At 41.9% G+C, this 553321-nt stretch overlaps 12 protein-coding genes and 1 long non-coding RNA gene across 41 annotated transcripts; 6 read left to right on the plus strand and 7 right to left on the minus strand.

Moving 5' to 3' along the window:
- Nucleotides 1-12568: 12568 nt before the first annotated feature.
- On the minus strand, nt 12569-52294 carry NDUFA12 (NADH:ubiquinone oxidoreductase subunit A12). Its single transcript, XM_005306486.5, has 4 exons — nt 52111-52294; nt 37029-37114; nt 32026-32113; nt 12569-12845 (listed from the first exon to the last, which is right to left on the minus strand). Exons 1-4 carry the CDS (start codon nt 52197-52199, stop codon nt 12665-12667), a joined length of 444 nt encoding a protein of 147 aa, XP_005306543.1. The 5' UTR covers nt 52200-52294; the 3' UTR covers nt 12569-12664.
- Nucleotides 52295-65671: 13377 nt separating this feature from the next.
- On the minus strand, nt 65672-167000 carry NR2C1 (nuclear receptor subfamily 2 group C member 1). 13 transcript variants are annotated; one of them, XM_042859811.2, is made up of 17 exons: nt 166844-166996; nt 153507-153563; nt 133633-133708; nt 131271-131411; nt 123660-123767; nt 116892-117122; nt 113039-113120; nt 109892-110071; nt 108098-108245; nt 107925-108015; nt 100897-101081; nt 93270-93423; nt 91459-91580; nt 79877-80016; nt 73951-74088; nt 67058-67163; nt 65672-66253 (listed from the first exon to the last, which is right to left on the minus strand). In XM_042859811.2, the coding sequence occupies exons 4-17, from the start codon at nt 131361-131363 to the stop codon at nt 66079-66081; spliced, it is 1953 nt and encodes a 650-aa protein (XP_042715745.1). In that variant the 5' UTR covers nt 131364-131411; nt 133633-133708; nt 153507-153563; nt 166844-166996; the 3' UTR covers nt 65672-66078. The 13 variants fall into 13 exon arrangements, with proteins under 13 accessions (XP_042715745.1, XP_042715743.1, XP_008176960.1 ...); XM_042859809.2 differs by having other exon boundaries at nt 93258-93423; XM_008178738.4 differs by lacking the exon at nt 131271-131411 and having other exon boundaries at nt 93258-93423; nt 166844-167000.
- On the plus strand, nt 135690-138105 carry LOC135977177 (uncharacterized). Its single transcript, XM_065576514.1, has 2 exons — nt 135690-136351; nt 137423-138105. Exons 1-2 carry the CDS (start codon nt 135823-135825, stop codon nt 137956-137958), a joined length of 1065 nt encoding a protein of 354 aa, XP_065432586.1. The 5' UTR covers nt 135690-135822; the 3' UTR covers nt 137959-138105.
- A 13609-nt stretch (nt 167001-180609) lies between the features above and the next one.
- FGD6 (FYVE, RhoGEF and PH domain containing 6) lies at nt 180610-286671 on the minus strand. Of its 4 annotated transcripts, none has more exons than XM_005306491.4 (21): nt 286481-286671; nt 266281-268747; nt 244437-244578; nt 238855-238922; nt 238730-238760; nt 223943-224094; nt 222767-222923; nt 220687-220774; nt 214890-214940; nt 211910-211968; nt 211734-211805; nt 209093-209161; nt 207644-207727; nt 206475-206554; nt 202563-202665; nt 201124-201270; nt 200049-200151; nt 198465-198592; nt 190545-190673; nt 186668-186816; nt 180610-182025 (listed from the first exon to the last, which is right to left on the minus strand). In XM_005306491.4, exons 1-21 carry the CDS (start codon nt 286482-286484, stop codon nt 181989-181991), a joined length of 4320 nt encoding a protein of 1439 aa, XP_005306548.1. In that variant the 5' UTR covers nt 286485-286671; the 3' UTR covers nt 180610-181988. The 4 variants fall into 4 exon arrangements, 3 of the variants coding, with proteins under 3 accessions (XP_005306548.1, XP_005306547.1, XP_065432928.1); XM_005306490.5 differs by having other exon boundaries at nt 286391-286668; XM_065576856.1 differs by lacking the exon at nt 286481-286671 and adding an exon at nt 285833-285972.
- On the minus strand, nt 269286-285825 carry LOC135977315 (uncharacterized). Its single transcript, XM_065577578.1, has 2 exons — nt 283961-285825; nt 269286-279103 (listed from the first exon to the last, which is right to left on the minus strand). The coding sequence occupies exon 2, from the start codon at nt 272962-272964 to the stop codon at nt 272032-272034; it is 933 nt and encodes a 310-aa protein (XP_065433650.1). The 5' UTR covers nt 272965-279103; nt 283961-285825; the 3' UTR covers nt 269286-272031.
- On the plus strand, nt 279094-281644 carry LOC135977310 (uncharacterized). The gene is made up of 2 exons (XM_065577503.1): nt 279094-280080; nt 281075-281644. Exons 1-2 carry the CDS (start codon nt 279504-279506, stop codon nt 281548-281550), a joined length of 1053 nt encoding a protein of 350 aa, XP_065433575.1. The 5' UTR covers nt 279094-279503; the 3' UTR covers nt 281551-281644.
- On the plus strand, nt 286078-384250 carry VEZT (vezatin, adherens junctions transmembrane protein). 9 transcript variants are annotated; one of them, XM_005306493.4, is made up of 14 exons: nt 286078-286218; nt 316335-316463; nt 317828-317958; nt 327738-327827; nt 329818-329993; nt 332432-332707; nt 338303-338452; nt 352432-352579; nt 360799-361130; nt 362229-362422; nt 362830-362930; nt 363983-364190; nt 370951-381720; nt 382727-384250. In XM_005306493.4, the coding sequence occupies exons 3-13, from the start codon at nt 317902-317904 to the stop codon at nt 371505-371507; spliced, it is 2289 nt and encodes a 762-aa protein (XP_005306550.2). In that variant the 5' UTR covers nt 286078-286218; nt 316335-316463; nt 317828-317901; the 3' UTR covers nt 371508-381720; nt 382727-384250. The 9 variants fall into 9 exon arrangements, with proteins under 9 accessions (XP_005306550.2, XP_008176964.2, XP_005306549.2 ...); XM_065577038.1 differs by lacking the exon at nt 286078-286218 and adding an exon at nt 286862-286937; XM_042859808.2 differs by lacking the exon at nt 286078-286218 and adding an exon at nt 312543-312687.
- On the minus strand, nt 376155-436476 carry LOC101947979 (uncharacterized protein C3orf20-like). 2 transcript variants are annotated; one of them, XM_065577445.1, is made up of 11 exons: nt 436333-436476; nt 434538-434658; nt 431752-431883; nt 430131-430241; nt 414471-414624; nt 412954-413185; nt 411220-411324; nt 409344-409623; nt 407338-407454; nt 392922-393064; nt 376155-377321 (listed from the first exon to the last, which is right to left on the minus strand). In XM_065577445.1, the coding sequence occupies exons 1-11, from the start codon at nt 436422-436424 to the stop codon at nt 377300-377302; spliced, it is 1509 nt and encodes a 502-aa protein (XP_065433517.1). In that variant the 5' UTR covers nt 436425-436476; the 3' UTR covers nt 376155-377299. The 2 variants fall into 2 exon arrangements, with proteins under 2 accessions (XP_065433517.1, XP_065433449.1); XM_065577377.1 differs by having other exon boundaries at nt 376155-377704.
- Nucleotides 394183-403953, plus strand: LOC122174644 (uncharacterized). Its single transcript, XR_006176733.2, has 3 exons — nt 394183-397714; nt 399281-400145; nt 401074-403953. It is a non-coding gene; the product is annotated as an uncharacterized LOC122174644 (long non-coding RNA).
- A 2382-nt stretch (nt 436477-438858) lies between the features above and the next one.
- Nucleotides 438859-451248, minus strand: LOC101948618 (uncharacterized). Its single transcript, XM_008178743.4, has 7 exons — nt 451128-451248; nt 449038-449103; nt 448849-448952; nt 446055-446641; nt 445479-445556; nt 442694-442793; nt 438859-439138 (listed from the first exon to the last, which is right to left on the minus strand). Exons 2-7 carry the CDS (start codon nt 449086-449088, stop codon nt 438910-438912), a joined length of 1149 nt encoding a protein of 382 aa, XP_008176965.3. The 5' UTR covers nt 449089-449103; nt 451128-451248; the 3' UTR covers nt 438859-438909.
- A 6458-nt stretch (nt 451249-457706) lies between these two features.
- Nucleotides 457707-480775, plus strand: METAP2 (methionyl aminopeptidase 2). Of its 2 annotated transcripts, XM_005306504.5 has the most exons (11): nt 457708-457972; nt 459168-459269; nt 463351-463416; nt 463759-463861; nt 473812-473973; nt 475621-475802; nt 475897-475991; nt 476096-476192; nt 476792-476895; nt 478664-478779; nt 480255-480775. In XM_005306504.5, exons 1-11 carry the CDS (start codon nt 457804-457806, stop codon nt 480505-480507), a joined length of 1449 nt encoding a protein of 482 aa, XP_005306561.2. In that variant the 5' UTR covers nt 457708-457803; the 3' UTR covers nt 480508-480775. The 2 variants fall into 2 exon arrangements, with proteins under 2 accessions (XP_042715740.2, XP_005306561.2); XM_042859806.2 differs by lacking the exon at nt 463351-463416 and having other exon boundaries at nt 457707-457972.
- A 5876-nt stretch (nt 480776-486651) lies between these two features.
- USP44 (ubiquitin specific peptidase 44) lies at nt 486652-512577 on the minus strand. Of its 4 annotated transcripts, none has more exons than XM_042859803.2 (6): nt 512436-512577; nt 503045-504560; nt 492120-492318; nt 491308-491386; nt 489843-490048; nt 486652-489373 (listed from the first exon to the last, which is right to left on the minus strand). In XM_042859803.2, exons 2-6 carry the CDS (start codon nt 504476-504478, stop codon nt 489171-489173), a joined length of 2121 nt encoding a protein of 706 aa, XP_042715737.1. In that variant the 5' UTR covers nt 504479-504560; nt 512436-512577; the 3' UTR covers nt 486652-489170. The 4 variants fall into 4 exon arrangements, with proteins under 4 accessions (XP_042715737.1, XP_008176969.1, XP_065433954.1 ...); XM_008178747.4 differs by having other exon boundaries at nt 491308-491416; XM_065577882.1 differs by lacking the exon at nt 512436-512577 and adding an exon at nt 509668-512053.
- A 2495-nt stretch (nt 512578-515072) lies between these two features.
- LOC135977380 (uncharacterized) lies at nt 515073-516986 on the plus strand. The gene is made up of 2 exons (XM_065578080.1): nt 515073-515458; nt 516376-516986. The coding sequence occupies exons 1-2, from the start codon at nt 515203-515205 to the stop codon at nt 516876-516878; spliced, it is 759 nt and encodes a 252-aa protein (XP_065434152.1). The 5' UTR covers nt 515073-515202; the 3' UTR covers nt 516879-516986.
- Nucleotides 516987-553321: the final 36335 nt, after the last annotated feature.

The following is a 553321-nucleotide window of genomic DNA, read 5'->3' on the forward strand; positions in this document are numbered from 1 at the left end:
GTCAGTAAGTCACAGTGAGTATCCTAGCCCCTAGTGGGATTTTGTGAGGCTCACTAGGTTGTGATTTACTGGAGTATAGTTGTAAATAATTATAAAATAGCATTTCAACAAAAATATTGAGGTGGTTATGAGATGGGGAGTGGGGAAGTGAAATTACCCAGGTTATTGCAGATCCTATTTAGGACAGAGGAAATGAAGATTGAGCAAAAAATGGCTGGAAAGGATTCCCTTCCCTGCTTCAGTAAGCCATTAAAATATGAAATCAGCACAGAGCCATTGGGTCTAATATGCATTTTATTTTCTACCCATTTTCTGCTATAGTCTTCACTGATGAAGTAGTTTAGTATTTTGTGGTTCTGTAAGATATTCCTTCCCCTCGATGGGGAAAACATATTGTAATGCAGTTTCCCTTCATTGTCTTCAGGATCTTACAAATCCCACTACAGGGCTTTCCACTTTTCACATTCTCTCAGATGAGATTTGATTAGAATTGAAAGACGCAGATGCCTGCAACAGCAAGTAAAGTCATATAACAAGCTGTGACAAAGTTGAATGAAATAGTAAAATGTAAAAACTCAACATTTACACACTGCTGGGCCTTTATTCCTATTGATTTGCCACATCCCATAGCAAAGGATTTCTGGGATACATTAACATCAGTGAGGGTTCTATGCAAAGACATAGGTGAGACAATGGCTCTATATAGTAATATTAAGGCATATATCCACTGTGGGGTGCAGCTATTGAAAGACAACCAGATGCTTGAGCAGATCAGGCATTCTATCAAGGAGGGGGCAGTGATACACATTCTCTGTGGGAGGACAATGGTGTCTTTATGATATCAATGTCCAATGTGTATATTCCTCTGAACTTTACTTTGTACCTGCACAGACTTGGGACTTGTCTGACATTGCAACATTATTATAAGGGGGATGGGGAAGAGAAGTGAGATGCAGAATCTCATTACAAATTAACACAGAGTTTATATATTCATAGTGGTAAGTGCCTCATGAAAGAAACCATGTGGTATCTATCTATAAAATGCCATACACACCAATGGCCCTGTCTGAGTTATAATGCATGAAAATGTCTAAATTACTGTATCTTTTAGACATCCGATCCTAGGCAGCAAACGGTGGATAATGAAAGTTGTTTGCTTCCTTCTTTTGTTAATTGCACAAAGTATAAAGTTAATTATACTCTATAATTAAGCAGCATGACAAGAGGGTGTGAATAATGGTGCTTTAATTTTGCCCAGTGTGGTGTTAGACAGATGGGTAAAAGGCTGTCATTGAAATTAGGCTTGTATTGATACACCATCATTTACAACTTTTTTACATAATACAATTATATTTATATACAATATTATGTTGCTGCTTGTTTAGATGATTAGCAAGTAAGTTTACTCAATTTATTTTGCCCATTTTATAAATGAATCTACAGTAAGAATTAAAGAAAACAAAAGGTAAATGATTCCATATACACATGAGAGAGATGGAGAAACCAACTACTCTACTGGTATAGTGGAAACACTAGTTATTTTGGTGTGAGATTTCTGAAAGCCAGGTTGCACTTCTCTTCCATAATCAAAACCAAAAATGTAATTTATAGGACACCAACGTAATCTGAAGAACATAAAAGCAGCATCTACTAACAAAGCAGCAAGTATTGTACCATTACATATGGTTGAATTATGTCATCACTTCTTGTCCTCTATTCTGTAGCCATGACAGCATCTAAAAACAGCAGAGATAATCAAGTGCCATGATTATTATTTCTCAGCCTTGAAACTGCAGTCTGTGATTCTGCAATGCAGAACTAATAGAAATACTGTAGACTATTAGGTACTAAGAATTATGACAGTCATCTTCTAAGAATAACACCTGGTTCTAGACTGAGAGACTCAGGCCTAGGTCTGTGCATTCCTTTTTAGGCACTAAGACCCAAATAAATGTCTAAATCAATTTTGGAGCCAGATGCAGTTATTTCGATTATAGATGTTACACAACAAATGCATTGCATATTTAAATACATGTAAATATGGTAGGGGCCATGATTTTTTATCAAACCTCTACAGCTACTACGAACTCAGGAATAACTCACTGCATTTGAGAGGAAAAATGATCAAGAGATGAGGGTGCTAGCTTCTCTCTCTTAAAACAGGAGATTAATTCCCTGCTCTGCCACAGACTTCTTATGTGATCTTGGGTAAGTCACTTAGCCTCTCTGTGCTTTGGTTACCTGACTGTAAAATAGGGGTAATACTCCTTATCTCAGAGAGGAGTTGTGAGGAAAAATACATTGCAGATTGTGAGGCGCTCAGACATTATGGTAAAGGCAGCCATCAAAGTACCTAAAATAGATTAAACATTAGAATCTATTTTCTGAGACAATGAATAATAAACAAGAATGCTCGTTGCTGCCCCTGCCCCCAGTCCCACGGGGGCTACCAGATCTAACTTCTACCCACACCCTAGAAAAGAAGGTCTGACTTTAAGCCCACTGAAGTCAAAGGGAGTCTTTTGATTAATTTCAATGAGCTTTGGATCAGGTGTAAATTAAAAAACATCTGTGGCTTAACTCTTCATTCAGTTAATAGACGTATTAACTGTTCTTGTTATTTGCTATATGCTGAATGATTTGTTTTTTGCCCTCTGTTTTTTTTAATTTTTAAACAAACCCATTTGAAGAGATGTAAGGTACCTACTGCACAATTTAAAGTGATGCTATTAGATCAAATTTGCATTTGTGAAAAATTTACATTTTGAAAAACTGAACTTTCATAAATCCTCAGAATAATAGAAATGCTTCCCAGAGATTTTTCGAAATAAAAAAATTCCATTGGAAACCAATTAAAATAAAATACAAACGCACACAAATTCACATCCCCCTGCAGTATTTGCAATTAAAATATTGCAGAATAAAGAGTCTGAAATTGCAACTGACTATATGCAAAGGTGAAAGTTATTCAGCTTGAGGGAAATGCAAAGAGTAAACAGCAGAAAGTGAGACAAAGTAAGATATTCAGCCAGCACATAAGGAATATTTGTAATACTGTTAATTTTTGTTTTTAAATACACTGTCAAATTTTGCTGACTTGCAACCCTAGTAGCCCATAATTTTTAATTTGACATTGTCTCTGACTTGATGACAGATGGCCTTGTTAGATGTATTTTATAATGCTCCTTAGGGTTCTAACTCTCACAGCGGACCAGATCGAGCCAGTAGAGACTGCCTTTTCAAAGCCTTAATTTCTTTCCCCAAAAAGTGAACGTTTAAGAAATTTTGACAGAGCCTTTATATTAGAAAACTGAATCCAGATTTCTTATGTATTTGTTAGAAATGAGATAATTAAGAAGCTTTAAAGTACCTATTTGACTCTGCTAGTTATACAAATGGCAGCTTATTGCTCAATGGATATGCTCACTATACATGTGCTACATCACATCGGCTTACTTTAGTGACAAAAATAAGTTTTGACTTTTTTATACCTATTGGCAGTGAATAGCAGATTTAGGTGTTGTGAGAGAACTGCATTATTTTCTGACTCTGACTTGTTTACCAAGTTCCAATTGCGGAATCTCTATGATGTGCAGGCTAAAGAAAACATCTCTTCTTTCATATCCTGGACAGAGTGTGATAACTGGCAGTTAGAAAGCCTCTTCTGGCTGGGTCTACACTGCATGTAAGTCCAGGATTCAAACTCAAGTCCACCAAAAGTATCGCACAATTCCAGGGGCCAACTTTCTTCGTCCTGTGGACAGTCAAGTTTGTTCACACTGGATCACAAAAAATGGGCTAGAGAAACCATATTTTGGAAGGGCGCTAGGAAGTCTGGAATATGGGTGGTTGGACTTGAGCCTCCATAATGCAGTGTAGATGCTGGAGCCCAGGGTTCAATAATTCCTAACCTGGGGTTACAAATGAGTATAGACGCTCAAGCCCTAGACCAATAAACCCAAGGTTTGCTAACTCGAGTTCTACTAACCCTGGGTTTACATTGCAACGTATCCTCTTTCTACCTGTCAACTAGACAAATGCTAGTTGGAAGCCACTGAAACACAAGGTGGGAAGGAGTTGTATAATTTTTATAGTCACTTTTCAGTGTACAACCACACTTTAATGTGGCCTCTTTCTATGTGCTGGCTGAAGAGTAAGTTCTGTTACATGTCCATGAACAATATCCAGAATAAAGAATCCAAAGTAAACTCAAAAGAGATACTAGCTCTAGATCTTGCACTGAGTCCTGTGACCAGGGAAGCTGTTTAAAACAAAATACATATATGCTCATTTTTGTTAGTATACAGTAGGTATCCTACATGGGTGAAAAAGGAAGATAGATTAGCTGGTTCTAGTTGTGATGGGTTCCCCCTCTCAGGGTGCCGTCTGGAACTGGGGTACCATTGAGCCCTCAAACCCACCAGCCTGGGCTCCCACTCACCCTGTAATGCTGTGACAAGCTGCAGACACGCTCCCGGTCTCTCACTTTCACCAGCACACAGGTAGGGACACACCCAGCTGCAGCTACACACACAGATGCTGAAATCAGCTCTGAATGGGAAGGCTCAGCTAAGGCACCTCCCAGTTCCTAAGGCACGCACCCCTTCTGGAGGGTAAGCCCAAAATTATACTGCCTTGCGCTGCACAGGGGACTGTACAGCATAAGCTCATTAAATTCGCCCCCTCCCTCAATGTGGCGAGAGATATGCAATAGCTTTTTGCCCCCAGTTATAATTTCCACACACTGGTTTTAGATAAAACAAAACAAGTCTATTAACTATAAAAGATAGATTTTAAGTGATTATAAGGGATAGCAAACAGTTCAAAGCAGATTACCTAGCAAATAAACAAAAACACAGTCTAAGCTTAATATACTAAAGAAATCAGATATGAGTAGCAAGTTCTCACCCTAATTGTTGGTTTAGGTAGTTTGCAGAGATTCTTGAGGGCAAGCTGCACTTGCTTACAGTTTAAAACTCCAGGTGTTCCTTTCACAGACTAGAAATCCCTCTAGCCTGCGTTCAACCCTTCTCCCCCAGTTCAGTCCTTGTTTCTCAGGTGTTTCCAGCAGTCATCTTGGGCAGGGAGTCAGTGAAGAAGCAGCACAATGATGTCTCTCCCCTGCCCTAAGTAGCTTTTGCATATGGCGGGAACTGTTTGTCTCCCAGTTTGATTCCCATGCCCAGTCAGTGGAAAAACACTAGTATTCTGTGATGGAGTCCAGTACAAGGTGACTTGGTCACATGTCTCTGTAGGGCCATAGCAGCCATGATTCAGAGGCTGTTTGTAGCATCCTCAGGAAGGCTCCCCTGTGGGAGATTAGCATCTTCTAAGACCTATTGTTCTCCCTAATGGCCCTTCCCAGCCAGCCATCTAGACTGACTGCATTCTGTCTAGTGGGCGTTCCCGAGCTGTAAACACATTTGTAATAGATGCATAGACAATATTCCTAACTTCAGATACCAAAATAATACATGCATACAAATAGGATAATCATATTCAGTAAATCATAACCTTTTCAATGATATCTCACGTGACCTATATTGCATAAAGTACATCATAGTCATGCCATAATTATATCATAACAATATCTCTCCAAAGAATATGGGGCATAGCGTCACACTAGTTATTCAAACTTGGCCCCCCAAAGCACTATTCTACTGGTTATCCAGATTCAGAAGCCAACTCTGAATTCTAGTTTCTCGTGCTGGCAGGGGCTAGCAGCATCATGAAGGCACTATAGAATTGTGGGGACAGAAGGCCCAGTGTTCATGTGTTTTGCTCAGTGGCTGTCAGCAGGTGCTACCGGCACAGTCAAGGCAGAATCAGAAAGAACAGAGTCTGGATTATAATGGGAATGCTCAGAGGATCCAAATGAAGGGATACCAAACAATAAAAACATCCCAGTTGGACCAGCATTTGTCTGCAGCATCATTGCTTCATGGAGGGAAGAACCTCTCTGGCATTCATCCCCAGGCAAGAGAGAGCTCACGCTTGTCAAGCGCTGGCATTTTACTCTCAAAGGGAAAAGAATGAAGAAGTGAAACAGTTCAGTGAATTGCAAAGGTACAAACATCAATATTATAGCAACCAATGGTTCTGAAGCAGTGCTACTTCTAATTAAAAATTGCTAAGATCATATGGCACGCTCTGGCCCTCATTTTGCTGTAGGACACAAGGGAAGCACCACAAGGGCAGAGTTAATGCTGATTTTTTAATTTATTTTTGCCTCATTGACTTTATAAGGATGGTTAGCCTCCTTGAAAAGCTACGCTACACTGTATCAATAGGCCTGTGTCTGAATGGTATACTGCATGAAATTTCAGCTCTGTTACATACAACCTGTGTTTTGATGGATCACTGTTCTTAAGAGTCTTGTATCTGAATGGTATACTGCATGAAATTTCAATTCTGTTATATATAAGCTGTGTTTTGATGGATCACTATTTCTTCAACTAAAAATCTCTTGAGGTATGGAAGTATGTTAACAGTACTACAGTAATCTGGCCTGAAACCAATATGAAAATACATATAACGGTGAAGGGAAGGAGTAAATTAGTTGAAGACCATGAAGTTGCTGCACAGAATAATAATAATAATAAAATACATAGATGCTTTGGTCTAGGCGTTACAGATTAATGCAAAACATAAGTCCCTTCACGTGTTTTTTGCTTAAATATTTGTGCTAGTTTAATTTAAGTATCAGATTCTGTAGTAAAATTCTTAATATGAACTCCTTACAGCATGCACTTTAAAATTTAGCAGGTGTTTTTGAAGGAAATCTGCTTAGATTAATAATGTCATAAATTACCCTCTAAAATTTGGTCATTTTATGGATGTGTAAAATGTGAAAGGCTTTTGCATAGCATTCTTATGCAGAACTAGTGTTAAAATATTCTGGAGGTACAAAATAACTTGTTACGTCTATCCCTTGAAGGATTCTCCTGCTCTGATTACCTGATTTTCTATATCTAGGTAGGATGCCTTCTTTTCTATGCCTTCTTTTCCAGCTAATGCTTAAGATAATGTTCAGGCTCTTCAGCCAGTGAATGATAATTCTTATGTTACGATAAAGTCTCTCTTTTCTGCCTTACCAGATAGAGGAATGCCTTATGTCACTGAGGCAGTCTGAGGAGTGGTGTTGACTGCCTCTTAAATAAGTTTGTGGTTATGAAACTTTACATACTGTACATGGACTGTATTTAGCCTCAACCAATGAGAGTGCTTTATAATCAATAAGGAAATAACCAGAACTTCCTTTCTTTGGCCTCTGTAACACAGGAGAATCTTCATAGCCATTCCCGTTACCAGCCACTGTATTGAAAAAGAACTCCTGACCACCATCCATCTAAATCAGTGGTTCTCAAACTTTTGTACTGGTGATCCCTTTCACACAACAAGCCTCTGAATGTGACCACCCTTATAAATGAAAAACAAATTTTTGTTTATATTTAACACTATTATAAATGCTGAAAGTGAAGCAGGGTTTGGGAGTGACAGCTTGTGACCCCAATGTAATAACCTCACGACCCCCTGAGGGCTCACAACCCCCAGTTTGAGAACCCCTGATCTAAATTAACATGTCACATGGTAAGAGCTCATGTGGAAAGGACACACGCAAGCAGCTGTCTGAACAAGAGCTCTTTGGAGGCTGCTTTGGAATTTGGAGCTAGTATTGACTCGTATGTGTGAAGGAGCTACTCTCACCTCCTTGGTGTACTTACACAGTTGGAGGATGGCAGTTTGAGGCTTGACAGTTCAGCAAACGGAAAGCTCTGGTGAGTATGTGTCTGCTGTCATTTGTTACTTTGATCTTGCCCACGTAGTTGGCTCCCTGAGGCATAAAGCCATACTTAATACATTAACTGGGTGAGTAACTGAAGTACTATTTAGAGACTCGCTCCTTTTCTTGAAATATCAGCTATCCAGGGTATTGTAGACACCTTGTTAATGTACCAGCACAAAGAATCCCTAGCTTTGTAAGTGTTGTTTTTATCTCCCAGCCTGGTAACTGTCATTCTTTTTTATCCCAGCAGTGAGAAGCTGAGGTACAGCACAAGAGATTTCCCTATTCCCCCATTAGAATTTAATATTAGGTACCAAAATGAACATTTCACTCCAGATTTCTCCTTTGAACAACTTACAGGGCCTGATTCATCTTTGCCCTATCTAAATGCCTATGTAGCACCTGAGGCCCCCGGAACACTCCTCTGAGCCAGAGAGGTATTAGTATCCCCCATCTCACAGAGGAGGAACTGAGACACAGGCATACTACATGACTTGCCAAGGTCACGCAGGAAGCAGCAGGGAACTGAGCCAGCACCTCATACAAGCATTTACAACAGTGCAAAGTAGGTGGAGCACACAAGGTAGAAGACAGTGAATCTAACCCACAAGATCTAAGGAACAGAATAAGCCAGCTGGTTATGAAGCAGCAAGCTTTTCAGTTTACACCTGCGCTAGGACAAGCTGTTACAGCAACTGTGACCTGGGTTTCAGCTCTTAACCCTGATAAAGATTTGAGTTTTTAAAAGCTCCAGGAGGACAGCAAAAAGCAGAGCTAATTACACAAACGTTTGACTCGTTATAAGACACAGTACCGTTGAATATAAATGTAAAAGGCTGGGCTCATGACTTACAGGTGCACAAGAAACAATCTGATTTGGAATTTACACTAAGCAACAGCACTACTAGGGTGCCTCCGGGTCCGGCGGTAAGCAATCGATCTTCTGGGATCGATTTATCGCGTCTTGTCTAGACGCGATAAATCGATCCCGGAAGTGCTCGCCGTCGATGCCGGTACTCCTGCTCCGTGAGAGGAGTACGCGGAGTCGACGGGGGAGCCTGCCTGCCGCGTGTGGACCCACGGTAAGTTTGAACTAAGATACTTCAACTTCAGCTACGTTATTCACGTAGCTGAAGTTGCGTATCTTAGTTCGAAGTAGGGGGTTAGTGTGGACCAGCCCCAAGAGCAAGCTTAGCCAAGGACAATTAAAACCTCACAGCCCAAATTGATGCAATGGACAATAAAAGGAGGGGACAAATATTCATATTGTAGGATGAGTGGTACTCCCTTATGGAACCAGCTGGGAGGATAATGTGTGGGAATGGTTCTGAGATTTTAGCCCTACAGCTCCTGTCAGTCTTCCTTCCATTTGGTGCCATTATTCCTCTCACAATTAATTAAAATGGTCAGAAATCTATTTGCAGTCCTGCAAACCTGTACTTTAGTATATGCTTTTAAGAGCAGGAAAGAGGGCCCAGGTTGAGGAGACATGCAGGAATACAGGGTATCCCCCTCATGCACACAAATTCCCCATGCTGGCTCCTTCAGCTCTAGAATCCCAGTAGGGCTCTTCTGTGACCAGTTCTTCATTTTGACATCTCAAATTCATTAACACTTGCACTCAGTGTTTAGTGTTCTTTTATCAGTAACTTAAAAAAAAGGGTAAAAAGATGGCCCAAGACTCACCATTTACCACAATCCTTTGAAAGTACAAAGAATAGTGGGACTTGGGACATGCTCCTTCAGTCCCTTGCCTGGGCTTCTAGTGATATTTTACTACTCTCAACAGCTGGGTATGACCCAGTGGGAACTCCCTTGTGGCCTATTTTTGGGTCATGCCACACTAGCTGAGCAGCACCACTGTACATAGAAAGTATCTATAGCCTCCTTTTCAAATTAGTTTAGGTTCTTCTGAGTTTGTTATGCCTTTGGGTTTAAAATGGTTCTCTTGGTTATTCATTCCCACCATCTAAGATACCGGCTGTGGGTTAGGAAAAATGTTTCCTTTTTGGGGAGAAGGTGCCAGGATATGAGATTGCTTATACCATTTATTGAGGTAAAGTGGGTGAGGTACTATCATTTACTGGACTAACTTCTGTTGGTGAAAGAGCAGCTTTCTAGCTCCACAGAGCTCCTCTTCAGGTCTGTGAAAGGTAAATCAGTGTCCCAGTTAAATGCAACATGGAACAGATTGTTAAGCATGAGGAGCTAAAATATGTTGTAGGGAACCATTACAATGAAGTGGGCAATTAACACCTCTGCAGCCATAGAACAAAGTTACAAATTGTTGTAATCAGACATAAAATCAGTGTCTTTATTGAGTCCACAATTTTTTGTGTCTAGCAGAGTTATGAATTTAAGCTCACAGGCTTGTCTTTTGAAGGTGTTGTGCAGGTTTTCTTTGAGGATGAGGACTAAGAGTTCAGATGTGGAGTGATCATTTTGTGAAAAGTGTTCACTCATAGGTGATAAACATCCTCTCATTTTTCTGAGAGTTCATTCAAGAGTGTGATCATTGTGTAGTGTCATCCACATAGTTGTTGGGCATTTGATGCACTGGATGAGGTACGACACATGTTGTGATAAGCTTGTGTAGGATCATGGATCTTGAAAGGGGTGCGTGTATATATCATCATGGCAGTGGAGATAGGTCTAAAGATTTTGTGCCCGTTATGCCAAGATCCTGTGCTGCTTTCATAGGTGCCAACTTCCCCTCTGCCCGGTGGGTTCTGGAGCCTCGTCGCCTCTGCCCTGCCACTTCCCGCTCCTGCACCGCCCTTGCCCCAGCCCTTCCCCAAAGTCCCAGCCCCACCCTGCCTTTTCCCTCCTCAGCCCCGCCCCCTTCCCCCAAGTCCCCGCCCCTCCCCTTCTTCACCACCTCCCCTGAGCACGCCACATCCCGCTCCCTCCCTGAAAGTCCTAAGGGGGGGAGGCGGAAGTGCTAGGAGGGAGGGGGAGGAGCAGGGACCCGGCACGCTCGGGGGGGGGGGGGAGAGCGTGGCTGCCAGTGTGTGTGGAGCATCCGCTAATTTTTCCCCATGGGTGCTCCAGCCCCGAAGCACCCATGGAGTTGGCGCCTATGGCCGCTTTAAATGCGTGTCCTGGTCTGTGGGGAGCTTGCTTCTGATAATCAGCTTGGTGGGAGTGGGTGGGTGGTTATTTGAAGGCCAAAAGTGTTTTCAAGAAACACTTCTTTCAGGATGTGGTACTCATCAAGTATGGTTGTAATTGTTTGATGAGTATGGGTTCCAGTATTGGGTGGTAGGTAACAACTAGGGGCTTGTGATCACTGATATCCTTAAACTCTTGGGTGAATTGTGGTGTGGTGTCTTCTTTGAGTCCTTTATAGTAGGTGGTGTCCAAGTTGTTGGTTTGCCTCACTGACAGTCATCACAGTTGAGAACTGATGGCAGCCTTTTTGTCCGCTGATTTGATCACTATTTGGTGGTTGGATTTTGGGGACTGTATAGTTGTCCTCTTGGTGGTGGTGTCTGTTAAGGATTTCATAGTCAATCTTTAAAAAAAAAAAAGAACGAGTACTTGTGGCACCTTAGAGACTAACAAATTTATTTGGGCATAAGCTTTCGTGGGCTACAGCCCACTTCATCAGATGCATGCAGTGAAAAATACAGTAGGAAGATATCTATATAGATATATATATATACACACACACACACACACACACACACACACACACACACAGAGAACATCTTCATTCCTATGACTACAGAGGTGTTAACTGACCATTTCATTTTGAATATTTTCTTGCAACGTATTAACTCCTTATGCTTAACAATCCGTTCCACCTTACCTTTAGCTGTGATACTATGATTACCTTTCCCAGATTAGAAGAAGAGCTCTGTGGAACTCAAAAACTTGTCTCTTTCACCTAAAGAAGTTGGTCCAATAAAGGATATTACCTCATCCACCCTTGTTTCTCTCATCTCCTGGGACCAACATAGCTACAACATTGCAAACGATATTCCATGTATAAGCAGACAATACCCTGGGACATCTATGTAATGACCACTAATGTATGTGGATACATCGGAACAAATTGTCAAAAGCAGGCAGTAAAGGCTTAGTCCAAAAATCCTGCATTGCAGACACATTTGTGGATGCAGACATGTAAATTACAGTCTAAGTGTCTGCATATGAAAATTTGTCCCATTAATTCAGCCCTTTCTTTCCCCTCCTGATGAACTTCCACCATATAGATTACTGTGGAAGTTTTAAAATATGTTATATTGTTACATTACATGCTATAGCATAATGTGTGTGTGTGTGTGTGTATACACACGTACGTATATGCAGAACAACAAAAGTATTTGTAAAGAAAAAGCTAAGATTCTTTATTGGCACTCCTTTCTCACTTGCAATATAATAATTATTATTAGTAATTTTTTTTAAAGAGATGGCTTCCTAGAAATGAGTCCTGGGAGCACTACTTAGGTATAGTGTTGGAAATGGTCCATTGTTACTTATCCTGCCCCATTACATTATTTGTACGTTCAGCCTCAGAGGAAGATTTGAAATACAGTAATGTATCTGGATATTATACAGATGAGACATGACTGTCATAGCAACAGTTAGATGTAATAAATACTAGAAAAGTAAGGTTTATTTAAAAACCAGAGAGGAAAAAAGCACATGAAGATATCTGATAAAAATATTTGAATAAAGGTAACACTATTCTTTACTTGGCCTCTTACCCACTTTTTTTTTTTAAACACTTCCTATTTTTGTTTGTAAAAATGTTCTTCAATCCCAATAAAAACAAACTTTTACTTTTGTCAGAGGCTTTTATTTTAAACCAACCAAACGATGAAGGTACAGTTTTCATTGAGAAACTAGTTTTAGGCAAGTCAGGCTTTTCAATTATTTGTTAGCGGTTGTAGGTGGGATCCACTCCTGTATCTTTTTACGTGTTGTAGAGAAAGGGACATACTGCCCAGGAGTGCCACTCAGATTGAATTTGTGGTTCTCCCAAATGAATTTACGAGCAACTGGTGGATGAGTAGTTGGAGGGTCTTCAGTCATGCAGTGAAGCCAACGATGCCTGAAGAGAAAAAAAATATATTGGTTATTAAAAAGTTTCTATATGATCTCCTATAATAAATCCTCTTCCTTAGTTGAAAGTTTTTCCTCTGAAACTTTTTAATATCTGGCTTTTATTTTTAGAACTCAGGCCTTAAAACTTTAATCTATTCTGATATATTCAAAAAGGCATATTTCACTGTATTCAGCTAAAGACTCCTATCAAATAGTCAATTAGATGATAAGAGTTCATTACAGAACAACTGAGAATATACTAGATTTTAAATCCACTTTGAAATATTACACCATGCTGTAGTAAATGGTCATTCAGAATATATTTTTAATAATTTGATTTCTGGTAGTTTACCTTCTAGTCTCCACCAGTTAAAATGTAGGACGGACTTCAGATCACATCTGGATTAGAAAGAACTGATTCCATTACATTTAAAAACCAGTGATAACTGAGGTTTTTAGAATTAAAATAAATATCTTTTGTGACGCCATATGGTTATTTTCTGAACAGCATTTTGAAGTACCTTCTAATACAATTCATTTATCAATCTATTTTTGGACATCCTTATTACCGTATTTTCCGGCGTATAAGACGACTGGGCGTATAAGACAACCCCCAACTTTTCCAGTTAAAATATAGAGTTTGGGATATACTCGCCGTATAAGACTACCCCTCTTCCAACGCACACCAAATAAAAATTAAAAAAACATCAGATTTGATTTCAATATGGTAATTTTAATTCAAATGCTTATGACATGCAGGTACTTAGCAGGAAAACTGTCACTTATAAACATAAGGCTGTTTGTCATCAAACATGTAAACATAAAACAGTGCAAGTGGATTAAACTTTTCCTAATTCACTCTAAAGCTGAAAGGAAGGATAAGACAATAAACCCATGGGAGCTGCCATGCTGTTTGTTTTCTAAGCTGTCAACCAAACTGGAACTGATGATGATAGGAGGAAGATAACAAACAAGAGAGAGAGAGCAAGTGCCGGGCAAGTCCCTGGCGAGTTAGCAACGCCCATCATAACTGCAAGCTATGGTATTTTTACAGGTTTTGCTGGCATGACCGTTTCCCTTTAAAAGCCTTCAAAATCCTCCTGTTCGTCATCTGATATCATAAGTACATCAATGACATCTTGTGATACATTTATAAGGCAGTCATCGTATGGATTGAATTCCGTATCAGATGGTGTGGTCTCAGCTTCAGCTTCCTCTTCATCTTGCCACAAGTAGTCGTCCTCCATACCATCTAATGAATTTGATATGCCACACTTCTTGAAAGACTTGATTACTGTTTCTGCATCAATATCATTCCAGGCTTTTATGACAAACTTGCACAAAACATCCAACTGTGGAGCACGCATGTTTCCTCCTTTTGTGAATGACTTTTCGCCACTAACCATCCACTCATTCCACTGTTCTCGAATGCGATCTTTAAATGGCTTGTTTAGGCACACATCCAGTGGCTGTACCAACGATGTCAATCCTGCAGGAATAACTGCCACATCTGTGTTTAGTCTTGCAAGCCTTTGCTTGGTGCTGGGAGTTAAATGAGCCCTGAACATATCCCACGCCAGTAGACTACATTTTTGAATAAGTCCACCTGTTCGCCTGCTCCATACATTATCAAGCCATAGCTTTACCCCTTCTTCATCCATCCAGCCTTTTTCATTCACATGTACAAAACAACCAACAGGGAACTTGAGTTTCGGCATTTTTTTTTTTTTTAAATAATCATTGGTCTCAGTTTGGCGCCATCAGCTGTGCATCCTAGTACCACTGTAAAACTGGACTTCTCATGTCCTGTTGTTTTAATTAAAATTGTTTTTTCACCTTTTTGATGGACAGTTTTATTTCCAACCATATCAAAATTAATTGGAGTTTCATCCATATTTCCAATACTACTTAACGCATAGCCATGTTTAGTGCGCTGTTGTATTACGTATCGATGGAAACTATTTACTTTGCTATCAAGATCTGCAGGTAATTTTTGGGCAATTTTCGTCTTTTGCCTCAGTACCATATTATGCCTTCCCATGAATCTAGTACACCAGGATACAGTGGCCTTAAATCTGTTGCTGTGATCTGGGTTAGATTTGGCCCACTGAAGTGCAAACAAACGTATTTTATTTCGTGTCACTACATAACCGTTTTGGCGATGCTCATTCACCATGTCTGCTACATGTTTTTCGAGTTCTGGCCAATGTGGGGTGCCTCTTCTTAATGCACACTTACCCCTTGGCATACTCTTTAATGCTTTTTCATTTGCTTTCCAGTCCCGAACCATCTTTTCTGTTACTCCATATTGTCTTGCAGCAGCGCAGTTATTATGTTCCATGGCAAAGTTTACAACTTTAAGTTTGAAACTGGCTTCATATTTCTTTCTTCTTGCTGGTGGAGCCATGATGGGGTTTTGACTGTTGGAAATTTGTATACTGTACTGTATGTACTGGTGCTATACTGTATGAACAGGTACAGATACTGGTGCTGTACTGTATGTGGTACCCAGTATACAACAGCGATGTACCTTACCGGCGATTGGCTGGTTGTTGTATACAAAGCTTGCTTGCATTGGTCTGCTCTCCCTGCCTGCCCAGCCCTCCCTGTCTCCAAGACTATCAGAGCGGTAGCGCAAACACGCCTCTTTCACCCGTCTGGCCCGCCCTTGTATCCTATTACCTCCTTCTCTGCCTCTCAGATCTCGCACATGCGTGCCTGTGCCGCTTCACTGCAGTCCTCAGGAGCGAGATCTGAGAGGCAGAGAAGGAGGTAATAGGATACAAGGGCGGGCCAGACGGGTGAAAGAGGCGTGTTTGCGCTACCGCGTGTTTTTCTGGGCACAGTGCCGCTCTCTCTTTTTTCCATACCCCGGGCGTCCCGGACGCCTGCAGCTTGCTCCGCCCCTTGCTGCTTTCATACGGTCGCCGCATACGGCGGGGATGCGGCCGTTTTTGAGCTCCCCCCACCATATGCGGTGACCGCAGATTCTCCAGTCCGGCTTGGAAGTTTCAGCACCCGCCCTATAAGACGACACCCGGCGTATAAGACGACCCCTGACTTTTGAGAAGATTTTCCTGGGTTACAAGGTAGTCTTATACGCCAGAAAATACAGTAGTTTTAATATAAATAGAAACTAAAAATAATAAATGTTTGGATGAAATAGCATTTAAAGGCAAAATTACATTATCAGTTTTCTTCCTTTAAATCTCTACTTAAAACCCACCTGTGTTGTGATGCCTACAAAACTCTTGATTAAGGAGATGAGGTGCAGTGTCAGCTGCTTACTCCACTGTCCGTAACTGTTTCAATGTTCCCTTGTGCTCCCTTCATCTGTTGTCTCATTTCAAAATTTAGATTACAAGTTCTTTTGGGTAAAAAACATCTTTTTGTTATAGGTTTGTACATGCCTAACACAATGGGGCCCTTGCTTCTAGGCAGGCAGTACAAATAAAAAAAAAACAGCAGCTTTGTATTTGGAGGAGATTTTACAGGGCTCAAATAATATCAAAAGACTGTGTACAAACGACTGTACTTGCATAACCGTTTACAATGCCATTTACAAAGCCTTCCTTATTTTTCAAGTACAGTAATAAGTAGTTTTGAGGTAACAGGATAATGATTTGACGTAAACACAACCTCTCCACATAAATGCTTGCTGACTGCATAATATGATTAACGTAAAAAGACTACTTACTGTACAGTAACGGATGTTCTTTGAGATGCGTAGTCTGCATACATATTCCACAGCTGGAGATCATATTGTCCAGCGCACATGCAGAGAACTTTCTAGTTAGCAGTGCCTGTGGGGGCAGCACACGAGACTGTCACTCCCTCCTGCTCTCAGCGAGAGAGTAAAGGCCTGCACCAGGGGCTCAAAGTGACCTCTGACTAGCCTGTCATCGAGGTAGGGAAATACCTAGGCACCTGTCCTTCTGAGGTAGGCTGCCACTGCTGCCAGGCATTTCATAAATATTCTGGGCGCTGCTGAGAGCCCAAACGGGAACGCCTGCTACTGGTAATGATAGTCTCTTATTGCAAATCTCAGGAAGTGCTTGTGGCCTTGGTATATCACAATGTGGAAATGCGCATCCTGGGGATTGAGGGTAGCATATCAGTCCTTTGGATCTAGGGATGGGATGATGGATACCAGGGCCATCATCTTGAACTTGAGCCTCCTGAGGTAGGTGTTCAGGTCCTGTAGGTTCAGAATAGATCACAGCCCTCCCTTTTTCTTGGGGATGAGGAAATATCTTGAGTAAAATCCTTTACCCCAGTGATCTAAGGAGCCGTCTTTTATGGCTTCAAGAGCTTAGACTGACCCTCCCAGTGTAAAGAACTCTCGTGAGATGGGTCCCCAAATAGGGACAGGAGAGGAACTGAATTGTGTAGCCTCTCTCTACAGTGTTCAATGTTAAACTATCTGAAGTGATGCTGGACCAAACATGGCGGAAATGCACCAGATGGTTGTCAAAAAGAGGGGGAGGCCAGGGATGGGTAGAGAGTGGTATGCTGTCCTTGGACATGGAGTCAAATCTGCTGCCTTAACACAGAGGAGGGACAGTGGGATGTGGTGGCCCCTTCTGAGGGGCTTTTCCTTGAAGCCTTCTGCCTTTTTTGGCATACTCAGGTGGTCTATAGTGATAGCAGTGGGCCTGCCTGTAAAACTGTTGAGACCTGAAGTGCTGTCTCTTGATGGCTGGAGTATAGACCCCCCAAGGATCTGAGTATGGCCCTACAGTCTTTAAGCAACATCATACCTCACCTGTCCAGTCATAAAACAACCTTCAAGGGCAGGTCCTTGGTTGTGGTCTGTGCCTCCCGCAAAATTGCCTAGAACAGCCATGATGAATCATAGAATCATAGAATATCAGGGTTGGAAGGGACCTCAGGAGGTCATCTAGTCCAACCCCCTGCTCAAAGCAGGGCCAATCCCCAACTAAATCATCCCAGCCAAGGCTTTGTCAAGCCGGGCCTTAACCTCCAAGGAAGGAGACTCCACCACCTCCCTAGGTAACGCATTCCAGTGCTTCACCACCCTCCTAGTGAAATAGTGTTTCCTAATATCCAACCTGGACCTCCCCCACTGCAACTTGAGACCACTGCTCCTTGTTTGATGAAAACGATCATCAAATGCAATTGCCATTGCCCAGGAAGCTGTCTCTCTAGCAGTGGTGACACTGAGGGTACCAAGATCTTCCTGAAGGTGAAAACGGAGCCAGGAATCTGGATAGTGGCATTGGCAATAGTGCTAGGACCCCGGAAGGGACCAGGAGGCCTCCATATATATGCAGGGGGAGACTCTGACCCTGGGCCATGGAGGCGGGCAGAGGCTGTGTCCTGCTTGTGCTATTGTCAGCGTCTTGCAAAGTGGAGCTGGCACTAGTGATGCCAGTATGGCTGATACAGTGGTAGGCAAGAACTGCAGCATGTCTGGGTCATCTCAGACCCAGGTTTGTACATGCCTAACACAATGGGGCCCTTGCTTCTAAGCAGGCAGTACTTGCTTCTTCTCAGCTTTGAAGCACCTTTGATATAGGACAATCTCGTAATTAACATCCAAACTTATGGAAGGTATTCTGTGCTTCTTCTCTCCTGAGGACTTCTGCTCAGTGTCCGGCTGATCCCAGTGTTTCCTCAGTACGGAGGCAGAATTGAAGGGTGCCTTGGACCATTTTCTCTCAGGTGAGAGCTTGAATCTGAGAAGATGAATCTGGATGCATGGACTGCTCCAGCAGAAAGGCCCTCAAGTGAGATTCCCTTGAACTCTGGGTCCACTTTGAAAAGGATCTGCAGATCTTGCACCAGTTCAAAATATATGTCCCTCATTGAGGCAGAAGAGACACCTTGTATGGCTGTCGTAGAGAGGCATAACAGCCTCACAAAATGGGCAGTGCTCTGAGCCTGGGGACTTGTGGTCTGCCATGAAGAACTGAAGATGATCCCAGTTCTGTAGATGAACAGGGGTCTTGACAGTCCCAAAAAGACTAACTCACACAGCCAACTAAAAGAGGCAAGTGGCTCTAAATGGAGCTGCTCCGACACACACCATCATGGCAAGAAAGTACTGAAGGTAGGGGTGGTGGCTCTGCCTTTAATAGCATTACTGAGCGCATGAGGGATTGAAGAGCACATGCACTGCCCCCACAGGCATTGCTAACTTGAAAGTTCTCAGATGTGTGCACACTGGACACATGATCACTAGCTGTGGAATATGTATATGGATTCTCATTCAAAGAAGAATTATTGTTGGGTAACTATGAAGTTATTAGCATTTATCCCTGGGCCTGGCCTATAAAACCAAGCCTCCTCTGTGCAAATTACGTTAATCTAAGCAAGTGAAAAATTTTCAACAGTAACCTATTGGAAAAAGACAATGTGTATAAACAATTTGTTTTTTATTCTGTCCCTATTCCTGTCCCTATTCCTGTCCCCAAAAATCTTTAATCCTGAACATATATTTTCATACTGAATTTTGTCATAATTGTTCATATTACATTTAGTATTATCAGTCATGCTGGCAAGCTTTCTGATGTGGAATTAATGAGATTTTTGCCAGTCAGCTGTCACTTGACCTAAATATGAAATGTCTTCTGTTCCAGTTGTTCAAAAAGCTACAGATCTCTGTCACACTACTAATACTTAGCAGTCAAACCAGAGTCTCTGCCATTTCTCTTCATGCAGCATCACAAAAAGGATCAAACTAGGAGGGAATGGAAAAAGTAATATTTATATAATTGAGTTCATCCCCCTGTAGGGATTTGCAGCTTTGGGGCATGCTTCTCAGCTAAGAGACTATCTTTTCAGCCAAACTGCTCTTAGGACTTTATTTTAAATACATTGGCTATCTCCTTAATACGAGATATTAAAATCTATTTTTTAGCAAAATTGGTTAGACTTATCTAAAATGTCAAAGTCATACTCTTAACTAAAGAGTCCAAATTGAGATTAAAAATTGCTATAGGCATACATGTTGGCTGGAATTTGATTGGAAAATTCTTTAAATTTCTAGTAAAGGTACAGTAAACAGTGCCCTCATTTCTAAATGCCCTTGCTAATGGAATACAAAACTGGAGGGAAGATGAATTTTATTTTTAACAAGATGTTAAACAACGGCAAGTAATAGCCTATTTTAAATATAGACAATGGCTCCTAAGGGAAAACCATCCACTTGAAAGTTATACTTCTGAAAGTTCTGTATGCTCTAAAGTTAAATGACACCTATTATTACTATAACAATCAGAGAAAAATCCTTTTTTTCTAGTTTGTGAATTTGATATGGCTACTGCCAGGCTCTGGGTACAAGGCAGTCAGGCTTGGTGGTTAGAGCTGTAGTCAAGAATAGGTACAGGGGTTGAAGCTGACTATAAAGTCGGGACCGGGCTGAGCACTGTGTGGAAACTGAAGTCAGAGACAGGCCATGGGTCAGAACCAAGATCACAGTCCATACACAAGCCAAATCAGGATTATAGTCAGAATCCAAATGCATGTCAAAGATCAAAGTTGTGTGGGAGTCAGTCTGAGGGGTCAGCAGCAGGGTGAAGGGCTACAGCAAATTAATAACAGGGCTGGCGCATGGTCTGAGTATGGAATGGGCAAGACTGAACAAGTTTTGGGCAAGAACTGGATCAAGGGTGGGTTGGAAGCCTAGGGAGTTTAACACTACGAGTCAGCAAGAGGGTTCCTGGCTAAGAAGTGCTGTTGCACAGAATAACTTGCAGCTCTGGTGAGGTCAGAGAAATACCAGTGCCTGGGGATCATCTGACCCAGGCCCTGCCGCGGGGATAGGCTGCTGCATGCCAGAGATGAGTCACTGCAGGCTCTGTTGGAGGGCAAGTCATGGTACCTATTGAAGTTCTGGGGGAATGGGCGGGCACAAGCCCGCCCACATCTAAAGGCCGCTCCCCACAACCTAAGGGGAGGAGCTACAGGACCGAGGTCTTAAGTGAATTTGGGAGACAACAAATGAGAAAACAGGGATGGGATTGAGGGTCACAGGTTTAAAAGGAGGGAGCCAGAGAGGGAACACCAAGCAGAGAACCCCAGACAGCACTCACTGCTCCTCGAAGGCGTCTAGGGAGCCAGTGGACATGGCCCAGAGGAACTCTGCCTGGAGAGGTGACTTCAGGGAGGATTGGAAATAGGCCCCACAGTCACAGAGCACTTCCCCATCCAGTTTCCGCTTCCTGTTATGGTGGATGGCCACGTTGGCCAGCACCACAAGGAGGGTTTGCCTCACAGCTTTAAGCAAACTCTAATTTGCTGGTTGCCCATATAGTGAATTAGTTTCTGCCTAGAAGAAAAGACCCTCAGGAACATCAACAAGGAAGCAGAACAGAACACACAGTTTAAAGGGTACTTTATCAGAAAGTAGAATTTTTTGAAGTTAGCCAACTTAGTTACAGTTTTATAGACAGTAGGATAAACAAGCGAGGTGCTGAACTTCGTTTCATGTTTTTTTTCTCCTTACTGCCATATTTAATTTATATGAACTTGTGGACACAGTTAATTAGGTTGTATTGAATAAAACATCACATTATTATTTCAATACTCTATCATGGTCAGATAAAGAGGGGAAGAAAAAAAATAAAAGGACTCCACCATTCTTTCTGGAATCACAAGCAAAATAATTGTGCCCAGGTGTGACAGTTCATGAATGTGTGTCACAGGAAAGGAACTGTCAAGTTTTTATCTGATAGATCTCCAATATCAGTACCTTTCAGAATATTTTCACTTTTCAGCTCTGCTGACAAGGGTAAGTGTACAGTCACTGTAGAAGTCAGACTATTTTTAACCTAATGTGATGAGTAATAACCCCTAAGAATATTATAATTAAAAAAATATTTTTCAGTTTACTTACTTTGCATCTAACAGTGTTGTGTGTCACTTTCCTTTTCTTGAACAGCTTTGTGGGAGTTTTGCATAGCCACAGGTGAAAAAAGGGATTGGAATGTGGTTGTAAAACCACAAATATTGGCAGAGAGACTTGGACAGGTGGAGTACAAGAAACCTATTTTAGCTCATTTTAAAAAGTGACTAGATTTCAAGCTGACAGTGTCACTTAAAAGTTGCATAATATCTAACATCTTCATCTGTATGGGTGTGAGATATGCATACTTTTTAATAGTCTGATAAACTCATTGAATAGTCTATTAACTAACTCAATCCACAGAAAACTAGAAAACCTGTGAGTTTTGCCCTATTCCTGAGCTTCACTTTACTGCACTGTTACTTTAATCAAGGAGTAAATCAGTAAAAAATTTAAAAAATATATTAAATATATTTAAAAATAATTAAATCACGACTAGGCTACCTGGATATTTGGAAATACTGGAAACTCAACGTGAAACTTTTACAGTTCAAATTTAACACTTAAGTTCAATAATTTAAAAACCCACACCATGATGGACTTTCTGCTTGGAAGTATAAAGAAAAACCAGTAGTCCTCAAAGAGAGACACCAGCACTGTACAGTTACAGAAGAACTGAAGCACAAACAGTTATTTCTACAAGCTGTTTTGAAAGCTCAATAATTCAGTACATTTTTAAGTGTTTAAAGGTATTATAACCAATCACTGCAGTTTTTCTTTGAAAGCCCAGTCATGAAACCTATACATGTAAGTCCAAAATGACACACTATTTTGTGTTTAGATGACTAATTTTGTTGTCTCAGGCAAGGCTTTTACTTTAATGGTATCCCTTAGGCTAATCTGTGGAAAATAACCCACCCTGTTTATTTTGTGTAGACCTCTCCTCAGCAGTCTCCTCAAATAATCTTTTGAAATACAAAAGTCTTGCACACTCTATTTCCAGAAGCTCAAGGAAAACTCTTTATGAACTACAATGGACAATGTACCTCAGATATAGCCAGATTTCTGTGCGAATTCTTTCCTGATGGGCTTTCTATATGAAACAATATAAAAGGACCCAGAAACGACTAATCACTTTAAACCTGCATTAGAAATGGATAAGTTATAGGGGCAGAGGGAAATATAAGAGGGAAAACAGAAGCTTTTAAAAAGCTGAGACAGTTCCCTGAAACATACTAGAAGAGAAGCAGCATACTGCAGAGCAGCCTGGGGCTAGTCAAGCCTCTAGACCTCTGCTTAGATGAATTAAGGATGAAAGAGAAACAGATATTAATTTGAGGAGCTAAAAACAGTCAAGTTTCCCCAAGATCAGTTAGCACTTCTTTTACATTTTAAAAGAACATAGAATAAATATTTAAAATTAAGGATAGTTCAAAGTGAAGCCACAAGAGATAAGAGCCAAGTATGCAACCTACAAGTGGTCAAACAGGAATTAAGACTACATAACACTATTAATATAGTACTTGTAACTGCAAGGCTGAGATACCACCTGCCTGGGTTCAAAAGACCATGCCATTTTTCTCAAGAAATTAAATAAAATTAACAATGATAATGCAGAATTGCATTAAATGCTCTAAGATAAAAGAGCAGTTAGGTGTTTACTAAAGCCAATGTGTGAATCATATTTACAACGCATTAATAAAACTTAAATATGGTAATGGAGGGCAAATCAGGGCTTTAATTTTTGACTACTGTGAAAGGGGATAGAAAAGAGATCATCTCCAATTACTCTTTCGTGTTTTTGCACAACTATGGGAGAGGAGAACAGAGAGAAATGAAACTGACACCACACTTATTTCTGTTCGGATTAATTGATGATGGCTTCTGCCTGCATTTACCATTTTTTCCCCCTCCTTGTTTCCATTTTCCTTTCACTTCTGTTGTGCTGGTAGAAGCTACTATTCTATTGTACAGTAATAGGGTGGTAACCATGGCAGCTAATAGGACTGCAGTAAGGTCAGATTCAGTCAAAAACATGTAGTTTTTTGTGTGGAGTTAGTGAATGGATAAAACTCCACAGTTCCTATTCTGGAAAAAAAACATTTTTCATTCTTTGACATCTCTCCCCCATCCCTTGTTTCATCAAGACTCCAGCAGCAACAGCAGTTTTACAGTGAAGTAGCAATTCCTCATGTTTCTGAAGTAAGGGTTCTTTCATCAGAAGTTTGAGGAGCTGAGCAAAAGTACAGTTAGGTTCATACTGTGTGTATATTATGAAGAATTAATCTGGGAGGGGGGTGGAATGACAGGGAGAGAAAGTGGGAAAAGAGGAGGTAACTGGAGGGTCTTTGAGATGTGTGGTCCCTATTTAGATTCCAAAACGTGGGGTGCGCATGCATGCCATGCACTAGAGCAACTTTGTAACAGTGTCCGTTGACCCATACGTGTGTTGTGTCACCCTTGTGTCTGCAGCCGAGGCTATGAGAGGCTCTATGGGTTGACGGCGCTCCAGTATCCCTCTTATCGCTAAGTAGTGTAGTCCACAGCAGAGCAGGGGATGGAGGGCGGGTATTGGAATCCAAATAGGGACTACACATCTCAAAGAACCTCCAGTTACAGGTAAGTAACCTCCTCTTCTTCTTTGAACGACGGTCCCTATATGGAGTCCAAATGTGGGTGAGTAACGAGCAGTGATCAGAGTGGAGCTGGGTGCGAGGACTCATGAGAAAGTATACTCTGTAGCACGGAGTGGCCTATGGCCGCATCTGCAGCCACTCAGGTGATGGGATAGTGAGACATTAAGGTATGGACAGAGCTCCAGGATGCTGCCCAGCAAACGTCCTGCCATGGCATGTCCATGAGGCAGGCTGATGTGGCTACATGCGCCCGTGTGGAATGTGTTGTGACTCCAGGAGGCAGAGGCATTTGGTGAGCATGAAGCATTTGTGAATGCAATGGGAGACCCACTTGGAGATCTGCTGCAAAGAGGGGGCTTGGCCCTTGCAATAGTTGACAATAGCGACAAAGAGCTTGGGTGAGACATGAAAGGCACAGGTTTGTTGGAGTTAGAAAGCTAGTGCACACCAGAGGTCAAGAGAGTGTCACGTTTTGTGCCTGTGGGAGGTATGGGGTTTGGGATAGAAGACTGGGAGGTGGATGCACTGGTTGAAGTGGAATTCAGACACCACTGTAGGAATGAATATTGGCTGCTGTCGCAAGGAGACTGTGTCTTTGTGGAAGATGATGTGTAAGGGGGATCGGCTATCATGGCTGCTGATTCACTAACTTGTCTCACTGAGGGGTTCAAAGGGTGGTTTTGTGAGGGCAGAAAGAAGAACGTTAAGGTCCCAAGAAGGGGTAGGTATGAGTACTGATGGAAAGATGTAGAGCAGACCTTTTAGGAAGCATACAGTGGTTGGATTTCCATTGCAGAGGGCCAATCCATCGTGGTCCATCCCTCCTGCTATCATCCTGGCATTGCACCCGATCCTTGCCCTTCCCCTCATGGGTGGTGAGCCAATGGAGCAGATCCATGTCGCCTTTTCGGACTGGGCCTAGCCAGGTTATATGCGTGGCCCGGCCACCAGACACTCACCTAACACCAACCCCAGGCCTGGCTCCAGGGGTGGGTCCCAGTATCTCTAATCCAGGCGAGATTCAGTTCAAGTATCTATGGGTCTTGCTCACGAGTGATGGTAAGCAGAAGCATGAGACTGACCGGCGGATTGGTGCAGCGATGCGGATGCTGTACCGATCCATGGTGATTAAGCGGGAGCTGAGTTCTCAGACAAAGCTCTCGGTTTACAGGTCAATTTACGTCCCTGTCCTCACCTATGGTCATGAACTTTGGGTAATGAATGAAAAGACGAGATCGCGGGTACAAGCGACGGAAATGAAGTTTCTCCACAGGGGGGCTGGGCGTACTCTCCGAGACAGGGTGAGGGGCTCGGCTATCCGGGAGAGCCTCAGAGTAGAGCAGATACTTCTCCAGATCAAGAGGAGCCAGCGGAGGCAGTTCAGGCACCTGATAAGGACACCCTGTGGGAGGCTTCCTTTGGAACTCTACCGGGCATGTCCCACTGGGAGGAGGCCCTGAAGCCGACCAAGGATACACTGGAGGGATGATATCTCCCAGCTGGCCTGGGAATCCCTGAGAAGGAGCTGGAACCTGTTGTGGAGAAAAAGGAGGCCTGGTCCTCCCTACTCTCCATGCTGCTGCCGCAACCCTCACCAGGAAACATGGCATAAAGGAAAAAGAAGAAGAAAGAAGATGACAACAGTGGCTAGGTGTGTGAAGATGGAGGCACCATCTATTGGGGAGAGGAAAGCACTGAGCACTGCCAAATGGACTGGTATGGAGCTGTGGGAGAGGCCCAACGTTCTGAGTTGGGGGAGGTAATCCAGTATGATAGGACTAACAAATTTATTTCAGCATAAGCTTTCGTGGGCTACAACTCACTTCTTCAGATCCATAGAGTGAAAGACACAGACAGAAGATATTTATACATACAGAGAACATGAAAAGGTGGAAGTACGCGAACCAGTTGTAAGAGGCCAATCAACTGAGATGAGCTATCAGTAGCAGCAGAAGAAAAAACTTTGAAGTGATAATCGAGATACAAGTGAGAGCACGTTAGAAAAGGTAGGATGCCAATGATGTCCTATTAAAATGGAAGCACTGTGCTTTAGCAGCTAAAAACCAGCAAGCTTTAAGGTCTTCTGGTGATGTGCAGAAAGCAATTCCATAACTCAGTGAAGAAATCAAACAGTCAACTGACATTCAGATACAGTTTTTAAAATAAGCCAGATATATCAATTGACATTCAGGCATTCACAGGGTAGGTGTAATATTTAAATAAGAAAAACTCTAACACATCTAAACTAAATAATTTAAATCACATTTAGAAATGAGTCAGATTTATGTGCCTAGCCTATTTTTCTTAATTGGCCCATTTCTGGAATTTATTTAGCCTATTTTAATTTGCTGGTTATATCTTGCTTTGCTGGTAAATCTGTGATAATCAGAGGTGCCTGTTATCAGCTCTAAAGTAAAATTATTTGATTAATCCCAAGGGGGTCATTTATATTAGCATCAGAATCCGTATTTTGGTTGTAATTACAGTTTATACACACTAATACATGAACAGCAACATCTTTTGTACAATTAAAGTATAAACTTCATATATAAATAAATAAAACATTCAAGTAGTGATAAACATTAAATACAGGCAATACCCTGGCTCTGTGATATTCTTTAAATATATGAAAGGCAAAGTGTACAAGTTTAAGCTAAATATGCTGACAGGAGCTGAGCAACAGGAAATATGTTGCTCTACCACATCAGTGGTTAGGTTCAGATAACTGACCATTCAGGACAAGAAATCTTTAAATCATGCTTCCTGTATCTAGGAATAGAGATGTACAGACTACATGAGGCAGCAATACACTACTGTAAATGTTTTTGCCTTCAGAAGATGCAATTACAGCTAATGAAAAGGCAAACTGAATGGATTGACCCAGGATGAAGGAGTAGATGGAAAACCTTAAAATTCAGCAAGATGATTTCCACACCCTCAAAAAAAAAAAAAAAAAAAAAAAGTACATAATGATTAGGATTGTGGATGAGGAAAAGACCGCAATAATACTAGGCAATCCAATGCAATGAAAAAAAATTTATAGATCAAGAGACAGTAAAAAAGTATCATCTTCTCCTATTACTTTTATTCAGAAACCTACAGAACGTTCAGCACATCAAAATTTGCCCTCAATTGAAAGTTAATTTTTTTATAAAAGAAAACCAAAACAATAAAATTATGAGTGAAGTTAGTGCTTGTGAAAGTGAGCAACAGATGGCACAGACTTCAAACCAGCTTGGTATCAGCATGTACTCAGCAAAATTGCTTACACCGCTCTGCCACTACACTTTAGTCCTTGTCTGCAATTCTCTAGTTACCCACTCACAGGCATTTCTTTCAACGAAGACTGACAATCGTGCCTAATTAAGCAAGCAATGGTTTTTATGACATGCACAAATGGGGACTGGGGCAAGACCATCAAACTCATTTTCTCATGACCCATCACCTAACCCATTGTGCAATCTATACCCCAACACAAAAGGTTCTCATTTCTGGGCAGATTTAATACAAGCATAAAACTTCAAAGCTGCTGTATCAATACAAGTTCCCATTACGGTTCTATAGCTATATAGAAGTTTCAGAGCAGATATCACGGAGGCACCTAAGACACTTATACTTGTATGCCCATTGGAAACAACTGCCAGAATAAATTTAATTTTCAGGTTTGTCTAATAGGAATCCTTAAAAAACAACATGTTCAGTTCTAGTCATCGTAAGAGGTACCAGTTGAGAGCAACCTTGGTGTCTTCACTAATCTCCAGACAACATCTCATTTTAGACTAGACTACAAACATTGGTTCTTTGTACTCTTTAGTATGTTGGTAACAGTGCATGTTACTTATTTTAGTATTGAATAACAGTACTGAAGGAATAAGAAAAACAGAAAACTGAAAGTCATGTAAGCACAAGGATGACTCTTCTCAGGCAGACCACACTATGAATAGGTTAGGAAGCTGAATATTTGAGAGGAAACAGATTATTCAGCCTAACTAGTGGTACCATTATATATGGGAGAAATTGCTAGCAAGGGGAAAACCTACATTCCAGACTATCTTTATTTTATTCAAAACAATTTAGTTCTCATCGCTCTCTGCATATGAAGCAGACATATATTTTGCTCTGCTGCAAATGAAATAGATGAAGTCCAACACAGAGCAGCCCTAACAGTCCCAGAAAAGTCAGCAATGAATTTTCTCAGTCCCGTTCTCCTTACAAGTCTCACCCATATTACTATGACAGGATGCAGAGGCACTACTTAGCCCACAGCAAACAAAGTTCGGGGGGAGGGATAGCCCCAGAAAAGTCAGCAATGAATTTTCTCAGTCCCGTTCTCCTTACAAGTCTCACCCATATTACTATGACAGGATGCAGAGGCACTACTTAGCCCACAGCGAACAAAGTTCGGGGGGAAGGATAGCTTAGTGGTTTGAGCATTGGCCTGCTAAACCCAGGGTTGAGAGTTCAATCCTTGAGGGGGCCACTTAAGCATCTGGGGAAAAATCAGTACTTGGTCCTACTAGTGAAGGCAGGGGGCTGGACTCGATGACCTTTCAAGGTCCCTTCCAGTTCTAGGAGATAGGATATCTCCATTAAAAAAAAAAAAAAAAAATAGTTAGCACCAGTTTCCTCTTCCTTGCACTGGTGCTCACGAGAAGGTCAATTTGGTGAGAGTAAAGATGAATGCCAGGTTCAGACACAGCGTAAAATGTTGGGCCCAGGCCAGGTTGCTCAGTCCAGTGCTGGTTCAGGCCTGAGGATTATAGGGATTCCCAGGCAACACAGAGATTTGGCCCAAACAATATTCTTCTGAGAATTGTATTTCCCAGTAGAAGAATAGAAAGCTACAGCCCTGATCCTGTATTGTGATCGGCAAGGGCAGTTCACTGATTCTACACAGAGCACGACGCAGAATCATGGCCTCAGTGAGAGAAATCAAGGTAATCATTGCACTCAATAAGAGGCAGTGAACTAATGACTGGTGGCACAGTGCCTTAATCAGCAAGGGCAGGGTTGCAGAATCCTGGGGAAAGATGGGAAAGAGTCTTCAGCAAAGCTGCCTTCATAACCAAAAGGATCAGGTAAAGTACACACCAGTAAATACAAAAGTGAGATATATCAAAACTTTTGCTCGTAGCAGAGCATTTATTATACAGATTACCAAGAGTGGCCAACAACTAATTTATGCATTAACAGGAAAACTACTTTTGGCCCATTTTTCAAAACCAACTACAGGATTTGAAATAGACGACTTCTGTTTGCAGAAAAATTGCCCTCATGTTTGCAAATCCCAGAACATTATCTTCCATTTGTGATGTAGCTGATCAGAAATGTCTCAGATTATGGACTGAATGATCTATCCTGAAATGTTGGTTTAATTGTTTTCTATTAAATGCAAAACCCTACATTAATACTGTACAATTTTATGGTGCAAATTTGTATTTCCAGACTTGTGTTAAGGTTCCAATAGAAACATTAACTCAAAACACATTGGACATAATATGTTAAGTATACAATTTAAATATTCTTACTAGTATTTTAAAATACTCCATACACACTGACTGAATTAATGTTGCTATTTGAATTTTCACTTTTCCCAACTTTGCATGTTCAAATTTGAAAACTTATAACTGCACTGTGTAAGTTCTTGCATTTAACTCTTCTGAAATTTTATTTGAAGATAGAAGAAAAAAATATAGCAGTGACATTATGGAGTTTAGCTGTGCAACTGTGTTTTCCATTACTTCAATAAGGTTTAAAGCTGTTTTACTTGATATATACACAAAATACAATTACCCAACTGAAACCTAATCAAAATTTTACACTGTGTACATGGGAAATGAGTTTTGTCATCCAGATTTCCCCACCCTACAAAATTTTAATGCAGCTATTCCTCAGGAGGTAACCACATACACAAAAATCAAATCATGCCAGAACACTCCGGAACAGTTTTCTGGGATTTTTGGGGTGAGCTAGAATGGCATACTGGTACTTTTGCCAGTCCTGGGCCAGGCAGCTCCTTTGCCTCGCTAGCTGCAGAGCATTCTCTGAGCCATCAGGTGATGGTGCTAGAAATAGAATGGGGCGCTCAGCGTCAAGAGAGTGGAGGGCACACGAGGGACACTGCAGCCAGGACAAGACAGAGGAGCAAGGGCTGGAGCCACTATGAGCCTGGGGCAGATATATAGCTGGGCAGCAGGGATGCCTGGGCAGCAGAGTTCCCAGCAGTAGCAAGTAGGAGCTAGGCACAGGTAGGAAGGAGATGGGGATGGGACAGGCTCTGTGGGGAATTACCCCCAGCTCTCTGGGTCCTGACCCAGCTCCCACACTGCCCCAATCTTACTCCCAACTCCCCCAATGCCCTTTTGAGGCCTTCCACTGCCCTGAGTTCAGACACTTTTTAAAAAATTTTTAAGGACTCAAGCACTAGCATATGCACAACTTTTTAAAAATCAGTTTGGACTCTCCATGCATACATAAATTCTCCTCAGCTTTTGACTGAATAGGGGATGAAAGAAGATGGAAGCCTGGAGAGTGGGGAGATTAAGTTTAAAGCTTAAGTTATTTGCCTATAGGCCCCAATCAGTAATAGGGTCCATATTGTGTTGTCCCAGAGTAAAAGAGAGCCATTCTTGCCCACTCTGACTTTCAGAAGGTCCTACATGTCCCAGAAGGCATTTAACAAGTTGGGCCCTAACCTCTAAGCTCTCCCACATTGGCAGACTCCTTTATCTAAGCAGACCCCCCTGGAATTCAGTGGAGTTCTGTGTGGGCACAGGGGTCTGCCTTATGGAGCAACCTGCAGGACTGGGGCCTTAACATGTGCATAGGGGTCTGACTGTATGGACCAGCTTGAGGACTGGGGCCTTAACCCAAGTCTCAGTACACCCAGTAGTAGTATCAACTGTTCTATGTCACTTCAGTTATCACTAGTTCAGGAGTGGCCAACCTGTGGCTCTTCAGAAGTTAATATGCAGCTCCTTGTATGGGCACCGACTCCGGGGCTGGAGCTACAGGCACCAACTTTCCAGTGTGCTGGGGAGAGCTCACTGCTCAACCCCTGGCTCTGCCACAGGCCCTGCCCCCACTCCACCCCTTCCCACCCCCTCCCCTGCCATGCCCTTGCTCCTCCCGCCCCCGAGCCTCCTGCATGCCATGAAACAGCTCATTAGGAGGTGCGGATTAGCGGGGCTGCTGGTGAGTGGGAGGCTCGGGGGGGGGGGGGGGGAAGGGGGAGTGCTGATGGGGAGGCTGCTGACGTATTACTGTGGCTCTTTGGCAATGTACATTGCTAAATTCGGGCTCCTTCTCAGGCTCAGGTTGGCCACCACTGCACTAGTTATTTCAGTTGTAATCACATGTGCCCCATGATACTCCTGGTTCTTGTAAGCGCCATAACCTTGCATGTTTGGGGATCCATAGTTCTGGAGGGCTGAGAAGACTGGGGACGTGGCTGGGTTCATGAATGGAGACCCTTTTTCTAAAGAAACATTCACCTGGGAACTCAGTGGTGCCACTCCCTTTGTGCTCTCAAACCATAAACTAAGAAGTTTTTTAACTAAAAATAAAAATCTGGCCAGAAGGACTTTCACCCTATACAGAAAGGCAGAGTCCAGGAAAACTATGCTGCCTTGAGGTTAGGTTTACCTCCATCTGCTTTGTAACTAAGAATTTATGTAGAAGAATTTGCAATATGCAATCATACAACACATACAAAATGAATATTATTAGACTAGTTGATTTACCATTCCGGTGGCACCATGCTTCCATCCATTTCCCAGAATGTATTTTTGCCATTCATTTCAGTAGTATACTGAACCCATCTATGTCGACCTTAAATTTGACAAACAACACTGTATTAGCTAAAAATAATTATTCCCAAAATAAAAAATGAAAGATAATTATAGTTAAAAGTTCAATAGCATGTTGTACAGACATAACCCCAATTCACCAGAGGCAATATTTTATTTTTGCTCAGTGGCACCATCTCTCTTTACAGAGCATGGTGTATGCACGGATGAGATCTAGATTAACGTGAAGTGTCATGATACATATGGATGCTGCAATCTGACCTTCACACGATAACATAAGTTCATTTCTGATAGCAAAACCTACACCATACTCTCTCCTTACTCCTTTAGGTTTGCCATGCCAGGAAATAGCATAGTCCTTCTCCCTTACAAAGCCTGTGTGTGAGAGCCAAGTTTCCGGAAGAGCTGTAATATCAATTCTGAAACATGCAAGCTCATTACTCAACACAGCCATTTTCCTCAAATCAGAATTCAAATCAAAGTCAAGTCTAGGGCTCAAAGTCCAAATATTCTGGCAATTTTGTTTATAAAAACAGCTGAGCCAGGATGTAAACAATGAGGCAGTGCTCATTTGCCTCACCTTTTCTAGGGCCACTCTCACATGAGGCAAGCAGGCCATCCCTAAACAGAGCTGCTTGGAAATCTTGGTAGCTGCTCCAGGGCCTTTATGTCTCTCTCAGATCACTGCAACCATCTTGCCAAGACCTTCAGCGCATACACTTGAGCAAAGTTATGGTGGAGTGGAAGCTGCCATAAACATGTCCCCTTTAGACCAGAGCCAGAAACCAAAGGTCACAGTGAGTCTGGACATTCAGACACACAGAGCTTGTAGCTTCTGCCAGAGAGCAACCTACATACAGCTGCTAACTGCCTATTGTTTCAGCGTGAGCGTCATTTCTGTTTATTATTTGCTTATTTTTAGTAATAAATATTATTTACCATTACGAACGCACGTTCTGGGATTAATATAGATGTATATTTTTAAACAACCATATTAACCTTTGATTTTTCTGGATTTTCTGCACATAAGGGTTATTTCCACTGATATTGTATTTATTTCCAATTTATTTTTAAATAGGTGAATCTGGAGCTCTTACAAGTGAATGACTAATAGCTAGGGCCCTACCAAATTCACGGACATGAAAAATGCGTTAGGGACCGTGAAATCTGGTTGTGTGTGTGCTTTTACCCTATACTACATAGATTTCACAGGTGAGACCAGCATTTCTCAAATTGGGGGTCCTGACCCAAAAAGGAGTTGCAGAGGAGTCACAAGTTATTTTAACGGCGTCAGTATTGCCACCCTTACTTCTGCACTGCATGGTAAGGTGAGTCCCGGGGGGCAGTCAGGGAGCAGGGGGAGGGTTGGATGGGGTGGGGGTATGTCTGAGGGTGGGGGAGCGGTATTTGGAGCTGGGTCTCTCCCACGGCCCTGCCTGGAGCGGGCCCCGGCCTCCATCCCCTCCCCCCCCCCTCGCCCGGAAGAAAGCAGCGCGCCCATCTCCCGTGCCTGCTTGTGCTGCTGGAGTAGCACATTCCTAGGCCTTCCAGGCAGCAACTTCTGTCTGCTGCCCCAGGGTCCTAGTGCCCCCCATCCACTAATGGCAAGGCAGGCTGCCCTTACCCTGCCCTTCCACCCTAGCCCTGAGCCTCTCCAATTCCCCAAACCCCTCATCCTCAGACCCAACCCTCATCCCCCTGCACCCTAATCCTCTGCTCCATCCCTGAGCCTCCTCCTGCATCATGAACCCCTCATCCTCAGACCCTCACCCCTGCACCCCCTCCTATCCCCAAACTCCCTCCCCACACACCCCTCCTGCCCTCAAACTCCCTCCCAAAGCCTGCACCCCTCCCTTTGCACCCGCCTCCCACCCCTAAACTCCATCCCAGAGCCTGCACCCCTCACCCCCCCCTGCACACCCACCCCCTGCCCCAGCCCGGAGCCTGCACCCAGAACCCAAACTCTATCCCAGAACCTGCACCCTGCACCCCTCCTGCACCCTAATCTCCAGCCCAGGACCTGCACCCCAGACCTCCTCCCCCCACCCAACCCCCCTCCCAGAGCCTATGGTAATCCTAACTAGGACCAGAGGCGGGGCTAGCCCACTGGGGGCCCTAAAGCAGGAATATTTTTGGCCCCACCAACACATACTAAAAAAGTGAATGCAGGTCCCCTGAGCTGCTTGGGGCCCTAAGCAATTGCTTAGTCTGCTTATGCCTAGCACCAGCACTGGTTAGGACGAGCTAAGCACCTGCCACAGAAAGGTTTTGCAGCTGCCAGGGAAGGAAGTGCTACAAACCTGCCTGTGCTTGGTTAGGGTTACCATATTTTGTGCCTCCAAATGGAGGACACTCCCCGGGGGCCCGGCCCCGCCCCCCGCCCACGCCCCCCCGCCCCAACTCCGCCCCCTCCCAAAGTCTCCGCCCCCTCCCCTGCTTCCCGCGAACATTTAATTCGCGGGAAGCCTGAAGCAGGTAAGGGGGGGGGGGGAGGAGGCGCGGCCCAGGCTGGTCCCCCCACGGCTCCAGCCTGGGTCAGCTCGGGCCCTGGGGTGCCGGCCCCGACCGACCACCCCCCGGCTCCCAGCCCCCCGACCCCGGCGCACCCCCCGGCTCCCCGACCCCGGCTCCCAGCCCGGCTCCCCGACCCCGGCGCACTCCCCGGCTTCCGGCCCCGGCTCCCCGACCCCGGCTCCCGGCCCCGGCTCCCCGACCCCGGCTCCCTCCCCGACCCCGGCGCACAGCCCCCGGCTCCCCGACCCCGGCTCCCCGACCCCGGCTCCCCGACCCCGGCGCACGCCCCGGCTCCCCGACCCCGGCGCACGCCCCAGCTCCCTCCCCGGCTCCCAGCCCGGCTCCCCGACCCCGGCGCACCCCCCGGCTCCCCGACCCCGGCGCACCCCCCGGCTCCCCGACCCCGGCCCCCTCCCCGGCTCCCCGACCCCCTCCCCGGCTCCCCGACCCCGGCGCACTCCCCGGCTCCCCGACCCCGGCTCCCCGACCCCGGCGCACGCCCCGGCTCCCCGACCCCGGCTCCCCGACCCGGCGCATCCCCCGGCTCCCAGCCCCGCGGGCCCGGCGCACACCCCGACCCCGGCTCCGCGGGCCCGGCCCGGCTCCCCGACCCGGCTCCGTGGGCCCGGACCGGCCCCGCGCCCCCCGGCTCCCGGCCCCGCGCCCAGCCCGGCCCCCTGCACCATGCCCCCGGCCCCGGACAAAGAGGCCCCGGCCGAGCCTCCCGATTTTCCCGGACATGCTCGGCTTTTGGGGATTTCCCCCCGGACGGGGATTTGAGCCCCCAAAAGCCGGACATGTCCGGGAAAATCCGGACGTATGGTAACCCTATGCTTGGTGCTCAGCCCATTCCAATGCTTCCTTCTGGGCCTACAGCCCCAGAAGCCTATCTGTGCACGGGGACCGCACAGGAGGTAGTGCGCTGCGTGCTGGGAGGGGAGGCTGTGGGGAGGACAGTAATGGGGAGAGGGGCTGCAGACCAGATGTTGGAGCCGCATGGTAACTCTCCCTGTGCTCACTCGGCTGCACCCAAGGAAGGAAGCGCTGGGATGTGCTGAGCCCCAAACTCCGCAGAGCACAGGGAGCAGTATTGTGCAGCTCTGTGAGATCCCGGTGCCTCCACTCCCTGTAGAAAGCCCCAGCATCTGGGCTGCAGCACTACGCCCTGCTACTGCCTTCATGCAGGCAAGTTTGCAGGGCTGCAGCCAGTGAAGGCACACCCCTGGCTGCAGCCCCACAAGCTGGCCATCCACTTATCGGCAACCCCTAGCTAATGGCAACTCTTTGCTGGCAAACGAGGGGTTGCTAATTGTCTACACTAGAGTTTTTAACTCACATTAATTGATTGTCAATCACCCAGGGTAAACCACCTGCATTTGCACTTGGAACAAGTGTTTGTAAATGTCAGGACACTTTACAAACACATTAGCTAACAAGCTAACTGGCACCAATTCAAGAACTCTACTGTAGACAAACCTACACACTCCTGTACACAAAAAGGGAACCCAACCATCATGAGACTAAGCTAGCTACTGCTTGGTACATAGCAATGGGCTGGAACTGTGGGGAAGATGACAGGGCATTTGCCCCCCTTCTTGTGGGTTTTCTGAGGCCAGAGAGCTATCTGAAACAAGGGTGATTTTATAGGGACAGTCCCGATATTTGGGGCTTTTTCTTACATAGGCATCTATTACCCCCCACCCCCATCCCAATTTTTCACACTTGCTATCTGGTCAGCCTATCCGAAACCCTCTGTTTAGGAGACTGATGCTTACAAGAGGTGGATTTTTACCCTTCCTCCCACAAACCTCCTAAGACTCACCAGGGTACTGATGTACCTTATCTAAGCAGAGCCCTAACTCCTATGCCTCTCCAAGAGGTTCCCAAAAGATAAAATTCCTCCTAAGAAGGGAAGCCTAGGAGGTACACAGGCACCTGGGTCTCTTTCTGCAGATCTCAGAGAAATGAAGAGGAAAGGAGAATGCCTCCCTAAACTACTCCTTTCCACAATCCCAAATTATGACTATTTTAAAATAAAAATATTCCCAAATTAAAAAAAAAAAGTTAATGAGAAGTCAAAGTTGAGAGTGTATATATCAGTATCTTAAGGATAAAAATTCTTAAGGGAATGCTGTAGTTAGTGGGAAAACACCATTAAAAAGACATGATGGTCACAGTTAAAATTAAATAAGAAACCCAATCACTTTAAAACAATGGAAACTCACAGTTAAGGTATCCCAATTAGCTTAAATCTGCCAATTTTGATGCCAGCTTCAACTTCTTGCAAAGTGTTTGAATTAGGGGAGTGGTCTCCAAAATACATGCAAATCATGCATAAGGAAACCATGCAATGTATTTCATTTCCATTTCACAAGCAGAATTTAGATAAACCATATGAAGGATATTCAGTTTAGTATACATACCAAAAAAATAATTCTTTTTGTCTTCATAGTATTTGTTTCCATATTTGTCAACACCTACTAGAGCACCGACCTTCAAATCGTTGACCCTGTGAATTCCCAAGACAGTCATTTCAGTTGGAAGGAATTACAAATAACATTGTCTTTTATTAGAATACAGTAAAAATAATTTACAATTAGGTGAATTTAGAACACCCATTTATACAGTGAAGTACCTTTAAAATGGAATGATCCCAAAGCACATCAGCAACTCAGACTGATGGTTTGCAGGATCTGGCCTGTAGTTTAATCATAGGAATAATCCCACTGACTTCCACAGGAAGAGTCATAAGTAAGGTTTTGCAGGACCTTACCATCCCCATTAGAATGCACGAATTACTTTACCATTCATTAGAGTGCCGCCAACTCTGACACAATGCCACTGTTACACAGCAAAGAGCAATACTACACAACATTTTAGGAGGACATGAAAAATACTGTATATACCTGAAGCTGTAAGGATTGTAGCAGAGTTTGAATATAGCAAAGACACCAGGGTTCATTTCCGATGTCTTATGAAAAATACCATGTGATCTTTAATAGCCACAACTGGCCAAGACGGTTTCAAATCTCATCAAGTACAGTACATTTTACCAGCATAGTAATACTTAAGTGAATGCAGGGCTTGTATACTGTTCAGATCAAAATCACAAACATGAGTTAAATAGTTTGGGACATGCCTTCAAATGATTATTTCCTCTTTACTACAATCACTTACAGTTATGGCTACCTGACACTTTCTATTATAAGACCTGGTTCTCAGTGGCTTAAAACTCTGCCAAACTAACCATATGGACTGATGTTGTCCAAGCAGGGAGTCTGCCTTACAGAATTTTTTGGAAAAATTCAGCAAAAACAGCTCCGGCATTTCTCAGAAGAATTATAGAAAAATAGGATTTTCCCCAATTTCAAAAAAAAATCTCAAATGTTTAATCGAGAAGCTCTATGCTTTGGAGCAGGGACTTGAAATATGGCAGGGATATGCCTTCTGTCATAGTAGTGAATATCCACCCAATTTTGGTTAAGTTGTAAGCCTCTGAAAAATCTTAAATTCACACATGTTCAGTAGAGACTTGCTAGACTTTGGCAGCTAAATTCTACGAAGATTCCATTTGTTTGGAGTATGCTCCAGCCAAAGGCTGAGCAGAACTTTCTATGTAAATGCTTCCTGCAGCCAGGAGCCACTATGGTGACAGGCACAGAAACTGAGAACAGGGCGATTCTCTCCAGTGTGCTCACTGCTCCCGGTGCTGGTACCTAGGCAGCAAAGAGGAGGCAACAGCCTGACTGGAATACAGAGGAAACTAGAACCAGGTCCGTGGAGGGGTGGCAAGTGTGAAGGAGGTACCAAGACAACACAGGTTGGAGAGACCAGAAGCAGAAGTGTCGGTGTGCGGGGGAGGTGGAGGGTGGCCAAATATGCCTGTAACCACTAGGGACTACTCCCCTCAGAATGTGGAATAGAACCCAAGATTAAAAATTCTTTTGCTGTCAGCAAATAGCTGTGAAATCCACTGGAACAATGTCTGCTTCAACTCGCCCTACTGTCTTCCCCCACATAGAGGAAGACAACCCGACTACTGTTATCAGCTAGTCTGGTACCTCAAGTAGCAGAAGTCTGTGCTGTAGGTCTATGATATAGTCTTTAATTACATGATAAAATGCAATGAAATGCAAAATGATGGGGAAAAAGTTAAAGGTATTGATACAAACTTCAATGGCAAGTAGTTGGCTTCCAAGTGAAGATAAAGTGATTTATATTCTATATTAAATGATATGACCTAGTTTTAGGAAAGTGCATCTACTTTTAATTGTTTATTTGGTTATGTGTTAAAACAGAGATAATGTTGTATCATGTTAAGAATGACTAGCATCAAACTATAACTTGATGTGTTCCATCATAGAAACAGTGAGTTCTAGTGGACCAAGCATAGAATTGGGAGCCAAAATCTCCTAAACTCTAGTCCCATCTCTGTCCCATTGTGCTGCCTTGAAAATAACCTCAGCCCCTATGGACCCATTCACAGTAGGAAAATGCACTGTTGCGGACAATGATTGTCAGAATTAGGTACCCCAAATTGCTGTTAAATGGTTTACTTATTAGGTATTGTCCCATCTTCATATTTACAGTATGGTTCCAGAACATGTGAAAACATGGTGACTATCAGCTTTTCCATAACTTTGTTGAAAAACTTCACACCTTTAACACAAGAAAATCTTCAGAACTGGTTCACTGAAATTTTTTTTCCATATACATAAGAATTAATTGATTTATGTGGAATTACATCTGAGATTAGTCTAGACTACAATTACTAACTTTTGTTGTAATTGCTGCATGCCTATTCAGCCGTCTCTTCAACTGAAGCAGCAACTCTGTGAGGGCAGAATTGGGTCCTTAAATACTTTAAACCCAGGTTAAAGGGACAATTTCATTTTTCTGTCTAAAAGTTTCTTGCCCTTTTCAAGATGACAATAGTTGCTATCTGACATACTTGGAAGTCTGTATTGTCCAGGAAGTGAGAAAATGTATGGCAGTCAGTGAAAAAGGGATCCCAAAGGTTTAATACAATTCATTACTAGGACCGCCAGGAGTTGCCGTTGGGGAGATCCACTATTAGAGTTTCAATTTAATCTTGTGACATTTCAAGGCACCTAGTTTTCATTTTAAGATTTTTAGAGTATCTATTTATATATATGCAATGTTTTGATTTATACGAAACTTTGTTCTCAAAGAGTTGGGGAATGCTGTAAGAATGTCAGAAATAGGACCCTAACTGGCAAATTGATTTTTCTATAGCACATGGTCTACGTTGAAACAATGGCCAACAGTTGGGGGTTGTTTGCTAAACTCAGTATTAGTTTTATGCAATTAAATGTTTCCTATGTCTGTTCAAAGTACGCCACCTTCTATATTCTCCAGAAAGCTTTACAAGAAAACTGAACCAAATTTACCAGACTAAAATACCTATTTAAATGCCTGCCTCTATCAATTAGTATTTTAAATTTAAGGTTATGCTTCCAATGAAGAGCCCATGATTAGGATGAAAAAAAATAGCTTCTTTTAATACACATACAAAATAGGAAAATTTGTCTGTGCTTGTCTGAAAGATTCCTTTCTTGAATAATAATATCCACAAATCTGTTACAATCAGTTCTTCAGCTTGATTGCAGCTTGGTGGCAGAAGCAGACCTGTCAGTTATTAGCACAAGGGAATGCCCTGCCCCTGAAATTTCCTCCAGTTGAGATAATTTTCACAATCAGAATAATTAAAATCTACTTTCCCCAATTAAATATTTGTGTTAAATATACTTTGAGGGAGAAAAAAATTTCTTCTACTTCAGTGGATGGTAAATTCCACCTGTCGACAAACCAAGTCTTTGGATGTCAATTTCCATCTCTGTTCTGATGATCCATTTGCCTCCAAGTTGGTTTGATCTGTGGATCTTATTACTCAAAGAAAGGAGATTTTAAGGTAAGCACGGATAAAGTTTCCTATTCTTTATGCTAGGGTCCATAGATCAATTCCAATAGTATTTTTAATCGCAATGTGTCTCCAAGGGTAGGAAGGCATCTTTAAATGTGGATATCCAAAATTATATATAAATATATTTATCTTCTAGTTACTAAGGTGTAATTACTAACTGAATTAAAAATACAATATTGGGTTTCATCAGAAAAAGCTCCCAACTTCAAATTAAAAAAAAAAAAAAATGTCTGACTGGAGATAGTAGCCTTTAGAAGGCCTGCTCTAATGGATAGGAAGTGTACCACCACCTCATGCAGAGGTTCTTTCTGGGTAGTGCTTCAAGAAGAAGAATGAGGTTCTAAAGTCATGCTCTATGACTTTGTGGGGTTTTAATATGGTTGATGACTTAAGGAAGTATACAATGCTGGGATTTGTACAAAAACTTATTTTTCTTTAACATGCTGAGAACATTATATTACAGAGATTTGACCTGTTTGGGTATTCTTATATACCCACAATAAACCCCTCCCAGGGGAATCAAAACTATTATTTCACTAGTTATATATGGTAATTAACTATGGACTTTGCATCAGCTAGTAGAATAAGTTATTTGTTGACTTCTCTTTTAGGTTATGTAAGAACAATAATCACTTCCTCCAAGTATACATTTCAAACCTGTGTGGTCCTGGACGGAGGACTAATCTTGCAATAGCAGACCTCCTCTGTGACTCAGAGACATCCAAAGATCCAATGGCAGGTTAATCAGACCAGAGACCAGAGCCAGAAAGGCATCAACACAATTTCTGCTTTCCCCTCATATTTTTTTCTTGTCTTGAGAGCTGCCATTCACCACCCCATATCCTATGTCCTGACACAGAGAAGCCACTAGGCATGTTCTTTACTGGTTTCCAGAGATGAGAGAGATCACCAACCCAAGTTGACTTATGATGGTAAGATATTTCTGGGTCGAGCAATCGCTCTGCTAATCTGACTTCTGCCACGTAAGTCTTGGAATTCATCACCCCCTGGTGGGCATTGCACAGAGATAGGAAATTTTGCTCTGCCCAATTTTCCTCTCTAAGGTAAAGCTGATCACAGTTATGAAAACCCTATCAGACAATGTCTATCATGACCAGAACAGGTCTGGTATCCATGGCAGAAGCAGTGCTTTGAAACCTCAATGAATCATTGTATTCTAGTGGGGGAGGGATAGCTCAGTGGTTTGAGCATTGAGCAGGGGGTTGGACTAGGTGACCTCCTGAGGTCCCTTCCAACCCTGATATTCTATGATTCTATAATGTGCTCCCTCTTTCTGGTACTGACCCCCTTAACTGAACTGGGAAAAGCCTGTCTCCCCCACCTGCCCCCGCAAAAAAACAAAAACTTATTCTGTGCATTCATCAGTTGTGGAAGTGGAGACTATACAACTGCAACTAGACCTCTGCCAACAGATGAGATGGTGTAAAGTGGAGGGGGTACCTTGAATTACTGGACAGGTATCTCAAACTCTGGATCACTGAAGCATACCTGTGTATGAGATCAGAATTCCTAAAAGGCTACAATAAGAATTGGATTTTTATTTGTGACACCACTTGTTTTCATTTTGGCTACCTTCTATTAATGTTATTCTAAGACAAGACCTTGTGTTTGATGGTATTCATTCTTAATCCAACCTTATGATTGACTTTCCAGGCACCATGTGCCTGTGTTTGTCTGGAATCCAAGATACTCCAGGAACAGTAGCCCTGTGTTTGCTTCAGTTTTCCAGTATGATTGGTACAATAATACTAGATAGGGACTTTGGGAGCACATGTAAGATCAAATGGTAATGATCGAATTTGAGAAAAGAAAAAGGCTGCCATCCATCTGCGAAACGTAAGAATTATCCACGGATGGTAAAATGGGAATGCTTTGAAAACAAGCCTCCTCAGGAACTCAGACAAAGCCCTACTCTGCTTGTCCCCAAATCTCTGAAGGTAGAAATAGGATGGGGAGCAAGTTGGAATGCTCTAACTTGAAACGGATGATGAAGGATTTAATTTATATTGTGGCCTTTTATGGGCTAATGACACTGGAAACGGGACAAAGCTGTTTGTTCAATTCTTGCACAGCTCCATAGGGTACCCACCCCTGGGCAAGGTTCAGTGACCTAATTTGATCAAAGCTGTAGGTTGCTCTTTTGCTCCCAAATGGAGAGAGCCTGGCACCATTTGGGTGTTAAGTTCCAATGAGGGCTAGCTGGGAGACCTGCAAATAGCTCTGAGGAAATCAAGGGCAACTACTGACCCTACACATGTTCTAATTGTGACTATTTAGAGTTGCCTGCAATAATTAGGAATATTGTTCCTTGATCTGGTTATTGAGATATTTACTGTATACCTACCTTGAACCCAATCAACTGGTCTTTTGAAGGAAAAAAAACACAAAGGCAGGACAATAACTTGAGGTAACACATCCCTCAAACACTTGAGGAGCTGCTATAAAACTCTTGAGAAACAATGCGAGGACCTTTTGCTTTGGCTTGACCACTGCCTGTAGAGCTCACCAAACTGGTTTTGGGCAGCATATCCAAGCCCAGAGAAAATTGAGAACAAAGACTTTTGGCTGGATTAAAAGATAGCTCTCCCTGCCTCAGTCCTTGAGGGCCTAAAATGAACCCAGACTCCAGAGTTTGAGGTGTCTGAGAAGCACCTGGGATCTCTGCCAAGAGATGACAAGACTCTAGGTAAGATATGTGCGTAAACCTTTTTAAAATCAACTCTCTGTCATGCTATGCTTTGCTTTGTTCCCATCAAGATTAAAAAATACTTTATTTTAAGAGGGATGTTTTGGATCACTACTCCACAAATCACAGGCTCTCCTGAAGAGAAGAACTACAGGTGTCTGAGCTCCGCTGGACCTGCAGGATAAATATGATAGATCAGGGTGCAGGAGCCCAAGATTCTGTTCAAGAGTGGGAGAAACATGGGATTCTGCCCCCTGAGGTGAAGGGACAAAGCCTAAGACCTGAGGGGGGCACTCAGAGACCAGAGAGGGGTCAGGAGTGAAGCTAGCCCTGTAACCATGACACTAGCTATCACCTACAAAGAGGCATTTTCTCCTGTTGTACTTCATGGACAGCTTCTGCTTGCCATGTAAGCTGTATTCCTTTCTATAGTGTCTGGCAGGAGCCAGGATTGTAAGTCAACTTTTCTGATGACTCTAAATAGTTTCACTTTTCCAAAAAAATTTCCATTGTAGCGCTACGGTAACTAGGAACTGATTTGTCTTAGCGTCTGGATCCCAAGGACCAAATCTCCTATAAGTGCATGAAAGATTTGAATCCAAGACCCCCACTCCAAGGAGAAGCCCTTAGACCATGCAATTTTTAGTTTGAGAGGGACCATATTATCCACCTACGTTAGCATTGCTTGTGAACACTTAGGGTGTTGGATGACAGTTCACATCTATTTTGTTTTTGTTGACCTGATGCCACCTGAGAGTTTTTATGCCCAACGGAGGGGGGTGAGATGATGCCTGCCTGGACTTTGCTGCCTGAGAAAGGCCTGTAATAGTGAGGAGGCCACTCTTCCAGGTGAAAATTTCCCCCATTTAGAAATGTCAAGTCCCTGACCACTGGGAAAAAGAGACATTTACCTTTGGCAGTGATATCAGGTTAAAGTTTTGACTGGTATCCACTGAGGAACCTTTTGGCCTTAGAAAATAGAGATTGGATTAGAAAGAGATAAATGGTAGTCCATGAGGCCCCTTATTATTTGCCATTTTTCCCAAATCTGGGCTGCTGTCCTCTCATCTTTCCATAGCTATCCCTTGAAGGGAGGAGGTGCAGGGGAGGCATAGCAACCTGCAACAGAAGCTGGGAATAATATGTGATGCCCTGGATGTAGTCTGGGAGCCGTGGTAACTGCTGTGCCCCTCTAACCACCCAGCTGGGCTGCCCCTCCTCAAACTGCTTTGTTGGGGATAACGGCCTGGAGAGGCTGGCTGTATCACCCAACAGCAGATGGTGCCCTACACCCAACTGAGGTACCTGAGTGCTTTACCTAAGCCACTCAAAGACAGACAGCCAATTTCCCAGCTCCCCAGGCTTGCCCCTTCCCCCCCATTGGAGTATAAACCCAAAATTATACCCTCTTGCATTGCACGGGGAGCTGTACAACGTAAACTCAATAAAGTTTGCCTTCCCCTTGATGTAGGAAAGATATGCAAAAGCCTTTGCACACAGAGCTGAGATTTTCCCCAGACACTTTACTTAAAGGCACACTGGTTTAGATAAAACATAAAACAAGTTTATTAACTACAGAAATATAGATTTTAAGTGATTATAAGTGACAGTAAACAGATCAAAGCAGGTTACCTAGGAAATTAAATAAAAACCACAAACTAAGTCTTATACAAACTAGATAGGATTTGAATTAGCAATTTCTCACCCTCACTGATGATACAAGCAGTCCACCAAGTTTCCATACACAGGCTAGAAATCCCTTTAGCCTAGGACCAGCACTTACCCTAGTTCAGTCTTTGTTCCTCAGGTGTTTCCAGGAGTTCTCTTGTGTGGGGAGTGAGGCCAAGAGATGTCGTCACTCCCTGCCTTATATAGCTTTTCAATATGGCAGGAACCCTTTGTTCCAAACTCAGTTCCCAGCCCGGTTTGTGGAAAAATACAGGTACCAAAATGGAGTTCAATGTCATGTGGTTTGGTCTCATTCCCAAGCATGCCCTGCTGAGTTATAGCAGCCATGACTCATAGGCTGTCAGCAGGGAGGCTCACCAGGTGGGGGATAAGCTTCTCCTAAGGCCTATTGTTTCCCCAATGGCCCTTTACCCTGAATAGACCCTTCACAACCAGCTCTCTAGAGTGTGACTATAAAGTAACTGGGATATGCTTCATGCAAAAGGTCTCTTGTAAGGTATCATGACAAAGCTTATAATCTACTGAATGTGGTCATCCTATTTGTATAAATGTACCACTCTTGTATCTAAAACTAGACATATGAAATATAACTCTGAGGGCCTATTGTAATTATGCAAATGGTGGGCCATTAATGGTGTTTTGGAATCTTGATGGCTCCCATTAACGAAGACAATTGTCTGTAGATGGCTCTGTTTTACTTGTAAGTCTTCCTGTATACATATGTGCTGGCAAGTGGGTAATGAAGTCTTACAGTGACCACCTGAACTGGAATCCATCTTTAACCTGGTGCTTTTCCATTAAAAAGGAGGGGGTGGGAACCCAGAGAGGGACAAAAGATTGCCGCCTTATGCAAAAGGTATATAAGTGGGTGAAACAGAACAAAGTGGCAGCCATCATGAGAAATCCCCTCGCTACCACCTGAGCTGGAACAAGGGCTGTACCAGGGGAAAGGATTGTGCCCAGACTAGGAAGGCATCCAGTCTGTGAAAGAAACTTATAGGAACATCTCTGAGGGTGAGATTTTATCTGTATTCAGTTTTATTTTACGGTATTAGGCTTAGCTTTGCGTGTTTTATTTTATTTTACTTGGTAATTCACTTTGTTCTGTCTGTTACTACTTGGGATGATTTAAATCCTACTTTCTGTATTTAATAAAATCACTTTTTACTTTTTAATTAACCCAGAGTACGTATTAATATCGGGGGATGAACAGCTGTGCATCTCTATCAGTGTTATAGAGGGCGAACGATTTATGAGTTTACCCTGTATATGCTTTATACAGATTTATTTGGGGTTTGGACCCCATTGGGAGTTGGGCATCTGAGTGTTAAAGACAGGAACATTTCTGTAAGCTGCTTTCAGGTTAAGTCTGCAGCTGTTTGGGGCACGTTGTTCAGACCCTGGGTCTGTGTTGGAGCAGATGGGTGTGTCTGGCTCAGCAAAACAGGGTGCTGGAGTCCCGAGCTGGCAGGGAAAGCAGGGGCAGAAGTAGTCTTGGCACATCGGTTGGCAGTTCCCAAGGGGGTTTCTGTGATCCAACCCGTCACAGTTCATATTCAGCAAATCATAACTTTTCCAATGACACCTCACAAGACATATCTTGTATCAGATGCATCACAATTACATTATAAGCATATCATAATCATACAATTATGAAGAATATGCAGTGAAGTGTCTATTCGACATCGGTAAGGCCTCACCTGGAGTACTCTGTCCAGTTTTGGGCCCCACACTACAAGAAGGATGTGGAAAAATTGGAAAGAGTCCAGTGGAGGGCAACAAAAATGATTAGGGGGCTGGAGCACATGACTTATGAGGAGAGGCTGAGGGAACTGGGATTGTTTAGTCTGCAGAAGAGAAGAATGAGGGGGGATTTGATAGCTGCTTTCAACTACTTGAAAGGGGGTTTCAAAGAGGATGGATCTAGACTGTTCTCAGTGGTACCAGATGACAGAACAAGGAGTAATGGTCTCAAGTTGCAGTGGGGGAGGTTTAGATTGGATATTAGGAAAAACTTTTTCACTAGGAGGGTGGTGAAGCACTGGAATGGGTTACCTAGGGAGGTGGTGGAATCTCCTTCCTTAGAGGTTTTTAAGGTCAGGCTTGACAAAGCCCTGGCTGGGATGATTTAGTTGGGATTAGGTCCTGCTTCGAGCAGGGGGTTGGACTAGATGACCTCCTGAGGTCCCTTCCAACCCTGATATTCTATGATTCTATGATTAGGGCACAGTGACCCACTGCAGCAGCTAGGAATGACAGCCCAATAAGTAGGACATGGTGACCTGCATCAGAAGAGGGGTAAGACAGACTGTACTGATTGTACAGTCTATCAGTATCTACATGGGGAACAAATATTTAATAATGGAGTTTTCAACCTAGCAGAGAAAGGTGTAACATGATCCAGTGGCTGGAAGTTGAAACTAGACAAATTTAGATTGGAAATAAGATGTAAATGTTTTAACAGGGAGAGTAATTAATCATTGAAACAATTTACCAAGGGTTGTGATGGACTCTCTATCATGACAATTTTTAAATTAAGATTGAATGCTTTTCTAAAAGATCTGCTCTAGGAATTATTTTGGGGAAGTTCTATGGCCTGTGTTATACAGGAGGTCAGACTACATCATAATGGTGGTCCCTTCTGGCCTTGGAATCTATAATTGCTGCCACCACCAACCTTTGCACTTGGAAGGTCCCCTCACTCTGCTTTCCTATGGCAAGGACCCTGTCCCTAGGTGCTCTTTGAAGGCCACTGTAGGAAAACCCAGTCACTACAACTCCACTCCAAACTTGATTAGCAAACTCTTACTTTGTTACAGACAATTAAACTCATGAAGGAACTCATTCACTGTTCATCTAGAGGTTCCCTTTTTACCCTCTCAAGCATAGGGAAGTCTTATTACAGATCCCAGTTCAGATTTCCTTCTCAGAAACTGCTGGATCCTACATCCTCTGAATTTGGTCTCAATCTCACTTTCTTGATAGCCTGGACCCCTTCAGTCCCTGATGGACTAGTCTCTGGTATCTTGAGAATCCAATCCTGGCAACTTCAGCTAGGTCCCAGAAAATCCCACTTTTCTACTGGATAGCTCCTGGTATCCAAACGGGTTTTTACAGACAGTCCTCAGATGTTAAGACCCTGTCTCATGTCCAACCACAGGTTTTACTTTGCACAACCCCATATGTAAAATAACATTGATCTTGTGGAGAAGGTTAAGTAATGTGATGAATTAATCTACTTAATTTACAAAGAAGATGATCAAAGGGGTAACTTAATTATGGAGTATAAAGCAACAGAGGGTCCTGTGGCACCTTTGAGACTAACAGAAGTATTGGGAGCATAAGCTTTCGTGGGTAAGAACCTCACTTCTTCAGATGCAAGATGGAGTATAGTTACCTTTATGGTACTAAGTCTTTAATCTAGTAGAGAAAGGCACAGCAAGAACTGATGGCTGGAAACTGAAGCCAGACAAATTCAAATTATAAGGAAGGCACAAATTTTTAATAGTGAGGTTGATTAATCATTGGTTCAAACTACTGAGGGAAGTGGTGGATTCTCTATCTCTTGATATCTTCAAGATTGGATGCCTTTCTGGAAGACACTCTTTAGTCAAACAAACTACTCGGCTCCATAGAGGAGTAACTGGATGAAATTCAATCACCAGTGTTACACAGAAGAAAAGACTAGATGATTTAAAGGTCCTTTCTGGTCATAAAAATCTATGAACCATATGAAACCCAGCAAAGTTACAAAGTTGGTAGTATAATGAAAGAAAACAGTTACAAGTTTCCTCATCCTGTATCAGGAACACACTGTATGCTCCCCACTAATTTTAGTCCATTTATATGATCCAATCCAGGTCCTTATTAGTATATTAATAGTACCCGGCATGTGTTATTTGCAATAATGCAAAATATTATAGGAAAACTACAGTTTGAAATACATTTTGTCAACAAAAATGGATCCTGGAACTGAATCGTATTAAAAACAAGATTAACATGCAAATACTAATAAAGAACATAGTGCCTTTCAGGTGAGATTCTCAAAGCCCTTCATGAACATTCAAACAAGATTCACAATACTTTGAGACAAGCATGAGTATTTTACACAGAACATAATTACCCTTGTCACTGCATAGAAAATCTATTTTAAATAACATGGAGCTTAGAAGTCATTTTCCAATACTATTCACGTTTAACTCAAAAAGACTCGATTTCCACAACTTCCATGTTCACTGAATATACTGTGTCCATAGAGAAAACACTGTAGAAGTAGAGGGCACAACCAGGCATCCTTGGAACCTTTTTAGAGCAGCAGTTATGGAGTGCCCCTTCTAATTGACTTAGTTCCTCTCCACCTCCAGAAGCCTTATTTAAAGATAGTTTCCAAAAAGAGGCAGGTAGGAGAGCACCAGAGTAGCTCACTGAGGGCAAATCATCCAATTTTTTTGTTTATGGCATATAGACCAGCTATAGATCACCGGCTAACAGTGACCATCTGTCAGGATCCCAGCTACAGGGCACGGGTCAAGGCCCGGGCCTAGGTTAGAGGGGACATGATCCTCTAGACTGAATTTGGACTAAGGCAAGAAACTGTTCTAGTGTCACGCCATAGGATCAGGTTGGAGTTGAGGTCAATGAGCTGCACTGGTCAGAGCCAAGTGAACCAGCTGAAATAGGGTTAATGGAACAGAGGCAGGGCAAGATGTTAGGAGCAGAGCAGGGGACCAGGAATCAGAAATGGGACCAGGTTTCAAGAGCAGGACTGGGGCCAAAAACGAGGAGTAAGGCAAGCTATCAGGAATGCACAGCAGGGTCCATTTGCAACAGCAAAACGGAGATCTGCCTAGTTGAATAGATAGCCTGCAGGTGTTTCCTCAAGACCTTAAATAGCGTGCCTGAGCCAATCAGGGAACATGGTTGGCTCTGCCAGTTAGGACATCTGGGAGCATGACATCTAGTGGAGCTTGGCCCCACAAGCCTCACAGCCCATCGACTGGATGCAGCTGTCACTCACGGACCAACAGTCCAAAATTCTAGCCCCACAGATCCTTACACCTTTCCTGATGAGCCCTATTAATGAGGCAGCAATTGACACACTGCGCTCTTGGTGCAATATTAAGAAAATAATGATCCATAAAGATAGGAACCAAACCCCATGTAGCAGGCCAACAGGTTTTAGATAAAGGGACATTTCAGATGCATGCCATTGACTGCCATTCCCCTAGTTCAGGGATAGGGAAGCTATGGCACGCATGCCACCTTCGGCATGCAAGCTGATTTTCAGTGGCACTCACACTGTCCGGGTCGTACCACCAGTCCGGGGGGCTCTGCATTTTAATTTCATTTTAAATGAAGCTCCTTAAACATTTGAAAAACCTTATTTACTTTACATACAACAATGGTTTAGTTATATATTATAGACTTATAGAAAGAGACCTAAAAACGTTAAAATGTATTACTGGCACGCAAAACCTTAAATTAGAGTAAATAAATGAATACTCGGCACACCACTTCTAAAAGGTTGCCGACCCCTGCCCTACTTGAATGAGTCCTAATATCCAGGCACAAAAACACTAAATAGGTACACTCAGCAGCGAATGCATCATTTTGCCACTTTATCTTTGAGCTGAAATGGCTGGACACACAGACTTCTCCAAAAGCCACAAATCATTTTTGCCTTTCTAAACAGCTTAGTCCTGTCTTAATAGTAGCTAAAAACACCCAGGAAGTTTTAAGGCCCTGGGAAGGAAGGAAGGAAGGAAGGAAGACAGTGATAACCTTTAAGAAAGATACAATTTGAGTCAGAAAGCTGGAGGCCTGAACATTATAGAATCATAGAATATCAGGGTTGGAAGGGACCTCAGGAGGTCATCTAGTCCAACCCCCTGCTCAAAGGAGGACCAATCCCCAGACAGATTTTTACCCCAGTTCTCTAAATGGCCCCCTCAAGGATTGAACTCACAACCCTGGGTTTAGCAGGCCAATGCTCAATATAAGGCAAGGTGGCTGTCAGAACCCTTTCTCTGATCATGTTGGCAGGGGCAACGGCTACCAGAATGAGTAGTGTTAAGAGGTGGTACAGAAAGCAAGACCCGAAGGGCTAATAGGAACCTCCTATTAGTTTTGTTACCAAATTCAAGTTGCGAGAATCAGTAGGCTCCCACTTGGGAATGTCCGTTAGGCCTTTTAAAAATTGTTTCATCAAAGTATTTTATAGCCTTGGTCTGTGAAGTGTTGGGTTCATGGGAATCGTGCACACTTGCTATTTACCAACTACTGTTTAAAAGGTGCTGCGGCCACATGGCAACTCTTACAGCAGTGCTCTCCTCATGAAGTCACATGAAGAAAGAAAATGTGCTGTTATACCTGACAGAAGACAATGACTCTAATGTATCCTATCTTGAAGCTTACAAGAGTATGCCTTGAGTACCCTATTTTCCAGCCTAGATGACCTATTGCGATCCCATCCAGTCCTACACTTCTATGGCTACGTCCACATTGGCGCTTATGTCGGTATAGCTTATGTCACTCGGGGGGATGATTTATTCATCCCCCCGAGTGACATAAGTTATGAGGACATAAGCTGTCGCTTAGACATAGCCAAGAAGTGTAGGGACTGGAAGGGACCTCGGTAGGTCATCTAGGCAGGAAAACAGGGTACTCAAGGCAGGAAACACCACAAAGAAGCTTTGCAGTCACTATGAAACTATAGTAGCGCCAACACAGACTCGCTTACCCTCCCTTACCACGATAGTTCATTTACCAGTCCTAAGGAGTTACTCACCCAGGCTAACGGAGGAGGAAAGAAAGTACTTCAAGGCTGCTCGATAACAAGCCCAGAAACCCCACCGCCCGGGAACAGCCAGTCGAGCCACACAATCAAACCAGCCTCCCCCGCAGGCTCCCTGGGGGCGGGGAGAGCCTGAAGCCAAAGCGAGTAAGCCCCCCACGCACAGCGTGCACCTCCCCAGACAGACGAGCCCCCCGCGGCCAGGGGGGCGCGCTAGTCCCCGCAGAGCTGTGGCAGCCCCGCTCCCTGGGCAGCGGAGGTCGGGGTCTCCCTGCCCCAAGGTCACTCCCGTTCCCGGGGGGGGGGGGGTGTCGTGTCACGAGCCGGCCCCAGGCGCGCGCGCGGGGGGGGGGGGGGGGGGAGGGTTCGTACCTGAGCAGCTGCCAGAGGACGCCGCGGAGGCCGCCGTGACCCCCGAGCTGCTGCAGCGCCCGCCTCAGCACCCGCACGTACTCCGCCATCTTGGCGGCAGCCGCTGGGCCGGGCCGGGCCGGGCGCAGCCGCAACCGACAGTTCCGGGCGACCTGGTTTCCGGCACGGACAAACAGCGCCGCCCGCCGCGCCCCTCAGGTCATCGCCGGGCGGGGCCTCGCCTCCGGGCGGGGCTGCGGGACTCAGCTGGGCGCTGGCAGGGCGGGACTGGTGCCGGGGCTGCCCTGGCCGCGACTCAGACGCGCTGCCCAGCTCTAGCCCGTCGCGGGCAGCGGTACTGGGCAGCCAGCCCGGGGCAGGTCGGTGCCGCGGGGTTATGTGCTCCCGTCCCGTCCGCGCTGGCCGATCCGGGAGCCCGATGAGTGTTAAATGTAAAGGCCTCTCGTTGCTCACGTCAATGTTTGTATCAGTCCCTAGATTCACCTTTATCTATGTGTGTGTATATATATCTCCTCAATATATGTTCCATTCTATATGCATCCGAAGAAGTGGGCTGTAGTCCACGAAAGCTTATGCTCTAATAAATTTGTTAGTCTCTAAGGTGCCACAAGTCCTCCTGTTCTTCTTTTTGCGGATACAGACTAACACGGCTGCTACTCTGAAACTTTATCTATCAGCAGCCAGACAGTTGTGGGGCTGCGTTTGCCACGGGCATCCAGGGTTATCGTCACCCCAGCCCCAGCTTTTTTACTTTGCAGCCCCTATGATTTATAACCACTCTGTGCCAACTCTAAGGACTGATTTCAGGTGCTCACTCCACCTGCACGCTCCCTGCTTTTGTTTAGAAAACAGAATAAGATACTTTAAACAGAGGGCGCGGAAGAGCACTGCCGGCTTACCTAGAACTAGAGTATGATGCCAGTACAATGCAATATGCATAGTCAGTTTCATACAATGACAGAAATTCAGAGCTAAAATGTTTATCATAAACTGTAAAAAGCAACAGAGGGTCCTGTGGCACCTTTAAGACTAACAGAAGTATTGGGAGCATAAGCTTTCGTGGGTAAGAACCTCACTTTTTCACAAACTGGTGTGACTTTCTTCAGCATGAGAAATCCCTTTATTTTTACAGCTAGGGAGAGAAAGAACAAGGCAGTAGGTGACGTAGGGTATGGCCTTGTGTGCACTACAGAGTTTTGTCAAAGCAAGTCGACAATCAAAAACCAGTATAATTACATTGCTTGAGCATTTTCACACTATGCGTCTGTTGGCATAGCGCATCCACATATGGTGCTCTAGCATTGATAGAGAGAGCAGTGCACGGTGGATTGCTACCCCACTGTGCTACTCACCACCTCCTGCAGCTAGAAGTTGTGGGAAGGTAGAGTGGATCACAGTGCATCATGGGTGTGGGGTCCAAGTCCCATGATACAGTTCTTTCCGTCCCAGCACTCCATGGGCTTTTGACAGCGTTTCCCAACATTTTTCAATGGCTTCCGTTTACTGTGCACCCACCATCTCCAAAGGATGGATCCCACACTGCTCTGTACTGTTGTGGTGACTTTTATGAAAACATGACGGATAGTCAAGCATTACATCATGAGCTCCCAATCTGAACAGGAATCAGAGTTGCCTGGGGGGCCTGTGTACCGTCGAAAGAAACACCACCAGATTACTTTTGGCATTCCCAGAGCAGCTGAACATGGGGGACCATTGCTTTTGGGCTTGGGAAGCAAGCACTGAGTGGTGGGATCACATCATTATGCAGGTATCAGATAACGAGCAGCGGCTCAAAACTTTCAGATGCAGAAAGCTACCTTCTGGAACTGTATGCAGAGCTCACCCAGCACTGCAGCACAAGGACTCCAAAATAAGAGCTGCCCTCTTGGTGGAGAAGCATGCAGCGATCACTGTGTAGAAGCTGGCAACTCAAGACTGCTACCGGTTGGTTGCAAATCAGTTTGGAGTCAGGAAGTCAATGCTTGGGGCTGAGTTAATGCAAGTGTGCAGGGCCATTAATCATATCCTGCTATGAAGGACTGTAAAAAGCGACAAAGAGTCCTGTGGCACCTTATAGGCTAACAGACGTATTGGAGCATAAGCTTTCATGGGTGAATACCCACTTCATCAGACGCATGTGGACTGTGACTCTTGGCAATGTGCTTGAAATAGTGGATGGCTTTGTGACAATGGGATTCCCTAACTGCAGAGGTCTGTTAGATTGAACGTATATTCCAGTTTTGGCTCCTGATCATCTTGCAATGGAGTACATCACTAGAAAGGGGTACTTCTCTATGGTATTGCAGGTGCTTGTGGATCAACGTGGGCATTTCACTGACAATAATGCAGGGTGGTCCAGGAAAGTGCATGACACACACATCTTCAGGAACATGGACCTGTACAGAAAGCTCCAAGTAGGGACTTTCTTTCCACACCAGAAGATTCCAGTGGGGAATGTTGAAATGCCCATAGTGATCTTGGGAGACTCAGTGTACCCCTTTACTATCATGGCTCATGAAGCCTTACACAGGAAACCTGGACAGCAGCAAGGAGCTCTTCAACAATAGGCTGAGCAGATGCAGAATGACCATAGAATGTGCCTTTGGCAGACTAAAAGCATGCTGGCACTGCCTTTATGGCAGGTTAGACCTAAATGAGGAAAACATTCCCATGGTCATAGCAGCTGCATGGTGCATGCTGCATAGTATTTGTGAGGTTAAGGGTGAAAAGTTTCCCCCAGGGTGAAGCGCCAAGGCAGATAACCCGGCTTCTGAATTTGAACGGACAGATACCAGGGCTATTAAGAGGGGCACAACAGAGGGCTATTTGACTCAGGGAGGCTTTGAGGCAACATTTTGACAATGAGCACCACCAGTAATGTGTCTTTCTATACAGCACTCTGCCACGTTTTGTTAACATGCACCTTGCATGAAAATTATTATGAGTCCTGATCAGGATTTGTAGTCAGCAAATGATCAAACTGCCACTATGTATTACTATCAGCAGCAACCACCACATGTAGGAGACAAATAAAGACTGATTATATTTCAGAGAGTTTGTTTTTATTAAATACCAATTAACACTCATAAAAAGGCTTGGTGGGAAGGAAGATAACAGTGCAGGCTCTCATAGCTGTGTGTAAATCCAGCTATCTGGGGATGGGGGTGAGCACGCATGTTTTCTACCTGGAGTGTGTTTAGGGACTTCAACATCTCTGTTTGCTCCATCATCATGTGCTCCTGGCCCTTTACAATGCGCTCCCTCACTCTCCTTTCTGTCCTGCCTTTCTATTTTAAATTTGTCCTTCAGGGTCTCCTTCTGTTCTCTTTTTTCAGCCTTTGAGGATTGGAGCACCTCTTGGAACATGTCCTGCTTGCTCTGCCTTCATCGCTTCCTTATCTAGCGGAAGCGCTCCGCTAGTGTGTAGGGGATTCCCCTGAAAGCCACATCTGCAGAAGCACAAGAAACAATACACAAAAGCATGATTGCTAGTTCACACGCAGCATTGAATCATTATGGTAAAATACACCTCTTAACATATGAATCACTTTCTCACTGTCCCTTGGCAAGCACACCTCAGTGAACACCCTAAACATGGTGAGTTTGGCTCAGGTGGGGGGTTGGGTGTTCAAGATGGAGCAGGGGAACGATATAGTAAATCCTGCCATTATTTACACAGGCAGGTGTCACTCTGAAGCCAATATCTCACTCCTGAGTGCATTTTCTGAACACGTGCGGCTTCAGACCCAGTACCTATGCTGCTCGCCTGTGTGAGCTTTGGTCCCTACACAAGTGATTGTTGAGTTGCACGGGAAAGTTTCCTACAATGGGGGAAGGAACAAAAGCAGCTCTACCAAGGAACCTTCAGCAGAGGATTGGCGAATACCTCCAGGAAAGTTTCCTAGAGATCTCTGGAGGATTCCCGTGAAATCTTAGTGTGCATTAACACACTGTTCCACAGCACTGCTTAGCTGTACAGGGGAATGTGGAACACACTCAAACACAGCTAGTCTTGTACATTTTTATTCCTTCACCCACTTCTAGAATATACAAAGCAAAGGACAGCTCTACCTCATATAACCAAGCAGCATCAACTCAAAAAGATCACTTACCAGAGCTCTCCTCTCCTGCATCATGTGCGCTAGACACAGACTGCTGGGACTGGCTAGATCCCTCCGGACTGGAAAAAAGGTCCTGACTCGTTGCACCACCAGACAAATCTGCCATGTGCTCCACATCCTCCTCCAATTTAACCTCCTCATCCACAACTTCGTCCTCGGGGTTGAGTCCACTGTCCACCACCTCCAGCCCTGTAGACATATTCATGGGGTTCTTGGCAGTGGTGGGGAGTGTGTCTGCTGAGGATGGTGTCCAACTCCTTATAGAATGGCAGGTCTTTGGCGCAGCACCAGAACAACGGTTTGCCTCCCTTGCCTTCCAGTACACCTGTCTCAGCTCCTTTATTTTTGCATGACACTGCTGTGTCCAGCTCATAGTCCTTATCCAACAAGCCATGAGAAATCTGATCATAGGTATCAAAGTTCCGCACAGCCTCCTCTCCCCACAGAGCCAGCAGATCCAAGATCTATGTCTACACTATGGACCTTACAGTGGCACAGTTGTACCTCTGCAGCTGCATGGCTGTAAGCTCTCCTGTGTAGCTGCTCTATGCTGGCGGGAGATAACTACCACCGCTTGTTGGGGTGTGGTTTATGCTGGCGGGAGAGCTATGTCGGCGGGAGAGTGTCTCCTGCTGGACATAGCACTGTCCACACTGGCGCTCTTGTTGGTGAAATGTATGTCGGTCAGGGGTGTTTTTTTCAGACCCCTGACCGACAAAAGTTTTGCTAACAAAAGTGTTGGTGTAGACAAAGCCTTAGTTTATAAGCATAGTGATTCCTGAAACAAAAAGATTAAATATTGTCAAAATTTATGCTTCTGATTCTGAAAAATGAACACAGCACTGAAGAGCCCATTCCACTAACTAGAGATCCATATTCTTGTTTGTTCCCATAGACTCTAATACACTTACATCAAATTATTTGCATTTTTAGATTTAAGCCTTCTATGAAGCGTTCATCAAACAATCTGAATGTATTAAAAGTATGCTCAGTTAATTGTAAACTAACTGGGCAGGAATGTAGGTCTTGTTAAAATTAACATTCTGGAGTGTTTTATCTTCTGTAATTTTTTGTTTACAGTTCTCCACCATTTTGATACAACAAACTGTGACACAACCTCCTTCACAACCAGATTTGGGATACAAATCTGGATCTCCAATTTTAAATACTCGAACTCAGATTGACCTGCCACCAGCAACATTTCAGCCTCTTGCTCCTATTCTTGCCTTTGACATTTGTATCTGGGATCAAGCAGCAAAAAGGTCCTATAGCTTCTTTAAATCATATTTTAATTTTCTCTTTGTGTTAGTTCTTTCTTTTTAATTAGATAAAATCAAATTTCTAGAGACTGTGACTTTAGCATTATCTGTTTGTAATCTCTCTAATCCCTCCAAAACCTCCTTAAATTGTTGGTAATTTTAATGCCTGTCCAGAGCATGAAAAATGCATGGTATTATTTTGCTCAAAATCCTCCTGTGCTCAGTGCAAATTTCAGCATATTTAAGGTAGCTGAATGCAAATGCCAGCACACAGTCTTTGGAAATCTGGAGTATCAATGCTCCCTTGTCTGTAAACCAACTGTAAGGCTGATGGTGGTTCTGGAAGAAATTTTGAACTTCTGCAATGTGCTCTACAACTGTTAGGTATTACCTTTTTCAACAAGGTTTAAATAGTATACCAAACACCAGTACCTCAGAATGTTATGATAATTGCACTTAAATTCCCTTTTTTTTGTTTTGTTTTATTTTATTGTCTGACCAAATGGCAAAGAACTCGTCATAATTTTCTCAGCATTCTTGAATGGTATCTTCAGCAAACTGGACACAATAGCCTGTGGTTTTGTTTTCAGATGTAGAATCAATTGCATTAAGTAGGAATATTTTTCAAACAGATACTTCTGAATGAAACAGATGATGCACTCCATGAAAGCCTGGAATATGGATTTAAGTTATTACCATGCCTTTATGACTAATCCCATGAAAAAAGTCACACATGATCCTTTGTGTTCTGCTCTTCCACTGAAATGGCATTTTATGCAGTGGCACATCTGATCTAGAAAATAATAAGTAAATTAAATTTTCTTCACTTTTTTGAGATTCTCTGTTGCTGCTGAACAATGCTAGATAACAATGGGGTTACCAGACAGCAAGTGTAAAAAATCAGGACGGCGTGGGGGGTAATAGGTGCCTATATAAGAAAAAGCCCCCAAAATCGGGACTGTCCCTATAAAATCGGGACATCTGGTCACCCTAGATAACATTTACATTTTATTTTAAAATAAAATATCTATATTTTCACCCATTCTATTATTTACTTCCTACCACTAACTTTAGGCACATTAAATCAGATAAATTCTCATTGTGATATCTGGCAATCACTAAAGTCTCTTTTGCAGTATTAATCAGTAGCTTTAATATTTACTGGTTAGACTGAGAAACAGCTATCTTCAAACACATTGAAGACTGAAAAATAAGACATTATCACATGTCCTGCCCACCCTCTTGAATGTTCACAAGTCTAGCGAACCAAGTCCCTTAAAAACATCACAACTCCCCTCATTTCTCTCTTCAATATCCTATGGCAGTTAATTTCACTCATTAACCTTGGCCATTTCTCCAAACAAATGACTCCACCTATTCTACTTTTCCTCTAGGGTTTTAAGACAGTTCTGCAGTTTTTACATGGTTTCCCAACAGACACAAGAAGAACCTTGATGTTCCTGTCATTTGTCTCTATTTTAAAAAGTTAAGTGGATTCATTCAAAGATTGAAATTAAAGTGTAATGTTTCTAGTATCTAAAAAAAACCTTTCAAATATGTTCATGTAAGTATTTGAGTGACAAGTTAAAAAAAATGGAAAAACCTAAAAATAATTTTTTTCTGGAAAGACAGTCTCCCCAAGCCCTGTGTTATTCATCAACCTGGATCTGAGGCTTCTGAGAAGTAGAATCAGTTGTCACTGTAGAAATATTTACAAGTGACCCCTTTATTTCTATATAAATGTTTAACAATGGAACTGACAGGATTGTGTTTTTAAACTCATCACAGATGCTAGCAGACACAGCACTTCCCCCCTTGCTACTACGGTGGTGAGAAACAATTTCAGCAAATGACACTCAAAAATAATAGGGTGGAAGAGCCCAGTACATGAAAGAAATATACAGTACAACTTTTACTTGTTGCAGTGGTTAAACAAATTTACATGCAAATTTAAATTAAAACAGATCACTTTTGATTATATTTCCAAATCTATTTTATACAAATGTGCTGGCCCATTAGATCTAAAAGAAGGGTTCACCTGTGGGAGATAGGAACTCAAAGAACTCTACAAGTAACACTTTGAAATTACAGTAGCTTTAATTCAAAGATCTCAATATACTTTTACAAACATGAATTAAAGCTACACAATCCCTTTATATGTAGGCATCATTAAACATAAATCTATTTCCATGCCAAAAACTGCATTCAGATAGTTGTTTTTTAATACAGTCATTAATTCGAAACATAATTGGAATGTTGTAGTTAAACAAACAATTGTTTGAAAGTCAGAAAATTTGGATTTGATGTTAAAAATAAACAATTTGAAAAATTAGAATTAATACTTCACTGATAGCTCTAAAATCATATGTCAGGTCGTCTGGAAATTCTTAAGGTTCCAATTCAAAATAGAACTCTGCCCCATTGCCTTCACTTTCCAATACGAGAACTCCACTAGCCTCAACATGAAAGAGAGACACAGTTTCACTGTTTTTCACGGTTAGATCTCAGAGCTCTTGTGCAGTTTAGTAGGGCACAACTTCTAAGCAGCTCCACAGGGAACGAGCTTCAGTCCTGTGGAGCATCTAACCTTTTCACAATAGAAGTTGCAGAGTTAGCAGTTTTGGGTTTGCCTGCCAATCTAATATGTTGTATGCAGTGTAATTGTTGCCATGTTGGTCCCAGGATATTAAAGAAACAAGATGGGTGGGGTAATATTTTGTATTACACTAAGGCTATGTCTATACTGCACACCTTTCGGTGGGACAACTGTGCCATTGTAAGGTATGCAATGTACCTGCTCTTTGTCGGCAGGAGAGAGCTCTTCTGCTGACAAAATAAAGCCAACTCCAATGTGGGGCTTTGTCGGAGGTAGAGCGTCTCTCAACAATAAAGTGCTGTCCACACTGGCACTTTTCGTCAGTAAAACTTTTGTCGGTTGGGGTGGTTTTTTTTTTTTCACACCCTGACCGACAAAACTGCAGTGTAGACATAGCCTAACTTCTGTTGGTGAGAGAGAGAAACTTTCAAGCTACACAGAGCTCTTCTTCAGGTCTGGGAAAGATACTCCGAGTACCACAGGTAAATGCAGAGTGGAACAGATGTGTTTCTCTCATGTGGCCACCAGGTTTTTCTGCAGCCATGACAGCCTCCTGGGCTGAGATGGGGGAAGGGGCAAAGCAGTGGCCCCTCTCTGCAATGCCCAGGGACTCTGGGGGAGGGCTTCAGCCCCCCCCCCCAATCTTCAACTGCAGGACTACAGGGGTGGGCTTCAGCCCCCCTCCCCTGTTTCAGCCAGAGGCTCCAGCAGCAGGTTTCACCCTCCCCCTCCACCGCTTCAGCTGCGGGACTCTGGGGGTGAGCTTTGACTCCTCCCTTGCTTCAGCTGCAGGGCTCTGGGGGTGGGTTTCAGCTGCAGGGCTCTGGGGGTGGGCTCATTTTTTAAAGCGTTGTGGCAGTTTCCTTTGAGGTTTTCAAAAGACAAGCCTGGGAGCTAAATTTCATAATTCTGCTAGACACTAAAATTCATGGACTGAATGGACACAATGGACTTAGGGCTTATTACAAATATCTGCAACCCACAACCCTCCCCTCCTTTTTGTCCTATGACTGCAGAGGTGTTAAGGGCCACTCTACCCTGAACAATCCCTTAGAATACATGCTAAACTACTTGTGTTAAACAATCTATGGCTGCTAGGTATCTGGTGTTCCACAACTCCAGTTGAAAAGGGGACCTGGCAGTGTCTGGTCAGATGTACTGGTGGGGGGGGGGGGGAAGAGGGGAGGGGAAGGGGAAGAGAGAGGCAACAGGTCATAAACCTGCACTACCCCTGCTCAGCTGGGGCCACCTCAGACCTGCATCTCCTGAGCAGGAGGCAGCAGGCGCTGACTGGAGGGAGCCCAGCTGGTGGGGGAGGGAGTTGGAGAGGATCCAGCAAGGAGGAAGGGAAAGCAGAGAATGACAGGGGGAGAAGGGAAGGAAGAGGAGCGAGCCAAGGAAGAAGCAGAGCAGGAGTTGGGGCCTTGGGGGAAGAGGCAGGGCAGCGGGTCTGGTTTGCAGGCATTAGAAAGTTGGCAATCCTAAAACAATCTGTTCCACCCTGCATTTATCTGTGGTGCTCAGAGTATCTTTTCCAGACCTGAAGAAGAGCTCTGTCTGGCTTGAAAGCTCTCTCTCTCTCTCCAACAGAAGTAAGTCAATAAAAGATATTATCTCAACCACTGTGTCTTGCTAATCTAATCATATAATCAAATAATTTCTAATTATGGGAGCTGGTATGAAGATAGGCTTTCGAGCCTGGCAGTTTGGCTCTCTCAATTATCCAAAACTCCAACTATCTGAAGGCTTCAGAATATTTAACAAGGAGAATCCCTATACCCAATTCATGTGTTCTGCTATAAATGAAATGAGCTGTACTAATTACCTCTCACCCCATCCCCACACTCCTAGTTAATTTAGGAAGTTAATTTGAGCAACCTTTACTAACAACCCAATCACTAAAAATCAGAACAATTGCTAGTTAAGCCAGTATCAACAGCCACAGCATCTTCAACTTCAACATTACCCAAACATTAGAGTACTCAAGCATAACAACAAATTCCAGAGATGTACAGCAGACACCTTTTCAATTCCACCACAGAATCACGCCACAATGCACACATCCAGTATCTCACAATTACATTGAAACGCAAAACCTTAACTCCCTTCAGACAACGATATATTTCTTATGGGCATGCATGTAGTGAAAAAGTCTGTGATGTGTTATTTGTAAATTAACAAATATGAGGTTGAGGTTAGGGCTTTGCATTTGAGTGCTTGGGGCTAGGGGAAGCAGGGCTGTATGAGGAAGGTCACAGAGGGGGGATGAGAGTTGTCCAGAGGCATTCATGGCTTGGTGTGGGCTGTGTGTGTATTGTATTAGAGAAACAGGAGTGAGCCCATGGAGAAAGCAGGGTGCATGTGATGGGGAGGATGTAGAAAATATTTTGGGAAGTCATAGGGGGAGTAGGAATAAATAGGGGAGGTTCAGAGGGAGAGTGGATGTGTGTGACACAGACCATCTCATGGAAGAAACTGTGGAGTTTCTGCTGAGGGAGGAAATATGCCAGGGGAGAAAAAGCTGGAGAGAAGCTGCACTCCAACAAGCTTCCTATGATTCACCAGAGGATCACTCTTTTCCCTAAAGCTCCTCTCCAGACTCATTTCTTCCCTTCTTAGGTGAGCACAAAGCTGTGTGAAGGAAAATGGATTAGGAAGCAGAGATGAAAGATAAGGTATAGAGATTGGCAGGGATGGGGAACAGGACCTGGCAGCAGGGGTTGAGATCAGGTGGGCACTGGGGCCAGAGTGAGACACAGATTTAATTTTGTTTTTGGGGGAAGATTCCTTGTTCCCTCCTCTTGCAATCAGGCAAATTTGCAACCACTCAAATGCCAACATCCACCACTGTTCCCAACAAATGAGGAATAAACACATTAACTGGATGTTTCTGCAAAGATGACAGGCAGCAAAACAGGTAGCTTTGACACTTACATTGTCATAACTATATTTCAGACTTAACACTCCTCAAAATAGATGGCAATTCGTTCCCTTGGGCTATTGTTTCAGATTACCAGCACACTCTTGTGGACACCACATTAGTTACATTCAGAAGATTGTCTTTTGGTTGCAATGGAATAGACGTTTAATTTTTTAAATATTTAAGCTACCAGTGAGAAGCTAAATTCTGTAACAAGACATGGATCCAGAGGCCAATTCCACAATGGTAAATATGGGACGACCTTGAGTGTTTTAATGATTTCTCCAAGAACTATTGTATCCTTGAACACTTAAAACTGAGATAAAACCAAGACCAAAATCAGAATTGCTGCTGTAATTTGTAATACATTCTTAAACAAACCAAAAAAATCTTCCAATCCAGCAATGTCCGACTTCTTATCCAAAATTGATTCACCAGTCTTTTAGTTCTGATGGCATTGAATAAACATCCTGAAATATAAATTATAATTTGTGACATGAACAACCATTACCAGAACTCATAATGGCACATTTCTATAATTATCAATGTATAGTGCTTTAAAAGCAAAGGATACTGCTTAGTCCAAGTTTTACAATAAATTATCAGATGTATTATGTATGCAAACTCATAAGCTAACAGCTAGAGAAACTAAGTGTTAATGGCAAAGTTAGAAATACCAAACTACTAGCATTGTCCCAATGTCTTCTTATTGACAATATTACATTGCACAACAATAGTGTACCCAGACAACCTATAAGAAATTGAATACACTGTCACAGTCTATGTATCAATTCATATAAAATACTACAAATTGATAGGTAATTGCAATTGTTATTCTATAATAAAAAGTTACAATTTATTTTAAAAAATACAGCCAAAATAGAATTTACAATTTTAGTCAGGTTTCAAGACATTTACAGTAGCTTTTATACAACAGCAAGACAATCACTGCGACATTCTGATGCTTATATTAAAACTGAACTACCAGTAAGATGTAGATGTGGGATGGAATGAGCAAACAAATGACTTTCAGAGACACTGAAGAGAGGGGACACAGAACAAATGTACTAAGAGGAGAGGATTGGTTTGTAATGCAGTTGACATTACAATGAAGTTCTTTTGAAACTATTCAAAATGTAACTATAAGCTGTACCAGGAAATATACCAGTAAGAAACATAATCTAGCACACTGTACAATAAATATTTTTAAGAAAAAATTATTTTGAACTACTCAGTTCATTATTTAGAACAGTGCTCCCATCTTTAATTGAAATGTACAAAACTATTCACTTTTCCATTCAAACTGTTTATACTAAAAATCAATTTTTTCCTTAAATCAAAAGTTATAAACCTGTTGCAAATAATTTTATCCTTCAACTGGCAAAGAGGCCATTCTTTATTGTCTGGTAAAGACCATAGGTTGACAAGTCTTGACTAGATGCAAACTAGTTAGATTGGCGAAGACTGAATGCTGAAAATAAATAAAGTAGGTGTTGTAGGGGACATCCCCCAAAAACTTGTCAAGCTAGAGAATTTTTAAAAATACCTTTAATGCCCATGATGTAGTAATTTTCAGAGTTTAATTTTCAGTAGTAGGTCAACTGATGTTACCAGACTGTAACGAAATAGGAAAGAAATTGGCCAGCCTTCTATCCAACATCAACATAGCTCAGAAAAATTTAACTGACGACAGCAGAAGCTATTCAACAGAATGAATCCGAAAACAATCAGAATGGCAATGATGTGAGAATCTGTGGACACTGTTGATCAGAAAAATGTGTCTGTTTAGACAAAAAAGTTATGGGCTTGAGCTGAAACTCATTAAAGCTGGTACATTTATCTGAGCAGCAGTAAACTTCAAAGCAAGCTTCACTCCTTAAAAAAGCCCATAAGACACCAAAGTGCAATAATAACTGCAACAGTTAAAATAAATGCTGGTAAATGAACAAAATGAATATAAAAATAAAAATCCCTTTATTCAGTTATCTGTTTTATTGTTTAAGATTACCCCTACTAAGAAAACTCAGCTCCTGATCAGAAGCATGAATTTATATTACAAGAAGTGAAAAGATTTATTCAAACCTTGGGGAAGGGAGAGAATGTGGTGAAGAGAACAGAAGAACCTGCATTATAGGGCCTCAGGTCATGATAAATAGAAGAATGATGGCCCACCAGGCACAGAACAACGTGTACTCTAGGCTCAATCAGTACTAGAAACTTATTTAGTTAGAAAAATACAACAGAAATCTGATATAGTAATAAACTATTTTGGAAAATAGTTTATTCTTAGTCAGTTTCCCACTGTATAATACAAATAGCTAGTATCTGCCAATACACAACACTAGAACATATTAAACTCTTGACATCCAGAATAGCATCAATCTTATTGCCAATAATGGAGGTGGACTATGATCTGCTGCATCGAGGTATCAACAGAATATTAAAAAAAATCTGCGTGCTTTCTATTATTTCCCTGCCCTTTTCATGGTACCAACTGCTTCATAAAACAAGAACTTCAGCTCTTTTCAAAGTAGCTGAAAGAAAAATGAAGTTGATTACAAAGGTCTCACTTCAATTGAAATATTTTTACCTTTTTACGATTTCTGACCATCATGTTCCATTGTATCAGTGAGAATGAATTATAGCAAAACACTGAAAACACAACTCAGAGAAGAAGGTTAATTTATTTTTTTCTAAAATTAAGTAGTGACACCTTAATTCAGTCAACACTCTTCTTCACCAGGCTGGATTTTCCTATTCGTTTTGGACTTCATAAACAAAATTCCAGGTTCATCTATCTACAAAAATACAGTGGATAATTTTTGATTTTCATTAAATGCCAGATAATTTACAAGTCCTTGAAAACCAGATGAAAAAAGGAAGTCATCCTGTATCCCTCAAGACACTCTGCAGCATTTCACAAATGTACTGGAAAGGAGGAATTTTAGCCTTCTTTAAATTTTTAAAAGTTGCTGGGGAAGGCTTCTTGCCATCTCTTGGAGACAGTATGCCATGACTGCCATGGTGATGTACATTTACGTCACCACGGCATAGAATCCTTGTTTTCCACCTTTATACAGAATGACCAATAATTTGAGAGTTGTAGTCTGCTGTCTCCATTCTTAGGATATATGGGATGATGCTGTCAATCTGAACATTTCCAATCAGTCCTGCAAAGAACAACTCTTCTGTGATGGTGGCACTCATCAGTCTGAGGGCAGGCAATCGGAGAAGAAGCCTAGATAGCCTGAAAAACAGGTTTGGCAAAAGAGAATGATAGTTTAGTAGGCAAAGTGAGGCTTCCTTTTGATGTTATCCAGTTATCAATAAGAAAAAAAAATTACAAAAGGATTACACTTTTGGTCATGGTTCAATAAAAGCTCAACTCTTAGGAGGTCTAGAATTAAGCTTTTGTAGGTATGGAGGACAGATCAAGTTTTAAATTAATCCATTTATAATACATTAATATTTAATTTATAACCAGTCATATCTTTGACATTAGCGCAAACAGATATTAATAGGCATTTCAATATATGTAGCTTGCACAACCTGCTAAGGCCTGCAGCAGGCAAAAAAACCCAAACAAATGGAAGACCTGGCTTCAAAGAGTCAGGTAAGTACAATTTACAAAAATTAAATACATTTTCATAAAGTTTAACTTTTATTTTGAAAATTATTGGACGTAACAATAAAGTCATACACATATAGTGACTAAGAGTGGGACTAAGGTTTTTCAACACTTTTCACTTAATTGATTCTCACATTTCTTAAAATGAAATACTTCTCAAATCAAAGTAACTGAAGCTCTGAAGAAAATAAACGAAAGAAAAATCAAGCATGTGATATATATACACCGCTACCTCGATATAACGCGACCCGATATAACACGAATTTGGATAGAACGCGGTAAAGCAGTGCTCCGGGGGGGCAGGGCTGCGCACTCCGGTGGATCAAAGCAAGTTCAATATAACGCAATTTCACCTATAACGCGGTAAGATTTTTTGGCTCCCGAGGACAGCGTTATATCGAGGTAGAGGTGTAATTTACATACCTGTAGGTATCATCTGGATATGCTTTTGTTACATAATCTTGGAACTCCATGTAAGCCTTTTCTTGAAACTTTTCAATCTGTATCACATTTTCTAGACCTGGGTGATCTGAAACACACTTTATATGGTTATACCTGCTCTGGATAAGATGCACAAAACAAAAACAACAAAGCCCAGCTGGAGCAACCATCCAATTAATTACTTTGCTACTGTAGCAACTTCTGGGTGTTTTCTGCCAATTTTGATGCTGGGCACCTCCCCTTATTTGGATTCTTTTCTTAGATGACAGAGATCTATTTCATTTAAGTTGCTCAGATGAATATATTAAACTGCTCTAGTAGTCCAAGCAAATGCAGTTCTCACCACGTGTATAACTATTTACATAATCTCATTCACATTTGATCTTGACTCCAGTTACTGTGTTGCAACCGAACATAGCAGCATTATTCTGATGTTGACAGTTCATTGGAGGGTTGTGTGCTTAAACATTACAGGGAGTCTAGCTGCCATTCCAGACTCCATTTTCTTTACTTTATTTCTTCTCTGAAACTGCTGGAGCTAATTGCCCCCCAGTCCCTCTCCCCCTTCTGCAGACCAATTCCTCCCAGCCCATTGTCTGCTCCCCACACTGGTTCAGCTCTGCACACTTGAAGGGTGGCCAGTTCCCCCCGAACCTGAGTCAGTGCTGATGCCTTGTCCGGTGAGCTTGGCATGCTGTGCGCTTTCTGCGTCCCTTGCCCTGTGCCTGCGATTCATCTGCAGCTACCTCCTGCCTCCGAGGTCAGTGCAGCACAGCTGCATGCCCCGCTCCTGTCAGCCGCTGTTGCCTCACTTTCCTGTGCATGCTGTGGAGTGAGGTGACAGCAGCCAGCACAAGTAGGGCACACAGCCACCACTGCACCAACCCCACAGGCAGGAAGAGGTGATCGGAGATGACCTGAGCCAACCCAGAGAGCATCAGGTTGTTTTTATACCCAGTCTGAACCCGACACTTGTAATCAGGTGCCATCAGGTTCGGATTGGGTTGGAAGGTGCTACAATTCCCTCAAACCCAATATTTCATAGATCAATGGTATAAACATCCTTTCCTGTCTAATAATCCCTCAATTTCTTAACTCCATAAGCCATCTATAAAGCATGGTTCCAAAGTAAAGAGCAGAAGGGAAGGTCAAGTGTGATTGCGTAGAGGAAATGTGTTTTGAGAACACGAGTTACTGCTGGAAGTAACTTCTTTTTTCTCCTTCATGACATTACTTTCAGAGCCCAACTATAGGAGGTTAGCTAGTAATGATATCCCTAAAAAGGCAGGCTGAGGCACTCTGCTAGTTCAACAATGACTAAAGCACTGCCCTGCTGATACTAACGTGTATTCTTGATACCATGTGGAAAGAAAAGCCATTTGTGAACATATGAATTGAACTCCATGTAGCAGCCATACAGATTTCAGATAGGGGCATATTGTAATACATTCCCACTGAAGCTGCCATCCCACTAGGTCAGTTAGCCTTGAGACACTGAAGGCACAAACATCAGCTAGTTCATAACTTGACTGGTTGAACATTCCTTTCCAGTTAGAAAAGACTTCCAGGGATACTTCTGAATACACAAGTGTGAGGAGAAAGTAACTGGAAACACACAGGAAACTAGGTCAAGCCTTTGACATTTGAGCAAACTTTTAAAACCTGTTCCACTTTACAGTGTAAAGCTTCCTAGTGAAATGTTTTTCTAGACTCCCACTGCCTTGATCTCTTCAGACAAGGACAAAACATCCTGTCCTAAAACCTAGCAGTCATGCTGTCAAGTAAAGGCGGCTGAGGCATCTTTGCATCACCTTGTTGCTGTGTTGGAGCAAGATATATCAACACAGGGAGAGTGAATGAATAATTTTTGGATAGAGAAGCAAGTCTACCACAAGGCATAAACTATCCCTCTGTAAGACTAGGCTCTTATGAGCCAGTTGTGCCCATAGGAAGACTTCTGATGAGTCAGATGAGTTGCAGATACCATCAAGCACTTGGTGAATACCATGGGGGCAATTGCTGAACCTCTTACAAAACTGAGGTACTTCTTGTGGTTATCTGAATGTAAAAGCAAGCATATTAAATATCAAGGGCACAAATCAGCCTTGAAGTTCTTGAGCAAGGATTATGCTCCCTTGAGAAAACAGATAATTTTACTGTCCTTCAGTATCTGTTCAATATAAGGAGCTCAAAATAGGGTAGGCCTTTACTTTTGGAACTTCTTTCTGGTACCTTTCTTCCAGTGTGCCTTCCACTTCCAATATGTCCTTTTCTCCCACTAGTTTTTCATGAGAGGGATTAAAAAAAAAAAAAGGAAATAGAAGGTAGACCAAGTTTTGTCACGCTATGAATTTCAAGGAGTACCCCCCCTTTCAATGATCTTTAGGACTCAGCTACATGAAGAAATGGCCTGTCATGCCTGTAAATATTGGAACAAAGAATCCTAAAAGACTGGGGTAGAAGAGGAAGAAGGAGGAGGACTTGGGTCCCCTGAAACTCACCCAGGGCTCTCTGGCACATCCTCAAACTTGCTGCTTACATGCAGCGCCACCAGTAGATGAAACTTCTGAGGCAGAAAAGAACACCTTTTCTCTCTTCTGAAAACAAAAGGGCTTCCCAGATTGTCTCTGTGTTTGCTGGTACCACCATTCCTGAGCCCGAAATATCTCTTCAACATGACAGCCATAGCCGAAGACCTGGCTGTAGTGTCCATGATATCAAATGAAGCCTCGAGAGAATTTTTGGACAACTAGCCTTTCTGGTATAAGACCAGAAATTCCTTGGTTTGGGGAACATACTGGGTCCAAGTAACAGCTCTGGACTAGAACAAAACATCTTATCTGGCCATAACTCTAGTAATTTGGTCTCTCTGTGCCCATGTTTTGATGACACTGTCCCAGCTCTAGATTTGTCATTTACAGCAGAATTCACAACTGGCCCAGAGTAAAATATTGGAAAAATAATTGACACCCACACTGGTAACCTGGTATAAGGAATCTGGCTTCCTTGAGGCAGAAGCAGCAGAGGAAGAGTGATTCCAGACCTCTTTAACCAGCTCATTGACAAGGAGGACTGTTTTTTTCTCTTTGTACTCCAGGATTTCAAAAAATTTATGTGGCTTGTTAGACAAAACTACCAGTGGAATACCGATATCACAGCCATTCTACCCACCAAATCCTGAAAGGCCTTGGCATAACTTACAGAAGAGGAATTCCTAGGACTGCCTCACCAGTTCCTGCTCCTCAGAGAGAATGCATCTGATTTCAAATCAGGTACAACTACCGCTCTTGAAGATTTAAAGTAGAGGAATCCCAGGGACCTCTGAAGAGGCCGTCACCTTCTTTGTAGGAGAAGGCTTCCTTTGGGGGGGTAAGGGGACGGGAAGATGTTGGTCTTCCATCATCTCATCACAGAGGCCACTTAAGGAGGAAGGGAACCACAGGACCAAAAGCCCCAAGGTACCCAGTACATGTATGGAGGACAACTGGGTAAAATTTTAATTTTGGAACTGTCCAGGCTGACAACTGAGGTTCCAAAAGTTTTCCTGTACCTAAACCAAGTTCCCTTTGAGGTGGAGCTGCAGCAGACTGGGAAAGTACCTGATCTTCTCAGTTCCAGGAAATCTACAGCACCAATCTTGGAAAAGGGAGGAACCATGGATCCAACGATGGCTCCTCCATATGACAACCTGGAGCAGATTCATTGTGGGATAACTTGCCAGAGCATCTCTTTCTCTCACAGTACAGCTTTTTAGAATGATCAGTGCCAGAAGATGTGCCTTCTTTGGCTCCATCTGAAGAATTCAGGTCTTTAGCTGGGGGAATGTGCTTCATCAGCCTGGGATTTTGTGGTAGGCATTAGCACTAAGGAAGGCTTATTGTCCATATTACTTGTGCCTGGGAAGACTTTAGGGGAAGGTCTATCAGACTCTTGCATTACCAAAGCCTCTTGCAGCAGCAGATTCTAGAGTACAATCTTATGGTACTTTGGGACCTTTTCATGCCTATCTGAAGTACAGAACTTTGTGAGATAAGAGGAATCTCTTTTAAATCCCATTCTTTTAGATGGGCCTCCCATTGTAAGTAAGGCCGAAGGAGATCTAATATATATTAAAAAAAAAAAAAAAAGACAAGTGAAAAAAACCCTTAAGCCTAATCTGACAATGCAACTATTTACAACTAGATTTGCATGTATAAGATTAGAGAAAAGGAAGAGTTTGGCTCTGTCACTGCTCCAGGTGGCAGACTGTGGAATTTGAAGGAGGAGGATATTTATACGTGCGGTCTGTGGAACGTTGGGCTTGAGGAAACTGAGTGCATCCCATAACTGCCATCTGCTGTCTGAAAAGCTTCCATGATTAGGCATGTGACTTCTACACTGGGGCTCTGTATAGGTAATGTCATGAAGAACGTAGAGGCACAGTATGATGATTGGTGTGGAGAGGAGGTAGTGGGGGGGCCTTCCTGTTTATTACCTCCAGTTCCTGTGTGTTTCCTGGTTCCTGAACTCAGTGTTCCAGTTCCTGTTTGTTTGTGTGTGTATGTAGTGTTGGGTGTGATAGGCTGAAGACAATGGAAAAACCTTAACATGAAAATAGGATGTTTTCCAGTCTGAGTGATGAATGCTTAAATATAATGAATTCCTGGTGTTTAAATAATATATAATGAGGTACTGTATGACAGATATAACCACTGTATTTTTACTGTTGCCTTTATTGTCTACATTCATAGATACGGCATAGTAAAGGCTACACAGCAGCTGCCTTCTATTCCTCAAGACTCACAATCTATTGAAATAAAACAAAGCCTTCACTATTACCAAAACAGTATGCAAATTACGATGCTATTAGCATAGATGCTAAAATTATGATACTACTGACAGAGGGGATTTAGTGACTTTTTAAAATTCACCTCTGTTGGACATCAGCTTCAGAAAAGGTAGAGCAATGAGAAGACATACTTGTTATTGTTGCTTTTAGAACATGTATGAGAAAAATGAGCAGACTGCAGACTTGCTCAGCAAATATCAGAGTAAAAAACTGCTCTAAATACAGAAAAACACCTGGCAGATCATGTTTCCATATAGCAATTTTTGTTGTTTTCCTTTTTATTATAAATCTCTGGATCTGTAAACGATGGATGAAAATCCTGGGTTCAAGAGACAGTATCTTGGTGTAAATCAAATTACACACAAATGACTACATTAAAAGAATGTTAAAGTAGCAAAGTCAAGCACTCAAAAGTTAGGAAAAGCCAGAATTAAGGTTAATTTGGCCCCCTTCTGTGTATCTAGTATGATACAATGTTTAATTACCTGATCAAACATTATTTCCACAGGACCTCTGCCTCAAACAGTGAATATGATAGCAACTCAATATTTTATTTCATCCTCATTTTTCAATGTGTGCCACTTCCTCTCCTCCCCCCCTTACTTACTGCACACTATTCAAACCCTGGCTCTGAATACACAATTACTTATTTCTTCATGAAGTTTTCTATGTTGCTAATCACTATATTATCTGAGTATTTCACAAACATTAATTTAATTTAATTTAATTTAATTTCACAGCCTCCCTGCGAGATGAGGGAGTGGTGTTACCCCCTATTTTACACATGGGGTACTGAGGAACAGAATGATTAAGGTCAGAAGTATCCACTAATTTTGAATGCCCATTTACGTATCTAGGATCTGATTTGTCAAAGCATTATATAGCAGTTTATACATTCAAAGAACACCTTCTGTTGTCTTCTGAGAGTGATCAGTACTTCCACAAATCAGGCCCTATGGTCTCATTTTGGGCCTCCAGAAAATAAGGAACACACAATTAGTGACAAACTGTGAAAAGTTTGGTCTAAATGACTTGTCTACCACCACACTGGAACTCCGACAGAGGCAGGGATAGAATCCCATTCTCTAGGACAGCATTCAACATCCTTAACCATGAAACTATCCTTTCTCTTCCTGCTATCCCCTGCCTCATTCACTACATCAATTCCAACTTCCACAACAAATGGAGTCCTACAGACAACAGTATCCTTTACTACACAACACTGAATCATCCCCAGAGCAGGTCCACCCTGTGCACTGAATGCAGCAGGTGTCCTGTGGAAAAAATAGTATGTGATCATATAATTAGACTGTATCATAATACATATGCACAAGGCAGCTAAATCAAGGTTGCACAGGCAACCATGATTCTCGCATTTTCTAGCTTTTGTATGCTTGACTTTGCAACCTTAAAACATTCTTTTAATACACACCCCTCTCTCCTCACCCTCACTCCCAAGCTCCTCATCTGATCTCTGTGTCACCCAATCCTGTCTCGGTCTCCCTCCCTCAAAGGCTTTTTGTCCCAATCTCCTAGTCCTGCCTGCCCCCTCACCTACTTATCTGATGTCACCCCCCAACTGCCAAACTGGCTCCTAAGTCTTCCTTCCTTCCTTCCAGTCTCTCCCCCTTCCAACTGATTCTCAAGGAGCAGAATTAGAGAACATGATGGTAAAAACCATTGGTCAATCTGCCTTATCATTTCTAGCGTTGCTAGCAATGGCTGAGGTGCACTGGTGCTACAGCAACTTTGGGAGAAATGCCTAAAATTCTCAGTGAAGATGGAACCTTTGGTAGACTGGGAGAAGGAGAACTTTTAGATTTTAAATTAGCACCTAATTAAAATAAAATCAGGTTCACACATTTGTTGCAGCTATAGAACTAAAATGTCAGAAATGCATGAACTTGCATACAAAATTACTCTCTCCCACACCTTAACTGAAAGCTTGAATTTTGGAAAATACAATAACTTTTAAATACACTGTAAATACTCAGATCTCAATTGTCACAGAAAAGAACAAAATTTTAAGTTAAAAATAATTACATACCAGGACTGAAGAGGACGATTGCTTTCAGATAAGCATATTCATACCCATCTAGGCAAAGCTTAACCATACTGTTACAGAACTCTTGCAGTTTGAAGATATGCTCCATCACTAGTTTTCCTCTATCTGTAGACAGCTTATCTAGAGTAGTACAAAAAATTGCAGAATGGATTTTTCTGGATAAATTTACTCCTGATTCTAAACGATTCATACAGCTGGTAATATGAATCCATATTCTTCTTCTGAAGGAAAAAACTACAGGCCAATGTATATTATATTAATTATATTATATTATATTATATAAACACACTTCATGATTTGTCTGATAATCCTACTAAGGAGTCCAATGAACAGAGGTGGACTGGCACCTGAAATATTAATCACCAGAAGGGGGAAGAAGATTACATACTAGTAAATGGAATTCCCTGAATGTATTACACCCCTGCAGATGTACTCCATAAGAGTCATGTACCATGCTCACTCATCACAGAAGCGTTAGCAGCACCAAATCTATTAAAGAGCACATCTTCCATTTTAGGATCCAAATGTTCTAGAATCAAAGTCTGTAAAAGGATCCACCCCATGCCTGTCTTAGCTGTATTCCTAAACTATCATTTTAAATACATGACTGCACTGGGAAAGGTTTTTTGGATAGTAGCATGATTACTTTCCCCTTTTAAAAAGTGAGATGAGTCAATTTTTAGGAATCCAAACCAAGTGGCTAGGTGAAGACATACAAAACATTCAAGATCTGGATAGAAAAATCTTGCCCGATTTAGGGGTATGAGAGCTAACACTACTAGAAGGAATACACCTCTGCCCCGATATAACACTGTCCTCGGGAGCCAAAAAATCTTACCGCGTTATAGGTGAAACCATGTTATATTGAATTTGATCCACTGGAGCGCACAGCGCCGCCCCCCACAGAGCGCTGCTTTACTGCGTTATATCCGAATTTGTGTTATATTGGGTCGCGTTATATCTGGGTAGAGGTGTATAAGGAATTCTCTGGAGAGGTCTATGAGTTTAATACCACAAGAGCCTGGCCCATGCTAGAACAATTAAAGTAACTTGAGCCCCAATCTAACTATTATAACTGTAAAACAATTAAAGCAAATCTATTTCATTTTAGACATATAGAAAAATCATAGAATGGCGATGAAGAACAAAGTATCAAAGACTGAGATGCTATGTGTATCTCACAAGCAATTACAGTCCTGTTAATTTTTTTTTTTTTTTTAGTAGAGTTGAAAAACAAATACCATGGAACAAGATGTTTCAATATAAGGGGCTTATACCTGATACCTCTGAGGGTACATCTACACTACAAACCCACCATGTAATTACTGCAGTGGTGCAGGTCCACACTACCCTCCTTGGGTCAGTGGTGCACATCCTCACCTGGAGCGCTTCCATTGACCTACGAGGGGCAGTGTGGGGAGCTCAGAGCCCGGTCTCTCAGCTTTGCTGGCGGCTCCCTGCCATGAGCCTGACTGAGCCACAGGCTCCCTGCGGGAAGCCCCGTCCTTGCTCCCCGTTCCCTGTCAGGAGCGGGAGGAAGTCGCCTGGAGCGTCTTGTCCCTCCCTGTCCCATTCCCCACCAGTAGCAGGGGAAAGCCGTCCAGGACTTCTTGCCATCGGGGAGTGGAGTCCAGCTGCCCTGGTTTCTCAGCCCCTCCCCCCCCCACCGCGCCACACACACCTGGAGCTGGGCAACCTTGTCAATTTCACGGCTCACCTGGGCTTCTCACCCCAGATCCTAGCTGGGAGTACGGTCCAGCCGCCCAGCTCTCTAGGGCAGCAGGTGCTTTCTTGTCAATTTCACAGCTTCTGCCCTGAAACTGACAAGAACGCCGATGTAAGGGATGCAGTGTCTACACAGATACTGCATGGCCCAAACTACACCGACATAAGCCTTACACCTCTCATGGAGGTAGAGTTGTTATGCTGCTGTAGTAGAGCACCTACATTGGTGGGAGGAAGGCTGCAGTGTAGACATTGACATAATTAGACCAACATAAGCTGCCTTATGTTGACTTAACTGTGTAGTACAGACCAGCCCTGAGGGATATAAGATTTTTGCAGGTAAAGCAAAGATCTCTTTTAAAGAATTTTTTTGGGGGGAAGTTTTTCAAAAATTGGTGCCTAAATTTGATTTTCTGAGTAAATACCCTGAGGCTTGGTCTACACTAAACCCCCAAATCGAACTAAGGTACGCAACTTCAGCTACGTGAATAACATAGCTGAAGTTTGAAGTACCTTAGTTCGAACTTACCTCGGTCCACACGCGGCAGGCAGGCTCCCCCGTCGACTCCGCGGTACTCCTCTCGCCGAGCTGGAGTACCGCAGTGGACGGCAAGCACTTCCGGGTTCGACTTATCGCGTCCAGACAAGACGCGATAAGTCGAACCCAGAAGTTCGATTGCCAGCCGCCGAACTAGCGGCTGGGTATAGACGTACCCTGATTTTCAAAATTCGTGAGTATCTAGCAGCTTCCCCTGAAATCAATGAAGGCCACTGGATGCACAGTAATTTTTAGAGTCAGGCCTCTCGTTTAGGACCCTAACCGTAGCCACTAATTTTTGAAAACTCTAGCCTTAAGAATTTCACTTTTTTCTGCTGTAATCTTCCATGGAGCAAGATGAAGGGGATGTGCTTTGCTTCATTCCAGAGACCTCCACTCATTAAATAATTCAGTCAACTCAGGTGTCACTTTCTTTACCTTATTCTTTTGTTGTTGTTACTGCAACTCACCTAAAGGCCTAAGGTCACCTCCAACCTCCCAGAACAAGAAAAGAAAGACTGAAATTGGTGGGTTCTTAATAACTGCTATTCTTCTCATAGAGTCTAAAGTAGCTCCTATAAGTGTTAGGACCTGTCTGTCTCATCACAGATCTTTCCATACTGACAGAGACCCAGTCAAGCAGCTGTTTTCAGCGCTTGAAGCGCCTTCTGAAAAGACTGCACCAGTCACCCTTGTATGTGTATAGCTTCAAACAGAGATGAAACCATACAAAAAAAAAAAAAGAGAATTGTAGGGAAATCCTCCACCGTTGCTCTAGCACAGTGCAGCCCCACTAGTGCTAGTAACTGTGGGGGCACTGATGTAGATTGGCCACTGGCATTTTTACCACTGTGTCCAAGCAATGGAAGGTATTTTCCTTAAATTCTCAATGTAGACAATGCCTCGGTGAATGGTGAGTTTGCTGGACTGGGTCTGTTGCCACTCTAGACACACATTACAAGACCTATGAGGTGAGCTATCATAGGGTTAATCCCACACAACAGGTGAAGTCCAAGAAACAAACAATTTTTCTTCAAAGACTCAGTATCAGATAGGAGTAAGATGAGGTGGTGACATGGCTGTGAAAGTTGTTGGGATTTGCACATTAAACCTGCAACATTAAATCAGCTAGGATCAGCTGAATAGTTCATAACTGCAAGAGGTTTGAAAAGAAACAGGAACCTCCAAATCTCTTGACTGGGATGGGGGAAACCAGATCCAGGTAAGAACTGGGTCAAGCAAAAAAAGTGTAGCACTCAGTATGAACGAGATGGCGTAAAAAAAAGTTACTCTTATAGGATTACAAGGGATGAGAGGGGGTGGCACCAGGGTAGAAATCACTGGAATATGAGATTTCTGTACTGACAATGAGTAACTATGCTGTAGTAGTTGTCCTGGGAAACCTAGAGGTTTTGGAAGCTGAACCGGGGCGGGGGACACAGTTTTCAGAACATTGCAAAACATGATTGCTGATTGTGGTATCCAGGAGACAGATAAGGCTTTTTGTATTGCAAAGAAGGATTTATCTTATCTTGGGCAAGGGCAGAAGTGACTTAAAATGTGGGGAAAGGAGTGTTTTGAATTTCTCATTTTCCACTCCCAGTAAACCAGGACTGCAACTAGCAGTCTCATTGCACACCACCCCAAAATCTACTAATGTGCACCAAAATGACAATTAGCTTGATATTTCTGCTAAAAGTATCAGCAGTTAGATAATTATCACAGAATCATAGAGCAGAATCATAGAAATGTAAGATTGGAAGGGACCTCAATAAGTCTTCTAATCCAGTCTCCACCTTGAGACAGGACTAGGTATTATCTAGACCAGTGTTTCTAAACCTTTTTGATACCATGGACCAGCTTTCTGGCTTCCTAAACTGTGTCAGGGAAATCTCAGGGACCGGCACCGGTCCATGGACCTATCGTTGAGAAACACTGATCTAAACCATCCCCAACCTGTTCTTAAAGACTTCTACAAACCTCCCTAGGTAATTTGCCCCAGTGATTAACTACCCTTACAATTAGGAAGCTTTTTCTAATGTCTAACCTAAATCTTCCTGGCTGCAACTTAAGCCCATTATTTCTTGTCCTGTCTTCAGTGGTTAAGGAGAACAATTTATCAGCCTCCTCTTTATACCAACCTTTTATATACTCGAAAACTGTTATCATGTCCCTCACTCAGTCTTCTTTTCTCCAAGCTAAACAAACCCATTTAAAAAAAAAAAATCTTTCTTCATAGGTTATGTTTTCTACACCTTTAATCATTTTTGGTGCTCCCCTTCAGATTTTCTCCACTGACTTTATATTGTCAGGCTGTAGTGTTACCACCCGGAATGAAGGACGGCAGTCCACATTTATCTTTGAGCTTCTATCTTTGGCCTTCTGCATCCTCTGGCAGCTATCAGTTTGCATCTAGTTCACATTCAGAAGCATTTTCCGCCCCCCTCACTAGCACAAGGATTGTTGTTTTTTGGAGGATGTGTGTGTTAAAACAAATTCTCAGGTACAATTATGTGGCAGTTATGAATAGAGCCCTGACTAGCATAGCTCTATGGATCATGAGTTATGTCATGATACCTACAATGGGAATCTACAGACCCAATTCATGAAGGAGAAAAGAATATTGTAACCTTTCCCTTCTCCATAATACATTTCAGTCAAATTCAAGTACATTTTAAAGTTAGGACTGAAAAGAAGCAGCTGAAGAAAAAATACTTAAGTCTCCAGGAACATGGAGAATCAAATTAATATGCTAAAAGTTTCTTACACTATAAACTGCTTCTAGTTTTAGGAACATATTTTACATGATTTTCCATAATGGGACTTGTACAGTAATAGATCTTAAGGCCAGAAGGGACCATTGTGATTGTCTAATCTGAACTTCTGCATAACACAAATAATAGCATATCCATGTATTAATAATTCCTTCTTTAAATTAACAGTAGCAGTGCTTGAATTAGAGTACGTATCTGTTAGAAAAACATCCAATCTTGATTTAAAAATTTCCAGTGATGGAAAATCAACCACAACCCTTCGTAAGCTGTTCCAATGATTAATTGCCCTCACTGATAAAAACTTGCAACTTATTACTCTTTCACTTCTCAAATCATATAAGCTACACACTGCCCACTAAGTTTGTTTAGTTTGTGAAATCTTAATTCTACTAAAACTCAGAATTTAGTCTTGCTTTATACCATACAAAACAGCAAGACTTCCAACACAATTTTATAGAGACTGATGACTGAATGCAGGACGCAAGTAAATTTTGACTGCACATATTTTCCTTGAGGTTGTTCAGCATATCCTATTGAACTTTGCATTTTTAATTAGAACAATTATTTGTATATAAATTTTCTGGGAGGGAGAGAGAAAACGAAAAGGAAGGGGACACATTAAAATACAGTTTTTATTATTACTAAATGTGACTGACTTCTGTAGGTTTGCTAAAATTTTCCACATTTTTCATGGACTTTATATTATTATTTCAATAGTGGCCATTCAATTGTGTACACAATAAATTCCCATTAACAATTCACAGACAACTAGTAAACTTCTGCACAGTATAAAAATTATGCACTGACATTTAACTCATGCTGTTAATTAACTCCCCATTTACACCCTGAAAAATGGCAGGATGCATCTTACCTTGCTGTAAGCTACCATGCAGGTGATTAACAAATGCAGTTAATATAGTTGCCACATTCATCACTTGTGAACACTGTGCAAGACCAAGTGTAAAAAGTTCATTCCAGCAGGCTTTTACTAATGATATGCTGTTATCTTGCCTATTTAAAGGAACAAAAAAATCTGGTTAATGAAATTGTTTACTTGCAATTAAAGAGTGCTTCACATCTGCAGAGCACAGTACAAATAGTAACAATTAATCTAGTTTAGGCATTACTACCACTTCCAACAAATCAAAATCCAGATCAAAAATATTTTTATTTGCATGTTAGAATTAAAATTCCCAGGTTTATGTTAAAAGTGGCATTTGTATAGAAGTTGGTTTATTTTTAAAGAACTAAATATTAATAGTCTGCATCACAGAACTGTCCACCCAAATACTCTGAGAGAATTTGCTTCAATACAGAAATAAAACACCCTCCAATTGCACACCAACTGAGTAGTTCTCAACTACCTCCCCACACAAGAACCCAGAAGGGGTATCATCAAACAACTACAATCCATACTCGATGGGGACCCCCATTCTGAAAAAGACGGTTACTCACCGTTGTAACTGTTGTTCTTCGAGATGTGTTGCTCATATCCATTCCATTAGGTGTGTGCGCGCCGCGTGCACGATCGTCGGAAGATTTTTACCCTAGCAACACCGGCGGGTCGGCTGTGGAGCCCCCTAGAGTGGCGCCTTCATGGCGCTGAATATATACCCCAGCCGACCCGGCGCCCCCTCAGTTCCTTCTTGCCGGCTACTCCGACAGTGGGGACGGGGGGCGGGTTTGGAATGGATATGAGCAACACATCTCGAAGAACAACAGTTACAACGGTGAGTAACCGTCTTTTCTTCTTCGAGTGCTTGCTCATATCCATTCCATTAGGTGACTCCAAGCCCAACTTAGGTGGTGGGGTCGGAGTGAGACATTGCTGTGTGCAAAATCGCTGATCCGAAGGCAGCATCGTCCCTGGACTGCTGCACTAGTGCATAGTGAGCTGTAAACGTGTGGACTGATGACCAAACCGCAGCTCTACAAATGTCCTGGATCGGAACTTGCGCCAGGAAAGCAGTCGAGGAAGCTTGGGCCTCGTGGAATGAGCGGTGAGATGCGGTGCTGAGACACCTGCCAGGTCATAGCAAGTCCGGATGCAAGACGTAATCCAGGAGGATAGGCGTTGTGAGGAGACCGGTGAGCCTTTCATTCGGTCGGCCACTGCAACGAAGAGTTGCGTCGTCTTTCTAAAGTGCCTTGTGCGGTCAATATAGAAGGCCAGGGCCCTGCGTACGTCCAGAGAATGCAAACGTTGATCCTGGCGAGTAGCATGTGGTTTAGGATGAAAGACCGGGAGAAATATATCCTGGTTGATATGAAATGGAGAAACCACCTTAGGGAGAAAGGCAGGATGTGGGCGGAGCTGCATTTTATCCTTATGGAAAACTGTGTAAGGGGCTCGGATGTAAGCGCCCTGAGTTCCGAAACGCGCCTTGCTGAGGTGATGGCTACGAGGAAGGCTGTCTTCCAGGATAGGTACAGAAGTGAACAGGTGGCCAGTGGCTCGAATGGAGGACCTGTGAGCTTGGAGAGAACCAGGTTGAGGTCCCACGTTGGAACGGGCTGACGTTGTTGTGGGTACATCCGGTCTAAGCCCTTGAGGAATCTAACGACCATCGGGTTAGAGAATACCGAGGACGCGAGTTCCCCTGGGTGAAAGGCCGATATAGCGGCCAGGTGAACTCTAATTGAAGATATCGCCAACCCTTGCTGTTTTAGGGAGAGGAGATATTCCAAAATGAGAGGGATAGGTGCCTGTAATGGGGACGTGGCTCGTTGTTCGCACCAACAGGAGAACCGCTTCCACTTGGCCAAGTATGTGGTCCGTGTTGAGGGCTTCCTACTGCTCAGCAGAATCTGTTGGACAGAGTGCGAGCACTGCTGCTCTGCCTGGGTGAACCATGGAGCAGCCACGCCGTGAGGTGGAGTGATTGCAGGTCGGGGTGACGCAGGCGGCCGTGGTCCTGAGAGATGAGGTCCGGGCATAATGGAAGCGGGATCGGTGTCTGAACCGAGAGCTCCAACAGCGTGGTGTACCAATGTTGTCTCGGCCACGCTGGGCGATCAGAATCACCTGTGCCTGGTCTCTGCGCAATTTGAGCAGTACCTTGTGGACCAGAGGAAACGGAGGGAAGGCATAAAACAGGTGGTCTTTCCAGGGAAGGAGAAACGCGTCCGAGAGGGAGCCCGGAGCTCGACCTTGCAGGGAGCAGAACACGTGGCACTTCCTGTTGTCTCGAGATGCAAACAGGTCTATCTGGGGAAACCCCCACTTCTGGAAAACGGAATGTATGATGTCCGGACGGATAGACCACTCGTGTGTTTGAAAGGACCTGCTGAGTCGGTCCGCCAGAGTGTTCTGGACTCCAGGGAGGAACGATGCCGTGAGATGGATTGAGTGGGCGATGCAGAAGTCCCACAGGCGAATGGCCTCTTGGCATAGCATTGACGAACGTGCTCCTCCTTGCTTGTTGATGTAAAACATGGCAGTGGTGTTGTCGATGAGAACTAACACACAACGGCCACGTAGGAGATTGAGAAATGCCTGGCACGCCAGGCGCACCGCCATCAGTTCCCGAACATTGATGTGCAGGGCTATCTGGGGTGCAGTCCACAGGCCCTGGGTATGGTGTTCGTTGAGATGGGCGCCCCAACCCAGGGATGAAGCGTCTGTGACCAGGTGCAGAGAGGGTTGTGGGGCGTGAAACGGCATCCCCTCGCAAACCACCTTGTGGTCTAGCCACCATGTGAGGGAGGTCAGGACCGAGTTCGGGACCGTGACCACCATGTTCAGGCTGTCCCGATGTGGGCGGTATCTTGATGACACCCAGGTCTGGAGTGGGCGAAGCCGAAGTCTGGCATGCCTGGTTACGTACGTGCAGGAAGCCATGTGACCCAGCAGGGTAAGGCACGACCTCACCGTGGTAGTTGGGAAGGCCTTGAGTCCTTGAATGAGGCTCGTGATGGTGCAAAAGCGATTGTCTGGCAGGATGGCTTGTGCACGTCTGGAGTCTAGAACCGCGCCGATGAATTCTATTCTCTGGGTAGGTTCTAGAGTGGATTTGTCCTTGTTGAGTAGGATACCCAACTTGTTGAATGTGTGCACTATTATGTGGACGTGATCTCGAACTTGTTCTTTGGTGCGACCGCGTACCAGCCAGTCGTCTAGGTACGGGAACACCTGTATCCCTTGCCGACGAAGGTACGCTGCCACGACAGCCATACATTTCGTGAACACCCTTGGGGCCGAGGATAGGCCGAAGGGAAGGACTGCAAATTGGTAGTGCACCTTGCTTACCACGAACCGCAGGAAGCGTCTGTGAGGCGGGTAAATTGCTATGTGAAAGTATGCATCTTTCATGTCGAGGGCGGCGAACCAGTCTCCAGGATCGAGGGAAGGGATAATGGCCCCCAAAGAGACCATGCGGAACTTCAACTTTACTACGAATTTGTTGAGTCCGCGCAAGTCCAAGATGGGTCGCAGACCTCCTTTGGACTTGGGAATGAGGAAGTAACGGGAATAGAATCCCCTGCCCCTTAACTCCACTGGAACCTCCTCTATGGCCCCCATAGCAAGGAGCGTGGAAACTTCCTGTATAAGAAGTTGCTCGTGAGAAGGGTCCCTGAAGAGGGACGGGGAAGGGGGGGAGGAAGGGGGAATTGAGGAAAACTGGATAGCATATCCCCTGTCCACCGTGCGAAGGACCCAACGGTCCGAGGTTATAAGGGACCAGGCATGGTGGAAATGGGAAAGGCGATCCCGAAAGGATGGGGCTGGATCCTGTGGGATGACCGGGGCGCCGTCCTCGACCGCACCTTCAAAAGTTCTGCCTGGGGCCCGAAGGTGGTCTAGGCGGCCCCTGGTTCTGACCAGGTTGAGGGCCGGTCCACCTTCTTCTACCACCTCGTCCTCGCCTCCGGGTCGAGTCCTGTCTCTGACGAGGCGGGGGGGGGGTAGAAGCGCTGAGGCTGCGGTCTAAATGGCCTGCGCTGAGGGCCCACAACATGCATCCCCAAGGAACGCATGATCGTCCTGGAGTCCTTGAGGCTCTGCAGGCGAGAGTCCGTCTTTTCTGAAAACAACCCTTGTCCTTCAAAGGGCAGATCCTGCAGGGTTTGCTGCAGTTCCTGAGGCAGACCCGAAACCTGGAGCCAGGAGATCCTCCGCATAGCGATACCTGAGGCCAGGGTTCTCGCAGCAGAGTCCGCTATGTCTAAGGAGGCCTGTAAGGAGGTCCGAGCCACCTTCTTACCCTCCTCCACCAGGGCTCCAAACTCCTCCCTGGACTCCTGGGGAACCAACTCCTTGAACTTCCCCATAGAGTTCCAGGAGTTAAAGCTATAGCGGCTCAAGAGCGCCTGTTGATTAGCCGCTCTAAGTTGCAGCCCTCCGGCTGAGTAAACTTTACGGCCGAATAAATCGAGGCGCTTAGCCTCCTTCGATTTGGGCGCTGCGGCCTGCTGACCGTGGCGCTCCCTTGCGTTCACTGATGCCACCACCAGTGAACACGGCTGGGGGTGGGTATACAAGTACCCGTAGTCTTTAGACGGGACAAAGTATTTCCTTTCCACCCCTCTCGCTGTGGGTGGGATAGAGGCAGGAGTCTGCCATATCGTAGATACATTGGCTTGTATCGTGCGGATCAGGGGTAACGCCACCCTCGATGGGGCATCCGCTCCGAGGATATTCACGATGGGGTCGTGTACCTCCACTATCTCCTCCGCCTGCAGGTCCATATTACGGGCCATCCTACGCAGAAGATCTTGGTGGGCCCGAAGATCTATTGGAGGTGGACCTGTGCACGATGTGCCCGCCACTGCCTCATCCGGAGAGGAAGAGGAAGATGCCTCCGGTGGAACAGGATCCAAGGGAGGGTCCTGGTCTCCCTGCTCCTGGGCCGGAGCATCACCTGCGCTTAAGTCCAGGGCGTCAGGTGGTGCAGACACGGAAGCCTCCATGCCCCTTGGCGGAGGCCGAGAGATGGTGGACTCCGGGGCCCTTCTAACAGAGTGACCGGAGCGAGAGGTCGAAGCAACTGGAGCCCCTTGCGCCTGATGGTACGCCCACGGGGTCCAGAACGACCAGTGAGATGGGCCATGAGAATGGTCCTCTGTTATGTTCTGCCAATGGCCCAAGTCCTGTTCCTCGGCTTGCCCCTGAGGGGGGTATGCCGATCTCGAGAGGTCCTCCGAGGAGCGAGACCCCGATCTCGATGGCCATGGCGGTGCCGAGAGCGTCGAGACGATTCCCGTGGGCTGCGGTGCCGCACGGTGCCGGTCTGGAGATGCTCTATCTCCACGCGGTGCCGGCGACCGGTGCCGGGACCGCGACCGGTGCCGATGACCTCGTCGGTGCCAGGAGTCGGATCTGGACCTCGACGAGGACCTGGAGTATGCCCGGTACCGGGAGCGGCCTCTCGACGTCGAGCGGCGACCGTAGCGGTGCCGAGAACTACGTCTCGACGTTGATCGGTGCCGACGATCATAGCGGTGCCGAGACGTAGAGCGGTGCCGCGAAGAAGATCTTGGCCGCGAGTACGACCGGTGCCGAGGTGATATTCGGTGCCGGGACTGCGAGCGGCGTGGGGACCTGCTTCGGGACCTGGATCGGTGCCGAGGTTCCAGCCCTTGCGATGGAGGGCACATCAAGGCAGGTTTCCCCCTCGACTGGACCGGGCGAGGCAACGGTGCCGTCGGTGCCGGTGGTTGAGGCGGTGCCGGCTCCGTGAGAGCTATTAAGTCTCTCGCCGCCGCGAAGGTCTCTGGCGTCGACGGGAGGCACTGTATCACCTCCGGCCTCGGTGGAGACGCCGTCTGCACCGGACTCAACAGCCTCGGCGCCGGAGTCGACGGTGCTGGAGGCACCTGTTTCCGGTGCTCCACCGGCGTACGCGGCTCTACCCCCGGCACTGGGGGAGCCAGCGTCTTCGGCACGGAGGTCCCCGTCTTATGGGCTTTCTTATGCCCTGGGGATAATGACCGGCGCCGAGGCACTTGCTGTGCTTGCGGTGCCGACGAGGTCCGGTGCCGGGAAGGCTCATCTGACGCCACTCGCGTGGTCGTCATGGCCGGTGCCGCCGGGGCACTGCGCACCGAGGCGCTAGGTGCCGGGGCCTGACTTGTAGATGGAGCGTCCGGACTAAGTGCCGCCTCCATCAGGAGTTGCCGGAGCCGAAAGTCCCGCTCCTTCTTGGTCCTTGGTCTGAAGGCCTTACAGATCTTGCACTTATCTGTTTGATGGGACTCTCCCAGGCACTTCAGACAGGAGTCGTGCGGGTCGCTCGTGGGCATAGGCTTAGCGCAGGAGGCGCACAGCTTGAAGCCGGGAGCGTTGGGCATGAGCCCGGCCCCGCGGCCGGGGGAGAAAGGGGGAGACGACCCCCTTAATCCCCTGAACTATTATAACAACTAGACAACTTTTAAACTATTGAACTATTTAACTATAAACACTAGGACTATAACTATAACTATAACTGCGAATAACGAACTAAGCTAGGGAGAGTGGAGAACAGCTAAGCAGCGCTCCACAGTTCCAACGACCGTCAGGGGCGGTAAGAAGGAACTGAGGGGGCGCCGGGTCGGCTGGGGTATATATTCAGCGCCATGAAGGCGCCACTCTAGGGGGCTCCACAGCCGACCCGCCGGTGTTGCTAGGGTAAAAATCTTCCGACGATCGTGCACGCGGCGCGCACACACCTAATGGAATGGATATGAGCAAGCACTCGAAGAAGAAGAAATCTTTCCTGAACCCCTCTGCTGGCCTTCAAACAACCTCCCAACTCTCCAAGCTCAGCAGCAGCAAAGACAGGAGAGGACACACCAACTCAAAGTAGCACCAGACCCTGCCAGAACATGCAAAACCTGCAGACATGTCTCCACTGCAACAATGATCAACGCCCACTCCCACATACCTTTCTAAATCCATGGGTCCTACATGTGCCTATCACAACATGTGGTGTACCTCATACAGTGCACTAAATGCCCCAATTACAACTATGTGGGTGAAACCAGACAATCACTACACTCTTGAATGAATTCACGGAGGAAAATGATAAAAGAAAAAACATTGTATCACCTGTGGGTGAACACTTTTCACAAAGTGATCACACTATACCGGACTTATCCGTCCTCCTCCTCAAAGGAAACCTGCACAACGCGGTCAAGACGAGCCTGGGAGTTAAATTCATAACTTTGCTGGACACTAAAAATCATCTACTGAATAGACACACTGGATTTATGGCTTATTGCAAGAATCTATAAATCACTAACAACTGCCCCCGATGTCTCCTCCCCATGACTGGAAGAGTGTTAACGGTCCACTTCATCTTGAAATGTATTTTAACTACTTATTTAAACAATCTGTTCAACCTTATATTTAGCTATGACGCTCTGAGTACTTTTCCCAGACATGAAGAAAAGCTTAGTGTAAGTTGGTCCAATGAAAGATGTTACCTCACCCATTTTGTCTCTCTACACCTCCCTAGCACAAGCAAGCTGATAGACATCATTAGTTACATTTTCAATGCATGTCCGATCACATTAATTTGCTCAGGGTTTACACTAGTTTTCAAACAATATTTACATGCAGTGGCAGAAGTTCAAATGGCTCCTGTGATGAGGATGCTGAATGGCAGGCTGAAGGCCTTTTTTTAAAAACCTGAAAGCTGGCATGTTGTTGGATTATGTTTTAAAATAAATTTAGTTGAAAGTCAACAGCTGTTTCAGTATTTGATTTAGTCACAAAGGGGAAATGGAGACATCATGCAAGTTAATCGCAAAGAATTTATCCAAGGCATTTTAGATGTGGGCAGAGACCAATATGACTTATGTATGGGCGAAGGTTAACTTGCATTTTCTCCATTTTTTCCTCATAGTAGCTATAGTATATTTAACATTTTTTTTTTTTAAGAGTATGTTCTGAAATTACTCTGTCTCATAAAATGACACCTGACAGGAAAGTTATAGAGTGCACACAAGCTGTTTCTCTTTGTCTTGGAATTAAATGCATTTCCTCATGTCACATAGAACTACATGAACTATATCAGAGCTAAGAAATTTAAGAGAGCTAATGGATTTTGCTGGACAAAGTGCAAGCTCTAAGAAAATATAAAGAGAATGATAAAAACTGGTTTTAGTGGCAAGAGGCAATTTATTTCTGATAACTGCCACGCCCTACAATAACCCCCCACACACACCTCTCAATGTTTGATAAACGTTTTTACTAATACTTCTCACTATCTGCCAGAATAGGTTAATAATGGTACAGTTACTACCAATAATTGATTTGCAAAAAGAGAACAATATCTGATGCCCAAGGCACACAGTTAGCTGTGTATCAGCCTCTCTCTACCTTTCTTTGGTAATTCACATCACCATTGCATCCCAGTTGCAAATGCAGGCTGAGTTCAGTCTCACCACTTGCAACTCATGTACCACAGGAAATAATGAGATGTTAAAAGGTGACGAATTCAAGAAATGATGATATGCATAGACAAGTTAAGTTCTCTGCCAACAACCAAACACAGGTTTTCATTTTCTAATGCAATGCAATGATCTTCACTTTATACTAGGGCTGTCAAGCAATTAAAAAAATAATTGTGATTAATTGTGCAATTAAAAAAATTAATCACGATTAATCGCACTGTTAAACAATAATAGAATACCATTTATTTAAATATTTTTGATGTTTTCTACATTTTCAAATATATTGATTTCAATTACAACACAGAATACGAAGTGTACAGTGCTCACTTTACATTTATTTTTGATTACAAGTATTTGCACTGTAAAAAAACAAAAGAAATAGTATTTTTCAATTCACCTTATACAAGTACTGTAGTGCAATCTCTTTATCATGAAAGTTGAACTTACAAATGTAGATGTAAAAAAACCAACACCTGCATTCAAAAATAAATGTAAAATTTTAGAGCCTGCAAGTCCACTCAGTCCTACTTCTTGTTCAGCCAATTGCTCAAACAAATTTGTTTACATTTTCAGGAGATAATGCTGCCTGCTTCTTGTTTACAATGTCACCTGAAAGTGAGAACAGGTGTTCTCATGACATTGTTGTAGCCGGTGTTGCAAGATATTACGTGCCAGATGTGCTAAAGATTCATATGTCCCTTCATGCTTCAGCCACCATTCTAGGGGACATGCATCCATTCTGATGACGGGTTCTGCTCGATAACAATCCAAAGCAGTTCAGACCAATACATATTCATTTTCTGAGTCAGATGCCACCTGCACAAGGTTGATTTTCTTTTTTGGTGGTTGGGGTTCTGTAGTTTCTGCATGAGTGTTGCTCTTTTAAGACTTCTGAAAGCATGCTCCACACCTAGTCGCTCTCAGATTTCAGAAGGGGGGGAGGGGATAGCTCAGTGGTTTGAGCATTGGCCTGCTAAACCCAGGGTTGTGAGCTCAATCCTTGAGGGGGCCACTTGGTCCTGCTAGTGAAGGCAGGGGGCTGGACTCGATGACCTTTTGGGGTCCCTTCCAGTTCTATGAGATATAATATATGGAGATATACCTAAGGCACTTCAGATTCTTAAACCTTGGGTCAAGTGCTGTAGCTATCTTTAGAAATCTCACATTGGTACCTTCTTTGCATTTTGTGAAATCTGCACTGAAAGTATTCTTAAAATGAACAACATGTGCGCTGGGTCATCATCCAAGATTGCTATAACATGAAATAGATGGCAGAATTCAGGTAAAACAGAGCAGGGGATATACAATTCTCCCCCAAGGAGTTCAATCACAAATTTAATTAGCACATTTTTTTAACGAGCGTCATCAGCATGTAAGAACGTCCGCTGGAATGATGGCCAAAGCATGAAGGGGCATACATACGAATGTTTAGCATATTTGGCACGTAAATACCTTGCAATGCCAGCTACAAAAGTTCCATGCAAATGCCTGTTCTCACTTTCTGGTAACATTGTAAATAAGAAGAGTGCAGCATTATCTCCTGTAAACATAAACAAACTTGTTTGTCTTAGCAATTGACTGAACAAGAAGTAGGACTGAGTGGACTTGTAGGCTCTGAAGTTTTACATTGTTTTGTTTCTGAGTGCAGTTATGAAGCAACAACAAAAAATCTATATTTGTAAGTTGCACTTTCACGACAGAGATTGCACTACGGTACTTGTATGAGGTGAACTGAAAAATACTATTCCTTTTGTTTATCATTTTTACAGTGCAAATATTTGTAATAAAAAATATAACACTTTGATTTCAATTACAACACAGAATACAATACATATGAAAATGTAGAAAAAATCCAAAATATTTAATAAACTTCAATTGGTATTCTATTGTTTAACAGTGCGATTAAAACTGCAATTAATTGCGGTTAATTTTTTTGAGTTAATCGCGTGAGTTAACTGCGATTAATCAACAGTCCTACTTTAGACTTAATGTTTCTAATGAAGAGTACTCAACAATTCTAACAAATTCATTTAATTGTTTAGATGTATTGTCGGGGATATCTTTAAAAAAAGCAATATAAAGGTGATTTTTTATAAGTACAAGTTTACAATAATCCAAACCTAATTCAAGAATGTAAGAATGACCATCCTGGGTCAGACCAATGGTCCATCTAGCCCAGTATCTTATCCTCTGACAAGGTGATCAGTATCAGATGCTTCAGAGGGAATGAACAGAACAGGGCAATTTATCCAGTGATCCATCTCTTGTCGTCCAGTCCCAGCTTCTAGCAGTCAGAGGTTTATAGACACCCAGAGCATGAGGTTGCATCTTGACTATCTTTGCTAATAGCCATTGATTGACCTACCATCCATGAACTTAGCTAATTCGTTTTTGAATCCAGGCTTCACAACATCCCCGGCAATGAATTCCACAGGTTTCCTGTCCTTTATATGGTGAAGTCCTTCCTTTTGTTTGTTTTAAACCTATTGCCTATTAATTTCATTCAGTGACCCTGGGTTCTTCTGTTATGTGAAGAGGTAAATAACATTTCCTTATTCACTTTCTCCACAATATTCATAATTTTATAGACCTCTATCATAGCCCCTGCACCCCACATTATTTCTTTTCTAACATAAGTCTTTTTAATTTCTCCTCATATGAAAACTGTTCCATATTACTAAATCAGTTTTGTTGCCCTTCTCTGTACTTTTTCCAATTCTAGTATATCTTTTTTGAGATGGGAAAACTGGAACTGCAAATAGTATTCTACGTATGTGTGTACCACAGATTTATAAGGTGGCATGATAGCTTCAATCTTATTATCTATCCCCTTCCTAATGGTTCCTAACATTGTTAGCTTTTTTGACTGCTGTTGCACATAGAGTAGATGTTTTCAGAGACCTATCCACGATGACTCCAAGATCTCTTTCTTGCATGGTAACAGCTAATTTAGACCCCATCATTTTGTATGTATAGTTGGGATTATGTTTTTCAATGTTCCCTTGATATAAGAGTATATTCCAGGACAAATGGTCTATTTAGTCCACTGATTATATCAAAGAATGTTTGAACACTCACCCTAGAGCTTGGAAGGAAGGAATGGAGCGTGCCCAGTGCATGGACAAAAAGAGTAGTCTGGAGGCTGACTCACAGATGTAATGAACATTCAGGTATTCAGGCATCGGAGAAGGCATGGTGAGCTGATGCAAAAAGGAATTGTAAAATTAGTGATCTTACTTCTTGTTAAAAATTGTAATTAGAAAAAACTAGTCTTTGACATAATGTCTTGCAAGGAAAAAAGGAAAGCAGTGTATTTTTAAAATAACATGAATGAGATACAGCCTTGAAATAAACTGCATGACTGCCTTTGTTCAATATTAGCCACAATTGTTAAACTTGTATAGAATTACAGAGCAGTGAAGAAACAGGGCAAATTTATTTGAATTCCACACTTTATAAAGATGATCATATATTTGAAAAATTTAGGTATGAACATCCCAAGTAAATTACATTGCAATCTTTTGAGACATTTTTGAGAAGACTGATACTTTAGAGGAAACACTGTCAGCGGGATTATTTTGATGCAATTGCTTACACTTATAGCTATAGATATATAAAAAAAAAATACAAATTGGGAGGTAGCATACCTTTCCATAGCTTGCCCCAGAGGAGTAGAATAAATGGCCTGAAAAATTAGTGGAATTGCCAAAATTATTAGTTTTAGGGGGGGAAATATTTACAAAAATTCTTTGGTTTGTAGTTTTTAAAATTACTATTTTACAAATAAATATACTATTCTAGTATGTTAACATGCTACACCTGATATTCAGCATATATAAACTGCCTGATATCCTAGCACTGCTCATATAAACAAGATGCTCACATTAAACATAAATGGCCACGCTTCCCAAGTGACTCTCACACATAGTTCCATTGAAGTCAACAGGTTTATTGCATGAGTAAGGGCAACAGGATTTGACCCAAAATGGATATTTAATTATAATGCAGTAGTTCTATTCCTAGAGATTAATAATTGACTATATATATATAAAATTAATAGAATTAAAATAGTTTTCACTAAGATAACTATTTTAAAACATAGAAACCGTGTTTTAGGATTAGCGTTAGATTTGTATTTACAAGCGTGACCAAAGAGTGCGCTGGTGGGAGAGGACAAAGTCCATTGCAATGCTCTGTATTGAAATGTTCATATATGCAGTCTTTTTATTTGCTCAAGCGGTAGCTATGAATTGAAGAGGAAAAAGATAGAGGAAATTCCATAGGTTCATAAAGTGGAAATAAAAATTCCAAGTATTTGGCTCCTCTCCCAAAAAAGGTTGTGGAAAATGGCAAGAGAACCACAATGGTTAAAGTCAATTAATATCCTAAAGCAGTGAGATAGGTAAGCAAAGGAGAAGTCCTGTCACAAATGAGGTCCAGAGCCTCAGTTCTAAATCCTGCATGCTTGGCTCATATGTCAAGAGTTCGTATGTATGGCACACTGTAATACTTATGAATCTCTGTTTTTTTGTAACTACATAGTGCTGTAGATCCCCTAGCATGGATTACAAACTGATTTTGAGGGAAATAAGCTACAGAGAAGATTGCAGCAAACAGTGCTGTTTATATAATAAACTGTGCTGCAAAAACACTCAGGAGGGATGTTAATTTTCCTGAACAAGAAGTAGCTAACCATTGAACAAAAGCAGTGCATTCCTCAGAACATGAATGACAGTATTTCAGCACACATGGTTATTCCTTAAGAAATTCAAACAAATAAACAAATACAGTACATACCAAATTCTTGAACTTTTAAAATGGCTAAGGAATTAGTTTTAATGGTTATAAGTTAAAAACATTAAAAACATATAAAATACCCTGAAAGCTACATGTGCATCGCTGAGAAGCGGCCCCTCTATTTCAACGATATTCATGCTTGTTTCTCCACCAATCAGATGTACATTGGCTTCAACAGTCTCTGCAGAGCTCTGACATGCTGCACTCTCTCCTGGGTTTAGTGCTTTCGCAAGAGTATCAAATGCCCTATCAGAAGACATTGTTATCTATGAGTTCAGTCAAATTACACAGCAAAAGCAAGGAAAATGTAAAATCTTGGCTCAGTGTAGGCTTCAGTCTAGACAGAGTCTGTATAGGCTTGTACTTCCAAATATATTCCATTTTGCTCCCCAGTGTGATAATTTGAAAATCGCTAAAGCACCACACCTTATTTTTTCTGCTACAAGCATTATTTTAAAAACAAATATTGGGGGTGGAGAAGATGAGGAAGAAAGTTGTGGGCATAGAATCCTTGGGAATCTTAAGCTTTGCCTCCTGCTATAACATCTACGGAGCAGATCCCTGGGGCTTCCTTCTGGCAGCATGGGGGCGGGGGGGAGGCAGGAACAGTAGCCCAGTGACTGCCACCATTGGGATCCTTTTCAGGGCTCCTTGCAGCTAACACAACAATAATCAGCCTTCACCTCTCCATTCAAAATACTTAGCAGGTGAGGGAGCAGCTGCCACAAAGAGGAGAGTTAAGGCAGAGACAGAGTCAGATCAAAACATCTGTCTATATGAAGGGGCTAAATAACGCTACTGCTGCCAGACATGGTGTCAGGGAGAGCAAGCCAAAGCAGTCCCAAGGGCTCTCTGATCTGCCTCAACCCTCCGGCCCACTTCAGTGTGGGCTGCGTAGTGGTGAAATGTGTGCAACCATCATCCCTTCTTTAGAAAAGGAAATAAGGCTTCAATACTCATACATTAAATGTTTATCTCCAAGGAAATCCTTTTCCCTCCTACACTGCAACTCCTTCTGCAACAATAAGCCAAGTTTTACAAGCTTGCTCCCTGAGGGTATGTCTACACAGCAGTTAGACACCCGCGGCTGCCCGTGCCAGCTGACTAGGATCCCAATGCTCAAGCTGTGGGGCTGTTTAATTGCAGGTGTAGATGTTCCAGCTTGAGCTCTGGGACCCTCCTACTTCACAAGGTCCTAAAGGCCAGGCTCCAGCCTGAGCCTGGATGTCTACACTGCAATTACACAGCCCTGAACCCTGAGTCAGCTGGCACAGGTCAGCCGCGGGTGTCTAATCACAGTGTAGACATACCTTAAGTGGTTCTCAAACTTTTGTACTGGTGACCCCTTTTCACACAGCAAGCCTCTGCGTGTGACCCTTCTTATAAATTAAAAACACTTCTTAAAATATTTAACGCTATTATAAATGCTGGAGGTGAAGCAGGGTTTGGGATGGAGGCTGACAGCTTGCGAAACTCCCCCCTCCACGTAATAACCTCGCAACCCCTGAGGGGTCACGACCCCCAGTTTGAGAACCCCTGCCCTAAGAACCCAGTCCTGTAGCCCTTGTTCATGCAGGAAGTCCCATTATCGCCAACATTTACTAGCATGAGTAAAGACTGCAAGATAAAGTTCCAAAGAAAGGAATGTCTAGAATAAATTTTTAGTGTGGACCAAAAAAAAAATCATAACTCATTAAATAAGACAAGGTGTGTTCTGAGTAGTTCACGCATAGTATGGATTTACTTCATTCTGAGTAATTTCAGTTCCTTTCCATCTCCCTCACTCATGGATGGCTATATAGATCTAATCAAGCAGTAGGGAAGAATGATTATGGACAATTAGGCAGTTATCCAGCTAGGAAACAAAAGTGAGAGACAAAATTGTAACATAAAGGGAATTAGACACAGGCAATTTAAAGTGTGGCTTAAATTTATTGCAGGAAAGTAAAGATTATATTTTGTGTCTGTGAGTACCACACCCAACAGAAGATACCGAAAGAACAAATGACTAGAAAATCAGTTTGCCTTCTTGAAAGGCCTCAACCTCACTTTCTTTAGCAAATACTTTTAGGAGTCTCTTAGAATAAGTTTGTGTAATATTTGGAGGAAGTTATGTGAGATTTAGGCCTGATCTACACTACTAAGTTTTACCAGTAAAGTTTGCCTTATGTTAACTCATGTTTGGGTGCATTCATGCTCAATTCTAAGTCCCGTCAATAAAACCCCGGCTTTCTATCAGTCAAGTTAAATCATGTCCCACAAAACAACATAAATCCTGTACTGTTCTATGGGTATAACGCCCGTGTGGATACTGCATTACCTGTACCGGTACAAACAGTCCTCCAGAAACAATCCCACAATGACCCTTTCCCTGCCACAGTCACTGTTCTGGTCCCAATTGTGAACTCTGCTGCTTGAAGGTCACAGTGATCAAAGTCCACCCACTTTTAAAATCTTCAGCATGTTTTGGAAATGCTTCTCTTCCTACTGGCCCACCTTTTCTGCCTTCACACACAGGTAAGGCATCAGGTAAAGCTGCAGCTAACGGGAGCGTGGGGGCAGGGAATCAGACAAGCTTGCACTGCAGCCTGTTCTCAGAAAGAAGTCCTGGACTTCCTCAACCTATGGAAAGAAAAAGCACTGCAAACCCAGCTGTGGAACTGCTGCAGGAATAAAGATTATTCAGACATTGCAGAAGGGATGCAAAACCTGGGATATTACAGGGAAAAGCAGCAATGGTGGGCAAAGGAGAAGGAACTGCAGCAGTCCTACCCCCAATAAGCAAAGGAGGCCAACAGAAAATCTGGAGCTCCCTCCCACACCTGCTGCAATATGTGGCACTGGATGCCATACTGGGCAGACAACCCTTCGAGTGACAGTGGACATCTCATAAGACCAAGAAAGAACCCCAGCGATACACAGCGATGAAAAGTTCACAGTGGAGGGGGATGTGGAAGATGCAATCCCTGAATAGAACAAGGAGCTCTTCAAGAGCCTGCTAAACCTAACCCTGACTCACCCAGAGGAGGAACCCATTGAGAAAGGGGCAAAGAGCTCAGGTAGGTGTACTGCACTTTAAAAAAAAACTTTATGAATGGGTCTTGGAACTCCCCTCCCTCATCCCCACCTCTAAAACTGGTGGCTGAACATATGTGGGCAAGAAACAAAGGAAGCCTTTTGAAGTAAACAGTTTATTTGAACAACATGCACTGGCAGTCATAGGCAAAAAAATAAGAGAGAACACTATAAAATAAGCAACACAAAAACTTTCCCACATGTATCCTTTTGCCAGGGTGGACAGATTTTTAGTAATATAAATTGATGCACTACAAGCAGGGAAAAAAATGTAGTGAAATCAACACTTGATCATTCAATTCAAATACACAGAAAATTTAAAATAATCCTTAGAAGCAATCCAGTAAATATTATTCAGACTATATGATTTCTTCTGACTAAAATTGGATGGTTAACAAGTAATATCAACATGAAAAATGCAGTGCTGTGGTATTCCAATCTTAGAATTCAAATAAAAAACCAATTATTTGCATGCGGTGCTTGAATTCAGGGGTAGAAAGAGGGAGAGATGGTTTATTGCTGGCTTAGGGGGTGTGGCTTTGAATTGACTTTGCAGAAGCTAGGCAGCAGTGACTACTCTCTCCTCTTTTGGAGTTTTTGGTTGATCTTGGAACAAATCTCTTATCATTTGGCACAATCTCAAAGTAGTTTTCAGGTACTGTAGGATTTAAATTTTGCTTGAACATTTCTCAGGAGGGATGCTTTGTTTCTTCCACCATGATAGGAAACTTTTCCGCCACCCCATAACAAGCTCCTGCAGCAGTGTTGGTGTGAAGAGGATGGCAGCATATGGACCTTGACCAGTTGCCTCCTCGGGGCCTTTGGTACTCTCATGAATGATACACCAGCCAGAATCACCACTGCCTGTAATAAGTTTAGCAATATTTACTGCACTATCCCTACATGTATTACCCAAGACATAGGGCAGACCATCCCCCAACCCGTCATGGGTACAGGTTTGAAAAGTGCCCCCAATATACTCACCATGCTGCTAAACTGTCCTAAAGCAAGTCTGACCCATTTCATACTTTCATGAATATCGTTATGGCAACATTTTAAGCAATTTTCTTACTTATTTCCTACCTGCTAACCCTTTAACTCTAACAATGTCTGAGTGTCTTGTTTATCAGCAGCTTCAGTTGGGATATCATTGGGAGTGGCCCCCTTCACACCTGCTAAAAGACTGACCTTGATCAGGAGGACAGGGGAGAACATGCTCAGATCTCCTCAGGAGCTCAGAGTCTGTGGCCCACAAGACAAGAAAGTGGAGGGAGTACATGCTGGAGGAAAGGCACAAGTATGAGGAGCTGCATAGGTAACTCCACCAAGACATTATGCAGCTCCTGAGACAGCAAAGGAAGATGCTATAAAGCGTTATACACCCTACCAGCCACTGCACTACATGGACAATTCTGTTTCCACAGCTTGGCATAAATACTCCCTCACCAAGGCATCAGCATAGTATGTCACAGTAATCCCTTGCTCTCAACCCCAGTGGAAAATAAGGAGTATTTCTATAACTATATGTACACTGGCCTGTGATTCATACAAGAAGGGTCAGCACCTTGCACTTTCTTTTAAAATGATTTTAAACGTTCTTAGAACCATTTTTGTTGTTTATTACAGTTCAAAATTTTGTTTTGCAAAAATCAAGATTTATGTTGTCTTGCAAAGCAGCTTTGTGACCTCCTCACTGGATTCATAAAATGCATTCAGAATTCATTTAAAATGAATATACAACCCAAGTACACTTTCATCATGAAGTGACAAAATAACACAAACAACCATACTGGGACTATGGGGTGCACAGTTAAAATACGCTTTTAAGACCTCCCTTAGCCATACAAAACCTTGATGGGCTCTTGTAATTGTCTAGCTGTTCAATATCAGCAGTCTTTTCACCTTCCACCCTCCACCCTGCCGGTAATGTTTCTCTTTGCTTCACAAATACTATGAAAAACACAACATACAACCTAGTCATAAGGCATCTCCAGCATCCTGTCAATCTACCAAATGCACACTCAACAGTCATCCTGCACCAGCTCAGACGACAGTTAAATCTTTCCTTGCTGCTGTCCAGGTTCCCGGTGTATGTTTTCATGAGCCAGGGAAGCAAAGAGGAGGACGGGTCTCTGAGAGTCACAGTTGACATTGCAACCTCACCAACGTGAATGTGCTAGTCCAGGAAAAAGTGTCTCTGCACATAGACTCTATTCCTAAAAATGTGAGGATTATGCACCTTCCCTAACCATCCTATGTTAATGTCAGTAAAACATCCCCAGTGAACCACTAGTGCTTCCATAACCAGGGAAAAATATCCCTTTCCGTTTATGTACTCAGAAGTAAGGGTGGGGTGCCCAGAATCAGGATGGGTGTCCTGTCTATTACTGCCTCACCAGTTTGAGAAGCCCATTGCACTGAATCCAGCTATTATTTTCAGTACATTGCCCATAGTCATAATCCTGTGCAGCAGAACATGCTTACTGGCCTTATAAACCTGGAAGATGACAGCCCCCACCATAGACTTTCCAGCAGTAAACAGGTAGCCCCCCAGCTGATAGCAATCTGGGGTTGCAAGCTTCCATCGTGCGACAGCCCCCGTTTTTCCACTGTTAAAGCAGCTCTCATTTGGTGTTTCTTTGCTGCAAAGCTGGGATGAGCTTGACACACAACTCCAGGAATGTGGCCTTCTGCATCCAAAAGCTCTGCAGCTACTGCTGATTGTCCCAGATTTGCATGACAATCCAATCCCACCACTCGGTGTTCATTTCATGGGCCCAGAAGCATCACTTCACCACGTGCAGCTGGTTAGTAAATGCTTTCAGCATACACATTTTCATTCACTGTCTGCATCATCCCTCCCCTCAGTTTTCTCATTTTTATAGCTGCACACCTAGCTGCTGTGGTAGTTGTTGAAGAATACAGAAGAATCAGGCACCCGTCTCTAAAATAGACATGAAAACTCTACTGATCTGTTCAGCATCCGTGCTTCTGCCAGCAAGATGACAGAAAGACTGAAATGAAAACCAGCATGAGGAACTGAGAGTATTTTTAAAATGGCACGAAACAAGAAAACTATGGGATGCAACAGAAGGAATTGTGGAAACTTGGCCACGAGCTCCCACAATTCCTTTAGAGGAGTGCTGGTATTCCACAACGCCCTTCCAAAATATCCCAGAAGGCAGTGTGCTGATGGTAGCATGGGACACACTTGGATGCCAACCCGCAATCCAAGTACCTTTTGCTGATACAATCTCTCACCGTGATGATGCACTGCACCGTTAAAGGCAGTCAAGTGTGCAAGTGCTCTATTGAAATTGCCACGTTGGCACTGTATGCCAGCAGTAAAGCTTTCTAGTGTAGACATGGCCTTCAATCAAAGTTTCAATTTTACATTTGAAACAATTTTTCCTCTAATATGCATTATCTGAAGGGAAACTCCCTTTTGATGACTTATGAAAGGGCAAAGCTCTCCCATCTTGCTCATTAATATACACTATATAGATTGCAATTTTAAAAAAATAGGTACAAGAACATTAAAGGGTGCAAAGTTAGGCACTGAAAAGTGTAAGGAAATGTCAAGGTTGCCTGTGCTATCTTACTTCTGTCCCCTTGTGCATTTGTACATTACAGTCTTGAAGTACATCATCATAAACTATTATATTCTCCAAAGTCCTGTCTCATATGGTATATCAATTGAGGGCCCTACGAGGTTCCTATTGATGTCAACGGAAAGAGACACACTGACTTCAATGGGAATTAGATAAGATACTGAAAGAGGTAGGTCTACATAAATTCTGCTTGCAATAACAGTAAATACAGAGTAAAGCAAACTAAAGCCTAGGGGCCAGATCCTCAGCTGTATTAATTGGAGCAAGACTAGTTTATCCCAATGGATTTACTCCAAATTTACATTGGTGTAATACAGTAATTTTTGGCTTGGAGCGTACAGGATGGATAGTATGTAGTGAATGTATACTACCTTGGCTGCTGTTGTGTAAATGCTTGAGCTGAAACGGTGGGCAAGATTGTGGTGGAAGGATTAACTGGACCAGCACTGCTGTAATACCCACTTATCCTACCTACACTAGTACTGAAAAGGTTCAAATTAAAACCAATGCAGGCAAAGGATTTGTAAGACGTACTCTGAGTGAATGCCATTGTAATAATACTGAAAAGATCTATGAAGCACTTCTCTATGGACAGAAAGTATTTTATGAGCATTCCAGGTGACTGAATTGGAGTTGTCAATGTTCAGTTGCCTGTGTAGATGGGACTTATGAACAATACATTTTCCTATGTGGAACAAAGTACTAGAAGAGTATATAGCATATACTATGTGGGCCAAGGCCTACTACTTATGACAATTATGGGAATATAAATCGGCCACCAAGGTTACATTTAAATTCTTTCCAAACACAAATATAATTTACTCATATTTATTTCTAAATGGAACTTCACTGCAAAATTTTACTCAGAACTCAATTTAGCATCTTCTGTATGGTAATTCTTCATCACAAGTTCAGTATGGTACTGTAATGATTTTTACTGAAGAACTATCTGCATTGTTTGATTGTGTAAGCTTTGAGTGAGATTACCAAAAAGAATTATATTTAAAAATGTAAATATTGTAGCGTGCCTTACCTGGTAACATCACTACTTGCTTGCTCTTCTTGATGAAGTTCAGACAATGATGTATCTCCGTTGCTTAAACTTTCAATCATAGACAGCTCAGCACTACTTTGAGACATGTCTTTGGACTTACTGAGATTTGCTAATGATGTTACCACATTTGCCAGTGTGCTTAAATCCCCCTGACAGGCCTCAACCTAGGGGGGGAAAAAAGGATAGCTTTAATCCTTTCACACTGACAGAACCTGACTTTGTAAAGGAAAAAATTCAGCTTTCACACTAACAAATGAAGACATGGAATTTCAAACAGAACCCATGAAAACTAAGTTGCTTTCAGTAACAGATTAATTAAAATGAAGAAATTAGAGGTTGCACAGGTTAATTTTGAAACAATTTTTTCAAAAATGAACTTTTACTAGTAGTTGACATGTATTTTTATGGGAACAGTACTCCAAAAAGCAACAATAATTATGGAAAGACCTGCTGCTTTTAAATTATTCTTAACTATGGGAGGGAGAGGATGGGGGACATGCACACTTACTAGTTTTGCTAGGCCAAGCTCTTTGCACAACTAGGGGCTCCTTGCATCCCTTCAATTCCCCCCACAAGCTCCCTGTGGTGTTCCATCCTCCCATCTCCCACCATTTCTGGAAGTCCTTGCAACCACCCCTATGCTAGGGTCCCCCATTGCCCTGCCAACTGTCCCCCCCCCTCCCTCCAGCCAGGGTGTCTGGGTGCCCCTCTTTGACACCCCTACCCCCACCATTATTATAAAAAAAAATTCTGTCTGGGAGACAAGTCATTACGGGTGTCAACATGTTAAACTGTATTGAGAGGATGGGCAGAGCTGAGATTGTTATGCTGGAAGGTGTTAATGGCTGCCATCAACCGGTTCTTTGATCTCTGGACAATTACAGAGGTGGTAAAGCTGCTGGGTTTGCTAACAAGATGTAAGGGGCTCTACATGTCCCCCATTTCCCTCTTCCAGTTCCTCGATTGTCACCAAAATCAATAGGATTTTGTCTATTGATGGCTAGTATACTCTCCGAAATGATTGGATGCGATATTCAAAAGTTACTGCGTTGCATCCAAACAGAGAAATAACATCAAGCTGAGTGACAAGGTATATCTTAGGACCAACGTGGCTTCAGCAACACAGCAAACATCAAGTTGAGTGTAAGACCTTGCTTTTACTGGTATTTTACACTGTTGAACTGCACAGTGCCTAGGATTTCTCAGCTTTATAAATCCCATTTGTTTCTCGCACACATTTTTTTAAACTTGCTCAGCATTTGAATTTTCATAGTCTACACTATGGTCAAATTTTTGGTGCATTACACTATGTTATGACTTGCAGAAAGCTTTCTTGAGACTTGCCTTTTGGTTTGTTTGCAGTGCTGTTGCAGCCATGTTGGTCCCAGGATATTAGGGATATGCCCCAAGAGAATCTGCTTCTGTATCTGGTAGAGGGACACCCTCTGCCCACACACCCCTAGTTGTCCCCTGTCTCGCACACTGGAACCCATACAGACTTTCATTAAAAACAGTAACTCAATGGGGACCATATCCTGAAATAAATCTTTCTTAAACCCCCTCTTCTGGCCTTCAAACAATTCCCAAATGTCACCAAGCTCATCATCAGAAGCAAGCTCCCAATAGACAAGGACAAACACATTCAAAGCGGCACCAGACCCTGCTAGAGCAACAGATGCACAACCTTCATACATAGCTACATTGCTATGATGATCAATACTCCCCACAACACTCCTTACAAGACTCATGGGTCCTATATATGCCTATCACAATGTGTGGTATACCTCATCTAGTGCACTAAATACCTGAACAACAACTATATTGGTGAAAGAGGAGGTTACTTACCTGTAACTGGAGGTTCTTCAAGATGTGTGGTCCCTATCTGTATGCTACTGAGGGTTTACGGATGAACACCATGTGTCCTAAGACAGAGAATTTGAAAGTAGTAGTGTCCGTTGTTCCACGCATGCGCCCTTGCCTCACCTTATGGCTTCATCCTAGGTGATAAAGGGTGGAGTGTACCGACCAAGTCTCCAGTTCCATCTCCACCGCAAATCCAAGAGATCCGCAGCAGAGGGGAAGGAGGGCGGGAAGTGGAATCCAGATAAGGACCACACAAAGAATCTCCAACTACAGGTAAGTAACCGCCTCTTCTTCTTTGAGTTATGTATTGTATTCCCTTTTGTCCCTATTGTATTCCACTAAGAGTGATTAACAAACAGTACCTAATTTGGAGGAGGGTGCAAGGATTAGGATGGAATGGTTGAGTGGAGGACAGCTGCACCAAATGAGGCATCCCTCACAGAGTTCTGCACCAAGGTGTAATGTGTAGCGAAGGTATGTACTGAACTCCATGTGGCCGCTCTACATGTGTCTCCAAGCAGCACTTCATGGAGAGTGGCCGTGGTTGAACCCGGGGCTCTCGTGAAATGGGCCCTCACCCCCATGGGTGGAGGCAGTCCTGACAAGTCATAACATAGTGTAATGCACCCAAAATTCACTGGAGATTCTCTGTGTAGAGACTGCATGCCCCTTAACTCTCTCCACTACTCAGATAAACAATCTAGGAGACTTCCTGATCAGTCTTGACCTCTGCAGTTAGAAGGTCAAAGCCTGTTGGAGGTCAAGGGAGCAAAGTCATTGTTCCTCTTCTGAGGCATGAGGCTTCGGAAAGAAAGCAGGTAAGTGGATGGGTTAATTCAGATGAAACTGAGATACAACCTTTGGTAGAAACTTGGGATTGAAAAGAGGGACATAAAGCAGACCCAGTGGCTCAAAGAGTTGTTTCATTAGTGTTGATAGAACGAGGTTGAGGTCCCACTGAGGAGTAATAGGTTGTGCGTATTGGAAAGTTCTGATGAGATCTTTCCAAAACCTAGCAGTCAACGAGTGTGTAAATACACAGTGCCTTTCCATGGAGGGGGGTGGGGTGGAAGGCGCTAATTGCTGCTAAGTGGGCTTTGAGGGTGAGCCCCAGTGTTTTTAAGAATGGGAGGTAATCCAAAAGAAGAGGAATCTCCACTTCCTCTGGGGAAAGCTCTTTCTGTTGGGCCCAGGAGGTGAAGCGGTTCTATTTGGCTTGGTAGGAACCAAGATGTTGCTTACTACAGTGTTGTGGAGTTTCCTCTCATGATCAAACACAAATCTGCTGCTGAGAGAGTCTGCAATCACATTCTGAGTCCCCAGAAGATAGGCTGCAGATAGCAGGATCTTGTGTGCGATGCACCAATTCCATAGATTGACTACCTCCGCACACAGAGCGGTTGACTTCCTGTCCCCTTGTTTGTTGATGTAATAAACAGTGGTAGTGTTGTCCAACACGATGAGAACATGATCAGAGCAGATGGATGGAAGAAATGTTTAGCATGCCTTCCTTACAGCCCGGACTTTCAGACCGTTGATGAGCATCCTGGATTCCCAAGGAGTCCATGTCCCTTGTGTCATGTGATCTCTCGTGTGCTCCCCACCCTATGAGGGATGCATCGCTGATGATTGTCCTGTCCAGGGAGGATGGGAAAAAGGGGATCCCCACACAGACCTGTCATGGGTTCATCCACCACTGGAGGGACGAGAATATCTCGGGGAAATGTCAGCATAAAATCTATGGTATGTCACATGTGTGAGTAAACTCTTTTTGAGCCACATCTGGAGGCTGTGAAGGTGAAAGTGAGTGAAGACAATGACATATGTGCATGATGCCATGTGGCCAAGGAGGGATAGGCAAGTCCTGGCTGGGACCGACAGACTGTTGACTTCTTGGACAGTCGGAATCTGACCGTTGGTAGGTAAGTTCGTGCTGTGATTGAGCTGATGGAGGCCCCTATGAAGTCTAGGGACTGTGTGGGAACCAAAGTTGATTTTTCAACATTGACGCTGACTCCAAGGAAGGAAAGGAGTCTCAGGAACATGGAGGTTGAGACTCGAGCTTCATCTCTGGATCGTGCTGCTAGAAGCCAGTCATCGAGATAGGGGAATATAAGGACCCCATAATGCACTCCAAGCTGGTAGAAAGAGTGCTAGACAACTGCCAAAGGGGACGGAGTGGTTGATGGTTCCTCAGAAATATCTTTTTTGAGAGATTTGCATGTGTGAGGAGGAAGGCTGTGAAGGTGGACCTGGAGAGAGAGATCGTTGGGTCTCTTGGTGGTTCGTACAGCCTCCTGTGGAAAAACTGGGAAATCCTGTACTGTTATGTGGATGGCAAGCAGTAGAATTTAGGCTTGGGTGCTGGTAGGTAGATACCAGCGAGTGAAGTGTGGCTCATGAATCTTTGAGGATGTGGAGGGACTCGTCTGTTTTCTGATTAAAAAGATTAAATTCATTGAAAGGGAGGTTCTCAATGGTACTTTGTATCTCCCTGGGGAAGTCAGAGGAATGAAGCCACAATTCCCTCTGCATGACAATGCTTGTAGCCATCAAGCGTGAGGAAGTGTCTGCCACCATAGGCACAAACTTACTCAGACCTCAGGGGGTGCGCGACCGCTGCTCCTCCCAAGGCCCTACCCCCACCCCACCTCTTCCCATCTCCTCCTCTCCACCGCCAGCGCCTCCTGAATGCCACTGAACAGCTGATCCTCAGTGGGGGGGGGGGGGGGAGCGCTGGGGCACTGATCCGTGGGGCTGGCAGTGAGTGCATCCACGGGGTCGGTGCCTATGCCTGCCGCTTCTACAGCTGATTGAAGCACTGTCCTCACCACCAGTTCCCCTTCCTCCAAGATTGACTGGAACCAGGCCTGATCTTGTTGCGGCAGTTTCTCAGCAAAATCCTCCAGTTTGCTATAGTTCAAGTCGTCATATTTGGCAAGCAATGCTTGATAGTTCAAAATCCTGAACTGGAGGCTTGCTGAGAAGACCTTGCGTCACAGAAGGTCCAACCATTTGCCGTCCTTATCAGCCAGACTGGAGCATGGGTATTGCTATCTGGACCATTCTGGCCTGTATTACAAGGTAATTGGGAGGGGGGTGCGAGAAAAGAAACTCAGTCTCCTTAGCCGGTACATAGTATCTCTTTTCTGCCCCCGTGGGGGTAGGTGTGCATATGGCCGGAGTATGCCAAACTGTTTGAGCTGGCTGGAGGATGGCATTGTTGATTGGCAGGGCAACCCTACCCAGTACCAAAGGATGTCCGGGGGCTGTTGTTGCGTGTCCTGTACTTCCTCCAGGAGGATGTGAAGTTCACCTGCCACCCTACCCAGGAGATCTTGGAATTACCGAAAGTCATCTGGGAGCAAGGAGAAAGCCGAAGTCACTGCAGCACCTTGGGAGAAAAACAGAAAGCGCTTCTGCTCCAGCAGTACTGTGGGAACCCAACTGAGCAGGTCTTCTTCCATGATCAGTGCAGAATACCTACTTGAGGGTGTTCTAGATGCAGGAGAAGTGAAGGTTCCCACACGGAATGGGTGGGTATTGGGGCCAGGATCCCCAGTAGGGCCAACATGACGGATCTGGAGGGTGCTGTGGCAGCACCAGGGTGTGGGGAATCAGAGACTCCTCTGCAGTTGGCGAGGAGGATATTGCCATGATATAGATGGCCTCTTTGGGTACTCATACTGGCAGTAAGGAATGGGCAGCCCCCGTGCTTCATCTGAATTCTTAAAGGACAAAAACTCGGATCCCGGTTCCATTGGCACTAACGTCAGAGCTGGTGGAAGTGTGTAGACCACTGGAGGATGTGGTGAAGGGTGCCTTGAATGCAGTGGTCTTTCCCAGAGTCGACGGGTCCTGTACCTTAAAAGAGGCAGACGTTGACGGTGTGTGTGGCTTGGTACCTGGTACCCTAAATCTGCCAGTTTGTGCGGTTTCTTGTCACATTTATGGATCTTGGAGCGCACTGCTTCCCTGTGGCTGGAACTCGTGGAAGGCGCATCCCCTTTCTTCGGTTTAGAGGAAGACTTACTGCCATGCTTATGTGCATGATTCCTGACCTCCCGGCCCCAGCACAGAGTCCATAGTGGTGGTACCACCAGAGCAAACTCAATCTCTGTAGCTGGAGATGCACTCCTGGCTGTCTCAGGCCGATGTACAAGAGGGATTCCCCGGCCTGGGTCTGACTGAGGTCTCATAGCGACTTCCATGAGGTGCTTCTTGAGGCAGACACCCTAGATTTCTTGGGTACAGCTTGGGAAGGACTGGCAGATACTGCACTTGGATGAAGAATGGACTTCTCCCAAGCAGTAGAGGCAGCGCTGATATTCATTACTGATCAAGAAGGAACACAGGCAGGAGGTGCAGATTTTAAAGCATGGGGTATTTGGCATAGTCCAGTACCCATGTGTGGGTAGGTGTTTACAAGTAAATAGATTCCCCCAAAAGTCCCAAATCAACTCTAAATAACTACTAAAATGACTAAAAACTATGCAAAAACAGTAAAATGGCTAAATACTACAAAAAACTAACTATATACAATTATACACACGCAAGAGAACACTAATAGTTCTGACTTGGACCAAAAGACAGTGAGAAGGAACTGAAGAAGTGGTCGGTCTGTCCCTGCCATTTATCAGCTCAACCGTGCAATCAGCACGTGAATGCAGAAATGCAATTAAAGTTGCACGATTCAGAGACGTTATCCAAGAACACATGTGTAAGAAATTTGTTAACATACTGCGAGTCCAAGTAGGAAAGTGGCTGGCCCATGTTCACCAACCAGTCAGCACAAAAAGGAAAAAAGCCTGCTGTGCTCAGAGTCCAAAATACAAGAAAAAAAAGTCTTCTTGCAAGAGGAATAAGACTTTCTACAGCCAGCAATTTTTAAATGAAAAAGAGAGGTAACCTTTATGTCCCAGGTTGTCTAAAACAGATAAGAATTACAGGAAGGTGTGTTAGTACTTGGCACAGCTAAGTCATGCCTTCACTGCTGCTACTTGTACTACTACAGATACACTGCTGTTTATACTTATGTTAGTTCAATGAAAGCAGGCAGAAGTATGTCTATGTAAGCTGGGAAATCACACCTCAAGCTCGTACTATAGATGTAGCCTTAGTATTTTATTCATGTCATCACATACCTTATCTTGTGTCATAAGCACTGTAGGCTCACTTTTTATTCCGGACTGATGAATATTTACAAACATTCCTGACTCTAGCAGTCCTGTTGATCTGAAGGGAAAAAAAGTACAAATTTTAGTCTTCTGAGTTTCTGAGATCAAGAAACTATTAGTCTTGAGCACTATTAACATACCTTGCTGTTTCATTGTCAGTTACAAAAGTTGGAGTTGCAGCAAGTGGGCTGCGCAGATCTTTTCGGATGTAGATCTTTTCTGTAGAAGCCGCACAGTTTGAAGATTTTTCTCGTGATACTTCAATTGGTTTCCTCTCGCACTGAACAGCTAACAAAATGGTGTGTAACTATTAGGTGAGAACCCAAAATTCACGAACAGTCAGATGGAGATATCACAAACAAGAGTGTTTAAGAAATTGTGTCCTGTTTTTCCAATTACTGCTGAAAAAGCTTGCAGTTTAATATATTTGTGTTTTTATATAGACGCTATATTGAATAACAAAAGTGCATAAAAATCATTAGCTATGACTCTGGATAAATAAACACACTTGTTTTTATGTTGAAGGAGTCAAAGACTGAAGGTCAAACACATAAAGGCCAATAATTTGAAATTTATGAAGAAATTAAAAGTGGTCCTTAGGGAGTTTTCACCTGTCTGGATCCTCCTGGGAAGGCTTTTTTGCTTCATATTGTCTCAGTCTATCTCCTTTTGTCTGCTAAGCCCACATGTTCCCTCCCTGTTTGGGAAGGAGTCACAGTGTCTCCTTCTTATGCTCCCTCTGGAAATTTAATCCACAACTACTCAACCTCTTGGTTCCATGACAACAAATATGGCATCATTAAAACAAACTGGAAACTATTCTACCACATGGAGAAATCTGACTCCAAACAACAAAGCCAACTAGAAACTTACTTACATAACTTCATTTTAAGAACTCAAAGGGAGAACATCTCCTTATGAGGAAATAACTACTTATATACTTACAACAAAATTAGTTTTGTCATTGCAAAACCAAAATATGTACTAAAAATGTTTACGAGATGGAACGCCTTAAAATATGTAGGGTCTTATTCTCCACTCTGTAACATGAATTTTAAGATGGTGTCACTCCATTTACTTCAACGGAGTTACACAATGGAAGAGTGTAGTGACCCAGACCAGTAAACTGTAGGTTCAATCCAGTGCATAATTTAAAATAGGCACCAATGCACCTGGCCACTTTAAAAACATTTACCTCCTAGGGACTACAGCATTACATGCTACATATAAATACATAATGTTTAATACAAGGTTGAGATTCCATTTGTGGGACTATTTTAAGGTAGTGAGACCATAAAAGTCACAAAAACGAAGGATTAAAAAATAAGTCACATTAATCCGTAACTTTTAAAATTACATTGTCTTTGAGCATGTACATATTTAAACTCTGCCAGCACAAGGAAATTTCAAAAAAGAACTTAGATCTGCAAGAATTAAGTCATATGTGCCTGTTAATCTTTGCTTGGGAGATACCTTCCTCTGCTGGGCAAACTAGGTAGGGTGCAGAAACTGCTGGACAAACTGACGGGAAGATGGAGTTAATCAAAATTTCTTCAGCTGCTAAATTTACAACCAGACAATTTATCACAGAAAATGGATGCCTGCTGCCTAGGAACAACACTTTATTATTATTTACTCTGTTCTGTGTGGTTTTAAGGTTATTTCAATCTTTGACAAACTGCCAAAATTCAGAGTTTGAGTCACACTGGACTTACCATTCTTTAAGGAGAAGTTGATCTAACTATTTCATAACAGTAATGAAGGTAAAGCCTGATTTGCATGCATATAAAACAGTATATGCTCCATAGCACAAACCTTGTCATGAATGCCTGCTATATTTTATATATATGCCTGATTTTTTTTACATATACACACACACACACACACACACTCACTCACCTCCTACCAGATTTATAAATCTTACTTATACTTACAGTCCTGTTTCATTCCAAACGCGATGCATCTCTGCAGCCTACAGTACTGACATCGGTTTCGATGATGTTTGTTAATGACACAGTCTTTTGCCCCTCGGCATGAATAAACTAAATTCTTTCGTATGCTTCTTTTAAAGAATCCCTTGCATCCCTCACATGTTACTGCTCCATAATGACGTCCTAGTTGAAGAACAGCATAAGTCAGGACATTAATTTTACAGTGTTAATAACATTTTCCCTCTTTTAAAAAGAAATTATATTTAGACAAGTCAAAGAGTATGTATAACTTTACACAGACAAGGCACGGATGTACTTTTTTAAATGAGTTACAGATATGAAGATACTACCAAGTGGCTAGAGAATCACACAGTGAAGCAAACTAACCAAATCTCTGGTTTAAACAACTCACGCAAGATGACCATTTCCCAATAGTTTATTAACTCCTTGACTCCAGTGTCTCTGTTGCTAGCAATAGCAGACAGGCCCGAAAACTGGCTTCCCTCCTCCCCAGGAGCATTGGGATAAGCATTAGTTACTTGAATTACACATACTTTAGTAATTTTTCTCAGTGACCCTCTAATCAAGTTCTTTTATTGTCTATCATACAATTTAGCAGCATAACTGCACGATTTAAAGATGACAGAAAGACTGTATATGTAAAGAGGAGACAGTATAAATGTATTCACTTGATGACAATGTCTGTTACCATTTCAAACCTATCGATTTTTGTTTTTTTAAATTGGGGTAAAGATAAGTCCATAATTCTCTTTTATAATGAAAGTATTCAGTGATGCAAGTAAACAAAAAATTTATTAAATCAATAAAAAATTCAACATTTCCACAGTTTTTCTCATTGTGCTATTCTGTCCCTACAATCCAGATTTTATTTTTCTTTTAAAATCAATATTTAAAACCTGCTTAGCTGAAAAAATAAAACCCTGAGTATGGCTACAAGAATACTGCATTTACAGATTAAGGCACTCTTGGTCATTTAGACACAGCTACTATACATACTGTTAATTTTATAATCCAGAACTAAAATCTAAAAAGCAAGGCCATACAGAAATGTTCAAAAATACATATTATGAAGGTATCATGGCTGCTCCTCTAATTAAGAAGGACAATTCACAAAAATCAATTTCAAATGTTGACTTATTCAAAGAGGATAAACTTTAATTTTATAGGTACTTTACTCACTCTTTAGAGACTTCCATTCAGATGTCTGGAAGAGATTTCCAGAGATTCTAACTTACTTTCAGATCCCTCTAACATAACCATCTCAAATGTCTCACACACATGAAATTTCATACAGTTTCACACTACAAATAAAGTTGTTTTAAAAATAAATACTTATAAATAAAATGGTTTACCATAACAGTTTTATTTTTCACTTTGGAGGGTGACAGTTTTGGTTTTTTTGCAGAGTACTTCCATTATTTGATGCAGCCTCTCTGAGTCTCTAGACATTCTGCCTTGTCACTCTTTCCCTGGTTCCCAAACTAAGGCCCTGAGCAGCCTCTTAATTCTAGCTGCCTCTATGACCCCCCATCCTTATCAATTCTCCTTCAGCCTCCCCTGCTCTGACAAATCAGACAGACTGCCAGATGGAGAAATAGCTTCCCTAATGGAGCTAATTCTAGCCAATTCTCACAGAAGTTAGGCTAAAAGTCTTCCCTTTCTGTGTCCCCTTCCAGGGTGCACAGAGAGAGGGGGAAATTTGCAGCCAAACCATACTTGAGAAACAGGGCTTGCATCTCTACTAAAGAGGAAGCTTCTCCCTTTAGTGAGCCTTTGGAGGTTTGCCTGAGTGCAGTCCAACTCTGACAGATCCTGGAAAACATGCTGCTAGGCTTAACACATACCAGAGACTCAGAGGTAGGGAGGATAGGGAGGAGAGACAGAGCTGGCACAGGGTTGGGATAGGCAGCACAGCTCTCCACAGACTCCCTGGCGCGCAATGCACACTTGGCATTTGGTTCCCTACTTTCATTACCCCCTTCCATCTGTTCAGTTCCCTAATACTGTTGCAAAGGGCATTTTTTGGCTTTTCCCCTTTTACCTTAACATTCCATTTTGATAACATATACATGCGCGCGCACGCACACACACACACACACCCTACCTTAGTGGAATTATAAAGTGTCCTCAGTGTTTGGGCAATTCCAAAAATGATGACTCAAATGGCTTAGCACAGTGGTCCCCAACCTTTTTGTGGCCAGAAGCACATTTATGTTTTCAGAAGAGTGTGGCGGGCGTCAACAATTTTTCAAGGCTTATTTTGTATTTGTACATTAAATAATACGAAACACATCATATTTAATATTATATAATATATGAATCCAGAGAGAAGAGAGTAGCTGGAGAGAAGCCGTGAGGACAGAGAACACCGGTGCCCGCAGCCCCGGAGTTCTCTGTCCCCAGCAGGCGTGGGGGCCCGGCTTCTCTCCCCTGCTAGGCACTAGGCGGGCCCCGCACCTGCCAGGGACAGAGAACACCGGCGCCCGTAGCCCCGGAGTTCTCTGTCCCCGGCAGGCGTGGGGCCGCAGCTTCTCTCCCCTGCTGGGCACTAGGTGGGTGCACATAAATGCCCCGGCGGGCGCCATGGCACCCGCAGGCACCACGCTGGGAACCACTGGCTTAGCACAAACAACTCATAAGAGCACTTAGAAATGTATTATAATGGTCTTCCCTGATTGTGTCTGTTTTGTATTATAAACAACTAGCACAGTTTTTCACAGATATCTTAAGTTTAAAATAATAATGATAAGAAAAAAAATCACTTCAAAGTAACAATGAACAAGTCCATTGTACAACATTTCTTTTACAAAAATGCCAGAATGGCCAGTCAATTAAGAATGCATTTGCAGCCAATCAGGTAATTTGATTGGTCAGTGTCTGTAGTTGTATAATAATATAATGCTGACCTGGACAGGCTTAAACTACATATGAAAATTGCTTTAAGTGGACCGTTTAAACAAATGCAATTATTAAAGCTAAAATTAATAAATCCCATCTATACACAGTCCAGCTACATTAGGCATCCACTTTTTATTAAAAAGTAACTAATCAGTGAAAAAAAGTGAAAACTTTGTTTCTGAAGAATAGCTTGAAACTGCTTTTAAAAAGTGGTCCTGCTGAAGAATTTACCTGATGCTTTGTCTCCACATACGACACAGAGATCAAATACTTTATTTAGGGTTTGTTCAGTGGAAGTGTTGTCTGTTAAAATCTGGAAGAAAGTACAAAATTATTTCACTTTTCTCTCTCTCTACCCTAAAAATATGGAAAATAAAAGCCAATCTCATCCTTAAAATGCCTCTCTCTAAACTAAGGGCCCAATCCTGTGAATCACCAAGTCCCCTCAATTACTGTTTATGGCCCTGGCAGTTGACTGCATGTTGGTGCCTGCTGCACCAAGGCAGATCCCTATTCAGGATGGGTCCTAAATTTAACTATCAAAATCTTTTAAAAGTATTAAAACAAATCTTATCCAGAGAAGATTTTTGCAGAAAGCACTTATATTTTCAAAACTACATTTGTCAAGCCTTCTGGTCATCCAGGCATTCAAATCTTTCCTTAGCATTCATTTCTTTCACTGTGCTCACAAGAGTGAACCAATGATAAATATATTTTGAAAACACAATATATTTAATTGAATTATTCATTATCAAGAGGTAAAAATGCCTCTAAACTGAGTACCTGTGATGTTACTATTGTAACTTGCCTTGCTTCACCCCAATCCCGTCTGATGTTTGTTACCCTCATTCACTATGTCACGTCTAAAACTAGACTCATAGCAATAACACTTCAGGGTAGGAATCATAGCTTTCTAGTTGTTCTTTAAAAGATCTTGCACACAGATATTGTAAAAGTTATAAAAAATAATAAAGCACTGCTTGCAATTAAAAAGGACAATATGATTGCATAACTAGCAAACATCATTTTAACAATCTCACAATGCAAAGCAGGAATGAAATAATTGATAGTCCCATTAAAAGCCTTGGAAATTAGAAGCACTTTTGAAACCTCCCATTTCCTGATAAGAATGTTGATTCTTTCAGTTCTGCTTCGCATAATCAAAACAGGGGCTCTGAAGATAAATATAATTAAGAAAAGCTCTACTGAGAAAGGCGATAGTCCTATTCTATAAAGAGAAATAATGAAAATGTTACATGAATGTCTAAAAAGTGCTTTGAAAATTCTCTCTCACACCCCCATAAGTAAATGTTTATTTAGCAACAGCATCTAAGATATTACCTCTAATCTTTTACTGCTATTACACATCACTGAAGTTTCTTTTAATTTAACATTAACATTCTTAAAGAAAAAGTTGGCTCAATGACAAAACATCACTAGTTTATTAATTTCTCATTTCACCTCAGCTGCAATTATTATTTAGTGCTATAATTGTGCATGGAATTATACATAACATACAAGAAATTCCTTAAGTCCTTCCGTAGACAAAACTTGCATTGATGTCATAAAGAGTTTTGCTTATGCAAGGACTCCAGAATTTGGCCCAAGAGGAGGGAAAGTCCCTGCTCCAAAGTGCTCATTATTTACCTTGGATAAATATGACACTCAGAACAAGAGTTGCCATTCACGAAGATGCAGAGCCACTATTGATGAAACAATTAATCAAGAAAGGTTCCACAAAATGTGGATTTAAAGGAAGGATTTGAAAGAGGAACGGTGTGTGCGCGCACAGGAAACGGAAGCCTGTTTCAAATTAAGGTGTAAAATAAAAGAACGTGCAAAACTGCAAATGGGAGGAGCAGTTAGAGAAGATATGAGAGAACACGACAAGTATCTAGAATTAAATGAAAGCCCCGTGTCCAGTGAATGGAAAATTAAAAGCTAGCTTCCCATTAAAATGGTAGTTAATGCACATTTCACTAAGGGCTTTTCTATATGATGCATTAGTACGCACCAGCTGGGATGTAAATTATACTGTGCACAGCTTGTCACACAGTAATTGGCCCACGTGGACCCTACTGGTATGCACTAAAAGTTCCATAGCATGCACTGACACAGTATTGTTTGAAACAGGACTACATCAGCACACACTAGGGAACTTCTAATGTGTGCCAGCAGGGTCCACATGGTCCAATTAGTGTGTGACACACAGATGCACACTAGAATTTACACCCCAGTTAGTATGCACTAATGTACCATGTAGACAAGCCCTAACAGAAAATGACAGAGAACTGTATATATTCCATAGGCCTTACATGCTTAGCTTGTGAAAGCACAAAAATTATAAAATATTCTTTCCACTGCCTCCCTAATTCTTTTGGTCTGTATAAGCTACACAACTAGATCCCATCTTTATGTCCCCTTTCCATACTACCCATACAACTAGACCATGCTCCCTAACCCAGTCTGACATTCGTCCACCTTCTTATCCTTTCAATACCACAGTGGTGTAACAAAGCAAGGCCCTGGTGCAAGAATAGGTTAGGGGCCCCCTTCCAGATTCTAAAATCGGAAATTTTACTTACCCCCAACATCACAGCCCCCAACTTACCCTTTTGCCTCCCACAACTCAACCTACTACCACCAACATCCCCCACTCACCCCCAACCCTTCCTCCTGCAGTCCCCTAACACTCCCCACTCACCCAAAGCCCCCCCAAGCAACCGACTCCCCAGCCCCTCACCCCTGTGACCTTCCCTGGCCACTCACCAGCACACACACCCCACCCCCAGCTCTGTGGTCTGTTCCCATCCCAGGCTACTCTGGATCCTAGCTGCCCATTAGCTCTGCTGGCTCCCGTTGCCCACCCTGCATTCACATGGCACAGGCCAAATTTGGACAATGAGTGGCATTACAACCTGGTACACAGGGTCACAGCACCACTCAAATGTGGTCTGGCCACCCCTTTGTCATGAAGGGGGGCGACCAGACCAAACCTGAGTGGCGCTGCATCCCCATGTGCTACACTGCAACACCAATCAGATTTGGTCTTGCTGCCCTTCCATCAGATGGAGGGTTGGCGTAGCCAAATTTGAGCAAGTGGCATTGCAAACCTGTGAATCAGCTAAAATGTGGGAGCATCACTTGTCTGGTTGAGCCCCCATAACCTCATGGGTCTGGCTGTGACTACACCACTTACACCACTGTAGCTATGCCACTGAAATCCCTTCTCAAATTGCTTTATGCTGGAAGCACTTCAAACCTTATCTAACTGACACTTACCCTTGTTGGGCTTTACTTTAAAAAAAAAATACAAAAAATTACACTACAAAACACACGCTGAAGTTCACCACTTAATCTCATTGATGCTCTCTCCTGCCCTTCCCACCTCCTTTGTCTGCATTTTGTCTAAGATAACAATTGTTTACTCAGTTAAATAATAATTACAATGGCAAATAAAATGAAGGTAAGAGGAGTGAAATATTAAGAAGTAAAGCCAAGGGAGAAAATGGTATTCAAATGATATTTTAAAACAGATGGAGAGTCAATGAGGCAGAAATACAAAAAGGCTATCCCAGGAGCTGAGACAAGAAGGTTCTGGCTTGAAAAGTACAAATAAAACTACACATTTATATTTTTTTAACCCTGGCTCATGAAATATAAATTCAAAAATAACAGCTTTCCAGGAACAAATCATTTTCTTCATTGTTTCTAAACAACAACTCCAAGTCTTGCTATCAGGGAAATGTAAACAGCAAAAAGACTGAAAATATAGAACTAGCACAGAAAATATTTGGAAAGAAAAACATCTCTTCCTATCCCAGTAGTTCTCAAACTTTTGTACTGGTGACCCCTTTCACATAGCAAGCCTCTGAGTGTGACCCCCTTATAAATTAAAAACACTTTTAAATATATTTAGCACCATTATAAATACTGAATACAAAGCGGGGTTTGGGTGGAGGCTGACAGCTCGTGACCCCCATGTAATAACCTTGTGACCCCCTGAGGGGTCCCGACCCCCAGTTTGAGAACCCCTGTCCTATCCCATCTGAATTAATATTATGAAATAAAGTGGATTCTCTACCTGGATGTGTTGTGCAGATAAATCGGGGGATGCAAAAAACAGTTGGTTGACACCTGCAGCATCTGGAGTTGTTAGGAAAACCTTTCCTGGAGTGGAATCTTGTCTGGCAAGGATCACCTTGCTTGGGGTAGAGCCATCATGATTTGTTAAGATGAACTGCTTGCCTGCTGTGCTCTGATCAAGTGCAGTAACAATCTGAATCTTCTGGCCCGTCTGCTGGTCTGTGACAATCTGATAATACATTTATCTCAAATTGTTATGGTCTTTCAAGTTAATGTTTTTTTTAGCACCCCATCTTGCACCATCATAGTCAATGGAAGTTTTGCCTTTGACTTCTGTGGTTGCAGGACTGGGCCTCTTAATGAGTTAAATTCAAGCAAAAACCCTGAATCTAAAAATCCCCAAACTATAATAGTGTTTGAACTCTGAACCCGAATACACATTCAAATTTTGCAAGTGACCCATATTTTTACAGAGGGCCAAACAAAAACCTCAGATCCTAACAGCTATGAATTATGAAGTGTTCAAAATATGGATATAAATGTTAAGGCTCAATCAGTCATGTGAAGTGCTGTGCTCCCTCCACTCTCACTTAATTCAATGGGAGTTGAGAACACAGCATACCACAAAGTGACACTCAGCACCTCACAGGTGTAGGTCCTTAATTAGTTATCTTCATCGCCTAATCCCACATTGTACACTTCAGTGTTGTCTTCATTAATTTAGAATAATAAGGGCAAGGAACAATCTTATTTCAATTGACTATACCTTAGTTTAACACTTTTACACCCACATAGAGAAAAATCAAACTGAAGCAGGAGAACTGAACACTAACCCTTCTCTTTGCCACCTTTTTTTCTTTGTTTGACAAACAAAAACAACTTCTTTTGCTTTATTCTTCATTTGACAATCAAGAACAGATCAACAGCATCATTACGGCATTTCTTTTCTATTTTTAAATAAAGACTGTAGTAGAGCCTCACTGACTTGCCCTTCACTAAACTGCACAGTTTATCATCTTCGGACAAACTTGGTAATACACTTTCTTCATTTTATATATATATATACACACACACACACACACACTCATTAAGGACCTACACCTGTGAGGTACTGAGTGTGCGTGTGTGTGTATAAAAAAAAAAAATTTTTTTACACTTTTATACATCCCCATTTTTCACTCTTCAGAAGGCTATGTGAAGCTGGGGGACATCCACTGGTGCCACGTAATATTGAGTCGAGTGCACAGGAGTAGAGAAGCGCTCACTGATCTATAGCCTTGTACGTGAAGGCTATGCATAGACACCTCTAGCTTGACTGTAAACCTTTAAACTTTAGATATAGTAAAATACCACTGAATTCTAAAGAAAAAGCTAATTCAACAACCCATTAAGTTCAAAACACTTATTTACAAATCTGCGCAGGCTTAACATTGTTTTTCAAATATCTGTATCATGTTTATTTAAGAGACTGAGTGTATTTGAATATTTACTGACCTTAGTTTTATAGTTTATTTCCATACTTTTAAAAGGTGCATGTGTGTTTGGGGGCGAGGGGTATGGTAGGTAATTGGGAAGTTTTCATTTTGTTATCTAAATCTGCAAAGTTCCTCAATTCTTACACAGTAATAAACAACTTAAAATTTACAAAAGCGGCCTTATTATTGCTAGGATTTTATTATTGTTATAAAATATACTACAGCATTATTTCTGTAGTGCCCAAAGGTGTGGTAGGCACTTTACATTACTACGTACGTTTATTAGTATCCTATAAAGCAGTGGTTCTCAAACTAGGGCTGCCGCTTGTTCAGGGAAAGCCCCTGGTGGGCCGGACCACTTTGTTTACCGGCCACGTCTGCAGGTTCGGCCGATCACGGCTCCCACTAGCTGCAGTTCGCCGCTCCAGGCCAATGGGGGCTGCAGGAAGCGGCGCGGGCCGAGAGACATGCTGGCTGCCCTTCCTGCAGCCCCCATTTGCCTGGAGCGGCAAACCACGGCCAGTTGGAGCCGCGATCGGCCGAACCTGCGGACACGGCAGGTAAACAAACTGGCCCGGCCCGCCAGGGGCTTTCACTGAACAAGCGGCAGCCCTAGTTTGAGAACCACTGCTATAAAGCATCATCATAAAGAATTACAGCCGACAAAATAAATGAACAGAAGTGCATTGTATGATGCATGTTTGCTTTTTTCCTCTATTTTTGTTACCAACTTGCTAACTCACAAATTGTTATTGTGAATATGGCCCCATTACTTGAATAGGGCTCCACATGGGTGCAGGGATCTGTCCAGGCAGATCTCACTGCATGATCAGTACTTTAATAGATTTCTACCATATGTTACTTTAATGTTTACACAAGAACACTAAGTCTAGACAAAAGCTCCCCTCTGCAAACCCTACTCCTTAAACATTTGGCAAATGAAAAATGTATTATACAAATGGACAGTTTTAAAAATGAAAAGTGTCATTCCCACAACTTATTCCATGTGGGATCCTTGCAACTGCACAGAACTCCAGTGAAGTCAATGAGGCTCTGCTTGGGTGCAGGAGTCCACCCTAGCAGAACAATATGCAGTATCATGACCTGAACATCTAATAACCAGAATAAAACCTTAACACAGTAGTCCTCTACTGTAAATTTGTCAGAGTTCAATAACAACATATTTCTTAATTATTTGAAACTGAACATTGCCCTTGTATTCATTTCATTAAATATGGAAATTATTCATTATTTTATGTTTAAAATATATGTTTTCTCATGTAATGTTTCATTTACACATCTCTCTGGTACTCCAGCCTAAATTTCTCTTGGCAGCTTTTTATAGCCTCAAGCTGCTTTTTAACAATATTTTCTCTTTGGAGACCTTGGATTCCATTTGGACAGTACTTTAACCCATCAGTGAAACTGCCCTATGAATAAACTAGCGACATACATAAGTCATTCAGTGTGCCGTTTTAGGCAATAATGTGTTCAAATGTAAAGGATTATTTCAATACAATTTATTTTATTTTGACATATTATTTACAGAGCTGGTTGGGAACCAGAATTTCCATCCCACGGGAAATTCTGACAATTCAAAAAAAATTTCTGAAGTTTCTCACAAAATGAAAATTCTTAAAAATTTCAGTTTGGGACATCAAAATATTTAATTTCTATGGTGTTTCAAGGGTGTAAAAACATTATTTAGCTTTTTATATTGTATTACATTATTTCTTATATTATATATATTTTTATATAAGTAAAACCAAAGCAAACAGATAACGTCAAAACAAAACATCTGGACTTTTGCCTGTTGATTTTACCAAAATTTGACACTTTCCTGCAGATCATTTCAATTTCAACAAAACTTCATTTCTCAATGGAAAAAAACTACTTTCAACTAGCTCCAATTATTTCTTATTACTAATTATTGTTTGTACTGCTGTACTACCTAGAGAATCCAGTGTGCTAGGTGCTTTACAAACATATAGTAGAGACCGTCCTTGATCCAAAGAGTTTACAGTCTAATTAGAGAGAAGATGCAACAAGTGAGAGTGACAAACCAGAGAAAGGAAGAGGTGAGAGAGACAGAAAAAGAACATCACCCAGCTACACTAAATAGCTACTGTATAATTTGAAGGTTACAGAAAATACTTAACTTTTTTAAACACAACCCTCCTCTTCCCCCTCGCCGCCAAGCCCCCAACATGACATGCAACCAAACTTGTACTGGCTGACTGATTTATTGGAGGCATAACTCACTCCTACAAAGTGTGGCTCTCTGTTCCTCTCTAGTTAAGGCTACGTTTTAGTCACAGGTATTTTTAGTAAAAGTCACGGACGGGTCATGGGCAGTAAACAAAACTTCACAGCCCATGACCTGTCATGACTTTTACTATACACCCCTGACTAAAACTTGGGGGGGGGGGGGGTAGGGATGGGAAGGGGAGGGTGTGGCTCGGGGGGGCACCACAGGTACTGGGGGGGCATGGCTGGAATGGGCGCTGCAGGTGCTTGTGGGGGAGGGTTGGTGGGGCTGGGACAGGCTCCCTACCTGGCTCCCGAGCTCCACGTGCTGCCTCCGCTCTGCCCCAAGCCCCGGTTCTGCAGCTCCCATTGGCTAGGAACTGCAGTCAATGGGAGCTGCGGGGGCGGTGCCTGCCAGCAGAGGCAGCACGTGGAGCTAGGAGCTGAGGGAGGGGAGTCTCCTCCCCCCCCCCCCCGGGTAAGCACTGCGCCGCACCCCAATCGCTAGCCCTGAGCTCCCCCCTCCCCCCAAGAATCTGCTGCTGGGGTGGGGAGAGACTGCTCCAGCAGCAGCCGGTGAGCCTGGCCTGGGGGCTGCCCCAGCTGCTCAGGCGGCCCCCAGGCCAGGCAATCAGCCGCTGCAGAAGTCATGGAGGTGAGGGAAAGTCCATGATCTCCATGACAAACACAGAGCCTTATCTCTAGTGGATGAACAACACAGGGATGACTACTCTACAGATGGGAGGCGTGACTCCCAGCACGGGTAGACAGATTCATGCTAGCTCTGCTTGAGCTAGTGCGCTAAAAACAGCACTGTTCACATTGCTGCACAGGCAGTGCCTCAGACTAGCCACCCAAATCCAAGCCCACCTGACCCTCTAGGTTCAAATACCAATAGAGGTTTATGAGTCTGCTACAGGCTTTGAGATAACAGAGCTAGTATTTTAGATCAGGCAGTAGATCATAGAACATCAGGGTTGGAAGGGACCTCAGGAGATCATCTAGTCCAACCCTCTGCTCAAAGCAGGACAAATCCCCAGACAATTTTTTGTTACCTCAGTACCCTAAATGGCCCCCTCAAGGATTGAACTCATAACGCTGGGTTTAGCAGGCCAATGCTCAAACCACTGCGATATCCCTCCCCTGGTGTTGTCCCAGGTACAATTTCTAATGCTGACAACCAAGTTAGGGACATCACGTTACATGAGCATAAAAACAAAGGCAGGTTTTAAGGAGAGAGGGAAAGGAGCAGAGGGTTATGGATTAATTAAGAAAGGTGTTCCATGAATAAGGGCTAGCATGGAAGATAGCACAGAGACAGCTGAAGATGAGTAGTTAGGCTTGTATTGTTCGTGGAGCAGAGGAAGCGGGGCAGATGTAATAAGTGACAAAAGAGGACATGTAGAGAGGGACTGAGCTGTGAATGGCCTTGAAGGATTAGGACAAGAAACAGGGCAAAATGCAGTGGAAGGAAGGGCCAGTGGAGGAATTTGAAGAGAGTGTTGCAGTCAGAGCAACAGGCAAGGAAAATGACCCTAGCAGCCACATTTTTAATTGAATGTGTTTAATGCAATATGGCATCTTACAGAGAAAATTAGTTACAAAAAAGATTTTAAGGTGAAATACAAAAAGGGAGGAGGGGGGAACATGTCATATGGACACTATCAGGTATTCTACTAAGGTGGGGGATTTTTCTCAGTGTAACCAATAAAAAAATTCCCTACCAATACGGTTTAAAAGTGGGCCAATAACACATTTTCATGGTGTATTGATAATATAAAGAAAAATATATTTCTTGCTATGATCTACAAGTATTTTCCAAAGATACACCACAGAGCCTTTCAAACGTATCTGCTGAATTACCAAATGTAAAAACTCAGCCTTTTAACAATGTTACCATGTTATGCCCTGTAACAGCTTGAACCACCTCTTTAGTGTTCAACAGGTAAACTCTTGGAGCAGAGACTAGGTACCCCTTTTGCTTTTTTGTAGCCAGCTTGGACTCCAACCATATCATTTCAATTACTGGCTAAAGGAGACTATGGGCATGGCTACACTTGCAGATGTAGAGCACTTTCAGTTAAACCAGCCTTCGTAGAGCACAGTAGGGAAAGCTCTGCAATCTGTCCACACTGACAGCTGCAAGTGAACTGGCGTGGCCACATTAGCAGCTCTGGCAATGGCCACAGAGAGCAGTGCATCGTGGTAGCTATCCCAGCATTCAAATGGCTGCAACGTGCTTTTCAAATGGGGTGGGGTGGAGTGTGACAGGGAGTGTGTTGTGTGTATGTGGGGGGAGAGAGAGTGGGTTTTTGTGGGGCTGAGAGCATGTCATACTGTCTTATAAATTCAGACAGCAGCAGACTTCCTCCCTCCCTCTCCCCCCCCCCCCCCCGGTCTCTCTCTCTCTCACACATAGCATTCCACAGTAATGGTTGCTTTGTCTCAGAGCAGATAAGCATGCCAGCTCTCAGAAATGGAACTTTCAAAGGACATATCCACATTCCTGCAGTGATTCCAAAACAATGACAAGAGTGGCCCCTTGACTTAAGGGGATTATGGGATATTTCTGGAGGCTGATCAGAGCACAGTAATGCAACACGTCGTCCACATTGACGCCTGGGCGTTTCAGCCAAGGCGCACCAAGCGTTAATATTCTCGCTGTGGTGGAGTACCAGGAGTGCTCTAGCCCTGGAGTCAGAGCGCAATATGTGCCTTGCCAGTGTGGACGGGTAGTAAGCTAGGGCGCCCGGGACTGCTTTAATGCGCTCTAACTCGCAAGTGTAGCCAAGCCCTTAGAGTGACACAGAAAGCACTTGTGTAAGTGCTTCTTATGCAACTCTTCATCTTAGAAAGCAAGAAACAATGTGAAGCCCCACCCCTATTGTCCTTCATCTCCACTAGACACAGAAGGAGTCTCCCTCTGGGTAAAATTTTCACATTTTAGAAGAGATCATTAAATGTTCACAAAAGGAAGGGTGCACAAAAACAGGCAGAGTAAAGTAGTTCACAGATTCTTTCAAAATATTTTAGATTAAACATACTTGTATGCGTTGTGGTAAAGAGAGACCTGAATCCGCTGGGACAATTTGTATTCTTTGTGCTGTCCCATCCATTAGTGTTTGAGTAACAGTTCCTTGGGAATGCGCAATCTAGAAACAAACAAATAAATAATTGGAATGACAGCTATGTGAAAATACTGCTGTGCCACATTAAGGTTTGACCAGCTTCAGATGTGTCAGCAAAATATTATTCTAAGTGAGACACTGGTACGGTTTGGGAATGTAGCAGCGTACAACCTAATTTTACTAGCTAGCTTTTGTTCGTTAGAAAGTTCTACTGGTTCCACAGTTTTAAAGCCATTTCACAATTTTGGATCCAAAAGTCAGAAATATATTTATGGCAAAACATGACTGGGGGAAATGAATTGTCGATCAACACATACGGAATACAAGCTGCTTTAATCAAGCTGTTTATTTTCTTGTTTGTTCCAGCTGGTATCTGCAAGAATGGATAGCTATAAATGAATCATAGTCATTTAGCACTTCTGCCATTTCCACATTTTCTGTTATTGTTTTCCCCCCTCATTGAGTAACAGGCCTACCCTGTCCTTGGTCTTCCTCTTGCTTCTAATGTATTTGTAGAATGTTTTCTTGTTACCATTTATGTCTCTAGCTAGTTTAATCTTGTTTTGTGCCTTGGCCTTTCTAATTTTGTCCCTCCATACTTGTGTTATTTGTTTATATTCATTCTATGTCAGGGATGGTCTAGATAAAATTTAATCCTGCCGAGAGTGCAGGGGACTGGACTAGATGACCTCTCGAAGTCCCCTCCAGTACTACAATTCTATGATTTTATAGTAGGGACATGCTTTTGCATGGAAGCACTTTTAACTTAAGGGTTCAGTGGAACTGTTGGAAGCACTTATATGCAGAAGCACAGTGTTATTCCATTTCTCTTCAGCTGTCAGCTAAAGCAGTGAAAAGGAGAAACAACAAGAAAGAAAAAAAGAGAAGGATAGCAAGAGACACCACAAGAAAAGTAAAGAGAGAGGGGGGAAAAATAATGGTATTTTACCTTTTGCCATCTTAATTTTGATATCCTACTTCATGTGTGCACTCTGTATCATGTAGGTCTCCAAATTTGATGTTTCTTTACTTCCAACAATTCAAAAAGTTAAGAAACAGAAACTCAGCTCCTCCCCTCAAAATTTTAAGGCACCTGCTTCTGCTCAAAAGTAGTAGAGAAAGACGAGATGCATTCCCTCTCCAATACCATTTTCCTCAACTGCCTCCCAGAAATAAAAAAATCAAAGCCACGTTGCACATCTCCATGAGTGCCAATTGTTCTCTACTCAGCTGTTATAACCCTCAGCTTTCCCCTGACAAATTCTTCCAGTCATTTACTCATTTTCAGTATAAAAATCTGCAGCACATTAAATTTAAAATTTGGAGGCAATGTAAAGTAATTTGAATTTAAAGTAAAAAAACAAACAAACACAATACTAACTGGACTGGTGAAAGTTCCACATACACTAAATCAAGTATAATGTATACAACACAGGGCTTTAACTATTTCTAGTAATTTGATGGTTTAAACAATTATTTGGCACAATTCAATTATGATTAGGGCTGTCAAGCGACTAAAAAAATTAATTGCGATTAATCGTGCGATTAAAAAATTAATCATGATTAATCGTGCTCTTAAACAATAATAGAATACCATTTAAATATTTTTGTAAGTTTTCTACATTTTCAAATATATTGATTTCAATTACAACACAGAATACAAAGTGTACAGTGCTTACTTTATATTTATTTTTGATTACAAATATTTTCACAGTAAAAAACAAAAGAAATACTATTTTTCAATTAATCTAATACAAATACTGTAGTGAAATCTCTTTATCATGAAAGTTGAACTTACAAATGTAGAACTATGTACAAAAGAAACTGCATTCAAAAATAAAACAATGTAAAACTTCAGAGTTTACAAGTCCACTCAGTCCTACTTCAGCCAATCGTTCAGACAAACAAGTTTGGTTACAATTTGCGGGAAATGTTGCCCGCTTCTTGTTTACAATGTCGCCTGAAAGTGAGAATAGGAGTTCGCATGGCACTGTTTTAGCCAGCGTCACAAGATATTTACATCACAGATGTGCTAAAGATTCATATGTCCTTTCATGCTTCAACCACCATTCCAGAGGACATGCTGACGATGGTTTTGCTCAATAACGAGCCAAAGCAGAGCGGACCGATGTATGTTCATTTCCATCATCTGAGTCAGATGCAACCAGAAGGTTGATTTTCTTTTTTTTTTGGTGGTTCGGGTTCTGTAGTTTCCTCATCAGGGTCTGCTCTTTTAAGACTTATGAAAGCATGCGCCACACACCGTCCTGATCAGATTTTGGAAGGCACTTCAAATTCTTAAACCTTGGGTTGAATGCTGTAGCTAATTTTAGAAATCTCACATTGGTGCCTTCTTTGCGTTTATTTCACTAGGAGGGTGGGGAAGCACTGGAATGGGTTACCTAGGGAGGTGATGGAATCTCCATCCTTAGAGGTTTGTAAGGCCCGGCTTGACAAAGCCCTGGCTGGGATAATTTAGTGGGTGTTGGTCCTGCTTTGAGCAGGGGATTGGACTAGATGACCTCCTGAGGTCTTTTCCAACCCTAATATTCTATGATTCTATAAATCTGCTGTGAAAGTGTTCTTAAAATGAACATGTGCTAGATCATCATCCGAGATTGCTATAACATGAAATATATGACAGAATGCGGGTAAAACAGAACAAGAGACATACAATTCTCCCCCAAGGAGTTCAGTCACAAATTTAATTAAAGCACTAATTTTTTTAATGAGCATCATCAGCATGGAAGCATGTCCTCTGGAATAGTGGCCAAAGCATGAAGGGGCATTGGAATGTTTAGCATATCTGGCACGTAAATACCTTGCAACACTGGCCTCAATAGTGCCATGTGAATGCCTGTTCTCACTTTCAGGTGACGTAAATAAGAAGCAGGCAGCACGATCTCCCGTAAATGTAAACAAACTTGTTTGTCTTATTGATTGACTGAACAAGAAGTAGGACTGAGTGGACTTGTAGGCTCTAAAGCATGGGTCGTGGTGGAGTTCCAAATCTTCATTTATTCACTCTAATTTAATGTTTCGTGTGCCAGTAATGCATTTTAATATTTTAGATGGTCTCTCTCTATAATATATAACTAAACTATTGTTGTATGTAAAGTAAATAGGGTTTTTAAAATGTTTAAGAAGCTTCATTTAAAATTAAATTAAAATGCAGATCTCATCAGTTTACTGTGACCCTTGCTCTTGCTTTTCCTTTCTGAGTTTTCCAATGTCTGGTATGTATTTGGATACTTTAAGCTGCACACAGGTTTCTGAGTGATCAGTTGTTAACCGGCTCCAAAAGGGACAGAGGACAGATTTCATGTGTGGGAAAATACCCATTCACACAGGTATGTGGATCCAAATGCTGAAAGCATTGCAAACGCTATTTTCTTCAAACAGTTAAATTTCACTGGCAGGGATGTCCAGCAGGTCAGAATAGAGGCCCCAAGACACTCTCGGTAGCTTTAAGTGCACACCGCAGATCTCCAAACTTTGATGCCCACAATTCTGAGCTTTTTAACTGAATGAGCTGCATTTCGAAATCTTCAACACCCATCCACTGAAATACAGCCAAATCCAAGTCGCTTTCGTTGAACTTTTCAGGTTTAATTAGAAAAGAAAGCATTGGGCCAAATCGCTGGAAATCTTGAAATCTGTCAGAATATTCTGATTCCAGTTCTTGCATGCACATTCCAATCTCATTGACACTGATAGTGCAACGTGTCGATAGCTCTTTTATGTGTTGGAAGTAGCGGAAAGCTGAAGTTCGAATATCCCAAGAAAAAACTGCTAGTTTTACAACAAATGCCTTCCGGGCTTCATAAAGATCCAAACCCGTTTGCCCTGCACCCTGGAGATGGAGGTTGAGTTAATTTAGGTGAGCGGTGATGTCAGTTAGAAACATGAGTTAACACAGCCATTTATCATCATCCAGTTGGGGTAGTTTTGTCCTTTTTCCAACAAAAAGGCCTTGATTGCATCAAAACAGTTTACAAAGCGCACCAAAACCTTGCCACGACTTAGCCACCAAAAGTTCCGATGAAGTTGAATGTCATTATAAGCAATGTCCATCTCTTCTAGCAGTGCTTGAGACTGTCTGAGAGTCAAAGCAGATCGAGCAACAAGGACATTCACAATTTGCACCACTGTATTCATCACATTATTAAGCCCTGAATTAGAAATTTTAGCACACAGGGTTTCTTGATGGATGATACAGTGAAATTTGACTGTCAGGCAGCCAATTTGATCTTCAAGTAACTTTACAAATTCCTTCTGTTTTCCGACCATGGCGGGAGCACCATCTGTTGTCACACGAAATATTTTTCTGTCGTCAACTCCTCATTCTTCAAAATGGTTTACAAAAGTTTCTGCTATATCTTCCTCCCTTTGTTGTGCCATACAGGGGTTTTAGGCAACAAAGCTCCTCTTGGATTTCATCAGAAGCATCTTGCAACAACTGCCAAATGTTGAATGTCGTTTATCTCCACGCTCTCATCAACTGCAACGCTAAACACTGCTGTTTCTTTTAATGCAGTCGTCTGCTTTTCGTTAATGTTTTCTACCATTTCGTTTACGCGTCTCTCAACTGTTCTGGCAGAGACAAGCAGTTCTTTTATTCTACATACGCATATTTATTTGGCAAATCATTGAACAAAACCTCCCGAATTGCTGAGAAAAACTTCTTTTATAATTCCCATTTGTAAATGGGTTTCCATTTTTTGCAATGCACTGTGCAATCTTGTAACCTCCTTCTCTGGCTTGATTTTTACTTACACTTAAGCATTTAAAAACACTGCTTTGCTTCTCATATCCTGCTACTGCCTTTTTGATCAATTCACTCTTGTCTGCTTCCTCAAGAAAGGTTTTCTCGTGCTTCGTTTGAAAATGTCGTCAAACACTTGATGTGCGACAAACAATACTTTCACAATAGAAAGCACAAATAGCAGGTCCTTCTTTTGAATAAATCCAAATGTGTCTGTCCAAGAAGGCTGAAATGAATGGACATCTAACTTTGCTTTCTTAGGAGCTGACATTTTGTCAAATAAACCCCTCAATTTACAGTGGGGAAAAAAAATCGCGACAAGGTCAAACGCAATGTGCTCTTCCACATGACGTGATAGTGATGCAAGCAGCAAATCAGGATTTAAAAATATCCCAGTACAGTGGGCGCTGGAAGAATTTTTAAGGTGGGGGTGCTGCCTCTTGCCCCTGTCTGCATCCCTCTTGCCCCTGTCTACATCCCTCACTGCCCCAGACTGGAGCCAGTGGCCACAGCTGGGGGTGGCTGCAGAGCCCCAGGCTGAGGCCAGGAACAGAGCCCCGGCCTGGCGTCTGGGACCCCAGGATGGTAACAGAGCTCCCAGGACCAGTGGCTGGGACCCGAGTGGCAGGGGGCCAGCGGTAGGACCCCAGGCCGGCAGCAGTGCCCCCGGGACTTGGGACCGGGACCTGGGGCCGGTAGCGGGCTGAGTGGGGCCAGCATCCGGGACCCAGGGTGGCAGCAGAGCCCCCGGGACCAATGGCTGGGACCCGGGCAATGTGAGTGCCACTCAAAATCTTCTCGCGTGCTGCTTTTGGCATGCATGCCATAGGTTGCTGACCCCTGGTTTAGCATAAGTAGTTAGTACAAATTCTAAGGGACCAGTCAAGTTCTGTATAGCTTGAAAGCTTGTCTCTCTCACCAACAGAAGTTAGTTCAATAAAAGATATCACCTCATCTGTCTCGTCTCTCTAATATCCTAAAACTGACATGACCATAACACCACTGCATACAACTATTTGTCTTAAAGAGTTTACAATCACTGCTGATTTTCCAAATCTTCATACTGGAATTATTTCGATTATACAGTTTACAAATTCTGTTGTGTGTCTGCAGAGCTTGTAAACTCCATAAAACTGATCAATGAGTCTATAAACTCTGCCAGGAGCTCTCGAATGTTCACATTTCTATAGTTAATAGCAATACCCAAGATTTGAACTAGTCTAATAAAAATAGCTCTATTCACTAGATTTCTCCTAGGATTACTGAATAAATAAAAAATGAAGTTTCTAAACCAACTCATTTTTGCAATACTGCATTACAAAAAAAGTCAGACTTTACGAAAGTGAAAACCCCTTTACAGCCTCCAATAAATTAAACACTTTCTCTAATTTCAGACTTCCCAAAATACTTTTTTGGCTAAAGACTACAATGAAGAAATTTCAAGCAGAAATGAGAGGGTTCATTATTGATATTATAATAGAATACAAATAAATAATATTTTAGACTTATATAATGATTGCAAAGAAAAGACCCCTTTCAGGCAAAATTTTCTGAGATACCCTCTAAATGACCTGTACTGGTGGTAATTTACAGGCAGATGGTGCTTTTCTGATACCTTGTGTAGACCTTTCTTATTCTAGACTTTTCTTTTTGGTGTTCTGTGGTCCTTCTCCATATGTTCTCTCATACTGGCAATGATGGTTCCTATGCTGTAGCTACAGAATTATTTATTCCAGGACTGAAATACAGTTGTTTCTTTAAAGCTCTCATACACTTTAAAGAAGATGAAATTGCTAATTATTGACATGCAGCAGTATAAGTTTAAACGTTTGAAAGAAACTTTATATTGTTCATGGATGTATTAACAAAAACATTAAATACTATTTGTCACAGTGTAACCAACGTATTTGTTAAATATCAAGTTTTACATGTTTGTGGTGGATACTTATTTGCTTTCACAGATGTTAACTGAAACTGGAATTTGGCAGCACATGAGGAAATGGATAAACTACTATGTAATTACTTTACAGCTCCACAGATTATGAGAGAGAGCTATTGCAAGTTCTTGACTGGCAGAAATACCTGACCATGGTTTGGGGATAAGAACTACCTCATTCTTGGTAGGAAGTGGATAGTATTGGGAAGAAGATTTATGAGACGGTACACTCTATGTAATGCTTCATATAGGTAATCTTAAATTGTAGCTAGGAATTTTTTTAAAAATAAAAAACTTTCTTTTGCTTCTAATCTGCATATATTTAATAGGTTTTGCAAAATACATCATTGCAATCTATTCCAAAGATCATGCTCTTAATAGATTTTTCATTTCTAAAATGCTCTATGAACAATAATTACTATCTAGTTACTACCCTAACTGCTATTAGTGACTCCAGTATCTTAATGAAATATCAGGTCTGTGAATATCCTTAGTTTTCTTTAAAAGTAGGGCGAAAAGGTCTCTTTTGCGCACATATACCCCAAACTGGATTTTGCTTGTGAATTCAGTGAAAATTATTTCATCAATGTTCATGTGAATTACAAGTGCTATTGGAATTACTGGCTCAACTTCCATGCAGCTTCAAATATGGTTTCCAAGGGCAAGTCACAAGCTTGCATCCAGCATAAGTATAACCAGAGAGAAGAATAGCTGCATCCTGTAGTTCAACTATAGATGAAAAAGGCTGCTACCTGAAAATCCAAAAACAACGTTGGATTCTATATAATCCCCAAATTCCAAACTATATTGGCAAAGGTGAGCATACACAAAAATAGAATGTGTACTCAGCACGCAGTTCATTCTTCAAGATATTTCCCTCCACCTGTTGGCACTGACTCTGAGGCCAGTTTGTTCCCATCTACTTCACTTCTTTCAGACACTGGAAAAACAATAGATATTGCTGCATCTGGATATAACAAAAGGAAAATATACAAGTGTCATCTGTACAGGGATGAACCGTCTTACTATTTCCCTTAGCAACCATAAATACACATTGAAAGTTAACAAGATGGAGTCTCATATGCAAGTGACCCTAAGGAGGAAGAGCAAATATTCAGCTACTCTTTGAGATCTCTCAGAGAAACAACCCACAGAATATCCTTTCCATCAACCACCACAAAACTCTGCACGTAGATCACTTTATGATCAATGTTATCAAAACTGGTAACTGGTCTAAAAGGGCATAAGAAAATTTTACTTGTGTCATTCACTGGTAGGGGGTAGTCAGCCATAGATGACAGCACAGTCTCCATACTAGTCAGATACACCAACGAGATCAAGACATAATTGAAGCTTCTTCAGTAGATCTAGGCTCTTTTATATCGACACCAATACCACTTTCTCAATAACTTTATCTAACAGTGGTAGTTAAAAACTGGACAATAAAAGGTTAAGTTATTAGTATCTGGAAATCCTCTAGAAAATAATGTTTTCAGCACCACCTGCTTACGATGCTAGAAGTCTGTCTTCACAAAGGAAAACTGTAGCAGCAATGTATAAGCCTGTTTGGACCTACTGATAATACGTCGGGGGTCAGAAATAAGCTCCACCTATTTTGCACACCAAAGCAATCAAACCCACACAAGTTTAAGAAAAGAGGTTACTAGCTGTGGTGCAAACAGTACAATTGCTTCCCTTCCTCTACTTTAACTGCGGGATAAAGGAAGACAGGTGTGTTCTTACTAAACAAACTAAAATACAAGAACTGACAGAACAGCATGCCAGGATTCTGTCAGGAAGAGCAAATAGGGCCTGTTATTCTAATTAAAGTGGCCTTTCCACAGAAGAAGAAAAGGAGAAAGCCAGCCACGCTGCTTGTCTTTCTCTCTCCCCCCATCTGTTGAGTATGAGTTTGACTTTTGTTGCTGTTTTTGAATTGGATATAAACTATTGCTACTGTGAAAAGGATGAGTCAGGGATGAGAGATTTTTTTTTTAATTTTTAAAAATTCACAGACTGACTGAATTCTGGAGTCAAATGCAAAGTCTCAATCCTTAAATTCATGGCACTCAATGGCCTGGGCCCAGGATATCTAAAAGATTGACTAAAGCACCTGGATGAAGACTGAGGTCAACATCTGCATCCCTCAGACATAAGGGAACTTGCTACCATATAAAGCCTGTCTGTTCAGGAAATGGAGCATTCTCAGGGGCTGGGCCAAGACTGCGGAATAAACTCCCACAGTTGCTAAGATCAAACCTCACCACCTTCCACTCCAAAGTGCAATGTGTTTCTTCAACCTGCCTTTTCTAATATAAACATGTAGCCAGGGTGTACCGTCAAACAAAAATAAGCCAACACCCCTCAAAATCTCTCTCTCACACACACACACACACCCCTACCTCCGAAGAGGATGAGAGAAAGGATAAACCACACATGACAGATGTTACTCATGCCACTTAATGCACCGTGGAAGGCACACACATACTACAATGATGAAGGTAGCATAAGAACATATATAAAATTAGCAATCCAAGAGGAAAACCTTTCTATTCAATGTTAAAACTGATATGAATTGAACGTGAAATCACCTGGAATACTTCACTCGATTGTAAAGTAAGACAAATCTAAATTAACCAAGAGCAGAAATTTCAAGTAAACAGGTGCCATTTTTATATATTTTTCTTATAACCACACTTGTATTGATTTTGAACAGGACATATACTAATGAATCCTTAAGTGTTTTATATTTATACACACACACGCTGACAACACTACTTTTTACTATCTATTCATACATTTCTAAAAGCACCTATTACTGTAATATTCAGGCACTGTATGCAGAATGCAATTTTGATGCTAGAAGAGAGGAAAGCCTGCCTCATATGACTAACAGCTGTATGATGACAACCACTGATTTAGTCAATGATTTCTACCTTTGAAAATACTGCTACTTTTTTTAAGCTCAGTTTCTTTGGGGAATGCTTTGACAAAGATGCAAGTCTTGCATCATGATGTGAAGATAGCAAGAACAGGGTTCCTGCTAATCTTCTATGGGAGGGTCTTGTGTAGCTTGGGGCCCACTAGAGACCATTCTCTCTTGTGTCTTTGATCTTTACATATCAGTATTATGCTTTATTGTCCAACTTGTCTCAAATAGGACTAAATATATATATATGTATATGTACCTCTCCCATTTGTTGTTCAATAATTTGATGGGCCAGTTCCTCTATGGTTGCCATGATCTTTAATCACCAGAATTTCCTGTCAAAGAAAGAAGAAGATTCTTAACATCTAGAACCTTAAAGATGAAAATATCTGGGGGAAAATATTATTTATATAAATAAATTATAGCCACAGTTGCTGAAGTGAGACCAGCAACTAATTTAAAGTGTGGTTATGCTCTAAACATGACTCTGTAGAAATAGCATCATATAGTTCCATGTTTGTGTTTCAAGGGCTTTCATATAATTTTTCTGTTTCTTAGGTTACTTTTGGTTTTTTATTACAGCAGAACTACAGTTCACAGCAAGATTTCAAAGTACTAATGTGTTCTCTTTGGTTTTTACATCATTACCATCAATTCTGATCCACCAAAGATCTAATTAAGAACTTACTCAGTTAGAACTAAGCCAATGTTTCCATTGCTGTACCAGTCAACTTGTATAGCTTGCTCTGCTGAAGTTGTACTGGTTTAGCAGCACTAACAGGAGTAATTAAAAATGTATATTTGTCATTAAAAGAAGACACTTAGGTGAAAACAGATCTGTGGAACAAGATGATGCCAATATCATATTCGCTTTAGTAGCCACAGTATGCTTTAAAAAGCAGAAATTTGGTTGAGATTCGAGTCTGCTCCCCTCATCTGTTTGAAGTGTGCAAAGTAGTGACAAAACTGAGATCATTATACAGTGTAAACCATTGTTATGTAATATTAAATGTTCATATATAAGGGTGGTTTGGGCACATATCTACATCTTTACATTAGTCAATATGTAAGAAGGGTGCAGTGCATAAGAGTTATGAAGCATCGCAACCACTTGTTTAAATTAATGTCAAAATCTAAATTAAAGTCTATAGAGCACGTGAAATTGAATCTGCTTTATGTACCGAGCCAATACACTTATACTGAGGCCTCGTCTATACTCAAAAGTTGTACTGCTTTAACTAATATTAGTATAGTTAAACAATATAACCTCCCTAGTGTGGATACAGTTGCCCTGCTATAAAGATGTTTTACACCATTATAGCTACTCCTGTACAGGAAGAGTAAATAAGCTGCACATACACAGTATAAGGCAGTGGCTTTCAACTTTTCCAGGCTACTGTATCCCTTTCAGGAGTCTGATTTGTCTTGCATACCCCCAAGTTTCACCTCATTTAAAAACTACTTGCTTACAAAATCAGATATAAAAGTACAAACGTGTCACAGCACCCTATTACTGAAAAATTGCTTACTTTCTAATTTTTACCATAAAATTGTAAAATAAATCAATTGGAATAAAAATATTGTACTTACATTTCAGTGTATAGCATATAGAGCAGTATAAACAAGTCATTGTATGAAATTTTGGTTTGTACTGACTTAACTAATGCATTATAGGTAGCCTGTTGTAAAACTAGGCAAATACCTAGATGAGTTGATGTACCCCACCTGGAAGACCTCTGTGTACCCCCAAGGATATGCATACCCCTTGTTAAGAACCATTGGTAATAGGTACTTTTATATTGGTATAATTGCATCCATACAAGGAATTGTATCGGTTTAACTATTTTGGTTTAGATAGGTAAATAAATCACACCTCATACCAAATAATTATACCAGTACTAAAACTGTGTATAGATCAAGCTTAAGACATGAAGGTTATTTCTTCTCACTTCCCCTATATCCTTGCTGCAATCTCACCACATCACATCCCCCGTCCCAGAGGCACTGTATCATGACCAAGCCAACTCTACTCCTGAAGTTAAATAGACTGTTCCTTTTTGAATAGTGAGGCCTGGTCTACACTACGACTTTAATTCGGATTTATCAGCTTTAATTCGAATTTACCCTGCAACCGTCCACACAATGACGCTATTTATTTCGATGTAAAGGGCCCTTTAATTCGATTTCTGTACTCCACCCCGACGAGCGGAGTAGCGCCAAAATCGATTTCAACATTTCGAATTAGGGATAGTGTGGCCGCAATTCGATGGTATTGGCCTCCGGGAGCTATCCCACAGTGCATCATTGTGACCGCTCTGGACAGCAATCTAAACTCGGATGCACTGGCCAGGTAGACAGGAAAAGCCCCGCGAACATTTGAATTTCATTTCCTGTTTGCCCAGCGTGGAGAGCACAGGTGACCACAGATAGCTCATCAGCACAGGTAACCATGCAGGCCGATAATCGAAAAAGAGCACCAGCATGGACCGTGAGGGAGGTACTGGATCTGATCGCTGTATGGGGAGAGGATTCAGTGCTTGCAGAACTTCGTTCTAAAAGACGAAATGCAAAAACTTTTGAAAAAATCTCCAAGGGCATGATGGAGAGAGGCCACAATAGGGACTCTGATCAGTGCCGCGTGAAAGTCAAGGAGCTCAGACAAGCCTATCAAAAAACAAAGGAGGCAAACGGTCGCTCCGGGTCAGAGCCACGGACATGCCGCTTCTACGCCGAGCTGCATGCAATTCTAGGAGGGGCTGCCACCACTACCCCACCTGTGATCGTGGATTCTGGGTCGGGGATAGTCTCATCAGCGACGTCTGAGGAGTCTGCCGATGGGGGAGAGGAGGAGGAGGATGAGCTTGCAGAGAGCACACAGCACTCCGTTCTCCCCAACAGCCAGGATCTTTTTCTCACCCTGACTGAAGTACCCTCCCAAGCCAGTACCCAAGACTCTGACCCCATGGAAGGGACCTCAGGTGAGTTTACCTTTTAAAATATAAAACTTGTTTTAAAAGCAAACGGTTTTTAATGATTACTTTGCCCTGAGGACTTGGGATGCATTCGCGGTCAGTTCAGCTACTGGAAAAGTCTGTTAACGTGTCTGGGGATGGAGCGGAAATCCTCCAGGAACATCTCCATGAAGCTCTCCTGGAGGTACTCCAAAAGCCTTGCCACAAGGTTTCTGGGCAGTGCATCCTTATTCCGTCCTCCATGGTAGGACACTTGACCACGCCATGCTTGCAGCAAGTAATCTGGTATCATTGCCTGACAAAGCCTGGCAGCGTATGGTCCCGGTGTTTGCTGGCATTCAAGCAACATCCGTTCTTTATCTTGTTGTGTAATCCTCAGGAGAGTGATATCACTCCTGGTAACCTGGTTGAAATACGGGAACTTAATTAAGGGGACAGAGGTGGCCGTTCCTACTGGGCTGTTTGCCTGTGGCGGAAAATAAATCCTTCCCTGCAGTTAGCCAAGCGCAGATGGGAAATTGGCCCTGAGTTTTTCGCGTTTGGCTAGCAGGGATCTTCCCTGTTACCAGCCACGCGGTGGGGGGAGGGGTACCGTGATCATCCCAGAGAATTCATGGCGGGAGGGGGGCGGCGGCGGGGGGGTGGGGTGGTTAGTTTGGTGCCTGCAGGGATCTTCCCTGATACCAGCCATGCGGTGGGGGGGAGGGGTACAGCGATCATCCCAGAGAATTCATGGCGAGGGGGGGGGGTGGTTAGTTTGTTTTCTGCTGCTGCTGAATGTTAACAGAAAAACCACAGCACTCTACAGGCTATGCTTGGTATGTGGGAAAGGAGGGCGCAGAAGCTGTAAGACAATGGCTTACCATGGCCACATGCAAGCCGAATTCTGTTGCCCAGACCTGTGATCTCTAGCAGCAAAGCCACAGGCACTCAGCATTAAGAGGCAAAATGCGACCTTGCACAGAAATCACATGTGCTATGTAATGTGAATAGTGTTGGTCACCGTGAAAGAGTATAACCATTGTTCTGCAAAATGTAGCTTTTTAAACAATTCTCTCTTTTTTCCCCTCCCTACAGCAGCTGCAAATTCCTCAAGCCTCCCTCCTCCATCCCGAAGGTTATCACAGATAAGGCGTCGTAAGAAGAGAACGCGAGACAAGATGTTTTCTGAAATTATGGAATCCAGCCGCAGTGACAGAGCTCATCTGAATGAGTGGAAGGAAACAGTTTCAAAGTATAGGAAAGAAGCCAGTGAACGTGAGGACATGAGGGACCAACGTGAGGACAGGAGGGACCAACGTGAGGACAGGAGGGACCAACGTGAGGACAGGAGGGACACTCGAGATGAGAGGTGGCGGCAGGAAGATCAGAGGAGGCAGGATGCAATGCTGGGGCTGCTGCGTGAGCAAACAGACATGCTCCGGCGTCTGGTGGAGCTTCAGGAACGGCTGCTGGAAAACAGACTGCCGCTTCAGCCCCTGTTCCACCCTCCCCCCTCCCCATGTTCCGTATCCTCCTCACCCAGACGTGTAAGAACGCGGGGGGGGAGGATCCGTACACCTTCCCATTCCACCCCAGTAGACAGCCCAAGCAAAAGGCTGTCATTTTTTTAACCTTTTCTTAGTGGCTTTTTCCTTCCCAGCAATCCTCCTCCCAAATACCACCCGGGTTCCCTCCCTCTTTTTCTAATCTATTAATAAAGAATAAATGATTTTTAAATGATAGTGACTTTATTTGGTTTGAAAGAAAGCTGGGGGAAGGGGGAGGGTGGGTTCCTTACAGAAAATCAGTCAATAAAGGGGGCGGGTTTTCATGAAGGAGAAACAAACAGATATTTCACACTGTAGCCTGGCCAGTCATGAAACTGGTTTTTAAAGCTTCTCTGATGCACAGCGCTTCCTGGTGTGCTCTTCTAATCGCCCTGGTGTCTGGCTGCACGTAATCAGCAGCCAGGCGATTTGCCTCAGCCTCCCACCCCGCCATAAAGGTCTCCCCTTTACTTTCACAGAGATTGTGGAGCACACAGCAAGCAGAAATAACAATGGGGAGATTTCTTTGGCTGAGGTCAGAGCGAGTCAATAATGATCGCCAGCAACCTTTTAAACAGCCAAATGCACATTCTACCACCATTCTGCACTTGCTTAGCCTGTAGTTAAATAGCTCCTGACTCCTGTCCAGGCTGCCTGTGTACGGCTTCATGAGCCATGGCATTAAGGGGTAGGCTGGGTCCCCAAGAATAACTATTGGCATTTCAACATCCCCAACGGTTATTTTCTGGTCCGGAAAGTAAGTCCCTTGCTGCAGCCCTTTAAACAGAGTAGTGTTCCTGAAGACGCGAGCGTCATGAACCCTTCCCGCCCAGCCCGCGTTGATGTTGGTGAAACGTCCCTTGTGATCCACAAGTGCTTGCAGCACCATTGAAAAGTACCCCTTGCGGTTTATGTACTCGGTGGCTTGGTGCTCCGGTGCCAAGATAGGGATATGGGTTCCGTCTATCGCCCCACCACAGTTAGGGAATCCCATTGCAGCAAAACCATCCACTATAGCCTGCACATTTCCCAGAGTCACTAACTTTCGTAGCAGCACCTGAGTGATTGCTTTGGCTACTTGCATCACAGCAGCCCCCACCGTAGATTTGCCCACTCCAAATTGATTCCCGACTGACCGGTAGCTGTCTGGCGTTGCAAGCTTCCACAGGGCTATCACCACGCGCTTCTCAACTGTGAGGGCTGCTCTCATCTTGATATTCTGGCGTTTCAGGGCAGGGGACAGCAAGTCACAAAGTTCCATGAAAGTGCCCTTACGCATGCGAAAGTTCCGCAGCCACTGGGAATCGTCCCACACCTGCAACACTATGCGGTCCCACCAGTCTGTGCTTGTTTCCCTTGCCCAGAATCGGCGTTCCATGGATAGAATCTGCCCCATTAACAACATGATCTCCAGAGCACCGGGGCCCGTGGTTTCACAGAAGTCTGTATCCGTGTCCGTGTCCATGTCCATGTCAATGTCCTCATCATGGTTGTCGCTGCGCTGCCGCCGCCGCTGCCTCCTCGCCTCGTTTTTCTGGTCCTGGCTGAGCATAAACTCCACGAGAACGCGCGAGGTGTTTACAATGTTCATGACTGCTGTCTTGAGCTCAGCGGGCTCCATGCTTGCCGTGGTATGGAGTCTGCAGTGTTCACCCACCCAGGAAAAAAGGCGCGAAAATGGTTGTCTGCCGTCCGTTGCTTTCATGCAGGGAGGGAGGGAGGGAGGAGGTGAGGCTGTACCCAGAACCACCTGCGACGATGTTTTTTGTCCCATCAGGCACTGGGATCTTAACCCACAATTCCAATGGGCGCGGGAGACTGCGGGAACTATGGGATAGCTATGGGATAGCTACCCACAGTGCAACGCTGCAGAAATCGACGCTAGCCCCGGTACTTGGACGCACACCACCGAATTAATGTGCTTAGTGTGGTCGCATACATTTCGACTTTATACAACCTGTTTTTCAAATCCGAATTATATAAATTCGGATTAATCCCGTAGTGTAGACATATCCTGAGAGAACCTCCACCCCCACCAGCACGCACTCTAGCATATCTAGCTCTGCTGACAGAAAGGAAGAAAGAAAATGGAAACATGTTTTCACTTTGCAGAGCACTTCTAAACCACCAGCAAACTTACTAGGTACAAAGGAGAGAAGAGTGAAAACAAATCCAAACTTCTTCGAGTGTGTATTTAAAAAAAAATAACAACCTCACTTTACAATCATTAATAGCTTGTCTCAATTCCTCTGTAGGACAACTATGTTATCCACATTACACACACAGTGAAACTGGATCACAAAATCCAGTGTTTTTCAAGTCAGGTCTTATATAAACATTGCCGTTTTCTGTTTTAAATAAAATATTCTCCATAATAAAATAGTACATGGTCTGCCAGAAGTGGTGTAACTGATTCCATAAATAAAAACCAATGCACCGGCTTGAGATTAGAAAACCGTTTGTTTACTGTGCATCTGACTGCACTTTTCAGTCAGCTTCTTCCCTGCTGGAGAACCCTTAAGATTTTAATTTAAAAAAATCAGAACATACTATTAAAAAGGCAATCAGAAACTGGATTCTTTTTTAAAATAGTCAAATTTGCCATTCCATATATGGCTAGACTTTAGTGTAAAAGTGAGTCCTTTATATAGAAGAGCCTAATCGAAGAAATTTTTTTGCATGAATTCCCACTGAAGTTAATGGAATTGCTACAAAGGGCTCTGGTGCCTGAACCACACCCATAATCTGTAAATCTTTTTGGGTCTCTCCCGATAGATAATATATGTATGTAATATTCTAAGGAATGATACATTATTAAGAATCTGAAAAATACTCCCACAAGACTGCAATTTTAAAGTTAAGATTTTGCCCTCAAATAAATGGCATTACATTGGAACTGTAGCACAAGAGGAAAATCTTTTAAAAAATGTAGATAAAATTCTATATGAAGATATAAAAATTTAATTTGAATTTTTTAAAATAATTGAATATCAAAAAAATCAAGCTTCCATAATGCACTTTTATACAGTTTGCCTTGATTTTTAAAATCCTTCCTAAAAAAATAGGAGTTATTTCCTTCTCTTTTCTTGATGGCTGAGGGTGTCTTCTTCAAGGGAGAAACTGACTATACATGGGAAAATCTGAAACTTACTTTACACAAATTGCTGTCAGATGCACAGAGTTAACACACTGAAATCCACTGTCTCAGGTGTTACATGTAGAAATGCACAAAATTTTAAAAGAAATATGATTTTCAAATTAACTGTTCCACTTTAAATATCTGAAAAAGCTTTAGCATGCTATACCTATTACATAGATATTATCAAGCGGGCAGAGTTTATGTGAACAAGAGATTGCACATAATTTTAAATGAGAGTTTTATTCCATTGAGTTTCTAGTTTAAAAAAACAACATATTAGAAAAATTCATATTGAATAGTTCAGGCAATTTTTACACATCAATAATAACTATCCTAGTAAAATTAAGTGGAGAATACGTTTTTCCTGAAAGCTAAACTTTTTATTTAGTGATCAACGTATTCCATGTCATGATTACCAGCTATCACATCTTCTGCATTCTTATTCCTAAAGAAATCTAGAGTAAGCCAAGGTCATTATTCCTACATCAGAAAGACTCTTGTCTACATTCTTTCCACAGTGAAGCCTCCAGGATAACAAGCATAATGTCAGTCATATTTACGAACAGATGCTATAGTTGCTCTAACTTTCTTCATTTTATACCTCTCTTCCAAACCTTTTGATGTTTTGGCCTGCAGTACTGGCACATTCTGATGCAAATACTGAATACTAATTGCTAATTACCCTCCATCAACTCAGCAGCACTTGTTCTCAAGCAATGTAACGCAATGAAAAGGAAGTGGACAGTTCTTCTTTCGTCTTTGCAAAGACTTACAGTCAAATACTGAACTTGCACATGACAGAAAATTCAAGTGCCCTGGATAAGTCCTATATTTCTGGAGTATAAATATGTAAAAGAGGATAAGTCCTATATTTCTGGAGTATAAATATGTAAAAGAGTTTTGTGTGAGTTTGAAATAAACTACGTTACTAAATGAAAACCTGCTATTTAAACATTATTTGACTTGCAGACTTCAGATGAGAATGATGAATATATTGGTGTTGTTGTGAAATACAGTTATAAATATACAATGAAAATTTCTTACTAATGTGCATGGCCAGAACATATTTAGAATTCTCACTCTAAGCTATGTGTGATGAGTGATGTAAAAACTATAAAATGACATCATTTTGAACCTAACATATTCTGAATTCAAGACTTCACAGACAAAAGACTGTAACATCTCATGTCTCAGGTTTGCTTCTTCAAAAACAGTGCACCTAAATGAAAAATATAAAGTGTATTCATGGCAACTGTATCAACCAATTGTACTCAAGGAGCACACCATATGCTCACCTCTATGTAAAATTGATTTGTGTATATGAACAAAATTTAATATTAATACAAAATAGTTTAACAGTTTACAGATTGCAAAAAGTCTATGTTGAAAAAATACCATAGTTCAGTAATAACATGTTAGTCTCATTATCAAAAAGGTCATAATAATTTGGCATCTGAGATTTACCAAAATTAACTTTCAAAACTCACTACTTAGAATTATGGTAGATTTTCACTTTCTTAGCATAGTGAATTGTCAATTTCCATAAAATCAATTTCAATGTTAGATTTCACAGTTTGGCTGTATACAGACTGGAGTTCTTTAATATCAAACCATTTCCCAGCCATATTTGGTAGCTATTATTTGTTTTATTCTTTTTGCAAGTTATCCTCTCCTGCTGCTACAGCCATAGTGCCCCCTCCTTAATTTCCCTCAAATAGCTTATCACATCACATTTGATCTCCTTGTCCCCATCTTAAAAGTCCTACTTTCATTTTATTCAACTTTTGCTCTTCCTGCCTCTGCTTTTAATTCTGACTACTCTGTTCATCTACACCTGTCTTCAACTTTGCTCCTCCTCTCACACTAACTGAGCACTTTAGATAGTTTCCTCACATCTACTCACTCCACATCCTTCCCAAACTAAAATTTTGTTCCCCTAGTTAGTAATTATTTTTAAATCTATCTTATGCAGACAAGAAGACATTAAGGGCAGGCCTTACTCTCTTTTGCAAAGTTCTAGATAAATTCATGGTGCTACATAAGATGATTAGTAATAGCCTGATACTACAACACGATTTTTGCCCCTACTATTTTGCAGATGCAGTTCTATAAGAAACATCTCATACACTTCACTTACATTTATTTCCATATCCTTGGGTACTGTTTCAGTTGGGTGAGAGGAAAAATAGTTTATGTTTGCATACTTCATGTCCCAGATACATGAAGTCAGTCAGTAAGTCCATAAATGCTCTAACAACTTAGAAGGATAATGTTAATTCAAAATTGGCCCAAAAGTTAAATTTTATAAAAAACCAAGTTTCTATAAAACCTAAGACCATCAAAAAAGTTTATGATTTCTTAAAAAGAAAAGAAAATAGTAACAACTGTTTTTAAACAAATACAAATTCACCTGCACTGACCACAACTCAGGCCATGTCTACACAACACGTTGGGAAACTTAAGTCACTCGGCGTGTGAAAACACCCCCCCAACTGACATAAATTATGCCGATATAAATGGTAGTATGCACAGCACTTTGTCGGCGGAAGAGCTTCTCCCGCTGACATAGCTACTGCCACTCGTTGGGGGCAGTTTAATTATGTTGATGGGAGAGCTCTCTCCAGTTGGCATAGAGCGGCTACACCAGAGATATTACAGCGGTGCAGCTGCATCTGTACAGCTGTGCCGCTTTAAGCTCTCTAGTGTAGACATAACCTCAATGTTTCAACACTTAGACGTGAAACTGGATGAGGTTTTAGTGTCCCAACAAAATCCAGTATATAAATGGTGAAAAATAAATTTTTACTTTTTCAATCCCTTCCACCACCCCCTTTGAATAACCTAAAATGTTAGAAACACACAGGTAAATAAATGTATACAAGTTTAAGCTGACATTATCCCTTTAAGGCTTCAGCTGATTTTTATATCCACGTCTCAAGTTTTTACAGAATGACTGCCCACTCACATTACAAATATTCATTCTTGATGTACTGAACAAAACATGTATTTGTGCACTAGAAGAAATAGTTGTCTCATACAGTAAGTGTGCTTCTTTGAGATCATAGAATATCAGGGTTGGAAGGGACCTCAGGAGGTCATCTAGTCCAACCCCCTGCTCAAAGCAGGACCAATTCCCAACTAAATAATCCCAGCCAGGGCTTTGTCAAGCCTGACCTTAAAAACCTCTAAGGAAGGAGATTCCACCACCTCCTTAGGTAACCCATTCCAGTGCTTCACCACCCTCCTAGTGAAAAAGTTTTTCCTAATATCCAACCTAGACCTCCCCCACTTGCAACTTGAGACCATTACTCCTTGTTCTGTCATCTGGAACCACTGAGAACAGCCTAGCTTCATCTTCTTTGGAACTCCCTTTCAGGTTGAAAGCAGCTATCAAATCCCCCCTCATTCTTCTCTTCTGCAGACTAAACAATCCCAGTTCCCTCAGCCTCTCCTCATAAGTCATGTGCTCCAGCCCCCTAATCATTTTTGTTGCCCTCCGCTGGACTCTTTTCAATTTTTCCACATCCTTCTTGTAGTGTGGGGCCCAAAACCGGACACAGTACTCCAGATGAGGCCTCACCAATGTCGAATAGAGGGGAATGATCATGTCCCTCGATCTGCTGGCAATGCCCCTACTTACACTGCCCAAAATGCCATTAGCCTTCTTGGCAACAAGGGCACACTGTTGACTCATATCCAGCTTCTCGTCCACTGTAACCCCTAGGTCCTTTTCTGCAGAACTGCTGCCTAGCCATTCGGTCCCTAGTCTGTAACAGTGAATGGGATTCTTCCGTTCTAAGTGCAGGACTCTGCACTTGTCCTTGTTGAACCTCATCAGGTTTCTTCTGGCCCAATCCTCTAATTTGTCTAGGTCCCTCTGTATCCTGTCCCTACCCTCCAGCGTATCTACCACTCCTCCCAGTTTAGTGTCATCTGCAAACCTGCTGAGAGTGCAGTCCACGCCATCCTCCAGATCAGTAATGAAGATACAGAACAAAACCGGCCCCAGGACCGACCCTTGGGGCACTCCGCTTGAAACTGGCTGCCAACTAGACATGGAGCCATTGATCACTACCCGTTGAGCCCGACGATCTAGCCAGCTTTCTATCCACCTTATAGTCCATTCATCCAGCCCATACTTCTTTAACTTGCTGGCAAGAATACTGTGGGAGACCATATCAAAAGCTTTGCTAAAGTCAAGGAATAACACATCCACTGCTTTCCCCTCATCCACAGACCCAGTTATCTCCTCATAGAAGGCAATTAGGTTAGTCGGGCATGACTTGCCCTTGGATGTGTTGTCCATTTATATTCCATTCTTGGTGCACATGCTCATGTTCAGAATCTTTTGGCCAGTAGTGTCCATTAGGGCTGCACCTGTACCCTGAGTGTCTTTGTGCTTCCCATCCACAGGCATAAAGGGGAGGGCAACCCCCAGTGACCATCAATTCCTTCACCAATGCAGAATCCAGGTGTTATATAACTCCATAATAGCAAGAAGAGTTATGGTATATATGGAAAACATACACTGAAGAATCAGATACTGTAAAGTAAGTAACTTGTTTTTTCTTTTGGTTCTTGTCTACATATATTCCATTCTTGGCAACTCACAAGGAATGAGTTAAGTGACTGGAGGTGGGTGCTTGGAATCTACCTAACCAATGATTGTAAGACAACTCTGCCAAAATTAGCATCAAATCTTGATGCTTCCACTATAGAGTAATGTTGGATAGGTAGAGTATGTACTGAAACCACATGTTACTGCCTTACAAATTTCCAAGATTGGAACACTTCTCGAAGAAGCTGCTTGAGCCCTAGTGGAGTTGGCTGTAAAATAGCTATTTTGTAGCATAATTTAATATGGATAGAAATACAATTAGATAGTCTCTGTGTCGATATTGCCTGACTTTTTACCCTATCCGCATAACATATAACTACATATGTCATACAAATAACCTAGTGGCCACCATAAAAACCTCAGTCCTAACTAGACAGACAGATAGCACCTTAAGCATATCCAACATGTGAAGTTTAGATTCCCTTTGGGAAAGACGACAAGCAGGTACATTACTTGGTTGATATGGAAGTCAGAGACAACCTTTGGCAAAAATCTTTGGGTGAGACTTCAAGGTCATACTGTCCTTACAAAATGCAGTGTATGGATGTCCCACCACAAATGCTTGTATTTCTCTGACCCTTCTAGCAGATTATACAGCTACTAGAAAAGCTGCTTTGATGGATAGGTAGAAAAGAGAAGATATATGCAAGGGTGATTACTCAAACTCCATCAGCACTAGGTTGAGATCCCAAGGAAGAGGAGGGGCTCCCTGTTTCAACAGTACACACACGTAAGCCATTTCAGGAATCTACCTACCATAGGGTGTGAGAATACTGAGTGACCCTGAATGGGAGGGATGGTTTGCTGAAATGGGTGTATGAGCTTTTGAGGGAGTACAACTTATGAATTCTGGTTGATATTAAAAAGTTGATTTTATGAAAATTGCTGTAACAGGGAACGCCTCTACCCTGTGTATCCATCATTGCTGACATGCCTTTAAGCACGTCTCACCCAGATCAGGAACAACAGCTAACCAGTAAGGACTATATGCACCTGGATAGGTCTTTCTGTGTGAGAACAAAAGAGTAACTGCATTCGAGGGGAAATCAGTTCTCTCCAACCTCCCTCAACAAGGGGCCGGTATTTGGAGAATGAAAAATTCCCAAATGCAGGACAGATACCACGGTGTTGCTGTTAGCCTTTAAAAACCAGGGAGGTGAAAACTCTCAGTGCCACACAGGAAGTTTTGAGTACAAGAATGGAAGTGGATGAACCAGCCAAGCTAAGAGAAGGCTCCATGTTTCAGAATATAAACCATGCACTGTAGCAGAAGGACTCTTGCTAGACTCAGACAATTTTGAACCCAGCCCAAAGAATGCTCTGGAGTGGTGAAAAAACAGAGACAGGGAAATGTGTGTACGGTTTATTATTTTTGTATAGATCTGTGTATTTCTCATGCGATTAAACAGAGCAATGATATTAGAATCCTGTACAAAGTGTATGGGCATTTCATGAGTTACACCTGCCACATGCCCAGGAAGTTAACCTGTGGACCTGGAACACCCACACAGATGGAGTTCTGGAAGAGTGTTTATTTAAGCCGTAGAAGAGTCTAAGGGTAAGCTCTGGTTCCAGGAGGCGGGCAGTGGGTCATATTGTCGTAGTTCACAGGAGAAGGTGCAAGACAGAGGGGGTGCATACCAAGAACATGTCTGGAGTCCCCATGACAGCAGCAATGCTTGGACAGAGCTTTAAACCATGTTGGTTGGATTCTCTCAAAGTAGCCTTGTAAGTGACCAAAAGGAGGTGCCTGACTAGAGCTCGTTGCTTGTAGAAAGTCATTAATTCTTTAAGGACAAGAGGTAGTCTAGTATATCAGGTATGGAGATAAGCGATGTACTTGGGATCAGACAGAAGATCTCTCCCACTTGGAAGATGATGTAAGCCTAGTGGAGTCTTTTTGTACTGTGTATAAGTACATTCTGGACCGCTGAAGAGCAGCTGCTCTCCAGTGCTGTTAACCAGATGATACTGATGCTTACAAGGACAGGGAAGATGGATCCGGACAGATGATCAGCTCCTCTCTTTGGGAAATTACATCTGTGTTGGGAGATAATTGGACTCGATATCTAACAGAGAGATTGATCAGGTCTGAGAAAAACAAACTGTATTGGCCCGGGCAGAGTCAATATGATCATCTTGGCTTAGTCTTATCTGAGTTTCCTGATGACTCTGGGAATCAATGGAATAGGCAGGTAAGCATAAAAGAGTTCTAGAACTGAAGGGATCAGAATTGCATCTGATAGAGAACCCTAGTACTAGCAGCCTCTGGAGCAAAAGCTGAGACACTTCTTGTTCTCTTTCACTGCAAACAGGTCTATGGAGGCCAGAGTGGATAAAAATTGACACTTTTTTTTTTTAAGTTTTTTTTTTTTTAAATAAACCTAATTACAATTGAAATAATGACAATCCATGTACAGGCCTAAACTTACTAGAACATAGTAAAATCATTTAAAAACAAAACAAAAATAATATTAAGCAGCCAATGCTTTCTGCCAAGGTTTTAAAAAAGTCAACCCACTGAACTGGTGGAAGTCACTGACAAAGTATATTGAATCAGAGTTTGCTGAAGTGCTAAACCAGATTTTGAAAGCATTAGCCTCTTCTGCAGAGAGAATATTTTCTTCACTTCCATTTATTGAACTAACTCAGTTCAATGATTAGTTAATTCAAAATTAAGAAACTGATTGGGAGTTGAAAAAGCAGAAAAGCTTGTTTTCCTTTTCCAATCTATAAATAAAAAAATTAGGAGTGAGAAGATGAGATCTCCTAGTTCTAAAACCCTGAAGGACATTACTGAACAATCAGTTCAATTCACTAACAATAAATAAGACCTTTTTTTGTTTAATAAATCAGTTAGCAAAACATGTTTTGTATTTAACACTAATTTCTTTCTGATGTATCCAGCACATTTAAGGTAGTTTTAATTAACTAGTAAAAATCAATCTGAAAATGCTGTTTGTGCATTTGTAACTGAATTTGAATGTCCATCCAAATAGAGCTTAACATAAAATACAAGCAAACCATCTTCTATTAAATAAGAAATGCATCATTCCCGATTTTCTAGCATAAATAAAGTAGGAAAAATTAGGACGCTGAATACATGGAAATTATACTATGTAATTACATAGATAAATAAGTACAGTGTATCCTCTTAGTTAGCAAAATAAATAAAGAAATAAATAGTACCAAATTTAGTGTAAAGGCTATATTTAGTTGCAAATGCAACTGTTTCCTGTATGATGGGGCCTGTCATTATGATTTCTTGTGAGCTTCCTGCTAAGCTCTGCCAGAACATTTTGCAAGACTGATATATGATGAAGTGCTACTGGAGTAATTGCGTCATATGCCATAATCTATACAGATGCACAGTTTCACGACAAAGGTGTGCATGTATGTGTTGGGGTGGGTTGGATCTTGCTCTGCCTTCCCTGTTTATATGAAACATTGCTGTGGTTTTGTCTGCCATAATCTGAACAGTTAACCCTTTCAGTACTGGAAGCAATACTGTGCAAGCCTGATGAATAGCCTTATTTAGGACATTTGTATAAGTGACCTTCTTGAGCCATCTAGAGACCTTGGTGTACAAGATGGTGTACGTGAACTCCCCACTGTAAAGTGAAGACACCTTTCATTAATGTCTCTGATGGTCATGGTGGAGAGAAGAGTACTCCTTTAGATACTTTTAGAGGATCCTTCAACCAGTTTAATGGTGACAGGACTCCAGTGGGACCTGCATCTTCATCTCCAGATGATAACCAATGGACCAATATACAGACTTTAATCACTCTTGCATGCATCAAAAGTGAAGTCTGGCACCCTCAGTTACGTATAAACAGGAGGCCATGTGTCCTAGAAGTCAGACACAAGCTTCTTACCGAAGTCTGAGGTTGGATCGGTAGCTGAATGACCAGATCTACTACAGTGCTGAGTCTGTTGTTAGGCAGATAAGCCTTTGCTGAGGTGGTGCCACTACCTACCTGGCATTTGGTAAATACCCTCAGTGCTACTTATAGACTGAAAGGCAGAACCCTATATTGGTAATGGAAATTGCCCACCTGAAACTTTAGGTACTTCCTGTGGGCAAGATGGCTAGCTATATGAAAGTAGATGTTCTAAAGGCTGAGAGGTACACACCAGTCTTGCAGATCCAGGGAGGAAATCAGAGACCGTTCTGAACTTCATGTGAATGAAGGTATTCAATTGTTTCAGTTGAAGAACTGGAAACCAGCCCCACTTTTTAATTGGGTATTGGAAAGTGATGGGAATAAAAACCACTTGAGGCATTTCTTCCACAGCTCCAAAACTTAAAAATAACTTCCCCTCTTGATGCAGCATGCTGTAATGAGAATAGTCCTTACATAGAGATGGAGAAGGAGCAGGGAACATCTGGAATTGGATGGAGTACCCCACCTATAAACTCTCCAGCACCCACTGGTCTGCAGTGATAAGGCTCTAGGTCCCACAAAAATAATGGGAATGGATGGAAAGAAAAGGATACTTCAAGAAATGCATGCGATTCCCAACCAAGGAGACAAATCTGCTGACTTGAAGATGACAAGAAGAGCACCTAACAAAAAAGAAGATAACTCATCTTGTGCCGTAACTTGGGTTCTTTGAGATGCGTGTCCCTGTGGGTGCTCCACTTCAGGTGTCGGTGCGTCCCAGTGCTGTTGATCGGAGATTTTCAGTAGCAGTCAGGGGTGCGTGTGCACAGTAGCAGTCTCACGGTGCCACTGGTGCCTCATCTAGCACGTGCACGCCCCGACCTCTTCAGTCCCTTCTCTACTGTGGAGTGTTTAGCTCATACTCCGAAGTAGAGGGGAGGAGGGTGGGTAGTGGAGTACCCACAGAGACACTCACTCGAAGAACTTCCGTTACTGCACAAGGTGAGTAACCTTCTCTTCTTCTTCGAGTGCTGTCCCTTTGGGTGCTCCACTTCAGGTGAACGTAGAGCTGGCGTGATGAACAGGTCTATATGTGGGGATCCCCACATGTGTAAAATATGATGTGTTATTTCGTCATTCAGTTCCCATTCATGCTCTTGGGAAAACTGTCTGCTTAATGTGTCCGCCATTATATTTAGTCGACCCAGGAGGTATGCTGCTGTCATAGTGATGTTGTGTTTTATCATCAGATCCATAGTTTTAAGGCCTCTGTGCATAAGGAGTGGGAATGTGCTCCAGCCTGGCGGTTTATATAGAGCATGATGGACAATATTGTCCATCAGGACCCTTATCGTTTTGTCTCATATAAGAGGGAGGAAATGTAGGCACACATTGCGGACCGCGTAATTACAGTCAGCTCTTCGGCATTTTAATGAATGTTTTAGAATATAGCAGCTAGCTGCCTCTCTTTAGATGTGGCATTTACTAACAAAGCTCGATGGAGTTAAAAAAAATTGACCTTAAGAAAAAAAAGACTATATTAGCTTCTCTTCAATGCTGGATAATAAAAGGTGTGAAAATAAAATTAAAAGGCTCATGCCTAAACAGAAGTACTTTTGGAGGTGGGGGTGAATTGATAAACTTTTAATACTTTGTTTTCATTGTCATTTTAATACACTCTCTCAGAAGCTTAAAAATAAAATTGCTTTTCCTTCTGGTTATTGTTGGCAAACACTAACACCTTTTTACATCTCCAACCCCGTCCATCTATCTGACAGAATGAAATGAACTGCTTTTTGTTAATTTCCTTGTTAGTGTATCAACATTATTTATGTGAACTAAGGAAAAAAAGCCTGCTCATGCCATCTATCCCTTTTTATGCTATTTTCAGATTTATAACAAACGTCTGAAATGTTTTCCCTTTCTTCAAAAAGGTTTTTTTAATACTTGTTTAGAAAAAAAAATCCTTAAAAATATGAGGAATATCAAGTCGTGTTGTTCCTTGCTTTTTGTTCTTCTTGGCAAACCACATCTAAACCCTTATCTGAAGGAGTGAGGACATGAAACGTTGAACAAAAATCTGCTCTCCCAGCTGTCTGAATTAAATGGGCGTTGGAAGTTTTAAACAGTCTGACTAGAACCCTGTGCAGCCATTAGTTGAAAACTGATTTAAATTGGTTTAGGTTGAATTTACAAGTAAATGAAGTCCTTTTCTATACACAAAATTACACTCATTTAACTAAACTGGCACAACGTCACACATTTAGTTAAATTTCTGTGTGCCGACAAGCCCTTACACAAAACTAAATTGCTCTTAGCCAATTTTAAACCGGGGTTAGCACTGGTTTAACAAAATCGTTTTCAATCTGATTTTAGTTAGGCCCAGTCTACAAAGATATACTTATATACCTAAAGATGTGATTTTATACTAATTTAACTTACACTAGCAACTTGCGTAGACAAGGCCTCAGCTGTGTAAATGTAACCTTTGTTGGTAAATGATGTCTTAACCCTACTAATTCTTCTGCCATTCAGAAAAAACAAAGCAGAGAAGACTTGCATTTTTAATGTAAAAAACAAGTTGAACTTTTTAAAAATAAAACAAAACAAACCACACACCCATAGGCCATCTTTATACATCAAAGAAAATTTTTTTTAAAATCACACCAGCCTAGCTTTATTCTTGTTTACAGGTCAATTTTAGCAACTTCTTCTGTACAACCAACAGAAGTGCATCAAAGGGTACTGTGCATATCTTGCACAAATAGCTGTTACTGTTTTGAGACCAAATAGTAAAATTTAAATTAATTCAAAAAATTCCCAGATAGATTAAAACAATTTTAAGGCTGAGTATGTTTTACGTGTACATTATATGACAATGTGGCTCAAAAATCAGTAAAGTCAGAGTTAAACCTGAAACTCTATTCTTAAAAAGGTGAAGATTTGAGATTTTATTAATTTAAATAAAACTAAAGATTAGTGGTCTGATTTTCAAAAGATGCTGAATATCTCTAGTTCCATTGACTTCAATGGGACTCCAATGCCCCTAAAATATATAGATGTGAAACAAACTCAACTATATTCTAAAATAAAAATTATTAAAACCCATTCCTCATTCACTCACCCGCTGTGGCTCAAATAAAACAAAGACTTACATGTGTTTAATTTTACTCAGTGTGAAAAGTACCACTGTAATCAACAGGACTACTTGCTGTACATAAAGTTATGCACGTGTGTCAGCATTTACAGGATCGGTGCTTTAGGCCTTACCTACATGGGAAAAATTTCATTATAGCCTAAGATACAAATTTAAACCAATGTAATTACACCAGTATAATCCCCCACATAGCCTTGTACTGAAATAAGAGTTTCTATGTCTACACTGCAGACCTTAGAGTGGCACAGCTGTCCTGTGTAGTTGCTCTATGCCGGTGGGAGAGCTCTCTCTTTGGCCAAATTAAACCACCCCCAACAAGCAGAGGTAGCTATGCTGGCAGGAGAGCATCTTCCACCAACATAGCACTGTCCACACCAGCGCTTCTGTCTTTGAAACTTATGTTGGTCAGGAGAGTGTCTTCTTCACACTCTTGACCGACAAAAGTGTTTGTGTAGATATAGCCTAAGAGCGGGTTTCTTCAGTTTAGCTTGTGTCAATTGGAAAGGAGCTTAAGCAAAACAAAAAAAACCCCTATCCTTATGCCAAAGTAAGAGTATCTACACAAGTGGTTATAGCAGTATAACTATGTTGGTATAACTGGTAAAACTTTCTGGTAGCCTTACTCTTGAGTTCAGTGTTCCAGATTTACCCTGTAACAACGGTGACATCAACATCACCTGAAGCAACACTGAGCAATATTTCAGACAATTTTGAAGCTACCAGATGTTACAGGGCAAACATGGAAACCTGAAAGAAGTACTGAGAAAGTACATAAAGAAGAAAAATTTGGGATACATATGTACAAAGCATTGTAGTTCATCTTTAACTTACCTATGGTACCTAGATTACACTTCACACCTCGTATGCATAATCACTCTGTGAAGACTCCTGTGATGAATTAAACAAAAGACACACCATTTCAGTTTTGTAGCTGTTATTATACAGGTTTACAGATTTAGCGTAATTATTTTTCATTTTTAAACTCTTATCCATGAATTAGACTGGTAAAAATGCAGATTTGTTAATGAATAATTCAATATTTTTTCAATGTGAATGAAAAAACTACAACTAGAATTAAGAGCTTCTATCTGAAAATGGGAAATACTGTTCTCAAAACATTGAGGCTTTGTCTACACTGGCAACTGAACAACAAAACTTTTGTCATTCAGAGGTGTTAAAAACAAAAACAAAAACCACTCCCGCAAAAGACAAAAGTTTTGTTGACGAAAAGCGACTGTGTGACAGCGCTTTGTTGGCAAGAGTACTCTCCTGCTGAAAAAGCTACCTCCACTCGTTGGGAGTGGAAGTTTTTTGTCGACAGGAGAGCTCTCTCCTGCTGACAAACAGCAGTTACATCGCGTGCCTTTTAGCGGCACAGCTGTAGCGGCACAGCCATGTCGCTAAAAGCTGCATAGTGTAGACAAAGCCTGAGTGTTATATTTCACATGAGATAGGAAAGGCCACTCCAAAGCATTTTACTTTCTTCACATGTACTGTTGGGCCAGCTGCTCTACTGATACAGAAAATAATACATTAATCTGGGCATTAGGCCAATACTGGATCAATACTTAATGGAAGATCCCTACTTCAGCTCGGAAGCCCCCCAGCTATTGAACTCATGTCAAGTTTTCCCAACAGCACATGAACTATAACACCAATGGGAGCAACAGCCAGCCAGCAAAGTGCTGGATGCTATATGCACCAAGACTCCTGAGAAACTAATCAACATAGAAATGCTTTTCAACAGCGAAGCTTTGGTGCCCTACCAAGTGTATGGTGATCCATTTTTTCCCCTTATTTAAATCAGGCAACTTTACATAATCTCATACATTTTCTATAGATTCTGGCCTCTTCTCTTACATAAACCCTCATAACTGGAAAATATATTCTGCTTTGTTGCTAACCTTATGACTCCTGCAAATACAGTAAACAGCCACCTCTTTCTTTCACATGAATCTTTCTACCTCTCTCCTGAAGAGTTCTCACTACACTGAGAAGTAAAACCCTGTTGCTCAGACAGATTTTTAGACCATTCAAATATTTTTGTCCCTCATCCATCTTCCCTCCCACCCCCAAAGAATCTGTGCTTTCTGCTACTGCACCTGTAAGCAGTTAACATTGTAAGAAAGCAGTATTTTAAATTAGCAAGAAATGAGAATAAGCAATAGTGATAAAGAAGTATTTTTTAATCATTACTTTAGTGGATTTTGAAGGGAAATATCTACAAAGTATGAATTTTTACACAATCTGAATTTTGGGCTTAAATACTGAGTCTTAAGGAGTTTCAGTCTAAATTCTGAATTTTCTTGTTTTCAGCAATATTCTTATTCCTATTCCTATTATTTAATTCCAAGCATGCCCACAACATGCTAAGTGTTTTCTAAGGCATACTTCCTGCTCTGAAGAGCACACCTTATACATATTTTGTTTTCTATATTAATAATAAAAACATCAGAGTGATAGCTGATTGTTTCTTGTTCTAGAATGTGCACATTGCCCCCTACTAGCCTTTTAAAGCAATGACACAGATAAAAGGAGCAGTGATGTCAGCTTCTATTGTCTTTATTGCATTTTCACACAAGCTCCTTCGCACTTTCTCCCCTGCTGGCCCTCGCAATTGCAAAGAATTCCCCCTAAACATCCCCATATCTCCTTTTTATCCTCCTTCCAATCCCTCCTTAAAACTCTCCTTTGCAGAGATGCCTACAAAAAACTTGACAAGTTAGGCCACTGGTGCACTTATGCTCTTGATGAATTATGCACCACTGCGCACATGCAGAATTCATGCCCGGCACAGAATTCTCTCCCACCCCCCCACCCCCCACAATACATTCTGCCAAAGAAGTGCTGCAGTTCCACCTTTCACACCCCATAGGATGCTGTGGTGCCAGAACAGCTGGCTGACTAGCAGTAACAGTTAGCAGCCAGCTGCATTAGTCACAGCAGCCTGCCTGTGCAGCCAGGTTAGGAGGCAGAATACGGCACATGGGACTGCTGGTGGGCTAATAGACTGGGGTTCAGAAGGGCTGTGGGGGACAGACTGGGGTGTGGGCTCATGTGCTAGTGGGGTGACAGCATTGAGCCAGGGGCTGAGTGAGAGGGGGGCTCCAGCACCACATGGGGTCAGGGACACACAGGAACAGGGGCAGATATGCCAGATTGAATGGGAGAGGCTCAGGATCAGCCAGGGTCTGCATGGGGGAGACTCCCCACCTCCGTAACAATCCCTCCTGTCCCCCCGCTCCCCAATAGACACTGTTCTATATTTCTCCCATGCACACCCAACAACCCTCCAGGTTCACTCCCAGGCTCTTTCCCTCTCCCTCAGCTCCTCCATTACCCCTGATTCCCCCAAGCCTTTGCACTGCTTCTGAGGAGTACAGGAAATACATTTTTGTATTGTAGTTTAAATGAAACAAAAAGTTCTGTATTAATATGATTAGTAAGGAATCTATTTGCCAAATAAAAACAACATTTCCTGAATCTTTCTTTTTGTCTGTATTGTCACAGACATACTTGCTGACAGGTATTTTGAAACAAATTACCGAAATAATTGAAACTGGCATGAGTATACTGTGTTATTCTGACAAATGAAAAAAGCAGAATTTTAAAACATTATGCACAGAATTTTTAATTTTTTGGCACAGAATTCCCCCAGGACTGCAGTGAGACCATTGCTTATCATGCTGACCAATACTGTCTCTGTTTCCTTGTAACACCCCAACTGTATATATCCATCTGTTGCCTCGTCTTACACTTACATTGTAAACTTTTGGGGGTAGGGATCATCTTTTTGTTCTGTGTTTGTAGAGCGCCTAGCAAAATTGGGTTCTGATCTATAACCAGGGCTGCAAGACAATATGGTAATACCAATAATAAACAATACCTTTTTTGGCCATGACCACTGGTTTAAAACTGGTGTAGCAAATTAGATTTGAGAGTAAAAATAGTTAAGAAATTAATATCTTAAATTCTATGGGTAACTAATGATGATCAAAAGGTGGAGACTTTCAAAGGCACATTAAGGTAACTAAATTCTATAATTATACTGCTATGGTTAAACTGTTATAACTTTACTGTGTATACAAACCCTTAATGTTTGTTAAAAGGGTTTTTCCAAGTGTTAGCTCTGCGGTTCTCAACAGTGGGGGAGACCCCAAAGTCTTTAGGGGGGCATGCTGACCTTTCCCATTCAGTCATGGGGTTGCAATGCCACTCATTCAAAACTGGCCCAGTCACTCCTCCATCGTGACTGCCAAATTTGAGTGAGAGGCTTTGCAACCTGGCACACAGAGTCAACAATGCCAGCCACTGAAATTTAGCCTGGCTGCCCCTCGAATTAGCACTCTTTAGTGCCAAAATTGAGAAATACGGTCCTGAAAACTTTGTGGATACTATGGTATGTTCTCATTTAAAATGTTTCCCAGCCTATGCACAGTTAGACAGCAGGATCAAAGGACTGATTTATTTAAAGAAGAATCTCCTTTATTGGAATCAATGTATTAGATGGCCCAATTCGATCTAGATTACATTGGAAAATCCCCTTTTGTTCACCACAAAAAAGTTGGGGACATGATTAAAAAAAGGTTGAGAATCCCTGTTAGCTTAACGTGACTGAAAAAAATCACCCCCTTTTCACCCTTTTGCAGTAGTAGTTCATTCCTTCCAGAGGACATAACATTAGGCCTAATCTTACACACAGTTTTAATAGTGGTGTAACCATATTAGTTCAGGAATCATTCTTTTTTTAAAACCGATATAGTTACACTGGTACAACCCCTAGCACTGATGCAGTTGTACCACTATAGACTGTTTCCCTTCCTGTATACGAACAAGCTATATCAGTACTAACACATATTTAACAATACAGTATTACTGTATTCACAACTGGGGGGTTGTAACCCTTCATTTATCTCAATGTAGTTAAAATTGTGCAATTTTTCTGAGCAGACAGGGTCTTTATTCTGCTGTTGAAGAGCAAAATTCAAATCAATGGCTCTCCAGCTTTACAAATCAGTCAATGCCATATAGCAAGGACCTAAAAAGAACTATGACCTTAAAAGAAATAAGCATGGTCACATGTCCTTACTATGTGATGCTCTGACTTTTGAAATGTAAACTATCTTTCTAAGCAGCATCCCTATTCTCTCATGCCCTTCTCTATGCTGATACTCATATGTCAGGAGTTTGTTTCTTAAACTATTCATTCAACTGACACCCACTTTTAAAATTATGATGGAAAAGATAGATACACCAATAAACTCAAAAACAATTAACACACTCATGCATGCTTTATGTTTAATGAATATTTCCATTACAATGCTCCATTATTGGCAATATAAATGAAAATTTGCCACCAAATGGGGGAAACACACCGTAGAAAACTAAACACCAGGCCCTCAATTCCTTTTGATATTAATGTAAGCCACGCACATAGAGCTGGGTCTTTATACAGTACCTAATTTTTTACATTAATATATTTTCTTAATTCTAATTTATTATATAGTTTCAAAGTCTGCACAAAACTTCATCAGGTTATACCAGATTGTCACCTAAGATCTGTAGCATTCTGTAGCTAATTCATTTTACATTACAAGCTTTAAACAACAGCCCAAGTTTTACAATATTTGGGAACATACTTACGAGGATGTAAAAATATTACATAATAATATAGTGCTGTATGTACACCTGTATTTCAACTAGGACTTGTGGCATAGAAAGTTATACTGGTATAAAGCAGGGTGGGAATTTAAACTGTTATAGTCATACCAGTGTAACTCCCGGTCTGGGCACTCATATTCCAGTATAAGAGTGTCTTTTTCTGGTTTAGCTTATGTTGTATTAGAAGTGATTTAAGCCAAGCTACAAAAATGTGGAACAAGTTTGAGTTATACCAGTATAACTATAACAGGTATTGTTGGAAAAATCTTCTGTGTATCCCCCAGACATATGTAAACCATTGTAGGAAAGCTTATCACCCACTCAACAAAAAGTTAATACTATGGAAAGTTTGGTGAAAAGACTGTTTCATTTCCCTGGACTGTCATAACACCTCACCATGGGACTGCATTAGGTCTCAGAAACCAACTGGTTATGGAGCCAATTCTTTAAATGAGAGGCCTCCAAGGAAAACTCATGGGGACTACAGGAACTGATGACAATTCAGTAGATGGTTGCTTTCCTCTGAGTCAGTAATGAAACAATTGCCCAATATGGGATGTTGCCCTCTTTCATGAGAGATGTAAAACAAAGCTTCTGACTTCTAGCTGGTACAACTATGAACATTTTTTGCTATTCTAACATGGATCATTCTGCCTAAATCCCCTATTCAGTTGAAAAGGGAAACACTGCTCTTCATTTTCATTCCTAAATTAGTGCCCAGTGTTACTATGTGCTCATTAGAAGGGTGGCATAATTTACTCCGAATTTGCTGATTATATATAAATAGGCATCATAGTTTGTCAAGAACTTTAAGATCCTCTATGATTAAATGTGCTAAATAAGTAGAGATTTAAGTACTTATTTTTCTAAGCTGTTTTTAAGCAGCATGTTTCTTCTCCTCCTCCCTTCCTCTCCCCTCCCCCACAAGCATCTTTGTAGACACAGGGAGCAAGCAGTACAGCATCACAATTCACTTCTGTCCATGGTTTGTTCCTCCATTAAACCCAGCCTCGTCAAATCCCTGAGTGCAATGTTCTGCCATCTAATTGGGGGTTGGCCTCTAGGTCTGACTGATGTTGGTTGTGTTTGCGTTATTTTCTTTGGCATCCTATCATCTGTTTGTCTTCTACAGCATCCCCACCACTGTAATCTCTTGACTGCAGACAATCCCGTACTTAGTTTCACATTCTACTCTCTTCCTAACGTCATGTGTCTTAAAATCATTCCACTTTATACCTGCCATCTTCCAAAAAACTCTTATCTCTATTGTCTCCAGCCTTCTGATGTTTGTTTCATTTAAGGGTGCTGCTTCCAGAGCATAAAACAATACCATTGTTATACTGGTTTGATAATTTTTCGCTTTCATACCAAACAATGTTTTTATCAGTCCATAATTTCGTCAATTTCTGTGCAGCACTTGTAGCTAACGTACATCTCCTTTTAACCTCATCTTTGATGGAACCATCAGTACAGATGAAGCTTCCTAAGTGCACATAAGGTATTATCTGTTCTATGACTTTACCACTGCTGCATTTCTACCTATTGTCCCTTTTCCAAGGCACAATAAGTGTCAAGAGAAGAGAGTAATTGTAAGTCCAAGTCAACTACACCCATTTCCAAGGCAGGAAAGAGTACCATCATCAATTCAAATGTATCTGCATAAGACGAAGAGCTTAACTCTAGATCACCCAATGTCATGCCCTCCAACCCATCTACCATTCTTAATATCCAAATTAAGAACATGATGAAAGGCCATGGTGATTTCAGGCCCCGTTGTTTTATACCAAAGTTTGACTTGAACCAGCTGCTTAATTTACCACCAATTCTTATGGCATGATGGGAGTTTTCATACATAACTTTTATAACTGTGGAACTCCATAGGATTTTACTCATTTCCATAATGCATCCTTCCAAACCAAATCAAATGCCTTAGTGAAGTCAATGAAAACAGGAAACATATTTAATTCCCTTTCTTATCCTCCCCCAAATAACTGTCAGAGTGTGTATAGCTGAACAATGCAACTTCGACCTGGTCTAAAGCTGCACTGTTCCTCGCCTGCTACATCCTCTAAAACTGACCTTAATTTGTTAATAATTACTTTCATCATTCTTCCTGGTACTAATAAGAAGCCTGTACCTCTATAATTATTTGGATTGGGAGGATTGCCTTTCTTCGGGACTGATACAACTATTGCCTTTAGCCAGTCATCCAGACCTCCCTCTTGCTCCCATACCTTAAGTATTTTCCCTAATTCTTTGATAGCACTTGTCCCATCACGTTTTAGCTGCTCAACTATTATATTGTCTATTCCTGCAGCTTTCCCATTGGTTTAACTGCTTTACTGCTCTATTTCTTTTACTGATGGTGATTCAGTGCTGATATCCATTCTGCCTTGCAAGCTGCCCTGTCCATCTAGCATACATACAATGCTTGCATCTGGATGAACTACAGGGTTCAGCACTTTGTCAGAATGCTCCTTCCAGCACTTTTCTTCAGCATTTGTCAGTTCACTGGTAGCCTCTCTTACCACTTGCATCATCGTCCTGATTGTGTTTCCATGCAACTTAACCTTACTGTATATAGTTTTACATTTTTTGCTTCATTTTTATTATTTATAAAGCACTGCAGAATCGGCCTCGGAAGCATTCTTTGAAAAAGTTACAAAACTTAGTTCAGTAGTTTAATACCAGGAAGTTCAAGCAGCACAAAAATCTAAACCAGCAATTAAACTGTAGTCCAAAGAGCCACATTTCTCACAATGGCAAAGAAGTCTTCAAACAGTAATATTTCCTATGACCAGCAGCCCAATTCAGGACTCTGAAGACTACCAGAAGTTGGATTTTTTTTTTCTGGTCTAACAAAAATTACTCAAGCAACTATGCACACCCCTGTTCGGTGCTTCATGTTTTTGTATATCGTTTCTATATGATCATATTTGCACACAAACATTTAAGAGTCAGACAAACAAAGAGACAATGTCAATAACCAAGGAAATTTAAAATAGGTGGGCCTGCAAGCAAATAAGGGGAGATTTGATACTCATGAGCATAAAATGAGGAAGAAAAAGCAACCATGCTTATATCTGCACCAGTCACATTAAAGCATCTTTTCCTCATAACTTTAATGCTATCCTGATATTAATTTTTTCATATTAAACACTGCAGCTGGAGGACAGATAAGGGAACAGGACTGCTAGGGAAGGTGATCGATGAAAGAATCCATCTCTGGAAAAAAAATTTAGATGCACTGAATTAAAATATGGTATTTTGCCAAGCTAGTGGAAGTAACCTATTATATCTTATTCCCTGCTGCCTTCAAAGCCCTATATTCCGTAGTGACATCCTTCTCCTTTCTAAACAATGTAAAAAGTAAATCTTCCATAAAAGATTCACTAATTCCATTTGTATAGGAATTACTTTTTAGTTTGAAAATATACTATTAATGAAGTGTGTACTTTTTATGCTTCTTATGCATTAAAAAAAATTGAAAGTTTTTTCTAAAATAATCTGCTTGTTTTCCCCTTACAAATAGTAGGTATTTATAGTAGTGCCCACAATGTAGTACACAAAAATAAGGAAGACACACCACTTGTCCCAAAGAGCTTATAATGTGATCTTTCCAGTTATCCTCTGAATTTTGAGGTCATGCAACCTTTGATTGAAGGAGCAAGCATTTTTAATATTTAAAAGATATTTTTGCCTGTAATTCCCAGGTTAAATAGGAAATGAAAAAGATTTAAACAGCCTGAATAAAAATAATTTCCCCCTCAATCAGGTTTCACTTGTGTCTAATGTCAAGTTTACTAGTTTCTTTAGCTGTCCATGGAGCTTCAGGGAAAAAAACAAACCTAGATAGACTAGATCTGAATTTCTAATGCAAAGCAAAAGATAAAAATAGAGGTCCTTGTATACTTTACAGTGGGGTAGTCAACAGGTGGACTGCAGGCCAAATCCGGACCGTCAGACGCTTTTCAAGGGACCGCGAAATCTTTTTATTTATTTATGCTTACATCCCTTGTTGCTCCTTTTGAAAGCCCAAGCTGTCACCATGGGGCGATGTAAGTGCTACAGATGATGTAAGCGCGGGTCTGACAACCTGGACCCGGTCACCCGAGGCAGGGCTGACAGCAGAGCATGGTATAAACCCTAGCATGGGTATAAACAGCAATATAACCACTGAGGCACTGTTTAGGCAAGTATAGCATAGACACGCCTGAAGGGTTGGGGATGTGCGCGAGTACATATCCTACATGGCTCTCTACTTGCCCAAGCCTACATGGCTCTCTCCCATCTATCACTGATATTTTTAGCAGATAGTGGAATGCCCCCATAATCTTTGTAAACGTCGTGGAACAGGATTTTAGGATTAAATGAAGACATCTAAAACTATATACTGAGTATCATGGCTAAGAAACTGACAATTTATAGTTTTCCTTAGGCAAATATTCTATACACTAAGTGTACAGAGCATTCTTTTTCTCACATTTACTAGCAGTAGTTTTCATTCTCTCTCATGAGAGAACCAACACCATTCTTTCACCAAATATACGCAAGATGCTGTGAAATCCTACAATATTTGTTTTCAGCTTTGCAGAATCAAGATGACAAAACCTCAACTACTTGTGGTTCAGAAGCCAGGAGAGTAAGTACATACTTGACAATCTAGTTTAGAATCTTGACACACAGATGAGTCCCCTATATTTGGAAATTGGTCTTACTTTTTCAGAATCAAATAATCAATATAGACCATATAGCTTATCTGTTCTCCCAGTGACAACTTTGCTTCACAAACTGTGGTAAAACTACAACAACTTTATTGGATGGAGAAAATGTATGTTTATTACACATTAACCAATACAATGCATGCACAGTAAACTAGTAAGTAAAACAACAAAAAATAAATACATCAACATACAAAATTTAAGCAATGTAATATTCAACATTTTGTCATTATAAATACTTTAGATCTTATGTTACATAGGGAAATCGGTATTAACGAAACAGATAACTTTGAATCTAAATAAGCCGTAAATACATTTCACATCCGAGCAATAGTGACAGAGACTTTGTCAACAGCAACTACAGTCCCATCATTATTGAGCCATCAGTTCCAATAGCTCCTTTTCAGTAATCTACAGAAAAAATTAGAGTTAACTGAAGATAGATGAGTTGGAATCATCCAGCAAAGCTCTATTCTGTAGAAACCATGATGTTCAACCTCAAGGGTGAAGCTTATAAGAGCAGGCAACAGCTTTTTTGGCACCAGGACCAAAGCTATGGAACTCATTAAAGGAGAAGATAAAAATGCCCACAATGCTCACTGCCTTCAAAATGAAAAGTAAAACATATTTCTTTGATTTAGCTTTCTCACAGCTACAAGTAAAAACAGTAAAGAATGAGAAAAGGAGGAAGAGAAATAAATCTGCTAAGAGACAACCCCAGGAGTCCTGGGAAAAAACAGAGGATAGTTAGATCACTGGCCTAACGTGATTTTTGTTCTCCCGGACACATTCAGATACTAAGGTGACAGATGACAATTTAAGATGATATCTCTTTCCAACAGTCTAAGAATCAGACATAGCAACTCTTTTCAGACAGGAAACACTGCCTTCAGAAAGCCATTTCAAATTATAGGATGTAGCAAGTGCAACAGGGAATGGCCAAATTGACTTTCCCGAAAGCAGAAAAACTATAAAGAAAAGTGTAAACAGAAAGACAACACAGAACAATGTCATTTCTTCTGACTCTGCAGTGACAGATTCAGTAATTTCATTTTTAACAACATTTTCTGTGGAAGAATTGCCCAGTTCCAACTGACTAAAATGTTGAGCTATAATTTTTTTTAAATAAATAAGTATTATCACAATGGGGTCCAGGTCCACAGTTAGGGCTCCTACATGCTTCAATAATGCAAATAAAGAAGAAGAATAGTGCCACTGCCTACAATATTAGCACTCATACCTCCTTTCAAGAGTAGCCACTATCAGTTACAAACACATGATTTAATATGCAGTCAATGAGTATCTCAGTGTTTGGCAAGAAGTATGGCTAGCCTTGCCCTACACTGAAGTCAATGTCCACTTCAACAAATGTATTTTGGCAAAAATGAAACAGTTATTACAAAATACATGTGGGTTTTACCAGGCACAGACTGTGCCTTTTGCATTTGACCAGTACCTAACCATTTTGGGCACTAACGGGTACAACTAATAAAAACCACCACCACTGTGGCAAACAGTAAGTCTGCCATATCAATTATACAGGAGCCTGTCAAAATTTGTAAGACAATTTCCATGCAAAAAAAAGCAAACATCATTCTGGGATGTATTAGCAGGAGTGTTGTAAGCAAGACATGAGAAATAATGCTTCCGCTCTACTCTGCACTGATTAGACCTCAACTGGAGTATTGTGTTCAGTTCTGGGTGCCACATTTCAGGAAGGATGTGGACAAATTGAACAGACTCCAGAGAAGAGCAACAAAAATGATTAAAGGTCTAGAAAACATGACCTATGAGGGAAGATTGAAAAAATTGGGTTTGTTTAGTCTGGAAAAGAAAAGACTGAGAGGGGTCATGATAACAGTTTTCAAGTATGTAAAAGGTTGCTATAAGGAGGAGGGGGAAAAATATTTCTCTTATCCTTGGAGGATAGGACAAGGAGCTTAAATTGCAGCAAGGGAGGTATAGGTTGGACATTAGGAAAAACTTCCTCACTGTCAGAGTGGTTAAGCACTGGAATAAGTTGCGTAGGGAGGCTGTAGAATCTCCATCATGAGATTTCCACAAGAGCAGGTTAGACAAACACCTGGCAAGAATGGTCTACTCTAGATAATACTTAGTCCTGCCATGAATGCAGGGGACTGGACTAGATGACCTCTTAAGATCCCTTCCAGTCCTAGGATTCTACCTTCATACTGTATTAAAAAGGAAAAATATCAGTCTTCACTAAACCTGCATGCAGTATAGTTATAGCCAGATTGGTTTCAGGATTATAGAGAGACAAGGTGGGTGAGGTAGTATTTTCACTAAACCTGGACAGTCAGGGGATTGTCAGTGGAATGAAGCCTTACCCTCTCCAGAATTTGGTTACTATTTTGTCTGGAACAGATTTGAACCAACAACATACATCAACCAACCCTAGATGCTTCAACATCTAGTGTCTTAGCTGGAGTGAATGGATAGTCTGTCCAGCTCACACTGGCAGCCACATCAATTTGCAGCCTGAGTGTATTAACACTGAGTGGGAATGTCAACCAAGGAAGCTTGCCATGGCACCCACGAAGAGCCTTCAAATCAGGTTTAATACAGTGGTGGGACAAAATAGGGAAGAGTACTGCCAGTGAATAGCCTGTACTGTACTTGGAGAACTTTTTAGTCTGTAGGGTTGTCAGGCAGGCTCCTTCAGCAAGCACCAGGTTAAATTCATGGGGGATGGCGAAGAACAGGGCAGAGAGAAAACAAAGATCTTTTCTGTGTGCCATGTAAGCCTTTTGCTTAAAAACACTACATTCAATTTGACAGGTCTCCAAGTTGAAGGAGTCTTGATTTCATAGTCACACACCTGGGCAGACGCTGCCACTTTCTAGTAAAATGGCTGCTACCAGGAGTGAACTTGTCCTCTATTTCGATTAGAAAGTTGATATTCAGCCAGCACATTTCACAGCCCACCCATGGGGGTAGCTTTTTCCTCTGTGATGAAGGAGACAAAAGGCGAGGCGGGGGCAGCTTTAGCCTGACACCTCCCCACACACACCCCGCCGGGGAAAGTGGTTGGCGCGGCCTTTAATCCTGTCACTTGAAAGGTGGTGTTAGACAAGCCTCTCCGCCGAGGAGGAGTACGAGGCCCATACAGCTCGGGTCGGGAGCGCCCCTAGGGCCGGCCTGTAGCTAGACAGCTCCCTACCGAGCGGCGGGACCGAGGCGGGGCCCAGCCTCCTTCTCCGCCCGAGCGGCCGCGGTCAAACCCGCACGGGACGCTCGGCCCACACAAAATGGCTGCTGCAGCCGCCTGTGCGCTAACGGGGAAGAGGAGACCCGGGCGCTACCGCCCCCCGCCTAACGAGCCAGACCCGCTCCCAACCTCCGCCCTCCCCAGCGGCCCCTGGGGGCTCCCGCCCGGCGGCAACCGGGAAGCTCAGCCGCCCCCTCAGGCGGGCAGAGGCGCTAAAGCCACCGGCGCAGGAGCCGCCCCCCATCCCCACTCCCGGGCGGGCGGAGCGGGCCCCGGGGCGCGGCCGGGATCCGGGGAGGGGAGACACAAGCTTTTCCTGTGAGGTGAAAGGTCAGGAGGGCGCGGAGCCGCCACCCGGGGACGCCAGGACGGAGCCGCCCGCCCCAGGACAGACACACAGGGGGCCACTTCCCCGGCTCCTCCGGGTCACGGCGCGGGACGAGGGGCGAGAGCCGCCCCCAGGCAGTGCAGTGCCGCGCCCCTCTGCCAGGCCTCGCGTGAGCCGCTGCCGAGCCCGGGGGAGGAAAGCGGCTGCAGGCCACCCCGGCCGCTCTCACCTGGCGGGCCCAGCTCCCGGCGGCCTCTCCTGGGGGGTTATTTGTCGGTGGCGGCTCCGGCTCCGGGAGGTCAGAGTTCGTGACCCCGCCCCTCCGCTCCGCGCGGCGCTCCGCCCTCCTCGCGCCTGTCCCCGACCCGCGCCTGCGCACACAGCGAGCCCGCCGGGAGGGGTGCGTGAGGAGGGCGCAGCTCGCGGACGGCGAGGGGAGGGAGCGGGAAGAGGCCAGAGCGGGCGGCGCGAGGACTCCAATGGAAGGGGCGAGGCCCCCGGAGCCACGTGCGGTCGTTGGGCGGGGCCTTTCCCCCACACGTGTGGTTCTACAGCCGGTGGGGAAACCACGTGAACACGGGGCGCGGCTCTGGCGCCCGGAGCGTCGCTTGCTTTGGGGAACCGCTGCACAGAGCAGTGACCAGGCGGCCCCGCACAGCGCCGCACCGGTGCTCTGGTGGGCATTAGTCAGTACCCGCCTGCGACCTGCAGGGGTCTAAGGTTGTCAGGTGTCTAGTTGTTGACCAGAATAACCAATCAAAAAGGGACCCCAGCGGCTCTGGTCAGCACCTTCTGCACCCTGAACTCCGCATTTCTGGCCCTGCTCCAGAGGCCTTACCCACTCCCCTTGCACCCCCCCCCCAAAAAAACCTGTACTGTATGACACACCCAGTGCTGGGTTTACAGTGGTGCCATGGAGCCAGGACCATGCTCAGAAGGGGCCCCAGCCTGCTCTTCCTGCACTGTGCCCTGAGACCTCACTGGCTCCCCACCCCGCTCTTCTTGGCCTGCCCACTGGCCAGCCGAGGGCTCCTCTCTAGCCCTGGTTCCACCTGCCAGCTTCTCTCTGCCTCCTGGTCTGATCCCACTACACCTCTGGCTTTGGGCAGTCTCTATTTCCCACCACCTGTGAGGCCCCACCTGTCTCCCCGGAATTAGCTGCCTGGGACCGATGCAGAAGCCGGGCCAGTCTCAGCCAATGCGGTGGGGGGGGACAGTGTGGGGGGCCTGGCTGGGCTCCTCCAGGCAAGTGGATCCTGAGGGAGCCCGGGCAGGGCAGGCCCTGGCCTGGCTGATCATGTGACTGCTGAGGGGCCCAAGTGATTACCCACCCTGGGGCCAGTCCTGGGGACCAGATCACCAAAGGGCCGGTGAGTGTGGCCAGTAGGCAGGGCATGGGGGAGTGGGTCTCTGGTGGGCCTGAGGGGGGTGTTTGGCTGTGAGGGGGCGGGGAAGATCTATGTGATGGGGAACTAGGGAGTGAGGGTTCTGTGCGGGGTGCTGGGCAGTTGTGGTGGGGTCGGGGGGGGGGGGGGGGCTTTGGCCATAGAGAATTGGGGGTGACGGGGTGTTCTGGTGTTGGGCGCGGGGGGGAGGATGTGTAGCACAGGATGAGCCCACCCCTGAGGGGAAGAAGCATGCTGGCACCACAGGGCTGGGCGGGCCATCATGGATCTGGCAACTACTGGTTTGTAAATAGTGCCCTTGCACTGGGCTGGGCGGAGCGGGGCCGCCCCTGACATGCCATGTCCCTGGCCAGCTCCTTGCTCTGGGGACTGACCTCCCGTCCCCGTGCCATGCTCCATTGCCCCCATGGGAGCCCCAAAATATGCTTGGCGCTGGGCCCACAAAAAATTAATCCAGCCCTTCTCACACCGTACAACACTCCAGGTTCACTCCCAGGCATCTTCCCAGCAATTACTTCCCTCTCCCTCAGCGCCTCTGTTACCCAACTCTCCCAAGCCTTTGCGCTGTTTTGAGGGGTGTGGGAAATACATTTCAGTATTGTAGTTTAAATGAATTATTACTCAGAGTTCTGTATTAATACACCTAGTAAGAAATCTATTTGTTAAAAAACATTTCCTGAATCTTTTTTGTTGTTTGTATTGTTACAGACATACTGGCTGACAGGTATTTTGAAATAAATTAGCCAAATAAATGAAACTGGCATGATTATATTGTGTTGTTTTGACAAATAAAATGTGCAGAATTTTAAAATAGTGTGTGCAGAATTCCCTCAGGAGTAGCATATGTACTCAGCCCACAGCCCCCAATCCAAGGTAAAAAAACACCTTCTGCCACGTGACCGCTGTTCCAGCTGCAGCTGTTTCTAACAACACTGAAAAAAGAGGACACTCCACGGGGGCCCCGGCCCTGCCCCAACTCCACCCCTTCCCTGCCCCCATTCCAACCCCTTCCCCAAAGTCTCCGCCCCCTCCCTGAGCACCCTGCATTCCACCTCCTCCCTCCCGCCCCCCGAGCTCCGGCTGCTGCTGCTGCGCTGGGGAAGTTGCTTTGGCCCCGGCGCGCGGTGGAGACGGCGGGAGACGGGAAAGATGGAGCCCGGAGAGGAGGCAGCTGCGTGCTCGGATGCCACCCGCCACCTCTGTGCCCCGGCAAATCGCGGGAGTTGTAAGTTTTGTTGCAGCCACTCGCACTTGGGGTCCCCTCACCGTGCCTCCCTATTTTCCCAGACATGTTCGGCTTTTTGGAAATTCCTCCCAGAGGGGGATTTGAGGACCAAAAAGCCGGACATGTCCGGGAAAATCTGGACGTATGGTAGCCCTACGAGTAAGCCATTCCCAGTCATCCAGTCCCAGCTTTTGTCAGTCAGGGGTGTAGAGACATCCAGAGCATGGGGCTGCATCCTTGACCATCTTGACTAATAGCCATTGATAGACCTGTCCTCCATGAACTTATATAATTCCTTTTTGAACCCAGTTATAGTTTGGCCTTCACAACATCTCCTGGCAACGAGTTTCACAGGTTGACTGCGCACAGTGTGAGGAAGTATTTATGTTTGTTTTAAACTTGCTGCCTATCAATTTAACTGATTGTGAATTAGCTCCTTTATAGAGCAGCTCTTTGCTTGGGGGCTGGTCTGGTCACTGGCTGCTGCTTCCAGGCTCATGTTGTCCAGGCACTGTTCCCATGTCCTTATGGCCAAGAGATGGCTAGAATACTGCCAAGACTCGCATTAGCCATAGCTCTGAGTCATTGGTCATGACCTATGCTCTCAAGGCTGGACCTCTGGTGAAAGGCACCAAGACCTGTAGCGTTGAAGTTCTGGAAGATTCTAATTATAGAGATTCTACTACAGCAGCCCTAAATATACAGATGCAGCATAGAGCAGTTTTGGAGCTCTCCAAAGCAGGAGACACCAGCTCCTAGGCAGAAGCCGTACAAGGAGCAGCCAAACACATGAACATCCCAATCAGTCAAATGTAATAAGTTTGTCCTCAGGCATCAGAGCAGTGACTCAAGGTGTCCTCTTCCCCAGCTTCATTCTCACAAGTCACCTTAATTTACAACTAACCTGTCTGAACTGAAGTAAGAGGGAAGATGGCTACAGGGCCCTGGCAGTCATCTCATTGGGAACCTGTATGATTGCCTCAAATATATTTTGAATTCTCATGCCAAAGCTGTGCAATGGACCAGTGGTTCTCAAACTTTTTTTTCGTGTACCATTTGAAAATTGCTGAGGATCTCAGCGGACCACTTAATGATCTTTCCAAATGTTGTTGGTACTGTTAGCTAACTATTGTAAAGTGGTTTGGATAAAAGCACTATATAACAAAAACCATTAATAATTAATTTTTTTTTGTTCTAGAAATAAAAGCACACAACTCATTTTAATATCAGTAATCTTACCTTTCTAATGCGATGGAAGTGCCCTCTCTCCCACACTGCAGCAGCCACAGAGCTGAGGCTGGGAAGGACATCTATCTCTCCCCGGCAACCACAGTCCTGGAGCTGGGGAAAGTCGCCACTTTCTCTGGCTGCCACAACCCTGCACGTCCCAAATTCTCCCCACCCCCTCTTCTCACTGCACTGCCCCTGCCCACCTACCCCCTATTCCTCCCAAGGCCACCACCTCACCTTACATGTGTCTTCTCCAGGGTCCAGACACCTAATTAGCAGAGCTATGCCTATGCAACTCCACTAATTAGGTGGGTGGCCCTTCATTCTCTCATGTGCGGCCACCCAGGCGCGCACCTTAGAAGGAACTATTTGCAGACCACCTGAATGGAGTCAGCGGACCACAGTTTGAGAACCTCTGCAATAGACAAAATAACAAGTAGCTCTTATGTAGTGCCTTTCATCAGTAGATCTCAAAGTGCTTTCTTAGGGGGGGACAGATCATTATCCCCATTTTACAGATGGTGAAACTGAGGCACAGAGCAGTGAAATGACTGCCCAAGATCTCTTAGCAGTCTAGTGGCAGAAGGGGAAATAGAATCCAGTTCTCCTCAGTCTGTGTTATATCAAAAAGTACAAAAGTATCTTTGCCTTGATTATAGCATGGGCAAAATATCAAAGGATGTGTTTTGAGATGTGGATAGCTTGGTTAATCCAGACAGTCAGTGCTCAGTGGCTCACCTAAGTCCCTACCATTGTGACTACATGTACTACCTTGCAGGTTCAAAACAATCTGCAATATCATGAAGAGATAAATGGTCTGAATTTCATCCAGTTTTGCTCATAAAGGTGCTAGGAGCAACTCGTCCAACCACCAGTGCTTTGGACTGGTTCCTGGCTACTGCTGACCAGTGTGAAATAACTTTGCTGGTTAAACTTGTCAGTGCTTCCATGTAGAGGAAAAGCATTTGTACAGCAGGTACTCAAGAAACCACCACCTAACATTGATCATCTAGGTAAGTATTATGCTGTACTAATATATTGTATCCTTGGGTAAAACGATCAGAAAGTTGTGGCAATACAACTCCCAGGATTTTGATACGTCATGTTTCCTTGCCACTTGCCAACTAGTCGCATGGTTTGGATAAGGGTTATGTTAATTGCTACAGCAACCTTAACTGTAAGGATATGTCTACTCAGCAAAAAAATCCCATTGCAGTGAGTCACAGAGTCTGGGTCTACATTCTCTGGCTTGTGCTACAGTACAAAAAATAGTCGTGTAGACGTTTGGATTGAGACTTCGCTCTGAAGCCCAGGGAGGGAGGTGGGTTTCAGAACCCAAGCTCCAGGCTGAATGGCTAGATGGGTATTTTTAGTGCCATAGTGTGAGCCAGACTCTGAGACTCACGGCTGCAGTTGTTTCACCAGGTAGATATACCCTAAGAGAACAATTTTATGTGAAAAAAATAGGGCTGTCAAGTGATTATTAATCATGATTAATCACACTGTTAAACAATAATAGAATACCATTTATTTAAATAGTTTTGGATATCTTCTACATTTTCAAATATATTGATTTCAATTACAACACAGAATACGAAGTGTACAGTGCTCACTTTATATTTATTTATTACAAATATTTGCACTGTAAAAAAAATAGTATTTTTCAGTTCACCTTATACAAGTACTGTAGTGCCATCTTTATCATGAAAGTTGCACTTACAAATGTAGAATTATGTACAAAAAATTACTGCATTCAAAAATAAAAATGTAAAACATTAAGGCCTACACGGGGCATATGAATGTTTAGCGTATCTGGCACATAAATACCTTGCAACGCCGGCCACTCAGTCCTACTTCTTGTTCAACCAATCACTCAGACAAACAAGTTTGTTTACATTTGCAGGAGATAATGCTGCCTGTTTCTTGTTTACAATATCACCTGAAAGTGAGAACAGGGGTTCGCATGGCACTGTTGTAGCCGGCGTCGCAAGATATTTATGTGCCAGATGCGCTAAATATTCATATGTCCCTTCATGCTTCAACCACCATTCCAGAGGACATGCATCCATGCTGATAACGGGTTCTACTTGATAACCATCCAAAGCAGTGCAGACTGATGCATGTTCCTTTTCATCATCTGAGTCAGATGCCATCAGCACAAGGTTGATTTTCTTTTTTGGTGGTTCGGGTTCTGTAGTTTCTGCATCGGAGTGTTGCTCTTTTAAGACTTCTGAAAGCGTGCTCTAGTCTACACCTCGTCCTGATCAGATTTTGGAAGGTATTTCAGATTCTTAAACCTGGGGTCGAGTGCTGTAGCTATCTTTAGAAATCTCACATTGGTTCCTTCTTTGCATTTTGTCAAATCTGCAGTGAAAGTGTTTTTAAAATGAACAACATGTGCTGGGTCATCATCTGAGACTGCTATAACATGAACTATATGGCAGAATGTGGGTAAAACAGAGTAGGAGACATACAAATCTCCCTCAAGGAGTTCAGCCACAAATTTAATTGAAGTATTATTTTTTTAATGAGCATCATCAGCCTGGAAACATATCCTTTGTAATGGTGGCTGAAGCATGAAGGGGCATATGAATGATTAGCGTATCTGGCACATAAATACCTTGGAACGCCGGTTACAAAAGTCCCATGCGAACGCCTGTTCTCACTTTTAGGTGACACTGTAAATAAGAAGCAGGGAGCATTATCTCCTGTAAATGTAAACAAACTTGTTTGTCTGAGCGATTGGTTGAACGAGAAAGAGGACGGAGTGGACTTGTACGCTCTAAGTTTTACATTGTTTTGTTTTTGAGTGCAGTTATTGTAACAAAAAGATCTACATTTGTAAGTTACACTTTCACCATAAAGAGATTGATCTACAGCACTTATAGGAGGTAAATTGAAAAATAATATTTCTTTAGTTTGCCATTTTTACAGTGCAAATATTTGTAATCAAAAATAGGAATGTTAAGTGAGCACTGTACACTTTGTATACTGTGTTGTAATTGAAATAAATATATTTGAAAATGTAGAAAACATCCAAAATATTTAATAAATTTCAGTTGTAATTCTATTAACAGTGCAATTAAAACTGCGATTAATCAGGATTAATTTTTTAAATTATGATAATTTTTTTTTTAGTTATTTGCGTGAGTTAACTACGATTAATCAACAGCTCTAGAAAAAATATTAATTCAATAACGTGCTTTATTGCTTTTCTTCACTAGCCACCTCCTGCTAATTCAACAAGATTGGGCAGCCATATTTATAGAGAAATGGGATCTTTGGGACTAGGTTACTATTGTGATAAATAAAATTAAATTATATAAACTCAAATCAGTTTATGTAATTTCCCACTGGATAAAGTCAGCATCAATATCCAGGAAAGAAAGGCATGAAGTCATTGAAAAATGAGTAATTGTTACTTGTATTCTTTGAATTAAAACCCCTCAGCTTTCCTCCTTTACCCTTGAAAATATCCCCTCCCAATGCCCCACTGCTACTATCTTAGCTTTGTATCTTTGCAATCTTCTTGTTTTCTGATCAGACATTGTCTCAAACTAAATGCACAATTATATTTCTCATTTTTTCCTCCTAAGACTATTCACCTGTTAAACATTTCCTGAACGTTTACAAGCTAGTTGCAGTCTGTTTACTATACCTGACACTTCCAGGAATCCGATGTGGGTGCATGTCCTTTTTCTAAAGGACAGAGGTAATTCCAGTATAACTCGGCAGATATCGTCAACCAGATACTTATAATAAAGATTGTTTTGGGTAGGATTGATCAATGCTAAGAGCTGAAGGGTCACTGAAAACTCACAGGAGTTTAATAGCTGTTCTTTGATAATAGCTAGGACACCATGTACTCTGCAGCACAACAGGACTAAATTATGTGACAGTGTTAATTTACGAAATCCTTCATTCCCACCTCCCACTCACTCCTATGCAAACACAATTGTGATTCATAGCTGAAGAAATTCATAGTTGTACAATGTTTCAATTATGGATTTTCTAATATGATTTCTGAAGATGTTTTCTTCTTCACCGTGTTCACCAGGCAGCCTGGCTTCATTCCTCAGGCCTCACTTTCAGCAGTGTTGTCCAGGCAGCCAGCTCAGAACTGCTATTCTCCACCTCCCATAGTGTGCCAGAGAAGGGGTAGTTTGCAGCTTGCTTCAGGGGTTCATTTTGCCACTTACCTGGCAGGTCAGCTCACCAACCAGTACTTTTGGCTTATCCCATTCCCACCCCGACTGCAAGCTGGACTCCAGCCCTAGCTTACCAGCCCACTCCTCCATGGAACACAGGAGGGAGCATGAACTGTAATCTAAGTAACAAACCTTTGTGGGAAAACTGGAAGGCAGGAGGCAGCTGCAGGCGGTTCCAACAGGGGAGGAGACAGAAAATAAAATGTTGGGCATCTGGCTGCAACAAAATACATTCTGAGACAAAAATACCAAATCTCTCTCTCTCTCTCTCTCACCCCCACACAAGAATTCCATAGTGTCCTAAATTACATGAATGACGCAGTTCACATCTGTTAGAAATATTGTTTCAAGCAGTCAGAAAACTCAGCCACACATCGCTATATAAGTTTGTGCTCAGTTCACCTTTGCAAGATGATGCCTGAAACCACGAGGGCTAGAAACATAATTTAAATAAATAAAAGATTCTGACAACTCTGCAGCCAAGGAATCATGGACTACATAAGTTCCTGGTAATAAAAGAGAATTGTAAAAATATATATTCAAAATGGAAAAGCAGACTTAACTATTGCAGATTTATTTTGTACAAACATGATACATATCAACATCTATTTACAATGAATTTCAGCTGTTTCAATTTACAAAATAAAGGTTCTACTATTTATACTGTTTAGACAGCACAGATAAATTAGGATAGCTCCAAATAAAGTGTATTTGGAAAATAATTATAACGAGCAGCAGTTATGGCAAAAATTCATTAAATGCCTCTAATCCTGCTACACTTCCCTATTTCAAGAGATATAATGTAAGCTTTTTCAGGAACCATTCTCCAAGTATTCTTTAAGTGTTCATTAAAAAGTTATTCAAATGCTAACAATCCTTGCCTAATAAGGGTCTTGTAATGGGATAGAGAATAAGACAGAGAATATCTTATTGCCCTTATATAAATCCATGGTAAGACCACATCTTAAATACTGTGTACAGATGTGGTCTTCTCATCTCAAAGGTTCAGAGAAGGGCAACTAAAATGATTAAGGGTTTGGAACGGGTCCCATATGAGGAGAGATTAAAGAGGCTAGGACTTTTCAGCTTGGAAAAGAGGAGACTAAGGGGGGATATGATAGAGGTATATACAATCATGAGTGATGTGGAGAAAGTGAATAAGGAAAAGTTATTTACTTGTTCCCATCATATAAGAACTAGGGGCCACCAAATGAAATTAATGGGCAGCAGGTTTAAAACAAATAAAAGGAAGTTCTTCACGCGGTGCACAGTCAACCCTGTGGAACTCCTTGCCTGAGGAGGTTGTGAAGGCTAAGACTAAAACAGGGTTTAAAAGAGAACTAGATAAATTCATGGAGGTTAATCCCTAGCCTCTGTTTGTCAGAGGGTGGAGATGGATGTCAGGAGAGAGATCACTTGATCATTACCTGTTAGGTTCACTCCCTCTGGGACACCTGGCATTGGTCACTGTTAGTAGACAGGATACTGGGCTGGATGGACCTTTGGTCTGACCCAGTATGGCCATTCTTATGTTCTTATGATTTTTTAAATAATTTTTTAAGTCGAAGTTCTTAGACTGCCTAAAAACCTCTACTTGCCCAGAAATAATACGTTAGAAAATCTTCAATGCCAGTGTTAGTCATGCATTGTACTAACCAATCTTATCTATTATCTTAAGTCTCTTATGCAGAGATAGCCAGTTTTTAAAACCATGCTGGTTTTGCAACCCTTGCTTAATGAATTGATTGGTGTACAATAGTCAAATGAAAAGTGAATGTGGCATCTTTGATGGAACTGAATTAAAGATATGCTATATCAGTACTTTACCATGGATCTTAGAACACGAAATACTTCAGGAAACAGGTTAAAATATATTTTTAAAAAGGAATATCCTAACCTGTGTTATTAGTATTGAAAATATTAACCTAATCTGTTACCAATTGTTCCAATTATTAAAATTGAAATGAAAATATATTAACCATTTATGCCATTTTTATTGTTCTGTTTAGCTTGGTCAATGATAAAATAGTCAATTTAACTTTCTGATTGTCTACAATACTAGCACAGAAATGGACAGTTTGGTAGCTAACAGTGCACAGAAATGTAAACAAAAAAGGTTTCACTGACATTGTTAAAAATGAATGAGAGACTACCTAATAATGGAAGTTTTCCTAAAAGCATCTTTTAAAAATAATAATGCTGAGCATAAACTACCATGAAGCTTGGGATAGTTTAAGTTAGGAGAAAACAGGGTATTGTAATTTGGAAAAATAATATGATTAGCTGAGAACTCTTATCAAATTGCTCATGTTGAACATCTCAGAAGTTGTCTTTGCACATGACACAGCACAAATATGTTGGGAAAGATTGAAATTACTATTCAAGTTAGTGTTTACAATGTCAAAATCCCATCTATTTCATTTCATAACCAGATAGCTTCATTTGAACAATTGTTTTTAGGGCTCTATTTAAATAAATAGATGTGTATCTCAGAAATACTGTACTCTGGATTCAATCAGCTGCTTCAGCAAGAAGTCAACTGGCTCATGGAAGACATTTTAAAACAATGCTCACTCTACACTAGGGTTACCATACGTCCTCTTTTTCCCGGACATGTCCGGCTTTTCGGCAGTCAAACCCCCGTCCGGGGGGAATTGCCAAAAAGCCAAACATGTCCGGGAAAATGGCGGCTCTGTTTAAGAGCCGGGCTGCCTGAAAGCTACCGGCTTCGGGCAGCCCCGTGCCTCCAGACCCTGCGCCGCCGGAGCCCGGGAGGGGAAGTGTCCGGCTGGGGGCGCAGGGTCTAGAGGCAGGGGGGCTGCCCGAAGTCGGTAGCGCTCGGGCAGCCCGGCTCTTAAACAGAGCCGCGGGGGCTGGAGCCTCCAGCCGCCGGGGCTGTGTGTAACTGACACAGTGTCAGTTACACAGAGCCCCAGCCGCTGGAGGCTCTGTTTAAGGGCCGGGCTGCCCGAGAGCTACCGGCTTCGGGCAGCCCCCTTGCCTCCGGACCCTGCGCCCCCAGCCGGGCACTTCCCCTCCCGGGCGCAGGGTCCGGAGGCACGGGGGCTGCCCAAAGCCGGTAGCGCTGGGGCAGCCCGGCTCTTAAACAGAGCCTAAGAGGAACAGAGCCTCCAGCTGCGGGGGCTCTGCTCCTCTTTGGCTCTGTGTAACTTATACAGTGTAAGTTACGCAGAGCCGCCGGAGCCCCGGAGGGGAAGTGCCCGGCTGGGGGCACAGGGTCCAGAGGCATAGGGGCTGCCCAAAGCCCGAGCGCTACCGGCTTCACGGTTTGCTGGGCAGCCTCCAGACCCTGCGCCCCCGGCTGGGCGCTTCCCCTCCCGGGCTCCAGCTGCACTGGGGAAGCGCCGGCTGGGGGCGCAGGGTCTGGGGGCTGCCCGGGAAACCGTGATGCTGGTAGCACTGGGGCAGCCCTTTCCCCCTGGCTGGGAGTGGGAGGGGGCGGAGTTAGGGTGGGGGAAGGGGCGGAGTTGGGGCGGGGCTAGGGGGTGGGGAAATGGGCGGGGCCATGGCCCGTGGAGGGTCCTCTTTTTTTATTTATGAGATATGGTAACCCTACTCTACACCATCATTCAGAGATGTGTAGTGGATCAGGAGATGGAGCTCACTTTCTGCTACCAGCCATAAAACCTCATCAGGCCAAATGTGTCTGCCCCTTCCCCATCTGAGGCCCCGTGCATTAACTTTTTATCAGCCTACTTTCACAGGAGCTGGAACTAGAGTGCAGCAGCACCCCCTGCTTGAAGTGGTTTCCATCATAAACAGGATTTAGTTTTGTTCAATGCCCTTCAGTACCACTGGCTACCTCTGGTTTGCAGAGGGGGAGTGAAACCAAAACAAAATGAAACTAACAATTGCCTCCTGGCATGGATTTATTTTTGTGTGCAGCTGATCCCTTCTTTGTAGTGGTTGTCCTTATAAAAAGCTTTAACTATCTCCCTCGCTGTGACATCAACCAGAAGAGCCACACCACCTATGTATGTCCAACCTGAGTAAGACTGTGATGCTAAAGTTACAACATTTAGGAAACTACCTGCAAGAGACACAACTTACTTAGCCTTCATCTGGCAGCTGTATTGCTGAAAAACTACCAAGTAAAAGCCCCCTATGTATGACAAGAGAAGAAAATTTAATACATAAACCATTTTTTAATTCTCAGTAAAAAAAAAAACCTTTTAAAAATTGTCCAAATAAAGGCCTTAATCCCATTGAACTTCAAAGTTAATTGAAGCAGGTTCTCAGTTGCACATGAAGGGTGTAAGACCGAAGAGTTTAATAATTTAAAGCCCTAATTCAGCAAGGTACACAAGCATGTGCTTAACATTAAGAACTTGAGTCTATTGAAGTCGGTGGGATTACTCCGTTAGGCAAGTGCTTACGTACCTTGCTGAATTGGTACCTGAAACCCTTGTTCAACAGAGCAAGGGCTGTGACAAGGCAAGCTGCCTCATACTGCACAATTAATATATCTTGAGAGACTGCTTCTAAGGAGCAAGAGAGTATTTTGACTTCCATGTTCATCTTTGACCCCTCTGTCAAGATAACTGGGTGTTAATTCTGGTTGTATTTTTTGTAATGCTAGCCCATGCACAGAGCTAGAGTGAGACTCCCAAAAAAATCATAGGCTGTATTTACACTAGGGAATCTTTTGGGGGTGGGAGCTGTGTGTGTAAATCCCACCAGTGCTACCCTCTGTTCATCTGCACCCAGCAGGAGCTGTAGTGTAGGCAAGGCTTTCGAGGCTTCCAGTATTTTTACCATTGTATCAGACAAACCTGGTTAAGACCCTGATTCAGCAAGATACATAGGCATGTGCCTAACTTCAAGCATCTGATTAGTACCATTGATGTCAATGGGGTTGCTTACATTCTTAGAATTAGGCACATCTTGAAGCACTTAGTTGAACTACAGCAGGGATGGCCAAACTTTGTGGCCTGAGGGCCACATCTGGGTATGGAAATTGTATGGTGGACCATGAATGCTCATGAAATTGGGGTTGGGGTGCAGGAGGGGGTGCGGGGTCTGGCTGAGGGTGCAGGCTCTGGGGTGGGGCCAGAAATGAGGAGTTCAGGGTGCAGGAAGGGGCTCTGGGCTGGTGATGAGGGGTTTGGAGTGCAGGAGGGTGCTCCACGCTGAGATCAAGGGGTTCAGAGGGCGGGAGGGGGATCAGGGCTGGGGCAGGGGGTTGGGGCACGGGAGGTGCTCAGGGGTGCAGGCTCCAGGTGGTGCTTACCTCAAGCAGCTCCCGGAAACAGCAGAAGGTCTCCCCTCTGGCTCCTATGTGGAGGCATGGCTAGGCAGCTCTGTGCACTGCCCCGTCTGCAGGCACCGCCTCCACAGCTCCCATTGGCTGCAGTTCCCAGCCAATGGGAGCGGTGAGGGCAGCACGTGGAGCCCCCTGGCTGCCCCTAAACACAGGAGCCGGAGGGGGGACATGCCGCTGCTTCCGGAAGGTGTGTGTGTGTGTGCGCGCGCGCGCGCGCCCCCCTGCTCCCTGGCTGGATCACGGCAAGCCCCAGACCCCGCTCCCCAGCCGGAGCTCGAGGGCTGGATTAAGTTGGCTGGATGTGGCCTGTGGGCCATAGTCTGCCCACCCCTGAACTAGAGTCTTAATCAACACCATGATAAAAACACTAGAAGCCTCCAGAGCAGGGGAACCAGTGATAAATCTGTGGAAAGAATCGCTTTCCTAAAATTCCCTTGTGTAGGCAAGGCCATAGTTAGTATTGACCTGGAGATGAACAGCTGTTAATCCTATTACCAAGTTTACCTATCGTAACAATTAACTGGCTGACTACACATACATCCTTTTTATTTTTATTTTTTTTTATATATATATATATATATATATATATATATATATATATATATACACACACACATATACATACATATACATATACATACATACACACACACACACACACACACACACACACTGTTGTCCTGGCCTATTCATGTTTTGTCAGTGCTAGTTCCATTTATTCTATACAGTTATATAACATGATTTTTCAAAAGTTCAATAATAGAATAAATACACCAAAATTATCAATGTGTTTCCTAATGAGGTCTACTGACAAATTTTTAAAAACAGCTGAAAGATTGTGTTTTAAAGCATCAAGTAAAACATCACATAATGTAAGCAAAATGTACTAGAATGAATGGCACACATTTTCTATGCCATTGTCACTAAGAACATTGTGCTTTCTTGGTATGGCAATTTCAATTCAAACATTTATTTTAAAGTGTACAATACTGTTAAGATTTTTCAACATACTTATTGAGCCTTAAACTATTAGAACTGTAATTTATCCATGTTTCATACTGTATGGGGAACTCTCATTGGTATCAAAGGGATTTTTAAACAAAGACTATGATAGGATATTTAATCTTTTTCCTGTATGCCAAACAATTTTTGCCTGTGCTTTATATTATACTAGCAATAAAAAAAAATAATCTGCCTCTTAATTTTTTTGTTAAGATAGTATGTTTAAATATATCTTTGGCATTGATAATTTGATAACATCTGTAGTGCATAATCTCAGCAACTGCAGAATATGAAAGAAAAAAATATTTTTCTTGTTTTTCCTTTCAGCTTGCTTTAATAACTGATCCACATTGCATAAGAAATATGTTTGACTTTGTGTTATGGAAGCTTAAATAACAAGTAGCAGCGCTAATTCTAGGGCTTCTGTGATTCAGAAGCTAGTTGTCTTTTTTAATTGAATTAGTCCACAAAACTTGACCTATTGTATCAAGAGAAGGAGCACCCTTTCAGTCATCTGCTCGTCAAAGGAGTTTTAACATAGCTGACCATGTGTCCTAAATTTTTGTTGAAATATTTTGTTCTTTGAATTGTTCTTGTTAAATTACAAAGTGAATATCAGCAACTCAAGAACTGCACAAACTAATGCTGCAGTAAAGCCTGTGTGTTTTGTTTTTTTACAGACAGTTTTCTGACAAAGCCGTCTGCTATTCTAAAGACAAGGGCACTTTGGAATTCAATGCGAACCTTAGAAATGATTCTGACCATTAGGTAAACATTGGAATTTAATAAATAACACATTTTGTATGAAAAAAACAACAAATACACAAATTTCTTTAAAAAAATATTACCTTACACCTAAAAAAAAAAAAAAGGCAACAACTCCTAATTCTCATAAATATACAAATTGTGTTTAGGTTGATGCTGGTAGAATCCATTTTTAAACAAAATTGCTGTACTCTATTTCTTGTCATCCTTTGATGACATTTTGCTCCTTTAGTCACAGAGATGGTGCTGAGGCACTATAATATGGTGCCTTCTTGAAAAGCTTCTATCCACCTGTTGGAAAGAGAAATATTGTTAGATTTGGCTTGATCTTGGGTTTTATTTAAATTTTTATCAATACATTTTCAAATATGCAACAGTTCAAAATTTCACTAATCCATTAAAAAGCATATGGTTCACCACTATTAAATGGCCTTAAATCCTGCATTAGGTTTAGATAAACAACAGATGTGGCCATGTAGCTAGTGCTACTGAGCATTATGGAAATGCTTTCAAACTGTACTCTCATGGGGGTAAAGCCTGTCTTCATTTGTATTTGGGAAGCACCTATTAGGAAACTAAGCTGTGAAGCTCTAGCAAGGCCTATTGAGCATGTGAGAGCGGTGATTTTTCAGGGGTTTATAATTTGGCCAATTTTTGGTCTCTCTTCACAGGGACAGTAAAAGGCACATCCCTGACACAAAGGCCACCTCCCCTGGCAAACTGCAAGGTAGAGGGCTAGAACTTCTCAGATGTCACCAGAATTAACATGGGCAAAACAATGTATTTTACTCTAGCGTTGTTCTCAGAAAGAGCTGAGCCTGTTTTGGCCGAACTATTTGACTGAACTTTTTCCAGAAAAATTCAGCCTGAGGCAGACACCCAGCATGGAAAGTCCAGACTAAACGGTTAAAGTTTGGCAAAGTTATAAGCAACTGAAAACAGGATCTTATAATAGCAAGTAATGGATAACCTTAATAATATCTGTGACCTCACTGACAAAGTGTCTCATCTCCTGCACATAGCACTAGCAGGTTGTCATCTTCTATCCGTTACTCTGATAGTTGGTTCCAACCCTGCTGATGACCCACATGGGTGTCAGTATGCTGCCATATGACACAGTTTCTGATTTTTCAGTTTGCTTTTTTAGAAACCTAGAAAATTACACACACACACACACACACACACACACACGCAAAGCTACATTAAAAGAACATTATTAAGATTGCACAGTCAAGCCCTCAAAAATTAAGAAAAGTCAGAATTATGGTTGCCTCTGCAACCTTAATTTGGCCTCCTTATATGTATGCATTACAATAGTCTTTAGTTACATGTTCATATATTATTTTTTCCACAGCACCCTTGACTCACTCAGTTCATAGGATGGACCTGCTCTGAGGATGATTCAAAGTTGTGCAGTGAAGGAGACTGTTGCTTCATTTGTTGCAGAAGTGGGAAAGAGTGTAATTAATGAAGCAGGAAAAGGATGTTTTCATGGTCAAGGCAGCTGAATGCTTCTCTGGGGAACTAGATTATACCCATCTCTGCCACAGAGATCCTTTGTGATGCTAGGCAAGTCATTTAAACCAAACTTTTCATAGGTTGTCACTACTTGTGTTCTCATTTCCTGGATACTTGACTTGAGTCTCTGGGGTCCAATTTGTCGAAGTGCTAAGCACTTATAGCTGCAATTGAAGTCAATGGGAGCTGTGCTTTTAACAGATAAAGTGCTACATAATGCTAAGTCCTCCAAAAAATCAGGTCCTAGGCATCTCAAATTGGGCATCCAAAATTAGTGAAAACGTCTGACCTTAACCTCTCTATGCCTCAGCTCCTTATCTGTAAAATAACATCACCACTTCCCCCCCCACACACACACACCACAGGGAAGCTGTGAAAATAAAGTAATGTTTGTGAAGTGATCGCATACTATAGTGATGAGTGCTATAGAAAAGCTCATAAGGAAATTAATAACCGTCTTGAAAAAAGGGTTTGAATAGTGTGAACAAGGAGGAGAAAAAATACTGAACAGCTGCTCATTAACTGGACATCCATTCTATGAATGAGGCAGGGGTCGTGTGGGAAAAGATGTGATTGTGTAACTAAAAACTGTATCATAATGCATATGCACATGGAGCCCAAATTACGATTGCAGAGGCAACCATAATTCTGGCTTTTCTTAACTTTTGAGGGCTTGACTTTGCAACCTTAACAATGTTCTTTTAATGTAGGTTTTTAGTACATTTTATATATATTTCTACTAGGGCTGTCGATTAATCGCAGTTAACTCACGTCAGTAACAAAAACATTAATCACAGTTGTAATCGCACTGTTAAACAATAGAATGGTGGTTGAAGCATGAAGGGACATATGAATCTTTAGCATATCTGGCACATAAATATCTTGCGACGAAGGCTACAACAATGCCATGAAAACGCCTGTTCTCACTTTCAGGTGACATTGTAAACAAGAAGCGGGCAGCATTATTTCCTGCAAATGTAAAACAACTTGTTTGTCTGAGTGATTAGCTGAACAAGAAGTAAAACTGAGTGGACTTGTAGGCTCTAAAGTTTAACATTGTTTTGTTATAGAGTGCAGTTATTTTTTTGTACATAATTCTACATTTATAAGTTACACTTTCATGATAAAGTGATTGCAATACAGTATTTGTATTAGGTGAACTGAAAAATACTATTTCTGTTTTTTACAGTGCAAATATTTGTAATAAAAAATAAATATAAAAGTTAATTTTTTTAATCGCTTGGCAGCCTTAATTTATACACCCACTCCTTGAGTTCAGACTTCTTTCTGCTCCTAGACTGTCCTCCAAACCATCAAGCTTATTTTTTAGATAGCCCTAATCTAGAAGAGATGTTGTTTGTCAGTCTTGGCAAGTCTTAATCTTTTCTCAAGACAAACAAAACTGTAGTTTTGTCAGTTGCCGCACAGATATACAAGCTTTTTTGGTTTCTTCCCATTTATCATCTGAATTGCTTTTTACCGTATTCTCTCCAATTTAACAATATAGTCAAATAAAGATGACCACTGCAATTCAGAATAAATCACACCAAATTAATAAATACCTTGACAGTTAGAATAAGCACATTATAGGAATATCAGAGCTATTAATTTTCAATTTAAATAACTTTACAGTGAGCCTTATATTAAAATTTTATAAAAAATAGTTACTAAAATTAATGAACCTCATGTTACTTGTGAAGTGAATGAAAAATCTGTGTAATGTGTTATACAAATACCAGTGTTAGATGTTTCTTCATTAGGGGTTAAGAAGAATAAAATAAGAGAGAGTGGGCATTAAATGGGGAACACAAGCAAAAAGGTTACTTTTTAATACACTGCTATCTCAATATAACGCGACCCGATATAACACGAATTCGGATATAACGCAGTAAAGTAGTGCTCCGGGGTGTGTGTGTGTGTGTGTGTGTGTGTGTGTGTGTGTGTGTGTGTGTGTGTGTGTGTGTGTGTGTGTGTGTGTGTGTGTGTGTGTGTGTGTGTGTGTGTGTGTGTGTGTGCGCGCGCACTCCGGTGGATCAAAGCAAGTTCAACATAACACAGTTTCACCTATAACGCGGTAAGATTTTTTGGCTCCCGAGGACAGCGTTATATCTAGGTAGAGGTGTACTGTCAGAGGAGCATTTATTCCACTGGTTTGGTTTTGACAGAAATCTCTATAGGATATTAAATATTTGGGGGAAACTTGCTTTGTAAGGTAATTAATACTAGGATCTCAGCATCAGTAAAAACAGACTATTGCTGGTTACTAGTTTTCCATCCGGCTACAAAAGCCATTGTCTGAATAGGGAAGAAAGTAATTATAAATTGTTTATAAGTACAAATAAGGGCATAGTGCAAATATAAAATGACATCTGTATTAACTAACAAGGAGGGATTGATCAAACTGCATTTGCAAGGAAGAAAACATTCCCAGATTTTTGAAAAACGTATTATGCTCAGTTAGTTAATTGCTCTTGACATTTAAATTACATTTTTGAAATATTCCTATTTATAGCATTTACAAACAACTTCAGGCTTAACTGCATGCTTAAAACATTCTATTGGAATATTTAGCGCTATAACGGCTACTCTGTTACAAGTAAAATTAATTCTGGGAAATTGTTGTGAAACCAGACAAAGCAACCAGCCAGATCTATTAGCAAGATACACTAGATGTATTTGCATAGTCACCTCTCATTTTGCTGCTTGCGGTAAATCCTAAAACTTAATCAAATAAGGACCGCAAACAAAGTCTCTATATAATTCCAGTAAATACAGGTAAATCATTCTGCGTCTAAAATGAAAGAGTATACTAACCAAACTTAATTTGCCATGCAAAAATCTATAGGACCTATAAATCTAGCTGGGAAGAAAAGAAATAATTAACCCAGTTTACTGTTAAAAATTTCCTGAATTAATGCATGTTATCATTGAACTTTATTTTAAGCCGATTTAGAGATGAAGGAATTAAATTAAAACAGCACAAAATGCCTCCTATTTTAATCCTTTGGAACTATGGTGGTACATGACTAGAGAGGAGTTCTTCCATAAAGATTACACTTTCCTTTCCTCTTATCCTCACTTCTCAGCCCAATATGTAGTCTGCTTGTCTTTTTGAAGGCTTTTGAGTGAAGGATGACTGACTCCACTCACTTTTGATTGCTATTTGACAAGGATCTGACTGTAAATCTCCATGAAACCAATTATTTTATATTTAAATGTAACAACGGAAATTACAACATTATTGCAATCCTTAGAGATTTTTGATGTTTAACCAAGCATTTTTTAAAAACAAGTTGCACATTATAAGTGAGCTTTTTCATGTGAGCGCGTACTGAGTGAACATTAATGAAACGACACCTGAAACATTCCATGGGAAAAAAGTGACAGACAGGACTGAATTCAAATGGTTACTTACTTTTGAGCTGAATGAGGATCGTCGGCTTTGAATATGTAAAATAAAGTGTTTTTGTGCAGTAAATGGAATACTTTAGACTCTGAGTTTTCATCCTTTACTTCAGAGACTGTGAAACCCAGTAAAGGCTGACTCTCCAGTGCGGCAACATCCTAATTTAAACACACATGCACAAAATTAGATCTTATAATATTACAGTCCTAATGTATTTTATAAATCTGTAAGCACCACACTATTGCATCCAGTTATAATAATTTACAGTTCGTATTACACAAAACTGTGTTTCTTGTCATTTCCTCATACATGATTTAATGAACAAGAGACAGCAAACCTCGCAGATTTGGTTTCTCTCTAACTCCTTGTCACCTTCTAGTCATCTAGCACTGACCTCTTTGTCCTGTTACAGTCTCACCACCATACTTAACACTATCTGGAATGGAACACCCTTCTTGCATCTCTTCATGTCATTTCAAATCTTGGCTTAAATGTATCCTTTTCCCCTTCTCCAGACTGCTCAACTCCATCCTCCCATTCGGTACTCTAATGTAATAACTCTATTGAACAGTTTAGAATAGATTTTGCATGACAAACGACAAATAATAAAGTTGCACTGAACTACATCGCCAACAAGTGAGCTCCTACATTACATGCAAGTGAGATCAAAGAGGAAGAAGTGCACCTAGACACTGATAAACATCTGGTGAACTCCCCAATTGATGGTTGCTAAGACAAAAGGATGTGACATTTTAATCTATCAAAGTAAATCTAGAAAAAAGACTTTTCAGAAGGGACATGACGAAAGTATATAAAATAATGAATGGCCTAATGAAGGTAGATGGGAGCTTCCTGACTCATTATGCAAGAAGAGGGGGATATTCAATTAAATTAGAAGGGAGCAAATTCAAAATTGATAAAAGTAAATATTTTTTTTTACAGAACACAGAGTGTAAAATTCATTGCCACAGGATGTTTTTGAGGCCAAGAACTTAAGATTCACAAAGGGATTAGACATTCATATGGACAACAAGAATATCCAGTTATCATAATTAATGGTAACAAAAATTTTGAAGGGATATTACTAGGGCTGTTGATTAATCACATTTAATTCACACATTTAACAAAAAAATGAATCGCGATTAATCACACTGTTAAACAATAGAATACCAATTGAAATTTATTAAATATTTTTGGATGTTTTTCTACATTTTCAAATATATCGATTTCAATTAAAACACAGAATACAAAGTGTACAGTGCTCACTTTATATTATTACAAATATTTGCCCCGTAAAAATGATAAACAAAAAAGTATTTTTCGATTCACCTCATACAAGTACTGTAGTGCAATCTCTTCATCATGAAAATGCAGCTTACAAATGCAGGCCTTTTTTGTTGCGTAACTGTACGCAAAACCAAAACAATGTAAAGCTTCAGAGCCTACAAGTCCACTCAGTCCTACTTCTTGTTCAGCCAATTGCTAAGACAAACAAGTTTGTCTACATTTACAGGAAGTACTGCTGCCTGTTTCTTATTTACAATGTCACCTGAAAGTGAGAACAGGCGTTCGCATGTCACTGTTGTAGCTGGCGTTGCAAAATATTTACGTGCTAGATGCGTTAAAGATTCATGTGCCTCTTCATGATTCGGCCATCGTTCCAGAGGACATGCTTCCATGCTGATGATGCTTATTAAAAAAATAATGCATTAATTACATTTGTGACTGAACTCCTTTGGGGAGAATTGTATGTCTCCTGCTCTGTTTTACCTGCATTTTGCCATATATTTCATGTTACAGAAGTCTCAGATGATGACCCAGCACATGTTGTTCGTTTTAAGAACACTCTTACTGCAAATTTGATACCAATGTGAATTTTCTAAAGATAGTTACAGCACTTGACCCCAGATTTAAGAATCTCAAGTGCCTTCCAAAATCTGAGAGGGATGAGGTGTGGAGCATGCTTTCAGAAGTCTTAAAAGAGCACCACTGATGGAGATTCAAAAGAACCCCAACCACCAAAAAAGAAAATCAACCTTCTGCTGGTGGCATCTGACTCAGATGATGAAAATGAACATACGTCGGTCCGCACTGCTTTGGATCGTCATCAGCATGGAATGGTGGTTGAAGCAGGAAGGGACATATGAATATTTAGCGCATCTGGCATGTAAATATCTTGCGAAGCCGGCTACAACAGTGCCATGCAAATGTTTGTTCTCACTTTCAGGTGACATTGTAAATAAGAAGTGGGCAGCATTATCTCCTGCAAATGTAAACAAACTTGTTTGTCTGCGCAATTGGTTGAACAAGAAGTAGGACTCTCTAAAGTTTTATTTTTGAATGCAGGTTTTTTTTGTACATAATTCTACATTTATAAGTTCAACTTTCATGATAAAGATAGTACAGTACTTGTATGAGGTGAACTGAAAAATACTATTTTTTGTTTTTTACAGTGCAAATAGTAATCAAAAATACATTTAAAGTGAGCACTGTACACTTTGTATTCTGTGTTATAATTGAAATCAATATATTTGAAAATGTAGAAAACATCCAAAAAGATTTAAATAAATGGTGTTCTACTATTGATTAACTGTGCAATTAATTTTTTTAATCGCACAACAGGCCTAGATATTACGCCTCCACACCAATCTCTAACTATTGAGAGATTTGGGCAAGACCTAGTATAAGAGTTTGGAGTGGGAGGTGGGTCTTATGCCCATCTGTCTAGTATGGGGTTCTTACACCTTCGTCTGAAGCATCTGGTTCTAGTCACTGCCAGAGACAGGATACTGGACTAGATGGATTTTGTCTGACTCTGTATGGCAATTCCTAAATTCCTAGATTTGGATATAAGCATATCTACATTTGAGAACACTAAACCACTCTTGAGGAAGGAAGAGTTTTTAAGATCTGATTTCTCTGAAATGCTTTGTTCCAAATAAAGGATACTTTGCTTTGAGGAGGCTGTTTGGTCACTGATTATCACTTTCATTGCCGCATAAAATACAGGATTGCAGAGTCTGGGCGTAAATCAGACCTGCTGAGGCAATTTACAATTGGTACCACGGAACTACAACCCAGGGTCTGGCCTGAGAGTGGGAGAATTGCATGATTCTATCCAGAACCAGGTGACAGCTAGCAGCCTGACACCTGGGAAGAAGTGCTCTTAATGAGACCAGGAGTGGTCAGAGGTGCAATTTGCCTGGTAACTGTGATGGATGGCAACTGTGCTTTCTATATTTTGCTCCATAACTGACCTATAAATAATTACAAAAGCTTTAAAAAAAACCAAGAACGCCTGCTTTTCAGCAAGCTATTTGGACAATATTGTAAAGAGGTACTATATATGACAGATACTTGATAAAGCCCCATCTTCCTTAGTCTGGGCTGAAATTTATGGAGCTCACATCCATGCTTCAATAAGATTAAAACATTGCTGAGCAAAATGGATATGGCATAAGCGTTGTCACATTTCCTCTTTTCTAGTTGGAGCACAAGGCATTAGGAGACTGTTGCAGAGTGGAGGAGGCAGGCTGAGAAGCCAGGTGTATTCAAGTCTGCTCTCTCTCCAAACATCCACACGTACATCAGGTGGAAGCAACAAGCGGAGATGCTCCAATGTGCTTGCATGCTGTTGGCATCTGCCATTATTCCAAACTGATGCATCAAAACAGATAATATCTACTTGTAAAGGTCACTATTGTGACTCACTTAGTTTCCCTTTCAGAAAGGGGCATCGTCTAGTTAACAGCTGAACACCTTACAGATTTTTCCACCTCTTTCAGGGAAGACTTAGAACGCTGTACTGCCGTGAGATGGACTAATTTATGGGTCTCATTACTGAGCACTGCTTTAAAATATGTAAAAAAATTCCATGCTTCCTTACCTCACTAGCAGCATATGTGTATAGCACCTTATTTTTTATGACAAACCACAGGTGTTTCCATGGTTTTTTGCTGCCCTTTGATCTATATAAATAGCCACTCATTGAGGAGTCTTCTGTATTTGCTGAAACCTGAAAGTAAAACAAATGGAGGATGTGTGTGGGTACCTGGCTTTTTCAGCGCACCGCTCTTTGTTGATATTTCTAAGACACTCCTATAAACCTAAATACTACTAGGGACACCTAAACCTCTCTCTAAGCACCTAGCCCGCTACATTTCTCCTGAAAAGAAACGGATACAGGTTTTTATTCAGCAGAGACCATGAAAATAAGTACAGCATAAACAAGTCAAAGGAAACCAACTATGCTCAGCACTCCATCCCATGGTTTTTTTTAGGTACTATATCAAGAGAACCGGCTGTTGCAATTGCTGAGATATAGATTGTGTCTTTTGGCAGTACAGGAGTATAGTTCAAATATGCCATAAATAAGATTCAGCCCTTAATAGATTAACATTTTAGGCTATGCTGTATAGCCTTCAAGGATAACAGCTGCATATTTTCCTCTGAGGCCTGGGCAATCTCTGGAACCAAGTTTACCAGATGTGAAGACAGCTATAATTGAAGAGCTTGATTTGCTTCAACATCTGGGCCATTTTCAAAAATAACTGGTAAGCAGGTAGAGCATATTTCCATAAAGTATCATGAAAACAAAAAAGTATAGGATTTCAACATTTTTCTGTATGTTTAAAGAGGAAGATATACCAAAAAGATCAGTGAAAATGATCCCAAATTTACAATTCGTACTTGGATAGCAACTGTGAAAAAACGGGACGGGGGTAGGGGGTAATAGGCGCCTATATAAGAAAAGGTCCCAAAAAACTGGACCTTCCCTTTAAAAACGGGACATCTGGTCACCCTATACTTGGAGAAAGCAAATTTAATTTTTAATAATTAGAGCTTACTTGTGAAAGAGTTAGCAGATTTGTAAGAACAAATTAAACTACTGTTCTATCACCAGCAGCTAAGAAATCATATCTCCAGGAATACAGCTATATTGGTAAATCCCTGAGCTATTAGGGGTGAGGCAGGTACAGGCCTGTCTGAAATGCTAGGATCCCCCTACCCCCAAAACCCCCCCTATGATTTTGAGGCAGATACTTTCCACTCTGTCACAGTTAAGCCTTTCACCCAAATTGCATCAAAAGTGCTGTTCAGTGTTTAACTGCTGAGTGCCAAATTATAAAAGAGAAATTAAAACAACTGTCTTTAAAACAGGAACAGCTGAAGAAAGAGGAACTTTCCTTTGTACGCACAGATGAGTAATTGCTGTTTTCCTATTATTTCAGCCAAAATTTTTTGCTAGCTTTGTAATTCAAAAAAAATTATTTTAGAGAGTTTGGACTTTTGTAAGATGGTTGAGACAATGTCAGTGGACTGATCCAAGACCTCAATTGTCTTCAAATATTTGGACCTGCAGACTGTTTGGTTATATATTTTGGACTTTGATCCTGAAATTATTGGAATGGGAGTCTCTTTGTTTGCATAAAAGTGGTCTAATCCATCCCCAGTGAGTGATGCCAGAAGGGAAGTGTCCCATTCTGATTTGCCAAGGGACTACTGATGAGGAGATCCGAGAGGAACAAATCAGCCACTACTTTATGAAACTAAAAGCAAAGGAGAATCCATTGCTGCCAGTCATGGCTGCTGGCTAAGCAATGCCATCCTGCTTGACAAAGAGGGTTATGCTTCCCTCCACCCTCCAGGCTGGCTGCCATGGGGTAAGAGTCCAGCAACATCAAATATTTGACATTTACAAGCAAGTACCCTCTACTTGCTTGGGGGGAGGGATAGCTTAGTGGTTTGAGCATTGGCCTGCTAAACCCAGGGTGGTGAATTCAATCCTTGAGGGGGCTATTTAGGGAACTGGGGTAAAAAATCTGTCTGGGGAGTGGTCCTGCTTTGAGCAGGGGGTTGGACTAGATGACCTCCTGAGGTCCCTTCCAACCATGCTATTACATGATTCTATGATAACCTGCTAGCCAGTTCATCGATATTAAATGGCAGAGCCAAGAAAACCACTGACTACTAATCCTTTCAACCACATACTACCTTCCTGAGCCTCAATGATATAATCAGAGTCACAACCACCATCTTACATAAGTATTAACCTTTTTGGTGTGGGCCCCGCCCATTCTTGTTAGTAGAGAGATACTTCCACCTTAGTGTTCTTGCACTTGTTTGATAACTCCAGCAGATGACTGGTTGTGAGAGTGCGCGCGCACATGCAAGAGCATATATGGCTGAAGCCCATGGAATTTCCATAAGAATGGTGCCTATAGAATAGTTTCTCAAACACCTAGAATAACCCAAGGTTAAATAACCTCACTTTCTAAAATATCACACACACACACACACACACACACACACACACACCTTATGCATAAGGAGTTGTATGCTTAAATCCTGAAATTGTTTTCACTTATACTCTGGTTAGCTAGTTAAATATAACCATCTGTCACATTTTGATATGTACTGAAATGCTCCATATAACTCAGTTTGGAGAAAGGGGGAAGAGAGATTGTTTCCTAACCATCTATATTTTGGGCAGACTGCATTAATTAGCATCAGCGCTATAGTCTCAACATTGACTTAAACCTGGGAGTAATTTGAACCTCCCTGTATCAGCCATTCAGGTGGAGTATAAATATATCATTTAGAGCCAAGATTGATAATGCCGTATTATTTTGGGGGCTGATGGCTAAAGACTGCTGCCTTAAGAACTCCAAATCATTATATAAAGTTCATTAACAACTGTTATTTAATGTGATTTAATCAACCAGTTAATTAGACTGATTCTATGGTATAACCTTAACCCCCTCTCTTTTAATCTGATTTGTTTGCATGCATTTTATTTTATGCTTTTTGCTTACTTTAGATAATGAAATATACAAAATTAAAGATTGGTAATCAGACATTTTTCCCTCCAGACATTAGGACTGAGCAACTGAGGAGCCTTGGGGTAGATAACAGATATAATTGTGTCCCACCTCCTGGTGGTTCATAAAACTGCCTTGACAGTCCTCATATAGTCACCTGCAAAATTCCACTTTTCCATCTCATAGGTTCATATAAAAGATATTAGTTGCTGTTGCTTTTTACACACACGCACATGCACACGGTCTCCAGAGATTTTCATTTTATTTCTGAGTTACATAAGAGCTATAAGAAATCCCAGATGTGCAACAGGTGTTTTTTTTCATACATTGCAACGCAGAATTGTTGTTCACTGCAATAACAATGGTCATTATCCCACAGAAGAACACTTTGGCTCTCCTCACCCCTATTGAACAGCAGCTTATTTCACAAGTGGCCCCTACATTTTTTAATAGGGCTACTTGAGGAACAGGACACGTACGCAGCACAAATTAGGATTTCAAGAAAATAGGAAAAGCACACCATCCCATTCTGCCACTGAAACTGTGGTGACTATTAGTGCTCACCTAGTAATGATAAGTAGACTGTCCAAGGCATCATGGTACTTCCATCAATGTGCAGTCAGCCTGCCCATGATACTAATACTAAACCTTATTGGGTGCCTAATAAGGCATATAAAATAATAGAATGCAGCCACGATACCGCGATGGCTCACATGCAAAGGTGGAATCCACTGGTCAGCCACTGAGGTACTAAGACACATACTGGACCAAATGGAACTGCACCTGTTTACAACAGCAAAAAATTTGCCACACAGTATTTCAATATGCTTCTCAAGCTACTGTCTTTCCCAAACTCTAAGATTTCTTGATACAGCCGAATCCCAATGAACAACTCTTTCAGACTACACCAAATACATCCGGACACTTGGGAGTGTGGATAACTGGAACTCAACAGGAAGAAAGCCAATAAAACACAGGGACATGTTACCAAGTGGTTCTGAACATGGGGATATAACCACAGAAATTTCTCTTCCTATCAACTGATAAAACTGAGAAATGAAAAACCTGGGGAAGTTACATTCTTAACATTAAATAGCATGTTCATATTTCCACCATAAAACAGCCTGACATTAGACTGTGGATCTAATATTCAACATACCTGTCTAGAAAATAGGTTGTGAAGTGGTGCAATTTTAAACTATGTTCTCAATTTGAACAATTATCTTTGCAAGTAACAGATCTTTTTTTGGATGAACATTACATTACACGTTCAAATATTTACAACATTCACACAGCATTCAAGCTCTGAGTAGTACTTTCAGTGACATTTTCTAGAAAGGAACATGTCTTAAGAAAAATTAACAGGCGCTAAGGAGGGCCCTAGCTGTCTCTGCCAAGCCTCATGTGGAATGTTGACACAGCAGAGTGACAGGTAATACACTGAAAGTCTTGTGTAAAATTTCTTACAAGATGCTTACAAAGGGATACGTCAAAATGTGAGCAACTCAAAGCTGCAGGCAGTGCTAAAAAGGCTTCCCACAGCAGGAAAAGGAATACATATATATTTCAAACTGCAATAAATTAGATTAACTACATTTTATGTTTCAGCAGGGAAATTTCTTCCAGCCCTTGCAGTGGTAGCCTGTTTTTTACAGCATGAAATCCATTATACCCTTTTGCTCTTTCCTAAAGGACAGGAAAAGATCCTCCCTCATAAGAGTGATCTTTTAAAAATATTTTCACCTCAGTTTCTCTGAAAGGTGCAGTGGTATTAAAAAAATTAGGAGCCCATTTCTTGTGCACCAAAAACTTCCTTTGCATCCAAAGGGAATTTTGGGTGCACAAGGAATACAGTAACTGTTCCTAGGTCAGTCATTGCTACCTAGGAGTCTATTATATTTTCTTCAGTTTTAAAATGATACCGCTGCCAGTGTGAATTTGAATTTGTGTTTCATATGGTGCTGCTTTCCAGGTCATATGCACTCCCTCCTTAGGAGGGGAAATCCAAGACTGTGAAAAGGATTCTCACCCTTGGAAGACTGGCTGATGGTGTGACCAAATTTTGGGCATCCTTCAAACACAAGATATTGCACAGAACACTAAGGGTTTTAGTGGAATATAGGCAGCCTTTTTAGATGCCAATTAATATATTCTGTGTTGTTTGTGTTTCACTGATCTCTGTTGGAATGCATGACTGCCACCTTGAGACACTCTCAGAAAACAAGTTGAGTATCTTGTGAAGCTAACGTCAAAGAGCAAAACTTTTAACAATATGAATGCAGTGACTCCCTGATGTCAATTTGAGCCCCTAAGAAAAATTGAAAATAAAATCACATTATTAGATGTAATCCATCAAATCTTCTTGTGCTTGCATGTCCCATGAGGCCTACATGAGAGCCAATACATAAAATAACATGCAAACACACCTTTGGATTCTAAATGACCCCTGCCATTGGCAGATGGAGTTAATCTACATATGTAAAACTCATGCTGCTGCTTGCCAGTGGTGCAGGACTGCTTTTATTTTTAGAAAACAATTTTGCCTTTTGGTTGACCTCATAGAGCAAAGAATTTGCATATTAAATAAATAAATAAATTATTTAATGGAGATATCCCATCTCCTAGAACTGGAAGGGACCTTGAAAGGTCATCGAGTCCAGCCCCCTGCCTTCACTAGCAGGACCAAGTACTGATTTTGCCCCAGATCCCCAAGTGGCCCCCTCAAGGATTGAACTCACAACCCTGGGTTTAGCAGGCCAATGCTCAAACCACTGAGCTATCCCTCCCCCCAAGGAGTATTGCCCTCAGCCATTACTGAAATGAAGTTTTGTTCTTGTAGTTTACACCATCATGGTAGAAATGGTTAAAATACCAAAAAGCCAGTATTAGTAGCTAAGCGAAGAGAGTCAGGGTGAACCATAAAAAGAAGAACAGGAGTACTTGTGGCACCTTAGAGACTAACAAATTTATTAGAGCATAAGCTTTCGTGGACTACAGCCCACTTCTTCGGATGCATATAGAATGGAACATATATTGAGGAGATATATATACACACACATACAGAGAGCATAAACAGGTGGGAGTTGTCTTACCAACTCTGAGAGGCCAATTAATTAAGAGAAAAAAAACTTTTGAAGTGATAATCAAGCTAGGCCAGTACAGACAGTTTGATAATAGGTGTGAGAGTACTTACAAGGGGAGATAGAGTCAATGTATATATATCTCCTCAATATATGTTCCATTCTATATGCATCCGAAGAAGTGGGCTGTAGTCCACGAAAGCTTATGCTCTAATAAATTTGTTAGTCTCTAAGGTGCCACAAGTACTCCTGTTCTTCTTTTTGCGGATACAGACTAACACGGCTGTTACTCTGAAACCTGTCATTATGCAAGGGTGAACCATATATATTTCTATCACAGTTCTATCGATAAAGAACAAGGCTGTCTTACCCATTGTTAGCATACCCATAATAATAAACAATGCCACCACCTAGCTCTTATGTAGCATTTTTCCACAGTACATCATTTTTATAAATGTACTAGAGCTTTTCACATTCCCTCCCCATTGCATCTTCTGTATGCTGCAGAGACCCAGCCTCCATTCTGATCCTACGATACTGCTGCTAACTCACTCAACTCCACATAATACTCATTACGGCTACAAAAATTACATGGACGATGCCCTTCCATGGAGGCTGGAAGGACGACTTCTGTAATCACTGGAGGTTAGATACAGGCCTGTGCATCAGAATAGGAGGAAGTCAGAACACTCCTATGTGAGCTACCTGGACTTTGAGTCCATTCACATACAATTAATAGGGTGTTTGCTTACTCCCATACCATCCCACCCTCAGTGCAGGTGGGTGGGGAATGAGTGGAATCTTGGCTCCATCCCCTCCCACCCTTCCCTCTATATACTGGCCAGTGTTGGTGTGTGGGGGTGTTGAATTCACTGTTGGCATAATCCAACAGTAAATTAGTACCTCCCTGGATGGGGTTGGAAGGGAGGGAAATCAAGAGAGAATTTCTGATTCAGAAGTGTCTGACCACAACGCCTCCTGGGGTGCTGTGGCTCTACCTAAAGTCACAATCAAGTCCCAAGTCAATCCTATAACTAAATTTCAGCTGTTTCAGCTATGTCTACACCTACCTTCCCTCCCTGCTGACCCCAGTGTAGAGCTGCCACAGCCAGGAGATGTGCCCCTCCCCGCTGGCTCAGGTCCACCGGAACTGCTGTGGCCAGGGAGAGGAGCCTCTCTCCTAGCCCCAAGCTGCTGCGGTGAGGGCTGGGGGGAGTCCTCTCTCCCCATTGCAGCCCTGGGGCAAGTCCTCTCTCCCCACTGCAGCCCTGCACCCCAAATCCCTCATCCCCAGCCCCACCCCAGAACCTGCACCCCCCAGCATCCCAACCTCCCTCCCGCACTCTTCATCCCCAGCCCCACTTCAGAGCCCTCACCCCCACACACACACCCCAACCCTCTGCCCCAGCACTGAGGCCCCACCCTCATCACATCAATTTTGTTATGTGCACCAATATGAAGGGGATGTGTCACACATCACTTCCATATTGGTGCACATAACAAAATTCATTCCACACATGGACATAAAAAATTAGAGGGAACACCGGTCTACACTACAGCCTATGTTGGCATAACCTATGTCGCTCAGTGGTGAGACTCTTTCCTGCCCTGAGTGACGTAAGTTACACTGACATAGCGCTGCGCACACGAGCACTTATGTTGGAAGGAGAGTTTCTCCTGCCAACATAGCTTCTGCCGCTCACGTCTTCACCAGACGCGGTGCAGCTGGATTAGTACAGCTGCAGCACTGTATGCATACACATGGCCATTGTGTCACCAGAAAAATTCCCCTTTCCTTTAAATGCAGTATCTGAAAAAGATCACAGAAGTTTTTTTTAATTTTATTGTTATTAAACATGGATGATTTAACACCGATGAGAGGTAAAGTTTAAGGGAAACACTTACTTCTTTGAGAGCAGCAGGAATTTTTTTCTGTTTTCTCCCAGACGGAATACTATGTAACACTGTAGACAAGGCACTGGATGGAGATTTATGGTTCACTGGGGATCCACTCTTAGGAGTGAAGTGGTTATCTAAAATGTATACAACATGCACAGTGCTTTTACATTGCAGATGACTGACATATGCACAGTGTTCCTTACAAAAAGTTTTAAACACAGCTATAATTTCTGTTTGGTGTAAGGTAATTTTTTTTTTTAAAAACACAGTTAATCTCTGAAACACTGCATATGATATTGTATTTCCTAACCATATTAAACAGGAATTTTGCCTCTCAGTATTGCCAATTCCAAAAGTTACAATATCACAAGTTAGAGCTCCCAAAATCATGAGATTGGACCAAAAAATCATGAAGTTGATATATATATGTAAGTATAAATCCTGTTTTTGAACTCCACCCGCCCATGTGTACAAGACAATTACAGGGTGAAAACTCAACCTTAAATACACACAATGTATTCCCACACATAAAATGCAGGCCCCAATTCCCCTCTGCATCTGCTTCCTGACTCCTCCTCACTACCCAAAAACCCAATGGTAGGGGCTCCTGCTGCTTCCCACTCCCACCCAGCAAGGTCCTGCAGACCCCAACTCCCTGAGCACGCTTTCTCTCCCCAACTCAGGCCCCCTCCCCCAATCTCCTCAGCAAGGTCCTACGGCCTCCCACACCCTCCCCCCTCCATTCCCCTGGCAGGCATCACTAGTGGTTCCCTGTGGCCAGCCTGCACGTAAGAAGGCTGTCCCGTGGGCATACCTCCATTAACTCCCCCTTCCTGCTTGTGGTTGAGGGTGGTGATTATTAGTATGGATTATGTATGTTATTCTAGTGCCTGGGAGTCCTAATCATAGACCTGGCCCCCATTGTGCTAGGCGCTGTACAAACGCAGAACAAAAAGGCAGTCCCTGCTCCAAAGAGCTTACAATCTAAGTGTAAGGCAAAACAATACAGATGGATATAGGTAGACAGATGGGGGAGTACAAGGAAACAATTAGACAATACTGGTCAGTATGACGGGAAGAGATAGGGTGCTCTGTTCTGCTGCACCGGCTCTGTGACTGGGACACAGCTCAGGATGCAAAGGGTGCCCCAATAAACTAGACAACTGCTGCAGCTACCTGCAGCACAACATCCATTAGCAACTGAAGTGGAAACTGCTGGTGGCCCAGGCAAAGCTCCTGAGCAGCCTCTGCTTTACAACAAGAGCCCTGGAAAAGTCACCTTGAAATCACATAATAATGTTGCAAATATCAACAACACTGGTCTCTGGGTGGGCCAGCGGTTAGGTGCTAGCCTGGCATTCAGTTCCCTGCTCTGCTACAGATTTATTGTGTGACCTTGGGCAAGTCATTTGGTGGCTCTGTGTCTCAGTTTCCCCATCTGTAAAACAGGTTACTAGTACTTCCCGCTCTCACAGGGGTGCTGGGAGGATAAATGCAGTAAAGATTGTGAGGTGCTCTGATACTGTGGAAATGTGGGCTATATAATTACGAGACAGAGAGAGATCGATTAAAAAAAAGTTTTCCCTCTACCTTGTTTCTGTAGTTCTTTGAAGCAATGATCACACACTCTTGCTGGTTGGTTTTTCATATAGTCCAAGCCATGTTTATTTGTGGAACATGCTTGGCAGACAATCTGAAAACATGTAAAATGTTATTATATAGTATGCACAACCACACGCACACCAATCCCTTAAAAACTTATATCTGAGTTTCACTAAACCCATGCTGTTGAGCCCCAAACAAGTAACAATTTTACAACCTGAGGGTTTGGAGGGACATGCATGATAATTCACAGGGATGTTCCACACAAAATACTCTTTCCAGAACTGATTTTACGTGACTGACAATATTTGATAGTTATATCATTTTCTGATTTTGTACAGAATATTTTGAACAATAAATAAATAAAAATCTGAGAATGGGGGGTGAGACTACTGGATTAGTGAGAAATATCAAATTTATGGACTAGCAAAGTGTAAATTAGCAAATTGTTATTGTATTGTCAAATCTCATCTAAAAGTTTATTAAGAAACATGCTCAGTTTTTTTAAACTTGTATTTTTAGATGATCACAATATCTATCTAGTTATATTATCCTCTTGTCTGTGTTACGGAGAAATTGATGTGTTTCAACTACACTGAATACTGAATTCCCATTTGACTAAAAAGTAAGATGTGAAATGTGACTAGGTTAAGACAGCAATAAAATATACAATAGTTTTTTTTCTAGTTTCATGGGTATGCATTGTTTGGAAGTCTCGCAAAATGGGTTCAACCTTAACTCACAGCCAGTGAAAAAGATACTTTGAATATTTAAGTTAATTTTCTTGGTATGCATTGTGCTACTGAAGGAGTGAAGGACATGCGTCTTTTTTTTCCTCCTGAAATGTAAAATATGACAAGAAGCACTGGATAGGTTTAACTAGAGAATTGATCTAATAACAAGGATATTTAGAGTAGGAAATAATGTTATTTTCACCTAAGGTATAATGTTCTCTCAACACAGCAATATTGCTAATGTGTTTTAATGCAATCAAATTCCCCCATACGGAAACAAAAATCTTGAATGACTCTTGCAAAAGAAGGAAGTTACAAGATCACCCAACCTTTCCACATGCCCTGCAGTGATGTCTTCTCCAGGTCAACGTGAATTCACTAGTACAGATCATACACATAGTGGCTCTAGTATCAGGAACCCAGATGGGAGCCTTTGATCCGAGAGGACTATCTTCATCCTCTTTCTCTGGATCTGCCTGAGAAAATGGAGGTGGAACTCCATTAAATTACAAGCAGTAATGTATTTTTCACCACTGAATTATCAAGGTTAAATACAAGTATTCTGTTTCCTAAGGATTCTCCATTCACGTAACTGGTCAGTGTCTTAAATACAGATTCTCTGCTGGTTCACCAGCAACATTATCACAACTGAGCTCTAAAAGAAGATGCTGAAATTATTTCATTGAATCATAAAGGTGCTAATAAATCTCTATTTCAGTGCTGCCAATTAGATATTTCAGGGGAGGGAGGTCCGGCAAATCCTGGCGTTTCTCTCCCTCCCCCCTCCCCAACAGGGATCCCATTCTGGTCCCTGTTCACATCCCCCCCGCCTGCCATAGGGACTTTGGTTCTCCCCTGGCCAGGGAGTCTCCCCCTTCTCTCACCCACACAGGGCATGAGCTGGTGCCACCAGGAATCGAGTTTTAGATGGACTCCACTGCACTCCACCATACAGAAGCAGACTCCCTCCCTGTGTACCAGATCGCAATATTATTGGTTTGGCCTCCTCTCCAGCTGTACCGAGGGGTGCCCAGGTCAGATTTCAGTGGGGTTTAGACCACACAGCTGCAGCAACGCTCCGGACTGCTCCAGCAGCAGCCGTATTGATTTAGTACAGGACTACTTCTTAAGTGATCAGATCATGCCCCACCCCCCAGCTCCATTGCCTAGGTCACCTGGAACAAGTGCAAAAACCTTGGGGGGATGGGAGTGTTTGCCGCCCCCCCCCCCCACTGGCATCACTACTCTACTTGTTTAGTACCAAGATATTCCAGTTTGTTTACATCCATTATCTCAGGGGTTCTCAAACTGGGGGTCAGGACCCCTTAGGGGGTCGCGAGGTTATTACATGGGGGGTCACAAGCTGTCAGCCTCCACCCCAAACCCCGCTTTGCCTCCAGCATTTATAATGGTGTTAAATATATTAAAAAGTGTTTTTTATTTATCAGGGGGGAGGTCGCACTCAGAGACTTGCTATGTGAAAGGGGTCACCAGTAAAAAAGTTTGAGAGCCACTGCATTATCTTAGCTAGTGTTATTCTATTTTAAGGACTAGAATGGATGGATATCTAACCCCTTTTCTCCTGTTCTTAGGATTACTGAGAACCGACATCTGAATTTTTTTAATGAAACTATGAAAGATCTACATCTCAAATTCTGTTCTATTATTAATACTTGCCACTTTTCTAAAGTGCTGTGCTGAGTTTTTTTAATACGTAGTAGAAGATATATTCATGCCCAAAGAAATCAAAGAGAATGGTGTGGTATACCTCTTCAAGACTTTTACTCGGGTTAAATGTGATTCTCTTCTTTGTATAGTCGTCAATTGATCTGGAGATGGCTTCTAACCATTCATCTCTTTCTGTAGCAGAACTGTTGGTGTCAAAGACATTGAAGTACGGTTAACATTAAAAATGTCTAAAAACTGACTCTGGCTATGGCATGGTTTTTTGCCAGGCACACATCATGTTATTTCTTTTTTGTTTTTAATGACTATTAGTTTAGATTATATTAGGTTGATGTGGGAGTGTTGATTATAGTTAGAGCATTAAAGAGAAGTAGATTTAGAGCATGGATTTGGAGGCAACTGAAGTTGTGCGATATATAGGATCAGGCAGGACAATTCCAGATGTAAGGGGCAACATAGAAGAAAACTTGGAGGCCCTCATGCACGGGGGATAAAAACAACCACCAAATCGGAATTAATAGAATGCTGGTCTAATCTGTGAAAAAGAAGAGACAAGATATAGGCAGGAGCAGAGCTATGGCACTTTGACTATCCTTCCCATTGGGAAGAAGAATATTTTGCCAAATCCAAATATTTACTTATGTTGGTTTTTTATCCTGTGAGAAAAAGCCAATATGCATTAGTTCTGGAATATTCATGTCTCCAGCCAACTTCTATGGCTCAGAAATTCTGACTAAAATTTTCAAAATTTGGTTGCCTTTAATTACCCTGCTAAATCTATATTTAAGCAACTAAATTATAAGTGGCCCAATTTTCAGAGTTGCTGGCTGAGCATCCATAGTGCACATTGACTTCAGTGGGACTACTAACATGAGTGCACAATCCAGTCCCTAATCCTGCAAACATTCAGCATTTATTCATTTTAGCAGTCCCACTGAAATCAATTATGTGCTACAGGTTTTCAGGGCCATAGTGTTCTCATTATTAACTTACGAAAACTAAATTCTGGAGTTCTGTACAGACCAGAGTGCTGTCTAGACTTTCACACAGCCATTAGATCAAACTGGCAATAAGCCTTGCAAGATATCTATTTACATCTATATCTCCCCTAGGAAATGGGCAAAGTTTTGCTATGTTAAGTTTGTAAAACTTTAACTTTTCCTTTAGAGTCTTTTCAAACTTCAGTTCTGTTGTGTGTTCTGAATATATTGAATATGGCTGTCAGTAAAAATAGCAGAAGGGAAGCCTGTCTCTCTAAAGTCTGGTACGAATTTTATTTGACCTGTTTTGTAACACACAGAGTATGAGCACACTGGAAACATATTAAATTGCCAAATGAGACCCAAAAGCCATGAGAATGAGATATAAGAAGATGAATGATACTGAAAGATGAGACATTCAGTCTGTATGTAGGTGATTGATTCACTACAAATCCATTGTACATACTGATGGAAATTGCATCAGTCATTGAAAAACATCCATATAACTTTTCCCCCTGGCTCACATACCCTGTTCATCTTATAACAGATATAATGACTTTGGCATTGGGCATTTCCGGAGGATTAATTACAGCTGGAAATCTTCAACTGCACCTTGGGACATCTTCCCCCAACTGGTCATTAATCCCTAGTAAATGCCTTGTGCTTCTATCATTATTGTTTAAATCACCGTTTTTACCTAGATAGCTCCAACAAGCTAGACCAGCACTGATTTATTTTATTTTTGAAAAGAAGAGAATTGAATGCTCCCAAAGAATCAAAAGTGACAGCACTAGAAAATGAAGTTTTATAGAAACACAGAAACAGCATTTCTAGTATCAATATGCCTTAATTCAGAGATGGTTGGGCCACTTCTAAGTGTTAAATTTCTAAGGACCTAACAAGCATTGACCTCAATTGCCGCTGTCCTAAAAGTTTGCCACAATTAGCACCTATTACAGCAGTAGCATGTTGTGGGGTTTTTTTTTATTTTATTTTTTTTTATTTTTATTTTTACTGCTAACACCTCTCTGCTAGGGAACAGTGTGATTCCACCAAATCTTTTGCATATAAAAGTATTTCACCAAGTTTGATAGAAACAATTTTCAGGCACAAAAGTTAGAAGAAATAAATACTATGCATTCAGCCTTTGGAAATTATAATCTATTTTTTGGGGGGAAAAAAATCACAACCCCTTAACCAAAGCTACAGTCTATATATGCAGAGGAATCTCTCAGTTATTTCCTCTCATTTACAATTAAAGTATCATTCCCTTGCATCATTCTGAAATGTTAATTTCCCCTGAACAGTGAAACCAAACAAACCTATAATCTCAAATGTTAAGATTCAATTATATGTATGTAGGTATGTTCATTTGGCACCCCAATAATTGTAAGGATAATTCAGTGTCATTTCCATAAAGCATCATATTAGCCAGAGCAGAGATGGTATAGTCCTATCCTGCATTTGTGTCAAGGCTCTTCCTACATATTTGTGAAGTGCTCAGTCATTGTGGCACCTAAGCACCAAAGGTCTGAATCTGCACCGACTGCAGCATTCAATGGCAAAATTGTCACTGACTTCAACAGGTTCAGAATTAAGTCCTATGCTGGTGCAATGCATCCTTTGCCCAATATGCAAAATGTCTGTATTAGAGATAAATGTAAATACATACAACACTTCTTTTCAATCCCCAGTTATAAATAACTGCTACTACTCAGGCACAACTGTGCTACTTCCTTTGGCTGCTTGGACAATGTTAACTCGGGTGCCTCTCTGTTTGAAACACTGTTTTGTGCAGACATCCTGAAGTCAATAGATGCAAGGTCGCAGAGCGCGACGAAGCCCACACTACTGCTGTTTTGCAAAAAGAAGAGGGAATGGATCTTTGCTCATTGACATCAGTATTGTCACAGCGGACAGAATGTACAACACTCATGGCTCAAATTCTCTAAACAGCTAGAATAGGAGAATCAAGCCTTTGGAAAAGACAGCTTCACAAAGGCAGATACGAGCTTTTCTACAATAATTTAGTGGCAGTGAATACTCTGAATGCTACCTGAGAGGATTTAGTTTGCTGGTAACTGCTACATATTTTCCTAGCACCATTGATTTGATTCATATATGTGGGAGCCAAAATGTGAAAGAAGATTTGGCTAAAGTCCACATTGTATCTGTTTTTTTATGATTCAATAATTTAATGCCACCTCTACTTTGCAGCTTCAAAATACAATCTGTTTCCTGTTCTAATGACATCTGTGCTACAGCTAGAAGACCCTCTCCCTCAAACTTATATCAAAAGCCGTGTTATCACATCAGTATTTTATTGCTGGATTTCACATCATCACTTAGCAGTAACTTTGGAAGAGAAGCAGAAACAGAAACAGAAAAAAAGTCCAGAATTTCAAAGCCTAAAATAAAACCACTTAAGTGAACATTTTTAGACTTATGGGTTTTTTTTTGTTTTTTGTTTTTTTAAAAAGGAGCAGCATTTTTTCTCCTCAAAAGGTAGCAAGAAATAATTCTCCCAGGGTATTGGGTGACTTGAATAAAACTCATACTTTCTGTCTTTTCAGTCTGGTGAACAGTTAAACAAATGTAATGGTGTGAGCAAAATTCTGATACAAATGGTAGTCATTACCCAGACAGTTCAAAGACTAACTTCCTTTGGTACAGAATCCGAACTTGGGGGGAGTTTTCCCTAGATATCAAGGTGAACTGCACAGCAGTGGCATTATATGAACTTAAAAACTCATTAGCTATGACTCTGTGATCATCTAAAATAACACAACTTAAACAACATGAGGAGAGGGAATTGAAACTAGTTTGTCTTCATTCGAGGAACCCTCTACAAATTCTCCATGCTTCTAGAGTTACTATTGTAGATGAGAGCAACCTTCATCGCACAAATACAAAACAATGAGTGTAAACTTAGACAATATGCAGCTTCATAGTTTATGTATTGTATCTGAAAAATGTGTGCTATTTAATATACATTATTTGCTTAGGATATTTACCTTGCTGAGAGTATGAAGGATCGCTCTACGCTTTCTATGTTCAACTCATTTTGATAAGCTTCCTGGGTTGGTTTTCTAACCTACAGTGGACATAGAAAACAACTCTTAATTGAAAATGAATCAATACGACTTCAAGGAGATACCTGTAACAACAGGTGAACTAAAGCAATAGACTTTTCTCTTGCAGAAAGAGTAAAAACTGGACAGCAAATAGCACAACAGTAGGAGCTCACACACCAGCCCATCAGTTCTGAAATCCCGAGTTTCAAGTGTAACTGAGTTTATAGGTCGAGTGTTTATGTAGCCACCCCAGGATATTTGCTGACATCACAAAACACAGAATGCAGTCTTGTAAATAGTCTCTCATGCTGTCTCCTGTGAATCTGGGCCTTCAGCTGAACTTGGCCCTTTTTTCTGGCAGCATCATGGATAAGACACTTAACTCCTGAACAGGAGCAGAAGGCGGTTTGTCCTACTGTACCAGTGTCCCCTAACAGCTGTGTCTGCCTGTGTCGGTGTACGTAATAGAAGTTTCTTGATACAGCTCAGGATATTCCAGCTCGGAGATGGCCGGACAACACTTTTTAGAGGGGTTATAGGAAAGGTACAATTAAAAACCCAAAAGGATTGGCAGTCTTTGGAGAAACCCAGCTGTGGAGGATTTGGCCCACCAGAAAGTTGTCAGGCAATCAGAGACGTGTGTGTTTTTTGAGGGTGGGCAAACAAGTCAGAATGGCCATGAGGCAGGGAAGGGGCAGCCATACATACATAAATAAGCAGCCTTTGTTTCAGGGAAGCCTAATACTGGACCCAAGGCAGTTAATATTAAGGTGCAATAGTAGAATTGCCTGAGGAAGCCTTCCCAGGCCAGCCAACACTAATCAGGTATTTAGGCAGTTCTCTCTCTCTGTTTCTCCCCTTTGATTGCATTACAATTCTCCTCCTCTTCTTCCAACTGGCCCCCAACAACGAATGCATTTTTAAAAGGATAGTTATTAATGGCCCAAAGGTCCATACACCATGCAACAAAGGCTATGCTTCTATCATGGCTCTTAATATAAGCAACTTATAATATTTCTTTCCAACAATAAATCTACTTGTCTGTGGAAAAATAACATGCAGGAGTTCAGATACGTTTTGACAAAAAATTGCCAGAGAAGAGCGCTCACCTTCATTCCAGCCAATGAAAGCATGTTGTTGAGTTTATACATGCCAGACTGTACTGGAGTTGTATACAACAGAGCATCATTAAACTGCAATACAAAACACACACTTTCAAATGGCTAAAGGATTAAATAATAAAAAGATAGTTTCAACTATAGTGTACTGAAAATGTATGAAATTTGTATAGCATTGATACACATGCATTGAAGGTAGAAATTTAGAGTCTAGAAATGTGTCCTCTACATGCTATTACTTTAGTTTGGATTCTGAGAAGAGAGTTCTATTTATTTGTAAGAAAATGTTCATGTTTACAATGTAGGTAAGAATATAGGTCTATTAACATTTTAGTTATGTAAACATTTTTTGTCACATTCTCTGCACAAAGACTTTCTAAAAGCTGAAAGAAAATTCCCAAAATAAAAAAAGCTATTTATCAATGAAAAGTACATTATTTATGGGCAAACTGGGAGTACTGATGTCAGGGAATAGGCCATTGAAACCCATAAGGAACAGTTTCTTGCAACTAAAAGTTATATTACACACACACACACAAAACTGCATTCAGAGAACATTAGTAAAGTTGCAATGTCAAGCACTCACAAGTTAGGAAAGGCCAGAATTAAGGTTTCCTGTGCCTAGGGTAGTATACGTATCTCTAGTTATTCATATAATAAACGAATGCTGAACAAATATAAAAAATGAAGAGCTCACAGTGGTACTTCATATGGCATTCTGGACTGAAGCCTGGCTCTGGACTGCATTTTGTCAGAGTTAATGCTCAAGACTTCACTAAATTTGAGGAGCTACTATATTACTTGTATTACACTAGCACCAGCTAAGATGGTGCCCCATTGTGCCAGACACCGCACAAACATATAGTAAGAGTCAGATCCTTCCTCAAAGAGTTTATGTCTAAATAGACAAGACAGACAAAGGATGGGCAGGGAAGTAGACACAGAGAGATTGTGTGACTTATCCAAGGTCACAGAGCAGGTCAGCAGCAAGGCCAGGAATAGAACATGGGACCCTTGACTCCCCAACCCGGTGCCCAATTCAAAGATATATGATAAACTTTTAAAAAATGTGACAAGTAATGCTCTGGACACCTGATTTTGGATTTTCAAATCTATTAGAATTCAAAGGACTAGAGTAGTAGTCTCAGCTTTTCAAAACCTCAGATTCTTTTCTCAAAAAGTTGTTAAAAACAGTGACTGAATTTTGGTCAAACAGAAAGAATTTTATAACTGGGGTTTTTTGTTTATCTTTTAGTGTACACAAATCATCTTGCTAAACCACACTGAACACGCAAAACAGTGATACAAACTGCATATAAAATGCTAAATTTTTTAACAGTCAGCTGAAGTTGCCAGTTATTTATATTTGTGGTGTAAAGGTTTCTACCACTATTCAATTACTCTGGCATTAGGAACATAGAAATGTTCATGGCATCTTACCAGAAAAAACATTCGCGGCTGCATGACCTTCCTGGAAAGCTTCATCAACGTTCCTTCTTTGAGAAAGACCTGGCAAGTTAAAGAAGATAAACAAATATTGCAAAACTTAGCTGTTGAGGGCACAAAAACTGCATGAATAAGCTTCTCTCTTTAAAATTCTTATTCATTTAGTGCCATAGATGTGTTTGAAATTTCATAAAAGACACGAAGTAAAACACATCAAGCACCAATGATCATGAAGAAAGATTTCCTGTTCTGGAATATAAAACTTGTAGGTTAGCATTTTTGATAAACCTGTTATAAAAATGTACTCCTGCATAATTATCCCTAGGTATCCTTATAAATGCAATAAATAAAATGGATTAATAAAAAAAGAACTTATTGGAATTAGAAGATCTGCTTAGCATAACATAAAACCAATACTTGGACATTGAAAGAAGGTCCCATCTACAGTAAATGAATGGGCCTCAATATCAACTGACCTAGCTTCTTATGAGAAGTTGATCCTTAACTGCAGATAACATGCAACATCCAAAAGATGTGGACTCCATGTTTAAATCATATAAAATTGCTAACCTATCACATATGGAGCTGCTCATACCTTTTCCAGAGGCTGAGCAACAGTGCTCCCACAATTGCAGCTTATGGATACAATTCTGCAAACATCAGAACAAGTAACTTCACTCATGTGAGTAGTTTCACAGAGATCAGTAAAAAGAACGAGGAGTACTTGTGGCACCTTAGAGGCTAACACATTTATTTGGGCATAAGCTTTTGTGGGCTAAAACCCACTTCATCGGATGCATGCAGTGGAAAATACAGTAGGAAGATATATACACACAGAGAATATGCAAAAATGGGTGTGGGACTGCTCATGGCAGGGTGATTATAGAGAATAAAGATGGGTCCTTACATCTGTATCTCACTTGTTTAGTATTGTACAAGTCACATTACGAATCAATTAAAATCTCGAATAAGAAAAAACCCTAAGGGATTCCATGGTAATTACCAAGTTTCTGCTATTAAAATGTAATTGGGACAAAGGGCTCGATCCTGCACTCGAGAGGAGCTGATCATTCTCAACTACCAATGAAATCCACAGGGATTGTGTACTTGCACTGGAGAACGGAGTTTGCTCTAACTTATTTTTAAGTCTTTCCTCTGACTTCTCATGTTCCAATTGAAGTCGCAACAATGTGGTGGCAAAGCTTGCAGTATAGCTGCGAACAAAATACACAGAATGATAGAATCGGAGGACTGGAAGGGACCTCGAGAGGTCTTCTAGTCCAGTCCCCTGCACTCAAAGCAGGGCTAAGTATTATCTAGACCATCCCTGAGAGGTGTTTGTCCAACCTGCTCTTAAAAATCTCCAATGATGGAGATTCCACAACCTCCCTAGGCAATTTATTCCAGTACTTAACCACCCTGACAGTTAGGAAGTTTTTCTTAATGTCCAACATAAACCTCCCTTGCTGCAATTTAAACACATTGCTTCTTGTCCTATCCTCAGTGGTTAAGTAGAACAATTTATCACCCTCCTCTTTATAACAACTTTTTATGTACTTGAAAACTGTTACCATGTTCCCCCCCCCGCAAGCCAGTCTTCTCTTCTCCAGACTAAACAAATCCAATTTTTTCCATCTTCCCTCCTAGGTCACATCTTCTAGACCTTTAATCATTTTTGTTGCTCTTCTCTGGACTTTCTCCGATTTGTCCACATCTTTCCTGAAATGGGGGAGGAGTGGGGACGTGGCATGCTCAGGAGAGGAGGAGGAGAAGATGCAGGGCAGGGGCAGGAACTTGGGGGGAAGGAGGTGGAATTGGGGCGGGAAGGGGGGGTGGAAAAAGGCGGGAAGGGGACTTTGGGGAAGGGGTGGAATGAGGGTTGGGTGAGGGCGGTACAGGGGCTGGAAGAGGCGGGGCGGGGGCAGAGCCAGGGTCGAGCACCCACTGGGCAGAGGGTCGGTGCCTATGGTTAGGCCCTGAGGATGCAGGCGAGACCCACCAGCCAGACACCTGAGAAAGAATTCTCTACAGTAATTCAGAGCCCTCCCCATTTGGTGTCCCATCTCTGGCCTTTAGAGATATTTGCTGCCAGCAGTTGCAGATTGGCTACAAGCCATTGTAGCCAGTCTCATCATACCATCCCCTCTGTAAACTTATCAAGCTCAGTCTTGAAGCCAGTTAGTTTTTTTGCCCCCCCATTTCCCTTGGAAGGCTGTTCACTCCTCTGATGGTTAGAAACCTTAGTCTAATTTGAAGCCTAAACTTGTTGATGACCAGTTTATATCCATTTGTTGTTGTGTCCATATTAACGCTTAACATATAACTCCTCTCCGTTCCTGGTATTTATTCCTCTGATGTGTTTAGAGACAGCAATCATATCTCCCTTCAGCCTTCTTTTGGTTAGACTAAACAAGTCAAACTCTGAGTCTCCTCTCATAAGGTAGGTTTTGCATTCCTCTGATCATCCTAGTAGCCTCTCTGCACCTGTTCCAATTTGAATTAATCTTTCTTAAACATGGGAGATGAGAAATGCACACAGTTCTCACTGCTTTAACAGTAGTTATATATGCTTAGTATCACTTTAGTCTGCAGTATCCTTGCTGCTATCTGCTGAATGCCCTTTTGCAGAACTTACCCTTCCTGGTTGAACAATCTCATGATGCCCATTTAAACTGTATTGAATCTGCATGAGCTTCTGAAAGTTATCCTATGGGGGGGGGGGAAAAAACAAAAATATAATTGCCCTTCAATTTAATGAAAATGCATTAGACAGCTTTAACAGACATCAGCTTCCACAATTAGGATACTTACTCCTTGTTTCATGATATCATTGGCATGGTTGGCTACTTCTATGACAACAGCCAGAGCACCTAAAGTGTGAAGGAACAGAATTTAGTTATACAGTCTAGCCCAGTCAGTGTTCAAAAACCATGTTGCCCAATTCAGCTGGTGCTAAGGGGTTCAAGAGTGTGACCCAAAGCCCACGGAAGTCAGTGGGAGTCTTTCCGTTGACTTCAGTGGTTTCTGGATTAGGTCTTAAAAGCTGAGTCCTTGCAAACCACCATCCATTGTGGCAGCGCTTTTGTGCCATAATAGCCACCAAATTTCTTAAAGTTAACTGAAATAATGACACTCATTTTGCCAACAAAATTAAGCTCACACCCAGCTTGCCTTACTCACACAACTAGTCCCTTTTACTTCAAGATGACTGCTTGTATAAGTGATTGTATAATGTGAGCAGGATTAAGTCCCAATGTAAACTCAGCAAAGGTACTCAGCCAATAACCATCTTTTTCCATTGCACACGTTTTCCTGAAATGTCGGTCACAGAATTCAGGGGATTTCAGTGGCGCTATCATTGTATTTTCAATTTTCTTTGGGTTTATTGCTAAGATTATTTTCAAGTTTCAAATCCCACACATTTCTTTTTAAGTGTCAAATGTTTGTACCCATGTGGTACTGAAAATGTAAAATCTCTAAAAGAGAAGAGTTACCCAAGATGGGAGGCAGTTAGGTATCTCTGTATTCAATAAAAAAAGAAAAAAAACACACACACACCACACAATGGAAAGAAGTGTTTCAAAATACTGCAGTAGGATGAAGGGAGCATGTGAATTACTGCACAGAGCAGCAGTATTTCATACAGAATTAAAATCTTCAATTCATTTAACTGGAGAAAATAGACAAACTCACTTTACTGAAAGTTAGCACAAACAACTATGTGGTGACAGACTCTCTCTAAGATACAGATCACCCTCTGAACCATTTGAATGAAATTAAGCATCCCAAATAATGGAACTTTCATAGGTTTAGAGACATCCAGCAATACTATCATTAGGCCACTAAAACCAAAACGCTATTTTTTCTTTCTATCCTGGTATTTACACAGGTCTCATCAGTTAGCACTTGAATTCCTGGACATAAACGTCTATAAACTGTTCAATTCTTAGTGAGAAGGAAAATAGGTTAAAACATATAATGGCCAAACTTCAAAAGGTATAGAGGTGTTTAAGGCCTGATCTGGGAATTAAGTGAAAGCATGAACTAGGCGCTCCCGCTTAGACTGATGTAAGGAGCATTTTGGGGTCTTGTTTTAAGTTTCTTTCACATAGGAAACAAATACAGCTTCTAAATAATCAAAAGGCATGGAAGTACTGAACATGCCCAATAAACATAATAATACAAAGATCAGGATTTCTTTAAACCTAGGGCCTCTCAGAGAGTCAGCTGCACGTGCTGAAGCTGAGCCACAGGAATTTTCTGTCCAAGGAAAGCTGGAATGAATTAGCTCCGAATAAGATACAGGTGGCTGAACATTTCTTAAAACATCCTTCAGAGATCTGTTATTAAAACAAATCCATGCAAAAGTATTCATTCATTGACTTCAAGAAAAATTAAGACTGATGAATCCTACAGTAAATTGGCTGGGATTCATTGGGGAAGATTTATGGTCACATTATCTTTTATAAAGCAACAGAGGGTCCTGTGGCACCTTTAAGACTAACAGAAGTATTGGGAGCATAAGCTTTCGTGGGTAAGAACCTCACTTCTTCAGATGCAAGAAGTGAGGTTCTTACCCACGAAAGCTTATGCTCCCAATACTTCTGTTAGTCTTAAAGGTGCCACAGGACCCTCTGTTGCTTTTTACAGATTCAGACTAACACGGCTACCCCTCTGATACTTGACATTATCTTTTATAGTATCGTGATTCCAAAACAAACCTTAAGATTTTGAAAGTCTAATAACTATACTCAAGAGTAAATAATACATGAAGTAAACAGGTATAGGAAATGGTATGGAAACTGTTTTTGGAAAGAAGGCTCCTCTCACTTTCTAATGTTGCACTACCTGTAAGGAGTAACGTATGTACAAAAAAGCACAGAGGTCTCTGAGGTGACCTGCAGATATAGTTTTGGGACACCTAGCCCATATAGATCTTTATTTACACAGTTAAAGGATCATAGTAAAGTTGGCTATTACATTTTGACTTGTTTTTTAACCTACTGTTGTCAGAAGCAACACCTAGATTACTAAAAATGAAAGATTAGAGGATTTTTTTCATATCTAGATTTACAGTTTGTCGTCTTCATACATTTGAGAGTTTTCATTGTTTCCCCTGTATAGCTACAGTTAAGTTTCCCTAGTTGTCTTGACACAGCAACAAAGGAGATAAAAACATTTTAGAATACCAGGAAATGTGATTGCTGGAAGCACACAAGTTTGGGAGAGGAGACTCAAGAGCAGGTGCAGACCTGACACTACTTATAATTATTTTTTTTTTAATTGACTAGATTTCAAATGTCTGCTGTTGCATTAGTGGTAGTTTATCCATATCCATTATCAACACACGAAAGTTATTGGCTCAGCTATCACTGAAAAAATTAAGATGTGAAACAATCTGTACCTACTTGCCGCCCCAAAACTGCTCCCCTTGTGTATTCAGTCATTATTTGCTTGCTTAAACCATAACAAATAGACCCTTTTTAGTTCTACTAGCACTGCGAAACACGGTGATGATGCATGCTCAAGGAGGAACGAACTACAGCTTGAATTTCAGTTCCTGAATTCATTTTACAGGGACAGCTGTTTTTATTTGTAAACTTTGAACATTCTTTTTTGGGGAAAAAACATGGAACCCTTCAACGTCACTTTTCATAGTAATGTAAAACTGAATAAAAATATGTTTACTGGTTCACTACATTACATGCATCTAAAGTTAAAGTTTAGAAATATTCTCATTTTTCATCTTTAGCAAGCCTTCTCTTTATTTAATCTAAAGAAATACATTTACCTTGAGTATCCCTATAGTCTGCTGAGTCTTCTAAAAGATTCTTTAAATAATCTGCATAATAAAGAAAAAGTATTACAGAAATATGTTGGGAAAGAACCGGTGTTATAAAAAGGAATAAAAGCATAAAAAATTGCTGGACAAAATGTACTTTTGGGTAGACATGTGCAATAAATTACAGCCCCTAATGGATTTAAAAAAAAACAGCTGAAATATTACTAATACACTTGTTTTTGGAGTGTAACAGAAAATGTAATCTCAACAACAGCACAGCTACACAATATCTGTGCACCACACAATATTTACATTGAATGTTTTAGATTAAAAAAAAGCAATGATGAGCAGTGAAATAAGTAAAAAATGTGTTGCTCTATTTTACTCAGGAATAGAGAGAGTTCACAGAAGCAGTGTCTTCAGGCAAATTATATAATTTGTATAGGTGTTATATTTCAGAACAAATCAACGAGCAGCAGTTATCCGTTAATTATTCAGTGTGACAACAGACACCTATACAAAGCTATACTACGTGCACTTATTTGTGTTCAATTTTATATAGGTCATGACAGATTTTGAAGATTACAAATGTTACTGTGTTTTGTGTTGGTACCTAACCTGATTGTTATAAATAATCAGTATTTGGCAAAAGAATGCTCTGATTGTTTTATTATGTGGAAGAATTTTTATTCCAATAAAGGAAAAATACAAATAAAATAAACTATCAAATTTTGGTGTGTGTTAGTATGGTTGTGATCAATGCTAAATTAGTCTTTGCCCACTAGATGGCACATCTGATCCACAAAATATTTCTTTCTTTGAGGTTTTCGATCATTACTTACAAGACCACTAAAACTAATCTTAAATGCCACACAAATTGGGAAAACCAAACATATTCCCCTGGAGATTCCATTTCCTACAATATTTAACCAGACAGTATAATGTACCGCTAAAGGCACTGCATGTGTCACATTTGCAGCAGGCGTCTGTTCTATACATCCTAAAGTTCTAAAGTGGTTAATGTACAGAAGAGATGCAATCAGAAACTTTCAGGAAAATATACAATCTTTTATATATAAATGATAATAAATATTGCTATATAATTTTTTTTTTTAATTAGTGAACGTATCTGCATTCTGGCCTGAAAGTTTTGTGGAGGATCTAGTGAAGAGTAAGGCATAAAGGTCAGGTGAGGGTGGGGAGAAGCAGAGTAGTAGATAGGTTCTACTGTAGAAGGAGGGAGAGAAAGAGAAAAGATTGATCCAGCTGGATCAGAGGAAGACCACCATTTTTTGCTGCACCTGACGTTCTGTCTGAGCATTAGTGGGCACCAGCCAATGTTTTTTTTTTTTAGTACTTGTCTCTTCCATGACACTAAAGTCTCTCCCACAACAAAAACACAAGTTATTTCCTTCCTCCTTTATATATCCCAAGAGATTTTTGCTGTGATGGCTACGCAAAATAGTTAACCAAGTCTTGTATTTTTAAACCAATTTGGTTAAACTGGTGAAAATCCCTATATGAACATTTTAAATTGATATCAGCCATTTTTAAACCAATTTATTTGAAGTTGATTCCTTACTGACAAGTTAAAAAGCCATTTTAACAATTGATTTAGCTTACGTCAGTAAGGAATCAACTTAAGATAAAATAATGTCATTTTAAAACTAATTTAAAATATCCACATAGTTGTTTAAACCAGTTAAACCAAACCGGTTTAAAAATGCACACACCTTCAACTAAACTAGAGTAAGCTACTGCACAGACAAGGCCTAAGAATGGCTAGGTAGAAGCCCTAAGGGATAGCTGTCATTTATTTTTAAAAGTTGGTTGCATGTTTTATCTCCCTCTCCCAACCTTTGCATAGTGCTCATCTTCATAGACTGAGCTCACCAGGGCAGGAACTGTGTTTTCCTATACATGTTGTGCATATTTTGTGCACTACTATAATCCAAAATAACAAATCAGAGTTGAAATATGGTGTGGGTTTCCATCAGCAGGGATTGAACTCAGGACCTCCTGAACTAAAAGCGTGAGTTTTTACTGAAGAGCCAGGTGCAAAGGTAACAAACTTGCATCCTCTGTGGACCGGGTACAGTAGGGGACACACTGCACACTGACCATTGTGTTACAATGGCATCCTAGGAAAACTATCCATTGTGAATGGCAACATAAATTTAAGACCCAAAAGTTATCTTAAATTCCCAGTGTAACAGGGACCCAAATAGGGAACGGAATATTTCTTGGCATATACATGCTTTATGGCATACTCTAAAGTTTTGTCCAAGATAAACAAATGAACAACATTTTATATGGTGCAATTCTTTTGACAGGTACATTTATTCACAGACAAAACTAGAACTAAAAGTGCCAGAGAGAACAGAGAGACTAAAGACAAGTTTCAGCATAATTTTATTTATTTGAAACTCTGCAGTCAAAAGGAGAGTGTGGCTCTTATGTTAGGACTCTATGGAGTATCCAATTAAATTTGAAGCTGCTAAATGCTGAAATAATATTTATGTAATTTTGAACTTAACACTCCTTTGCACATCTGGCTAGTAACCTCTGTTCGTGGCTAAAACCTATAGCTTCAAAGTAGATTTTGAACAGATGTTTCTAATCTCTCATTTTCCATGAATACACACTGGAAATTCTGTGCTTACAACCACCTTTCTGTAGTTAATGCCATCAAACTATTACAAAGAAGGGTTTTTATAGAAATGGATACCATTATATTTTGCTGAAACACTATAATTTAGTACAAACATACTTAACAAGATCAAACAACTATAAGAACAAAACCCAATCAATGAGACTAAACCTCTTAGTTTAAAAACAACAACAACTAGTGATCACTATTTAAACAAAAAAAACGGAATAAGTCAAATTCAAGCATTATTTACAGAAGATATACAGTATACTTAGAACAAAATGTAGCAACCAGAGATGAACTATTTATTGTAAGTGGAATTTCTAAGAGGGGAAGGATGAGAGATATGGTCTAATTTTCTTCTTCCTTCCTATTGCCTGACTTGAGACAGACTAAAGGAAGCATAAATATAATCACTGAAATCTACTTTTTTAGCTCTCAACTTCCCAAGGCCCTAATATACAAACAGAAAAAATATATTTATTCTACGTTCCTCACATGATGTGGGTTTAAGTGAGATAAGCAGCAGGTTTGTGCAGGAGACATTTGAGTCTGCAATGATGGCTATCCCTTGGTAAGATGGACAATTGAGAGACGGACAACGAATACCTACAGATACAGCAGAAGGGATAGTACAATGACAACCCAGTAAAACACAGAAATGGAGGGTGAGGATGTGCAGTGAACTGAGACAGAATCAGCAAGGAAAGAGGAAGAGAGAAGGGAAAGGTTGAGAAAATGAATGAAGAGAGCATAAGGAGGAAGAGGGCTCATCCCAGAACAGCATGGGAGCACATGCATATTGCACAGCCTCCTTGAGTGATACAGGGATTTGGGAAGGGGGCAGCAGAGAAGAATTTCACTCCTTTAGTTTCTTATTAGACAGCAGTGGCTTCTAACTATCCTTCACAGTAACCCTTTTAATACTTGTTATGTAAAAATCAAAGAATTAGTGTGTGGAGAAGTGAAAGCCCATGTGAATAAATGGAGGAACCATATAATTTGACAGGAATACAGCTGAGATACTCCTCTCTTTTGCAGATTTATGAGCCCATCTGCCTCTGACATTGACAGCTCAGGAGTAACAGTATCAAGAGGCAGCAATAATTTTGTAAATTGCTACACTGCAAAGGTACATGGAAACAGGGAAGTGGAAATGTATCATAAAAACAAGCCTAGCCAACTGACACAGAGCGCTTAGATAACGTCCAAAAGGAAAACCAGCTGTCGACGCCAAGAGGCTCAGCAGCTGCATTTCACTGATTATTTTTTTCCCTCTCCTGCCACAATTTGCCCACTTTGTTTCCTGATGCATCTACAGAACAGGGAATTTTTCCACTGGCTTTGAATGCAGCAACTTTATCATTTAAAATTACCTGCATTGTTATTTCATTCATGCTGCCCAGCCCTTTCTGATGCTGGGTCCAAGTACCTTCTGTGTGTTCTAAAGTCCCAGCAGTGCAGGATTTTCATGGAGACCACCCAGTATTAAGCAGAGGTGCTTTAAATTGACAGAGTAGACAGACCATCTAGCTACACATGGGGGAGGGGCAAATAATCTCATTTTATGGCCAAGGCAAATATAATGCAATGTGGATTGATATTGCAGGCTGAGCAATAGCAAGGGAAGTATAGGTCTCCCTTTGAAGTTATTTTACTGTTCCTTCCAAGAACGATTATTAAAAAATAATCGGCTTTTCAACCCTCTCATGGAACAGAGAAAAATTCTGTTTAGAAACCAAGACCCTGATCTTGCAATCTGATGCATGCTGGTAGTCACTTACCCCTGCACAGGATCAACAAGGCTCTACATGGGCACAAGATCTGCCTGCACAGATCTAATTGCATGACTGGGGCCCTATGGTATCAGACAGGTAGAAGAGGATTTACAAGACCAGTGTTTTCTATGAACTCCCTCCCTCATCTCCTGCATTTAGAACCAACGATAATGAGGATTTTAAAGCCTTTAAGCAATGGGATCTCTGTCGCAACTGCATTTATCAACAAGGTCCTTCCTCCTCCCTACCTTTTGGTTCCACCCCTTTTAAGTATGCCTTTGATTTCTTTTAGAAATCGAGACCCCACCACTGAATTTGGAATGAGTAGCAGTCCCCCTGCCATGTCTAAAGTTAGCGTTCTTTTAAAATAAAATGATCAGATATCTTTTTATAAGCTTTTACTTTTTCTTGTATTGTAAGAGACGTAAACATTTTCATAGGGTTTTCCCTGCCTTCCCTCTTTGATTTTAATGCAACTGAAAATAAAGGGATTATTTTTAATTGTAATGTTGTGGCTGCAATGTAATAAACTTAATCTGTATCATGCAGCAGCATCACTGATCTAACTACTGCAGGAGAAATGGCATTTCTTGGTTAGCTGCTGCAGAGCCAGAAAAGGGTCATGGAGCATTTTATTTTTGTAGTTACTACATATACAGATACTATTTTTAGATTTCTCAGCAAGGGACAGTAGCATGAAAAAAAACAAAAATCTAAATATTTAAGAACTCTAGAGGATTCTAAATCTTTGACACTGTCCTTTATAATGCATGTTCCCCACATTCCTAAAACACACAACTTTATAAACCAAGCAACAGAACTTAAACCCTGTAATTTTTGTTAACAAGGAAACAAGAATTAGGTTACATTTTTGAGAAAGACAAGATTTCAGTGGAGGCAAAACATCTTCTTTAAAATCATGGCTAATTTCAGGGGGGAAAAGCCAGGCCTAGAGGATTTAGTACTTGGCTTAGAACTTATATTAAAAGAAAAACGTTTTTATTTTCAATTGTCAGGACCTTTTCCCACCCCCCCACCTCCATGTTTGAAATCAATGCTCTTCCCCTGCTCCTAATGACATGACTGGATTCCACAGCTGTGGAAACAGAGCAAACCATAACAAGGTTTGATGTTTGCGACTACTGCTGAATTTATCTAACAGAAAATGTATCACGTGGCTGGGAATAACCGCATTTTTCCTGTGTATTTTATGACTGCCAATATTACTGAGTAGAACTTCTAGCTGCACAGTACATTTTAAGAGTTTCATACATCTGTAATCAAGTAAATATCCTTTGCAGTGTTGTGATGGCCTAAATGCCAATTTCCTGGGACGTGTGAGGACTGGCTTTTAAACTTGCGAACAGCTTGTCAGTACCTGTCAAAAGCAGCCTGTACTGGGGAATCCTCTGAACTGGCTTGAGGAGATAGTGCTTGAGTGCCAGACTAGCACAGCGAGGACTCATCTGAAAGACAAACACCCAAAATAAATATCCACAGTCCTCGAATAGTCAATTCTCTGCTACCCAAAGAAGCTGTGCCTCTAAACAATTGACTTTTACTTGTGTGCTGAAAAGGCATGCATTCTGTTATCCTGCTTAACTCCACAGCAGTACATATAAATCTGAGCTGCCTAAGTCAGCCCTCAGCTATGCTCAAGTAACATTTATCTGTAGGCCCACTTGCTGTAGTATTGCTAGTAGCCAGATCTGATCATTCCTCCACACAGAAGAACACACACAAAAATAGTATGTCTCACAAGTTAGGAAGATACATAACAGGTAAACACTGGAATTCTATGCAAAATCAAAACACCTGCCTTCGTTCTAAGAAAAGAATTTTATGAATCTCCCTCGAAATAAGGGAAACCTGTCAGCTAGCAGTGAAGGTAACCTGGTGGCATGTTCATTTGGAATTGCAATTCTTATCAATCAGACAGAACTGTAGTGAAGGCTGCAGTGTTCATTACAGAAGTCTCTAAGTGGTACAGAGCCCAAAAACACAACACAGAGATAACCCTTTTTAAAGGGTCATGCTCCAACATGTTTTAATTCCATGGGTTGGGTGATTTGGCCCTCCCGTCACTTCTTCCAGTTCAAAATGCCTGAAAATCATTTATTTTGAGGTAATGCTACTTGTACACGAGCAACACTGACAAGAAGCACCTTCACTAAAAGGGATAGGTTTTATCTCTTTCTTTGCTAACTGCTGTCTTGTTTCTCTCTCTCCTACATCCCTTTGCTCTCTCCTTCTTGTCCCTGCTGCAAGTAGCTTATCTAGCCACGCATACACCCAACACATCGAAGCACCTGATGCTGGCCATGCAAAGCAGGCTTACATTTGTGAGCGCACACCTAGTGGGGCTTGGTGAGAAACAGGCCCTCTGTGACCAGAAGATAGCTATGGCTGAAGCCTGGTCTACCCTGGGGGAGAGGGGGAATCGATCTAAGTTATGCAACTTCAGCTACGTGAATAACCTAGCTGAAGACGACATACTTAGACCTACTCACCGCAGTGTCTTCACTGCGGTAAGTCAACTGCTGATACTCCCCCGTTGACTCCGCTTGCGCCTCTCACTCTGGTGGAGTACCGGAGTCAACAGGAGAGCGCTCGGCGGTTAATTTATCGCGTCTTCAGTAGACACGATACCCCTGCTGGATCGATTGCTCTGGAGGTAAGTATAGACATGCCCGAAGTTATGACTTTTCTGCTGGAAAGGAAGTAGCACAGTACTGAGCTGAGCAGTTGCTTACTGTGTCGGTCTCAACAATTTATTCACTAGTGAATTAATCTCTGTCAAAATAATGACTAATCCTCACAAGCGCTCAGTGATGTTTATTCTGGATTGCATGTTTAGAGTTCACACCTCTTCTCTGATCTGTTTTCAAGGGGATAAAGTGAGAGGCCGGCAGGGGTACTTGGCTTTTGCATGATTATTGCACGTGCTCGGTTAGAGGGCATTTTGGAAGAGGAACTGGTTTGTTTTATTTTCAGGTTCGAAGCTCAAGAAATTAACTTTCCCAGGTTTCCATTCCAAACCAAACACAGAATGCGAAGGACTACATTCTGCCCTCATTTTTACACTGCAACCCCAATCAAATCAATGAGTTTACAATGGTAGAAGTCTGTGCATAATTTGACCCAGACTCAAACTTTTAGAAGCGACTAATGATTTTGGCTGTCCATCTTAAACCACACTAAAGAGGCCTTATTATTAGAAAGTGCTGAGCCTTCTGAAAATCAAGTCCCTTTAATATGTCTCAAATTGGACACCCAAAACCACTAGCCATTTTTGCAAATCTAGGCCACAGTGGTTACATTCTCCTTCCTTCTACCCCACTGGTCCCCAACTGGGACCTAGAAACAAAGAGGAAAAACTAAATCTTTACAGCCTTACAAAAGAGCACCAGAGTTAAGAAACCAGAAATTAAGATCTCTCTTTCAAAAGAAGAAGATACCTCAAAATCTTTAACCACAGCAGCAAAACTAGGGTTCTTCTTGCATTGTTCATCTAGCAGCGCAACATTCTTATCAAATTCTTTGATGTAAGTTGAATACATCTTTAAGTAGGGTCCTTTTTTCACAAATATATCAGCGATTCTTTGATAATCAATCCTGAAAAAGAGAAGTAATTAAAACAGCACAGAACTATATAAAAATAAACCTATGATTTAGAAACCAGCAGAGCTGATATTCTCTGTCCCTTTCAGAGCTCAGTAGTGGATTAAAAAGAAGGCTTATTAAATAAACAGCTCGTGCAGTGGGGGGGCAACCTGTGGTCCGTGGGCAGCCCGTCAGGGTAATCAACCAGCGGGCTGCCAGACAGTTTGTTACATTTGCATGGCCGCCCGCAGATCCCAGCACTTCCCTGTGGCCCGTGCCACTTCCCGAGCTGCCATTGGCCAGGAACGGCGAACCGCGGCCACTGGGAGCTGTGGGCGGCCATGCAATTATAAACAAACTGGCAGCCCACCAGTGGATTACCCTGACGGGCCGCAGGTTGCCCACCACTGAGCTAGTGCTTATCTCGCTGGGGAAACCAAAAAGTGTATGTTAATTCTGTTGTCGTTAAATTCTTTGTTTCTCCTCTCCAAATGAGATAAGCATTGATGTGCTGGCATCTCATCCTGTAGAGTGAAACAGGGAACTCAATTTTCAAACACTCACAATTTAGTCATGTACCTATGGCCAAAAAGTTCAAAAATAGGAACCTAAACTTAAGCTCCTGGATTCATATTTAGGCACCAGATTGAGGCCAATGGAAGTGTGAATGTTTGGCCTGATTTTTTGGAAAGTGCTGCTTACCTCGATGCCAAATGCAGATTCAAGAAGCTTAACTTTAGGCTTCTATTTTTGAAGAACTTAGCTTTGGTCCAAAATCCTGTTGCTCAAATACATGCATATGTCCAATTAATGCACCCAAATGTCAATTCAAGCATCTCAATGTGGAATTTGGATGCCCAGTTAAGGTGCCCTCATTTGAAAATTAGGTCCTTAGGCTCAGAAGTCAGCTCTGAAGTCTAAAAAGCACATAGATTACAATAGAGCAAATTTCTGCTGACAGTAAAATTCACTTTACTCCAGAGTTAAATATTAAAAACATGGGAAAAAATTTCCTTCTTATTAATCATTACCAGTGAGAAAGTCTCTCTTCTAATTCTCTGAGGAGGTCCTGATTAAGTTCATACAGCTGAGGTAGGTAGTACAGGACCTGATTCAGGATCCTATCCTCAATCACTGGCTTTCCTAGCTGCCTGGAAGCATGTGCCACTGCATCCCGGAAATCCTGTTGGAGTACAAAGAGAAAAAAAAAAAACAACCTCACTGAGAGACTGGCCTTCCGGCAACAATACATATGACAGTATTTCCCTTGCAGAAATCCTGCGGCATGTTACCTATTACAGAGGGTGAGATGGTACCATCTGTTTTATGTTACTGTGTGGCTTTAACTCAGGGCCTGTCTACAAGGGGAGTTATTCCCAGTGCCTGCAGAACTTTTGGATGCAAAAAGTCACATTCCTGGGTCCATGTGCTGAGTTTGAACTAGCCCTCCAGTGCACAGACATCAGAACGAGAGCTGCATTGACAGATGAGAAACAAGTGGCGATCACACTGTGGAAGCTTGCAATGCCAGACTGCTATTGATCAGTGGGAAATCATTTTGAAGTTGGAAAAATCTACAGTGGGGGCCATGGTCATGCAAATGTATGGGGACATTGTTTCCTGCTACACAGGACTGTGACTCTCAGCAATGCGCAGGAAACAGTGGATGGATTTGCAGCAATGGGGCTCCCAAACTGTAGTGGGGCGACAGACAGCATGCATATCCCCATTTGTAGGAAGGTGGGCTGGTGCCAGAATACAGTCACAGAAATGGCTACTTTTCATGGTTATGCAAGTGTTGGTGAATCACTGGGGACACGTCACTGATATCAATGTGGGCTGGTCAGGGAAGGTGTGTGACACTTGCATCTTTAAGAACACAGGTCTGTTCAGAAATCTGCAGGTAGGGACAATCTGTCCTGACCAGCGGATTACCATTGGTGATGTTGAAATGCCTGTTCAATTACAATGAATGGTGCTTTCAGTAGCACTGGGCATTCTGCTGTATATGTTATGAAGTAATAAAGATTAAATTATTTCCAAAAAATAAAAATTTATTGCATAAGAAAGACAGTGCAAAGACTATTGTGCAGTTAAAGATGATACAATGCAAACTCATAAAATAAATGGGAACAGAACTTTAAAATTAGAACGCTAGAAAAACATTCGTGTCCAGTTCAGTCCATTTCTGCCAAACATACACCAACCACGTGAAGCTGTGATTTTCCTTACTGTCCCCCGGCCTGGAGTGGCAGGGATAGGGATGCAGCCCATGATGTCATGTGGAAAGTTTAGAGGGAGTTGGGGTAAGGAACTGCGGAAATGGAATTCTTCACTGACTGCAAAGGAAGGTGAGCCTGGGATCGCTGGACCCGGTCAAGAAGTTGGCAGCATTTGTGTTTGTTGGCTGAAAACCCCCATTATGTCCTGGTGCATCTCCCTCTCCTTTTCCTCCTAAGACTTTCTCCAGTCTGCGCTTTCCTTCTCCAGGCTGTCTGCTATATTCACCCTCCAGGCCTTCTGTTCAAGATCCAGTGAAGCACTGGCTTTCAGGATCTTACTGAACATGTTCTCCCTAGTCCGCTTCTTTCTACTCCTTCGGATCAGGCATGCCACAGGTGTGGAGGGGGAACCCCTCAAGGCTGCAGGAGCAACTACAGAAAACAAACAAACAGATGTATCATGGTATTTATAATCACAACAGAAAGCAAATGATAAGTTTCAGAACTCTCCTCTCTTATTCCCATAAAAATTTTAAAATCAGACCTGCTTATTGACACTTCAGGTTTGGAATGCCTCTGTGCAGCACTGCTGCCCAGCCACAGGCATGGTGACTATGGCCTGCCGGGGGTGGGGGTGGGTGGGAAGAGGAGGGAATTAATCAGTTGCATAAAATAAAATAAAAATTCGGCCCTCGAGTACAGGGCAATGCACTGTATACTAGCACTCCTTTCCACAGGCAGTGGTGATTTAGCGGATATCTCATTCCTGAGGCACATAGCACAGCTGCTGCTGGGCATCCCCAAGCCGCCCAATCCCATATGCCTCTAGCCCGTTTACTGCAATAAAGTCATCACAAAGTGGAATGGGACAGCGTCCTATAGAGGAGGAAGAAATAAGGCAGCCATCTCCAGAAACCTTCAGGAAAGGATTGCGGAGTACCTCCATGAAAGATCTCAACAACTCCTCTCGGGAGGCTACAAGGGATATCCCAATGTACATAAACAGGCTGCTTCACATCTGTCTCCCACCCTCCCCCCGGCTTAACCCTACAGGGGAATGAAAAGCAGATAAATCTACCACTGTTTGCTGTATCTCTCTCTCTTCTCCTAGGAAGAAAATGGAAAGCAAATATCTGCATCCTGCCAACATGGGGCTGGGTCGGGTGCCATTTTCAGGTTTAAACTTTGTAAGGGTGAATACATGCACACACTTACCCAAGGTTCCTGCCCCTAGATCAGGGTCATCCATGCTTGGCTGGCAGGACTAGAATGTGATGGAGTCTCAAAGAGATCCTGGCTCACTGCATGGCTGGAGCCCCTGCTGCATATCCCTCCTTCTCACTGTACAGAGCAGGGGTATCTCACGGATTCCTCCGAGGTATCCACGCTGGTCTGAGGATGGTGGTGGGGTCTCCAACAAGGATGGCATGCAGCTCATTGTAAAAGCAGTAGGTCTGTGGCTCAGCACCAGACTGACTGTTAGGCCCCCTGATCTCGTGGTATGCCTGTTGCAGTTCCTTCACTTTCATGTGTCACCGCTGCTGACCCCTGTTGTCCTCTTTCACCTGCATCCATCCTCTGTACAATCTTTTCGTAGCTGTCAATGTTTCTACAGCTGATCCGTAGTTGTGCCTGCACAGGCTAGTCTCCCGACAGGCCCCGGAGATTCAATTTCTCCTGTCTACTCTAGACAGGAGTGCATATAGAATGTGTAGCCAGCGCAGTTGGTTGGGCAGTTGCACACAACAGAGGACAGCTGTTAGGTATGCTCACCGAGCGGGACAATCAGGAAAAAGCCATTTCGAACATATGCAGGCGGTTTTAGGGGGGGTGGCTTACGGTCTCCCTGACCCTCAGAGTTGTCACTGTTGGGCACAGTGGGGCAGCTACTGGAGGACTATTAGTGTCAACATAGGTTGCAGAGTGTCTACACTTGTTCTGCATTGACCACAGTACGTCGACCATAGCTCAGTGCCATTCGGGGAGGTGGTTTTACTGTTTCACCGTAACAAGGTGCCTATGTTGGCAGAAGACAAGTTTGAATGTAGACACATGCACAACTAGGTCGACAGCTTACATCAGCCTCACTTTGTAGGGTAAGCCAGGCCCTAGAGAAAACCAACCAAATGATACTGGGGGTGTCAGGGTTTTTTTGATTTGTTTGTTCTTTTTTTAATATCATAAATAGTTTGGTACAATCAATATTTACCTACGATGGGAAAACTGATCGCTCATCCTAGAAGGTGGTACATTTTCTATGCTACAAAAACCTCCCACACAGTTCAGGCTATCATGTTTATTTGGTCCTCACTGAACATATAGGCTGAAAAACCTGGCCCCCCTGAAGTCAATGAGAGTTTTGCCATTGACTTCAATGTGTCCAGGATTTCACCCATGGGTCCTGTGTATCTTTTCCACCACTTACAATGAAACTTACACAATTTTTAAAAATCTTGTAACACCAGTGTACCTTACTTAAAACAGCTGAATAACTCTATATGATATGAGCTAAGTCAATGTCTAGGATGCCAAAGGGAGGAAAAACTGAACTACAGGCACTTGGCTCCTATAGCCTCTCAGAACAACTTTCCCCTGGAGCTGAGTGCTGCTGGGGTGAAGGAGGGTGAGAGGGCACCTCACAGTCATCCATACCAGCTCACTCAGTTAACAGTTCCATCACTCCAGCACCCCTCTCTAGGCCCATCCACCCAAACATCCCTGTCACCATCTCCCAGCAATATCCCCACAAGCTCCAATCGCATGGTTCCATGGGTCACAAAAGGCTGGGATTGGGTAGTTTGTGGGAAAAAAACTGCAGGTGGTTTTTGGGCAGTGACTAGAAAGGAAAGGTCAGGAACTACCGCATTAGAGTTTAAAAAAAAAAAAAAACAAAGCAGATGGCCTTATTCATATGGAAATGCTCTTTCACACATCATCTGTGCAGACTAGTGTCACATAGCTTACGATCAGCTGCAGGGTTTCCTGATCTTAGGGCAATGGTTTACAAACTTTTAACTAAGGCGACCCATCAACTGAATTTTGTGTTTTTTTTACAACCCACCACTATAAATACATACATTATACAGATACCACCATTTACTATAGAGGGACCAGACAGCAAGTATGAAAAATCAGGACAGGGGGTAGAGGGTAATAGGCGCCTATATAAGAAAAAGCCCCAAATATCGGGACTGTCCCTATAAAATAGGGACATCTGGTCACCCTAATTTACTATTTTTAAATCCTGTAATGGTGCAACAGTAGGACTGATTTTGTATTAAACTTCATAAAAACAGTATTGTATTAAGAAAAGCTGTCACATGGGGTATTGCTGTCAGATCCCAGCACTCATTAAAAAAAACACCAGCACCACAAACCAAGGCTGGATTAATGCATAGGCAAACTAGGCACGTGCCTAGGGCCAAAATTCCTGTGGAGAGGGACCACCAAAAATCATATAGTAGCCTCCTTCCCCTCCACAGCCTCCTCCTTGCTCTGCCGAGGGGGGCACAGACCATCTGCAGCAGCACCTTCTGCTCCGGTACCACAACCCAAGTTGCTGTAGAGAAGAGGCATTGGCTGCCTGGCCATCATGATGGAGGGGTGACCAGGCCAAAACCCAAGTGGTGTTGTGACCCCGTATGCCAGGTGGCAACACCTGGAGCGCAGAGCCAGGCCCAGCCTCCTGGGACAGGAGCCGCTGCTGTTAGGTGAGTGCAGGGCGGGCTTGCTCTCCAACACCCCCACTCCCAGGCCTCCCCTCTGGGCCCATGACTCATTCAGAACCTTCCTCTGACCCGACCCACAGCTTTAGGGCACTGCTTAATGCTGAAATGATACAAGGAATTGCAATGACTAATACAGCCTAAATACAGGAGTTCTGAAGAGCTTTGGGCAAAATACATCATGTTTAGTACTTGTAACTGGTACACTTAGCAAGAGCAGACACTTACTGAATCTGATACATAAGCCAGCATGAGACTAGTAAATGTTGGATTTCTCTGTTTGTAGCTCAGCCTTAGAGGGAGTCTTTCCCCCAAAAAAACATAACTTATGCCAGAGGACAAAGCAAGAATTTTATTCATCCATTGTAAGGCACAATGCATGAAAGCTTGTTTATATACAATGCAATCAGCAGAAGCAGCTCCATCCTCACAAGACACTGGAAGAGGAATAGAGAGTCAGTTTTAAGCACCATTTATTTAAGTTACTGGTATAGCATATGAAGACTCTGGCATGTGTTTGGGCACAGGAGACCTTGGTGCTCTCTGGGATGATCCAAGGCCCACTGAGGTGATAATTAACTTCAGTGAGCTTTGGATAAGACCATGCGACTTAATCATCCAAATAATAGCCAGTCAAGATACTTGATTGTCAGCCCAGTCCCTAATAAGTCAACAGAGGAACTACTGCAGAGAAGAAAGAGAGGTAGTATAGGAGATATAAGGCAAATCAAATTAAACCTACAAATGGTGACAAACCAGATGGCTAAACGAAAAAAATAAGGAGAAAAGATTCAGATTTCTTGGGAATTATCAAATCACTGTTATTGAACATGCACTGTGCATTGGTTATAACAGTCATGTTACAGATTTATTTATGACCTGGCAGCTCTTTTGAAGTAATCCTCCTGAGGTTCATCTTGAGCTGAAATTAAAAAGATTTGAAGGCAGACAGCATAAGCCTGAGGAGTGAGGGTGGGGATAGGAGGGGGAAGAATGAAATGGATAGGAGAATGCGGTGACTGTGTCTATGTTCAGAGCTATTGGTCCACTGATTATGAAATTCATTAACATTGTATACATGTGGCGAGAGCCCAGAATGGCTGCATTTTTAATATAGTTAAAGAAATAGAAAATAGAGAAAAATGAAACTTCACTCCAAGAAAATGCATGTCATTCAATACAAGGATAGTTTTTCCCTACAAGAAGAGCAGTAATTTAAGAATTGCAGTGAAGTTAATTTAATGTACTTGCCTGCTTCCCTCTAAAGCTAATCTGTTCACTACTAAAGAGAAAAACATGCCCAACTTTCTTAACATAAATCATCACTGTTAAAGTTAACATATATAAGTATACTTGGCACTCAGTGATCAGTTTCACATGCGATTACATTGAAATAATCCGCATTACACTCACAGATTTTATAGCTATAGCAGAACATAACATTGCTAAAGCCTCCTCCTGCACTGAATTGTTCAAAGGCCATCACCCTAGCTACCACAGGCAACGTATTCTGTTTGAAGTAACGCAGCAACAACATTAAAGTGAATTTTTAGGAATCATACTTTATATTTAAAAACAGTCCTCAAATAAAATAAATTCAACTCTACTCAGGCTGTATTTTTAAAAAAGCTAAAATAGTCACTTTTTAAAATGAGACATTTACTCAATTGAATAGTACCATTTGTGACAAGACAGAAGTTTCACATGATATGTGACATACATATAAATATTATATTAATATGTGGGTGTTGGTGTGTGTGTGTGTCTGTAAAAATAAAAAGGTATGCTGACATGCAGTTTCTTAACAGAATTATTTTTTCCTTTCAAAAGTAACTAAATAACAACAATGGCCCAGATGCTCCAAACTGCTTCATGCAATGCTGTTTGCAGGATCCAGCATTATGTTATATTCTGGTCCAATTGTAATTTTCTTGTGTCTCCTTTCATTGTATACACAAAAGAGATTCCTTTCATTTCCCTACTTTGAGATGAAAGCACATCTGGTTGTCACCGGAATGTGTGTTACACAATGGCACCCATTTCTATTACAGATTGCCTCAAGTGGCACTATCCAGTAGAGTAACAAGTGGCTCCTGGGGGAGCTCAGTTACTCCAATAAGTTGTAAATTGCTTATAAATACTTCATTTTTCAGTGAATGTCTAGTAAGACACGCCTAACAAATGCATGAATGGGCTTGCGCCCCCCCCCCTTTTTTTTTTTTAAATCTACACCCTTGCCAGCACTTCGTAGCAATGTCTGAGCTACTCTGGAGTCAACAATCCTTTGACACCATTTCCTCACCTAATTAGGCAACTGTGGAACTTGAAATAGCACTGACCCTGTTATGAATCATTTGTCATCACCACGTACCCTTCTCCTTCTCTCCCAGAAAGGCCTTGTGTCACAGTGACTTGTATCCCTCTCACTAGAGCAGGGGTCAGCAACCTACGGCATGCGTGCCAAAGACGGAACGTGAGCCGATTTTTAATGGTACGCTGCTGCCTGCCGGGGTCCCGCTCAGCCTGCTGCCGAACCCCGGCAGCGGGCTGAGCCGGACCCCGGCAGGCAGCAGCATGCCATTAAAAATCCTGCCCGACCCAGCCCACTCTTCTCCGCCCGCCGCCTACCGCTCTCTCTGGCGGGGGCAGAAGCAAGCTTAGTCCTGCCGGCTGCTGCTGTACGGCAGGCTCCGCCGGCAGCCAAGCTTCCCCCTCCCCCGCCCTTGCGAGGAAGGGGAGAAGAGCAGCCCCAGCGCCCTCGTTGCTCAGACCGGTAAGGATGTGGAGAAGTAGCAGTGGGAAGGAGGATAGAAGCGGGGCGTATCCCTCCAGTCCCCCGCAGTGAGAGGTGCAGGGGGCTGGGAGCACCCCCGATCCCAGCCCTCTGCCCTGACCCCTGCATCCCCCCCATGACCCCATCCCTGATTCCTGCACCCTCCACACATACCGAGCCCCCCCACACCCTCTGCCCTGACTCCTCCACTCCCCACATCCCCACCCTGAGCACCAGGCCAGCAGCGGGCTGAGCGGGGCCGGCTGCTGGAACCCCAGCTCGCAAGGGGCCGGCAGCCAGAACCCCAGACCGGCAGCGAGCTGAGCAGGGCCGGCAGCCGAGACCCTGGCTGGTAGGAGCCAGTGGACGGAACCCCAGACTGGCAGCGGACTGAGCCGCTCGGCCTGCTGCTGGTCTGGGGTCTCGACCCCTGGCCCCGCTCAGCCCGCTGACAATCTGGGGTTCTGGCTGCCGGCCCCTTGCCAGCCGGGGTCCCAGCCACCGGCCTCACTCAGCCCGCTGCCGCCCTAGGTGAACGGAACCCCAGGCCCGCAGCGGGCTGAGCAGGCCGGCAGCTTAAGTTCAGCATTTTAATTTCATTTTAAATGAAGCTTCTTAAACATTTTGAAAACCTTGTTTACTTTACATACAACAGTAGTTTAGTTATATTATATATAGACCTATAGAGAGAGACCTTCTAAAAAAACATTAAAATGTATTACCGGCACGCGAAACCTTAAATTAAAGTGAATAAATGAAGACTCGGCACACCACTTCTGAAAGCTTGCCGACCCCTGCACTAGAGCGTTGCAAGTGCAAGGCCATGACAAGTGACCCCTATAACTTAGTGTTAGCCTGGGAAACTAGGGAAAAGATGTGGACCCAATTTCCGATCCACCTTAACCACATGCTGAACTTTCACTAAACTGCTGGCCTGAGCCCATATGGGCTTCGGATTTCTGTACAACTGCATATATATATAGTTCATTTAAAATTTGTGAAATTAACATTCCACTATTCAGAAAAGCATGGATCAGACACTTTTTGACTGCACAGGGCGAAAGACAGACGTTGTTTAAGCAAGATGTGTCAGAAAAGAGATAAAAAGAAAGTCTTTTTTTTAAATTGCAATTTAAAAAGACAGACAATTGCATAATTTAATGGTGATCCTGGCATCCTTTTGCTTGGGCTCCATTCACATGTTCACCCTGGTTTGTAGTCACATACTTCTCGTCATATATAAACACACCATCAGCAGAACCTTTCAGTTAATGTGCAATTCCTGCTTAAGTACAAATTCAAAGAGCTCAAATATCAGTTTGGTGTCAGGAATTTTTCTGCATTTGGACATTCTTCAGGGCACGCGTGCACACACACAAACTTTTACATTCTAGGAAAGGGCCAGGCTGCCACATGGCAAACTGCAAGTGCGACTGCATGGGACATAGTTGTAATAGATCTTGCAAACACATATTTAATACAAAAGGTCAATACATACACTGAACTATATCAGTGATACTTTATAATGAAGTCAATACATGTTGATTGTACTGTTTTTCAATTATACGAATTACCTCATCATACAAATTACCTTACTGAAAGCTGACAAGTAATTCTATGTCATTTTCATGACTAGTACAATAATTCACAGGTCTTTAATAGCATAAGATACTTAATTTTTACAACAGTCAATTATCTGACTGGGGAGATGTTCACAATATCCTAATGCAGAGAATGGACTAGATAACCCACAGTGCTCCCTGCCAGACCAAATTATTTCATTAACATCTCTTTATAATCTAGCTACAGTTGTAATTCATTATTAAATGTCTTGACCAGATCTGACACCACCATTCAGCAATTCTAAAGTACTCCAGTAGTTTAGAGAGCTGTACTGGCATCCTCACCTTACATCTGGCAGGTAGATAAATATTACTTTTTACAGACAAAGAAACTGAGGCAGAGAGGTTCAGAGAACTGCCGAAGGCCACACAACAAATCACTGCCAGTGCTAGGATTGGAGCTCAGGAGTTCCTTGCTCCCAGCCTTGTTCTGAGTGCTGTACTCCATACTGCTCTCCCAGATCTATTATGATCACTTCTTTGTAGTATGTGACTGCCATTTAGTTTACATTGTGAAGTCTGAGTCTAATCTTTTGATTTCTAAGAGAATGAAGTATTTTTATAGTGTAAATATGCTGCGAGAACAGCAACAAGCTAACCCAGAGTTCCCAAACTGGTGAGCATGGCCCCATTTTAGCCCAACGAGAGTGCACAGGTGGAGGAGATAAAGTTTCATGACCTCAGATCCACACCTCTCAAATATGAATGTGCTTGTGGGTAATGCTTTGAGTGGCTCTTGGAAAGCCACCTGCCTTGTCTTCCTGCTATAGCAGTGGCCCCTAACACAAATAGATGTAGGAGCATCTCATGGGGATGGGGCTACAGGCTCAGGCAGCAACCCACAGGCCCAAGCTTCTCTCCTCTGTTCCCAGCACTCAGCTAAATTGCAAGAGCATATGCATCTGGCCTTAAGTGAAACCAAGGAGATACCCCCATCCTAAGTAGTCTGTAGCCTTTTGTTGACTGGGAGTCACAGAGACAGCAAAAAAGAACAGGGGGGGAAGAGGGAGGGAGAGATACATCAATCAGAGTCAGAAAACGACCGGGGAAAACATGGACAGAAGAAGAAGAAATGGCAGCTAATATATGAGGGCATGGCTGATGGGGATAAAAAGAGGTGGCACCCATCTGCCAATTCGTCACAGGAGGGAAACTCCACCAGAAAGTGGTTGGGGGCCACTGAGCTAGCCTATGCTGCATACCGAATTGGAGAGTTCAAAATAAATCCCACATATTGTCGGTATGCATTTGTGCATTACACACATGTATGGAGAAGCAGCTATTTCCCTATCTATGGTCCAAATTTTCAGCCAGACTTAATTGGCTTGCATATGCAGTCACTGCAACCTCTTGCATATGCAGTCACTGCAACTCTGTAGTTCAGTGCCTAAATACCCAGTCTGCAAACAAACAAAATCAGTGACCACTTTTTGAAAATTTGTTCCTGTATGTAACCTGTCAAACACTTTAACATTTCAAGACGCCTTTTCATGCATGCACGTTAGGAGCTGGAAGAGGAGAACATGAGACATCTTGAATTTTTCCTGTTGTGTACAAGATAAAGGCCAAGCGACTGGTGACTGAGTGCCCAACATGAGATACTTTAAAGAGACCCAATTTTCAGAAGGTGGATGGCTCAGTACTTTCTGAAAATCAGGTACCCATTTGCCAGGTCTCAAGTTGGGCCCCCAAAGAGCAAGGCACCTAAAATCACTTATGACAATCTTGACCCTGCAGCATAATCTGTTATAGCCTTGTGTAAATCTTAAAGGAAAACTAGGGTCATGAGCATTAATTCACTTTGGCTTAGTGAAAGCTCAAATTACAAATGGAGTGTGCAAGCCTTGCTTAGCTAGCATTCTCTAAACTCAACATCCATCAAGCTCACAGCAGGTGACTTGCTAGATCGGCCATTAAAAAATGCTGATTTAATGTCCGCTGATGGGCCGCCGGTTTTCTTTTTACCAGCTCCTAGCTATTATAATTCACCAGTAGCCAACAGTTTATTTGTATTACAGTAGCATGCAAAGACCTCCATCAGTCCCTGGAGTGCAAGGCATTGTACAAGCACCCTGGAAGACACACTCCCTGTTCTACAGAGCTTATCTAATGCATTACACTGGCATATGGGTAAAGACAACCAAGAAATGACTAACCCAAAGACTCTAGCAGACAAAATGCGGACAGCAATTCAACAATTGGAAGACCCCCTAATGTTCACTGTTTAATTTTGTTCACTCTACAGCACATAAGGCTAAATGAGGCTTTGAGAGCTGGAGGGCACTAGTAAGGGGGCACACCCATATACCTACTGAGTGCTGTGGAGGGAGCCATTTGGCCTACGTAATATGTAATACCTCCTGGATACTGGAGGGTGGGAAAGGGTGCTGGCTTACAAATGCACAGGGTAAAGGGTGTGTAGGCTCCCTGGCCTTCTGGGGTATGGAACATTTCAGCCAGTGGTGGACAATTTGCTTGTTCCTTGGACTCCATAATGCTTTGCAGCTAGATGAGAGCTGTCTTCTATGGAAGTACCTTGCGTCCTCCCCTGGGCTAGAGCATACCCCTGCACAGGCCAGCCATAAACTGACCCTAAACGATAGTATAGCACCAAGCTGCACACTGTTTTGATTTAAGTGTTTTGTTTTTTGCAGCTCCTGAGAGCAAAGTTTCTGCACTTTAATAGAATTTCATCCTTCAAAGAAGGAGCGAGGAGACAGGATTACAATTAAATGGGTCATTCACCCCAGAACAACTCCATTGACGCAACACGTTTTGGCAAACTTCATTGTGCAAAATTGAAGGCCAGTATCTCAATCGGCACCTTTATAGCAAACACAATGCTTACATTAATTCATGATATTCTATAAATGATCCCAAACCAAAACATTTTCTATATGATCAAACATTTTGTCTTAAGTATTTATTTTTTGCTCTTCTCATGAAATAAAAAATAAAAACAGCCTTCAGATGGGCTCTTTGAGTGCTTGGAGGAGTTGTTTCAGCTAAAGCAATTTATTTAATATGATCAACAAAATGCAAACAAAATTAGACTCTGTTATATATAGCTAGCCTGCACCTATATCCCCATCCTCAATTACCTTAACTTTCACTTCAAGTGCTCTTAAAAATGATTGCGTAAAATGGCACCTTCTCACTCAGATCTGCTCCCTGGGTGTATTCAGCATTATGCTTGTTGATTTCAGTGGCAAAAATAAGAGTTTACTGCTCTTTACTTCTGTTAGTGTTGCAGAGCCAATGTTGCTAAGACTGAGGGCTAGTCTACACTACCCGCCCGGATCGGCGGGTAGAAATCGATCTCTCAGGGATCGATTTATCGCGTCTCATCTAGATGGATAAATCGATCCCGAATCGACGCACGTACTCCCACCTCATCAGGAGGAGTAAGCGCCATCGACGGGGGAGCCGCGGCAGTTGATTTGCCGCCGTCCTCACAGCGGGGTAAGTCGAATAGGATACGCTGAATTCAGCTATGCTATTCGCGTAGCTGAATTTGCGTATCTTAACTCGAAACCCCCCCTTAGTGTAGGCCTAGCCTTTGTGAGCTAAATACTCCTCCACTCTGTACACCATCCAAAGAATTGCTACTCAGCTCCAAGTAGCTGCAGCTAAAGAAACGCACTGGGCCTCATTTGGCCTGAAGAACCTTTATTACAGGTGATGAAGTACAGGGTGGAAAGGGCCCAGGCTTCACTTTGGGAGCCCAAGATGAGTTGCTTGGCTGGCAGTGAGTAAGCTAAACAAGTGAGACAAAAACTACTGAGACACAATAAAAGTGAAATCCCACAATGGCAGTGCTGCAAAGTTACTTTCCACATAGAACCTCACTTTCATAATTGTCTTTTAAGTGGCTTTGCATCATTCTTGTGGACAGTCAGATTCCCTGGGAGTACTGTTCCATTTAAACACAATACTGGGTTTCCATAAACTCTGCCAATAGGGATGGTGATTTTCCTTTTAATGAAAATAAAAAAAAAATGCTTCCCAGACAGTCCTGGCTGCACTGATGAAGCTTTTCCAGACTAAACTGTCTATTATTATTTATATTGGAGCTCCTAGAGACTCATTGAGATCACAGCCCCATTGTGATCGGCAGCGTACACAGTCCCAGCCTCAAAGAGCTTATGATCTAAACAGACAAACACAGGCAGAGAGAACTGAAGTGATTGCATAAGGTCACACAACAGATCAATGGCAGAGGAGAGACTAGATCCCAGATTTGAGACTCAGGTCAGCATCTTCTCCACTAGATTACACTGCCTTTATGTTCTGATATTTGTCCCTGAGCCAACAAGAGCCCGCATTCATTGGAGAACATTCTGACACTCAGTTTATTTTACAGCTAGCAACTAATTAAAAACTTACAACCTTGCTATTTAAACACTATCTGTTCATAGTGCCTTATGCTCAATTCCCCAAACAGGTATTTAAGATGCTTGGTGCCTGGACTAGGTAAAACGCTGGTTGTAAACTATAAATTGGTCATTACTGTCTGACACGGTCTTTTAAAGTTCAAGCCCTAACAGACTCAGAGAACAATTACTCAAAAATATAACAAAAATCAACAGGTGATTTAGTAATAGTTTTGTTTCCTGTGTTAGAGAGGATGTCTTTTTTACAGGCACAGAAAAAACGCATCCTTGTTTCCAATCTGGCAGAATGTGCTGCACAAGAGACTCATTAGGTAAAAGCAGAAATGTTTAATATGTAGAATTTTTCCCGCCCGGGGAAAAACTACTCAGGAGAGGTAGAGTGAAGAAAACTGAAAAAATATGATTTCTTTATAACCTTTATCAGTACACTCTTGTGACGTAAAAAAATTGTGTACTCTTAACTTAGTAGTTCTGTTTATACAATCCATTTCCAATACTTTTTGCTGTATGTCTTCTAATATGTTAGACAGCAAAATCACATGCCAATGAAAGCCAAACTCCAAAATGCATACCTGTAAAGAGTTATAGCTCAAAACATACAGTACTATGATGATGACTGCAGTACAAAAGCCCAGATTTAAATAGATTATCTAAGAATCAGGTAAAGTATTTTTACATACATTTTGGTAAAAAAATAAAAATTTTAAAAGTTTTTTTAAATCAAAAATTTTCATACTACTATTTATGGAGAAAGAATTATTCTTGCGGAACAACCAGATAGTTCATTAACAAATAAGGAGCTATAGTAAAATAATTAGGGGCATATTCTAACATTTAATCCAAACTCCCAATAGCTTACATGGAAATTTTGCATGAGCATCAAGGAGGATACCACCACACATTTTCCCACTATACTTGTTAGGGAAAAATGCCAGCAACTTAGAATTTTTTTATACTGCTGCCTAATTGGGTTTATTCAGTGTTTTAAATGAGGAAATATTAAAGAAAATACACTTCAGTACAATACTGTGTAAATGCTGAACTTTAAGAGAAGAACATAAATTTTTTTACTAGATACTTACAATGTGCAAGAGCTTTAGCGCATCCACAAATCTGTTAGAAAAGTAATAAAAAGCAAATAATTACATTTGAACTGCAGAATTAAAATAAACTGAATAAGTATTTTGAGTTTAGCATTAACACCTACACTTTCTCCGAGCTCATGATCTCCTTGGCAATATGGTAAACTTTCGTTTTCTTTCCAGCTGCTTTGCTCTGCAGATAAAATTACATGTTACACTGTGTACTCACAAACAAATAGCAAAGATCAACTTCAAGCCAAATTTCCTACCAAAAATATCACTTTATACTGCTCCAAAGTCTACCAATATTCAGAGATTACTTCTGTGAAATGGAATTTAGAATATAATTGGATAGAATGATGTGTAAATGCTAATCTATAAATAAGCACTAGCATCCCTGTCTAGAAACTCTGGAAAGCATCAGAGCCCATACTGAAAGTGACAGCTGTCAGCTATTGAAAGAAGTGGAGTGTGGATAATACTCTATATCCATAATAATTTAATTGGCTCATTTGTGAATACGGTATATAAATCTGCAGTAAATTCAAATGGGTTTTAAGAACATTTGTCAAGAGATGAACACAGATTTTGTTAATTTTTTCATGCTGCTTTTAATAAAGCCAAAAATGTAACAGGAAATAACTTTTTTCTTTTCAAAGTAATACTAACTATTGAGAATCTGCCTTATTAAATCTAAAAAAAAAATGAACTAAAATGAACTACAATCAGATTTCTTTAGCTAGCAAGTCTACTGTATAGAAGAAATGTAATCTTTGTAAAATAAGAGTTCACTCCTGAAACAAATGCACACACAAATATATGCATACGCACCCCTCAACATTATATAGCAGCACAGGGCTTGAGCACAGGATTGAATTATAATAGTGTTCTGTTTAATCCAATCGCCGTAGAATGCCATTAATTCTCATTTTTTCCCAAGCCAAAAATATGAGAATTCTCACAACCAACCTCCACACCCAGCTATCTCATCTGATATTTTAATCTTTGAATTGTTATGGGATCCCTCAAAAAGAAAAGTGCAAAATAAGTGTAAAATACTGAATCCCCAGTCTTATGAGTGTAAGAGAGAGAAGAAGAAAAAATAAAACAGACATATGAATATTTAAGATACTGGCTAATAAAATGGAATGTGGAATTATTTGCATTACAGCACAATTGCACCAGATCCTGTACAAACACGTATAAAGGGCACCAGAGAATTTACAATCTGAGGCCCAGGCCCTGCAAGCTGTCACCCAACAAAACGGAGATGATAATCCCTGTGATAGACTTTTGATTAGCTCCAGTGAAGTCAATGGAGCTCCATATGGGTGGAGGAATCGACCTAAACAGAGTAGCTTGCAGGATCAGGGCTAAAGCTTAATACCAATTCCAAGAATGTGGTACAGCAAACAAAATGAGGGCAAGATGACAGGCATGCAAAGATGCTTTTGCAGAGTCTAATTGTGTGTACAGTTTGCTTTGCTTTTTTTTTTTTCTTTCTTAAACTATATCTCTATAGTAGCAGTCCTGGCTTGCCACCTGCCTAGCAGTTATCAGCTGGCACTATGTCTATTAACTATGTAGGTTTTCCATTACACTGGGGAGTTAAAGGAGAGATAAAATGAAAATAAATCATAGATATGCAGGTATGCAACACAGAACAAACAATAGCAAGCTGAAGTTCTGGTGAAATCATATGCAGAACAGTAGTAAAAGAGCAGGCAATGAGTGATTTACCTTAAAACTTTAGCTGTTTTTATTACACTGTTATATACTTGTTAATGATGTTTGAAATAAGATTACAATATTTCTCTTTGAAAGGTTCATTGCTTCATTTCCTATTTCAAAAAGGTGATTGTAATGCAGATGCAATCCCATACAATTATATTTCTATCAATATTGTAGGGTGTTACATCAATCAATAAAGTGACGGTTTGCTGATCTCTAAGAATTTCAGAAGTCATACACTGTATGTTTGTTATTCTGATGTCCCAGGCACTGTCCAATCCAAACAAAGGTAAGGACGACACATATCAGGCTAAAGGACTACAAAATCTGAGAAATTAAATTCTGAACGTTGGAGGGATAGCTCAGTGGTTTGAGCATTGGCCTGCTAAACCCAGGTCTGTGAGTTCAATTCTTGAGGGGGCCATTTAAGGAACTAGGGTTAAAATCTGTCTGGGGATTGGTCCTGCTTTGAACAGGGGGTTGGACTAGATGACCTCCTGAGGTCCCTCCCAACCCTGATATTCTATGAATTTGTTACCCAACTAGTAGGGATGTGAATTTTGGCTGGACATATTCCTGGAGGTTTCCTCATATGACAATCTTTAATTAAAGATTAAATCTTTAATTCCTGGAGACTCCCAGACAATCCTGGAGGGTTGGCAACCCTAGCAACTAGTGAAGCTACAATAACAGTAACATGTTGCACTTAGTGCCGTTTATCCAATGACCACAAAGCGCTTTACCAATGTAGGTATCAGCCCTGTTTTATAGATGGGGAACTTGAGGCACAGAAAAGCAACTTGCTCAAGGTCACAATGCAAATGAGGGTCCCAGCTGTGGACAGAATCCAGGAGGCCTCATTTTCAGTTGATAGTCTCCCACCAGTGCCTACTGGCATCAGTAGCATTGCTAGACCCCAAATGCTAATGCTGCAAGCTTTGGTCTAGATTTGCAGTTCTCCTTCGAAGAGCAACTAGCATATAAATTATTGAGAGCTGGAAACCAAATTGTTGTTTCTACAATCCTCAGCTAGGCCTTAGTATTTTAAATAAATAAATAAATAAATAAATGGACATATCCTATCTCCTAGAACTGGAAGGGACCTTGAAAGGTAATCAAGTCCAGCTCCCTGCCTTCATTAGCAGAACCAAGTACTGATTTTGTCCCAGATCCCTAAGTGGCCCCCTTAAGGATTGAACTCACAACCCTGGGTTTAGCAGGCCAATGCTCAAACCACTGAGCTATCCCTCCCCCCCATACTACATGGAAACAAGACTATTTCAGCAGTGAAATCCTAGCTCTTCCATTCATATCAATTAGGTTTGTATTTAGCGAAGCCCCCATATTAGCATCTAGAAATAATCACTAAAACCAACCAAATTCAGGACATTTATATTAATACAAGGATAGGGTGCACATCCTTCTCTCTCTCTCTCTCTCTTTATGGAGAGCATAGCTAACACTATGGGAATAAACTCACATGTAGTCTGTGATTTTGCAATACAATAACTGTCAACACTCTATAACTGACAGTTGCAAACTAATTTAAAAGTAATGATTACACAATAGTAAAATACTAATGCAAACTAAGCATGAGCTGAGATATTGCCCCTTTGTTTTGTTTTTTTTAACACCATTTGGAAAATTTTTCTCCGATCAGCTGGCACTGGAAATGCCACACTGTGTTTGTTCAGTCAGAAGACAATCATTTGGAAGGCAGGAGGGTTTGAAGCATAGTCTTCAAATTTTGGGCCTTGAGTTCTCTCAGTTTTCAGGTAATAGAACACCTCAGTTTTTACCCTTTTTTCTCAGCAGTTGTTTACTGTACCCGCTATTGTGGGTGAGAAATATCATTAGAGACTGGATATGTTTGCCAACAAAATAAACCCACCAAACAGCTGATTACCAATGCAGAGATTGTTTCATTTTCCCCTGCAGCTGCAGGAACTGTTAGAAGTTTCAAGCAAGAGGCAGATTGTTGGTAAAGTTAATCTGCAGCTGTCAGAGTCCACGCGCCACAGGCCAGCTGAGCAAGTTAAAAACCAGATGGTTCACCACCAGTTCTGAGTTACATGAAGGCAAGAGTATATTCTATGAAACACGAGATGTTTCATGAGCGGAGCAGCGTTGCACTGTGTGTTTCTAGGAATGCCCTTCTGAATCTTGTGAGAAAGATATTCACATTGGGATGTTAGCTGATATACCCACACACAATTTTGGTTAGCTACACAGGAACAGGCTGTGCTGCTGACTCCCGCCGCACCCCAACTTACTCAAGAGAAAAGTTGATTTATTAAGATCAAGGTGTCAGGGCACTAGCAGAAAAATATGAGGAAATTCAAAGCTGTTACACAACACTTTCACCTTGTTGAACATGAGCTCTTTTCTTTCTGGCAATGGGGAATCCTATATCGAGTTCTCCTTGGCAGGCAGGTGTCTAAAATAACATTCCACCACAGAGCAAAAAGATACTTGCCCTGTAAGGAGGTGAAGAAGCAGCAGTCCCAGCCAGTCTGAAGTAAAGCCAATGCCAGAATCTACAGCCACGCAGATTTCAGGGATGCTGGGAAGCTGACAGAAACCTCTAATGCTTATAAGAAAAGATGGCAAAGGAAGCCTCTAGGAAAGGAGATGGAACCCCAGATCATCAACTGATTAAAAAAGGTTGCTTTATTACCCAGTCACCCTTGGCTTGAAGGAGGGATGGAAAAAGGAAATCACATAGGAAGTGTCTTCCAAAGACATGCCATCCAGCACACACAGCAGTGAAGAGAGAACCAGAACCTAGGCATCATGGCTAAGGTGCCTCCAGAGCACTTGGGGCTGAACAAGCCTGCTAAGAAGGATCTTGTGGACAGCACACAAAGGAACACTGTACCTCATTACTTTGAAGGCACTGAATTGAGGCGCTTAAATGGGCAATGTGCCAGCTAGGTAACCAGGACTAGCAGAGAGAAGGAAAAACAAAAACAAAAACAAAAAAACCCTCTTTAATGGGTACCTCTGCATTTGATAGCATAGATACAATCAGGAAAGCCCAGTAGTGTGGGCCAGAGCAGTGACTCTTAAATCCAAGAAACAGGAATTCTACATTATCCCCAAAACAGGGTGAGGGTTGGGCCCATATCTACTCTGGCCATTGGAAAGGAGCAGCTAAGCACTGGTTAAGAGGCAGGGTCTCATATGTTTTAGTCCAAGGAAGCTAACAATTTGTGGACTGCGTACTTGCCCCAAGACAGTTTATTGATTTGAAAGGCGTGTGTGGCTGGACATACAACTTCAAGAATGCTGTTCCGCTGAACCAGAAGTTGTCACTGAAAAATAGCCTTTCCTTCCTCAACACTTGGCTGGAACACTCCTAGATCACAATAGTTTCACCTGCCCATGCCCCAAAAACGAATGAGATGGCACTGGGAAGGGCCTCAGCAGTTCTAGTGACCTGTTTTCCAGTCCCTACCCTTTGGCTTCTCCAGTCCTGGTAATCAGTTTCCAATGTTCTTCAGTTCACCCTGCAGAAAGCAGGAAACTCTGGGACTCAAAGGTCCAGAGCATGAGATTAAGAGCTTTAGTAAATGTGCAGTCTAAAACATGCAGACAAAGCAGTCAAGTTTGACTCTTTCACACTTTACTTCAGTTTGTAGAACTCTACATATACAGGTGGGTGGTGTGTAGGACTACAGGCCCACAACTCTTTGAGGTGTTAAGAATGAATTAATGGACTGAGCAGTGCACAGTTTTTATGACTATTTCTAAACATGGGTTCTTCACATCAAGGAAATTTGCAAATCCACAGCAAGTATGAAGCTTTAAAAAAAAAATTACTGTTATCAGGGTGCAAAAAGCATCTGAAAAATGATGGTTTACATTTATACAACAAGACATTTCTTACGTAGATATTCCCCAAATTCCCTTTACAAACTATATGGGAAACTAAAAAAAATACTGACGAAGTACAGCTTTAAAAATCAAAATACACCTGCTTATATTCTTGAAGATCAAGCTCCCCTTTGCTAGAATCGGAATTTGTGTCATCGTCCTCATCAGAGCTGTTGATAATTTCTTCATCTGATTGAATCTCTCCCATCAACACATTGGAATCACTGTGATCTTCTGATGCCCTACAAGAAAAAAACCGCCAAAACACATAGTTGGATTATATTAGCATAACTTTTAATTTTTCTTTGAGAAACTATCCATCAGAGCAACGGGGCTAACTGTTACTAAAAGTGCTGAGAGCCCTGGAGAAGACAGAACAGGATTTTCCATAGAGGACCTATGATTCTGGAATGCTGTATCTATACTGGTATTTACACAATGTTCATTGCCATAGCAGATGAGTGCCATACAAGTTAAATAGTCAAAAGGATTTTATGTTCTTTACACCCTTCACAGATGCCAGAGTTGATCTTTGTCATCCTCCAGGGCAAAGCTTGAAATTCCACCCCCTCTTGCTAGCGTGCGTATAGAAGTAATATATTTATTTCATGTGCCAGAGCAATAAAGGGAGATTGTCATTTTTGTTTCTGTTTTGCTCTGCTCTTTTTAATGGCACTAGGGTTTGTTCTATACATGATGCTCAGTTTGACAACCTTGTTTGGGGGTTTTTGTTTTGTTTTAATTAAAGGCACACAAAGACATTTGGGTATTGGGCATCCATAAATGTTCAGGCTTGTTTATCAAGGCATGCACTAGTTAAATAATTACATGAGGTTGAAATTAATGTTACAGGGAGGCACTTCAATACATACCCACTTTTTTTTTTTTTTTTTTTATAAAGGAGGCTGTAGAATGTACATTTTTGTGATTCATAAAATCAATGAAAATAAAAACAGTGATATCCCTTTTAGACAGCTGTCAAAACTATAAAATATAATCAGGCTCTGTAGCTGTACACGCATTACGGAGGTCTCAGTTCTCATTAATTTTAGCCATATTTGTAACCTGTAGAGATTTTGTGCGACAAGTATGCATACTGATCCTATGAACAACCCTCCTCCTCTAAACTACCTTGACATCTTCAGTAAAGGTCTTAAGAATGTTTCCCAGGAAGAAAATTCACAAGGAAAGAGAGAGCAAGGAAGAGACATATAGCAAACAGACTATTGTAAAACTACTAAGCAGCTCCTTATCAGAACAACAGAGAGAGCAGAGCCTAAAATGCTCTGATAAACTCACACAGAAACATGTCAATTTATTTTAGCATGTGGGGGGGGGGGGGGAGAGAAGAGAGAGATAAAGGTATAGCAACATTTTCAACTATGGAATTAAGTAGCTAATAATTTCAAGTTATGCCAAATCAATACACCATTCATCGGATCAGCTTTCAAAGCCAGAAACGTGCTGAATGCCCTCCTGTCCCATTTACTCCTATGGATGTAGACAAAGAGCAGTTACTTACCCTACAGTAGTACCTGGAGTTCTTCAAGATGTTACAGTCAGCGAGGATCCCACTATAGGTGTGTATGTGCTTCATGCAAGCGACACTGTATGTTTTTGTACATCAGCATCCATTGGGGCCGTGCATGTAACCTGTGCCTCTCACAAGAGGGCATGGGCGTGGGGAACCATGACCTTCCCTCATACCCTCACAATTCAAAGCCCATGCTGGTGAGGATTCCAAAGAGTGGGGATGGGGCACAAGTCCTGTGATCCACATTTATATAATCTCAAAGAGCCACACTAACCGTAGAGTAAGTAACCATTCTTTCTTCTTCGAGTATGTCCATATGGGTCCCACCATCCCAGTGCTGATGGCTGGCCAGCAGCATACCCTCAGGACAGTGGCAGAGAGCACCAGCTGAATCAGTTAAACAATGAATGAAGTACCACTCTCCTGAACTTGGCATCTGCCCTGGCAGCCATGTCAAGGACATACTATTTCATGAAAGTCAGTAGGTTACTCCATGTTGCAGCCTTGCAGATCTCAGGCTTTGGAGCGGAGTCTGGAGCTAGAGTGTGGAGCAGCTCTGGAGCAGTGGAGCTGCAAGTTTTTGCCTGGAGCTGGACGGAGCCGGAGCAGAGCTCCAAAGCCCTGCAGAGACCAACACATTGCGGAAGCAAGCGAAAGATGCTCTAGTGAGTGTGGCTTGATGTCTGAAGAGAGAGGCTCATCAGCCAACTGATAGCATTGCATGCATCCACTTGGAGATTCTTTGCGATGAGATGCCCTGGACAGAATGAGCACAAAGAAACTGAGAGACAGCAAAAATGGCTTGGTCCTATTAAGGTAATACTATAAAGCTCTGAATACCATGTAGTTCCTTTCCTCCCAGAGACGAACCAGTTTTGAGCTTGGAGAAACAGGATGAGAGAGGCAAGCATTACCATATTGAACTTCAGGACAGTGTAGGTGCTGGTTCAGTCTCCTCAGCTCTAGGATAGGATGAAGACCTCCTTTCTTCTTCAGAATGAGGAAATATCAGGAGAAGCTGCCTCTTTCCCTGAATTCTGTTGGAACCATCTGTATGGCTCCTAGATGAAGCAACAAGGCCACTTCTGATTGCAGCAGGCTTTCCTGAGGAGAGGTGCATGTAGGGGGTAATGAGTGGAACTGGATGGGAAAGCCACGGGCAATGATTGTCCTGTTACAACTTGGTGATCATGCCTGGTGGAATGGAGGGAGGTGGATTCTGAAAGTAGTGCTCATTCACTGGATTGGATGTGGCTCTCGAGCAAGCTGTCAAGTTTGCTGGTATGCTATAGGATTGGGGTGCACTGATCAGGAAGAGGAAAGGCTGTGCCCTCTGCTTTATCTTGGCCTTTTCCTGGTCCAGTATTCAGGATCCCTGTGTTTGTAAGACAGTGTCCACAGCTTCAACTGGGACTGAGGGCAGTAAGGCTTGTGGTACAGCACTGAGATGTAAATCCCTAGACAGCATAAGATGGCCTTTGAGTCTTTCAGTGAGTGCAGAGTGCTGTTTGTCTGCCTGCTAAATAGCTCCTTGCCCTTGAAGTGCAAGTCTTCAATAGTGGCCTGTACCTCTCTTGGGATACCCAATGCTTGGAGCCATCACGCTCTGTGTTTCATCACCATGGTGGCCAGAGACTTTGCAATGGTGTTGGAGGCATACATCACAATGTGTAGTGCCAACCTGGCCACCAGCTGACCTTCCTTAATTATCTTTTAGCTCCTCTCTGCTGTCTAGCAGAAACTTTGTGAGGAAGGGTGTCACTTGGTCTCAGATTAGGAACTCATACTTGGCCAGTAAGGCCTGGCAGTTAGCCACATGCGGAAGAATATGACTCTTTGGATGTCAATATGAGTCATTTGGAAGAATATGACTCTCTTCCAAAGAGGTCGAGTTGTTTTGGGCCGTTAGTCCAAGAGTACCCCCAAGGACACTTCAATTTCTCCTGTACTGCTGACATGACCAAGGAACCTGGGTTGGGGTAAATACTTACACATCTGCCCAGAAAATGTGAAGCAAAGCAAGCATCTGCTAGGTATGTGTGACTCTCCTAGACGCAGCTAGTACTTACTGTGCCCATCTTTTAAATGGATTAGTCCATCAAAGGATGGGCAGGGCTCGAAACCCACAGGTTTTGAGTCCACCATGCTAAAGAGCTCGGGAGAAGGGGGGGTTGTCTAGCCATCGATACTTGGTCCAGAGGGTTGGATAAGATCACATTGGTGCTCAGAACTTTGCAGAGTTAGGCTTTCACACAGCAGAGTCTAGGACAACAAAATTTTATACACCTCTGAAATAAAAACCATGTGTGCAGTTAAGTCAAATGATATTTCTATTGTTCATGCTTCTTAAAACCTTGTCTCTCGTTCCATCCCAAACAGTGTCTTTGGGGACTATTTATAAACATTATCGATGTTCCATGTTATCGTTGTGGACTAGAGTAACTCCCGGGGGGAGGGTTACCACAGCATCTCCAGGAACTTAAAACAGTGGTGTGGGGGGAGATCATTGCAGTTCTGGGGACTGTAAACAGCTTTAGAGAAGTGCTGCCCCTGGGATGGTTTGCATATACAAGTTCAGATATCAGAGGCCCAAGGAGACAAAGAAAGGGCTTTTGGTATAGAAGGCTGAGTTTAACCTGGCAGAGGCACCTTCATTTTGATGCAAAAAAACAAAACAAAAAAAAAACCAAACCAAAACAAACAAACAAACAAACAAAAAACAGATGACCTTGTGTGTAGACGATACCCAACCTTGCTGAAGAGTTGGAAGACCTTGAACCTGCCAGGGTCTCCATAGGACTGATGCGGAGCTGTTGGTAAAGTGTTTAAATCCTTTTATTGTTTTATATGTTTTCTCTGGATGCTTTTGTCCTCAAGTAAATGAAAGAAGAGTGTGGCTATGTTACTCATGACTGCAGTCATTCACAAACAAAAGAGCAGGGGCTGGTCATTAGTCAGACCTGCCAAGAGAAGCAACATGCATTGCAGAGGCGTTATAGCTTAAGTCTAAAGAGAAGGGAGAGGGATATGGATCCCTGCTCAGAGAAAGGTGAGGGCTAGAGGTCTGAGTGGGCATTCCTGAAACAGACTACAGAGGGGATTAAAGGTGCAGTTACCCTGAAACTGCAACAGAGCATATCTATAGCTCTTGAGAACAGAGGATAAGAAATTGTTTCATTCTAGGCCAAAAACAGGAGGTAACACACTATTGTCATAAGATTGCGGTCTAGCCCCCCCGCCCCCATATTTCTACCGGTAATGCCAGATGCCCTGCACATGATATAATTCTGTCAAACTGGCAAATCTGTACTAAAAATATTTTGCTCTACTTCCTGGATGAGATTTTCAAAAATGCACAGGGAATCTAGAGGCTTGAAATCCCTCTAGGTAGCTCTGAAAATTTCAGTCCTTATGTTTTTACTGTAACTTATCCAAAGTCCTCAATATCCAAGCTACAGTATATGACATATAATTTACACTTTACATAAAGTCAAGAATTTGAACTGATCAGCTTTTGTCAAAGGTAGAGAAAAATAACGCTGCAAGATAAATTACATTTTATAGCAAAGGAGACAGATCTTTTAAACATGGGTTTCTGAAATTCTATGATCCCAGGGCTGCCCAAGTCACCACTGGACACTTTGAAGGGGTCAGTCCTTCACATTTTGAAAAAGTTACCAAATTCAACCTCGTGGTACACTTGTGTTAAATTTCCCCCTTGGACAAAGGTTTGTCTGGATCCTTCATGAATGAGAAAAAGAATGGACATAACATGTATAACAAGATTTATACCAAATATAAAACAAAGAGCAGTTTAAATTGTACAATAATATAAATAACCATATTAGAAACACATCCTTTTTGTCATCCATCGTATTTTGGAACATACCTCAGACTGTAGATGCATCTCAGCTTCTTGAGTGTATAGGAAAGAATATCTGTTATAGTTCTAAAGGTCTCTTAGAGACCATCCAGATCCAGCAGAGTGCTCCAGGAATATTTCTTACGGCCATTTTATTTTTAAACAAAAAAGAGCTAACCATCCTAGCTGCCATACTATCTCAGAGTAATTCCTGTTCATCTTTACAGTCCATTCATCATGCTATTCCCATTTCCCCAGCTCCGTGGGTCACTGTGCAACACATAACCCCTCATATTCTTTTACCTCAGTAGTTTAACCTGGGGATGACACTTCTCTACAGATTAATAACGAAAATCAATGCCCATTTAGCAACTTTTGTAGACACAAATATCTCAAGTGTTCATGGACCCAATGGCAACCCCATTCAGAATGAAAATACTTCCATGGGCTTTTGATCAGCCCCCCGCCCCAAAAAAAGAGAGATCTGAAGATTTCAATATTTGGATTTAATGGATTTGGTACTTTAATCACATCTTAAAGACAGTCCTATACATATAAGCTTTTTAATGAAATTTGAGTGCATCTTCATTTAGAAAATTCTTCTCTCCCTTGTATTGTATGCCTCAATCTCTCCCTCGTGGCCATTTTAGCTTCTCTGCCCACGTGCCATAGTTTTCTTCCCTTTTTCTACCCTCTTATCCTCTTTTTAAAACTCTGCCACCACGTTTTAATTCCCGCTAATAACCCAATTTTATGTCAAAGCTTTCTTCATGGAGTAGTTGTTCTGTGTTAAGCACACAAACTACTGTAATCCTACTCTCTCCCAAAATATCCATCCTGATCTTGTTTCCTCTTTATCAGATATTCTTTGCCCATGGCCCCAACATTAATAAGCTTTTTGGTACGAGAAACTTCTGCATTATCAGTCATGTGAAACACCTCACTGCTAACTCATCACACTGTCCTTTGAGTAAGAATATCCTGCCTTATCATGTGATCCAGCTGTCTATAGATAGATGTGGTTAAACTTTTTGTTATTTACATAATCTTAAGAATGTTCATTTGTCTGATAATGTAGCATTTTAATGGTTATTTAAATGGGAATACTAGATTTTTCTTATTACTTGCTGAGTAAGATAACCAATAAAACAACCAATAAAACACTATTTGTGTCACATGAAAAAAAATGGAAGGTAAGAGATACTGTGGTATATCTTTGTAAATTATGACAAAGCAATTCTGGCAAGAAACAAAAACTGCTTGTCAGTATGAATCTCTTATGGGCTGCTAAACTTTAAGCACGACCATAAACAATGTATCTGAAAATGTTATGGTTATAATGGCAACTATTTTTCACATAAGTTTTTTCCCTGTGAAGTATATATATCAACTCCATCATGTCTCTTTATTTTAACAGTTTATTAAATAATAATATCTGTAGATCATATGGGTCCCAAAGACTTGCTAGAGTTTAACAGCTGAAATCCCTGAAAATTCTGCCCTCTCTGAGCATTCTCCATTCTCTCACAGCTCTTACATGTGATTGGACTGAGCATGCACCATCCCCACAGAACAGCGGAGCATATTCTAGCCATGGGCTACAGTACTAAAGCCAGAAGTTCTTTATTGTAGTTTTTGTGTATAATTATAAATAAGTAAAACTTTTATTAAAACTAGGGCTGCCGATTAATCACAGTTAACTCACATGATTAACTCAAAAATTAATCATGTTTAAAAAAATTGAATTGCGATTAATTGCAGTTTTAATCACACTATTAAACTATAGAATGCCAATTGAAATGTATTACATATTTTTGGATGTTTTTCTACATTTTCAAATATATTGATTTCAATTACAACACAATACAAAGTGTACATTGCTCACTTTATTTATTACAAATATCTGCACTGTAAAAATGATAAACAAAAGAAATAGTATTTTTGAATTCACCTCATACAAGTACTGTAGAGTACTGTCATTTTTTTATTGTGAAAGTGCAATTTACAAATATAAATTTATTTTTTGTTACATAACTGCACTCCAAAACAACACAATGTAAAATTTTAGAGCCTACAAATTCACTCAGTCCTACTTCTTCAGCCAATCGCTCAAACAAACACATTTGTTTACATTTACAGGAGATAATGCTGCCTGCTTCTTATTTACATCACCTGAAAGTTAGAACAGGTGTTCGCATGGCACTTTTGTAGCCGGCTTTACAAGGTGTTTACATGCTAGATATAACGTAGAGAATTTTTTCACTTCAAGGTCCCAGAAACAAAGACAAGGTTTTCATCTCGAGGCCAAAAGACCAAAAACATCAAGACACTTGATCACAGCCTTGGATAGACCAAGACACTACCTATACTTGACCAGAGTGCTAAACATTCATATATCCCTTCATGCTTCGGCCACCATTGCAGAGGACATGCTTCCATGCTGATGACGCGTGTTAAAAAAATAATGCATTACTTAAATTTGTTCCTGAACTCCTTGGGGGAGAATTGTATGTCTCCTGCTCCATTTTACCTGCATTCTGCCCTATATTTCATATTATAGCAGTCTCAGATGATGACCCAGCACATGTTGTTCATTTTAAGAATACCTTCACTGCAGATTTGACAAAAGGCAGAGGTACCAAAGTGAGATTTCTAAAGATAGCTACAGCACTGCACCCAAGGTTTAAAAATCTGAAGTGCCTTCCAAAATTTTGAGAGGGACGAGGTGTGGAGCATGCTTTCAGAAGTCTTAAAAGAGCAACACTCAGATGTGGAAACTACAGAACCCGAACCACCAAAAAAGAAAATCACCCTTCTGCTGGTAGCATCTGACTCAAATGATTAAAATGAACATGCGTTGGTCCACACTGCTTTGGATTGTTATTGAGCAAAACCTGTCATTAGCATGGATGCATGTCCTCTGGAATGGTGGTTGAAGTATGAAGGGACATATGTATCTTTAGCACATCTGGCATGTAAATATCTTGTGACGCCAGCTACAACAGTGCCATGCAAACGCCTGTTCTCACTTTCAGGTGACATTGTAAACAAGAAGTGGGCAGCATTATCTCCTGCAAATGAAAACAAACTTGTTTGTCTGAGGGACTGGCTGAACAAGAAGTAGGACTGAGTAGACTCGTAGGTGCTAAAGTTTTACATTGTGTTGTTTTAGAGTGCAGTTATTTTTTGTACATAATTGTACATTTGTAAGTTCAACTCATGATAAAGAGATTGCACTACAGTACTTGTATTAGGTGAATTGGAAAAATATTATTATTTTTTTTTTTGCAGTGCAAATATTTGTAATAAAAATAAGTATTAAGTGAGCACTGTACACTTCGTAGTCTGTGTTGTAATTGAAATCAATATATTTGAAAATGTAGAAAACATTCAAAATATTTAAATAAATAGTATTCTATTGTTTAACAGAACAATTAATCGCGATTACCAGCCCTAATTAAAACGTATCTAAACCAACTACAGGACTACATCTGCTGCACTCAAGCTTCCACCTACACCTGGGTGGGCCAGCTAGCTAGAGTTTAAGGCACCACTTAACTTAAGCTAGAGATTTGCGTGTGTGGGAAAGGACAAGATTAGGGGCAAAACTCAAACTATAACAAGCAGTAAACAATGAATTAATAGTGCAGCGAAGACAAGTCCATAGGGTAAGCCCTTTGTATCAGTGGGACTTGCCCCAGCACAAAGGGCAATAGTTGAGATAGTTTTGTTGCCTTGTGCCTTGCCATAATGTCAAGCCAATCAATCACTTAATTTTGATCTTCCCTTTATTTTGCCACTAAGTTTACAATTGTGAGTTTCATTGATAAGAGCTCTGCCTTTGTAGATATTCAGAGCGCTGAAGGACAGAGAGACCTCTGCAGATTTTTTTTTAAAAGAAGAAATAGATCAAGGCAGCTGTGAGGATTCAAACTATCTTTACTGTTGTGGGTCCAGTCTCTCCTCATCTGTTAAAGAATGTCACAGAAAGGATTAAGGAGTGCACAGGTACACTGCATGAACATTTAGGGTATGTCTTCACTGGCAGTGCTTTAATGTGGCTGTGTAGTTGTGGCACCAGCAAAATAATAAAATAAAATAAAATAAAAAACAAAACAAAAAACCCACCTCAACGAGGGGAGTAGCTCCCAGCACTGGTGCACGGTCTACACTGCCACTTTACAGCGCTGAAACTTGCAGTGCTCAGGGGGGTGTTTTTTCAAACCCCTGAGCGAGAAAGTTGCAGCGCTGTAAAGTGGCAGTGTAGACAGGGCCTCAGAGATCCTTCAAGCAGCATCACTAGAATGGGGTGGGAGGGGAGAAATCACGTACCTGAGCAATTTGATTTTGGAGATTAATTTGGAAGTTTCTATAAAAACCATGGCAGTTTTGATAATTACCCTTTTAGAAAACTGAGAATTGAAACACAGTAGAGAAACTAGAACATAATCTTGTCTTTTTAACTAGCAGATGCTAACACCCCATGTCCTCTTCCTTCAGAGGGGATTTGGAGGGGGTTGACTCCCCACTCCAGAGAAATGTTTTGTGGCATTTTTTCCCTCTCTCTCTCTCTTTTTAAGATCTCTTCTGGATTGATGAGTATTTGGTGGTTATGTATTTGTATAAAACTTTTATTATGCCACTTTTTAAATCATCATACCTCACATATATATGTACTTGCATTGCCTTTAAAAACTGCTAACAAAGAAAAATCTTTTAAAAAGGGAAAACTAAAACCAAACTAATGCTATTTTTTATCCCTGCTATTTAACTCAGATATCAGATGCAAACTACTGCTTCCAGAAGTACATAATGACAACTCTCCTAGCAGGCTGTCATCCTCCTGTAGTTGCAGAAGCATTTTTCATTGTTCTGTTAGAGCCCTGATTGAGGATTCCTCTATGCATCTCTTGGAGCATTCAACATAAATATGCATGCATGTCTCGGATGTTCCATAAGCTACACACAATAACCATATTTTCAACTAACATCCTTTCTGAATCAAGTCATTAAACAAGAGAATGCTGACAATATGTAAATCTAAGCCGAACTATGTGTCCTAAGGTGTTCCAATTCAGCCTCACAGCACCATGGCACAAACCATGAAAAGCAGTGTCCGCAGCCATGGTATACTGAAACAACTCCACAGGAGCCATTGTTATGAAGCATGCCAAAATACATTAGGCATGTTATAATGTGCATATCTGACATGATATGGCTGAAGCAACATCAAGCATGATTACCAGAAAATTCAATATGCAATGACAAAATAGAGAGTGACCTATATCATTGCCTCGAGACCTGCACACAGCGTAGATCCTCCATACCCAGATCTTCCCCTCACTAGGGCCAGTTAAAGGCCATCTCCAGGCACACTTCTCCTTGCAGTGTGGCCGTCCCCTATTAGAATTAATAAATAATAATAAATACCACCACTGCTTTGGGGCCATCCACATGAAGCTATCTGCTAGGGAGCCCACTACCTCTCTTCTTGAAGCAAGCAGGGGCTTTCCTGCTACCATAGGTGACTGTGGCCAACAGGGACCCCATTTAGTGTTAAATGCAGAGAGGTCCCTGTGAGAAGTATTGAGATACTGGTATTTTTGCCTTCCTTGCTAACAACAGGTGTATGAAGATTCATTCTAGTTTTGCACAGATAGAAACTCATTGCATATCAACATTTCTTATGTCAGAGGTCACACACCCCTAAAAAAGATCTTAGAGGAGAAAAAAAAAAGACTACTACAAACACAAGAGCAAAAAATAAGACCTCTAACACACACAGCTAACTTACAACCATGATTTTACCACCTAAGGGTATGTCTACATTGCAGCTAGCAATGTGCTTCACAGCCCAGACAGACAGACTCAAGCCAGCTCTGCTGGAGCTAGTGTGCTAAACATTGCTGTATGGTCATTGCAGCATGGGCAGCAGCTTGTGTCCAAGCTCTTGTGGCTAGCCTGAGCCACCAGCCACACCACTAACTTTTAGTGCACTAGCTTGTGCAGAGCTAGCATGAGTCTTGTCTACCCAGGCAAGGAGGCAGGCTCCTAGTTGCAGTTTAGACATACCCTAATACACCAGCTTTTCTGAACTGTCATGAAAATTTACCAGCCCAATACAAAAAATATATTTGCCTGTCCTTTATGATAACTGACACCAAGGAAAAAAGAAGTATTTTACTTGCCAGCCAGATACAAAACAAAAAAACAAACAAACAAGTTACTCACTGTAGGTAGAATTTTAGAAGGGTGTAACAGTCTGTGCTGAAATCTCAAGCACAACATCTTCAGATGGGGAAGGGAACCATACAAAATGAGAACACAAGCTCCTAACAATATATACTTAAAAAATAAAAGCTACTTTACTGCATCAGTGGCATCATGAAGCTCTGGTGCTTACCTCCCCATCCTCTGAAATAAGAATTAACACAAGTCCCAAAAAACTGAACCACAAAAACTGTTCTGTATTTATGGATCACTATTTTTATATATCATCTCCCTTCAAGAAACATGACACAGTTTAGAAGTAACTTTAAATCTGGGGCTCTCTCTGAACTTTTACATTTCGGACAATAGCCAACAAAAGAAATAGCTAAACAACAGTACTAAAAAGAATAGTTAATTAAATTGAAGACAAACATGGAGTGACTTAACTCTTAAAAGCAGTGATGTTTGTACAAGCGTCAGCTGACACAGCTTCCTGAGTGGCACACAAAGATACTTGATGAGACACACTTTGGCTCAAACCGAACACATGGACCGGTAAAAACAACTCAGTTATTTCTTATAATGTTGGACCTACTCATGCTCTCCTCTCCCCTGCTTTTTACACACATCAGAGACACATTGAAGGGGGAAAAATGTAGATGCTTTTTCTAAGCTTTTGACAGTTTTAGGCTCTGATACCATTCTGATCAGCATAAAGGTTCCCACAAGGAAGCCACAGAAGGCAGAGGGACTCTACACACTTGGAGTGGTCTGCCCACATAGATCAGATTGGATTGCTATCAAGGTATTAGTTTGGGTAAAATTCCTTTCATTGCCCCATAAAGATTTTGGAAGCTTTTATTCCATTTTGCAATAAAAGTGATTTTCACACACACAGAGGTTAGCTCCCACTTTAAGGAAAAAGCTAAAACTTTCATAAACAAATCAGGGGTTCGTAAAAAATGAATATCAGAATTCAAACCGATAAGGGAAATGTGTGCCTTGCTGCATTGTATTTGTTATGTTTATTTTAAAGTACAACTATGTACAATATTGTAATACTGTAGTTAGATGTGCATAATCAAGTACAACTGAAATAATTGGTAATTTTTGCATGCAGTGAGACTAAAATTTAATGAATTAAAATATGAATAAAATTACATTTTAAGTCAAAATTTTGGCCTCTTTCCTAACATTTCAAAAATGTATTTTTATGTCAAAATCCAACTCAAATGTGTTTTTATTTCACATTCATAATACAAACAATTAGATTAGGTCTTATTATGGTAAAAATTTCACCTTAAGAAACATAGTATCAAAGAGTTTTAGTAATTCATTTCCTGAGCCAATGCTGAAAATAACCTTCAGGAAATGGCTGTTGTCAAGTCACATAAATGGGTCTTTCATCATCAGTTCTCATTTCATATCCAACTTTCCGCTCCATATTTATGTTATGGTACTCTCTGCATTAAGTTGGAAGACATGTGATTTACTAAGTACACCTAGTTGGTGGGTCTGAAACAGGAAGAGTCATGGTGGAGAAAGAAAACATACTTTCACAATAAGGAACCCTACCTGGTCCTTCCCTTAACATGACAAGATGTATGTGTGTATGTAGAAAGAATGCTCAAATGAAGAAAAAGTGAAAAGCAAGGGGATAGGGTTTAAAACAAAAGAGGGAGAGACTGCATATGTTACCCTTCAAGAGATCAAATTTCCAGAATTTGAAATTCTATTATGAAGGTCTAACAGGGAGTCCAAGAGGCTGTCTTATACTTAAATAGAGAAAATACTAACAGGGCTAAATGGAATGCCTTTTCATTTACTTCCTTGTTTGTCACTGTGGGAAGAATTTTAAGTTAACAGATGATGCAGTGATTTTGTCATAGTCACCAAAAATCAGACCTTTTAAAATTATCTGCCCATTAGAATTCGCAGAATTTTCCAACAGCAGATTATTCATTTTAAAGGGGGTCAAAAATTTTTTTAACAAGCCTCTTGGTTATATCCTGGTGGCTTTAAAGAAGTTTACAGTGTTGAAATCTGATCTGGATTTAAGGATCAATTACTAGAAAGGCCAAACTTAAATCTGCAACTGAGATTCTTAACTTGGAGGTCACAACCACGCTGCCCTTCCCATAATGCTAATATGGGGATGGAATTCCAGTACAGAGAAGGATGAGAATCATTGATCTAGGGCAGGGGTAGGCAACCTCTGGCACGCATGCCGCCTTCGGCACACAAGCTGATTTTCAGTGGCACTCACACTGCCCGGGTCACGGCCACCAGTCTGGGTGGCTCTGCATTTTAATTTAATTTTAAATGAAGTTGCTTAAACATTTGAAAAACCTTATTTACTTTACATACAACAATAATTTAGTTATATATTATAGACTTATAGAAAGAGACCTTCTAAAAATGTTAAAATGTATTACTGGCACGCGAAACCTTAAATTAGAGTAAATAAATGAAGACTCGGCACACCACTTCTGAAAGGTTGCCGACCCCTGATCTACGGGCATGCAGATTGCTAGATAGTGTGTTGTAAACCCTCTGAGGGAAGGGTGGTGTCTATCTGTATTTGTAAAGCACTGGAGCCTTTATGAACTACAACTAAAAAATTTGATAATAATTAGTATGACAGCCTTTCAAAATATATTTTGATTATTGTATAAAGAATAAAAAAATTCAGAGTGGTTCTGGTTATACTGCAGAGAACTGAGATTCTGCCTATTTTCCCTGCTCTGTCCAGCTTCCTAAAGAAGTGAATCAAATACAATAAGAGTGTGCAGTAGGCAAGCAAGAATATCATAATACACAAGATTACTCCATGTTATAGTGACAGAACATCAGATTTTTCTGAAAGATAATTAGTTTTGCAATGCAGCATGTTACAACCACCTTGTTGTGTACACTGCTCATTCTTTTCCAGCATGTGGAGTGCAGTAGATGCTGCTGAGGTAGCAGGTGAAAATATGTGCAAACTGTGACAGTGTGGGGTATGTGTGTCTACTAACTTGTCACTGAGTCTGTTAGTTTGGAGTTTTCAAGAGAATCTCCTGGGGGTGAAAAAAAAAGTTAAAAGTTCGATTTTATTAAAGTTCTGTGTAAAGTCCTACCCAGGTGCTCTGAAGTGTGACCTTAATTGCGGGAGGTAAAGGTTGGGAGTTGAGTGGAGCCACTGCCACGGAAGGCTGCTCTTGGGCCAGCATGCATCCAGCCTGACAGGTCAGAGCCAATGCTTTGGGATGACAAAATGTCATGGGAAGCCAGACAGGAATATTCTTGTAGCACTGGGAAGACCAACTAGAATGGCACAGTTGCTAAACTCTTCCTGTCTACAAAAGCAGTCTATAGGTAGAACGTGACATTGTTGTATGGCACCACAGTTAGCATTACTTAGAACAAGAGCAATCCAAATGGTGGAGGGAATACCTATGCACTGTAGTAGCTATTATGAGTGTAGACACGGGGTTTGTCACATGCAACCTAGGGGATCCAAGCTGTGGTTAGTATGGCCAATTTCTTTAGTGTACACAAGGCCAAGATGTAAAGGAGCACACAGAAAGCACTCTAGGAGTGGCAGAGGGAGACTTCCAGAAGCAGTGAGCACTAACTGATATTTGATACCCAATACATATCTCTTGACTCTTGCAATACATATTGGAATAGCCAGATCTGTCTCTCACACACACACATTTTTATATATATATAAAAATATATATGTACACACACACACACACACATATATAAATAAATATATGTGTGTGTACACACACAAATATACTATACCAGTATATATTAAAAGGATATTAATCAAGAATTTTGTTGTTTGCAATACAATTTGAGAAACTGAAAAACTTTTACTTCCTTTCCTATTTTGTCAAACATGACTGTACTTGTTTCTTGTTGAGCATAAATCACCCTCTCTTTCCCAACTGTTGCACTCATTAGGATCAGCAATGATGTCACCACAGTTCTTAACAGCAGTATGACAAAAATAATAAAAGTAGAGCGGCCTGGAGGACGACAATTTTGTTTTACCACTGCTTTTGAGGTTTTGAAATTTGTTTTCATTCCACAGTGGAACAAAAGCAAACCCTTTCCATTACTTTCCAGGAACAGGCTCTGTGTCAAAATGGCAGTTCTCAGGGCAGGTTTATACTAGAAGCACTACAACAGCTCAGCTGCTCCGCTGTAGCACGTCTGGTGAAGATGCGCTATGCCGACGGGAGAGCGCTCTCCCATCAGCATAATTACTCCACCTCCGTGAGAGGCTGAAACTATGTCAACGGGAGAGCATCTCCTGCTGACACTGCGGGAGTGTGAACAGCACTTAGGTCGCTGTAATTTTCGTCGCTCAGAGGGTGTCTTTTTCACACCCCGAGCGACATCAGGTAGATCCACTTAAGTGGTAGTGTAGACCTGCCCTCAGATTGAAAAACCTGAGAGAGAGAGTGTGTGTGAGTGTGTCATCAGAAAGGACCAGAGAACCCAGGACCTCAAAAACCTTCTAGAGGAAAGCTTTATGCAAACAGATATGTTTTTGTGAAATATTTAATGCATATTTTGATGGAATTTCATTTAGTTAAATATTTTCCAAACAGCTCTAATTAAAAGGTTTATATATAAAAACTAGATTGTTGGGGGTGGGAGTAAAGGAGGATTCCTTTGTCTTTTTTTAAGTGTGGAAGAGTGATGATTTTAAATATTTTAAACGATGGAGCCACTTCATACCAAATCATACAGTTTTGGACCTAAACTACTTGACAATGTCCCTTTACATTATGGAAAACAAATGTATAGGGCAAGTAAAGCAAAGTGACAAGGATTTGCATCAAGAGTCCTCCAAAAGAGAAACACATGATTTTCCCAAACAAATGATTGTCTGCTTAAAATGTCTTTCATATGCTACATCCCACAAAGTGTTTTAAAATAACTATTCAGACAGAGCACAAATGCATGTGACATAGAAGAGTAACTAGACCCAAGCATCTTGACTGAATCTGTCCCCAAAGGGGGCACCTTCAGCAGAGCAACACAATCCCAGCATTCTGTACAAGCCCAGTTCCTGCTTGCTAACGCTTTGGCCCAGAGACTAACACTGCTGAATGTTAACAGCATTTGTAGTGCGAGTCTCGCATTGATCTTAATGTTGGTCTCTAATTTTACAAATAGCTAATTATATAAATTTCATTACAAAATTTAACACATTATTGTTCATAAACTATCAAACTGGGTCAGTATGGTGGCACAGACCTTTTGCGTGGTTGCACAGAATGGCACTGGCTACAGTTTCCCGTGAGGAGTGCCGGGGCTTGGAGCTCCACACGGCTCTGTTCCCGGCTTCATTGGGGGGGGGGCGGGAACACCAGGGCTCGGAGCTTTAGCTACAGGTGGGACATGCTGGGGCTGAAACCAGAGCTCCTCTCATAGCTAAAGCCTTGAGCCCTGACACACACCCCTCACCCCCCCCAGGCAGGACTGAAACCAGGAGTGAAGACTTGAGCCCCGGCACCCGCCTAGGGTTGCCAGGTATCTGATTTTTGACCGGTGAGTCCAGTCAAAAAAGGAACTTGGCAGTGTCCGGTCAGATATATTGACCGGACACAAAGTCCGGTTACCGCTGGCAGGGGGGAGGAGTGGCAGCCTGTCACCTGGCCCTGACGCGGTGGCTCCCAAGGAAGTATGCATGCACTGGGTTGGGCCACGGATGGCCCCTTTGAGGAACAGAGATGCCCCCCGCGAGGCTAAAACCCGGAGCAGAGTCACAGGGCTGAAACCCCAAGTTGTAGCGCTCCCACCCCCAGCTGAGCACTGGTGCTCCCAAAGGGCAGAGGGATAGCTCAGTGGTTTGAGCGTTGGCCTGCTAACCCCAGCGTTGTAAGTTCAATCCTTGAGGGAGCCACTTAAGGATCTGGGGCAAAATCAGTACTTGGTCCTGCTAGTGAAGGCAGGGGGGCTGGACTTGCTGACCTTTCAGGGTCTCTTCCAGTTCTATAGGATAGGTATATCACACCCCCGCCCTGAGCACTCCCCAAGGCAGTACAGTGTTTGCTTGGGGGAGTGGTTTTTTAATGTATTTATTTGTCTGTGCGGCTGCCTGATTACTGGTGGTGTCCGGTTTACTGGTAAGTCCGTAACTCTGGTGTTCGTACCTTTGAGGTTCTATTGTACAGCATTTTCTCTGGTTTTACAATAGGAGAAGCAAGAGCATCTTTTCAGAGCCCAGCAAACAAGAAATCTCAGATATCTGAAACTTCTTAAAAATATTGGAAAGCTGTTCAAAAAAGCCACATTTAAAACTTCTCCTGATAAGAGTTTAGCACAGACACTGAAAATCTGTTTGAGACATTATCCTACACAGCCATCTTTTCAGGGAAGCCCTCCTTTTCCACCTGTGATGATGGCCTATTCAAGAGAGCTGACCATCAAATTAACATTTATCTCTGGGCCTAATCCTGCAACCCTCACTCATGTTATGTAGTCCCTATTGTTCATGTGAGTAGTCCAAACGGGTCACTCAGCACAAACAATGGTTGCAGCATCAAGCCCATAGCGAACACAAGAACATACCAAAGATGGAGTTTAACTACAAAGACATAGTTCAAACTCCAAGTAGGCAATATCTAGCATACAATGTTTTGGTAAAGTTTCCACGAGAAGGAATCTAACCTCAGGATTCCATCAATAACACAGAGTTTTAAAATTCCTAATCAGTTCTGTTTATTAACTTTATTTTAATTTATTTATACTTCGGCATACTTTATGGTTTTCCAAACAATAATTCTAAATCAGGTCATTGGAAAAAATAAAAAGGAAAGTATGTAGTTGTACTCATATAGAGTGCTGAAAGTCTCTCTCAAAGAGAAATCCTCCTACTAGGCAATGTGTTTCAAGGAGCAGTGCAATCAGAAATTATGCTAACAATTACAGGGAGCTCTACATTCAATCAAAATCAATTAGCAATCATGTATGGTCGCAAAAGCTCAGAGGAAACATTGCCAACATATTCAGGAAACATAGTATATTAATCCACAAAAAGCTGGAGGAGCAGAGTAACGGAGTCTGAAGTACAAGATAGCAGCTTTGCAATTGCAAATAAATAATAATAATAAAAAAAAGGGGGCCCCCAAAGACTGTTGGCAAATTTCCACTCAATTTCAACTTGTTTCCAGTGAAGTTTTTGCCCTCTTTTTGGTAAGAGTTTGTTACTATAAAAAGGAGAATGACAAAAATCAAATATTTTTCTTTCACTAAGAGAAATACAAATACGTGCTATTACTTTGAAGTAACTGAGCTGTAGTTACACACCTCCTATAGTAGCGTCAAAAGAAATGTTGCAGTGGTACTTTGGAGACGCATAAAAAGCACTAGCTTTTAGTAATGCTTCAAACCTGGACACTCACTTCTTAGAAAATAGACAATTACTTCATTCCTTGCTTACGCTGTCTCCTGCTAATTATGATAATTTAAAACTTGGCATGCATTGAGAAAAGCAATTTCTATCCCTCCCCTTCCCAGTCACCATTCTTCTCTCATATTTTAATTAAACAAAAAAATGAAATGCCCTAAAACCCAACAAAACAAAAACCTAATGCATTCACCTTCTTTACCCTATTTAAAATGTTTTGTCCTGATTTATTAGTCTGAAAACCAATAATCTATATTAAAGACTCTTGCTCTTGGAACTAAATTTTTGGTATTGTTCCCATGGCAGAACATCCAAAGTCAAGTTAGCTTCATTATTAGTTCTAGTCATTACTTTCCTTTCTCAAGGTATCCCACAGAACATTTCAGAGAAGTGAACGAGTTTGACACCAGTAATGTGTTAACTGCGTAGACAATATGAATTCAGTGGTTCTCACACATTTTTGGGACACTAAGGGAGTAATGAACCCTCCCATTCAAGCCAATGATAAAACTTCAATGGGAGTGAAGATAGACCAACCCCTTTGAAAATCCCACTCCAGAATATTTTACTAAGAAAGCAGCTCTCCTCTTAAATAGCCTAACTACAGCACTTATCTTCCAAGAGTGCCACTGGATCTTTAATTTCCTCTTAGAAGGTTACCAAGTGAGCAGAATGTGCCTCAACGTAATCCATCATCTGAAATTAGGATAAAATTGCAAGAGCTATTAATTCTCATTGTTTGGGCATAATGGGATGAGGAAAAAATTTCTCACATGATATAGTACCATTGGGTATATTATAAAGCAGTGGTCCCCAAATTGTGAGTCATGCCCCCTAGGGGGGCACAGAGGAACATTTGGGAGGGGGGCACAGGCCAACTCCCACAGGGGGCAGGGAAGGACCGCCACCCAGTCCAACTCCACCCTCAGCCCAGCTGCACGCTGCCACCAGCCCAGCTCCAGCCAGAGGTTCACTTTGCCCCCTACTCCACCCCCAGCCCAGCTTTGTCCTCATTCCCTCTCCACCACCAGCTCCTCCCTCATCCCCAGCTCTGCCTTCAGTCCAAGCTCCTTTGCTGAGCCAACTGTGCAGTAATGGGGGGGAAGGAGAGGGAAGGAGTGTGAACAGATTCTATTACTGGTAAAGGGGGTGCAACAAGAAAAGCTTGGGCACCACTGTTATGAAGATTTTAGGCCTTCCTCTAGAGCACCTAAAACTGGATACTGTTGACAGCACATAGGACTAAATGGACCCGTGATCTATTCTGGTACATCAAGCCTTGTGTTCCTGTGGTTAGGTTGTATTTGTGCTTTAGTAGTAATGTTTGAGGTACAGTCCTTTCAATTTACAGGCTGTGTTTCAAAGTACAATTTCTTTTGCACTGCAGTTTTAAATTATAAAAAAAGAATTGCTACTAACAAATCTCAAAGGCCAGGCTATGGAAATTTTAGGGAAAGTGGTCTAATACAAAGGGGCAAGTGCACATGCAACATACTAGTTTTATGTAATCCAGGGTATCAGCCTGTTGGATGTGTTACTCTGCTCCCCTTTTCAAAGTCTTAGAATCATAAAATATCAGGGTTGGAAGGGACCTCAGGAGGTCATCTAGTCCAACCCGCTGCTCAAAGCAAGACTAATCCCCAATGTATTTATTTTTTTGCCCCAGACTCCTAAATGGCCCCCTCAAGGATTGAACTCACAACCCTGGGTTTAGCAATCCAATGCTTAAACCACTGAGCTATCCCTCCCAAGTATTCATGAATACCACAGAAAGACTAAGTGACGATGAAATACAAGAACACATAACTCTGGTTCTAATCTAACATCTAAAAGAAAACTATCCCAAGGCAGAAGCAAGCACTTTACTTCAGTAATCAACAAAAATAATACTGTACTCAGTTCATAAGACCAATACGTTGAGGGTAAATGTGTAAGATGTCACATTCAACATTATGAAGCTTAACTAGACTACTTCCCACAATAGAGACTCCCACCTTCCTACAAAGGCAAGTAACTTGATGTAGATGAAAAGGAATTCAATATACAAGTTTATAAGTCCTAAAAATGTTATAAGGATGCCATTTCAAATATTTTCTCCCCCTTTACAGCAAGCATCTCATTGCAAAACACTAAGTTCTCACACTGGTGAGATACATTAAAAAAAAAAAAAGCAAAGCCTTTGTACTCTACATGTAAAATAAGAGCAGTTGTGATTGTCTTTACAAAGTTTGGTCTATACACCAGCCCTGCAGTTCATCTCAATAAGCACCCCCTTCCACCAGGGTCATATTACAAAACTATAGTGCAAGGCATTGCAAAAAGTATCTTGCTGGGCACTAAGCTACAAATAGCTACATATTCCATTCAAAATCCGAGCATGGATTTACCAAACCCTAAAACTCTACAAAAGTCAACCTTTATTAATAAAAGTCACCAAAGCATATCTTTAAGCACTGTCCCTTCAATGGAAAGCTCTCTGTGTGACTGCTTAGCTAAGAGCATTTAAGCAAGTTCATTCTGTGTCTCGGTCTTTATTTACAAGAGCTTTTCCAGATTGAATACAAGCAACAGTTAGCTATTACCATCAATTTCAGTTTAAGAATACTCTAAACTCCAAAGCACAGTAGTTGGCTTATCTATCTTTAAGTCTGATTAGACATTGGGAATGATAAAAATTCACCTTTTCCTTGATACTAAATTCTACAAGTAGATTTAAGAGTTATTCCACCAAGAAAAAATCTTTCCGGGGCACAACTTGTTACTAAATTAACATATATGGGTGAAAATACATACGGGTATTAGATATACCCACATAATTAAACAAGCATATTTCCTAAATTCACCATTCAAACAATAATAAAAATGTGTCTGTATCCAGCACACAGAGCTGGATCTATTTTACACACACTTTCCTCCTACATTACCTGCCATGTCTTGAATGGCTGCTTGTAGCGTCGTATGGTTCTTCCACCTCATATACATTTGTATCATGGTCTTCCACCACACTGCTGGAATTCTGCCATTCAAAACATGGATTTTTATCAGAAGACTGAATAAAAGGCAAGTTCTCATACTCTGGAATTTCTTCATAGTGGCGCACATTCTCATATTCTGGTGGATAATCGCTTGTAAGAGAATTCAAGTGTGTTTGTGACAACTGCTTCCCTGAGAATATTTGTTCATCTAAAGCCTCTAATCTTTGACTGTTTGGTATATCATGCTGACTCCTATGTCTCTGTCTTTTCTTTAGTGATGCTGGGCTACCTATTTCTGCAGAACGTGCCTTGGCAGATTTAGTTTTCCTTTCGCTGGCTAAGGACGTTACATTCCAGGTGTTACCAATACCATTCCCTTCCCCAGTGGAAAGACTAGCTATGGCACCATCCATAGATTGGCTGCCCTTGGAAAAAAATTTCTGGAAGTCACTTTTCATTATGCAAACAGACAATTTAAAGTTGAGAAATTTCTTTAAAGTATTTTTCTTCTGACTGTCTTTGGAAGGTTTGTCCGTTCTGTCCATATCCACGGAAGATAGAGATTTAGCTCTAGGCTTGATCACAGCAGTTGAAAGGTCTGAGTTTGTGGCAATGGTGGCAGTTTTTAATGATTCTGGATTGCCTGAAAATGGCAGGATAGGATGAGGTAATTTCCAGACAGGTTTCTCTGAAGAACGTTTTGGCATGTCACAGTAAGGTGACATACCTTGTTCTTTGGCCAACATATGCCTTAAACGAGTTCTTTCAAGAACACTTTCTGATTTTTTATCTTCACTGGAAACATAAGAACGTTTTTCAACAAGCTCCTCTGATGCAGCTTTTTTCAGCAGTCCAGCAGCAGGCAAGCTGTGTCTTTGAGGTTTTTTAGGAACAATCCTTGGTGAACTTTCATCTTTTACATGAATCTCTTTATATTCTGGTTTCTGCGCAGAAACGTCAAGGCTACTGGAGGCAGGCAAGTGCTGATTGCAAGTCAATTTGAGCTGCTTAGGCAAACTCATGGACTGAGTACAGCTTCGTATAAAACTAGTCCTTTTGTCCACAGCAGCTAATATACTAGCGTCATCTGTCATTTCATCTGCAGGACTTGTTAAAGTAAGGTCTTCATCCAAGGAACGTTTAACATTTTCTGTCATGAGAGAAGCTTCTTGTACAAGCTGAGGCAAGATATTCTGTGAGGCTAATTCTTCGGTATCAGTAGATTCCTTCACCCTGTGTATTTTCTCAGCAAGATTTTGAGGAATCTCAAATGTATTAGTCTGATGCACTTTTTCTGGATGATCATTATATGAAACACTCTGACCAAGAACATTAATTTTTGCTGTTTTTTTAAAGATGTGTTCAGAAGATCCAGCAGAATTGCTCTTTGAATTAATTGGTTCTCTTGTTCCTTCCCCGGACCTATCTATACCATCTTGACGGACTAGACATGCAGCACGTGGCTTTCTCGGTTTTGGAACTGGAAATACTTTTGAGCTGGGTGCTGAACATGCTCCAGAAGAAGGTGGAGTTTTATCATCTCCTTTCATACATACTCCACCTGAAAACGTACTATCACTATTTACATTAACATTTTCTAGGGTTTCTTGGTCCAATGAGCAATAGCAATTGTGGTTGCTTTCAGTCAGACTGGAACAAGTTTCAGACACGTGAATTTCATCAGCATCTCTCTTATTGTGGTTATTTTCTGGCTTGCCTGTAGCTTCCTCAGAACCAGATAACCGCACAAGATCTGTAAGCTCTATTTTAACTTCATTGTTAGAACTATTACTATCATCCCTTTCAAGTTGATCTGGACACTTGTGCCTCAGAGGGCTGCTATTAGGGAATACACTTTGTGTTAGACCATCTTTGAGTGTCCCTTCCAGAAGGCTGGCCTTTAAAACTACCCGATTTCTATTTGCCACTTTTTCACTATGACTCTCCTGTATTGTCCTACCTTTTATAGATGGTGCGATTTGTTCACCTATCTTGATATTCTCCAAGTTCTCAAAGTGTTCAAAAATTATTTGAGTTTTACATATGCTCTCCCCATTTCCAAGCTTATGGATGCATTCAAAATTGCAAGAACACATTGGTATAATGTAAGCAGTATCCTCAGTGCTTTCTGCGGAGTCTCCATTTTTATAATTCAGGTGGTCTAGCGTTTCAGAAGAATCTCCTTTGTGTTCTTCTAGGCTTTTGGTGCTTTTTCTTAAAGATGATGGAGGTCTAACTTCAGGAACAGATGAACTCTTGAGAACCTTTGGTTTTGGTGCTATTGCTGGTTTAGTTTTCTTTGTTGTTTGTATAACACCAGCAAACACAACATCTGGCTTAGGTGCAACAGGGGGAGGTGATGCCTTGTGTCCTACCACAAATTTTGGTTTTGGGGCCACTGGTGGCTTCTTAATTTCTAGAAAGGAAAAAACAAAAATTTTAATCATTATGAACCTACAAAACAACTTATCTTGCATTACAGTACTTTATAAAAGATTCAACTTTTTATAACATTTAAACTATTCAATTATTTACACTATTTCACTTTACCCCCACCTTACTTTTTTATACTAGAATTTCTTCCTTTTAATAGAAACACTCAGGTAGTTTAGGAGAGGGGGGGAAAACTTAGGTTTTCTAAAACAAGGGTTTTTCAAAACCTAAAACCTGTTAGAAATGTTTATCAAAAAATGTTCAGAAAGTACTTAAAAAGAAGGTATTGCTTGCCAAAACACTGAAAGGTGATGAGAACTGAAGTCTACTAGCCTAGTTTTGCAGTTTATGTGGAGCATCATAAAAAAGTACTTTTAAAAAAGCATAAAATAGAAAAATTAAAGCAGACTAAAATGTTTCTTGTAATATCAATTAATTGTATTATAATCATCAATAATGAATTAATAACCCCCCTTCACCTTCAATATGCAGCCATTTAACCTATGTTCTTTCCCCCTCGATTTTTGCAGAAACATCTACTAATGGGAATCTGCCACTACAACCAGTTATAGGAATTGGGTTCTGAAGAGTGAGGTTTGGATGATAACTGATTCTCTAGCAGTGAAGTGCATTCCAAGATAGGAAGTACAATGAGGATATACGTCTTACTGAATTTTCCATCCCAAGGCATGTTACTTTCTATCAATTGGAAGCTGTCATCATGATTGTGGCTTATGATCTATCTGACGCTACTAGAAATCTTTTTTTTTTCCACTGATAGGACATTTTAATACATTCAGGAGATTATTCATGACATTTAGAAATCTAAAAAGATATCCCACCACCAAGGCATGGCTACACTTGCGACTTAGAACGCATTAAAGCAGCCCAGTGCGCTCTAACTCATGATGTGTCCACACTGGTAAGGCACATAGAGCGCTCTGACTCCGCGGCTAGAGCGTTCCTGGTACTCCACCTTGGCGAGTGGGATAACGTTTGATGCACCCCCGCTGAAGCGCCGCGGCGCCAGTGTGGACGCCCCGATCTGTTAATGTGCTCTGATCGGCCTCCAGAAGTGTCCCACAATGCCTGTTCTAGCCACTCTGGTCATCAGTTTGAACTCTACTGCCCTGGCCTCAGGTGACCAACCGTCAGACACTCCCTTTAAATTCTCTGAGAATTTTGAAAATCCCCTTCCTGTTTGCTCAACCAGGCGTGGAGTGCTATCAGCGAATCTTTCCAGGTGACCATGCCTCCACGTGCCAGGCGATCCCCAGTATGGAGCAATGGCGAGGTGCTGGACCTAATCAGTTTTTGGGGGGAGGAAGCTGTCCAGTCCAGCTGCACTTGCAGCCGTAGGAATTGCGATACCTTCGGGCAGATATCAAGGGACATGACCGAAAGGGGCCATGACCGAGATGCACTGCACTGCAGGGTTAAAGTGAAGGAGCTGTGGAATGCCTACCACAAAGCCCACAAGGCAAACCACTGCTCCGGTGCTGCCCCCACGACCTGCTGTTTCTACAAAGAGATGGACGCAATACTTGGGGGCGACCCACCTCCACTCCGAGTACCACCATGGACACTTCAGAGCTCAGTTCAACAAGGTAGGAGGAGGAGGAGCAGCAAAGCGGGAGCACGTGTGCTGAGGCAGAGGAAGACACCCCGGAATCCCTAGATGCATGCAGCCAGGAGCTGTTCTCAAGCCAGGAGGAAGGTAGCCAGTCGCAGCGGCTGGTGCTTGGGGAAGGACAAACACCAGAGGAGGTTCCCGGTAAGCGGCTTTTATTTTGGGAAGGAACTTATTCGGTGCGGGCTCTTGGGGCAAGGAGGGTTAGGGCTACATGCATGCCTAGATGCAGAATAGGGCGTTGATGTGCTCTCTCACATTGCGGTAATCGGCCTCAGTGATCTCTTCAAAGGTCTCAGCCAGAACTTGGGCAATGCGCTTGCGCAGGTTTCTTGGGAGAGCCACTGTGGTCCTTGTCCCAGTCAGGCTAACATGTCTGCGCCACCGTGCAGTGAGGGGCGGGGAGGACCGTTGCTGCACACAGGCAAGCTGCATATGAACCAGGGCGGAAGCTGTATTGTAGTAGAAGACCCTCCCTGGCTTCCCAGGTCACCCTCAGCAGCGAGAGATCTTCCAGGACGAACTCCTGTGGAAAGTGTGGGGACAGTGTTCAGTATAGGGGCCCCCTGCAGCTGTTGGCTCTCCCCAAGGCACAGAAACCCAGAGGACAATACAGCCATGAAACAATCATTCCCCCTGGACCCTGTGCTTACTCACCATTTTGGGGCTCCCGGGGGTTATGTGCGCTCGCTTTGGGACGGGCAAATTATGCTATTGTGTAGACTGTGCTTGTCCTCCTTAAGTACGGAGGAATCATTGCTCTGTCTGATGCGAACAATGCTGCCTCTGTTAAGTGTTGCATTTTGCCTTTACAGATGCAACCTTGAGATCTCAGACGTCCGTGTTATCACCGGCCGAGACATTGCAAAGACTCAGGAAGAGGCCACGTAGAAGCAAGGAAGACATGCTGCATGAAGTAATGCAGCAGTCACTTAACGAGAATCTAAAAGTGCAGGAGTGGAGGGAGAGTGAAAGGAGAATCCGCCAGCAGAATGAGGAGCGCTGGCACAAAAGCGCGGAGCTCCGGGAGCAAAGCACGGATCGGCTGATAAGTGTCATGGAGCGCCAAGCGGACGCTATCTGGGCACTCGTAGCCATGCAGGCAGAGCACTACCGCTCCCGCCCCCCCCCCCCCACCCTGCAGCCTTGTCTCCAAACTCTTTCCCATGTGCTACCATGTCACCTCCAACTCACTTTCCCCAACATCCGGGTTCTTACCGCCACCAGCTGCCTCCAACACCTGTAGCTTCACCACCCAGCCCTGAAAACTACGATCCTTATGCACTGCACTCAACCCCCATCACCATGCAGTATAGCCATCCTGAAGTGCAGCACTCGTTGCACAGCACACCAGACAAGAAGGCTGAGTATAACAACAGGACATATGCAAATCTGTGATTGTACCGTTCCCCACCCCACCTCTTTGCCCGGTTTCCCAAGCAGTTGTGTTTCTTTTCAATAAATGGATTTTTTGGCTGTAAAAACATTCTTTATTATTGCATAAAGTAAAAGATACCTTAGCCCAGGAAAGCAACAGGCACTGCAAGTCAGCGTAGCAAACACAGATTCCTACTAAAATTGGAACCACTGGACTTCACTCCCGTGCAGGGCACCAGACATTACTGGTGACTTTCAGCCTAAAATTGCTCCCTCAAGGCATCCCTAATCCTTGCAGCCCCGCGCTGGGCCCCTTTAATAGCCCTGCTCTCTGGCTGTTCAAATTCAGCCTCCAGGTGTTGAACCTCCAAGGTCCATGCCTGAGTGAATCTTTCACCCTTCCCTTCACAAATGTTATGGAGGGTACAGCACGCGGATATAACCACAGGGATGCTGTCATTGGCCAGGTCCAGCTTCCCATACAGAGAGCGCCAGCGGCCCTTTAAATGGCCGAAAGCACACTCCACAGTCATTCTGCACCAGCTTGGCCAGTTATTGAACTGCTCCTTACTACTGTCAAGGCTCCCTGTGTAGGGTTTCATGAGCCATAGCATTAAAGGGTAAGCGGTGTCTCCAAGGATCACAATGGGCATTTCGACTTCCACTACGGTGATCTTCTGGTCCGGGAAAAAAATCCCGGCTTGCAGCTTCCTGAACAGGCAAGTGTTTCGAAAGATGCGTGCGTCATGCACCTTTCCGGGCCAGCCTGCATTAATGTCAATGAAATGCTCACGGTGATCCACAAGCGCCTGGAGAACCATAGAGAAATACCCCTTCTGATTAACATACTCGGAGGCTAAGTGGGCTGCTGCTAGAATTAGAATATGCGTCCCATCTATTGCCCCTCCACAGTTAGGGAAACCCATTTGTGCAAAGCCAGCCACAATGTCATGCACGTTACCCAGAGTCACGGTTCTTCTGAGCAGGATGCAACTAATGGCCTTGCAAACTTGTATCAATACGATTCCAACGGTAGACTTTCCCAATCCAAACTGGTTAGCGACTGATTGGTAGCTATCTGGAGTTGCCAGCTTCCAGATTGCAATAGCCACCCGCTTCTCCCCTGTCAGGGCAGCTCTCAATCTCGTGTCCTTGCGCTGCAGGGTTGGGGCGAGCTCATCACACAGTCCCATGAAAGTGGCTTTTCTTATCCGAAAGTCTCATCCCAGATTTGCATGACAACGTGATCCCACCACTCAGTGCTTGTTTCCCGAGCCCAAAAGCGGCATTCCACAGTGGCGAGCATGTCCGTGAATGCCACAAGCAATCTCTTGTCCTATGCATTACATGAGTCGATATCATCGTCGGAGTCCTCACTGTATGTTTGGATGTTAAGGAGTAACTTGACTGCCAAACGTGACGTGCTGGCGAGACTCGTCAGCATATTCCTCAGCAGTTCGGGCTCCATTCCTGCAGACCGAAAGGGAAGACAGAGTGCGCAGCACAAAAAAAGTTGAAAGATGGCGCCAAATGTGGACAGAAGCAGAGGGATTGCTGGGATGCGAACTGATGCATCATGGGGCGTTGGGACAGGACCCAGAATGCCCTGCACCCCCCGGCCCCTTCCCAAAAGCCACAGCGCCAGAATGGGAAGAGGTGCTCTGTTGAATAGCTGCCCATAATGCACCGCTCCCAATGCCGCTGCAAGTGCTGCAAATGTGGCCATGCCAGTGTGCTTGCAGCTGTCAGTGTGGACAGACTGCAGCGCTTTCGCTACTGCACTCTCTGAAGGCGGGTTTAACTCACAGCGCTCTACATCTGCAAGTGTAGCCATGCCCTCAGTAACATGTGCTGATACATGCTGCATATCTGAAGAGATCATTTGGCCCACTGACTAGAAATTACAATATTGTTACAAAACCATGAGGTGCTTCCATTTTTAATGCTAAACTATAATCCCTGCCTTATTCTAGAAAAGTGAGAAAGAAGACTGAGTGTTAGGCTCTGTCTATACTACAGCTTACGTCAGCATAACTTATGTAGCTTAGGCACGTGAATAAATCACCCCCCAAAGTGACATAAGCTGCCAACATAGCGCTGTCTACACTGGAGAAGAGCTTCTTCCACCAATACAGCTACTGCCAGGGGTGGAGTAGTTAAGCTGACAGGAGAGCTCTCTCCCATCGCCTTAGATTGGCTACATTAGAGTTTACAGCAGTGCAGCGGCACTAGTGTAGCCGTGCTCCTTGAAGTAGAAAATGCCATCTACTGAGAGACTCAGAGGGAAGGATTTCTATAAAACTGTGCTAGTGCTCAGTCTAAAGGAGATAGAGAAAGACAGATAACTCTTATGCCATAAAAAACAGGAAAGCCATGTGTTTTTCTGGGCTGTGAATCACTATACCTAAGCCCAGACTGCCTCTACTCAGCCCCTCTTGCTGTGAGGAATCATTTTATTCATCCCATTAGCGAGGGGTCAGAGCTGACCTGTGAGGCTCAGTACAGAAGTCAGTTGCCAAGTGAACTCAGAATAGGCAGAGGAAAGGCTAGCAAGGGGGTTTCTAAAGAAATGTGCAGGAATATTTTCAAGACGTACAGCTCTACATACACAACAAGGATGACCAGCAACAGAACAGTTATGACCTGCAGAGGATGTGACATTTTCTGTATCCGTTTCCTGCCTGAAAATAGAGACTTCCTCTGCATGAATTGCAAGTTGATGGCTATGCTGCAGGAAAAGATTTGAGGTCTGGGGGGGAGGGAAAAAAAAAAAACACATTGGACAACCAGATTTGGGCAGCACCACCCTACGCCCAAATACAGAACAAAATGGTTTCAAGGAAGCTGAAAAGAAAGGAAGACAGAGAGGAGGCTTGGCAATTTGTGGCACAGTGAGGAAAGAGAAGCAGGACACAGTCTGCAGAGCCAGAAGCAGGACAATTTGTGACCACTAGAGAAAAGGGGACCAAGAGAAATTCACTAGTTACAAGCGTTTGGTGCAGCAGTGCAAAGAACACACTGAAATATTCTGCTGGAGGCAAGAAACAGGGGTCTCTCACAGGACACACCCGAGGACTAATGCTCAGCCCGATCCTTGGAAACATCAAGCATGGCTGAAGACCACAGAAAATCCAAAGAAGATTGAGTCTCTGGTGAGGATTGTCTGTGTTAAGGTGGTGGATAAAACATTCTTCAGTGGATAAAAGGACAGGACTGAGTACCATCTTTCTAGAGCAAAGAAAACACATCATTGAAAGGCTGTGTGAAGATGATGGGCAAGGATCCGTTGGTTATGTTACACATTGGCACGAATGACACCGCCTCAGAAGAGACTTAGCAGATCAAGAGCTGAAGGAGAGGAAAGTATCAGTGATCTTCCCAGGGATTCTTCCCGTTCCACAAGTGAGATAGACAGCAGAAGATAATGGAGGGAAACTGGTGACTAAGTAAGTAATAAGAAGTAGAGGGCTTTGCTTTTGTGGAACATTAAGCCATCTTCTGTTGGGCAAGGAGGATGCATGGCATGGTCCATCTACAACTCAACAGAAGAGGAACCAATCTTCTGGGTAGTAGACTAGCTAGTGTAGCATGGAGGGCTTTCCACTAGCATCAACAGGAGAGGTAAACACAGTACATATGCTTAAACATCAAACTTAAGGTAGCACAATGTAAAGAACCAAAGCATTAAGGTAAAGAAAAGAAATTCTTCAATTGCCTATGTAACAATGCTAGAATCCTGGATAATAAACAAAAAAAGTGTTAGAAATATTCATTTATTAAAAGAAGTTTGATACGTTTGGCATTGCTGAAACCTGGTGGGATGATTCACATGACTGGAATGTTAAAGTCACTGATACACCTTGCTTTGGAATGAATTGGCAGAAGAGGACAGGCGAGTTTTAACTCTACTTTAAAGTTATCATTATCTGCTTCAGAGTTACTGACAATTTAAAAGAACACCACCAGGAATGTTTATGGATCAATGTGCTAACTGATAAATCACAAGACTGGGTATGGATGGAGCGTCTGCTATAAACCACCAACTCAGACAAGGGAACAGAACAAGCAGCTCCTTAAACATTTATCTATAACATGTAGAATGAAATCCCCCACGATAATCCAATTTTCCCATCTGGGGGATACATGCTGAAGATCTTATGTTGCCAATGGTAAACAACTTTGGAATTTCCAAAAATTATTGATAACTTTCTAATGAATACTCAGGGTAATTCTAATTCTATCAGATGTCTTTCTGAAGAATAAAGATAAATTAATCAATGACTACAAACTGACAGTTTTCCAAGTGCAAGTGATCACAATCTAATTTCATTTGCCATGTGCAAACAGAATATAAAACAAATCACATATATTTGATACGGTCAATTTCTCAAATCTGAGAATAATTCTGAGAAAAATAAATTTGGAAGAAATATGTGAACATAAAAATGTGAATGATAACTGGGAAGTGTTTAAATATGCTTTATTAACAATGCCACAGTTATGCAAGAAAGCTTCTTTGGTTAAAAAAATCATGGTTAAGAGGGGAGGTAAAGGCATCAATAAAAATTTAAAAAAGATATATAACAAATGGATTGCTTGGTAATGTGGTCTCATTTGAAGAGCATGCTTTTTAACACCACCAAATGCAAGGACATACATCTAGTTCACACTTGTAAAATGGGGTACTTTATCCTGGAAAGCAGTGACTCTGAAAAGGACTTAGAGGCTATGATAGACAACTAATTGTACTTGAGCTCCCAGTCCAATGCTTCAGCTAAGAGGGCAAACAGTCTTCAAATGTATAAGTTGGGGAATATCAAGCAGGAGTAGGGAGCTGGGATTACCTCCTCATACAGCATTAGTTAGACGGTTAGCAGAAAACCCCATCCAGCTCTAGAGTCTACATTTTAAAAAAGGATGGTGAAAAATTGGAAAGGGTTCAGAAAAGAGCTTCAAAAACAATCTGAGATCTGGAAAACATGCCTTACAGTTAGAGACTTAAGAAGCTCAATCTCTTTAGTTTATACAAGAGAAATGCTTCAATTGCCTATGTAACAATGCAATTCTATCACCCTTAGTTATGCAGAATAGAACTTTACTCCACAAGTAGACTTACTGAAACCCCTAGGCACTACTCTTGGAGTAATATACTACTTTTCGTGAGTGGGGTGGGAGAATTTAGCATAAAATAAAAACCTCACTATGAAATACTCCAATTCCTACAAGGTAGGTAGGAAGAGAGATTATTATTGCTATTTCTCTTTATATAAATTTAAGAGGCACTCAGAGGCTATGGTGGAGGTCAATATTATACTTAGGTTGCCAAACAGATTCCAAATAATTTTAAAAGCCATTTAGTGATTTTAATGACAAAGGCCATTGTAGCCTGAGTAATATCTTAAATCATTTATTTTAAGCCAATAAATCTTCAGCATCAGTTTTGTACCTACAGAAAATTAGGGTGAAATTAAAATAAAAATGCAAAAGAAACGTTCTATGTACATGATCTAATTTCTCTTATCCTCCCAGCCTGAAACAGTAGTGTTTTTTTCTCCATGTTTTGTTTTATGCTTATGTATGTAGAGGCTGTGATTTTTCAGGTGTCCAAATGTTATAAACTAAACAAAATAGGAAGTGAGTCATAACATCCCGGAAGATAACATATGTAGCTTTTAAAATGGAAGGAAAGAAATTAGTTTTCTAGCAGCTGGATTTTATAAAATAAGCTAAACACATTCCAAAAGGAAAACATTAATTAAAAACTTCAGTTTGTTTAGTGATCTGCTGAAGGAAAACAGGAAAGTTGGGATAACTTTAAAATGAATATAAGAGAAATGAATAAAGAACCTAACAAGCTCTTGGAGTCAGATGTTGTTGAGATAAAGCTGAGTAAATATAATGTGACTTGACATGTTTTAAGGTTAAAAGGACACTAAACCCTACAGGCCTCAGTTTTTCAGCCCTTAAAAGTAATAAAGTTTGATAGGAAAAGTCATGTTGGTTTTGTTTCTACTGCAATTCCGCAGCCCCCATTACAGTTTCTGTGCTAATAAATAAACCACCTACTCTTTCACTGACATGGTCAAACCAAATCTCAACTTCCAACTTGTGTCTTTCCTCTCCTATATAAAATGCATGGATATTCACATTTAAGCACTTATTCTTTGCTGAAGAAACAGTGTCATTAACCCAGGTACCTTGTTTGAGTTTTTTCTTTCTTTTAAAACAAAGCATACACATACTACTCCAAACAGGGACTGAGAGAGCAAGGTGATACTGCTGATAAATGGACAATGTACTACATGAGCGCATGTAGCTGTAAAACAGAAACTGTGACTTTTAGTGTGATCACTGCAATAAGGAAATTCTTATTTTTAACTAATTTTCAAAAACAATCATTTAAACGTCTCTTTTAATACTGACTAAACACAGTATTTTATAAACGAATTAATAGATAACCATAATATGGATCATTTCACCCATCACTGAAATACAACTAGCTCTGGAGTTAAATTCAATGATATATAACACTACACCAAAACAATTTAGTACAGGAAACAAAAAAAGAATACAGTGGCATAGGTGCTGGAACTAGGGGTGCAGGGGGTGTTGCAGTGGCTGGCTTGAAGTGGTTTCCATTATATACAGGGTTTTTACAGTTTGGTTCAATGGCTCTCAGCACCCCCACTATAAAAATTGTTCCAGCACCCCTGTACAGTAGCAAACTGAACATGGATTGAGTATTTCAAAAGGCAGAATGTGAGCTGAAATTTGGACAGGTGGTCAGGGTATACATTCCTTCTCTTGCACACACACAAAAAAAGCCAGATCTGTAACGACTATTAGTGGTTGGAGCTACCTCCAAAACATAGTTCCTCTGGCAGTACAGTGCCTCATTCAGTACTGATTCAGAGGGAAGAAGTCCACATACAGAGACACTTATTCCTGCATTTCCTAGATGTTTCAATCTATTCCTAGCAGAATTAAGAAGTGACAAGAATTAATACGGATGGGTTCTCTATCAAACTACTTCATTTTGAAGATGCATTAAAATGACACCCAAGGGACACACACAAAGCATTGGGAAGCTATCTGGCATTTGGGATCTTAGTACCATATCATATTTTACTTCAACAGTCAAGCTCTGATCTCATGAGCACTCCATAATACAATTCTTTTATTTGCCCAGCTGTTTAACTCTGAGAAAAAAAATACAAGGTAAGGAACTCTAGTACCAGAAATATTACTAAGTAACTTGAACACATTAGTCAGTGGTTAAATATACATATTCTCCCGCTTTATTTCTTAATTCACCAGCTCTAAATAGAGGCACTTAGGCCTGGTCTACACTAGGCGTTTATGTCGAAGTTAGCGCCGTTAAATCGAATTAACCCTGCACCCGTCCACACTGCGATGCTATTTAGTTCGACATAGAGGTCTCTTTAATTCGACTTCTGTACTCCTCCCCGACGAGGGGAGTAGCGCTAAATTCGACATGGCCATGTCGAATTAGGCTAGGTGTGGATGGAAATCGACGCTAATAGCTCCGGGAGCTATCCCACAGTGCACCACTCTGTTGACGCTCTGGACAGCAGTGCGAGCTCGGATGCTCTGACCAGCCACACAGGAAAAGCCCCGGGAAAATTTGAATTTGAATTCCTTTTCCTGTCTGGCCAGTTTGAATCTCATTTCCTGTCTGGACATCGTGGCGAGCACAGCAGCACTGGCAACGATGCAGAGCTCTCCAGCAGTGATGGCCATGCAGTCTGTGAATAGAAAGAGAGCCCCAGCATGGACTGATCGTGAAGTCTTGGATCTCATCGCTGTGTGGGGCGATGAGTCCGTGCTTTCCGAGCTGCGATCCAAAAGAAGGAATGCAAAGATCTACGAGAAGATCTCTAAAGACATGGCAGAGAGAGGATACAGCCGGGATGCAACGCAGTGCCGCGTGAAAATCAAGGAGCTGAGACAAGGCTACCAGAAGACCAAAGAGGCAAACGGACGCTCCGGATCCCATCCCCAGACATCCCGTTTCTACGAGGCACTGCATTCCATCCTCGGTGCTGCCGCCACCACTACCCCACCAGTGACCGTGGACTCTGAGGATGGGATACTGTCCACGGCCGGTTCCTCAGACATGTTAGGGGACGGGGAAGATGAGGAAGGAGATGAGGAGGGCGAGGCAGTTGGCAGCTCTCACAACGCTGATTTCCCCGACAGCCAGGATCTCTTCATCACCCTTACAGAGATCCCCTACGAAGCGTCCCCAGCCATTACCCCGGACACAGAATCTGGTGAAGGATCAGCCAGTAAGTGTTGTAAACATCTAAACATTTATTTTTAACAAAACAGGAATATTAACAATTAAAAGAATGGGTTGTTCATGATTAGTGTGCCCTAGGCGCTTAACGGTTTAGTAAGGGGCAGTGCAAGTTTTGAAAAGAAATCTAGCAATGTCCGGTTTTCAGTGATTGTCCTGCACAAGCCGCTCTACTGTGTATTCCCTGCTACTGCAGCTACAGTAAAATGCGGTCTATATGTGCGGGGATAGAGCAGTAATCCTCCTGGGACATCTCGATGAAGCTCTCCTGGAGGTAACTTGAAAGCCGTTGCATGAGGTTCTTGGGGAGAGCGGCCTTATTGGGTCCTCCGAAGTACGACACGTTGCCGCGCCACGAGATTATCAGGTACTCGGGGATCATTGCTCTGCACAGCAGGGCGGCATACGGCCCTGGTCTTTGGAGGCTTTCCCGGAGCATTCTCTCTTTGTCGCTCTCGGAGATCCTCATCAGGGTGATGTCGGCCATGGTGACCTGCTTTTAATTAGGTAGGGGAATGTTAGTGTTGGGACTGCTTTCCCGTTCCTTTACAGAACTGTCACCGCTGGTTTGCAGCCACGCGGTGGAGGCGGGAGAGGGGCAGCCGAAAGGGATCGTTCCCGGGGACAGCCGCGAGGGGGTGGGACAGGGGCAGAGTTCCCGCTTGCCGGATTGCTGGCAGCAGGGACTGACATTGATTTAAATGTGAAATGAGGCCAGTGGTAATATAAAAGTTTTAAACTGCCACAAGTGTACGGCTTACCATGTCTGCCTGCAACAGAAATTCCGTTGTGCTGCCTCGCTTCTCAAATGTGCTGTTCAAGACCCCAGGCACAGAATGCGAAGGCCGAGAATTCGACCTTGTGCTGAGTGCGCATGTGAAAGGTGCTGTGCATGGTCTTGTTCACAGAGAAAGACTATGTTCTTTGTTCACAACTACATTTATCTTTCAGAGGAATTCACTCCCTTTTTCCCATTTCCACAGCCCCGTCTGCGACTGTCTCACAACCTAGCCTGGAATCACACTCCCAGAGGCTAGCGCGGATTAGGCGTAGGAAGAAGAGGACACGGGAGGACATGTTCTCTGAGCTTATGGCCTCTTCCCAAGCCCAGGCAGCACAGCAGACCCAGTGGCGGGAGAACTTGACCCGAATGCACCAAGCCAACATGGATCGGGAGGAGAGGTGGCGGCAGGAAGACCAGCAGGCGACTCTAACGCTGCTTGGACTACTGAGGGAGCAAACGGACACACTCCGGCGCCTTGTGGATGTTCTGCAGGAACGGAGGCAGGAGGACAGAGCCCCGCTGCAGTCCATCTCTAACCGCCCTCCCCCGCCACCAAGTCCCATACCCACCTCACCCAAAGTGCAAAGAAGGAGAGGCGGCAGAGTCCCTGCTAACTCTCACTCCACCCCTGCAGAGAGCTCTAGTAGCAGAAGGCTCTCATTTCCCAAAATTTGAAAAGTTCTTTCCTTCCCGCCTGACACAAGCCCACGTCCAAGTTTCACCTCCCAATGCCATGTGTAGTTGATAATAAAAAATTCGTTTCTGTTAACTACTGTTTCAATCATGTTCTTTTGGAGGAGGAGGGGAAAGGGGGTTGGAAATTGGACAGGACAGTCTCCTTTGGCAGGGTACATAGTCGGGGGCAGGCACAGCAGCAGGGCACATACACAGTGCAGTGATGCAGTGACTAGTTGCCCCGGTTAGTCTGGGAGGTTGTTTTGATGTAATGTTGGGGGGGGTGGGTTGCTCTGTGACTTTGTGGCGGGGGAGGGCAGTTACAGATCTTAAGCGCCGGTCCTTAGACAGGATCACAGAGCCACACAGCATGGGATCTGTAACCGTCCTCCCCCTGCCACAAAGTCAAATAGACCTCCCATACACACAGTCCCGATCAGGAGGGGTGACAGGCTCCGTTGAAACAAGCATCCCACCGCAGCGGAGCCTGTCAATCCTTGAGTTTAGAAGCTGCATTCGCATCACAACACTAGACCCGCCCCGCACCACAGTCTGCGTCCCAGTTTTAAAAAATTCCCGCTAAAACAGTATTAAAGAAAACGGTGTGCTTTAACAAAGTAGAACTATTTTTATTTCGACACGTGTGTTGGAGGGGGGGTGAAGGGGGTATGTAACTGGATAGGATAGTCAACATTACCTGGGTAAAGAAACGGGGGCAGGTTTAGCTTCTCAGTACACAAACTATAAAATCACAGGTTACCCTGCTCACTCAGGAACTTTGCTTTCAAAGCCTCCCGGATGCACAGCGCTTCCCGCTGGTCTCTTCTAATCGCCCGGCTGTCTGGCTGTGAGTAATCACCAGCCAGGCTATTTTCCTCAACCTCCCACCCCGCCATAAAGGTCTCCCCCTTGCTCTCACAGAGATTGTGGAGCACACAGCAAGCTGCTATAACAATGGGGATATTGGTTTCGCTGAGATCACAGCGAGTCAGTAAGCTTCTCCATCTCCCCTTGAGACGGCCAAAAGCACACTCCACCACCATTCTGCACTTGCTCAGCCGGTAGTTGAAGAGTTCTTTTTCAGTGTCCAGGGCGCCAGTATAGGGCTTCATGAGCCAGGGCATTAGCGGGTAGGCTGGGTCCCCGAGGATGACTATAGGCATCTCCACATCCCCAACAGTTATTTTGTGGTCCGGGAAGTAAATACCTTGTTGCAGCCGTCTAAACAGACCAGAGTTCCTGAAAACACGAGCGTCATGAACCTTGCCCGGCCATCCCACGTAGATGTTGGTAAAACGTCCCCTGTGGTCCACCAGTGCTTGCAGCACCATGGAAAAGTATCCCTTTCGGTTAATGTACTGGGTGGCCTGGTGGTCCGGTGCCAGGATAGGGATGTGAGTTCCATCTATGGCCCCACCGCAGTTTGGGAATCCCATCGCTGCGAAGCCATCTATGATCGCCTCCACGTTTCCCAGGGTCACTACCTTTGGCAGCAGTACATCAACGATTGCCTTCGCTACTTGCATCACAACAACCCCCACGGTAGATTTGCCCACCCCAAACTGGTTCGCGACTGACCGGTAGCTGTCTGGCGTTGCAAGCTTCCACAGGGCTATGGCCACTCGCTTCTGTACACTCAGTGCAGCTCGCAACCGGGTGTCACTGCGCTTCAGGGCAGGGGACAGCAACTCACAAAGTTCCAGGAAAGTTCCCTTCCGCATGCGAAAGTTTCGCAGCCACTGGGATTCATCCCAGACCTGCAGCACTATGCGGTCCCACCACTCAGTGCTTGTCTCCCGTGCCCAGAATCGCCGTTCCACGGCATCAACATGACCCATTGCCACTGTGATGTCCTCGGCGCTGGGTCGCCTGCTTTCTGACAGGTCTGTGCTACTCTCAGACTTCAGGACATCACCGCGGTGCCGTAGCCTCCTTGCCTGACTTTTCTGCATCTGCCTCAGGGAAACCTTTATGATAAGCTGCGAGACGTTGAGAGCGGCCACAACTGCAGCGATGGTCGCAGCGGGCTCCATGCTCGGAGTACAGTGGCGTCCGCGCTGTCAATGACTGGAAAAGCGCGCGAACTGTTTTCCCGCCGGCGCTTTCAGGGAGGGAGGGCGGGAGTGATGGACGGATGACGACAGTTTCCCAAAAGCACCCTCGACTCATTTTGTTACCCAGAAGGCATTGCCGGCTACACCCAGAATTCCAATGGGCAGAGGGGACTGCGGGAACTGTGGGATAGCTGACCACAGTGCACCGCTTCGAATGTCGACGCTATCACCGTTAGTGTGGACGCACAAAGTCGAATTACTGTCCTTAGTGTGGACACACACGTTCGACTTTGCAATATCGATTACAAAAATTCGATGCAAGTAAAATCGAACTACTCTCGTAGTGTAGACAAGGCCTTAGGAATTTATTAGGCAAACAATGTATTACAAGTAATTAAAAATTGGGAACACAAATAGGGTAGAAATTTGTGTTCATAAGTGATTTTTTATTTTTAAATAGGCATGATTAAGTACAGGACCATTAGATTGCCTCTGTTTAGCTAAGCAGTTTTATATGCTAGAGCTAGTCTCTTGAGCAATTCTGAAAAGTGCAATAAATTGGTTACTGTTTGTTTAAATGTGTGTATGTGTTGTGTGTTTTGTTTTGTTTTTTAAAAAAAAAAAACACACATGAATTAAATTAGATCCTGTAGAACCACACTTTTTCCCCATACAGGAAACATCTTGTTGTTTAAGGTTTTCATTGTATTTAACGTCTGCCCTCAAAAAGTCCCATAAAGCAGTTCATCAGCATAATTTATACATAATTTTATTCAATGGAAAAAACAGCTCTCATGCATGTTGGTTCATGCAGGCACAAGAAAGGAAGCCTACTAATCTAACAGATGGGCGAACAAAAGTACTGACAATGCTTCTTTATATGACCAAACAACCAAAAAAACCCATGAGTAACTCTCTAAAATACAGGAAACTTTCTTGTTTTAAACCAAGCATTTGCTTTGCATCTTTCTTAGCCATAAAATTGACAATAATACTTAAAAGAAAAAAAGAACACAAATGTGGGTCAGGTCAAGCTAAGAGTTTGTAATGAATGCTCCTCACTATGTATGTCTGCATATGAGTGATCAAGCTGGTAAGACAGGGTAAGTTCTTGAGGTAAAACTGACTGTAGATGTCAATTAACATTAGCAACTGTGTTAAGGTTATACAAAGTGATAACAGAACATACAGATGAACATTTATTTTAGAGTGAAGAATGGATATTTGGAATTGCTTTGCCACAAGAAAAAAATCTAAGAATGTGGTGGTGTTTTCTCTACACTTTAAAAATAAAATAAATTTCAGTGAACTGATCTGATTATAAAAGACATTTTGCCATGGGGCACAATATTCTTAATGGTGACAAATGACAATAACCAGAGTTCAGCAAGATGCTTTTATTATATGGTACTATAAATATGACCATAAAGATAGTCTACAGAAGATCAACCAATATTTTTCAAAGTATGGGTTCTACTACAGATGTATATACTTTGAAGGAAGTGAGAAGTATGAAATGGTCACTACAATGTAACTAGAGAATAAGGATAAGTGTTTATTTTTTAATTTTGATTATCTTGTGCCCTGTTGCTGATGTCAAACAGATACTGCAGAACATCTACATTTTTCTGCTATTTATAAGAAATGCTGACTCTCTCAAAACATCAAAGGGCTAATTTTGACAGCTAGGGTCCAATCATAGCAAAAACAGGTCAAAGAGCAGAAAACAAAACACTAGAGTCACTCAGAAAATACTTCTCAGTTAATGACACTATACTGGTTTTAAAAACAATGGGTTTGAACCAAAAGAAAATGTATTGTTAAAGTGTAACAATGATAAAAAGTTAGGAGGTAAGTTGTCTAAGAACAGGAAACGTCCCATAGAATAGTAGAAGACAACTGCAAAAGTGTTTTTAAAAGGCTGGACACCAAAATAAAATAGAAAAAGAGTGAAAAACACTCCCCCACTCTGTTGGGAAACAAAACAAAACAAAAGGTCAGCTGTTATAACCCCCCCCTCCCCTCACCCCAAGTTTTCTCGCCTTTCTTCCAGTGCAAGCCAGGGCTTCTCACAAAAGGAAAAGATAGGTCCGACCATTTTAATGGGGACAAGATCTCATTGAGGTCCACCCCCAGCTATGCGGAACCAAGGACATGATTTATCCAAAGGAGATTAAAATCCAAAGGAAGACTGAATGATTTCTCTTGGCAACAAAATCTCCACTCACAGCCTTGCCTCTGTACGCCTCATTGTCCTCTCGGGCAAGAGGGAGGAAAGAATCGTCCTTTGGAATCGTTTTCAGCGGAACAAATTCCCAGCCCTGGCTCCCTACGCGCTAAGGAAGCGTTTGCAATCCAGAGGGAGCAGGCACGGAGCGCAGAGGCAGAATCAAGCTAGTCGGGGGACAGCAGAGCCGCGCTATTGGCTACCGTAGTCCATAAGCAACTTTCCCAACTATGTCAGTCGCACGCACAGCGAGGGGAATGTAACTTCCCAGAGAGAGAAACCAGCCAACAGCAGCCTGGGGGCGCGGGTTGCAGAGACCCCTCGCCCAGGGCACACGGAAAGGCTTCTCGGGAAACGCGCAGACCCCCTCGCTGCATTTACTAAAAGGTGAGAGCGGCGGGGGGGGGGGGGGTGTCCTTGTCTCTGGGCGCCTTTAAGGAACGGCAGAGTCCCATCCCGCGGCTGTGCCTCGGGGGCTGGGCAGGCAGCGGTCCGCAGCAAGGAGAAAAGTCACCAGCACACCCCCCACCAAACTTTCCCCTCTTCCCTGAGCACCTACCGGCTGAGCTCATGGTGCCACCCACGCGCCTCTCCTGCCTCCTCCTCGCCCCTTAAGCCATGGCCCCCCGCAGAGCTGAAGCGGACAAACCCATTGTGCCGCCGTACTACTGCCGCAAGCCGCCCCCCGGCCGCTCCTCCATCAGGTCCCGCAGCTCCTCTCCGACTGAGCCCCGAACAGCAGCACGGCCGCGCAGCTTGCACAGCCCTGCGCCGCGGGCTGGGCGGAGCAGCGCGCCCTAGCGGCCACAAGCCGCTGGCGCGAGATTACCCGGCAACATTCCAAATGCCGAGCTCTCTCCTGCCCCACCCCACGCCACAGGGAACCCGACGGGCTCCGCCAATCAGCGCAGCCCAGCCCAGCGCCCCACCTTCCCGGAAGCGGGCGCCCGCACTGGCTGCTGGGAGGTGTAGTTTTCCCTCACCGTGGGCTCGACCGAGTGGGGCGCCATCGCCGGGGGCTGGTCGGACTCGGTTTCCCACAGTGCCCGGGGCGGGTGTCATGGCGAAGGATGACACCGGAGTTTGACGAAGAAGTGGTGTTTGAGGTGGGTGCGAGGCGGCTCCGAGGGCCGGGCCCTGGCTCCCCGGTGCTGCTGGGCTTCGGCTGCGTGGCGGCCCCCGGTGATGGGCCTGTGGGGTGGGGCCTGCGGGCTGTGAGTGGGCACCGGCGGACAGCCCAGGGATGGTCAGACTGGGCTCGCCTGGCTGCAGCGCCCGGATCAGTGCATGGGAGGTGGGCGGGGGTTGGCATGGTGGGACCCAGTGTGGGGTGAGACTGGGGCTCGCCTGGCTGCAGCGCCCGGGTCAGTGCAGGGGAGGTGGGCGGGGGTTGGCATGGTGGGACCCAGTGTGGGTTGAGACTGGGGCTCGCCTGGCTGCAGCGCCCGGGTCAGTGCAGGGGAGGTGGGCGGGGGTTCGCATGGTGGGACCCAGTGTGGGGTGAGACTGGGGCTCGCCTGGCTGCAGCGCCCGGGTCAGTGCAGGGGAGGTGGGCGGGGGTTGGCATGGTGGGACCCAGTGTGGGGTGAGACTGGGGCTCGCCTGGCTGCAGCGCCCGGGTCAGTGCATGGGAGGTGGGCGGGGGTTCGCATGGTGGGACCCAGTGTGGGGTGAGACTGGGATTCGCCTGGCTGCAGCGCCCGGATCAGTGCAGGGGAGGTGGGCGGGGGTTGGCACCACCACTGGCTCGGACCCAGGTGTAATGCAGCCTAAGGATGATGCTGAGATCGGTTTGATGGAGCAGCTCGAGCTCCATTGTGTGTGGTACTTAATTGGGAAGTGGGAAGCGGTAGTGACCCAGTATGACCTAATGTCTGGAGTTGAGGGGCTGTAAGACTCGCATTTGGAAAAACATTAACTCGATGCAGTTTGGATAACAAGCACACCTCTTAGCTACCATAGTGATTGGTGTTTTAGAAATACCTAATTAGATAGATTCAGAATGCAAAATCATATGGGAGATGCCATGAATTTGCTGTTGTAGCTGAGGTCTTAGTCTGGGAAACTGCTGTAATATAGTTGTTGGAAAAGATTGAGAACTGCTGTAGCAGATGAAAGCAAACAGAGATCCTTTAGTTACCGTATCACTTCTGCACATGGTATCACTTTTGAACTATGAAGTTGAGCAACTTATGTGTAGGACTGCTTTTGTTTGCTGTACATTTTTTATATTTTAATAATTTAAAATAAGTACAAAATACTGTTTAAAATTAAACACATTGGTATGCGGTCAGGCTAATCTATTAACCTAGTTCTTAACCAACAACATTTACAAAAAGTAGGAAGTACCTGTAATCCACCATATTTGTAAGGTTAGTAGCAATACCATCCTTAGGCTTGACTTCAGTGGGACTGCACATGAATAAAACTAAGCACATGTTTATATTGAATTCAGTGGAGCACTGCTGAATTGCAGGATCAGGGTTTCGTCCTCTGTATCTAATAAATCCTATTTATACATCAACATAATTCTGACAAAAGTGTCCATGTAAATGCTATATCTATATAATATCTACATCACCTACTGAAAGCTACTCTCTCTTCTGCATTTTATAGTATTTGTGGAACTTGTATAAGGCCTCTAGAAACTTTACATTTACATAGCTGCATGTTATGTTAGTTCAGTTAAGATAGCTAGTGTGGACCTGATATATTTATAAAGTAATGGTTAAACATATATGATGCATTTCAAAGACAAAAGCAAAAGCTAAATATTCTAGCATATGCATTTCACTATGTGACCCTGAGAACCGTCAGTGCAACTCCTAATAGGTCTGAGAAACTCACTATCCCTAGCACCTCGCTTTCATGGTACTTATCTATAAATGATGTAATGTTGATCTTAAAGGAAGCCAGGATCATGCTGATCATTAATATTGTTGTGAAATATATGTACAGCTACTATGTAAAAAGTTATACGTATATGATGAAAATATGTTCCTAAAGTCTGAATCAAGGCAGGGTTGACAGATTTCTGCCAGACAACGGATGTATATTCACCTGTCTGCCTTGGTTCACATGTAAATTAAGGATTGTGAGCCAACAGAATGGGAACCACATTTGCGTACAAAGTCAGTATGAGGATGCAAAGTCAACATGAAGTCAGCACACCAGAGAATAAACCTCGGGGGTGGAGGGCGCTGATCCAGACTTTGGGAACCATCAATGAGTTTGGGGAGATATAAGGAGAAACAAAACGATACTAGTTTCTTTCAGGAAGGAAGCAAAAGGACCGCATTTTTGCATTCACGAAAGAGAGATCCACCCATGTTGGTTGGAGATGCTGGGAGATTGTTTTAGGTGCGATAGACTACTTTAGACAATGTTTTAGCTTGTTAAGTTCAGTTTAGGCTTTAAGAGGCATGTTATAATTTTGTTTTATATGTAACCTTTCTGTTTGTATTATTATCCTTACTTGCTATCCCTTAAATCTTAGGCTTTGATAATAAGCTTATGATTGTTTTCACTATAAATATCTGTCAGTGCTGTGATGTTATATAGGAATTGATCCTAAACTGAATCAAACAAGCTAGTGTGTGCACTGCGCCCCAGGAGGATAGCAAACCTAGTATTTCTGTGAGTAACTAGTGACAGGGGTTGGATATCACAGAGGAACGCTTCAAAGGAGCTTGGAGACTAAGGTGCACGTACAGTTAGCCTGCAAAGCTGGCAATGCCCTGAGAAGATTCTTTGGATAGCTTACAGGCAGGTGTTGTAGGGAGCTGTTAAGCACCATGAAGTCTCACTCTCACTGGAGGCAGGTAGGTAACAACATGACTCCCAATCCTGGGCACCTTGAGAAAATGTCACAAGGTCACACCTGCATTTGCAGGTGTATAGGGAACATTTTACATGTGATTTTTTTTTTAAAAGAAAATGAATTATTAAATCCCTATGGCTATTAGTTTCTAGAAATTGGAATCAACCAACCATATAAGGAAGTCTTATTAGGCCATGGAGACTCTAAATGATCTAACATTTAGTAGTTCACTGTTTTTTTCATGGCTTTAATAGATAACAGTTTATATGCTACTTGTTACTGGTTATAGAAAAGTACAATCAGTTTTACAGGGCTTCTTTCTTACAGTAATTTCAATTTGTCAATTTGCTGATCAGAGGGAATGTCCTCTCATGGATCACTAACTGGTTAAAATGTAGGAAACAGAGAGTAGGAGTAAATGGTCAATTTTCACAATGGAAAGGTGTAAATAACAGTGTCTGGCCAGACCTGTATTGGGACCTATGCTGTTCAACATATTTATCAATGATCTGGAAAAGAGGGTGAACAGTGACGTGGCAAAATTTGTGGATGATACAAAATTACTTAAGATAGTTACATTCAAAACTGACTGCAAAAAGTTAAAATTTTGTGGATTCTTTTTGTGAAGTCATACAAACTCTTAATTTTTTTTAATTACTGAAAACATTTTTATGTAGATGATCAGAAAGTAAACAGAAATGGCCCCTTAACTTACTTGTTCATGCTGTGTAAAATGCAGTAAATAAATAATTTTAAAAGTTTTTTTCCCATCCTTTAATGTTTATCAGTTTGAAGTTTGTTTATGAAGAGCAGCAGAATATTGATTACTTGCAGTTGTACTACAGCATTGTTTTTCTTTATAAACAAATCTTGATTTCTCCCAGTCTATCATCTCTAACTTTTTCCTTCAGGAAGTTCAATGAAAAGATGTGGTTAACTTGTAGTTTTGATTTTTCTCCAAAATAATATATCAACACTCAAGTTTTAAAAATAATTTAATTTTATGATAAGAATATAAAGTATTTAGACTATGATGGTACCCCAGAAGCCACCCAATAGTTAGGTCATTTTACAGGATTTCCACATGCAGCTATTGGGTTTATTACTCTTTGCCAATTAGTCATTGAATCTGCTGATTTTTTCACGATTTCAGTAACACTGCTTAATGTTTTAGTATGAGTGGTGGCAACTGCTCTATTTAAGGTTACATTGTATTTCTATTCTAGCACAAATTTCATAACTTTGAGAATTTCAGCTTTCAGACTGAAATTTTGGGTACATGATCTCTGAAGGTAAATTTTTAGGAACATCTGAGTGGAAAAATACTTATCCTGTTTATAAAAAAAAAAAAAAAATTGTGACTTCTTTGAACAACTCTAAAGCTTAAAAAAGCTGTGGGTTAAAAGTTGGAATTTAGATTGGATATAGCACTCACTGAGGAGAAGTGCCTTTGGTTGTTCTGAAGAAAACTGGTTTTGATGTGAGTGACTTAGGAGCCTTTGAAAAAATTTGCAGTATGCATAGCTAAGAATTGTTCACTGTACATACATGTGTGGCTGATTGTGGCACTCTGTACCTCAAAGTAGCACCTTGGAACCTCCATATTCACCACTGTCATGTCGTAATAAAGATATCTATCTTACAAAGTATGCCTGTTGAGGTATCATTTTAAAGGTCTTGATCTGTTGAACATTAATATCCTGTTGGATTGTATTTGCTATGTGTGTATTACTGAAATATGTTGTGAGCTTGGGAACACCCACAACCAGCTTTTCAGGTACAACAATGGAATAGCCAGATGCACTGATGGCCCATTAAAGGGAATCTACTCCTGACGGCTATCCCAGAAAACTTCTCATAGAAAACACATAAACAATGAAGACTGCTTGACCAATGGGGACTGCCTGATCCCCACGTCAAAAGATCTTTCCAGCAAGCTGGAAGAAACTATAAAAGAGGGGAAGTGACATCATGACTTGGCCTCAATACCCCCTCAACTCAACAGCTGGAGAACAACCCGTCTCAACATGTCTGGAGGACAAAGACTTTGAACTGGGGAGGGTGGTCCCAGTCTGGAAAGGAGTACTTTCCTGTATATTGAGGAACTATACCATCTGTCAGGGAGAGACACTACTTGATTCAAATCCTGTTTAGTTGTAGAACTCAGAGTGTGAATTTATTTATTTCTTAGGTAACCAACTTTGATTTCTATGCTTTCTACTTATAATCACTTAAAATCTATCTTTCTGTAGTTAATAGATCTGTTTTATATTTTACCTAAAACAGTGTGTTTTTGTTGAAGTCCTTGGGAAATTTCAGCTCAGTTTACAAAGGTTAATGTGTGTGCTCTCCACATTGAGGAAGGGGCGGACTAGGTAATGAACTTGCACTGGTCAGGCTTCTGACCAGGACAAGATGGTACAGTTCTGGGGTGTGAGGTTGGGGAGATGGGGGGAATTGGCTGGAGCCTCTCTATTGTTGGTTCATGAGTAGCTGGCAAAGCATTCATGTTACCCCTGGAGTGTGCCCCTGTCTGTGGATGTCTGTAAGTGCAGTACCTGCCAGAGGTTTGTAGTTTGTCACAGCATCGCAGTGTGAGAGGAATACCCTAGATTGGTAGGACAGAGGGCTCAGCGATCCCACAGTCCAGGTTTCACCCTAGGTACCCCATCTCACCTATTTAGCTGTGTAGCGAAATATATTGCTGTGAATTAATAGGGACACCTGGGGCTGAAGTCAGGATTTTTAGACATTTTATAAAGTGTTGAAGGCTTCTGCTCTTTGTAAGATCTGGAGGGAGTCCTGTTCTGTTGCACCTTAGGAGCTCTGCATCGCCTCAGGTTTTGACGAATGGGACACTATCTTGTTGTCCATGTAAGATATTGGGGAAAGGATATTTTAGTGATGTCTTTCTTATCTAACTGTGCATACCCAGGGTACAATCCAGACTAATGAGTCGCTGTGTCACCCTGTCCTCTAACCTCGGGTGCCCTTTACAAAGCTTTGCTGTTATGGCCTCCAGTCTGAACAGCTCACAAACAGCCTCCAGCATGTAAGTCACTCTCAGCTATGTCTCAGTATGTGCTGGAGCCAGCCAGCCACACCTTGGCTCTCACCAGCCATGGTTATATTGCAGGATGACCCCTACACATCCCACTGTTCTGTTCATTCCCTCTGGGGCACCTGGCATTGGCCACTGTGGGAAGACAGGATACTGGGCTACATAGACCTTTGTTCTGATCCAGTATGGCTGTTCTTATGTTCTAACACTTGTGGTACACCTCTACCCCGATATAACGCGACCCGATATAACATTAATTCAGATATAATGCGGTAAAGCAGTGCTCTAGGGGGGGCGGGGCTGTGCACTCCGGTGGTTCAAAGCAAGTTCGATATAAGGCAGTTTCCCCTATAATGCGGTAAGATTTTTTGGCTCCCGAGGACAGCGTTATATCGAGGTAGAGGTGTATATCACTCTTCCTAGTTCCTTAGTATACTTCTCTGTGCTCAGCAGTTTTATGTAGCTTCTTCATAGTTCAAATCCATTTCCATTGTCTTTCTACTGGCTATCAGACTTTCCTCAAAGAGTTTCTTGATTAAGCACTTTGCTCTTTGCTTTGAAATCTAGCATTTTTCTCTCCAAACTTACTTAACCCCTCCTCTTTGAAGTAATATTGTTTATTTGTATATTGCTTTTTCAGTCTAGTAGTACATCAGTAAAATGGAAGGAAGTACAATGTGGCAGACTTCCCAATTTTGTGCAGTTCCTGTAGAGTACAGAATTATCTCTTCTTTCTTTGAGTAAAGCATCCCTAAATGGGCATAAAAGGGTCATTAGCTCCAAGCAACATCAAGCTTTCCTTACTGCAAGCATGGCTTCCTTCCTCTCTCCCCCCCCCCCCCAATCTATTGTAATTTATTCATGAGGCTCGTACTGTTGCTGGAAACATTAGCATTCACATAGACTCATGGATATTTTCTTTAATGTTGTTATTCATTGGATACTTCAGTACTAATGGAAGTTGTATGCCCATTCCTTGATAAAAACTACAACACTATCATGACATCATTGTCATAGTAAAATCTGAACTCTTACTCTAGATCTAGTGGATGTCTGTTCAGAGGTATGACTTTAATTCTGTCTAGTCTAGTATTCACTGTTAATTTATTCAGAATCCCCAAATTAGATAATACAACTTTGTACCAGACTTAATTGTTTCATGTAACTGATATAGTCCTGTCCCCTCTTCAACCTCAAAGTTTGGAGGAGGGAGTAAAAACATTCTGTGACGGGATGTATAAAACCTGCACTGGGAGTGAAAGGGTTAAGGAACAACTCTGGGCCCAGACAATCCCACCCAGCTGCCTCTACAGAGCCTGCTCCAGTGGGGCTTAAAAGGTGCCCATACTGCTCAGAAGGGAGCTGACCAGGCAGGGAGAAGAACCTGGCCTTGGGAGCTCCTGAGGAAGGACGCAGATGCTGCTCCTCTGCAAAGAGAGGAACTGACCCGCTAGAATCCAGACAGACTAAAGGCATTGTGTTTGTTTTGTGTTATCTTGGTTATAGACTGGGAAAGCTTGAACTATGGCGTGGAGTGGTAGGAAGTGGCCCAAGGAGGACTGTCTTAAGGTTCTCTGGGGTGCCAGACCTTGGCTACCCTCAGAGGGCCCTGGGCCAGAGTCTGGTACAGTGTGAGGGCCTGGGCTCCCCTACTACCCTCTATTCACTATGTGCCACCTCCATCAAGCGCCAACTGTTACACATCCATCCAACCAAAGTATAAGATTTCTTTTTCTCCTATCGCAGTTCAGATCCCAGAGGAAAGTCTATTCTATATCAAAAAGAAGTTTTGGAAGTTGGGTTCAGAGGACTAAAGGTACAGAGAATCAAAACCACAAATCAAAGTTCATAGCTCAAGCCTCGTTTTATAATTGAAAATTAACTTCCTCCCAGTTCAGGGGGTTTGGCTATGCAGTCAGATTTTGAACATGCAAGTTCACATCTGGAACTCCACCCATTAAAAAAATCTTGCATTTGAGCTATGTATTTTAGTTCAGGCCTATTCCTAATACAGACAGTCAGACTCATACAGCTCAGGAAAATAGATGTGTGCAGAAAAGAAATCTTCTGTAGGATTGGGAGGAAACTCTCTTGTCTTCTTGCAGGAGTGGAAGAAGCCCATCATGAGAAATGAGTCCTTGTGACAGGGCATACAAATCCCACACCAGTAAGGAATTAGTTAAGCAGTTGCCCTGGGTCCAGGCAGCCCCACAACTCCTGCAATGCATGCAGAGCTTAGGGAGGAACTCAAAAGGAGGGCAGGGCAGGCCAGCTCAATTGAGGTGGGCAGTGGAAGGGAACAGACTTGTGCTCTGAGCTCTTGGGAAGAAGCACTACAGGAGCTCTTGTTAACTGAGGCCTGGCAATAGTGACTTGACCAAGCCTGCAAAGGAGCGGCTGATGATTATTTTTGAAGGTCAGAAACCTTGTTGTTTGTTCATTTCTTTAATTTACCCTGTGGGAAAAAGGGGACTCTGGTAGGAAGTGATCCGGGGAGGCAGTTGCATAGCACCCCAAGGTGCAGGACCTAGCTGCCAACCCGATGGAAATAGTGGGCCCAGGTTCCCCTAATAATCCCTAAAGAGGTGACAACGATAAGAGTCTATCCTCAGCAGGCAACCAAGCTGGAGAAGGCTCTGGACACACAAGGGTCCAGACCCGAAGTCCCTGACCTAAGGAGAAGGCCCCAAAGCTCTTTCAGGCATCCAAAGACTTGCTTTCTTTGGCGGGCTGGAATGTGTGACCTGACTGGATGGCTGAGTCACTGCAGGGCCAGATCACGGCTGTAAACAGGAGTTCCAGGAAAGAAGAGGACTTGCCATCCCCTGCCTAACCACTGGGTAGTGCCTGTGGTAAATGACCCTCTTCACAGTCTGGAAAACAATGGATAAAAGAACATGTCATACCATAGAATGTATAGAATATCCAAAACCACATTTAATTTAAGCAAAGCCTGTAAATCATGATATAAACTGCCATCAATTTCCTTTTCCTGTAGAAATACTGGGCCTATTCTCTAGTCTGAAAGATTTGAGTCTATTCCACCTCTTTTTTTGCAGCTCTAAAGAAATCCAAAAATATTTATACCTTGATTAGCTAGACAAATATGCCAAATATCATAGGTTCAAGAAGAACACCGTGATGGCTACACTTTCAGGCATCCAGCCAGGAGACTACATGGTGTTGATGGACATGGTGGAAGCGCAGCTCAGACATTTTGATATTCGTTTGTCACAGAAAGCTTATTGGATCCTTGTGAAATTCATAAAAATCCTAGTGGAAGGCTCTACCTTTTCCTGGCATAATGGAGCAAGTTTTAATTCACCCCCTTCGAAGATGTACCTGTTTTCTACATAGATAAAATAGCCATGCACATGTGCAGCACAGCTTTCCTTTGGTTAAAATGTTGGTTAAACTGCAACCAGTGGTCAAAGTGAATTTTCCAAACCCTCATCATTTGTTCAGTCAAAACCAGTTTTTACCAAAGACAATTCCCATTGCAAGTTATTTCCCACCCAATTTCAGCTGTGCTAGAACAGTTGTTGTTTTTTTTCCAAAAAAACAAGTCAAGATTTTTATTACTGTGGGGAAAGTCTACACTACCCGCCTCTCATACAAAAACACCTGAAATCTTTTTGGCTCAAACCTTCAAAAGAGTTCTCTTTTTGACAGAAACCAAATGTAGAAATCTTCAGCCAGAAGACGTCTCAGAAGGTTATAAGGGATGGAAATTTTAACAATAGCAGTTGAGAGCACACTAACTATAATAGTCTTATGATGTCATAGAAGCGTAGAACTGGAAGGGACCTCAGTAGATCACTTTATTATGACACCACATACTAGATAGGATAAGGAAGTAATATTTCCTGCTCTCTCTTCCCATTTTATAAACCCATTGCAGGATTCCATACACAAAATAAAGCCAACTTAAAATTTACACTTCTGTCAAAAATGTTTTACCTACCTTTCTCACAAGCATCATCTAAGATTACTATAATTGAAAGAAGGGAAAAATGATTTTTCTCCCATTTTGTGTACTTCATGCATTTGACAGCATTTTGTGTGTATTCAGTTTCAATGATTTCTGTCTTTCAAGTCAGTCATATCCCCCTGTTTGTGTGGACCTTTCACACAACAACAGGGAGAGAAAATAAGGTAAATACAAGTATTAAATATTAGAAAATGTGATTGTAATACCACAAAAATTGGCAGGAGGATTCAGAGGCATGTTCAGTACTTGAAACTATTTTAACTCATGGTCTGAAATTGACTAGCTATTAAGCTGAATGTCTTACAAGTAGACTCTCAAAGGGAAAAGAGATGGGGAAAAATGTTAGAGGTACATATAAAAATCTGAAATGTATTAGGTATTTTCCTTGTGTCTTTCCCGCTCAGAAAAAGTCAACAGTAATGTAACCTGACCTCTTTCTCTCAAGGTTGCTTATACAATCAAAACTACACAGTGCAATCCATTGGGACACCTGGCCCTCTGGGACTGCAAAGGTTAGCAGTTTGTAGGACTCTTGCTTGTTGCTAAGTTAGACATTTTGGCATATAGTTCTGTAGCTTTTCTGTGCTTATAGTAGGTTGGTTGTATTTCAGATGTGAATGAAATGGTTCATATTCTAGTTAAATCAACTTCAGAAACCCCCTGAAAAAAACTGTTTCTGTGTTCTTAAAGTAGACAATTGAGAATCCATCTTTAGCTCTTTGACTGAAGATATATGTCCTCCTAGATCTGTGCTTATTAAAAAATGCCTGCCTTGAGGCACTAGGTCAAGTAACAGCAGTTTGCAAGATATTTCCTGCTTGGCTGTTTAACCTTCCAGAAAGCTTCTGTTGGCTTTTTTTTTTTTTTTTGGCTCTTTGTTTTGCCAACCCTCCTACGTTTTGTAATAGCTTATATTTTGTGGCACAAGATCTCTGGTATATCCTAACAAAGATACCAGTGTGTTAGACCTCAATCCTCAGGGATCAAATTTTGGGGAGGAGAGAAATAATGGTGCTCTCCCAAGTGCCACCAATACATCTGCTTCCTTGCAACACCACAGTGAGACAGCACTCACAGTACCTTCCCTTATAAGGGCATGTCTACACTACAAAATTAAGTCGACCTATTTTAGGTCGACTTACAGTCAGAGCAGTAATTACTGCAGTGGTTTATGTCCACATTATCCTCCTGACGGTGGCATGCATCCTCACGAGGAACGCTTCCACTGACTTAAGAGGGGCAGTGTGGAAGGCTGAGAGCCTGGCTGCTCCCCTGGTCCCTTGGCTCCCTGCTCCCCCGTGGGAGCCTGGCTTGCCCCCTAGGCTTCCTGCCAGGAGCACAGCAGCCGCCTTGGTTCCCAGCGGGGAGCTTTGTGCGCAGAGCCTGGGCAGTTGTTAGGCTCCCAGCAGGGAGCCGGGCACCTTGATGCAGCTGGGCTCCCAGTGGGGAGCCGGGAGCCAGGTTTTCTTGTCAATTGCATGGCTCTAGCACAGAGCCCTGAAATTGACAAGAATGACAGCCAACAGCCCATGTAAATAATCTGCAGTGTCTATACCAGGGGTAGGCAACCTATGGCACGCGTGCAGAAGGCTGCACGTGAGCTGATTTTCAGTGGCACTCACACTGCCCAAGTCCTGGCCACCGGTCCGAGGGGCTCTGTATTTTAATTTAATTTTAAATGAAGCTTCTTAAACATTTGAAAAACCTTATTTACTTTACATACAACAATAGTTTAGTTATATATTATAGACTTATAGAAAGAGACCTTCTAAAAATGTTAAAATGTATTACTGGCACGCGAAACCTTAAATTAGAGTGAATAAATGAAGACTTGACACACCACTTCTGAAAGGTTGCTGACCCCTGGTCTATACGGACACTGTGTCACCCTAACTACACTGACATAAGCCCTACACCTCTTGTGGAGGTGCAGTTATTATGTTGGTGTACCAGGGCACTTACATCAGTAAGAGCAAAGCTGTAGTGTAGTCACTGACATAATTAGGTAGACTTAATTCTGTAGTGTAGACCAGGCCTTATTCATCATAATGGGATTGTCCCTCTTTCTTCTCATGTGTTTTGCTTAATGGTGAAATAGATAACAATGTTGAGATTTAATTGATTGTTGGGATTCAGAGTTAATATCAACTGAGATGGATAAGGGAAGGTCACTCCTTAGAGCTATTGTTTAAAGCTGTCTGTAGACTCAGGAGCTGTTATGTTGGTTTAGACTGACTCCAGTTTAAAAAAAGTTCAGCTGATCGAGCTGCTGCAAACTAGCCAGTAGCTCCTTATTCAGTTGAGTTTTGCTTGTGTAAGGAATATGGGGTTGGATGTTTGCACATTCCTAAACTTCCTGCATCAAGCCCCAGGTACAGATTTTGGGAACATCCAGCAGTATTGTCCTTTACCTGCCGTCTATCAATGACGCACTTACCACTTTTTGTTATACTCTTTCAATTATGATTCTCCACCTATGTCTTTGTCAGGAAAGCTTCCTTGGGCTGTTCAGACTGTACCCTGCAGCCCCTGTTTTAAGTGGGGAAACAGTATTGTGGCCTCAGTGCAAATGAATATGAGAGCTCTGTCTAGTATTATATAAATACACATTATCGTAACATTTCTTTATAAGGCACTTCTGTGGTAGCAATAACATGCAGCTACCTGCAGAATCTGTGTAAGGAAAAATTCCAAGAGCTTTATCGTCTCTCAGTTACAATGGTGTGGAACTTACTTAACCCTTTCAGTGCAGTTAGATGCACAAAGTAATTGATGTATGTTGTATATCAGAAATTTTTCCGGAATAATGGGAGGAGAGGTAAATGGTTCCAAGGACTGCTTTGAATGCTGCATTTAAGCTATATATTGCTATAGCTTTTCTGCTGAAGTACTAAAGAAACCAAAAAAAAAAAAAAACCAACGAGGAGGAGGAGAAACCAAGTACTGTATGCTACCAGTTACAGACAAAAGGGAGTAGAAAATTTAAATAACTTTCTTTCACTGTCTCAAAGTCATTATCTAATATTAGCTTTGTGTTGTGAGCGATTGGTTGGATGACAGTCAAATCAAATGAGGAGATGATTACCAGCCAAGAGAATATGACCAATACTTTTAAATACTGTTGCTTGGAAAGCCTTTTTAATGGCTTTTTTTCTAACGTTTATGTGCAGTAATTCTTTTAAGCAGTATCTTTTTTAAAAGCCTTTAACAATACATCATCCGCTTCTCCCTTCCCCCAGTTATAAAACAACATTAGTCAGGAAAAATTGCACCATCCTGGTACGTTTCAAACTGCTTCGACTGATGCTGCCGGGAAAATGCTACTGTGGAAGAGCACAGGTGCAATTACATTGACTGTTACTTCTCATCTTCTGCTTGGGTCACCCTGAAGGCACAAGTGGAAAGAAACGGGGAGGTGGGAGACATTCTCACAGACACATGGGAAGCGTATAGGAGAGAGAAATGGAAATCTCTTTTCCGGGAGACAAAGACTGCACTGTCTGTGAGTTTTTAACTTTTTTTTTTTAATATAGACTTAAAAATTAATTGTTTTGCTTTGGGTTTGGCCACTGCTCATTTTGGCCTTTGCTGTCCCTATGGTGAAAGTGCAGTAATGTTTTTATTGAGGGTGCTGTTTAAGGGTTTATTCGAGGTGATGTAATCTCTGATAGTGTTCTTTTGACATAGCAGCATCTTCAGCTTTGGAGGAAAGCATTCCAGTGTTTTAAAGAAAATCTCTTAAAACATGTTAGTCTGGAGAAGGTATTAAATGTTATTTTAAAGTGATATTGCTTAGTTAGCTAAATCTTAAAATTAAAAATTGGGACTGGAGAAGATTTTTCTGGGTAGTGAATTTGTGGTAATAGAAAATGTTAGTTTTATTGAGGAGCCCTCATGTTTTAGAGATTTACTGGAGAAACCCTGAGTCATTTGCCTCATGATGCATCAGCAGAAATAACTTGGGCATGGCTTTGATTTTACTTGCTATTGTAATAAGTCAAGGAAAGCTTCTAGCATGGTAGTCTCATTTTTTATCACAATGTTGTTTGTCATAATTTACAAAGAACACTATAGTGCAATGTGGTCATTATGAAATGCTACAGTAGATTTACGTATTGGTGGGGAGACAGCTCATCTTTGGTTTACTGTCTGCTTTCTGGAACTAGGAAACTCCCTCCTGTATTAATCTTTCTGTCACACAACATTGCACAATTGTTGGATTTCTCATCTATCTTTAACTTTTAAGTTTATTTATTACTCAGTTCATGTTTTACTGTAGGCTTAATCTGAGTTTCAGTTGCACGCAAGGCTCAGGGTATGTCTACACTACCCGCTGGGTCGGCGGGCAGCATTCGATCCAGCGGGGATTGATTTATCGCAACTAGTCTAGACGCGATAAACCGACCCCCAAGCACTCTCCTGTCGACTCATGTACTCCAGCGCCGTGAGAGGCGCAGGCAGAGTCGACAGGGGAGCAGCACCAGTCGACTCACCATGGTGAAGACACCACGGTAAGTCGATCTAAGTACGTCAACTTCAGCTACGTTATTCACGTAGCTGAAGTTGCATAACTTAGATCGATTCCCCGCCCCCTTCCCCCCCCAGTGTAGACCAGGGCTTGGTCTTTTCAGAGACAGTTTAACCAACTCATTGCTGCTGACAGCAAACATGGCTTGCACATGACTGTCGGAGACAAATTAGAATGGAAAGAGAGGCAACTCATGTTATGTGCATCAAAGCAATATAAAATTTAGTTTCTTGGAATCCTAAAATTGTTTTCAGTTTCCAACACACACTACTAGCAGTTATCCCAGTAAAATTACCTTTTTCATGCATGTAATACTCAATGTTTTATGATTACAGCACTGTACGCCTATTGAACCTTGACATATTCAAGCAAACCATGGAGCAAGAATCAGAGGTTTAACTATACTTAAAATAGGTTTAAAAGTAAGTTTGCTCTCCGTTTTCGGGGACAAATAGGGAACATGTGATTTAGAGGGTCTCAGTGACTGACTGGCCTGGAAGTGGAAGAACTTCACAAACAAATACAGCTTGTATTAGAGTCTAGTCCTAAAATATTCCCATTGAAGTGAAGATTATTATATTATTATTTATCCTACATTGTGTATAGTCCCATTGGAAACTAGAGATATTGTGACAGGCACACTCTGCCTTTGAACAATTAAAAATAATAAACAACAAAAAATAATTTCTCCTGAAGCTTTGTAACTGAAGCATTGCAACATACCTATTGGTAACCAGAAAATGAAATTAAGATGCAAAAATGGTACTGACTACTCTAGTTTTTGTCCAGGCTGAGAAAAATGCAAAAGTGTAAATGATCAAAAATAAAGTTTTAAAAATACTTTCATTTTGAATCATCTAAGTCTGTGTTAGCCATAAGGAATGTTTTTAATATTTTAATTTGACATAACCCTTTTAGGTCACCCCATTTTAAATGATCACCTGACATTTTGGCATGAAGAAGGCTCTCTCTCAATAGCGAATAAAATTTGTAAAATTACAATCTGCTGCTAAGTCCAAGGATGGACTTTGTGATTTGTCCCAGGCTATCAGAATACAAGCCCAGTGATTGTTATCCATAATATGGGAAATCATCAACACTTTTTTTTTTTCCCCACTTTTTTTCCTCTCTTGATTTATTGACAAGAAGCAATGTACAAAATCCATAGAGGGGATGGTAGGAGGAAGAAGAGACAGATCCCAAGAAGCAAATTGTTTCATTTCAGTATGGCTATTTTAGGTGAAAGCATTTCAGCCTAACACTGATATTGAATGGAAACATTAACCAAAAAAAGCTCATAACAATAACTCCCATGGCTGAAAATAAGTATAAGCGAGAGAGAGAGAGTGTGTGTGTGTATGTATGTAAACTTTGGTGTTCCCTTTGCATAAAATTAAATGAGTGAGAAGTATTGTTTAATCATCTGAGTTAGAACTTGCGTTATAATGCAGATAGATTGAGAGATTTAGTTACTGATTTTTTAAAAAGCTTCATGAAGATGAAAAATGCTATGTAAGTAATAAGGACAATATTTCTCTCTCTCTTGATGGGGCACAATCTCTAGAACAGGATCCCATCTAATGATGGAGTTGCACAAATATAGTTTTTGGAATCTTTAATCCAAATGCTGAAAGCTTCATGTGTGTGTCCCCACACAGGAAATGAACTCCTCAGTCTTATTATTCCCTTCCTAGGTTTCTTAGCTATTACCTGATTCAAATGTGTCTCTCTCTTTTTTGGGGGGCGGGAGGCCGATTTCTCTAAAGGCTGGTACAAAAATCCCAGACAAGTTATACAAACCTTATAACTGTCCAAGTGACAGATTGGTCACTATCATTTAAAATCAGATCATATCTAGGTCATTTCCCCCACCCCCATAAATGCATTCATGCCATTAATGCTATCTCTAGTAGCACAAGTGTCATCTTTGAATGTTATGGGTGAGAGAATTGGGAAGCTGAACATTTTGCCATGCGTACTGTGAATGAGAGAGCTCTCTCTTAGTAGAAGAGGCCCTCTGAAGAGCATGCATTAACTCATTATGATTCTTACCACTCTTCTCCCAGTGGCCTCAGCCCCCCCGCAGGCCTATTCGTTGCTTGTGCTTTGATATAGCCTGTAATCTTTTAGTAGATACTCACTATAAAGCGGTCCTAAATTCTTTTTTTTACTTAAAATTAATGGGACTTCTTAGCCATTGGATTGCTCCAGGTTGTCCAACCTAATGGAAACTGACAGGTTCGTCCATAATGGACACATTATAATAAAAAAACCTTCAAGAAGTGCACCAGAAGGAACTCTAATGAAACTCAGTGCAATCAAAAAATATGATCTGTATTTTACACTGGTTATGGTCAAAACATAATAGAGTAACTGTTTGCACTATTGAGGCTGTTATGCCAGCTATTTCCCTCCATGTTGGCATTGTGTTGGTGACTAGCTTTGCTTGAAGAAAGTCTAATCCAAACAATGGTTATAGTGCCTGTGTGCTGTTAGGAAGCTTGCATATGAACTGTTACAGGTGTGTTGTGGGTCCACATAATGGTTAGCACACCAAATTATTTTTAGCTAAAACAAGGCCCAAGATTAAGTTTATCCTTTTCTCTCCTGAGTTTTTGTGCTTGCAGGACATTTTAAACAAATTTAACATTACATTTTTAAAACAGAAAAATCATACTCTACTATATGGCACTTACTTACTCATGTTCCTGTTAAATTACCGTATTTTCTGGCGTATAAGACGACTGGGCGTATAAGACGACCCCCAACTTTTCCAGTTAAAATATAGAGTTTGGGATATACTCGCCGTATAAGACTACCCCTCTTCCAATGCACACCAAATAAAAATTAAAAAAACATCAGATTTGATTTCAATATGGTAATTTTAATTCAAATGCTTATGACATGCAGGTACTTAGCAGGAAAACTGTCACTTATAAACATAAGGCTGTTTGTCATCAAACATGTAAACATAAAACAGTGCAAGTGGATTAAACTTTTCCTAATTCACTCTAAAGCTGAAAGGAAGGATAAGACAATAAACCCATGGGAGCTGCCATGCTGTTTGTTTTCTAAGCTGTCAACCAAACTGGAACTGATGATGATAGGAGGAAGATAACAAACAATAGAGAGAGAGCAAGTGCCGGGCAAGTCCCTGGCGAGTTAGCAACGCCCATCATAACTGCAAGCTACGGTATTTTTACAGGGTTTGCTGGCGTGACAGTTTCCCTTTAAAAGCCTTCAAAATCCTCCTGTTCGTCATCTGATATCATAAGTACATCAATGACATCTTGTGATACATTTGTAAGGCAGTCATCGTATGGATCGAATTCCGTATCAGATGGTGTGGTCTCAGCTTCGGCTTCCTCTTCATCTTGCCACAAGTAGTCGTCCTCCATACCATCTAATGAATTTGATATGCCACACTTCTTGAAAGACTTGATTACTGTTTCTGCATCAATATCATTCCAGGCTTTTATGACAAACTTGCACAAAACATCCAACTGTGGAACACGCATGTTTCCTCCTTTTGTGAATGACTTTTCGCCGCTAACCATCCATTCACTCCACTGTTCTCGAATGCGATCTTTAAATGGCTTGTTTAGGCACACATCCAGTGGCTGTACCAACGATGTCAATCCTGCAGGAATAACTGCCACATCTGTGTTTAGTCTTGCAAGCCTTTGCTTGGTGCTGGGAGTTAAATGAGCCCTGAACATATCCCACACCAGTAGACTACATTTTTGAATAAGTCCACCTGGTCGCCTGCTCCATACATTATCAAGCCATAGCTTTACCCCTTCTTCATCCATCCAGCCTTTTTCATTCACATGTACAAAACAACCAACAGGGAACTTGAGTTTCGGCATTGTTTTTCTTTTAAAAATAATCATTGGTCTCAGTTTGCCGCCATCAGCTGTGCATCCTAGTACCACTGTAAAACTGGACTTCTCATGTCCTGTTGTTTTAATTAAAATTGTTTTTTCACCTTTTTGATGGACAGTTTTATTTCCAACCATATCAAAATTCATTGGAGTTTCATCCATATTTCCAATACTACTTAACGCATAGCCATGTTTAGTGCGCTGTTTTATTATGTATTGATGGAAACTATTTACTTTGCTATCAAGATCTGCAGGTAATTTTTGGGCAATTTTCGTCTTTTGCCTCAGTACCATATTATGCCTTTCCATGAATCTAGTACACCAGGATACAGTGGCCTTAAATCTGTTGCTGTGATTTGGGTTAGATTTGGCCCACTGAAGTGCAAACAAACGTATTTTATTTCGTGTCACTACATAACCATTTTGGCGATGCTCATTCACCATGTCTGCTACATGTTTTTCGAGTTCTGCCCAATGTGGGGTGCCTCTTCTTAATGCACACTTACCCCTTGGCATACTCTTTAATGCTTTTTCATTTGCTTTCCAGTCCCGAACCATCTTTTCTGTTACTCCATATTGTCTTGCAGCAGCGCAGTTATTATGTTCCATGGCAAAGTTTACAACTTTAAGTTTGAAACTGGCTTCATATTTCTTTCTTCTTGCTGGTGGAGCCATGATGGGGTTTTGACTGTTGGACATTTGTATACTGTACTGTATGTACTGGTGCTGTACTGTATGAACAGGTACAGATACTGGTGCTGTACTGTATGAACAGGTACAGATACTGGTGCTGTACTGTATGTGGTACCCAGTATACACCAACCAGCCAATCACGGCAAGCGATGTACCTTAACGGCGATTGGCTGGTTGTTGTATACAAAGCCTGCTTGGATTGGTCAGCATTGCATCCCCTTCCTGTCAGTTCTTTCTCTGCTTCCACACAGCTCTCCCTGCCTGCCCAGCCCTCCCTGTCTCCAAGACAATCAGAGCGGTAGTGCAAACACGCCTCTTTCACCCGTCTGGCCTGCCCTTGTATCCTATTACCTCCTTCTCTGCCTCTCAGATCTCGCACATGCGCGCCAGGAGCGAGATCTGAGAAAGTAAAAACAGTAGTTTCCAGGCAAGCTTATCTCGGCTAATAGGAAATAAACAAAGGCTTGGCATAGCACATTAGGGCTTTGCTATGAGGAAGAAAATCTGTTTGAACAGGGGAGCATGTCTGACGCACACTTTTTTTGCAAGTGTTGTAGCTGTGTGGACCCCAGGCTATTAGCGAGACAAGGTGGGTGAGGTAGTATCTTTCATTGGACCAACAGGGTGTAAGAGACACGTTTTGGCGCATACACAGGGCACTTCTTTAGCTCTGGGTTTTAGTGTCTAACTGCCTATGCTGCACGGTTAAGTATTCTTTTATAATGGCGCACCTAGGGAAACCAGGGTGCTGAGGTGTGAAAAGATGTCTCCCCTCTGTATGGTAAGGTGGGCTCCCACTACAGGACTCAGTTAATGTACACTATTGGCTGCTCTGTTACTCAGCATTGATAGCTGAGCCCCTTTGCTTTAGTAGGAACTTTTAAGGCCTCAAACAGTAGAATCAATTCCCAAGAACACACAGAGTTATCACTTTATTCCCAGAATCATTTATTCCCGGCCCTGGCTGCACGCTCTCATCCATTAAAAGGCGGGATTCACGCCTCTCTGCTCTCATTTAGCGCAGCGCTTCCCTGGGGCCACCCTGCGGCACTTCCCATAAGACTCCCAGCCCTGTGCTTCCGCAGAGCTGTAACAGTTGGCTCCAAATCAAGCCAGTCCGCCCCTTGGTTACCTACAAGCAGAGCCAGCCGCTCGGGCTGCCCTGCCCAGGACGTGCACCAGAAGAGGCGCGCTGGCTACTTAGGAGCCCTGGAAGCGAGCGGGCTGCGCTGCACAAGCTCTGGCCATGGGCTTGGACTTCAGTAACGTGCCCGGCTAATTCCCCCCCGCCCCGCGCTTCGCCGCAGGGTCGGTGCCGTGCCAGCCTGCACGTTACACACAGACTAGAGCAGCCCCCCCCCATGGCGCGGTGTCCGGTGCGATTGGGCACGTGGCAGTGCCCTCCCTCCCCCCACGTGTGGGGCTGGTTTGCAGCCCTCTGGGCCCCGCGGGCTGGGGCTGCAGGGGACCCGGCTTGCCTGGCTTCCCGCACAACGCGGCGTCCAGCGCACTGGCTCGGCAGCTGATAGGGCTCAGCGCTGTCTCTGGGGCCGGGACTGTGTTTGCTCAGCGTGTCAAACGAGGCTTGCTGAGGGCTCGCTTTGATAAGCGGAGATCAAAGGCGCCGGGGACCCCAGGTCTTAATCAGCTGAGCCTCGATGGCCCCCGGCTCGCTCACTCTCTCTGTCCGGGAGCCGTCACCCCTTGGGGCAAGATGCCCTCCCGCCCCCCGCTGTTCGCCCCGATCCGCCCCTGGCCTGCTCCCGTGCGGATCGTGGCTCCCTTCCCCCGTACGGATCCCCCCGCCCGGGCACTCCGTGGCAGCCGCAGCTGGTTCCCACACTCCTGTCAGGGCGGGAGGGAGCGGAGGCAGCCGCAGCAGCCCGGGAGACATATGTGGTGACCGCAGATTCGGCTCGGAAGTTTCAGCACCCGGCGTATAAGACGACCCCCGATTGCTGAGAAGATATTCCTGGGTTAAAAGGTCGTCTTATACGCCGGAAAATACGGTAAACACTTCTGCTTGGTTGGACTACTCCACTCGGAGGAAAATGTACCTTCTTACCCAGCAAATCCAGAACTGCATGACTCTTTAATGATACATTCCAGATCTACCTGCATTTGAAGAAGTACCCTTCTTTAATGGGAAGGGCACTTGAAGAAAATGCCATTGAGCTGTTGCACTGGAAAATTCCCCACAAGGAGCTGAGTCACTTGTCTACTCCAGAGTCTTGTACTGTGTCCATCATTGTGGGTGAAGCGAATTGTCTGCACGGAGCTTTGAATTGAGATGCCTTAGAAATAGACTCATGAATTTGTTAGAATTTGTGTTTGAGTTTCAGGTAGTGAGTGAATAATGAGCTGTTGTTGTGAGTAATTCAAGGAGAACATGACAAAGTATGCATATGGTTTGATTTAAATTGATGCCAATGACTGAGGAAGTACTTTAGAAATGGAAGTAAAAATAACGGTAGCTACCATGTTATAGATCTATGCTGTATAATAGCAAGTGGTTAAGTATTTGTATAGAAACAATGACTGAAATAAATATTTGCTAAATGGTAAGAAGTTTTTTGAAGCTGCAAATTATGTACCTAAAGTGGTAGTGGTATTTTAATCTTGTTCTCCTTGACTTGCTTCAGCTGTTGTCGTTATGGTAGCAGCAGGTAATGGCGATTAATATAACAATTTATTTTAAAGATTTATCTAGGTCTTAGATCAATTTCCCAAAGCTCATGCAGAGATTTGTGAACCTCTTCACAGATGCATTGCATACACAAACTTCCAGGATTATATGCACTTTTTACTTGGGAAAATCATATTAGTTTTGAGACTGAAGAACATTTCTGGCCTCTTACTGGTGACATGTCTACTTGACTTTCCACGTAGTAAATTTCCTCTATAATTAGTGTTGTGAGTGAATTGTAATCTAGTAAAATACTCATATGCTTCAACAAGACTTCTTTCTTCCATTTTAAGGAACTTTGTAATAAATACTCCAGAGGGACTTTTTGCTGAACAGTTGAAATAGGGTGCATTCTTCGCTTATTGGCTAAGTATTTTTCAACTATTCTTCACTTGCAGACCCCTACAAAATTTTAAATGGAGGTGTGGACCCGTTTGGAAATCTTAGACATAGGTAGAAACCACTGTTCTATGGTAACAGCAACATTTTGTGGACCCCTTAGACATAGACTGCGGACCGCCGGGGTCCATGGACCACTGGTTGAAAACCACTGGACTAATCCTTCCTTTGTTATGAGTCTGAAACTTCTGCATTTAAAAAAAAAATCTCTGGAAAAATGTAATAGAATCTGCTTCATGCTCTTACTGAATGAGGTTTACATTAGGGCTGTCAAGCGATTTTTAAAAAAATTAATTGCGATTAATCGCACTGTTAATAATAGAATACCATTTATTTAAATATTTTTGGATGTTTTTCTACATTTTCAAATATATTGATTTCAATTACAACACAGAATACAAGTGTACAATGTTCACTTTATATTTATTTTTTATTACAAGTATTTGTACTGTAAAAGAAATTGTATTTTTCAATTCACCTAATACAGGTACTATAGTGCAATCTCATTACAATGAAAGTTGAACTTACAAATGTAGAATTATGTCCAGAAAAATGCACTCAAATATTAAAAAAAAAAAAAGTAAAACTTCAGAGCCTACACGTCCACTCAGTCCTACTTCTTGTTCAGCCAATCGCTCAGACAAACAAGTTTGTTTACATTGGCAGGAGATAATGCTGCCCACTTCTTGTTTGCCTGTTCTCACTTTCAGGTGACACTGTATTCTCATAGCTCTGTTGTAGCCAGCGTCGCAAGATATTTACGTGCCACATGCGCTAAAGATTGATATGTCTCTTCATGCTTCAACCACCATTCCAGAGAACATGCGTCCATGCTGATGATGGCTTCTGCTCGATAACAATCCAAAGCATGTTCATTTTCATTATCTGAGTCAAATGCCACCAGCAGAAGGTTGATTTTCTTTTTTGGTGGTTCGGGTTCTGTAGTGTTGCTCTTTTAAGACTTATGAAAGTATGCTCCACACCAAGTCCGTCTCAGATTTTGGAAGGCATTTCTGATTCTTAAATCTCGGTTCGAGTGCTGTAGCTATCTTTAGAAATCTCACATTGGTACCTTCTTTGCTTGTTGTGAAATCTACAGCAAAAGTGTTCTTAAAATGAACAACATGTGCTGGGTCAATATCCGAGACTCCTGTAACATGAAATATATGGCAGAATGCGGGTAAAACAGAGTAGGAGACATACAATTCTCCCCAAAGGAGTTCAGTCACACATTTAATTAACGCATTATTTTTTTTTAACTAGCATCATCAGCCTGGAAGCATGTCCTCTGGAATGGTGGCCGAAGCATGAAGGGGCATACAAATGTTTAGCATATCTGACATGTAAATACCTTGTAATGCCAGCTACGAAAGTGCCATGTAAATGCCTGTTCTCACTTTCCAGTGCCATTGTAAATAATAAGAAGGCAGCATTATCTCCTGTAAATGTAAACAGACTCGTTTGTCTTAGTGATTGGCTGAACAAGAAGTAGGACTGAGTGGACTTGTAGGCTCTGAAGTTTTACATAGTTTTGGTTTTGAGTGCAGTTATGTAACCAAAAATAAAGCTACATTTGTAAGTTGCACTTTCACGACAAAGAGCTTGCACTACAGTACTTGTATGAGGTGAATTCAAAAATACTATTTCCTTTATCATTTTACAGTGCAAATATTTGTAATCAAAAATAACATACGCTTTGATTTCAATTACAACACAGAATAGAATATATATGAAAATGTAGAAAAACATCCAAAATATTTAATAAAGTTCAATCGGTATTCTGTTTAACAGTGCGATTAAAACTGCAATTAATTGCTATTAATATTTTTGAGTTAATCATGTGACTTAACTGCAATTAATCGACAGCCCTAGTTTACATGGATGATTTCAATAGCCCCTTTCACCTGAGGGCATTTTGAGACTCCTTACAAAAGCTAAAAACGTGCGGGGAAGGGCTTCATTTGACTTATTTTTCTCTCTAACATGATAGAGGTATGGAGTATTTTTAAACATTTGGAGGAAGAAAAATGAATATCTAGCTATCTGTGCTATCCAAGATTTTCTCTTTAACGAAACATATTTAGAGGAGCCCAAGACGTTTTTATGTTTAGTGAACAGAGTCAAAGTGACTGTAGATCTCTATTCCTTCAAGCCTGTCTTGAGCTGAAATAAAGAAAAATTCTGTTGTTGAGTTTGAGAATCAGGGCAACAAAGTCTTTGTTAGCTTTTCTTTTCTCAGATATTGGCTCTGTGAAATCTGTTACATAAGAGATTTTATGTATTTGTACAGGCAGTGGGCTTTGAAGATTGATTGGTTTTGTGCTGAGGATGTTAATTTTGTTTACTTAGTGTAAACCCTCTTGGGTCAGATAGTCATGTACTCACTCCTTTCCATCTGTGTTTCAGGCATAAAGACAACATGTTAAAAATTAAACTTGTAACACAAAGGATTTAAGATTTGGGTGACTGGGCAACAAAATGATAGATGAAATTCAATGTTGATAAATGAAAAGTAATGCGTATTGGAAAACATAATCCCAACTATACATACAAAATGATGGGATCTAAATTAGCTGTTAAAATTCAACAAAGAGATTTTGGAGTCATTGTGGACAGTTCTCTGAAAACATCCGCTCAATGTGTCGCAGCAGTCAAAAAAGCTAACAGTGTTAGGAATCATTAGGAAAGGGACAGATAATGAAACAAAAAATATCATAATGCTACTCTATAAATCCATGATATGACCACCCCTTGAGCAGTATGTGCAGCTCTGGTCGCCCCCATCTCAAAAAGGATATATTAGAGTTGGAAAAGGTACCGAGAAGGGGAACAAAAATAATTAAGGGTGTGGAGCAGCTTCCATCTGAGGAGAGATGAAAAAGATGGGGACTGTTCATCTTGGAATAGAGATGATTAAAGGGGGATATGATAGAGATCTATAAAACGTGAATGATGAGGAGAAAGTGAATAAGGAAGTGTTATTTACCCCTTCACATAACACAAGAACTAGGGGTCACCCAATTAAATTAATAGGCAGCAGGAAGTACTTCTTCACACAACGCACAGTCAAGCTATGGAACTCGTTGCCAAGGGATGTTGTGAAGGCCAAAAGTATAACTGGGTTAAAAAATTAATTAGATAAACTCTTGGAAGATAGGTCCATCAACGGCTAGTAGGCAAGATGGTCAGGGATGAAAGCCCATGCTCTAAGGGCAGGTCTTCACTACGGGGCGGGGATCGATTTAAGATGAATTCGACGTATCGCAGCCGACTTACCCCGCTGTAGGGACAGCGGCAAAATCGACCTCTGTGGCTTCCTGTCGACGGCGCTTACTCCCACCTCCGCTGGTGGAGTAAGAGCGTCGATTCGGGGATCGATTGTCATTGAGAGGTCGATTTCTACCCGCCGATTCAGGCGGGTAGTGTAGACCTAGCCTAAGTGTCCCTAGCTTCTCACTGCCAGATGATGGGACTGGATGACAGAGGATGGATCAATTGATTGCCTCTGAAGCATCTAACATTGACCACTGTCAGAAGACAGGATACTAGGCTAGATCTACCATTGGTCTGTATGGCCATTCTTATGATCGCTGTATTCTGCACCATATGGATATCTGAAGAAATGCTTCTTTTTTTCTTTCTTGGCTAGACCACTATAAATGCAAGGGAGATTGACATTAGCCAACTGTAGGGTCTTCCAAAGTTATGACATTTGAGAAAGGACAATCTTCAGCACTTTCTTCAAAAGAGGGACTGGAAAAAGTTAAAATATCCACAACTTCACAATCTCACAGGTGGCTATTCTTTTTCTTCAGCTAATTATCTTATAGTCACAGTTAGTGAACAAAATGCTTATCATTGTTGTTATCAAAATGCTATTTGTTGCTATTTATACAGGAACTTATTTGGTACAGAAAGTGTCAACTTTAATCGATATACAGTGAATTGTAACAAATAAATAACAATTATTAAGCTATTCTAGTTTTATGGTACAGATGAAAGGAAGGAAATTATATTTAAAATTGAAGATATTAAAAAGTGTGTATAAAATATTCTACTCCTATAATTCTATACTTTTTTCTAGTAGTCATTATTGCTAGGAATTTTTCATGGAAACAGGATCTTTATTTCTTAAAGTGACATATCTTTAAAAACCCAGGCTTTTTAAAACAAAAATTGTGGTGGTCTGTTGCGAGAAGCACTAGTACCTTAAAAAGGGAAGGACAGCTTTACAGTTAAAGCACACAATTGAAAACTGATCTGAGACGTATTCTTGGTTCTGCCACAGACTCCTGTGACCTAGAACTTAGCCTGTCTTTCCCTCAGTTTCCCACTTTTCTAAAATAATACGTACCTACTTCATAGGTAGAGCCCTGCGAGGATACAAAAGTGTGGATTCGCATCTGATCCGCATCTGCCAGAATCAACGTGCATCCGATCCGCTAGCTGGCTTTTATGTGTGTCTGCATCCACACCCGCAGCAGCAAGCCGTCTCACATGGGCTAGCAATGGGGAGGGGAGAGGGTGCAGATGAGTGAGCGTAGGGCGTGGGGTCTTGCAGGGAAGAGGCAGTGTGAGGGCGGAGACTGGGGGTAAGAGGTGGCACAAGAGTGGGGTCTTGAGGAGGAGGGCAGTGCAGGTGCGGGGTCTTGAGGAGAAGGGGTGGGGGCTGGAGAGAAGCTCCATTGCATGCTGCTTCCAGGGGCTTGCGAGTGACGGCAGCAGCAGTGCATGCTGCATTGCAACGGGGCAGAGGGATCGGGTGCTGGGGCCGCACTCGCTGGAATCCCTGGGGCTGGGAGTGTGACCAGTGCTGCCAAGCTGGGCTATTGTGGGGATACTGGCGCTGCCCAAGGGCCCCAAGCTGCTGGACAGGAAGCGGCGTGGCAAGCGGGTGCTGGACAGCCCCATCTCCGGCCTGCTGCCCAGACCCACTGGCTGCTGGCCACCGTCCCTAAGCATGCTGCGCCCTGGAGCTACCTGAGCCGGACACTGTGGGCCAGGTGCCACCAGTGAGTAGAGATATCCGTGGATATGAAGTGGATATCTGCGGATTTGCAGGGCTCTATTCATAGGTTTAGTCTGATGTTTAGACCATGATTTGTTGGAGGTTTGTTTCAGATGGAAAGGGTGAAAATTATAAATTATTCAGTTCCTTATAAGCTACAATAAAAGAGCATCCATGCAGTTTGGGCACCCTTGACATTCTTTTTAAAATGCACAAATAAACAAACCAATCAGTTGCCCCAGATCAAATCAGATAACCAAGTGAAAACATAAATGTAGTAGAAATTAATCAACCACAAACTCAATCGCTACCAGAGTCTCACACCGCCATTACACAGCTCTATCCATCACCCATTTCTTTAGGGGCAAGTGGGACAAGGAAAAGGTTACTGAAAGAGAAACAAATTTTGATTTAATTTTCTGTTTTTATATGTTTCATTTTGCTTGAAATAGTAAAACAGAAGTTATTTGACATTGTGATTCACTTGCATGAGTATGGTAACGTATTGCTTTGGCAAGTTATGGACTAGATGAGCTCGCAGAACTTTTCCATCTCTTTTTCTGTGATCATGTATTATCCTGGAAACCTACTTAGTTTTTTTTCTTTCCACTAAGCAGGAATAAGCATTTAGTACTGTAGATCCCTTCTGCCTTGAGAGTCATACTATAGATTGTGCACAGTCTCCTGTTAAATCTTATCCATCTGCTGCATATATACAAATGTACACTTATAGGATAGAACCTCATTAATTTGCAGTGATGTCTGGGAAACAGTGCAAATAAATTAATTTTATGAATTATCAAGTAAGTCAACAAATAAACAGTATTTTTTTTTAAAGTTCATTTTGTGATGCCTTGTCATTAACTTATTTTTGACACCTGTAGTTTGTTTGATATTCCATTCTGTGGCATAAATGTGTTTAAAGTATCTAAATATTAGCATTTTGAGACCTCTCCATAGCTCTTTGGTGTAATATCTTTGAGAGTGTTGGAAAACAGGCATTTTTATGTTTGTGTGAATGTTAAAATATGTGGATTGGCAAATAGTACTATGTGTGTACAGTAGAATTCTGTTTTTATGCTGTTAACACTTGTTTTGCTGGATGTTTCCTGCCCTGTCCCCCGCCTTCCTACACTCCTGATGTACTCAGTGACCCTGATTCTGAAAACTGAGCTTTCTTCCTGTTCTGTACAGGCAAGTCGCATCATACGTGCATTTAACTTGCGCGAATTCAACTATTCGCGCTTGGCAAAAAAAAAGAAAAACAAGATACCTGTAAATAGTGCAGGCGATTCCACCCAATGAGCGTATGCCCCGGAGTGAGCATAAGATGGGAGACGTGAATCTGCTGTTCCCTCAGTCAGTCTCAGTTCCTGCGTGGCTCTCATAGTGTGAGCATCTAGCCGTGCTGAGTGTGATTCTAGTGTTTAAAGATACGTATTTTTTGTACAACATGGCTCCTAAACGCAAGCCAACTACTTCATCTGGTGCTCAATCGAAGAAACAGCGATCTGTTCCAACGCTGGAGGAAAAACTGGCTGTGTTGGACTGATTGAGACATGGTATCTCAGTCTCCAACAGGGCGCGTAAATATGGCTGCAACGAATCTAACATCCATGCCATCAAGATTCGAGAGAGAGAAATTCGTCAAGAATTAATTGAGAGCCATAGAGAAACATTGACTAACAAAGAATTAGAGGAACTGATAAAATCGTCTACAGAAGACGAAGATGATGATGACGAACAGGAAGAGCCAGCAAGTTGGAATCTTCATAAATTTGCTGAAGTGTTCCAAGCAGCGAAACACTTGAATGATTTAATTTCTGAATATGATCCCTCTACAGAACGAAGCCTCAAAATCACACATAGTATTACGGACGATTTGAGACTGTATCAAGAAATATTGGAGCAGCTCAAGACACAACAGCGACAGTTGCCGATCACCAAGGAAAAACAACCAGCAGCAGATGAGCCTAAGCAATCAACTTCTCGAGCTGAACCAGAGCCAACTACTTTGTCTACGACTTGCTCTCCGTCTACTGGGTCGACATCAAGCCCTGACGACCCCCTGTAATTAAAAATACAGTACTGTAAAATTATATTTTGCATATGTACTCTTTATTATATGCTGTACATTACTGTATACATTATACATTTATACATATTGCTGTACAGGGTTGTATACACAAAACCATGTACAGTATATTGTATTTTATGGGCGATTTAAGGGATTTTCAAGGGTAATTTTGACTATACAGGATTTTTTTCCTTACGCGCTGACTTTAGAACCTCACCCCCGCATAAGATGCGACTCCACTGTACTTTGCAGGCAATTGTGTGGCTTGACCGTACTTGTGGATATGTAATCATGGCTTTTCTTTCTGAGAAGTGTTAAAGAGGCCATTTGGTCTTTCTTTTTCAATTCTCTTTCAGAATTCTCCACTTTACCAGTATTTGCAGGATTTGGGCCATACAGATTTTGAAATATGTTCAGCTGTGTCGCAGAAGACAGAACAATGCACAGCAGAGGAGGGACAACAAGATACCCTTTCCACCCAGAAAGTAAGCATTCACCTTGGCCTTGAAGCTATATTAAAAATATATATAAAATCACAGATATTATATAAACTCTTGCTATATAAAAAGGTATTAGAACTAGTAGCTTCCTTATTTTGCCTTTCTGCTGATATAGTTTGAGGCTGAGGAAATGCCCTTCAGGATTTAAATGCTCTAGAGAGGCAGGAGACTTTCACAGCGAATTTTTAAAGAGCTGTAAGTTTTATATTATTTACCAGATATTTTTATAGTAATTTAATACGGGATTAATACAGCCTGAAAAGCTTCCAGCTTTGCTCATGTGTTGAGCTGCTAAACACCACTTAATATGAAGCAAGTATACAACAGGTGGGACTTCTTGCTGGAAAGTAGAGGTAAAATAACAGTTGTCCCTGAGACACCAGAACCATACTAGTTTATGGAGAAATAACAGTGACTGGTGTTCCTAACTTCTTCTTATGGGCATGATTCACTTTGGGTCTAGCACACTTTCTGTAATGAACATTTCAGTGGTTTGGCCTAGCTGCCCTACACTGGGGGCCAAACCATTTTCAGGCCTAACTGACTATAGGTCAGGGAGGATCAATTATTGTTGTCAGCAGTGGCTCCTTTTGATTATGTACAAGAGAGCACCATGTCTTTTACTGCATCTGAAGCAATTTAAGACATTCTAAGTCTTTAAACCGCTTAAACCGCTCTTTGATATTACAATGGCTTGAAGCTAAGTTTTTCAAACGAGAGTAAGGGAGTTTCAATGAGATTTGGGCACTGAACTCCCATCAGCTTTTTTGAAAATTCCAGCCTCAAAGATTATGCCACTCTGCAATAGTTTAAGCAGTTTATTTGGCTTGGGGAGCTAGTTAAGAATGGTAGTGGTCAGGAGGAATAAAGCTGAATAGCTCCAAGTTATAGATTCCACGAGCCTGTAGACCAAATAATCACCAGGAGCTGAACAACTCAGACTTTTTGCACTTTAAAAACAGGGAAATGATCAGTAGATTTTTCGAGGGAGTTTTACATTTGGATTATGCTTGACAAATCAAGGACCTGGAATTTAGGATATTCCAAAAATTAAGTTTGTTTCCACAATGTTAACTTGGGCATGCAGTACATATGTAGTATTGTACACTTTCATTAATGTATTGTTTGTTAACAATGTATACCACAGCTCTATGAAACCATGAAGCCACAGTTGTAGAGTTGGCCACAGGGTTTTTCTTCTGGGGCAGCTGCTACAGGAATAATCTCCCTACTGGCCATAAAAATTATGATTTTTGTGGAAATTCGGTCGTTATATTGTCCTTTCTTTAGCACCTAGTTGGAGCATGCTCAGTGCAGTTATTTTCTGCCTGCCTCTTTCTCTTCTACAGTGGAGAGTTCTGTTTTCAATGGACATGCTCCAGCTATGTGCTAAGCCAGAGCCTGGAGGAAAAAAGAGGCCTCTATGCAGACTTCTCTGTCTAGAACACTGCAGGGTGGGGTGCCCCCCAACACGATTAAGGTAAGAAGCTGGAACTAGATTCCACAGACTCGATTCCCTGTAACTTAAAAATCCCTGATTCTTTCCCACTCTGCTTGCTGCAGCATTGCACTCACTTGCTTATGTCCATGACCTGATGCCATCTCACTCGTGTCCACTGCTGCTTTCTACCCTCCTCCAGTGCTCAGTCACCTTTGCACACAACAACAGCTTCCCCAACCTGCAGTCCCCTTCCTGGCCACTGCTGCTTTCCTGCTCCCACACCCCACTCATTAGTGAAAAGTGGAATAGGTAGTTCACCCACATCCTTTCTTAGAAGCAGGAAAGAGAAAGAGTATGATACCACCCTACATTCTGCAGCGAGGCTCTCTGATTTTTTGTGGCATACCAGTGGTGGATCTTGTGACAAACTGCAAGTTGGGCAGCAGTCTGGGAAACGCATTCAAAAACAGGCTCTTATGAAAGTAAATTAATAACGCCATATTGATATCAAGTCTATTCTAGTCTATATAGATTCTTATACCATGGTCATCACTATAGTATATGAATACCTTCCAATGATGCATTAAGCAGCATGACTAACATCTGTTAATGCCTTTGTTTTCTCATCCTTTCCCAGGGCTGGGGAAGGGATTTACACATTATTTTGTTTTGAAATTTAATTTATAATACACACAGGTTGCTATATGTTTGTTAGAGAAGGCAAAGTCAAAGAAATGTGTCTTGCACTTAAGGCAGAAGATAGTGAAGTTTGTGGTAGTCCTTAGTTCCTATGGAAGTCCGTATGTGTTGATAGATTCTAGCACGCTATGGCACTACCATAATAAAAAAAACATAAATAAATAAAAGACCCTGATTCTGTTAATGCAGCTTTGTGTTGCTCAATCCTGTTGTCACAACATTTCCAGTTGGTCATAGAACTCAGCATTGGTGCCAGTAGAAACTGAAGCATCTTGTGTGGAATTTCTGTCCCATGTGCTGCAGAGCGTATAAGGACAAGTGGCAGATTTATTGTTGTGGGAGTGAGCTTAGCTTTTGGAGTTTCTTCACGCTTGAATGCCTAGTTTCTCAATTTTAAGGTGTCATTACTTTTTTTATTATTATTATTTAATATGTGAGCTGTTTTCTGGTAAATGTTCATCTGGCTAGCTAATGAATTAGAAGTAATCACTGCTGGCTTCTTTCAGTGCTCATGGAGTAGAGTCTGACACTAATTAGGGACTAATGCTGCTTTAAGTTAACACAACATTAAAGGATTCCTAAATATATTATGTCCATTTCCATTGGTTTTCATAGCTGTCAGACTGAGGACACTAGCTATGACTGACTTGTTCCTGTAGAAATCTCACAGAAGCGATGTTTTCCCTTTCAAGTTATTGGCATTTGGAATGCACCTGCAGTTAACTGACCTATTTCTGCTTTTGTGCAATGAGATTTATTTTAATTAAAACCCTTATTTATTGAAATTAGGTCAATAAAAAGTGATATCTGATTGGCTGATACCTGTACATTGTTGTGAAGTAGTTCACAGGTTGGTTCTAGTTAGCTACATTACTTTCCCTTATATGCGTGGTCTTATGAAAGGCAGAAAATTTGTGCAATCTGATTGCATGTTTATGTATATAATTTACCATTTTCCCCGAAGTGTATTATTTCTATCTCTCATTTCTTCTGAAACAGTTTACTCGTTTTATTGGCTTAGGACAGGGGTGGGCAAACTACAGCCCAGGGGCTGCATCCAGCCCTTCAGACATTTTAATCCAGCCATTGAGTTCCCACCGGGGAGCAGGATCTGGGGCTTGCCCTGCTCCAGCACCCCAGCCAGGGAGCGGGGTCGGGGGTTTGCCCCACTCTGTGCATGCCATGGCTCCGCGTGGCTCCCGGAAACAGCGGCATGTCCCCAGGAATGTCGCCAGCTTTTCTGCCGCCCTAGGCGGCAGAAGGTCCCGCCCTGAAATGCCGCCGCGGTCGCCGCCCCACAAATTGTAGCATCCTAGGCGACCGCCTAGGTCGCCTAATGGGTTTCGCCGGCCCTGCATGTACCCCCTCCAGCTCCTATGCATAGGGACAACCGGGGGCTCCACACACTGCCGACGCCCCCACAGCTCCCATTGGCCTAGAACCGCGGCCAATGGGAGCTGCAGGGGAAGCGCTTGGGGTGGGTGCAGCATGCAGAGGCCCCTGGTTGCCCCTCTGCGTAGGAGCCAGAGGGGGGACATGCCGCTTCTTCTGGGAGCTGCTTGAGGTAAGTGCTGCCCGGAGCCTGCACCCCTGACCCCTCACATGCCCCAGCCCTGATTCCCCCCTCACGCCATCCAAACCCCTCGGTCACAGCCTGGAATATCCTCCTGCACCCCCAATCCCCCTGCCCCATCCCAGAGCTGGAGCCCTCACCCCCTCCCGCACCCCAACCCCCAATTTCGTGAGCATTCATGGCCCGGCATACAATTTCCATTCCCAGATGTGACCCTTGGGCCAAAAAGTTTGCCCACCCCTGGCTTAGGAGCTCCTCCTTCGTTGCTGTCAACAACAGAGGCAATTGATCTTGGGTTCTCTTGAAACTTAAGGGCATAAAGTGTGTGTGTTTAATATATCTGTACATCAAGCTCACCTGAGCAACTCATGAGAACCACAATTATGCCTTCTTTGTCTCATCTGTTTTCAAATGAGAGAGTGTGAGGAAGGGAGGGAAAAAACCCACACGCTAATTTTGAGTTACAGGATATTGTGAATTGGAATTGATGTAATCAGTATTGGCTTTGAAACCTCGGTGCTTTTCAGTTCTCTCTCTAATGCCAGATAGTCTATTTCTGTCTTTTAATTTCTGCTTCTCCTTCCCATTTCAGTGACGTCTCTGAAGGGAACTGACTTATTGTTAGTGTGTGATGAGGGGAAGATTGGTCTTATGGTTAAGACACTGGACTGCTGCTTGAGAGCTGGGTTCAATTCCCACCACTGCCCATGACTTCTCTGTGACTGGGCAAATCATTTAATTTCTCTGTGCCTCAGTTCCCCATTTTTAAAATGGGATTAATACTTCCTTGTTCTTACCCTTTATCTGTCTAGTGCATATAGATTGTAAACGCTTGGGAGCAGGGACTACATTGCTTAGCTCACTTGGGCCCTGGTCTTGGTTGAGTGCTACTTTAATGCGTATATATATACTCGCATGCAGAATAGAAAGACCTGGTAATTGATGCTCACTGTGTATATCTGCAGAAGGAACACCAATGCACTTGTTCTTTTCCATCCTGTTCCAAAGAGTAACCTTGATTTGTAAGTACCATAAAAGCAAGTCGCTACATGGCTTTCAAATGAAAAACATTAAATGCAATTCATTGCTGCCAAAAACCTAGATGAACAATTGAGGACGTAAACTTTTTGAACCTGGATTGGTGAACAACTGTGAGGTCCCAAATGACTCCTCCAAAACACCCAGGCAGGAGAAATAGTGTTTTTTTTCCCAAGAGCTGGATTCTTCCTCCAAGAGGCTACAGGATCTCTTGCAGCGGCATCTGCTTCTGTTCTCCTCCGTATGGCTGTGTGTCCTGCTAGATCAGGGGTAGGCAACCTATGGCATGTGTGCCAAAGGTGGCATGCAAGCTGATTTTCAGTGGCACTCACACTGCCACCGGTCTGCATTTTAATTTAATTTTAAATGAAGCTTCTTAAACATTTTAAAAACCTTATTTACTTTACATACAACAATAGTTTAGTTATATATTATAGACTTGTAGAAAGAGACCTTCTAAAAATGTTAAAATGTATTGCTGGCACGCGAAACCTTAAATTAGAGTGAATAAATGAAGACTTGGCACACCACTTCTGAAAGATTGCCGACCCCTGTGCTAGATGTAGGAATCTAACTGCCTGGAAAAGGAGAGAATTATGCTCCTGGGGCAAGGGAGGATGACAAAAATGCTGATTTTCCTGTAGGCTGCCACCTGAGTGATTGGTGAAGGAAAGACTATTATCCGAAAATCCATGTTGAACTAAGTTACGTTGACAAACAGCCACTGCAGTAATTGAATTGGTTTTACATATCCACACCTCACTAAGCATGTCTTCACCAGGCGTGCTTGCACCAATTTAACTGCCATTATGGGACAGTTTCTGAAAGGCAGCAACAGTCGATGTTAGCAATGCAGTGTCTACACTGACACTATGTCGACCTAACTACATCGACTTAAGCGTTACACCTCTCGCAGAGGTGATGTTATTAAGTTGGTGTATTGGGCAAGTTATATAGTTACAAGTGGGAGCTACATTTTGTGTAAATGCTTACAGAGTTAGGTCAGCGAAAGCTGTCTTACATTGAACTAACTCTGTAGTGTAGACCAGGCCTTTGTTAGAATAAGGGTTTCTAGACCCAGTTTCCTGGCTTACTTCCAATTTGGGTAGTTACATTTGACTTTCATCTTACTTAAATTTCCTCCATAATTTAAATCGCGTAGGGTATTTTTCTCCACTTCCTTTCTTAAACTATTGTGTGTGTTTCTGAGTGCTGTTAAATAGTTGCCACATCACATTTTACCCCAGATGTGATTATATTTTAATAGTAGGTAAAAGTAACCTCTCCGTAGTTTCACTTTGTGAAATGTGTTGGGATGAAAGTGCTATATAAATGTAAGATACTATAAATGCCATCTTGAATTCATCCCATACTAAAAGGAAACAGTAACTATTTTATTTATTTGGATTTAAATGAACGCACATAAAAGCATGACTATAGCCCTTGCCATAAGTTAAAATATAGGGGGATACATATTTTACTTTATGTTTCACAAAGAGCCCATTTAACTTATTTTTGTTCTAAAGTAGCAAGGAGAATACTCAAGAGTCATCAAAGGCAACATGACCTGACTTGTGTGTTGATGAAGACTGTTTTACTTGTCAGTAACACTTCCAGTGGGAATAAAGACTATAAGACATCATTCCAAGATATCTGAATAATTTAATGTGTTACCGCACACCACTGGTTCACAGCCCAAAACAGTGGGTTGTCTTGTTTTGCATCTTCGAGCTTTGGCCTGTCTGTCTTGCATTTATGCAAGCTCAGATTTTTCTTTAAAATTAAAATGAGGAATATGAACCAAAAGATAACTTATACAGCACTCCAAGCTGGTTTAGTCTGTAACTCAACAGATTATATTAGCTGGTAGCAGTGCTTTATTGCTGACTTTAATGGTCATTAATTAAAACTGTCCTTGGTATTGATTTAAATGTGTGCAATCAAGAGCTGAAGACTCCAGAAGATGAAAGTAGTTTAAAAAGTTTATTGTCCTTAAAACAAAACTTTATCTTGAAATAATAAATAAATTTTTCTGTACTGTACTTTCAGTACACTGGGAGCAGAGGTTCTCGTCTAAATTAAGTATCTATCTGACCAGTCAAATGTAGTTCAAGGGCCATTGTTTACACCCCACTCATTGCTTCTACTCATTACCAAGAGGGCATTTTGCTTTACTTTGCATTGCTTCATGTTATATGACTAGGGAGCTCTTTATAACACAGTTCTTGTAGCGCTATAGTTTGTGACACACTTCTTGTTGCTTTCAGTGGTGTTTCTAAATGGACAGTCTACTGCCACTGCCTCTCTGCAGCCTCAGAATGTTCTGTAGGTAAAGAGAGTTTTAGCTTGTCACCAGAATTCCCTTCTCCTACCTTCATAGGCAACAGGAACTTCAAGCTGTAATAATAGAAATTAGAGCTGGAACAAACCTATTAGTTTATTATTACTTCATTCCCTGGGTAATGTAGGATTGCTCTGTACAGTACATTTCTAGCATGTTGCCTGTTCTAGTTTTCAGTACCTCAAATGACAGTATTTTGAATGCTTCCCTTGGACTTTTTCATAGTCTAATTAGATAGCTCCCCTTGTTGGGATAGGATGATAACTGTACAGCCAGAAGAACTGTCATTGTGATATCTGATGTGTTGGTCCATTATATCATCCTAACCTCACTAATACTTCCCTCAGATATGGCTCTATAGCTCTAATTGGGCATAGAAACAGATGGCATATATACGTGGAAGCATCGTTTGGGTTACACTGTTGGACCCAAGTATCACTGTTCTGGGGTAACTGCACCTGTGATCCCTTTCTGACCTCCTTGAGGGCGTCTAGCTGTCACCTTGCTTGGGGTGAGGGGTTCCTTTCCCTCCAGACTGTGGATTTACCCTGCAATTTCTTGCGCTTTTCAGTGTAATCATATTAGCAAGTCTGAGGGCTTGTCTACACTTAAAAGGCTGCTGCTGCACAGGGCTTCTCCTGTCAGCATAGTGCTCCACCTTCTTGAGAAACAGTAGCTTATGTCAAGTTTTTTCCATCAACATTGTGCTGGCTACACCAGAAGCTGGGTCAGTATAACTGCATCACTTGGGGTGTGACGACATAAGTTGTTAGTGTAGACAAGCCTGAGGTTACTTCAGGACTTGTGGTCCTATTATCTACCAAGGACGATGACAGGGTTAACCAGTGACCGGCCCATCTTCATAAAGCAAAGTATTTCTTTAGAACAAAAGCAGTACAGAGAAAGTGATAAACAACAATAGCCACCTGCTGAAGTGAAAAAACAGATTGACGGAGCCAGAAGAGTACCCAGAAGTCACCTACAATAGGACAGGCCCAACAAAGAAAATAACAGAATGCCACTAGTCATCACCTTCAGCACCCAACTAAAACCTCTCCAGCGCATCATCAAAGATCTACAACCTATCCTGAAAGATGATCCCTCACTCTCACAGATCTTGGGAGATGGACCAGTCCTCGCTTACAGACAGCCCCCCAACCTGAAGCAAATACTCACCAGCAACCGCACACCATACAACATAAACACTAACCCAGGAACCTATCCTTGCAACAAAGCCCGATGCCAACTCTGTCCACAGATCTATTCAAGTGACACCATCATAGGACCTAATCACATCAGCCATGCCATCAGGGGCTCATTCACCTGCACATCTACCAACGTGATATGTGCCAGCAATGCCCCTCTGCCATATACATTGGCCAAACCGGACAGTCTCTACGTAAAAGAATAAATGGACACAAATCTGACATCAGGAATCATAACATTCAAAAACCAGTGGGAGAACATTTCAATCTCTCTAACCACTCCGTGACAGACCTGAAGGTGGCAATTTTGCAACAAAAAATCTTCAAAAACAGACTCCAAAGAGAGACTGCTGAACTTGAATTAATATGCAAATTAGATAGAATTAACTTAGATTTGAACAGAGACTGGGAATGGTTGGGTCATTACACTAATTGAATCTATTTCCTCATGTTAAAATATGTTAAAATACCCTCTCACCTTCTATGGGTCATCTCGATTATCACTTCAAAGGTTTTTTCCTCTCTCCTGCTGATGATAGCTCATCTCAATTGATTGGCCTCTTACAGTTGGTATGGCTACTCCCACCTTTTCGTGTTCTCTGTATGTATAAATATCTTCTTTCTGTGTGTTCCATTCTATGCATCCGATGAAGTGGGCTGTAGCCCACGAAAGCTTATGCTCAAATAAATTTGTTAGTCTCTAAGGTGCCACAAGTACTCCTGTTCTTTTTTGCGGATACAGACTAACATGGCTGCTACTCTGAAATAACATATATGCATGCCTGTCTTACCAGTTGTGACCCATCTTCCACTTGGAGACCATGGCAGGTTTCAAAGTCCTTCCAACCCTTCCAGTAGGGTTTTGCCCTCTAGGTTAAATTATGCCAGTTCTTGGGTTGAGTGAGGCTGAACCCCCCTTCTGTAGCAGGCTCTCCACTTTATTCACTTCTTGGTTCTTTGTCTTCTGGGCCTCTTAACTCCTGTCAAAACCGATCTGTGCAATCTCTCCCAGGGCGTGGTACTTTGGCAGACTTGTTTACTTGTCTAGAAGTTTGCAGCAATTACCCCCTAGTGCTATTAGTTCCTTCTAGTTCATTTATGCTTAGTGACTGCCCTGACTCCCATAGTTACTGCCTTGCATGTCTTGCTTCAAGAAAGAAGTTAACCTCTTCATTCCCCAGCAGGCTACAATACAAAGTGAGAGGGGAAACTGAGTCACATATATTCTTTCATAAAAATAAATCAGAAGTTTTCCATTTCTCCACATCAACCAATGTGTTGGTTTTATTATTTTAAAAAAATGTCCCATGGAACTGAATGGCTCTGGATAGCTAAAGCTTTTCATCTCTGGGTTGCCACATCAAGTCAGTCACACTTCCTTTCAGAACAAATGTCAAATCTTATGTGCTTGACTATCCTGGCTCTGCCTATTAGACTACACTCCCATCCCCATACTATTAACAACCCAGGAATTCTGATCCCCAAAATCATTCTACTGCTTTTTACTACTAGTTCTGTAATTCACTGGAGAAGTTTGTGTTGCTTTCCTTTCTAATGGCTGCTCCACATAGAGGACATAGACATTTCTGTAGCTCATGTGGTCCACTTGACGGTCCACAGCTCACAATCCTGGTGCCAACCCATCTGGGGGCTCTTTAGATTGTACATAATGGAATTTGTTTTAACCAGTTTTCTTGTTTAAGAAATGAATTATTGAATTCACACAGTGAGAAAATACCATTACCATGTTTTACATTTAAAAAACCCATTCTTATCTATGAATTACGATGCAATATGCAACAAAACACAGTATTCTACATTTCAGTCATTTGTCACATAATTTGGTTGCTTGTGTTGCATATTAGCAGATTGAAGGTTCAGAGGTGTGGTCGTGAAATTCATGTAATGCATGTAAATATTTTTAAAACTACCTTCTACCAGCTCTACAAAGAGATGTGGAAAGCATATACACCATTACCTCGATATAATGCGACCTAATATAACACAAATTTGGATATAACGCAGTAAAACAGTGCTCCGGGGGGTGGGGGTGGGCGGGGAGCGGGACTCAGCACTCCAGTGGATCAAAGCAAGTTCAATATAACGCGGTTTCACCTATAATGTGGTAAGATTTTCTGGCTCTTGAGGACAGCGTTATATCGAGGTAGAGGTGTATACAGTATGTGTTTATAAGCATCTCACTCCATTTTAAATAATTGCAGGGTCAGGCAAGACATGGTTTCTTTTTTTGGTCATATTTTAAAGAAATACTTTTTGATTATTGTCCTGGATCAGTAGTTATTTCAAAGGACATAGTCTGTCCCTAATTAGAGGTCTACAACTCACAAATGACGCTAAAAGCCCAGTTTTAGGTTGAATGTGATATAGCATGGAGATAAGAGTATATGATGCTTAGTGCTAATCTAACATGGAGCTTCTGGAACAGTTACAGCAATTGTCATCACTGGGTCTCATCACCTTCAATATCTGTGTCCACTAGGCCAGCCACAATCCCTGTCTTCTAGTCGTGGCACCTGCATAGATAAAGGCAGCTCCTTGTTCCCAGTCCCTTTTTTCCCCTTGGGTTCCTTAGACCATTTAATCCTGCTTGGTTCTTTTTTTATTCTCAAAGAGAGAGGGGATCCTTCATGCTTAGGCAGCAACTACAACCCTCAGACCTATGGGCTAATCCTATTTACACTTGCTTTAACAATGTAGCATTTATAGCACCTGGAATGAAGGGGCTAATGAAAGCTTTATTTCACCTTCTTGTATACTGGCAAAATTTTCAGGTCACCAGAAACAGGTATTCCCTTAGCATACTCTGAAGTTGGGCCAGATAGAGTAAGGGAAAACTAAGTCTCAGGTACTTGGAATTTGACTTATCAAGAGAAACTGAAGCAGGAGTAAATGAATTATTGTTTCTTTTATATTTGTAATTTCAGTTTTCTGTTCATTTTAGCAAGGCATCCTGTCAAAACTAGCTGAGCTCTTTAAAAGCTCATTTCCTTTTTCACCATGTAAGAAAAAAGATGATCTACTCTACAGATTGGTAAGTAATTACTTTTTTATATCCTTCCCCCAGTCCCTGTGTGCCCCATACACTGTCTCATACGCTTTTCCTTGATCTATATTTTGCCTCATTCAGTGCCAGTCAGCAAGACTGACCAATGGGGAGTTGACATACAGGAACGGCTCACGTAACGTTGTAGTTATGTTCCTGAAAAATGCGACTTTAAGCGAAACGATATTAAGCAAATCCAATTTCCCCATAAGAATTAATGTAAATGAGGGGGTTAGGTTCCAGGGAAATTTTTTTCACCAGGCTCATTACAAAAGCAGCTTTGCCTCTCCTGGAATTGACACCTCCTCATCTGTTATTGGGAGTGGACTACATCCACCCTGATCGAATTGGCCCTGTCAACACTGGTTCTCCACTTGTGAGGTAACTCCCTTCTCATCATGTGTCATTATATAATGCAGAGGTTCTCAAACTTGGGGTTGGGACCCCTCAGGGGGTCACGAGGTTATTACATGGGGGGGTCGCCAGCTGGCATCCTCCACCCCAAACCCTGCTTTGCCTCCAGCATTTATTATGGTGTTAAATATGTAAAAAAGTGTTTTTAATTTCTAAGGGGGGTCACACACACAGGCTTGCTATGTGAAAGGGGTCACCAATACAAAAGTTTGAGAATCACTAATATAATGCCTGCATCTGTAATTTTCATTCCATGAATCTGAAGAAGTGGTTTTTTTACCCACGAAAGCTTATGCCCAAATAAATCTGTTAGTCTTTAAGGTGCTACCGGACTCCTTGTTGTTTTTTGTAGACTCAAGAGAAGTGTTCTTGAATTCACTTCAGCACATAGTCTGCTCTGTGGCTTCCTTAATCAAGTCTTCTCCAGTAAAAACTGAATGCAGGAGGGTATAAGAGAATACCGAGTTTCCTTAATTTATTGTTATTTTATTTTAAAGAATTAGGGCCTTCAGATAGCTATTTTCCTACTATCTTCATAGTAGATTACTCCACTGAGTCAATGAGAAATACTTATTTTGACTTTAATAGTGCCAGTTGGATTGAAAACTAAAAATATTTTGGCAATGAAACGGCAAACTCCTTGAGGTCTGTTAACGGCTTCTGACTGAAGACGCTGCAGAAGAGAAGTATTTTCTCTTTTTACACTTGCATCTTGCTTCAGACCACATGCTGATAGTAAATTTTCATTGTGGTCTGTTTGAACACTCTCTTCATTGGAAAACTTTTGATGTTTTAGAGTTACGGTTTGCTTCAGTATCTGATTTAAGACTTCAGAGAGCTACTTTGGTAGGTAATATAGCAGCAGAGATTTTTTCTTTAAATGTTCTAGTTGAAGAAGGGGAAGTGCAAATGTTTGTGATGGCATTAAAATCATTGGTACCACCCAAAGTTCCTGTTAGGTTTGGTAAGTCAAAGGTCCACAGGATCCCATGCTGTTTCATTTGTGGAGTCACAGCTCCCTTTGGAAAGGTCTTGTGGCTCTCTCCTGGAGAATCCCACTGCAGGTGGGGATTCTAATTCCAGCCAACTGACCTGGTCTTTGTCAACTGGTCCACAGCCAATTTTTGTAACTGACTGATTTGCAATGTCTCTATCTTAACGTCTTTTTGTTTGCTAAGGAAAGATGCTATGGAAAAAAGCTAGATTCATTGGAACACAACAGACTTTTCAGGTTGCAGTTTGACTTCCATTCTTCTGGTAAATTCTAGTGCCTACACTCATTCCTGTGGAAATATATTCATACAACATGTAGCATGTTTCCAGTTCAGCCACATTGTCCTCATTTAGGACCAGGTTGTGAGTTCAATGAAAGCATCTTTAAAGATGAGATGGCAGAAGAAGTTTTAGAATGAAACACATTTGAGAGAGGTGGTGTAGCCAATTGTCGCATGTCTAAAATGCTGACATCTACAGAACTATAAACAATAAAGTTTTATTATTTTTTAACAACTTAATCTCTACTCATGCCCTGTTTTTTTTTTTTTTTTCACTCATTCATGTTAAGGATGTTGGGTTTCGACTGGACTCTCTCTATACCATCCTGCAACAGGAAGTTCTGCTACATGAGGATGTGGAACTGATTGAGCTACTTGACCCCAGTATCCTGTCTGCAGGGCAGTCCAAGCAACAAAAAAATGGACACCTTCCAACGCTACGCTCCCTAGCAACGCCTAATATTTGGTACTGTCCAGAAAACGCCTATGCCTGTGACCATTTAGATATACTGATGGGGAAACTATCAGCATGCTCTTTGCATAAGAGACTTTACAAAAAAGTGTGTCTTTTCTCCTCTAAAGTCTTTGTTTTAGGTTATTTGACTCCCCTTTGGTCTGCCAGGGCCAGATTTTTTAACTTCCTGGGCACATTGAAAAGCCCATTTTTCCCTCAGGCTTTTGAAGAGAGGGTGGGTTGAAGGCTGGTGAATAGTTACGTGTAGTCCTTTATATTACATTGTATATTTTAATTTATGGGATGGGCTCCCAGAACACATGATGGGCACTTATGGATGTTTTGACATATTTTATTAAATAAAGTGGTTGGTTAGTTCTTGAACTTCTAAAGTGATTTTCTGATGGCTTTGGTACATGTCTAGTGTAAGCACACTGACCTGGAGACTGGATTTTCCACTTCTGAGTTGAAAAGTTTGTAGTATTAATTTTACTTTTTTGGTATTTTTAAACAATTTGTTGGACCCTTTAGCATTCCTGTTTTGGTTTTCTTCAGGCCAAACTTTTGTCTTTATTTGAAATTTAAAAAGATAAATTTGTATTCCACTTCTAATGTGTCTCAAACATGAAGTGACAGAGGCAGGTCTGGAGAATTTTCTGCCATATGGTAAAAGTGGTGAGTAGAACTAGGAGATGTGAAATGTATGAGAAGTTTCGTAGACTGGATCATACTACTGAGTTCATTACATTTACATAATTCATGCTGCTAGTGATGTAGTCATCAGTGAGAAGTACTTCATTGCAAAACAGGGCAGCAGGAAGTCTATTAGATATAACAGGGAAGTTACAGAAGGATAATGAATTTCACACTAGTGTACAGGCCCTGTTTATAAAAGTTGCCTGCCCTTTAAGCCTATGACTCTGTCCTCTTAAAATTAATTTCCTATCCAGAATGTTTTTACACCCTACACAATGCTTTCTTTAACCCTGGGCTGCTTCTAAAATCAGTAAATAGCGTGAAAGAATTATGTACTATACTACTTATTGAAATTGGTCTTCTTATTGTGGATCTCTGTATTCGTATCTTTTTGGGTTTGCCTTCCAGTCTTGTAAGAGTGGGGGGTCAAACACATTGAAGCTATGCAGAGTACCATATTGCAGGTGTTATGTGAAAATGCAAGTGGCTTATGAATGGTGTTGAAGGAAGAAGGTATCGGATTCATTAATCTGTAAATACTGGAGCTGGTTGGAAATTTTCCAGTGGAACATTTTTCCATCAGAAAATGCTGATTAGTCAAAATTAAAATGTTCCACAGAAACGTGAATTTAGGTGCGATTCTACCTGATTTCCTGCCAGCTTACTGCCTCTGCAGTTTACAGCAGCACAGGCTCCTGGCTCCCAGGTTCCCCAGCATGAGGTGAGCTGCTGCAGAGCCATGGCTTCTAAGCTGTCAGCTCTTCAGTAGCTGCCTGGTGGACTGCTGTAGAATCAGGGCTTCTAGGTTTCCTGGGAGCCCAGACAGCATATTTTGTTTCAGAAATACCTGAAGTGTTTTGAAATGTTCAATTGGCATTCCCCAATTGAAATATTGCAGAATTCCAGTAAGGCAAAATTTTCAAGTTTTTGTATTTTGTCATGATTCAAGGCAATTTTTTTCCAAAAACTAAAAATAAAAAAATAAATAAATAAATAATTGATGAACTGGAAGTCTGTTTCCCAGTCAGCCCTAATAAATAGGTATGAAGTTATTTGAAGCTTGGAAAGCTTATAGCTTCGCAGAATTACAGATTAAATACAAAGGCCCACATTCTGTTTTCTAATAGACCAATTTTTCTGTCAAAACTTTCAAAAGAAAAATTTGCTTTTGAACATAGCTCAAATGAGGCTTTAGCTTCTATTGTTCCTGGTAATTTGAAAAGCTTTAGGGCTGCCTAAAAAGATTGTCACAGCCAGCTTTTTAAAGGCTTGTTAGAACTTCGTAGTGTGTGGTGTCCAGGTTAAATGAGTCAGAATCTGGAAAAATAAAACTGTCATTACTTAGAACGTTTGCTTACCTAAAAGAATCATGCCCTTTACCACTGTCCTCTTGAACCTGGAAGTGCAGACTGTACATTTCCCATCCACCCTTGCTTTTAATGCTGAGCAATCTTTTTTTTTTTTGGTAAGTCATATGTTTGAAAGATTGACCTTTCAAATTGGTGCATTATTTTTCCACTGGCTGTTTTAAATTAAGAAAATATATCATAGCTTTATGGACTAATTCCCTACATATCACCTAAATCTTCCATTTAGTGATCTTGTTGCTGTTTATAGTTCTCTTAAAAACCCACATAAAAGTCCATGTAACTAAATGTAAACAGCATTGTAGTTGAGAGTCTCATGACTTTCCTCAGTTGGTTAATCTCAGGAATTGGTAGTAGATGTCACTTTGTCTATTCCTTTGTTTGCAGGGATGTGTCTCTGCTGCTTGCCTTTGTCAGTGCATTGATTATACTTCCTTCATGGTGGAATGGATCATTCTGGCTGGTGTGGGGACTAGTTCTGTTTGTCTATGTGATCATAAGAGCTCTAGGCACATGGAGGATAGCCAAGCTGCAAATGTCCCTGAGAAAATACAGACTCCAGCTGGAAGAGACAGTGGCAAATAGCCGCGCTTTTACTAATCTTGTGAGAAAAGCTCTGCGACTCATTCAAGAGACTGAAGTCATTTCCAGAGGATTTACCCTGTGAGTCTTTATTTTATTTCATTTTATATATGGATTCATTCAAGCCAATTAAATATTAAAATTCTATAATATTATCTCCAATGACAGATGGAATCTGTTGGAAAACGATATACATTTTAATTTTTTAATTAAGATTGTCATTTATACAGACAAACTTGTGTAACTACCATGATAATTACATTGCAGGTGTTCAAAGTCTGACAGCTCTATTTAAAAGTGTTCACTATAAAGATTTTCAATGTCACAAAAGCTCTGTTATTTGGGCACCAAACTGTCCTTTGTACCTTTTGAAAATCTCCTCCTACACTACTGACAATATAAATAAGTAATTATTTATGGGGAAGAGAGGGGAGAGACAAAGGGGCTCTAAGCCCCTTTAGTGAGCAGTTCTTGAAGGGTCATGTAGTAATTTTAAATTATATCTCACTATTTTGATGTAAGTATTTAGCATTTTAGATTACCAAAAAATGTTTTCTAACATTATCTGCCCTGCAAGTAATCAGTATTTTATAACGAAAGATTATGTGAAAAAATGTTTCCTTCTGTATGATGTGCAATAATAATTTTATTTTCTTCACCTTACTTATAATCAAAGAAATGCTATGAAAGGTCATAGGTTGAAAATATTTTTTTCCACATCTCTTTCCCCTCAGAAGCTTAAAACTCAGAACTGTTTACCAACAGAATTTGTCTTTTCCCAGTTATGGGATTTGATACTCTGATCCTAGTTATTGGGTGTCTGTGGTTGAATTGGCTCTTGTGTGTTTTCTTCCTGATTTGGATGAATGAATATTGTGATACACTGAACACATGTACTGATCTGGAAGCCAACGTGCTTGCACCTGTGCATTGTCCTTCCCTTCTGTTGTTTTAAGTCAATGTAATTTCTAGCCGCACATTGTGCTAATAGAACTTTGGGTGGAAGAAGGAGGAAAATGCAAAAAATGGTCCAGTCATCATCTTTTTAAGATCAATAAAATACCTCCTTTTTGCGCCACTTTGATTTATGGGATCTGTATAAATTTCTGACTTGAAAGCCCTAATATACACAGAGAACTTTGATCTGTATTTGTAGACATTATGCTATTCCTACCAGTTCAACTGTTTTGTGTTTGAGCACATTATGCCACATGCAAGGCTGAAACTGTACCCTATCTAGTTTGAATTAATTTCCTAGCTTTAGATGATGAGATGCCTACATTATGTTTTGCCAAGGACATATTTTATCTTCTTTTTGGAGTGTTTAAGCATGTCCTAAGTCAGCCTAGATATGTTTTCGTTGAGCCAGAATACAATTAAGCAATATTCAGTCTAATCTTCACAAAAAGAGTCTCAGAAAGAATTTACTGTTAGTAAACATCTGATTTTTTTTCTTCTAATTTTAACAAATCTGTGGTCTGATTGCTCTTTAATTACATATCTAAAAGTTACTAGTTTAAAACAATAGATGAGCTTCAAGTTGATTCCTGATCTTATGTCCCCTTTTCTTTAAATCTTAGTAACCTTTTAGAGAGGATTTCTTTGGGTGTGCATGGATGGGGGTTGTGTGTGGGTGCGTAGGGTAGCCCTCACTGAAAATGCTAAGGTCTGGGCAGGCTGCAAAAAGGAGAACAGATACTCCCCAAACTGGTGATTAACACTGAAGTTAGACTCACCAACCAGTCACAAACTGTGCTCCTAATCCCCCACATTGGTTATCAAGAAACTAAAAAAGAAATCACGCAGCCCCCTTTATTGCATTCCAGTTCTCTGGCTCTCAATCAGCGCACAGGTCCAGTACAGTGAGAAGTAGTTTAAAAACTCTGCTCACTATACAAAATGTTCTTCTGACCCCAAAGAGTCAGCCACATTATCAGGTCAGTATTAGTTTGGATCTTACCCAAAATATCATGCTGCCAGTCAATCCTTTAGTATCTGAAACTAAAGGTTTATTATAAAGAAAAAAGAGAGAACAAGAAGAGAGTTGTTAAATGGTAAAGCAATCAGATACATACATAAGGCTTCAAAGTCCATATATCAGGTTCTTAACAGTATTGGTTAGTTTGCTGGCTTGAAAATCCCTCTGGAACACATCCACAGCTTGGATGGGTCATTCAGTCCTTTGTTCAGAGCTTTGTTTGTAGAAAAGTTGCTCCAGAGGTAAGAAGCAGGATTGAAGACAAAATTGAGATGATGCACCTGTCTTTTATACCTTTTGCCATGTGGCCTGTACTTACTTTGTCCCAAACACAATTTTCACCGCACATGGCATGGAAAAGCCTTAGAGTTCTCTGTCCACAGGCATTCCCTTACATGTCTTGCTGACTCATAAGATGTAGGTCCCTGCCTTCTCTCAATAGGTTCATTGTACAGCTGATGTCCTTTGAGGGGCCATCAAGCAGGCTTAGTACCGATGCCATTCTGTCAGAAACACAGCACAAGTTTTGAAATACAGATATACCATACATATCTATAACTCACAATACAAAAGGGTTACAAACATATAAACAAGATTATGATACTTGGCAAATCATAACATTTTCACGGATACCTTACATGGCATATCTGGCATGACTCCTTGCAATTTTATAATAAAGTGTGTCCCAATTCCATACAGTATCACGGGTGGTTTGAAGATAACTGAGCCAGTACGCTCAATACATGGATCTCTGAAGTAATGGTCCAATATGGACCAAGTCTATGACGTTTCTTTTTTTTTTTTTTTTTTTTTTTTTAACCCTTAACCAACTCTAGAGTGTTTTCCTCAGAAGGCCTATACATATAATATGCTCTAGAGGAACAGTCAGAAAATTGTTTACTTGAAGTAGCACTCTGTGTGATGATTGTTGCCCCCAATTTTGCTTTGAGCTGTAGTGTAGTTTCCTGCTAATAGACCTTAAGAAAAAAAGCTTAATATGTCCTCTAGCAGTTATGTAGTAAAGTAGCTTTAATGTTCGCTATAGGGAGTCAAGTGACACTGAATATGGTTACACTAAGTTAAGGGCTGTCTCTCTGTGCCATTTTACAGCTCTGAAGCTTAGGAATTTTGCCGTTGACGTTAACTGGGTCAGGAACTCACCCTATAAGTTGATAGGGATGCTACTGTAGCAATATATTCCAGTAAGTGCTAAGAACAAGATTTTGGTCATTTATTCATCGTCTCAGCAACATGAAAGCTCCTGTTGAATCTATTTTATTCTGTAAAAACCTCATCCCACCTTCAATTCCTCCCCTCCAACCTGCTGGAGCTCCTTCACCTTCAGTACTTCAAATGCAACTAGTTATCGTCCATCAGACAGCAGGATGCCTTTAGAGAGAAACATGGACAATGCCCTAAATTCTCTTTGCAATTAGGTGTAGGTGTAGTCATTACCTTTCAAAACAAGGTTTTGTTTTTGTTTTGAAAGGTACTGACTAAGCTAATGAGTTCCCATCAAGTAGTCCTGCCTAGGGTCACTGTTTGGAATTCCTACTAGCTATTGAAAATGCTTCCATTTCCCTGCCCCTTATAAAATGCAAATTGTAAAAATATATAGTGAAATTCCACTCTTTTCTATAATGAGGACTATTTATTTGGTTGGCATTTCAGTAATGAGCTTTCCCAAATATTATTATTGCTCTTGTAGGGCTTGATTCCAATTTGAAATATACAAGCATGTATTGATGCACACAGCATCTTTATAGAACTACCACCATGCTCATGTGTAGTAACTGATTTTATTAATATGAGGCAGTATGAGCCTATGACACACAAATCCTATTTCAACCTTAGTTAAAATCTAGCTTGTGAGACTGAGAGAGCTTTAAATTGCAGTATCTTATAATTGAGATAGATTTTGGTGTTGTAGAGAAAAGGAAGTTCATCCTCAACACTTTTTCCTCTTGCCTGTCACCGCTGCTACACAGCATGGTCCAGTAACATTTAACAAAGATCCTGGGATGATGTATCTCTGGTATGTTCAGAAACATAGCAAATGATGCTGGTTTGATGTTTCTCGGGGAAAAAAGAAAGGAAGAATTCAGTCCTATAAATTTATACAAACTGCTGAGATTAACATCTGACATGGAAATAGGGTGACCAGACAGCAAGTGTGAAAAATCGGGACGGGGTTTGGGGGGAATTAGAAGCCTATATAAGAAAAAGCCCCCAAAATCGGGACTGTCCCTATAAAATCGGGACGCCTGGTCACCCTGCATGGAAACAAATGTTACAAATCACAAAACAACCCTCTTTTTCAAGGCATTGGTTGTACACAGGAGCGAGGGTGATGGGTGGGTGTCTTGTAGTAGAGCTGCAAGTGCTTACAATCTTTGCTGTGGAGAAAACATTGGTAGTTTTCTGCCTACTTTCTTAAATTAATCCTTAGCTTCTCCAGACACACTTCTTACAACCCATTGAAGTGTATGGTTTAAAAGACTGAAATGAGAGTTCACCTTTGAACAGTAGCAATTGGTAAGTTCAAATAGCCATAGAAATTTTGAGAGAGAATCTGTAACAGTTGTTAATTTTAAGGTTCAAGTGAAAACACAGAACTGGACAAACATATTAATTTTGCTTTGGTAAAATTGCAAGCTAATGCAGTTTGTTTTGCTTCTTTTATAATGAAAAATGTTTTACATACAAGATTTTATTTGATCATGGTTAAGTATTACTCTTGTATATTAATATGGTATGAAGTTTTTATAGCTTATGTGTACAATGTTATTTTAATAAATACCTTTCACATTATTAAGTATACTGTGCACTAACAGAAGATTAGTCTGTACTACATTTTTTGTTTTTTGTAACTTAACATGCAAATATTTAAAATTCACACAGGTACATTTCAGTTTATTTACAGAATAGATCATTTTTTATAATGGCACTTTCGTAATTCCCTGCTGCAGTCTGTTCCCACAAGCAAATGACACAGTGACACACCGATATGCATATGTATACATTGAGATCAGTGTGTATTTTAAAATGTTAGTATATGTAATTGCATGCCTTTCAGAATCTTTGCTTCATTTTGTATTTCTAGCTATAACAGTGCCACAAGAATTTCTGCAGTCTGTAGTTTTTATGGTAAATTGTCCTTCCACTCAAATGTTTGATAACCTCATCAAACTGGATAACATTCCTTGTACTGGTTGGGGGGAGGGGAATATAGATTAATCTAAATAGATAGCGGAGCACAGCCTATCTGCAAAATCATTTGTAAAAACTAAGGAATTAGTTGCATGTAGAGAGGTATGCATTAAATATATATTTTTTTAAAACTTACAGTGGACTTCTGTTATGTTCAGGTCAGAGTTCATTAGCCTTACAGTGTCTCTATACAGTGCTTTCTTTTTGTAGTACCTGATTCTGTACAATTGAGGTCCATAGGAATTTTGCCATTGACCCCAATGGGAGCAGGATCAGGACCTTTACTGAGTTATTCTTTTTTCATTTAAATTTTTTAATGAAATGTATCACTGATACGGTAAAACTTTGTTGCTTTAATTATACGTATTGACCCGTTATAAAAAAGGATTGTCTTTTATAAATAAGGGATATGAAAGTGAAATTGATGTATTGTCTTTTTGAAATTCTTTAGGACATCTGTACAGTTGTATCACATTTTACTTTTCAAGTTTGCTTGACAGGGTCAGTGCCGCTTGCCCATTTAATAAAGCTGGACAGCATCCTAGTCAGCATCTCATCGGTCTTCGGAAAGCTGTTTACCGATCTGTCAGAGCCAACTTTCGAGCTTCAAGACTAGCTACTCTGTACATGCTGAAAAAATATCCTTTTTGTAAAAACCCACAAATGCAGATACTTATGAATGAATTACCTATCCATATAGATGGGACACTTAACTGTCCTAATGAATAGAGCTGGCATCAGTAGAAACTTGTGGTATCTAGTTAAATATATGCAAGAAGGAAGGGAAAGGGTTGCAAAGTGTCTTTTTTTGAGTTATGCTTGAAACAGCACATTCTTAAAATATTTCATGTTTTTGTCACTGTGCAATCTAAGATAAGAGTCCTCTACTATGTCTTGCAAACATGTGCCTTTTGTGTGAATATTGATGTGTGATTCAGACCTTTCCCTTTCATTATTGCTCTGACCCATCTTTATTTCCCTCCTTCCAAAATAACTTTCATCTCAACCACCTGCCCTCTCACTTTGTGTCTCCATTGCATATCTAGTCTCCAGGTTAAAAGGTAAATGATTTCCTATTTCATGAAAGCTGAATGGCACTGTTGCAACATAGGTTAGTCAAGAGGCACACTGAACAGTGAGGATTTTCTACTTCCAGAATCAAATGCGGTACTTCTCACAACCGATTCAAACTCTGTTTGCCAAAGCGTGAACCCATATTCCATTGAAAAAATGACAGTAGGATTACTTGACGGCTGTGCTATATCTGTGCCATAGTTGGGAAAATATCAGAAATGCCAATGTATTGCTTTCAAATATATGTGATTATATTTCTACCTCCCCAGAAAAATCACAAGCTTGGAAACTAATGTGCATGGTAACATTGTGAAAACCTGTCATTACCAATTATTGTTATATTTTCCTGGAATATGTGGTTTGGTTAATATTGATAGCACTCCTGGATATGTCTGTGTGTTTGTGTAACAGGTGTAGTGATACTCCAGTTCAGAGGAAATAAATGTTTATTCGTGGATCATTTATCTAGGGATGTGAATCCTGCTTTTGTGCTCAAGACATCACTGATTCATATCCTGAGATAGCCCTGGAGAGTAGATTTATTTTCTGTATATGGGAAGGGAAATGTAACCAGTCGTATCCGGAGTGACTGAAACTATTTTATAAAAGTAACTTCAAACTCTGGATTGGATATAACTGAGAATAACTTTAGGGGCTGGGGAAGAGAACTGAAAATGGGAACAATACATGTGGTCTTCTCTGAGATCCTTTTGTACCAGAGTGTAAAAAAGTATGCTCAGTATTGGATACTAACTGGTGTATAGATTAATAGGGTGGGAGAGAGGGTTACCGTCTACAGAACTATTTTGGTTTGGATTAGACTGGATCCACTTCAGCAGAAGGGTTGCCACCCTCTTAGCTTCAAAACTGGTAAGGGTGGTTAAGTTAGCTTTATATTAGGAAATGAGGAAGAAGGAGAGCTTTTGTTTAACTCAGAAAATTTGGCGTTTACTTTTGCCTTACTTTGTATGGTTTTTGTCCGAGACCAGTACAGGTTCGAATGAGGATTCGAGTGGAAGAGGAAAATTGAGACAGAGGCAGATGGTAATTCAAAAACAGGTGGCGGTTTATTAATGGGGGATGAATTACAACTTGGGCTGGGGAGGAGCACCTTTACCAACTAACAATACAAATTCAATTGAAATAGGAACAAGTAACCAACCAAAAATATCACCAGAGCAGTAATATAAAACAGTCTATGTACACTTAACAAAAAGGAATCAGATAATTTACAACCAACTGTTTACTGAAAAACCAGAACAAACATACAAAACTGAGTAAACTGTAACAATTCGTCCTCTACATGTACACTATACATGAGATTTGGTACCAAATAATAAAGAAAAAAAAGGCCTAACAAACAGAATATCTACAAAAATTAATATGTACATACCACACTCCAGGGGCAGCTGACCAGCAGTACAGACACCAGAGACATGACGAGATGTAACCCGAGATGACATGACGCGAGCCGGCTAAATCTGGAGGAGATCCTGGCTGAAAGGGTGATCAGACCTTCCAGCTAACACGCGGACACTCCTGCTGATTTAGGCGAGGGACATAGTTTTATTCGAAGACCTTTGCTCGTGCTAACATCTAATTGGTTCCCTGCTCCTACACCAACCAGGCTCCGAGCTGATGCCCTCTACGTAAACAGACACTGCACCCGGCACGCTAAACTTATGCACACGGCACGCTGGAATTGTAGCACACGGTACCAATGTGACCTACAATTGACCAGGCGGAAGGTTCGAGAATGGTCACATGGCCCCAATGTGTTGCACATGACACCGATGGGACCTTCTGACTGACAATTGGCCATCCAGACGCCATGACAGAGCATAGGGCTGGGACAGTTTTAAGATGGCGTTTGTCCCATAACAAAAGATGAATAGATGGCTCAGCCATGGAAATCATTAGCAAAAAGCTGGAAGAAATAAGTGGGTTTTGAGGAAGGATTTGAAGGCAATGTGTAGGGATGCTTGACACACAGGAAAAGGGATATTCTGGGCCGAGGGAGCAGCGTGGGAAAACCACAAAGTTGGAGTGCAGGGAGCACAGACAGTATGTAGGTTATAGGAGTTGAGATTTAGGCACAGTCGGATCTGCATTGTATGAAAAGTGAGAATAAGAGGGTTGAATTTTAGGGGGGAGTTAACACCCGCCAGAATAATTTAGAGCAGCCTGAGGATTGCCCCAAGTTACTCTGGCTTGTAATGGACCCTACAGACTGTTGTGTCATCTGTGGATTGCTTGAATGTAGCGCATTCTAACCACAGCCTCCCCTACCCTTTTCACTCCTCCAGCACTGGGGACTACATAGAGCTATCTTCATCAGCCAAGGGTTTCCTCACATTACGGGATTTTCAGCTGCTCACTTAGGACAACTTTACTGGGCCTTTTGTGCCACCAGAGTGGCCCACGGCAGGGAAAGGAAAGATTTAGAGGAGCTTGACTATGTATAATTAGCGAATGATGTGATGAAATTAAGGAAAGGAATTTCAGGAAAAGTTGAAATCCAGATTTTCACTGCTACAAAGAACAAAAGTGGGGTTTTAAAAAAATATTTCTACAGAAAATCAGACCATGCATTATTAGACTGCAGTGCCTATAGGCGGTCCGAGTATGATTTAATCCATATTTAAAGATGTTTATTGTGAGCACTGTGAAAGACAGTACTATTGATGCAATATTTACACCACCTGTAGCAATCTAATGTACTTTTTCTTAGAAAAACATGCTTAACATTTGGCATAAAGTTTCAAAAGACCATTGAAATGAAATTTAGTTTTTCTGTTTTTCTCAAATGTCCTCAGAAGAAACTGCTAACTCTACTTGGATAAACTTTTTTTATTGCACTTGATGTACTACTTCTGCATTTTTTTTTTTTTTTTTGGCCAGATCAAGAGTATATCTCTGTGTCAAAGTAGGGGAAAAACTGAATCCAGTTTGTTCAGTACAACATTCTGAAATTTTAATATGTGAGAAATGCCTTTGGTTTTAAAAGAAAGTGAAATGCAGCACTTCAGCTAATATAGTTAAGCTAAAAGTTTAATTCCATTTTATTTGGTGACTGGTCCTCCTACTGGGTTCTCTACCTGTGAGTTCTCTTTATCTTCTTTGAAGGACACGTTATCTTGATAACAGTGTGAACATCATAAATAAAACGTACTGTCTGATAGTTAATGATGATAGTACACCTCTACCCCGATATAACACGACCCGATATAACACAAATTCGGATATAACGCGGTAAAGCAGCGCTCCGGGGGGCGGGACTGCGCTCTCTGGTGGATCAAAGCAAATTTGATATAACGCGGTAAGATTTTTTGGCGCCTGAGGACAGTGTTATATTGGGGTAGAGGTGAATGTTGAAATGCTGTCAACTGACTGGCTTCAGTACTGAAGGAGTGACTCATTTTGATAGAGTGATAAAATTTCAAAGTGGGACCAGATCCTCACATGGTGTAAATATTCACAGCTTCATTCATTTTAATTACATGTCCACTTACATTTGCTGAGGTTCTGGCCCGTAAAAGATATTTAAAATCTGAATTGATGTAACACTGTGACAATTTTGAACACTTGTGTCAGGAAATACAAAATGTAGAGTTCTTTCAGTAACCTTGGCTTACTCACATTGCTCACTGAGATGGTGTATTTTTGACTACTAATGTTGTTATGTTGACACATATATACCTTGAGTCATATCTATGATCAGATATATGTGCATAATTTGCATTCATTTCAGTAAGAGTGGCCATATCTGAAAACAAATTTATGTTATGGTATATATGCAGTGTGGCTGCTTTAAATTGTAGGCACTCTATTTTTATATAAATAAAAAGTAGGGAGCAGTTCTCAAATATTATAGACGAGGCATGGCTGAAAGGAGTGTATCAGAGGAGCTCAGCTAACAACCTGACTGATAGATTTTATTTTTTTTTAAATTGTGGCTGTTTGAAAAGTGTGAATGAATCCTGTGGCGATAGATGAGTAGACAAAGAGCAGCGATTTGCATAAAGGTGAATGATTAAATAAATATATCCCACACCTATGTAGTTTATCGCATGACTGTCACCTTCTCAGACATTTCTGGTATGTATTATTAAATGTACACTCCCCCACCAAAATGTCTATGCAAATTAGGGTCTCTTGGAGGCCCAAAAAAGCACTTTATGGGGACCAGAAACAGATCCGGCTGTGACAGGCCAAACAGCATATTATAGACCCTTGTCTTATTTGTATCCTAATATTATTGTATTCTTTGTGGTAGGATTAAAAGTTTCCCTTTGGATATTTCTATGACACCCACATGTTGTTGTTACAGAGTGTTAAAAAACTTCATACATAGCTTTGCTCATAGCAGCACAGATTGCATACACCTGCTACTATGTCATTATTCAGTCAAATTACACTGGAGATTTAGCAACGTATACCTAAGGCTAACATGTCAAAGCTTACAACTCCCTTCATTAACACTATATTTATTAATGCAAATAAATTACTATCTAGATAATTAACATTTGCTGCGGTATAAAATATAACCATGTTGAGCAGTGTTAAAATTTAATTTAAAATGTAAGAAGAATTATCGCTTTCAGCTTATGTAAAGCTTTGATATTGGATTTGATGGACCAGTAACTTTTTCTGAGATGGAAAATCTTCCACACACATTCTGTACTTGGTATGTTAAATGTCAGTCTTGCATTGTGGGAACAATATATAACTGCATCCTGTCACGTCTTTCTTTTTCAAAGCTGAGTCATTCATTACACTACTTCCACAAGCGTACTTCCTCAATAATAGAAGCAAGAGCCTGCATGTGGAGAAGGTTTCTCTTTACTCAGACAAAGGGATTTCTCCATCACTTGACAGCTATAAGGGTTGCAATCTGCACCATTGAAGTCAGTGGGATTTTCCACTTATTTCAGGGAGTGCAGGATTAAGATTGGATGGGTGACATTTTATGACCTCTGTTATGCAGGAGGTCAAAATACACAATTGTAATGGTCCTTCTCGCCTTAAAATTCTGTGGGCCATATCTTCAGCTGATGTAAATGGGTGTAGTGCTACTGAATTCAATGGAGCTGTACCAGTTTACACCCTCTGAGGAGCTGGCCATATGAATCTCTGAAACTCTCATTTTACTATAAATGGGAGAAATCCTCCTCTTGTGACAAAATGCAACCAATTCACTAGCAAAAGAGAAGGTGGTGTTGTCTAGCTGCTAAGTGCAAGACATCTGTATTTTTATTTCTAACTTTGTCATAAACTTACTGTGGGGCAAGTCTCTTAATGTCTTTTTACTTCAGTTTTACCTGTAAAGGTGTGATAACATTTACTTATCTGACATGAGTGTTGTGAAGCTTAATTCACAAGGTTATTTAACGTTCTGGGATGCTAAGTGCTACAGAAGTGCAGGTTTTATTAGTTATTATTTGTTACCATATTGGTAACTGTCTACTGTTGGCAAATACACTTCTGTACAAGTCTATCAGTGGGGTAGATGTCTAGGTTACATACAGACTAACATTAGGGTGACCAGATGTCCTAATTTTATAAGGACAGTCCTGATATTTGGGGCTTTTTCTTATATAGTTGCCAATAACCCCCTGTCCCAATTTTTCACACTTGCTATGTGGTCACCCTAACTGACATTGCCAGCTGCCCTATGTGTGCAATGTGGTGAGTTAACTGCTGTTAGTGAGAGATTCAGATATTTGGGGCCTTTTAGACCCAATCTGACCCTAAGATGCTGCTGCATACTCCGTTTTGGTTTTATTTTAGCCCCTAGTACTTTTGTCTCCTATGTGGATCATTTCTCAGCTTGAAAGTTCAGCCAATTGGGACATTAAGGAAATAACATTTTAACGGAATAGGCTCTTACCACAACATATGTAAACACAAGTGTGTTATATATTTCTCAGCTGTGTTGAGTTCAGGGAGATTTAAACCTTTGCTCTATTACACCTGCTACTACTACTTTATGCAAATCTAGTTATTGCATCAAGAAACATTGAAAAAACACAGTGCAGGTTTTTTTAATTCTTTAAATAAAAGTGAAGGAAATGGTAGGTTAAATGTTGTAAAATGCACCCATTTGGTGATGAGTTACTGTCTGTGTTAAGACAGGATTTTTCTGTGCAATAGCTATCCTACTAACTCGAGTATGGTCATGGCATCTTGAAAATTCTTTGTTTACTATTGTATACATGTATAAGTGGGTCCATTTGTACAAAACCAGGCACGTTTCCTATTGTACAGAATACCTCAAATAAGTAAATGCTTAATGCATAGTTTTACTGCATTTTTTTTTTAACAAATTGCTAAAAGTATCTGATACAGAAGTTAAGTGATATGGACAATTGGATAAAAAGCCCCAAACAAAAGTGTCTTATACAACATGCTGAGCGCCTCCTGTAAGGCAAAACATGGAGCATGCTCAACTCTGACACAAGTCAATGAGCAATACCCTACTTCATTGGAGTTGTTGATGCAAGGCAGATGCAGTGGGAGGTGACGTTGTTCAGAGTCTTACAACATTTTCACCAGTTCGCATATATGAAGTGCATTAGTTCCTTTCATGGAAATTGCTTTTTAAGTGCCGAGTATTCATATTTACATACTGTTATGTACCACCATTGGTGAGCATGGTGCCTTATAGGCAAATAAGATGAAGTTGCTGCCCTGAAAATTAGCTGACTAATCTGCACTATATATTAGAAATTGTGTACTGTGTTTTGCTTTAACAAGATACTTTGCCTTCTCTTGCTCCCAAGTTGTTAATGAAATAAGGTAAATAGATTAATGAAATAAAAATGTTTGTACAAATACTTGGAAAACTGTACACACACATGGCTACCTAGTTTAGCTACTCAATTTTGACTTTGATAGGAATCACTAGCTGATACTTACATAAATGTGTTTGTTTCAAGGAAAAATATGTTCAAGTAGTATATTCATTATTGGTAATTCTTGAGATTTTTATCAAAAATTCATCATATTTGGGTTGTTGTTGTTTTTTAATCCCCTAGCTACTGATGGTTTGTGATTAGGTGAGAATCTCGGTTTTCATTTAATAAAAAACGTAAGTGTCTATCCCTCGTGGTAGTGGTGAAAAAGCTTGAAAATGTTATCCAGTTGTACGCTTAACATTCAAAAACCAGAAGACCAATTAAAAAAAAAACCTACCAAATTTTCTTAAAATATCATGACTTTAAAGCAAATCTTATTATTTGGGGGAGGAGGGGCTGACTCATGATTTTTGAATGCTTGGGGATTGGCAGTATTGTAAATTTGTGTATGGGTTAGGGATAATAAATTATGCATTTCCAAGTTAAGTGAAAGATCTTTTTTTTTTTAGCAACCTTTGTTTAAAAATCTCATGTCTCCTTAAAAAATGGGCACAGAAGTGGAAGTTGAACACTGTTTAAATAAAACTTCTCTAGTGTATTTTCTTTGCTCCCACACACACATATGTGTACAAGAGTTTTTAAGGGATTGATGTGCATTCAGTCAGCATACACTGAAGAATAAGTCATGTTAATCAGCAAAGTATGATTACAGATCCCCTCAAGAGTTCAGTTATCTTGTGGTATCCATACCATGCGATTGATTCTTGACTCTTTCTAGGATTGCTTCCAGTCTTTTTATGTTGAAACATAATTTAAAGTAAAATACCTTGATCTCTGGAGTGTTCTAGTTATTTCTAGAATTTTTCAACTGTAAAGTGTATGGTTAAAGTTCATTTCATTTTAGAATAATTTAAAGTCACCATTACGGTGCTTAATCTTGATCTTATGAAATTAGCATTAACATTCCTGCAATTTAGTGGATCTGTTGTTTAATATCTCACTGGGATTCTAAACAACCCTTTAAAAATAAATTCAGATTCATTTGTATTAGAACACACTGATGCTTTTGTAATTATACCCTGTTTTCTTGCCTTATATAAAGATAATCGTAAATTTCAACTCTGAAAGGCATTGTAAGAGTAGTGGTATATAAATCCAGAACTAATGTTCAACTCTATGTACAACCTTACAGTTATATATACTGTCTCCTGCAATGTTTTCTTTAACATGAGTCAGAAATCCACCCTTGCTCCCAGTCTGCAGTTATTAATCCTATGCAGAGTACAAAACTGCATATGAACTAAAAATGAAATATATTGAGAGCACATTACTAAACCTGCATTATAAGATCTTCATGCTGCTAGAGAACGTTTGTTGCAGAAAGAGATTAAAAGGAACTTCAGTGAAACTTTCAAATGTTCAATCTTAAAGATTGTGGCCTGATTTTTTTTCCATCTCAGGAAAGGATAGGCATGGTAATCCCAGTACTCCACATCCTCCTGGGTTAATTTAAAACATTGGATCCTGCTAACACCTACATGTTTACATGAGTCAATAACTGATTGCGACATATTACATTCCTGGGAACTTGCATTACAGGCTTTTCTTTGCCCTATTACTGGGATGTCTGAAGAGCAGTAATTAGGCTTTTGTCTAATGTAGGTTACTGAAAAAATGTAAAGGAAGTTCTGCCTGTTTGGAGGTGCACATTCAATGCTTCTTTCTCATGGGCCACCAAAGCTTCATTACAAGCGCTGCTTTTTCTGCTCAAGTGGTAAAATTATTTTATGGAGCAGATTGTTTTGTTTTAATCCTGTGAGAATTAAACAGGTGGAAAATCATTTGAGTCTGGGAGTGAAAGGGTGGAACTTGTAATTAACTATCCCAGAAAACAGTTTAGCCAGCTGGGCAGGAGACCAGTGCCTCTGCTGGGCCTTATATGATCCCAGAGGAAGGGAGCATTGCGTTTGCAAACCCAAATCAAAATAGAAATTAAAGAAACGTGGTTTGAATTAAATCTTTTTTCCCCCTTAGGACTTTATAAGAGAAACATTTTCAGAGTTCTGCAAGGTAAAGGTTTCTGTAGATATATGATAGCAATTCAATATTTCCAGATGAAAGTTTTCTATTTTGTGACCAGATAGCCTAAATGCTCAAAAATCATGAGTCATCCCCCCACCCACCAAAAAAAAAAAAAAAAAAAAAAAGATTGGCTTAAAATCATGAGGCTTTGGGGGGAGGTGGGTTGTTTGTTTTTGTATTTTTTTAAAGAACATGGTATCTTTTTGTTTGCCGTTTGGGTTGGGGTTGTTAGGTTACATCCACTTTTCATTTTTCAAGCATTTCTCCACATCCAAAAGCTAGAAAACATTTTGTTGTTGTTGTTGTGTTCTGTTGGAAGCTGAGATTCTCATGCAATCTCAATTCCAGCAGCTCAGACTTTAATTAAAATACCAGTTATTGCAAAAGTTGGTAACACATGATACCCACCACAAAGTAAAACTACTACAAAGCACAAATTAATTAGACAAACTCAGTGCATGTAACTTATACAACATATTCTGAATAGAGCAGGCATTCATTAAGGTTTGAAATAGTTCAAGCCTCTAACTCAAAATCCTAAAAATATTGAAGCACAGGACTGGCAAACACTAGGGATGAGACAAATAGCTTTCAGTGTTCACAGAATATCAAATAGTAGGGTTGATAATAAAAGTATTACCATGTACCTTCCAGTAACAACCCTCCTCCCACCCCACCTCCCCCAATCTACTACAGAGGGCCGGGAACTGAGCAAGAAAGTTGGGCATCAGGAGAGAATGGGATTCTGGAGCTGGTGATGTAGTAGGAGGCAGTGGGGAGGGGTGAAATGAGGCTATTGCACACAGGGTATAGTATATCTAAAATGGCTGCTGCCCATGGTGGTGGCTTACATATTATGTTCTCATAACCCATATTATCTCTTTATTTTTTGTGTGGCTGGTGGGGAGAGGAAGCAGGATGTGTCTGATGAGAGTCAGACCTACTTACCTTTTACTACATACAACCACCATCAAGACAGCCCAGAAATGGGACTAAATCGGCTCATGGATGGAAGAAGAGCTGGTTGAATCTGAGTAAGACAGAGTTTATGTTGGTAGGCAGAGGAAAGCACACTGAAGAGTTTGTAGCCACGGTACATTCTCCTTTTGGTTGAAAGCACACATCCACTATTGGCCAATTCAGGGTGTGGTGTAGACGTGTTCCAGGAGTCCTGGCTGACATTAATCCCTGACATAGCAGCCTCTGTGAGTAACACTTTCTCCAGTTGGCTAGCAGACTCTGTCCCATCCTGGTGGACTCTGACTTAGCCTCAGCTATTCAAACCTTTGTCAACCCCTTTCTGGACTGCAGCAATGCGAGATACCTAGGTATGAAGCCTTCATTGCTTAGGCAACTCCAACTAATACAGAACACTGCAGTATGTCTGCTCAGCAACACAGGCTACCACAAACACATTAAAACTGTCCTCGTCTCTCAACGCTAGTTTCCCATAGAATATCAAGCCAAGTTAAGTTCTGAGTCCTTACCCTCAAAGTACTCCATGGCCTGGGTCCAGAATACCTGAAATATCAGCTAAATTTCCAGGATGAAGACCATGGTTGACCACTCTGGTCCTAAGGCACAATGGAATTCTCTACTGTAAGGGTAAAGTTTGTCAGTTCAGAAGACAGAACTTTCTTGGAGGCTTGTTTCAGACTGTGGAACAAATTCCCACAGGAACTAAGGACCATCACAAACCTCACCATCATCTGCTCCAAGAGCAAGGAGCACTTCTTCAACCTGGCTTCTCTAACTTAAACCCAGAGCAGTATACGTTTAAAACAAAACTAAACCCTACCAAAATAAGACTGTATTGCCTGCACAGTTCTCCCACTGGAGAGAGGATGAGAGAGAATGAACCACATGTGACAGATGGAAGTCATGTCCTGTAATGCACTACTGGAAGTTGCTCAGATACATGTGTGTGCTGAGTGCAGAATAAGAACCTATTTAGAATAGTATAGAATAGAATTTGAATAGTCAAGATGCCAATATTTGTATACAGATTTAACGTGAATATACTGTTTTGTTCCATTTATAGAAAGTACATTCCCTTAGCAGCAAAGGTGTTAGAATCACTTAATTTTAAAGACAAGATTCCATAGATTAATATAACCCAAAACAATATAACTTTGCTGTGAGGTACTTCAACATCAACATTTTGATTTTTGGTGACATTAAAGCCTTGCAGTTGAAAAAAGTTCTACAGGGCGCAACTTCAGTATTGTGGTTGTAACCTGACATAATTTGGAACTGAAATTTTACACTTGATATCTTGTTACTTGCATCATTGCTTGTATATTTATATCCTAGCAAAACCCCAGACCAGTTTTCCAGCTGTTCCTAAACTTTTTGTGGTAGTGTAGCCATTGACTTACCACAAAAATGTTACTTCAGATTTGTATAGTATCATTGACCCTACGGAGGATTTGCCATCCTTTAATGCTATGGTTCATTACTTTTACTTCACAATTCTTGTATTTATTGACATTAAACTTTATTAAGCTTCTATATTTGTAAGAATATTTTCCTATGAAGGTATGTTCTTTTTGCTCTGCAATTCAAAACATTGAAAAGTACTGCATCCATTATGTAGTCTATGGACTTTGGACAATCTTAGCCATGTCCTATAAATTGGCACAGATGGTTTATGAAGCCCATTACTCTCTTCAGCATGCAGAGCAAAGTATTTTATGTTTTCAAAAATCAACGGAAAATAACTTGTTGGCTAGAAGGAAAATATAAAATGTGACTGCATAACTATAGCATCAATAGATGCATCTCCCTTTATATACAACTTCACTATTCATGGTACATTAAAACACCTGCATTTTTGGTGACATAAACCTGGTAGCATGATTCTCTGATATACTTTGTACCTCTCATCTTCCCAAACAAAACAAAAAACAGGCACACATGCTGTTTTTGGAGAAAACTGAGTAATTGTTGTTGAGACAGGGAACCTGCAGATATCCTACAGTAGAAGATCACTAAGGGTATGTCTACACTGCAATTAAAAACCCTGGGCTGGCCAAGCCAACTGACTAGAGTTTGCAGGGCTCAGACTAAGGAACCATTTAATTGTAATGTAGACAATTGGGCTTGGGCGACAGCCTGAGCTCTGGATCCCTGCACTCTGACAGGGTACTAGCACCTGAATCATGGCCGGCACCAGCGAAGGAAGCAGGTGCCTGGGGCGGCCAATAGAAAGGAGCGGCACTCCGTCCGTTGTTGGGGCGGCATGTCCGGGTGTGCAACGGCAATTCGGCGGCGGGTCCTTCAGTCCCTCGCTTCCTCTTTGGCGGCAGCTCAGTTGCGCCGCTTCAGTCTTTGGCAACAATTCGGCGGCGGGTCCTTCACTAATCAGGGTTTTTTTTGTTTTTGTTTTTTTTCACTACTTCGGGTGGCAAAAAAGATGGAGCTGGCCCTGGCCTGAATGTCTACACTATAATTAAACAGTCCCTTAACCTGAGTCAGCTGGCATTGGCCAGCCATAGGCTTTTAGTTTCAGTGTAGACATAACCCTTTGTATCTCATCCAAAGCCCATTGAAGTCAATAGAAAGATTCCCATTAATTTCAGTGTGCTTTGGATCAGTCCTTAAGGCCCCAAGCCTGCAAGCATTTTTCTGTGTGCTTAACTTTATGCCTGTGAGAAGTCTCATTTGAGCTGTTACTTCAATGGGATTACTCACATGCATAAGATTAAGCACATGCTTAAGTATTTGTATGATCATGCTGATAACTGTGAAACCCATTGCTAATCACCTAATTTTGCAAATGATTAAGTAGGTGAATATAATGAAACAAAGATACTGCCTCATAAAATATGTTTTCACTTATTTTGACTTATCATTTGACAATATATTGTAGCTACTACAGAAGTAGGTACTCTGGTATACTATGTTCATAAAATGTTTTAAAGAAATTAAGTTTTCGTGACATGAGATCTTACGACACGCCATGTTATAGCTGAGACGTTTGTGAGACTGATGAATTTATTGCATCAGCAATGTGAAAATTTGGCATTTTCTACTATTCATGTAAGAAATTTTTTAAAACTGCTTTTTAAAAATCTGCAGATATGTGATTTGCTTTAATATTGCTCATCCTCCACAAAAAATAGTTCATAGGGAAATCGCCTGGTTATCCTGACTTATATAAAACACACAAACCATGAAACGTGCATTACCCAAAATTTTCTTGTCTCTGGCAGTATTGCTCTTAACTTGTTGAATGTGTACTTTTTAATTTTAAGGCTGTCATTAGAGTTTATTATGAACTAGCTCTTTGAGGAAATCTCTGCAAAATCATCAATTAAAGGAATGCAGGGATTATTTATTAGCTGTTTATTATCTTTATTGTTGCAGTATCCTTTGTCTACAACTTATTGTAAACATTTGAGCCTTTAAAACCTATTCAGCGTACAACCGTACTCATTGATCACTTAAAACTGGACTTGGACTGAGTGTGCTCTCCAGGAACTTGCCAGAAAGAAAGATCCTTAGTAATTGGAGATTATTAGTTGCTTTGCCCCTTCCCCCCACCCCCTCTTTTCCATTTAGTATAAAGGCTTCTTTGTTAACTGCTTTAACTCTGACTAAACCTACCCTCTGAATGCGGAGAGTGACAACGTGACCAACTACATCTGCGTAGTTCCTTTTAAGGAACTGGGTCTGGGTCTGAGTGAAGAGCAGGTGTCCGAAGAGGAGGCACACAATCTCACAGATGGTTTCAGCCTGCCTGCACTCAAGGTAATCCACCCTAGAAGGGAGAATGCATGCTTACATATACAGACTCATGCAAATCCATTTCAGTTGTGACCATGCCCTGCTGTTCATTGTTTCAGATATCTGATTTTTCTCCCCCTACTTGTATCAGTCTGTAGTAATAGAGTATATTTAAAGAGCCCTGAGTGAGATTCATGAATGCTCCAGAAGTTCATCTTGCATATTTTTACAACTATTGGCTTTTCAGAGGATTTAATTTAACATTTAATTAAAGAAATTGATGTGCAGTGTAGAATAGGGTGTTGGGTTGTCTAAATCATTCTTTTAGTTAGCAAAAAAAAAAAAAATTACCATTCACTAATCAGTCTCTTCCCAAATGTTGTATTTAATGCTATGATTTAATTTAATCAGTGCTGATGGGAGAAGTCCATAAAGTAATTTCTCAATTTGTACGTCTCTTGGCTAATCCCTTGCTCTCATCTTGACTTGAACAAAATGAGAGACATTCCAAAGATGTACATTGCTGGTAGTTGAAAATGGAAAAAGCCGCATTTATTTATGCAGTAGGGTTCATAAGCTGAACACCTAGCATCATGAATCAGTGTGCTACTTTGATCTCTGAAAAATGTTTAACTAAACAGAATGGCAGACATCTAATGATCTTTAAACTAGGAGTTTGGGCAAGATGATTGGGAGATGCTCGTTTAATCTCCACACCTAATTCTAATATTGAGTGGGAGGAAAATCAAGTAAAAGAAGATACAGCAATGGAGAGAAGAAAAACAGAGGGTAGGAGAATGGACAAGAGGAAAGATAGTGTTAATACCAATGACAGTAACAGCCAGGTAGGCGATACTGGTAGTAAAATGACTGTACCTAATCGGGTGAGGAATCTAAATGAAGCCAAGCAGAAACAACTAAGATGTCTGTACACCAATGCAAGGAGCCTAGATAACAAAATGAAGGAACTAGAACTCCTGGTGCAGAAAGTGAAACTGGATATTATAGTTATGATAGAAACATGGTGGAATAGGAGTTCCGACTGGACTGCAGATATTAATGGGTATGTGCTGTTCAGTAAAGACAGAAATAAAGGTTAAAAGTGGTGGAGTAGCATTGTATATTAATGAGGAGTAGACTGAAAAGAAATTAGAAGTGATGGAATGGATAGAACAAAATCTGTTTTGAGTCAAAATCACTTTGGGGAAGAAGGGTAACAGACGTTCCACAGGGATAGCACTTGGGATCTGCTACAGATCCTGATTTGGATATAGAAAGAGACCTCTTTAATATTTTTAATTAAATAAATATTATTGGGAATTGTGTGATTATAGGAGACTTTAATTTCCTAAATTAGATTGGACGACAAGTGCTACTAATAATGATAGCTGACAGATTTCTTCACCAAATAGTCACTGAACCAACAAGAGGTGATGACATTTTGAATTTAGTATTGGTAAGTAGTGAGGACCTCAGAGAAGAACTGGCTGTAGAGGACAACCTTGGCTAGAGTGATCATGAGTTAACTCAGTTTAAACTAAATGGAAGGATAAACAAAAATAGGTCTGTAGCTCGAGTCCTTGATTTCAGCAGGACAAACTTTAAACAATTAAGGGAATTAGTAGGGTTACCATACGTCCGGATTTTCCCAGACATGTCCGGCTTTTTGGGACTCAAATCCCCGTCCGGGGGGGAAATCCCAAAAAGCCGAACATATCCGGGAAAATCCGTCGCCGCTGGGCCGGGGGCTGGCCCGGGGCCGGCGGTGCCGGGGGGTGCGCCAGGCCGCCGGGGACCGGCGGTGCTGGGCTGCCGGGGGGGGTGCGCCGGGCCGGGGGTGCTCGGCTGGGGGCCTGGGGGCCGGCAGTGCTGGGCGGGCCGGGGGTGCTCGGGCCCGGGGCCTCCTCCCCCCCCACCCTCCTTACCTGCTTCAGGCTTCCCGCGAATCAAATGTTCGCGGGAAGCAGGGGAGGGGGCGGAGACTTTGGGGAAGGGGCGGAGTTGGGGCAGGGGCGGGGCCCCGTGGAGTGTCCTCCATTTGGAGGCACAAAATATGGTAACCCTAGAATTAGTTAGGGAAGTGGACTGGACTGAAGAACTTGAGTATCTGAATATGGAGGATGCTTGGAGTTAGCTTTTGCAACTTTGAGTTACAGTATCTGGAGCATGCATCCCAAGCAGGGGGCAAAAAATCATAGGGAAGGGAAATTTATTCAACCTGGATAGACAGGCACCTCAAACAGGTTATTAAGAGAATGATCAGCAAGGAAAACTGCCTCTTGCAAGTCAGAAAGTTGTAGGGAAAAAGTGAGATCTGCCAAAAGCCAAGCAGAGCTGGACCTTGCAAAGGAAATTAAAACCAACAATAAGATTCTTTACCCATATAATTTAAAAAATAAATAAATAAAAACAAGGAAAGAAAAGAAGTGGGACCACTAAGCACTGAGTATTGGGTAGAGATTAAAGAAAATCTAGGTATGGCCTAGCACCTAAATGAATATTTTGCCTCAGTTTTCAATAAGAGTAATGAGGAGTTTGGGAACAGTGGCAGAATGGCTAATGGGATCTAGGATATGAAAGTAGAAATTACCACATTCAAGCTAAAAGCCAAATTCAATCAGCTTAATGGGACAAAATCAGGAGGCCTGGACAACCTCCATCCAAGAATATTAAAGAAACCAGCACATGAAATTGCAAGCCCCATAGGAAATGATTTTTAATGAATACCTAAACTTGGGCATCATACCCTGTGATTGCAAACATAGTACTTATATTTAAGAAAGGAAAATACATGATCTGGGGAACTACAAGCCTGTTAGTTTGACCTCAATTGTATGCCAGGTCTTCGAACAAATTTTGACAGAGAGAGTGCTTAAGGACATAGAGGTAAATGATGATTGGGATAAAATACAACACGGTTTTACTAAAGATATCGTTCATACCAACCCGATCTCTTTCTTTGAGAAAATAACTGATTTCATGGACAAAGGAAATGCACTAGATCTATTTTACCTGGATTTCAGTAAAGCATTTGATACTGTTCCACATGGGAAATTATTAATTACTTTGGAGAAGATGGCGATTAATATGAGAATTGAAAGGTGCTTAAGAAACTAGTTAAAGGGAATGGGTCATTCTGTGAAAGGTGAACTGTCAGGCTGGAGGGAGATTACTCGTGGGGTTCCTCAAAGTTCGGTCTTGGGACCAATCTTATTTAACATTTTTATTAATGACCTTAACACAAAAAGTGGGAATGTGCTGATAAAATTTGTGGATGACACAAAGTTGGGATCAGAGTAGCAGCTGTGTTAGTCTGTATCCGCAAAAAGAACAGGAGTACTTGTGGCACCTTAGAGACTAACAAATTTATTAGAGCATAAATAAATTTGTTAGTCTCTAAGGTGCCACAAGTACTCCTGTTCTTTTTACAAAGTTGGGAGGTATTGCCAACATGGAAGAGGACCAATATATCATACAACCTTGAAAACTGGGAGTAATAGAAATGGGATGAAGTTTTAATAGTGCAGGGTCATGTGCTGAGAGATTAACAACAAGAGTTTTTGCTATCAGCTGGAAGTGACAAAGAAGGAAAAAGATGTTCAATCACAGGATGACTGTGAGCTGTGGCCATGAAAAAAGCTAATGCAATCCTAGGATGCGTCAGGTGAGGTATTTCCAGTAGAAACAGAGAAGTGTTATTACCATTATACAAGGCCCTGGGGAGACCTCATCTGGAATACTGTGTGCAGTTCTGGTCTCCTGTGTTTAAGAAAGATTAATTCAAACTGGAACAGGTGTAGAGAAGGTCTACTAGGATGATTAGAGAATGAAGAACCGCCTTATGAAAGGAGACTTAAGGAGCTTGGCTTGTTCAGCCTAGCAAAATGAAGGTTGAGGTGAGATATGATTGCTCTCTATAAATACATCAGAGGGATAAACACCAGGGAGGGAGAGGAGATATTTAGGATAAGGGCCAGTGCTGGCACAAGAACAAATGGTATAAACTGGCCATCAACAACTTTAGGCTTGAAATTAGGTGAAGGTTTCTAACCATCAGAGGAGTGAAGTTCTGGAACAGCCTTTCAAAGGGAGCAGTGGAGCAAAAACATAACTTGTTTCAAGACTGAGCTTGTTACGTTTATGGAGGGAATGGTATGATTGCCTAAAATGGCATATGGCCCATCCGCGACTGCTATTAGCAAATATCTCCAACAACTGGAGATGGAACCCTAGATGGGGAGGGCTCTGAGTTACTACAGAGAATTCTTTCCCAGGTGTCTGACTGGTAGGTTATGCCCATATGCTCATGGTCTTAACTGATCACCATATTTGGGGTTGGGAAGAAATTTTCTGCCAGGTTAGGTTGGCAGAGACACTGGGGTTTTTTTGCCTTCCTATGCCAATGCTGTCACTTGCTGGTTTGAACTAAAATAAATGTTTGATTCTCTGTAACTTGAAGTCTTTAAATCAAGATTTAAGGACTTCAGTAACTTAGTCAGAGGTTATGGGCCTATTACAGGAATGGATGGGTTAAGTTGTGTGACCTGCAATTTGCAGGAGGTCAGACTAGATGACATGATGGTCCCTTCCGGCCTTTGAGTCTGAGTCTTTCTTCTTTTTGAGATACCGAATATCCCAAGTTTGCATGAGTAAATGTGTGCTATTGAAAGAAGATCTCATCTTTTCAAAAGTCTGATGGTTTTCAGTTCAGGCATTTTTTTGTTTTATCTTAGAAAAATTCATTATTGTCTGACTCTTGTGTTAGTTTTATTGTGTTATATTTTATTCAGTAATCTCAGAACTTAATTTCTTTTGTCCTAGCAGTAAATATTGTCAGTAATAAAGACTGATAAGCTTTGAGGCTTAGTTTTGAGTAGACAGCTTTGCTAAATGGCAGCTTTTGGTTTTCATAAATTGCAGTTCTAGTAGGAATTATGCAGACCAAATTACTTTTCCACTATTCTTTGGGCAGCAGACGCCATAATTGTCATAATTTGTAAATGCTTCCAAACCCAGGCTTTGTTTATATGCATCTTGCACTGGTTTAACTAAAATCATTTTTAAATTAATTTAAACCAGTTCAAACCCTGTTGTGGACACTTAAAAATCAGTTAATAACTGTCTTGTATCAATTTTAGCTTAACTTGTTAACCAATCATCTTGTAACCTGGTTGTGACATAATTGAACAAAACTCATCAATATAAGCCCATTTTGTTTCCATATGTGGATTTCCACCAGTGTAACAAAATAGACTTAAACAATTTTACTTAAATCAGTGCAACATTTGTGTTGCGAACCCTAAATTTGTGCATAGTTCTCTTGGGTGCTTGCTTCCTCCAGAAAACCTCTAATATAGGTGCATTTTAGCATAATATGTATACACATCCATATATCTTTTAATATTTCTTTGTCATTCAAGCATGTCTAACCTATATCTGTAACTTTGTGTTGTGTCTCAGCCTGTGGGTGAGGAAAATCTCCTCCTCAAACAAGAACAGTTGACAGAGTAAAAGTACTTGGTATGTGAATAAATCCTCATCACAAAACAAACATTGATTCAATCCAGGGGAAAGTATCTAGGGTAATTTGGGGGAAGTATCATTGCTTCCTAGCAACCAAATATCTGCCAATAAAAAGAGCCAAATGCTTGTTATTGACTAGAAAGGTCAGTTGCTACCCTAAACATGTTCCGGCTTCCCTTTTCTCTGGCCCACATGCCTTTTTCCAGGTAGGTTTTGGATTGCTTTCTTTCCAAAGTTCTCTACTTTTGTGGGTTACCTGTTAGTCATTCACTGCTTTCTCCTTATATTCTGTTTATATGGGCCTGTCCTCCTTTTATGTTTCATAAGTCCTAAGCTCTGATTTCTTGTTCTGAGCTGTGTGCTGATGCTCTTTCCTTAGGCTGCCTCCTTTTCATTTGGTTTTCTTTATAATACCCAGCCAAACCCCTGTGTTGAATGCAGAGATGAATAGGAAGTTAGTGTTGTGTAGCACTTGCCCCTGTGCTAAGTTCATATCAGTCTAAGTGTTACCTTCAGATAACTCCTACACCTGGAAGCAGTCATCTTTTCAGTTCTTTATATTACAGAGCAATAATCTGTTTTCCAGGTGAATATATTGCTTAACAGCTCCCCAAAGTTATTCACACTATTAGGAAGGTGTGTCTTTTGGAATGATTATCAGTCCATCCATCTAAGATCTTATAATGGTGCTCATCACCGTGGTATCTGAGCACCTGACTGTGACCACATGTTACAGAGACAAGGTGGATGAGGTAATTTCTTTTATTGGACTAACGTCTGTTGGTGAGAGACAAGCTTTCAAGTTTATTCAGAACTCTTCTTCAGGTCGTGTACCCAGAACTGAAGAAGAGTTCTGTGCAAGCTTGAACGCTTGTCTCTCTCTCACCAACAGAAGTTGGTCCAATAAAAGATACTACTTCACCCACCTTGTCTTTCTAATATTCTGCGACCAATACAGCTACAACACTGCACATGGTCATATGTGGTGGTTGCATATCCTTAAGTGTGTCACTATTATGGACATTTTTCTTTTGACAGTTCATGTATTGGAAAGACCACTACCCATTTACAACTGGAAATGATCCATAATTGCACTCATATAAAGCCTGTCCGCCCAGAATCTCAGAAGGTTAGAGAACATTACCTGTGAACTAAATAGTGTCCCTCTTTTACAGATGAGAAAATAAGGTCGAGTAACTTGACCTGTTGTGGCCCTTGGGAATCAATCTCAGACCACACTCCATACTAGCCCAATTCTGATCTCTCTGTGGCCATGTCTACACTAGCGAGCTTACAGTGGCACAGCTGTACCGATGCAGCTGTGCCACTGTAATAGCGCTCGTATAGCTGCTCTATGCCGACAGGAGAGAGCACTCCCATCGACATAATAAAACCACCTCCACGAGGGGCAGTAGCTGTGTCGGCAGGAGAAGCTCTCCCACCGACATAGCGCTGTGCCCACTACCACTTACACTAACAAAATTTATGTCACTCGGGTGTGTTTTTTTCACACCCCTGAGCAACATAAGTATCACCGGCATACATGGTATTGTAGACATGGACTGTGTGTGGGGCTGGTGTAACGGTTAAAAGGGCTATCTTCCTCTTTTTTATAAAAAAAAAAAAAAAGGCATTGCCCAGAAAGGTGCTACTGTGACCGTCTTCTGAGACATGGGCCTTGTCTAAATCAGGACAAAAAATTTTTTTTTTAGTTATGTAAGATGATTTGACATACCCATTAGCACTTAGTGTAGACACAGTTTAACACCTTTTAAATGTTATCTAGTTATGAAGTAACCTACGCTTCTCTGTAGGCAAATAGAGGAGCACTCAAAGGTACAACAGAATGGGTTTTGCTTCATAGTTCAATTTGAGATTCTGGAGAAATGTGAACTGTGGGATTCCTCTTTTTCACTGCCAGAATGAGTGACCTGACAGCTACCATAAATAATGATTTAAAGAGATTATTCCATTGTTCTGCCTTTATCAGTGTTTCCACATTTTAATAGTATTTGTGAAGTTGCCCAGTTTTGCACACAAAACAGTAAGTCAACAGCTCAGATTTCTTAGGATTTCAAAGTATATGTTGTTAATATATAGTGCTAATGGATTAGCATTTCAATCTGGGGGGAGGGATATAGTAGTCAGTAACTACGTCATAGAATCAGAGGGGTAGCCATGTTAGTCTGGAACTGTAAAAGCAGCAAAGAGTCCTGTGGCACTTTATAGACTAACAGACGTATTGGAGCATGAACTTTCGTGGGTGAATACCCACTTCGTCGGATGCATGTCATAGAAGTGACAACTCCAAGTTATGAGGGAAGAGTCTTCTTCAGTGCAATGTACATCCTGCTGTCGGAATCTTGGCCACTCCTTATCTGCCCCAGGGGAGTCAGAGACTGTCCTGACTAGTGAGTCTGGCATATCGGCAAAGGAGTGTTTTCCAAAGTGGGGATATGATGCATTGGACCCCTGAAAGCCTTTTGTGTACAAGTGAGCACGTGAGACCCTCATTGAAGGAATTTACAGTCACAAAGTGTGAGACACCCAGACTAATATGACCTTGTCATATGCTCCCAGGCACACAGTGCTGAGCATATAATCTGTGGGAGAAGATAAAACTGTTTAAAAAGGGGGGAAAATGTTTTAAAAAGTGAATGAAGAAATGCTAATGTTTTTTTTAACAATGAAGACCATTTGATCCTTTCTGTATTTTGTAGGTTCTGTTTCAGCTGTGGGTAGGACAGAGTTCAGAGTTCTTCAGACGATTAGCACTGCTGCTCTCTCCAGTTAATGCATCCCCCAAGCCCTTGATCACTCCAGAACGTTTGCCTCATTGTATTTTGTCTGATGTGACTCAGAGTCTACCTCACACTCACGCTGCCTGCTTAGAAGAGCTTAAGCGAAGCTATGAGTTTTATCGGTACTTTGAAACTCAGCATCAGTTAGGCTTGGAACGTGCAACCAAAACAAAACCGAAGTCAAGAGCTCTGAACAGCCTTCACACAGCAGTGCGCAGCTTGCAGCTCCATCTCAAGGCCCTACTGAATGAGTAAGTTTAGACTATTTGAGAGAATGTGCCTGTAGTTAGAAAGCTTCAGTCTTGCGCTGCTTTGATTGTTGGTTTATATCCCAGATTGGGAAAAAAAGACATAATTGAGGCTTGCAGCCATGCAAGATAAAGGATGGGGTATATCTGTTAATGTAGGCTGGGTTATATTGCTGCTTCTGCTTCCCTGCCCATATATTAGAGTTTGCCAACTGGGAAACAATTCTGGTTTATATTCCACAACTGGAGAAAGATATTTAACTAGTGTCCCTTATTTAGAAAGGAGCAACATGAGTGAGAGACAAACTTGTGAATTGGATATTTTAAAGAATGTTATTGTAGGGTCAATGTTAACAGCTCTCTGGGAATCCAGAGGGGTCTGACCAGCTGCCTTTCTCTTTAGTATAAGCGATTGCACATACAACAAGTCTGTTCTGTTATATAATGTATTTAATTGAGGTGACAGTTTCTCAGAGCAACCTGCATCCATTTTAAGAGGAGATGACTGGAATTAGAAGTTTTCAACTGAAATTGAAGGATTCCATTCTATTCAGGTTCTGATACTGTGCCCATCACCATGGGATCTGAGCTTTAAACTATAACAGCCACACATATTGCCAAGTGTTTGTGAAGACAAAGTCTCTCTGTCCTACATGGAGTTGGTTACTGTAGTTGGTTTATTAATCTTTAGATATTCTGTGGTGCTAACACCTCCTTAAAGATGAACTGCTAAGCAAAAAGATTTATTAAAACCCTCCATCTCTTTAGTCCCTCTTTTTGAATGATCCTGAAAGCATGCTTGAGTTTTGTCTGTTCTGCAACAAAATTCAACACACAATAATTACGGGTTATATACCTAAAAAGATTTTTCTTTGGTACAGTTAGTTAAATAACACAATGCCATCTAAATTTAATGGATTACCGTAATGAGAATGGAGGAGAGGAGGAGTTTGGCTTTAAAACATATGAAGCTGGCTAAACTACAGTTTAAGATGGAAGGAAGGAGGAATGGAGGAAAGTGATTAAATTCAAAACCTGAACAAATCATGAAATATGAGATTCAGATATGTTAGTGTGATATTTTCCTTCCCATTCATCTAGGGTAATAATTCTTGAGGATGAACTTGAAAAACTTGTTAGCTCTAAGGAGACACAAGAACTAACTTTAGAAGCCTATCAAGTCCTAGAGCAGAAACTAAAGCTGATTCAGCCTCACATCCAGGCAAGCAACAGCTGCTGGGAAGAGGCCATTTCTCAGGTGGAAAAAATGGTTCGAAGAAACCCGGATAAAAAAGGTACATTGAAAAGTTTCTTTTAGCAACCAGCTGACTGAATGTGATTAAAGAGATTTGTCTGGTTTACATTTCCAAGACTCTGTTTTCTAAACATGTAGCTGAGTTTTGTGGAAATTAATTTCCTGTTGCAGATAGTTTTCCAAAGTGTCCAGTTTAACATGTTGCTCCCATTTATGTCTGCCACGTTGCTGATGATTCTCAAGGAATACCCTGAAGCTTTTAGCATGTTAGTCTTCCAGTGTGCTCAGAAAGGTGATGGAGTGTGTATCAGTATCCTTTGCATTGGAGTCGGGCTCTGACTCAGTACCCCACTGAATTCTTAAAGATCAGTTATCTGTTCATTTCTGCACTTAATCTTTTTTTGTTTTAATCTCTCTTCTTCCCCCTCTTCCTCCCCCCACCTCCAGGCAAACCTGAATCATCTTGTGATAATACACTCTGCCCCATGATACCATTACTACAGCCTGCCCTGCATATAGAGGACAAAGACCCAATCCCCGAAGAGCAGGTAAGAATAAATGGATGCTTTCAAAGTTATATATGAATTTTGTGTTGCGAAGACATTTCCCTCATCCATTTCCTTTTTAGCTGCTTCAGCAGTGACCTTATCTCCTTCAACAAGGTGTGTAATGCAGCTAGCCAATGCCCTTTTGTTAACGGACTTGTGAACTACTCTACAGCAGACAGGGTATATAGTACCTATATTGTACCACACGGTGGTGTTCCCCACCCAGGAACAAAAAGCTTTGAAATTAATTTTGAATCAGGTTCCTGCATATGCTACCTTGGAACCAGATAAAGACATCTCTAAAAGAAATGAATTGGTTAAAAGGCAATATATTAAATTGATTCTTACTTGCATTAACCTAACTAATCCTATATGGTTTCCATAGGCTTTGCATTTCTGAACTCTTAAAATATGCCTTAACATAAACAATTTGGTGTATTATTTTCTCTCTCAGTTTAAGGGCACTCATTTGACGGCTAAAGTAACTGGAAAGAAAAGTCGGCTTCAACTCAAGAATTAAGTGATGGGCACATTTTGAGAGAAGATGAGCCCCCTTTCCCTCCCCATACACACACATCATCACCACTTCAAACTTTTCCCTGTTCAACATGTTGATTCTTCTCTTTCTGAAGTTATCTGGTTGAACAGTTACCACTGATAAAATGAATGAGATACCCAGCCTTGAATGAACTGGAGGAGGGGAGAGTAAAAAATAGCAATAGTTGTCATATCCAATAGGAATTATAGGAAAAGTGATCCCCATCTCCAAGTCAAAATCTCCTCTTTGTATTGGTTGTTTGCACCAGAGTAAATCCGAAGTGACTCTGCTGATTTCAGTTATCTTGACTTTATCAATTTACTTACTCCAGTTTTATACTAGTGTAACTGAGAGCAGAGTCAGGCCCCCAAACTCCTGCCATGCCAATCACGCGGGTGACTATGGACTTGGGGCTCAATCCTCCTGCTAAAGTGCTGAAATACTGCAGTACCTCAAAGGGCTTGACCCTTGAGGAATATGCAGATCAAAAGAGCAGTTTATTCTTTTTCCGTAGGAATTGGAAGCATATGTTGAAGATACAGATACAGACAATGAGTACAAAAGGGAGGACTTTTATTGCTTTTCCCAGGAAGAGAGAGAGAGACAAAAACGTGAGAGAGAGGAATCCAAGAGAGTGTTACAAGAACTGAAATCTGTGCTGGGATTTAGAGCTTCAGAGGTAGAGAGACAGAAATGGAAGCAGCTGTTATTTAGTGATCATGGTAAGTACTGACTTTTTTTATATAATTAATTTGATTCTTAGTAAGGGTGTGTGTCTGTCTGGTTACAATCAACTTTTGACATAGTATTGCTAGAATACATACTGTATTCAACTGTAGTAGTGCCTTTGATAGATCTGTGTGGCCCTAATTTGTTGCTCCATCTGTTCATATGGCTTGCTAGCATCATTTTACTTTCCAATTAAAAAAAAAAAACAACAAAGAGAGGAAGTTTGGCCACTAACTTCAAGATGCTAAGAATTTGGCTCTTAGAGCGGATAAAATTAAGCACAGCGTACAGGGAATTGCTGTATGCTTTTTCATTGCTGTCCACCAAATCTGCTCGTCAATCAGGCAGCAAATTGTATAGAATCATACATCTTTGTAAATGATAGTAAATTTTCAGGTTTAGAAGAAATACTTTTTCAATTTTATCCCAGAATTACAGAGACACATAGAGTGAAGTGACAGGCTAGACTTTGGTATCTATTCCAAGAAAGACAGAAAATATTTTTTAAAAGCCAACAATCTAATTTGTAAGTAGAAAAAGGATTCTCCTGGAGTGGCCCTCGGACAGTCTGGAGTGGACTGCTGGCAGCTCTCCTCACTTGTTTCTGGAGGCAGGTACGTGCGAATTTCTCTTTCCCGGCAACAGTGCATGGCTCTTAAAGAGCCAGTTTTGGATGCCGTATGCCTGACTCTAGCAATAAAACTAGCAGCTTAGTGCAGTTTCTCTCTATTTTTATTGTGACTATTTCTTTCTTCTGCCTTTTTTCCTTCTCTGTTCTTCTCTCTCACTTCTTCCCCTTTCCCTTCCCCTTCCCTTAAAAGAAGGCTAAGGAAAAGCACTATAGAAAGTGCAAAAAGCACAAATCTACAAAATCTAGGCGCTCTCCTTCAGAGGAAGGTGAAATCCCTTTGTCCTTGCCTGCAGTGCTTCAGACAAGGGGAAGACATTTTCACATCATGGATTTGGCTAGATTTGTTGTCTGGATGATCTAATGAGGAGACAGATGTCCCTAAAAAGGACTTCTGCAAGCCAAAGAAGTCTAAGGATCTGGAATTCCCAGTGTGTGAAGACAGTCACTTTCAAGACATCCTGTCTAGCACAGAAGCAGTCCAACACCTACCTTAAACTGTATGATGTCAAGAAATCCAACTGTCATGTTTGGCTGTATATCCCAGATGAAAGGCTCAATCTCCAAACTAGCCAGAGAAGGAGGGACCTGTGCATTGCCTCCTTCAAAGATCCTGTGGACAAGTGCTCAGTAATAGATCAGACGCATTTATGAGGCCTCTGTTCCTGCCTTCAAAACCACATGTGTGGTTGCATCTCTCACTTCCTTTCTCAGGTCCATCAAGCTACAATTCTAGTCAAGTCCAAAAGCAGAGACACCAAAATACTTCACACACTCATCAAGAGCAAGTTTTCCTCACTATCCTTCGTTTACACCTCATGTGATGTCACATGATTCTTTTCTACACTCATCCTTGCTCTGTGCCTAAGAGGTCTTACACTCTCCTTGGCAGGCACAGTGCAATGTACTATCCACCGTATGTGATCCCCCTCAGGCCTTCTTCCTCTCAGTTTGGAAAAACAAGGAGGGAGTTGGTCTGAGCTGATCATGCTCCCAGCCCAAGTCTAGAGGTCTCAGGGCTAATGGCTGTTGTATTATAAAGGGGAGCCTGTGTTGGATACGCTTTTGAATAGAACACCAATAGATGCCAACACCCACATAGACACCAGGCCTTCTCAGGCCTTGCCTTGGAGTCCAGGAGGGAGTCCAGCATGAGTATGTCCCTCCTTGAACTAAGAGCAATGGGCCTAGTCATTCAGCAGCTTCTCCCCTTCAGTTCTAATCCATCAATTCAAATAAAATGTGGCACTTGGACATCTGCTGCATTCATTAACCTCTGTGGAGCACTTGGGACTGAGGTTCTGTGCGTCTCTTCCAAAGTGATGAAGGAAGATTCATCAGACCATTTGGGCCTGCATCCGAGGTAAACTGAAAATATCAAGTATCAGAGGGGTAGCCGTGTTAGTCTGGACCTGTAAAAAGCAACAGAGTCCTGTGGCACCTTATAGACTAACAGATGTATTGGAGCATAAGCTTTCGTGGGTGAATACCCACTTCGTCAGTCGCATGTGTATTCTCCCACGAAAGCTTATGCTCCAATACATCTGTTAGTCTATAAGGTGCCACAGGACTCTTTTTTGAAAATATCAAGAGACTGGCACAACAGGACAACTCTCACCTGGGGCAGCTGAATCCTGTAATATTCAACAACATACTTTCAGCCTGGGAGCTCTCTTGGGTGGGCTTGTTCCTATAGCAGTTCATCCCTCTTGTTCCAGGAACAGAGATTCTCTGGCATGAGGGGCCCGCTGTGTTTTCATTCATGTGGTCAGTGCAGTGGATGGACTCCTGCCATTCTCCCCTTCTCAGAACAATAGCCAGAAAAATCTGGGGAGTGAAGATAATTATCATTGCCTCCTTTTGGACCAGAAAACTTTAGTTGCCCACTATGCTTCATTCATCAGTCTGAGACATGATGTCTCCTATTTTCTAAGGAACCTCTGTGGCAGGGATTGGTGCTTTGTCAGAAGTCAGCTTGACATCCTGGAGGCTGAAAGATTGATGTTGCAGTCCTTCATCTGTTTCCTTGAATGATAGAGCTGTTCTTTCAGTGTAGGAAGCCTTCAAGTGTCTGGGCCTATTAAAAATGTGGGGAATATTTTTTTGATGCTGGGAGGCCAAAAACGGGCATCATCTTCCGGTCTTCCTTGGGTCCACATTACAACTTCTCCTAGATAGCTATGATATGGGGCTTAGTACATTTCCTTACAGATACAAGTTTTAGCCCTCGGAGACCTACCACTAATTAGCTATGAAGACACCTTGGCAGTTCATCCTCACATCTCTTGCTTCCTCAGGTAATCAAAAATTTTAGACCAGCTCTCAGCTACCAGCTAGTTAAATGCCATTTCAGCTTGGTCCTTTGTCCTCACTGAGGCCCCCTTCAGGCCACTTAGAAAAGTTTTCCTCTGCTTCTTTACTATCAAAGTCCCATTTCTCATGGCAGTTTCTTCTGGGAGAAGGGTCAGGAAAGTAAGAGAATGTTCTTGCGAGGAACCATTTCTTCAGGTATTTCCATATAGGTTTGTGTTTCAGACAGCCCCTGAAATTTTACCTCAAGTGTATTCTCCCTTGCACATCAATCTGAAGACTGTTTTATTCCTTCCTTGTGCCCTAACTATCATTGGCGTAGTCAGAGCTCTCAAATCCTACTTGACAGGACAGCCTTGTTCTAAACATCATGTGTCTCCTTGATGACCTGTAGTTACTACAAAAATGGTCAAAAAGGATCTAAGGTTACAGTCTCCCGATTGCTCAAGGCAGTTAACAAAGAAGCCAACATTGAGTTTTTAAAAATTCTCCTGGAGTTTGTGTTTGCTCCCTTAGCACTAAGAACAAAAGAACAGAGCCTCCCCTGAAGCCCAAAGAACAGAATCACCCCTGAAGAGTTCTGTAAAGCTATGCTGTGGGGTCACTGTTCGTTCACCAAGTATCAAAGAGTTGGTGGTGCAGCCTCCATAAATACGTCCTTCAGGCCCCAGTAGCCTGTGTCTGTTTTTATTTAGATTCCGTCAGAAATAAAAAATTAGCCTGTCAATTACTGGATAGTTCCCGACTGGTTTTTTCTGTCTCTCTACCTCTGTTCTTCTACTGCTTGCTACTTCCCAGCAATTCTTTCTAGATTAGGGGAGGAGTGTTCTGTGAAAATAACAAGAAACAAGCAAAATAGAATAGGTCCATCCAGTACCGGGTTTGGAGTGATGCCAGTGGTGCCACGGCATCGAGCACCATCCCTCCCCTTACATGTAGAGGGTGAGCCCAGCGGGCACCAGGGGCTGGCACTCAGGCTGGGGCAGGAAGCCGTCCCCTGGGAGCACGGAGCCGCTTGCAGGTGCCGCACCACGGCCGCCCCCCAGCGCTGCACCCTGGGCTTGGCGAAGGAGCCAGATCCATCCAGGGGCTGCAGCAGGACAGTCAGGAGCAGTAGCAGTGAGAGCAGGGCCATGGCGAGGGGACCATACCAGAGCTCCCCGGCTTCAGGTGGCCGCACCCCGACTCATGGTGCCGGGGTTGCTGCTCCGCAGGGCCTGCATTCCACTCTCTGGGGCCCAGCTCCCTTGGGCATCAGACTCTGCTCTGTGTCTGCGGGGCACAGATCGCAGCTCCAAGCCCCTCCCCCTGGAGCTGCTGCTGTGCTTAGCCCTTTCCCAGCCTCTGGCAGGCAGGGGGGCGACCTCACACACATACCCCGGCTCCGTGTCCCAGGTCCCCTCTGCCCTGTGTGGGGACTGCAGCCCCTTCCACAGATCAGTCAGGGGGCGGAGGAGGGAGGCATGGGCTGAGCTCAGGCACCCCCTGCAGCCAGGGAGCCCCACTCCTGGGGTCAGCACTAAGCCCGGACGCTCACCCTGACCCTCCCCACTGCACTGCCCCTTCCAGTGCCGGATGAGCTGGAGGCAATCGGGGAGCAGCCAGACCTCAGGAGAGTGGAGTCACAGCCCCCCTGGGTACCGGGGATGAGTTGGGTAGATGCAACCTTGGTCTGAGCTGCATCTGGCCAAGCTGGAGCTAGGTGAGGTCTGGTCCAGGTTGCTTCAGAGAACAGGGGTGAATCGACAGCAGGGGGTGGCTCTGGAGTGAAGTGCCCGAGAATGGTCCAACTGGGGATTGTGGAGTGGGGGTCGGGTTCCGAAATAGAGGTTCAGGAGGAGCCCTGTTCTGGTAGGCAGTGTGGAGGTTCATGGTTGAGAGGGGTTGTTCATAGAGGGGTCTGATCCAATTTGGGCTGGAAGGTGGTCTAGTTCTGTTTGGGGGGTTTGGTCTGAGGCGGGATGCTGGTCTGGTCCAGTCCTTGGGGGGTGGGGTTCGTTCTGGGGAGGGATATGGGTCTGGTCCGATTTGGAGGGTTGGCCCGCTCTTTTGGGAGCACAGTTGGTCCTAATTCTAGTCTCTGTGCCTCTCTGCTTGCAGGGAAGGCCAACCAAGGCAAGTATGAATAATGACCCTGTAAATAGTTTTTCATTTTTTATTTTTAAAATGTTTTAAACAGTTTTAAATCCACTCCAGTTTCATACAGAAATTTAATTCAAACCCTGGTAGTTCATATGAGAAATGTGAAGGGTGAGATAGCGGCAAGGTTCCCTTTTAGTGGGAGCAGCACATGGCTGGTGTTTTGGCCAACTTTGGCTTTTGTTAGCTGTGTTTTATTTTGTATTTTTTTCTTTTATAATTTATTTTATGTACACTTGTGTGCATTCTTTTGGCCCTAGGGCTGACAGTGCTGGTACCCTAGTGGCAGCCACCTCCATCTGCAACTTAAACTTGTAAATTTTGTAAATAAAACCTGTGCAGCTGTGTGCTGTGTCAAAGACAACTTCTGAGTCGATCTTCTGTGTTTTACAATTGTTCCCCATGGGGCCCCACAAATATGTTTGGCGCCAGGCCCACAAAAGGTTAATCCAGCCCTGGGCCTATCCCTGGGATTTGGCCCTCTACCAGTTGGGCTTTTTGCCCCTCCATAGTTACCTTTCCATCGTTTTCCAGCTTTGGAAGTATTCTTTGGGGCATTTAGGCACCAAAACTGGCTCTTAACGGGCTGGTATGGATAGAGAAATTTGCATATTCTTGCCTCCAGAAGCAAGTTGGTAGAGATACACAGTGATTCTCTTCAAAATGGTGAAGGGGCCACTCCATTAGAAGAACAATTAACAGGTGAGGCCAAATTGCTGCTACACTGTACTGTGTGTGTGTGTTTGTTTTTTCAAATGTAAATCCTGAAGCATAAGTTTCCAGTGTGTTAAATGAAAATAATTACTAATATGACAAGCATAAAAACATTCCCATGTTCAGTTAGTGAAAATAAATACTACTAAAATATAATGCAATGGAAAAAATTTAATACAGTAATCTTGTTTCCCATAAAAAGTTTGGTGTATTTTCCAGAGTTATTTTCATCTTTGCTTACAGGGGTAAAGTCAGAATGGAATTAGAAAGGGAATGCCACATGGGAACCTGCTGTTGCTGCTCTTATGTATGTTCGTGCTGCTATTCTAATGGAGCTACCGCAGTTTAGGGATCTGTTTGTTGGAAATGGACACTATATCGTTTTACTATAAAGAAAGACGTCTGTTCTTCAAGAAGCAATTATATCGTGTTGTACTAACCCCTAACACTGGGAGGAGAGACTTCCTGGCAAGCATCCCGTTGCTGGCAATGGGACTCGCTGCTACTACTAACATCGAGAGGCTAAATTACTCTTTATTTGTGAGGACAACGTATCCTACTGTATGCATACATATCTTATTTATATGTTGTGATGTATAAAATCAGATATTACCCACAAGACATTTTTTATTATGTTCCAGTTATCTTTACTAGATTAGATAGCTGTTATTTAAAGGAAGATAGTTCTAATTTGTGTGAGATGCAGCAACTGATTTTACTTGTAATTTCCATAAAATACATCAGCTCTATGTGATATCATTTTTACATATGTCTCATGAGTTTTAAAGACGATGTAGAACTAGTAGACATTACCTTCCATCTTCAGCATCCTGCTCAGAAAATACATCTTTATTTTACCTATTTTAACTCTCAGTTCCATCTCTTAAGACACACATTGCTGAGTTATGTATGGAAAGTTACTTTTTAGTCATAATTTTTTTCTTTTTTCTTTTCTTTTTAAGCTGCAGTGAAGCCCTTGTCTCCTGTAGAAGCAGTGGAACCCATACATAATTTGGAATCCCCTCTGAATTCAGAAGCAGGAAAGCAGGACTGTAACCAAACTAGTGATGATTCTGAAGAGAGAGACTCTAGCCCAAAAGCCCATGTCACTGTGAGTGGGAAAAGCAGTACTGAATATTTATATGATGATCCTACAAAGGATGAAAACAAAGACATTGCTGCTGATGCAGGTGGATCTCCAATGGCTGTAAAAAGAACATGTTACCAATGTGAGGGTGAAGGAGATAAAGTGGAGCCAATTGGTGTGGATGGAATGGAGGTTTTACAGCCCCCTTTGAGGGACGCATTACAGTCCTCCATCAAGCAAAGGCTGGCTCAGCTCCATATATCAACGGATTTCAACTTCACATCAGGTCTGGCTGCACAGGTTGCCGCCAGATCACTTACTTTTACTACCATGCAAGAACAGACTTTTGGAGATGACGATGAGGAGGAGAAGGAGAAGACAGAGGAGAATGAAAACCATGTGGAAGAGAACAAGAATGAAGACAGGCTTTAAAAGTGAAGGAGGATTCTAAGTCCTACCTGACCTTTGTTAAACATTGTGTTGCCTACTTGAATTCCATAAAAGGCAAGTGATATGATTGAAATAGCTCAGGCATGGATTCAGAGATGAAAATGCTGGATGGAAAAATTGAGACCTAAATGTAATGCTTACTGTTCCCTATATATGAAGCTCTCAATAGGGCTTTCCCAGTATATTGATGATTATATGCAGGTAAGCTAAGGAGATAAAGGCTGGAACCCAGGAGTAGTCATTTGTCTCCTTCTGATGACACCACTGGTGGGTTTTGGAACTTACCTTAATATTTTATGTTTATTTATTTATATTATATAATTTTTTTCTAAAAAGAAGACAAAAGGATGTCTTGTATTTCAGCATATTCTGTCATTTCCTGATATTGTTGTCATAGTAGCAGTGTTAATTATAACACTAGTCAGAGTGATTCTTTTTGAAAAATATCTGTCATGTGGTCTTCCACACCTCCTTTGCTTTGTCTTTAGTGTCTGCTATATATTTGTTAACAACCTTAGGTAGTTGTAACTTCATTGGTTAAAGACCCTCCCAAACGAAAATGCAGAATTTTAAATAAAAATGTGAAAGTTGGTGTGTCCTGGAGTATTTGGGCTAAAGTAGTATGAAGTTAGTCGCTCTTCATATTAAGGTTCCATTTATAAATAGTTTATAAAGGACTAATAAGTAATTAATAAATGTTATAAGCAAGTTATAGACATGAGTAGTGTGTGTTATGGATGGTTATAAGCACATCAGTAGGTGTTATAGATGGCTAGAAAGTAGCCTGTTGGACTTTATAACAATATATACCAATTCTTTTACCATTTATTAAAACACCTATTAATGATTTGTTGGCCCTATGTAAGTGGAATCTTAATATAAGTGTGACTTAGGTTATTTACACAGGGTTACAAAGTACAGTATTATGTACATTTGTTCTCTTGTAGAGCTGTGGTTAGGTTCTGGAATAAATTTTTAAGCTAAGTTAAATGAGTATTTTTTTAAATGATGTACAATAATTTTGTTTAAATGTTAAACTTGCTTTTCCTAAAGTTCTTTCACTTTTCTCTGCATCACAGCTACAACCTGTCTGTCTAAGAGACCAGCAGAGAACATGCACTTACATCCTTTCAAATTAAGCTGTATCTTGTAACTCAGTTGACACTTAAGTCTAAACATATAGTGTGGGGCTATTTGTTTCTCTCTCTGCAGCACTGATTTAGAGAGCAGTGAACTGTGACATAGAAAAAAGAATGAGGCGTACTTGTGGCACCTTAGAGACTAACACATTTATTTGGGCATAAGCTTTTGTGGGCTAAAACCCACTTCATCGGATGCATGCAGTGGAAAATACAGTAGGAACACACATATACACACACACACACACACACACACACACACACACACACACAACCATGAAAAAATGGGTGTTGCCATACCAACTATAACAAGACTAATCAATTAAGGTGGGCTGTTATCATCAGGAGAAACCAAACTTTTGTAGTGATAATCAGGATGGCCCATTTCCAACAGTTGATAAGAAGGTGTGAGTAACAGTAGGGGAAAAAATTAGCATGGGAAAATAGTTTTACTTTGTGTAATGACCCATCCACTCCCAGTCTTTATTCAAGCCTAATTTAATGGTGTCCAGTTTGGAAATTAATTCCAATTCAGCAGTTTCTCATTGGAGTCTGTTTTTGAATTTTTTTTGTTGGAGTATTACAACTTTGAAGTCGGTAATTTAGTGACCAGGGAGGTTGAAGTGTTCTCCGTCTGGTTTTTGAATGTTATAATTCTTGATGTCTGATTTGTGTCCATTTATTCCCCACAAAAGCTTATGCCCAAATAAATTTATTAGTCTCTAAGGTGCCACAAGTACTCCTCATTCTTTCTGCTGATACAGACTAACATGGCTACCACTCAGAAACCTGTGACATAGAAGAGGTTAACTCCACAGAAGGGGAGAGCAATGGTTCATGGCATTGGCCTCCTGCCCTCTGACACAAAGGAAGCCCATCCTCAGAGTAAGGGTTCCATGGCTCAGGCTGAGAGGGAGCAGACACACACAGTGGATCTCTTGGACATGGATGGATTTCCATTCAGAAATCAGGCCAGTAATTACTCCTGATAAGTATCAGGGGGTAGCCGTGTTAGTCTGTATCCACAAAAACAACAAGGAGTCCGGTGGCACCTTAAAGACTAACAGATTTATTTTGGCATTTCCTTAAAGACTATCCCTTAGTCTTTAAGGTGCCACCGGACTCCTTGTTACTCCTGATAACTTCTCTCTGCATCTGCCATCTTCTTGGGTGTGGGTTATGGTGCACCCATCAGCAGGGACTTAATGGCAGTAAAGTTCCTGAGGGTACTGGCTGCCATGAGGGAATGCAGAGCAAAGGGAGCTCAGTGGATGCTCACGCACCTGCGACAACATCCCCTTGGCCATTTTGTAACAAGACCAACCCTGCCCTGCAACCTTCTCCCTCCCCGGTATTGATTTTGAGGAAACACCGTGGGTATAAATATATGAAGTTTCACAGCCCCTCAATGGGGAAATATTAACATGTAGCAGAGGGAGTAAGTGGCTCAGGATCGTGTGTATCTTCTGCTGTCTTCTCCCTGTTTCTTCTGCTCCCTTGCACTCTGATTAAGGGAGGGGAATGTCTTTAAATGCTTTATTTGCCTGTGATAGTGTATTCTGTGCCCTTATTTAGGTGTATGTGGGTGGAGGCTGTAGAATGAATGATGTCTAGGAAACATTGTGGAAATATAGTCCTCTGCTCAACCATGATGTACTGAGCAGCTAAGCATCCCTTTCGGTAGTAGAGTCAGTTCTACCCCAGCCCTGAGAGGGGTCTACTGAGAAAATGGAACTGTTGATGCAATTCTCTCTATGATAGGCCGTTGTCTTTCTACTTTTAGAACTGGTTTAAATAGACTAGGAGTGTGTGGAACGTTTTCATTCCCACTTGAAAAGAAGTCTTCCTTGTCCTTGACTTAAAACTCTCAAGTTCACCAAGTGCCCTGATGGTTTTTTTTTAGCTAATTCTTCCTCTTATTTGGTTTTATTTTTCACTGATACTTTTTCCATCAGCTCATCCACCAGCATCTCATGACCTTGTGCTGTGTATCCCAATATTGCTATCTCTTTTTCCTAAATCTAAATAATGGAATCCTATCTCCTTTAAATGACTGTAGAGCGAGAGAGAGGGAGAAGTTTTCAAGCTTACATAGAGCTCTCTGTGTAAGCTCAAAAGATTGTCTCTCTCTCCAACAGAAATTGGTCCAATAAAAGATATTCCCTCACCCACCTTGTCTCTCTAATATCCTGGGACCAACACAGCTACAACAACACTCTAAACTATTGTGATAAATACTTACAAAATTATCTGGGGCTTGAGTTTCACTACTCTCACAAGTTCAGCTGAAGTTAATGGGAGCTGCAGGTGCTCTGTTCGCTACAAAAATACACCCCATATCTCTCGTTTGAGCCAGTAATTTCTGCAGTGTTTACTGCAGACCTGGGCAAAAGACCCAAAGAACAGACTCTGGCTTATCACTTGGAATTAAATATGTGTGAGAAAAGAGGAAAGCTGTGGAGCAAGCAATCTTAGATTTCATCATCATTAAAAGAAATACAAGTTTTATATGAGTAAATCAACTACTAAATGCAAATAAAATTGGTAAACTTATTTAGTGTGTTCTTAAAAAAACACACACACACTTACATTTGCATCCATTTAAGATGCCACATGTAATTGTACTATTGGGTAATCTACTTTAATGGCTATTTATTTAATATCCTCCCTCCAGAAAAATCTGGTTAACAGCCCACTGCACCCAAAGAATGGCTTCCTTTGATTTGATAACTTGTTCCCAGCTACCTATAAATAGACTCTTATAGTCCAAATTTCCTCATGATGATGTCTGTTGAAAAGTCATTGCTTTCAAGCTGTAGAGGCTCTTGAGCAGTTTATTAGATTTTTTGACCATCTACATTTCTTGCTGCCTGTTACAAATGTATACCATACACAGGTCGGCATTAGCGCCCAGGCACTGTGTTAACATATTGTGCATACTGGAGAACTAAAGCTGCTCAGTGTTCCTTGATTGAGAACTGCAGAATGAGATCTTAATAAAAACAAAGTTCTTACTTTTTAGGTTTTGTTTAATTTTGTTTTTAGCATCACATCCACACTGAATACAGAGGTGAGCTGATGAATCTAGGTAGCCAGAGTTCTTTGCAGTGAGTAGAATTGACAGTAAATACGTTTTCCTTATCCCATTTAAGATTAATGCCATCATAAAGTTTTGGAGGAGTACGTAGTTATGTATGGTTAAACAATGTCGAAGTTATTTCTTCTTGACCAGACCCAGCTAGAAGGAATCCTAAAGGCAAAACTCACTTTTCTAGATTTGATTGTAATCTGATAGCCCATCTAAATTATGCCCGTAAATTTTACAGATCTAGTAGCAAATAAACATTTGAATATAGACAGATATCTGATAGAAATATTTATTGTTGATGAACACCATTTTTTTATTTTACATAACATAATAAAGTGAAAAACCAAACACTAATGGATGTGGGTTTGGTGAATTATAAACAATGTACAATTTTTAACAATAATAAGCAATATCAGTAATTGCCAAGCCCTCTATTGGTGTGACAGTAATAAGATAATTGAGCTCCTGATAAATCGTTCCTACTCCTCACTGCAGACTTGAAATCAACTAATCCACATGTAAAGGGAAATACTGATGGACTAGGTCAAGACTAACTGGTTTTATTGAGTTTCCAAACTGAACCCTATGCCTGTGTTCCTTGCACACCCAATGCTTTATTGATTTCAGTGGACATTTTGGATGGACGTGAATAGCAGAATTGGGTCACAGTTTTGTTAATTTCTTTGCAAATAAGCAAGTCAACAAACTTCTGAACTACTGAACTTTATTTTCCCATTGTAATGAGGACTAGTTGTCTGTCTGTCCCATATGTCTAGCTGCTGCGATGAGATGAAATGAAAGAAAATATTTGGCTTGGTGGAGGAAAAAAAGTATTCATATTCAACAGGATTTCTTTGATAAATGTTTTTCGTTGCTATGCAAAACAAGAAGTTGTTGAATCAAAATAAAACCTAGCTTGATCTTCAGCGATTGCCACCTGGTCTAATATACTCTATGAATGCCGAACTACACTTATTTAAATACTAGCTGAACATTTAAGACCCCGGATCTGATCTCTGATGAACAATAACATACCATCACATATTGTGTATGATCCGTTACTGTACACACACTGAATTTACAAGTTTAGTAACAGTGAATATATGGGTATCAGAGATGGGGAAGCAGAACTTGGGGCTTGTCTACACAGCATTTTACTGCCTAGCAAGCCAGTACAGTGCAGAAGCTGCCGAGCAATAATGTCCTGTGTGGACACTGCTACAGCACAGTGAAAATCCCATAGTGGAGCTTGCTGTATTACTCCTTGAAAGCGTTGTAAGCCATGCCACACTCTAGGGCTTTCATTGTGCAGTAGTGCAGCTGGTGCACTCTATATTCACATCCTGATTTGCCATGCAGTAACTTGCTGTAGAGAAGCCATTGATCCTGACCCAACCTCTCCATGCAGAAACCAGAAACACTCCCTTCTTCACGTCCTCCTTAGTGACTGTCCACAAACCCTATAATTTGCCAGTTCCCAGATGAGATCCACCTGGCAATTGACTGATTTCCTAAATCTTACTGGCTGTGTGATGATTGACGCTCCATCAGTTTTCTCCTACTCCATCACTAAAAGGTAAAAACAGCCATTTCAATGACACATACTACTAACTTTTAATAATCTCAGCAGGAGTTTTATATCCTCCATGACAGCTTAACTTATCTTAATTATAATACCAGGCCCTAGTTATCATGTTTCCCTTATTTACAAATGTCTCAAAATCCATTTAAACATTTGGGAGAGAATAATCAGAACCCTAGAAAAATGCAGCCAAGATTTTCATATTTAAAAATATACCACAACAGTTTTGCTCAAGTGTTTGCCACATAACCTGATATTTTCCCTACCTGTCAGTGACTCAGTAAATAAGTTTAGAAACATGTTCTGAATTCCCATTTTTTAGCATTGTTTTGTATGTCAAGAGTAACTCTGCAAGCTGTCCTCTAGGAAACTGAAACACAAACATAAAATAGAGACCATACTGGAAGTATTTCATTCAAAACAGAAATCAAGATATACTGCAGCTCAAGTTACACTGCTTTTTGTAAGTGCATTTTGGCTTTTACGAATAACTTAGTAATTCTGACTTACTGAAGAACAGTAAACATTGGGTATAGTCTGGAAGTAACAGCAATTTTAGTGTCAAGTCTCAAAATAAATGAGTCGCTTTTGTTGGCCTCTCTTTCCTCCATATCTCAGTATTTAAAGACTGGCCCCTGACCTTCTCAGCTGGGGGCAAGAGAACTGCAAACAGTCTTACATTTCTGAACAGAAAGTGACCAATACTTTCCTTCACTTATTCCTGTTAAGAACAGGCTGGTTACTAAATAAATAAAGAGCGGGGGAGGGAGTGGAAATCAGTGCCTAAAATCCCTCATTAGAAGTCACATCTACCAGAGAATGAAGTGTCGTGGCAGGGCAGTGACATTAAGGGCTGCTCTTAATGTCTGATCCTAAAAAAAAAATGGATTTCTGTGTGTCATTGCCCAATTTTATATGCCTTGGGATGAAAGCCAGTAATCAGGATTTTCCCCATGGTCTCTCATCTAAACTAACAAATGATAAAATCTAAACTAGCTCATAGCCATCAAGTTTTGTGCTGCTCCATGTGTCACCTTATGCAAATTAATGGTCTAAATTGCATATTTACAGATATAAATTTCCCTGCAGCTGCGAACTCCAGCTCTGAATAAATTGTATGGATTTAGTTCTCATTGTGTAGTCGGGGTGTAGTTTTTCACCGTAGCTATGTTGCTCTAACCCCATAGTGTAGACGTAGACTACAGCAATGGAAAGGGTTTTTCTGGACCTCCCTAAGCACCAGTAGGTAAGTCACTGGAAGCATTCTTCCATCGACCAAGCTGCATCTACACCAGGGGTAAAGTCAGCATAGCTGTTCTGTCCAGTGTATGGATTTTTTACACCCTTGAGCACTGTAGTTATGTCAATCTAAGTTTTAAGTGTAGACTGGGCCTCCATCTACAGGGCAGCAGCAGGGCAAGCTTCCCTCACACAGTGTCCTGAAAGGCCCTTAAAGTTCTTGGCCTCTCTACTGAGTCTGCAGTTAGACATGTGACATCTGGTGGAAGGAAGTTATATGTGCTACAATCAAAAAATGATAATGTGATCCCAGGGCCTGTGAAACAATCCAAGCACTGTAGGTAGTGGAAGGACATTTTCACTTTAACCTCCTCACTAATGGAGCATTTTATAATTAAAATTTTGAACTACTGAAAAAAATGAATCTGGTTTATGCAGTATGGACATAAAACAGCATACTAGGTGATACCCTAGTATTAGTTGGTCAAGTATTTTGTGTAGACAGACACTGAATGTTAGCACTGTTAGAATGCTTTTTGTCTCAGTTCAGCTGAACAGTTCTTTCCCTTTAGGACCCTTAACAGATAATGTATATTATTTTCCATGTAACTTGTTTTAAGTGAATTTATTGCTGGTTAAATGATTCCATTTTAGACCTGGAAACCAGGATCCTCTCTCTATCCACAGAGGGGATACAGCACTATGAATCCCCATATTGCCCTATCAGGTTGCCTCAGTAGTTGGCCTGGAGAAGGGACTACTCCTTGATTGAGAGGGAATTTCAGTCTCTGTGGCCATTCAATCTTTGGCCTCTTCTTCACCATTCATTTCTTACAGCCCTCTGAACAGCAATCATGTGGAAATGACTGGGCTATTATTGAGGTGATGGTATGAGCTTCCATAGTCCATTTCCACTCTAATAAGGCCTCCAGCTTAATGACAAAGAATCTGGGTCCAATTTTATTTTTTCTTTACATCATCTTGTTCAGTAAGCTCTCCACTGACCGAGCATTCCAGAAAATGTAAATCTAGACTTTGTAATTCAGGAATGGTAATGCGGCTAGAAGTCTGTTAGTTTAAGGGAGCATTTTTGCTTCTTTAATCATGTTTCTTTTTCTGGCTACAGCAGTTTTTCTCGCTCTAACCCAAGTGTTGGTATACTCCTTTAGTAGCTTTATTTCTGAAGAATCTTGAAGAACTTTTTAATATAAATTGGGTCTTCCTTGTGTAAGTGTAGAGATATAGGGAGCCAGGGCTGTATAAATCCAATCCCGTCTTCCCCGTCTACTTTAGACAGTAAGCTAATCACACAGTTTTGACTCTGACCTGATCTCCATCCTGTATTTCTGTACGTGCCCCCATCTGTCACCTTCTTATTGCATGAAAAGTTTTAGCCTGACTCTGTAACTAAAGTCTGCATGCAGCCTCCATTTCATATGCTCTACCCTGGTTTCTGGTTTCATTACAACCCATGTAATTAAGTAGACCTTGTAGAATCAATCCCAGCAGCTGTACAGTGCACACTGTTCCTTTTGTTGTCAGCTTTATTGTGACTACACATTGAAGCTTGGCTGTAGAAAGACTGGATGCCTGGGGGTACGTGGCCACTTGTGTCATGTTCTGGAGCCTGCCATTTGCAATTTAAAGACATCGGAAGTTCTCAGTCTCCATTATTCCCTTAACATCTAAGTTTAAGTTTTTATTGACATAGTTGGACTCTGACCTCATGGAGCAATGTTCCTGTGGTGCCTGATGGTGGATTTTAAGCTGGTCCTGTTGGTTTTTAAGGCCCTGGCTGTATGCGAAACCTCATCCCCTGCCTGGCTAGTATTTGGCCTCTGTGCACATCTGCTGCCTCGGTTTCCCCTCTCAGCAGTCATCCAGGACTTTTAGGTTATTGCAGTGACTCACCCCTCTGACTAAGTCACAATAGTTCACTTCTTCCAAAGTTAAAGTCCAAAAGGAAACAAAATCATTCTTCTGCCCCCGACTCTCGCCAGGCACAAGTCTTCTGAGTGTCTTTCTTCTCCCTCAACAGTTTTTAGCTTTTCTCTTTGGTTCAGCGGCCAACCTTCCTGGGCTTCAAACTCTCCCATCTTCTCCCTTATTGACAAGGGTGTATGCACCACTCCATAGAGTGGCAGCATTGGAGCACCCATATCCTCCCTCTTCTACCAGTCTCCAGCCTTGAGATCCCAAACAGGTGAACTCTGCCCTGTAACCCAAACTGCCCTGACTTTTCTTCCCAGAACCTCTTCCTGTGTGCTCAGCCTGGCCTCCTTGCTGGCCCTTTCCCGGCTGGTCTTCTGCTCTCTCATGGAGCACACCCTTCCTTGGAGTCTCTCTCCTGACTGACCACAGGCTGCCCATGTCTCCCAGCAGGTCTCTTAGTCACATGTGCTCCTCTTATTAATTTCCACATCTTGGGGAGGTGAGCTAAGCCTGTCATAGATAAGGCTGAGCTGTAACCCAGATGAAAGAACCAGTTCACCCTCTAACAGGCTCTGACAACACCCGCTCTCTCGCCATTCTGCTGTTGAGTTGGTGTTTGTGCTTTACTTTTAGGAGCTTTAGGGCTTGGAACTTGCTCATCTCCCTCAGTTTCTCACGCTTCTAAAAGAGCACCTAGGAAATGTGTTTCCAGAGGAGTTTTGTGGGTTTTTTTTTTTTACTGTGTCTGCCCTGAATAGGACCCTTTTAATTAGGCTGCATTGTTGGGCCTGCCGCGTGTGGACCCGCGGTAAGTTCGAACTAAGATACTTCTACTTCAGCTATGTTATTCACGTAGCTGAAGTTGCGTATCTTAGTTTGAAGTGGGGGGTTAGTGTGGACCAGCCCTAAGAGTGGTTTTCTACATAATGTGCGCACTCTGTTGCACCTTCCCTTACTCTGACAAGGCCCCGTATACGACCATGCGGTAGTGCCCTCACTTTTTCTTTTGTCAAGTTGCTGCAAAAATCCCTTTGTGTCACATAAATAGCTGACGTGGGGGCTTGGTAGAGAGGAGACAAGGTATCAGCTGAGGAGGCTGGCAGCAGGGGGAGGCTTTTGGAGCAAGAGCTTGGCTCAGATGCCTTCCCCAGCTGTGAGGATTTTAAGGGTCCCAGGAAATGGAGCTCCCTCTGTAAACCCTGAGTGCTCCCAAAGGTAGGGTTACCATATTTTGTGCCTCCAAATGGAGGACACTCCCCGGGGCCCCGCCCCCAGCCCCGCCCACGCCCCGCCCCAACTCCGCCCCCTCCCAAAGTCTCCGCCCCCTCCCCTGCTTCCCGCGAACATTTAATTCGCGGGAAGCCTGAAGCAGGTAAGGGGGGCGGGGGGAGGAGGCGCGGCCCAGGCTGGTCCCCCCGCGGCTCCAGCCTGGGTCGGCTCGGGCCCTGAGGTGCCGGCCCGACCGACCACCCCCCGGCTCCCAGCCCTGCGGGCCCGGCTCCCCAACCCTGGCTCCCTGACCCCGGCGCACCCCCCGGCTCCCCGACCCCGGCTCTCCGACCCCAGCGCACTCCCCGGCTCCCCGACCCGGGCTCCCGGCCCGGCGCACCCCCCGGCTCCCGGCCCGGCGCACTCCCCGGCTCCCCGACCCCGGCTCCCGGCCCGGCGCACCCCCCGGCTCCCCGACCCCGGCGCACCCCCCGGCCCGGCGCACCCCCCGGCTCCCCAACCCCGGCGCACCCCCCGGCCCGGTGCACCCCCCGGCTCCCCGACCCCGGCTCCCCGACTCCCGGCCCCGGCTCCCCGACCCCGGCGCACTCCCCGGCTCCCCGGCTCCCGGCCCCGGCTCCCCGGCCCCGGCGCACTCCCCGGCGCACCTCCCGGCCCGGCGCACCTCCCGGCCCGGCGCACCCCCCGGCTCCCAGCCCCGCGGGCCCGGCGCACCCCCCGACCCCGGCCCGGCTCCCGGCTCCGCGGGCCCGGCCCGGCTCCCCGACCCGGCTCCGCGGGCCCGGACCGGCACCGCGCCCCCGGCTCCCGGCCCCGCGCCCAGCCCGGCCTGGCACCATGCCCCCGGCCCCGGACAAAGAGGCCCCGGCCGAGCCTCCCGATTTTCCCGGACATGCCCGGCTTTTGGGGATTTCCCCCCCGGACGGGGATTTGAGCCCCCAAAAGCCGGACATGTCCGGGAAAATCCAGACGTATGGTAACCCTACCAAAGGGGGGGAGGTGAGACGGGACAGCGAGGGAGGGGAGCTATGCCGCTGAGGGTGTGGCTCCCACATATTATGCCTAGACTATGGATTTGTCTTCACTGCAGACTTAACTCAGGCTCAGTTGCTGGGTTTTCCCTTAACATGCTCCATGCTGACACATCCACATGGGTCACTCTATCAGTGCTTCACGATGAGGTAGCCACCCACTCCTTGAGCTATAGTGCAGACCCCAAAGTAGCTGTTAATGTGTACTGCTCCCCCGAGGTAGCTGCAGTGAAGACATACAGCCTTGGGAAGTCGCAACAATTGAGACATGGTGGTTTCCGATCCCTTCCCATAAACCCATTAACCAGAGTGGTGGATTATCAATCTGCCTCTGCTCAGCTCCTCCTTCCACTCTGCTCAGCTTCCTGCTTGCAGTTTCTCCAGCTTCACCCTTCTCCAGTGCTTGCTACAGCAGAACAATGCCTCCTAACAACGCTGTATCTCAGCGTGCAGCTACACGAACATATGTGAATCTTGGTGCAGCTTTGGGCTGGACCTTGGGACATGTGCTCAGATAGCTGTATTCCTTGTCATCACCAGATACAGCAATAGAGCCGATGAGGGGCATGGCAGCACAGTCTGGGGTCATGCTATAGCGAGTTAGGCTATCACAATAGCCTAACTGACCCTGTGATCGTTATCCTCATGCTTAGCATGCGGTGAAGGCAGATGCTGTGCTCCGATGGTAGTAGGAGCTCCACAGGGCAACCCCCTTCTTCTATGAACTTTCCTTTGCCTGGGTTTCAGATTAACTGCTGCCAACCCCCTCCTGGAGCCTTTTCCCACCCAGGTATGACTCATCAGAAATATCCCACTACTTATTCCTGGCTGCTGCCACATGTCCCCAGGAAAGATGGGAACAGGAAGCATACAGCTGGTTTATGGCAGCAGGCTAGGGAGGGGAAATTGCTTGGTCTCTTTAGGGAAAGGAGGCTTGTAGGAGGGATTCTCTGCTGTGTTGGGCCTTGGTGTATACTTGAGCTCTAATGTGTTGCACAGTACAAAAGGTCTTGCTTATTCTACTGATTAAAACACTATGTTTGAGCTAGGTATTATCATCATCACTTGCCATTTCCAGTACTTTTGTTCTTGAATACGGAACAGATCATATTGCTGCTGTTACAGAGAGGGATGGATTTACCCCAAAAAAATCCTTTACATTTTTATTTTCTTCTCAGAAAGTTTTGAGCTGCCTCTGTGTATTCTTCATAACGCATATGCAAATATTCATTGGGAAGTGATACCACCACTTTGGACAGTCAAGATTTTCTATGTAAGAACTGAATATGTTTCCTATACTGCCAAGAATGTATATATACGAAGACATAAGATTGTAACTTTTGAGCAAGTCACTTTCTTTAACCATTTGAAATTTTCTGTTTCTGAAGTTCTCTATTAATATATTAGACACTTGTCTTATACTGTGTACTTCTTTGTATCAGCTGTATACTATCCTTTCTCTCATTAAAACCTGTTCTTCCTCATCCCATCTTCTGTGCTTCTTTTGTTACTAATGTCTCCAACCTGATCCTGGACTGGCCCAGAGTTTAAATGTCAGTTTTTCATACATATGAGCCCTATATGTAACAAGGATCATGTTTGCAATCTGTAATAGTGTCACAGTTAAGATACTGTACTAGGGCTGTATAATATTGCTTTAGTACAACTAATCCAATTATTACAAAAATGATTAAAGGTCTAAAAAAACATGACCTATGATGGAAGATTGAAAAAACTGAGTTTGTTTAGTCTGGAAAAGAGAAGACTGAGAGGGGAAATAACAGTTTTCAAGTATGTAAAAAGGTTGCTACAAGGAGGAGGGAGAAGAATTGTTTTTCTTAACCTCTGAGGACTGGACAAGAAGCAATGGGCTTAAATTGTAACAAGGGAGGTTTAGGTTGGACATTAGGAAAAACTTCCTAACTGTAAGGGTGGTTAAGCACTGGAATAAATTGTCTAGGGAGGTTGTGGAATCTCCATCATTGGGGATTTTTAAGAGCAGGTTGGACAAATGCCTGTCAGGAATGGTCTAGATAATTAGTCCTGCCACAAGTGCAGGGGACTGGACTAGAAGACCTCTCAAGGTCCCTTCCAGTTCTGTGATTCTATGATTCTATTTAAGTGTTGACAAAGTACTCACTGTGTACACATTGTACAAGATACAGAAGAAGATCCGTGTCTGGAGGAGCTACAGTCTAAGTAGATGGACGACATACAATAAAATGTACTGGGAGATGAAACCCAGAAGAAGGTTCTGTCTTAGAGCAATTTTGTCTTTAGTCTCAAGGGTCGGCGGCAGCATTTTTACTGATGTGCATTAGTATTTCTAGGCTTTATGGGAGAAGCAAGTTGTGGGGTGGGATTTGGAAAAGGAAAGGAGGACACCTTGTGGGATAAGAAGGGAGTTCCAGGCATAGGTGACTGCGGAAGAAGGCATGAGCATGAGAGAGAGACGCTAAGGGAGTGGTGAGGTGGAGGTAAGTGATCAAAAATGAAAGCAGAGATCGAGGTGGGGGAAGAGTTATGCTAACCCTTGAGAGGGAGGACAGAGAAGCTTGAACTCCATATGGAAGATGAGAGGAAGCCAATGAAAGCATTGGTCTGAGCAGCAGGCAAGAAAGAGATTCTCTGTGGTGTGAATCCACACTTTCATTAAACTTGGAAATGTTGGTTTTTTTTCTGGCTTTTGTCCGACTCAAAGGCGGAAAAGAAGTTCTTTTCTTCTTCCTCTCTCCCTACATCACAATCTGACTGTTAGAACACGCTACACACCTATTTTGTGAACCACACCACAATCTTCTGCCTCTGAACTCTGAAGCAGAGATTTCCACAGCAGTTGTCTCTGAGGGCTCTCTTCGTTAGGAATTTTTGCCAATTTTCCCTTTCCCTCCAGCTTGCTCTGCCTGGCAGGGAAAATGTCCTCAGGGGTAGCACACTGAGGTAGGCTAGGAATCCCTCAGCAATAGATTCCCTAGCAGTTGATAAAGGTACAACCATCCTCATCATCAAAGGTTTCCCGTTCCTGTGTTTGGCATCAAACTTAGAGGAGATTCTGCAGAAGACACATCCAGACAGGGAAGCTCTGCCATATGAGGCCAATCTTCCCTTGGGAGGAAGGAAGGAAAGGCTCAAGAACTTCTGCCAGTCCAAGAATTTCTTGGCCAGTACCACTTCTGACATATCGGTCTTGAGATGTTCAGATAAGACCTCCTCATAGACTTTAAACATCCTCCTCTTCTACTTCTTTTTTCTTATGTTTTCTCTGCCCCCAAGCCCATGTGAAAAGACCAGGGTCCCTGCACTTTTGTAGCAAATCTTCTTTGTCTCGGAGCAATAATCCCGGCCCCTTTGAGAGAGGTTCTGGTTTCCACACCAGATCCTTTGCAAAGATAAAAAGGTCTGGAGGTCCCATTCCATTTCTGTCCATCTTCAATCACTCTGTGTTTAAAATGTATTTCAGGATAGTGGCTTTAGCTCTGCTGATCCAAAAACTATCCCCTCTTCTCTCTTTCTCTCTCTCTTCCCCCGAATATTTCTTAGCCTAAATTTCAATGGGACTTTTAGCTTCATATTCCAATACCTCCCTGCCACCAAAGGTTCCAACATTTTGTGATTGTGAGCTTCCATCATTGGTTCCAGCCAGTGCTCTTCATCTTGACATCTGTTCCACTGGTGTTCATGATGTTGATGGTCATCCTGTCTCCTGTCTAAGATAAGAGGGCACCCAGATCTACCACAGCCTGAATGATCTACTGCTGAAGATGCAATCCCATGAGATAAGAGCTTGCCATGCTTCCTAAACCCATCCAGTTTCTGGAACCTTATGGATTCATAGTGAGTTATCAGAAAAGCTCCTTCATTCCAGTTTAGGTATGCTACATGTAGGGTGGATCTATTCAAATGAGCCTGGACCTCGTGGTATTAACCAAGAAGAAAATTCAAACGAATTGAAGCCTTCATCAAGTAGTTTTTCAGCACCCTCCAGGCATCAGCACACCAACCACTACGGCCTTCAGTTGATTGAATGATTCCCCTGGGGCGTGTTCCACCTCCACCACTTCACAATTTTCTGATCAGGCACTGCAGCTACCAAACTCAGGATATGGGCCGATCTATAGTGGTGGCACCAACTCCGTCATCTTTCCAATGGCAAACCCTGGGCTAAAGATTCTGCACCATGACCACCACTAGCCTGGATGGATGGGGAGCTCAGACGAGATCTCACGTGGCACAGGGCAAATGGTCATCCTGGGAATGCCAGCTTGGCATTAGCCTCTTTGGAGTTGTGGGCAGTGAGGAATTGAAGTGTCGCCCTCCTCCCAAGGGTCCCAGCAGGAGTTGTAGCTATTCACATGGAAAACAGAACCATCATGGCTTCTCTGACCCAGCAAATGCTGGAGAGAGACACCAGAACACCTGGGTATATTCCTTAGAGTTATACACATTGGTGGTAAGACCAGCAGTCAGGCTGAGTAGCTCAGCCATCATGAGTTGGACGTGGTTAAACAAGCAAGTTTCCAACCAGATTGCACCAAGATGTTTATTTTCACAAGCAAACCTGTTTGCAACCCAATGACTAGTAATAATAGGAAGATAACAAAATTATGCGCTTGCCATTAGTATCTACAGGCTTGGAGAGTGGACACTATCATTCTCCTTGCTGGGTCTCTGGGGTTATTCCTTTGTCTTCAGATGCAAGGTGCCCAGAAACATGAGCCAGGATCACATTTCAGTAATTTTGGTCATCCCTTATTGACCCAAGCTTCCTCGGTTTTCCCAAACTGATACACAAGTCAGGGTGCAAGTTGTGGATACTGCCAATGTTTTGGGACCTCAACCCATCCAGATTTGCAGCATCGGAGACTTGTACCATGGAACCTTAAGGCTCATGTCTCCCCAAACATGGTTACTCTCAAAAGTTAGATGACTTCCTTTTCAAATTCAGAAAGCTTTCTCCCTGCTGAGCTTACAAGGGCATGAAGAAGTAGGCAAACATCCTGCTATTGTCCACAAAGGACACGTTAGACTTCCCAATAGATGATTTTCATAAGGGTCTGAGCTCTAGTTTCTTGGAAGTGAAAGTCTCAGCCCTGAGGGACATACATCCCATCCATTCCATGTCTAGCCTACTGCTTCATCCACTATCTCCTGCTTTCTGAAAGCAACATCACTTGAGAGATCCCTGATCTGATGAGGAGTGGAACTTCAGTCTAGTACTACAAGCTCTTGCTAAATCACCTTCTTGATCCACTGAGGGAAGTGTCCTAGTTTCTCATTCTAAAATTTGCCTTCTTTTTGGCCATCACATCAGCTCAGAAAATTTAGAGAACTTGGGGCCTTTTTCATCATCCAGCTTTACTTTTCTTTTTCAGATAAAATAGTTCTGAGGCAAGTCCCAATATTGGCTATGGCTACACTAGAGAGCTTACTGCAGTGCAGCTGCACCAATGCAGCCGTGCCACTGTAAGTTGTCTAGTGTAGCTGCTCTAAGCTACTGGGAGACTGCTCCCCAGTCAACTTAATTAGTCCACCCCCAACTAGCAGTGGGAGACGCTTTCCTGCTGACCATAGCACTGTCCACACCGGCGCTTAGGTCTGTATAACTTATGTTGCTCAGGGGAGTGGCTTATCCACACCCCTGAGTGACATAACTAGTAGTGTAGACATAGTCTTCGTTTCCAAGAGAAGTTTGGCCTTCCACTTAAACCTGTCAGTTCCTTGCCCTCTTTTGATCCTAAATCTTCCCACGCCCTAGAAAAACAATTAAACATTTTAGGCTTGGTCAAGGTGGTGGTGTTCTACTGTGTATTGGTGTTATATGGGGGGTGTAGGAAGGGGTGCAAAGCATCAAAACTTCTGTATCTGGGTACATTAAGTCAACTGTCTTATTGAGATCCTCCTGAAGACAAAGGATCCATAGGTACAGCTACTTTATGGACAGGGAAGCCCTGTATAAAGTGGTTTACTGAGCAGTTACAAAACTGACATGCTTCTTTTATGCCTCCTTCAGTCATCCTTTGGTGCTCCCTCTTTAAGACCCTTTTGTTTTTGTTTTTGTTTTTTTAAAGAAATGTGTCCACAGTCAGCTTGATATTATGTTACCATGGTGGACTTTTTCCCTCTCTGGATTGTTGGACGTTCTTTACTGTTTGTTGCTTCCCAACAGCTTCCCAAGAGCAGTAGAGTCCCATGACAGAGAAGGATAAAATTTGTTTCTTTACATATGATTTTGCCGCCTTTGAATTGGAATCATACACCAGGTTTATTATGTTTGGCAACTTGTGAATGTTTTGCCATGTGGAGATAGTAAACAGTCCTATTCAGATTTTCTGGTCGGGGAGAGAGGCTGTGGCAAATCTGGTTTTATTTCACACTTTGTGATGAGAGGGGAAGCACATTCAGCCTGATTTTTTTCAAGAGCTAATCTTTGTAGTTTCTAGCTTCTTTTCATTCTTCTTAGCTTTGGCAACCTAACCTGGGAAGCAACATCAATGCCATTTACCAGGCATGCTAGTAGAGGGTGCTAACAGGCAGACTGACTTAGCAGGGAGAGAAGGAACCTTTAGCCTCCCTGTAAGACAAAATTACAGGTAAGAGAAATAAATTTTTAATTTTTAGCCACAGCGTTCTGAATGGACTGGAATGGGGAGCAAGGTGAAGGGCCAGAAAGGAAACGGATGCAGTAGCTAAGGCAGAAGATGTACAAAGCGTAGAGGGGCATTTTAGTGATGGAAACAGAAGTGAGGAAGTACTAGATTCTTGATATGGTGGAGAGAGAACCAGTTTGGATTGGGCACTTTCTGGAAGTTCAGGGAGACAGGAACTGAAAAAAATTTATGGAGGTCATGAGCCTGGGTCATGGTGATGATGCAACAGCAATGGAAGGGGGTGAAAGAGGAGACCTATTGGGGAGGGGCATTTACTAAGGTAGAGAAGAGAGCTCAGACACTCCATGTAACTGTTGGGTTACCTACAAAGAGGCAAACTGTTGGCTCTGGTAGCTGTATTAATTACATAAATACACACACACAGCCGTCCGGCTGCTCTAAGCCTAGTGACGCACACAGAGCTTCCTTTTCCACAGCTTTATCATCATTTCAGAGATAACGCTGATTTGTGTGGCAAAGATGCTGATTAGTTAGGTTCAAATAAAGAAAACAGCATTAGCACGAGCAGGCAGTTCTGGAAAAGGCACCCCTTCTGTACTCTCACCAGTACCATTCCATCCCCTGCACTTTTCTCCAGCTCTTTGGGTAAGATTGCTTATTAATTTAACATTCGATACATTCTCTCTTTGGGAAATGGAGGTATTGGGGAAGGGCACTTATCTATTTTGGGCATGGAATTGTGATCTCATAGGTCATTTCTATCTCTAACTATTTCTGTCCCTTCTCGTCCATGCTAATTAGTTATGTACACTAGGTCCATTTTGGGTGTGCACCCCACGTTTCAGATATTAATCCAAAGGGTATCTGAAATATCTTGACCTCTTGGATCTGTGTATTAAAACCCAGGCTGAAAAGCTTAAAAGAACAATTCCTTGCAATGTTTCTAGTAGCTTCTGCTTCCATTTGGGATGGAAACACTAAAACAGCAGCCTCTGACCTGATATTTTGCTTCCATTCCTGCCCTTAGAAACAACTGACCCATGCAAAAACTGGAGGCAGAGGGGAGAGGTTGTGAGGAGAAATGCAGAGTTCCAAAAAGTTTAGCTTGAGTTTGGGTGGAGAATGTCTGCAATCTGCCTGGATCAATTTGCTCATTCCTAATACTAATCCCCACTGGTGTGTCAGATTGTTCGTCTGATCTTCCCTACTGTAGAAATTGAGTGTGGACATCATCCTCTCCACTTCACACCACGGAGGGGATGAACATAGTCAAAATCCCACTTCTGTGGGTCCAAAGGTATTGGGAGGGAGACGAAAGAGAGATAACATGGCATATGCACTCTTTTCCTGCACCGTTGGGAATCCACAGGTTATGGAGGTGGGGTGGCTAAGAGGGGAACAGCTGGGCATCATCCCTTGGCAAACCCACAAAGTGTCCTGTGCAACTCTCCCCTCCCACAGGTTCTTCCAGGAGTTGGATTGATTCCGATCATGGACATCAAGCCCCTAGTAAGCTGTCTCTGTGTTAGCATTTTTCTAAAAATGCCCCACCCTTGCACTACTGTAAGTGGCAGCAACACTGGGAGCTCAAATATAGATCAGCCACTGCTACTCTGACAAATATGTCAACTGATCATGCTCAGAGCTGGTCTAGATAACCTCACATCAGCAGCCTGTCCATGCTAGCACTACTTTTCCCAGAGTGAGATTTTCAAAAGTACTCAGCCTTGCAAAAGCACAATCAGTAATGGAGCACTTCATCAAGAACATCTTTTACAATTCAAATACCATTATAAGTAGAGAGACAAAGCTGAGGATACACAATGCTTTGGTAGTGAATGGGGAGGGAGGGATAGGTCAGTGGTTTGAGCTTTGGCCTGCTAAACCCAGGGTTCAATCCTTGAGGGGGCCACTTAGGGATCTGGGGCAAAATCAGTACTTGGTCCTGCTAGTGAAGGCAGGGGGCTGGACTCGATGACCTTTCAAGGTCCCTTCCAGTTCTAGGAGATGGGATATCTCCATTTACACTAGCACTTTTGTCGCTATAACGTATGTCGCTCAGGGGTGTGAAAAAAACACTGACAGAAGTGCCGGTGTGGACAGCGCTGTGTCAGCAGGAGAGCATCTTCCGCTGACACAGCTACTGCCGCTCATTGGGGGTGATTTAATTATGTCAATCGGAGATCTCTCTCCCGCCGGCATAGAGCAGCTACACAAGAGATCTTACAGCAGCACAGCTCTGTAAGCTCTCTAGTGTAGGCATGGGCCAGCCTAAATCAGTGTTTGCCTAACTCTGCTCCTACTGAAGTCAGTGGGAGTTCACCATTGACTTCAATGGGAGCGGAGTCAGGCCCTGAGTGCTATCTGCCATATCTTATCCCTAACCTCTCTCTTCCTCCAATATGTGTTCTGGCTATTCACATATGAAGTGACAAGTTTACGTCAGTGAAAATATGACCCTAACCAGGCTGGTGGCTATTTTCTACCATTTTGCAGTTCAATTCAATGAGATTTTATTGGCATGACAAGCTAAATGTGTATAAAAAAAGACAGATTCCTCTGGTATCTGTCAGAGGTAGCTAAAATCTTCCCAGCAAAGGGCTGTACGCTGTATCTGGGGCAATATCTCATGTCCTTTTGCCATTACTGCCGAATGGTTAATTCTAGGTTGCTGTTTTCAAGCTGTTAACAACACAAGAATGAACTAGACAATGACCACACAGTATAAGATATAGGGGTTAGCTGATGTTGGAGTCTAGTGGCATTTGTATTTGTACCTAGCACATTTGGGTTCTGATTGGACTGTAGCCTTTTGGGCACAATTGCTATAATAAGAATGAGAGATTTCCAAGGGGCTGCATATTAATGTATATTGCAAAAAAAAAAATGGTCATTGGTTTTGCTTCTGTTCCTACCTCGCTCTCTGCCTTTTTCAGAGGGAGCTTTGGTAGTTTCTGTAGAATCACTGGCAGTCTTTCTGAGTTTGCTTTAGCTCATCATAGTGCTCCCCAGGCTGTGCGCTCAGTGTGCTGCTGGGAAAAATTTAACCCTGGGCTGCTATTCTCTGATTTGTGCTTCTAAAACATATTTGTGATTACTAACTATAAATGACAAGAAAGTAAGTTGCCAAGAGACTTTCTGGATTTAAAGTAATTTGTCTTATATTTTGTCTTTTAATTTTCATGCGTAGTTCCAAAAAGGCAAACCTGGCATACCTTAAAAAGGCCAAGTACAGATCAGGTTGGCTACAAAGAGGAATGGCAGAACTGGCCTGAACCTGTACCTAGTTCCCAGGATCTTCTCGATACAAGGCAATAGCAGAATTTGCTAAAAATGATTCTGCAGCCTGCATGAGGTGGGAAGTAAACAATCCTATCTGTAGAACTACGACTACAGCCAATACGTAAATGTGTCATAAATAGCATCCCTTTGATACTGAAAATACTGCCTATGTTGTTTTGGATTGCAACAAATTACATTTAAAAAACTGGACAGAGGGAGCAAAGCTTTCAGAATGAGGTGATTAGATACAGAAAAAGCAAAATACCTGAATCTGAAATCGTTGGGTAGACAGTAGCCCATATGGTAGTCACTCCTGGTCTTTGCTATTTGTTTCTGAAGGTCTTTAGCTGACTTGCTATATCCATTGAAAATATAATTGGCAAAGAGCAGCTTTCCCTGAATGTACATCTGCCAAGGAACATAGAAAAAGTCCAGAATATTAAAATAGGAACAACCACCTATTATTTTAAATGAGGAAATTAGGTTGAGGAACTGACAGGAATTACTCTGAAATAGCCTAGCTATTTACATGAATTGCTGCTTTGAGCTTTGGCCTTTCATCGTTTTATTAAAAATGTCATACTTCTGAAGTGTCTTAGGGCCAGGATCTCAAAGCACCTCATTCCTCTGCATATAGGACAATATTCTGCATGGCGCTTCATGAACTAACAAACAACACAGCTACCTGCCCTGAGGACATTACAATCTAGATTAGGTAAGGCATGATATGGCATAAGGAAAGTAGTGTGAATGGGAGAGAAACTGGCAGAATATACTGTAATGAGGGTACCTTAGTTTTGCATTGTACCCATTGTGTTAGTTCGGTGTTTTATTAAATGTTTTTAGATAGGACAGGAATGAGGAATTGTGCTACCTCTTCCCCAACCCTTTACAAACATTAATGAAACCTCACACTACACTCATCAGATAAGTATTATACCCCATTTTAAAGATGGGTAAACGGGGATTCAGAGAGGTAAGTGACTTGACCAAGGTCACACAATAAGCGCTTTAGACTTGCAGATTTTAGACTGCACTGTTTCTGTTTGACAGACACACTTCAGATCTAAAGCCAGATCCAGGCATAAACTAAGTCTTTTGTAAGCATCTCTCCTTGACAACTAATACAGGAGAATAAAGGTAATTAGAGCTGTTCAAAAAGAAAAAATATAGTATTATTTTGCAAAAATATTCAAAATGTTGTACTTGTTTTCCGTTATGAAATATTCTGAGATGAAGCATTTTTAATATTTTTGCAACTTTTTAATATTTTATTGAAAACATTATCAAAAGTGTTATCAAAATGATTATCGACAATTTGCATTTACCAAAAGCTGTGTTTTTCAGCATTTATTGAAAATCCTGGTTTTTGGTAAATGAAAAATACTGATAACATTTTCATTAATGTTTTCAATTAAAAAAGAGGCACCAATTTTCTTTAAACAGTGAAATTACATATATATAAAATATAATATAATGTATAATGTATATTTGCAAGTTTTATATATAGATAAAAAAATTCACACAAATATTTGTTTGCAAATATGTAGATCACAATTTGCAAACAAATATTTTTTGTAAAAAGGCTATTTTTCTTTGAAAAAACTTGGTTAGAAATGTTTTGATTGGCTCTGATATAATAATTCTTTGCCTTTAACATCTTTCATCCAAGTATCTCAAAGTGCTTTACATAGGAAGGGAAGTATTATCCCAGTTTTGCCGATGGGAAATTATGGCACAGAGCAATTAACTGACTTGCTCAAAGTATGAGAGCAAATCAGGGCTAAAGAGGAGAATAACTGCCTCAGTTTCTCAGTACTGAGAGTCCTACAGGTTGGCAAGCACTAAATGTTGGTAAGATCTTAATGATGGTGCTTAGTATTTCAGTCCACGTGTGAGACACTGCTTTGAAAATCAAATTTGCATCACCAAAACCATGTTGTGTGGCACCATCTGTACTTAGATCCTGGTTGACAGAAGTCTTTTACTATTTGCTGCTAACTGTCTATTCCTTACCTTCCCCAGGTAACAAAAACTCCATGTATAACAGTTTGCATTATGAATAGGAGTTTGCCCCTGTTTCCCTGTGTACTATATGCGAGGGAAGCAGCAGGAATTGGTTTTAATATTTTAACAATAGTAAAAACAAAGTAAAGTGTAATTTTTAGGTGCTGTAGGATTGACAAGGATAGAGTTTTGTTTTTGTTTATTTTATTTGTGCTACAATCTGTTTGGAAAGTGGGGAAGGAGGGCAATACATGCAGGATATGTAACATTGTCCAGAATTGACAGCCTTTAATAGAAGAGTCTAATATGTGCTATAATGCCGAGGCTGGACTGGAGTAAACTAGATGTAGCAGCAGCTTCCCCTTGCAGTCAGATGTTCCTTTCTTTTGTGGGTTTAGGTCTCAACTTTTATTTCTGGCTACATTTGTGTTCAGTTACAATATTTGTCTGTTGGTAAAAGTGACCTTATATACTGGGCATAACGAACCAAATGAAAAACTAGTATAACCTCATGAAATCAATGGAATCATAATAGTGCTGAATGCAGCCCAACCTCTGCAAGACTGGATCCGCATGCTGTGGACAAGGCATTCCTCTCAGAATTTCTACATATTTCCCCCCTAAATCAATAACAATGTGTTATTAACAAAATGCTGCTAGAGCCAAACTCATGACCCCCTGCATTTAATCTGCACTCCCAACATGGAAGTTGACATTGAAAAGGGATGGGAGGGGCTTACCATGACTCGAGTCACCCATAAAAATGAAGATTTTTTTTTTTTTGTAATGAGTAACAGCCTGATTCTGCTATGTGCTGAGCACCCACAACACCTCTAGAAGTCAATGAAAACTGACTAATTGGCACTTCCCAGGGGGAACTCAGCACCTCACAGGACAATACCTTACATTTTTTTTACGCGAGGATCACAAAGCTGAATACCATCACAGCAGATACAAGAAAAGACAAATACTTTTTACCCAATTGCCGAAGCTGCTCTTCATTGAGCCAGCCTGTGGATGGTTTATAAATGGAGCTCTAAGAAAAACCTACTGAGATATCAGCTACAAAATGAATAAGGATGGAGCTGTTCTTTTTATTTTTTTCTGTTTGTCTTAATGATAGCTGAATAGCACACTGGGTCGGAGTCTCTCCGGAAGGCCCTTCACACACACTCTGGGGCCTAGCGTAAATGAGAATTAGGCCCACAGAGTTAAAAATACTGAAATAATACAAATCGCTAAGTTTGGGGCATATCCCAAACTGCTCATGTTGTGGGAAGTCCCAAGTGGTTCACAATTGGAAACATCTGGCTCACTTCACGGAAGCGTCTCAGCAGGCAACACGCTCCTAGTCAAGATGTTTTGAATTTTTAGTGTAACGCATATTAAAGTAACAATGGGTGTATTCACTGGAAGAAGATCCCTGGGGTTACTGGATTTTCTTCATTTTGTGCTCAAACCAAGGTTTGTTTATTTGAAATGTAACCAGTGAAGAACATAACATGGGACACCACTTTTAATGGAGAAATGGGAGAAACCCTTGGTAATCTCAGGCATTTTTAATTTCATAGGTGAAAGCAGACAGAGTGATATTGTTTCATGCATTTGTGACCCATTTTTCTTTCAGTCAAAAATCGTGTGGTGTCGATGCCACGAAGGACTCTTTAGCAAAAAGCGCTGAAGCCATTGTTGAGAGGGTCACTCTTCACACACAGGCATTTGGAAGCCTAAGCAGAGGATTACTCTGGTAGTTGGGCACCATTGCAGTGTCTTGCCTGGCACTGCTTCTTCTCTATGCTTCTGGAATTGTATGGGTCAAGCAGCATAAGTTTTTTGTAACCAAAGGAACTCCCCTTCCATCTGGTGATCCAGATCTGGTTCCATCTTTAACTGTCTTTGGCAATGATGTGTGTGAGAGAGGGAGTGGCAACAATGCTCCACCTCAAGCACTGATTGCAGCTAAATGCAAACTGCTGGGACCATGTTTCCCTTGCAGAAACCTGAGGCAAACTCTTCATGCACATTTTGCCTCAGGTATCCTGAAGAGGAACATGACTCTCTCCTAGTTTTCCTGCCAAAACCGAGCCAAAGTTTTGTGAGTTTCTTTGTGATCACGGAATTCACTGAAAAGGTACACAAAGTCCAGGCCAGTGTGTTCCAATAGAAGCCCAACGTTGTAAGGAGTAGCAGCACGACATACATGTTTCTCTCTTGGCAGTCCAAAGTGCTCTTGTAATAATTTGCATATCGTAACTGAAACTAATACAAATCTTTAGAGCATTGGCTGGAGCGCTGAGGATACAGGGGACACGTGAGCCTTGGTGTTGCCCATCTTCTCATTCCCCCTGGTTAGCACTTACCTGTCTCTTCTCCACTAGACTGCAATCAGCCCCTCCCCTTCCAATGAACTCCCTCTCACTGGTCATGCAAGAAGATGACTAAATTACCTAAAATATACTAACCTAAAACCTGGTTTTTGTATTGCTTTCCCCATCTTCACTCCTTGCTCTGCTGATTCGTGCGTTGTTTTGTTTGCTTTTTCTTTTTCCTCCTGTCTGTTGCTTCCCTAGCTCTCCTCCTCTCTCTTCCCCTCTCCCCATTCTTCTATGGGGTCCCCATATTTCAGTTTTTTCCCTTACACGTTCTCTGCATCCCGGCTTTTTTTTCTTTTCACAGCCCTGTCTTTCTGCCACCAACCTCTCCATCTCCCCTTCCTATGTCTGTCTGTCTCTCTCCTACTCCTTCCCCTGCGTCTCATGTCTTTCTGCCAGCCTATCTACCTAGGCTTTTGCTAACTGAGCACTATCCTTTCTCATGCCTCTCCAATTCCTCATTCCATTTACAGTTGTTGTTGTTTTTGTTTTTTGTTTGCTCTTTCTGTTCCTATCCCAACATGCACCAGCAGATGTCAGCCACCCTGGACCCAGATTACATGTCCTACTCTCTATGCAGGGAATGTATGCGTGGCTTCGACCTGCTGCTTCTTCCTGCTCTTGGGATCCACAGTGCAAACTCTGCAGTTGATCTCTTCCTGCTACTGCAAACTCTGAGGTAATGAGGAATCCAATGCAGGCGCCTACCGCTGCCAAGTCCACTAACTATGTGTGGGAGCAATCCTCCCCTGACATTGGCTGGAATTAGTCATGAAAGCAGCTACTCCCCAAGGACCTATTAGCACTGTCCTACTGCCAAAAACTAGAGTAGGATACACCAGTTATGTTGGCTCATTTAGAACACGGATTCTGTCTAGGGGTGGTAAAATATAAGAACCATGGAAAGTTGCTACAGAAGCAGCCTGCTAGGTTATTTTGTCCATCCCCCTTGCCACTGCAGGATTGAGCCCTACAGTACGTTCTGGAAGACTGAAAAGAACAATGTGATGCTCTGGTACAGGTGTGTATTTACCAGAATCGTACCAAATTAGGATTTTGATAGAAGGGTGGGTAGGTAAATCTCCCATCTTCAAGATGAATTCAGAGCAATTAATGCAGAATGCAGTGAAACTCTCCTAAGAGCATATGAATTGTCATACCACTCCAGATAAATTATAAATTAATGGAGATATCCCATCTCCTAGAACTGGAAGGGACCTTGAAAGGTCATCGAGTCCAGCCCCCTACCTTCACTAGCAGGACCAAGTACTGATTTTGCCCCAGATCCCCAAGTGGCCCCCTCAAGGATTGAACTCACAACCCTGGGTTTAGCAGGCCAATGCTCAAACCACTGAGCTATCCCTCCCCCGAGATCAGACAAATCTTTCAGTGCTGCCTCTGGCAGTGACCATAACTGATGCTTCAGAGGCATGCAACTCTTTCCCCCTATAATACACCTGGCCAGTTGTGAAATGCTATGACTTGGGGGAATTTCATCCCTCACACAAAAGCAATCAATTTATGCCTTCAAGCATCAAGTTTGTCTAGACTTGTAATGTCTCGATCCATAAGCACAAATATTATTGGTCAAAATGATCCAGCCCTTTTCAAAATCTTGTGACTCTTGTTGCCTCGTGGCCTTCTGTTGTATGTGATTTTTCAAAAGCTGGCTATATGTGGAGTAAATAAGGATTTCCAAGTTTTGTCTTAAATATGCTGTCTTTCAAATTTGTGTCCCTTTACGTTCTCGAAGGAGAAAAAACAAAGGAGTGCCTATCCCCTTGAGCTGAAGCAGCCAGAACACTGGGACTCTGTAGAAGCAATTACTGCTCAACAATAGGGGGGAGGGATAGCTCAGTGGTTTGAGCATTGGCCTGCTAAACCCAGGGTTGTGAGTTCAATCCTTGAGGGGGCCACTTGGGGATCTGGGGCAAAAATCAGTACTTGGTCCTGCTAGTGAAGGCAGGGGGCTGGACTCGATGACCTTTCAAGGTCCCTTCCAGTTCTAGGAGATGGGATATCTCCAAAAAAAAAAAAAAAAAAATGAATTGTAGATTCTCAACATGTGTAAATGGATGTAGCTATGCTGATTTATACCAGCTAAGAATCTAACCCCAAATCTTCCCTGGAAAATAAAGTGTTCACCAAAGAAACCACAGTGGAGGGAGAACACCTTGCTGAATTAGAGCTCCTGGTGGAAGCAATGAGAAGTTTTTGAATGGTGCCCCCCCCCTTTTTTTTTCAGGGTTCCAGATATCGTTCTGGCAAATGAATTGCCTGAAAGGAGAAAAAATGGCCTCAAACTGAAATTCCTAAGCGAGGCATAACAAACAAGCCGGGGCAAACAGGATTGTTTTTTGTTTTGTTTCCTCCTTTTCTGTCCCTAATTTTGCCAAATTAAAAAGGTCAAAGGTGAGGTTGAACATTTAAAAAAAAAAGGCAGTACTATGTGTCAAAAACATAGAAACAAGCTGAAATATGAAGTGGTCTATTTGTGACTGTGGGTTTGTTTTGTAAGCATTGTATGTCTCCATATCAATTCCTCTTAGTCTTTTGGATCTCTTTTTTCCAACAGAGCCATTAAGCAACAAAAATAGTGGTGTACTTCCTTTATGTATTTTCTGCATCTCTCAAGCTGATGAAAGGAATAAAAGTGTTTTTTATGCTCATCACAAGTTCTGTCTGCCCCACTTGTTTTTTGTAACTGATGCAGTTGGTCCCCTGACTTTTTTCTGTCTACCATTTCAGATAATTAGCAAGCTCGCAAAGTTCACTACTCAAAACACATTCACAAACACTGGCTGCTTCCCGTGAAGGAAGTGGCTCAGCAAAACTCTGTGTTGGTATGGGTGTATGTATGTACATGCACTGAAAATAAAGATTTTTCGCACACAAAAATCTCTTAAATTTCCTCCACAGTTCAAAGTTAATGGAAGCTTCAGCATCTGATGGGATTTTGTAGTACAGCCCCTTTCCTGGGCACACTATCAACAAGAAGCGGTGGTACATCTGTTAGTCCACTAAGGATCAATGGTGTCTAGAAAGCTAAGGAATGGACCCAAGGACTTTCTGAGTGCCCTGGCCTCACTACATGGTTTTCCCACTTGGAGGTCAGTTTAATTGGGCATTTGCTTCTTTCTTAGTTGGGTTATTTTTTTCACTTTGGCTGTTAAGTTCCTGGCATGTTATAGATGCTCTGCGGTGATGGTGAAACTCAAGTTTTGTAAAAAGCAACAGAGGGTCCTGTGGCACCTTTGAGACTAACAGAAGTATTGGGAGCATAAGCTTTCGTGGGTAAGAACCTCACTTCTTCAGATGCAAGTAATGGAAATCTCCAGAGGCAGGTATAAATCAGTATGGAGATAACGAGGTTAGTTCAATCAGGGAGGGTGAGGTGCTCTGCTAGCACAGACTGTGAATGGCTATCCAACTACAGAAGCAGTTTCTCCTCCCTTGGTGTTCACACCTCAACTGCTAGCCGAGCACCTCACCCTCCCTGATTGAACTAACCTCGTTATCTCCATACTGATTTATACCTGCCTCTGGAGATTTCCATTACTTGCATCTGAAGAAGTGAGGTTCTTACCCACGAAAGCTTATGCTCCCAATACTTCTGTTAGTCTTAAAGGTGCCACAGGACCCTCTGTTGCTTTTTACAGATTCAGACTAACACGGCTACCCCTCTGATACTCAAGTTTTGTGTTATCTGTTTTGTTTTGTTTTTAAACATTGAGAGCAGCTAAATTCCCTCTGTTTACACAAGCTTTTGGCTGAGCACTGTGATTGTTTTTTCCTAGATAATATGTCATTAAATTTGTATTTTAATGAGTAAATGTCCTAAAAGGGAGCTGTGATGGATATGTTTTAAAAACTGAAAAAATAAATGTTGTGGGTTTTTTTGTGGTTTGTTTGGTTTTGGGTTTATTTTTATTATTATTATTTTAGAAAATCTTTTTTTTTCTTTTTTTTTTTTAAACCTTGTAGTGTAGCTTCTGCTACAAATGCTGTTTCCTCAACAGTACTATGTTTGCCTTTCAGGTTAGCCAGTTTGCCTTGAAGGAAAAGAAAGAACACTCTGGAGGGAGGTCCGGCTGGCTGGCTGGCTATGGGAACTGGCAATGAAATGCAGAACTTTTCACCTCTAGGTTGCTAGTTCAAATCCAACCCTGTACAGTAGTGACCAAAAGTTGTTACCATCTGGTGGCTGCTTGGTGGCCTTTGTAGAATGAGCCTTTGTGGTCCCGGTCTTGCTGTTAACAGGCACGTAGATGGATCACCACCATAAATGAAGCAAACTGGCATCCCTGCACCAGTCTCGGTAGAGATGCCAAGCGTGGAATAGGCCTAGAGACTGAATTGTCCCCTCCTCTCCTCGTGGTGGTCCTTCTAGTACTGGGTTGAGATAACAATATGAAGAAGCTTGTACAGCTGATGGACATACTGTTTCTTTCCCGTGGATAGAGGACTTCAGCCTCCTTGCCTGTTAAGCTGACAATTCATGCACATTCAATTTACTGTTGAAAGAGTATGACAAAACAAAATCACCTGGATCATTGGCAGTGGAAAATGGTTACCCTGCATAAAAAGGCAGAAATAATTTCAGCTGGATTCCAGGATGATTAGGCTTGAATGTTTTGGATCAGGAGAACTTCAAGGTGATCCCTTTGAACAGGTTGAGAGAGAATGAATCCCTCTTGTATAGTGGACAAACTGACAAAGTCCAAAGTTTGCAGTCTGTATCATAGGGAGCTGGCAGTGCTTTCCTCTGCTGAGGGGCAAATGGAGTTACAGTAAAAGCTGTGTTATCCGGCACTTTATTAACTGGAAAGCTCTATTATCCGGCATTTCTGATATCTCCCAATACAAATCTTCAAACTAGTAACGGGGACTAGTATACTGCCCAGGAGGTTATGCAATAACACATTCTGAGGCAGAAGACAAGTAAGCAAGCTGATATCAGGGATTTATTCAAAAAAGCGGTTTCCAGGGTGTGTCATAGGGTCATTACAGATTCAGCTCAATCTACTACACCTTCCACATCTACAATGATAATTGATGTTGATAAGGATGACCCTGAGGCACTGCAAGAGCCTTGAAATGCCTTCTGAATTATCAAAAAAAAATTAAGTTATGTTCAGTATAGTTTTAGTGTTAAGTGTATTTTTAGTGATCTGGGTGTATGCCATGTGCTGCCCCTAGTGATATATAGTGTCATAAGATAAAAGTTTTCTATACAGTAGGTTACCTGTATACACCTAAGTGCTTCAAGAAACCAACCACTGTGCAGTGCAGGACTACTACTGGATTGGTGAATACCTGTGTACTGTATTACTGTATTTTATACCTTATTCATTTTATTGTATTCTAATTCTTTGAAAATTGGTATTCCATTGGTCAAGTATAACTCTGTTAACCGGAATATTTGATTAACCAGCACCCACCATTTCCCCAACATGCCGGATAACAAAGCTTTTTCTGTACGTACCTCAGATTTCTCCAAAGGAGCTCTGCTCTTGATGTCAAATGGAAGGCAATGGGCTGGCAAGTCTCCTCCATCAGGTGTGTACACCATTATGTATAAGATTTTGGTGATAAGGGTCTCCTCTCTATTTCAGGGAGCTAGGATCTCAACCTGGTTTATAAGGACACTCATACAGACAGTTCAGCCTGACTGTACACCTGCTCTATTTATCTATCTAGTTTTATATAATGCCTATCCGTATATGAGCACCTTCCACATAAAATCAATAGCAACAGGAGAGTCACTAGAGGACTTCATGGAATCTCTGGGACTCCTCCCTTTATGGGATCAGCCCTCTCCTTGGGATAGGGGTTTGGGGGTTTTGGAGGGTGGAGTGGGATATGAGGGGCAGTTGAAAGGGGTTTTAGAATAAAAGAGGTGTTTTGAATTGTATCACTTATGGTGGAGGAAGGCTTGCAAGATTTCCTAAAGATGGTAAGACTGTGGAATTCACCTGATCTCTAGAAAATTGTTCCATAGCAGGATCCCTTCAACAGAGAAAGTTTTGTCCACAGCCCTCACGTGCTTCATCCTGGGCTTTGTGATCTGCGTAGTCCTAGAAAAGAGCAACTGTTGTGGGCATTCATAGGTCACAAGTTGGTCTTCGAGGTAACTGGGGCCTGATCCGTTAATTGCTTTGAAAATTAGGACCCAGGCCTTACACCAGCATTGGAAGCTGACTGGAGTAGTAGAGAGATTTGAGCACAGGCCTGATGTGCTCTACATCAGCCTGAGCCAAGGAGAAGGTGGGTAGCCAAATCCTATACCAGCTGAAGCCTCTGCATCATCATCACGTTCAGCTTCAGATGCAAATGACTTACAACCATCCTCCCTGCAGCTATTACAGTACCTGTGGGTCAAAGCAGGTATTTTGATTTTGGCTCATTCCAGCTTAAGAATGAACTTGTCTCCTGGTAATATATATCATGCCTTGTTACTGTCAGATTAATGAGTTCAATATTCTGTCAATTCTTCAGGAATCACATATACGCTAACAAGCTGAAAAAAGCATCTAAATTGGGCAGAGCAGCTAAAATTCTTTAAGGAAGAAAGATAAGCCAGATGAAGGAGGGTTTTTTATTTATTTTTTTTTAATTCAGCGCAAACAATGCCTTTGAAAAGCCACTTTATCCAAAAGCAGTGTTAAATCTTGGTTTCCCCTCTTAGCGTACAGCTCTTTAATGTTTTGTAGGCACAGGAATTGAATCCCAGCCAAAGACTCCTAAGATGGGGGTGGATTTGTCCGTATGGCAGGAAACGCATGCCATGTTCAGAGAGATGTGGCTGCCCCTGGGAGCAAACTGCATTGCTGTAATGCTTCTGTAAAACTATTTCTTCAAGGCATTTAAATCATCTTTTGGAAAAATGTTCAAAATAAAATTGTTCATATCACCAAACACTTTATTTCCTTTGATTAATTACGTTATTTAAGTTTTTACAACTTACTTATTTCTTTTTGTTTACCATTACTTGATTGTGTTTGTTGGTTTAATAGTTACGTAAATAGGAAATTAAGGATGGACACTGTCCTTTTAGACAAGCTAAGAGTTGTCTTTTCATCATAGGACATAGATGACAATTGTGCTCCTCTGGAGATTTTTTTTTTCCTTATCATCTAAAGAAATTCACAAGGGTGTTGACTCAATTAGAGGAAATTTAGTTGGCTGCACTGAGGTAAAAAAATTAAAATATTTAATTTTGCATTCCTAAATTTACAGGGCTTAAAAGAACCCCTTCCCTTCCAGGAAATATTAATTTTGCTGCATACAAACTTAAAACACAAGCAAAATTGAAATATTTGATATCTGTATTTGAAGATGTCAGCTTTCTTTTGTGTACAACTTTAAAGTAATAAGAAAAAAAGGGAAGGGGAAGAAAGATGGTATTGTGGCTAAGGAACCGGACAGGGAGTCAGGAGAATAAGGTTCTGTTTCTGGCTCTGCAACCAGTTTCCATGTGACTTTCAACAATTTACTTGTATCCTGGTTTTTCAAAACCTGAGAAGCCCATAGTCAACCGCAAACATATACCTAATCGGAATGCACAGTACCCCCTTTGCCCTTAGATAGTCACTTCCTCTAGGCTGAGGTCAGCACCATTCCTGGTTCTTAAGTGGATCTACCACTGGAGAATGATGGACTCTCTGAGGTTCCAGAATGTTCTGAGGTAATTTATTACTCAGCTCTTGGGCCAGTCTGTGGAATATTATGGCCCTCTGTTGTCTGTGACCACAGACAGAGTAGCAGTTGGAGGCATCCTTCCCCCCACACTGACTTTGCAAATCACCATAGTATCCAGATAACCTGAAGCAGGGCAGAAGGCTGGAGTGCTGTTGCTGGGAGTTTCACGTAGATCTGGTCAAAGGGCTCATGGAGAATATTTGCATTTCTGTGGTGTGGCTGTGGTCACATTTTCTCCTTCTTGGCCATGCTGATGAAACTTTCCTAAATTGCCACCAGTCTTTTTGGCAGATTAACCTGCACTGACTCAGCATGGAAAGTCACGTGGTTCTTGCTATAAGGAATCGACTTATTTCTTAAAATCAATTGATTCCGTGTGGTTTGAATGCTTTCATAGGAATAGTAAGGAAGGCACCATCTGTATGGATTGTTTTTTGTCCAGTTTCATTTTTAAGGTTTTGGGTATGCATAGGGAGTTGTAACCAGTCACCTGTGAAACTGACACATCTCTTTTCTGGTTGATTGTTTTGCCAGTGGAAAGACACTGGGACTGTTATTGAAAAGGACTGTTAATACCTCCTTTCAGAAAGCCAAGCTGCCAGCCACACCAAAACATGGTGGTTTAGTCCTTGTTTAAGAAAACATCTCTGGACATTAACAACCTTGCTAATTACCATCCTATTTCTAGGAAGAATAATCAAGGCCATACGAGTAGACCAATTCCAGTTGCATTTGGACTCCATGTACTATTTTTATCTCTCTCAGGCCTGGCTATAGAATTGATACTGAACACACACTGATGGTTCATCTTTCTAGGAAAGGGAAAATTTCATTCTATCAGATTGACCACTGCTATGTATTCATTGTCTACACCTTCTAAATGACTGCGAATGTTAGGCAAGTTCATGAACTGCTGTAAACATCTGGATTAACATTAATCATAAAGTTTTAAATTATCCTCCTAACTTTTTTCATATTCACTAAACCACTTCCATATGGAAATGCAAAAACAGTGATATGGAACAGAGCCAAAACATCTCTATGTAGCTGGCTAGCATCTTTACTCAGTCCTGTTATAGCAGTGCTCATCTGTATCACAAGCTGGTGGGTCATTCAGACTGAGATGTTTTTCCATTGGCAAGTGTGTGGCGATGCCCAATGAACTACACATTGGGCTCAGCTACCTCGTATTGTCTCCTTTTCCACTCATTAAGAAATGACCAATTTATTTTTCACTGATTTCAATCAGCTCTGTAAACAGAGTGGGGGCTTTGTTTTTTCCACTTTTTAGTTATATCATTAATCTGACAAATTTACCCTTCACCATCAAGGAGGAAGTTAATATATTTTATGCAAAATGCTACATGTGGCAATAGTGTGCAGAGAAATGAAATGTCAAACATTAAATTTTATCTTCCTTGGACACACTTTCTGCAGTTTTAGATGAATCCAGTAACTTTGTGTGGATCGACAGTGTCACCCAGTGGACGGATAAGTTGATCATGGATGGGCATATTCATGTGGAATGTTTTTCTCTGCCTTTTATTTTAAAAGTAATTGGCTTCTCACTGATAGAAACAGTTTTGAATGTTACTCTTCTCAGGAATGGAGAATACATTAAAGCTCCTATACTCTGAATGCCATAGCAAGTGCTGAAAATTCATATTGAGCAAATGCAGGAAATGATTATTGTTGCTCTCTATCGGTAACAGGTTTATGGGAAATAACGACTATGTCATTAATGGAGACTTTTGTTGTTAGAAGAAAGAAACAAAGAATAACTAAAGGAAAAACAGCATGTATGGTGGTGTTCATATGGAGATTCAGGGACTAAATTTGATCCCAGTGTAATAATAATGGAGTGCAGTTCGACAATATTTAGCCATCCTTAGCCAAATATTGCATGGGACTAAAGAGCTGAAGAATCAGCTCTGCTGTATAGTTTTTATAACTATTGATGAGTTGTAACATTAAATTATTATGGCCAAATCTTTGCATCAGTCACTCAAGTATTAAAAGATTAGTATGTCTTCTATCTGGGGTTCTAATTAATTCAAACCTGACACAATACTATATTAAACCTAAAACTAGCCAATGTGTACGTTTGAGTTAAACTCCTTCATGATTTGCAAAAGGTTTTCCATAAGATTGAAAGGTCATGCTTTTCCCCTTGTTAAAGACTGAGATACCCTGTTTGATATGCCTTCAAAGCTTTTTTGCAATAGATGAAATAGAGCCATGTTAATAGAAACACGATGAAAACTAACTGTTGTAATTGAAACTGAAAAAGAAACATGGTTCATATTCTAAATAACTGGCTAGTGGCATGTGTACAGCAGTCCTCTGCTAGGCAGAATTAGAATACTGCAATTTGTATCACAAGTCCTATATTGCAAATAGCTAAGATCAAGGCATGAGAATGGCAGGGCCCTGGGCTTCTGAAGAAAGACTGTTATGGCTACTGCCACGAGGGTCTGAATAGACACAGTGTGCAGCATGGTGACAATCAGAAGTCATAGGCTTATTCCAATATAGTGGTAATATCATTCAGAGTAAAATATTTAGCTGTACATGTAGATAGTGGTAACAGTTTTAACATACCAAAAACATGCCTGGAGCAACATTATGCCTTTGCACCAGTAATGAACCTTTATGACCTGTAAATTCATCTGCAGAGGTGACGTCATATTTGAGGAGACGATAGGAGTCCAGGCGACCCTGAAGCAACATAGGAAGTGCAATTATAGAAATATGTAGGCTATAAATCTTATTCTAACCAATCAGCAGTGCATAATATTCCCTCTGCACAAATCCTGATGAGCCGAACTGAACTAATTATCTTCTTTGTGACTGAGGCAGGCAGCTGTTCTGAGCACACTTGTTTTTGGAGATAGTATTCATAATTGTTGGATTTCTCCTTGTAGGTTAATTTGTTACTTCTTCAAAGAAGCCATACCTGTAAGTTTAAAATTAAATCTAGTGCTTATGAAAGGACAGATGGCAGCCAGCTATGGTGCATGCTTCTCATTTAGTTCTCAATGTACTGGAGTCCTGACTTTCAAAATACTAGTGATCCTACTGCTAGCATGAAGGAACTAATTAGAAGGCTGGAATATAGGGTTTTATGAAGTGGACAAATATCCGAGGACTAGGATAGAAAACACGAAACCCCATTTTTACTCGTGACTCAAGTGGGATTTGAACCCAGGTCTCCAGAAGGGAAGAGCAATATGCACACATGAATACGCCTGTTCCCAGGAGCCTCTCCTTCCCTCTCTTTTATGTGGAACCACATGCATGGCACTTACCCTGACATGAAATTCTTAGCAGACACTTAAGAGTGGGGCTAGTTCTACTCCTCTTTGCAGCCTGCAGGTATTAAATTTGTTTTTGATCCAGCCTCCACTTTTAAACTTCTTGGATGAAAATCCTGGCCGCACTGAAGTCAAAGGGAGTTCTCCTATTGACTTCAATGGGACCAGGATTTCACCCCTTATATTCTATTTTTTCCAAACATAGATTAATTTAAATTGATATATACTATGGGGCCGATTTCTGAGGGGTTTTAAGTTACACATCTGTAAGGACCTGTTCAGGTGCTTAAACTGGTGTTATGTACACATCAATCAAGGCAGCAACTATGTGGGATGTTCTGAAATCCTCCCAACCTTGTTCCAACAGCTTCAGCAATGCTAGTAATGGTGGGAAGCATTAGTGTAGCTCAGCCACTGGCATTTATTTTTATCATCATGCCATCTAAGACTAGATAACATGATGATAGAAACATCTGGATCAGATTTCTGCTAGTGCTCCATTCCCAGCATTGCTGAGGAAAAAAATCAGGAAATCCTCAGTGCAGACAAGGCCCTAGAGACTTGGAGAAAAATGACACAAAAAACACAGCAATAAAAGTGGGTACGTTAAAGTAACCACCATGCACTATTGTCTCCAACTTTTAACTTACATCTTGTTCCAGTCCCTGTGTACATAAGTTTCATCAACATAGTTGCTCGTGCCCACTTTGTGATATGTACCTTACACCAGCAGTTCTCAACTAGGGGTCTGGGGTCCCCTGGGGGACAGCGAGCCGGTTTCAGGGGGTCCACCAAAATAAACCGAAGAGCAGGGCCAGTGTTAAGACTCCGTGGGGCTCAGGGCATGAAGCCCAAGCTGCCCAGGACTGATGCCAAAGCCCAACCAACTCAGCTTCGCAGGGTGCCCTGTGGTGTGGGGCCATAGGCAGTTACCTTGCTTGCTACCCCCTTAATGCCTGCCTTGGGTGTTTAATCTATTGGCTATGCAGAAAAACATTTGTTGTGGCACAGGTGGGCTGTGGGGGGTTTTATAATATGTTGGGGGGGGGGGCGCCTCAGAAAGAAAAAGGAGAACCCCTGCCTTATACCATACTAAACTTGACCCCATAAATGTGAAGAGAAAATCTTTAGATTAATTTACTATTCTATATTCTCCTAGCCATGTAAATGTATTGAGTACACAAATGATGAGAGTACTGTTCAGATTTTGGTGATAGGATAAACAGCAAATGGATCCAAGGGTTGTTTATTAAAAAACTATTTTCAAATGTGCTAAACTCCCATGAAACCCACCTGAATACATGGCATACTTCTGTTCCTGTTCTTCCTCTCGTGGAGCTGCTCTAATTTGTCTTCACTTGGATCCCCATTTGTTTTCAATGAAGAAGACACACAGATCACCATGATTTGTTCCAGGGCAGACATCTGGTTGTTAATAAGATGATCATACTCCAGGTCTGATACATATGGAATCTGATGATTACTACATCTGCATATCTTTCCTTCCTGCCCCACCAGTGTTCTCCGAAGGACAACAGGGCAAGCACTATGGGATGTAACCCATAGCTTGTCGCTGTCATGAGAAATAGAAAGCAAAGGGGAAAATTAGAGGGCAAGTCAAGGCTTTGGTGCTAAAGTGAAAACAGAAGCAAGTTAAATAGAATGTCAAATAAACTGAATACAGAGAACAGCATCTTTTAAACCATAATCTGTAAACAGCACAGCAGGGTCAAACCTAAATTTTCTGAACTCTGGTTAATCAACATGCACAGCTAGTTGAAGGGTTGACGTTTCCAGAGGTCTGACCGAATCTCGGATGCTGTGGTGTTCCTGAATTCTGCAGGAGCAGAGCTGCTGAGCTCGCCAGATGGGAAAGCTGGATGGTGCTCTCCCTAACTGGATGAACTGGCCAAGTAGGCTTTGAAAATTGCTCAACCCTGAATGCAAATTTCAAAGTCTGCCAGTCTGACTCCCTGGTTTTCTGCAGGTCTCACGTGCACCTCATGCCCTTATAAATACACTACAACTGGCTGGCTGTTTTAATCATTGAGTCACAGAAGTTAAGCCTGAATTGTGTGGGTATTAGTGTTACTGGTCTCACAAAGGTAGGGTGAAGCTTAGATCATGTTTGAAAATTCCTTGGATGAGATGTGCTGCAGAAGTGCAAAGCTGTCATCTTATTTCTTGGGAAAATGCCAAAGTACTATCTCGCTGCAGGCTTGCACACAGCTTCAGTAAAAGAGAATCTGCCACACCCGCGTCACAACATGATTTCCTCACAGCAGGCAAATCTTTTCTAAGGTGCAGGCAACAAGAAGAATTTTGAAGCCTACTGGTCTGATCCACAGCCCATTGATGTTAATGGCAAGACTCCCATTGTTATCAGAGCATGTTGGATCAGTCCCTATATGAGTGTACCAGGAGTAAGGAATTGCAATGAAAAGAGCTATGAGTAAAGGTTGGCTTGAATCCAATACTTAGACCTTGTATATTGAATATTGTATGGCGTAAGGAGCTGCTTTTTAGGGAAATAACAGAAGGATAAGAAACAAGTGTGAAGGAGGGTCAAGAGACGAGGGGATCTTGTATACAGGAGGAAGACAATAGACATTTGTTTTAATCTACATATAATATAGACATAAAACAGGGTGGTTATTCCATGTTGGCATTCTGGAGTCAAAAAGAAACCACTTGAGCTTTGGTGTCATGGTTCATGGAATTATAGGCTGGTCATGTGTAAATTTGAATACGTTGTTCCTTTACTTGCTTTACCCATGGCAGGGTATCACTGAGCTTGTGTATCACAATTCAGTTAAATAAAAGAAAAATACAATGCAAATTTGCTTTAAAAAAATAGCTAATGGAACCTCTGCATCAGTAAAAACGGCAGCAAATCCTCAACAGGGAGAAGTAGTGGAATGTGACCATCTCCTTATACATCACCTCATTCTCCGCAGATATCTCAAGTATGACAACAATAAATTACTTTGGTGTACAGAATTACTATGCTTCCTAATGTATTATAATGAAATCATACATAATTGTGTTGAATCACGGGAAAAAACAAATAGTATTTGTAAGATGCTTGTCAGTAAATGCTTGTTTGTAAATGGCTGTCAGTAAGTTACTAAGAATCAACATTGTCCAGTTCCTGCTCAGATTTCCTTACCCTGATACGTAGGAGTTCTGTAATACAGGAGTGCATTTATTTAAACTGAACTGAGGCACATTTGGCTGATCTGGTTTGATATTGCTGTTTACTAAAGAGGAAATTCTGCAAGAGAAAATAACAGTAAATAATCAGTCATTTAAATGTCAGGAAAACAAATCAGATAAGTGTTCTGTAGTACTAAGATGTATCTATATATGGTGCATATACATAAGTGAAATCCTTTTTCAATTAACTGATAATGATGTCACCTGTTATGTACTGGTGTAAACAAAAGAAGCAATTTAGCTGGTAATAGGAGGGGATTCAGAATCATACACCTGCAAGAGTAAGGACTATGGGTTACACAGAGAACAAAAATTACCCCTTACATTTCTCTGGTTTTAGTTGCATGGCTCCAATAGGTTAATGGGAGTTATATAACTGGCACTCTAGGCAGAGCAGAACTAAATCTCAAGTTTTCTTAGGCCTCGTGCAAGTTAATATTGCCCATGTGAAGTCATTTGGGAGATTGGGGCCTTAAAAGGCAAGATTTTCAGGTCAGGGTCTGAGTTGTCATGTGTACAACCCATAGAAACATAAGAACGGCCATATTGGGTCAGACCAATGGTCCACCTAGCCCAGTATCCTGTCTTCTGACAGTGGCCAAAGCCAGAGGCTTCAGAGGGAATGAACAGAACAGGGCAATTATTGAATGATCCATCCCCTGTTGTCTGCTCCCAGCTTCTGGCAAACAGGCTCAGGACACCCCTTGTGTGAAGAAGTACTGTACTTCCTTTTCTTTGTTTTAAATCTCCGGCCTATTAATTTTATTGGGTGACCCCGGTTCTTGTGTTGTGTGAAGGGTAATTAACACTTTTTCTCCACACCAGGCATGATTTTACAGACCTCTGATATCCCCCCCTTAGTCATCTCTTTTCTAAAATGAAAGTCCCAGTTTTTTTAATCTCTCCTCATATGGAAATTGTTCCATGCCCCTAATAATTTTTGTTGCCCATCTCTGCACCTTTTCCAATTCTAATATATATTTTTTGAAATGGGGTGATCAGAACTGCTCGCAGTATTCATGGTGTGGGTATTCCTTGAATTTATAAAGTGGCATTATGATATTTTCTGTCTTATTATCTATCCCTTTCCTACTGGTTCCTAACATTGTTAGCTTTTTTGACTGTCACTGCACATTAAGCGGATGTTTTCCAGAACTATCCACAAAGACTCCAAGATCTCTTTCTGGCACAATGGTGCCCCACTCCTGAATGAAGCTGCTGGATATTACTGTAATATAAAGGTATGATGATAATCCAGTAAAGATAATGTTTTATTTAAACTGTATTCCAGGATCAGTTCAGGATACTTTCCCAAACCTCTCATGGTTTTCCTGTCACTAACTTGTTCTTGTAATTTTTACAGTGCCACAAGGGGGGATACGTGAAAGAATCAGTTCTATGTCACTGATAATTAAGCTTAATTATAGGAGATATCCCATCTCCTAGAACTGGAAGGGACCTTGAAAGGTCATCGAGTCCAGCCCCCTGCCTTCACTAGCAGGACCAAGTACTGATTTTGCCCCAGATCCCCAAGTGGCCCTCTCAAGGATTGAACTCACAACCCTGGGTTTAGCAGGCCAATGCTCAAACCACTAGAATAACCTAAAATTCACCATAATGCACAATTAAGTTCTCATAATAGAAACATTTCGGTGGGCAGTGAGAAATGATTTTATATTTTTTTTACCTGGGAGAATAAGGCGACAACTCCCACTGCATATTGTGAGCAGGAACTGATTGAAAATGAGCTAGCAAGAGAGAGCTGTCTGACTCGTAGGCTCCACTGTCCTCTCTGTTCTTCTCTTGTGCTCTTTGTACGATTGAGGTAGCCAGAGGAGCAGCTGCAGACTGCACTGTGCGTTTTCTTAAAGCTCTCTGAGGAAGGCCAGGTATTTTGTGAATGTGTGGCAAATCAATTTCTGAAATACACCACCACCACCACACCATAGATGTCAGTCTTAGAAGACAAAAAACAAACAAACAAACCAACAGAAAACTAAGCCCTTCTTCTGCAATTGGCTGTGGTCATGTGCCTGTAAGTGGAACTCTTCTACTGTGTATTCAGGATCACAAGATCAACTATGAAATTAAGTCTAAATTCTTCCCTCAGATGGCAGATCTTGGTTCTAATATTTTTCACGTGCTCCTGGAGCTGGCAGCTTTGAGAAAGATTTTGCTCTTAGTGTGCAGGACTGGTTATTGTACCAGATGTAACTATGATGGGGAGTAAAAAACCCACCCAAACGTATGTTTCTGCTGTACTGGTGCTACTTTTATGCACGGGAATTGATACAAATCATCAGGATTAACAGTATTGAGAAGATATACGAGAAATGGAATAATATCTAAGGAAGATCATATTCAAGTTCATGTTCCTTACAAGAGGGCTCAAATATTATGTAATGTTTCTCTTTGGAGGGAATCAAATACAGAGACTACAAAATACAGGCAATGCCAGATTATACTGAACTAGAAGACCATGGTCTAGTGGATTTAGTTTAAGAAATATCTTATGCAGCCAGTGCTCAGTGGGTGAAATTCATGCCTGTGCAAAGGACCAGCATGAGGTCTATACATCACTTTAGTTCCTTTTAAATGACCAAATATGGCTTAAGTGGTGCATAATTCATACTTTGGCCCAATGCCCAGACATGAATTTCATGCAGAGACAGGAATTCCAATATAAATACATGTATTATTATAATGTACTGCTTAAATGTAGTAGCAAATGTATATGGAATATCTAGCTCCAAAAAAAAAACCCATTAAGATAGTCTTTGTTTTATTAAAAACTTATTTCTTTCCCTAATTCCAAACACTAACAAAAGTTACAGTGCCACTGAATCAGAGAAATGTGGAAGCGACACTTTCATTAGTGCCTTCCTCATTAAGGGTCAGAACCCACCTCTCTTGCTCACCTTGCGTGATACCCTACTCCACAGTCACCTTGGCTTCACAGGAACATTTCGTGCGAATAACTGTTCACCAATGTGATTAAGAAGTTCACAATCTGCCCTTCTATCTGTTTCAATGCACAATATTTTAAAGCCAGAAAGCCACTCTATAAAATTAAGTCTGAAACTGCAGATCAAGAAGAGAAAGGACAGGCCTTGAGCTAGTTTGTCCATTGTAGTACCCACTGAAATAAAAGCAAACTGAAAACTATTAAAATCATCACTAAAATGTTTTTCTACAGAGACTGACCAAAAGCCATTCGATAATGTTCCAGCCAGTCATCCAAAATAGTCTTGATCTTCCGCTGTAGTTTTCTTAATTCTCTGGCTGCACTGAAGTCATTTATATGGCTTATGTTCTCCTCTGGAATTTCAAGTGTCTTCACCAACTCTGATAACTTTGGCTTTTTTTGAAAAAATAGAAAAAACACAGTTAAAAGTTATATTTGATGTTTAATGTTGCCAAAACAGCCTTGAAATAATGTTATAATTAGGGCTGTCAAGCGATTAAAAAAAATTAATTGTGATTAATCGCACTGTTAATAATAGAATACCATTTATTTAAATATTTTGGATGTTTTCTAAATTTTCAAATATATTGATTTCAATTACAACACAGAATACAAAGTGTACAGTGCTCACTTTATATTTATTGTTGATTACAAATATTTGTACTGTAAAAACCAAAAAGTATATTTCAATTAACCTACTACAAGTACTGTAGTGCAATCTCTTTATCATGAAAGTTGAATTTACAAATGTAGAATTATGTTACAAAAAATAACTGCGTTCAAAACTAAAACAATGGAAATCTTTAGAGCCTACAAGTCCATTCAGTCCTACTTCAGCCAATCGCTCAGACAAACAAGTTTGGTTACAATTTGCTGCCTGCTTCTCGTTTACAGTGTCACGTGAAAGTGAGAACAGGAGTTTGCATGGCACTCTTGTAGGCGGCATCGCAAGATATTTACGTGCCAGATGTGCTAAAGATTCATATGTCCCTTCATGCTTCAACCGCCATTCCAGAGGACATGCTGATGACCTGCTTGATAACAATCCAAAGTGGAGAGGACCGACGCATGTTCATTTTCATCATCTGAGTCAGATGCCACCAGCTGAAGGTTGATTTTCTCGTTTGGTGGTTCAGGTTCTGTAGTTTCCGCATCTGCGTGTTGCTCTTTTAAGACTTCTGAAAGCATGCTCCATACCTCGTCCTTCTCAAATATTGGAAGGCACTTCAGATTCTTAAACCTTGGGTCAAGTGCTGTAGCTATTTTTAGAAATCTCACATTGTTACCTTCTCTGCGTTTTGTCAAATCTGCAGCGAAAGTGTTCTTAAAATGAACAACATGTGCTTGGTCATCATCCAAGACTGCCATAACATGAAATATATGGTAGAATGTGGGTAAAACAGAACAGGAGACATACAGTTCTCCCCCAAGGAGTTCAGTCACAAATTTAATTAACACATTTTTTCTAACGAGCATCATCAGCATGGAAGCATGTCCTCTGGCATGATGGCTGAAGCATGAAGGGGCATACGAATGTTTAGCATATTGGCACTTAAATACCTTGCAATGCCGGCTACAAAAGTGCCATGTGAATGCCTGTTCTCACTTTCTCACATTATAAATAAGAAGCAGGCAACAGTATCTCCCATAAATGTAAACAAACTTGTTTGTCTTAGTGACTGGCTGAACAAAAAGTAGGACTGAGTGGACTTGTTCTAAAGTTTTACATTGTTTTGTTTTTGAGTGCAGTTATGTAACAAAAAAAAATCTACATTTATAAGTTATTTTCACCATAAAGAGATGGCACTACAGTACTTGTATGAGGTGAATTGAAAAATACGATTTCTTTTGTTTATCATTTTTACAGTGCAAATATTTGAAATAAAAAATAATATAAAGTGAGCGCTGTACACTTTGTATTCTGTGTTGTAATAGAAATCAATATATTTTAAAATGTAGAAAAACATCCAAAAATATTTAATCTATTTCAATTGGTATTCTATTGTTTAACGGTGCAATTAATCACGATTAATTTTTTTAATCGCGGTTAATTTTTTTGAGTTAATAGTATGAGTTAATTGCGATTAATTGACAGCCCTAGTTATAATATATATGAGATCTTTAATTTAAAAGCATATTTTGAATATAAGTTATCAGTAGAGTGAGGAGATAGAGAAGACTTTTTCAAAGCCTCCCACGATTGGAAGTTAGCAGGAACTAGTAAATGCCACCATCTTCTAGTCTGATCCATTATACTGTGTAATCTAGTTTGTCTTCATAACACATACTCTTAGTCCTCTGTTGTAGGATGCAAAAAGAAGGGTGCGGATTCTGTAAATTATACCTCAGTCTGCCACAGCTTGTTTGTCTGGCTAGACTGGCAGCAGTCCCATTGCTTCCTCACTCCATTGTTCAAAGACCTCCCTTTTGGTTTTACAAGTATTGCGTAAAGTGCAGGAGGAGAACATTATAATGGCTTGATTAGTCATTGAATTAACATTGTAAGTCAGCAGCTATTTGCATTTGGCTCTCAGCCTCCCAAAAGCACGCTCTACCTCTATTTTACACCTGCTGTACCTATTGACATCTCTCTGGGTACACCTCTACCCCGATATAATGTGACCCAATAACAACACGAATTTGGATATAACATCGTAAAGCAGTGCTCTGGGGGGGCGGGGCTGCACACTCTGGCGGTTCAAAGCAAGTTCGATATAATGTGGTTTCACCTATAACGCGGTAAGATTTTTTGGCTCCCGAGGACAGCGTTATATCGAGGTAGAGGTGTATTTTTAATCTGAGAGTGGTTCTGTTAGGCATAACAAGTGATTCTGGGCAGTCCTGCCTCCTCACACAGTGCGGATGGAGACATCATTAACGTCAATATTGTTTGGTGGGACTAGGATTCCCTTCTGCCCACTTTGGGAAGGTCCAGAGTTTTTGAAAATTCTCACACCATGCATTTTTCTTCCTATGATGGCCCACCAAAACCTGCCTTACCAACCTTTTTCTTCATGTATTTCTGGATTTGTTGGCAGGGGCACATGAGACCCAGCCAGGGATTTCCCTAGACCCCCCCTGAATTTCCCCAACACTCTCCCACCCCCTCACCCCCAGTTTTGTGAACTAGTTACAGACAGTGTTGCCAATTTAGTGATTGTTTGGAAATTTGAATTGAAATTGAAACATTAATACACACTTTAAAAGCATATACAGTGTATGATAAAATGTGTATCTGAAAAAGTATAGATTTGAAAAGTATGAACATAGACTAGCTTCCTTATACAGCTGTTGTTTTTTATGACAATGTCAGTGCATTCATTTCGGTGATGTTGGCCAACCTAATAATTTCAAATTATGATTTGGAAGCAAAGTCTAAGGCCTTGGCTACACTGGCACTGTACAGCACTGCAACTTGCTGCGCTCAGGGGTGTGAAAACGCACCCCCCCCCGAGCGCAGTGAGTGCAGCGCTGTAAAGCGCCAGTGTAATCAGCGCCTGTAGCGCTGCACGCTCGCTTTCAGCGCTGCAAGCTATTCCCCTCAGAGAGGTGGAGTACTTGCAGCGCTGCGAGAGAGGTGGAGGAGAGCTCTCGCAGCACTGGCGGCGTGACTACACTCGCGCTTCACAATCCCCAAGTGTAGCCAAGGCCTCACTGAGCTCTCCCTGATAGCTAGTGATGAGCTGGGGGGAAAGGCTTCAGGACCAGATTGTATTTATATTCACACCTAATCTACCTAGGTATCCAGCAAACAGAGCTGTGTTACCCAAGTGATAGATTTTGGCTGGGGTTGGGTTACAAATCACTTGAATGCAGGGTGGGGTGGTGGTGGGGGAGTAATGAAGTGTTGTTGTTCTTATTGTATGAGTAAAGGGCAGTAGAACTGTACTTAGCCTGTGCTGATTGAGGGCATCAAGAGAGAGGGTGGGGACAGGTGTTTTGCTTGATCATCTGCCTGAGTCACAAGTACTATTTGACCTGCCCCTCTCCACTGTTTAAAGACAGAGCTGTTTAGGCTCCAGAGATAGTTTTTTGCTTCGTTAAGTGACCACTACAGCTGAAATAACTGATAATCAGGTCTAAGTGCTTAGACCTGCTGTGGGACAGTATTTCTGTGGAAGAGATGGCCCAGCGTGCACTATCAGCGAGGTTCCCCCACTGAGAGCTCAGCTGAAATCACTGAGAGCTGGGTGGAACCTCAAGAGACCAACTCGCAGAGGTCACAGTGGCAGGTGGCAGCAGAAGGTGACGGCACAGGGCTATTGGCAATAGAGCAATGGAGTGAACAGTGGTCAAAGTGAAAATGAAAAGACAAAAACCAATGCAACGATTTTTCCACTCAAAGGCCTCAAAAACCGACCAAGGTAAAGAACACATCAAGAACCAAGAATATATCAACATGTCATTTGAAGGTTCAAGTGGTGTATCTACATCCAACCAGCCTGAAGCACAAATACAGCTACCTACTGAAGAAACAGCGTCTCCAAAACCTAAAGGCAATTCCCGATGTTTGTCGGTCAAAGTGTTCCCATTTATTGAAGTTACAAAAGATGGCTACTGGTCCACCTCTTGCAAAAAAGCTTACGAAGAAGGAAAGCTTTCCAATGCTATAACTGGTAAAAGTGGAGGAGCTTGGTTTGTCAGACCGATCAGCAAAGCCAATGCTGACAAACTACGTGAAAAGGCTGCAAAACACCAGGCCTCTGGAGTGCATCAACATGCTGAAAGCCTTATAAGCCCACTTTCAAAGCCAGTTTTAGAAGTACTTAATGAGGCTGTTAAGAATGCTGGAGACACAACACAGTTCATGCGAACAAACACGGGTGTGGCATCCTACTTTCTATTTAAGCAAGAGATACCACACACTACATTACTTTTGCTACTACCTTCAGAGAAGACTATTGCCATTCTCTCTCTCGTAAGTCTACTGTTGAAACCACTTGGGTCATTAAACAATGCCATCCAGGCACCTGCTACAACAGGAGTAGATCTTTGTCCAGCAATAGAAGCTACATTTGGATCAATCAGAGAGATCCATTGAAAAAATACTAGAAGAAGCAAAGACTTCAGTCCAGAAGTTGACTAATGAAGGCATTTATGTTGAATCCTTAAGTGAAGAGGACAAGAAGTGTTTGTTAAGACAACTGAAAAAGTACACAGACTTGATTCTTAAAAATCTACAACAGCGACTTCTAGATTCTACTCAACCTCTACGTAGCTTTTACAGATCCCTGTCCTATAAAACACCGACAGTTGAGGGGAGTGAGGCACTACCAGCAATGGGGCTGCCATGTGCTCAGGACAGAATAGAGAATTTGAACACAGAGTGGAATATCAGATGACGAATGAATGAAGATTTGACTTCAACTTCTTTTTTATCACTACTAGTGGCTCGACCCAATCTTTGGGCTATGTTTCCTGGGATGAAAGAAGTAGGAATTCATCTCTTGCTACTTCCAGTCACAACAGCTATAGTTGAGCGTTCTTTTTCATCACTGAATAGAATTTTGTGTTCTGAAAGAAGTCGCCTTCTGCCTGATCATATGAATGAACTAATGAGCATATCAATTGAAGGAATGGAAGTGCTGGATACACAAGAAGCCACCAAAGATGAACGCATTGCATTCAAGAAGTTCATTAACAGAGTTGTGCAAAATTATAACAAGAAACCAAGAAGAATGTAGTTGTAGTGCTTCATAGAAGGCTTGAGTAGCCAACTTTAATTTGTGTGATGATTTTAAAACATGAGTTAAAGCTAATAAAATGGTCATGAAACATTTTTCAGTTTTTACTATGGTGCCATACAGCCCACTTTCACCCTCACAGTCTCAACCTTCGTCAGCCCTGACCCTTCCAAGGCCCCCCCGTAAATTTGAACACCCCCCTTCCAATTCCTGGGGAAAACACTGGTCCCAGCATTAGCTTCAACAGAATAAAGCAGTGATTACTGCTGGCACTTGACATTGAAAACATGCAGACTCACTTGGCTGGGGCTACATCTGGCCCAAAAGCAGCACTTCAGCTGATTAACATCAACTTCAAGTGCCAGAATAGGCTACTTTAGAAGGGGCGGGGAGATGTGTGACTGTTGCAGCAAAACTTTACCTACTGCTGTTCTCAGTTTCTGAATCACTGCAGGAGGAACACTTTCCAGTGCCTTGATGCAGCTGCCTCAGAAGTCTTGTAACAGATTTTCAGAAAGCTTCAGCACAAATTGCTGTTGCTTGTATCAATAGACTAGCATTAGCAGACACTTTCAGGCAGGATACTGTTTCCTGGGGGGAACTGCTTGGCAGGGCCAGCTCCAGGCACCAGCTTCTCAAGCAGGTACTTGGGGCAGCCGCTCCGGAGAGGGGCGGCACGTCCAGGTATTTGGCGGCAATTTGGCGGACGGTCCCTCACTCTGCCTGGGAGTGAAGGACCTCCCGCCAAATTGCCGCCACAGATCACGATTGCGGCTTTTTTTTTGTTTTGTTTTGGCTGCTTGGGGCGGCCAAAACCCTGGAGCCGGCCCTGCTGCTTGGAAGTGACTCCTCCTGGGGAACTGTCTGAAAAGCCATGAGACTGAAGAAGCCATGATGTAAGCAGTCACAATAAAGCTGGAGTTTGTTTACCCTGCATCAGAGTAAAATCTTATATGGTAGGTGATCCAATCCCAATGAAGCATAAAACACAGTGGCAGAGCTAATCCAGGCCTAGACCGCGGGAGAGACTGTTCAGACTTGCACTGCAAAGAGCAGAATACTGCTGTGAGTACACTGTTTGTTTTACAAGATAAGGCTGATAACAGAAAATGGAAGGGCTGAAGCCTCCAGGGACAATAAACCTGCAATTCAGTGGCACCGGAACAGGGTGGGCCTGGGGGCCATGGCCCTCTTCTGGCCCGTCCACTTTTCACCAGGGCGGATCCCCCTAGGAAGAATTAAAGGGTGGGAGGACATAATTTCTTTACCTGGGATTAAGCAGCTGGGGGGGGGGGAGGGAAGGGGGAAAGATGAGTACAGCACTGATTTAAAAGGTGTAGCAGCCAGTTGCAATTTTGGAAATATTAGAGATTCATTGATGAGACCAGATAGCATGTGGGATATGAGACTCACAAGTACGAGACCAGTTGCTATGGGAAGCTGCCTTAATTTGGGGGGAAAGCTTGGAGATATGCAGGGCTGCAGAGCTATCCAAAGAGAGGATTAGAACCCTGGAAGAGCAGTCAGCAGAAACTGTCCATGCAATTCATAAGAAAGAAATCAAAACCCAATACAACATTAGTAGATGATTAGGGAACAGACACATGCAAATAATGTTGTAGAAAACACGTAAGACAGAAAGGAAAGTGTCCAGTTTATGGGGAAAATACCTTATCTGTGACAAATGTAATCATTTTTCAGCCAAGTGTTTGTCTGGAGGGAAGAAAAACAAATCTAAAATGTACACAGTAACCGAAGAGAGCAACAGTGAGTATGAGGACATTATGTGGGTGACCAAACAGATGATAAACACAGTGCAAGAAGACCCTAGTAAGCACCAGAAATAGTTGTATGCAGCCACATTACCTGGGAAGAAAGTCATATGATTTCAATTACATTGTGGTGCAAGTTGTAACATTATCCTGATCTGTCTGATAAACTCAGACATATGGTTGGAAGAGACTAACCATCTGTTAACAATGTACAACCATACCACATTAAAAGCCTGTGGGGAAATGTAAAAAATGAAAAAATGCAAGGAACAAAAAGAAAAACTGGATTTTGTGGTCATAGATGATGAGACAACAGTACCATTTCTGGGCAACAAGGCTGCCTAAGCCATGAACCTGATAAAAATATAGTTCAAAACATAATGAAAGTGGATAGCAGGGTGACTGAAAATACCTTAGATGGTATTATCTGGGACCAGGAGATGATACAGAGGGACTATAGAGACGTGCTTCAAGGAGACAGACCACTACATGGTGTTTATAAAATAGAGATTGATGCTAGTGTGAAGCCAGTTACATTGCCAAAAAAAGTACCCATTGCAATACCTACAGCCACTGAAAGATGAACTGCAGGGCCTACAAAATTGTAGAATTACACAGCCTGTCGAGAAGAACACAGACTGGATAAGCAGTCTTGTGGTGGTAAGAGAGCCATTTGGAAAACTGAGACTATGCCTAGACCTAAAGCTTTGAAACAGAGCTATTTCCATCAGCCTCTAATTGAGGACATATTAATAGATCTGTCTAAAGTGAGACTTTTTATAGTATTCAATGTAAAAAAATGAATTCTGGCATTTGAACTGGATGAAGAATCTTGTTACTTGACAATCTTCGCAACTCCATTTGGGAGATACTGATGGTTAAGGATGCCAATGGGAATCAGTCCTGCACCAGAGGTATTCCAGGGCAGACTGACCAAAGCACTGGAGGGCATGATGGGAGTCCAGACAATAACAGATGATGTGCTGATTGAGAGTGAAGATCCAGAACAAGCACAACAAGGTCATGACTACAAATTACTACATATTTTACAGAGATTCAGAGAAAAGAATATTAAATTGAACTCAGACAAACTCAGGTTGAGAGTAACTGAGATGGCATACATTGGACATTTGTTGACCTCCAAAGGCCCGTAAGTAGACCCAGAGAAAGTGAGGGCAATTAGAGAAATGCCAAGACCCAGCAATATTAAAGGAGTCCAAAGATTCCTGGGAATGGTCAGTTATTTAGTCAAGTTCTCTAGCCATCTATCTGAGAGCTGTAAGATCCTGAGAGAGCTGACACATTGAGACACTTTACGGGGCCTGGTCTACACTGCGGGGGGATGTCGATGTAAGATACGCAACTTCAGCTATGGGAATACCGTAGCTGAAGTCGCTATATCTTATTCTGACTTACCTCCCATCCTCACAGCGCGGGATCGACGGCTGCGGCTTCCCCGTTGACTCCGCTACCACCGCTCGCTCCGGTGGAGTTCCAGAGTCAACGGGGAGCGCGTTTGGGGATCGATATATCGCGTCTCGTTGAGACGCGATATATCGATCCCCGATAAATCGATCACTACCCGCCAATACGGCAGGTAGTCTGGACGTACCCTGGGAGTGGACAGACCAACACAAGCAAGTATTCCAGAAAATAAGAGAGATGATTGGGAAGGCTCTCATTTTGAAACATTACATCTCAGAGGACCCCCGATGCTGCAACGTGACACATCCGAGTCGGGTTTAGGGGCTACCATGCTGCAACAGGGATAACCTGTTGCATTTCTAAGCAGAGCATTGTCCGTGACAGAGAAGGCCTATGCTCAAATTGAAAAAAAGGTTGTTAGCAATATTCTTTGGAATGGAAAAATGTCACCAATACAGTCGCACCATGGATGTACAATCTGCCATAACCCTCATGAAAGCCATTACTCACTGCACCAAAATACTTACAGTGGATGATGATGCAACTGCAGAGTTACAATGTACAGATTAAGTATTGCCCAGGCAGAGACTTGGTGTTGGGAGACACCTTGAGCCATTCAGACTTGCCAGAACACAGCCAAGAGAGATCCGTAAAGGCCGAGGTGGAGACAATAAATATGGTACAGTACTTAACTATCTTGGAAGAAAGGTTGAGAGAGGTACAGAGCAAGGCAGAATGCTGCAGACATTGAAACTCATGATCCTACAAGGATGGCCAGTAACAAAAGATCAAGTACCTAAAGAGAGAACACCATTCTTTCAGATAAGAGATAAGCTATGTATATAGAATGACATTATATTTAAGGGAGAAAGAGCAGTTATTCTAGCAGCTATTAGGAATGAGATTATGCATAAAGTTCATTCATCACATCTGGGAATTGAAGGTTGCTTAAGGTGAGCCAGAAGGACTATGTACTGACCAGGAATGAATGAATAATTATGGGTGTTCATAGAAAAAGTGTGATGTATGCAGATCCTAGGAAGACAGTCAACCGAAAGAGACCCTGTGGCAACACGAAGTTCCAAGAAAGACCATGGGCAAAGGTGGGAGTAGATTTGTTTACCTTTGGAGACAAAGGATACATGATCATTGTAGAGTATTTTTCCAATTTCTGGGAGATAGACTATAGACTACAGGATCCATAACAATCATGCAGAAGATAAACGCACACTTTGCACAGTATGGGATACCCGATATTGTGTGTTCCGATAAAGGACCTCAGTTTGTTTCAGGAGAGTTCTGGAAGTTCTGTAAGGACAGGGATTTTGGTCACATAACATCTTCACCGGGGTATCATCAAAGCAATGGCAAAGTGGAATCAGTAGTAAAAACTGTTGAAAAAAAGCAAAAATGGCAGAGGATGACCCATACTTAGCACTAGTAGATCACAGAAATACTCCCTTGCAAGGCCTAAATTTTAGTCCCACACAAATGTTGATGAGCCAGAGACCTAAGACACTCTTGACAACAAGCAGAAGGTTGTTAGACCTTGGGTACTCAGGTGTTTCACTTGGCAGATATGGAGAAACCAACAAAAAAGACAAGCATTTTACTACAACACATCTGCAGGAGATCTTACAGCTCTGGAGCCAGGCAGCAAAGTATATAAACAACCATTAACAAAATAGGATAAAGTTCTGCCACAAAGCTACTGTTGTGCAACCAGGAAACCAAAGATCATATCAAGTGCAAATGGACAATGGACAGATAGTGAGGCAAAACCATAGGCACCTCAGAAAAATAAAAGAAACCTCTAAAGACAGTGTGGACAACAAATGTCTTTGGGTTCTACAGCAGAAAAATTCTGAGCCAGACTTGTTAGAAGCAGACAACGTCAGGGGCATACCAGAGGAAAAACAGAAGGAAGAGGGTGTTTTGAACGACTCCAGCAACACCAAGCCTAGAGACTGTGGTTGACCAGATGGGAGGAAGACTTCACCAAGGAGGCACCAGTGAACTATACCGAACTAGAGGAGGATGGACTGTTATAAAACCTGCTCATCTGGGGGATTTTGTGTGATGAACTTCCAAGTTGTACTACTGTGTAGCTAGACAGACTGATAAAGTGATGAACAAAGTAACCGCAAGAATGGTCAGCATCTCAAAGGAATACGTTAGATTATGTTATCAGTTATTGCTGGAGTGTTTACGAGCTTTCTTTAAAAGAGAAGGGATGTAACAATATGAAAGTGCCAGCAGACCGCATACTGTTTTCTGGGGGGAACTACTTGGAAATGACACCTCCTAGGGAACTGTCTGAGAAGCCACGAGGCTGAAGAAGCCATGTTGTAAGCAGCCATAATAAAGCTGGAGTTTGTTAATTAACCCGGTGTCAGAGTGAGATCTTATAAGGCAGCTGATCCAGACAGAATGAAGTATAAAACATTGCTAAGCCAGGAGTGAGGGATTAAACGCACATCCTGCCCTCCATTTTAAAAAAATACTCTTAAAATTACACTACCTGGGGTCTAATGGGCAGTTCCTCAAGGGAACTTATGGAAGTGTGACCTTTCTTCCCACAGTTCCCCTGGGCTCCCAGACCACCTTTCAGAATGTCTCAAATGACACTGCTTCAGTGAACTGTGCTGGGAACCACAGGATAGATACCTGGAGCACAATGCAATTGCAGTAGTCTAGTACAGAGCTAGTGTGCATGCGGGTAAAACTACACTCGAAATAGCATAACTAGTACAATGTATTAGAGGGGTAGCCGTGTTAGTCTGAATCTGTAAAAAGCAACAGAGGGTCCTGTGGCACCTTTGAGACTAACAGAAGTACTGGGAGCATAAGCTTTCGTGGGTAAGAACCTCACTTCTTCAGATGCAAGTAATGGATGTAGAGGCTCTCTACACAAACATCCCACATACAGATGGAATACAAGCTGTCAGGAACAGTATCCCTGATGATGACACAGCACAACTTATTGCTGAGCTCTGTGACTTTATCCTCACGCACAATTATTTCAAATTTGGTGACAATATATACCTCCAAACCAGTGGCACCGCTATGGGCACCCGCATGGCCCCACAATATGCCAACATTTTTATGGCTGACCTGGAACAACGCTTCCTCAGCTCTCGTCCACTCATGCCGCTTCTCTACCTACGCTATATTGATGACATCTTCATCATCTGGACCCATGGGAAGGAGACCCTGGAAGAATTCCACCATGCTTTCAACAGCTTCCACCCCACCATCAACCTCAGCCTGGACCAATCTACACGGGAGGTCCACTTCCTGGACACCACCGTACAAATAAGCGATGGCCACATTAACACCACCCTATACCGAAAACCCACCGACCGCTACACCTACCTTCATGCCTCCAGCTTCCACCCCGGTCACACCACACGATCCATCGTCTACAGCCAAGCACTGAGGTACAATCGCATCTGCTCCAACCCCTCAGACAGAGACCAACACCTACAAGATCTTCACCAAGCATTCTCAAAACTACGATACCCACACAAGGAAATAAAGAAACAAATCAACAGAGCCAGACGTGTACCCAGAAGCCTCCTGCTGCAAGACAGGCCAAGAAGAGAAACCAACAGAACTCCACTGGCCATCACCTACAGTCCTCAGCTTAAACCTCTCCAACGCATCATCAGTGATCTACAACCCATCCTGGACAATGATCCCTCACTTTCACAGACCTTGGGAGGCAGGCCAGTCCTCGCCCACAGACAACCTGCCAACCTTAAGCATATTCTCACCAGCAACCACGCACCGCACCATAACAACTCTAACTCAGGAACCAACCCATGCAACAAACCTCGATGCCAACTCTGCCCACATATCTACACCAGCAACACCATCACTGGACCTAACCAGATCAGCTACAACATCACCGGCTCATTCACCTGCACGTCCACCAATGTTATATATGCCATCATATGCCAGCAATGCCCCTCTGCTATGTACATTGGCCAAACTGGACAGTCACTACGCAAGAGGATAAATGGACACAAGTCAGATATCAGGAATGGCAATATACAAAAACCTGTAGGAGAACACTTCAACCTCCCTGGCCACACAATAGCAGATGTAAAGGTAGCCATCTTACAGCAAAAAAACTTCAGGACCAGACTCCAAAGAGAAACTGCTGAGCTCCAGTTCATTTGCAAATTTGACACCATCAGATCAGGATTAAACAAAGACTGTGAATGGCTATCCAACTACAGAAACAGTTTCTCCTCCCTTGGTGTTCACACCTCAACTGCTAGCAGAGCACCTCACCCTCCCTGATTGAACTAACCTCGTTATCTCCACACTGATATATACCTGCCTCTGGAGATTTCCATTACTTGCATCTGAAGAAGTGAGGTTCTTACCCACGAAAGCTTATGCTCCCAGTACTTCTGTTAGTCTCAAAGGTGCCACAGGACCCTCTGTTGCTTAGTACAATGTAAGTACTTACACTGCAGCTATCCTTATGGTACCGCTTAAGTTGTCTAATGTAGACACAGTCACAATGAAAAGTGTATTCTCCCATCAGTGGGAACATGAGTATTAATGTAAATTTGTTAAAGGGTGTTACCTATACGATGGACCCTTCAACGAAGAACAGATTGCAAAATAGCTTTCTGAGTAAGGTGGTAATGATGCATTGTATTTATCTCTAAATCTGAATTGTTGCTTCCAAAAGCCATACAGAGATTTAAAGCACAAGACAGAGTGAGTGAATGTGGGTGCAGTGGTTAAGCATTGCCGAGAAACCCATATAACATCTACCAGTTTAGAGACAGGAAGCTTAAAGTATAATTTTTATGAGTGTCTAATGGCTCACTTTGTAAGCTAATTGGAAATACAGTATGAAGAGAGCTTCATCCATTTAATATAACTCCTACTGTACTTAACTGACCGGCTAAAAATGAACTAAAAATTATTTGCATAAACTGCTTAGCAACATACATTCAAAATACAGAAAAAACTTGTTTTCAATAAAACCAAAAGTAATCTTTTAGAGTTACATCCGTAAATCCAGTAGCTGGCTAAAAGCCAAAACTGTAATTGACTGACTAACATGACACAGTTGTGCTCAGGGATAAAATTTTCAATTTTCAAGTCCCATTTCCAGACGTGACTTCAGCACCGAGACCCAGATCCTTCACCTGTATTCCCATTGATTTAAATGAGAGTTAAGCACCTAAATACCTTTGAGGATCTGGGCCTTAGGGCCCAAGTCTCACTGCAACTTAGGCTCCTAAATCACTTTCCTAAAGAAGATTTAAGCTTCTAAGTCACCTAAGTATCTCCTCCCAGTGCTTCATCCTCCCCCAGTTCTATTTTGAAAGTTCTCCATTCCCCTCCTTGCTCCATTTATATTCTTGTCAACTCTCTGCGGGTCTTGTTTTGGTGGCATTTCAGATGGCAATCTGACCAGGATTCCTAAGGTGTAGAGATATTATTGTAATGGGCATTGCCCTCAAGTAAGTTAGATGGAACAAGGTGTTATCTCTCCACCCTCTAGGCTAGAGTGTTGCTGAATAAATGTCAGGTTAATTTAACTCCCCTGAATGATTTGGGGTAGCTTTTTGTTTTTCTTTTTAAAATATTGATGTACACATTTACCTGGCTCTTATCACTCTCAAAATACATTTTTGAACTTTCTAAGTTAAATGTTTTATACAAAATGGAATATAAATGGAGGGAAGACAACACTAAGCAAAAATCTGTTTGGGGGATTTTGTGTTTTGTTTTGTTGTTTTTTGCTTTTCCAACGTTGACTCCATAAATCCCTTCACTCGTGAACCCCCTGATCATGATAACACATTTTATGATAGAAAGAATATCTATCCTGAGTTCAGTGGGGCTTTTATATAGAGTAACATGGGAATGCAGCGTTTTGGTTGGATGGTCAAGCCAGGTGGTCAACCAGCATGCTGCATTCTGCATAAAAACAAGGTGTGGGAGAATTTTACTCAGGACACTAGGGGAACCCTCTCCTCTTGCAGAAAGCAAAGAATGTCCACAAAGAAGAGACAGGACTTCATTTTTTAAACTTTCATACGCAGGAGCCCCATTCAGTAAACTGCATGGACCTCAGTTTATTGCAGAGGCAGCAGAAGTGTGCTTTGAGTGGGGGTGCCGAACAGTGGCCCTCTGGATGGGAAGCAGGCAGCAGTCGGGGTCTCAGGGATAGGAGGAGGAGTGAGGGCAGCTACTGAGCCTCGACAGTGGGAGCATTTTTTTACCTGCTCCCTGGCCTAATCCCAGGCATTATAGCATCTACTCCAGCCTTCCAAGTCCTGCTTTTACCTCGATGCCACTTGCAGGGAATGTCGCACAGGGGCAGAAACATAGATCAGGGGCATTAGCTCCCACTGCCCTCTTGTTTCACTGCCCCTCATTTATCTACCACAGAAGGGCTGAGTCAACGCTCATAGGATTCTAACCTGTAGAGTCTAGGTATTTCATACCTAATGCTTAGCCAGTCCCTCTTGGCAAGAGTGAATATCGAAATACGGTATAATGGTAGTTGTAGCTGTGGATGAAATAGATGACATGTATTTAACTGGACCCTATTATCCAAGAGGGTTATCAGGCAATAGATTACCGGTAATCATTAATAGACTATTATTTGTGTCATACAGCATCCAAAAAACCAACCAGAAATTGTGCCCATTATATTTGTACACGAACTAGTACATAGTAAGGGACACTTCCATAATAGGCCCTGGGGCAGATCGTTACCTGGTGTAAATCAGCAGAGTTCCATTGAAGTGAATTTACACCAACTGAGGATCTGGTCTTGCGGTTTTAGGGCATTCCCCTCAGTAGGCCTAAAAAACAAACAAACTGGGGAGGAATATCTTAAAGTTTCAGTGTCAAGATGGTTGTGTGGGAAGGACTTAAATACAGCTGCAAACAAGCAATTGTTAGAAAAGAAAGAGATGCAAAAATATTCCAATAAGATTGTTCGCTGTCTTAATTTTGAGTTTTGATTGCTGCTTACTTCTTTCTTTAGAACCTTCTTTGTTTCTTTCTCGCTCAATTTTTTCCTGCTTACTTTAGAGAATTCTTTAGCTGATGTGGATGAAAGTTTAACTCTGGTGAGTATCTGGCCCTGGAAAAAAGTGAGAAAAAAATAGAAAACTTTTTGATTACACAATTACTAAGGGCTGGATAAACACAAAGTGTTTATTATTTGTATTCCAGTAGCATCAAGGGTATGTCTACACTGCACACTAAGCCTGAACTCAGGTTTGAGCCCAGGCCTCCCTCCTGTCCACTCACAAATCAGTCTGACTTGGGTAAGCAAGCACTCAGGACCTAGGACTCTGGTAGGGAGTCGGGTTAGAGCCCGAGTCTCGTTTGACTGAGGTCGAAGCCCTGTCGTTTTGCAGTGTGGCTGCAGCTCAAGTTACAGACCCGAGTCAGAAGGTCTGCATAGTGCAGTATGGACGTGTTAGCATGGCTGTGAGACCAGGTCCAGCAATGATAAGCCCAAGTTTACAATGCAGTGTAGATACTCAAGCTTGGACTTAGAAACTTTGGGTGTGTCTATGCTGCAAAAACAACAAACCCCCAAATACCTGTGACAGCGAGTCTGAGAGCCCAGATCTACTGACTGGGTCTTACAGGGCTTGTACTATGGGGCTAAAAATAGCAATGTAGATGTTCCCACTTGGGCTGGAGTCTGGATTCTGAGATCAGCCCAAGTGGGAATATCTACGTTGCTATTTTTAGCAACTCACCCATGAGCAAGAGTGAGTTGACCTAGGCTATGAGACTCACTGCTGTGGGATTTTTCTTTTCTTTTCTTTTCTTTTCTTTTCTTTTCTTTTCTTTTCTTTTCTTTTCTAGTGTTAGATGTACCCACCACATCTGCAAGCCCAGGTCCCAGAGATTCAGGTTTACAATGCAGTGTAGACATGCCCCAATCAGAATTAAGGTCAGACTGTGTTAGGTGCTGTACAAATGCACCTTTTCGTTATATGTGTGTAGGATGCCTAGGAAAATGAGACCCCGATCCTCTGATTGGGACCTCTAGGCAGTTCTGTGATACAAATACGTATATCGATAACAGTAAGTGACAGTCCCTGCCAAAAGCAAGCTGTTGATAGTTGTATTTTTGCTGTGTTTGCCAATAATAAAGCCTATTAAGTGCTAACGTACATGGAATTTTTTCTAAAATAAAAATTGTTTTCTAAGAAACAGTCAGGTCAGTTGCATTGTTAGATAAGAATCAAAACTACCTCCCCTCCCCAATTTTTTGTTCACATATATCAAAAAGGGTTAATTTCTAAAACAATTTGAAAGATGCCTACAGTCTGATTTTTAACTCCACTGCAAAATAGATATTTAAGGGTGAGTGGCTGCACTTACAAATTCACTTTTTCCAGATTTTTTCTTCTAATTGAGTCAGTGTGCATCTCTAGTGAAGTCAGGGGTAGACTGCTAATAAATAGAGGCTCCTAGTAGAGCTATATTTATCTATACCTATTAGCAAGGACTGCAAAGGGGGAAAGAGATAATATTAAGGGCTACTGACACAGTGAAAACTCTTCAGTCTCACAGGCTATAGACGGACTGACATTTTTAATGGCCCTTGATTGCAAGCAGTTGCAACATACCAGTTCTTCTAACTGTGGAAGAGCCACACCTTGTAGTGGTGACAAAGACAACCGCACACTTTCATGTTGCCACTTGTAGACCAAGCTAATAGCAAAGCGCCCTGCAATCCTCACAGTGATGTAGTCATTAACCTGGAGTAAGACAAAAGGGCAGTCATGTTCTATACCCAATCTTCATTTTTATGGCCCAGGTGGGAGTTGCTGCATAGTGTGACCTCTCCAAATGTTAAAATGGGGAACGACTGGGATTAGCCAACCCAAATGATGGTTAGTGATCAGCCTTTTCATTTAAATGTTGAGCCAAATTCTGGTTTTGTCTCCAAACAAAGGTTAATGATGCAAAGTTAGTTAATATAAATATGAATTCTGGCCAGAAACGGCCCCAGGCCCCTTGCACAGATTATTCTTGTCCAGGACATACTAATCTAGATCATGCAGAGGCAGGAAGGTAAGCACTAGTCATTGTTTAGTCAGGGAATATATGAGAAACTTTAAGCCTACAGACTCAGGCACAAATAAGCAAAAAGCATTCTATGCTATGCTTGGCATTTGGGCTTGGTTGCAGGTGTGGATGAGCAGAACTTTATCTGGTGTCTAGAATTCGTTTTGCACTTTTCAGTCGTACAGTATATTGTTACAAATCCATGGTCTCCTAGGACTTCATTGTTGTCATTATACTGGAACATCATGGCAATAGCAAAGAGGGAACTCGGAACCACCCGCTACAAAACCACACCTTTGTATCACCTATCTAAAGGGCAACCTGTTAGCTGTACCAGACCTATCGCACACATTGTGTGTGATTGTTCCCAGCTGCTCCCTCATTTAGGCTGCCACCTAAAGTAAGGTGAACTGAGAAACAGAAACTGCTTGTGTTTGTTGGCTATCTGTCATTCTGTCAGTGCTCTTGAATGGATACCTTGTATAAAGTACTAATCACATTGCCAATAGCTGTGTGTCAAGTAACAAGCAATAAAATCTGACCTGACATGTATGTGGTTGGTGCATTTACAAATTCTTTTCTTCAAGGCACACTTAAGGGCTTTGGTAGCAAATGTTTAGGGTGACTGCTCCTTAGTAAAGCATAACTCCATTGAGCTGTATGAAAATGTTCCAGAAGAGTTTTGCAGAAAGCATGTGGATATTCTTCTTATACAAGGAAATGTCCAATTTTTAAAGTCATAATTTCTTTGCCTCAGTAACGTCTTGTGGCACTGAGTTTCGCAGGTTAATTCTGCATTGCATAGAAAAATATTTCCTTTAATTTTTTAAAAATTGGTTTTTTTTATTTACTAGGGCGTCTCCTTGTTATTTTATTATGAAAGGGTAAACAGGAGTGCCCACTTGATCTTTAAACTATGTAATGGTCTCATGTCACCTCTTATTTGTCTCCTTTCTTAATTGAATAGTCTTAATCATTTTAATTTCTTGCTATACAAAAGTCTTTCTGTGTCTCTAGTAGTCTTTGCTGGCCTTCTCTGGACTTCTTGATTCCTCCTATATCCATTTTGAAATAGGGTGACCAAAATGAACAGAGTATTCAATGAGAGGGTGTATCATTGGCGTATATAATGACATTATATTTTCAGTATTATTCTCTATCCCTTTCTAAATACAGCCCAACATCTTATGTGCTCTCTTGACTACAATTGTGGGTTGAGAAGATATTTTCTTTCAGCTGTCTACGATGATGCTTAGGTTTTTGACAAGTTAATTTAAGAATCTATCAACACATGTAAGCTACTTTTTCTCCATTGCCGTGTCAGCATTAGTGTGCCTTTACGAGGCCACTTGATATTAGGAGTGGACACTTATCCTTCAGGCTAGCAATATAGATTTAAGGGATGGTTGTTTTCTCTTCTTTCCTAAATACAGAATAAATTATGAGTGGGATTTGGGAAGGTGATGGGAGCTGCTAGGGATGGGAGGGTGCAGAGAAAGTGAGGAATGCACTATGAACCTTCCAGGGAGGGAAAGAAGATGCAGAAAGCAGGTGCTGTCTGTGAAAGGAAGGCAGGGGAACAAGTGAAGTGTCACACCAGTTTCCTCTCCTCTCCTTCCAGTCATCCTCTAGGAGGCAGTATTAAATGGAACTGAAAGCATTTCTCTATACGGAATTTTAAAGTTTAAACTGATACGCAAATGGGTTAAAAAAATACCTCAAAAGACACCTCTTCTTTTCCTACCAACTGCCTGAAAGTGTCCTCAAACTTACACTTCGGTGCTCTGTGTAATTTTCAGGGCCTCTCTACCAAATGTATCCCTGATTTTTACCTTAATTTCAAGTATCTTTTAGCATTCTGGGCCTGATCCAACAACCACTGGAGTCAGCGGGAGTCTTTCCATTGACGTCAATGAGAATTGGATCAGTCCTAACGTCAGGTTCAGCAGTTGTTTGCTATTAGAAACACACAAAAGATAAATTAAATGAGAACTCACTTGTATTTTAAAAGAGTAATGAGAGAATGTTCTAAAACACTGCTCCTAGGTGCATGGATGGTCTGGTGGCCTCAGGAAATCATGCCCTTACACCAATTCTCTGCAGCTTTGAGCAAGTTACTTATCCTTTCCCTGTCTTAGATTCCACCTGAGCAAAATACAGACAGCAATAGTTACCTTGCTACACCTGGATTGTTGGGAGTGTTCCTTAGTTATTCTTTGTAAAGCATTTAGAAGACGGAAAGTGCTAGGTATTATTATCCTTGCAATTAAATTTGCCCTTTGGGAAATTTCTTTGTTGCAAAAGGAGAGAACAAAAACAGAAAAATCAAGCTGATAAATATTACCTGCATTAAAACTGGATCACTAAGCTTTCCCACCTGAGGCCATCTCCATTCTCTGACTATTTCTCCATCTTTATTAGTCACCATGCCTCCTTCCTGATTAAACATCATTGCTATGACGTTACTGTAAACACAACCAGAAACACACAGCCAGTTTTAATGGTTTATGTTAGTAAAATGTGAGCAGTCCAAGAACTTCCCTTTGATCTAAGTCTTTTTAATTAACATAATAACTTTGCACATGCAGCACTTCGTTGTGCTTTTCACACGCTACACACTTGTAAGGCAGATATATATTATTCCTGCTTTACAGATGAAGTAGTGAGCCACAGAGACATTAAATGGTGGTTTTAATAATTCAAATGAAATATGAGAATGTATGAGAAACTGAGGACTAATACTTGGTGAGTTTTAATACTGATTTCTAGTACACTAACAAGAGCACTAAAATTCTTCAGATGCCAGCACAAATTGGAAGGAAGAAGAAGAAAATAAGGAAAAGATAGTCACATTTATCAATCCAACTAATCAATCCATGTTGTTAAGATTCCTGAGTTGCTTTTCGGGGGGCACACTTCTACAGTTTCCCTTTAGTGTTCATTAGCATTAATAAACACCCAGTTACCTTTATCCCTGGCACAAACACATCAGCTGACCTGCTTCAATTTAGTGTTCTCAGAAGATGTCACAAATAGCAGAATAAATGAAGTAAGATAGAACTAAAATTAACGTGCCAAACAATATGGGAAGTATTTTCAATTAAGGGTTTCACTTAATTGAGTTTTACTAAAAATTGTTTCTTAATTATCATTGTTGCTCAAAACAGATGTGGCCCAACAACTCTACAAAAATATTTATTCTAGTACAAATACTTAAGATGAACATTAATCAAAAAATGCATTTAACAAATAGTATTTGACTAATTCTCTCTCTGATATTCATGAAACAGCGTAAGTTAGGTAGGCAGGGGTGTGTTTGCTTTCCTAAGAACTGTGCTAGGGAATTCCAATGGGCGGCGGAGACTGCGGGAACTGTGCGATAGTGACCACAGTGCAATGCTCCGAAAGTCGACGCTAGCCTCGGTACTGTGGATGCACATCGCCGACTTAATGCGCTTACTGGGGACACACACAATCAACTGTATCAAATAGATTTCTAAAAAAATCGACTTCTATTAAATTGACCTAATTTCATAGTGTAGACATACCCTCAGATCTGTGGCATGTCCTTCTGCAGCCCATGTCATGGAGGGCTTGCAGAGCAGCCTTTCTTCAAGTGTTTGAAGGAGCCAGGATTGGGATGAAAAACTTTTTCCCGATGTCTCCATTGGTGTGTGTGTGGATTTTCTGTTAAGTGCATGTGCCTTCTGCCCTTAGGGGATTTGGCTGGTGGTTGTTATATCACAATACAAGTCAGGAGCCAAATTTTCAATGACTTTCATTCAGCATCAAAATTTGGCTGATGGAAGTTTTTAGTAGCCCAAAATCTCTGACTTCTATACACTGTCATTCCATCAGTGTGAGTAAATCAGGAGTTTAGGGGCAGAGAAACTTGTTATCCAAAATTGTAGCTGCTTTAAGCTTTTGGGGGGGGGGTGGAATATAATTTTAATCGTTAAAAAACAGTGGCATAAAGACAGGTATGATTCAAATCCATATCTGTGGCTGTGAAATCGAGTTGCATCATTCACTCGGATTCATTCATGACTTTGAGCACTATCTTCCATAGCACCTCTTACTGCAGTACCAACCTTAATATACTGTATGCTGGCAAGTGCTCTGAAATTATATCTACCTACCTGTTATGAAGGCAAATACTGCCATGTCCAAAAGGTGTAAAGGTTCCAAGTATAGTCTGATCCGGAGAGGCAGTGAATATATTGGTGTACATACCACCACCTGGGAGATCGGAATAGCTTTGGCAGACTGCAGGATGCCCAGAAGGATAGCTGAAGGTACAGTCAAGGAGTTTTACTTTTGGCTGATAATGTGAACTCTGGCCTCAGTTGTGATTTGGGTTATATGCACGGGAGTAAGAGAGGCTAAAAACCCCACCCTCCTTACAGATCTTGGGTTGTCTGGATTTTGGGTTCAGTAGGAGTAAGTGAGGCTGCTTGCCTGTTCATCCCTTCCCCAGAGTGAGGGAGCAGGCAGTGGTGGAGAATGGATGGAGCCTTGACTCAAAACTCCACCCTGTTGGCTGAGTCAGCGGAGGGTGGGTGGTAATTTACGGTTGGTAGAAGCCAGTGTTAAACTACTACACTCCCACAAGCAATAAGGAAACAAGGGAGGACTCGTGACTCAGGGGTGTGTTTCTGAGGCAAAATACCTCTTGGGGCTTCTGCAGGGACCGCGGTGGTGGCTTTTGTACTGCCCCTTAGCAGTACCTAAAACCACAATCTAGCCCCCAAAGTATAACTGGTAAAGCTGTATCTCTTCATGTTCAGAGGATTACATTTTAATGAATTCCATTGTATCTCCTGGAGGATTAATTTATTTCCAATGAGCAATTCACTACTACTATTCATATGGTTTATTGTCTCGAATCACCACGTGGGAGGCCTGGAATGGGAAGCAATAATACGCCTTGTATATGTGGAAAGCAGCCCCTCAGAGGGGATGTTCTCCAGGTCTCTGAGTTGGTGGTATAAAAGAGCTCTATTGTCACAGCACACCTCTGACCGGTTAGAAAAGCATGTGGCTGGTACAGCTTTAAAAACAGGGACAAGGGCAACGGCAGCCCAGAATGATGGAGAGGGGAAAAGCCTTTGCTATTAAATTTCCTTTCAGTTGTTGCTAATTGAACATAGGAAAGCGTGTGAAGACAAGGCTTCTGATCTCCTGCCCTGCGATCATCTAAAACCAACCAACCTCCGCAATAGTCAGAAAAAGCAGAGAGTCCCAACTACAATAAAAACCCGATTATCTGAGCCCCTTTCATCCAAAACTCTCATCCCAGTCTTGGCTATAGCCCCTTTATATACTCATACTTTATACACCTTTCCCCCCTTATCTGCTTAAAGAGTATAACTGATCTCATCCATACATTTCTTTGAGTTATAGTTTTACTTACGCCCCATGTGCACACAGTACAGAGCAAGGGGCAAGATTTTAAAACATTTCCCTGATGGTTTAGATGGACTGGCTGGTAACTGTGAAGAACAATGTTTTCTCCTCAGTCCAGAGCAACAGAAAAGGTTAATGCCATTAGGCGCCGTACTCAGAAACTTTCCTTCCCCCTTTTTTGACTTCTCAAAATTTGGAACACTATCCATTGATTCCACCCATGGGTCCACTCACACATATGCTTCCACCCCCCTCTCCCCCGCACAGCTTGGATCCAATGATTATTCTGCCCTCATCCCTTGTATTGATTAGCAGCTCAAATAGCATGCAGTCAGGTTCAGAACTTAATGGCATTTGTCCAACACTCAGCCCTCTTTTCCTCTCCCCCCCCCCTGCTCCCCCAGCAGCACTAGCAAGACATGGAACCCCCTGGGTAAAAAGGGACCATTCCTTGACTCGTCACCATGCAAGTCCTCATGCGTGCAGTAGCCTTAAGGCGTCTTCTTCACGCGCATCAAGAGGTGGGAGAGATGGGCAAGAGAAGACCCACTTTGGAGCTCCAACCTGTTTCTCTTCCCTCATCTTATCCCCCCCCACCATTGACCAGTCAGTTGACTATCAGCATCTGTGAATGAATGGGATTCCTCCAGCCTGTCCAACTCCAAGCTAGGAAAAGGAGATAGGCTCCTCTGTTCCTCCATCTCTCTCATAGTTCCAGAGGCGTATGGCTGGCTGGTGAACGCCCAGGTCTGATGGCCTGGGGAAATGGGAAGGGAAGTCTTTGAGTTTTGGTCTGATGCTACACTGCACCAGGCAGGCTGCATTCTAATCATTAACAACTGAATCTTCTCTCCCTCTCATCATGACATCAGTGTAATCAGAGGTCCAGGACCTTCCTCTCACCCCTCCTCTGTGATAGCTCAGGCAGTTGAATCCATGTACTCAGGGGAGGAGTGAGTGAGGTGTTAGCAGAAAGGGCCCGGAGTCCAAAAGCAACTCACCACATTGGTAATAGTGCTCACATTTTTGGTGGGCAGAGAGAATGGGAGGGCCCAGGACCAGCCCACCGGGCAGATGTCCACTTGCTCCCTCCAGGTGTGACTCTGTTATTGTACACATCACTGTTACCATTTCAGTGGAGGCCAAGAAGTAGATAAACAAAATGATGATGTCTTGCTCTTTTAAATTTACCTATGATTTAACGCTTCAACTAAACAACTTCTGAATCCTTGTGTTTTGCTTCTTGAACCCCTTCCCAAACCCTCTGACCATTGCTATAATTCACTTGTACTGTATGAACTTAAAGGATATTAAATCAAAGATGAGCCATCAATCAGCCCATAATGCAGTTTTCGTAATGCTGGGTCTGCCTGCTTGATTGCTGGTATTTGGGGTTTTCCATTCAGCAGCTCAAATAAGGTCTTGCAGGTCTGCCCCTTAAATTTCTTGGGAATATTTTCTCTCACAGTATCACCATAATGCCGGAGAATGACTGGTTGGTCAAATCCTGCTTCTTTCAGCTTAGATATCCGATCGTTTCTGTTTAGATGGGAGAGGGAAAAAACAGACCTATAATAATGATAATTTCTCAGTGGGCTAAATCCCACCAGCCTTACCCAGCCAAACTTCTACTAATTTAAAAATGTTTGTCCAGAGTAACAGCTATTGGATTTACTTCAATATTTCCCCAATACTAACTTAATTAAACATCCAAATCCTTTAGTCAGCTTTGACAATCTCAGCCTTATATACTCAGTCATCACCTGCTTCCACTGCTAAGGGGTTGTCAGTATCTCCCCAGTGTGTCTTGGTAATGCCAGCATCTCACTGATCTGTTTGTACTACTATAAGTAGTGGTACCTACAGTGTACCACTGAGCATGACATCATGTGAATAGTTTCCAGAAGGAAGAGTTTCTGAGTTAGAAGACTTGGCTATTGTGTCCTTACAGACACAATGGCAAAGTTGACAAGCTTATTTTCACCTACAGTATCATAAAAATGTGCCCTATTTTTTCTTGTCCCCTCCGATGTCCCACTTCTGATGCAGAAGAATTTGTCAACTCCACCAGTTGTAGGCCGGGTCAAGATAAAATGCCAGATTCCCAGCTCCCCCTTCAACACAGGGTGCTGGATTTCTTTACAATTAATATAAGTAATACTTTGCATTTTTAAGTAGTCTACCATCTGAGGAGCTCAAGGAGCTTCCCACTTGAATGAATTAAGTCTCACAAGCTAATTATTAAACCCATTTCACATATGGAAAAGACAGAGAGAGCTCAGATTACTTACACAAGATCACATACAGGCCTGTGGCAGAGAGGGAATTAGAAAGAAGCCAGGGAGCAGAGCCTCATCTGGAATAAATTGTCATAAATCCATTGACCTCAGGGGAGATATGACAATTTACCCCTACTGAGGATCTGCTCCCAGATCTCCTGACCCCCATTCTTGCCTGTTAGCCACTAAACCAGTGTTGAGTTTCCATGTGCCTCTCATTCTAGCTTTCACTCTACTTGCTTACTTTAATCTTGTGACCAAGAACAATAAAAATGGTACTCTTTTTGTTTTTGACAAGATTTCTGTATACACCTCTACCTCGATATAACGCTGTCCTCGGGAGCCAAAAAATCTTACCACGTTATAGGTGAAACTGCGTTATATCAAACTTGCTTTGATCCACCGGAGTGCACAGCCCCACCCCATCAGAGCGCTGCTTTACTGCGTTATATCTGAATTCGTGTTATACCGGGTCGTGTTATATCGGGGTAGAGGTGTATTTCAATATTCTAATTGATCACAAGAGCAGAGCCGATAATCACAGCCTACGGGGGGTTTACTCATTTTGGTTTAGTTTGATATAAATTTTAGTCCTACCAGCCTTCAGCCAACATTATTTTAAATCAGACTTGTGACATTATTTTAATAATCTTTGTGGTGTTTGTATATATTACACTTTGAGAAGATCTTAAAAAGAGCATGTTATCTCAAAAGCTTTATGCAAATAAAGTTGTTAGGAAGGAAAGGCACTACAAAAGAGGTAGTGAAACATTAGCTAGTAGACATCTAAGGAGTATTCTTGTCTCTGAGCCAAGTTTTCTTACATTTTAAGTTATCATAGAATATCAGGGTTGGAAGGGACCTCAGGAGGTTATCTAGTCCAACCCACTGCTCAAAGCAGGACCAAATCCCAGACAGATTTTTGCCCCAGATCCCTAAATGGCCCCCTCAAGGATTGAGCTCACAATCCTGGGTTAAGCAGACCAATGCTCAAACCACTGAGCTATCCCTCACCCTGTAACAAAACAGGGCTCAGTATTACTTTTTGCTGACCAGGCTAAGTATAAACATTCAATAACATTACATCAAGTGCTATAGCACTTGCCCCAGAAATCTGGTGATAGCACAATGTATTGCAACATAGGGATCAGGATTTCAGTTCCAAGTTGATGGGCCAGCAGGGTCTGCAAACCCTGCAGAGGAACCATATTCAGCTCCTATGAAAGGGAATGCTTTGCCCTACTCTAGGGGGAGACCTTCCTGTTTGATGAAGAAGCAGTATACATAGTTGCTCTTTGCAGCCAGATGGACAGGTCAACTGGCCCCACTTCGCTGGTGGGGGCACTCAGAGGGTAGACCCTCCACCAGTTGCACCATAAACAAGTATAGCTGCACATATCACTTAACTTATCAATATATAGGAGACTTATAAGATTAACATCAAATATGAAAACTCATTTTTTGCATTTTTGCAAACATGTAAAATACAGTTATTGGAGATTGGTCTACAGCTATTGCTCTAGTGGCCTGAGTGCAGCACTAGAAGCAAATTCTAATCTTTGCTTTTACACCAACTCGCTAAGGGGCCTTGGGTCAGTCATTTGAATTTTGCCTCAGTTTCCCCATCCATAAAACAGTGACAAGAAACCTTTTAATGATAACATGAGGATTAATTAGTGTTTGTAAAACACTTAAATTTAAAATCCCTAGCATTTATTATAATGATTACATACACTAGTTGCTAAAATCACATAAAATAGTCTTAATAATCATTTTTATCTAGGATATACCAGCCTTATTACATCTAAAGATGTATAATATATGACAATCATCAATATATTGAATTGCCAGTGGAATATTAAAATATATAATAACAGATTTAGAAACTGTGCTGTAGTTACAGATTTACACGCATAAACCTTAATTAACTGCTTTTATAAAGAGTTAGTATTTATATTTAGTAATTATCTTAACTCTTCATTAAATCTGGCCTGGCTTATCAAACTAGTACCTACTATTTAAAACATTTAGACCCTAATTCTCCACCATGTCCAAATGCGGCAGCTTCAGGGAGCTAGTTGCAGCTCACTGACTCAGGGCCACCCAGTCGTGGTGTAAATTGGAGCAGAAGGGCATAGCAGAGCTCAGATACCTCCTGTCCCCAGCCCACCCTGAAACCTCCCAGCTTCCCTTTTATGCTGGCCATGGGGAGGTGGCTGATGTAGAAGAAGGCTACAAATCCTATGCCAGCAAAGATTCCCTCTGCACAGTGAAAATACTCTGCTGGAATCTCCAGGGGTTTAAGGACACTTTGTGCTGTGTAAAACACAAAAGTGTCAAGTGTAAGCAAAACAAAGACGCCTAAGTGAACCAGGATATCCAGTCCTTTGGGTCTGATCCTGCAGTCCTTCTGAGGCCCTGAGTAAGGACAGCAGGCCTGAGCTTATGGCATGCTGTGGAAACCCAGAGTGGTATTTATGGTCAAGATTGTAAAATGTATCTAAACAAGCTGTCATGACTGCTGCTGGAGATTAGTGATAATCTGAAAAGATGAATCCTGACCTGTCATTAATCCCTAAGAAATGCCTCTGCTGAGGTAGTAGTTGTTGTTAGAAGATGAAAATTAAAATAAAAGTGGATTGCTCCTTTATAGGAATAGTGAAGTTTCAATTGATTTCTCAGAATTTTCAGAGAAATAATGCTCTCAGTTCAGATTGTTTGAAACATCTCCCATCATTTCAATTTCTAATACCATTGCTATATATATATTAATCCCCAATATGAATAAAGGGACATAGAAACCCCTGCTTGATACATTTGTATCTGAGCTTGTCGTAGTTTCTCCACTGCCCAGGCAAAAGGGACTTTCCATTCAAGATCTTCAGACTTAGAGTCAGAATGCAGGAAACGCCAACCTGCAAATACAAGAGCTCAGAATTAGATATAGCAAAGGACAGAGTGGCATTTAAGTGTCAGTCCCGTTCTAAGGCATTCTGCAATAACAATGTAAGGCTCACTGACATGATTTACAAAAATGATTAAGTCTCAGGAGTTGTTTATGTTCTTAACCAGCATATTTACTTTGTAGAATACAATGTTAGTAGGCAGGAAAGTGCCTTCCAAACTCCTTTAGTTGAAAAACAAAGAACAAAGACATCTATGAAGATGAGGGCCTCAAATGACTGGATAAGTCTGATAAGCTTCAGTTCAGCAGTTTATCTGAACTCCAAACCCTATGAAGTTTATCAGTCACTTTTCATTTTCCCCACAGCCTGAGCGGCCTGGCACTGCTGCTCAGATGGGCTGGAGGCAGCACCCAGTTGAGTCCTCAAACAATACCCCAAGCTTTAGCTAGAACAGGGGTAGGCAACGTATGGCACGCGAGCTGATTTTCAGTGGCACTCACACTGCCCAGGTCCTGGCCACCGGTATGGGGGGCTCTGCATTTTAATTTAATTTTAAATGAAGCTTCTTAAACATTTTAAAAACCTTATTTACTTTACATACAACAATAGTTTAGTTATATATTATAGACTTATAGAAAGAGACCTTCTAAAAACGTTAAAATGTATTACTGGCACGTGAAACCTTAAATTAGAGTGAATAAATGAAGACTCGTCACACCACTTCTGAAAGGTTGCCGATCCCTGAGCTAGAAGAAGTCATTGGAGAATTAAGCCACATCTACACCATTGAATCAGTAGGGTGCAGTGCTATGAACAGCAATGAGGCAGTCTCCATACTACCTTTCATTTTGGATACATTTCTATCTGGTGTCCACCACTGCAGCTGCACTATCCTCTGTGTCTCTATTACACAGTTCCCAGCTCAGCTCCCTGCAGTTTGTGGGTGTAGTTTCAAAGGGCCTTATTAGAGCTCAAGGGATTGTGAGAGAAGAGGTAAAATGCACACAACTCCCTAAGAAGCTCAACTATTTCCATAGCATTTTCTCAGGACCAGGATGAATGGTCAGAGTTTGATCTTTGTTCAGTCAGACAATTTTCTCCTGGCACACCTAGTAAAGTAACAGCCAAGTGCCCCAGAAGGCCCAGGAGAGGTGATGGAAGGTGTATGTAGCTACAGACAGTCAGAGAATGAGGCCAGCAACAGATGGAATTCATCCGCAAAGTTCAGCTTCCCTGATTCTGTGCATCACTTCACAGTGAAGTTAGCCAGGTGACAGGCTGCTTTTTGGTCAGAACTACAGGCACCGGATGTTAGCCAGGTGACAGGCTGCTTTTGGGCCAGAACTACAGGCACTGTAGTGATTTGGGGCGGTCTAGCAACAATGGCTGTAGAACTTAAACTTGCAGCAACAGACCTGCTGAATGGAAGTTCCTTTCCCCACAGAAAAGGGTGGAGATTGCCCTGAGGAAGCTGGTTACCCCAGAGAGCTATTGATTGGTTGCGCATTAGTATGGGGTTAGGAAATCCACAGTAGGTACTGTTGTGGTGGAGGTTTGCAGAACAATATATTAAGTGCTGAAGGGGTGTGTGATCAAGATGGCAAATGATCCAGAGATCATTGAGAATTTTGGATAAGTGGGCTGCTTACCTATGCAGGAGCTATAGATAGAAACCTAGTGCCCTTTCTGTGCATCCAGCAATTCATTAAGCCCAAGAGCATATTAACAGAAACGGATGCCACTCTGTGGTAGTGCAACCCTTGCTGGATCATCATGATTATTTCTTTATGTTCACCATGCATGATGCCAGAATATCTAGTTACTCTGGGATTTTCAGAAAAGAATACTGGGGCCCAGTCTTCCCACCCCACAACATAGAGGCTGAGTGTGCTGCCTCTGCAGCCCGTTTGTTCAGCCTTGTCCAGTCCAGAATGTAAGGATCACATGCAGAGAGTCACTGTCAAGAGGCCACCAGATGAATTCCACAGGAGGTGAAGGGAAGAAAGTGAGTAAAATGACATTTTTTTACACAGCAACAAATTTAAAAAAGTCTAATGAGTAAAACAAAGTAAAACAGAGCTTCACTTCAGATTATGTTATTGGGCCATACAATACACTGTGATTTACATTGAAGTCAGTGCATTACAGATCCCCTTAAGGGCAAAAGTTATGGAGCAGGTAAAGGACCAGGCAGGTTTTAGCAGAAAGAGGGTTAAAAACCCATCCCAAAACAGTGAACTGTCCTGCTTTCTACCAACAGAGATAAGTGAATCTGCAAGTGCTTCTCAAAGGAAGGCTGATGAGCCTCATTGACAGTGGGCAACTTCTTGTGGATGGGCTGAGTATCTAAACCTGCAGGCATGGAGCTAGGGCAGAGTGTGATCTAGGTGGCTTGTTGGCTCTTGATTTGTATGACAGTGGAAGTGAGGCTTTAATCTGAGGCAGTGTCAATGGCTGTGCCAAGCCTTCTGTTTAATATTTTGTAGGAGAGCAGAAATTTTCTATTCTTCTATAATAAACCTCACCCACGCAGGTGCTTTAACTCAACTCAAGCATGCAGAATCCCTTGCCTGTTTTACCGCTGTTCTGAACAGCTTGTCACAAACAACACCAAAGATACAGAAGGTGTACAGTTTCCTCTAAAAATATCTACTGACTTTGGGATTTTAGCCTTCTGTATGCAGAGCACCTTACCTCTTTCCTCAGACAGTTTTGATGACAGTGAGAAACTGATTGTGACAGGTAAGTGGGTATCATGTTGCATAACAGGAGCTAAACAAGAGGAAAAAGGAAACAGAGTGCTTGTAAACATGCTCTGTAAACACCCCTGGGGCAAGCCAATTTCTTAAAAAAGATTTTCTCTTTTAAGCAGAAAGACTGCAATTGCATACAAAGAGCTGAACAAGACTTGTCCAAGACCAATGGCTCGGCACTAATTATTGTGATACTGATGAACTTTCTTGGCCCAATATTTCATTGCTGTTTCACTCACCTTGAAATGGGAAACAGTAAGTGCTTTGATAAATGATTTGAAACATTGCCTAGTTTCGCTGTAGCTGTTACACTAAGTGTTTGTACCTCTAACTTTAGCTGCAAGGCTATTTCGCAATGTTCTAAAGCAAGACTTCTCAGTGAGTCACAACACATCCCTGCACAGCCAACAGGCACACTAGCCTAACAGGAAGAATTTTCCTGTTTCTAGCGGCTCCAGTGTGGCCACCTTCTCTAACCTAAATATTAGAGTGAAACACAGTTGCACATTCTACTTGCCTTTGTTTCCTAGAGGCTTATTTGGTGCCATTTCAGGATTCCTTTTTTCCTTCGCACAATCTGCAGGTAAAACACTCTTCTTGCACCGAGTTTTTTCACATTGAGTCATTTCATGATCCGTATATTCAGACCCCGATGCCATCTTCTCACACTCTTCTGATGCTTGGCTTTTCCCTGATCGTATGCTTTTGTACCTTAGGGACTGCTGGTGCCTTTTACTGTAATCAGCACCTTCAGTGAGCTCCTTCCAGCTGTAGGTCAGGAGATTTACAATTCCCTGAGGGAAAATAATGTCATAGCTAGAAAAGAGCTGCAATATTTCTCCAAGTTCATGTAAGATGGTGGGAGCCATGTATTTATATTCATCCAACAGGCTCGGCTGTATTTCTTCATCTGCTGGAAGGACTGAAGGCATTTGAGAGAGCTTTGAGCTGGGAACTTCACTGCTAGTTTTGAATAGGGAAGAGCTAGATATCTGAGGCAGAAATGGATATTTCTCTCTTCTTGCGGTATCATCTTTTAAGAAACTGTCTTCATTTCCTTCCACATGTTCTGCTGTACATCCAGGATTCCTGCATTTGACCAGGCTGGGGAAAAGATATTATACCTTTTAAGTAACAATTATTTTTATTAAATAATATAACCAGGGAGTCTATACAGTAGAAAGATGTCCACCTTGCAGTCAACATTCCTGCCTACAGTCTCAGCAGACAGGCCAATGATTGAATGGATATGGATCCTGCGCTACTTTCTCACCCCCAGAAGTGGTGCTTCTAGGTCAAGCTGAAACATTGACAAAGTTGTATGGTGAAACTTAACACAGCTATAGCAGCGGCTGGAAGACTTTCTATGGACTTCAGTATGCTTTGGATCACTTAAAATAAATTCACTTATAATAACTATGCCTGCCCCTATTAATAATGACATAACTTTATTTTGTCAAACACTCATTGTTTTCATAAACAATTTCCTCTCTCATAAATAAAATTAATATCAAATAAGTTAAAGGTTCTGCTTTTTAAGGGTGACTTCCATTAAACTGGGCTTTGGATGTCCAAGGAGGGCTTCGCAAGTTGTTAGGTTTTGTATATACACTTCATTGTTTGTTTTTTTCACTTTAGAAACATGAGATATAACAAAACTGATTTTCCCTGGTTGTGGGAGGTATTAGAGCATACTTGTTTTGAGCTCTCACACCTTAGTTGAAGGGGTGGAGGTGTTCAATCTTTAAAAATGTCTTTTATTCAATATAGATATTAATAAAGAAGGTTTTAAACCCTAGTCCTGCAAATACTTATGAAGGTGCTTAATTTTAAGCACGATTAGTTTCAATGGGAATGTCTCACATACTTAAAGCTAGGCATGAGCATAGGTGATTGCTCAAGGCCTTGAACAATCTGGGTAAAATTTTCAGAAATACCAAAGTGATTTTGGAACCTGAATCCTGTTTTCAAAAATGACTTAGGTGCTGAAGAGCTTCAGTCCCCCTGAAAGCAAATAGGCTTCTCAGTCACTTTGGTGTTTCTGAAAAATGTATCCTCTGACTCAAAATCTCTTTCCCTCTCCGTTGCTCAACTTTTACTCTCTTGACTCCTGTGATGTCATCATTTCACTAGTTCTCTATTCACCATAGAGTCTTCCAGGACCGACAAAACCTGAATTTCCAATGCAAAACCCAGTAAGTCCTCTCCCACCCCTGTCTTTTTGAAATGACCATCCCTGTCCATCCTTTTGTAGCTTTATATTTAATAAAGAAGTAATAGCTTTTTAAAAAGGCATACGACCATTTTATTTCTTTCCAATTCACCTTTAACTCTTGCAACCTTAGTGCTTGTAGCCAGTAATTCCATATGGAATGCCATAGGGTTAATAGCCACTACTGAGCTCTGTAGCAAGACAGCAGAAATTCATGGAAGCATATTCAAAAAGAATTTCATAAATCATTTACAAGGTATAAAGTGACTTGTAAAGGTGCACTAAACTAATAAGGAGCTCATTAGCATGCCAATGCTGGAGATTTCCCATTAATTTGTGCCAACTAATAGGGTTCTCCAGGCAGGTGTGTCCATCTCTCTGCAGGAAAAATATCAGTTTTAAAAATCAAAACAAATATTTATGTGAAGCACCTTGCCTAAAGAATCCACCAGCAAAAACTAATTCACATCTTTCAAAATATTCACCCCTCTCCCTTGAGGTTATGAGTAGTCAGAGCAGAAAACTGACCCCTGGTAGAGAATCACTGCTCTGAACTATCCATCATTCCACGCTACTTCTCAATGTCATTGTAAGCTCCATAGGGCAGGAATATTTTCATCATTATTATTATCTGCTATTTGAATTATGGTAGTGCCTGAAGATCCCAACCAAGACTGTGGCCACTTTCTGCTAGCTACTGTGCAAACCTGTAGTAAGAAACAATCTCTTCCCTGAAGAGCTTGCAATAATCATACAGTGTGTTTCTCTGGGGTACTTAGGAGAACATGTTTGCTATATTTGCAGAGCTGAATTGTAACCATTAAAGATTTTAGGTGCAAAGTCATTTTCTTTTTACTTTAAATACATTTTAGGTTATCATTGGCCATTACTGGCAGTTTTCTTAGATTTTTTTTTAAGTTATAAACAATTCATCATATTGAAACAAACTCAAAGGGAGATTTTTCAAAAGCACAAATGGGAGTCCAGGGAAGTTGGGCGTTTTACACCCATTTCTCCCTTTGAACATTTTCTTCTCAACTACTGATTGGTGAAAATTGAATCACATGTATTGCCACCGGCATCATATGAACTCCCTTACCTGGGAATAAAGCCCGTGGGCTGAGAATTTGTGGTGAGTGAATTGAAATCAGTGGGTGGTTCTTCTGGTATTTTCTTGCCCCGCTCTTTTGTTCTAGATTTCAGCTAAAACAAAATATATATTTGAGATTAAACATGTAAATGCTGGGGGGAAAAGAAACAATAATGTGCTAAAGATGAAAGAAAATACCTGGTCAAAGAAATATATGGGTCCTGGCTCCAGGGTTATAGGCAGTGGCATTTTCTCCCTTTATTCCTAGAAGGATGGGAACATGGTTATGCCAACAGAACGAGGGAATGAAAAGTGTTAGTATTTTCTGCAATATAATTAAGGTAACATTATTGTTTTCATTGCAAGACCCTGAAAATCCTCTGCAGTTAACATAAAAACCACCGCCATAGGAACAGCAACAAAATGTTGCATAATTAATTTTTAAAATGTTTTAGCTGTGTTTAAAATTATATGAAGTTCAAAAAAATTCAGTTTATCAATTTTTGACACACTCGTGTTTGTACTGCTCCAGACTAGCTTCAGCGACTTCTTGTGGCGTATTATCTGTAATGACTTTCTTTGGTTTATTATGTGGATAAAAATGTAAAAATGGCAGAAATTCTCATTTTGAGATGTAACTATCAATCTGTGCATACACAAACTTCACCAAATAGGGCTTTTATTATGCCTTTTTCACAGATATATAACAAGCATCTTAAATATGTATTCAAGAAATATTGTTTCAAGTCTAAGGCCTTGATCCTGGAAGGAGCTCCATACAGATGGATGCCTGCAGCCATACAAAGTCAATGGGTCTCCTCTTGGAGGCAGGGGTCTGACTGCACGGAGCACCTTATTGGAGCAGGGCCTAAAACATGTTTGTGTGGAGATGCAGATATACTGAAATAGCTATTTATCAAGTAAACAATCTGGGAATTTTAAAAGTGTAGATCTATACAATAGAATAGAATTATTTTTTCAGTTATGTATCAGGGGGTAGCCGTGTTAGTCTGTATCTACAAAAACAACAAGGCGTCTGGTGGCACCTTAAAGACTAACAGATTTATTTGGGCATAAGCTTTCGTGAGTAAAAACCTCACTTCTTCGGATGCATCCGAAGAAGTGAGGTTTTTACTCACGAAAGCTTATGCCCAAATAAATCTGTTAGTCTTTAAGGTGCCACCAGACGCCTTGTTGTTTTTTCAGTTATGTAACATTAATCTTATCCCTTTTAAAAACAATTGTTCGTAAATGAAATGCAAGGGAGGGTGCATCTGCAAAAAAGTTGACCCATTGAATACACAAAAATCTGCATTCGAACATGCACATAGACAGATGTGACCCGGTTTGTGTGCAAAAATGACAGTCTGTGCACTCCAATGTATGGGTTTTGCAGCAAGATAGGGGAACATGAATTTTCACAGATACACTCATTGTGCTCTTTGAAAATCTGGCCTCAAAATGACATTAAGATTGTGACAAAACTGATACAAGACAGGAAATTCAGAATTCAGGTTGACAGGTTGCACATAAATTGTGGCTTGGTGAAAAAGGTACGTGCCAATGGCCAGGATTTAGGAAAACAGGCTGCCAGGATTAAGTCTGAGTTTCTTGGCTTCTGTCAATCGTGTCACTTTTAACTTTGATTGCATATACTTTTTTCTGTTTTAAATATAAGTTTTGAAAAGGAACTTTTTCAGAATAAAAAGCCATTTATTTGCTCATGCTACAAACTCAAATATCTTTAACAATATTTATAATTCTCATAATTAATATTACTGATTATTTTAGTTCAGGAGAATCTAGTAGCAAAGTGTAGAACCTCCCTCCCTTCTCTATGTTCAGAAATGGGGTGAGGAGAGAATCTCTCTCTCACTCAGAATGAGTACCGTACATAAGACACTTTCTCTGGTATAGTAAGCTTCTTTCTTTGTCAGACATCTACTTTTACTTTATCAGACATCTCCAGTTTTCGGGGCTGATGCTGAAATCTTTACTCATGTAAATAGTTCCACTAGTTTCAGTGGGTTTACACGTGAGTAAGGGCTGCAAGTTTGGGCCCTAAGCTTGGACGAGAAGTATTAAAATGTCATAAACATGCAATTGAATGAATGAAATTAGCAACAGAAGTACATTTGATAAATACATTCATACTCCACTTCAGAGTTGGATGTAGACTGTTCATTTCCTATTCCCTCTCCATTTCCCTCGTACAATAAATACATAAAGGACATCTCCCTTTCTTGGCATAAATATAAGACTTGAATGAAGAAAAAAGCATAACATACCCTGAAAGAAGCTTTTCCTTGAAGAACAGAACTTCTTTCGCTAGTGAAATGATGCAAATGCAAACTGCCTCCTTAGACAGAGAGAAAAGGAAGTGTGTCAATGTGCTGTCTTTCTACACAGAGTTTAAAGTCCTGTTGCTTAGTAACCACATACTCTGGACTGTACTCAACTATAATCCCTTTTCTTAACTTCTCCAGCCCATGTATGCTTGTGTCTGGAGAGTTAGCTTTCAGTCCCTTCCTCCACCCCCAAAAATTGTTTTCATGTATTTCTTTCTCAAGACTCTACACTGGCTCTACCATCCATACAATACAATTTTATTTGGCTGCTGTCAAATAGCATGTCATGTTTCAAAACACAGGATTACCTAACATAACACCGTTTAAACACGAACAACAGGAGACTGACATTAATGGAGAAAGGGCCCAAACCTGTGAGTTGGTGAGTGAATCCCTCAAGATGTGGATAGCACTGAGCTCTTCTTAAACCTTGGTGATCAGTCCCAAAGCAGCAGGACAAGCTCTCCAGAATACAGTTATGGATACATATTTATGGTTCATTATCACTTTATTAAGTCAATTCTGTTTCTTTATATCACTTTCTTAATTCTTCTATTTTTAAAATGTGGTTCCCATTTACAATCTTCTATTATTCATGACATCCTGCCATTTATTGCCACTAATGAGTTACTCATGCCAGTTTTAATAACTTCATTTCCTCTGTTATTTTTTATTCATTTCTTGTCACCTTAGAATATCAGGGTTGGAAGGGACCTCAGGATGGCATCTAGTCCAAACCCCTGCTCAAAGCAGGACCAATCCCCAACTGGTCCTCTCAAGTATTGAGCTCACAACCCTCAGTTTAGCAGGCCAATGCTCAAACCACTGAGCTATCCCTCCCCCCTTTGTAAACTACTACTGCCACTGATTCTTTCTTCTATCACCCATGTGCTGCTTTGCTCTTCTCACACTCTCCCTGACTTGTGTTCTCATCCTCTGGATTTTCAGCTCTGTATTGTTATTACTCTCACTTTTTCTTCTCTCCACCACTGCTCAATATCATCTCCTCTTCTCTAGGTCCCTCCTGACTATTGGGCTTCCATAAACTTGTAGACCTCCATTATCTCTAAACCCTGCTATGTAATTGTGAAAACAAATGGACTGGAAAATTTCCTAATCTTACAAACAATTAAGGAGCAGGATAGGGAGCACCACCCAATGCTTCTGTCTCAGTCCACCATGACTGCCTCCCTCTGCTTCCCAGAAGGGACAGTGGCTACATGTGAAGCTGAAAGACAAAAAATGTACTGGAAAATGGGAACACTGTTATGGACCCACAGGACTGTAATAGGCACAATGCAGATGATGTGAATAAATAAAAACAATAAATAAAAATGAAGGCTTGGCCAGGATTAAAAAACAAAAAACACCCAGCTCCGTGCAACCTCCATCCTATCTAATTAGAAAACCACACAGCAAAGAAATAGATTAAAGCTGTCCGAGGCAGCAGTAACATATATTTATATATTTTTATTAACAATAGATTGCACAGCTATATATATATATATATATAGCTGTGCAATCTATTGTTAATAAAATGAAAGGCCTATCCTAATTAGCTACATACCACAGAGATCCTGATCAGGGAGCATGAATAATGGAATAGGAGAAATGGGAACAGTGTTAAAAAATTAGCAGCCTTGTCTACACACAAAAGTTGTACTGTTTTAACTATACTAGTACAACTCTCAGTGGAGACAGTTATACCAGTATAAATATGCTTATAACAGTATACTTTATTCCCATACAGGAAGGGGCATAAATGATACTGTCATAAGGCAGCTTTTTACTGGTATAACTGTGTCCATACTAGGGGGTGTACTGGTATAGTTATAATATTAGTATAAAAATATCAGACCCTTAACTGACATAGTTATACCAATATAAAAACTGTGGGTAGACCAGGCCTAGTGGTATCAGGAATAAAGTTGACTTAATTAATGAAGGGTGATGAATGGCAGCACAGCTGTTCTCCCTTTTTGTTTTTATACTATCTTACATGATCTGTATCATGTTTTACAAGCAAAGGGTGTGGGAATTCCACAAATTTCAATGTATGGCATGTTCCTCACATTGTTTCCATCCCCAGCAAGCAAGAATGGTGGGTGGACAAGGGCTATATCGATAGAAACAATGAAAAGAATTTTTGTATGTGGAATAGTCTATCTGGTCTGTCACTGTGAAAGATAGGGTGGGCTAGTGGTCCCTCTGAACAACAGGATTAGAAACCAGAAGCTTGTGTATTCTAATCTCAGCTCTGTGTGTAACTCTTGCTCCATGTGAACTTTGGCAAATTACTTAACTTCTCTTCCTCACTTTTCTAACTCTAAAATTAATCTCTTGTGTGGCTAAGGGTTCACTGTTCTTTCCAAGCAACCCCTGTCTCAGAGCCGACAATTCACTATACCTAATACACCACTATACCTAAACACCATGGTATTTATCTATGATGGGTACTGAAAGATTGTAACTTATCAATACTCACAATCATTGTGAGATGTGTGTATGGATAATATTTCAGGAATAATGTAACTATATTGAAAACTATGCCTTATTATGCCTTGAAGTAAAAGTTAGTCACCAGGGAATTGTATGACTCAGCAACGATTCAAGTGGGAGGCAATTGCCACCCCTCCCAGGTCAGCCAGTGATGTAGTGCATGGTTCAACTACTCTTGCCCAATCCCAGAACAGTCAATGGAAAACCAGCAAAGACAATTGCAAACAATCAAAACCTCTTGGAGGGGAAAGGCATATTATAACAGAGAGGGGATCAACTGGTCTGCGAATAAAGACAAAAGACTGAATCATATATAACACTGTGGAGAAAGACACTCTTCATCCATTTACTGAGTGAGGCGACATCTTGTTGAGTGGGGGTCTTTCATGAAAGATTGGATTCCTAGTTCCTGTCCCCTTGGGAACAGACTGAACTTTGGAGAGGAAACTTACCTTACTGGCTAAGAAAGGTGGCTATTAATAAGTGTAGGCCCTAGTTCATGTTTTATTATTTCATTTTATATAGTAACCATTTATTTCCATCACTCTCTCTTGTTTCTAGTGGAACCACCATTTTTACTTAAACCTTCTTTAGTTTTATTATAAGTGCTGTGTATCATATAGGAGTGGTGATCTAAGGTTCACCTTGTGAACTGGGGTACACTGTTTCTTTGGGAGCAGGGGATCTGGACTCCTTGATGTAGCCAGTGACACGGGCTGGATATCACAGCGGGACTCAGGTTCCAGGGGACTCAGGGACTGGGGTGCACCTCTTGTTAACTTGCAAGGCAATGTTAGGGCTGGCATAGGCCAGAACAGAGCGTTTGAGTGGCTGACAGGCTGATGGTATCAGGGAGCTAACACCAATCTGCCACAGGCAAGATTTCCTCTTGGTAGAGGCAGGGGGTAAAAAGGTGACTCACCGTCCTAGGTACCTCAAGAACCATTAGAGATGGTTAATTAGTTTGTTCAGTATATTGAAGCTATACAATGCATAACAGCTCTAAGTGTTATAATTGTTGTACGCAGTGTAGCTATGTGAGTCCCGGGATATTAGAGAGACAGGGTGGGTGAGGTTGGTCCAATAAAAGATATTACCTCACCCACTGTATCTAAGTATTAGATACGGTATTGTTGGGGACAACTTCCTGGAGTGCAGGAGGAACCAACTAGGGGCCTGCTCCTCTTGACCTGCTGCTCACAAACAGGGAAGAATTGGTAGGGGAAGAAGAAGTGGGTGGCAACCTGGGCAGCAGTGACCATGAGATGGTCGAGTTCAGGATCCTGACAAAAGGAAGAAAGGAAAGCAGCAGAATACGGACCCTGGACTTCAGAAAAGCAGACTTTGACTCCCTCAGGGAACTGATAGGCAGGACCCCCTTGGAGGCTAATATGAGGGGGAAAGGAGTCCAGGAGAGCTGGCTATATTTTAAAGAAGCCTTATTGAAGGTGCAGGAACAAACCATCCCGAAGTATAGAAAGAATAGCAAATATGGCAGGTGACCAGCTTGGCTTAACAGAGAAATCTTCGGTGAGCTTAAACACAAAAAGGAAGCTTACAAGAAGTGGAAACTTGGACAGATGACTAGGGAGGAGTATAAAAATATTGCTCGAGCATGCAGGGGTGTAATCAGGATGGCCAGAGCACAACTCAAGTTGCAGCTAGCAAGGAATGTGAAAGGTAACAAGAAGGGTTTCTACAGGAATGTTAGCAACAAAAAGGTTAGGAAAAGTGTGGGACCATTACTGAATGGGGGAGGCAATCTAGTGACATATGACGTGGAAAAAGCTGAAGTACTCAATGCTTTTTTTGCCTTGATCTTCACAGACAGGGTCAACTCCCAGATTGCTGCACTGGGCAGCACAGTATGGGGAGGAGGTGAGCAGCCTTCAATGGTGAAAGAACAAGTTAAGGACTATTTAGAAAAGCTGGACATGCACAAGTCCATGGGGCCAGATCTAATGTATCCACGGGTCCTGAGGGAATGGCTGATGCGATTGCAGAGCCATTGGCCATTATCTTTGAAAACTCCTGGTGACTGGGGGAGGTCCCAGCCGATTGGAAAAAGGCAAATATAGTGCCCATCTTTAGAAAAGGGAAGAAGGAGAATCTGGGGAACTACAGACCAGTCAGCCTCATCTCCGTCCCTGGAAAAATCATGGAGTAGGTCCTCAAGGAATCCATTTTCAAGCACTTGGAGGAGAGGAAGGTAATGAGGAACAATTAACATGGATTCACCAAGGGCATCTGATTGCCTTCTATGATGAGATAACTGGCTCTGTGGATATGGGGAAAGCGGTGGACGTGATATATCTTGACTTTAGCAAAGCTTTTGATACGGTCTCCCACAGTATTCTTGCCAGCAAATTAAAAAAGTATGGATTAGTTGAATGGACTATAAAGTGGACAGAAAGCTGACTAGATCGTCGGGCTCAGCCAGTAGTGATCAACGGCTCGATGTCTAGTTGGCGGCCGGTATCAAGCGGAGTGCCCCAGGGGTCTGTCCTGGGGCTGGTTTTGTTCAACAACTTCATTAATGATCTGGATGATGGGATGGATTGCACCCTCAGCAAGTTTGTGGATGGCACTAAACTGGGGGAGAGGTAGATACGCTGGAGGGTAGGGATAGGGTCCAGAGTGACCTACACAAATTGGAGGATTGGGCTAAAAGAAATCTGATGAGGTTCAACAAGGACAAGTGCAGAGTCCTGCACTTAGGACAGATGAAGCCCGTGCACTGCTACAGGCTGTAGAAAAGGATCTGGGGATTACAGTGGACGAGAAGCTGGATATAAGTCAACAGTGTGCCCTTGTTGCCAAGGCTAATGGCATATTGGGCTGCATTTTTAGGATCATTGCCAGTAGATCGAGGGAAGTGATTATTCCCCTCTATTCGGCACTGGTGAGGCCACATCTGGCGTATTGTGTCCAGTTTTGGGCCCCATCCTGCTACAGAAAGGATGTGGACAAATTGGGGTCCAGCGGAGGGCAATGAAAATGATTAGGGGGTTGGGGCACATGACTTATGAGGTGAAGCTGAGGGAACTGGGCTTATTTAGTCTTCAGAAAAAAAGAGTGAGGGGGGATTTGATAGCAGCCTTCAACTACCTCAAGGCAGGTTCCAAAGAGGATGGAGCTTGGCTGCTCTCAGAGGTGGCAGATGACAGAAGAAAGAGCAATGGTCTCAAGTTGCAGTGGGAGAGATCTAGGTTGGATATTAGGAAAAACTATTTCACTAGGAGAGTGGTGAAGCACTGGGATGAGTTATCTAGGGAGGTGGTGAAATCTCTTTCCTTAGAGGTTTTTAAGGCCAGGCTTGTCCAAGCCTGTCTGGGATGATTTAGTTGGGTTGGTCCTCCTTTGAGCAGGGGGTTGGACTAGATGACCTCCTGAGGTCTCTTCCAACCCTAATCTTCTCTGATTTTATGAACTTATTCATAACAATTGTTCCTTTGAGTAGGAACTGCTCCTATATGTATAGTCTTTTGTTTTCTGTTATATACCTTCAAAAGGTTCTTGTGGGGGAATGTACAGTGGCCTCCACATTATTGGCTTCTACACCACTCTCCTTTGCAATGAGTTGCCAGCCTGTCTCCCTGATCTATTGATTCCCTCCAAACAGAAGCCCAATTCTCTGAACATATCTGGAGTCACCCAAGCGGTTCAGATATTTGCAATTTGAAAACCTTCTGCAGGACATAGAAGTGGTCAGCACATGTTAGGGGGAACGGGCGCCTGTGCAAACGGTGTCACCATGTCGACACAATCTTCCTCCCATTTGAAACATTTCAGCAGCCGTATCTCCGGCTCCGGGTGGGTGCTGAAATCTCTCAGGGAGATGGGCGCCCCGGCCAGACACAGGCACTCCTAGGCCAGGCCAGGCCAGGCCAGGCTGCCAGGGGCGCAGAACCCGCAGACACAGGCAGCGCGCGCGCGCGCGGAAAACTGCCTGTCTCGCTCCCCTCGCAGCAGCACGTGCCTCGTAGCCCCTCCCGGCGGCCGGACTCTAGCCTTCCCGGCATGCCCTGCGCTTACCATCGAGTGCTGCGCGGGTGGCGTCGGCGTGGGGAGCGGGGCGGTCCCGCTGGCCTCTCCGTCTCTGTCAGGCCGCGGCAACATGGCGGGCGCGGAGCAGGGGGCGAGCCCGGAGCAGGCGGAGAAGCACCTGAACGGGGAGCTGCTGCTGGAGCCTGAGGACGCGGAGGGCGGCGCGGCGGGGCCCGGCGCCGAGGAAGGCGCCAAGAAGAAGCGGCGGAAAAAGAAGAAGAGCAAAGCCGCCTCCGCGGGTAGGGGCCCGGAGCGGGGCCTGGAGACCCTCCCGCGGGCAGGGAGGGGAGCCGGGCACAGCCCCGCGGCGGCGGGCGGCGGCTCGGTGAGGGGTCGTGGCGGGCTGGCGTTAGTGTGGATGGGACTGGGGAGAACCTCCTAGGGGGCGGCTGTGACAGGAGCTCGGGAGTGAAGCCGCCGTGGCGGTGGGGTGGCGGGGACGCGTGAAGCGGCTTTGGGGGTCAGTCTGTGGGTGGGGGAACGGTGCGAGAAGCGGTCGTGGAGGCGGGGGTTGGTGTGTGTGTGTGTAGCTGTGGTGGGACTGGGGGCAAGTCTCTCCTTGACTTGGGAGGTGGTTCTGTGAGTGTGGATGCCATTGGGACGGGGAAATCTGCCGTGGGGTCAGTCTGCCAGTGGGGAGCCACGACGAGACTGATATTGTAATTGGCTAGTATCTTTGTGGCCTTGCTGTTGTTTCCCTCACTGTCTGCTCCTGTTGCTTGTCTTTGAGGCAGGTGATGTGAGGTGCCTGAAGATCATTCAGAATAGTGGTTAAGATGGAAAGAGTCGTAACATTGGCACAGGGACTGTTGGTTGCTCATACATTTGTGTGAAAGAAAGTTCCTCTATGTTTCAGCTCACAGCCTGTTTCAGGGACCGTTTGCGGGGAGATTGTGTATGCTGCTTTGTACACAGCAATATCCACCCCTATGGCCAGAGATAAAGAGCATAATTTTGTTGCCTTAAAGTTTATCCCACAGGAGGGAGCCATTCCCGCTAACCTCCCAAACATTGTACATAGAGATCTGAGGTGAGTCTGTGCAAATAGTGTAAGGAAAGCACAATTTGAGACTCTTTTAACAGGCTAGGAGTTAGAGTTGACGATACTTCGTGTTAATCATTATTTTCATAACACTCGTGTTATCTCCCTGGAGCAGGCTGGTGCTAGGAACAGCAGAGTTATACAGACAGAAAAGAACTGTAGTTATTTGACTATTGGATAATCTTACCTTTATGTGCAGGTTTTTATAATGGCTCCTGTCACCATAGTACCTAACAGTTGTTGTTACATGTTCCCTACTTTAGAAAAGGTGAGAAGTGCTCTGATATCTTCATAATGAGGGCGGTAAAAATATTTAGATAATTTTTCCAGGTTTTTATATCACAATTCAGAGCCATTTTATTTTGGTAAATCACACTCTATTTTGCAAACAGGACAACAAGAAACAGAGAGAGAATTAGAGAGTGCTCTTGATGTAGCAAAACAGTTGGATAAACAAACACTGGAGGAGAAGGAAAAAGATGATGATGAAGAAGGCAAGTGTAACATTGTTTTTCTAACATCTAAAATGAAAGTCTATGAAGTGCTTGAAATTGTACTTTCTACAGCTGTCTAGTTTTTCCAGTTTAAGTAATTTTTTTCATCCAAGATGCCACTGTATATTTGCAGCATCTTTTTTTCATATTCAGTAATTTGCTAACTGGGTTATTAGCCTCATTATGTCACTTGAGCAAGAGATTAAATTTCAGACAGACACATTATGCCAGCTGATAGCAAAAGTTGTAGTTGGTTTTCATCCTTATGGATTTATACCACAAAGGAGATCTTTTAGTCTGATATAGAACAAATAATATAAGGGAATGCTGGAGGAAGAGTCTGAGGAGATGTATAATAAATAAAATACACTATTATAAAACGTGTATTTCTAGTCACTGAGGAAAATTCTACCTGTAATCCTAGTTCTTGCACTGAAACCTAACTAAAGAAATATAAAACACATTGCAATAGAGCAACAAAGAGTCCTGTGACACCTTATTGACTAACAGATGTATTGGAGAATACGCATGCGTCTGACAAAGTGGGTATTCACCCACGAAAGCTTATGCTCCAATACATCTGTTAGTCTGTAAGGTGCTGCAGGACTCTTTGTTGCTTTTTACAGATCCAGTCTAACACGGCTACCCCTCTGATATTGCAATACAGGTACATACTTTTTATTGCTGCCAATATGGATTCTAAACAAGTAGTTTGTGAATCATTTTTTGTTTCTAATCTGAATTTAAACATATCTTATGTTATAAACATATTACATGATTGAAAACCAAATAGAATTAACCTGTTCAGTAAATTAATTGTTCGGTGTAATAAAACCACTCATTTAGCACCTGTCTGCTGAATTAGCATTTAAAATAGGCTCAGCATCCTAAAGTGATCATTTTTAAATTTATCTCTTGGCAAACTACCTCTGGAGCTTTAGATTTCAGAACATACACCTCTACCCCGATATAACGCTGTCCTCGGGAGCCAAAAGATCTTACCGTGTTATAGGTGAAACTGCGTTATATTGAACTTGCTTTGATCCGCCAGAGGGCACAGCCCGCCCCCCCCGGAGCACTGCTTTACCGGCTTATATCCTAATTCGTGTTATATTGGGTCGCATTATATCAGGGTAGAGGTGTATTAAATAGGATGTTAGTATCCAGAAACACTTCAGTAGAAAGAAGAAGAAAATTGCATTAATGCATATAGCGCTAGACAATAACCTTTGAGTGTATGTACAGTATCCAAGTCAATTTAATTGCTGTTTGTAGTACTATATATTCTGATAAAACTGGATTTCTTTAGGTGATATGGGGTAAAGGGATATTAATGTTAATATAATATGTACATTGTTACTATGATTGTTGTTGAGTCAGAATTCAGTGAGAATAATAGCGAATGCTTCATAGTGAAAGGAATTCCTTGGTGGGAGCGGGGGAGGGAATTAGAATCCTTGGATATTTTATCTCGTGGAGAGTGTTCTTATTCATAGATCAATTAGTACATTGCATTTCATTCTGCTCTGTCTTTTTTACAGTGTAGTTATCAATATTTAAATAAATCTAAAATTAAGTGGTATTGTCACTGAAATAATGCTCTCCCTATCTTCCGTCCAAATTACTTGTAAATTCTTTTACAATATGCACAAGTTAAATATCAGAATTTTTAATTTTTTGATTGCCTTTCGTGTTTTTTGCTTGACTCATTCTCTTAACACCACTTGAAATCTGAATAATTGTGGGAAATAGAGGCTGTGCCTGAAATCTGTTCCTGTTTGTTTTTCTTAAAAAAAACTCAATTTTTTGGCCATCTCCACAATTGGGTAACCCTAACACTGCCCATTGGATGGGAAGAAGTGTTCAGAAAGTATTCACTATGGTTCTGCTGCATTACTGAATTGGGCTGGCAGCTTAGCTCATATGAGATAATGGAAAGTATAGTTACTGTGTTTCTGAGAAACAGATTGCATTTCAAGTATGGTCATGGCATATAAGGGCTTGTTTCAATTCCTTGTAAATTCTTATGGTGCTAGCCTGGTGAAAAATTTCTCTTTATTACTGGGTAAGCAACCTGGAACAGAAAATAACATTAGTTGGAAACAGTAGTTATGGATCTGGCAGCAGAGTAAGTTGGCAGCAATTTTCAAAGGCATGGCAGTGTAGGCCCAGTTAGTTTGGGTTACTGATTGGCAGATTCTCTTGCGAGTGACATATGTTAAGACCATGGGAAGTGAATAACAGTAGCTACCGACGTCTTGAATGTTTCCAGTGTCTGCAGTGGTTAGCATAGGGACCTGGAAGGTACCCTGACTCTGTGAGTTCGTGAAGTATATGCCAAGACTACTACTTTTTCTGATGCAGTGTTAATGGATTAAACACAGTTCAAGGTCAAGATCCATGTGACACAGTTATTGTGATTGAAAGAAATAAGTACAGGCTATTAGGTGAGATTGACCACCTAAATACATTTTTGATTGAGAACCTGGCAGGACAGATTAGAAAGCAGAAACAACAAGGTGTTTGTACCTACAAGACATCCTTAAAGATTATAAAACGAGATACTTAAGGCTGAAACTTGACTTTCTTTTACACACTGGGTTTTAATTAAGTACTAAAATCTACACCCACTGCAGGACTGCAACAATCTAAAAATCACCAATCTACTTAATAACTCAGATTACATTGACCATTTTACATAAGTAAAATGACCAGATTACATAAGTCATTTGCCATTTGAAAGGCATGGAGATCTAGTGATTCCAGTTTTTGTGCAGGGAATGCCCTGTCAATTTTTATAGATGAGCAAATACAGGGTTCTGAGTAAATATGATGAAAATAGCAACACTTTATATTGGAAGAAATTGAGACAACTTCTGGAATCAGTTTTTGTAACTAAAACAGGAGAGTTGGGTGGGTAGTTTTTGGATCTAGAAGGTGTAGGCAGATAGATGTGCAGAGTAATTAGCACTTCAGCTAAATGTATTGTACAATGTTTTATAATCTTTGCACATATGGAGTAGGTAAACATTATTAGATGTAGCCCCATCATGTTAAGTAAATATTATTTTTGGATAGAATCAAACCATGCTATAATCACACTCAGGCTGTTGTTTCTTGCTGCTTTGATGCCATGTGCTCCTCTCTCTTCAAGCTCTGAAAATTTGTAGGAAGGAGTACCATAAATATTGGTCCCTCCCCTGGGTTACCTGTCATTTATATCTTCTGCACTACTTATGTGGTGAGCTCCACATTGACCTCTGTGAGTTCCATCATCACCATTTTTCTTTTCCTTTTTCTTTTTCTGGTAAAGGAAAGTATCAGTTCTCTAAAGTGGTAGTCACTTCTTTCCAGCTGTATTATCTAATATTCTTTCTAACCCCTTTTCCCCAGAGGTCACATGTTAGCTAGATTCAGAAAATGGGATTTGGGATGGAAAATGCTCCGTTTCTAACAAATTCCTCATAGGCTTTCTTTTTTCATTGACTAACTTCTGAAATATGCCGCCAACATAAAGGAACTATTCAGAGATATGCTATCAGCAGTGGTGTTTTCAGAAGTATCTTGTTACATCTGAATCTGGAGTTGGGAAGGAATCTGCAACTGTTGGTAATTGCTTCTAGCTGTCTCTCTTACCTATTCAGCTTTCTTCAAAGTTTCTAGAATCTATGAATTTGGGGACTTGTAACAAATCTGAACAACATCAAGTTCAATGCAGCTGAGGTAGAAGCAGCATTGGTCACAGATGCAGTGTTGTACCTGGTTCAAAACTCAAATTCTTCTATTTGCTTATGGCATAGTTTAAAAGGGATATACACATTTTAAGTGAAGTCAGATGTTTAACTTTCAGATAGAGTTTATATAAAACTGTTGATTTTTTCATTGCTGTGTACAAGCTGTAAACTAAGGTGTCAGATACAGATTGTCTCATAAGCTGTATAAAATTGAGGTATCAGTTTTATGAGTGTTCTTTAAGCCATCTTACCTGGTAGTTTTTCAGTAAGGTGCCATGATAATTTTTATCCTACATTTAACTCTTTGAGGGTGTGTATGTGTATATATAAACACATTTCTTTTACAGACGGAGAGGGTGAAGGAGATGGAGCAACAGGGAAGAAAAAGAAGAAAAAGAAAAAGAAGAAAGGGCGTAGGTGTCAATTACAACAATAATAAAGGGAATTTTCTCATATTCTCACTTAAACTTATTCTCCTATATTATGGTTGTCCAATTAAAAATATTGTGGGGGATGGAACACAATGTAGATCCTTGGCCAAGGCAGTCTGAAAGTTCTCTCTGGTGCCTCTGAATGCCGCACTGAGCATTGGCCAGGTCAGGTGACTTGAGGGCATCATGGTACATGGTGTTCCAGGGATAAGCCCAAATTCTGGCAGGAGGCTCTTAAATATACTTTGCTATTTTTGCTTTTCTTGCAATTTATAATAATTTACAGCTTGCAGTATAAAACTTCTTAAAATGTTTACTCAACAGCTAAGGTGCAGACAGATCCACCTTCTATTCCAATATGTGATCTATTTCCCAGTAGCATATTTCCAAAAGGAGAAGAATGCGAATATCCACCAACACAAGATGGGTAAATGTTTTGTTTCTGTTTTTAAGTCTAAAAAATAACTAAGTTTAAAAAATAAATACTTCTGATCTGAAAGAACTTCTGATATACAATGAAAGACTTAATTTTCCTGCAGCTTTGTTTGACTAACCCTTAATGCAGATTGTGAACAAAGTTGATGGTAATGCCTCTTTACTGGATCATCTAACAAGTTCCTCCACAGAGGTCATCAGATCAGAAATGTTCTCCCTTCCGACCCTTTAAACTCATTGGTCTGGATTTATATTTTACTCAAATATTTGTGTAGCTTGCTTTCTTGTGGAGTCCATATATAAACTAAGATAACTGCAGTAGCATGTGTGAACTTCCTTGATGCTCTTAATAGGATGTTCACTGTGGAGCATAGTGATAACTGGAGTTGGGTGAAAAATATAGAAGGTGTGGGGAGCAGGGAGTATTTGAACACATGCAAATAATGTGATTTTTTACAATCTTTTACTTGCTAGCCACAGACTTCCTTAGGAGCAGACTTTTTTTAGGTGTAACGTTTATGGAAAAAGTGTGTCTAATGTATGAAAGTTTACGTCCTGATGTCAAGCCCTCCTCCTGTTTATTTAAAACAAACAAACAAAAAACACCCTTGTCTGCTCAGACAGCAGAAGTAATGCCATGAGACTTAGGTGACCTTCACACACATTAACTAACAGAAAATGGGGTAAAATTTGTTGAAAACATTGTTCATGAAATAGTCTTCACAGCTCTAGCAATATCTCTTTTTTAAATGGCCTGTAAATTTAAAAATCACACTATTTTTTGTGCCTGCTAATGTTATAAGTATGCCTAAGATTACTGTAAATAAGTTTTGAGAGAAATATTATTTGTTTACTTTTATGAAGTGCTGTCAACTACCTGTAGTACTTCTTACTTTCTATATTTTATATTGCCAGTTTCTCTTGTTTGAGTCTGTCAAAGCAATGTAGAAGTGAAAGTTTCAAAAACAAAATGTGATTGTAAAATCAAAAACATTGGTAAGAGAACTCACGGACAGGTGCAGTATCTAAATGAAAAGTAGCTTCATTTTTTGAAACTGCTTAAATTTGAGGTTGTTAGTGTTCCTTTAAAATGTGTCTTAAGTCAAAATACAAAGCATACTCTTTTGACTGAGTATCCTGTGCCTCTCCACTCTCATCTGCTCTTACCCAAAACAACTCCACATAGTTGCAAAGCGATTTTCTCTTTAGTTGGTTCCACATACAGATTTTAATAATTTGATATGTTTTAACCAGCTAAATGCAAAAATTTACTAATTGTTAGGTTTCTTTTGTTTAACAAGGGATGATTATCTAATCTCAACAAGGGGGGAAAAAATTCTTGCTTTGTGAAGAACTTGAAAGTTCAGTGAGGCTGCCTCCTGTGGCTTTCCAGGCTTAGGTGAACAACTTTTTTGAGGGCAAAGAACTGTATAGAAATTCTAAGGTGTTATTTGAACACAGTCAATAAATATTGCAGTATTTGTGAATGAATACTTGATTTTTCAGGGCTATGACTGACATAACTCCTTGAACAATGGAAGTTGAAATAATTTGAGATAACTCTCCCATTTCAAAAGTGACCTATACACGATAGTGGTGGCTTTCAAACTGAATCAAAGAAGATATGGAACTCTGAAGTCATTTAATTCAATTACCCACCTACTATCAGTAAGGCTGAGAGTCTGTCCTGGAAGACATGGATTCTGTGCACCAGCAGGTGCCCCAGAGACACCCCCCCCTCCCTCCAGAGCAGCAGCTGTGCCCCCAGAGCCCCCCAGAAGATCAAAGATTTAGTCAGGGGTATTTATAGTACAAGGTCAGGACGGATCACAAGGCCATGAATTTTTGTTTATTGCCCGTGACCTGTCCATGACTTGTGCTAAAAATGCACATGACTAAATCTTAGCCTTACCTATCAGAGCAGGGTTGTGTCCTGCTGGATACATTTGGGTAATTTTAGATCAGGGGTGGGCAAACTTTGTAGGAGCGCTTAGGAGCTGAAGCGGGGCCATGCCGTGGCTTCCAGGAGTCGCATGGTGCAGCCCCCGGCCAGAGCGGGGCCCAGCCGCATGGTGCGGCTCACGGGCCGGCTTAAAATGACTCGCGGGCCAGCTTTGGCCGGCAGGCTGTAGTTTGCCCACCCCTGTTTTACATGATATAAGAGAAAATGTGGAAAACCAAACCCCATGCTCTCAATGTTCCTAAACCTCCAATCACCAGAAGCTGGGACTGGATGACAGGGTTGGATCACTTAGTAATTGCACTGTTCTGTTCATTCCCTCTGAAGCATCTGGCAGTAGCCACTGTCGGAAAACAGGATACTGGGCTAGGTGGACCATTGGTCCGACCCAATATGGCCATTCTCATGTTCTAAGTCACTTGAAAGACCACTCCACAGTACAGTTGGGCCTCATCAGTAATTTTTTTAACCTCTACTCAGGCTAAATTTTCCTCTGCCTTTTTTTTTCTCTGAAATAACTTCAGTTTGTCTTCCTGAGATTGAGATTCTCAGAACTGAATCTAGCGTGGTCTTGCTAGATTATTATGGAGAGGGGTTATCGCCCCTGAAGTGATGTCTGGGCACTTTCAGCATAAAATTTCATTACTTTTTTGATATCATGTTCTATTGCAGGCGCATAGAACTTGTTGTCCATTCTCATGTTAATTGTTTTGGGTGGTTTTTTTTTTTTTTTTTTTTTTTTTTTTGTATTACTGGTGAATAATTGATTTGGATTACTTTTTATCATGTGCATTAATTTTGCATTTTTCCAGGCTGAATATCATTTTATTTACTGCCTGTGTTTCTAATCTCTATTTTCTTTTCAAGAATTTCTCTTCTCTGGTGTTTAAATACTAATATGTGACATTGAGGAGATTTAATTAACATGCTGTCAAAATCTTTTTACCCTTTCTCCTATCCCGTGTTACTGATGAAAGTATCAAAGTAAGAGTGCATATATAACTGATTTTTTTGAGGTGCCCCCAACTGCTGAGACATCCCTCCAACATTTCATCCATCTTCAGACAATGGGGAAGTACAAGGCAGCAGCAAAGTCTAGCAGTCATGACCTGCATCTACATGGCCCCAGGGCTGTAACTGGTGCATGAGAATGAGCCCATGGACTTTTGCCATTAGTCTCGTGTCTGCATTTTCTTAGCTTTTTCCATACCTATTAAATGTTGTCCTGTAGTTCTAACATAAGTTCATTTTGAGAGACTGAGTATAAGCTAACTAAAATGAATGAGAACCTTGAGTTCTCAAAACATACCAGAGGGAATTTCTGCCCCTTTTCCCTCCTTCAGCCATACTCTCAATCTCTCCAAAATACCTTTCTACAAAGAGCATCTTTGCTATGTAAATAACATTACACAAAAGGTTTTGAGCATCTGCTCTGATTGGATAGGGGAAAATAATCCAGATGATGACCTAAGAGGATCCAGTATTCAACCACAGTTATTTGTCTATATTCAGTAGACACAATCACATTGAAACTTTAACAAGATCAGTATCCTCTGGGTCCTATAAGGCCATCTCATTTCCAGAATCAGTGTGAAAGATGAAGAGAAGATCTAAACCAGGGGTTCTCAAACTGGGGGTCGGGACCCCTCAGGGGGTCGCGAGCTTATTACATGGGGGGGTTGCGAGCTGTCAGCCTCCACCCCAAACCCTGCTTCACCCCCAGCATTTATAATGGTGTTAAATACATAAAACTGTGTTTTTAATATACAAGGGGGGTCGCCCTCAGAGGCTTGCTTTGTGAAAGGGGTCACCAGTACAAAAGTCTGAGAACCCCTGATCTAAACATTGCTAGAGTAAATAGCTTGGGCTCCTTGTTTCCTTCGGGAAATAGGTCATCTGGTCCAAATGCTCTTGTTCAACTTGCAGAACTGAATTTCTTAGCTTTGTGCAGTATAACAAAATAGGCATAATTTCCTAATCTAATAGGACTGAGATCTGCATCTCCATGTATTCTCACTGGGAATTCTTCAGCATGCTTTTGCAAGTTTTTAATAGCTTCTGATTATGAGGTTTTGTAGTTCAGTCATTAACTTAGTTTGCATTTTATATATTTGTTAGGTATTGTGAAAGGTCTTCCCGTGAAACCAAAGACTGTGGTTTAAAGACAAATTATTTGACTTGTAAAACTTCCAGGGAATTATCCACAAAAGAGTAGATTGTTTCAGTCCAGGCAAAGTACCTTTTCTGGGGTTACTGAAGTATGTATTTCATGTACTGTTGCTCACTTCTAAGAGAGGCTTACCTTTCATATAATATGAATTATTTTTTTAATCTAATTTTTGAAAAGCATTTGTAGTGGCTGTGCACAGCCAATGGCTATTGCTAATATATAACATAACAAGCACTATAGGTATGAATAGGAGTTCAATATGTCCTATAACCCTGAGACTTATTGTTACTGAATATATTGAGTATCAAAGTAATGTAATTTGAATAAGGTGTTTCACTTCAATTCGTGGTATAAAAGGCTTTCTCAAAAGGGATTAATATTTTTAATCCAGTTAGAGTAGGAGGATGGAGAACTACTGGGTTTTCAATGTAAACAGATTCTTTGTGTCCACTGGAAGAACCAGCCAGGCACGCTTCATATATAGCTTTTGATTCACCTCCATGGAGGTGAATGTAACCAGCCTTGGTCAGAGACATGTTCAAATTTATTTATAAAATGACCACTTTGTTCACTTGAGTTGTTTTTAGCATACTATATAATACAAATAATAGAGTTTACCCAGAGCATATGAGTTGATGACCCAAGAGAAATGACCCTTCCGCTCTTCAGGAATTAAATCTATAGATATAGGTTTACATGCAGACTGACTCAGAGAATTCAGATTATAAAAGTTTGGACAACATTTCTAATGTATTAAGAAATGACATCCTATTTTATCATTTGTTGAGTTGTGAAATACAGACAAGTACTGAAGAATCAATAAATAAATATTTTGGTCAATTTTCTCCAGCCTTTATATATGACGATTTTGTTGATGCATCTCTTTTGTATCTAAAACGATCTGCTATTGAAGAGGAGCATGGCTTGCTAAACTAGAAATAGTTCCTTTACATAGTTTGCTTTCAGCAAATCTACTCTTGAATTGTGCTCCTATTTTTTATTTAGATACATCTCTACCTCGATATAACGCTGTCCTTGGGAGCCAAAAAATCTTGCGTTATAGGTGAAACCGCGTTATAGTGAACTTGCTTTGATCCACCGGAGTGCGCAGCCCCGCCCCACCGGAGCACTGCTTTACTGTGTTATATCCGAATTCGTGTTATATCGGGTCGCGTTAATTCGGGGTAGAGGTGTATTCTAAAATCCGAGAGCTGATCTGGCATTTTGGCTTAAGCAATTAGCTATAACTTAAATCTGCTTAGAACATTTCCCATAACGTAATTATTTTCATTTTATACATGATGAAGCAAGATTATTTCTTGATCATAGGTCTTCTCGTGCTTCCAGTGAAGTGAGTGAGTTTTTTCCTTTGATTTCCTTGGGAGCGGGAGCATCTCCCATATTGTAGCAACACTATAATATGGTATTTAAAGAAATGCTGTCAACTCAAATGTTTTCTAATTGAGTAATCAAAAAATAATTTGTTTCTCTGATAGAGCACCATTTAAAGGGCATATACAGATTTAAAAAAAAACAAAACTTAAATTTAATTTTATAAGGTTCTTTCTGCTGTTGTTCATACAGCTCTCTTTCCAGTAGGGCGACCAGATGTCCTGATTTTATAGGGACAGTCCTGATTTTTGGGTCTTTTTCTTATATAGGCTCCTATTACCCCACACCCCCCGTCCCGATTTTTCACATTTACTGTCTGGTCACCCTACTTCCCAGGGGGACAATGCATGTGCCGCAGAATAAGTGTGCTGTCTATGTGCCTACCTGTTGACGCTTCAGTTTGTTTAATCTTTGCCACTGTTACTGTTAAAACACTCCTGGAGAGCTTGTGGTGAAGAGAGCATGTGAGCTCTTCCCAAAGCTGTGCATGGGAGTGATGTCCTCATGCTAGTGTGTGCAACAAGAACAACAACTGAATATTAGCAAAATAGTGAAACTGATTATATGCAGTGCTGTCAAATGCATACAGCAAACTGAAAAAAAGAATATTCTCTAATCTAGGTACAGAATTTTTATATGAAAATATGATTTTCAAGATGGCTCTGACCCTTTAAGGGTGATTCTGCACTTTTATTCTGAACCCTTGATGTTAGATACTTTTTCAAAAAATTATTTTGGACTGGATTTTCTTATTGCGACCTAGAATATATATTTTGTGTGTGGAGAGTTAACTAATAGAGCAAAACAGGTTAATTGAATTTAGTGTGGGGAACCTACCAGATGATGGATTTTTTTGTGTTTGATTTAACAGTGGCTTTGTTTTTAAGTTTTAAACTTGGCTTCTGCTTAGTTCTGTCTGAAGACTGTTATCTTTACTTTCAAGGCCCTTGGATTTGAAATAACTAAGTTATGGAGTTTTGAAAACAGCATGTCCGGCATCCTAAATACATTGTTTTCCCTTAATTTCAGGAAGACATGGCAAAATGGATTTCTCTGATACATACATTAATTTGAATACAGGCTGGAACAGTTTTTTTTTCAGGTTGAGGCTTTGTAAATCTAATTTGAAAATTTGTGACTGCAATTTTAGATTAAAATGTATAATGAATTAAGTTTTATAAATGCATTTTTTATAAATATCACTGCTGGTAGGGTATCTTAATTTAATTTTACAAAATTGATATAAACCAAAATATTGAAAATGAAGGCCTGATCCTGGAAAAAAACCACAAGCAGGTATGGGACTTTACTCACATGAATAATCCCATTACTTCAATGGGACTACTTGTGTTTAAAGTTAAGTGTGTGCATAAATGCTTGCAGGATTAGGAACTAAAATAATATTTTTACTACTTTTGTTTTAGTATCCCAATCTTTATCACAAAGACAAACAAAACTAAGACAAAATTGCTTCAATGTTAACAATGAAAAGTTAAACATTCAATACATTAACAAAGTTTACTGTCCACTCATACAGATAGGCCCACACCTGCCAGTGTGTGTGAGAGAGTGATTTTTCATCAGCACCTAAATTAATTAGCAGCATAAATCCCATTGACTTCAAACTGCAGATACTTAAGGGGGAATAGAGCCTGGCGGAAGCATTGCAGTGTTCTTGACTTGTAAAAGAAGTTCAATATATTGGAAGATGGTGTTGCTTGCTAGGCTGTTTGCTTTATCAATGTTGTGTTCACATTATTCTCATAGTAATGATGTTAATGAGGTTCTGGACTTGTCTTTTCAACATAGCTGAGTCTTTTAAGTGTAGGAAAAACTATATTACATCTAAACAAGTTGAGAACATTCACCTTTACTTTGTTCCTATTTTATAGTCTTAAATTGCTGAAGGACTAGCAACAAAAATAAGTAGATTTTTAATTAAAACCCAATAATTTAAAATAATTAAAAAAAAAAATGTTTATCCTCCCTGTTTGACCTCACAGGCATTCAGATAGGGGAGAATTTCATACCTGACTAAATATCCAGATCACTTATATGACCTTTACAGAGTTTTGAACTTGGAGCACATCTCAGTACGCTTTGTTTGCAACATTATCAGTATCTTGACAGGTCACTTGCACATCAGTTAAAGCTAATTGTATAACAGATTTTATATAGCTCAATAAGTATTGTTTGTATTATATTTGAAACTAGAGGTCCCTTTCCCAAAGAGCTTATAGTCTTAAATAGATAATATAGACAAAGGGTTGGAGGGGATGCAGCAGCACAGAGAGGTGACGTGCGTTGCTCAAGCAGGCTGGTGGCACATCTGATTAGAACCCTAGTATCCTGACTGAGTCCAGTGCCCTATCCCTTAGACCATGAAAGATCCCAATTTGATACGCAGGCAGCTATTACATTTTTGTTCCATTTCTTTGAAAAAGACATTTGATAATGCTTCATATGAGTGTGTGTTTGTTTTTGTGGGATCTTATATTGCACTCATTGCTGTGATATTTATGCATCTGTGGATAAAAAGGAAACTTAACAAGAAGCTGCTAATGCAGCATTAAATTGAGAATCTAGTAGAATGGTTTGAAAAGTTGCCAGACCAAACTTAACTTGTCCATTTGCATTTTGACACTGCAGTAGAATCATTACTAATCACAAAATGTTGGGCAGTGGTCCTGCTTGGCAAATACAGTAAGAATATCAATCAAGTAACGTTAGCATTAGTTACAGACACAGTGCATAGCATTTTGTATTGTTGAATGTGTAATGAAAGATTATATATGCATACACATAAATGGACAGTTATTGTTGCTGTGGGAACCTTATTTTCACTCAGGTCAAGAAATTCAGTCTTCATTGCACAAGTAGCAATTGCTGGGCTAGATTCTCTTTTGTGCTGAGATTCTTCTTGGCACAAGAGAGGGCACTGTCAGCAGTCACAGCTTCCTGATTCTGTGGCTGGCCTACACCCGCCTCAGAGTGAGCTAGCTTAAGGCCGTGGCTACACTCGCGGATTCACAGCGCTGCCACGGCAACGTTGCCGCGGCAGCGCTGTGAAGCGCGAGTGTAGTCGCGCCGCCAGCGCTGCGAGAGCTCTCTTGCAGCGCTGCAAGTACTCCACCTCTCCGAGGGGGATAGCTTGCAGCGCTGCGAGCGAGCGTGCAGCGCTGCAGGCGCTGATTACACTGGCGCTTTACAGCGCTGCACTCGCTGCGCTCAGGGGGGATGTTTTTTCACACCCCTGAGCGCAGCAAGTGCAGCGCAGTGAATTGCCAGTGTAGCCAAGGCCTTAGCATCGCTTCTGCTGCTCTAACTTACACCATCTGAGTAGGGACCATATGCTAGCTGAAAATCAGTGAGGCGCAGGTGTACTGCTTTCCGTCTCCGCACCAGGGTAGACAGTTGGCTCTGGAGCCAGCCCCTACATCTTATTGCCTCTAAGAGCTACTTTCTGCTAGGGGACTTCCTAGTTCAAGGTGACACAACTCTACATATTTCTGTCATGACAGCATTGCCCAGCTTGAAGAAGAACTCCAGTGTTTTACTATTAAACACTGTGAATAGATAGATTGTCTTTTCTGTTCTATATGTCAATGAAAAGTAAGGAAATACTGTGGAAATGTCACTGTTGTGTTAGTGGGTGGATCTGAATTTGGTAGAGGTAGTCAAGGCCCTATGAGGCAGGAAGCTTGATTTATTTATTATTTTTTGAGCTGAAAAAACTTCACAGATTTCTTTGTACTTGGAGCTGTCTTTTTCCCTCAGATGTATTTAAAAACTCGTTATTGGGGAGAAGGTGTAGTTAGGTGCATTTCATTGGCAGATCAGTTTCAGGACCACTGGATGTAAACAGCACTCCCCATTCCCATTGACTGCTTCTCTGGCCTTTTTTTTTTTTTTTTTTTTTTTTTTTAACCTACAGACTCTCTCTGAGATCTGCACTGAGTTTATTTTAGTCTCAGGATAGAATTTAAGATTTGATCATGACATGTAAAATCCTAAATGGTCTCTGCCTGCCAGTCTGAAAGATGCCACAAAAACCATTTATTTCATGGGGTTTGGGGGAAAGTTGCGCATAAGTTCCTGGGAGACTAAAGGGGAGTTTGATTTACTGGCTGACTGAGTTAATTCATTATTTGGATATGATTTTTTTCACTGCTGGATGATCATTTAGTATTGTAAGTCTAATTAATTGTTTGGGTACCTAGAGTTTTTTTTTTTAATGGGCCTCCTGTAGTCTTTAAAACAAAAATAAGTATCTTTCATACCCCAAAGGGGCATTGAGGGTTAATTAGTTAGTGACTGTGTAAGCAGTTTACAGTTGTCAGGTCAGAGTTCTAATAAACACCCTGGTGATGACTGGTGGTGATTTTAATTTTAACACTTGTACATAATGTTTACTTTAAAGGCGAACTGCTGCTTGGAGAACTACAAGTGATGAAAAGAAAGCACTAGATCAAGCCAGTGAAGAGATTTGGAATGATTTTCGGGAGGCTGCTGAGGCACACAGACAAGTGAGGAAATATGTTATGAGCTGGATCAAACCTGGAATGACAATGATAGAAATCTGGTGAGGATAAAGACATTTCCTTGAAAGACACTATTATAAAAAGGGGGGGAGGAGGTGTCAAAATGTCACCTGTTTTGACTGCATTTTGAATGCTCTCAGTTCAGGGTACTTTTTGGTGGGTTCTTCCAATGTCCCCCATTTATTCCTTTCATTTCCTCTTGTCTATAGAGTCCATCAGCACCACTACTTTAATCAGTGGAGTTCTTAGTATTGAGTTCCCATACTAACATGACCGTTGTATTTATCTATTTCTCACTTTAGCACCTACATTGTATGTTTTTCGGTTCTGTGCCTCTGTTCTTCTTGTACATAAAACTTCCTCAGGGTGCCAGGAGCAGCAGCATGTGACTCGGATAGTGGGACAAACATCTCTTCTCAGTTCCTGCCAGCATTGCCAGAAAAGTACTATGTGTAGGAGCAGCACATACTACTGTTAGGAATGGGAAAAGAGGCACAAAGCTAGCATGTATACACATACTCTCACAACACTACTTTTCCTGCATATTATTGCTTCCTCACTAGCATCGTTTTTATTCTGCTCATGCTTCTGCTGGAAAAGCAAGTGCAGTCCTCCTTCTGTGACATTCTCACCTGGGAGCTCAGAAATTGAAACTTTTGATTGTCAGGGTTAATGTTAAAAAGAAATAATTACCCAGGTAATCTTTCTTCTGAGTCTTTGGCATTTGATGTTGGGATGTGGGATAAACTTGCAGTTCCAAAACTTACTGCAGATATTGTTGTCAGGAAAATGTCATCAAGAAGGGTGAAAGACAGCTGCCTGCATAATTCTCAATCTGTTTGAATCAAATCTGGTGTGCTGTTGACTTACTTAACTTGAATGTTTTGGGTTATAAGCAGAAATTTTCTCAAAACATGGCCTCCTTTCGTAGTGTATCACAGGCTATGGGGGCTTACTTATCCATATAAGCTTTTTCAAAATTATTTTGTTAGGCGTTAATAGCTTTGTTGGATGAAATTGGGATAAACTGCAGTGATGTGAGGCACAGTTGGGCTGGGATTACATGAGGGCTTGCACCGATGTAGCTATATCATTGTAGCTACACCAGTCACTAAGAAAACCAGTGTAGGCAAGGCCCAAGAAAAAATACATAATGCAACAAGCTTTAATTTTATCCCCATAGCTATTAATATATGGAAATGGTATTTTTTTTATTGGATTACCTTTTTTGAGTAGTTGAAAAAACTGTTTGGTCACATTACTAAACGGTTCTGAGATTATAAAGTCTCTGTGCTATCAGTAACTGTACTAAAATAAATCAATTTAATTTGCCCAGAATTTATATTGTGAATATTGTGTCCCTGATTAGTTAAATATAGCTTGCAAAGTATATTCTTTCAAATTTAAGTAAAAACATTGGGAAAACAAATTAATGTGGTCAAACACAGGACTAAATTAAATGGTTCCAAAACAGATTAGAATAAAATAAGGAACTAAATCATCACTAACCATGCTTACTTTACTGCTCTGTACCTGTTCCTGATTGTATGTTACAAATAAGACTGAAATTAAATGTTTAGGCTAATGCTTTTCTTTGTCTTGTATGTTCTCGCATTTGTAAACAAGTGCTTTAAAATAACTCTCTTAGTACACTGTTCAATTTTTAATAGAAACATCTCTTTTCCTAGTGAAAAACTCGAAGACTGCTCACGCAAACTGATAAAAGAAAATGGTTTAAATGCAGGTCTTGCATTTCCCACTGGATGTTCTCTGAATAACTGTGCAGCCCACTACACTCCCAATGCTGGAGATCCTACAGTATTGCAATATGATGATATTTGCAAAATAGACTTTGGAACACATATTAGCGGTTAGTTTTTCCTTATGATTTATAAAATGATATTGTTGGATTGTTTCGTTGGATGGAAACATTGTACTAACCTAATTCCTTCTTCTGATTTTAGGTCGTATTATTGACTGTGCTTTTACTGTTACGTTCAATCCAAAATATGATAAACTGTTACAAGCAGTAAAAGATGCTACTAATACTGGTATAAAGGTACACTAATTATGAAAATTAATCTTTACTGTGTTCTGAAATTTAAACACAAACTAAATCCCTCATCATAGATTTAAAAACTTTTCTCTCTCTCTTATTTTAAGTGTGCTGGAATAGATGTTCGTCTCTGTGATGTTGGTGAAGCGATCCAAGAAGTTATGGAGTCCTATGAGGTTGAAATTGATGGCAAAACATATCAAGGCAAGCTCTCTCCTTCAGTGTATGTAGAAATAGCTATCCTGGGAGTGTGTTTTATGAATACTACTTTATTCCTGGCTATTGAAGTGATATTTGTTTGCGGTAGTACAAGTAACTTGCATTATACGTACTCATATGACCATTTTCCTCAATGGTAACCTAAAGGAACTTTGCCCTGAATGATTTTCAAACTCTAACTGTTTATACTCAACAAACACTTTCAAAAGCACCACATCTGGCATTTACTGTACTCAGAGGTGAAAAGTGAGAACAGTCTTTCATAATTCTTGTTTGTTTGCAAAATACATAGCAAATAAATATCTACTGATTAGAATTATTAGTTAGTTTCCTTAAGGCCTGAATTATGACTGTCATAGTAATAAAGCCATTACTCCATATATACAATAAGTTAGGCTCTTGCCTGGCAGAAATTTGTACAAGAACAGTGTGATTTTCTGTTGTTCCTTCTGCAATATGTATGAGTCTTTCAGTTTGCTTCCAGTACTCCACGTGTGGGCTAATATAATCATTGGCATTGAAGGGTTAAACATTTGTTAGTGACTTACCTAACTATTTATATTTTACTTTGTTTTCTATAATAGTGAAACCAATTCGCAATCTGAATGGACATTCAATTGGGCCATATAGGATACATGCTGGAAAAACTGTGCCCATTGTGAAGGGAGGAGAAGCAACAAGAATGGAGGTACACTGAGAGTTCTTAAGTATTTAACTCCCTTCTGCTTAACCTTTTCTAAATATGTAGGAAAACTATCTCCTGCATTGTCCAAGTGTGTAGTTTTTTTGCTCACATGGAAAATAATGGTAGGGAATTGACCTTGCTATGCATAGTACTATTTTTTATGAAATATTGAACATCATTTTGGGGCTTGGCATTTCATCTTCATGGCTCGTGGACTTTTTTTCCCCTCCACTATTCCAACTACTAGTCATGTTTCTGAAATTAAAATTCTGGGATCTTGTAATGAAACAGACTTATGTTAGTTACAATTATGAATACATATACTTACGTATTAATACTGTTAGAATATTGTAGTTTTCAGGAGGAAAACAAGAGCCAGGAATTCTAAAGTTAGAAGATGAACTTGAAATAAGAATAAGGAAGTTTGGAGTACGGAAGCTCATTCACAGGAGGGTGGATCTAGTAGATTAGGCTGTCCAGTTTCTAATGGAATTTTGATTGTGAGATAAAGTTGTTTTTGGAATGTGTATGGAAGATAAGAAATGCAACACAAGTGTTCCTAGTTGTTGAAGTGTGTATGAGAAGGGAAGAGTTATTGTGTGCATTGGTGGCCCCTGAGATGTGCTTAGTAAATCTGTATTTGTGGTGAGCGTGAAGATTTGTGTTCCATATCAGGATTTCAGAAGAGGTCATTGCAGTGTGGTGATTGGGTATAAAAAAGGTTCCTTTATGGTAAAGAAGATAAGCAGCAATAATATGTCTGCTGAGGTTGATTGGGGAACCTTAACTATAAACCTACAGACTTTGTTCTTATTGGTCATTTAACTTTATGCATTTTCAAAATTAATCCTTTCAGTGAATTTTTGCATGGGAATTATTTCTGTGGTATCATAGCTGTTCATGATGCTTTGCAAACAGAGCTAGACATGTTTCTTTTAGTTGAAAAGTTTGCAGTTTGATTTTGACAGATTCAAAACAATTAGGCATGTTTGTAATCTGTGATCAAAGATAATTGTTAGCTAGGTTTGGCAGAAAGATGGGTTTTAAGAAGCATTTTGAAGGAGAGAGGATACTTGTTGCACGAGATAAGGAAAGCTGTTCTGTTCCAAGCATAGAGGTAATAAGTATGTTACATTAGATGCCAAGTGCATCCAGTTGCAATTTTGATCTGCATCTAATTTTTAAATGGAATAACAGGATCAGAAAACAAGGGCTTGTTTAGAAGATTGGTACTGGGAGCACCATACCATTACTAAGGAGCCTTTAATTTTATTTCTAGGTCCCTGCTTCTAATCCAGTCATGGTCAGTAGTAATCGGGTGATTTACTATCACTTGACAGATGTTTAGTGGCCTATAGGAAATGACTTGGGTCAGTCATGAGATGTTCTCATCACAAAAAAGCACCAATGCAATTGTTATCTATACTGACTTTCTTGTTAGCAGTGTAAGAAAGAGGTCAAGGATTTAACTGTCGTCTTACCCCTACAGATGATCCCTGCATAAAAGGAGTAAGGAATATTTCCATGACCAGCATAACATTAATTAAAGAGTTATTGAAACATAGTTTACTTTAAATATTTCAGAGTTTTGAGGGTGCTGTTTAATGAAAGAACCAATCGATGTTTAATTCCTTGTAATGTACATTTGCCTACTGTTCATATTTTGCTAGACTTAAACTGTTAATAGATAAAGGTTGAAACGTCTTGTAAAATTGATTTACTTTACATGTATTTACATGTTCACTTTCTTTCTTTCTTTCTTTTCTTTTAGGAAGGTGAAATATATGCTATAGAAACCTTTGGTAGCACAGGAAAGGGTGTTGTTCATGATGACATGGAATGTTCTCATTATATGAAAAATTTTGATGTTGGGCACGTGCCAATAAGGTTAGATCTGGTTTTGAAGCTATTTTTACTGCACCAGAGGAAGCTGTCACTTTTTTCTTTAGAGCTGGGGTACAGCAAAGCCTCTTAACTAATATCAGGTCTTCCAGGGGACTTGAAAAGACTAATGTAAATGATGCGCTTATATGAACTGCGCTGTAATATATGTGTGTGTGTGTGTGTGTGTGTACTAGACTCTGTTTACACATACAGGATGACAGTTCTTACCGCAGAGCTTGAAAATAGCAAAAAAACCAAAACACACAGAAAAGGTGATGCCCTCTAAATGTAGTCTATATTCCTATCATAACATACATAATGAGAAAATAAATATTTTTTGTAAGTTCACAATTCCCCCTTCTCTACTCAGTCAGGATGCTTTTCTTGTTTCCTTCTGGGAGCTTCTGTGACTTATGGTGCAGTTGCACAAGCAAATCTCTTTTTTGGGAACAGAGCTGGTTAAACTGTTAGTGTCATCTTCTGCTGAGGATGGTGGGATGTTTGATTATTTAAAAATTAACTCCTCAGAACAGTGCACTGACATAAAATGAAATGCTCCATTAATTTAGGCTAATTTCCAGATTTCACTGGGATTGCATTACACGGCATTTTTAGAAATGAAACATAAGTATTTTTGAAGCACAGGTAATCAGAGTAAGACATCACAATATAGCAAGTAACAGTGTGGCACACTAGATGCACAACACTGTTTCCAGGTCTTTTTACTACATCCACAACATTTAGAAGTAAATGTCTGTGTTTTGTGTGTGTATATGTAAAATGCATTATATGCTTTTTTGTATTAACATTAAGGTTGCAAAAGGAAGAGCTCAAGTCTGTAAATACTTAAGTTTTGAAGTTGTACACTTAGCTGTCTTGACAAAACAAAAACAGAAGATTATACATATTTTGCACATTTGTTACAGATTTTACAAATTATTTGACTTTCAGAAGTGAAAGTGATATTTACCAATGGTAAAGCTTAATCCCAAATTAGTTTAGTAAATTAGAAACTTCAGGATGATAGACTTGGAATACTTGTTTACAAAGTGAATAGTTCTGTTGACAGTCCCTTTCTTGAAAAGAATAACTTTTGTTATGCTTAATTAGGCTCATTTAAATGCCAACATAACTAGGTTTTGAAGTTATCCTCTTCATCTCACTCTAAGGAGTTGAGGGGAGATTGGTAGGCGTGAGTTCCCACCTTTTCTCCTCTGTTTTGCAAGGCTGAACTAATAAGACAGCAGCATTTTTGGTTTATTTTGAAGGCTATATTTTTCAATGGAAAGATAAAGGTTGAACATTTCTCCTTGAACAGAGCCTGAGATGATGTGAAAAGACATCAAAATCACTGGCTTTGCATTTTTGTAACACCCCTATATTTATCTTTTTACATGGTTTTTATTTCTGTATTAAATGCTTTCTTGATGGTACCTTTTTTTTTTTTCGCAGTTAATTCAGTGCATTCTTTCTTCTAGGCTTCCAAGAGCAAAACATTTGCTCAATGTTATCAATGAAAACTTTGGCACTCTTGCCTTCTGCCGCAGATGGCTAGATCGTCTGGGAGAAAGTAAATATCTAATGGCTCTGAAGAACCTGTGTGACTTGGGTATAGTGGATCCATATCCTCCCTTATGCGACATTAAAGGCTCATATACCGCCCAGTTTGAGCATACCATATTATTGCGCCCAACATGCAAAGAAGTTGTCAGCAGAGGAGATGACTATTAAACTCAGTGTCACCTCAACGCCTTTATGCTCTAGGCTTTGTTGGAACATGTTATACCAGAATTAATTTGCACCGTATTGTCTGTTTTAACAGTGGACCGATGTAATACTTTCCATGTTTGGAAAGAAAGGAATTTAATCAAAGGCAAGTCTTCTAATGTAACTAACCAAGGAAAAAGCTTTCATGCCTCTAGAAATATTTCAGAAGGTTACGTATATTTTTTTCTGTTCAGGGAAATATGTGCTATAAAGCTCAATTTTTAGTTTGGAATGAGTTATACATTTTGTTTTGAACATTTATGATAAGAAATGCTTTTCAAATATTTATATTACCATATTCCTACTTGAATGCTTTGAATGATTACACCTGACTTCTGCGCCTAAGCCCTCTATGGTATTGCCTTTTAAATTTCCTGGAATCCATTTTGTAAAAAATAGACAAATTTTCAGATTTTAAAAACATATATACTTTTTAAAAGTCTGGTTCTGACTCTGAGCAGGAGTCTGCTGGGGAACTGCTCTATTAAATAATAATAAAAAATATCCAGTTGCCATTTATTGTCTTGAAACTGGGCCTGTCCTACCATTTATGTGAAACTTGACAATCTGTCATTTATTTAACAGTAGTATCTATGCTGGGAGCCAGGCCAAGGTGTTTGGGGCTTTTTGTCATTGAGCATGTCACTCTCCGGTCTTGAGTTTTTCTGTTTTGGAACATGCTAGCAAGTACATTTTGACTGACTCGTTTGCTGCTGTTTTCCATAGGGAGGCACATCTGATATGCCTTCTTCAGCTAAATGCCTCCAACCTTTAATATTAAAATGTCACTGGGCTTGCCGCCAACCTTTAATATTAAAATGTCTCTTCAGATTCTTTAGTACCTGTATGCCCCATTGTATGACATTAAATATTCACTAATCGTAGTCTCCTGTCTCCTCAAAACCACAGGATAGGCAGAATAAAGATTTAGAAACAGTATTGAGGATGAAAACATTAGCTTTAGTCTGTAATTGAATCCTCTTCCAGATGAGCAAACTAAATTGGAATACCTGACACTTTTCTTGATGTAACAGGCATCATTATCTTTCTGCTACAATAACTGGCTGAATCTCATTCATGTTTGTTTTACTAAAACATGAGGATTTTTAGAGCTTGACTGCAGTTGGCATAACATCACTGCCTACTTATGTGGCTCAGTGTTAAAATTCTGTATAAAGTTACTGGTAACAAATATGCCAGCTTCTATAGTAGTCAGCATGAGTGCCTTAAACTTACCTGTTTTGGGAAAAGAGAACTCTTTACGAAAATATAAAGATGGCTGGCCTCTGGTTTATTTCAGTTTTTTTTTTTAATTTTAGAAATATTAAATATTTTGTTCTTTTTGGATTAAAGGGAGCTGTATATTGATCTCACAAGACTCTGATGTATGAGCTACAGCACTCTTCGTCCCCTGTTTTGAGGGAGGGAAGCAAAAAATGGCAAAATGTCTAAAGTCGAAAAGAAACTAGACCCTCAAAATCATCCCTGATTTTTCCATACTTTATATTTGTTGCTTATAGAAATGGGTGATGAAATAAACTCATTTACTTAATTCATGTTGATCTGTTTCCCCTTTGGAGTCTATATATCCTGCATGGTATTTCCAGCTGGGCAGCAACATCTGCATGTGTCTGTGAACTTGTACCTTAAAGTTAGATCACAAGATGGCATTATGCTGGCTAATGCTGTCCATACTGTACTGAGTACCTTGCAGAAGTGAAAACGGGCATTTGAAAAAATCTGTGGGATGGGTGGGGTTGTGTTAGGCAGTTAAATCATGATTTTTAAATGTATTGGCAGGACCAGAAATGGTGCTATAGACTTCTAGCCTTTATACTAGTAACATACCAGTAGTGGGTACCTAACTTTATTGCCTTATTTGGGGAAAGGGTTGGGGCTGAAAGGCTTTTGCCCGATCTGCACTATAAATTTAGCTCAGTAAAACTACATCACTCGGGGGTGAAAAATCCACACCCCTGACCTATGCAGTTATGCTGACCTAACCCCCCCAGTGTAGACTGCTGTCTTGACAGGAGGGCTTCTCCCATCAACACAGCTACCGCCTCTCATGGAGGCAGATTAATTATGCCAACGGGAGAAGCTCTCCCATTGGCATACTAGTGTCTTCACTGACGGTCGACAGCAGCACAGCACCAGTGCAGCTGCTCCACTGTAATGTTTTAAGTGTAGATCTGCCTTTTGATTTTAGCTGATTTTCTTATACCTTTCTCAACAACAAATTTTCTGCTTGAGACTCTGCAGGCAGCCTTATGGCTTCTGGTAGTGGTTATGTAGGTTACATCATTCTTTTTTTCTGTAGCATCTCTAATGGATCATTTCCAGAACAATTAAAAGCATATGAAACCAACTTTGAAATCTTACCACATAGGTCGTTTTCCCCCATTTCTTGTGTTTTTTCACACCCCTGAGCGCAGCAAGTTGCAACGCTGTACAGCGCCAGTGTAGCCAAAGCCTGACTGTCTTGTCTGGTCCTCTTGATGCAGGACACAGCTGTGCCCATATTGGGTAGATATGGCTGCTTTTTGTTATTGCACCCTTGCTTTTTGAGCTGCCTACTTCAACCAGCAGTAATGTTGAGACAGTAAGGCATGGGAGAGAAGACTGCATTTTGCAGAATCAAAATTTGTTTGATAGTCTCCTTGGCCCAGAACACAAGCATGGTGCACTGCATTATGTGAGTCCCTACCACAACTGTGATGAAGGTAGATGTTAGCGCTACTGTGCGTCCTCTAGCAAGGAGCTGGCACTAAAACTGGCAAGGCACTTCCTGTTTTATTAGGCAGTTTTGCCTGGGGAACATGGCAGGCACAAGGATTATAGAGTGCTTGGAGGCTTGAGTAGAATGCTTCCTGCTTAAACACATTTTGGAACCATAGAACTGCTGGATGCAAACTGTCTAATTAGCAGGACCTAATTACACAGAAAGTTGTCTTTTGAAGGCCTTGCATCTACGGTTCAGTAATTTTCTGTCACTTCACAGAATACACAGACAGCTCTTGACCAAAAGAGCTTCCAATCTAAAGGCCAGAGTCTGCCACTAGGTTGAATAGTCCTTATTTTGGGAGTATTCCTATTGAAACCAGTGAGATACTTGCAGATACTCACGGTACTACTCAACTTGAGTAAGGGTGGTGAAATCTGACACTTTCAAAGAGTCTCGTAGTTGACCTAAAATTTCCTTGGAGACTTGCAGCTCACATGTCAACCTTCTGTCACATAACATTTTAGCTCTTGCTGAAGGCTGCGGCTGATATTTCTATTGGGAGGCAGGGGGCCACTTTTTTGAAATAACTTTGTACTCAATAAAGAGCAGTAGTAAATGGCACACTTCTTTTTACTGCAGATTATATCGCTTGATGCTTAATGTAGCAGTTTTAGCACTCTGGCTTCCCTGAGCCTGAGGTATGTAGCAACCTGACTCGTACTGTAGCATGTATCTTAAGTGAATATATTTTAGGCATGTGCTAGTGTGCCTTTTAAAAAAGATTAAACTTCAAAGTGAAGTAACCACAAAGTAGTTAATTCTTTAGCAGAACAGCAGTTCTTCACTATAAATCTTCAACTTGATCTTGTAGTAGTACTACCTCCAGTATGGAAAACTATTCAAAATCCAAGAGAGGTACAAAAAGTTGAAAAGAGTTAAGAAAAACTTTTTAATGCTGTGATTTGTAAAAATTACTGGAATTCTTTAGTCTGGTTTATACAGGTGGTGGTTGGAGTTAAAGAAACTGCCAAACCCTGGCTGCTTCAGATATTTTTTGTATGTCAGGGAAAAAAACTAGGTTATCTTTATGGTTAATCAAAGTTTGTCATGGCTTTTGCAATTTAAAAATGTCATTTCTACTCAGTATTTTGTGGAGCATCTTCTAGCTTTCCTTAAAAATGAAAAGTGCTCTCTTCCTGTCACAAAATAGTGCTTCTGCAGAATGTTCATTTTCTTCATATGTAAATGTGTTCAGTGAAGACAGGTGAGCTATAAAACCATGTAATTTAGGAATGCATAACATACTTTAGGCAAGACCTAATATCACTTTTATAAGAATTTTTTTCAATATTCTATTATGGATTTTTCCTACATGAATTTGAGGCACCTTTTTGTTTGTTTTATAATTGAAATGTTTCAGTACATTTTTAAAAGTAAAAACTCTTCATTCGCTTGGAAAAAAGTGTGCTGTGATTCTTTTTTAGGATTTCTGCAGCTAAAATTGTGACTTTTTGCCATGACAAACCACCAGCCTTAAGATTGAAGATAAAAGGTAACCAAGTAGATTTTGTACAGTGCTGGCACGTTTGACAGTTCTGCAAGGCTCCAGTCATTCAGAAAAGAACAGATTTTCAAGTTGACATTGTGTGCAAAAGTAATGTCTAGAATCCATTTTTAAGATACACTGTAGCTAAATCAGTGCAGAATCTGAGAGTAGACCAGCCCTTTACACTTGTCTCCCTGCAGTATAGGAGGCAGTTCAGACTTATCCAAATGGTTCTGGGGCTTGGCCACACGCAAGATGAATACCTCCCAATTAGTACTGTAACACTAAATTCTTATTAAAAAACCTAAAAAGCTTCTGCAAGTAACTTTAGTTAGCTTTAATGTATAGGTAAATCTGTGAAGCCCAGCACTTACACGGCGCTTGTTATGTGACTAACTCCCTTCGCTTTATTTAAAAAAACAAAAAGACTGAAAGATTTGTCAGGGGAGTTGATTACTGCAAAAGTCTGTCCCTGAAAGGCAGTTGGGAAAGAAAATTTTCCGTTCTGGATCCTAAAGCCTCTCACAGCACAACATGGTTGAGATGTATTGAGCAGTAAGGGTTCTCCCTCCCCTAAAACTACTAGTAGTCTATTTTGGGAGTACTTGGAACATCATTTTGCAAAAGGATGTTACTGTTGAGGATTGAAGGTCATGCCTGTACTGATTTACTAAGTTGTTGATGATGAATGAGCAGGTGGTAGCTTTACAGACTTCCTATGTGGCTATATGTCTTTTCTGCCCAGGTGGTTGCCGTGGAATTGAAGGATTCAGATTCTTTGAGGCTCCATAGTATTTAAGATGAAAGGAGACAAATCATTAAAAAATGAAGTGGCAAATTCTGGTTTTTGTTTTTTAATTGTTAACCTTGACTTTAGATTACTCATCCTCTTCCTCTGGCTGGATTTCAGTCATGGACACAACTTTCCTCCCTGTGGGAAAGAGCATCTGCTCCTTTGATCTGGTTGTATTGTGATCCAAAAGCAAGAGTTCCCCATCCTTTAGGGAGAAACTAAGCAGAAGTCACAAGCACTGTGTGGAACCCCTCTCCTATCCTATATCTCTAGCATTGTTGTTTTTTCTCTTGCCTTTTAGGGTGGATGGGTTTTCTTGGTTGGTGTTTCCTTTTGGATCTGTTATCAGCACTTTGGGATTGGGGAGGGGGAAGCCTGATACATAATTGGGGAAGAACTGCAAAGGAAAATCCCTAAAGAGGCCTGAGTTTTCCTCTTGGAAGGGAGAGTTGGAAAGAATGACAATCATTTGATTACCCATTTAAGAACCCGAAGGGCTGAGGTGGACTGGGGTCTTAACCCTGGAGAATTTGGAGCCCCAATAGCTGGAGAGGACTAACCTGAAGTTTCTCTATTGGGGCTCATTTGTGTAGGCTCCAGTGAGGCTTTTCTTCTGGCAAAATATTGGTCTGTAGGTTGTGGCAGAATTCCTTTTAAGGTTGTCTTAAAGATAGAGCAAGCAAAAAAGCCAAGAGCCATTTGGCCTACCTGATTTTATGGGGGTGTGGAGCACAGAGGGAGATTGAGAGGTGGTTGGTTCTGTTTGTGGCACAGAGCTCTGACTGTGGCTCCCCTCCCATAAAAAGGGGAGGAGAGATTCTTGCTTGCTGGGATCCCCCAAAATAACACCAAACCCTAAAACCTATTAAGTGCTAAACTGCCATTTTGTTTGCACCATAACAGGCAGAGACCTGGTAGATAGATATCCACAGCTCTTGACCATTCCCCAAACTGCCTCTGATATTTAGAGGAAATATCTAAAAGCCCAAAGCTCTCAAATGGGGGGGGGAAAGCTCAACACCAATAGGCAGGAGAACCAAAGACTCCATGACAATCAATTTTATGTGGAAGATGCTCAGTTACTTCAGTGGTAAATAGCAATATAAAACTCTTACATCAAAAGTATCAGCTGTAGCCCCTGAAAGATCAGTGTAAAACTTGTAAGCAGTTAACTGTTTCCAGATAAGGGACTATAGAGTGAAAAAACATGAAATATTGCACTAGGGCCTAATCTATAGATTCATATTCAAGATATTGTAATAAAGAGTAACTTTCTACATGTTTTGTATGGTTTTTGAAGATAAAGAACTATTTTATAATAGCAACATGTTAGAATATCAATCAAAGAGATAAGGAACTAACCCTAGTAAAAAATGTTAGTCCACACAGTGTTTTATTGAGGTATAATTTTCCAAGAGCTGAGGTAATCTGCATACGTTTTTATGAAAAAAATACTTCACACCAACTTAAACTAATCATTACAATTTTGGCATTAGCTACAATTGGTGGGGAAATGTTCTGTTTTTTAGGCAATGAGGAAGAGGTGAATTCTCTGTTAATACTAGTTTAGAAATAATGGAGGAGTAAGTATGGCAGGTGTAGCTCCTACAGCACATCCACATTTAAATATTCTCTAGTTGTGTTTTATGCAACCTGTTTTGCTTAGTTAATTATGGTGCTTTATTAATGTGTGCTAGAGATTACTGAAGGACTGCTACCTTTCCAAGGAACTAGGCTCACTTTTTTCAGTATCTTTGTACACTGTTTGGCAAGATAAATCTTTTTGGTAACTAAGGAATTTCCCCCATAGTTTAGCAACCCAATTAAAACTTTAGGTTAGCATCTCACTTGTAAAAGGGTGCATGTAAAATAGGTAACCTTCATGTTTTATCTCCTAGCCATCATTTCTGTTCTATTAAATTTTTCTATCACTAATACACTGACATGTAACTAAGCACATATACTATTGTTTTCCTCTGGACACTTCACAAATAAAACACTATATATTTTTTTCCTTTCAGTATAGCTCCATCGGCACCACTGCGGGAAAACAGTGACTAAGGGTGGGAGCCACAAAGGCACTTGGCTGTGGCAATGCTGAGCATTACAATGCCTAAGGGTTAGGTACCGAGAAAGTCACAACACAGATCCACAAAAGCCAGCAGGGTAGATAGGGAGCTAGTCCCTGGGAGCTGCTGACCAGGTGGGTGTATACTAAGCACCTCTCCTCTTAGATAGGCACTGCTTTGCAATCCACAAAGGGGAACTTGCTGCCTGGAGGCAGCTGGCTTAGGTGCCTAAGCAACTTCTTGAGGGAAATGAGTTAGGTGCCTGCCTCCCTCCACACAAAACCGCTGCTGCTGGTGGTAGCTACCTTAAAGTTTTAGGTGGTTAGGGCGTTTGTCTGGGATGTGAGCAACCCAAGTTCAATTCCCTCCCTCTCTGCCAATATTTATCCACAGTGGAACAATCATTGGCTGGATCAGCCACTGAGAATGGGAATGAGGTTGTAGACCAGGAGTTAGGGCATCGAGCTGGGAGACTGTGGGTCCAGTCCAGTCCTCCTGCTCCAGTCATTCTTTCCTTATTTACACGTAGTGGAACAATAACAGGAGAGAATAAGGGAGCGGCTCCATCACATAATCCCACAGCTCTGTGGTTAGAGCAGTTGGAAGGTAGGAAACTCCTGTTCACATCCCTTCTCCTCCTCAGGCAGAACAGAGGACTGAGCCGGGGTCTCTCCCATCTCACAAGTGCTCTAACCCCTAGGTTACAAGTTATAAGGTGGGCACTACCACCTTCTCTCCTTTCTTCCCTCTCTCTCCCCCTCCCATTTTTGAATCTGGTAGGTAGCCTCTGACCATGCAATTTAGGCAGCCAAATGCCCCTCATTCTTAGTTTGTGAATTGCTCTGGGGCTTAGGCAGCCCATGGACACACCTGTATGCATGTTCAAAGGCTGAAACATGGGCAGGGTTCAGTAGCAGTTTTGTAGATCTGAGCCTAGCTTCTTATCTATCACTTGAAGGACATCCAGGAAAAAAATCCCTACCCCAATGAAGAAAAGTTCTGTTATTACTTGACATTTAATAGATGCTTTCTTTGTTAGTGCACCTTCATATTCTGTGAAGAATAAGACTGATTCCCACAGACAGAATCAATATATGCTATAAAATTATACTATAAAATTTTACACATGTAGAAAGTTAACAAAAATTATACAGACATCAGCTGTCCATTGAGAATATTTTTTTCTAAACCAAATCAGATTATCAAAATATAAACAGCTGAAAAACAGCCTGAGGTAAGAATTAAAAATTCAAAAGGGAAATTTTTTTTAAAAAGTTGTAAAACAATTCTAGGTACTTTGAAAGTTACCTACTATCAATATAAATTTATACTAACACTTAAGAGTGCTTACTTTAGCTAATACAAAAGTGTATAAACATAATGTACAATTGATTCACAAGTAAAAAAATACAATTTATACTTGCATTTTCTCTTTAAAAATACGCATAAGTTGACAAGTCAAACTTTTACTGTACACAGTAAATTGGCTTTGGATTAGCTGCTACTGTTTTCACTTGAACAGTCGACAAATTCAGTACGCTGCTGGTTTTCAGATGGTGAGCTCGGAAATGATATTCTACAGTGTCTGTTTGCCTGAGTAACTCGCTGGCTGTAAAACAAGATGTAGGCTTGAGCCTTGCATACTTCTTCCATAGTGCATATGTTGAGTATGGAATCATTGCAGTGTGCCCAGAATCCTAAAATGAAGTAAGACCATTGTAAAATAACCAAAATATTTATGTAAAATACTTGTACTTTACAGGTGACAAGTGTCTGCTACCGTTTGTTAAAAACACACAACCACAAACATTCACTAATTTTGTCTTTTCATTTTGGGTGAATAAACACTTAGTTTTACAGAGAAACAATTGTCTATCTCACATTTTATAAGGAATGTTTCTGCTGTATACACCAACCTGATTATATTTGTCTAATCATCAGGAAAAAAAATGCTCATAAATTGAAACTATTAGCTTTAATTTTATTGACCACCTATATTGTTATAATTCTTTCGGCACTGGTTAGTCTGGTTAGTAAAATCTTGGTCCATTTTATTTTAAGAAAGTAAGGATCCTGTTTGTGGCTACATTGATTCAGCTAAGGAACCAGAAGTGCAGCTTCTGGGTAACAAAAACAACATTTCTAATTTAAATTGCTTGTCCATACCTCCTTCTGAATTATAGCAGTAGGCAGTGTAGTGCCCTGAACCGAATCCTTTCCCATGATGCATAATCACAGCAGACAAGTCATAGATAAAGCAATCAGGTAAGAGGGACTTTAGGGATTCCCGGCAGCAATAAGGCTCCATATTTAATATCTGATCAAAGCTAACATGTACTCCAATCTTCTCACGATGATTGCGTCCTGACCACCTGGAAAAATATAAAAATTAAAAGAAAATGTGAATATTATTCAGTTGATTGGTGTTTTCTGAAGATAGTTTAATAGTTTATTTCAGTGAATCTATGCACATATAAATTCTGCACTGTTAGAATTCTGAGCTACTGAACCGTCTGACCTGCTAGTGCTTCTGTACTAAATGTTTGCTAATTTATATCCCTCAAAAGCTCCCCCTTAACTAATCTCCTCTTTCACTTCCCCTACATGTCAACGTTCATAGGGAAAAATCTTTTATATATGGCTTTTCACCTACACTATCTGCTGCTCTCAGCCTCCAAAATATTCCTCCTCACATTTGCCTGCTCTCGCGTGCTCACTAGTCATCCAAGCTGAAAAGACACTGGATATAATTATCAAAAAATATTTAAAATCACAAGAATGATGCAGAAGCTGCAGAGACTTCTTTATTACAGATTTGACTCTATACATTAATAGTGAAAACAGATCACCCCAGGGGCTGGTTCCCACTCTCATTTATCCCCTCATTCAGGAGTCACTCTGTCCCTCTGGCTGGACTAAGATCACGTACAGGTGCAGTCTCTTCTCCCTGGCTGCTCATGTTAGCACACGTTACCAGATTTAGATAGGGGGGGTTAAAAAATGCTAGTAAAGCTGCAGGTTATACAATCACCCTGGTGGGTTGCATGCAAACCTCAGACCGTGCACTAGTCACTAACGCAATCCTCTATTTTAAATAAAGTTGGTTGCTATGATCTCTCAACATATTTAGTAAAGTCGCATGGTACTGTTTGTCCACAACTCAAAACAATGAACTGTAGGCTGTTGTTTTCTCAAGATAGCAGAGATACTTCATGAGACAGATTTTTTTCTCTGTACATACAGGTATCCACAAAAGTCTCTTTTTCAAATAGAGAAAATTGATTCTTTTGTCTCAAACTACATAAGTGTTCAAGATTCAGGATAGGTTTTTAATTCTCCCGACTTCTGTTATTGGGAAGTAGCAGGAATAAAAATCTCACTTCTCTGCCTGTGAGATGCATTCTAACAATATTTTATTTACCAGGAAGAAATGGGTTTCCAGAAATTGTTTTTCCTTATACTATTGAGCTTGTGGGTATTCTCAAGGAAGACAATTTAGAGGGATTTCTCAAAAACTGATTTTGTTCACCCACTGAATGAGCCCAGAGAATTAGTGACTACTGGAACAAGGAGGAATATACTATTCAAAGAGAGTTTGCAACATTTCTAAGTTGCTTATAGCACTGCTTACCTGAACCGTTTAAGGTGTAGTCTCAGAACTTGAGGTAGTCGACACACCATAAGCTGTTTCTGGGCTTCTGTAAGTATAACTGGTTTGGAAGAAAATTTCCTACGTTTTGCTGTGACCAAACACACACAATGAAATAAGTGCTAAATTTAAAAAAACTACCACTAACAAAAAAAACCCTTGAATACAGCTTGAAAATTCATTGTCAAATATGCTTGTTTCATTTTAAGATTTACTGACCCCATGATTTAGAGTATTTAGATAATGTAACAAGGACTACTGAATATATGACTATATTGTCAGTTTAATAAGAAAGCATTTGGAATCCATTTGGCAAGGATTATTTTATGATTATTGGGCATGCAAAATGCCTCTTTTTTGCCTCTATTTTTATCTGGATTATTCATCTGAATGTTGGAAAATATACAAATACTTCAGCTATTTTCATCAGGAGCAAATGCGGACAGTCTGTTAATTTAATAAAGTGTCAAGACTTATTTCAACAGGTTTCTTTCATCTCTTCTTGGAGACTACCTTCTAATGAAAAACAGTAGTTGGTATGATGACCTAATCTGAACTCCTAAACCCACTTTCAAGCCTACTTTTGATGCACTTAATTAGAAGAGCGATTTTTCTATACTATTTCCTTTCACAATTAAAGAAACAGTCTTATGCTTTACTTATGACAGATTTTTTAAAAATTTGTCTTGCTTTCCTTTTAATTGCTGTTTTCCTTTTCTTACACTTTTAATGCCTATATTAATTTATATTTTATGTGGAGAACATATGCATGAGTACATACTGCCTTTACTCACTGTTGCACTGATCACACGCATATATCTTTCCTTCTAAAGCTTCCGTCTCTGTAAACTTGGCCAACATTTCTGTCAGCAGGCATGGATACTGAGAAGTCATCTCCTTCCCATTGCAATGATACCTCTCAGGAAATTCCAGCGACAGATCCCAGAACGATTCTATAGTATTTGATTTATTGTCACACGCAAGACATGTAACCTGTTAAGCAAAATATTAAGTTAGTCTCTAACATCCAAAAACCTGCTTCTCTACACGTGTCTTAATGTAGCTCTGAGAACAGTATGTGAATTCGGATCACAGATGCAAATGTATACAGTAGAAGAAATATTTTAACTAGAAACAAAAAAATTACCTGTTAACTTCTCTTCTCTGAAGCAGCATGTCCACCACTGTATTACACTAAGGTGTTTGATATCTTTCTCTTCTGTGAACTAGAAGTAGTTTCAAAATGATCTGTCTGGGATTGCTCAAGAGAAGGAAGAACAGTCCCTGAGATTTCTTTCTAGACAAATATTTACAAAGCAATAACTAACATGAATTATATATTAATATATAGTTTTATTGAAAGGAAAATAGTTTTTTTTATTTAAATCACATTCTTCTTATTTTGGAAGTCTTGCAGGGAAGGCTGGGATTGGTAGACATGCTTCTTCAATTTAACAGGTAAAAGATTTTTTTTTTCCTTTCACCTGTCACACTAAAGGAAAAAGGACAGCCACTAAGATAGATTAGCAATAATAAAAATATAGTGAACTGAAATGAGAATTTGCCTGGGAAAATGGAAGATAAGGCATCAAGGAAAATATAATGCACTTGATAGATATTTAATGGAAAGGAAGGGTCCTAAAAAGCTGTTGATTTTTTAAAAAGAACTAGAATAATATAACAGACAAATTACATATAGGCTTGCAATACAGTCAGAAAAGCTAATGCCAATTTGAGCTGCATTTGGAGAGGTACTATATCATGCAGCATCAGAGTCCTTCTCTATAATCCTTCCATATGCAGCATGCAAGTGGATTCCCTGTGGATCAGTTTGGAGGATCTGGGCCTGAAGCAGTAGCAAGACTGCATTTGGAATACAACAGATATAATTCAGGACACTCTAACACCAAAAAAGGGTCAACTAATAGGTTTGTTTCACACCCTCAATAAAGGCCAAAAAGGCACATCTGGAAATAAATCTTCCACATTTTCTAGTTTTACCAAGAGGTATCCCTACCTCTTGGTTTTCCACATGGTTAAAGTACAAGTAACCCACTCACAGGAATATTTACACTTAATATGTAAGAACCTTCCAAATAATCAGACTAATAACCACCTGGGGAAAAACCTCTCAATATTTATAAATATTCAGAAATCTCTAACTACAGCAGCTCTAAACCTATCATCGTTTTGTGGAGGCTAAATATTTTGGAGAAATCAATGGAGTAAATCCTGACTGTTAGGTGGACCCATATGGATAGCTTTGACACTACTTCCAATACAGGACACAACCCTATTGTGATATAATGGTCAACATTGTCCCCAAATTATGCAGTTTATGGAATTTAAACAGAATATGTTCTGTAAATGTAGATTTACAGACTCAGAACATAATATTTTGCTCCAGTGACATGCAATTTACATGTTCCACACACTTGAAAACATGTTGAGGTCTGTAACTGAAACTATAACTAAAAGCCAAAACAGTCGTTGATTAGTTCAATTATTTATTATCCACATAAATACATCCTTCCTATTTGGTTGTTTCCATAATCTATAACTAACATGAAAATATGGTGATAAACATCAATCACAGAAACAACTGAGGGATCTGAATATTTATTATATCAACATGATATCATAGACAAAAAAACTCAAACAGCACCGTATGCTCCAGTTCTAGAAATCGCAGACTGATCTACATCACTGACCTTCAGAAATGTGGAAATTCAGCCCATGTGCCCAAAAGCTCCTTTTTTCATGATGGCTTGGCTCACAATCATCCCAATATGCTCTACTAGTATCTGACTCTTTAAATCTAACACAACCATTTGCAGCCCTACAGGGGTCATTTTGCCTGTAATGCAGGTTGCAATTCCCTCACTTCCTGAGCCTCTTGTGTTGTTTTTGCCTTGCTATCTTTATCTCGTTCCCAGAACACAACACAGCCTCATTGTGTATGAAAAAGGACAAATATTAGAACTATTTTTCAAAATAAGTCTTCCAGCAGAACTCTATAGGAGATAATTTGCTCACAATTGAACAGACACAACTTTACCGTTAGTACCACACACTGGTGGTTAATAAAACAAAACAAAACAAACAAAACCCTGAAAAAGGTTTGTCAAAGACCATTACTGTGTTGGGGGCCATTTTTGTTCAGTACGTCCTTTCACACAGTTGAGCATAAGCTTAATCTTTGCTGCACTGCTGCATATTTTCAAACTTATTTTTTAGGGAACACGGGTTTTAAAATACTAAAACAAAAATGCATATTAAAGGGCACTATAACTTGAAACACTGCCATTCCTCCTGAAATCAGCTATTTCATGTGTAGCATTCTTTAGAGCAAATACAAAACATGTACTAGTATCCAGTAATAAGTGGCTGAGCTATGTGTTAGCCAGCTCACGTGTATTTGATTTTTTTTTTTTTTTGGTGCATAGTGTAGAGCATAGAAGGTTCCCAGCAGCTTTAATGTCCAAAAAACCCATAACCATTTTGTTCTTAGAAAAGAAATTTTATTCTTTGTGGCATGGAGAGTGAGGAAATTTACATTTTAAATTACTCTGGCTGGAGCTCATTCAGCTATACACTACATAAATGCCAAAGTCTGCCAATGTCTAAAGCAGCATTTCTCAAATGCAGCCACAAGGGGATTTTCCTGCAGCCATGACAGCCTCCTGGGCAGAGATGGGGGAGGGGGAAAAGCAGCAATCCCTCCCTGCAGCACCAAGGGGCTCTGGGGGGTGGGCTTCAGCACTCCCCTCCCCCACCCAGCAGCCATGGGACTTCAGGGGCAGGCTTCAGTCTCCCTTCCACCCCCACAGGGATCCGGCTCTGGATTTCAGCCAGGCGATGATCAAGAGCCAAGGAGCAGCGTGAGCCTGGGGTGCAAGGCTACGGAAGGGAACTCGGGGCAATGGGCGTGGGGGAGGCAGCAGGCCCAGGAGGGTGATGGTGAGCCCAGGAAGATGATGGAGGGCCAGGGGAGACAGCAGGGACTGGGGACACCAAAATACAATTGTCCATTATTTTTATTATTGAGTCTGCAAAAAAACCCTACATAAATAAATTACAATGATTTGGACATGTATATGTGCATATTTATTTGTTTTTCTTGAAGTTGAAGTATTTTAGGAAAATTTGTCAGAGTGGACATAAGCAAGAGGTGGTGGCCGCATTCTGAGGTCACCAAAAATGTTGTTGAGAGAACCCCCTGGTCTAAAGCCATAAACTATCAGTAATTCAGAATGAAAAAGGAATCAGAGTCTAGCCCTGACCACAGTTTAGGTGATTATTTTTGTCTTTGAGCATAATTACAGCATAAATATAGACTAATAAATTTCTGCTGTACAAACTGGTGTTTGTTGGAGTAAATGCTTATTTAATTGATGTATTACTTGAAGGATTTACTGAAAATGAATGCACAAGGTAAAGTTGCGGGCTCTGGATGAGATGCACAAATAAGAGTAAGAATGCAAGCAATTTTTGCAAGTTTTGGAGTTTTAAATTCAGCATGTTTTCCCGTCCATCTGTGCCCAGTTTTTAAGTTGTTCTGCAGAAGACAATGAGTCCTGTACTGTTGTTCTAGTACCAATCCTGACCCAGCAGAAGCACAGTTCAACTGAAGCAACCTGGCTGAGTGAGACATTCTGTGTAGAAACCTTTCTATTCAAAGTCCTTGTATGTAAGCAGTTCTTCATTCCATAGGCTCTTCATATAAACTGAGTGAATCTGATCCGTGCAGGCCAGTTCCTGTACTGATGCAGAGCCGCACTGACTTCAATGGGACATCACGTAAGCATAAGGGTTCACTTGTACAGATCAATTTGTAGGATCAGAACCTTAACTGTGGAGTTAACATAGCTCCACAATATACCAATGACAAGATTATTTTTTTTTCTCCTGTGTAGGTTTCATGTGTTAGAGTGCAAATATATGGCACAAATGCACAGCCAGTGAGTAACAGTTTTTCAACAGTATGTAGTTTACTGAAGAGTGTATAATTAAGTTAGAAAGACAAGGTGGGTGAGGTAATAGATTTATTGGACCAACTTCTATTGGAGAGAGAGACAACGTTTGGAGCTCACACAGAGCTCTTCAGCTCTGGAAAACTGACCTGAAGTGTCACTGCTAAATACAAAATGTGAACAGATTGTTTAGCATAGCTAGTTAATCCATATTTCGAGGGACCATTCAAGGTGAAGTGGCCCCTTAACATCCCTCCACTCCTGTCGAGGGGGGAGTGGGGGGGGGGGGGGAAGAGAGAACACACGGGGCCCAAAGGGCTGTTGGTGGGTTACAGATTGTTGCAATAAGCCATAAATCCAGTGTCTATTCAGTCCATGATTTTTAATGTCTAACAAAGTTATCAATTTAAGCTCCCAGGCTTGACTTTTCAGCTCTGAGTAAGGTCAAAAGCTTATCTCTCGCCAACAGAAGTTAGTCCAATAAAAGATATTACCTCATCCACCTTGTGTCTCTAATATCCTGGGACCAACGTAATTACATGCAATGGTGTTGTAACTAAGTTAATCACTGTGGGGGAGTTTAAAAACTGAAGAAATAGAGTAACATCTGACAAGTATATTTACCTCTTTCTGATATAGCTCAGCAGTATATCTGGATATTTTATTGAGAAAAATAGTATAATTTTATAATGTAGGTGATGAGTATGCATGATAGCAAAGGGCATGAGATTTTACTCCAGGTAAGGCGGTGGGGCTCAAACTTTTTTTACTGGTGACCCCTTTCACACAGCAAGCCTCTGAGTGCGACCCCCCCAATAAACTAAACACACTTTTTTATATATTTAAACACCATTATAAATGCTGGAGGCAAGCGGGGTTTGGGGTGGAGGTTGACAGCTCGCAACCCCCTGAGGGGTCCCAACCCCCAGTTTGAGAACCCCTAAGGTAAAGGTTTGGTTAGTGGCAGCAGTGTGTCATGTTTTATTACACTATTAAGAGTTTTGACTTTTAAAATATATAACTAGAATATAGTAAGGAAAAATTAACAAAGATGTATTGTAGAAAATGTTTGTTACAGTTTTTACATTAATTTACATACATGGATAGCCAATCCAGAGTGACAAGTGAGATTACAGTTTAGTGAATGTCAGGCAAAGTGAGCACGTGACATAATGTTTCCCTGTTACGTAGTCTAGGAATTCCTGTTGCAGTGGCTCCATCCTGAACATTCAATCATATCTCAAAACAAGGATATTACATACAATTGGTTATTTATGAGTGGCTGGAAAAAAAAAGTCACTTTACCTATGAGGAGATGAAGACCAGTCTGAAAAAAGTGATGAGGCAGAGATGACATCTAGGCCTAGTCTTCACTTACCGGCTGGTCCGGAGGCACGCAATCGATATTCTGTGATCGATTTATCGCGTCTGGTTAAGACGCGATAAATCGATCCCGGAAGTGCCCACAATCGGCACCGGTACTCCAGCTCTCCAAGAGGAGTACGCAGCGTCGACGGGGGGAGACTTCCGGAAGCGTCTGGACCACGGTAAGTCCGGACTAAGGTACTTCGAATTCAGCTACGTTATTAACGTAGCTGAATTTGCGTACCTTAGTCCGAAGTCCGGACTAAGTGGGGACCAGCCCACAGAGTGGCAACTGAATCAAAGGCTGCTTGCTATGTCTGAGGAGTTTGCTTGTGGAAAGCAGACAATTGGCCTTGCAATCCTTTTCCACATAAATGAATTTTAATGTGTAGAATGTACTGACATGAAATCGCCAGATTCGGCCACTAGATTCAAGATGAATATGGCAGCCCCTTAGAAAAGCAGCCTTATTCTGACAGGCAGCCACCTCAAGAATACCATTAAATCTAGCTATAGTAGAGGAAAGCAAGCTGTTACCACACTGCTGTGGGACAAGTTGATCAAAGATCCATTTCCCCCTGCTCTGTGCAACAGACAAGAAGAAGGACAGAGCTTGACGGTGGATGTCCTGGTCTCCTTCACAGCAACACAGTCACTCCTCCTCTTTGCTTTCATTGTTGGGTTTAATGCTATGAGAGCACACAGGTGACTACGCAAACTTTAAATATAAAAAAAATAAGAGTAATCTTTGATGGGGCTACAACGTTTTGTTTTGGGGGAATGGGAGGAGGAAAAGACTGCCGGAGATCAGCCAGTGTACAGAATCCTGCCCTATTGCTGCCCATGCTGAACTTGTTCAGTTCATTCAGAACATGGCTGCAGGGATCTCACACCTGCATCTTTCACACATTAAATTAACTTTTTTAAAAAAAGGTTGCAAGGTGGATTGTTGTCTGCTTCCCCAGCTGCATGCTGCTAGCAAACAAGCAAACTCCACAGAAGTAGCAAGCAGCCGTGATTCAATTACTATTTATAGATTAAGTTAAATGTCACCTAATGGAGAAATACACCTAGCTGGAAAGTTGACAGGAGATATTTTTGAGAATCGGTAGACACCCCGTCCCCTAAAAAAAGCCCACAGACTCACTCACACCAAGAGGTAGAAATTAATGTGTGGAGTGGTACAGACTAATATATTATGAGCATAAACACTCTTGCTGTCTATCTCAAGTCCTGCTATTTTGTGACATGACATATCCAATCCAGGTTATCATAAAACCCTGATTTCCATAGGCAAGACTGTATGCTAGCCATCCTCCCTCCCTCCTGCAAAGTTCTCCCCTTAAATTCATAGCACGGTACTTAAAACATTTCAACATTGTTCACGCTGCGTGTGTGTTATACTCCTTTCGTGTCTATTTAGATTGTAAACTCTTTGGGGGCACAGACTGTTTACTACTCTCTATTTGTACAGCACATAACAATGGAGCCCCATTCATGATTGGTCCTTAGGCACTACCATAATAAACATGAAAACCTACACTGAAGTTTCTCATTTTTAAAAATGAATTTCCATACAGAGACATCTAAAGTTCTAATTCCTGCTGGTATCATATTTGGTAAGTGAAACACAGATCTAGCAGAAGCAAAGTAATACTAGCTACAATTAGTTTTTCATTGAATTCTAAAATAACTTTTTAATCAATGATAAATATTGGTAAATTTGGCTTAAGAAAAAAGGCACTCAATTACAATTTTGTTGTAAGAGGAGCCAAAGGATATACATCTTCCTCTTGTTGTACTAGGATGTCAAGTGAAAAGCTTCGCATAAGGTCTCTGAAATTCAAATGCAGTGGAATACTCACAAAACAGCCTCTTTTAAGGTTATGATATTTCTCATTTGGAGCAGATTTATATATAATTATTTTTCCTGTACTTAAAAAAGTGCTTATCACAAATAATTTTAAACTTGCTGTATTTCTCTGATTTAACTTTCAGTTATAAAATCAGATTTCACAATTCAGAATTACTTAGAAGCATTAGGTAAGATTTAACATTTAATTGTTTTGTAACATGTGCCAGTTCACCCAGTCATACTTAGCAACATTCATTTTCTTGTGGGAAGTGGTCACACGTCCTTTAAAGGTGATTTGCAAATGGGGGGGGGGAGGGGGAAATAGGTTTGTGCCCTTTTTCAGGCCTCCTTATAAGCATAAAAGTTTCAGCATGGCTTTTTTCGGCATGTTTCTTACATTAGAAATTAATGTCCCACCTAGATTGGGAGACCACCATCACTGGTAAATTGGTGAAATGTAACAAGAATCAAGAGTGAAAGTGGAGCAATTGAGAGGATAAGGGATTTTTAGTTAGACTTAACAGTTTGTTAATAGCAATGGAGTTTCAATTATTAATTTTGGATAAGGGATCACTTTCAGAGAGAGTCAAGTATACCTCTTCACACATTCCTTCAGTTAAAACGATAGAACTCACAAACGTGTTCTGACACTATCAAAAGGTCCTCTAGTGTGGAAGATTACTTTTGAAATTTGATTTATAATTAGGTTTCAGAATTGAAACCCCAATTCAGATGACTGTTTCAGTTCACATATCTTAGAGCTATTGTTTAGATGGTTTTACAAACAATATATCAATTTGCTTTTGACCCTTTCACACCAGAAGACTAGGTGTTTTTGTTTTTTCTAAAAGGAAAGCTTAGATTCTGCCACCAAATTCTGTGGTTGCGGAACAGCAGAAGACAACGGGTTCTCACAATTAGACCCTTTCCTTGGAGGACACCACCGTCAGCTCCAGAAACTTGGTTCCATCTGGGATGGAATTGGACGATTCTCGTACTGAAGGTTTCATGTGGAAGAGGAATGGGGATCAGTGAGTCCACTCAAATCTAAGGATACCTCCAAACCCAAGGATGCTAGGGCTAGTTCATGTTTTACCACCACACAAGATACAATCTTTCTCCTTGAAGCTGGTTCAACTGTGTTGGAGCTGCAGTTCCCTTACTACTAGGGGCTTTCTACACCATGTCCTCTGTAGCAACTGCTAGTTTATGGTCAACAACTCACAACAACCTTTGCAGTACACCAAGACCAATATATTTTAGAATTTCTTTTACTGAAGTGACAAGCTGCTTTGAAAGCTCCTAAAACTCATTAGTTAAATGTTAAAATCCCCAAAAGGTGGTCTATATCTCACCTCTCCCCAGCTATCAAATATTAAACATTTAATTAATATGGGCTTAAAGAAAGAAAGTGGCAAAGCTAAAAATTGACTTTCAAGCAACACAAAATTTGTTAAATTTCCTAGAAATTAGGAAGTCTAAATTAGATGACAGTTGAGCAATCTCAACTGCCAGGCATGTTCTGTTGCTACTAAATTCAACAAAATGACTACAGAATACAAAGCTACAAGCTAAGTGCTAAGGCAGATGTAACCTCACACTTCAGGAGCAGGAGTGTAATAGTAACTGGCTATTTATCATGGTACACTGGCTTTCCTGTAAAGTCCTTTGTCTTGTTCCACTTTGGTTTGTTTTTTTTGAATGGCTGACAGCTAGGTAGTACAACAGGTTTTGAACCCAGATGTTCAGAAATAAACACCAAAATAGGTTAGAGGGGTTTTTTTTTTTTGGTTGAGATTTGGCAAGATATACAAACACAAAAGGTGAAGAGTAGTCGTTTTCCAAATTACTTTGTACATGCTTATCTCTAGTACTATGTGTGATGCTTTGTTACCACCCTTTTTTCATGTGCTGTCTTCATGTTCTCAGCCTCAACTGTTCAAATATCCAGTTATGCTAACTCTGTCAGGCACTTGTCTAACTGAGGACACATGAAATCTTAGTAAGTGGGGAATAGTACAGAGATGTGTTAGAAGTAGAAACCCAAAGTCCATGTACACATTTATAAACAGACATGTTTACTAACCATATATTTTGTATAGGGTGAATTGATCAGACTTCAATCAAAAGTACATTAAAACAAGCTATTTTGTAATGATGCTCAAAGAAGTAAACAATTCCACCATTCAAGTTTTCGCTTGAGCCCCATTTCGTTTTTTTCCCTCTGCCCAAGGGGATAAAAAACTACATCATTGTGATGGGATTTTTCATCATATGTACCTCCTGTTCAGTAAAGATTTTGCTATTCTCTTCCCCAATGCAGGAGGCTGTGAATGTTTCTCTTGCCACTGGCCTTCTTTATACAGGAAAAGGCAGTAATGGTACTGTTTAAGATTTTGCTGCTGTCTACCCTCTGCAGAACCCTGAAAATTATACCACCAAATGGCACCTGCAAGGAGGTTCGTAATCCAAAGTAAGTCTCAACCTTGCAAGTAAAAATGATTATATATTGAACATGTTTTCCTGTAACAGACCTAATGCCAGGTCTTCAGTTTTTGTATTAGTACTGCATTAGTATTACTATTTTCTTAAAGGGTGTGATTTTTTTTAAACCCGATGTCATACCAGTGCAACCCTGTTATAAAGATGCCATATAATAGTGTAGCTTATTTACCTTCACTTATGGGAATTAAGCTATACCGGTACAAGTACTTACACACATATATAACTATGCTCACAGTGACCCGGGGGGGGGGGGGGGGGAGTGGGAGGGAGGAAGGAAGGAGAAGAGGAAGGGACTATATATAATCAGCATCCCCTCCTGTGTGTAGAATCCATACTTGCAATCACCTCTGTATTAAGGAGTTTCCAGAGCATGTTCAACCCATTTACTACAATAGAACAAATTTTCCAAATTGGCACCAGTCATAAGAAAACAGGAATTGTCATACCTCACCAGACCAAGAACTTATCTAGTGTAGTATCCTTTCTCCACCTGTGGCCAACCAGACACTGCAGAGTGAAGTGTAAAATCTCCATAGTAGACAATTATGAACCAATATGCCCATCAGAGAGGTTTCTTACCAACTCCACCAGTTAGTGGCTGACCTATGTATGTCCTTATGTATAAGTTACATATTCCATATCCCTAAAGTAACTAGATAGTAAGGGTTTAAGATTTAAAAAGAGGATTAAACTCCTGGTCTCAATAATATGTTGTAGGAGTGGGTTCTACAATTTAATATGATGTAAAAATATTTCAACTTATCATTGAAGTTTACTTTTTAGTTTTTAAATCAGGCAATTCCTTTCACTGAGAGGGTAATTAGGAGTTCTCAAATGATCATCTTTATACTATCATTTTATAAACCTCTCATATCCCTTTTTATTCACCATCTCAACTAAGTAGTCCTACTCTTTTCCCCTCAACTCTTTAATCCCTTAAATGTGTACTGTACATCACTGCCTAGTCTCCTGTCAGTGATTTGTCAATATTAAGAGGGTTTTTTTAAATCATAAGACATACCTGACTTAAAAGCTGTCCATGAAAAATGGTGTTGACCACATTCAGAACCTGTTTGATAAGTTTCCTTTGAGAAGTGGGGATGAGAGCTGGGTATCTGGTCCCAGTTGTCTCCAGTTCCTGCTGTACTTTATCCAAAAGTTCACAGAGGAATTCCTGAGCATCTTGTTGGGCATAACCTCGGAAGGCTGGGATTAGTCTCCACACAGAATGGAGCATGGCAAAAGGAGACACCAATGCCCACTTGCCAGACCACATAACTTGGAACAGAGTATGTAGCTCATGACACAGAGAAATGTGCTTTGAGCTTGGCTCCCTGGGCTGAATAAGCTCCATATTTCTACTTTTTGATGCCCCTCCACTTAGTCCGGATGATAAACTAGGTCGTCTAATAGAAGATGATCCTTTTACCTTCACTTGGGTCTCATTGACACAAAATGCAGAACCAGTAATTGGAGGGTGCTTAGTAGAGGATCTTGTTTTTTCATTGGCTGCTGTTGCCAGCAACTCCTGAGTTTGGTTCAGATCAAGCTTTAAAAAACATTCCCGAAAAATAAGCAAATGACTCAATACTTGCAGAATAGAGTTCATATAGCATGTATTTCCCAAGTTTCTCAGTCCGGTTACACCAGGAGTCACTGTAGGCCTTCGCTTAATTGGAGAATCACCAATTTTTTTCAATCTTACTTCATCTGAGGTAGAAGTTACTTTCAGCTCTGCAGGAGAGGACAAATCTTGTGGTAATTTTTGTACATAGGGTGATACTTTTGAGGATATTTTATTTTGATTTTGTAAACGAGAACTCTTCCTTGGAGGCATTTTTTCCATCTCTACTTTCAACTGACGCTTTCGCTCTTGTCTTCTTTTCCTAGCTTTGTCCCTTCTTTCCTCTGCCTCCTCCTGGCGCCTCTCTTCTTCCAAAATCCTTTTCCCACTAGGTGTTAGCTCAAACCATGATCTGAACACTCTGCCCATTAATGCACGCCTTCTGTGCCACAGAGCCGTGAACATGCGGTCTTCATTTCGAAGCAAGGCTTGGGCACCATTGTGTGAAAGGTAAGAGTCATCACTCGTACCCATAGATCGCAAAGTCCTGCCACTACGGGTAGTGCAGTCATAGTTTTGACTCTTGATTGCACTTAATGTACTTCGCAATAGTTTTAAGTCACCAGTTGCATTATCATTAAGAACATAGTCATCACAAAGGTAACAGAAAACATACAGCTCATTCACTTCCAATGCCACTGAATGACTACTTTCCTGAAAGTGCTTTAGTGCATGCTCTTCAATGTATCTTCCACATGCAACATGCGAACAGCTAAGGCATGCCCAGACAGATTCTGTAGTATTGCAGTCCACGCAATGCCATTTTTGAGGGTTCAGGATGGAATGATCTTGGGCTAGCCGTAGTCGCCCTATGTGCTTACACTTATCCATTATTAATACTGAAATACTGGAGAAATACTAGAGAAACACGTTATCCAAACTATTTTCTGTCCATGACATTCTGACCTGCAAACTAAAGGGAAAAAAAAAAGTTCAGCTTCACATATAGTGTAAGTCAAAAGTAAGTTAATACATCCTTGGCAATAAAATTATTTGGTTTAGTTTTAAATGATACTGATGTACTATTCTGTAATCAGAGTCACAATCAACAATCTTGTTACAAGTTTTAGCAGAAAGGTTCGTGACTGAATGGGCATGAAGACTGAACTACTCATGCCACTAGTACCTTCTGTATCCAGGCTGAGGCATGTTGATAACATAAGCCTGTTGCGCTGGTTTAATTAAAGGTGTTATTCTAAATTGTTTTTGTTAAACCAGTGTAACTCTGTATGAACACCTATCTGTTCAAACCTGGCATATATTGGTTTAGCTTACATTAGTAAATTTACAGGGCAAGTTAAACTGACAAGTTTTAAATTAACAAGAATGTCCACACAGAAAAGTTATACCAGTTTAGCTATATCGGTTTAGAATCGCACCTTTCATCTAACACCAGTTTAGCTAACTGTGTTTCGACAAGCCTATAGTGAACAGAAGTTTACACCATCACTGACCTCGCTAGTCTCTATTTGATAGATAAAATAGACTTCAGTTTCTAGGGTCATTGTGGCATATTACATAACTAGCTGGTGACCTCCCCCAGAATAAGCAAGTTTAGGACTACTGTACCTCCTCTCCTGTCCCGTCCCATGAGAACCTAATTGTAGAGTCCTGATCAAAAAATAAAGTTGCACCAGTTTAACTAAAGATGTCCTTTTAAACAGATTTCCAATAAGGGCAATTGTGCCTGGATGCTTAAATGAACTTAAATCTGGCTTGTATTGTTTTAGCTTGTCCCTGTAAATAGATATATCCAGTTTTAAACCAGTTTTAAGCTTGTCCACATAGGGGTTTGCACTGGTTTAACTAAATCAGTTCAAGATAGCATGCAGACAAGCCCTAAGTTAGAAGATTGACAAATGGGAGGACTCCTTCCCTCCCCTTTATTCTGTTCCCATCCTTCACAAAGAAGCGAGTCAATACCTTAAATTTGAACTCAAGTGCTGGTGCCCAGGATGCCACTAACAAAAAGGGCTAGATACTAATATCACTCAGCAAATTAACTTCTCTAAGTCTTGTATCTATGTGTACTTATCTGAGAATCCCTAAGCACTTTTCAAGCATTAAATGTGGATGCATGCCAGGCTGTGCCAAAAAAGGAATGTGCTAGTACAAATTTCTAGTTTTGGCTAGGCCAAAGCCTCACAACACACTAGAGGTACAGAGGTAAACATTTTGCAAGTGATCAAACTGAGATACAGAGATATTAACAATGATAGAGCTGGAATAGACCCAACAAATTTGGACTCCTACTCAAATTATAAGAACTCTTCTTCCATTTTTGCAGATTACTTTGGTATGTTCAAACAGAAATTCATTTCTAATCAGGCCAATCCATTCTAATGTCCATTAGGCAATCCAATGTTTATGATATCATAGCAAATGTTAAATGACATCAGTGAATGAAGGGGGTAAGAAGTGGCAGCTGCTTATGAAAGCAGCTTATTTACACAAAATCTAAACAAAATCCTTTTCTTTACCCATTTTTAACTGAACAAGGCCACATTACTCTTTGTTTTTTTAACATTTGACAGTGTGAATATGGTTCTTTAAATATTAATGTTTAGTTAGCAAAATAAAACTATTGAATAGTTTATAAGCTTGACACTAACATCTAAATAAGACGACATATGTATTTGGTTTGGCTTTTTTTTTTTTTTTTTTTTTTAATTAAACACCACAGAAAAAGTCTGCAGATGAACCAATGGTGCTGAAACGATTTAAGCACAAATGATTTGATGCCGCCACATGCTAATCATCCTGATTCAGTTTGTTTTGCCCTGTAGCCGTACTAGTGCTGACCTACACAGTTTCAGTTGCAATGCATTCAGGCTACCTATTCCATAATTACCAGATCACATGCCAGAAGCAGCGTATCCCGAGAGTACATTCAGAGAGTCTGAAGACATTGCTGGGCTGTTGGACACTAATGAAGACTAGCTGAATCACTTCATTTTGTCTGCATCTATATTGACACTATTACTCCTGCTGAAAGCTAGACTATTTTAGAATAATTAGACTATTTGAAAGCAATTAATGTTTGTACATGTATTTATCCTCTCAACACCCTGGTGATAGAGAAGTAGTATTCTCCTCGTTTTACAGATTGGGAACTGAGACAGAGACTTGCCCAAGGACACACAGGATGCTTGTGGCAGAGCAGGAGATTGTATCCAGGTCTCCAGCTAGTGTCATCACTGACCATCCTCTCTCTCAGGACTTAGTGACTTACGATTGGAAATAGTTCTTTGTATTTAACTCAAACATTCAGTTCACCTTAATTCCTCATGAGATATCTAATGAAAAATGCTACAAGATAACCCATTAACCTTAGTGATTAGATAGTAAAATTTGAAAGTCAGTATTCATATTTTGGTAACGTATAATTCTGAGACAAATTTTCATTTTAATTTCCATACAAGTGCTTAGAGTCAATACTATCTATGTACAGGGAAGTTAAATATCCCTAAGACTAGATATTTCATGTGCAATAATAAAGACAGCTAACCCCATTCTTCCTCTACTCCCCCCAGTCTGAAAGGCATGCTTTACCAAGTGTGTTGCACTTATTTTATGTCAATATTGTATAATAAAGTTCAACTAATGGCACACAACACTACTGCCACTCAGTCATACTCTTACACTATGCTGGCAATCATTCATATGTAACATTGCAACTGCACGATTTCCAGTAAATTTAGTTTTTGTTTTACAGAGTTTCTACCTAAAGAGCTTTTACACAGAACTACAACACATAGCAGCTTAGTTTTCTTTGGTTTAATTATAAAATTACTGTAGTATTTACCAAAGAGCAGGATTTTGCTACAGGGCAGTTAGGTAACTAAATATAACCATAACAGTTGCTGTCTGTTCTCATTACTTAACCTACCTGCTTGACAAGCAGATTATTTATATCTTAAATATAAGTAAACTTATTGATAACACCTGCATAGTAAAGTCTAAATATTTAAAAGAAACTTTTGGAAGAAACTTTTTATTATGATTTTCAAACTGAAGAATTTAATCCTTAAAGCTAGAAACATCATCAGAGATGCACCACTATTCTTTTCTATAGGGTGCACACCTGATGCAATGGGATACATGTATGAAAATGAGGGATTTTAAAAATCAGTTGCATACTGATGAAATTCTTATGTTTATTTTATGAAGTTATAGCAGGTCAAATATTAATAATACTTAAGGAAAATACCTACTTAAGGATATTGTAAGAATTAGTTACTATACATGCTTTGAAAATAAGTACTACATACAGGTGCTTTTACAGACTACTGAACGCTGTATGCCCATGCATGCTCCCACGGGTCTCCTTCCCAAAGCTTCACAAGCCAGCAGGGAGTGTTCCCATTGGATAGAGGAAGAACACTTAAGGTCAGACTTCCCTATGTCTGGTCTGAGAATGACACTTGGCTGGGCAGCCAGACACCACAGCCCCCAAAGCTCTTATCAATCAGAAGGAACTGATGGGAATTGGAGACTCCTTGATGTGGGTCAGAACAATGAGGGGTTGCTGATTTTGGTTAGGATACAGTACGTTGGTTAGACAACAACGTTTACATGGGGAAGTGATTTTTTCTTCTCTTTAATATTAGAGCTGGCTGGGAAGTCTGACAATAGCATTTTCCTTTGGAAAGCAAAATGGTCCATGGGAACACATTGATTTCAAAGAATCTGTCACTGGAAACTTGTCTTGTTTCTGCTAGCTCACCTACCTGCTGGGAAGCCAGGAGAGAGACTAGAGAGGAACAGAGTTGTTCAGATTATTATCACAGCTGCTATAAATATAACTACCAAATATAACACCAGAACATTCACTAAAAATACTTTATATAACTAAAGCTTAATTGTGCCATTCCTACCCAGACCTCAATTGAGCAAGATACTTCAGTATGTACTTTAAGCTCATGAATAGTCTTCAATGGGACTATTTTTGCTTAAAGTTAAGCACATGCTGAATTGAGGGCACAAGTAGTTACACTGACTTCAGAGCGATTTCTTGGGTAATTAAGGCCAGTGTGATCAAACCTTTAATATGTAGAGCAGGGATCCTCAACCTTTGGCACGCAGCCCTTCAGGGAAATCCTCTGGCGGGTCGGAACAGTTTGTTTACCTGCAGCGTCTGCAGTCTCGGCCAATCGCAGCTCCCACTGCCCACGGTTTGCCGTTCCAGGCCAATGGGGGCTGGAGGAAGCGGTGGCCAGCACATCCCTTGGCCCGCACAGCTTCCCGCAGCCCCCATTGGCCTGGAACGGCAAACCGCAGCCAGTGGGAGCTGAAATCAGCCGAACCTGCGGATGCTGCTGGTAAATAAACCGTCCCGACCTGCCAGCAGATTTCCCTGATGGGCTGCGTGCCAAAGGTTGCCGATCCCTGATGTAGATTAATAGAATGGGACTATGAAAGCTTAAGGTGACATTGTTTTAAAATTGCCATATGGGCATAAAGACAAACAGGAGCCAAGAGTACACTTTTGTACAGCATTGAGGGAACTCAGAAGAAAAAACAAAACTGTTAATGCACTGAGTGGATTTGTTTATAAGGAAAGACTGGAAGTGTTGTATAGTACGTATAGCTTGGAGCTAAGCAAGTTTTTTTTTTTTTTTAAATAAACACATACTTGTATAGCATTTAAATTACACCTCTACCCCGACAGAACACTGTCCTTGGGAGCCAAAAAATCTTACTGCGTTATAGGTGAAACTGCGTTATATCGAACTTGCTTTGATCCACCGGAGTGCTGCGTTATATCTGGTCGCGTTATATCGGGGTAGAGGTGTATTTAGGATAACACATGGGATGAGATCAAGAATGGGAAGACAATATCAGGAGCCACTTCCTTATAATTTTATCTATTAGACTGTAGAATAGTCTCAAGTAGAAACAAACAATGGAAGTCACATAACTTAAGACACTTCAAGGGTGGGCAAAACACTAAGTACCTAAGGGAAAAATCTTGAACTGGAAAGATGGATTAGAAAGACTAATAGAATCACAGAACAGACCTCTGCTAGAGCCTGCAACTCTCTTCTCTAGTAGCTGGAGCAGGGAGGATGAAGCAGCCTACTTGTGCCATTAAACTTTACAAGTTTAAATTCCCTAAAACCAAGCTATTTAGTATCTCCTTGTGGGTAGTGTCTTGCCCTGTTGTCCTCCCTCAGCACTCAGCTCTCTGTGCATGGGGAAGAAGAAATGTTAATTAGTTGACCAGCACTTCAGAGACCAAATTCTCCCTTTTGCCATTAGCACTTAGAACTGAGCAGAAGGAATGAGCAAAGTAACAGAGGAGATAATGGCAACACAGTCAGCCAACCAAAATGTGTTTAGCTAAAACTTGTGGGAGAATTCAACTCTATAGAACCTTCTCTTCCCTGAGTTTCACTGGCAGAAAAGTGAGTGTATCAAGGACTCATATTTTCTTCACTAATAAAAGTTCAGAAGTATTGCCTTTAACATTGATAAAATAAAGCTTTGCATTATAAAACAATTTCTATTTAAAATGTTATTTAGTCCTACTACTAGGAGAGATGAAAAGATTTGTAATTAAAAGGGCAGTCAAATTTGGTCTAAAATTTACATTTGGTTAAAAATTGTCTTTTTGAAGCCAAAAAACTCTTTACTCAGTCTTTTAAATTCAAGTTAAAAAAACAAAACAAACACTTCCCCAGTCACTAAAATCTGAACCTGATAGCACTAACATAGTGAAAGTGAAACCAACAACTGACTCCATTGATTTGTTTTGTCCAAGCCAAGTGAAATGCAAGAATAAAATACTGACATTAGATTTTAAAATATCAGTTGTAATAATCTGTTACTGAGCACATAAGGAAGTGAACTCTATGAATTTTTTAAGTGTCCCTTTAACACTTTGGGTCCTAAACTGATTGACAGAATTCACTGAACTGGTTTCCACTTTATCCAAATCCAGAAAACATGCACAAGCATAACTTTTTGCAGAACCTAAGCCTTAATTTTGTTATGCTAAATAGTAATATTTAAAAAAAACTATTGGAAGCATTTTCCCATTGACATCAAAGCAACCTATTACACTGGTCATGGTGTCCCCATTTCCTAGTTATTCTGCACCCAGTCAGATCTGGATTTAGCAACTAGTTATCAATCCTTAAGGTTTTTTGCCTGCTAGGAAGTTTGTACTGTTTTCCAGAAGTGATGCAACTGAATAAACGCTAGTGTAGTTCTCCATTATGTCAGCGACACTGGAACAGCCAAACATTACAGACATGTGGGCAAAAGATGCCTACTTTTCGCAAATAGTTGTAAAATTACTTCAGTTACAGAGACTTCATGGTGAACAAGTGTTTAAATCAGAACAAGAACCTGTTTTTTACAGAAGAGTGAAGTGTCTCTAATGAGTTTGGATACACTTCATAGCAAATAGGAACAGATGTACAAACTTGACTGTTCCAATGATAAATTAAAAGCAGCAATTACACATGTGATTATTCTGATAAGTACCTTAATGTTTCTACAGAACCTAGTCCCAGTCCTGATGGGGGCTTTGCGTGCTACCATAATAAAGAAAAGTCAATCAGACCAAATTAGCACACACAATACTTGAGGCAAGAGCAGCAATATTTCACTGACTGTTCTTGTGTCATATCAAAAAAGTGATGTGGTTCCACTCAGTGAGGTAAGTAATGAAGAAACCTTTTTGCAACATAGTGATTGTTAATTGATTGTTCAGATTGAACATAAAGAAAACGTTAGGATTCACCAGAAACAACAGATTTGCTTTGTGAACCATTTTACACCATTGTATTGTTTCTTGCTTATTTGCATTTAATTGTAGTTCCTGGCTGACTCATTAGCAAATTTACAAGTTCACAATATTCTTTGAGAGTCCCTCCCCCACAAAGGTACTTTTTGAAACTCTCTCAAATGAAACTCAGCATCCAGGGCCTTAGCAAAGGGGTTTCCAGCCCTAACGATGTCAGTTACTCAGGCGTAACAAAAGAATTCAAGTGTGAGGCCTGAAGGTTGCACTTGGCTGCTTGTTCCACAAAGCCCCCCTATACACGAATGCATTATACCCAGAAACGTGACGGCTTGGAGACAAGCTCGGTAACTAAAGGGACCTTCTACACGAGCGCGGTGCATTTTGCCTTGGAAAAAAGGAAGGACTATTTTAGAGAGACTGGCAGCGTGTCGGCCTCACCTTTACGGCTACCATGAACCTGACTTTTCAATAATCACAAAATCTGTGCAACCCCCCCCCCCCACACACACACACACACACACACACGCCGCACGCAGCCGGCCTTCGCGGCAACGAGTTGGCATTTGGCTACCCTGGGAGAGCGCAGCGCCCGGCCCAGAGCTCGCAGCACCGAGAGAGACAGAAGTCGCGGGGGTTGCTTTACTAACAAGCCCTTGGCCGTGTCCCGGGAGGCTCCCCAGGTCAGAGGCAGGCAGAGCTCTCCCGGCAGCAGCATCCTTCCCCCCCACCCCGCGCGGGGCTGCAGCGCCCGGGAGGGGAGCGGGTCCCCCGGGACCTCACCCGGCACCGACTTTATCCCGAGCCTACAACGGCCGGGGGGAAGTGGACAGAGCCAGGGTCGCCCCCATGAGGAACAGCTGCCAGGTGGCGAGGGGCTCCCCCCGCGGGGGGCGGCTCCTCTCCTGGGGAGGGAGAAGCTCGCACCCCGCCGTCCCTCCAGAAGCGCCAAATCCGGGCCAGCTCCTCGCCCCCAGCGCGGGACGGGTGCCCCGGGAAGGTGACCCCCGCCCGGCCCCGGGGGCTGCTCTCACCCACCTGGGCTGGGAGCCCGGTCCTGCCGCCCGCCGCCTGCGCCCCGCGTGGGGAAGCTCAGCCGAGCCGAGCTCCGCGCCCGAGGTCCCCGCCAGCCGCCGCCATCTTGTGCGCCCGCCTGCGCGGCCTCCCGCGGCCGCTGGACAACGTCAGCGCCGCTGGGAGCCCGGCCCCAGTCCCGCCGGGCCCCCCCGCCTGCCCGGCCCTGGCGACGGGCTCCGCCTGCCCCGCGGCGCCCAATGGGAGCCGGCTCAGCGAGCGCCCCCCGCCGTGGGGAGGGGCCTTGGGGATCGTTCAGCCTGTTGCCTTGTCCTGCCTGTGTCTGGTCCTCCGCGTGTGTGTGTGGGGGGGGGAGTCTGTCTGGGGAAGGGGGGTGTCTGTGCCTGCTAGTCTATAGGTCTGTGTCTGTCTGTGGAACTGGGTGTGGGGGGGCACTGGGGGTGTCTGTCCATGGGTGTGCCTGGGTCTTTGGGTGAGTGTGTGTCTGTCTCTTTGTTTCTGTTAGTCTTTCTCTGTGTGTGTCCCTCTGGTTAAAAACCCCCAAGGGGGCAGAATTGTGAGATGAGTTTCCCATAAAACCTACACAGAAGATACCCCAAACCTATTATTTTGTATAGCATTGAAACAAACTGCACAGGGAGCTGGCAACTCATAGAGATCCCCTATCCATCTACCCATCCCGTATGCACCAGGAAGGTGTGCAGGGCTTTGTGGGGGCGGAGGGGAATCAAAAATCATGATGCACTTATATGTATACCATTGTATGCAATATAATGTGTCATTGTAATCATATTTACCAGTTCATGTTGTAATCATATTTATCATTTGCATTGTGGTAGCTGCCAGAGGCCCCAGTCAGGATCATTGTGCCTGGTACTCTACAAACACATAGGCCACATGGTGCCTACCTACCCCAAGAAGCTCAGAAGACTATGCCTACAATACTGCGTGTATATTAGGTGCAATGTAACTGAAATCAGAAATACCCTGAGTGAATAAAGCAGTTAAACTAGGAAACTGGGGAAAATACTAGCACTAAGCCTAACTGGTTCCTCCTTGTCTGGTACAACATACTAAAGACAGCAAGTGGAAGAGATTGTTGCAGGCTTATTTTGTATGTCACTTGAATCTGCTGTTGCAGCAAAATTGTTTGCTTTCAAATTTAGTGAATTTTTTTTCTGTTAAGTAGTTCTTTATGTGTCAGCAGGAAAACAAGCCAAGGGAATCCTCTATATCCCTATTCTATCACATCTAAATATTCAATAACTCCCAAGGCAAATATGTTTGTTTGCATCCTGTTACTTTAAGCAGCTTGCATTGTCATTTACCTAAACGTATTATGATGCAACACTATTTACACCTCAGTCACACCACAGCTTTAAGACATTTGAGTGGTTTTCACCAGTAATACAGGAGTGCTGGTAAGAGACTGATCCTTATTTCCAAATGAGTCAGGGTTGTTCTTGTCTCAAGAAGCTTGTTAGTTCTTTCCTGGTTAGATCAACTAGATCTGCACCAGTCTTGGACCAAGAGCAATCAGGAATTTCCTTGTTTTCAGTGGTTCTTTTGCATTCTGTTTCCTGTGTTCATTGCAGATTTCAGTCTTGGACAGCTCTATCTTTGATGGCATCATTCTTGCCTAGGCAGAATAAGATCTCTCAGGCTCTGTTTTTATACTTCTCAGTACCCTGCTGGACACAGTTTTATACTTCGCCTTTCTGACCTCATGCTATAAGGTGTTAAGTCACAATGTTCTTTGTACAGAATTGTACATGTGGTATAGTTTCACCTCTTCCTGGAGCTGTTGAAACTACATGCTCTGTAAGAAGTTCTTATTTCATTATGAAGGCTTAAACAGAGAAAGCCATTTATACTTGCATACTATTTTACAACCTGCAGATACCATAATCTGTAAGTCTTAAGTATCTGCACATCTTCCTTTTTAAATTAAGCTTTCTGACATAAAACCAAAGGCTTTTAGCTTGTTTTCAGTAATGCATTTTCTGAATAATCAACTTATATTTTGTATTTTCTTTTACTGTGTTTGTTCTTGGACATAGCATATCAGGGTGTTGAGTAGTATCTTGGGATAGATGCCTGAGGCCTGGTCTACACTACGAGTTTAGGTCGACTTTAGCAGCGTTAAATCGAATTAAGCCTGGACACGTTCACACGACGAAGCCCTTTCTTTCGACTTAAGGGGCCCTTTAAACCGGTTTCTTTACTCCACCTCTGACGAGGGGATTAGCGATAAAATCGGCCTTAGTGGGTTGGAATTGGGGTAGTGTGGACGGAATTTGACGTTATTGGCCTCCGGGAGCTATCCCACAGTGCTTCATTGTGACCACTCTGGACAGCACTCTCAACTCAGATGCACTGACCAGGTAGACAGGAAAAGCCCCGCGAACGTTTGAATTTCATTTCCTGTTTGCCCAGCATGGAGAGCACAGGTGACCACGCAGAGCTCATCAGCACAGGTAACCGTGATGGAGTCCCAGGATCGCAAAAGAGCTCCAGCATGGACCGAACGGGAGGTATGGGATCTGCTTGCCATATGGGGAGATGAATCAGTGCTAGCTGAACTCCGTAGCAGTAAAAGAAATGGCAAAATATTAGAAAAGGTCTCCAAGGCCATGAAGGACAGAGGCCATAACAGCAGTGCCACGTGAAAATTAAGGAGCTAAGGCAAGCCTACCACAAAGCCAGAGAGGCAAACGGAAGGTCCGGGGCACAGCCGCAAACATGCCCCTTCTACGCGGAGCTGCATGCCATGCTAGGGGGTGCAGCCACCACTACCCCAACTGTGTGCTATGACTCCTTCACTGGAGAAACACACAGGGAAGAGGGTTCGGGGTACGAGGAAGAGGAGGATGAAGATAATGTGGATAGCTCACAGCAGCAAGGAAGCGGAGAAACCGGTTTCCCCAACAGCCAGGATATGTTTATCACCCTGGACCTGGAGCCAGTAACCCCCGAACTCACCCAAGGTATGCTCCCAGACCATGAGGGCACACCGGGGACCTCTGGTGAGTGTACCTTTGTAAATATTACACATGGTTTAAAAGCAAGCGTGTTTAATGATTAATGTGCCCTGGCAATTGCGGCCAGTACAGCTACTGGAAAAGTCTGTTAACGTGTATGGGGATGGAGCGGAAATCCTCCAGGGACATCTCCAGAAAGCTCTCCTTCATGTACTCCCAAAGCCTTTGCAAAAGGTTTCTGGGGAGGGCTGCCTTATCCCATCCGCCCTGGTAGGACACTTTACCACGCCAGGCCAGTAGCACGTAGTCTGGAATCATTGCATAACAAAGCATGGCAGCATATGGTCCCAGTGTTTGCTGGCATGCAGACATCCATTCCTTATCGCTCTTTGTTATCCTCAGGAGAGTGATATCATTCACGGTCACCTGGTTGAAATGGGGTGATTTTATTAAGGGGACATTCAGAGGTGCCCGTTCCTGCTCAGCTGACCAGAAATGTTCCCCGCTGTTAGCCACGCGGTGGGGGGAGGGGTGAAGTGATCATCCCAGAGAATTGGGTGTGGGGGGGGTGTTAGTTGGGTTTGTGCTGCATGTTAACCCGGGAACCGCAGCCCCTCCTTTTTACATTGCAAACCCATTTTAAATGGCCAACCCAATGGGTGGTTGGTATGGGAAATGAGGGCGCTACTGTTTGAAACCATTCCCACATGTTAAGAAGGTGAAAAAAGCCAAAAGACTGTGGCTTACCATGGCTGCCTGCAAGCCGAAATCTGTTGCCTGGCACTGCGTGAGTGATCTCTCACACCAAACCGGCAGGCCCTCAATATAAGAGGAAAAATGCGACCTTGTAACGAAAGCACATGTGCTGTGTAATGTGAACAGCAAAATTTAACGTGAAAGAGTGTACCCATTGTTCTCTAAAATGTGTCTTTTTTAACCACCTCTCCCTTCTCCTCCACCAGCTGCAAATGTTTCTCCTTCACAGAGGCTAGTGAAGATTAGAAGGAGAAAACGGCGGACTCGGGATGACATGTTCACAGAGCTCCAGATGTCCTCCCACGCTGAAAGAGCACAGCAGAATGCGTGGAGGCAGTCAATATCAGACTACAGAAAAGCACAGTATGAACGAGAGGAGAGGTGGCGGGCTGAATCGCGGGATGAACAGAGCAAATGGCGGGCTGAAGATGATAGGTGGCGTCAGCTTGCAGACAGAAGGCAAGAGTCAAGGCTCCGGCTGCTGGAGCATCAAACTGATATGCTCCAGAGTATGGTTGAGCTGCAGGAAAGGCAGCAGGAGCAGAGACTGCCGCTACAGCCCCTGTGTAACCAACAGCCCTCCTCCCCAAGTTCCATAGCCTCCTCACCCAGACGCCCAAGAACACGATTGGGGGGCCTCCGGCCACCCAGTCATTCCACCCCAGATGATTGCCCGAGCATCAGAAGGCTGGCCTTCAATAAGAGTTAAAGTTTTAAACTCAGTGTGTCCTTTTCCTTCCCTCCTCCCCCACCCATCCCAGGCTACCTTGGCAATTATCCCCTAGTTGTGTGATGAATTAATAAAAAATGCATGAATGTGAAGTAACAATGACTTTATTGCCTCTGCAAGCGGTGCTCGAAGGGAGAGGGGAGGATGGGGTTTTTGGTTTACAGGGAAGTAGAGTGAACCAGGTGGGGGGTGGGGCGGAGGGTTCATCAAGGAGAAACAAACAGAAGTTTCACACTGTTGCCTGGCCAGTCACAAAACTCATTTTCAAAGCTTCTCTGATGCGCACCGCGCCCTGCTGTGCTCTTCTAACTGCCCTGGTGTCTGGCTGCGCATAATCAGCGGCCAGGCGATGTGCCTCAACCTCCCACCCCGCCATAAATGTCTCCCCCTTACTCTCACAGATATTGTGGAGCGCACAGCAAGCAGCAATAACCATGGGGATATTCTTTTTGCTGAGGTCTGAGCAAGTCAGTAAGCTGCGCCAGCGCGCTTTTAAACGTCCAAATGCACATTCCACCACCATTCGGCACTTGCTCAGCCTGTAGTTGAACAGGTCCTGACTACTGTCCAGGCTGACTGTGTACGGCTTCATGAGCCATGGCATTAAGCGGTAGGCTGGGTCCCCAAGGATAACTATAGGCATTTCAACATCCCCAACGGTTATTTTCTGGTCCGAGAAGAAAGTCCCTTCCTCCAGCTTTCGAAACAGACCAGAGTGCCTGAAGACGCGAGCGTCATGTACCTTTCCCGGCCATCCCACGTTGATATTGGTGAAACGTCCCTTGTCATCCACCAGGGCTTGCAGCAGCATTGAAAAGTACCCCTTGTGGTTTATGTACTCGGTGGCTTGGTGCTCTGCTGCCAAGATAGGGATATGGGTTCCGTCTATCGCCCCACCACAGTTTGGGAATCCCATTGCAGCAAAGCCATTCACTATGGCCTGCACGTTTCCCAGAGTCACTACCCTTGATATCACCAGGTCTTTGATTGCCCTGGCAACTTGGATCACAGCAGCCCCCACAGTAGATTTGCCCACTCCAAATTGATTCCCGACTGACCGGTAGCTGTCTGGCGTTGCAAGCTTCCACAGGGCTATCGCCACTCGCTTCTCAACTGTGAGGGCTGCTCTCATCCTGGTATTCTGGCGCTTCAGGGCAGGGGAAAGCAAGTCACAAAGTTCCATGAAAGTGCCCTTACGCATGCGAAAGTTTCGCAGCCACTGGGAATCGTCCCACACCTGCAGCACGATGCGGTCCCACCAGTCTGTGCTTGTTTCCCGGGCGTTCCACGGCATGAACCTGCCCCAGTAACACCATGATTTGCACATTACTGGGGCCTGTACTTTGTAAGGTCTATGTCCATATCAATTTCCTCATCACTCTCGTCGCCGCGCTGCAATCGCCTCCTCGGCTGGTCCTCGTTTTGCTTTGGCATGTCCTGGCTCTGCATATACTCCAGGACAATGCACATGGTGTTCATAGTGCTCATAATTGCCACGGTGATCTGAGCGGGCTCCATGATCCCAGTGCTATGGCGTCTGGTCTGAAAAAAGGCGCGAAACTAGTATCTGACGGACGGAGGGACGAGTGATGACATGGCGTACAGGTACAGGGAATTAAAATCAACAAAGATGGCTGTGCATCAGGGAGAAACACAAACAACTGTCACACAGAATGGCCCCTCCAAAGATTGATTTAAAAACCCTGGGTTTAGCAGGCCGTTGATTTCACAGAGGGAGGGGGAAGCAAATAAATACAGAACAAATCTATTTTTTACATCTTAAGCTGGCAGACAACGGTGCAGCATGACTGATAGCCCTCGGCATCTTCTGGTTGTTTGGCAGAAAATACTGGGCGCTTGGCAGAAAATAGCATACTACGACTGATAGCCATCATCGTCGAGACTGCCCAGGTGCCCATGATTGACAGCCACTGCAGTACGATGACGACGGATACCAGTCGTAATATACCATCTTCTACCAAAAGGCAAGGGGCTGCTGTTGTGTGCAATGCAGCCCCACGTCTGCCAGCCCCACGTCTGCCAGCACCCAGATCGCCAATGTAGGCTACCAGTCATACTGCACCGTCTACTGCCAAAAGGCAATTAGCTGCTGCTGTGTAGCAATGCAGTACCACGTCTGCCGGCACCCAGAGGACATATGGTGACGGTGAGCTGAGCTGAGCGGGCTCCATGCTTGGCGTGGTATGTTGTCTGCACAGGTAACCAAGGTAAAAAGGCGCAAATCGATTGCCGTTGTTCTGACGGAGGGGGAGGTGCCTGACAACATGTACCCAGAACCCCCCACGACACTGTTTTGCATCATTCAGGCATTGGGAATCTCAACCCAGAATTCCAATGGGCAGCAGAGACTGCGGGAACTGTGGGATAGCTACCCACAGTGCAACGCTCCGGAAGTCGACGCTAGCCTCGGTACTGTGGACGCGGTCCACCGACTTCATGCACTTAGAGCATTTTATGTGGGGACACACACAATCGGCTGTCTACAACCGATTTCTATAAAACCAGCTTCTATAAATTCGACCTAATTTCGTAGTGTAGACATACCCTGAGAGAGCCTTAGGGTGGCACTGGGATCGTTTCAATTGTTGTATGTGCTGTGACAAAGTTCCTCCTCTATCTTGGTGGGTCTTGCGCTTATTGGCAGATTTTCTTGCCTCAGAGATTCACCATGTGGGTTGGGGAACAGCCCAGAGACCTTCCCCTCTGGAAGAACCCATAGTCCAGGTCAATTGGGAGGTTTGGGGGGAACCCAGGCCCGCCCTCTACCCCGGGTTCCAGCCCAGAGCCCTGTGGACTGCAGCTGTCTATAATGCCTCCTGTAACTCCCTGGGCTACTTCCCCATGGACTCCTCCAACACCTTCCTTATTCTCACCACAGGACCTTCCTTCTGGTGTCTGATAACGCTTGTGCTCCTCAGTCCTCCAGCAGCACTCCCTCTCAGCTCCTTACACCTCTTGCTCCCAGCTCCTCACACTCACACCACAAACTGAAGTGAGCTCCTTTTTAAAACCCAGGTGCCCTGATTAGCCTGCCTTAATTGATTCTAGAAGCTTCTTCTTAATTGGCTCCGGGTGTCCTAATTAGCCTGCCTGCCTTAACTGGTTCTAGCAGGTTCCTGATTACTCTAGTGCAGCCCCTGCTCTGGTCACTCAGGGAACAGAAAACTACTCATCCAGTGACCAGTATATTTGCCCTCTACCAGACTCCTGTACCCCACTGGTCTGGGTCTGTCACAGTACGCTTAACAATGTTTAAAAAAATATCTATTGGGTACATATCCTAAGAAACTAGGCACTGCTGATAAAAGGAATTCACTCAGAGTATGTCTCTGACATCTGTTTGCTTCTCATTATCTGGGGAAAACAAGAGAGTGTTTGATTTACCACTTCAGCATCTCAAGCTACCCCCTCAGTTTGAAATTTATAACACGTCAGGGTGTTTACTTGACTGCATTTAAAATCTTGGACATCTGGTTAAAGGGTTCCATTTGTGTCATAGCAAAAAGTGTGTTTTTTAATGTAAATCTTGAAATGAAGTACATAGTTGGTCCAGTTCTGCTCTGTCACACCTGGGAATCCTCACTGATTTTTATCAAGATTGCAAAAGTGTAACTTGGTGGACTCTGGCCAAGAGTGTCAGCATTTCAATCTTCCTTCAAATATGAATGAAGAATTAAAGGATTGTCAGGGACACGTTACATTTGATGTTTTTAGCAAATTAATGTGAAGGAATATGTGGATGTGAACAAATGGACATCACCTGGATGTCCTTTTACTGTCTGCATGTGTTCCTAATCTTGCAATTTGAAAATATTGTCTTGTCAGAATATCTGGTATCAAAAGTAATCAATTATGCACTGTGATTAGGTGCCTTGTCAAATCTTTCTCTTGTATTTCTAAGGCACCTATCACCCTGGTATCTACGTTTTGAAATTAGCATTATATTTTTCCTTTTTGCCAAGATGCCATATAAATCCAGAGTAAGGTTTCATTCTTCCTATTGTCCCTATTCCTGATCAGCTTGTCACTTAACATTTTAGAATCTCCACTAGATGGACTGTGTGGCTGAGGGGGAGGAATGGAATACAGCAGCAGAAGGAACTAAAGCACTCTCAAGAAGCAGAGGGAAAATAGCAGGTTTCTAAGCTCTGCCAAAGCAGAGCTCCAATTATGCAGGACTTATTCGATCCACATGGCTGATGCCTTCCCTTGTTATACAACTATAAAGATGTACAGAAGCAGAGCTCATTTTTAGGTGCTCCTGATAGTAGCAGCCTCTTCCCACAAGTCTCTCCCACTACCTCCAAGAGAGCACTTCTACTCCTCCTACCAAGCCATGCCCCTAATGTTAATGTTTAAGAGTCACAAAGATAATCAGGTGATTTTATAACTAGTTAACATTACTGGATAATTCCCAATTTGACAGTGCCATTTTGCCACATACCATCTGTCTAATGTACTATGTAGTACACAGGGCTCTGTGTATAACATACATTCCTGAAAACATCTAGAAATACAGCAGTTTCCACGTTTCATGGTCTTAAAGGACAATTTTAAAGGCAGGGGGTTCCAGGTTTAAGAGTGGTATAGATGAGAATAAATACAGAAGGAAGAACAAGATTCAAAAGGAATGATGAGACAGACTATGAAAAACAACATCCACTAGACCTGCCAACACTGGATCTCTGTGTCTAGCAACAGCATCAAAAAGTTCCATCCCAGAATCTTTTTGTCTGGCTGCCATAGTATTGCCTATGAAGCCACCAGTACAAAGAATTCTGGGGCACGTTTGGACACCAGTGCACCTATCACTGGCTCTGGATGGCACTATTTTTGGTACTCATCAACACCACAGCAGACCTGATGAAAAGAATTGTTGGAGAGTGACATACTCCTTGGCCCCTCCCCCCACCTTCATGGGCTTAAGGCATTATCTTCACAGCACTCTCAGCTTACAGTGGCCTAGGGGTTCTCACAACAAAAATTTTGGTGGCCTCAGAATGCCTCAGACAAATTTTCCTAAAATACTTAATTAACTTTAGGAAAAACAAATATGCACATATACATGTCCAAATCGTAATTTATTTATGTAGGTTTTTTTTGCAGACTCAGTAATAAAAATAATGTACAGTTGTATGTTGATGCCCCTGGCCCTGCTGCCTCCCCCCATCTTCCACAGATCCCCCCCGGTTCCTGCTGCCTCCATCCACTCCCCTAGTCTCCACAGGTCCCGCTGCTTCTTCCCCACCATTGGCCTGACCTCCCTTCTATGGACTTGCACCCCAGGCTCATCCCACTCGCTGCCTCTTGACCATGGCACCCAGTAAGACTGGCCCTGCTGAAGCCCCACCCCCTGGGCTGAAGCCCAGAACCAGAATCCCATAGCTGGAGTGAGGGGCGGAGGGCTGAAACCCGAACCAGGAGCCTCCAGGGAGGGAGACTGAAGCCCACCCCTGGAGTCCCATGGCTGTGCCCCTTCCCCCATGTCTACCCAGGAGGCTGTTCTGGCTTCAGGAAAAACCCCTGGTGGCTGCATGCATAGGTACCGACTCCGTGGGTGCTCTGCACCCACCGGCAGTCAGTCAAGCGCCCCACCTCCCCCCAGCTCTCCTCCGCCTCCGCTCCGCCTCCACCTCCTCCCCTGAGCGTGCTGCGTCCCCGCTTGTCCTCCCAGTGCTTGCTGCTGCAAAACAGCTGTTTCGCAGCGTAACAAGCTGTGGGAGGGAGAGAGGAGGAGCCGGAACGCAGCGCATTCAGGGGAGGAGGCGGGGAAGAGGCAGGGCCGGGGTGGGGATTTGGGGAAGGAGTCCAATGGGCAGGGAGGGGGCAGAGTTGGGGTGGGGACTTTGGGGAAGGGGTTGGAATGGGGGTGGGACAGGGCCTGGAGGGGGTGAGGCAGGGGACGAGCACCCACCCGCGCCAGGAAAAGTTGGCCCCTATGGCTGCATGCAGCCACGGTGGCCACATTTAGGGAGTGAGAGACTGGGCATCAACTCCACCCATCCCCTTTCCCTATTTTCTGTTCCCTTCCCCCCTTTCCTTAATCCATCATCTCTTTCTTTTCCTCTTTACTGCCAAACCTGCTTACTCCTCAGACACCTTTATGTTCTTGGTCCAACACACACACTCTCACACTCAGACCATGTCTACACTACAAACTTTTGCCAATACAAGTTACATTGGCATAAAGCCACTGCGGTTCATATATTGCTTGTGAGTGTGCATACTTGGCTCCTTATGTCAGCACAACGCAGTGCACAATGGATAGGTATCCCCAGTGTGCAACTTGCTACTGCCCAGCGCACTTTTTGTGAAATGTTGGCAATGCATAGTGGGGCAGAAATGAGTCATGCAAGGGTGACTGGGACTGTGTGGTCAAGTTCCCATCACGCAACTTTCTCCATCCCATAATGCCATCCCTAGTCCATAATTATCATGCCTATTTTTAAAATCCCACAAACCCACGCAGGAGTTGTTGCTGTGCCATCTCTGAGCGCATGATCCACCACTATTTGCAGAGCCACAAGAAAAGCTGCGGGGAGGATGACAATTTCGTGGAGAACAGATTGTTGTGGGACATTGGAAGAACCAGTTCAAGGTCATTGGTCATGTTCATGGAGCAGCTGCAGATGGTGGAGCGCCACTTCTGGGCCTGAGAAACAAGCACTGACTGGTGAGATCACATCGTAATGCAGGTTTGGGATGGCGAGCAGCGGCTGCAGAACTTTCAGCTGTGCAAGGCCATGGTCCTGGACCTGCGTGGTGAGCTCACCCCAGCAGCTGGTGCAGCTGGCCTCAGGGACTGCCAGAGCAGCTGGCCCCGGGTCGCTCCCAGGGATTGCTGCTGAGATGCTTCCTGGGGCTGCCCCCAGGACTGCTGCTTGGGTGGTCCCTGGGACCAGCTGCACTGGCCGCTGCTTGTGTGGACCCAGAGCCAGCTGCCCGGTGCTGCCCAAACAGTGGCTGGTGCAGCTAGCTCTGGGGCAGCCCCCAGGACCACTTCTCGGGCGCTCTCCGGTGCCGTCCCCAGGATTGCTGCTCGGGCAGTTTGCGGGACCAGCTGCACCTGCCGCTGCTCAGGCAGTCCCCAGAGCCAGCTGGCCCCTGAGCAGCAGCTGGTGTGGCTGGCCGCGGGGACTGTCTGACCAGCTGGCCCCAGGTCGCTCCAGCAGCAGCCAGTGTGGTTGGCTGTGCGGCACCTGAGCAGCTGGCCCCGAAGTCAGCTGCACCCGTTGCTGCGGAAGTCATGGTAGTCACAGAAAGTCACGGAATCTGTGACTTCTGCAACCTCCATGAAAGAATCACAGCCAGGCCCACTGACAGCAATTCCGGGCCCCAGGGCAGAACAGTCAGTGGGCCCCCACGCACGCACAAGCCGCACCCGCGTGGATGCGGTCCGCCTGACATTTGGGCAGAGCTGCACTTGCGCTGGCTGGTGCCCAGTGAGCTGCCGGCTGCGCTGCTGGGCGAGCTCTTCCAGCATGGCCAGGGCTTCCACATGCCCGTCCGGTAAGGTTGCCAACTGTCTAATTGTGCAAACACAAAGACCCTTGCCCCGCCCCTTCTCCAAGGCCACGCCCCCTGCTCACTCCACCCTCCCCACTCACTCTCCCCAACCCTCACTCACTTTCACCAAGCTGGGGCAGGAAGTTAGGGTGTGGGAGGGGGTGAAGGTTGCAGGCTCTGGGAGGGAGTTTGGGTGCAGGAGGGGGTGTGGGATCGGGCTTTGGGAGGGAGTTTGGGTGCGGGGCGAGGTGTGGGGTCGACTCTGGGAGGGAGTTTGAGTGCTGGAGGGGGTGAGGGGTGCAGACTCTGGGAGGGAGTTTGGGTACGGGAGGGGGTGCGGGCACTGGGAGGGAGTTTGGGTGTGGGCTCTAGGCTGGGGCAGAAGGTTGGGGTGCAGGACAGGGTCATGGGGGCTACGCTTACGTCGGGCGGCTCCCAAAAGTGTCCGGCACACCCCTCTGGCAGCAGCTCCTAGGTGGGGGGCCGAGGGCATCTCCACGCGCTGCTGCCCACAGGCACTGCCCCTGCAACTCCCATTGGCTGCAGTTCCTGGCCAATGGGAGCTGCAGAGTCAATGCTTGGGGCGGGGGCAGCGTGCGGAGACTCCCTCCCCAGGGGCTGCAGGGACGTGCCGGCCTCTTCCCCAGGCTCTTATTTAGGTTTCATGATGTTCTACTTTAAACTTTTGACCATCTTTTAATCCTGTACACAACCATGCACTTATTCTATTAAATAATAGTCACACGAAAAACATTCAAGGCTGTCAAGAGAATTTCTGAGCCTGGGGATTTTACAATATCTGATCCCCTTTCACCATCCAGATATTATACTCACAGTGTATTTGATTTATTGAGGCTGTCAAGAATCATTTCCCAAATTTAATTAATTTTTAAGTTTGTCATGTATTTATGAATACAAATGCTAAGTATAAAACATGATGTCCAAAAGCAAGAAAATGCAATACATCTTTTTTAAAAATGTATAACCTCATATCTACTTTTTACTATGAAAGCAGGAAGAAAGATTCACCGCTGGAGAAGAAAAATATTGTTCTGACTCTATGTATTTTTTAAATCAGCCATTGATTTGTATATATAGCGCGCACCTACTACTTTAATAACAGTGAAACAATATTTACCTAGCCATTTGGCAGACTCACACATCAAGGCTGCTGCTTTAGTGCTCTTTTGAGGGAGGCTTCAGAGCTGCAAGGAAATGCTTGAAATTTAAAGCCTCTGTCACATATCCACACAGCAATAAAGCACTAAGCAGCCTTGACATTTGAGATCACCAAATAGATGAATTAAATAACCCTTCTGAATAGCTCTGAAAGTATAAGCAAAAAGATACTGAATATATTAAGAAGGAAATAATAAGGATGCCTATTTGTCTCCACACACTGGAAGACACAATCCCTAACCTGCAGAATTTGCAGCCTAGGTCTCCGATCCTGCCTTTGGATCAATGACGGAGGATGTCTTCCTACCCCTCATGGAGCCCCATTGAAGTCAGTGAGTGTGCATGCAGGCACAGGTGTCTGCCTGCCCGGAACCATTTGCAGAATCAAGACCCAGGCAGGGTGCTGGACCAATTTTTATAGTGGGGGTGCTGAGAGCCATTGAACCAAACTGTAAATCCTGTATATAATGGAAATCACTTCAAGCCAGGGGGTGCGGTAGCACCCCGAAAAACCCCAATTTCCAGCGCCTATGGACCCAAGTTAAGACAAGACACACAAAAATGTAACAAACTATGGGGAAAAGTGGGAAAGGAGGTTTGAGGATATACTTTTTCTTAAAATTCAGCACATCCACAAGCATTTGCAGAGTTGGGGCTTAACTTTCCCTACAAAAACAAAAGAGTATTAATGAAGTAAAAGGCAGATTCAGCAAAAGATTGGCATGACTTCTGTGTTATTCAGTCATTGACAATAAGATAGTTTGACCTAAGGGCTTGATCCAACTTCTATAAAAAATCAGTAGAACAACTCCTATCAACTTTAGGGGGAGTTAGATCAGGTCTGAAGATAGAAGAAATGTTTGTTTCTTCTAAAGTGGAATACAAATTAGAAAACCTTAAGTGTTTTAAGTGCTCTACAGTTTTAAAAACAGAACCAAAAATGCTGCCAATTAGGCACTAAACATGAATAAGTATGGTCATTTGAATCACTGGATATTTTTCAAAGGTCTTCTTGAGTTTTCTGCATAAGAATAAAGGAGACAGTAAATATTCATTCTCATGCTGATTTGAGTAAAGCCTGTCATTACCAAGGTTGCTGCTGTACTTACTCAGTTTCCCATCTATTCTCTCATTTCTCCAATTCATATTGGCTTTTCGAATAGGGGCAAATGTTTCTTTGTTTTGACTATATTGACTTCAATGGGCTTACATCAGAGGAGTATTTAGGCTCATAGTTCTGAAGACCTGTTGGCTAAGGTATGAGTCTGCAAAGTAAGATTTTTGAACTTTTGCTTTTTAAGTCTTATTTTGAATAGCTTGGAAGTAAAAGAGAAAGATTTCTTAACACGCATGCAGTAAGAGACCATGCTACCAAGATTCTATTTCTCTTATCTGTTCCTGTGGTGAAATTACTCTCCCTAATATCTGTTCTAATACTAATATTTTTACCAAAGTGTCTCAGACACTTCCATCCAGGCTGCCACAGAACCTAATTAAGCACACCTTGGAACAAGCCAAAGACAACCTTGCTATAAGGCAACATAACTCTGTTAAAGTCAGTGGAGTTGATTGCTTTACAAGAGGGCTGAACTTGGCCTTAAATATTGTCTATAGTCAGCACACTGACTGTACCTTGCTTCTAACATTTATGGTGTGATTCAGGGCCCAGTGATGTGAACAGAACACAATACCCCCTCTCCCCCTGACACACACGCACATTATGAAGAAGTTTCCCTTACTGCTGAAAACTTGTCTGTCATTCTCTTCTTGACCTGCTGGATTTGGAGCTGAAACACAGACATGTGGGGTGTAGTGGATTCTCACCTAACGCATACAATTCTCAGAAGGGTTAAATATTATAAGCATAGAGGCTGGCAGGCACACATTTCTTTATGCTTTTGGAGGCAGCAGACCACAGGAAGGTTGCTCTTGTTTTTTTTTTTAAATTCTGGGCCAGTTTTGCACAGTTTTCATGCTCTTCTAGCTGCCCTCCCATAATCATCACAGCATCTTTCTTCTGTGAGGCCATCATCAGTGCTTCACCATATACTAGATTATCAGTAAAAAGAACAGGAGTACTTGTGGCACCTTAGAGACTAACAAATTTATTAGAGCATAAGCTTTCGTGGACTACAGCCCAATTCTCCGAAGAAGTGGGCTGTAGTCCATGAAAGCTTATGCTCTAATAAATTTGTTAGTCTCTAAGGTGCCACAAGTACTCCTGTTCTTTTTGCGGATACAGACTAACACGGCTGCTACTCTGAAACCTAGATTATCAGTGTGGCAGAGTGCTGTAGTCAGCTCACCCCCGTTCTTATTCTCTTTCCCCACAACCCCCATACTCTGATGTGTGTGTTCTCCATCTGCCTGGAGCGCCATCATCCCCAAATTTCCTCCAGAATACAAAACACCATCATCACAGCATGAGACCTGGCTGCCCTGCCAAATGGTAACCTCCCTTTTTTCATGTGTGTGGGGGACCCTTAGTGCTTGTTCTGCTGACAGTGATTTTGGCTTCACTCTGACTTCAGTGGAAGTTGTATCCAAGGGTACAATTGGAACTGTGATTTTTCAAATTGGCAAAAATCATAGGGAGGGCTAGATTTATCCCTGGTATAATTCCATTGAAATAGTTATACATAGGGCAAATTTGGCCCATTTTTATTATACATCTGGAGAATATTGCTTTATATTAAACAGATGTTGGGACACATTCTGTTTTATAAGCTGATTGCATTTTTTCCTTTATTTTGATCCAGTGCCTGGGTTAAATAGCATTGGCTGCAGAATTAACGCTCAGCAAGCTAAAATTTACAGATTTCAGCCCCACTGACTCTGTATTTGCTAGCTAGATCAAGATGTCGTTGATTGAAATGCTTCTATAACTAAAAACAATTATATATGCCAAAAGAAAATGTAACTTTTGGGAATTACTGTTATGACTACTCTGAAAGGCACAGTGACCGTTCTTCTGCCTTGTTCAGATGTAAATGGTTGTGAGACCGTGGCTCTTAAATTAAGCTGTAGTACAATTCACTGAAGTTTAGCCAAAGAATGTCTTGATTGAGAACGCTTAAGTGATATAGTAGGATTTGGTTACAGACTTTGCATTTGTTTTCTCAACCAAGAGTAAAACAATAATAAAGTGATCCACAGGAGAAAAGACTGTATTTAGTTATTGTTTGAGTGTCCATGTTAACAATCAGAGCTTGAGTGTTTTAGATTTCAGTCTGAAATTAGGAGTTCCAAGACAACAATGAATGCTTTTCATGGTTGTCAGCTTTGATTAATGTAACATTAAACCCCTAGAGTACAGTGCATTACACAACTGCTTTATTTCAGGACTGGCAAGGCCAGCCCTCAACAATAATGAAGACTTGATTATTTTGCAGCCAGAACTTTTTAAATATACCATAGTTGCTTTTTATTCATTGTTAATTATTTTAGTTATTTGGATTTTGTTTGTTGGTATTTTCCAAGGTATATGACAATACTGGTTATGATTTTCCCAAATTATACCCATTCCAGCTTAATAAAAAGTCTTTCCAATTTATTGATTGTGGGCCTGATCCTGCTGTTGCTGTACTCAACCTCAGGAGCCCAGTTCACTGCCTTCTGCTCTGTTCTTTGAAGGAAAATAATGCTTGCCATATGCACAGGACATCCATACACTTCTTCCTTGTCGGGTAAAGTACAGAGAAGCACAAAGAGAGACAGGAAGCAAAAATGGCAGCTGAACAAGCTGTGGGGCACAGAAAAATAGCACAAAATTATTTCAGTAATTCTGCAATAAAAGTGATCATTTCTCTGACAGCTAGGTATACTTTTGCTGCCATTTACATGGCCGTGGAATTGCTGAGTATATGAGACATGGATTACAGAGGGAAAGACTGAGGCACAGACAGCTTAGGGGACTTTTCTAGGGTCACACAGGAAGTCCATGGCAGAACTGGGAATAAAATCCAGTTTCCCAGACTGTAAATGCTGTGCTTTAACCACAGACTACAGCTTTATGAACTTTTAATTGAGAGACACACTATACTTCATATGCAATTTGTTTAATAGTGTGTGGGTTTTTCACAGTTACTTTACAGAAATGTTTGTACGGCTATTTTAGGAAAACTGGACGAAGAGAACGTCAGCTTCCAAATCTGCAACTATGAGATAAATGTACTGTCGTTCCACAAATTCCAAATGTTTCAGATATAATCTTTTAACATAGAGGTAATATATTCACTCTCACAGCATAAAAGATGAGAAGTGGTATAAAATAAATATTCTCTTCTATTTGAGGTACTGTACTTGTATCTCTTCACCTATTAATTCAACTTTTAAAAGAATTAAAGTTGAACCTGGTCTTACTTCCCTCTCATGTCACCCCCCTAAACATGAATGTGTGAGGGCAAAAAGCTGCATCACGTGAGACCAGTATTGCACAGCAACCCAGTAAATAAAGCATTGAAATATCTACTTGATGTGCTGGGTCCAATTCTGCATTCTCAGCACACTCCAAACTCCCATTGAATTCAGTAGGAGTTTGGGGATGTGCAAGGAATGTAAAATTGGTCCTTAGCTTTCTCCCTGCCCCATTGCTTTTGTGAACTTAAAAGAATGTTTACACATGTATATATGGTGTATAAACCCTCTTCCCCCTCACATATGATGGTGTAATCCTTGTAATAAATCATCATTTATAATGTGTATTATGGTAGTGCCTTTAGAGTCTCCAACTGAAAGAAGGGCCCCATTGTGCTGGACACTGAACCCAGTATTGCCAAACCCAAATGTTCAAAAATCATGAGTCAGGCTCACTAAAAATCATGAGATTGGCTTTAAAACCCTGAGATTATGTAGAAGTAATAGCTTTGGTGTTCTTTTTATATGCCAACTGCTTTTTGAGCCTTTTGGTGCACTGGCGGCGGGGTGTCACACTTTGAAGCTTTCTCCATGGCCACAAGGACTAGAAACTTACTTTTTCTTTGAGAATGAAGGCTTAAATCATCCAGGGCCGGTGGAAGGATGTTTCGCGCCTTAGGCGAAACTTCCACCTTGCGCCCCCTCCATCCCCGAGCCCCCGCCCTGAGGCGCCCCCCTCCGTAGCAGCTCCCCCCCTCTGCCCTGAGGCGCCCCCCCTGTGGCAGCTCCCCACCCCCCACTGTGAGGCACCCCCCCACACCCCAACTCACCCCTGCCCCACCTCCTCCCCGAGCACGCCGTGGTTGCTTCACTTCTCCCGCCCCCCCCAGGCTTGCGGCACCAATCAGCTTAGGGGTAGCCGTGTTAGTCTGAATCTGTAAAATCTGTAAAATCTGTCCTCAGCTTAAACCTCTCCAACGCATCATCAGTGATCTACAACCCATCCTGGACAATGATCCCTCACTTTCACAGACCTTGAGAGGCAGGCCAGTCCTCGCCCACAGACAACTCGCCAACCTTAAGCATATTCTCACCAGCAACCACGCACCGCACCATAACAACTCTAACTCAGGAACCAACCCATGCAACAAACCTCGATGCCAACTCTGCCCACATATCTACACCAGCGACACCATCAAAGGACCTAACCAGTTCAGCTACAACATCACCGGCTCATTCACCTGCACGTCCACCAATGTTATATATGCCATCATGTGCCAGCAATGCCCCTCTGCTATGTATATTGGCCAAACTGGACAGTCACTACACAAGAGGATAAATGGACACAAGTCAGATATCAAGAATGGCAATACACAAAAACCTGTAGGAGAACACTTCAACCTCCCTGGCCACACAATATCAGATGTAAAGGTAGCCATCTTACAGCAAAAAAACTTCAGGACCAGACTCCAAAGAGAAACTGCTGAGCTCCAGTTCATTTGCAAATTTGACACCATCAGATCAGGATTAAACAAAGACTGTGAATGGCTATCCAACTACAGAAGCAGTTTCTCCTCCCTTGGTGTTCACACCTCAACTGCTAGCAGAGCACCTCACCCTCCCTGATTGAACTAACCTCGTTATCTCCATACTGATTTATACCTGCCTCTGGAGATTTCCATTACTTGCGTCTGATGAAGTGGGCATTCACCCACGAAAGTTTATGCTGCAATACTTCGGTTAGTCTTAAAGGTGCCACAGGACCCTCTGTTGCTTTTTAGGGTAAACAATGAGGAGGCAAAATTTGCAGATGATACAAAACTACTCAAGATAGTTAAGTCCCAGGCAGACTGCGAAGAGCTACAAAGGGATCTCACAAAACTGGGTGACTGGGCAACAAAATGGCAGATGAAATTCAATGTTGATAAATGCAAAGTAATGCACATTGGAAAACATAATCCCAACTATACATATAAAACGATGGGGTCTAAATTAGCTGTTACCACTCAAGAAAGAGATATTGGAATCGTTGACAATTTTAGAGGATTGTTTTAAAAGGCCCCCCATCAACTTAAAAATCACTCTTCTGAAAATATTTACCGTATATTGTTACAAGTAACTCCTAAGGCTAAAGCTTGCAGCAATTCAAGAAAATATTTTTCCCAGTCTGTTTACTGTATGCATTTGACACCATTTTGTATGGAGCCAGTTTCAGTGTTTCCACTATATAATCAGTCAGTAAATCAGTTACCTCTTTTCTATATGTGAAAGACTCACCCAACAGGGGAGAGAAAAATCATGTAATACAAATATGAATATCGGATTGTAAAACTTCAAGAATTGGCTGAGCGAATCAGGCAGGTATAGTAGCTGAAGCTCCTTTAATTAATATTTTTTTAAACTGACTAGATTTCAGGTTGATAGTGTCCCTTTAGCTTCAATGTTTCCAAACAATCAGTACAAGTTTTTAAAACTGCCCTGCACAAATCTGTCTTGCTGTGCTTTTCTTAGGTCCTACCTTGCAATATCCATTGACCTGTGAATAAAGTATTGAAACTAGTTCCTCTCTCTGCCTTATCATTAAAAGGCTCTGTGTTTTTAATCTAACCATATTATTATTATGGTTCCTAGCAATAAAATATCATTACAGCAGAGAACTGAAAGCCAGGATTCTTTTCCCAATTCTTCCACTGACTCTCTCTTCAACCTTGAGCAAGTCAAAACGCTCTGTGTCTGTTTACTCATCTGTAAAATGGTATCATGTTTACTTCACTTGGGTGTTGTAAAACTTAGTGTGTAAAGCTCATAGAGATCCTCAGATGAAAGGGCAAAATACTGTTACATTCTAGGATCTAATCTTTAGAACACAGACCACTCTTCTGAAGAGTCAACCAAGAAATAAACAGATAAACGTAAAGTAGATCTGCTTAACATATTTTTTGTATCATTATTAACCTTTCAGACCACATCACACATGCCTTTGGAGACACTTGAGAAAGGTATACTGGCAGTTTTAGAAGGAGTTACTGTGCTGGGTTGGCCTGGTGGCCCACTGATAGCCATCAGAACAGCCATACAGCGTTTGATGTCTGTGTATGGTCTCTTGTTCTTCAGACTTGCAGTCACAGGGTTTGAAATGCTACTATTGCAGCATACTAAACACTTGGAGAAACCAAATTTTCTTGGGTAGCTCAACAGCAACCTCTCCTGATGGTTATGGAGCAATACTAATGGGTTTGAAAGGAAATTCTATCTATGGTGATTGCCACAGTCTATGTCAGTGTTTTTCAAACTGCAGGTCGCGACTCAGTACTGGGTCACGGAATGGAAGGCACTGGGTTGTGGCAGCTCTGGTCAGCACCCCCGTCCGGGCCGTTAAAAGTCCCATCAGCGGTGCTGCCCAGCTAAGGCAGGCTAATCCCTATCTGTTCTGACATCATGCTGTGCCCTGGAAGCGGCCAGCAGCAGGTCCAGCTCCTAGGCAGGGGGGCGATGGGGCTCTTTGCACTGCCCCCACCCTGAGCACTGACTCCGCACTCCCATTGGCCAGTTCCTGGCCAATAGGAGCTGGGGGGGTGGTGCCTGCAGGCGAGAGCCACACGGAGCCGCTTGCACGTGTAAGCATGTAGGAGCAGGACCTGCTGCTGGCCGCTTCCAGGGCACTTCCAGGCCGCAGTCCACAGTGCCAGAACAGGCAGGAAGCCTGCCTTACTACCCACGCTGTGCCGCTGACAGGGAGCCGCCTGACATAAGCCCACACCCCAACCCCGCACCCCAATCTTCTGCCCCAGGCCCCCCAAACCTGGAGCCCCCTCCTGCACCTCAAACCCTCATCCCTGGCCCTGGCCCCACCCGCACCCCAGAGCCTGCACCCCCAGCCCAGACCCCCTCCTGCACCCCAACCCCCTGCCCCAGCCCAAAGCTCCCTCCCATACTGTGAACCCCTCATTCCTGACCCCACCCTGCAGCCCTCACCCCCGCACCCCAACACTCTGTCCCAGCCCTGACCCCCTCCCACACATCAACCCCCTGCTCCAGCTCCGTTGGGTGGCGGGCATCAACAATTTTCCTCAACTGGGTCGCGAGAAAATTTTTTTGAAAACCACTGGTCTATGTAATGTCACAGCCATTCTAATGTAGGGAAATATTGCAGTATCTTAGGCATGATGCTGCGGGCCTTCACATGGGCTCAGCAGTTGCGACCAGGGCTGATAACAGGGAGTTTCGCAAGGGAGTTCTCCAGGTGAAGGAGGAGCAAATACAGAACCCTTGGGGTAAGTGGCTGTCTGTAGGGTGTGTTTGTGTTTGGGGGTTACTTGCTGTGTGCTGAGCTTGTGTTTGTCTGTCTGTCTTTTGTTTGTTTGTTTGAAGGATTGTGTGCTGTGACTGGCAGTTGGAAGCTGTGAGCTTCAAAGTAAGGTTTGAAAGCTAGAAGCCTCTGTTCATTGGCTGAGCCTTAGTGGATGGGGCTATCAAGAAGGCCAGGGCTTTATAAAACAGTGAGCAAGCAACCAGGGAGCTTTGCTAACAGGGCTGCTAAAAGGGAGTTTTGCAAGAGAGTTTGGAAGGGGAGTGGGAAGGGGGCAAGGTTCACTTGCCGTCCTTTTAAACCTGTAAACTAAACTATATTCAAAATGTTTTGATTTAAACAAAACCCTTTCATTAACCTAGGTAGCTGTAGGAGAGAATGCAGTTTTCTGTGCTCAGAAGGATGGTGACCACAATGAGGAGCTTTAAGACCAAGCAGTTTAAAATGAGAGGAGAAATAATGGGAGTTTTTGTGCCTTATACAGAAATGTTGAGGACCTCTGGGAGAAAGAAAAGAATTATCCTACTGCCAGGAAATACGTGTATTTTTTGTACTTGGTGACAAAAAATATTTCCTTCAATTAGCAGCATTGATTATTTTTAATACTCAAAATCTGTAGGTGATTATTCTTTCCCTTTTTGTGTACAGTGTATTAAAGAAATATATTTTGTATGAATTGTTATTTTCTGATATAGTCTGACCTCTAGTGGTACATGACTGTACTCATCCCTTCAGGAGGTTGAAGGTGGGCAATTGATGTGGGCCCTCTAGCATTAGCACACTTTTTGATCACTGGTCACTTAGTATATGAGTTAGTGACTTTAACAAATCAACTAAAGGAGTTAATAAGTCACATTTCTGTAGCACTTTTCATCCAAGGCTATCAAGACACCTGAGAAATGTTAATTTCTCAAACTTCACAGAACCCCCTCTGTGAAGCAGAAAAGTACCAGGTGACAGATGGGTAAACTGAGGCAGGGCCAGGTTTTGATTTGCTCAAGGTCACACAGTAATTAAATTTATGACAAAGAATATAACCTGACCCCCCCGTTCTCAGCAGCAAACCACACTCCATTCAGTTTTCCAGCTCTCAATTAATTACAAATGCGATTTGTCATTTTTGTCCAGGAGCATCTGATATGCTCTTTCCCGCCTAGATACCTCTGTAAAAGAGCCTATTTGGAAACTGTTTCTAGGGTACAGTGTAATATTTATGCTATGTCTGGCTGTGCCTGTTCCATTTTTCTTTCATCAAAAACAAGGATTTTGGTATCAAAGAAGAGATTGGTTTATAGGGACACACAACACATAAGAAAGACCAAAAGACCAGAGCCATGGCTGATATTGTCAATTTCCAAGAAATGGACTTATCTTTTGCATGTTCTGATAACTTAGTGCCCTGGTCATTCCTCTAAGATCTAAGCACAGGGGGAAACACTTCTTGCATAGAGCTCTCCCCTCCCACATGGAAAGAGGGAAGAGTTGTCCAGCTCTGTGAATTTCCCTCTTTCCAGGGCTCCATCGATTGCTGTCTGTGGGGACAAACAGTGGGTGGAGGAGGAAGTACGTCATCCTGCCCCCACTGCACCATTTCTGCAGGGTCTACCTGGGAAAAGTAAATTCATATGGAACATGTGGCTCTCCTGCCTTTCCTGCAGAATCACCCCCAGGGTGCATGAACTTTTCAGGCAGTTCATGGAGGCAGCCATGGCCAAGGATAATCCCTCATAGCATGGCTGCATTGGAGTCTTGTTACTAGGGAAAGGGAGGAAAACACCGGCTCCAGGGCTGGGGTGGAGGAGGCTGCAGATCCTCTGTGTAAATAGCCTTGGCCTTCTATGGATCTGCAGGTTTGGGGGTAGACCTGCTTCTCATTCGGGGCGGGGGGAGAACAAACCCTGGCCTTGGTGGATCAATCAGGGAAAAACCCAAACAGGAACCTCAGAGTTTTCCTTTCCTTTAGCCTCCTCTCCTGAATTTTTCTGTTGGATGGGGTGAGCCAGACTTTAGTTTTTATTCAAACTTTGTATTGTTTTGGGTTCTTTTTGTTCCAGATCTAATGCTGATGAAGTGTGCCAAGGCTATCATTCCTGGAGGTGGAAGCCCTACATTTATTCATGGAGTAGGCACAGCATATATGATAATGATAATAATTCCAGTGTATATAGAACCTATCATCTAAGGGTCTCAGAGCACTTTACAAAGGTAGTTATTATTCTTGTTTTACATATAGGAAAAATGAAAGCTCAGAGATTAACTGGCTTGCCCAAGGGCCTGCAGCAAACCCAGCAGCAGTTACGAAAGGAACCCAGCTCTTTTGAGCTCTGCCAATTGTGTTATACTTCCTGCCAGTAAAATTCCCCTTCACCTCACCAGCGCTGAAGCGGATGACCACCTCCAGGGCTGAGGAGATACGGAATTGGTACTATCTTTTCAATCCTTGATCTCGCTGCTGAGAATGCTAATTAGGGTGCAATTTAGTACCCTTTTGAGATGGTCAGTTTTGTAACATAGACACCTGCTTATTAGAAATAAATTAGTTTATTATTTATTTAGCTTTCACAGTGACTTAACTCTGTTGAAGCTTCATTTTCACTACAATGGCGTATCAGTGATGTACTGTTTGTATTTTTAATTGAAGCAATTGGTATTCGGCTACACAGTCCAGTTTCTAATTTAAATTGAATGTACATCTATTGAGCCTGCAGAGACCCAATCCTCAGAAATGTTGTTTGTGGATATAAGTGTGATGACTTCTTATTCTGAGCAGGATTGTAATGTGCAAGCAAGATGACTCCCATTTAAAAGTAAAAAATGGGGATATTGCTACTCCAAACCGAAGGTTCAAATGAAAGGACGTCGAGAATAAATTACTTCAGTAAAAGTAGCATATGCTGAGGACTGGGAAGCCAAATGTGACTGACTAACATTAGATGATTCAATTACCTGTTCACCTTTCATCTCTACTTTGCTACAGATAAAGCAGGCATAAGGGGAAATAACTCTTTCCAGCCAGATTGTAGTGCCCTCCAGAGTCTATATATCCCTTTACAATTCTTTGTCTGTTATAATCAAGTAAAAGTTCTGGTTTGAAAATGATTTTGCTGTTTGGGAGGTATAATTATATCTGTGGATTATATAATCATAAATATCTCCAAGGTACTGGATGGCTCAGGGGGACTGGTAATGAGATATAGAGCTTTTCACTTCTAGGTCACCAGTTAGCATAATTAGTGTGATTAATGCAATTTCCCAGCTCTGCCTGGTGAGATATGTGGAAATAGGCTCTCTGCTAGTGGCAAATTCCTCAGCCTGTTTCATGGTCGTGGAGGTGTGAAAGGCATAGGGCCCTAAAGGTAAGATGCACAAATGCTGACTTCAGCCGAGACAAGTTTAGCATTAGCAGAGCATAGAATCATAGAATATCAGGGTTGGAAGGGACCTGAGGAGGTCATCTAGTCCAACCCCCTGCTCAAAGCAGGACCAACACTAACTAAATCATCCCAGCCAGGGCTTTGTCAAGCCGGACCTTAAAAACCTCTAAATGTACTGGGGTAGCCAAGGAAAAACTATTTTTGGCTCACTTTCTCAAAAAAATAAGCCAAAACTAAATCTAGGAATTCTGCATCATTATAGATAGGGCCCTATCAAATTCACAGTCCATTTTGGTTGATTTCGCAGTCATAGGATTTTAAAAATAATAAATTTCATGATTTCAGCTATTTAAATCTGAAATTTCACAGTGTTGTAATTGTAGAGGTCCTGACCCAAGAAGGAGTTGTGGGGCAGTTGCAAGGTTATTATAGTGGGAGTTGCGGTACTGCTACCCTAACTTCTGGGTTGCTGCTAGCAACAGTGTTGCCTTCAGAGCTGGGCAGCTGGAGAGTGGTAGCTGCTGGCTGGGATCCCAGCTCCGAAGGCAGAGCCACCGCCAGCAGCAGCGCAGAAATAAGGATGGCATAGTATGGCATTGCCACCCTTACTTTTGCTGGGCCCTCAGTCAGCAGCCACCACTCTCTGGTCACCCAGCTCTGAAGGCAGCACAGAAGTATGGGTGGCAATACTGACCCCCTAAAATAACCTTGTGACCCCCCTTCCCCCTGCAACTCCCTTTTGGGTCAGGACCCTCAATTTGAGAAACGCTGGTCTCCCCCGTGAAATATGTATAGTATAGGGTAAAAGCACACAAAAGACCAGATTTCCAGGGGAAGACCAGATTTCATGGTCTGTGACGCTTTTTTCATGGCCGTGAATTTGACAGGGCTCTAGTTATAGGGCTACTCTGTCTAGGATGACCTTATTGTCAAGTGTTCATAGCAGTTGCAAGTTTCTTTTGCTTGCATGCAGTGAAGGCTATAATGGTTACACAGTAGTGCTTGAGGCTAATTTTGCAGTAATAGTGACTTTCACCCAACTATCCAAAGGTGAATAATAATAGACGTGTATATAAAATGTGCTACACATATCATAGAATCATAGAATATCAGGGTTGGAAGGGACCTCAGGAGGTCATCTAGTCCAATCCCCTGCTCGAAGCAGGACCAATTCCCAACTAAATCATCCCAGCCAGGGCTTTGTCAAGCTGGGCCTTAAAAACTTCCAAGGAAGGAGATTCCACCACCTCCCTAGGTAACCCATTCCAGTGCTTCACCACCCTCCTAGTGAAATAGCGTTTCCTAATATCCAACCTGGACCTCCCCCACTGCAACTTGAGACCATTGCTCCTTGTTCTGTCATCTGCCACCACTGAGAACACCCGAGCTCCATCCTCTTTGGAACCCCCCCTTCAGGTAGTTGAAAGCAGCTATCAAATCCCCCCTCATTCTTGTCTTCTGCAGATTAAACAATCCCAGTTCCCTCAGCCTCTACTCATAAGTCATGTGCTCCAGACCCCTAATCATTTTTGTTGCCCTCCGCTGGACTCTTTCCAATTTTTCCACATCCTTCTTGTAGTGTGGGGCCCAAAACTGGACACAGTACTCCAGATGAGGCCTCACCAATGTCGAATAAAGGGGAACGATCACGTTCCTTGATCTGCTGGCAATGCCCCTACTTATACAGCCCAAAATGCCGTTAGCCTTCTTGGCAACAAGAGCACACTGTTGACTCATATCCAGCTTCTCGTCCACTGTGACCCCTAGGTCCTTTTCTGCAGAACTGCTACCTAGCCATTCGGTCCCTAGTCTGTAGCAGTGCATAGGATTCTTCCGTCCTAAGTGCAGGACTCTGCACTTGTCCTTGTTGAACCTCATCAGGTTTTTTTTGGCCCAATCCTCTAATTTGTCTAGGCCCCTCTGTATCCGATCCCTACCCTCCAGTGTATCTACCACGCCTCCCAGTTAAGTGTCATCTGCAAACTTGCTGAGAGTGCAGTCCACACCATCCTCCAGATCATTAATAAAGATATTAAACAAAACCGGCCCCAGGACCGACCCTTGGGGCACTCCGCTTGAAACCAGCTGCCAACTAGACATGGAGCCATTGATCACTACCCGCTGAGCCCAACGATCTAGCCAGCTTTCTATCCACCTTACAGTCCATTCATCCAGCCCATACTTCTTTAACTTGGCGGCAAGAATACTGTGGGAGACCGTATCAAAAGCTTTGCTAAAGTCAAGGAATAACACATCCACTGCTTTCCCCTCATCCACAGAGCCAGTTATCTCATCATAGAAGGCAATTAGGTTAGTCAGGCATGACTTCCCCTTGGTGAATCCATGCTGACTGTTCCTGATCACTTTCCTCTTCTCTAAGTGTTTCATAATTGATTCCTTGAGGACCTGCTCCATGATTTTTCCAGGGACTGAGGTGAGGCTGACTGGCCTGTAGTTCCCCGGATCCTCCTTCTTCCCTTTTTTAAAGATGGGCACTACGTTAGCCTTTTTCCAGTCATTTGGGACCTCCCCCGATCGCCATGAGTTTTCAGAGATGATGGCCAATGGCTGCGCAATCACATCCGCCAACTCCTTTAGCACCCTCAGATGCAGCGCATCTGGCCCCATGGATTTGTGCTCATCCAGTTTTTCTAAATAGTCCCGAACCACTTCTTTCTCCACGGAGGGCTGGTCACCTCCTCCCCATACTGTGCTGCCCAGTCCAGCAGTCTGGGAGCTGACCTTGTTTGTGAAGATATACTCCTCCCTGGTCATTTGTCCAATCTTCCACTTCTTGTAAGCTTCTTTTTTGCGTTTAAGGTCGGCAAGGATTTCACTGCTAAGCCAAACTGGTCACCTGCCATATTTACTATTCTTTCTACACATCGGGATGGTTTGTTCCTGCAACCGCAATAAGGATTCTTTAAAATACAGCCAGTTCTCCTGGGCCCCTTTGCCCTTTATGTTATTCTCCCAGGGGATCCTGCCCATCTGTTCCCTGAGGGAGTCAAAGTCTGCTTTTCTGAAGTCCAGGGTCCATATTCTGCTGCTCTCCTTTCTTCCTTATGTCAGGATCCTGAACTCGACCATCTCATGGTTACTGCCTCCCAGGTTGCCATCCACTTTTGCTTCCCCTACTAATTCTTCCCTGTTTGTGAGCAGCAGGTCAAGAAAAGCTCTGCCCCTAGTTGGTTCCTAGGTATTTCCTATGTATTTACACAGATAATAAAGTATTAGGTAGTTATGTGTCTACTACTGGACTCTACTGAATTGGATCAGAATTACTCAGATGTGTGTTGTAGGCTCTATGTTGCTAACAATTAATGGAAATTCTCTTTTAGTTCAATAATCCTTTACCTGTCCTTCACATATGACCATACCATTACCACCATGACGGCCCAGTGCTTGGACGAGATCAGCTGGCAGAAGCTGAATCTGAGGAAGTCAGCGGTTATGCTGGTGGGCAGAGGAAAGCACTTTGAAGCGTTTGCAGCCATGTCTCCTTCAGTTGAAGGCACACACCCACAATTGGTCAATTCAGTCTATAGCTTACGAGTGCTTCTGTATTCCTCACTGATGGTAAGGTCTCATATAGCAGCACCTAGGAATAACATTTCTATAATCTCTTGTTGGCTTGGAAACTCCATCCCATCCTGGCAAATGATGACCAGGCCTCACTTATACACACTTTTGTCATCTTTCAGTTGGACTGCTGCAAGGCAGTATACCAGGGCACAAAGCCTTCAGCACTCAGGAAACGCCAGTGAGTATGGAACCCTGCAGTACACCTCCTCAGCAACACTGGCTACTGTGAACACACCAGACCTGCCCTCTGCTCTCCACAGTGACTTCCCATAGAATACAGAACCAAATTCAGGGTCTCTGGCCTTATCTTCAGGGTGCTCAATGGCCTGGGTGCAGGGTATCTAAAAGATCACCTAAGGGTCTGGAATGAAGACTGTGGTCAACCACTTTGCTCCTTTGGCACAATGGAACTTTCTCCTAGGAGGGTAAAGCTCGTCTCTGTGGGAGATAGAGTTTTCTTGGGGCCCAGCCCAAGAGTGCAGAACAAAGTCCCACAGGAACCAAAGACTATTACAAACCTCACCAATTTCACTTCCAAGTACAAGGCTCATTTCTTTGACCGTCCTTCTCTAACAAACACAGAGGAATGTGTGTTCATGTGTATATAGATCATAAAAAGAAATACAAAACACTGCATTGCGCACATTTCTGCCTCTTGGGGAAAGAATGAGAGAGCAAACATGTAGCAGATGCTAGGCACATAGCACTGCTGGAAGACAGTCAGATATTACAGTGATGAGTATGGCATAAGAACCTATATAAAATAGAACCGAATGAGGATTTCTCTTCAGTGATCTACAAGCCTCCAACATTCAACCTCTGCTTGCAAAACCTTTCAATTGGAAGAAACCAGTTTTATTTCCCCCTCTAGAGTTTTTTGTTTTGCCATAAGGGGGCACTCTGGGATAACCACACAGAGAAGTTTTACCTTGTAGAAATGTATTTTTGTTTGTTGAAAACCAAAAACCTATGAATTGATTAATTCTGCCAAAAAAGTCATGTCTTAAATTTAGAAGGCGTTTGTTCTATTAACTAAATAGGTCCAGTGTAAAAGAGGGTGGCTTGAAATAAGAACAACAGGTGTCTGACTTTCCTAGAAGACAAATAAAAATGAAGGGCTGAGTCCTGCACCTACAGAAGTCAAAGGCAAACTCCCATGTCCAGTCTATAGAAATGAGATTAACCATTGCACAGGTGTATACTTCAATTAGAAATAATGATTAATATTTTCCCTTCCGAGGAAACACTATGTGGGCTAATGGACTGAGTCTGGGATTGAAAGCCAGGTCTCCATCTGTAAAGCAGATATAATACCTTACTTGTAAGGGATGCTGTCCATTCGTTAAAGCAGGGTTTGGCAGCCTTTGGCACGCAGGCCATCAGGGAAATCCGCTGGCGGGCCAGGACGGTCTGTTTACCTGCCGCATCCGCAGGTTTGGCCGATCGCAGCTCCCACTTCACCATTCTAGGCCAATGGGGGCTGCGGGAAGTGGCGGCCAGCACATCCCTCGGTCTACACCGCTTCCCGCAGCCCCATTGGCCGGGGACGGTGAACCGCGGGCAGTGGGAGCCGCGATGGGTTGAACCTGTGGACGCTGCAGGTAAACAAACCATCCTGGCCCGCCAGCGGCTTTCCCTGACGGTCCGCGTGCCAAAGGTTGCCAATCCCTGAGTTAATGCTTGTACTGCACTTTCAAAATATGGAGCCAGATTTGACTCTATAATTTGTCCCCTTTTTGCTTCTTTGGTACATGGGAGAATCCCTAGGTAGCAGAGTCTGCATAGCAGCTGTTTGCTACCATCCTCCACTCCTCAGCATAGGGAATGTGGCTGGGGGAAAGGGGGGTCTAGCTAGAGTGCCATTGCCTTCTGTTAATTCCTGGCTCCTGGAATAACAATTTGGAGCTGGTAGCAACCATAGGTTAGAACAATCTTGAGACTTCTCTGAATCATGCTGGGAGCCAAACCAACCCCAGGCTGGCTCCAGAATTGGGGTGAGGGGAAGATAGTGTGAAGCCAGCATTTTCTCCAGTGAGTCATGCACTGAAGCAGCTCAACTAGACCCAAGAATCAGGGCCATGCAGTGCGAAGTATTATTAGAGAACAAAACATTTTTTTCAGTATCATCTTTATCGAAAACATGGTACATCTCATTCTCATTAGCTCAACCAAAAATATTTTCTTCATGACACATTCCAAGGGCAGCTGTTCTGGCAATAAAAGCAGAGAAGAATGCAAGTGTTGTCTGTGTCCTGCAAGCCCCCTGCAGGATGAAGATAATGCATCTTGGTTTCCTCCAAAAAGAGTCATGCTAAAGGAGTAGGGTGACCAGACAGCAAGTGTGAAAAATCAGGACAGGAGGTGGGGGGGTAATAGGTGCCTATATAAGAAAAAGCTCCAAATATTGGGAAAGTCCCTATAAAATTGGGAAATCTGGTCACCCTATAAAGGAGACAAGCAGTAAATGCTGCCAGTAACTCTGGGACTCTTATGTCTTGAAGCAGGCTTCTCTCCAAAAGACCGTGGCAGAGAGGGAGAGCTGGTGCCTAGTCTCTAGCTGCAGAACAGGAGTCCACTCTCACTGAAGTTAACAGGGGAGGTTTTTTAGCCTGTGTTACATCATGAGAGGTCAGAGTAGACTTGGATGACCATAATCAGATGATCTTTGGCCTAAAACCTGTATATCCATGAATGGGAGTTACTTTTATCCTGCTGTGAGAGAATTTGGCCCCAGTTGTTGAAGGAAAATTCTTGTGTCTAATACATGGAAGAAATTGTCAAAGAATGGTGCGTCTTTATGACCATATAATCCTAGCTATTCTCCCACTGTCAACTAAAGCCGAAGCTATCTGTTAAATAAGTGTCACTGGTGTAAACTAAGTATTTCTGGTTGAGTGAAGTTGGAAGCGGGCCTGACCAGCACAGTCTGCGTTAGAACATCAAAGTCTGTGGGAAGTCTTGGTTCAGAACCAACTCTAATTTTAATTGTGCCTTCTGTGTTTCTCAAATTTCAGAAATGTTTGGTAAGGAGAATATGGAGACATATTCATTTTTCTTTCCTCTTTCCCATCTCTGTTTCCAACATGCACACTTCTCAAACATGTACAATGTATATTATTCCCGGCAAGATTCTTGAGAGGCATCACCATAGTAATTAAACAAGAGAGACCCATGCCACTGGTTTTTCTTTTTTTGCTTAAATTGTCCCTAAATCTACACTTCATAGGTTGTTAGCAAGATAGGTCTATTCCAATCTCACTAACAACCTCTGAATTTTAGATTTAGGGACAATTTTTTTAAAAGGTCAGTTTTTATGATAAAATATTGTAATTTAGTAACAAGTAACTAAAGATAAAACAGGACTAACTTAAAAGTGATAGCATCTGCACACTTGGAAAAAAATGGAAGATTTCACAACCTGTTTCAGTAGGCAATACCGGAAAAAAGGTATAGTGATTAGAAACATTTTTTGTAAGGACAGATGAGTATTAGAAGTTTATGCTTGTGATGCACCATCAACATGGCTAGTTGTTTGTCATGGCCAAAAATGTGAAAAGACATCATTTCAGTTCTGACCTAAAGGTCACAGCACATGGTATTTTAATTAATACTAAGTTGTTCATCATGGGAAAATGAGAAAATATAGTTCTAATCTTACAATAAATTCACCCTTGTGCCAAAGGAGCAGAACCAGCCCTATGTGCCACGTAAGCTGTATTTTGAGGGTGTGGAAAAGTCTCCTCAAGGCAAGTGCACCCCTTTTGTGACTGGGCAGGGTGCAGTGGCTTCTCCTCATCCTTCAGCACCCTCTGCTGAGAGCCCCGCTGGCCTCGCTGTGGTTTGCCGCTTCCTGAGGCTCAGCCCTCCAACCAAGTCAGTTTTAGTCCTGCCCCTTCCACGGAAACCTGAATCCAGTAGGACAATGGTCTGGCATAGGGTTGCCAACCTTCTAATGGTACAAAACCGAAGATCCTTGTCCCGCCCCAAGGCCCCATCCCTGCCCGCCCCTTCCCAGAGGCCCCCCCCGCTCACTCCATTCCCCCCCCTTCGTTATTTGCTCTCCCCCACCCTCACTCACTTGCTCATCTTCATTGGCCTGGGGCAGGAGGGGGTTCTGGTTCCGGGGTGTGGCCAGAAATGAGGGGTTCAGGGTGCAGGTGGGGGCTCTTAGCTGGGGCAGGGGGTTAGGGTGCAGGAGGGGGATGAGGGCTCTGGCTGGGGGGTGTGGGCTCTGGGGTGGGGCCAGGGATGATGGGTTGAGGGTGCAGGAGGGGGCTCCAGGCTGGGGCAGGGCGTTGGGTGCATAAAGGGGTGAGGGTTCCGGCTGGAGGTGCAGGCTCTGGCGTGGGGCCAGTGATGAGGGGTTTGGGATACAGGAGGTTGGCTCCAGGCTGGGGCATGGGGTTGGGGTGCAGGAGGAGATGAGGAGTGCGGGCTCTGGGTGGTGCTTACTTCAGGCATCTCCTGGGAAGCGGCCGGCATGTCCCTAGGTGGAGGCACGGCCAAGCGGCTCCCATTGGCCATGGTTCCTGGCCAATGGGAGCTGAGGAGCCAGCACTTGGGGTGGGAGCAGCGAGTGCAGCTCCAGTAGCCGCCACTATGCCTAGGAGCCTGGCGGGACATGCCGGCAGCTTCCTGGGAGACACGCGGAGCCGGATAGGGAGCCTGCATCCCTGCGCCAACCGGACTTTTAGTGGCCTGTCAGCAGGTCCCTTTTCGACTGGGTGTTCCAGTCCAAAACTGGACACGTGGCAACCCTAGTGTGGCAGGGTCACACCAGAGGTTTGCCCCAACATCAGGCTTCTTGAGCCTGCCAGCCCTTGGCTCTGGAATGCCATTACATCCAGCTGCCATCACTGATTGCTTCTATGTAGCTAGATCAGGGGCAAGGCCGAGAAGTAACTGCTACGTCACAGGCCAGGCTGAGCCCAGCTTTTCTTAAAGGGCCAGCCATCCTGTGAGAAATAGATACTATTTGTGTTACATCACAGGTAGCCAAATTACGCCAGAGGAATGGGCTTTGATTTGAAAAACAGAAACCAGCCACCGTGGTCTGTAGTACAGTAAAAGACAATTTCTTGAAGATAATGTTTCACTGGTGTTTTACACCAACAAGGTTAAAACATATACAGAAATTGGATGGCGATGGATATTGGAAAAATTGTGGAGGGGGAAAGGTGGTTCTGTGCATATAAGATGGACATTTCCAACTATTAAGGAGACTTGGGATACGATTAATAACCAAATATTACAAACTGTTGGTTATTTGTTACCAAAGGATTCTTTGGGAGTCTTCCTGGGGCTTCCTAGAGGAAACAATCTGACTTAAAGAAACAAGGAATTAATCTGTTATCTATTAGTAGCTGCTACACTATTGATAGTTTTTCACTGGAAAAGAAAAAATGCCCCAGATTAGAGGAATGGTTGGTTCCCTATCATAAAGGAGACCATTGTTGTGGGAAAATTAACACATGAAGTATGTATAAACAGCAAAATAGACAAAGGACATATAGACATGGAAATATTTAGTTCGCATTTATCCAGTGCTCAGTGTCCACTTGCTCAGAAAGAAACCATCACATTTTGACAATTTAAAAATATTAATAACTAGAATAGATTTGCTCTGTGTTGTTGGTGAGTGAAGACAAAATTGTTGCCCCAGAAGCAGCACACCCTGGCTGGTGTATGGAGATTCATCTTTTGACGTGGTAATGTCCTGGCCAATAAATAAACTTGGTAATATCATTGCACAATATTTCATGTAAACAAAGACTGGGGAGTCTATGTTTGTATTAGTTAATACTGATTATTTTGTCTACATGTGATAATAACTTGCAAATTTGCCTATACTTCCCAAGTTGTTTAAAAAAAACACCTCAACTGCCTGGCACCTGGAAACATATTTCTCTTAATTCCATGCCCTCTATTGCTAATTTCATAATTCTGTGATAAGGATGGAGAGTGCAGAAATAATGAGGCACTGGATCGAAGTTTTATTCAGCTCTGCCCATCCTGCATACATGGGCACATCATCAGTGGAATGATTAAAAATTTTTACTATACATCTTTGTGCTACTGGGGTTAAGTCTATGAAGAACTGAGCACTTTCACTCAGCCCCTTGCAAGATCAGGCCTACTATAAGTAAGGTGTGGAACATCTGATGCTTTAATAGTACATGCCGCAAAATGAAGGGTTTGTTAATGCAGTGATGACAGGCTGAAAATAGGGACTAAATTGAAAGACACCAAAAAATATAGGGCCAGATTATAGCCAGCCTTTGCCAGAGCTCACAAGTGGAACAGCACAAGGACTTCCCTCCTCCAAGCACAACAGCTGTGTGGAGTTAGTGCACCATGGACACTAGTCTTTCCAAAAGGCCTGGGGAAGAGGCAGGGTCAAGACCTCCTTCTCCACTTTTCTCTTCAGCCTGGCCAACGGAACTGGCTTACTATAGACAGGACTACAGGCCCTCTAAAGCTATGTCTATACAACAGCTTATGTCAACATAACTTATGTCGCTCAGAGCGGTGAATAAATCACCCCCCTGACTGACTGAATTACACTGACATAAGCACAGGTGTGGACAGCGCTAAGTTGGCGGGAGAGCTTCTCCCATCGACATCGCTACCGCTCCTTGCGCGGGCCGGAGTAGTTAAACTGACGGGAGAGCTCTTTCCTGTCTGCTTAGAGTGGCTCAGTAGCTGCGCCACTGTAAGCTCTCTCGTGTAGCTGTAGCCTTAGGTACATGCCCCAGCAGTGTCTCTGGCATGGTGCAGCTCCAATTATGCTACCCACTGCTGTCTCCTGATGGCACAATCTGGCCCACAGAAAATAGAATGGAATGTTAAAGGCAACACGCTGATTTTGCTCTCATCAGTTTTACAGCAATGTAACGCCACTGACATAAGTGGAGTTACCGCCCATTTACACCAAAAAGGGCTCATTGGAGCAGTCACAACTTTGTTTCTTGTTAACCCTTTTGGTTATGGTGCTATCATAAAGAGATGTGGGTTCCTTTTCACTGTGATTGAGCTTCCAAGGTGATATTACCAAATAGCCGAGATAAAGGAGCTAGTTAATATCTTTCCTTCTCTTTGCATATTATTCCAGAGCCAGGGTTCTTAAAGGAGGTTTGTTATTTCACTAGCACGACCATTTGAGCTTGAGATGTGCCATATTTATCAGATAGTTGGGAAACATGATAGCCCCATTTTTTGATAGATGTCACATGACATGAAAGGTCAAATTATCCTCTCAGTTCTACTGGTGTGGTCTAATCCAAGTCAATGGGGGGGAGGGCCCACGGGTAACTAAAAGAAGAATTTGGCCAAAACCCACTTGTATAATGCAATTAGCTAGCATGGACCCCTGCATCTATGGAGCATCTCATTGCCTTCAGGGGCATGTGCGCAGGGTGTCCAATGATTGACATTAAGGCTCGGGTCCTGGAGTGCGATCTGCTAGCACTGCTTTACCTTGCGATCCAAGCGTCCAGCTCAGCTGGTCTTGGCTCAGGGCTTGAGTGGGGAGGCAAAGGTGGTTTTAAGGATTCCCCTCCCACACAGGCTTATGTCTGCCTGTAATTGCCTCCAAGGGCTACTCACCAGAGGGGTAGCGCTACAGCCATGGCCCTGCTGTGCCATCCTCACTGGAGGTTACAGGGAGTGTGGTGGAGGATCAGACATGCTGGCTGTATGCCACTGAGAGGATTCCCCTATTAAGAGCAATCCTCAGCTGGCAGGTCAGGCCAGCTTTCTTTCTGCTTTGTGGGGCCATAGTGAGGTAAAGCAGATTTCACAAGGGCCAGGGTCTGGCCCTGAGTGTTTACTCCAAGGAAAAGATTTTGAGGAAAAATAGGACATGTTAAAATTAAATGTCTTTTGAGCTGCCTTATCTGCTACATATAATAAGGCTATGAATAACATTTCATTAAATGTATGTTTCTGCCAACATAACAAGCCCTTACCTGCAATTGTGTGTGAAGCACAAATAACCTTAAGGCATCATACTTGAAGGAGAAATTCCAGTCCCTTGAATAAGGTATTAACATTTTTAGTGTCCGTTTAAGATAGCTGATGCACTATTAACAATGTAGGTACCGGTTGGCTTGATTTATAATCAATAAGAGGCAGTCGGGAAGACTTCAGCTTTCATTTTATGATTTTTAAATGTGCATCCTTTGTTGAAATCTGTTGGCATAAGAGAAGACTTTGGGAAGTCAGCTGGAAAAGCTGGATTTCATCATTAGTCAGTTGGAAAGTTCTGGGCAAAGAGATGTATCTTGCAGTTCTTCCTAAGCAAGGCTCGGTCTGTGTTTCAGCATATTTCTGGAGTCAGCAAATTTCAAAGATACTGGGCAGCTAACAAGAATGTAAGCCGTCCAATAGCCCTGAGCTCCTCCTTTGGGACAGTGAGCTGATAAGGATAGGTTTTATGGGAGATCAGAAATGGCAAGGCAGTTCTTAGGGTAGTCTGGGCTTAATCCATTTAAGGCCTTGGGTGAGATCTTCACATGGCTGCCTCGTCCGGCTCCGGCTACACGTAGTGGCAGCACAAAAAGTGAGAGCTCCCTAGTTGGGGTTCCCTTTGGTAGTTCTTTGCGGGGTACAGCTGGCCTGTGCCCTTCCCGCCCCCCAACCCTATAGCCCCTAGTGTAGCGAGGTGTTGGGGCAGTGAGGGATGGGGAAGGGGCATGGCTGGAGCAAACTGTGCTCCAGAAACCACCACCTGGGGGGCAGCCCCCTGAGTGTTGTTACTAGCCAGCATATTTTATGCTACGTCTACATGGCAGTAGTGATGTGCGATTCCTGGCTCGTGTAGACAGACGCATGCTACCTCTGTAGGGTGACCAGATGTCCCGATTTTATAGGGACAGTCCCGATTTTTGGGGCTTTTTCTTATATAGGCATCTATTACCCCCCCACCTCCTGTCCCGATTTTTCACACTTGCTATCTGGTCATCCTATACCTCTGTTTGAGCAAACATGCTAAAAATAGCCGTGTGGCGGCAGCAGCATGGGCAGCAGCTTAGGCTAGCTGTCCGAGTACAAAGCCACCGGACCCTGTGTACGTACTCAGGCGGCTAGTCTGAGCCATGGCCCATGGTGCTGCAGCCACAGGCATCCTACTTCAAGCAGAGCTAGCATGTATTTGTTTACCCTGGCTAGAGGGTCACTCTTCCCAGCTGCTGTGTAGACATACCCTAAGGCTGCTTTCAAGTCTGATGATGCAGGGCTGGCGTAGAAGTGGTCCAAGACTAAGAGAGCTGCAACCAGCTCCTTTGCTGTTGTTCCCTGCCGCCGCCACTTTTCTTTAATCTCAGCTGAGAATCTGACGCTTTCTGCTGAGCGACTGGTACTTGAATTTCAGCCAGCCATTCACAAGCAGCCAGTTCAAAGCACAGGGGTGAGGCGCTCCCATTGGGTCACCTTATTCAGAAAGTAGGCGGCTATTTCTGAACTTGCTGGCATTTCCAAATGGCTTTCAGAGTCGGTCTGCGCAGTGATTGTACTGGGTAGGCCCACAGGTGTGAGGGAGGAATGAAGCGATAGAGAATGGCCGTCCCCACTGCCTGGCCTTCTCCTGTCCCTTCTGGCTCTTGGCACTTGAACCCCATAGAGGGGCTGCTATGGGATTGGGGTGTAAAAATGAAGCATACTGTAGATGGTATCGTGTCTTTCTGCCCCCAGCTGCATCCACAGGCTGCTGAAAGCACAAGGGAAGCAGGCCTATATTTGTGAATGCATTCATTCCTGAAATCAGGCTTCATTTCAGACTTACTGTATATATCTAGTTAGGGGAAATGGCATTATTAGTACAGTCACACTGTAGTGGTTTTATTAAAAAATACTTAACATGCAAAGAAGAGTGATGCTTTTTCTTTCAGTACATATTTGTAGCAAGGTTCTCACCAAAAAGAGAGCTGGACAATAATGTCTGACCATGACAACAGTATAACGGCGACCAACAGCGAGAGGAGCAGTGCTGAAGTTCAGCGAAACAAAATTTACTTGGCAAGAACAAGAGAACTGAGGCTTTTCAGGAATCCTTGCAAATGCTAATAAGGTCTCTTGAACTATGTTTGCTTTTTTTTTTTAATCTGGGAAATCTTTCTCCTTAATATTGGACACATATATTTCATTATTTAATAATAAAATCCAAGATTGCAGTGGACAGGGCCCATTTAAATTAGACATCAGTTTTAGAAAAATCGCACCGTACTTTTACCTAGGTGAGCTTTCCATTCTGAGGAGCAGACACTAAAAATCAGTGTCTCTATTTGCATTTTTGAACTATACTGCCATGGAGATGGGGGCACCTCATTTGCATCCATTTTTCTCAGTGTTGTGTGAATGTGAATGAAATACATTTGCAATGTGTAAATAGTTGACTCAAAGCACCAGCTCTGTTCGCATGAATAGGTCTTTTAAGCTTCTCTGCCCTTTCTGCCCCATGGTTGCATAGATAAATAAAGAAAAGGCCTTATTATTTTTGTGGTGGCTTAATTTAAAAATCTTCGCTAAACCAACTATAAACTAAGCCGTCCCACATGTACCCTATCACTTTCTGCTCCTTAAATCGCTTGGCACAAACTGTATAAATAACCCGGTGAAAGAACACTATTTTGAGGGTGTGTTAAAACTAGACATGCTGTTATGTCCCAACAACAGCAGGGTCTTTCCCAGACATAAAACATGAAGTCTCACAGCTGATGGGCTACAGCCTCCTTACTGGTATAATTAGATGGATGGAGCTTTTATCCTGTGATTTATTTTCTTTTTCAGAAGCATAAATCCCACAAAAAAGGGAAGATAATCTGCGAAGAATTCCCACAGAAAAGCACTTTAAAATCTTGCTGTTTTGAAAATGTTCAATGGGGACATAATTATTTGTGGAGCAACAAAACAGAACAAAAAAAAAAAAAAAACCAACCGAACCCCCTCCCCCCATTTCAACTATTCCATCCCAATAAGCTGCACTTCTTTTCTTGACTCGCATTTAGGACTAGTAATTACTATACAGTGGAACCTGCCTATAGTAAATTTGGGGAAAAAATTCCATGTGTAGTGAAGAGGAGTCAAAGTCACCAACGTTTTCTGTGCATTTGCTTTGTGCAGTTCTGATGATAATTAATTTCTATGTATAAAGCCAAATTCTGCTCTCAGTTACAACAATTGGACAATCCTCATTAACTTGAATGAAGTTGAATGGGTGTAATGAAAATTCCACGTTGCCAGTATTGGATACATAGAGTGGTCCCTTTCAGTCTTATATTTCTGTGATTCTAGAACCAGTTTCTGAAGATAAGTAAGCTATTGGGGTAAATTCTCCATTGGTTTAAATGGGTAAAACACCACTGATATCAATGGAGCTGCACCCATTTGCAGAAGTAGAGAATGTAGCAAATAGATGTACTAAAAAAAACTCTACTAGTCAGGAGTTTGCAAATGTTTCTTTCAAACATGGACCTTGCTTCCATGATTCATGTCTTTGTCACCTCTAGGCCTACAGCATGTGCTCTCCTGGGACTACTTCTTAGCTCTGTCTAGAAGCTGAAGCTATTGCAGAATGTGATGCTCTATTTAAGGGAAGTGCTGGCTTCTGGCTAAGAATTTGAAGTGTTGATGGTGACCTCAAAAGTTCTAAATGGCTTCCGCCCTGCCTGCTTGGGAGAGCCTGCCTCTAACCCTGTGTGACATCAGTGTCACTGTGATTGGTGTGGTTTTAGCTGGAGTGCCCATGGTTTACAGCGAGGAAGCTGCTGACAGGGTTTTCTCCCTTTCTTTAGGCATGCTGAAAAGCTCATCTTTTAGGCAGGATTTTGGGAATCACTGAGGCACATGGGTGGGTAGGGGATTCTAGGGCTACTGGCAGATGGGGATTTTTTGTTCCCTTCTATGTAGAAGGGCACAGAGCATCTAGCCGGGTGGGTTCTGTTGCTGGTTTTCTCTATTATTAAAATGGTTTTCTGCTGCATCTTATTGTCATGGATTGTATTTCTAATATTTTATTATGGCAATTAGAGTCTGGGATAAGGCTTTTTTGTATATTTTAAATTGAAATAAATAAAATAAAATAACATTCTCCTTTA

The sequence above is a fragment of the Chrysemys picta genome, chromosome 1 (assembly GCF_011386835.1).
Source record: "Chrysemys picta bellii isolate R12L10 chromosome 1, ASM1138683v2, whole genome shotgun sequence".
Classification (NCBI taxonomy): Eukaryota; Metazoa; Chordata; order Testudines; family Emydidae; genus Chrysemys; species Chrysemys picta.

Bases quoted from the DNA above. Each gene is read 5' to 3' on its own strand.
- LOC135977315 (XM_065577578.1), bottom strand. From the start codon at position 272,964: ATGGGACTGTGTGATGAGCTCGCCCCAACCCTGCAGCGCAAGGACACG.
- LOC101948618 (XM_008178743.4), bottom strand. From the start codon at position 449,088: ATGCCACTGCCTATAACCCTGGAGCCAGGACCCATATATTTCTTTGAC. The intron at 448,953-449,037 runs GTATTTTCTTTC...ATTTTGTTTTAG, and splicing joins CCATATATTTCTTTGACCAG to CTGAAATCTAGAACAAAAGA. The intron at 439,139-442,693 runs GTATCAAGCAGG...CCATCTAAACAG, and splicing joins CGACAAGCTCAGATACAAAT to AAACGATCGGATATCTAAGC.
- LOC135977310 (XM_065577503.1), top strand. From the start codon at position 279,504: ATGCAGAGCTCTCCAGCAGTGATGGCCATGCAGTCTGTGAATAGAAAG. The intron at 280,081-281,074 runs GTAAGTGTTGTA...CCATTTCCACAG, and splicing joins ATCTGGTGAAGGATCAGCCA to CCCCGTCTGCGACTGTCTCA.
- METAP2 (XM_005306504.5), top strand. From the start codon at position 457,804: ATGGCGGGCGCGGAGCAGGGGGCGAGCCCGGAGCAGGCGGAGAAGCAC. The intron at 459,270-463,350 runs GCAAGTGTAACA...TTTCTTTTACAG, and splicing joins AAAAGATGATGATGAAGAAG to ACGGAGAGGGTGAAGGAGAT. The intron at 475,803-475,896 runs GTTAGTTTTTCC...TTCTGATTTTAG, and splicing joins CTTTGGAACACATATTAGCG to GTCGTATTATTGACTGTGCT.
- NDUFA12 (XM_005306486.5), bottom strand. From the start codon at position 52,199: ATGGCGGAGTACGTGCGGGTGCTGAGGCGGGCGCTGCAGCAGCTCGGG. The intron at 37,115-52,110 runs GTACGAACCCTC...GGGAATTCACAG, and splicing joins GTCCTCTGGCAGCTGCTCAG to GGTCAACGATTTGAAGGTCG. The intron at 12,846-32,025 runs GTAAATCAACTA...TTTTCTCTTCAG, and splicing joins AGCATGGTGCCACCGGAATG to GCATCGTTGGCTTCACTGCA.
- LOC101947979 (XM_065577377.1), bottom strand. From the start codon at position 436,424: ATGTACACCAATATATTCACTGCCTCTCCGGATCAGACTATACTTGGA. The intron at 407,455-409,343 runs GTGGGTTTCATG...ATGTTGCTTCAG, and splicing joins GAAGTATGCCATGTATTCAG to GGTCGCCTGGACTCCTATCG. The intron at 393,065-407,337 runs GTATGTTAAAAC...GTTCCTTGGCAG, and splicing joins TTGCTCCAGGCATGTTTTTG to ATGTACATTCAGGGAAAGCT.
- LOC135977177 (XM_065576514.1), top strand. From the start codon at position 135,823: ATGCAGGCCGATAATCGAAAAAGAGCACCAGCATGGACCGTGAGGGAG. The intron at 136,352-137,422 runs GTGAGTTTACCT...CCCTCCCTACAG, and splicing joins CCCCATGGAAGGGACCTCAG to CAGCTGCAAATTCCTCAAGC.
- USP44 (XM_008178747.4), bottom strand. From the start codon at position 504,478: ATGGATAAGTGTAAGCACATAGGGCGACTACGGCTAGCCCAAGATCAT. The intron at 492,319-503,044 runs GTATGTCTTATG...TTTGCTTAACAG, and splicing joins ATGGACAGCTTTTAAGTCAG to GTTACATGTCTTGCGTGTGA. The intron at 490,049-491,307 runs GTAAGCAGTGCT...ATATTTTTCCAG, and splicing joins CTACACCTTAAACGGTTCAG to GTGGTCAGGACGCAATCATC.
- NR2C1 (XM_042859809.2), bottom strand. From the start codon at position 131,363: ATGGGAACAAACTGGCCTCAGAGTCAGTGCCAACAGGTGGAGGGAAAT. The intron at 67,164-73,950 runs GTATGTAATTAT...AGTGTGTTTCAG, and splicing joins AATCGTCCTCTTCAGTCCTG to ATCACCCAGGTCTAGAAAAT. The intron at 66,254-67,057 runs GTATGTAAATTA...CCTGTTTTTCAG, and splicing joins TATCCAGATGATACCTACAG to GCTATCTAGGCTTCTTCTCC.
- VEZT (XM_008178742.4), top strand. From the start codon at position 286,902: ATGACACCGGAGTTTGACGAAGAAGTGGTGTTTGAG. The intron at 327,828-329,817 runs GTAAGTAATTAC...ATTCATGTTAAG, and splicing joins ATGATCTACTCTACAGATTG to GATGTTGGGTTTCGACTGGA. The intron at 329,994-332,431 runs GTACTGTCCAGA...CTTTGTTTGCAG, and splicing joins CTAGCAACGCCTAATATTTG to GGATGTGTCTCTGCTGCTTG.
- LOC135977380 (XM_065578080.1), top strand. From the start codon at position 515,203: ATGCTAGGGGGTGCAGCCACCACTACCCCAACTGTGTGCTATGACTCC. The intron at 515,459-516,375 runs GTGAGTGTACCT...CTCCTCCACCAG, and splicing joins GGGCACACCGGGGACCTCTG to CTGCAAATGTTTCTCCTTCA.
- FGD6 (XM_005306490.5), bottom strand. The intron at 224,095-238,729 runs GTAAGTATCTAG...GTACTCCAACAG, and splicing joins CGCTAAAGCTCTTGCACATT to GATTTCCGGGATGCAGTGGC. The intron at 220,775-222,766 runs GTATCTTCTTCT...TTTGTCTTTCAG, and splicing joins CTGTGGTTAAAGATTTTGAG to ATGAGTCCTCGCTGTGCTAG.